This window comes from Penicillium macrosclerotiorum (genome assembly GCF_028827735.1).
Source record: "Penicillium macrosclerotiorum strain IBT 26536 chromosome Unknown utg000003l_segment0_segment0, whole genome shotgun sequence".
Lineage (NCBI taxonomy): Eukaryota > Fungi > Ascomycota > Eurotiomycetes > Eurotiales > Aspergillaceae > Penicillium > Penicillium macrosclerotiorum.
In genome coordinates this window covers 476770-884554 of record NW_026643083.1, presented here as the reverse complement: position 1 = coordinate 884554, position 407785 = coordinate 476770, and the positions used below count along the sequence as shown (strand labels likewise).

The following is a 407785-nucleotide window of genomic DNA, read 5'->3' as shown; positions in this document are numbered from 1 at the left end:
ACGGCACAGTCGCTGCCCGGCAAAAATGCTGGGATCGGCAGGGTTCAAACAACGACAACGGAGTCAATTTTTAGAAACAGCAGTTGGCTTTTGGCGCTGAAGATAACCTATAAAGATCTCTTCGTGCACCCAAGAAATCAATAGTTCTCCATCACAGATCTCACGATCATTCAATTCAAACGTTCTCTTTCTCTTCTTCTGGCGTAAGACTTCCAGTATCAGATCTCCTTCTGCCAAATATATCCGTCAACCATGCGTTCTCAAGTCCTTCTCGCTTTGGGTGGTCTGCTCCTGACCGGAAACCTTGCAATTGCAGCTAAGCTGGAGCATGAAGACGTGTCCAACCGATGCTGGGATGCCTGTGGCCCGGTAGTTGGAATCTCGGAGCGCTGCGACCATCAACATGACAGCGACTCTGCAGAGTTGAACTGTATCTGTACTTGGGATTCCGCCAAAACACAAATTCCCCTCTGTGCCGCCTGCATTTCCGTGTATGGAGACTCCGATCAGGACGAGGACCATGATGAGGATTGGGATGAAGATGACAACGGTATAGTTCCCAAGGCACGGATGGATCATGACTTAGTATTCACACTCATATCTTTCTGTAGAGGCTCTTGACCTGGTCAGATCATGCAACTTCAGCACCACCACGTACAACGCGGCAGCGGCCACTACGCTGTCTGCTTCTGCTACCACCACCGATTCCGCTGCGACGACGGCTACTGCCACCAGCGGCGCTGATTCGACTGGAGGTTCAAGTGGAACATCAGCTGGATCTTCCTCTGCGACCGGATCTTCATCTTCGTCTGGAACGGCATCGCCGACTGAGACTGGCGCTGCAGCCGATCTGTCGGCTCCTGCAATTTCGGTGCTCGCGCTAGCGGGACTGGTTCCTTTGGCGTGGCTGTAAAGATGGCCGAGGGCCTGTCAGGGCATTCCGAACACCGGCCTGCCGGAACTGAGGACTGGGATGGAGGATATCATGTGCTCATGCTTTGATTGAATGACTTTCTTTTTTGTCAGACTATAATGGACTTTAGGTACAAGCCTCCAGAATGTGATATCGACTTTGAAATACCTCTTTTTCTTTGAAGTTCATAGCTTCGTTTCTTATTTCTGGAATCAGTACAATGAGTCGAGTGCTCTTTTTCTCCTCTGGCACCTCTCAAATTGCAGACTAGTCAAATCTAGGACTCATAGGGTGAGCTTAGATACTACCAAAAGGCCACGGGATGAACAAAAGGAAAAGGAATTGCGAACCGAGTTCATTATGATTATTATTATTGTTATTATTATTATTATTATTATTAATTGGATATCAAATCAAACGCAAATGGCATGAGGGTATCTATTCGTCAAAGTGCGTCAACGCTATCGAAGGCACAGTATACGTACACATAAATATCGACATAAAATAAAAGAAAACCGTCACATAGCTCCCTCAAAAGTCATTATCGAGCCATCCAAAGGTCTCATCGAAATCGGGATCCCAATCCATTCCATACACGTCCTGGTAGCACTGTTGCTGGGAGGGACAGCTGGAAGCAACACTAGTTAGCTCGGCACTTAGGTGGCCCTTCAACAAGACCAAACAGAAGCGGAGAACACTTACAAGACGGGTTCCTGTCCAAAAATGATATGCCACAGATACTCAAACACCCGACCGCTGGTATCGTCATCAAGCTCCGTCTGCATGAGCCATTTATGATATGCTTGATAGTCACTCAACGGCCGCGCATGCACTTGGGCTTTGGTCACGGCGAATTGGGCGCAACATGGAGCGGCCACCACCTCGGGGATGTTGGTGTTGTTGAAGATGCCCATCCAGGCGCCCGCAAAGGCAATTTCGGTGGTGCGTCCCTCAAGTTGGCGGAAGGGGTGGACTTCATCCGGACAACCCGGGCTCCAGTTGCAGCGCAGGTTCACGTATCCCGCCTCTTCCAGGAAGGGCAGCTGAAGCCGTTGGATAGTCAACGCATTGTCTTGCTCCCAGAACTCGACGTGTCCGCTACTTCGGTGCGCGTGCATGAAGACCATGTACTCGGGGAGCTTGTCGTAGTGATCGATGATATATTGAAGATAGACATTGCTTTCTCTGCCCTTGTTTTGCTGCACGTGGAACTCTGCATCGGGATCGTCCACGTCGTAGACTGCATGCTGCCATCTAAGAGATCATCATGATTAACATGTCTGATTTCCCAAGTGGGCATTGGAATGGCCCCCGATATTGAGGGTCTTCATTCGAAGAAGGAAGATCAAGCATCTGGAGAACTTACTCTGGCAGCTCCTCCTCCAACCAATCGGTGTCCTCCCATAGTGTCCGTCCCATGACTATGATACGATCGGGGTACGGCGAAACTTTTGGTCTGTGAGGCTTTGGTTTAGTGGGAGGATTCGGTTTCGTCTTGGAATTCGACTTCAGCCGGCCGTTTTTTGGATCGGGTCTGATGACTTCCATATCATCGTCGAACCAGAAGGGATACTGATCAAAGAAGTCATCTTCCGCGCCGGGTACGTCGACGGGGATGGACTTGGGCTGGAATTTCGATTTGGCGGCGGGCGGATTCGTCGGTGTGGGGTATGACTTTTCCGTCGGTCCGCTGGAATGCGACGCCGCGATTGACGACAAAGGCAGAGGTGACTCGGAGGACGAGACCGCCTGGGCTTCGTACCCACGAGGGATCGAGACCAGCTCGATATGTGCCCCGTCGCTTTCGAGAATGAATTCGGGGGTCAGATCAAGGGCCTGACCGGCGGGCCATTGCGACTCGAGAGAACCCAAATGGTTCCTCACAAGTAAGACGGCGCCGACAAGAGCGAAAGCGATGAACAGGCGGAAAGCGAGGCGCATCGTTTGGAGCCACGAGGTCGACAGCGACAAGATCACGTTTCCACGCAAACTGTCGTTCTTCGACCACAATTTGAACTTCCCCGGTTTCACCGTCTCACGATCTCACGATCTCACGATCTCACAGATACTCCGTACTCTGTACTTGATGTTGACGGAACCGGTCCAGCGCAAACGAGCCAGCAAGAGAGAACTAAGTGAGATGCTCCGAAGCTGGGTCTTTCCGACTTTTTATCCGGGTTCATCCTTCTCACCCAGCGGTTTTCGAGGGTCCCATTTTTCCCTGTCTCCCAATCCGTCGTCCATGTTCAGCAAACCGGCCCCACTTGTGTACCGTACCAAGCCCAGAGCCACGACGCCTCAGCCGATCGGCACTTTCGCACTGGCGCACTCCGACGGTGGCTGCATCGTATGCGCGTCCCCCGGGTACGGACCGGAGAGCCTATTTTGGGCGTCAGTGCCCCAGCTTCACGACCGTACGAGCCCCCGCTGACGTAGACTCGCCTATTCAAGGTATCTGGCTGGGAATTCATGCCCACGAGAATGGCCTCGCAGCCTCTCTAGACCCTGAGAAGGGCCCAAAAGGGGCCCCATTGCTTTCGAGACTATTGAAACCGGAGCTTCCTATCGGTGGCCGCTTAGCATTCAGATTGAGTCGGGTGGGGAACGCCAAGCTGATCAGTTATTCGTAAACCCCCGGCCGCCCCAAAACCGTGGATTGTTTCACGTTGCATGCCTGTTCCAGACTTACTCTACAGGCCGCTTCACCATTTACCACGCCCCGACGGTTCTCCTCTGAACCTCATTGGTACCTGAGCCATCAAGGTTGTTTTTCCAGGGACTAGTTCAAACAGTCCGACAGTTGCTCCTCATCTGCGATTGGGGAGAGAGCGTATTGCCTGCCCCTTGACCCTGGATCGACCATCACAAATGCATTGCAACACCGTCAATCTTTTGACCAGACAGGCAAGAGCAGTCATCAACAGCAATTGAACTCCGGTCCACCGACGGGGGGTTGCGATACGAGGATAATGACGTTGAAAGAAGTTTGTCGTGTTGACACCTTGGCCTGATGAGCTCGGGGCCTCTTCGTCTGAGCCCTGCTGTAGATTGCTGTAGATGCGGAGTCAGTCTCTCCAAAAGCCTCCCTCCCCGCCTCCCTCCCTCTCTTAGGTCTATGCTTTCTGGTTTGCGATATCTCTGCTTTTTGCTCTCTCATGCACTATGAAACCCGACCAAGAAACCCCAGACCCGTCAACCTTGTCATGAAAAACAACTCTAATAATAAACCCTCTTCCTCCTCGGCCCTAGCTAGGGTCGACAACATGGAAGCGGAGAAATTACCAAATCAATTGTCGGTTCAGGGCTCAGATATTCCATTGGATGTGCTTAGAGGAAGCGAAGACAAGAAAGAGGAGTGTAAAGAAGCTCCACGTCTTCTCGAGATGCAGGTGACGTATGCACGTGTGCCGCTTGTACCCGACAGGTCTAGAAGCACCCCTCGTGCTCCGTCCACTGGTCTGGGCTTCAGTATCATTCCTCTGCATACTCCGCATGGGTCACTGGCTGCGTGTTAGGAATAACAGTGGCCTATCTTCTGCCTTCTATCGCATAGGCAATCATTGTTTCCGAATTGGTCTGGTTCCCGGCTATTTTGTACCATCCCTCCCCTTCCCTCCCCCGGAGCTTGTATCTACTTGAGATCCACAGCTACAGCCCGTCTTCTACTCCCGTGCTAGGTAGCGAAGAATCGAGATATACACTTCCATAAGACATCCCAAGTTCATGGGACTATGGAGACTAGGAACTTCCACCCCATGTTCGACAGGCCCGAGAAGGGGACGGCCCGCGACAAGCAGCTGACCACCCGGGTAATGGCCATCAGGTGGTCCCGAAGTAAATTGCCCATATTCTTCCGTCGTTGCGACATGACATGGGGTCAGGAGGGGGGTATCAGGAGCAGGATAGCTGCTGGACAACCGAGTCTAGAGCCCGGAGATGATCAACAGCCATGGCTTAGGTAGAGAATAGCATGAGCAGGATCTGGTCTCTCCGCGCTCGTTAGATCTTCATTGCCCAGCAACGCCGGGACTGGGTACCCGCTATGACAGTTTGGAATAAGCACATCGGAACACGCGTTATCTAGAAAGAGGCGAGGGTAGCTCATGAACAAATCTTTCGGACTTGAAAACAATATCAAAAAGAGAGCATGCAGGTTCTCCAGACTTTTCGAGACTCCATACCTATTGATAGAGTCGCGTACCCCCGTCTTCCCCGAACGGCACATAGAACCTAGCCTACTAGTAGGTGCTAAGCACTAGACGACTTCCATCGACAAAGGGGGGTTTCACTTCACGTGAAACATCGGCCCAGTGCCATGTGGCCCCCGTTGAGACTCAACAGGGAATGCGATAGTAGTCGTCTGTGCGGTGTCCAGCACACTGGAATGAAAAGGAATTATAGCTAATAATGATGGGATCGTCTCCCGTAAATCATCCTCCTTGCTCCATTTTTTTCTGTCCACCGTCGGGCCCCGGTGATATTAAGCTATTGAGAGCATGGGATCACCAAGTCAACTGTGCTTCCCGTCATCCATGAAGGATCGCCGCCTCTAACGGACGGACAAACGGCTAGTATTCTTAGCACCTCCTCTAAGACTAGTTCTTACTACGAGAGGGCTTCCTCCTTCTATTTTCCTGTCTCTCCCTCTTTCTCTGTGTATGTCTTTCTATTATTGTTTAGTTCCACTTCTCGTTCTTGCCTGTTCGGGCGTGCCGGGCTCGTCGGGATTTGCTCTCGACTCCTCCGTGCTGGGAATCCAGCTTGGATCCTAGATTCAGGAAGACACCGGCGGTGCAGGGAACAGCTTTCATTTCCCTCGGTATCATCACGTTCACACTCTTTATTGATGCCATATTTTCATCGATCCCCCCTGACTCTGATGCCAATGGGGGCGGTGATTCATCCTCTCCCCGAATTATCGTATCCCTCTTCATACCACAGAGTATCTGAAGATATGGCCAATTCCTTTTTCTTGGCTTATGACTACAAAGACCGGGCACTGCGAAACGAGATGTCTCTGTTTCGGGTACGGGGAGGACAATACAGTCCAATGATTACATCTTCCCCTCCCAGCTAGTCGGATATTATAGCTGACTTCATCTTTTCACAGCTCAGGCAGGGAGATCTTGAGATAGGTGTTCTCCGACTTGGAAAGTCTAAAAAACATCTGTCTCAAGAAGCAAGGAGCCCGCCAAACGATCTGCTCATGAAAGTCTTTCCCTGTCGCCAGTCTCGACCGAAGGCTTTCGTTGCTTAGGAGGGGAACATCCCGAGGGAATTGAGATATGCGGTGGTTAACACGCAAAGGCTAGGTATTTGATCGCCAGATAAAATGAAATTGAAAATGAACGACGATCGTCAACTAGTTCACGTATATTTCAAAAGGGGGTGCAGAGAGGGGACTGGTCCACCGAACACTATCCTCCTAAGATGAGAGGAACCCCCCCCCCTCTACCCCCGGGGGAAGACATGATCGTCTCAGTGGTGTGTTCACCTGTCAATCCTTCCGGGTCAGGATCATCGGCGTCAGTATCGCGACTAAGCCCGTTCGTTTCAATCGCGGGAGATGATTCAAGAAGGGGAGAGAGGGAGTTAGGAGGGAAAAGGCTTAGTTGTCCAATATGACCGGACCGGAATTCTAAAGCCTCCGAGGAGCTTCTCCGGGCCACGAGGTCGCCACGCGTGGCGTCGAATGAGAATCTCTTGGCTTTCTCCGGCTGGTTAGGCCGTGGAATGGCTGTCGGTGGACAAGAACCAGGAGGATAGGAGGATAGGAGGAGGAGAGAAGGATAGGGGGCGTAGAGGGGGACCCAGGGACTCCACTAGCAGGCGACCATCGGAATCCGACGTTCCCACTGGCAGCTTTCCAACCCGCCTCTAGCGGCTTCTAGCTGGTGTTTGGGCTTCGCGGCGCACGTTATGCGGGTCCGGGAGCTTTTTCTTGGGCGAAATGAACTTGTTTTGTTTTTTTTTGCGTTCTTTTTTTTGGGTAGGAGGGGGAGGGGGTTTTCTTGGTTTTGTTTTATTTTATTGCTTTTTTGTCAATACTATCCCTCGTTGGTTCAAAATTGACAATTTGGAATTTCGGAGAATCAAACGGGGAGAAAGGGATGGTCAATTCTCGGCCAAGTGGGCCTGGCGTGGTATACCAACTTAGCACCATGCACCGTCAATCAGGGGAACTTTGCGAACAGCAGAACCAAGGAAAAAGTACTGCGTTCCTCCGTCCTCCGCGGCTGCCGGGAGAGGGGAATCGCTGGGCCGTCCCGTCGAACCAAACTATTGACGAAGCAGGGCAGGAGGTGGGGTCCAGCCTTCAGCTCAGCTCTTCCTCAGCACCAGAAAGAGGATATGTGAAGAGAAACGAGGCATCCATTGGGTGTGCAGTGTCGCGAAGACGAGTTTGCTTCCTGCGCAATGTATGGAGTCCGGTGTGCCGATATATTGTGACCCGACGGAAATTGAGTGGCGAACGATTGTCCAGATTGAGGGAAACCGAGTCAGAGTGTACGCAGCATTCCGGAGCAAGGGAAGTAAGGAAGACCCTAAATGAGGCGAAAAATCGAAAAAGAAACAAAAAGCAAAAAAAAAAAGGAAAAAGCAGAAAGCAAAAGAAAGGGGAAAGGAGGCAACAACGCTTTTGAAGAGTGGATCAATCGGTTCCTTTGGAGGAAAGAGAGTAGGAACTAATTACGCCAGCCTCCGTCCTGTCATGACAGATGTCTATTATAGTCTATGTTACCATCGACGGAGCAATCACATTTATAGTCAATGGTCGATGGGCGAGAGAGGGAAAAGAAGGGGAAGGGGGGTGGCTGAAAGGACAGAACAGAGCAAATCTAGATGTTGCTACTGTACTGCAGGGATCGAGGAGACGCACTGGCGCCTGCGTATCAAGTAGAGTATATCTCAGGGCCGAGCACGAGGCAACAGGCGAACTGAGAGCGACTGGTCAGATGTCAATTTTGAAACAGCTCGTGCGATCCGCGGGCCGTGGTTTAGTGGTACATATCCTCCGTACGATGGGGGAAGGAGGAATTAGATGGAGTCGGTGCACCCCTCCCTCCCTCCCCTACCTTGGAGTACGATCATTTCTGGATATAGAACAGGGTACAGAGTACTCTGCGGATAATACTGTTTCTCGAGTCCATCTTTCTTTTCCTTTTCGCTACCCTCGCGAACAAACGTTTCGAATGGACAAGTATGAGGAAAACGTGGTAGACCCACGTTCCCATCCCCGAGAAATAACAGCATTAACATGAAATCCCCATGGCACTGTATATACAGCACACTCCATCCTCTCTAATGATAGGCGTCCAATAATAGGCACTGGTTGGGGGGGCGCCCTGACGGATGTATCGCCTGTGTTTCCCGGAGCCCACACCTGGGGCGGAGACCCAAATCCCCACCGAGGCGCTCGGGAGCAGTCCAGGAGAGTGGGTGCACGGGCGTCAGGAACTGGGACGCGGCCAGGAATGACGGACAGGGGAGCCGAGCGGCCATTGGGGCTCGGGAAGCAATGGAGCACGGGAGCACCGCTGATTCGGCGAGGACGCAGAGGCCGGAAGGAAGCCGGTCCGTTGATGTCCACGCAAGACATCGTCAGGATCAGGGGGTTTAGGTGGAGGAGACGAGATGAGGGGGCCGATCTCTGTGGGAATGAGGATCAGGGATGGGCGAATGATAGGCGAATGATGGGCAAATGGAAGGCAAATGGAAAAGGGGGAGGGACCGCTTCGAATAGAGTCCAGATACATAGTAGCAGTTATACTCCGGATAGAGAATGGAGTCCATAGATAGTCGCAGTGGCCGCAGCGCAGCAGATCGACCATGGGGGACCAACGGGTCAATGCAGACAAGACATACCTTGGAGAGGGGAGAGACAAATCTCAACTGCCTCTCTTCCCAAGACGGGGAGGCCAAACGCGTTGTTATGGTTATTGTTGTTCTTATTGGAATCGACATTGAGGATTCTCATACTTCGTACTTTGACCCCCCCCCCCTCCCCGTGTCAAATGTCGGGAACTAAACCCAGGGGCAGTCTAGTCCGGCGGAGTCAAGCGACTAGAAGGTCAACCGAAGACAGACAGAAGATACGAAGACCCGATGCGGGACCTGCCCACGAACCAACGCTCTTCAACCGCTGTCCGAGAGAGACGGGAGGACACTTAGAATGTTCCGGGAAGTCACTAAGGTTCTTTAGTCGCGATGGCACTGGACAGGTGGGTTCGACCAATCTCATTTTGCTCCGAGCCTAGTCACTCGCCCTCGTCCCCCCCGGTCGTTGACCCGAATAATACGATGATATGCTTATAGAAGAATATGATAGAAATGGTGATATGATTGGACTGTGAAATTGTTAGAGTATCCAACTCTGTCCGGATATCTCATAGGTGACCCCGGGACCTCTGACAACGGGTCAAGGTCGTGTACGTTCCTCGTTCATTTTCCGACTGGGGAGTGGCCGTCTTATTTTTGGCTCCTCCTGAGCCACGAGTCTTTGCCACGAGACACTAGAGTTCCGAAAGGGAGGTCCCTGGGTCCACGGCCGACGAGACGATGTCCTCATCACGTCCGCCCTTGCCTGGTTTGGGGTTAGTTTGGAGGGGAAAGGTGGAGGATGCGTTCCCCCCATCCGGGCCCCTTGGTCGAGGATTCCTCCTTCTAGGTGGCTCTAGTGTAGCTAAGTAGGGGATTAGTGTCCCGATGGGGAGGGTCGACGATTCTCGGGTGTTTGAATTTTTCGAAATTCAATTATTCTCATTTCGGAGGCGGAGGGCGGATCACGACTCTGTCGCGGTTGGCGGGTGTCCACGGGGGGAGCGACTATATAATATCGGGTTGGCCGCCGATGGTTTCACCACGTCTTGGAACCTTTGACCCCTCGACATCTTGTGATTCACTGTCGTTTGACGACCCGTTTCTCTCCTTACTCTTCCTTCTCGAGTCCCCTCTTAGTCTCATCTGGTATGGTTTTTTCTTTTTCCTCTGCGAACGGTGGTCTCTGATCCTCGCGGATCATTGGTTTAGTTCTGTCCCCGTCCCCCGTCCCCTCCGCCAGGGTTTCTAGATATCTATGGATCTATGGGAACTTCTCGATTTCTCGATTTTTCGATCTCTCGAGCTCTCCTACCTCGTCTTCCCCTTCCCTCCTCTTGTCCTCATGTGATTGTCTTCTCGAACAGAGGAACAGAGTCGACCGTGATCTATATAGAGCGCGCAGACGGGCTAATCGGGTGCTCCTTACAGTCCGCCAACCAATCGCCGTCGAGTGGAACCCGCACTTTTTTTCACCTTCTTTTTCCCACCAAAAGTCCCGTTCCAAAGCCCCCGCCTGAACGACTGAGAGATTGCCAGACTTGGGGCCTTGACCTTTTCACCTCGACTGATTTTCCTGGACGCCCCCATTCCCGTCTCCCCTTCGCCCCTTCTCCCCCTTCCCCCTGGACGGCGTGATTTGTCTTTCTCTCTAACAAGAGTAAAAAAAACCCCCCTCCAAATCCCCCGGTCATTGCCACCACTACCGTCTTCCCCCCCTCCCCCCTTTCATGACCCGAACGAGCACGACTTTGCATCCGTGAGCGATTTTGCTGTTTGGTCTCTGTCCCGGTGCCGACGTTCTTCCGCAACTTCCCACCTTTCTCATCTTCTCTTTCCTCCCTTTCTCTCCTCCCCCCCCCTCCTCCCCTCCCCAGGCCAACAAACGTGGGCCAACGCCAACGTTCATTTTCTCTTCTCTCCGTCCGGATCGGATTAAATCAACCTCTCGGATTCTCCGCCTCTCCCATGTCCGAGTAGCTCCGTGCAACTTGGACCGTGCTCGACTCCCTCCCCCCCTCTCCTTCCCTTTCCACACATCCCGTCCCTCCTTTTCTTTGACGACCGGGACCTGACACTCAGGACCTGCATTTGGACCCGGCCGTGGACGTGGCTGGAAATTTGGACTTGACTCTCGGCCTGGACTCGGATCTGGCCTGTGTTGTGGTGGATTTTGTGTGCCCACATTCTTCGGGTCCTCGGGAATCCCTTCTTCCACCATGAGTTATCAACAGTCGGACATGTATCACGACCCCTCCGCGCGTTCCCCTGGCTCTCAACGGCACCAACAACCTCTCCACCGCCAGCACTCCCGCCAGTTTGACGCGTACGGCCCCATGCCTGTTAATCTTTATGAGGACCAGATGGCTCGCTACGAGTCCGCCCGGCTCGAGCGCTTGAATCCCGCCCTGCAGCAGCAGCAGCAACAACAACAGCAGCAACAGCCGCCACCACCGCAGAATAACGCCTACGCCTATGATCTGTCCGGCTCCCAGACCTGGAACCCAAATGGCTTCGCCAACGCCCAGACCCTGGGAGGTATTCGGTCGGCCTCGGCCAGCCTGAAGCCGTCCGCTCGCGGACGCACTGGCTTACCGACGGTATGTTGCGTGGTCATGTGTTCTTTTTTTGGTTTCTTGCCCTCTCTCTTTCTGGTCTGATCCGAAAGAGTTGAAGAAGAGACTTTTTTTTTTCCTGCTTAAATTTGTTTATTTCTGCTCCCCGCTCGCACACTCGATTCCGCTTTGATCGCAATATTGTCAATCAAAACCAAACTAACGTGTTCACTCTTTTTTTCACTTGAAACAGACCTGGCTCGATCAGCAACCCGGAATGCCTAACGCTTTTTCGAATCTGGGCCCTGGTCCGATCCAGAGCAGTGCCATGCGACCGGAAGCCTCGGCATCCTCGGAGGGCGATGATGAACTTATCCCAACCGCGATCGTCATCAAAAATATCCCGTTCGCCGTCAAGAAGGAGCAGCTGGTCCAACTGATGACGGAGCTGAACCTGCCTCTGCCCTACGCGTTCAACTATCACTTCGATAACGGTGTCTTCCGAGGACTGGCCTTTGCCAACTTCACCTCAGCCGAGGAGACCGCGACGGTGATCGAGGTTCTGAACCACTTTGAACTGCAAGGTCGCAAGCTGCGGGTGGAGTACAAGAAGATGCTCCCCTTACAAGAGCGGGAACGCATCGAGCGGGAGAAGCGGGAGCGTCGTGGCCAGTTGGAGGAACAACATCGACCCATGGCGTCTTCACAGCTCCAGACCCAGAGCTCCATGTCTTCCCTCACCTCGCACATCCCGGCGACATCGCCCTCACCGGTTTCACAGCGCGGCCAGAAACTGGGTAAGTCGATCAGGCCCTTCCCAACGCCCGAAGGGGACCTGGTTGCTCATCATCCCCACGAACCTGTAGAAGTCGACTTGAACGACAGCCAGACTCTTTCTTACTACTCGCAACTTCTCCTGTTCAAGGAAGACACCGCTCGTGATTCCGTCATCTTCCCGCCCAACCTTACCCCGTCCCAGCGACGCACGGTTCACACCCTGGCCCACAACATGGGGCTCGCCCATGCCTCCCGCGGGAATGGCGATCAGCGTCAGGTTCAGGTCTTCAAGGTCGCGGCAGGCACCAACGTGAGTCCGCCACTGTCGTCCATCCCCCCGGCAGTCCAATCGGCGGACAGTGCTCGCCGTGGCTTGAACCGCGCGGCGACCATTGATTTCAGCGAGGCCCGCAACGAAGGGGGTCCCGGCGCGTTCAACACTTTGCGGGGCCAGACCTCGAGCTTCCTTGGGGTTCTGGACTCCCCCGGCAATTATGCCAACACCCAGAACCTGCGGGCCGCCAAGTCTTTCGCCGATCTGCGCTCGTACACTCCGTCCCCGGTTCCGTCCTCTGCCAGCTTTCCAGCCGCCCTGCAGTCTAATGGCACCCGTCTTCAGTACGAGGGTGCTCCGACCGGTACCTCGAACACCCCGACCCTGACGTCGGCGCCTTCCGGCTCATCCCTTGGTATGCAACGTGATGATAATCTGCTGGTCAACAGCCTTGGTGGTCTGTCTCTTGGTACGGGCATTGGCGGCCCGAACGCGAGCCCTCGGCGATTGCGCGGTATGTTCTCTTGGGAGCAGGACACCCAGCCCTCGTCGGCCGGTGCCATTGGAAGTAACCGCGGTATGGGAGTGGGACTTGACAGTACCCAGCCCGAGCGCATGCCGATCAGACAGCCCCGTGGGCCAACCCCCGAGAAGGGTCCCGGCTTTCGCCGTCAAAACGGACACCAGCCCCGTGGCAGTGATGAACTTCGTACCAGCTCAGGCGTTGAGATCATCGTGGAGTAGACCGACCCGGTTCGATCTTCCTCCTTGTTCACCCCTTTTTTAAAAACCTCCATTTTGTGTGATTGTTGGGAAATTCACCCTTGAAGAAAAAGAAAAGGATGAGAAAAGAGGATGTCTTCTCTTTGAATTTGAAATGATGCCAGACTTCTCCTTCGACGTTCTACTTCTTTTTCTTTTCTTACTTTTTTGCCAGCATCCGACTGATTTGCCGCGAGACGAATACGAACCTGTATCACGAGGCCCTGTTCTGCGAATTACCGGCTTACGATTTCGATGAGGGATGACGAGATGACAACAAAAAAAAGACCAGAAAACCCATTGTTTCGCTGATCTATCCACTATCCACCTTTACTAGCCAGAGTTTAGACGTTATTTTCTTGTTGGGGCAGCCCAACGTGACTTTTTTTTCTACTGTTTGACCGCAGAATTTATTTTTGGGGTCTGCGATTTCGAGTCTTTTGATGTGCAACACCATGGGAATCTCTTTTCACTTCGTTGTGTCTGTGCTTATCCTGCCTGGCGATCACCACTCACGATTATGGTCTTCTCTTCAAATTGTGGAATATCATTTGTTTCTTCCAGGAGGAAAGTGTGTTTTGTGACTCGCTGGGTGTGTTTTCTTTACTTTCATTTCTATCTTTTGATCCTTTCCCGCGGGCGCCCGTTTTTTTGCATGCAAATCTTGCCATAGCTTTGTTACTTGGTGTCCCCCATACACTGGTCTTCCGGCAGATGAATCATGATCTATGATTTGGATTGGACTGGACCTGATGATGACCTGCTCTTAAGAGCTGGTTGGTCCTGTTCATGTTTCTCTACTGCTGGAGGCCCGTGCCGCTTGGTGACGCGGGATGCTTACGAAGAATGACCAAAAGAACCCTGCTCCACGGAACAGGAGACACGACAAACCGCATTTGCATATTCTCTGCCTGTTTTAGTTTGTACATGGAGGGGCGACTTTCGCATCTGTTTAATGTTTCTTTTTATCTTTCTGTGGCTTGCCCTTTTTCTAAAATCTTTTTTGCTTTCCTCTTTTCTCTTGATCCTTTCTGTTTTGTCTTCTCTGGCGGGCTGAGCAAGTCCTCTAATGTGGGCGCATCTCAAGGGATTCAACCTTGTGTTTCGTTACCGGGGACTTTGGCTGTTGCCTCTTCTTTCTGTGATTCTGATATGCCTGCTGTGATGAGCATGTCTGGCATGCTTCTATTTGTCAATTTCTTCTTCTCATCTGACCTCTTGCCTCCTTTTTTTGACCTTCTTTCCTTGGTCGGAAGACACTCTCTCCCTTGTACTGGGTGTCAACGTCGTCATCTCGTAGAACTAGATCCTGGACACCAAGTCACCAACACTCCTCACAGGCGACTCTATGCCATCGGTGCTTGTGTGCCTATCAACATTCTTGGTTATTGATGTCTTTGATTCCTTTGTGGAAGGGCGACCCGGGTGTTGTTTGGATCAGACAGTGATTGTTCTTTCTTTTCTTACAAAGGGCTATCTCCTGAATATCGCCCTGTTGCAGTTTCTATGGGTTTCTGTTATGGTTTCCTTGATATGCTTGCATGAACTGGACGTTCCATGTACTTGTTTCTTCTTTTAATTTTCGTTCGTAACCTATCTTTGTTCGTTTATTTATATTAATATATTGATATTTTGGATTATTTTTTCCCTTTTGTGATTTCTCAGTAGCTTTATGATTGAAGAAATGATCTTGTATAGACGCAACAGAAGTATCCATCTCAAATCTGCTTTCCCTTATGTTCTCGTATATCTGATCGATAATCTTGAGAGCTCCAGACTCATACCGCTCGATCACATGCTTGAGTATGCCTGGTCCGTCTTGGATCCTCGTCGCCAGAGCCGCTCCATCTTCCTCAGGGTCTCACGTTTCGTCTCCCCGCTGCTCAAGGTAAATGTGACGTCTGCCCCCGTGAAATAGGCCTTGGTGGGCTTTGACACGTCATGATGGGATACAACAGCTCGCTTAACCACGCTGGAGGTCTTCGTAAAGGGATCTCCCCCGCCGAAACTGTACTGCGCCTCTATGCTCACTAGATTCCCCCTCTTACCTTTCGTTCCATTTGCATCTATCCGCCAATAAATTGTCTTGCTGCGTAATTCCTGACACATCACCTGGTCATAATAAGGCTGTCTTCGATTCTCCAGCGTGACCGATATATCACAATACGGCCGCCCCCCAAAGAAAGACAATGTCTTGTAGACGACCTGCGTGCTTTTAATCCACTGCCAATAATCAGACCCATCCTTTAAGGCATATTCCCTCCGGAGCCACAAATGGTCCCTATCCCGCTTCAATATCTCACCCATAAAGAGGGGGGTAGGTTATTCTGGTCCAGCGCTCGCCGTTAACGAGTCGAAACCGTTCCACCTCCAACACCTCCCCTTCGGAACTTAAGATAGCGAACGGTTTCCCGATTCGGCCTATAATACGGATATACCGGATATTGTGGCTCAAACCATCCCCGGAAAGACTCCAGGTCTCCTCTAGCCAAGGAATCGGACGAGCACCTTCTGGCTTTGACCAGTGCAATCGTTGGCGCGAGACATATAATCGAGAAGCTTGCTTCTGAACTCCTCTGAGGGCTGTTTTGGAGGCTGTCTTAGAAGCTATGGTTGATTCCTGAGCGGACTGCTTCGCTCGAGAGGCCCTCGGGTCCGCCTTGCCAGTGTCAGTGCCAGTGCCATCTTTATACCATCCTGCCTGGGATCGGGTCTCCCAGGAATCCTTCTTATCATCCTTTTCCTTCTGTCTCTCACGCAATATCCCTTCAAATGACATGTAATTTTGCGGGCCTTGAGGGGCTGATGTGGTCCCGCCATGCTCCCGGCTAGCGCTAGCATACTTGTCTTGGGCTTCCTCGGTTGTTGGGATGCTGGTATTATTGAAGTCGCTTGGATTTGCCGCAGTCACCCTATACGCCGCTGGCTGGATAGGATTCTCCGGTGCCTTAAAGTATAACACGTTTGCGGGCTTGTGCTGCTTTTTATCGACATCAAATCCGAGGAAAAAACCCCGGAGTTTTGAAGGGATTATAGGTAACGTAGGTTTTTTCTTGGGTTCTACTTGCTAACCGCCCCAGGATTATGCATTCCAGGCTTTCACCTGCCAGAGTGTATCGTACAGATACCTATAAATCGGGTTCTGGCCGATGGGCTCGTCAGAAAGCATCTCCCACGCGCTTTGTATATACTTGAACCTTTCCTCAACAACTTTCGATATGTTCTTCTTCTCGTCCTTCTCGAAATACTTATCGGGATGCCAAGCCAGAATTCTTCTGTGATACATTTCTTGGATCTCCTTAGTGGTGGCGTTCTTTGGTACCCCAATGATCGCATATGCGTCGAGGGCGTAGAATGTTATTCCCATCACTCAACTGCCTCAAACCAACGGAAAAACAGAGGCACGGCGCTTGCATGACACCGCACGTTCCACCAACCACCAGCACCACCACTACATAGCAAAACACAGGCAGAGAACCCCAAACTGGATGTAGAGGTTACTCCATGAAAGGAAGGCAGAAATCGTGCTATTTTTGCTATCTCGCAGAAGTGGACCATGACTGAAGTGACTACTCGCAGGACCCCACAACTAATTAAATTTAGTACTCTCAGAAGCAGTTTCTTCCAATTCCCTACCGATATAAGTAGCGGCTCCGTTGATCAGTCATGTACAAAATAACTTGGTAGTTTAGTGTATTTGTTGCGTTTATGTCAATGCACTTCATTTTCCTGTCTTTGTTGTTACAACCGGGTGGGCTGCCGTAGAATCACAATGTCATGGTCTCCAATCGAAATGATGCTTTTAATAGCTGCTAGAATCTTCATATGACTAGGGCTTCAGAGGGGAGGCGACTCTGACTCAATAAAATGTGCAGCCGCGCATCGGGGCCGTTCGAACCCACACGTAGATACGGCTCTCATAGGCGCTTTCTCAGCTTTCCTGGCCCTTTCTTTTCCATTGGCTGATCAGCTCAGCGGCAGTGTTGCCCTTTCTGGAAGAGGCTTCTCGATATACGAAAAACAGGAGTTGACAAGATTTTCCCGTGTCGGACAAACAATTTCGATCGGTTTTGTAAGAGGGATATGTTAGATCTTATGGTATCTCGGGTAAAAACAGGGTACCTAGTCTTCTAGGTGGGCAATAAATCTCCGCATTCAACCTCCCATACCCAAATCCGGTTTTTTACTATGTACATACAAAATAAAAATCAAAAGAACGAGGAGAAAGAGGGTATTTTGCTGCTCGATATGCCATTCACTTCAATTCCCTGTTAATGTCAAGTTCTATGGTAAACATTTTCCTCTCCAAGACCAGCAATCATTTCTAGAAATTCAAGTACCAGGGAAACACGTTACACCCAACCAACCTTCTTCACTTCCAATTTTGTTTTTCTATTTTTGCCTCAGGGAAGAAGAATATGCCCCCCATTGATTACTCACAACTTACCGGATGTTCACTGACGAGCGATAAAAAGCAGCGAGGGATGAGCACTAGAACGGAAGGAGAGCGCCAAGAGTTGCCAGGCAATACAATCGGGTACGTTGATATGCATCTCCTCGGGGCCGGCGATCCGGCCTCCGTTGGCGGGGCGTTTCCGCGCTTTGTTTATTATGGTTCTTGGTATGTCCCTGTCGATCCCCCGGTCCCATGCACGTCGACCTTGTTTCGCGTTTCCCCCTCGTGCTCCGGAGCTAGTACTCCCCTAGGCCCGCACTAGCCTGGGATAAATACAAGTTCTGTGCCTTCATGTTCAAAGGGTCTTTTGTGATTGCTGCGGGTGGCTTGGGGTCAGTGAGTCATCGTCAATGCTGTGTTTTGGTGTCTAGCTGTCTCTGCACAAAAGGTCTCTCATGCCAGGTACTGGGCACAGCTCGCATTTGTGGGCGCAGCTGGTAGGAATGTCAAATACCCGGGAAGAGGGCTTTTGTTTATCGATTGGTGTATCACTGGGGAGACAGCCCTCGGAGATGCTACGCAAATCTGGAGGTTTATCAATGGAAAGGAGAGATTGAATCAGAAAGTAGTAATTTCCCACACTACCAGGATATTCCCCCCATTTTCCCATTACAGCGCCCTGTGAAGTCGAAATAGACATTGAAAAAAAAGAATCAAGCAGTCAAAAGCGAATAGCGATAAGAGAGAGAGAGCAAAAAGAAAAGAAGCCGGGGAATAGACACAATACACAAAGTCGTGCGCCGTGAAGAACGAAGATGATAAAAAGGAAGACAGGAGGGAGAAGGAGACAAAGCTCAGCGGTCGTGGGCATGGTGACAAGTTGGCCCGCCGACGCCGTCAGTCATCGACTTGCGTATCATTTCCTGAGAGTCGTTTCGGAATTTTCAGGGGGGTTTGATCATCTCCCATATACATCCGCTTACAGCTCGATCTTGCCCTTCTTCTTCTGCTCAACCTTCAGCAGGAGGGCGCGGTTGATGCGGGGCAGGACACCACCAAAGGCGATAGTCGCCCGGATCAAAGTGTCCAGCTCTTCGTCACCACGGATGGCCAGTTGCAGGTGACGGGGAGTGATACGCTTGACCTTCAGGTCCTTGGCGGCGTTGCCAGCCAGCTCCAGAACTTCCGCAGTCAAGTACTCGAGGACAGCAGTCACGTAGACAGCAGCTAGAAATTTGTCAGCATCAAGGCCAGGCCAGGAAGGCTCCAAGGGGGGCAAGGGGAGAGAGCATACCCTTAGCACCGACACGCATCTTGTTCTGAGTGTTGTTCTTCAAGAAACGCTTGACACGACCACAGGGGAACTAGAGTAGAGCGAGAGAGATTAGCGAAGATGATCCCTGGCAATTGCGAACGGGCGCGCGACGAGGGTGGCGATGGACACAAGAGGAGATCGATGCGATTCAACGGAAGCAGGATGCGCAGGAAAAGATTTGGAAAAGACCACTAGGGGCGTCGGTATGGTGAGGGGGAAGCGTTGACTTGACGCGTCTTGATCATGAGCGTGACTCTGTCGCACACATCCTCCATCATGGCCACGCACCCCGTGAGGTCGATCGCCATCCACCTGCGCAATCCCACTGCACTCACCTGTAGACCAGCCTTTGCGCTGTGAGACTTCTGGGCCTTCCCCGCAGAGTCCTTGGAACCACCCTTTCCACCGATCGACTTTCCCTTTCCGCCAGGCATCTTGATTTATGGAAAGCTTGAAAGTTGGAGTCGCACAGAGATGAGGAGCGCAATAATCAGTGATCGCAGGTGATTAGAACGCGGGAGGGGGTGGGATAAGATGAGCGATCGGGGAAAGCGGGAGGCGCGTTGTTGATGGATGGTGAAGGCAGAAATGTCCAACCGGCCCCGGTGACCGGGAGAACAGTTGTTCCGAGGCCACGAACGCCAGGTGGCCCCGGGGAAGTTTCGTCGGTTTTGTGTTTCCGCTCATCCCAAACCTCCGTGCATCATCTTCCTTAAGGGTATAAGGTTCAAGGTTCAACGTCGGCAACATGGTCTCTCCTCAGATGTATGTTCTCCGTGGATTCTCAGGATGATCCAATAACTATATCCCATGTGACCCGACTGATGATCGATTGCGCAGTACAAACCTGGCCATCATCTTGGTGATGATGCAGCTGGCCAAGAAGGTGCCTTTCGAGGACCCCGACGTCCTGATGCTGGTGCGCGGCCTTTACGTTCTGTCCAACGTCCTGATCCTGGGTCTCTATCTCTACACCCAGTCCAAGATCAGCAGCAAAAAGGGTAAGTGGCACGCGATCGCCCCCTCTCCCCTTATATCTATCAATATCAATACTTGGGAGAATCTCCCTATCCCCCTTCTTCATTCTCGGGTGATCCGGTGATGTATTCAAGCTAATTTGCATTTCTACGATCCAGACATGACGACCCTGAAGTACGTCGAGCCCGCCCCCATGGGTACCGGCGAGGAGGCCAAGCCTGTCACCACCACCAACATGGACTATGACAAGTCGCAGCTGCGCCAGTTAATGCGCAGCCAGCTGATGGGTGTTGGCATGATGGGTGTGATGCACCTGTACATGAAGTACACCAACCCGCTGCTCATCCAGTCCATCATTCCGCTGAAGGGTGCCTTTGAGTCCAACCTGGTCAAGATTCATGTCTTCGGCAAACCCGCCACCGGAGACCTCGCCCGTCCCTTCAAGAACGCCGGCGGCTTCATGTCCCAGGGTCAGCCCAAGAGCGACAAGGCTTCCATCGAGAACGCCGAGAAGAACTACCGTGGCGGCGTTAAGGAGGAGTAAGTGGAGTCCGCTCCTGTAGCCTCTGGTCTGGAGGGGGAGATTGCATTCTAGAAGGCGGCGGGTCAGGTGGAAATTCGAAAGGCTTTCTTTTATTAATCGCGATCAATCCGCCATGGGGAGCATCTTCTCTCTCCCCCTGTGGCTTCTTGTCACGGGCGCTTGCTTCTTCTGACTGTATTATATCTTCCTCGTATCCTACTGAGCCTCCCCCCGCCTCCCATAGATGGCATTGACGGCATTGACGGCATGAGCAACTAGAATCTGGACCCTCACCCTATCATAATTCATACTTCTGCGCCCTCCCTTCCTCATCTGTTGTACTCCCCAATAATGCGATCTGGCTGCGAGATCTGGGCTACGGTGCGATTGCCATCTCGGTGGCGGTGCATCTATCTGTAGGCTTCCATGTCATTCCATGAGGATTTTTTGCCTGCGCCGATGTCCGGCATGTCCAGTCACCGTCCATTATGGTCATCATCGTAGATAGGAGAGTTCCAAGGTGCAGAGTTGAGCGCGTGGGACTCACAAATCCAACAATTGGAGCGGTCAGGGTCCTACCAGATACATCACACGTCGTGGTGGCGAAGTACAGAGTGGCCGGGGGAATGCCGATTTATAAGCCAGGCCTCCCCAACGCCAACCATGGGGCAATTGTTGTGCATTTCCAATCTGTACCATCGAGCATTTCTTTCAAACCAGAGAAACCAAACAAAACAGAGCAAAAAAAAACCTGTCAGACCCCGTGCAAGCTCTGGGGCCACGAGAGGACTCTCCCGGTGACTGCATTGAGGGCGGAGAGCCTCTCTTATACACCGGCCCATCCACGGGCGGTCCACCGCAGGCTCTTTTGAGTAGTTCCCCGCCGCATGCGGGCATGGGCTAGAGCTAGACGATGCTGTGATTGATCGGTTGGGCTGAGCTGTGCCAGAGTAGTTGGATCCCGTAATAAAAAAAATAAAAAAAAAAACGAAAGAAAAAAAAAAGAACATGTTATTTAGTTTCTTCTGTGACAGAGCTGTCAATCCATTGAAAGCGAGTGGATCGAAACAATACCCCGTATGGAGAATGCAGGATTATAGAGGTACCCCCGATTGATCACCTTGTATAGATCAGGGAGTTCTCCATGGATGGTATAATCAGCTTGTGGCAATTATGGAGTCCAATGCAAGTTACCATTTGACGACCTATCACCTATCCCATCATACAATGCGATCGAGAGTGTGCGAATCGAGCGAGATCCAGTGCACGGAGACCTGTGCCCTGTGCTGTCTCTAGTCGTGGCATCATCCATTCCTGCCCTCGGCCCACGTTTCGTCGAGATGCGTTCGCCTCTGATGCAAGGGGACGATGAGGTACTGAGATGCATGCTAGATCTATGCTCTAGTCGATTTTATGGACATTCCTATCGTTATTCCGGTAGTCTCATTCCTGTAGGCCCTCCTATAGTCATCGTCTCCGATTTCAACGGGCGCATCGCCGAACACGGGCCACCGGGCCAACATCGGCGGGAACCCCTCCATGACGAAACTGCCCCGATGTCCTCTGCTTTCCCCAGGCTATCATCGGGATCGTGCCCTGGCTACATTATCGTGAAGGCCCCTCCACACACCCGAGCCCGTGCCTGGCAAAACATTCTCGAGAGCTGCTCCGAGGTTGGACGAGAATGAACGAGGATCAATGGATGCTCATTGGCAGAGCGGAAGCTACCGAGGGGCAGCTTGCCTGGTAAATATCGTGACTCCTCCTGCTTTGCCCGGTGTATGAAACCGGAAATGGGGTGCTTAGGGGGGGGGGGGAAGCTCTGCCGGCGGCAACGATCGGGAAACCGGCGAACCCCAACAAGCACTGTTTGGGGGGGGAGAGAGCACAAGAAAAAGGAGAGGGCCTAGTACATGTCATGTCGGTACATTTCATAGTGTGATATTAGTTTGACCCATGTTGGTTGCAAATGATCGTTCATCGCGCTTCTCGGTGTCCATTTAGAGATGCGGTATAGCGATGGTATGGTAATTCGTGACTGTAAGCAGGCGTACAGCGTACCAAGCATCCACTCCTCCGAACACCTGAAGTCAGGCCCGAGAGCCTCGGAACGGACGGTACCGTACGGTATGGTTTTGTCATTCCCGTCCTGTAATGCCCTGGAATCACCGAAGGAGGGGCAAAAGGGTGATCCCGTCGTTGCGTCAGCCCATTCGATCCCAAGCCGCTGTGGGAGCCCTCTCGATCATACTTTACCGTTGCTTCCCCCCATCTTTCTTCCTCTTCTCTTCTTTCTCTTCTCCATCCCCATCCAACTTCTTTCACTCTTCCCAATTCCCAAAAGGTATGCATCAACGATCCCCGTGCTACTATTCCCCTGCTCCCTCCCTGCCCCTCCCTGCCCCTCCCTGCCCCGCCTTCAGGAAGCCAGAAGCTACCCCTCCTCGCGGTCGGTGGTTGCTACCATTCTTCCTTTCTCCTCTCCATCAAAGCCTCAATACCATTCTGTTTCTCTGTCCCTCTCTCTGTGTGTGTGTGTGTATGTGTTTTTTTTTGATCCAGTCACTGACATAATTCCCAGAATTAACAAAACCGCCAACATGGTCCCCAAGGTACGCGCTCCCGTCGCACGGCATGGTGGGGTTCCGAGTATATACTTATCTCCCTCCCCAACAGGTCGGTATCAACGGTTTCGGTCGTATTGGCCGCATTGTGAGTATTCTCCCCCCAATTCCTCAGCTATTTCGTCATTTCTTGATTAGGGGCTAATACGTCTTTTAGGTCTTCCGCAATGCGTAAGTTCACTTCTATCCTGCTTGCAACCTCGCATCTCGTGGCACGAACATATCACCCTAACACGTTTTACAGCATTGCCGCCGGCAATGTCGATGTCGTCGCTGTCAACGACCCCTTCATTGAGGTCCACTACGCTGTATGTCTCCACCTGATCTCCCTTTTTGCCCTCATCATGGTGGCGCAGCCGAAGCTGCAAAAGCATTACCCCCTCCTCCTTTCTTAGTGATACTCCTGCATGAACGATTACTGATCCAAGTTCGCGCCTCTCGCGCGGCTTCAACTCTAGGCCTACATGCTCAAGTATGACAGCACTCACGGCCAGTTCAAGGGTACCATCGAGATCGATGGCACCACCGGCCTGATTGTCAACGGCAAGAAGATCCGCTTCTACGCTGAGCGTGACCCTGCCGCCATCCCCTGGTCCGAGACCGGCGCTGCCTACGTCGTCGAGTCCACCGGTGTCTTCACCACCCAGGAGAAGGCCGGCCTGCACTTGAAGGGTGGTGCCAAGAAGGTCATCATCTCCGCCCCCTCTGCCGATGCCCCCATGTTCGTCATGGGTGTCAACAACGACTCCTACACCTCCGACATCAACGTCCTCTCCAACGCCTCTTGCACCACCAACTGCCTGGCTCCCCTCGCCAAGGTCATCAACGACAACTTCGGTCTCGTTGAGGGTCTGATGACCACCGTCCACTCCTACACTGCCACCCAGAAGACCGTCGATGGTCCCTCCGCTAAGGACTGGCGTGGTGGCCGCACTGCGGCCCAGAACATCATCCCCTCCTCCACTGGTGCCGCCAAGGCTGTCGGCAAGGTCATCCCTGCCCTGAACGGCAAGCTGACTGGCATGTCCATGCGTGTCCCCACCTCCAACGTTTCCGTCGTTGACCTGACCTGCCGCATCGAGAAGGCTGCCACCTACGATGAGATCAAGGCCACCATCAAGAAGGCCTCCGAGAACGAGCTCAAGGGCATCCTCGGCTACACCGAGGACGACATCGTCTCCACTGACCTGAACGGTGATGACCACTCCTCCATCTTCGATGCCAAGGCCGGTATCGCCCTGAACTCCAACTTCATCAAGCTGGTCTCCTGGTACGACAACGAGTGGGGCTACTCCCACCGTGTTGTTGACCTGATCTGTACGTTTTCTCTTACTTCCTATTTCCTTCTATACTCATCCATGATACTAATTTGTCGTTCTCAATTAGCCTACATCGCCAAGATCGATGGCCAGTAGGAATCAGGACAGCGTCCTGGGGTCAGAAGTCTTCTTTGAGGTTGCTGAGTCTGCTATGAAAGATACTGGCACACAAGCCGATGTCTAAGTGGAAGACTTGTGCCTTGTAGAAAAAAAACCAACCGATAACGTCATATTAATGAAACAAATACACTTCTTCATGTTTATGGATAGTTTCTGGCCCATCACGTAGGATTGATTCCTCGCAACACCGATTTAATTTTGTGTAAAAATAGAATGGGTCTAGCTAGAGGATATTTGCAAGGTGGTGAGCTTACTATGTTGGAGCTCATAAATATAGTGCAGGTCTAACTAACAGATTTATATTCTTTCCGAGGCTGTGGTCTCGAAATAGCGTTGTTGTTTACTTTTTGTTGCACTCTTTGGCGTCCGCTACATTAAAAGAATGAAAGTCGATGCAGCGAATCCAAGCCACTCAAGTAAACGTATTAACACGTTTGGAATCATGCCACCTTATTGCCAACATACATAATGGCTGGATGTAAGGAAATATAATAATGATCCCGATATAAACTCAACGGTACTGTCTATATGAATATAGAATTCAATACATGTACCTGCCTCTGAACATATCCTCCACTCCACTTGGTTGGTCCCCGAGATGCATCAATGACTGCAGGTGTCATCCATTTTCATGGGGCGGAGATATTCAAGTAGCCTGTCTATACTGTGAAATTGGATTAGTCATGGATAAAATATAGGCAGCTCATCTCTATTCTGAACCTAAGTGAATTGACACGGGAAGGCGGTCAAAAAGGCGGTAGACATATGATTGTCTGGCAGTAAGAACGGCCAGCCCAAAAGGGATCCAACATGCACATCCATTGCCTCCCCCATCAACCCTGCACAATTCACCCTTTGTCTACAGGGGTATCTCTTTCACCAGCAGAGACCCATTGATCTCCAGTGTGCAACTACTGAATCTGTCTCATACAGTTGAAAATCTTTATTTCAAGGGAGTAGGCACGGTCTCTGCAGGCTATCTTGTTCGACGCGGGATTACCAAAAGGACGTGGTTCTATACGTCCACGGTCCTATCCCAACGTCCTGATACATCGCGCAAAATACACGGCTTTTTGTGTGAAAAAGAAGGGGGTTTAGAAGAGTTTTTGCTCTTCTGACTGCCTTATCCCGTTACCGTCCTGAAGAGGAATAGCGGGTGCATGCGTTGAACAAGATCGCATCAGTTGATTGGGGTATCTTGTCATGAAATACTAAGCACTGATCTACATTGCCTCACGGAAAGGGGGCCAATATCTGCTGCTGAAATAGTATTCTAAGCTATGGAAGAGGACAAGGATACGATAATGGGGGAGACTCGCAAGATTCCTTCCTTGTCTTCCCACACCTCTCTCACCCATCCTCCTCCCTCTGCACATCTGCAGCAGAGAGCGAATCCCACTCTGACCCCATCTTTCATTCCTGGAGTCAATAGCTCTCCTTCTCCCGGGTCAGAACCATTTCCACCACGCGATTCAACCCTCTTGACGGGTATGGCGCCGCCTGAACGTGTCAAGCTGAGCGACTCGGACAGCAATTCCGCCTCCATCTCCTTCAAGCGGGACAGTCTGGTTGAGCCTAACTCAGACTGGTCCGACGAGGAGGTCATGCCTAGAGCTGGCCTACCCGTTGGTTCTCTTGCGACAGGGCTCTGTTATGATGTACGGATGCGCTACCACTGTGAAGTCCGACCCACATCGGACGTTCACCCGGAAGACCCAAGACGCATCTACTACATCTACAAAGAGCTGTGTCGCGCCGGATTGGTCGATGATCCAGAATCGACTCGGCCTTTAGCTCCGCAAACTCTTCAACGGATTCACGCTCGGAACGCCACTGAAAAAGAAATAACCCATATCCATTCCCAAGCCCACTTCGCCTTTGTTGAAAGCACCCGAGGTATGACCGACTTCCTTCAACTTCCGTATTAAAATGAACTGCACTCTGACATGAGACTTTTAAAGAGATGACCGATGACGAGCTGGTTTATCTAGAGCAAACTAGGGATTCCATCTATTTCAACCGCTTGACATTCGCCTCATCCCTCTTGTCCACCGGAGGTGCGATTGAAACCTGCTTGGCTGTTGCGCGCCGCGAGGTCAAGAACGCGATTGCGGTGATTCGCCCTCCAGGTCACCATGCGGAGCATGATGTGGCCATGGGCTTCTGTCTGTTCAACAATGTACCAGTTGCCGCGCGCGTCTGTCAGAATGAGCTTGGTGACCAGTGCCGTAAGATTTTAATTCTCGATTGGTCAGTTTTTCGCCCGGTCCCTTTCAACCGCGCATGACGTTACTAACACGAGCTGCAGGGATGTCCATCATGGTATGCAGATTGAATGGCGTCCAATCATTTGGCCAATTAGACCCCACTTACACAGCAGCAGGAAACGGAATTCAGAAAGCATTCTACAACGACCCTAATATCCTCTACATTTCTCTTCATGTGCACCAGAATGGTCGATTTTACCCCGGGGGCCAAGAAGGCGATTGGGACCATTGTGGTGAGGGCCCAGGCCTCGGAAAGTAAGTTAAACAAACTACGATATGATACCATCTGATTTGGTATCGGAAGAGGTTTAAACTGACCTTGACAAAAAGGAATGTTAATATACCATGGCCAGATCAAGGCATGGGCGATGGTGATTACATGTTTGCATTTCAACAAGTCGTCATGCCCATTGCCCTGGAATTCAATCCAGATCTTGTCATTAGTAGGATTGCTTCTATGTTGCTCATACTGTTTCGTATTCTGACATGGACATAGTTTCGGCTGGATTCGATGCTGCGGCCGGTGATGTTCTGGGTGGTTGTTTTGTCTCCCCTGCTTGCTACGCTCAAATGACGCATATGCTTATGACTCTTGCCAATGGCAAGGTTGCTGTTTGCTTGGAAGTTTGTCCACCATGCACCCTATTTGGATATGAAGACGATAGCTTATGATGATGTGGTATTTAGGGAGGATACAACTTTCGATCGATCTCGAAGTCTGCGTTGGCGGTGACTAAGACCCTGATGGGCGAGCCTCCGGACCGATTGCTCATGACTTCCCCCACCGAAGACGCGGTATCAACTGTTCGACGTGTCATGGGAATTCAGGCACAATATTGGCATTGCATGTTCCCGAAACCACCGACACATCCGGTTTGGGCAGATCGGCTTCATGGTAGGAATTCACATATCCTTGTGATAGCACTTGCTAAGCCAGTGTTAATTAATTTGGATGGTACAGATGTTCTTCGCGACTATCAATCCAAGCAACTGTATGCTAGTTTCAAACTCACGCCACTGTACATCTATCGCACTGCCATTTCGAAATCCTTTGACAATCAGGTACTAGCAAGGTTTGTCATGATGAGTCCGTTAAAAAAATTGGGTTCAACGCAATCTAATTATATTTGACAGCCCCAATTACAACCAGCCTGTGCCGCTCGTTGTCATTTTCCACGACCCGTAGGTTATCCTTCTTCCCATGCCAAGGAATAAGCCTTCCAAACTGATTCTATTCTAGTCCTGAGATGGTGGGACATCCACACCCGGTCACTAACAAGCTAGATGCTCATAATTGTTGGGTGGTAGGTTTACCCAGCAATTCTGAGGCTGCCATTCCTAATTATGCACCCTCATGCTAACATTAATAAGGCTGATGTCCAAAAGGAATACATTGCATGGATTATTAATAAAGGATACGCTGTGATTGACATCAACATCCCAAAGCATGTCAGCCGCGAGCCGGTAAGTGTCATGACACCGTTCCTCCTGGGTCTTGGATCATCCACTGATTACTCGGGATTTTCAGGCGACTGGCCGATACGAAGAAGAGGATGAGAACCGGCCGACTGCGACAGAAGAGCTCGCAAGCTATCTGTGGGACAATTACATCGAGTAAGACTTTCCGCTGAGCCCATATTCAGCCAGGAATCATTCAAATTTACGGGTATTGACTTTTCTCCCGCCAGGCCCAATGATCACCGAGAGATCTTTTTCATGGGAATCGGCAATGCCTTTTACGGCGCAGCTAATCTCCTGATCAATCGAGGTACGCCTAAATGCTATTTGTCGCGCCTGCCAAGTGATATGCGCCACCGAAGAAAATGAATGTTCGGCTAATCTGAGCAGAGAACTTGTACAAGCATGTTAACGGCATTGTGTCATTCGTGGCGGAGAACCCTGTCCGCGCCATCGCGTCCCCCACGCAGACCTGGCTGTCGAAGTGGTACCGAGATGTAAGTACTATGCATTTCCCCCACCCTTCTTGGCGATGAGATTCCCACCTTCATTCAATCGGCGGACTGACCCATATCGTGGCCTTATAGAACTCGTTGGTATTTGTCTCCAAGACCCACAGCGTCTGGGGGAACCCGGATCGCAAACCGTCTAAGCGATACGGCCGGCTGCACAAGTCGGAGAAGACATCTCTGAGCGAGATGTTGTCCGAGCACAAAGCGGAGGTTTTCGAGTGGCTTGCCGAGCGAGCCGACGAGGAGCCTTCGGAGGAGGAACAGGGAGACGCGGACCAGGATTTACCGATGAAGGAATGACCGGGATTCAGGCCGCCAGCGTATCGACGCGGTGCGCTTGGCGCGATCATGGCGTACTTTTTTGACCTGTTTCTCATCCTTTTCTTTTTCTTCTATTTACTGTTTGGATCTGTCGTCCTGCGAAGGCAAGGAGTGGCAGTTGCCGTAGAATAATGCCCAATCTAGCCCTTTCTCCAGTAAATCTTGTGCTGGTGTTCCAATTTCCTCTCTGCCCGCGGGTCTGCGTGTTGGAGTGGATATATTGATTCAGGTGCTTCTATTAAGAGGCTCTTGGAGCTCCATAGTGTAGGACCAGTTTTTTATTGTTCGATATATACATGGCTTGTCCTTTCTGGGATATCTGGATAGAAGCATTTCAAGAGGGGTTAAAGAGCAGAGCCTCCGCATGTTGAATACGAGTGCAGAATCAGGCAGCACTGGATGGCCTGAATAAGGTGACTCACCATAACTGCTCCTATGATCAACGATATAGGCCTCAGAAAAGTTCAATAGTACCAAGTATGAGCGGTACGACATCCAGTGAGCCCTCCTATACTCCCCCAACCAGTGATATCTGAATATGAAACAAGAATTCCTCTTTCCATTGCACCCGTCACGTCCCGCTATCGGGCCACGAGTTCATCCAAACTGGAGAGGGTTCTCCCAAAATAAAAATAGCGTGGCGTTGGACTACGAGAAGCCACAGGAACCTAGTGGTTCAACTAGTGTGGTTTTGCTTGAACGTGACCCTCCTAGAAACAAACTGTCAGAACTATGACCCTTGGCTGTAGTTAGTCTTGGCACCAACTCCCCATGGACTGTTTCCCTTCGCCATCTCTCACCGTCTCCCGGATGCAGAAGTCGAGTGTACCAGAAAGCATGGTCTCAAGGCTCGCCTTGGAATGAATTCGAATCTTGGGCCCGAAGAATGCATCCTTCCCCTCTTTCTTTGTACGGATCCAGGAGCCGAGGATGCTGACTTTAGGCCAAAACTCGCGGACTGAGACTTCACCAACCACATCCCCTTCAACTCCGGCGGTGACTGAGGCCGAGTGTCAAGCTTGAGCTCTATCGGGAATTTAGCCTCTCACGTCGTGTGATGAGGAGTCCGAATACGCAGGGCTGTGTGCCTGAGATGTAACTGTGTCTCAGCCGGTTTACCCCGGAAACTGAGCAAGGCCGAGCGTGGCTCACCCGGCTGTTAGGGTTCCAGGGCCAAGCGGGGATCGCGATGAGCCACCCGCTGTCTCTCCGCCGCTTGGCATGCATCACCAACTCTCCATCGCCCGCCTTATCCGAGGCCTTCCACTATGGTTGCTGCGCTGGTGTCCCGACATCTATCCCATTCCTGGTATCGGGTGGAAGCGCCCTGAGACATGATCGCCGCATCCATGACCTTGTTCTGCGATCTGTCCGTGCACCTTTGGACACCTCTTGGCCCCACCGCCTCTCAACTACCTCGACGAGGTTCAGAGGGCCTGTACTGTGGTCGTCTAGCGCAGCGTCGTTGGTCCGGTGATGGAAGCGACGGCTGGCCTGACCATACATCTCGTTTCTCGCATCTTTATCCAGTGCATGAGGGTTGCTGTCTCGGAAGTTAGCCAGAAACGAGGAACGAACAGATTCGTGATGGGGCTGATCCACTCAGAAGGACGTGGGAAGCCCTAATTTTGGCAATGCCTTCGAGGTCTCAATGAACGCGAGGATGCGGAAAGAGCGACTGGATCTGTTGCCAGGACCGACCCGCGACGTTCTTCACCAAGCGACCCGACCAAACTATATAAGGCACACTGATTCTCGGTTGCAGAATGATTCCCATCCTATCTCAACCAGAAACCAGAGCACCCGAGAGAATAATTATCACTCCATTATTCGGATTTCTATCCCAGAGAAACAATCACACACATACATACACACACATCATGTATTTCTCAGCCACTGTCATTGCCTCCGTTGCCGTTCTGGCCCCCCCTCGCGAGTGCTGTCGGCAACGCTGTTGTCGAGAATCACTGCGACTCCCCTGTTTACCTGTGGTCCGTTGGCAGCTCTGTCGGTGAACGCCAGACCATCGACCCGGGCGCGAACTACTCCGAGGAGCTGCGCCACGACGACGTCTCCGGCGGCATTGCCCTGAAGATCACGACCACCGAGAACGGTCTGTACGACGGCAGCCCCCAGACTGACTTTGCCTACGCCCTGTCCGGCACGGAGGTCTTCTATGATTTGTCTGATGTCTTCGGTGACCCCTTCAGTGGCAAGACCCTGGTGGTCAACCCGTCCGTGGACACCTGCAACAACATCTGCTGGAGCGGGGGCATTGCTGCGACGGCTGCGAGCCAGACCGAGTCGTGCACCTCGGACTCGGACGTCACGCTGACCCTATGCGCCGACTCATGCTAGATATGTGCCAAATCTGTGGCTGCAATGGGAACGGAGGGAGTTGGGAAAAGGGAGACCCGGGCACGAACCATGAGATTGTTGTTTAAGTGAACCTTTTCGAATGGAAGTTGGACCAACGCCTATGTAATGTACGGAATTGAGGACCAGTGGAGAAGGAGGTATTCCCCGAGTACATAAAGGGGCGGTGCAGAGAACACAGCAAACTGGATAAAGTCTCAACGAGGCGAAGTGTGGGGAATTGCAGAGAGCCTCATCCGGTCCAGGGATCTGCGATTGGCGGAGAGAGTTAAATCATAATCATCCTGCTCAAATTTGTTCTTGGATTTTTCTCCCTTGATGATTTCATCAATATTATTTGATTGATAATACGTAATATTCCGTAAGTTTGACACACTCATGGCTGGGAACGAATCAGGTTTTGCTAGTATTACGCGGACAGGTTCGTGGGGACACCCCGACCCTACCGGGAGCCCTAAATATACATCATTAAATTGTAAAAAATTTGAGATGCTGGTCTGGCTCGGGCGGTCTTTTCTGTGCTTTTCCTATTTGTTTATATCTAATGAAAAGCTCTAAAGGGTCTTTTGTACAGTCGTTAGATCCTAACTATATGATGAAATGGATCTTGACCTATTCGCGTATCGCAAGGACGATGTTCAGTTTGGCTTGAAGAATCAGCAGCTCTGTAATAAAACATCAAAGTTATCATCTGATAATCTATTATTATAGGATTGAATAGCAAATATTCCGATTACCATACGTTTGGGATTTGGTTGGACCTGAGTCGTGCAAGATATGCTCCATGATGATAGGCTGGAAGTATATATACGCGCACAAAGAAAATAAGCCCAAAAAGAACCTCGAAGAATGCAAGTGAGGAGTGAGTGTAGTGATTTCTTTGCATTGTGGAAAAGTCGTCACGCTCGCGCGTCTTCCGATCGCTTTGATTGCATTCCAGTCAAGCCCAAGACACCCTTACGATGAGGCCACAACCTGAAGAACGCCATGAACTACCCGAAGAAGTGCCCTCCACAAAGCCAGGATTCACACTGCCGCGCAGCGCTTAGCGGACGCAGCATGTATGTATTTCGTTTGGCGCCACCGAGGCCGAGCCGCGGGGGAACTCACCGCCTGGGACCTTCCGTGGGGACCGCAATCCCCCTCCAGTCGGCTTTGCAATCAAAGACCCTTCTCTCGTCATCACACCTTTTTCTTCTTCTTTGCTAAGTATCTGAAATCATCTGTCTTTCTTTGGTTCTTTGGATATAAGTGCATTGGTTTCGATCGAGCCACCCTGCACAGCCCCTTTCCTCTGGGCCCCCGTTCATTCCCTTGATGCGCCCAAGGTCCTCTACTGCACGCCCGTGGTTGTGGTACAGACGCCTGAGTTGCAATCCAACTGCACGCCCATATTTGTTGACACGCATCTCGACCGTGACTCGTCCCGCTCGCTCCCAGTCCCCGGTCCCAGTTTCACCATTCGAGCACCGCTGGACCCGCTCATTCTTCCATACATCCTCCCACCTGTCCCTCAGCCCCTCCCCTTCAACCATGACGCAGATCGAACGCATTACAGAATGTCTGGAGAAGCCGGACTTGGATGACCGTTCCTACCGGGTCATTCGACTACCGAATCAGCTCGAGGCACTACTGGTGCACGATCCTGATACCGACAAGGCCAGTGCTGCCGTCAACGTTAATGTCGGAAACTTTTCTGATGAAGATGACATGCCAGGGATGGCACATGCTGTAGAGCATTTGCTGTTCATGGGCACAAAAAAGGTACGTCTGTTCCCCTGCTAGCGCTTGGCTTTTCGCCAGGCTTCTGCTGGGTGGCAATGCTGACGTGTGTCTGCCTACCCTGTGAACAATAGTACCCCAAGGAGAACGCCTACAACCAGTACCTAGCCGCCCATTCGGGCTCCTCCAATGCATACACTGCCGCGACCGAAACGAACTATTTCTTTGAGGTATCGGCCACTGGCGACTCAAGCGCGCCGAAATCTACCGGTCAGAACACCCCCACCGAGTCTATAAATGGGACAAACGGCATTGCCAGCGATGCCTCATCTACCAACACTTCGGAAACAGACGGTCGGTCGCCGTTGTATGGTGCGCTTGATCGTTTTGCCCAATTCTTTGTTTCTCCGCTCTTCTTGGAGTCCACATTGGATCGGGAGCTGCGTGCTGTGGATTCGGAGAACAAGAAGAACCTTCAGAGTGATTTGTGGCGATTGATGCAGTTGAACAAGTCACTCTCCAATCCCAAACATCCGTATCACCACTTTTCCACGGGTAACCTGCAGACTCTCAAGGAAGACCCGCAGAAACGCGGTCTTGAGGTCCGCAGTGAATTCATCCGATTCTATGAGAAGCATTACTCAGCCAACCGAGCCAAACTGGTAGTCTTAGGACGAGAGAGTCTAGACGTACTGGAACAATGGGTCTACGAGCTGTTTGCGGATGTGGAAAACAAGAATTTGCCCCAGAACCGTTGGGACGATGTCCAGCCTTTCTCGGAGGAGGACATGTGCACACAGGTTTTTGCCAAGCCGGTCATGGACTCCCGCTCTATGGACATGTATTTCCCCTTCCTGGATGAGGAGAACCTGAACGAGTCTCAGCCAAGCCGCTATATTAGCCACTTGATTGGCCACGAAGGCCCCGGTAGTGTTCTTTCTTACTTGAAGGCTCAAGGTTGGGCCAATGGCCTCTCAGCAGGCGCTATGCCCATTTGTCCCGGCTCCGCCTTCTTCACTATTTCGGTTCGTCTGACCCCCGAGGGCTTGAAGCAGTACCAGGAGGTTGCCAAGGTGATCTTTGAGTATATCGCTATGATCAAGGAGCGTGAGCCGGAACAGTGGATCTTCGACGAAATGAAGAACTTGGCCGAGGTTGATTTCCGGTACAAGCAGAAGACCCCCGCGAGCCGTTTCACCAGTCGCCTGAGCAGTGTGATGCAGAAACAACTCCCTCGTGAGCACCTGCTCAGTGGTTCCTTGCTGCGACGATTCGATCCGGAGATCATCAAGAAGGCATTGACTTATCTGCGTGCTGATAACTTCCGCCTCATTATTGTGTCCCAGGATTATCCGGGTCAATGGGACAAGAAGGAAAAGTGGTACGGTACTGAGCACAAGGTCGAGAAGATTCCTCAGGACTTCTTGGGAAGTATTCAGGAGGCCCTGCAATCGACAGCGGCGACTCGTACTTCTAACGTCCATATGCCTCACAAGAACGAGTTTGTGCCGACTAGACTGTCTGTGGAGAAGAAAGAGGTCCCGGAGCCCGCGAAGACACCAAAGTTGATTCGTCACGATGAGCGTGTTCGATTATGGTTCAAAAAGGATGACCGATTCTGGGTTCCTAAGGGAACAGTTCATGTGACGTTGCGCAACCCGCTGGTGTGGGCTACACCGGCCAATCTTATCAAGACCAAGCTCTACTGTGAGCTCGTGCGAGACTCTTTGGACGAATATTCCTATGATGCCGAGCTCGCAGGATTGGACTACCACCTTGCAGCGAACATCTTGGGCCTAGATGTCTCGGTCGGTGGATATAACGACAAGATGTCTGTTCTTCTGGAGAAGGTTTTGACCACCATGCGGGGCCTAGTTATCAGCCAGGACCGGTTCAATATCATCAAAGAGCGCCTCACGCGGGCATTCCGCAATGCCGAGTACCAGCAGCCTTTCTACCAAGTTGGCGACTACACACGATACCTTTTGGCAGAGCGCAGCTGGGTCAATGAGCAGTACATTGAGGAGCTAGAGCATATTCAAGCGGATGATATTGTCAACTTCTTCCCTCAGCTACTGGAGCAGACTCACATCGAGGTGTTGGCTCACGGTAACCTTTACAAGGAGGACGCCCTGCGTATGACAGATCTTGTGGAAAAGACTCTTGAGGGCCGGCCTCTTCCTCCATCACAGTGGTATTTGCGACGCAATATGGTTCTGCCTCCGGGCAGTAACTTCGTCTACCCCCGGACGCTCAAGGATCCCGCAAATGTCAACCACTGTATCGAGTACTACCTCTATATTGGAATCTTCTCCGACGATACACTACGCGCCAAGCTGCAACTGTTTTCTCAGCTGACTGACGAGCCTGCCTTTGACCAGCTCCGTAGCAAGGAGCAGCTCGGGTACGTCGTATGGAGTGGATCGCGCTATAATGCGACCACCATGGGCTATCGTGTAATCATCCAGAGTGAACGCACAACGCAGTACTTGGAGTCTCGAATTGAATCGTTCTTGACCGAATTTGGCGTGGCACTTGACAAAATGCCGGAGGAGGAGTTCGAGGGTCACAAGCGAAGTGTTATCAACAAGCGCCTGGAGAAGCTCAAGAACCTGGGCTCGGAAACTAGCCGCTACTGGTCCCATGTCGGATCGGAGTACTTTGACTTCTTGCAACACGAGACCGATGCAGCGAACGTGCGTTTGCTCACCAAGCAGGATTTGACTGCTTTCTACAAACAGTATATCCAGCCCGGTTCAACCACCCGCGCTAAGCTGTCCATCCACCTGAACGCGCAGTCGGGAACCAAGGCTGATGAGAACAACCCGTCTGACAAGCGCGCCCGTTTGGTCGATATTGTCTACAAGCAGCTTGAAGCTTCTGGGTTTGCTGTGGACCTTTCCCGTCTATCAAGGGCTTTTGAGCAAGTGGATATGGCTCTGATCGACCAATCTCAGATTTTGTTTATCGCCAAGACTTTCCTGGCTGCTGACCTGAGTCTGTCCCCCGAGCAGATCACCCCGGTCACTGAGAAGCTAGAGCATGCCCTCGGCCCCCAACTGAAGCAACTTGGCCCGGAGCCAAACGAAACCGACCAGGCCTCTTCAACCAACGGGACCTCGGTCATTAATGCCCAAGAAGCCATAACCATCACAGACGTGCCTACCTTCAAGGCTCGTCTTCCTGTCAGCACTGGCCCCGTGCCGGTGTCTGATCTCACCGAGTTCGAAGACTTCGATGCGAAGCTTTAAGGATTTAGGTGATGTTTGCTTTTTCTCCCGTCTGGTGTGAGGTGTTGGTGTCGAGGCAGGTTGGATAGCATGGACTGAGAGTTGGGAGTCAAGTGTAGAGAAGCGTGGAATGAATTTGCGTGGATATAACGCCGTACTTAATCGCATTCTCATCTATATTATATACAATTCTGTCTAAAGCTCGGATAGAACCACTGAGTTTGTACGAAAAAATTGTATTAGTATATTTCCGTCATTGCTATGGTAATTCCTTTCACCCTTTCTGGCTATCTAGTGGTCAACTCAGTAGGTCTTTCAGGCTGTGAGAGGATTTTGGCCACCCTCCCATCTCTATTCTGTATCAATGGCACTTCATTTTCCAAACCAGCAATATTTCTTCTATTCTCAAAATCTGGGAATAGCTTCGTACCCACACATCATCAGGCCCTGCTAGAAGCCTTGCCTAAACCAAAAAACTGGGCTATGCAACAGCGGACATAACCTCAGCCCGAATACTAAAAGAAAGAGATTGGTAGCGCTCAATTCTTCGCTCTCCGCCAAGGAGTCGTCCGAAGATACGTTATATTAGGGGACTAGCTTACCTTAGCGTTTCTTCTTCAACTAGGCGCGTATTTATCTCTGTTCAGTCTCAATCTCTTGCTCTTGAGCGTAGTTGTTCGGTGGTCTTGTGGTGCATCTTGCTAATCGTGGAGATGAATCTTCGTCTCCGTCGCGGTCAGGTGGCCCCTGCCATTTTTCTTTCTTGTCTCGCTCACGATACGACTGCTTGAAATCCAATAAAGCCTCCTCTTTTTAGTACAGTGCGTTTCTCACGTTGTACCGCTGATGCTACCGATCATGATACCTCTCAGTCTAATACAGTCTCTCAAGCAGGGTACAGTCGCGCTCCTCCTGGGCATACAGTCGTTCTCGTTCATTATTAATTGAGCTTACCCCATTAAGTTGGGGTCTGGTGTAATCTCCCTGAGCTTTAACGGTGACATTTAAACCGTGGGGCCCCTCAGCTATATGAATCCAGCCCAATAGATGTTCTGCGCTAAATTCTGGGCCGTGGGGCCGAGAAAGAAGGATAGTCGGCGGTGGCACCGAAGAATTTGTTGTTGAAGTGGGATGAACGCATGTTTAAGATTTCATTTCATACACCCGTTATTGGGCACTAGAGAACAAGTATAGGAGATGCTGCGCTGCATATTTTATGTAATTACTTGCTGTAGGCAAACCGTGGGTCATACAAGTATAACTATAATACAAACGCTATCTGTTTCCTCCACTAAGAACCAAGGAAACAAAAACAAAAGTTAAACAAGGTGAGTTTGGCGCGGGGCAATTCACTATAGCTCCGAGACCGAGAAATATCAAAGAGAATCATACTGAATTAGATACTAATTAAATTCGGCTCCGATGACTACGATTATCGAGAATTCCTTGTAAGATCTTGTGCACATAGGTACAGCTACTTTAAAGCGAAGCAATTTTTGCTTGAATTTAGTTTGATTGATACAAGCTGATACAGCAGGGACCTAAGGGGTCTTCTAGCAACCGCAAAGTCCCACGACTTATGATTAGAGCCACAAAAGCTGCTCTGATAAAAATCATCGATTGTTGTACATATGGTAAGAGACGCAGTCTTCATACGGCTCGTCTATAAACTATCTTCGTTCTAGACCTTCCAAAGATCCCTCATATACTTTTTCGTCTTCAGACACGGCCACCCCAGGTGGGACTCTGCATCCGGAGCAAATGAATCAGTATTTTTGTCTCGCTCGGATCATCGAATAACTCGCCACATATCGCAATAGCTAGTTCAGCGGTAACCAGTGCCTGTGAAAACTCTGTGTTAGACATTGAAGCTCCACAAATTACTCTAACACTGTCGCGTATTCGATCATCATTATTCTTGCCCAGCCTCTTCTGCTGATTCCGTGCTAGACAACTTTCTGGGCTGGAGGCTAACAAGAGAATCCGAGCGAGCTCAATATGTTATCTGGCAGCAATGTGATAATCGTTCGCGTAGTAAATTTGCGGAAATGGATTCGTCGGAGAGATCTGATCCTGCGAATAGATCGGTAGGAATGATTTCGGGCATAGACGCTCCCAGCCATCGATGTATTGCATCAGGGTCTCCCAATGATAATGCGATGACTCCGTACTCTTGCCGTAAGCAAAATCAGTGGCTTTCGCGGCATTAGCAATTGCTCGAAGTGCCCATATTCTTTCAGACGTCGGTTCCAACGATGTGTCAATATTGCAGTGATCTGCTAAGTTGCCTACTGGCCGTTGTGTGAGGTTGGCGACAAAGATTTCTGATCGCAGTACCACCAGGAAAGCAGCATCGGTGAAGCTTGAGGGGTGCATATGGCCTTCTGTGATACGAAGGAGAAGCTGCGCGGATAGCATATGCGTGCGGACTGAATCTTCGGGCGGCTCTTCAATCGAAGACGTAGGGGTTTTTAATGAAAAGAGAAGAGTCATAGAGCAGTATCGTTATTGTCAACACAAAAAGCATGAAAGCTGCAACATCATCCCATTCTGCCATATGCTAGACATTGTGTATACCAGAGGGCTTGTTGACAAGAGAATCAAGCGCTTCCAACATGCTGTTTTCTTTGGCGGGACGGAGGAATGCCGACGATCAGATTGCAGAGCGTTATATTTCAATTCGCTTCAATAGCTGCTGTCGATGAGAATATATGAATATATGCAAGATAAGATTGCTCCTGGCTGGACAATGTGCTCATAGCTCGGGATTGAATGCCAAACCAGGCAGGGTCGTCCAGTGGTCTACGAAGATCGCGGCTCGCGATCATCTGCATTTTGTTGTGGACCGTGAAACCTAGCACTAGTACAGTAGTCCACTACTGCACGAGTCAATACTCGTGCGATTGAAGAACCACATATCTGAGCTCCTCTGTGCTATAACTTGCGCGATAGTCCTCAGACATAGCGAGCACTGGTGGCGCCAAGAAGCACCGCCATTCCTGTCGCGATGATGCTCATATGCAGAAAGCGCCCTAATTTCCCCGAGAGGCATTTGGTCCGAAATGGGGTTGGTGATAGCAGCAAACAACGTGGGTTCTTGACCGTCGCAGTGAAAAGGGGCTCTGAGGGGGGAAGGGAGTATACACAGAGAATCCATGCTTCTACGTATGTATCCCTACAAAGATACGATTCGATAGGAGCACAGGTGGGATCGATTAATTACAAGGGACCTGGCTTGTTTACTAGCGTGGCCTAATGACGGGTGAGCCCCCATGGCGGCAAGCGGCATTTGTACTTGTACAATTGGAGGCACAACGCCACACAGGAAATGTGTGCGAGGCGCTAGTTGAAACAAAGGGTGTATCTCATTCCTGATTCTGCCAGGATAAACAAATACATGAGCGGAAACAGAGCCTTAGGAGGGGATCCCCGCCTATCTTGCCTGCTCCTGCGTACTGTGTCGAGCCTCCTGAGTCACGCGTACTTCCAACTTATGTATTCGGAGATATAAGATACAATGGGGAATTATATCATGTGAAACGTCGTCTTGGATCAGAATGCACGCGACAAAGAAGGAAGCAGAAATTCAAAGACTCCAATCCCCCAAGGGCCGTGCTTACGCGAATCTACATAGCAGGTGTATTTTGTATTTTTACATACCCACATGATAACCGCGCTACCAATGCGTCTAATCCACCTATCTTTGGTACTGGGCAATTCAATTAAGGGTTGGGCTCCACAAAATTTCGGGTAGCATCTGGAGCGCTAAGAACGGGCTAATGAGTGGCCAGCTCCTCAGGGATCTTGCGCCGAGATCAACGAAGCGAACCAATATCCATGCCACGCCGGCTCAACAAATGGATGCGCTGCCAGTGCGTCGGATGGATTTGTCATTTGTAATTTGATCCCTGCACTTTTCCAGGATTAGCCCATCTCTCTGCCTCCAACGCCTACAAGAAAACAACACTTGATGGAAGTAATCGAAGGACATTTGGTTCTTAAAGGTAGTATGTTGTTGATCCGCGGCTATAGACCGTCCATTTTAGTACGAGCCCGATAATGAAACTCAAGGAGGGTTCGGATATCTGCGCCCCTTGACTCCGACAAACTCGATCGACACGACTGAGTTTCAGGCAGTTCAGCTTGGGCTTTGTTATCCCGGCCAATTATGATCCTAATGAAAAGCCACCATGCACAACCCCGGACCTGTGGGCGTCCTATCACTGACAAAAGTCGAGCCACATCATGTGGGCCGACTCCATGAGGGCCGGTTAGCCTCCTGTGCCTCCGCTCGCGTTACTCGGGTCCTCTAACAAGATTTAGCGCCCGGTAAGGCAAACTTCCCGTTACACCCTCGAGGGCGGCATTAATATTGTTGACTCCGTACCTAAAACCCACTGTCATCCGACTACCAAAGGCTCATCACATATGAGACTCCGAAAGGCAGCTACACCAACAGAACCATTTTTTATATCTCACTTCTCTGCTATGTCTTTCCAACAAGTCGTAAAAGAGAGGCCAGTCACTGATTTCGAGCGATGGATCAAGGAACACGACGAGAATACTCGCTTTGCACCTCACCCACAATACCATGAAAGCAAGAGCAAGGAAGGTTCTAAAGACCAGACGAGTCCACGGTCAGAATCTCACTATGGTATATTCTTAGGTTCATCTGGAGAGGGCCCGTCATCCCGCTCTTCAATTCCAAGTCACGATAGCCTTACAAGAACGGCTTACTCCATGTGTGGCGCCCTACTTTTCATCGCAATCGTGATTTCTCTTACCTTCAAATTACGATGGAAAGATTCTAGACAAAGAGAATCGTTGTACAAAGGAAGTTTGCGCTCCAACAAGGTACCACTCCCAAGCTGCTAAAGGTAAGTTCCTTTGATGTCGCACGAATCCATAAAATAGGCTGATATTGAGAAAAAAAACTAAGCCAAGTGAAAAATTTGGCATTTGAGGGCTCTTTCAAGACTTCGATATTTCTTCATGATCGCTTCAATTCGTTTATTTTGCAGCTGGGAAGGTTCTTGAGGTGTCGATTAAGGAAGAAGAGTAACAGAGAGAGTAAACAAGCGCCAAATGATGAAGCCTTTGAAAATTGACATGAAGGGTTACAATCCCAATGTACATTATCATGATGACTCGTTCGTTCTATTTAGATAAATTTCCATTTCTTGAACCGCATCAGCAATGCATTCACCCACATATGTATCCGATATTGGTCGCCACCATTTATGGTGAATTGATTTCAACCCGTTCTGTAAATTCTGCTCAGTCGGCCACTTCGAATTCCACTCAGAGCCGACAGACTGCCATGGCATCGGTCCGTTCGACCGGTGAGCATAATTTAATAGGTTCTGTTCGGGATAGTTGGGCTCGAATTGCTGGGGGATATCAAGGATGGCGTCGTAGTAATCAAACATCGCCTTCGAAGGGGAAAGGACAAAGAACCCTGCATTCACATACGACCCCGCTTCGTAGAAGACCATGTTTTCCGGAGGGGGCATGTATTGTTCAATCCACAGATCATGAGTCCCGGCTATCATATACTCGGGGGGCAACTTGTCAATAAGATCAGGATGAACAGTTCCATTTGTGTTGGAGAGTCGTGTTGGGCGAATATCAGTCGCCTGAACTTCGAATATTTCATGAATTGGGTGGAAGATAATTGAGTCCGCATCCAAAAATGCGATCTTCTCATACTCTTCAAGCGTCCACAGGTTTAGCTTGGCGAGTACATCCCCCCAGCGGTCCCATTTTGGATGAATCCAGTCACGGTGGAGAGTTTCCACAGGCATCACGGTGGCTCCGTCGTTTCTCAAAATTTCCAAGTGGCCTTTGGGTACACCTGGGGTCGCAAGAACCAGGAGTGGAATGCCATAAGACTCATTTCGGGTTTTGGGGTTGTGAAGAAGTTGGTAGGTAAGAAGTCGAGCAGCTCGAAGGTAGGGTTCCTTGATATCTGGAAACTCGAGATCGCCTTCGGCGGTCAGGATGGTGGCAAAGGCATATTTCGTAGGGGCAGGCTCGGCGCCTCTCCCTAAGGCTTCCACAGGGAAGGTCGAATTCGCTGAGAGCGTACTGTGACGACAACCCAGAGAGAGATAATGAGTAGGGCGAATATAGCCTCAACCTTTTGCAACATGGGCAGTGAAAGAGCTTGAGATCAAAGCCCTTATATACAGGGGAGTAGCAACATGGTAATCAGCAAGGCGGCGGTTGTAGGCTTTAAAGTGAGACCATTTAGGGGTCTTTGCCCAAACGAAGTACAAAGTACATACCGGCGTTTTGGTGGGTACGCCCTCGTGGTCAGATACTACTAATGTACTAGGACTGGCCCTAATGTTGTGCTGGTCCGAATGATCCGGCGGAGCGTTCCCGTCGGTGGGTCGATAATATACTCTGGTACGGAAAGCGCCGATCAGGGACTAAGCGAGAATCGCTGGCTCATTTACCCGATCTGAGGTTTCATCTGCGAACAATTTGGTATGTAAAATACTAGTGTCCTCACAAAGCGTTCCAGTTGGGAACCTTCATAGGTGGGGGCGGTCTGTGTTTCTTAATTCACGCCCAGTGTCTTCCTTTTAATTCTTCTTCGGATCCAACTAACCCGTACACGACGAAGACACTTTAGCGGCCAGGAAGGCCAATGGAATTCTTGTTTGCGTTTCCTCATGATTTCTGTTCTCTACTGCCGCTTCTATTCATTCATACCGTCTGACAATAATTGCTGCCCCTCACTCCAGCTAACGCTGACCTTCGCGGCTTCGATCGAGTGTACATATTAGTAAAAGCCCCTATCACGTTGACAACATTTCTTACCCTCAACCACAAGAACATTCAGAAATTGCTTCGCTTTCCAAGTTCCAAGAAGTTCCCGGGCGACACGAAAGTTCGATACGCCTCTGCTGATGCTTCGACCAATCTCTGCTTATTCCATGATCTAACATGTGACCCTGAAAGAACCGGGACTGCTGACGAGCAAACCATACCCTGGCTGAAAACGCTTCTTCCGTCTGAACCCCCTCGGCTTCGTAATCCTGTCTTGAGGAAGTATGAGGATGATGTTCGTGATGCTAATCTTCATCATTTGATATCAAACGCACATGGCACCCTTTCTGGGTAGATTTGGTCTGAAACTGTCTATCCTTATCCTCGAGTCTTGTAACATTATGAACAATTTTGTATATATATTCGAGCCTTGGGAAGTCGGGGAAATTGCTTATAATGAAGCTTTTGCGAACTATACTTATAACCGAATATTTGAATAATATCCAGTAGGATGTCAATCCGGAGAATCTCAGATTTGCCGATCCGCGGCGGCCGCCTATCCCAACCGGAGCATTTGACTTGGATACTAGCTGTTAGTTCTCATCTTTCGCTGTTTTCATTACATAGTGTCTACAAGATATTACACAGAGTCTAGACAGATCCAAGATCGGCTCTTTTACAGAGTATAATTTCGCGTGGGCTCGAGCGATTTCATCTAGTCCTCTTCAAGATATCACGCGCAGCTTGTTTCAAAAAATGCAAGAGTATGTAACATACCCAGTGGGTGAATTCCTTGAAGATAATGCTCTAGGTGAAACACCGCAGTCAGCGCGACGCAGGAAGCAGCTCTCAATTCAGGATTTGAAGGAAAAGCAATGAGTCCCGCCACCTTTCAAAGGTGATGTTACAGATACTAATAAGACTTACCCACCGCTTGCTTGAACCCTGTTATAGCAAGGAGCCTACAGTAACCTGTATGGGTACTATTTTTCAGATACCATGCGGTGCGGGGGATACATATTGTGGAATAAATGGCGGCTTGAGAAGACAGGCACCTTGAAAGTCTTGGCTCATCAGTGGACAGAGGAGTGGGGGAGCGAGGATCCGCGAGATCTCACTTTCTACTAGACACAGTTGAAATTTCATACAACGGAAGACTCAATAAGAAAGAAGAAAATCTATCAATGTATAGTTGATCCACGGATGTGCACGAGAGTAACGCATACACTTCTGATCTGATGAGTAAATCCTCAAGATTTACGCATCGACGTGACGTAGATTCGTTTATTTTGCAACTATTGTCTCTTTAAATTTGTGCTCAATTGCACTCGTTTGGAGGCAGATCTTCTTCCAGAGCATCTCTGGATAACCTTTGATAAGGGATTTGATCTGCGGGTAAATCTGGGAGAAGAGGAGTCTCTTCTATGGAATAGGGCAGTCCCTTTATTTGAAGGCAACTCTGACTTTTCCTGGGGCTCTCATCATAAAGGATGACTAACCTCGAACAAGTCCGGACAAACGAGAAATGATATGTTCAAAGCAAGGTATCTAATGCACACTAGGTCTGCAAACACCCTCCTCAGAAGTATGGTTGGCAGGCTGGCAACAATCATACTGATCATACTCAAATAATATTGAATAAATTCATATAATTCAAGGTCACAAAAGTGCTAAAATAATTGGATACACGGTAAATCTAGCATGAATAGGAACCAAGGGCGGGAAGTGGTGGGAAGTTCAATTCATATATCAATTTTCGAGTGAGAGCAGAGCTAAGGCATATTGTGGGACCATCATGATGCTGACAATACCAATCTTTTTCAAACAACATATATATATTCTAAACGAACCCTATTTTCTTCCCATCAAATGTTTAAATTCCAACCCAGTATCGTATATTAACACGCATCGTTGAGACATTGTTGGTGTATGGAGGATGACCTCTTTCGGAAGGCGGTCGCGCTGATAGCGATAACGACCACAGCATGCTTGCGAGTTGCGCGCCCTGCTTGACCGCTGTGATCCTCCACACGAGACAACATGGCGACCACGACAGCAACAGCGATTCAAAGTAGTCGCCCGTGAGTGAAAACTGGATAATTGACCTGAAATTTTGAGTGGGTGTGCCAGAAGCTGACATGGACTGATCCTACAGTCCAATCCAACCGAAGGATTTCTCCGCGCAACAGCCGGAGACGATTCGTCTGTTTCCACTTTCCAACTACACATTTGGCACCAAGGAGACGCAACCCGAGGAAGATCCTTCAGTACTGGCCCGCTTAAAGCGTCTAGAGGAACATTATGATCAATATGGCATGCGGCGCACCTGCGAGGGCATCCTGGTCTGCCACGAGCACAACCACCCTCATGTCCTGATGCTGCAGATCGCCAATGCTTTTTTCAAGCTGTATGATGCTCCCCGATGATGATATTTATGGCCCGCCAAAAAATTTCCAAGCTAATTGTTCTAGACCCGGTGATTACCTGCTCCATGACGATGACGAGGTTGAAGGGTTCAAAAAACGACTGAACGAGCGTCTGGCGCCAGTGGGATCGCAATTCTCAGGCGAGGGGGTCAATGAGGACTGGGAGATTGGAGATACGTTGGCTCAGTGGTGGCGGCCGAACTTTGAAACATTTATGTACCCCTTCCTCCCTGGACATGTCACACGGCCGAAGGAGTGCAAGAAGCTCTATTTTATTCAGCTGCCCAAGAAAAGTGAGTGGAAACTAAAGCCTGCGTTTTTGAATTTTTATTTTTATTTTTATTTTACCTTTTCACTCCCTACTTCCCTCTTGAGCTCTTGGGTTTCACATGATATCTAGATTTACTGACTGTGGGGGTGCCATCTGTAGAGGTCCTCTCCGTGCCCAAGAACATGAAGCTGCTGGCGGTGCCCTTGTTCGAACTGTACGACAACACTGCGCGCTATGGCCCCCAACTTTCTGCCATCCCGCATCTGCTCTCCCGATACAACTTCGAGTTTGTGGATGAAAACGACAATGTCGTGGCTGTCACTCCCGGAACACCGCTGCCCGAGGGCCAGATTCCCCGCACGAAAGTTCTCGCGGGTGGGGACGACGGGCAAGACACGGGCATGACAGATATTGGCGAGGGGGATAAGGAGGTTGAGGTGCAGTAGGGCATGAGAGGCCAACCATATGCAAGAAAGACAGTGCGTGGGAGAGGGGTCAAAGAGAAACAGATAGCTCTAGTGTGTCGGGAGAGGGGAAGGGAGGAGAAAACATCATAGAGCCAATCTAATATTTCTATGTTCCATTCAGGATTCAGGATTTTCTTCATGCTTCTGCACGAGATAGATTTCTTTCTCGTTTTGTCGAAGCGACGGCCGTTCCATGTGCCTGTTGTTACATATCGCGAGACTTTCACTAGCCCCGAGAACGGGCATACCAAGCCTGGCCGGACAACGCCAGCTCGGACTACGGACGAGCCCCGACGGCGTTGCGCTGGCCATGGGGATGTTTGGATGTACGGGGAGCGCCTGCGATTCGTGGTTTTCCATTTGCTGCCGGACGATGTTGTCGTCATGCGTGGCCCCCGCGCTGATCACATCGAACTAGTGATGTGCACCAATGGTGCACTAACGTGAAGTATACCGCGATGGGCACCTGTATCCCGATGGATTCGGGAATAGAATAGGGGAGACTATCCTCCAGTTGGACACTAGAACGGTCGAAAACTTGCTGTAGGCGGTAGCATCTCATAGTCCGTCTCGTTCTCACTGGTTGATCCTTCTCCCCCAATGCCGCATCTCCACGCAGGAACAGCGGTCCTTCACGGAACATGCCTAAATCCATCGATTTCGCCGAGCGTCCCGCCGAACTAGTCCTAGCTAAGAAGCCCCAAAGAAGACAAGATCAATGTCGAGTTCCCCAGACGGACTATAAGCCACTGAAAAATCCTCGTCCAGTCAACTCAGGCCCGTGGCTCGTCGTCCTCGTGGCCGAGAAAAGTGCCCCTCCCCCCTTTCTCCCCACCTGCTGTGCGCGGCACGAAGCTGAGTGGCTACATTCCTGTGAAGACTGCAAGAATGCCGATCTCGTGGGAATCCCCACCAGTCAGGCGAGCACTTGGCTTGCACCAGGAACGGACGATGAGCCTGTTTGGATCGAAGATGTCCTTTTGCCTGTCTTTGCTCCTAGCCCGAGTTGCCCGGAGAAAAACAACGTGGGATTCACATCCGTATACCCCGCTTCCGTGGACGGAGCCTTCGTCTGCCGCATGAGCTGTTGGAAGTGTAAGAACGAGGACAGGATTGAAGTATAAAAGGTGCCCCATATAGGGCCTGGACGGGGCTGGAGTGAAATCAGGCCGCCCCAACATCGGGAAAGGAGAAAATAGGTCATCGGTATTTTTAGCACCGTCGCGAGGTTCAGGCTCACTCTGGTAGAGGGCTCGTGTCCGTTTATCTTCGCAAAAGCCCTTGCCTCTTCGACATACGATGGTGCATCTTGGACGATTGGGAGCGGTCGTGGCGGCTGTGTCTTTGGCGACAGCGGCCCCGGCGCGACCAGTGCCTCGAGGTAGGGCTTATCATTCTATTGATTCATCCTCTTCTCGGATGCCGAGAACTGCCGAACTAAACGATTGCAACGAGCTAGACATCTCGTCCTCTGTGCTCGACGAGCTCACCCTGTTCGCTGAATATGCAGCCGCATCGTACTGCAGCAACAATATCGACTCAACCGGCGATGATGTTACCTGCTCGGGAGATTATTGTCCCTTGGTGCAGTCCGCAGGCGCCAAGACCTTGTATGAGTTCAACGAGTATGTGTTGGTCCCACTCAAGGCGTGTCTTTGAGCACCCCCTGTGGCCGATTCGAGATTACTGAATGTTTACAGCTCAACGGAATGGGGAGACGTTGCAGGCTTCCTCGCTGTAGATACGACCAACGAGCTGATCGTATTGTCGTTCCGAGGCAGTCGTAGTATCAGCACTTGGATTGCTAACTTGGACTTCGGTCTGACGGATGCCAGCAGTCTCTGCGACGACTGTGAGGCGCACTCGGGATTCTGGAAATCCTGGGAGACCGTAGCGGACGACATGACGGCACAGATTGAATCTGCGCAAAGTAGCTATCCCAGCTATACCCTGGTGCTGACCGGCCATAGCTTCGGGGCCGCTGTGGCCGCGTTGGGCGGGACTGCGTTGCGGAATGCCGGATATACACTCGATCTGGTAAGTCTTCGGTTTCATTTTCCATCTGAGTTTCTTTATTATGTTCCTTTTTTTCTTCCTCTGTTTGGGAATGGAGTTGGAACCATAGCTCATACCTGATGGGAAACTAGTACACATATGGCCAGCCGCGCGTGGGCAACGAAGCACTGGCGACGTACATGACCGGCCAAGGCAGTCTATGGAGAGTGACACATGAAGATGACATTGTTCCCAAACTGCCGCCGATGTCGTGGGGGTTCAGTCATGCAAGCCCGGAGTATTGGGTCACCAGCGACAACGATGTGACGGTGACGACGAGTGATGTCGAGGAGGTTGTGGGGGTTGATTCCACTGATGGAAATGCAGGCACGTCTGGGGAGAGCATCTCGGCACACAATTGGTACTTTGTGGAAATTGATGGATGCGACTAGATTCTGAGGGTAAAATTTAGGTATTCATTTAGGGCATGTTGTTCGAAGAGAATAGGATCCTTTTCATGAAGATTATGGTCAATACGTTGGATTCCGCGACAACAGTCAAGGCAATTAGTCCTGATAATATATATCTATATATACGTGCGCGAAGACTCTGTAGGCAAACGAATTAGTAAACTATGACTTTCACTGCTATTATCTGCATCATAGCATCTTGTCTCAATGTCGGGTTCGACCAGAGGTAGAGGACCTCGACGTTGAAATTCGGGACCAGGTACGAATTCCAATTATGATACGATGAGAGACAGAGAGCCGGGATATGAATGGTTGACTGTTAAGTCATAGCAGTGTGGTGTCATGGAAAGACGATCAAGTATACGAAGTAGACAAAATGTGCAGGCGGACAGCCTTGACAGTACGCGATAGTATCGCAGAGTAGCACATACAATTTGGCTGGCCTGAGAGACTATACATGAAGAGCTCAAGCCCCAAAAATATCTATCATGGCGAAGTACTCCGTATACAAAACACCATCGCGGGTTGAGGTTTCACTGGATCTGGACCCACCGATCGGCCGGTGGCTGGTTTGGCTGGTTTGGCTGGGGAGAGCTTCCGCGGGGACTTTTGGCGCAGACACGTTTCCCACTCCAACAACCTCGACAGCTTCGCAAGTTTGTTGCTTTCCTCCCTTTCCCTCTCGAGCCCTGTTGGCTGGCAATAGCCTTGCGAGCTATTTCTCAGCTTAAACATTCAGCTTACGCGCATCGGAATCTTCACGATGCGACGTTGAATTGATCTCCGCGGTCTCGATGTCTGAACTCTTGAGCAGCCGCAACAGCAACAGCACAGCATCAAGACATCACAGCCATGTTATTCGCCCCTGGCGGACCACAGAGTCCTCGTCGCCGGAACCGACTCAAAGCCATCTTTCTCACCATCGCCCTTGTACTGACCCTGTACTTTCTCTTCTTCGCCGGCGGCAAGTCCCCTCGCAGTTCCACCTACCAGGATGAAACGAAATATGTGCTGCGCCCATCCGCGGCCAGCACACCCGAGATAATCAATGGGCAGGATCGCACTGCTGTCCGGCGACAAAAGGAGATGGTGGTCGCGAGCATGACCAAAGACGACACCTCGTGGGTGGCGGAATACTTCCCAGATTGGTCAAGGAGCATCTACGTGGTGGATGACAAGAGTGCTCCTCTGACGGTCGCACGTAATAAAGGCCGCGAATCGATGGTCTATCTGACGTGAGTGCTGCGACTCATTCCACGAGCAATCTTGCGCTGCATTATTTTGTCGCATGAAGGGCTGGTGGCCGGCTAACTGGCGTTCCCTTTTCATGTCTTTTAGATACATCATTGATCACTATGATAACCTCCCCGATGTCATGCTCTTTATTCACTCCCTGCGCTATCAATGGCATAACGACGATCCCTATTACGACGGTGTTCCCATGCTACGCAATTTCCAGGTCCCTTACCTTCGACAGGAGGGATACGTCAATCTACGCTGTGTGTGGACCCTGGGTTGCCCAGTCGAGATCCACCCGCAAAGCGACACGCATCGCCAGGATGTTCACGCGGGTGAATACTTTAGAAATGGATTCATGGAGTTGTTCCCAGACACTCCGATTCCCGAAGAAGTCGGTGTCTCATGCTGCGCCCAATTCGGCGTGACTCGCGAGAAAGTGCATGAGCGCCCGAAAAGCGAATATGAACGCTACCGCAAGTGGCTCGTGGAGACCTCTTTGACAGATGATTTGAGTGGGCGGATCATGGAGTATTCCTGGCACAGTATGTTTTCTCAGTCTTCCGTGGTAACCCCCGGTGTTAGATGGACTGAATACTGATTTGTCTCTCTGTCCAGTGATATTCGGAAAAGAGCCGGTGCACTGTCCCACGGCAGCAGACTGCTACTGCAATGTATTTGGTCTCTGCGATCTCGATTGCCAGGAGGGGAGCTGCGAGGGCCGATATGTCCTCCCTCCCTTCTCGTCCCTACCCAAGGGATGGCCGTATGTTGGATGGAAGGGCCAATCGCAGAACCCGGCCTCTGGGCTGCCTGAATCATGAGGTTGAACGGAAGGGTTTATACAGAAACTCGATGAATATATGGTCGATTACAGAGACCCTACATGGGCACCAGGCTACTCCCTGATTTCAGAGCCAGGCGACCGAAGGAGGTCTTGGTGCTTTTTCTACGGCAGAGATGGCTTATTGTATCTTGTGCGCCATTTGACTAGCAAATGAATTGATCCCAATCAATGCGCTGTGCAGACTGGAGGGCGTTGGTTGAGCTTGGACAACCCTCCCCACTACAGTCGACCTGGTGTCGAGCTCGAGGATTGGGCCATAAAAATCTAGCTTATTTGAGGGCGATGGGCTTAGTGATAATAATGGAGTGTGAATTTCAAGGCTACAACTATGGACTTATAAGATAATTCCACTGCACCATTACCCGATGTCGATCCGATACCTTTGCGAATATGTATGGAGTATAGCTAGAACCGCCCAATGCGGAGCCGAGGTAGTGGATCTCCCCGCATCGACTACATCGCCAAACTCGTTGGCAACTTGCTCTTCACTCCTTCTCTGACCGATTCTCGAACTACCCACAGTATAGCCAGCATGCTCATAATTGGGCTCACTGGCTCTATAGCCACGGGTAAATCCACCGTGTCCTCCCTCCTCTCCTCCCCGCCCTACGCCCTCCCTATCATCGACGCCGACATCCTCGCCCGCAAGGTCGTCGAGCCCGGCACGCCTGGCTACAAAGCTATCGTGAACTACTTCGGTCCAACGACCCCAGACCTCCTTCTCGAAGACTCTGTCAATGCCTCGCTCCAAGGCAAGCCCCTCAACAGACCCGCTCTCGGCCGGCGCGTCTTCGGCGACTCCGACGAGCGCAAACGCGATCGCCAGGTCCTCAACCGCATCATTCACCCTGCCGTACGCTGGGAAGTCTACAAGGCCCTGATTTATCACTACCTTCGTGGCCAGTGGGCCGTCGTCCTCGACGTGCCACTCCTCTTCGAGAGCGGCATGGACCTCATCTGCGGGACGGTCATCGTGGTTGGTGTGCACGACCCCGCTGTCCAAATGGCCCGACTGCGCGCCCGCGACGCCCACCTTACCGCCGAAGATGCCGAGAACAGAGTACGCAGCCAAGGCGACGTGCGCATGAAGGCTGTGCAAGCGGAGTTCCGCGGGACGACAACGGCGCGGGGCGTCGTGGTCTGGAACGATTCTGACAAGGCGGAGCTGGAGCGTGCGGTCAAGGGAGCTATGGCCAGTATCGCGGCATCGAGTCCACGGTGGTGGGCGTGGGGACTACTCATCATACCCCCGGTTGGGTTTGGGGTTGCGGCGTGGAACTTGGTCCTCAACTTTGCGACGCAGAAGGGGTGGGAGAAGAAGAAGCGCGATGAGAAGGCGCGATTATGAGAGCCCGTCTAGAGTGGATTGGAATCCGATGATACCTTTTTTGTCTTTTTTCCCGCTTTCGCCATCTTTCATAGAAAAAAATTTGTATACTTCTATTTGAGCAAGATACACGCTAGCTTACAGCTATAGTCACAATAGATACCAGACACTGTCTTCCTTTTTATGCTATATTCAAGGTTTCATACCGAGATTGGATGTCATTCCACCAGAAAGATGCAATTATAGTAACTCCGTTAAACGCCGATAGACCATGCTCCAGATAAAACGCCACCCAAGTGATCTCCGGGATATCTGCAATTCTGAATGATGAGTCAAGCCAATGCGCCCTAATTCTTGCGCTTCTTCTTCTTCTTGGAGCCACCGCCGTTCTTGGGTGCCGGGCCCGAGCCTTTGCGCGAGCCAGAAATACTCTTTAGCTCGGATAGCTTGACTTTTTCGGACTTCGCCATGGCCCTCAGCTTTTCCTGTTTCCGCAATTCCTTCGCTCTAGCCTTCTCGCCAGCTCTTTTGATCATGGCTTCAACTTGCTCGGGATTGGCTGGGTTGATGTCATCGAAATCTTCATCATCGGAGTCGTCTGAGTCCTCATCCTGCTCGGGCGCAGATTGAACCTTTGGAAATGTAAGCCCGTGCTCAAAATGTTAGGCGAGAAGATACAAACCGTTTTCTTCTTGCGTGTGAAGTTGCCGTACGCGCGTCGGCCACCTTGAAGAACGCTATCCTCAGCGTCAAGCGAGTCCGCTGCGACTACGAGAGGTTGCGGAGCGTAGTTTGTAGTGACAGGGATGTTCAGCACCCATTCACTCTCACCAGCCTCGGCCGCAGCTCGTGCCGTCGCCTCCCGTCGTTTCTCCTCCTCCGCAGCCAGCGCCTTCGAGATAGCCTCAAGATCCGACTGAGTGGAAGAACTGGCAGCCTCGGTCGAGAGTCTTGGGCGCTTTGTTGTACGTTGCCCATCTTCGCTTACTGGTGTCTGCGCTTCTTTCGCGGCCGCAGTTGCTGCAGCTCGCTGCATGAACTTGAGAGAAGTTAGCTTTATTTTGCCTTTGCTCTGTATTTAGATTTCGGGAGTAGATCATACCTTCATCGTAAGCAGGCGTGACGACATGGTCTTTTCTGGCTTCGCAGCCGATCCCGGAGAGGCCGACATGATGGGCAATTGAATGTATCTGCACCGACAGAGAAGTCGCTTTGAGTAAAAAGCGCAGACACAGATAATACTTTGGCAGAAAAACCAAGAGCTGCACCACATCAGCTGTAAGTGGTAGGCGGTGAGATTTCACCAAACCACACCTCGCGGATTATTCAGTTCCTTGACCTCGACTCCTCCCGAACCACGTCTTGTCCTCCTATTCTCACCGTCCCCTCAGGACTCAATTCGCTCAGTATGATGTCCTGCAGCCGCCGCATCGCGGCCCTGGCGTCGCTCCGTCCGCGCTTTGCCGTCCGCGCCTACTCCGCGACCGTCCCTCGTTTGTCAGAGAACCGCATGGCCGCCAACGACCCCAACGTGCCCGCGGTCAAGCCCAGCGTCTCTGCTTCCAATGCAGTTCTGTCCGACACCATGAGCTCTTGGGATGGTCTTATGGAGGAGGACCCGATCAAAGCGGAGCGTATCCGTAGCCTCCAGGCTCCGAATCGTGCCAATACCTGGGCCGCCAGCCAGCAGCCCCGCGAGGAGGCCATGACCGGCCCCCGTTTCGAGCAGACCATTATGGAGACTCAGGTGTGTTGACCATGTTATGTCTATGAGGATGGACTCACTTGGCATATTTTAACTGTGAGGTGCTTGAATTGTGTAACTAACCAGTGGATTCCGATAGCCGCAACCCATGGCCGCCATTGAGCTCATTCACAAGCAGCCCGTGCGGTGGGTAAAGTCCAAGGTTGTCAGCTGCGACGGTGGCGGTGGCCCCCTCGGCCACCCCAAGGTCTTCATCAACACCGACAAGCCCGAGATCGCGACCTGCGGCTACTGCGGGCTACCATTTGTACGTAGCCTCTCACATCCCATTCTGCATCGGAATGAAATTCCACTAACAGATACTTATTTACAGGCTCATGAGCACCACCGCTCCTACCTCGAGTCCCTGCCGGCTACCAGCTATCCCCTCAAGCCCACCGGCAGCGCCGCCGAGGTGAATGAGACCCAGCGTGTGACCGAGGGTGGCTTGGAGCAGCGGTAGACGACTAGCATCAGGTTCCTTTTGTTGGCGTTGATCATTCCTTGCGTTTCGTTACTTTGTCTTTTTTGGGCCCGAGGCCGTGTACAGAAATATTGATCAATGGATCTGCCGTTCACCAGATAACGACGATGTGATTTGACGTGTTGAAGCCGGAGGGTGACGCGGTGCTGGTCTCGTCGAGCTTTGTATATTTGTTCGAGTTATAACCCGCAACTATCTACTTGAACCGATGGTCGGTGTGGGTTTGGATCATGGTGTCGGAGCTGTGTTTCTATTAAACAACCCGATTCGGTGCCCTCTGGCCGTCCGCCCATGTTTTGAAGAGAAAAAAAAAGCCAATGTCACCCCTGAATTTAAAACCATCCCATTCAAAGATGCTGTTTTGTTTCACCAGCCAGTCATGCCTTCTCACCCTGGATAGTTGCGACAACCTTGCGTGTATGGCGGCTGGTGCGGAACTCGAGATACCAAATACCTTGCCAGGTGCCGGTCGCCAGGCGGCCATTGGAGATGGGAATGTTCACTGATGCACCGATAAGAGCGGACTTGATATGGGCCTGAACCAAGGGTGACAATTGGTTAGCTTTGAATTCCAAATTTTGATTCGTAAACAGGCAAAGGGCACCGGATGGACTTCGTAGAGCTTGCATGAGATAAAAGCAGAACTGGCAAGGACAAGCATACCGGCATATCATCCTCCCCCTCGGCCGAATGACGATACAGATCGCCCTTGCGATCCGCAGGTGCAATGCGATCCAGCGCATCGCTCATGTCCGCCCGCACATCATCATCCCAATTCTCGTTCAGTGACAGCGCACAGCTCGTGTGCTGCACAAACAGGTTCAGCATGCCAACCTTGTAGTCACGAATCTCAGGCAGCTCCGACAGAACCTGGTCAGTGATCAGGTAGGAGCCGCGACTGCGCGAGGGCAGTGTGAAGTTTTTCTGGAACCAGGACATGGTGGTTTGGGATGGCGGGGAATGATGGGTGAAGTTGAGAAGAAGGCGGGGGAATAATTTAGGTAGAATTCAGTGACTGGTGATTGGGCGGAACTGATGTCATTCCCTGCCGCCTTTTTCTTTATACTTCAAAATGTCAACATCTCAGCATCAATTTATTATATATACTACACAAGAGGAGAGACATCCTGGATCAGCTTTAATAAGATCAAAATAGAGCAGATACTGGTTAGACTTATCCTTCATACCCGACTCAGCCCTCTCAAGATTGAGGGGCATGCCACCCTTCTACGCTTCCCAACCTACTGTAAGAAGGACTCAAGTTATCTCGTCAAACTACCATAGTGTGTACATCGAGTTTCCAGCAGTGCTTTCATTCTCTCATGCTGCCCAGAATTCTCAAAATGGATGGAGATTTATGATTGAAAAATGAGTGCGTGGTCCCAACGTGTCGCTGTAGATGTCTTATGATCTCCTCGACCATTTCGATAAACAATAAGGATTTGTGTCCCAGACTAATTCGATGGCGCCTTTCAAAGATGTATCTTTCAACTCAACTCTATATCTAGCTTTAATCGTTTCACAGTGCTTGTCTAGACTGTTATATCCTGAGTAAACATGTTGTAAATTTTATGGAATAATGTACCGAGGATCAGATTGACAGAAAGTATGACAGTTACTCAATTAAAATACTACCACTTATGCGAAAATCAATAATAGAACCACTGATACTGCTGTTTCTAATCAACTGAATGAATTGCATACGTGTACCTATACTTTAGACTAGTATACTGGATGAGAATCGCGAAGCACCTGACATTTTGAATCGGAGGATTATATAATAACGGATCTACTCGTACCTAACCCAGGTACTTAATTCAGAGTATCATCGTAGGCTGGGTTCAAACGCGCAGCAGAGGTCTGGAATAACTTTGGTAGCCCAGATTCCTCAAAAGGGACTGAGTCCTGTGCCATCTTTGCAACTGCCTTGCCAGACAAATAAACTACCGGCATGCCGTGACCGTTGAAACCAGCGGCAATAAACTGCCCGGGCTTTCCTGGGATATTCCCGACATGGGGTAACGAGTCTGCGCTGTAGCCCATCACTATAGGAATAAATCGCGTTTCGTCAGCATTTCAAACTATTGTAATTACCAAAAGAAAAGCAGGTAAGACACAGAAATCGGACCTACCACCAGTCCAGATATGCTTCACATGTGCTTCACTATTCTCCCACCCGTGAAAGGTACGTTGCATATATCCATCGAAATAATGCTCAGCATTTTGAATCAATGTCCCATCATCGGCGTTGTTGTACCACTGCTCAGGCGCCTCTTTGTATGTATATTGAGCCCCGCCAACAATGATTGACCCATCGTTTCGTGAGATTTGATAAATGACTGCCCCCGGACCAAGCCGAATGCAGTATGTCTCAGGAAGTCTTTCATACGGTGCATTGGGAGCTGCTTCAACATGCGTACAGAGACCTTTGCATGGTATAATTGCCTTGGAGTATTCGGGTGCTAGGGCACTAGTGAATGCGTTGGTTGCAAGAATGATCTTTTGCGCATAGATCGTACCACGGTTGGTAATGACTGGCCACAGGCCTTCTGGTGTACGATCATGTGCGATCTCTGAGACCAGCGTGTTTGTCTGGAGGTTAAGTCCACGAGAAACGGCAATCCGAATAAGGTGTGCAATAAATTTATAAGGCCAAAGATGTCCAGCAGAAAAGCTGAAGCCTCCTTGTGCACCCCGCACTTTAGCGGACTTGTCAGGCAAATGTCAGCTCATTCTTAGGGTAAAGTCTAGAGATCTCTTTATGTGAAGTTTTACCGTCTGAGCCTCAGATTCAGAGAGGTATTTAACGTCGTCCATAAAGTCCAGTCCTTCTTGCGTAAGAAAATCAACGAAGCGCTTCGTTTCTTTGAGCTCATCCGCATTTAAATAAATATCGTATGAGCGAGTAAATGTCAGCTCGCAGTCAATTTTTTCTTTCTGTACAAGATCTTTGATCTCCTCCATGTGTGCAATTTCGAAGCGGACTACCTCTGCTGCGGCTTCGACCCCGTAGCGCTCGGTGTATCTGGCAGCCATCGCATAGAGATCCGGCCTGAGATGACCACCTAAATACAGAATAATATTTCATCAGCCCAATCCTTGTGAATGAAAATGCGAGTTGTCTACCATTTCTTCCAGTGGCACCCGAACATAGTTCACGCGCTTCCACAAGAACAACCTTTGGCACGGAGCTATTCTGATTTTCAGCGAGTAGGTTGTATGCAGCAGATGCGCCGGCATAACCTCCACCAATAATCAAAATATCAGTCTCGTTCGGCAGCTCTGGGGTACTCTGATGGCTATCCAAGGGGTCAAGCTGGGTCCGCCAGAATGGTTGAGTGTAGCCTACTGCAGGCTGAGGAAAGGGCTTTCCAGATTCGAAGATATCTGCCATGACAATGGATGTTGACGCCAATACCTAAAGTCTCGGTGCAGTGAAGAACTTTATTTTCCAGCAAAAAAATAACATGAAGGGGAACAACTAGGTTTAGCTACAAATAGCTCCCGCAGAATGGCGAGGCCTTCGGATGCGGGGCGACTCCGGGATCGGCGGGTGCTTTATCAGCCTTTACTGGATCGAATGAGGCCAAGTCACCAAAAAATAAACGGGTGTTGAAATGTTGAAATATTAAACTACAACATTGGCTACCAGATGAATATACCAGTGCAATAAATCACTGCGATAAGGAATCAACTTGAGAGGTCCATGATCCCGAAAACCGAATATATCAACAATACAAGGCTTTTTTGATGTTTAAAGACTGGGCTTGAATATGTCAAAACTCAGATCGCCGAGCCAAAGCCATGGTCGATGACGAATCATGATTCCAGGGCATGTCGTGTCCTGTCCTTCGGCCATCGCGGATTTTCCTGGGCAGCTACGCGTTTATATCAATCAGCCAATGACTATTCCGGCACCGGGAAACAGGAGTGTCGTCATGTGCCCTAGGATAGGCCTGGTTCATGGGGAACTTTTTGATTTAGAGACTTAATAGCAAGAATTTAATCACTGTATTTTCGATAATATTGAGCGGGGATTATCACCCTCGGTACCTAATCATATTTACTCCGCTCCCCAACTGCTATTTGTTGAAGATACACTTGTGCATGAATGTGTTTTCACGACTTGTGATGACTGACTTACCTGCCCTCTCACTCATTTCGCTTTCGTACTGCTTCAGTATATCCGCTGTGTCATGGAATGTAGTAGTTTGAGCCAGTGTTTCGGCCAGGACAATGGCGTCCTTTATTGCCATGTTCCCGCCCTCACCACGGACTATATATCATCAGATCTGCTGCTATTCGAGGAAGACAATCAGGATTTTCACACTTACAAGGCACCATTGGGTGGACAGCATCGCCCAATAATGTAACTCTGCCTCTAGGGAGCGTGGGAGGAAGCATATCGCGCATTTGCAAAGGAGGCTGTAATATTCCTTCAACGGGTGTGGCACGAAAGGGCTCAGTGTACTCTGCGTCGAGCCCATGAAGATTTTCCATAACAAAATTGTGCAGCTTGCTTTGAGAAGCACTATTGGTCCAGTACGGGGTTTTCTTGGCATTCTTATCGGCCCTGAGAGGAGGAGGAGGAGGAGTTTAATGATCCCGGCAACAAATTCTGGGACGGAGATTTTACATTGGGTGCAATGCTTACCAGCCGAACATCCAGTAAAATTGAGCTTTGCGTAGATCTTTAGATACGCTCTTCAGTCCAACAAATAGCCTTCGTGTATCTGTAAATCCAATGGAAAGACTTGTACCAAGTTTGAGCCATCGCTGATACTGTTCATGGGTGGCCTCGACTTGTCCCACTACAATACCGATTGGCAAACGTTGTGGCTCGTCATGACTGTTCAATAGCTGACGCCTCACTATGAATTTATTATGATGTTCGCATGTCACCGAGGTAGAATAACAGATTATCTCGCAAGAAATTTTTGGGACTTCCGTACCTTGGCTGGAAATGCCGTCTGCACCAACTAAAACGCTTCCTTGGACCTCAGTGCCATCTTCAAATCGTGCAGTAATTCCATTTGGATGCTGTTCGTATCCCTGAAATCTTTTGTTCCATTCTACAGATACTTCCTGCAATAGCCAATCGCGAAGCTTCGTCCTCTCAACTCGCACAAAAGGCTGGTCCGTACCTTCCCCAAATCGGAACAGTTCTTTTCGCGTTTCTTTTTCTAGGGAGTAGATCACACCCTCAGAGTGCATACCGAGCGGTGCTGATGGAGTCATACGGCGAAGTCCCGCTTCGTCGTCGCGCACACCTGAGCAGAGGTCCGCTATTAGCCATGGATGTAGAGAAATCGCCCAGCCTTGCTCGCGAACCCCATATTGTGCGTCCCGTTCAAAGATGCGGAATGGAATGTTCTTTCGGCGTAAAGCTTGTGCTAGTGCAAGGCCACCGAGACCTGCACCAACTATAAGAATCGGCTCTGAAGACATTAGCAAAGTAGCAGACACGGCTGTAGACGGGAGATATTATAATTTTGCCAATACAAAACACTATTGCAATTTTGATTTCAGGCTGGGGTAGAGGCCAGGTTTTATAGTGTCCACGTGGGTTGTTAAACTTTGCAAATTTACCTTGTTCAGGCCCATGTTGGAGAATTCGGCCATTCGGATTGCTAAATCTACTGTTTCTTACCCGGGATAAATTGAAAGAAAGGGGAATCTCAAGAATACGCTCTGTGGATTCGGGGCTTCAAAAAGCGGCCCGAGGCCGAGTGCTCCACTGTCGCTGGCGGGCAACTCTTATCCGGGCCGACACTTAGCCAACACCACTTCGACACTTGCCCCGCCTGGCCTCTCCAAAAAAACATGTTGGCTCGAAGTGCAGACCTCGGGAAAATTTTGTCTCAAGTTTGGGTTGCTTTATCTAATGATTGATTCCGTCATTTGCACATGTTAATCAGTCACTCTGTTCTATGTCAGGCGTGTAGACACGGGCAGAGAGCCAATTCCACCCTCATCACAATCCGGAGCTTCCTACTTGATACATAAATTACTTTCCTAAGCAATATAGAGTATTCTGAAATTCAAATGGTCAAGGCGAGTGGGTCTTGCTCACAGGACTTAGAGTGACAAATTGATTTATTTGGTACAAAGATCGCTTAATATGGCGTCCTGGGTATTGATTTTCGACATCCAATTTACCGTTATCTCTAGTAAAGAGATAGTAGAAAAATTCTACTTGAATGGAGTTTCTTTCGCTTTGAGAATAGAAGATGCCAAGATGTACATGTATGTCAGTCTACCCTAAAATCTTGAAGGGTTCACCTTCACTATAAGCACCGCTCCTCTCTGATACTCTATTCCTGACACTTCATCCGAATATTCAATGAAAATAATATACAAGTGTACTCTCTACTTAGGCTCTTTGCTATATCAGATTAATTGGTATAGGTGACTACTGATTAAATCGAAACCATTAAATATAGGGACACTGTCATTTCTCCCTGGCTCCATATTGACCATGCAACAAGCATAAATTAACTCCAAGCATAGCATATCAACAACAATACTTTATTGATATTATATCCATTTTAGATAAATCTGGCTTCAAACTTTCCTACCTGGTTTACCATGATGGCATTATGCCGCACTGCAAACACTAGACTGCACGGAGGGTGGGTTGCTCGTCGCATCGCCCCAGTTGGTCGCCCCAATCGCCTTTCCAGCATCCGTGCTATCGTCAGCACGAATCTACCATCCGTTAGTCTCAGCGCTTACCAATACAAAGGGGAGCATCCTACATAATATTGGGGGTCAACGAAGTACCACCAATCTTGACTGCGGAAGGCATTGTCCAGAGATTGGCTGGCAGGATCATTCCAACCCGTGTTGCGAGTGTCAAAGTTGGCGTGCTTAGACCACGAAACGTAGACTTTAGGATGATCGTTGTTTCGCACACCGTTGGGATCCTTGGCGTCTCCGACATTAACTTCGTCTGTTGTGAGTGTATTCTGGATGTCCGCCCAGGCCAGGTTATGGTAGCCGCTGTGAGCGGATAGTAAAGCACGGGATGGCGCCCATGTGTTGGTGTCGCCCCGCGAGTGAATGATGATCACTCGCTCCCAGTCACTTGAGAAGATCTCCCCGTTAGACGTCAGAAGGCGGAGGAGAATAGTAAACTTTATGGCTTACTAGTCATGGCCAGTCTCGATGGCTCCGAATGTAGCACCATCCTTCTCGTAGAAGAGGTTATACACCATGCGCACCTCGGTGTCATTGCAGCGCTCGTAGGTGTAGTAGACGGGAAAAGCAGGTCCTGGGTTGCCAATACTCACACCCGGGTTGCGACAGTTGCAGCCAACATCTGGATACTGGCACTGTGCCGCAGCCGGTGTCTTATGAGAGTCATCGTAAACATCTGCTGATGTTGGTGATCCTCCAAAAGCCCAAGTTGGATAACAAGGCGGTTGGTCCTCGGCTTGGCCAAAAAACCACATGGGCGCATAGCGGTCAGCCAGCTCTATGCCACCAGCAGCTAGAAACGAAGTCATCTCATCATCGGTGATTTCGGTGACAGCGGCAACAGGGCCAGCCAGGACAGCCAGACGGACCAACGACTTCAGCCACATCGCGCTAGGTATTGAGCTTCGGAAAAAAGGATTATTTGTAGCACACTTGACGGATATGTTGGCCTGGATGGATTCTTACAGATGGGACAGCCCCCTAAAATATTCAGTTGACCCATAGTCAGTCAGGAAAAAAAAATGGGAGGGGAGGGGTCGTTGCGAGAAAGAGGTAATTCCTATTCGGGTGAAGAGTTGCAAAAGGGTCACATCGTGGAGATGCGGGCCCGCCCTTAAGCATCCGCCAAGCCGAGAAGGCCAGTTTACCCGACTCGGTGACTGTCGGGTTCTCAATCGATTTGGCACGTTGTTCATGTTGGTCCTGACTGACCTGCCTAGTGATTGGATGAGAGATGCTGACATAGGGCGTTGGGAAGAGCAGGGAACCTGGTTCCAGGGACCACATCTTATCTTTGATGGCTCTATTTGATTCCGGTAGAATGAAATACTACTGAGATCCTTGATTCCGGTCATATTGCATAGTTGTTCCATTGGGGAAGTATAAGTTTACTACAAGTTCGATATCATACACAAGGTCGCTGGCACAAAGTGAAGCTTTAAGGGCACATAAGCATAATTCATAATGGTGAGTGGATACTGTTCAAATGATAAACCACAAAAAAAAAGGGGAAAAGAAAAGAAAAGAAAATACACATAGAGTAATTCAACGGGGGATATTGATCATCCTCTCGAGAGGCATTATTCGGTGCCAGTCCTCATCACCAACGCCTCTGTCACCCGTTTATGCTGTACACTGTTCATTCTGGCGTGGTAGGCTTACCATGATCATCCAAGAGCTGGCTGACTTTATCCATGCCAGACCATTTCGGAGCCCCATCTGGAATATCTATCATACGCTGCTCGTAAAAAATGTGACATCTAGTCATCATTGAAGGTTAGCGGCGGGGACGGCATTGTTGATCTTCGGGGGAGAATGGAACCTGTTTCCACTTACGTCGGCTTGAATGCTTCCATTTGCTTTCGCTGCTCCTCCGCAGAGCCCTCAAACTGGATCAATTGAGGGAAGATCAAGCAGACATTGCGGCCCTCATCCATGATCAAAGTATGGCAGAATGAACATGATACTTTGGTTGGCATGTCATACTTCTGGGAATTGTGAGAGGCCGAATAGAAGGACAGCCCGCTTGACCCCTGGGCGAAGTTCAAGTCATCTTTATGAAATATGGCCGCCCATTGGAAGGGTGCCCCGTGCATGACCTGGCATCCCCGACAGTGACAAAACTTGGCGTTCAATGGTTTGTCCCGTTTCAGGGTATACGACACCCGGCCGCATTGACAGCGGGCGCGCCATTGGACGGGACCGAATTCGGCTGCGCTTTGAATCTGGTACGGAGGACGATGTTTCCAGGTTTCGTGTTCCAGCGTGTGTTCAGGGGGATTGTTGGTGAAGGCCGGTGAGGGCAGTGGGTTATCGGTCTGCGTAATGCCAATTGCAGACATGGTGCCGGATGGGATGAGAGTTGCGATAGCTGAATGTTGAAGCAGGGGCAGTCGATCGAGGAGGATCAGAGGCCTGCAAAATACCTGTCAAATATGACTTCGCAATTATATAGGGTATTTGGTGGATGATGTCAGTCGAGCATGTGTAGGAACTTGGATCAATTCCTCAGATCCTTGGTCGGACCGTCATACTTGGCATATCGCACAGGGAGACGAAGATAGCAGCCGGTGTCTTTGAAGTCAATACCGAGATCTCAATGATTTGACCCTACGATCAATCCCGCTATGGCGTTGTGATGGTCTCATTGCGATTGCATTTCGTGGAGATTCTCATCGGGCTTTCTTTTTGCACGATCTGGATCATCCCGGATGATGTCACGTTGTGATGTCTTCGGACCAGATCAAATTGCCAGGAACCCACATCGGGAACCTTGGAACCTTGCAACTTTGGAAGTTTTCTGGAACACTTTCGTCTTTAAAATCAATACAGGGTTGGGCAGAGAATCAAAAGACCGGGCTGGTCGCCGAGCTCTCCACTCGGGGTGGACTACTCCATACACTGTGCATCCATCTCGACCCATCTGTATACATCCTAGTCCGGGGTACACGAAGAGCCACCGAACGGGCGAGGTTCATTATGATCTCTTTCCGAGCGATAAGATCTGATATCTCCCAGCGTGGCTGGCCCTTCCTCTGCTGTCACCCATTCGGCTGGGAGCTCGGACTCCATCGTCTTTCCGAGAAGGACGCGAAATGAACGATGGGCTTGATTGGGCGTTTCATCCCTGTTGTTGGGGCGGGCCCTGCATCAAATCGTCGCCCCGGATCTCGCTTCGTCTCCTTTCTTACTCCCCGACTTGCTTTCTGACCCTCTGCCTTTTCTTCTTCCATGCCCGCGCCTTCTCCTTTCACCCTGTAACCCAATCTATCCTTCAGGATGGGCCTTCTGGACCGGCTCCGGGCCCGTCCCCGGCGCAGCGGGGGCGCTGCGTTCTCCCCTCCGAGCACGAGACGCCGCCCCGCTCCGCCAGGCTTGCCGGTCGCGATTATACCAGAAAGCTGCCCCGTCCGGTGCTGGCGTATATCTTCGCCCTGGTCTGCCCCCACACGGTCGACAACTCCTATGAGACCTCCGAGGAGTCCATGACCGATGGCTGTATGCTATGTGACATGCGCGATCTGGCGCACTGCGCGCAGGTCTGCAAGCGCTGGTTCGTGGAGGCACGCGCGCTCCTGTACTGTTTCCAAGATCCTCCCCTCACTCAACCCCCTTCTTCGGTCTTTTGTGTGACCTCCCGCTGATGTACAGTTCTCCTCCAGATACACACATGTCCGCATCGACCCTGTTCATTACTGCGAGCTCGAAGTCGAGCTCGCCGCCAAGCGGAAACGCCGTTCCTTCTTTGACCGCAACGGTGACCCGATCGATGCGCCGCAAGTCCGGATTGAGCTCTTGATGCGAACAGTCCGAGAGTCGCAAGGGTTGGCAAATATGGTCGTCTCCCTCCGCATGCCGTACATGACTCGCGAAGCCAACAAATCGACCATCGCTCGCACCATCTCCGTCCTTCCCAACCTCCAGTTTGTGGATCTGCCCTCCGGCCTATTTAGCGATGAGCCTTCCTGCTTGGCTCTGAAACAGGAGCTGGTGGCTCGTTGCCCCGATCTTCGTCGCATGAGCTATCGCCACGGAGCCGAGGGAAGCTTCGCCCGCATCCCGGGCTCGCAGATGTGGGTCAATCTGGAGAAATTGGAGCTTTCAGGGCTGCAAATAGAAGTCAGTGTTCTTCGGAATGGCCTGGCATCCTTTCCGCGACTGCGGGACTTGAGCCTCGAGAATCTTCCCTGGCTGGACGATTCGGCATTCGCGTTGAACGGACCTCTGCCGCCTTTCCCTGCCTTGAAGCAGCTTACGATTCGAGATACCCCCAGCGTTACGGCAAGCGGGCTTGTCGCGCTCCTTTCCTCCCCCACAACCCGAAAGGCGCTGCAGTCGTTAACGATCGACTCGACAGGGGTCCTGCCTTCGACTCTCCACCGGATTCTCTCCACTGCCCCGCAGCTCCAAAGCCTCTCCATTGTGCAGGAGGTGTCTCGGTCCTTCCCAGTCGAGCAAGTTCCTCCCCTGCTGTCCAAGTCGCTTCGCATGCTTCATTATGAAATCACCTCGGAGACTGAAACCAATGGTCTGCCACCCGCTGCGGGCTCCTACTATACTTACCTCATTTCCTCCTTGATGTCTCGCGCGCTGCCTGCGCTGCGGGACCTATATGTCCGTGATGCACAGTTCCCAGATACTCTGTTACTGGCACCACCGCCGAGGCTCTTCGGCGGGGGTGAGAATGGGCCTCAATTTGGCGGGGGTGGTCTTTCGCAACCGCTGAACGTGTACAGCAAGGGTCTGGACGAGCTTGAATGGAACTTCACTCCATACGATCCCGACCCTGCCCTGGGACGAGGCAGTGCCAAGACCCGCCCACTCAGCTTCCAAGAGGCCCAGTTGAGTCGATCGTGGGGCGGAGATGCGCGCAAGAGTGTGCTCGTTGGGAACGGTTTTGGCGGGTTCCTGGCCGTTCCGGCTGACGAGGGCCCACGACCCAGAAGCAGCAGCGGACCCAAGCGAGCGAGCAAGCAGGACCTGTGGCGCTGAGAATATATCATGGGCAAGCTGATTGGGAGGGATGGCGGGAATATGTAACTACGGGATAGGATGGAATGGGGTGGTTTCGGACGGTTTACCCATATGATGCTCTAGATGAGATGCTGGGAGCTATGCTTCCAACTGTATGAGCGACGTGCATCATGAAAAATAATGAATTAGTATCCGATTGTGTATATGCAAAGTGCCCTATATTATTCTCATATGTATATCTTATACTACATGTATATGAAATCATAAATCATGATACCAAAAATCACCGCCACGCCGCCGTATTGGAGGCCAGGAGACCGGAGATGTACCATCAACCTAGCAATGGCTGCCCAGTAGAAGCCCGATTTCCACTCGTTCCTTGTAACCGCTGCCCATGGTGTCCATCGTGAGGTAGCAAATAGTAGAAATGCGTCGTTCAAAAATAGCTGCCGGTTGGATGGAATCTAAACATTGATTTATGATTGGGTTGATTTTGATAGTGGTAGTGAATGTAGGTCTATTGAATAGTCAGTCCTGTCCGGCTCAATTCAATCAACAGAACAGCTGTCGTCGTCTTATTGCCATGCATAGAGCTCTCAAAGTTGGTTAAATATTTTTTGTCCTCTACAATCGTAGTCATCCCCTGAGCGGAAGACACAGTGCATCACTCACTGCCAAAAGCTCTGTTCAAAGGGGTTGCATCGTTGCTCCGGCCTGATGGTTTATTATGTGACACGCAGAGTAGACGTTGCTGGCTAGGAACTTTATGTCCATGCTTATTATTTACTTAATTTATACCTTCGTCTAGACTTTCCCGCTAATGTTTTTATACCTAGCTATTCAACTTTATCTAGAAAGTATGGTTCTTGGCGCAAGGAGGGGACAGAAGGCAAGGGCAGAGGCAGTGCTAACATTATAGAATTTAGCGATAAGAGTGATTTATTTACTATTTCTTCGGAAACTAGCTAGTTCCTTTACTTCCAACACGTATAATAGAACCAGCCTTCAGGAAAATTAGGTAGGGCCGCGCAACACGCGGTCCCTGGCTACTTGTGGATATATATAGAGAACAGATAGACCGGCAGGCTCGAGCCAGCGACCTCGGCCTAGTGCAAGACGTTAATTAATGTACATGAGCAATTTCGATAGGAGGACTCCGCTTGACAGGCCCCGTCTCAGCCCCGGCGTCGGGCCACCCTTCGGGGAGGACCAGGCCCCGCCAGGTCCAATAAGTCTGCACGGCTTCGTCGCTCATGTCACAATAGCCATATGTGCGACAGTAGCACTCCCGCATGTCGGGACAGTGCTGCGCTGATTGTCCGAATAGAACTGTGACAACCAATTAGCATGGAGTCGCTTCGTCCGGGAAGGGATTAGATTTAAGGTTAAAATGCAAGGGATGGAAGAGGGGGTTGTGCGACGGCATGGGTCGATGTGGAGAGACGATGGGGGATGCCTTACTATGCCACACATATTCGAACACCCGCCCGCTTACATCGGACGTTAACGGGGTGTTCAAAAGCCACTGCTGCATATGGATATACGTGTCTCGGTCGTGGGCGTGCACGGCCTCGCGCGACACGGCGAACTGGCTGCAGCACGGGATGCCGATCGTCTCCGGCAATTCGGTGCCCGGGAGCAGTTCCATGAAGCTATCCGGGAAGGCGACTGCAGTCGGATGCTGAACATCGTCGGGTCGTTCGCGAAAATACCGGGCGGGCTCGAGTTCAACGGGGCAACCAATGACCCAAGTACAACGCAGATTGACGTAACCGGCTTCGCGGACCCAGTCGACCTTAAGGTCCTTCAGGGAGATAACGGCGTCTATAGGGAGAACGAAAGGAATGAAACATGATCAGCAGGCCATAAAGTGCCATGAGAGATGAGATATGGGACAAAAGGACAAGAAAGGGGGGTGGACGAAGTGCATACCATACGAAGGGTTATCGTTATGCCACTGGTAGCGTGCACCATGCACAAAAACGACCACATCGGGAAGAGTCCAGTATCGGTCGATGAGATACCTAGACCGAATGGTTGTATTAGTACGATCATTCTTTGATCGACGGACCTGCACGTCGATGGAATTCCTACTTCCATGAACTGGGAACATACGTGAGATAAACCATGGCCTCATTACCCTTATTGAGAGGTACTGTCAGATCGGTCTCGCTAGGAGACATGTCCACTCGATAGATATTCGAGTACCATTCGGGCAGGTTTTCTTCAACCCAGGACATATTGCTGTTGCGCATCGCGGCGAACACGACCTCTTTCTTGCGAGTCTGAACTGGGTGGGTGGCATTCGACTCTTGATGCTCGTCCAGGATATCACCTGGATTCTCGTCGGGCGGCTTGTTCGGTGTTGATTGATTCTCCGGGTCTTGTAGCGATGCATAGATGTCGTCCTCCACCGGTTTGTCTTCGATTTGCTCGACGGAGTCGCTCTCTAGTCCCTCCAGTCCCGCTAGGTGTGGTTCAGAGATGTTCGTGACATTACTCGTTGACGCAGGGCCTTTGCCGAGCGCCCAATGCGACACGGCAGTGAAAGTTTCGTGGTTCAAGACTAGCTGATAGGAGAGTAAGAGAAAGCTTACGGCCAGGGCCAAGTACACAAAGACCCGACTGCGACCAGGTGCACCGGCGTCGCGGGGGGTGCAGGTCGGGAGGAAAGTCATGATAGAACGCTCATGCTTCTTTGCAGGCGTGGAATGGGGGGGAAGGGACCCAGGCTCCTAGGAAAGAGAAGGCAAGAAGTAAGACAAGAGAACAGCAATGGCCTTCAATTATCAGAGAGCGGAAGCGGTCGAAGAACCCGATTGACGTAAATGGGTCCCGCGTGGGAGCTCTTCCATGGGCCGAGCATTGGGGGGTTTCAGGCGCCATGCATTGGGACCGACCCAGACTGGGGCTTTGAATTAGTGTGGCAGTTAGTGCGGCGGGCCTCTGCGATCATCTCAATTCTGATTGCGACGAGGCTGCACGGGATGAAGCGGTGGGTCAGGATTGGCCTGGTGGGAGTGGATGGGGACCAGAGTTTGCCCAAGTCACTGCAATCGAACGGGAGCCGCTTTCAGGAGAGACCGAAGAGATAAAGAGAAAACGGAAAAGCCTCACGCGGTGATCGACTGTAACCATAGATGCATAGATGCGGGTCTAGATTCGTCCGCTTCACATCTCTTTCTAAGCCGAGAAGAGACCCTTTTCATCGTGCCGAGCCCAAGTCTATCTGGCTGCCTATACTTCCGGAGGTTTGTACTGGGCCGATTCGGGCAATTAAGTTGCGTGGCCCCCGACGCCCCGCCAAGACGCGGTCGGCGGATCTCCCACTTCCAAGCTTTGTCGAGCCGGGTCGTGCTGGGTTCTGTTTCCGGAACTATGCACGGATGGGAAAGAAAATGGATTATAATTACACACAAGAGCTCATCGGAGATCGCACGTTCAGTGGCTTTTTTGCTCGTACTACTTCTACTGTACGCGCCGGGCCAAGTTGATATGAGACTACTCCCTGCCTTATTCACAGTCACGGCGCTAATGTTGAATGTTGATCGACTTCCTCGTCGCCCCATGGAGTATATACTGCGAGAGTTGACCCATTTACCATGACGTTCTATAAAACATGTTGCAATGAAACATATTGAGTTGGCACCGAACATCACGGTTCAGCCCTAAAGGACCGGGGTAGATCGAATTCGCCTTTTCTCCGTAACCCAACTATACCAGTTGGCATGGGGATAGTAACACACGGACGGGAGCACAAATCTTCGGTGACTCTGCTAGTTTTTTCCCTTGCAAAATCAGTCACTCTCTCAGAAGAAACTACTTGAAATTCATCTAAGTGGCCAATTGAAGCAATGGTCCATCTCCTGCTTCAGAATGACTCCCGAGACACAACATGTGATTTCTCTTGAGGGCTCCATCCCTAAAGGTCCAAAGGTCTCGCACAAAACATGGGTGAAGGCCAGAAAAAAAAAACAATCACGAGCCCTCATTAGCACTGATGAAAGAGTTTACCTAGCCTAGATCATCACCTACTGAGAAGCCTGAATTACAATCGCGTCCGAAAGTGTCCACATGTACACCGCATGCCTCGCTGACTTCCAGGCTCAGCAAACTATACAAACCCGACCGAGGGTCATTCCTCGTTCAGGACAGCACAATCCTGTCCACCCATGCTGTGCCCACCGAAACAGGGAGCTAGACTGAAGCTACCCTGTCGACAGTGGGGTGGTCGTCGATCATACTATTAATAGTCGTGCACGGGTGAGCAACGGATGTCTATACAAATAGCCAAAGATGCCTTCTTCGCGTACTTCATTGACCGTAGGCCAGTCAACGTCTTGCCCCTCCTCTAATGCGTAAATCATTCATATTCAATTATCACTTTTATAGTACCTCAACTGAATTGCCCAGTCATTGAAGACTTTATAGGAGAGTGAGGTGTGAACACGGCTGTTCTTGAAGGGGTGTTCTGTAGGTTTCCAGTGCAAATCAAACCACAAGATTCCAGGTTGTGAACGAGCGGATATAGCAGATGGAGGAGACTGACACGCGCAGCTAGCTTCCTCTTCGGGTAGGTACAAAATAATACACCCTACTCGTTAAGTGCATTTGAGAGCGAAAGATGGAGAAAGCGCCAATATCGTCGATACGATGAGCGGTCGGCAGGACATGCCCGAAACGGCGATCCGAGCACTGAGCACCAACCATATCGGCGAATTAAGCGGTGCGGGGTCTGATAGAGTGAGTATCTGTCCAATATCAGAACCATATTGGCTCGGAAATCAAGCATGATCAGCGTTCAGGCAGGTCTATAAATACCTGGTGCTAATCCACCTACCAGCCCTCTGGCAAAAATGAAAGGGCCTTCTCATCTTTCGCCAGGAATTTCTAGCTGCCAGGAAAGAGCCTGTTCTTTCCATCTTTATATCCCGACTGTTAGAAACCATGAGTTCTAAAACCAAGAACGGCACGGTTCAGGAGAGAATTGTCGAGTTGGTGAGCCAAGACCCAGGGCTTCCACGCAAAGGCCCTTCCACCGCATTCTGGCAGGAGCCCGCCCATAAGATCACCAATGTGAAATCTCAGCAACTGCCGTCGGAGGTGGACTTTGCCATCATAGGGTCCGGAATTACTGGTTGCAGCGTGGCGCATACGCTGTTGAACAATCCCAAACTTCGTAACAAACGGATAGCCGTCTTCGAAGCCCGTGCTCTAACCAGCGGTGCCACCGGCCGCAATGGAGGGCATCTGGTTTCGCCTGCAGCGGTGGACTTTGCGGCCGTCGCGAAGCTTTTTGGTCCCGACAAAGCGGCTGAGGTGTCGCGATTCTCATTTCGCAATCTCGAACGGTTCTATGAATTCGTGGCAACCCTAGACGACAATCTCAAGGGCGTATCAGAAGTTCGGAAGGTTCAAAAAGTGATGAATTTCTTAGAATCAACCACGTTTGACAACTTCAAGGATTCTCTTCGGCAGTTTTCGGCGGCCTGTCCTGAACTAGCAGACCAATTCAAGATTCTTACAGCTGAAGAGGCAAAGGCTGTAGGTGTTCCCGAGTTGTCATGATCCGGTTATGCATACTGATTCTCCAGAAATACAAATTCAATGAGTCTGCCGGCGCTTGTGAACAGCCAGCTGGCGCGATCTGGCCCTATCGATTGATCACCGGCCTCTTTGCAAAGATGCTGCATGAAAACCCGTCAAGATTCTCGATCGACACCAATACCCCGGTAACATCAGTAACATATAATTCAGAGAGCCCCTTATATCCGTATAAACTCACTACTCCGCGAGGAATTGTACATGCGGGACAAGTGGTCTATTGTACCAACGGATTTACTTCCCATCTGCTACCACGGCTTCGTGGAAAGGTCTTTCCCTTCCGAGGAACAATGTCGGCCCAAGCGATCTCCCCGGCTTTGCCTAATCACGGCGCGCGTCACTCGTGGAGCATCTACCATGAACCAAAATTTGACAAAGCCACTGGCAACTTTACCTTTGGTCTCTACTATATGACTCAAAATGCGAGAACAGGCGACTTCTTCTTCGGGGGCGAGAAACAGCGGTATGAGGACATTCTTGTCAGTGATGATACAGTCGTGCCAACCATCCCATCGAGGAATCTTCAATCGGTGATGACGGGAACTTTCAAGTCCTCCACTGGCGAAGCGCTCAAAACCACACCCCGACGGATCTGGTCTGGTATCATGGGTTTCACCCCTGATGGAATGCCTCTGGTTGGCCGCTTGGGTAGAAGCTGGACCGGAAGACCCAATGATGGCGAATGGGCGGCCGTTGGATTCAATGGCTATGGTATGGATAAATGCTGGTTAGTTGGTGAGACTCTGGGGGCAATGATTGCCGGTGCAGACGTGACTGGACATCTTCCTCGGCTATATCAGATTACAGACGAGAGGTTGAACACATTATTGAGGCCACGGGATGTACCTGCGCGGCTTTTCCATCTCTAAAGTATGAGTCATCATAAACCATGCTCTACATTAAGGATATTAAAAATAAGTAAACCAGTTTTCCTTTTTTTGAGCTGTTTTTCATAATTTATAGCTTGTGAGTTGATATTGACAAGGTAATAACTAGGTTCATATGGAAGGATATAGTTCAAACGTAGTTCAAGTCTCAACAATCAAAGATATGTGAGCAGTTCATTCTTCTACTTACCTAAACTGTTCATAAGCTCTGACCAAGGCCTCTGCCAGTTGTGCACTAAAATCTGGGATGGCTTCCCGGAGACTTTCGTAATGATACGCTGGATCAAAAGGAATGGGCGATTGATCCCAATATTCACTTCGCTCACTCAATCTTGTCTGTAAAACAGAGTGCACAACGGCATCCATGATCAGAACAGGCCGGAAATCGTCCCATATGCCTGCCAAGTTGAATGGGAATGGATCCTCCGGGAACGCCTGGCCGTACCCCTTTCCTTGATAATATACATCTTGCACAATACAACGTAGTACCGGTGGACTTGCTCCCATCGCTGCCTGTCGAAATCTTGACTGGGATAACAATTGGAGACTTCCCATGCCCAGGTACCGGGCAGCTAAAAAAACACCTAAATGAAGAGAAAGTAACCTAAGGTGATTGTCGCACGTTTTGCAACGACACTCGCGTTGTTTGACAAATGGAGGAAAGTTTTGAACTTCTTTCGTATTGACTGTATAGTCTCCTGTATAGAGAAAGTCAGAGATATACCTGAGGTGTTCATGAATGATCGGACCTTGGAGATATAAATCTCTTGTAGATTCTTCCTAGATTCTCATTTAGTCGGTCACTGACAGATGCAGGATATGCAAAAGAAAGGAATGGTATCTCACCCATATCCAGTCAGCCATACTGGGGATATTTGTGAAAGCCACAGACTCGCGCAGCAAATGCAATTTTGGCACCACAACACCATTTGATCCATAGCATCTTAGGATGATTGTGGGGCCACACGTATAGTAGTTAGTTCTATTGACGATTAGTCTGAGATTCGGCTTTTTGGAGGTTCGGTTCGGTCGAGAGGCGACCTACGCTGCAGTGTACTTAACCAGGCCATAATGACTCTGGTTCTCTCCTGGTCCTAAAAATACAAATTCTGGGTGGTTTGCATGAAGTGGACATCGGAAATTAGCTCGAGGCATTTCCTTGGTCTAGCTGTACTAGCTCTGAGAGCTGGTAATTGTAGCAGTTTTGGGTTTTGTCTAAATGGAAAAGGCAAGTTGAGAACATAGCTAGCGGGCACTGGACAGGCATTTATTTTTTATCAATGAGCTGGAAGTCAAACAAAGCCACTGAAAGTGTCGGGAGTCAAAGCAAAATGTTTCTTTCGAGTGGAAATCCTGAAAGCCATTGCTTTCAACCGTGATTTGCTCCAGGCTTTATGCGAACAAAGAGTAGTTCCACAATAAAATGAATTGATACAAATTCTTTGACGGAAAAGTGAATACTGAAAGTCATGTGCAATGAACAAAGACTTGACCTGTGGGAGGCTCTTCATAAAGGTATTCAAGACGGGAAAATTGGCACTGGAATTATGTGCAGCTTTGCTTTTTTTGATTGCTCAGAAGGCCCTGTGGCTTGACAGCGATAATCAAAACAGTCATTCTCACCAATCTTTCATGAAGGTTGTCTGCTTTATTGAATCATTTGTGGTTCCAGTCCATTTGTCAATTCATGATTATATCTATGGAAGATTTGAAAGGCGCAGTATACTCATTTAATTTATCTGGCCAGCTCAGTGGAATTAACAGCACGGTTCAGCACGCTCCCTTGACCACCAGCACAGCCACATCATGGCTCGACAGGGAAGCCCTATACTGGTTCTTAACACAGCCCAGATCTTTACCACTCCAGGCATCGATCACTTTATATGCATTGTGACCCTTCAACTCTGGGATTTCTTTCCACATCGCCGTACGAGTGGAAGTAACATCTTCTGAGTTCAACATCAATACTAAAGTGCCCTTTAGAGTAGAAGATGGGCCTGACCAGTACTCGGCAGGATGGACTGGGTCGAATGTCCAGTCAGGATTGTATCCCCATTTATAAGGATGGGCAGAGCGCCCGACAACGGGGTCCTGGTGGAAATCAAGCAAGTATTTGTTCTTCAAGATAGCCAAATTGGTGTCACTGATACTGTCGAGCTAGATCGAGAATAAGCATTTAGTCAATGAATAGACAATGGAGATGGCTTACCGCAGTGCCAATAATCAAAGGCGACTTCATGATCGCCCACAAAGCAAAGTGTGCCCGATTTTCTTCGGCTGTCAAATTCCCATTGTTGACCTCTAGCATATCAGGATCTGGATGGCCCCAAAAGTCAACATAGTTCATCTTGAAGGAATTCTCATTGGCGATTTCGGCAACACGAGGCCAGTTCGCTATATCCTTGATATCAGCTTTTCTCCGGATCAAAGTACCAGTGGGAAGCACCCGCGAACTGACCCTGGATATCCCCAGACATGCGCCACGAATTGCCCGTTTCATTGCCCCAGGTATTGACATCGGCCTGACCCCAGTCACAGAGGGAATAAAGAATTGTCCGGTCAACACTCTGGAGAGCATCTCGCATATTTGAATAGCGGGTGAATGTTTTCGATGTCGTCCAGTCGTAGCCTGCCGGAGCTGGGTTTGAATTATCAGGACAGGTGCCATTTGGGAAGTTGCCTGATCCATCAGGCACACAGGCTGTATACTGGTCAGTCCAGTTACTCGGAACGCCGCAATTGTCATATTTCAGGTCTAGAATTCCTTAGTATCTGTTTTCAGAAAGGGCCTAAGTCCTCAAACTGACAGTCGATTCCCCACTCTGCAAATGCTTGGGCATCGACATCCTCATATCCCAGGCTAGCAGGATAGCCAGCACAAGTGGTCTCACCAGCACCTAGGAAGAAAAGAATCCCAAGTTAGGAAAGTATTCTTGGGAGAAGAGACTACATGACTCACTGCTATAAATACCGATCTTCAGGCCTAGATCATGAACCTGATCCGCAACACCTGAGATGCCATTGGGGAACTTAGAAGGATCAGGCTCAATGCGGTTATTACTTGCATTTCGTGTATCCTTAATTGACCAGCAGTCATCAACTGAGTGAATAAGTTAGCAAAAATTAAAAAGAAACATTGACCCAATAATAATAGAAAGCATACTGTTCACGTATTCGTAGCCCAAATCCTTCAGTCCCAGATTGACCATCTCAGTCGCAGCAGTCATGATCTTTGTTGAGTTGATATCGCAGCCAAAGGCATTCCATGAGTTCCAGCCTAGGGCGGGCAATCTCCCCCTAATCAGCTGCGTTAGGCTAGTTTCATTTGGCTGACCTTTCGCAACAGATATCACCTACCACGCCATCCTTTCTCACTAGAGCATTGACCGAGGGCAACAAGGCCAGCACGGCCAAAGATACGGATGTCAACATTGCGGCTTTTCGTCTCCTAGTGGTCGGGTAGGAACAAAACCGAAGTCTTCGGATCAGGGAATATAGTCCAATAGAAGTTTATATAGGGCTTACCGTGTGCGGGGAATTCCCCGGAGAATCTCCCGAGGAGACCTGGAATCTTGGATGGAATATTTGCGACGGACCTGACCATCTCCAGAATAAAGCAATGTCGATCCCTGCGGTGGCGCGGAGGGTGGCATCCCGCATTGGCCGAGAAAGAGGGGGTAGTCCGTATCCGGGCCGGGTTTAAAGCAAGCAATGCATACGAGAGGGGCAGAAGTCTGGAAAGTGAGTCCCAATGTAGCCCGGGACGATTCTCAGAGGCCGAGGATCAGGCGGAACAAGGCTTTCTTGTCAAGAACCCGGAAAGTGGAATCGAGGGGAGATGCTTTAGAATTCGGACATGTTCCCTGAGTAGTCAATCAAGCACTCCACCGGGAAACAACCAAACAAAGATGATCGGCGCGCATGGATATCCATATGTCTGGGATCGGCAGGGAGCGAATGCTACTATACGCGCGTTGCAAATCAATACTACAGTAACAGTTCATAGTCTAGCTCCGTCATGATACATGTCTATCGTGAAATCGTTACTCGTACACCTTGCGCCATTCCCATATAAGAAGAGAAGACAAGAAAAGAGTTCCGTCCTACCGCAATGTCCGTGCTCAACTAAATTTTTTAGATGAAAATGCAAGATCATGGCCGTCTATTGACTTTTTCCCAAGATCAGCGCACGGGCTTGGCGGGGATCAGTGCCGAGGACAGTGATAAGATACTCGATGCTAGTAAAGAAAAATCATGTTAATCACAATGTGAAGTCTTTCCAGGAGGTCTCTGGGGTTGTCAATTGTCAATTCGGGGCTTACCTAGCGTCAGACGCCAATCGCCGCTTCTCGTTTTGGAAATCCTGCTGGCACGTCTCCCATACTGCCGCACGCTCCTTCGGCAACACAGTCTTGACACGGACCTTGAATGTAGCACTGACGGGCCGATGGTCAGAAGCACGGACTTCATGTCGGCGATACTCGAGCTGCTTGACGCGGCCGATGCCACGGTACAAAATGCGGTCGCACCAGGCGGGAGAGCGCTTCTTTTCACTGGAATCGTACTGATCGGTGCCGACGTCATATTTATATGTCGGCGCAAAGGTAATAGGTGCTTCAATGAAGCTACGGAGTCGGAATCCGGGGTTCTTCCGTCGGGAAGCAAGGAGTTGGTCGCGGTCGAGAAGTTTGGTGAGGTTGTTCTGGCGGACAGCATCAATGATGACGTTGCGCGGGATGGAATCGATACGATAGTTCAGGTCACCATTGAGAATGCAAATCTCGTGATCCATGATCATCGAGCCATCACCGCCGCTGGCATAGTGATCGGAACGCTGTGTTAGACTGGCTTCGGGGGGTAAGGTCTCAGCCTCGAGAATCGCTGCAATATCATTGTTACGGTGAGCTGTCTGAGTCTGGCCGGCCGCAAGATGACAGTTGACAAAGCACATCGAGCTATCATCAAGAACGAAGCGGAAGATGAGGGCACCCTGCGAAACAAAAAAAATTAGACAAGATTTCTCGACCTAAAGTACGAACGAGCTCCACCAACCTTATTTCCGTGCAATCCTCCCATTCCCCGCTTAACTTCCGACGCGCTGATGTTCCTGATGTTGTGGCGTTCCTTATGCTTGACGAATACACAGGTGAATAGACCGACCATGTTGGCTGTGTGGAGAAGAACGTAGGACTCTTCAAGAGGCATGAACTGGTGAAGAGCCCGAGTGAGATGATCAATCCATACTCGGTACTGTCGGCTCATGTGCTCTTTCTCCCCATTCTCTTTCTTCTTGCTGCCAAGAAGCAAGCTCTCTGTAGATAGAGGTTAGCATATAGAGTGAGGACCGCAAGTAGAGTTCACACATACTGGCTGTGATCTTTTTATTTTCCAGATCGACCAACTCCTGGAATCCGAAGACGATAATATCCGGGGGATCTTCTGGTTGAATGGCGTCTTGAATGAAATCCGATGTGCACACACTGCCAGGAGTCGATGCACCTGCATTCCAAGTAACAATAACCGTCTTCATCTCTCGGAAAGTGCAGAACTCTACATCCTTGCTTTGCATGCGAGTATCTGATAAACTGTTAGAGACATCTACTGAAGAACGCGCACCACAGTGACAGATGATATAGAAAAAGCAAACTTACCCAGCCAGTCATCCTCCAGCATACCATCCCAGAGGCGAATGCAATTGTCCGTACCGAGAGAGGTCACTTGAAGGCGGTTCATCGTCCACACGCTGCTTGTGTCCAGCACGAAGCCACAGACGGGACTGTCATGCGCGCGCCAGTCCTTCTTTACAGTCCAAGGATTTGTCTTGACATCATAGACATAGATCATTCCCGTCTTGTATGCTGCCCACAGATAGTCCCCAACAATGCCGAGGCAGTTGATCTTGTAGACGCTGACATTGACAACCGCCAAGCAGGTATAATCAGTGGATGAGTAAACTGTCACTTTACCGTCGGCATGGCCCAGATATACGCGCCCACCATCCTTGGTGGTAAAAGTGCCCGAGGTAACGTCGCCCGAATGTTGAGAGCCTAATGGACGCTTCAATACCTTGAACGGCTCGTCTTCGCGGGCATTTGGTCGGTATACATGGACCTCTTTGCCAGCAGCCAGCCAAAGCTTATCATCCACAATCATCGAGAAAGTATGACCGCGGGCTACCCGCTCATGCGGGCTGTGGTAGCTATACTGTAGATTGGGCGTACCAGACTCATCTGGCAACCACACCAGCAGTCGGCCCTCGTCGTCCAAAGTCCACATCTCTTTCTTGTGTCGAAGGATCTGGATAACTTCTCGACGCGACGGGTAAGCTCGAGTGGCAACAATCGAACCAGACATGATATCAACCTCATGGAGGTCTCCAGCACTTGTGCCAAGCCACACACGCTGGCCTTCATCCTCGAGTGCTGCACCTGGCTTGAAGGCAAGGGACAAACTCTTCACTGTCTCACCATGGCTGAGGCTCAAGACTTGTTCACCAGTGGTAAGATCCCACACACGAGTTAAGTAGCCTGTCGTGCACGCATACTTGCCGCACACGTCCAGGAGCCGGGTGTCGTACCTGGTGGGAATCTCTTTGGGGCCTGATTTCAGGTATGGTGGGCGCCGATTTGCTTGTGAGGCATCAGGGTAATCTGTCCGCGAGACAGGGGTTTCCTCGGTAGCTTGTTCATCCTCCTCAGTGTCTGTCCGAACAATTCGACGGTCCGGATACGAGGGCATCTGAGATTCACGAGGCAGGGACTGTTGCCTTTGTACGGAACGGGAACGTGCTAATTCGGTTGCATGCGAGAAATATGGAGCAGATTGACCACTCGGCGTCATTTGGGCGGGACTTGCTGCAGTTCGCAGAGACTCGCGAGCTGGTGAGACTCCAGTTCGACGAGGAACCACCGACGTTGGTCTTGGAGGAAGTCCCGGGCGTTCATAAGGAATGTCCCTTGCTCGGAGCCTTTGAGCAGAGAGAGGCGGAGCAGTAGACACAGAGTCAGGAAGAGCAGGAGAGGATGGTGGAATTTGTACCATCAAGGGTTTAGTGGCACGTGTAGGCTCAGGAATAGGACGACTGCGAAAATACCCAAGATCTCTAGCATCATGTTGTGTGTAGGCCGATGGTTCCGGGGACCGACTATCAACTGACCCCCGGCTTAGGAATTCAGGTGTAGGTCGTGCAGGCGGGAGTCGTGAGTGTATCTTCCCTGTTGACACTGATTTCGCTGGTGCCTTTTCAGGGCTGCTCGGAGGAGTACTGAAGGGAGACACACGGTCCTCGGTTGAGGCCTTCTCCGGCTGCGGCGCAAGGGAGCTACTATCCGGGTGGGAAAACATTGCCGGCTTTGCGGGGATTTTCGGTTTGTCGGCCCGATTAACTGGGGGAGGCAGCGATGCGCTCTTCGACTTCCGATCTGCCGGGCTGCCACGGCCATTCACAGAAGGGGCACTGGGAGAAAGTCGCTGGACCGTCTCTCCTATAGGAACAGATGATCCAAGCTGCGGAGTCACCGGGCGAGCAGGTGACGCGCGCGAGACACCACTGGATACAGACGCACGAGGGAGATGGACCGGACTTCTGGGGGAGCGATTTCCATTCCGAGGAGGGAAAGGGGATTCCCGTTCAACACCACGGGGCGGCGATTGGGGCGAGTGCACTGTCAAAGTGGGCGGAAGCTGCGGCGAGGAGTGGTGGATGCTCATCGAAATGGGCCGGCCATATCGACTTCCCGGAGATCTGCCAGCCCTCAGCTGCTCGCCGTTCGTCGGTTCATGTCCAGGGCCCTGTCTCTCGTCGGCGGACGTGTTCCACGGGGAGCGAGATCGAGGCAAATCCAAGGAGGTGCGACTGGTAGAGCGGGTTTCGTCACCATGTTCGGGGGCTCGTAAGAATCGGCCGGAGGGGGTATCGCATGGACTAGTGCTCAGCGAAGACTGGGGCTTCTGGTGAGAAAGGTTTTCAAAATGGGATAGCAAGGAGGACACAGGTCTCTGTTGATGCAAGCGAGTTAGCCTATGCCCAGTCTAACAGTTCAAGAAGTCGCACGAAGCATACAATAGGAGCATCATCAGTGTTGTCCTTTTCCTTGCCGTTTCCCTCCATGGCCATAACCGTGATTCCGTCGCCGAAACCAGCCGGGAGGATAGATCATAAGCTTGATATCTGGGTGCCTGGGGATCTAGTAGTTTGTGTATCGGGTTATGTGAAGGGTCGTCGAGCTTGTGATTATAGGGGATCTGAAAGCAACAGAGAGAGCAGGACAGTCCATGGAAAGAACTAGAATACTGAAGATCGTGAGCGGCACGGCGGCCGAGATGGTGAACAAAAGGAGGCCCGTCAGAGAGGCATGAAAGTGGTAAAAGGTGAAATGGAGTGGCGGGGAGGAAAGTGGAGGACGATCACGGGAGTGGCAGATCACCAACTGGTTCCTGCGCAACGTTCTTCTTTGACACCTCGGGGAGCCTCAATTATCTGTCTGTACCGTGCATCCTATTCAAGCTATGTGGTAAGTGTTTTTCTGCATCTGCTTCACGATTAGCCCTGCGATCGGCCCATCCAGAGACCCCCGGATTTCCTCGTTAGGCGCCGGGGAAATTCGCAAGCTAACGGTCTGCGCGTCCACAGTAAACACATTCTCAACGCCCAAGTGGCCATTCGCTCTCCGTGCTGTACGCTCGATACAAATCTTTTTCCGTGACAGATACACAACTGAACTCTAACCAGGTCGCAAATGGTTTGACTGTGCCGAGTGTCATCAAGAGCAGGAGTCACACATGCTGCAGAAGGCTCAGGAGATGGTATGGTGACCTCGGTCTCGTTCCAGGCCGCAGCTGTCGAGAAACTCGAGACAACGAGGACTTACAATGCTTCAAAATAGATATTTGCATGCAAAAAGTGTAAGAAGTGCTTCCGTAAGGACGCTGCCGAGTTCGAGGAAAGGTAGAGCTACCCCGCGTGCCCTTTGAAGAACGAAGAAAAAACGGCGACCATAGGGCTAATGCTTGCTTTTACAAAATAGTGATGAGTATTGCCCACACTGCGATAACCACTTTGTTCTTGAGGCTGTGACTCCCACCCCTACTCTCCAAGTGGAGGGTGAAGACGCTCGCATGGACAACCGGTATGTCGAGAACCCGATAGAAGCGACCCCCGCGACTGCAATATAGACTCACAGAAATATCAGAATGCTCAAGGACGATCGTGTTCGCGGTGACCAAGAACGGTCCCTCTTCAAGCTGCGTGATGTATCTGATCGCATGGGTTAAGAGGTTTCTTTACCCGTTAGAGACTCTTATTTTCATGATATTGACGATTTGATGCGTGGTTCTGCTTTTATTCCCTACGGTTCCATCCGAGGACATTCCAGTTCTGTGATAGACACTGATATTCCCTGGCACCAATACCCATCCTTGTTATGTTGTATATTACCCAAATACAAAAATTGAGGAGACCGATGTGTCAAATCTGTATAAGTTCGTGGTTTTGAGTCTTCGTCGAAAGTTAAAAGACCAGCGCTACGGTTAAATTGACACAAATCAAAGGCCCAGGCTCCTCCACTGGAACCAAATGCTTCTTTCTCTCAATCTTCCTTCTTAATCGGCCGACTCGCCGTCACCACCACTGGGCCGAGTCAGAATGGCCGTTGTGGCAGTACCTCCCCGGCTGGTCTTCTTCTTGGCAGCCTCCTCTTGCTTTTCGGTCTCAATGCTCTTAACATAAGACTCGATCTGGTCGTCGGGCAACATCTCCACCCGCTTTCCGGGAGCCATGATGGCCACCTCGATGTTCTTGGCGCCGGTCTGCACCACCTCAAGCAATGACTTGATGGTCAGCTGGATAGTCTGCTCGCGATCCATCTCATCCTGGTGGTTCCGCTCGAGGAACTCGCGCACGGTCTTGCTTGATCGGCCGATCGCGTTGGCTTTCCTGTAGATGACACGGAGCGGTCAGTGGTCTTTCTCATGAGAACAATAAATGGGCTGCAACGGGGCAAAGGCTTACCAAGCTGAGTAGATGCCCGAGGGTTCAGTCTGGTAGAGGCGCGGTGTGGAGTCATTCTTGTCGAAGCCGACCACCAGCGTACTAATACCAAATGGACGAACACCGCCACTCTGTGTATAACGCTGTTGCACACTGGCAATGTATTTCGTGATATATTCAATGGTGACAGGGTCCTCAACGGTCAGACGGTGTGACTGAGCCTCTAACCGGGCTTTGTCAATGAGAATTCGGGCGTCGGCGTTTAATCCAGCGAAGGCAAGGCACACGTGATCATCGACCAGAGCGATCTTGGATGGAGTAATGCGGGTATCTTGGAGCTTGAGGGCGGAGCGCTTCTCGCAGCCGAGGACGACAATGTCTTTGCCTTTGACACCGACGGCGCAGGTTCCTGCAGTTCAGCCAGGATCAGCAAGCGGAGTCAAACATCAAGAATGCCAAGCTTTCAACAGGAAGCTTTATAGAAGCTATTGGTAGCGCCCAGAGGGGGAGGGAGGGGGCGAGAAACGCTGTGATCTTACCGCGCTTGACAGCCTCCATGGCATATTCAACCTGGAAGACGTGTCCATCAGGGCTGAGGGGCTGGTTAGACTATCTGTGAAGCTGGAGCCTAGTAGATAGATATCATACCTGAATACTAGAAGGTTGTCAGCATCTCATGGTCATGTTGATAGGAGGGCAGTAAAGGGAACTGGTCGATGAAGAGCTAGCTGGCTTACCTGAAAGAGCTCGGTCGTAGCCGGACATTGTGACGAAGGGGCAACTAAATGAAACTAGGGAGAAAGAGGGTCTGATAGCTAAGATCCTTCGGCAGTCAATGAAGGAGTAGAACCGAAGGTAGGAGATTGCTGGGGGGTTAGAGGAGAATGGTGATGGGGGTGCGGCCAGGAATGACGGGGATGTCGGCGGGCGGTGGACGCGACAGCGAACTGTTGCCTTGCCGCAGCCGCGCGGTTAAACCTCAACCTTCTTCGGGTAGGCTGTGAGAGATTTGATATGCTCCTATTCTTGCTTTCTCCACGAATTACATGAACCAATACATACGAGGTGCTTCTGAATCTACAGTAAAGAGCTATTTCATATCAGTTTTTCCGAAAAATCCTCAGTTTCCAAGATTTATATGTATATCCAAGTGTTACCTATGCCATGGTCGACTCCCTTAAAACGATCTCAGAACCTTGTCAAGGCCTCCCGTGACCGAGAAGTGTCCTTCGCTATTCGATTCACAGTGCCTGAAAATGACAAGAGGGCACAATCACGAAGCCATCCACCGGGCAATCCGGGATAACAAAGCCGCAGAGATGTGTCCTAGAGACGATGTCGCGCGCCGCCTCATCCTTCTCACAGCGCCGGCCTGCATCCTCCGCACTACTCGGTGTCTGTCAGAATATTGAGAACTAGTGCAACCGCCGAGCTAAGTGCTATGACTGGGTCAATGTTTAGAAACGGATACAAGTACCTACTTCTAAGATGCCCCGTTGGACGACAACTCTTAAAAGATTGCCCTCAATTCATCTCGCTTTTGTATTAGCCCGACCTATGCGAGGACAATCAGGGGTATGGCTCCGGGTTTTGGAGCTATATAGGTGTCTCAGTCCATATTCCGGCCTATGTAAGTTATCTCTTAGGTACTAAAGTAATATAGGTCTCTTTTGGCCTTATCTCACTTTCTTAACGCTAATAAGCTATTCTAGGGACGGATCTTATGAAAAAACGTATTTCTGAGGAACTACCGAACTAATCCTCAAGCACAGTCTCCAAGATGCAAACATCCCTTGCCAATGTAACATTCTTGATGTCCTCCAGGATATCCCCCATAGGGGTAAACAGGCATCTCGCCTGGCGGGTGTGCTTTCCCCGTGCTTTCCTCAAAACAGGCCCACAACCCCACCGATACGTTCAAAAACGAATGGACCAGAGTCACCTGCCTCGGCAAACCCTCTATCAGAATGCTCCATATCAAGTATGGACCCGAAACCATATATAGTTCCGAAATAGGCTTGGTGTGAGAGGATTCAGTTGAGGCGGACCAAAAATGCACGGACCGCAAATGAGCAACACAGGTCCCATGGGAGCGCGTGTGTGCCCACAGAGTCGGAGGAATAATAATTCCGTCTTTCTGGAAACGCTTCATATTGAATACGAAACATACCCAGCAATTTATATAATGCAGATTTTTTATTATAGGAGTTTTTCATATATATTATAACTGAAGGACGTTATTATATTATTAAAAGATATTTGGATATATATATATATATATCTCTCTCTCTCTCTCTGTATTCTTTTACCTTAAACATTCTCTCACCTATATTCTTCTCCTCCCTCTTTCAGCTTCGCCCCTTCCGCCGTCACCACGATGGCTGCGGCAGCAAAGCACGCCCTGGCTTCTCCTGGAGATGTGCAGTCATTTACCGAATGCTTGAAAAATAGCCGCCGTATTCTCGCCCTGCTTGGGGCTGGCATTTCGGCCGCGTCCGGCCTCCCCACCTTTCGCGGCGCGGGAGGGCTATGGCGCCAGTACGATGCGACCTCTCTCGCGACTCCCGAGGCTTTTGATACCAACCCGGGGCTCGTCTGGCAGTTCTATAGCTACCGACGACATATGGCACTGCAGGCGCAGCCCAACAGGGCACACCACGCGTTAGTGGAGCTGGCACGACAGAACAAAGACTTTATCACGCTGTCCCAAAATGTCGATGGTAAGTATATCTCGCTTCACTTTAAACCTTTCGAGGCTTGTCGTTACCTAGTTGTCTCTTGAGCTGTGTTTCTATTGCGATGTGTCAGTAAGGCTCTAATTCATGGCCCGCTGGGGCGTCTATAGGCCTCTCACAAAGGGCAGGGCATCCAGCAGGGCAGTTACATCTGCTCCATGGGTCCCTCTTTGACCTCAAGTGCACGTCTTTCTATTGCAACTACACCCTTGCCAATGACTTCACCGACCCGATCGTTCCAGCTTTGGACATTCCCAAGTTGAAACCAAACCTGACTGCCTCCCCTACAGACCAAATTAACGGGGAGAGTACCCAATCTCAGCAACATATACTCGCAGCAAGAGCAGGCACCGGCGAAGTAGATATCTCAGACGCGACCGTCCCGATTTCTCAACTGACTCCAGAAGATCTGCCCCAGTGCCCTAAATGTAATGGACTTTTGCGGCCGGGGGTTGTCTGGTTTGGAGAACCCCTTCCCGGAGATACCCTCTCCGCCGTGGACAATTGGATCGAGTCAGCCCCGGTGGATTTGATCTTAGTGATCGGTACCAGCTCAAGCGTGTACCCAGCTGCCGGGTATGTCCAAGTGGCTCAGGATCATGGGGCTCGTGTGGCGGTGATCAACATGGATCGCAATGATATGCCGTCCCGGGGTCAGGGGACGTGTGACTGGTTCTTCCAAGGCGATGCTGCGGTGATCGTTCCGGAGATTCTGAGGAGCGTAATTGGCGACATTGGCATTAAACCAGTATTTAAATGAATTTGTGGTAAATAAATGTCCCATGAAAGGAATTTTGGGTTCGGCAATACATTTCGTTCATAAGCAGTCCCAAAATCATTGTCAACGCTCGATGAATATATATCGAATCACAACCTCGAAGCCTAGACGCCTTTGGGAGTGAGGGGTCGGGTTCCATCATAGTTGGGCAAATGAATAAGCTTCAATGATCACTTAGTCACCTAAAACCAGACTGTCAAGCATCCATTCTTTCCATCGTTCTCAGTCCATAACCGGGACGCCATTGTTCCCCAATCGGGCAGGTCCAACGGGCGACGAACAGAAGTGCTGCCTGAGGCTCCGCGTTGCTGGGGAATCCGCCAAAACAAAAACGATATCGATAACGTTGTCGACAGACGATTATTCTTCCACCTCCCCCACTCTCCGACTCGCCCCCTCGCCAACTAGCCCATTCTCGTGCTTCTGAGGATCTCGACATGTCCTGATTAGAGGTAAGTCCATTGTATACTCTTTTTGGATCTCGCAGCATCCCCAAGCGTCGTTCGCAAGTGCTGAGTGGAGGGGAATCATCCACCCCGCCATGGTGACGAAATCAAGGACCGTCGATAGGAGCAAAAAGAATGTTCAAAAGCTAATCAGCCCACGCTCTCAAAGACTCAACGTTTCATTCCTCGCGATCTCGATCTACCCAAATCGTCTTTTTACATACGTTCGCTTACCTTGATCAATTCAACGTCCCCTCTTTTTTCTAACGACCACTCAACCATCTCCAAAGAAAAGGCTTCAAACGAAGCCTCGATACGCAGCCATGGCCAGAGAAAGCAGTGCACCCAACGAACCTCTCACTCCGAGTCGTCCGAATCAACAGCACCGGCCTGCAGTTTCTCAGCAGCCTGAATTTGGCAAGCCTTCTCCAATGGGCCCCGCTCAGCAACACCGACCTACCCAGCCACATCAATCAAACCATTTGTTCAATATTCCAAAGCCCAATCATGCTCGCCCCGAGCACCATCGTCCCGCCCCCCGAACGCAGCCACAATACCCCGCTATGCGACACAATGGAGCACCCCATAGCCAGCGCCCGGCAGGGGCACCGAGCGCAGCTACGGCCACGCCCGCGAAGCGTGAACCCTTCGATCCTTTCAAACCTGTGCACCCATCGGCATACAATGACCGTCGGCCAGCTTACCCTGTAGGCGCAACCCCCATCAAACGACCGGAGAACGTGAATTTTACGACCCCACGTGCCGCGAGACCGCTCTTCATGTCAAAGGGAACGGCACCAAAGCCATCGAATGCGTCTAAGAACCTCCAGGCATTCATCGACTTGACACGGGACGCTGAGACCGAGACTCGTACCAATGCCCCAGGCAGCTCTGCTTCGGGCTTTGGTGCCATGGATGTGCACGGTTATGTTGATACAGCCAAAGCGAATGAGAACATTAAGGCCTTGCTCGAGGGTGCTTTTGAAGACGAGGAGGACCAAGCAAGTTCGAAACCGAAGAGCAAAAAGAAGAAGGGCAAGAAGAAGCAGCAGCCAAAGGAACCAAAGCAAATTGAGCCCCCAAGGCGGAGAAAAAAGTCCAAAGCGATGATCTTGACGACTTGGCTGCTCAGCTCGAGGGTGTTACTGTCAATGACATGAGACCGTCCCAGTCCGAGGTTGCCCCTGGGCTCAAGACAGCGGGTGTCTCTGAAGATAATTCCGAGGAAGAGACAGACAAGCACGAAGCTGTAAACGAAGATGACGGACAGGCTGAAGGTGATGAGGAGGACGAGGAAGACGAGGAAGACGAGGAAGATGGGGTCGTCGAAGGCCTCAAAGTTACCCTTCTTCCCCATCAGATCGATGGCGTGAAATGGATGTGTGACAAGGAGACTGGAAGACGCACCACTAAAGGCATTTATCCTAAAGGTGGAATTCTTGCGGATGATATGGGCCTTGGAAAGACAGTCCAGGCTATTGCCCTACTTCTCCGAAACCGCAAGCCTGAGCATGAACACAGCGAAAATGATGACAACCCCGACAACCAGGAAAAGGGAAAGAAGGACGAGAACACACCCCCGGCCTCTAGTCTCATAAAAAGTACTCTTGTCGTTGCACCGTTAGCTCTCATCAAGCAATGGGAATCCGAGATTGCGGACAAAGTCGAGAAGGGCCACAGGCTTCGTGTTTGCCTGTATCATGGAACGAATCGTGCAAAAACATCCGGCTCTCTGAGCCAATACGACGTCGTGATCACGACGTATGGAACTCTGACCTCGGAGTCTGGTACAGCTGCTGCCGACAAAGCCAAGAAAATGGGAATCTTTTCCAACTACTGGTATCGCATCATTCTCGATGAGGCCCATACCATCAAGAACCGGAACGCCAAGGCCACTCAAGCAGCTTGCGCATTGGACGCAAAGTACCGCTGGTGTTTGACCGGCACACCTTTACAAAACAACCTTGATGAACTGCAAAGTTTGATCAAATTCCTTCGCATCAAACCTTACGATGACTTGGCTGCTTGGCGTGATCAGATTAGCAGACCTCTGGCTAACGGCCGTGGTGGCCTGGCCATTCAACGTCTACAGGTCTACTTGAAAGCATTTATGAAGCGCCGGACTAAGGATGTCTTGAAGGGCAATGACGAACCCGAAGATGGTGAAACCGAGATCGATGGCCAAGAAAAGAAGTCCTCGAACGGTTTCAAAATTGTCAAGCGTGAAGTCATCAAGATCGATGCGGAGTTCCTGGATGGAGAAATGAATTTCTACAAGCGCTTGGAAAAACGCACAGAAAACAGCCTTGATCAGATGATGGGTGGCTCTAAGGTTGATTATGCTGGAGCTTTGGTTCTGCTGTTACGTCTTCGCCAGTCTTGTAACCACCCCGATCTGGTCAAGAGTGACCTTGCGGCTGACAAGGACGTTCTCTTGCAAAACAGTAACACGGGGAGCCAGTCCTCACAACCAAAACAGGATGACCTGGACAATGTTGCCGATCTCTTTGGGGCCCTCAGCGTCGTTAATAAGAAATGTGATGTCTGTCAGGCAGAGCTGAATCATGCCGATGCAAAGAATGGCGCTACCCGTTGCAACGAGTGTGAGGCTGATTTGAAAACGGATTTCATGAGAAAAGACAAAAAGACAAAGCACAAGTCCAAGAAGCCTCACAAGAAAGAAAAAGCTTTGTTTGATGAAATACCTTCTCGTTCTCGGAAAAACCGCAGGGTCATCATGGATAGTGACGATGAAGATGACGCCGAATGGATCGTCCCCGAGAACCAGCGTCACACGCCAAATCTCGGCAAGGCTGGAGGGTCAGACGACGAGAATGCTGAAGGCGGCGGGGAGTGGATCGGCTCAGACGACTCAGAAACGGAAGATGAGCTGGAATCTCCTTCTGGAAGGAAGACCAGACCTATCGTCATGAATAATAGCTCTGACCATGAATCTGATACCGAGCAAGATATATATGGTAACCCGGAAGAAGGCGACAACGGAGAGCTTCCTTCTACCAAGGTTCGCCATTTGATGAAGATTCTCCACAAAGAGTCCGGCGACTACAAGTTCATTGTCTTCTCCGTGTTTACCTCAATGCTCGACAAGATCGAGCCCTTCCTACGCAATGCCAACATCGGATATGCACGATACGACGGTGGAATGCGAAACGATCTGAGAGAGGCTAGTCTCAACAAGCTCAGGAACAACAGCGGGACTAGGGTTCTACTCTGTAGTCTGCGTGCTGGTGCTCTGGGCCTGAACCTGACTGCCGCCAGCCGCGTTGTGATCCTTGAGCCATTCTGGAATCCTGTGAGTTGACCATATATAACAGGGAAGGCGCTATTCAAATTAACTAATAATTGTTTCCGTTAGTTTGTGGAAGAACAAGCCATCGATCGTGTCCACCGCCTCAACCAAACCATTGACGTGAAAATTTACAAATTGATCATCAAGGGAACCGTTGAAGAGCGTATTGTCGACCTTCAGGACCGAAAGCGCGAACTGGCCAACATGACTATTGAAGGCAAATCTGCCGCTGGCAAATTGACTATGCGTGACATGATGGCTCTCTTCGGCCGTGATGCTGAGTCCAGCTATACCGACAAGCAGAGTACCCTCGACTTCAAGCAGCCCACTCGCCTCCTCAGCTCTGCGGAAGACACTGGCTCTGGGCCCTCCTCCCAGTCCTCGGTGCGATCTGACTCTCGTGATCGGAACCGCCGGCATCCGCCAAACCGATCTACGCCTGAGGATTCGGTGTATGGACGGCGATGGTAGATAGACCCATGGCGTCGTGTGATTATGAAATCTTTTTGAAATGCATCTGGGGGACTTAGAGGCGTTTTGTTGAATAATCAGGAAGGTTGGATTGGGTAGTTTTGAGGCCAATAAGGGTCGTTTCTTGTTCATGGTCGTCTTCCGTTTGGTACTCACGACAAATTATTTTATTTTCATCTATCTGAACATATCAAGGCTCTTCTTGAAGTTTGCTCCGCCGTCTGGGCCAAGCTAGGTCCGCGAACAGAAAAGGTAGTACCAAGGGACCAAAATTGGCCGTGTCACGGTTGTCAATATGCCGTTTGTGAATCCGGAAAGTTTGCCCACGAGTGATAGTTTAGGAGGCGATTTCAGCTACGAAAAAAGACTGGTCGGAACACAAGGCCGAGGCGATACTTGGAGTCTTTTCTCTGCCCAGTTAGGAGGCACGAGTGCGAAATGCATCTAGCACCTTGCTCAGATCAATGTGAATGTCACCGACTCTGCTTTCTCGGAAAATTGGTTCTTTGACGGTTTTTCAAAGATGATTATCCATGTAGGCAGGAAGTGTGAAATGCGTAAACAAAAAGGTTCTTGGCTTGACTGCGAAGGTTATCAAGCTTCTCCAAGACGAACGCGACACCCGGTCATTCCGTTTGAAGACCATGGGCTGGGGCAACTGGACCGCTGTCTAGACCATCCATCGACCCTAACCTTTGCATCTTAGTAACATACTAATCCGCGTTCACGTTTTCTCCAAGCGGGGGATACCCCACCGGCCAAACTATGATATATCGGACGGCTGATCATTTTGGTGACATAATTCGTCTTGGTGCCGAGCCAATAAAGAACTAGTTTATCAGCGGATAATTGGATTGAATAGGCACATACCGCTCCTTGAGACTTACTTGGGCCGATGAGAGGGGAGCATTTCATATCCAAGGGAGGATTCTTCACTGCTTATTTTCATGATCTGTGTTGGGCTATCTTGCATTCCCTACTACTTAAAACCAAAAAGCTTGATCTCGCAGCTTTCTGCTGCAGTGGGCCTTGAAATCATCCATGGCTTGGCCATTTTGGTTCATGGATTGCGAGTTCATTTCCGGTGGGAGTCCCTGACAAACCGGACGAGGGAACCGGTAACACATGTCTCATGGAAAGCTTTTTTGATAGTGCAACCCATCTTGATAGGCCCACGCCCACGGATACTTCAGGAGAAAGAAGAGTTGTTTGGTCCCCAGAGGCAAGGCACAAATTCCAAAACCCTCAAACTCCGGGGAAAGGGGGATTGTCAGTAGCTTTCCTTGCATGAACCTTTGTCGAGACTTCCTCCATTCTACCTTCCATGTGGCCTTGATTATCACTGCTTCTGAGATCCAATCTCACTTCGCCCGGTTATGATACTAAAAGAAGAGCCATTTCGGTGCTCCTAATTAAGATCTCGAGACTTCTCATCGTGAGCTTTATGAACTTTCCTCGTTGGTCACGTATATTCAATTCTAATATACATAATGCTTACCATTATTTGTAGTATAGAATGCATTTTGCTTGAAGCTTTCCTTATACGCAATATTACATACCTGTCGAAATGAGCCCTCCACTCGAGGTCACCGATTTGGGTGACTGGAAGGTCCTCTACGATGGCAGACATCATGAGCCGACCCAAGGGAGACGAGCCCTCGCGCGCACCCTTTCAATCCCAAAGTCCATGTATATCTCATCAGATCCAAAGCCAGACATATCGACCGTCACTGAGATTGACCCGAAGTTGAAGCTGCCTCGGTTGAGCGAAGACGCTACAGAAAGGGTGTTTCCTGTCCGCTCGGTTGTCTCTTTTGACTCGACACCATCGTCGGCACTGCAAACGCCTTCCCTGGATAAATTAGAGAGCCCTATTCCTTCTTTCACAGACGCGTTCAGGAAGAGCTCACTCTTCAGTGACAAGCTTACCTCTGGGGATATGCATAAACTTTCGAGGCCCAATTACCTGGCTCGGATGCATGAGCAGAGACACAACATCACTCCTTTATCTACTGTGCCAACCCTCAGCCACCCTTTCTTTACCAATGACAAGGGGGTATTGGTTTCATCAAGAGCAACAGCATCAAGCAGCTCCAGTTCTCGAGGCAAAGATAGCCCCTCAACTCAGATACAGAAGACCATCCACGAGGCTGGTGAAATCCTGGCTCCCATTCGACTCACGAAGGGGTTGCAATTTTCTCATGAAGACGATGCCGAGTTGATCATCCAGCAATTTGGTGTATTGATGGTCATCACTCAATCTGAAGACGGATTATTCCCGGTCCAGGTGGCTAGTAGCAACTCTAATGACATCCTGGGTATATCCGCCGATGAGTTATTCGAGCTTAAATCTTTCTGCGATATCTTGTCTGGATCCCAGAAGGTGGCATTTTTATCACATGTCTCGTTAGTTCTGGAAGACGAGTATGATGTTGAGAAGTACGGCCCTGAGATATTCTGTCTTCATCTATCAACTCTAGAAGGTGGCATCAGGCCACTCTGGTGTACGATGCACACCAGCAGAGCATATAAAAACTTCATAATTTGCGAGATGGAGTCTGAAATCATTAGCAAACCAGGCTTAACAAATAGTGAAGGCTCTGAAAAACGACACTCGCAGAGGAACGGTTCCATCACGCAGGCCCTACCTGAGCAGACATACGCCGAAACCCGCACTCTCGACACGATCAACAGTTGCAATGGTTCTACTCCCAAAGCGGACACCATGGACTCGGAACTTCTCAATTCCTTGCCGCGTATCTTGCGTGACATTGCAAGATCTCAAGCGCTGGAGACACTACTCCAACATGTCGCCTCAACACTCCAGAAACTGACACAATTCGATCGAATCACCATTTACCATTTCGACGGGGACCAGAACGGTGAAGTTCTTACCGATATCATCAACTCGAACCTGGATCTAGATCGCTATGAAGGGATCCACTTCCAGGAGTCGACTTTCCCGGATGATCTGAAGAAATGCTACCTGCGAAACACCGTTTCCTTCTCCTATCGCGAAGGCCCCTATTCGGCTGGATTGATATACAGAGCGTCGACCAGCAAACTGGCCTTAGACCTGTCACATTGTTACCTACCAGTAACACCAGTATCTCCAGAAGACTCAAGCAGTCATCCATTACAGGCGTGTATATCCATTGGCGTTTACGTGTTTGGAAAGCTATGGGGCATTGTGTCATGCCAATCCTACGACGAAGACCGGAGACTTCATCCGCTGCTCCAGAAAGCGTGTTGGATCATGAGCGATGCTGTCTCCAGTAACGTCGAACGACTATCATATACCCTTTCGTTCCCGCTGCAGAACCAAAGCATGATCTCTGAGGGCTACAATGGCAAAGAGAGCACACGGTCCGCGTCCGGTGATCTCTTAAGCCTCTTTGGAGCCGACTATGCAGCTGCTTCTATCCTGCAAGAAACCAAAATCCTAGGCAAACCCAATGATTCGCAAGAGGTCCTTGCTTTGCTTGAATACCTTCGGGCAAAGGATATCGATACCGTTCTATGGTCGACGGATATTGCCTCGGACTTTGAAGACCTTGATTACTCCCCTGGTTTCCGCCATTTATCAGGCCTGCTGTATACTCCATTATCGGCCGATGGTAAAGATTTCATTATTTTTTTCCGAAGCGCACCCGGTTCCATCCTAGATTCACCGCATCCTGTAGGCATCACCAAGCCGGTCGAGTGGTCTGCCACTGATTTTGGAAAGGCATCGATTTTGTCTTTGCTATATCGAACATTCACGGATACCTGGCAAGAGAAGGAAGCGGCAATGCAAAACAACCAACTGATGAGGCTCCTGCTCGCGAACTCGGCGCACGAGTTCCGAACACCGTTGAATGCCATCATCAACTATCTTGAGATTGTTCTGGATGGCAACCTGGACCAAGAGACGCGGGAGAATCTATCTCGGTCCCACTCTGCCTCAAAATCGCTCGTGTACATCATCAACGACCTGTTGGATCTCATCAATGCAGAAAATGGGCAACGACTCATCAAGGATGAGGTATTCAGCCTATCAGAGACCCTCTGTGAGTCTACCGATATCTTCTGGGAAGAGGCCCGACAAAAGCATGTGGATCTGCAAGTAATTCAACACTCGTCGTTGCCCCCCGTGCTTGGGGACCAACGGCGTGTCCGGCAAGTCATTACCAATCTCATCAGCAATGCTGTCCAAAATACCTCGACCGGAGCTGTCACCATCGAGTCGTGTACACTTTGCGAGCCCTGCGAGCCTGGCTATACTGCGGTGGAAGTGGCCATACATGACACCGGATCCGGGATGTCACAAGAAGTCGTCGAGACATTGTTCTGTGAGCTGGAACAGGTTTCCAACAAAGATTATATGCAGGCTCCAAAGTCATATGCGAAGACAGCAAGTTCGCCGAATCCTGAAACAGACAACGTGCTTGGTCTTGGACTGGCATTGGTTGCTCGCATCGTGCGCAATATGGATGGGCAGTTGAGTCTGAAATCTGAAGAAGGGAAGGGCAGTTGTTTCAAGATCCGGCTGAAGTTCGAGTTGCCCGCCACGAGTGATGGAGCTCTTGCATCTGCACAGACGACCCTTGATAAGGATTTAGGATCGAAAGTTGGGGGGCCCGGGATGCCGAGACCAGGTGGTCCTCAGGCGTCGTACGACCACATTGGAACGAAAGAGGAGCTGTGCAAGGAGGCGGACAATGAAAGCCAGGGAATCTCCTGCCAATGTGGAGATAGAAGTTTCCCTGGGCCCGGACTAGGACAAGAAGAGCGGAAGTTTCTGGACGTTGATGTGGCGTTGAAGACGGGCGAGTCACGAAACATCACCATCCCTGCCCCGCATCCAACACCAGACAAGAAAACCAAGTCCGACGACGTCAGTGTACCACACTCAAGCTCCTATCTAATGGTCCTTTCAATGCTAACTAAAGGGCTTGGTACAGAATCTCTTCAACGCCCCGGCACAAGAAGTGCTCTTTGCATCCGACGAGCCCACGGCGTCGCCTAAGGACTCGAAGCAGGTCCCGCCGGAGATGGGCTCCAATACCCGGCTGCGCGTTCTTGTCGCCGAGGATGATCCAGTCAACAGCACGATTCTCAGCAAACGTCTCGAGAAGTTCGGCTACTCGGTCTCTATGACGGGCAACGGGAAGGAATGTGCCGCGGTGTATCGCGCGAACCCTGGCTCCTTCGATGCCGTCCTTATGGATCTCCAAGTATGAAGTCATCCCGCTATCGGCCGCGTGTGGCACGCTAACAGCAATCCTTTCTAGATGCCCATCGTGGACGGCTTGGCTGCCACGAAAATGATCCGAGAGCATGAGAACCAGGCAGGCTCGACTCAAACGCGTGTCCCTGTGTTCGCTGTCTCGGCCTCGTTGATGGAGAAGGACCGCCAGACGTATGTGGACAGCGGCTTTGACGGCTGGATTATGAAGCCGATTGACTTCCAGCGGGTGCATGTGCTCCTGGATGGGGTGAAGTCCCCTAGCTCACGGAATTCTTCTCTCTATCGACCCGGTGTATGGGAGGAAGGGGGTTGGTTCACGGTGTAAGCAGTACTAAGGATGTGCTTTGATAATTCCCCATGTGTAACAATCCAAATTCATTTCTTATTCAATTCAATTCAAATGGGGTATGGTGATCTAAGTGTTTGCAAATCCATTCATGAAATCAAAAAGGCCTGGTGGTATGCAGATGATGCGATGCAAAATAATGCAAAAAATTACCGTGAAAAAGCGCATTCAAAAAAGAAAGGAAAAATGAGCGGGGATAAAGGGACCGGGAACATTTCCATCAATAGTACTCAGCCAGCCCCAAACTAGAGAAATCAGGGACAGTGTCGCCGCACTTGAAAGAAGGAGAGTATGCCTTCTTTGGCATGTACCCGTTCTTCCATGCCGTACGGTAGCTCCACTGTGCCGCGGACTCAGTGCGCCAGGTCCAGTAGAACCAGCCCTGGGCGGTCTCAAAGGCGGACATCTGGGCTTCGGCGTAGGTCTGCAGCCACTTCTTGTACGCATCTGAGTACTCGGATACATCAGCATTGGCATTAGTGCAGCTGCAGGTTCCCGAGTCCGCCGTCGGACAGTACATTGTTGACGAACTGGTGTCGTAGGTACCCTCCCAGCGGGTGCCACGACCGACGTTGTTGAGGTATTCAGCGCAGTCAGTGTCGGCTTGAGACCATTCACCGCAGATTGTGGGGCCCCATCTAATGTAATTGGTCAGCAGAGCCGTGGGATTGACGATTGGAAGTGAGCAGGAACATACCCGGAACTGGTGCTGTTGATTGCCTCAATCATCGAGTACCAGCTGTTGCAAATAATATCCACCTTGGCGGTGTGATTCAGAACAATCTCGCCCGTGTTGAAAGTGGTGTACTGATGTGTGTCCAGGTACATGTTGTCCGGGTGGTCCTTGAACATATTGTCCCACTTGTCGAGGTTGAGGAAGCCGTCATGGAAGACGATAGTCGCTTCGACCCCATTGCTCCGAACGAGTTCCGCTGCATCTCGCGTCCAATTGAGGACTTTCTCCGTCGGCAGGGTAAGCATAAGGGGCTCATTGACTAGTCCATAGATAGTCACGATATTCTTGTACCGATCTTGTGCGAAAAACGTGGATAACTGGTTGTGAATCTCGAGTGACCGATTACGATTTAATTCTCCGTTTGACCCATTAAGCCAGCCGATCTTGCCCTGGTGTCCGCTGTGGTTCCAGCCATTTTGACTACCTGGCAGTCCGTGGAGATCCAGATTGACACGTAGTCCATACTTCCGACAGTACTCGATTGCCCGAAGGAGATACCGCCAGGCGATTTTTGGGACGTAGGGATCCCCATCATAGGTTGTCACTGCCCAGTACGAGTATTGGATTCGGACATGGTCCAGTCCGGCTTCTTGGATTTCCGCAAAGTCCGATTCTGAGAGAAAGGTCGCGTAATGCTTCTCAATGGTCGTGTTTGCGGAGGATCCGAGGGCCTCCGTGAGGGTCCATTCATCAATGACAGAGGACGAGTAGCCCTCAAAGAGCGATGGGGCAATGAAAGGCTCGATTGACAGCCAGCCTCCGAGGTTTACACCGCGAATGGGCTGCGACCCATACGGGAACTTCTCGTTCAATGGGGGCACGTTGTCATTTGCGCGGGCCGTGTCACTCCAAGAGGAATTAAGACCCATGATATACAAGCCTCCGACGGTCTCGTTCGTGAACGTGACATTGAAGCCCTCTGTTTCATACCAAGTAAACGGGTCTAAGTATGTGCCCTGTGCATAATCCTGGGACAAGTTAGTATCTAAGCCTCTAGGACACTTCGTCTCTCCTCCACTTTCTCTTTTCGTCTCTTCGCCCCTATTAGGTCTCATTAACTTACCGGAATACTATCTCGACTAATCCCATCGAGATTCCCCGTGAGAGAATTGGAACCCGAGCTGCTGCTGCTGGAGTCGTCCGAACCACCGCTGTTCTTCTTCGATTCGATCACGGCCACTGGGATGATAACGGCCAGCAGCACCAGAGCCACTACCACGCCGCCCACCACGATCTTCTGCTTTTTGGACCAGGAAGCCCAGAACTTCCAGGAACGTCCACCGCCTTCGTGACTGGCATCCCAGCTATCCTCGTCCTTCCAGTCGTCTTCCATAGCCGGACCACCACCTCCACGGCGGCGCACCTTCATCTCGGGACTGCGGCCTTCTTCCAAGTAGGCCCCGGACGCAACGCGGGCCCCGGACCTGTGTCGTGACCGGCCTTCAGCTACCTCGTCGCCCAGCGCAGCACCAGCACCAACGCCGGCCCCAACCAACGCGGCTTTCTTCTTGCGCTGTCGACGCTCTCGCCGCGCTTCGTCCTCCTCTCTTGACCGCTCTCTTCGATCCTGTCGCTCGTTTTCCACTGCTAATCGCGCCAGTGCATCCGCGCTGAGCAGATGGGACGCACTGTTCGTCGAATCCGAGCTTTGATGCTTCTTCTTCTTCCCTGAAACCGCCGCGACAGCCGCTGCCTCTCGTTCTCTCTCCCTTTCTCTCTCCTTTTCGCGCTCGCGTTCCCTCCGTCGCGACCTCCGTATCTCAGCCTCTGCATCGTGAGACCTCTCCCTCTCCCTCTCCCTCTCCCCATCCTCCACCCTCCCCCGATACCGTCTCTCCCTAATATCCCTCAGGGGGCTCTCATCCTTATCCTCCCCCTGGACCGCCGATACCCCTCCCGGTCTCGCTCACGGTCCCGCTTCTTCGGTGATGTCGCCGGCGACTCCTTCGCCTTAGAGCGCTCCCGTCTCCGCTCAGCCCCGGATTCCCCATATGCCCGCTCATCTTCCCGTTGCCGACGACGCTCTCGCCGCGCACGTCGTCGTTCCTCGGCATCGCTGTCCCGTTCGTAAGACTCGTACCCCGCCTCCCGAAACCGGTATTTGCCCCGCGGCGTGCCGGGGCTCGATGGCTCGTCGTCGTACTGGCCGCGCGTGTACTCGCGGTCTCGAGGGCGGCGGGAGCGCTCGCGCTCGCGTGAGCCGTACCGGTCTCGGCTGTGGGATTGGCCCGCCATGTGCCACGGTCCGAGACGTGGACGTCAATCGCTGGTATGTGGCTATGGATGCCCTGCGAGTGGGGGGACTGGTATGTAGGCTGTAGGAGTATCGTTTCGGTAGGAATGGCGGGACGTGGAATGTGAGAAGGGGGGTTATTGTTACAAGTCTTGGTGTCTCGGCGAATTCTTGGTACTCGTCTCTCCCACGAAACGTGCCGGAAACCCAGTGGGTTAGGTATGCTGCCTGGAGCGTGGCCAGTCGGGATGGCAATCAGGGCAATTGGATGGTCATTGCTTCGTTGTGTACGCTGGAAAGCTCGAGGGTTTTGGTTCGAATTAAGTGTTGCGGGCGCTTGTGGTGGATCCTCGGAGTTTTGGGGCTGTTTTGCTTTTGCCGTATGCGCATTAGTGCCGAGGGGCGACGTAAACAGCTACGTAGGTCACACTATCAGCGCGCACTTGAGGACGAGCAACTTGTGCTTGGGGTCGATCATGATACTAGCAGGTGTCGAGGACAGGATCGTGGTCAGTCTCATCGACATGCCTTATCGATCTTATGTGGAGTCGTTGAACCCTTTATGTTGCGGAGCAACGATATATAGAGTGGATCGGTGGCTACAAGAGCCCAGCGAGGGAGCGACCTGGGGCAATCCATGCACCCAACATCTCCCTCAACTGTAGGAGCTGCACACCACGATATATTCTACCAGTCCTGATCGGAGGTACATTTACTATGCAACAAAGCTCGATCTCTATATCGCATCTCCTGGAGATATGGCATTGGAGAAAAAACACACATTAGATACACCACTCCGACCCTAAAGATGGTATGCATCGAGCCCCAGGTCCTTTCTAATTCGACAAAAAGGAGAAATCACAAAATGGGGGGAAATATCTGTCGTGTTCATAATGAGTCGGGGTATGGAAAACTTCACAGACGAGAAAAAGAGAACCAAAAAATATATGATTGGTGGAACATAAAAGGTCGCAAACAAAAAGCTCATTCAGAATGCCTACCGTAATTGGTCAATGAAGAAAACATGAGTCCATCTGTACAGAGTATATGGTTGGGAAACACGAGTAGACGAAAAAAAAAGATGGTAAAAAGAGGAGGTACAAAAAGAGCATAGATAAACATGAATTGTCGCTTGAGTCCGGGGAATCTAGATGAATGTAATCGAGGTGGTGCCACTGATATTCTCATCTCCTTTACTTTAAAGGGTTGAATGCAGCAATAAAATGGGTAGGGCGTAAGATCCATAGACATGGCCCGGGAATAGCCTGCATCGCCTCTAGATCAGAGGCGATAACTGCGACGAGGAACAATGATTCGAGCTGGCAGAGGCATCCTGGCCATCTGGGTGGAGTGAAGCTTTGAGGCGGGCAAGAGGCGCCTGCTCAAAGCCGCAACTCATCACGCTGGATCTCTTTTTTGAGGGTGGCACAGACCACAAGGATGGAATAAGACCGACTTGAAAAGAGAATGATTCCCCGAAGCATCCCAAGTTGGTGTAACATGGTGTTTGCTGTCCAGCAAAATGGATGCAGGACTGAGGCGCCGACGATCGACGTATCGCCGGCGTAGGTTGAAAGTGAGAAGAAATCTTTCAGCTGATGATCTGTCTGGCTCCTTCTTTGCCCAAAACACCTGGTTCGGTGGGCTTAGGGCTGCGATCCCGTCCCTTCTTCCGACTGAGGAATGAAAGCATGCCACTATTTCCCTGCTTGCCCTTGACGCCAGTACTGTCAAATCCTTCCGCCGGGAGGGTTGAACTATGGTCTGCGAGTTCACTCCAGCTTCCGGCTTCCTCTAACACCATTTGGACACCGCCTCCCTTGCTCATTTTTCTTGTGGCACCACGAGGACGCGGTGCAGGGGGAGGGGCCGGTGGAAAGGCGGTGCAGAAGGTGGGGGTGAAGGAGATGCGCGGGTCGAGGGCGAAGGGGGCTGCGGTCCAGCAACAAAATCGTTCGGATCAAGGTTCTCGCTGACTACAGTCATATTCTCATGCTGGGACTGGGGCTGAGGCACCGGATAGAAGGTTCCCTCATGCTGTGGAGGTGATGAGTTACGGGCTGCTGATTCAGGCTGAGAGAGTTGTCGGGAATGGGCGGTAGTTGTAGCGGTGGCAATGGGAAGGCAGTCTTCAGGATTGCTGCAAGAAGGCGAAAAAAAAAATTTAGGAATGACCCAAAAAATATCTACGGCATCGCACGGAATGTAGCACTTACACTTGGGCCGCAATGGCATCAGCCGCATTGCCTTGGTAGCTGACCAGGGTATAGTCGAAGGGCTCGAACATGGTCTCGATTAGACGATGAAGTTCATCTTCACGGATCTCCTTTGCAGTTGCATCCTCGCGGAGCTCCGCTCGGGGCTTCTGCCGGCGGGCTCGAGCCTCTAGGGGCGCCTCCTCAAGGAGCAACTCCTCCAGATCATAAGTCGCATCGAAGTTGGTTTTGTCACTCGACGGTCGAAAAACTGGAGGAATCTCTTTGCGCTCGAGAGCATCGAAGTCGATATCGGCGAAGAACATATGCGAGGTGAAGGTTTCGAACCCGATGGCACCGATTCGGCGGCTGCGGTCTCGTTCCATCAATGCTGACAGAGCCCGAAGACACGGAACCGATACAGCGGGATTTGTGACATAGTATTTCGGTTGGGCTTTTTTGATGTTCTCACTCAGAGTGTCCTGGCTTCGGCCTTCAAACGGTCGCTACAAAGAGGTCAGAACAAATCCACCTCGGAATCATCCATTGATATACAATGGTGAGACGTACCTTGTTATAGATGCACTCGTAGAACGTAACACCCAACGACCACCAGTCGACCTCGAAGTAATATCCACCTCCCTCGTATACTTCTGGGGCCAAGTAAGCCAGAGTGCCCGACTTGCTAGTCAGCGGTTTACCCGGTCGGAAATCAGACGCCACGTTCTACATCAAAAATTGTCAGTCTGACTACAGAAAGTTAACCGCAGAGAAGATTTGGAACGTACGAAGTCAGCCAAGTGAACATGTCCCTCGGAATCCAGTAACACGTTGTCGGGCTTGAGATCGCGATGGATAATGCCTTGAGAGTGAATGTACCGCAACGCACAACCAAGCTCTGCCATCCAGAACCGCACGGCCTCCTCGGTGAAACACTTGCGTGAGATATGAAACCGAAGATCGCCGCCATTCATCAAATCCACCACAATGTAGCTGGGATGGAGTCAGCACGCGGAGCCTAGCTGCAAACGGGCCACAGCGCCGAAGACTCACATGTATTCCATATCCTGAAAGCTGTATCGCAAATTGCAAAGGAAGGGATGGTTCAGATGTTCTAGCATCCGTCGTTCACGAATGATATTCCTGACACTTTCCGATCGAACAACTGGAAGAGAAATTAAGGTTAACTGTAATTCTTTTGTGAGGAGTCGAATCCAAGATTCATGCTTCATACCCTCTTCCTTGCGGATATACTTAAGGGCAAACGTCAGCCCAGTATCCTTCCTCTCGACGATGCGAACTTTGCCAAAGGCACCTTTACCGACAACCCGAAGGAGGCGGAAGTGGTTGAGGTTGACTAAGACATCATCAGTATATTGCTTTTCTTAAGCAAGCTCGTCCGAGCCCAGTATTGGGTTCTTCGACGCATCTAGAAAGCAAGGGTTGAGCTGAATTGACATACCCGCATCGTTGTAAGACACCGGTTTTCCTTGAGAGTTTCCCATCCTGACCGGCACGAATGAGGAGTGTAGTAGTCTATTTGCACCAGGGGCTTCCTAGCCACATCACACTTGTTTCGCAGAAACCTCGTTGGATGGATCGATTGCGTGGAATGCGTCGATGGATAGCCCTCCAACAGGAGACGTAAATGTGGTTATGGAGAAGTGGCAAGTGGTGTTCTTAAAACCTAGCGTCCATGAGAGATGCTGAGTACAGGATCCCGGAGGTAGGATCGCGGGAGCGGGGGTTCAGATGGATCGGGAACAGGCGAATACGGGAAACACGGAGGCGCAAGTTGGAAAGAAACCAGAGTTGAATTGAAGAGCGTAGATTGTCAGCCCGACGTAATGAAAAGTATGGATCGGACAGCAGCGCAGGCGGATTATGTATAATTCGCGAACAAGGTGAGGGCCCGAGAGCGAATGAAGTCCCAAGCGCGCCGTTGGGACGGGGGGGTAACTGCAGGTGAGGTGAACGCGGTAAAGTGGTCGCAGAGTGAGGCGTGGCGGTGGAACGGATCGAATGCACACGATGGAGCAACGTCAATTGTCTCGAATGGCTGGTCTGTCTCGACTGTCTCAGGTCTTTGGGTCTTTGGAAGCCAAAGAATGAACGTGAACTTGATCGGGCTTTCTTCTGCAAAGAAAGGGGAGGCCGAGCGGTCAGGAAGCGGCAGTATCGCCAGAACCAATCACGCCCCCCACGACGGGGAAAGGGGGAGCGCCATCGAGCACTGTCTTTGCGCTGTCCTCTCGGCGATCTACAGGCCTTCTCTACGGATCGAGCCTAGGATTAAGGGGAAGCTGGGCTTGGGGATGTTCTAACGGTGCCGCCATTCTAGGTTAGGAGGAAGCCCCAGGACTATCCCGACTCCGTCTGCCGCCGCCATCCTGGTGGATCATGGATGTGCGGCAGATATACATCCCGAGACTATCGACCTTTGCCGAGAATTAAAACAAACCAAAAAAAACACACGCGCATTAAGGGGGATTCGCGAGAGGCAAAATTCACTAAGAAACAGTTGTGATAGTCAGAAAGCATGGCTGGCTTATAGACAGGACTAGTTTACGATGGCGGACAGGTTCATGGGCTGAAGGTGGAGGCCACGATAACCCGAGCCCAATGGGGCCGCCTTCGAAATGCCTAAAATGCTTCCACATCGCCAGTCGGAATGGTATCCAGAGTAGGAATGACAGAGCGGACTCGTTCCGACGGAAAACTGTAAATTTTTGCTCTTTGTTGGCTCCATTTCGCTCGGATATTTTATCCCACAATTTCGCGGGAAACGCCTCCCTCCTATCATTGCGACGCGGATGATTGTGGTGATTAAGTCCCAAACAATCAATTGTAGTGGGAGCAGCCGCTGCTGACAAGATCATTTGAACTTGAAGGTTTATTAGGCGAAAGAAGAGCTCGATTTCTAGCAATATATTGGTTCTTTTCGATTTTGGAGGAACAAGTACACCCATCCTATAAGGATCTAATTTGGGCTGTGCATACATTTATCATCGCATGCAGGTAGTCTGTAACACACATGTACATGCATGCTTCTAGTGTTGCACTCCGTTTGCTTGGATTGCGTTTCTCGACCGAGCTAATCAACACTGATTCCAGGTCTTGGATGGAGAGTCATGGATCGCTCCGTGGTCTGGGCCGGAGGCAACAACACCGTGATCGAACCAGTAGCATCACCGGCGAATTAAAATCATATTGATCAAAGTCACCTCGATCAGGTTCCAAGTTTCCGGCTTGCTCGCCACGCGACTTAGGGTGACACGTCTCGTATCTCGTGGCCGCCACGTTCTTGACCGCCCTTGCCGATGTACATACAAGCGAATGCGAGTCGGCCAGCGAATGACAGCGAATGACAGCCGGTCAGATCCCGGTTTGGAGCAAACTAAACCCCCTTCGTTGCACTTGGTGGCACAGGAACAGCCGTGGAACACCTGCAGAACATTTGACAGTTGGTCTCACGAAAGGCGACCAGTCATCTTGCTGTGCAGCCCCAGTCTCACTAGCGCCAGCGACCAGGCTCTCCTCCCAAATTAGCTTGGTGATCTTAATGTCAGGGGGGCCAACCCACCTATCCGTCTTCAACCTTTTTGATCTCAGACTCTCGATAAAGGAGAGTCAGCGCCTGGCTCGTATCTCCATCCCGTCTGATAAACTCACTTTCAAGCTGTGTTGTGAGCAGGCCCACTCTAGGCCTTCTTCTGGAATATGCGCATGATGGACGCTTGGCAGACGCACATTAAAGTTACAAGGCCGGCCACCAATGGCCCACTGTAGGCAATAATCGACATAATCCCGGTCCAGTAGGTGTTTCATCTCGTCGTTTCAGCTTTGGTGCTGAGGACCGATAGGAGAGAGAACCTGTGGGCCTCCTGAATCATGATTCCGGATCAGACCTGTCATCGTCGCCTCGCTGGTTGATAATCATGAGAAACCAGTGACACTTATCAATAGCACCACAAAGAGACAATTCTCCGGTGTCAATCTCTGACACCGATGGTGATGCCTGTAGTAAGCAGAGCACACTGCATCTCATGTACTCCATATGAAGCTGCGACAGAGGAAGCTTCCTAGTGCTTGGTTCTCGTGGTTTTGGTGCACTGATCTTCAGCCGCATTATTGAAAGGGGAACCATTCGCTGTTTATCATTTGACGACTATGCAGCCATGGCTGATATGTATTTTCGCCCCAGAAACGGTCTGTGGACCAAAGTGGAGACTGACTAGGAGGGGGGCATGATACTCCACTTCGATGAATTGGTGAATGCAATCAATCAAATACGAGATGTCATCCGTGGTCCTCCTCTCCCGAATTACCTGCTGGGGGTGTGGCTGTAAAATGAAAGCGTTTAGGCTTCAGATCAAATTGCCTGGTTTAGACTTTTGTTGCTTTCTTGCTGAGCCTCCAATTCCCACGACGCCAAATCTTCCTCCACTTTTAAGAAACTGCGTTTTTTTGTCGGAAGTCGTCTTCTTCGGGAAGGGTAGCAGCAAAACAGAGTCTAGAACGATGACTAAAATCTGGAGTCTAGGATCCTGATACATCTCAGAATGTATACTGGAACAATCCTTGACTGACAAATGTCGTATTGAGCGAGGGAAACGAAATAGCTGTGATTTGGCCGATAATGATGGTGGTGGCTTCAGAAACAAGCGGTACATTTCCAAGCAGGAATCTGGATCTGTTCAGCAATACCTACATATGAATTGAGAATTGGATAGTTTTCGGTTTAAAATGGTGAACGGAATAGCATACATGAATGTCCTCCATGTCTGGTGGTTAGATGTTCGAACTAAATGAGCTAAATTTGAGCACTTGAAGCTTTCACGGTCACGAGATGGTGCGTACCTGCCGTCGGTGCAATTTCACTCTCACTTCAACTCTTCTTTCTTATTCTGTTCTTCCCTCTTTCATTTCACTAGAATTATGTCTCATTCCCCTCTCTTCAATTGGTCCCGGATCCAGTGAGCTCTATTCAGCAATGGAAGCAGATAATTCAAATTCGGAACCCACAGAAGCTGCCTCACCTCTTTTTGCCTCTCCTACATTGACTGATCCTCTATTTGGCCATCAAACAAATCCAAAGCCACCGCTTTTCATGCAACGGCTCGAGAGCTCAGGCATCGATGTCTCTGGTTTTTCCTTCAGCAAACCTGTCAATCAACCAAAAGAATTCTCCTTACGGGCTCCGCATCGAGTGATTCCCACCAGTTTCGAATCTCACAGTATTACCACAGACGTACACGCACACAGTCAGCCTACAGCTTGTAATAATCAGGGATTGACCAAGTATGATGAGTAAGTACTTCTTATCTACTGGCACTTGCTTTGACAGTATACTAATCTTGATCCCCACATTCACAAAGTTCATCCACCTTGCTTGAACAAGCTGGAAAGCAGTGCCCTGGGCAACCCGAAGATGATGTGTATGTCGGCTTACCTGATGCATCGATGAAAGACTTCTCGGGGAGCCGGAAGAATGACCACCCCAAGGAGTCACGAACTACTCTTGAGCTCGGTAAAAAAATATCCAGCTCCGAGGCAGATTTAAGCAAAATGCCCGTTGTCATAAACCTGGAGCTAGAAAGTGAGACTTCATTGATGACCAAGTCTCTAGATGGAGGCAAGTCAATGGCATGTATAAACGATTGTATCATTCAAATCGCATACACTAATGTTACAAAGGCTACCTTGGCTCGCCCATCCTCATCATCTTCGGCAAATAATCAAAAACCGAGAAACAAGCTGGGACCTCAGAAGACTGTTCCATTAGAAGCGCCCGTTAGGCCAAAAGATGACCTTCGGGTATCCAAGCGTCGCCGAGAGACCCGCAAAACCACACCGAGCCGACTACACCGCTCAATATCAAATAACAAATCCGGTGCTTCCCAGCTGACTGAGGATACCTTGTTCGAGCTCCTGATTGGGAGAATCAGGCAACGGGAAGAAGATGAAGCGCTGGCTGCCAGCATCCAGCACCAGGTTGAGAAACAGAATATCAAATTGAAAGAGGAAAATTCAAATCTCCACAAACAAGTACAGATATCACTCGCAAATCTGCAGAAGGTTGAGCAAGATGCCAGAAAACGACAATCTCAAATGGAAAACTGGAAGGAAAAAGTTCAAAAGTTTAGGCATGTTGTTGACGATTTGGGGCGAGACTATGATGTCCTTCGAGATGAATCAGTTCAATTCAGAGAAACCACAAGAAGCCTCAAGAGGGACAGGAATGAGCTATTCCAAGCCATCGATGACATCAAGCTCAGAATTTCGAGGGCAGAGGGCACAATTGAAGAGCAACGAGGTTTGATTTCTGAGAAGGAGAGTCGTATTTCCCTCTTGCAGCAGACACTGGAAACATGGCAACAGAAATATAAAAGCACCAAGAATGAAGTTGTCAGCGAAAAAACCCGCACTGCTACACTGGAATCGTATATTCAGAACTATGCACTTAGCAACGCGAAGAAACTTACTTCCATCAAAGAAGATCAAGAAAAATTAATTCGGGACCTTTCGGCAGGCCTAGAGTCTACGGCTGAGAACTCAAACAACTCGCGTGACTTGATTATCATTGAAATTCAAAAGGTCTTTGACAATGCTCTCGCTTCAATCCAGGCATTGGGTGAAACACTTTCAAGCGAGAAACTCGAGGTTCAAAATTTCACAGCAATAGCACAAGATATGATTTCTCAGTATGTTCTCTATTCTACAAAGTTTGCATCAGATTGAGTGACTGGAATTAATATGAATATAGAATGAGAGAGGTTTCGACAAATTTCACTCATAATGTTGACACAAGCACTAATATCAATGTTAGCGTATCAAAAAGTGTCCAGGAACTCCTAGAACTGACGCAGTCTCATATGGGCCCTGAATCCATGATTTTCAAACAGCTCTCAGGCTGTGACACTTCTTCCAAAAGTCTCAGCGAAAAGCTACATGCTGTTGAGACAGTCTTGAGTCATTCAAGTGAATTGGTTCAATCTTTGATATCTACGGAAGATAACCTTGCGCAAGATCTCAAGGATTTCAATGAAAAGCTAGTGCAAGCTCAAATTCCGAAGGAAGAAATTCAACTACAAAAAGAGCTGAACGCGAAATTTGACGAAAATACTCAGTTGCAGCTCCTGCTCCAGAAAATGAATTTCGAATCAGAGTCTCTCCAGAAACAATTGGATGAGAAGGATAGCCGTATCTTGGGTCTACAGCGATCCTTGATGGAAACAACAGAGAAGACGAAGATAGCCGAAGACCACAACCAGAGACTACGAATTGAAACAACGGCTATACGAGGTGAAATGGAGGTGACCGAGCAGAGGATTCGACAAGAAATGAATAAAGAACACGCTATTTTGAAGGCGCAAATCGAGTCCCAGTACGAAGAACGTCTGAAAATACTCCAGAAAGATAAGGATGAATTCAAAATGGGCTCAGAGGAGCTGGCGTCCAAGCTGAGTGAAGTCCAAGGGTCTCTGGTAAGGTACTAGAACACACAGAGTTGGAGAGATCATTTTTACTAAATCAATTTTACAGATCAAGGCTAAAGACTTCATCGCCGATGGACAAAGAGAACGAGCAATTTTGGTAGGCTACCACGATTTTTATTTCTACTCGGCTAAGTTTTACAGGCCCAGCAAACAAATGATGAGATGCAACAACTCCGGAAATCTTGTACCGAATCCATGGCTCGACTAGATGCACAAACCGCCGAGGTCCAACGGTACAGAGAATCAGAAGCGACTTCCTGTATGGAGAGGAACGACCTTCAAGAACAACTCCGGCAATCGCAAGAAAATATTCATGCCCTTGAACAGAGGCTGTCAATTGCACCAACAGCACGAGAGAAATTTCCAGTACCCTCGGCAACCCCAATTGTGTCCTTTTCTGCACTTGAAACCCAGCTCTCATCGGAGCAAATGACGCCTCTGTACGAAGACCAAACAGACTTTGCCATGCTCTTCATGTCTGATGACCTCATGCTGTCAACTCCGCATCGTATCGCGAATAAGCCCGAGGAGCCCCCGGGCCTACTGAAGATGGCATTCAGGCTGACAATCCGGTAAAAAAGGCAGCAGATGAAACTGGAAATATCTTCGAAATTCCTCCGGACACAAGTGCTCCATGCGTCCGGATAAACAGAAAGCGCAAGGCCGTCAACTTTGCAGCACAGCGTTCTGAGGGTTCTAACATTCAGACGAAGGAAATTCCTAACGTCCCATCGGCCCCAGCCGATGTTCAGACCCCCACGGAGGATGCTTCAGCTATGGAAGACCATGCCAACAAGATGACGAAGCATATACACAAGTGGACTTACGGTCGTGTCCAGAATTCGGGAACTCAAGTCCAGCAGGAACAGTCTGCGGCTGCTGCTCCATGTCTGATTAAAGCAGAACGACGGACCAGTCCTAAAACTCTTGTATCAGCGAGCAGCACAAGCAGAGCTGTTGGTCGTTCGAATCTCCGAAGCAGAGGTAGACGTCGCTCTCGAGGTACGCTTCATTCGTGCTTGGTTCTGGAGGGATCTCGTGTTCTAATTATCGCGAACAGGCGACCATTACAGCGCTCGCTTCAGTCAAGAATGCTGAATAGTACAGTGCCCAGAACCAGATAAAACAAGTAACCCTATTCGAAACTATTTTTGCAAACGGGACAAGGCATTCAGTTCATGCAGCGTGTGACGTTATGGGATTGCGTGAGGCAGATTTTAATTTCATGTATGCTTATACTGGGATGTATCCCTATATTGCCAGTGCAATTTTGCTATGTCTTACATCATCCCAGCGAGTATCACTCCCGAGATGATTGCACCCACTTGCAAGGTAAGGCTGCGATAGGTAGCAGAAATATCTCTTATTTTCAATTGAAAATCCCAAAAAGCTATAATGCTCTTAAAACGCCGAACACAAATGCTCCACCAAAAGGAAGTACACGGTGGAGCAACCGAGAGATAAACGTCTCTCTCCGTCAGCACTTCCCAGGATATAATGTACACGAAGGACGGTTAAGCTCCCTCCAAAAACAACCCCCTGTCACAGCCAACACAACACCGTGACTAATTATCATATCATCGATTCGGGTCCGCAATGGAACGTAAAGGACAAAGACCAATCTCCAATCGAGAGGAGTGGTCTGAGAATGCAAGACGGGAGAGCGGCGAAGCCTATGCCAGTCGGCTGCCGCGGCATCGACTTCGAAAGATCAGAGCTGCCACGGCGTCCATTTGAAATCCCCCAGGCCGGAGGGTGAAAGGTAATGCAGGGCCGGAAGTCGAAGATCAATCATCGGCTATGATTTTATTTGGCCTTTCCGCCCTTGGTCGCCTCCAGGAAGAGCACCTTCTTCTTCACGACGGGATCGTATTTCAACATAGAGAGCGGACGGTGCGCACGCGGCCGGATCATCGTGCGGTAGTACCCGGTCATGGCCATGGAGATTAGCCGGACGGCGATCGTGCGTGACTTCGCTGTGAAAGAAAAGAGATTGGTTAGCACGCTGGTCATGCGGACGTCGGGGAAAGCTTTGCGGGATGGTCATCGCAGGAGGCATGATTCGGGGGCAACTGGGGATATCGCAGAATTCATGAAGTCTGACGGTATTGAATCAATCTGCTGCTCACCTTTCTTGGCCATTTTGCTCGATGTCCCAAGGAGATTGGATCGGTGGTTCGATAAAGTGGAAATTCAAGCGCCGCTGGGCAAACCTGGCCGCGGAGTAATATCACGTGGTGTGCTGAGTCATCAAGTCACGAATTTGACTCGGGATACGGTGGCTGGACTCATATCGATGCTCAGTCTAGGGTGTCTATTACAAAGAATTACATATATTATTTCCTGCTAGATTCTCTGTAACTGATCATGAAAGATTATTGACAGGTACTCACACGCACCGGCAAACCTACCGGTAAACCCGGGTCAAGAAGTCCTGAACGAGCTCAATAATCACCCCATGTCACATCGATACTTTCCAGTTGGACTGGACTGCTTGGATTAGCTTAGCTCTCACCTGTGTTATGCAGGGCTATAACTCGCTTAATGAACCGGGACTAGGGGTTGAGATGCCCGAGGTGATCATGGGTCTTCAGGTTACTTCGGCCGTTCCCCAGACTCCGAATAAGCTTGTGAAGGACCAATGAGATGCACCTGTTTGGCCACCAGGGGAAAGGGGCACTCGGGGGCTGAAACAGGGTCCTCGTCGCAGATACGATGTATGAAAGATACGATAATGACATCCATTCTGGTTTGGAAATATCGGTCCGATTGATGTCCATGCTCACGAGATGGAACTTCTCACACCTGCTATGCCCTCTCAAGAACATAACTTCACGTTTGCTATCTCATTCCAACGACTCTGACTGTGTTGCCAGCTGCGCGCTGGAGAGGTGGCGCCCTGTAGCCGCGTTATTCCCTGGCCCCACTACTAATCACATCTTGATGACCTGCGTCGGTGGAACTGCCATATTGCTCCGGTTGCCCAAAAGTACATACTCTCGCTGATAACTTGCAGAGGAACTGCCAAATTCAGCTAGTAGGTCTCAGCTTATGGTACAGGATCTTTGAGTTCATTGTGTCCAACAGGAGCAAAAAGAGCGTCATGTGTGGTTTGTATGTTTTACGGCAACTTGGTGCGGTAAAAGTGACGTCCTGAGTGGTCCTCGAGTGATATGAGACCCTCCGTGTTGGCAGTATAAGTATTTCCATCGAAACCTGTCAGCAGTGTTCAAGAAAAAAAAAACTGCTGGCTAAGACCCTTGTTTTCAAATTATATTTATATCTATTCTCCAAAATGGCCTTCAGGCTTCTTACCCTCGCGACTTCTCTAGTTTTGCTCGGTCCGGCTTTGGGACAGAGTGTTGATGGCTCTCAATATAACAACCCAACGGCCGGTCCGCCCTCAAGCTATTTCGCGGCTGCCACGACTGTTCCTGTCGCGGCCCTCCAAAGTGCCGCTGCAAAGGCCAGTACCGCTGCGAAAGATGCGACGTATCCTGTCAATAACGACAGTGGTGCCTCCAAGGTGACTATCCATAGTGATTGGTCCAGCTTCAGTGAGGTACATGTTTAAATTACTGTTTCCTTGACCAAATATACTAAGGGTCGGGATAAACAGGGTGCTGCTTTCGTTTGGGTAGCCGATATGGATGTAGACTGCGATGGTATTGACTATAAATGCAAGGTGGGCAGGATGATATTTGACGTTGGCCCTGTATTTAGTATTCAATGACTAACTTCATCATACAGGGCAATCAAGATGGTCAGGCCCAAACCAACTTTGGCGCTCTTGCAGCATATGAGGTCCCCTTCTTTGTTATTCCAGACAAGTTTGGAACAACATACCAGAGCGTCCTTCCAGGCAACAATGTTGGCGCTGTTATTTGGTAGGGCTCCAGAAACTTTCCGTAGTCTTCTGACTGATCTTCATCTAGTGGTGGTAAGATGTTCTATGGCATCTACGGAGACTCTGACGGGGATGATCCTCAGGTCATTGGTGAAGCATCGTGGCTCATGGCTCGGACATGCTTCCCCAATGACGACCTGAACGGCAACAGTGGCCATACTGGTGTTGATGTGACCTGTATGTTGGCAAAATATTTCAAGTTGAAGCAATGCTGACACTTCCCCAAGATATCTTGTTCACTGGCGACGACGCCGTCCTCCCAAGCAGCGCCCTCAATAATAACTATGTTACCAACTTCAGCACTTTACGATCCATGGGCGATAAGTTGATTACTGCTCTTGCGAAAAACCTGAATCTATCCTCTGGCGGCTCCGGTAACCCATCCACCACTACTACCTCCAGCCCAACATCAACGAGCGGTTCTGGTTCGTGCTCTTGGTCTGGGCACTGTGCTGGTGAGTTATATGATTTTTCTTGACCTTTGCATGCATACATGCCGTAATTTTGTGTCTAATGGGACCCTTAGGCAGCTCTTGCTCTTCTGATGATGACTGCTCCGATGATCTAGTCTGCAAGAGCGGGCTTTGCAGCTCGAGCACTACCTCTTGCTCATGGTCCGGACACTGTGCTGGTCTGTTGCATCTTTTCCCCCGGAATTTGAATTTAATTACTAATAGTTTCTTCTTTTTAGGTGCTTCCTGTTCGTCAGATGATGATTGCTCGGATGATTTGGTCTGTAGTAGTGGGAAGTGCGCTAGCTCGTAGATGTGCGGTACTATTCGCAGTACTTTGTCTCAAAAATGAGTGGTGTCCTTTGAAAAGATTTAACCAATGGCCTCATCTAGATATAGTTTACGCGACGCAAATTGAACAAATTGAACAGATTTTAGATCCTCAAACACGCTACCACTATTACTGAGATTAAAATTCTGGCTGACTCCTCTTTGGGAGGGTGAAACACAATGATAGACTTTTTGCTATTTTCTTCAATAACAGAGATTGGCTTCATATAAACCGGGTCAATAATTGCATGTAAAATTTATGACTGCTTTCTCTATGTAATTGTGCATAGTTAATAGTCATCTTATGGAAATATTCTTACAACAAGAGCATGGACAATATGGTGCAATTTAAGATTCTTTGTTTATATTATAACAATGAAAATAAGCATCTTTGTCTTAATCAACGCTCCTCTGAGCCTCTTTGTCTTAATCAACGCTCCTCTGAGCCTCTTTGTCTGTTAAGTATTCATCGAGCTCCTTCATGCGCTAATAATCGAGGTATAAAACACCATTGGGGAATATATAAAAGACCTTCTCATCTCAAGTGTAGAATCCAAGTCCAATCCCATATTCTAGCACGATAAGCCCGAGTATTTAGAGCGAATTCTCAAACGAATAACTTCCGACTTCATTGAGCCAAGGACTTTTTTTAGCTCACTGTAATTCTTGAACTTAGCCTCTTCATCATGGAATTCGGAACCCTCCGAGCTGCGGTACTGCTTCGTGGACAGGATTATCGCCAATGGATTGATGATACTGACTATGCTTCACCTAGCCCTAGCGGGAGGTTCTGCCCTAGACTAAGCCTCCTCAGAATTAATGACCTGGCAAATTTGGGATATGGCATATTTCATCTTGAAGGCGAAGAATTCGACAAAGCTCGCATTACTGCAGATATCGCAGAGACTTTCACTTCCTCCCAATTCAAGAGAATCCGCGCAGGAAATATTCCAAGTACTCCAGGTCTTCCAGGAGTTTACAACACAGTCACCACATACTCTTGTGCTGGCGTCCTCATACTTGACGTGGTCTCAAGGGCTAATGGTCCGCATGCATCGGAGATTGCACTTGCTATGTACAACTTTCATTTCCAAAAGACAGCTTTGAAATTGGTTTATGTCACAAATGTGGTTCAGGAGGAAACTATCAAAGTTGTTAGAAACGCGATCTATGCCGCACAAGATATTCTTTTTGGGTATGACAAGGAAAAGCGTGGCTGGGGTCATGGAACAGAGCAATATGATCTTTTACTCGGAACACCGATCGGTGCTGTGGTGGGAGCGATAGTCCTTGGTCAATTTGGACGTGGAACTCACTATATCAGTAAAATCTGGACGTGGACCACTGATCTCGACACGGAGCATTTAGATATGCGATTTGATATCGAAAAAATTGATGCCCCTGAAAATACCCATCTGTCCAAGTCTTCTGTTGGCTCTCCTCTGTCAACTCCTGCTGATTCTGAACCTCCTAGCGAGTATGAGGAGAGCAGTTCTGCTCAGAATAACAGTACTTCCATCTCTTCGATTGGTCCCCAGCATTCCACTCAGCGTGTCACTCGATCGCAAAGTCGTCGCTTGAGAGAACTAGAGAGGCAGAAGAAGCAGAACAAGCAAGCATGAAGAGATGGCAAGACCCACAAGCGATCTAACCATTCACGTAACACCCGGCATTGTGCTTTTCTAGACCGTTATTCAATCACGATTTTTGCAGATACTCATTTTTTTACATTTTTGATTGTGAAAGGTACGTCCGCTTTAAATATATTTCAGATATTCTCCTCCATATTCTAGGCTTCAAGGGTAGTCATATGGTGTACACAGTTAGTCTTTCTCGGACTTTATTCCAAAATATAACTTTGTTCTCCCCACATCTCAAACAAGTGACGGTCCCGAAACACCATATGTTTAAAGCACAAAGCTTTCCAAGATTATCACTGGCACACAAAAACTCGGAGAATCCCGTCTTTGTTTTGTTTTGTTTTGTTTTGTTTTGTCTTCTTCAATCTACCAAAATATTTTTCTACTTCTCACAGCTCCTAAAAATTCCAGGCGAAAAAAACTAAACGCCGGTGTGACAATATTCTTAGCCAAATTATAAAATAAAACACAAATATACATGGTTGTCTCAGACTATCCAGCGCAACTAGTTTGTGTGTGTTGGCGTTGGCGGGCATGATCTAGTTGACAACATGGGTGGAGATATCCCGTTCGCTTGTGATAATCATCACACCGCAAGTTTGGAGAGTTTAGATTCCAGAGCCTGATGATGACTGGCTTGTCCTAGACTTGAAGTTTGCCAGGTGGTGCACTTTAGATTCATTGTCTAGGTATTTTGTTTGCTCTCAGACTTTTAGAGTTCTCTTAGGCATCTTTGCGCCTGTCTTGAATCCCCTTCTTCCAATCATCTTTCTTCTTGTCAAGACCTAAACCTCATTTTTTTCTTTCCTAATGCCCAAATAATGACTGTCTGTATGTTCCCACCTCACAGAAAGAAATAACCAGAATCTCATAGATTTTCTTTAATTTGAAAAGAGACGGTGTCAGTCGTTTCTATATTGGAACTTCCTTTTTTGGTTGGTCAGATTGCGTTTTGCATGATCCTTAATCAAAATTTACATGACAAAAGGTGCTTCTTTACGGCTAGCAGACCCTATGTTCCATTCTCTTTTGCCCTTTGCCGTTACAAACGAACTAAATGAGCCTCTTACTTGTATAAAAAGTGCCTTATCCTCTTCGCTCCCTTCGCTCCTCCCATCAGTAGTTCTATCTCTGCAATCTTTACTTCAAGCCTTCAATCCACGTACATTCAATATGTCGCGGTAAGTCTATTCCTCCTCGCCACACACAACAGCAGCTGATGACATCGCTAGCAACCACAACCGTACCCGTACCCGCAAATGCAACAGCAACCGCGAACAGAGAGCACAGAGTCATCCCTCTCCAAAATCTCAGCCTCGCCAGGAGAGATGCAGCCGCCGGGCCCAGGACACTCCACAGGGTCAACCGCGTGTTACGGTGCGCATGGACCGACGCAGAAGCCAAGTCAGGTCCTCCCAACCTACTTGTGAGGAAGCCCACACTGGGCTCTCTGGCCAGCAAGAGGTGGAAAAAATCCTTGCAGATATTTCTGGTAAGCTATTGCCTATGTTTGGGCTGTTATGTGACATTCTGGAGAGGATCTTGGATGAGAGCGATGACGAGGGGTCCGATGACGATGGGGGACGACAATGCCGGTGACAAGGAAGAGAATCTAGACTGGGTTTGGGAAGTAGTTAAAAGGGTGAAAGAAGAGCATGAGCAAAGGGCAGGCGTTCGAGACGGCCGTTAGTGTTATCATTTAGTGTGTCCTTGTACTTGGCCAGTTTCTCATACTGGCGTTTCTGGGAGCATTCACTTTCAATTACACTAAAGATTTCTTTGAGATTGGTCATCCCACTCTGCTGTTTTCAATTTATTTTCATTCAGCTAGATCAGTCAATGGAAATACTTAATATTCCTGGTTTCTTAGGCCAATATGTTCCTGCTGCAGGAGCGGGGATGCTGGACCATGCCCCGCTTTGAAAGTTGAATGCAGAATATTTTGTATTCAATCAGATAAAAAACAAGTATTCCATTCAGGTTCGGGGACATATTTACAACCCATCTAGCCACATGAACTTGTAAGGAAGCTCATTGGGCCCATCTCCGAATTACAAGCATGCTGACTTGTTCATGCAGAAATGCTAAGAAATCCTCATATGCATAGTCGGAGACCAATTCCGCACTAGCCACACGACGGGATCCTGTTCGGGTCTCGCTCGGTTCACAAATCATCAGCAGATACTGTAACAGACTTATCCCGATTTGGAACCCGACGAGGATAGTAGGTGGAGATCCACTTAGGGAGTCGATCAGATGAGGCTCTCGGACGGAGTGGAGCTTCTAGGAAAGGACAACCACGGAAGCCTGGGCTCCACCGACAATAAAGCGGAGAAGATGATAGAGAAGAACCCGGTTTGAGGGAATATTATACACTGGGTAGTACAGTTGACCACTGCAGTCGACCCAGATCACTTTCGAGCATATTCGACTGACGTCTGTTCAGCTCTGGTCGGTCGGGATTAGCCGGTCGTGATGACGCCCTGTGCCGGATACAGACAGCCTTGTGCGCCTTGCCCCGCAGATCAGCCACACCCACCGCCATCTCCCCTCAGTGACTCATGATTCCAACCAAGATAGGAGGTCAGAGGAGACCGATTCCACAAATGTCTTGGTGGGTCTGTTCGGGCAGATTGAAAGAGGGAAGATTGTCGCGGGAAAGGTGTCAAGTTGGTAGACTACAGGTGGAATGGAGTATAATGGATATACCTTATACATCCATCGGAACCTGGTGATCCACCTGATCATGCGGAAATTGGGAAGTGGAGATTCTATGGATCCTTCTGGACAGTGTTGCCATGGTTTTTACTATGGTTCAGGCTTCTGGACTACATGCAAGAAATGGATAGAATGATAGCAAGACAAATTCATTTGTTTGGTATTTATTTCCGTCAACTCGAGGTTAAACACAAGGCATCAAATCAAATCTGATCATAAAAAGGCCACATTTCACATAAAACTCATACTGTATGAACTAAACAAAGGAAAACTTCATATCCAAACGGCGGAGAAAAACCAACAGTAGCTGGAGACGTTCTCCACAAAAAGATGAGTGAGTCATGAGGCAGTAGCCAATGACAACATGCAGCGGGTGCGAAGCATGCATACATGATGGCCGAAAGGGCGGTCGCTTCCCATGTCCATTATTGGCCTATATCCTTTACCCCTCCTGCAACTGCATCTCGGAGGGGAGCCTACAGGCCAATAATGGTCACCGCCAACCAAGGAGAATAACTGAAGTAAAGTCCCAGGCGGGTCTTTTCTAAAGTCTGCTCCACAGATACCGGATCTTTACCAATCCGGGTGTCCGACTCCGTAGAATGACGGAACATCTGTCTAATAAGGCATATTCAGATACGCCTTGGGTCCGGCTCCAGGTGGGATGGCTGGAGAGGAGGAGGGTGGCGCCAGGTGAGGGAGACGCATCCCACATTGGCAGGGACTGGCTTGCAGTCAGTCGAGGACGGTCGATATCCCCGTCCAGCGAAAAGGGTTTCGTGAAGTGATGGTTGGGGGGCGAGGGGTTGATTGTGAACATCATAAGAGTCGTATCAAGCAGAATTCACAGGGAGAAGACTACATGTGTCAATCAACGGTTGTAGTCGGACTGCCGGCGAATATGGGTTGTGTTGTAGCGCAACTCGACTCTGTCCTGGTGGTCCATGCTATACAGCGAGCCACGGCTGGTGGAGCTGCGACTGGGGGAGCCACGAGGCGAGTGATAGATGACGACGCGGCGTTTGCTGGTGGAGGGAGATTGGTGAGCGCTCGAGGGTGATCGCTCGATGATGCGGGTGGGAGTCTCTGGCTCGGGGGATGGGGTATAGTTGCGAGGCTCGCGGTACTCAACCACGGGGGCCGGTCGACGCGGAGGGATGGGATATCTCTGGTCATAAGAGCTGTGAATGGAGGTGGAGCGGCGTAGAGGAGAGGGGGCGCGGACAGGAGGGGCCCGGCCACGAGGGGAGTGAATGCGAGCGCCGTTTTCGATGTGTTCGATCAACTTGCGAGTGGAAACATTCTCGCGAGGAAGTTTGACTCGCTTCGGACTACCGCTCTCCTTGTCGACGACTGATAGGTGTTTTCCGTCCAGGCTGTAGAAATACTTGGTGACATCGACGGCTCGGGGTTGACCACGCTCACAGAGAGCATCTCGGCCGGTCTCGAGCGACAGGGCACATTGTGAGCAGTGAGAAACGTGACGCTCGAAACGGTCCGCGACATCCTTCTCATCGTCCTGCATATTGCGCACGACGAGCAGCGGCTCGGTGAGAATGGGAGCCGGCATGGTGTTGGAGCGGCCGAATCGAAAGATTCGGCGTGTCAAGCTAGGTCGGGATGAGGTCTCCTGCTTGGAGGAGCGAGGATTGAGGGAGAAAGTGGTGGCTCTGTAGGGCGACAGGGTGCCGGTTGCTGGAGTCACGCGCAAGACGGTGGATGATCACCGTGCGGGATGGAGTTCACAGGACACCAAGTGAACAGGAGTACACAGGAGGAACAGTAGGAATAGCAGTAGCAGTGATAACAGTGATAACAGTTGCAACAGTGATAACCGGAGGAGTCCAAATAATCAGGTCAGTTGAGTGTATGAGTTAATCTGGAGGGGGGAGAAGGGTGAAGCTGGTGGGGGAGAAGTATAATATTATATACTTCACGGCCTCGCGCATGTGGCAGCCTGGCATCTTTTTTTGGTGTCGAGGCGTCGAGGCGTCGAGGCTTCAAGGGCTCCACAGGGACTCCGCAGAGGCTTGACAGTGACTTGACAGCGACTTGACCAGGACCGGCAGATCCACGCGGGTCCACATGCAGAAGGCCAATGGGGTCAGGTACTCGCTGTGTAGACCTGCAGACCCCCAGGACTGGCTTAAGGCATGACTGCCCCGTCATGAACCAGTATCAAAACAGTATCAAGCCCAGTAGCCGCTAGCGTGTGGCTCAGTTGACACCGCCGTGTGGACGGTGCCCGATCGCCTGATTGGCCCGCAGCCACAGGCTCGTCGGTCTGCTCTCGATATCCTGGACCCTCTTGCGTTGGGAGGACGTTGGACCAGGTTGGTTTGTGGTTGCTCGTTGCCCGTGATCGCCAACCTCTAGACCCCATCTTCTGGCCCCTTCAACTTTCTTTGCTGCCTACACACATACACACACTCTCTCTTTCTCTCTCTTTCGCATTTTCGGTCCTCCGATGTCATCATGGACCAAACCCACCCCTGCTGTGGCTTGAGCCTCTCGTGTTCCTGCGCCGCATCTTCGATGGGTCTCGTGTTCCCCCTGTTCCCCCCCCTGCGACGGATGTCTGGTCTCGTACGACCTGCATACGGTTCCCCGATCCCTCGTGCACGTCATGGACTGCCCTCCGATGCCCCTGCTCCATTGATCCCAGACGAACAAAAAAAACAAATCGGGTCATTGTGAATATTCAATCCACAGTCGCTCCGTCCCGCGATCGTTCCATCTGAGGCTCTTCCCCCTACCGTTGTCCCCGCTGATTTGCTCCGCTTGCCGCTTTCCTCCCGAATCCACCCAGACCCCAGCGTCTACTGTGACAGGCATGGAACCTCTCTTCGCCCATCATTCAGCATTCAGAATCTCAGGGATGGATTTTTGGCAGGCAGTGCTCACGATGCCTTCATAGGATGCCAAATTTGGTGATATGACGAGGTGTTTTGGCGAGGGACGGGCTTTCCTAAGAATAGGCTTGCCGATCGGAGGGGGAAACAGGGATCAATGCGCATTCGGACCCCACGTCTATGACTGCGAGCCATGCAGACGTAGTTCAACCAGCGAACCCCCCGGTCTCGCTCTGGACTTCCTGTGCCCACCAGCCGCAAAGCCACAGACGTCCAGGGCACACCCCAGGGTGAAAGTCGAGAGAGGTTTCTGGCGTTGCTTACTCTCTTTACCAGGCTTTGGCTCAGCCCCAGCCACAAAACCCGCTTATTCCGCGTTATGATTCGATCTACCAGCCACGGGGTGTCTCTTAGGGAATTGCTGACACCTGGAATAGCCACCTTTCCTTTCCTTTCCTTTCCTTTCCTCTCCGTTCCTCTTCCCCGCTCGAACCCCTTCCCAGGGGTCCTGGCCAGATGCTCCCCTTGAACGATAGGGCGTAGTGCTTGCAAATCTCGAACATGAATTTGTTGCACATTGACGCGCGCCATTCTGTGACCATATTCTTGCCAATGCGGTTATTTTGTCTGCCTCCATAGGCACCGACGAATAATTGGACCCCAAGTTCAAGTTCAACCCGGGCTCAATTGCCTGGGCCGTGCGCTCGAACTCTCGTCCCCGTCACTCTCGATATGGACACCGTATCCGTTTGTTCTTCCCAACAATCGATCGACTGGGGCATTGGAATTGTCTCGTGCCTCTCAATGAACCGTGATCCTCTCCGTCAGCTTACACGGCTTCCTGGATCTCCCGATCCCTGAGGTCACCCTTATCATGTCAGGGCTTCAAGTGATAGGAACCCTACGCCCTTTCCGGTTTCGAGTCTAGTGTACTTGGGCTATTCGTTCGTTCTGCTACCAAACATCCAGATTCCGTCGATGCTTCCTCCCTCCTTACTTTTGTCCATCTGGTCCGCTCTTGCTCATTGACCTTCAACCAGCCCTGCCGGGCTAGCTCAATCGGTAGAGCGTGAGACTCTTAATCTCAAGGTTGCGGGTTCGACCCCCGCGTTCGGCTATTCCTACAAATAACCTGAGATCCTTTCTTTTTTTTTGCGTAGAATTTTTTATCCCAGATATGTGCGCCATGAGTGGCTGTGACGCATGTGGGAAGCCCCACTGAGTGGGGATCGGCCCGGTCGCGGTTTGGGACAAACGAACTCGCCAGTGACCATTCCAAAAGCCGCCATTACTACGACGTCAGAGGCTCTGTCACCAAGACGAAATATCAATTGGGGTGGTACATGGAACCGAGACATAACGCCCGGGCAAAAAAGCAAAGATGCGTTTCCTCTCCAGACGGGGACGGGGATTGTGGCGAGAACCCGGCCCAAGCACAAGGCAGAATGAGTGATCCCTAATGAGGCCTGGCTCTTACCTTTCAGCTGAGCAGGGATTGATCTGGGATCCAGGCATCAATAGAAGATGATCGAAGATCTTGGGATACTGTTGAAACATAGATTTATGCCATGGGGACTATAGGTGGGTGACAAGATTCTGCCACAGGGTGCGAGCGTATGTCCGGTTCCCTAGGGCTGCATGCTCTCTACCGTTGCTGCGGCCGTCTGCACCAATATATATCTCTGCGTCTCAATTCCGCGCAGACCCACTCACGTTGTTCAGAACCACTTGACAAATAATTCTGGAGAAAACCAGCTCCTTTGAAAAAGAAATGTGGAAGAGTACAAGATATTGAATGTAGAGAGATCAATGAAACAAAAAAAAAAAAAAACATTCAAGTAATCTAGTTTTCTACTGTGCCTACTACCTCCTGCTGTAAGTTGATAGTATACATAACATTATGTTTCCGCAATTCCGCACGTAGAACATTAATCATACTTGCCGAGACTGTGGGGAACTCAACCAACATCAAAGAGTCTAGTACATTCACCAATCTCCCCCCGTTGGTCCCACACAGAATGAATCCTCTGGACCCCGCTTCTGAAGGACGCCAGGAGCATGGAAGACCCGATGCTGGGTCCTCGGGCTTGGGCTTTCCAGAGAAACCCCCATTCTCCCTCCTCATTCGGCCTCTAATTTTACATCTTCCCTTTTAACCCGCCATCTACGCGCCAGGATCTAAAGAAACTTCATACTTTATCGAAACAAGCATCGACTGGTCGTCGTTTCAGTTTGTCCGCAATGACCCTCCACCAAGGTACATATACACCCAAAACTAGAATGTTGATATTTATAATCTCCCCCTGCCCAAAGGGGCCCCTGTTTCATTACCACGATTGTTAACCAACCACCCACAGACGAGCCTCCAGTCCGCCTCAATGCCTCTTGGCAAGCTCTCCTTGAGCGCTTCCGGCCAGACCTAGCGCCCTTCGAGGTCATCTACCGCAATCTGCACTGCTCGCCGGAGCTCTCCGGCGAAGAAGCGCAGACCGCCCGCACCGCTGCAGCCCACCTCTCCACCATCCCCGGTGTCGAGGTGCACACCCAGATCGGTGGCCATGGAGTTGCCGCTGTGCTCGCCAACGGCCCAGGCCCAACGCTCCTCCTGCGCGCCGATATGGACGCCCTCCCCGTCACTGAGAAGACCAACCTGCCCTATGCCAGCGCCGTCCCGGACGTCATGCACGCCTGCGGCCACGACTTCCACGTTGCCGCCCTGCTCGCTGCGATCTCGACCCTGCATGCCGCCCGCGGCCACTGGGCCGGCACGCTCGTCGCCGTCTTCCAGCCTGCCGAGGAGCACCTCGACGGCGCGCAAGCCATGCTGGACGATGGATTGTACGAGCGCGTCCCGCGGCCGGACCTGGTCCTCGCGCAGCACGTCACACGCATGCGCACCGGGACCGTAGGTCTGCGTGCTGGCGCGTTGCTCACGGCGGCGGACTCGTTCGATGTGCGTGTGTTCGGCCGTGGCGGGCACGGCTCCGCGCCGCAAACGACCGTGGACCCCGTTGTGATTGGCGCTGCCATCGTGACGCGCCTGCAGAGTGTGGTCGCGCGCGAGGTCGCGCCGGGAGAGGTGGCGGTCGTAACCTGTGGGAGTATCCACGCAGGCACAGCGGCGAATATCATCCCGGACTTTCTGGACTTACAGTTGAGCCTGCGCACGGATAAGCCTGCTGTGCGAACGCGGGTTGTGGCTGCAGTACGGCGCATTATCGAGGCCGAGTGTCGAGCCGGAGGTGCAACGGAGGTGCCGACGATTACACGGACGTCCTCAAGTCCACCGACGGTGAATGATGGGGCGACGGTGGGGAGGCTGTGGGGAACGTTTGAGGAGTATTTCGGGGATCGATTGGTGGAGATGGAGCGGCCGAGTGCGAGTGAGGATTTCTCGCTGCTGGCGACGGCGGTGGGGGCGCCATATGCAATGTGGATGTTTGGCGGCGTCGACGAGAAGAGCTGGGATGAGGCGGTCGAGAATGGCACGGTGGATGAATTGCCTAACAATCACTCCCCGTTCTTTGCGCCAGTCATTGAACCTACGCTCCGGACGGGGGTGGATGCTATGGTGTTGGGTGCCCTGACTTTCCTCGGAAAACAAAACTGATAAGTTTATGAAAGTTGATTATACACTTGGCGAGGTACATAGATATATATATTGTTCGTGAACGTCGTTTCCATTTCCCATTTCCCTCCACAGCACACAGACTCAACCCAATTCCATTCTCATAGCCCAATCCCAAACGGCTCCAGGTTTTGCTCTTCAGCCTTGGTGACATGCACGATGATTTTGCCACGAGCCCGGCCGGAACGAAGCTTCTTAAATGCCTGAACCGCATCCTCGAACTCATGCACGCTGTCCAGCGGCACCTGGAGGGCGCCCTCCGCCATCCACTCGCCCAGCTGGCGCAGCTGCTGCTCGTCGTTGTGAAACAGCAGAATCACATACTTGCGGCGCCCGCCGCCCAGCAGCGCCGGCCAGCCCATTCGCCCTACCTGTGTGGTCATTGACGATGCGCCGACTTGGACAAACACCCCGCCTTCCTTCAAGAACTCATGGCACCGATAGTACATGTCACCAGGCGTGCCGATATGATCCACGATGTGATCAAAGATCAGCCCGCGACTTGCCAGCGTCCCTACCAGATCTTTCTCCGCCGTATAATCCAGGATCTCGTCCGCCCCGAGCCGCAAACACAGCTCGCGGTTGCGCGTCGAGCACGTCGCCGTCACTATACACCCCATTTGTTTCGCGATCTGGATTGCAAACACTCCGCACCCACCCGATCCTCCATTCACCAGCACTCGGCTGCCCGCCGTCACATACCCCGCCAGACTCTGCATCGCCGTCACCCCTGCGATCCCCACGCCCGCAGCCTCATCCACGGCCACGCCGTCCGGCAGCGGCACTACCTGGCCCGCCCCGGCGTCCATCACCATATATTCCGCCAGCGACCCGAAGCGCACCGGCCGCGCGACGCTGCCGAACACCAGCGTACCGGGCGTAAATTGCCGCGCAGCAGGGCCTGTCGCCACGACACGCCCACAGAAGTCCATGCCTGGCGACGACGGCATCCCGATGACCAGCCGTGCGGGAAGCCCCAGCTCGGGCACTTTGTAGTCAGCCGGATTGATAGCAGCGGAGATCACGCGCACGAGGACCTCCGCGTTGCGGGGAACGGGCGGGACCCGGGCCTTAGCGGAGAGGTGCAGGTTAGTTTCGAGGCCGCCGGTGGTGCGTGAATAGAGCCAGGCTTTCATGGTTTCGGGGTGTGGCGGGGGTGGGAGGCCTGGGTTGGGTATGGAATCCATGGCGCGATATTTTTTTTTAGGGTGTTGTGGTAGAGATAAGGAGCTCCGGGCAGCTGGTGATTGGTTTTCCTTGCTTTCCTTTCTTGTCTCGTTTGGGTTGTAGAACTGGTGGGGCAAGGGGATCGCTGATTATCCCGTGAAGATTGAGTTAGTCAGTCGCTGAACATAGATGTTTTGGCCGGAGAGGAATAATGGAAAGGCATGACAGGAGGTGGGAGAGTTGTGGTGGGGAAGTTGTGTCAAGGTGATTCTTCAGGGCCGTCCAGGTGGTCATAGCTTCGCGCAAGTGGAGCAGTCGAGATGAGCATTAGCGAAAGAGCTCACTCCGTACACGGAGCTCATCTAGCGAGTTGAACCCATTTCCCAGAGGGTCTCGAACGCAACAAAAATTATCCAAGAGATGACAGATAGGTTTAGCACCTCAGAAAGCTTGAACATTCTAAAGAGAAAATCTATAAGACAAAAACGAATGAAACAGTCAACGAAGAGGGCAAAGCGCATAGAAACAAAGCATTCAATCATTATCATCAGCACAGAACCTCCCCTCGGAAATCAATTTTTAGAAAGTCTCTAGCTGATTGTCCTGTAGGAACACATCTACCTTGGCCATTCCCGTTGCGTCGCGCAGGAACACAAGCATCTGCCGGAACCAGTCCGCGCGTTGGATCGTGTCGCGATGCCACCTGAACCGGTGCTGTAGACACGCCAGGCTAGACTGGGTAGACCACAGCATCATGTACGCCCATAGCCCAGGGATCATATTCGAAGAGGCCAAGTCTGACCCACCATTTGGCGAGATATCCAGCGCAAACGGGATCGTGGCCGCAATCTCGTCTGTGAAGAGGATCAGTTTATCGAGACTGTCCTTCTCCAGAACGGCCGCGGCAGACACTGGATAAGAACACGTGGAAAGAAACTCGAGGATCTGAATGTGGAGTCTGATGCGCGTGGCGCGGCACATATTCCAGTCGCTTGCGGCGAGACGGGTCGTATAACGGTACGTATACTGTGGTGCACCGGGGGAGGCGAAGAGGTCGCGAATCCAGTCCGGGCGACCAGTAAGTGAGATTGGGGTCATACCCGTTTGCTTCCATTTAGGAGGTAAATTGGACGTCCAAAATTCGAAGTCGGAGTCAAGAGCGAGGGCTTGGTCGAGAAGTGCCAGATCCTCCTCGAGGCTGTCGGAGTATCCGGTGCGATGTAGTCCGCAGCGCTGGTTTAATTTGAAGCAGATGGAAGCCGTCTTCAACATAATATAGACCAGGTCCCCTTTGCGGTCAAACGGAAAGGAGGTGCTTTGGACCCATTGATAGAGATGTGGTGGCGGCAATCTCCGTTCTGATACGTAGTATACGGCCTGAGATATAGTATTAGTCATACCGGGGCTGTCTAATTTTTTGGTTCTTTTCAAAAAGCACAGATTAACACGAGGGTTCGAATAGTTTGTACCAAATGAATGCAGAGGGATGCGAGGTAGTGCCCTTGGTCTTGCAAACTACTAATGTCGCGTTGAGCAATCACCGACTGAGTCCCGCGCATATGTGCAATCCAGGACCCGTCGCGGGAATCAGAAGTAAACATCTGGTAGAACAGTTATATATATAGGTTCGATTATATGATCTCTGACAAATTGGTTGGTGTACTGACCTCGTACAGACTCAGCAGGAAGATTACCATGAGGATTTCACTTTGCTGTATGGCATTGGGGTCGGTCATCACACGGGTCAGTTTTTGTAGGGCCTGACCATAATGGATGGCACTGGCCTCCTTGGCGTCCAATGAATAACATCGGCCGTGAAAATTAGCATAAAAAATGGCGGTGGATATTGAGCGCAGGCACGAATCGGAAGTCGTCTCGGATAGCAACCGGGGGAGCCGGCTCAGGGACCCGGGCCAGGGTTTGACGAAGTCAAAACAGAACCGCTCATATGCGAGGTCATAGAGTGAGGAACTTGGCTCCTGAACGAGGCCCACGTTGATCGCGGGCGGTGCTGCATCCGCGCGCTGGCGCCATTTCTTGATCGCCGTGAGTTGCGCGACGGTGTTCTGGTTCCTATGGAGGCGATCAAATTCGGGTTGGTAACTACACTCGTAGCCCCCTTTGTGACACCGATGGCAGGCAGGTTTGTCTTCATCGCACTTTGCGGTCTATCAGCATCAAATGTCGACTTCCACGGCCCAGATACTTAGTGGAGGCTACCTTGACTTTGAGTCCCCTGCACCGCTCGCAGCCTTTACTAGGTCCTCGATTGTTCGGCATTTCAACTAGCCCAGAACTGTCTTTGAAACATTTGACAAATTGGTCGGGATATTAGCCTCAAGAAAAACAGATGGCAATAAGGGGCTGCGCGCTCAGGTCCAGATTGAATTCCATGACGATACTCCTTCACAGCCACCGCCAAGCCCCGCCAAGCCTTCAGCTATAGTAGATAAACTCCAGAACCATGTGCATTTACTTCAGCACCGCGATAATTGCCCCAAACTGGTTAGCGGCTGCCCCACGGCTGCTGACTCGGCAGCGGCCAATGAGAGCGACGAGAGCCGCCCAATCGGCCGCATCGCCTGCTCCATTTGGCTAAGTGCGGAGACAGCTGTAAATGGCAGGGCTGAGGCCCTGTTGCTCTGAGGAAATGTTAAACCCCAGCTGCTAAACAAGCAGAAGATCTACCAACGCCCACTAGTGAGGAAGCCCAATATGGAAAGCCCTGCGAGCACGCCTAATGAAGCAGAGATTCGATATAAAATCTTTCATTTGCCCCGCGTGGATATCGCAATTGCTGGTCTACTTCTCATCTGAAGCGCCTTTGAGTTTCTTGATACAATTTGTTTTATTGATCTCAATTTTTCCCATCGCACATCATCGCGGGTAACATTTTTATATTCAGCGCTTTTCTTCTCGTTTTTGATCACTTGGAAAAAAGATATCATCAAGGGTTTTCCCCAAAAGCTCGCAACCATGGGCATCTTTACTCATCACGACAACGACAATGACGACATAACTTGTCCGATGCCAAGGCCCCTCGTGGCTGGTATGTGTAGCTGGAATCATTATAATTCTAATAATCATGGTCAAAATTTTCTAACAACCGATTGGAATCAGATGCACCCGAAAATTTTGTGGGCGACTATACCTTCCACCAATTCAACATGATCTTCTCAGGTGCCTGTACTGCGATTACTTGTCTGGTCATCTTTGCTTTGATGTTCATGCATGCAATAAGATACAGTAATCCCAATGAACAAGTAAAGTTCGTTATGACTCGTACCAAAGAGACAAAAATCCTCGGATTCCCTAACATACAAACTCCACAGAATCATGCGAATTGCCATGTTATTCCCCCTATATTCGATTCTTTCTTTCTTCGCAATTTGCTTTCCCAATTCATACGTCTACCTCGTAGGGTGGATTGAAGTCTTTCAGGGACTTGCATTGTATAACTTCCTCATGCTCCTTTGTGACTTCCTTGCGCCAAACGATCGACACCGCGTCTACTTCTTTGCAAACCTCAGGATTCCTTCCAAGACTGGAGAAACCACGGATGGATTGTCTTGGCTCAATGTGAGTTATCTATAATGTGAACTCGTTAATTGCAGGAAAATCCGACTAACCTACTCTGTGCTGTAGAAAACATGGTTCCTTGTCATTCAGTACACGCCTGTCGCTTTTGTTATTGCCATTGCCCAGTGTATCACTGAGGCGGCAAACGTTTATTGCCTCGATAGCAATGACAGACACTTCGCTCATCTTTGGGTAGGCTCAAACCGCTCAATCATTTCTCCAATACATAAAAACTAACAAACTTTCCAGCTGAACATCCTTCAAGTCTTCTCCGAGATCATGGCTGTCATGGCAATTCTTCGCTTCTATATGAACCTCAAGTCCTACATGAAAGAACACAAGCCGTTATACAAATTATTGGCCTTTAAATTAGTTGTTGGCTTGGCGTTTCTAGAAAAGGTTCGATACTTATACCTCACCGCCCAATGCTTGAATAGTGAACAACTTCTAACACCGGATAGATTATCTTCTTGATTCTCCATTCCACAGACACTCTGAACCCTACTTCAACATTGAGCTATGCTGACGCCTATATTGGAATTCCAACAATGATCATCTGCCTCCAAATGGTCCCATTCTCCTTCTTTTTTCACTGGGCATACAGTACCCGCCCTTATGAACTAACAAACAACTCGGGCTCCCGAGAATATCTTGCCGTGGAAGAGACTCAGAGTGGCAGAATTTACAAAACAAATCGTTACCAAGGTGGATTTCTGGGTCTGTACGCGTGGTTCGCACTGTTCAATCCCGTTGAGCTCTTCCGGGAGATCAAGGCAACGTACTCTATGTTTCAAGCTAGCAGGATGGCGATGGACTCCCAGGGAAATGATCGCATGCAGTACGAGATGTAACTGCTGGCCAGTACTCTTTTCTCTTCATTTGGACTTTTTGAGCTACTATTGTGTATGAGTCAAAAAATGTAGACTTTGCTGCAATAATTTATCATTTATAGGATTCAAAGTTGGCGTCAATCGCGGGTTGATTTCAATATCATCATATGGACTTCCCTTTGCTGTTCTATTCTTCTCTCACAGTATCATGGCTGTCGTTCTAAAGGGCCTGTCGCTCTAAAGGGCGGAGTGCTTTCCAGGTTGGTCAGGTAAAGGAGCAGAGTAATCGTCATCGTCCAAATCCAGCATTTGAATTCGGTGATGTGTCATATGTTCCTCAGTCTGTGTCTCCACCTGCTTCTGCATTTTTTCTTCTTCCCCGAAGCCCTCCTGGCTGTTGAGCCTCTCGCGAGCAGCAGAGGAATTGTCATTCTCAATGCCAGCCTTGCGCTCATTTCGACGCCGCTCTTCTTCTTGCTTTTTATCTTCGACTGCCAAAGCGGCTTCTTCACTCTCAACTTCTTGCTTGTCGACATCTTGAAGCCCAATGGACGTCAGGATCTTGCCGAGCAAGAACTGATATTGGAGATGGCCGCTGACGATTTCGCTGACATTGAGACTTTCCACTCCAGGCACGCCTTCAATTGCTTGGAGGCCTGCAACACCAAGCTGGAGACTGCTTGTTCGATAGAGAAAGGCAAGCACTGAGTCGTTCTCCGAGTAGACATTAATCACTCGTCCACTCACAACGCTCCGGATCCGTAACCAGTGGTCTAGATTCGACGGAGCTGGCGACCCCATCAAAATGACAGACTCGACCAAGCCATAGGCGCCTCTTCTAGACAAACTTTGCAGGCATGAAAAAATCAAGCGAGAGCCCAGAGAATACCCAATGAGAGTCACTGGCCGCTCACCTTGCGCCTTATTGATCAATGCATCTGCCAAAACCTCGCCCGCTTTGTCGGCTCGGGCTTTAGCAACACTAAACGGATTGTCGACCACGCCGGCCACTTTCAAGAGACCCAGTGGCAGCATCACTGCGCTCATGATTGTTGAAAATACAGTACGGGCCAGAACTTCTCGTCCTGCAACCGACCAAGCCGCGCTCGTCACCAGTGCAGAAATGGCGTTTCCAAGCTTCATCAGAGCCTCGGTCTCCCATCTCAGAGTGAATACCTCCGAGTCGGCACCAACAACGCGCCACGGAACCACGAAATTCGACTCTTCTTTAACCCACCCAGTAACACCAATTGTGACTCGAAGTCGATGATCTTGTCGAGCTGCCTCGCTCTCTTTTTCGCTACGCTGGCCTCTCGATCCTCGAATCGGAATGAACGCAAAGTCTTCAACCTCGCGAGCGTACTTGTCCATCATCCGACCAGTCATGCGTCCGCCGTAGGCACCAAACAGACCACCGACGACTACGCTACTCCCGGCCAGAACACCCAAGTAGCCAGCTGCTGCAGTGGCGCCGAGTCCTAGCCCACCCATGATGGTTCCAATCCCCGCCGCCACCAGCGGAGCGGCAAGGCCGCCGGTGATACCGATCAAGGCGGCACCAGCGACGGATGCAATCCCGACCTTCCATTTCCGGGAAGAATCGTCCTTCTTTTTAATGGGCTGTTGTGTCTCTGCGTCGGAGAGGGCCAGGGCAGTATCCAGAAGGCCCCGTGCCACCTTTACCTCGTCTTCATTAAGCACGTTAATGTCAATCTCCAAGCTCGATGCAACATGGAGCATCAGTGCCCGTGAGTAAGCATTGTAGTGCTTCAAGCTGAGCAGCAGCAAAAGGAGCGAGTGTAGGATGAGCAGTCTTGTAGCCTTGGGGAGCAGGGCCAGCGGCGATTCCACTGGGTGGAAGACCTGCTGTAGCTTCTCCATTCTCTTCTTATCCTCCTCGGATAGAGGAACATCAGTGTCGGTGGTATTCTCGCTACTATCCTTAGCTCGCTGCTCATGGTCCTCATTGTCCTTGTTAACAACCTCGCCAATACGCAACAGCACAGCATCCCTCCAGTCCTCTAAATGTGAGAGTGCTCTCTGCTTCGCGCGTGCTTTAGCTGCGGCTGCAGTTGCATTCTTTCTGGGACCAGACCTTGGTTTGGGGGTTCCGCCTTGTGCTGAGTTCGACTTAGAATCATCCTGGGGCCGAGCAGGCAAGGGCGGACTGGTTTCTTTGTCCTCCGAACCATCCGGAGTCTGATTTGGCGATGATATAGGCGATATAGATTCATTGGTAGTTTCGAAGACCTCCAGAACCACGATTCGCATGGATTCAATGATCTCCGCCACCAGCACTGTAAGGTCGGCGCGTTGCGATCGGTCCAGGATTGACGTCAGATCTTGACCGCTGTCACTGCCTGCGGCGGGTGCCTTATGTTGCTTGGAATCAAACAGCGCCGCATGTTTTCTCTTTGATATTCTTAAACATTGAGGTCAATCTAATTAGAAATTAGTCGGACATTGGGGATTCCAATCCAACAGAATGATAATAGTGAAGCTTGGAAGTTGAGAGTTGAGGAGGGGCTAGTTTGCTCGTGCTTGGCTTTGGGCCGAGTGATTAATACTACCTGGTGGCCTCAGGCACCAATGGTCTTCTACATCGAAATCTCGAAAAGCACCTAGAACATTATCATTGTTGATAAAATGAACATAACGGCAATAAATAGCCTTAAAACAAGATATTTCACATATCTCAACGAGATTTAACGACATCGTGCTCAAGAGATTTGCGAACAAGGGTTTCTGCCAAGAGTGCTTGGCTGCTCAAAGGAAAAGCGCCCCCAGTCACAGATCGACTTGCGGTAAACTAACTCGTATGCACTCGAATCCTTGACAAGGCCCAAAGTGTCGTCTTTGTTTTTCACTACAGCTATTAAATATTTAAAGCAAGAACTCGCCATCTTTTCAATTGGGAAATTGCCGGGTGCTCATGTGCAATGGCTGCTGTGAGCAAACAGTTTTTCCTCATGTCCGTCTATGTAGCAACCAATTCGCAATAATTCCATGGCAAGGTATCCGGTTCACTTATTTCAGAGAAAGGAAAGTTTGTAATTCCTTCACATAGCTGTCATATCGCTGCTATCTTTCATATCTTCCTGCCATGACGATTTATTTACTCTTTGGATTTTACCTCCGATGGACGAATAATCTAGACAGCTATGGAAAGGAGTTTTGCAATTCACTCCCTTCCTACCTATTAGTAGAACGAAGCAGCTATAGTATATTTAATATCATTGGAGAGATTTCCTAGCTGCGAATCCCAAATTCGCAAAAATTCGATCTGATATAGATGGCGGAGGGTGAAGCTGTCTAGATGTGCGGACCAACCTTGGCCCCCAAATTTAAGTCTGTGCAAAAGGGCGCCAAGGTGGATATACTGGGGTGTTATACCCTCTAATAGGGCGCAAGGCTGGACGTCAACTAGGGGGTGTGCACTGCCCCTCGCACTAACCTGCGCCCATCTGCAGGGCCTCAAAGCCCCTTTCAGGGTCTATTTACAGTCGCGGTTCCTGGGGAGGTGACTTGCCAAAGATTCAATCTCTTCAATCGGTCCTCCAATGCCTTGACATGGATAGACTGAACCCATTCTTGAGAAGCAGAGAGGAGGGGTCTCCAAATGAGCAAAAGCAGCCATTCGTTGAGCAATCCGAACACCAGGATGAGGAGCAAGAGCCAAAATTTGACAGAGCTATCACGACAAGATCTGGATGCATTGGCGCTGTATCAATAGGCGTGGTTCTCTCCCTTTTTTTGTTTGGTATATGGGGTTTATCTCCTCCGGACTAAGCAGGTAGAACTCGGTACTTCGATTTCTGTCTCTAATGCGGGACGAGAACTCATCTCCCTGGCAGTCAATATCATACTGGTATTCTGTACAGATGGTATGATGTTTGTGCATTCTGTCTCTTTACGCTGGGCCTTGTATCGTGAAGAACGCCTGGAGTTCAACACCAATATCCGCCTTTTCACCAGCTCCAGAATACGGGGCCCGAACAGATGGTATATCAACTTGGTGGCTCTCAGTTGCCTGATTCTATCATACGCCTCTTCGTCTGTTCTTTTACTGTCTCGTGAAGCCCCCCTAGCGGCTATGGATGAGGACCAGCAAAATTCTAAAGTTCCGATTATGATTAATGCCACTGCTCTAGTTGCCTTGGGCATAGGCCTCGCTGGTCAAGCCACCATCGCCATATGGTGCCTAGTATCCAGCTGGAGCTTGATACCGACATGGAGTTCTAACCCTCTGAATACTGCGTTGGCTGTGGTCCAGACAGGTGACCTCGCTCATCGTCCTGGAAGATGTATGCTATCAGTTCATCAGCGACAATTGTCAAGCGGGGAGACATATCCTCCGAAGCGGCAAGGAAGCATGTTCCAAGGAACGAAAATGGTACGATATATTATCGCTTTGTTGTGGTCACTAGCTATCCTGGCAGTTGCGTGGCCAATTACCATCGTCGCTGTCTCCAAGTCTATCGGCGACGCCAGTGCTACTGGTCAGGGTTATGAATCTCCATGCTGGAAATTTGGATTCAAATGGGATCAAAACAGCTTGGCATGCTCTCGGAACTATGTGACTTTGTCTTTCTCTCCCCACGAGAATGACCACAACCCCAACTCTCCGATCTTCTCTACCGGTGCCCAAGCTGTCCTCTGCCTCCTCTTTGTCAGTCTCATCCAGGGTATTCAAACTATTGCATTGCACTGCCTGGAGCTGCTAGTCAACTTATCAAGAGATGAAGGCATCTGGCGACTGGCTTACAGTGAAACAAAAAAGGCGCCAGGGGCACAGTTGGCTACGAATCCGTTTCGTGCGGCAGTATCGAGCTGGGAAAATATCCTCCTATTCATAGCCAAGGCCTTGGTGCATTGGATTATTGGCCAGAGCTTGATCCCTTCTGTTGGCGTCGAACAATTCCAAAACTTTGAATTTATAGCTTCGACTTCTATTGAAGATCTGAAAAGTTTGTCTTTCAAACACGGTTTTCAATGCGATATGGTATACTCGCGTTTGATTCTATATGCCGTCCTAGCCATCCTCGTGGCCATTTTGGCAACCATTCTGGCTCTCAGGCGACCGAGGGGTCATCAACCAACGGCGCTGGGTCACCTGCAGACTCTTGTTGACCTCATTGATGATTGGAAGTCAGATAAAAATGGTCGGATATGGTGGGGGGATAAGTCTCAACAAGAGACTGATAAAGTGCGGCATGCTGGAACATCCTGGGACAAGACACTGCTTGGTCCGATATGTACCGCCAAATACGCAGGCTGATGATCCAAAATGGTAATATCGGCAGGAACTTATTTAGTTGGTTGGCATACTTGTATGTCGCCGTTTTCACTGTGGCATGGTCGGTTGCCATCATACTAAAGTACTAAACTGACACCGTAGAGCCACCCATTGACTAGTGTGTGTAAAAATCCTCGGCCTCCCTCTATTGAAACAATGCCTTTAATTTTCAAAATCAAATTCAGTTTTGTGAATAGTTAGTCGCAATTTTGCTACCACAAACTAATAACGGACAAGGGTAATCGGCCCAGCAGGGTCAATGAACCCAATTGGCATCGACACTGATTTTGTGGGCAAAAATATCGTACAAGGGGCCTCAGGCTCTCTGTAAGAGTCATAAGAGAAAGTGTCATGGTTTCAATAACTCCAGCAGCTCTTGTCCTATGGACAAGGAGGTTGGAGGACGGATCACAGTTTGCCGAATTAAATAAGTCACATGGCAGCGTATTTTCACATCAACAGTGCCATCCGTCTTCGACCAGTAAGAGTTTTCAAATTCCAAGCAGCGGTGACTTTTGCATCGATTTTCCGGAGTCGACGTGAAATTCATGCAACTTTATGACGAGTTGGATAAAGCAAGGGAATAGGAGGCCATGGGGGTATTATATAGTATAGTACACGAGTGTTTCAAGGGTTCAGCGTCATGCTCCATCGCAGATTGGCGACAGTGCGAGCAAAATGCTTCGAAAGATCAGGATGGTTGGTTGCTGCCAGTCTCGACAACGAAATACTTGCCTTTTGTCCTTGACGCAGAGCCTAGCGCATTGCTGTCCCAAATTAAGCCATCTGGGAAACGAGCCTTCTCACATTCAATGCGCTGAACCCTTCGTCTGCGACCACTTATTTGTTCTTTCGCCAATGCATCCTCAAGGCGTTTAAGCCCGATGGTTGTTTCCTTCACTGCCGCGGAGCTCTCGTCTCGTATACTGCGCAACGGTTCCACTCCTGCTGTATCAACCTGCTGGATTTCTTTGACGAAATGGATTTGGGATTCAAGGGTCTGGAGCATAGACTGTTCTTCTTGCGCGGTGGTGGGCTGCGGGAGAGCCGAGAGGCGGAGTAGGTGTCGGAGTTGTTTCGGCGTGACTGATGGTGTAGATGACTCTGTTGCAACACTTTTCGGAAGAAGAGACCGAACGGACCAGCTTGGTTCGGCCAAGATCGATGCGATATCTGAAGCTTGAGAATTGGAGGAGTACTGGCGCAGGAAGCCAGTGTTGCGACCAAGTAACTGCAACAGTCGGGTGCCTGGTCGCGGCCAGGACATGGTTATGGTTTTGTTGATATGTATAGGTATTCTAGTAGTGTAATGCTGAAAGATTGAGAGCCAGTAATCTCCCTTGGCCTTTCTTGGTTGCTGTTGGTTGTTGGTGGTTGTCGCAGTTGTCGGGGAAGCAAAGCTGCGGGCGGTTGTAAAAGCGACACCGCCTCCGACCCGCCGGTTGATGTCCTCATCAACGATAAACCCAATCTGGCCTGGAACCCCTCCTTCACCTTTCACTGTAGGATTGTTCTCTACAGAAACCATACTCTCTTCGCCCAACATGTCCCAAGATCCTCGCGTCCTTCTGCAAAAAGTCAGTCTGCCCCCTCCTCTCGTCCTGCGCATTGTTTTGCCTGGAGCCAGGCAATGACGAAAGTCCGGATAGCTGACCGTGCCTCGCGCCTTGCGAGCAACTAGGCCGACAAAGCGCTCTCTGGAGCCTCGGGTGGTTTTAGCTGGTTCGGAGGACGCACCGAGAAATATGAAAATGCCTCCGACCTCTATACACAGGCTGCAAACGCCTTTCGAGTACAGAAGATGAGTGAGGCTCCCCAGGTCGCCACATTTTCTCTCATGCGCTGTTCTAGCAGCTGACACTGTCAACCTTTCTGCGCCTGTAGATAAGGAAGCTGGCCAAGCCTTCGAAAAGGCTGCTGCTATTCAAACCCAGAATCTTAATGAGCCCGACGATGCCGCCAACACTCTCCAGGAAGCGTTCAAGGTCTACCGCAAATCAGACCCGGAGGATGCTGTCCGCGCGCTTTCCAGCGCGATCAACCACTATGTGCTACGTGGCAACTTGCGTCGTGCCGCGACACAGCAACAGTACCTGGCGGAGCTGTATGAGGTTGAGCTTGGAGATATGAAGAAGGCGCTGGATGCGTACGAGAAAGCTGCGGAGTGGTTTGAGGGTGACAATGCCGAAGCGTAAGCATATGCTGTTATCCGACCTGGGACGAACGAGAGGGCTCATAACTGTTTTCCATCTAGTCTCGCGAACAAGCATTTCCTCAAGGTGGCCGACTTGGCTGCTCTGGAGGGCGACTATTACAAGTCCATCAATATTTACGAACGGATTTCTCGCCAGTCCATCACTAATAACCTGATGAGATGGTCTGTTAAGGATTACTTCTTGAAGGGTGGCATTTGCCACCTTGCCACAAAGGTATAGTCCTGCTGCCTTTTACCTGTTTCCATTGAAAAGCGTGATCTCTAACTAGGCTCATCCAGGACTTCGTCGAGACGGGCCGTGCCTTTGAATCGTATCGTGAAATCGACCCCACCTTCACCTCCACTCGAGAGCATCAGCTTCTCGTCGATTTGCTCCAAGCTGTGGAGGCTGGTGATCAGGAAGGGTTCGCGGACAAGTTGTTCCAATTCGACCAGCTCAGCAAGCTGGACAAGTGGAAGACCACTCTTCTGCTGCGTATCAAGAATAGTATCGAAGAGGCGGAAGAAGACTTCTCGTAGACATTGCTTGGATTTGTTTTGTTCCTTGATTCCCCGCATATCCTGTGTAAGAAACATTGTTTTAACCATCCTTGGAGGATTTCGTATGTTTGATTTCTTGCCTACGCTGTCTGCTCCAACCTTTGTCGTGTCTCTTTGTTAGGCTTGCAATCGAATGCAGGCCCGCGATGATTTTTCAAATTGAAGTATTTACGGCGCTGAGAATTTGCGTAACGGCAAATGGTGCTTCTTGAAGTTCGGATCTAGACGAGATAAATGGCATGACCACACCTCATGATCTCTTTATTAAAATGGAAACAGAAGAGAAATCGTAATTCATTATGAAATGTTTCAAGTCTATATACTTTTTGAGTGTATCGTGACGCTTACTCCGAGTTGAAGACTATTCCGGAGGGAATCTGCTCACATAGTCTCATGTCTTCAAATATCATCCTATCCATATTCATCCATCTCATATAACCAATTCAAAAGGTGGTAACCTGAGCTTGCTTACGCAAGAACCTCCTCCAAAGCCCGAGCACGGCGAGGGAAGACACGCTTGTACAAACTGATACCAATAGAGTCTTGAGGGTTGATTTTGGCATCGAAAGTAGCCTTGAAGTAACCGTGAGTACCCAGGCCCTCCTTGATGTATCCGCTGCGGCCACGGCGGGTCCAAAGCTGCAGCGCCTTGAACCAGCTAACATCCTCGGAGTTGAAGAACATGTACCGAACAGTAACAACCTTCTTATGGATCTTGAACGGGTGACCGGTGAGAATGGCGCGCTTTGCAATAACACGGCGAGGATCGGGTGCAACCACAGTACCAGTGCCAATGAGCTGGAGGCGGTCCATGGCAAGGGGCTCCTGCTTGTCCTCATCTGCTGAGTCAAGGATCTCAGGATCTTGTTCTGCTTGTCTCTGCTTGAAAACGAGCACAGGGACCGCGCCCCAAGTCATAGGTCCGATCCAAGAGGCAATGGCGCTGCGGCCTGGATGAAGAAAGCGGTCAAACTTGTGAACATTATTTGGCGTCTTGTCGCCAGCAGAAAAGATGGGGTTGACCACCATGCGGCGAGCACCACACTGAATGACAAGCTCCTCCTTGGACTTCAGAGGATGCTCAACGCTAGAGTTCAGGGTGATGTTGACATTGACCACAGTGTGCTTGTGCTCGTGGCGCAGTAGCGAGAAGAGGGAAACTGGCTGGGCCTTGTGGCGGAGCGAGGTGGGCACAGCACGAAGGTGGACATTGACACGAATACCAGGGTTGACTCCGCCGACCAGTGCTTCACGGGTAATTCGGTTCTTGGTTCCCTTGTAGTCACCAAATTGCAACAATCGTCGCCAGTCTTCCGGCTCAAATGGGCGGTCCTCAGAGGTTTCCCATGTACTCAGCTTCATATTCTTCAAGCCGCGGAAACGGGCCAGGCGCTCTCGTGCCAATACGTTTGGATGCAGTTCAATCTCGTCCGGGAATTCAAGGTCTTCTTCGGCCTCGTTTCGGCGGCTCTGGCGGTAAGCCTCCAACTCTTGTGCTTCATCCTCCGGAGATGGATCCAAGAACATCTCTGACTGGGGGTATTCAGAGGGGCCGCCCTCTGTCATGGCATCCTGGTTATCTGGGAAAATTCCATCTTCGGGGGCACCAGCCGTATCCATTTCCATATCCTCATCTTCTTCATCATCGACCAAGTCAGATCCGGAATCCGAGACATCCTCCAGATACCAAGCTGACTGGTACTCTGAAGTACCCTTAGGTAGTCGCTTGGGCTTGGGGGGAATGTGAGAGTCATCGTCCGAAAAGTAGTGGTGGTCATCGAGCAGGACGCCCTTGCGTTCGGTATCTGCCACAGAGACCATATCATCATCCTCCATCTCAATCTCTTCGGGGGCAACGGTGGCCAAATCGTCCTGGTCGGCAGAAGGACCATCCAAAATCTGGGTAGACTCATTGCTGTCGACATTCATCGCATCATCCCGCTTGTTCTTGGCTGAAAGAGGAGCCGATGTAATTGAGTCGATCTGGAAATCACCCCAGCCAGGAATATGCGCAATACGGTCTGATTTAAGACCCTTTCCACGAACGACACCCGTAATGACAACACCGTCAACCAACTCTGAGCTGGCATTAGGCCATTCGACATCCTCGATGAGCATCCAACTGCGCTCATCACGCCAACGGATACCTTTGGGCGTGGCGGTGCAGAGCGATCGGATGGCGTTGGAGCATTCCTGTCGCGAGTCGAGCGACATGACCTTCTCAACAGCAGGGAAGAAGTGGTTGATGAACGACTTCAGAGAACTCGCTACTTGCGGCCGCTTCTTGGCGGGGTTCACGGTGTCGAGACCCTGGACCAGGGTCAGAACGTTGGAGATACCCTGGCTTTCGATCGAACGCAAGAGCAACTCGCCCTCCTCCTCAACCTCCTCCTCGGCAGACAGCACAAGCACAACAAAATCGGCCATACGGCAGACGTCCAGCGCATTGATCAGGTCATATTTACAGGGAATGTAGTTCAGGCTCTGTCGGAAGCGGTCGACTCGCACACGGGTAGTTTCGTCGGGTGAAACCTCGCTCGAGACATCGACGCTCTCATTCAGGGCACGGATAGCAGCGGTGACATCGATGTCGACCGACAACGGGACGATCGCGACGTGGCGGGGGGCACCATTTTGACCAGAGAAGATGCTAGTAGCCTGAGCCTTCTCCTGGTGCTTTAATTGCTGTCTCTGACGAGCCTGGTTGCGACGATCAAGTTTCGATTTGAGCTGTTGGTGGGGGGTTTTGCGACTGCCCCGCTCCGTCTCAACTTTTCCTGTGAAAGAGTCAGTTCCAAAAGATCGACAACAACAGATGGAGAGTATGATTCATGATCCTTACCCTTGGCCTTTTCCTTCAGAGCGCTCTTGGACGCATGCTTGGTTTTGAAAGGCTTGTGGGACTGCTTGGTAGTGGAGCGGTGGTGGTGCACCTGGGTGGGCGCCATGTTGGCACTGGACCCTTTGAAACGAAATGGCAGGGAGTCCAGTTTGTAAACAAGATTGAGCTCTTCAAGGAAGCCCGATCTCAATTAGCAACGAACAAAAATGAAAAGGCTCGACCAACAAGTCAAAAAGAGAGAAAAAATAGCGATAAGAAAACAAAATTCGGCAGTGGAGGATAAGCGAGCGGTGAGCGCAAATCTTGGCGCAATTTTTCAGATTTCGCTTTTTCTCCGCGGCCGCAAACTTCTTCTATTTGCAGGTGGACGAACGCCAAAATCATAAGTGAAGATGGCGGATAACGCCTCGAAAAAGGCTGTTGTCACAGCCGAAGATCGTGCGGTGAAGAAAAGACTCGCTGAAGCTCAAAAGGCCTACGGGCGTGGCAAAGCAGTCTCGACTAAGAACATCCGCGACAAGAAGATTCGCGGCACCCTGAGGGCGCAGGAGGCAAAGCAGAAGGAGGCAGTCCTACAAGCGAAGGATGCAGAGATTCTTCTTGAACATGAAGCTGGATTTCTTGAGCCAGAAGGCGAGCTCGAAAAGACATACAAAGTTCGACAAGATGAGATTAAGGACAGTGTTGGCCTGGAGACGGCAAAGAAGGGCTTTGAGCTTCGATTGAACGATCTCGGACCCTACCGCGCAGATTATACCCGGAACGGTAGACACCTGTTGTTAGCGGGACGGAAGGGTCATGTTGCGACAATGGACTGGCGTGATGGCAAGCTGGGCTGCGAGCTGCAACTCGGCGAGACCGTCCGTGATGCGCGCTGGCTGCACAATAACCAATACTTCGCGGTGGCGCAGAAGAAATATGTTTACATTTACGATCACAATGGAGTTGAGCTGCACTGTCTGAGCAAGCATCTGGAGCCTCTCTTCCTTGAATTCCTTCCCTATCACTTCCTTCTTGCCAGTGCTGTGAGTTTCCATTTGCCTCTTATACCCTTTGCCACTGTACCCTGACTTCTAATATCTGCTTCTTTTTCTTAGACTATGGCTGGCTTCCTCAAATATACCGATACTTCTACTGGTCAAACTGTCGCCGAGTTGCCCACACGCTTGGGCCGTCCGACCTCTCTCTGTCAAAACCCGCATAACGCGATCCTTCACGTTGGACACCAGAATGGAACTGTGACACTATGGTCGCCAAATTCCCAAACTTCTCTGGTGAAAGCACTTGTCCACCGCGGTCCCGTCCGATCTATGGCCATCGATCGGTTGGGTCGGTATATGGTTTCTACCGGTCAGGACCAGAGGATGAATGTGTGGGATCTCCGGATGCTTCGTGAAGTACACTCTTACTCGTGCTACCAGCCCGGTGCATCTGTCTCTATCAGTGACCGTAATCTCACAGCTGTCGGCTGGGGTACCCAAGTCAGCGTGTGGCGGGGTCTGTTCGACGCCGCTCTCGCAGACCAAGGGAAGGTAAACAGTCCATACATGGCATGGGGTGGCGACGGCCAGCGCATTGAGAACATGCGCTGGTGTCCATACGAAGATGTGTTGGGTGTCGCGCACGACCAGGGCTTTGCTAGTTTGATCGTCCCCGGTGCCGGTGAGCCCAACTTTGACTCTCTGGAGGCCAACCCGTACGAGAATGTCCGCCAGCGCCAGGAAGGCGAGGTGCAGTCACTGCTCAACAAGCTGCAGCCCGATATGATCTCTCTTGACCCCGAGGTCATCGGCAAACTTGACACCATCAACAACCAAAAAGTCCAAGAAGAGCGCGACCTGGATCGCAAGCCCGAGGATCACCTGGAGAAGCTCAAGAACCGGGGTCGTGGCCGCAACAGTGCCCTTCGCAAGTATCTGCGGAAGAAGGGACGCTCCAATGTCATCGACGAGAAGCGGCTCAAGGCCGAAACCATGCACAAGGAACGTATGGCGCGCGGCAAGGAGAGGATTCGCCAAGAGCGGCAGGAGTTGGGGCCTGCTTTGGCTCGATTTGCCAAGAAGGATTAAGATCTTTTTTTGCATGCTTTCGCTTGATCTTGTCGAATAGACCGGACATGCTGACCCATCATCCCGGACAGCATCCAGATACCCAGCTGCGGCTTGTTTTGTGAAATAATTGGCAGACTTGCGGTCACTGCTGCATTTCAGGCGTTGGAGGAGATCTTCATTATGTATGTATAGAAATTATGGACCGGAAAAAGCAACTGTCTTTTATATGATCAACGATCAGCCCATTTGACCCTACCGCCCGCTGCCATTCCTAGTATACCTGAGCACCTATCTATCTAGTCTTGGGTACCCTTTGAATAATGTCAAAGGACATTAACAAGAGATTTAGAAAGAATGCAACAAGCTAGCGATAAGATGATTCAAAAGAATTTAAGATATTATTCAAACTTAACCGATTCTCCGGAGAAAGCACTCATCCACGCCTTCTGGACGGTATATATAGGGCAACGCAGCTTTACATGGAGAATGCAATTGTTTACCTGTATCATTATTTACCACCTGCTTCTATTCTCTCCATCTACTCTTCCAAGCTTCCAGAGTTCTTCGGCGCACCCTCCTTCCACCGTTGCAAGCTCAGCTCGTACGCGCCGCTTCCCTTCCACGCGCTGATAATCAAGTTGACAATGTGATCCAGGCCCTTCCCCTCCTTGACGACCGCAAACACTGTCGGTCCACCCTCGCGCATCTTTGCTGCATCCCGCTCCATCACCTTCAGGTCTGCACCCACGGCTTCCGCCAGATCGATCTTGTTCACGATCAGCAGGTCCGATCCCGTGATGCCGGGCCCGCCCTTGCGCGGCACTTTGTCGCCGCCCGCCACGTCGATCACGTAGATAATGAAGTCAGCGAGCTCGCGCGAATAGTTTGCCGCTAGGTTGTCGCCGCCGGACTCGATCAGCAACAGGTCGGTTTGGAACTGACGCTGTAGGTTTTGCAGGGCGAGCAGGTTGGCGGAAATGTCTTCGCGGACGGCAGCGTGCGGGCATCCGCCGGTTTCGATGGCTCGGATGCGCGAGGGGGCGAGGGCTTTGTGGCGGGTGAGGAACTCGGCGTCTTCTCTGTTGGCGGGAAAATTGGTTAGAAGTCTAGTTTCGTGCTGTGGGGTTGAGAGAAGTCGCGGGGGTAGGAGGTCTGGAGTGCTACCGCAGCGGGTGCGATTCAACTATAACCATACCTGGTGAAGATGTCATTGGTGACAGCTGCGATGTTGTACTGGTCACGCAGGGCGCGGGACAGGGCCAGCATCAGAGCTGTTTTTCCGGAGCCCACGGGTCTGGAAACTGCCGTCAGTGCCTGGTTTATGGCGTATACATAGTTCGGACGGGGGCGGGGAAAGCAATGGGGTAACGGTGATCGAAAGATCCTGTTACTATGCCTGGATGATAACGTACCCTCCAATTCCAATGGTGAATGCACGGTCTTTCCAGTCACGGCCCTCGATCAAAGGCATCTCGCGGTTGACGTACGAGCCGGGGCCATCCAGGATCTCGTGAGAATGGCCATGGCCGTTGAAGGGATCGTCATGGGAATGGCTAACGCCGGTATCGTGGGAGTGGGAGTGAGCCATTATTTCCGTGGTGCTGAGGCAGTCTCTGGTTCACTTGGAGGGGTATCTCGAGAGATTGAAGATTGTGGCCGGGGAAATGCAAGGAGGGGCAGTTGGACGCAAGGGCGCGGTGGGGAAGGCGATAACAAAAAAATGCCGAGATTCTCATTATCAAATCGCTTCGCCGATGCCGAACGGAGGTCGCCGGTTCGGCCAACTTAATGTGACCCCTTTCTATAGGTCATCGTGGTATAGAGATAACGAGGCTATTGAATAGCCCAGCTCAACTCTGCAGTGAAAGCACTCATCACTATGGTTCATTTACGCAAGGGACAGAATTGCTGGTATTGTATGGATTCGTCAAAATAGCGGCAAAACGATGAGCCCGAGGGAAAAAAGAGTCGTTAAGAATCTCCCCACGACCAGAACAGCCCAGCAGAACACCCAATGCACGCAGACGTAGTACCAAGAAGCACAAAGCCCGACGCCAGTGCAATCGCCAAGACGGATATCAAGGATTCGGCCAATTCATCCCAAAAAAACTAGGCCATCAACAGGAAAACGGCAGCAAAAAGGACAACAAGAGCAATCGCCCAGTCAAACCAATCCAGAAAAAATCATCAAACCCCGAGTATGGCAAATCAAAAGCCCTGCAAAACTCGAAGCGTCAAAAATAAACAAGAGAGAGGAAGGCAAAAAGAAGCATGCAGTCAGGCGGTGATCCCGAACCATCCAAAGAAACGCTGAAAAAGGGAGATAGAGTACATTAGGATCGGAGATGATCAAGATCTGATGAGGATAAGCACCCATAAAGACGGCCACTTGGACACACTATATACCGGGTATAGTGTCGAGAAGGGGTCAACATGAGCCATCGATTAAGCTCCATCATCAGACCGGTTTATCGTCAAAATACCGAAAGCCGTCAGAGACTAGGAAATGATCTTCTGATGAAAATTCAAAAGATTCAAGATAATAAACAAAAAATTTCAAGGAGAATGAGGAGTCCCTCATCCACGCATCCAAACGGTGCGCCGTTGCTCCGCCTCTTGAAACGATATGGATATGGAGAAAATTTTGGCATAGAAAATGGATAAGATGGTGAGAATGTGGAGTGAATCAAGCGGCAGCTCCTTTCTGTCGTTTCGGTACTCGAGGGCTGGCTTTGACTTTGCCAGAGCCTTGAGGGGCAGTGCCATTCACTTCAGCGCCGGCACCTCCATCTTCAGACTCCATCTTGACCGTGCTCGCGCGGCGGCGTTTGTTGCCACCCACATTGGGACTATTGTTCACACCAACCGGAGACGGCTGGACCCCACCTTGCATGCCTGGAGGCCCAGCAAGCTGACTTTGAGCAGGGCTAGCGTGTGCAGAACCAGTGAGATGAGGCGAGCCCTGTTGCCCCGGAAGGCCCAGGTGAGCCATGGCAGGAGAGGCGAATTGGGAGGGTCCATTCACACTAGGGTTCCGCACATTGGGAACTGGCTGCATGCCAGGGTTCATGGGGGTGATAAATCCGGCATTAGGATGCTGGGTCTGAAGGGTACCAACGAGGTTTCGGAGGGCTTCTGGGGGAGAGAAATGGGGGTTCTGCTGCGAAAACTGGAACAGCATTTGCATCTGCGAGATCGTCTCTGCAACTTCTAGGAATCCCATAACCGGGGTAGGAACGCCATTGGCAGTGACCATAGACTCCGGCAAAGGAATTGAAGTGGCCTGCTTTTGTGCCCGCTTCGCGTTCTTGGTAAGCTTAGGGCTCTGCTTCTGCTCGGCAATCTCCATCGACTGGAGCAGACTCCGAGGAATAAATTCATTATGGCTGGTGACAGTGATGTCAAGCATCTCAATCTTGTTGCTCATATCAAAGTGAGCACGCAGTTGACATTGGGTGAAGAGCTGTGAATAGAGACAGTTAGTATTGTGTCCATGTCAGGAGCAAAGCGCGGATAAAAAAGGGCCCTACCTGGCAATCGTTCGTAAACCAGTAGATAAATGAAGTCCGCTGGCTCTCTACAATGTGGCCCACATTGGGCATGTCTCGTTCCCGGGCACCTTCCACAACCATCTGAATCTGGCGAATGCCACTTGTATACTGGGTGAGATAGTATCTCGCCAAAGCGGGAGTAGAGATCTCAAACTGCTTGGACCCGGCTTGAGCGTTCCAAACACCTTGGCGCAATACACCACCAGGGGCAAAGAATTTGTCGACAAAGTTTTGCCAATACAAGAGATCTTGTGCTTCGCCACGGCTCTGCTCTACTGTTAGCCTTACATTGCTCTGAATCAATCTGGATTCTTTTTTCAAGTTGTACGTACCTGGAAACCACTCAAGTATTCCGCATATGAGTGGAGAAACAAGATACTGTTGCCCTGTCGGTTCATCCTTTGCTGCATCATCAAGGTAGCATTCTGGTGCTGCTGGGCCTTGAGTTGGGCCTCTTGGGCAGTCATTGCCTGCTGGTTTGGCTGTCCCACCTGTTGGACTTGCTGGCCCTGAGGGCCCTGCTGAGGTTGTCCTTGAGGGCCGGGTTGTCCCGGCTGCTGTCCCGGTTGCGACGTTTGAGGGAGCTGCTGTGGCTGAGGGTTTGGAGTAGCCTGGGCTTGCTGTGGTCCAACTTGTTGTTGCGGAGGTTGGGTGGAAGGAGGTTGCGAAGTTTGATTCGGCTGAGGCGTGCCGCTCTGCGGCGGAGGACCATGCTGGGATTGGGGGGTAGCGCTCTGGGTTTCGTGCATATTTGGAGGCTGCGCCGAGGAGCGCTGTGGGGTGTGCTGGCCATTATTCGCCTGCTGTTGCTGCTGCACCTGGTGTGCCTGTGCCTGTTGAATAGCAAACAGTTGCTGTTGTTGCTGCTGCTGGAGGTTTTGAGGCTGGCCATGGGGCACCTGCTGCTGGAGGTGCATTTGCAAGTTGACGGGTCGCATTCCGGGGTTCGCCTGCATTGCAGCCAGCTGGGCAGCATTGAGACCCTGAGTACCATTTGGCAATGATACAGGGAGGCCATGCTGTTGCTGTTGCTGTTGCTGCTGCTGTTGCTGCTGTTGCTGCTGCTGCTGGATCATCATTCGCTGTCGGAGATACTGCTGTTGATGATGTTGTTGCATTAACTGGGGATTGTTCGCGACTGATGTTTGAATTTACTAGTCAGCGTGCGCTCGTAAGAAGGAAAGACAACTGTCTTTGGTTCCAAGATAATTATATGTGGATCGACCGCGACCGATCGATCACGCATATTGGCGTCAGGGAACGGATGGTGTCATTTTCGACACCTCCAGGAAAGGGGGACGGAGAGGCTGAAAAACTCACAGTTTTGTGGAAAGGCCTGTTGCTGAAACATATGCGCCTGCGCGGGATTCAGATGTGAGAGAGCATGGGCGTTCGGCACGGGGCCCCCAGGGCCAGTGGTCCCAGCTCCTGGGGGCATTCCACCCATCATTGGGCCCGCTTGACTCACCTGAGGCCCTCCTGGAGCCGAAACTCCAGGGTGCATCTGTTGCACCATTCCAGGCCCAGGGTGTCCAGCGTTCGGATGTTGAGCGGCCATCGGATGGTGGCCGGGGGGAGGCCGTGCGGCGGCATGCCTTGATGGGCAGGAAACGATTGCGCCATCATCATTGCTAGCAGGTGGAAGTCACCGCAGACGGGGGACTTCGCAGGCAGTCGACCGCGACAGCGACGAGGAGGCGACGGGAGGAGTGGGAGTCAATGAAACTCACGCGCCTGAGATGGTGAGCCAGTCGACCGCTCTTAGCGTTCGGGGAGCGGAGGCCCAAGATGAGGCGACGATGGGAGTGTAGTAGACGCGAAAGACCCAAGCATCGAACGGACGTCAGCCCAGTCGGTTCTCCCGCTTCGCCTCAATGTAGGCCTCAATCTCCTAGGGACCCGTGTTAGTGGTGGTGGGGAGGGAGGTGATAAGAAGATGTGTGGTTTGCGTTGGGGGCAAAGACGGGAGAAGAGACGGGGCAGGTAATAGGGAGGCGTGGAGGGGCTGGGCCTCACGTAGTTCGACCACCACGGCAGACGGGGAAAGCAGACGATACAACTCACAACTCTCAAGGCCAAGTCCAAAGTCGAATCGTCAAAGCAGACGACTGTCGCGATCGCCCATACAATCAATAGGGAATGAGGATGATCGCCCGGTGGGAGCGAAGAGGGAACTGGGGACGGAGGATCCGGCTCCGAGAGTGGAGGATGTAACCGAGCGAACAACGCGCAGCAAAGAACAGATGCCAGGGACCAGGTAGACGGGCGTCACAATGATCGATCCAGCAGAACTTTCTGATGGCCGAGTGAATGTAATATTGGGTATATTGAGTGAGATCCGACTCCGGTGAGGCTTTTTTCCCATTGCTTTCGCGCGCTGTTCGCCTGGCGATTGCAATACTGCCGCGCTAACCTGAACAGGAAGTCACGTGTGTGCTGTGTATTTCAGCTTTTTTTTCCGTCTCCCGAAATCTTTTCTTCTTGGATTCTTGTGCCTCTTCGCCACCAAGGATCTCCTGGTCTAGTTTTCCAAATGTTTCTCTTCAATGACGGGCGAAATTTAGGAGCCAGGAGTGTGTATCATGATCATTGTATCATATGATGCAGCAATCTCGCCACTAACCCTAGTCAATGGGTGGCCAACCAAGCCAACAATGGTAAGTCCGTGATTATTTTTTTTCTTCACTTCCCTCCCCAGTTCAAGGATGACAACCCTTTTTTACTTCTTTACCTTCCAAATCGACCATGACGAGGTATTCCGGACCTTCCTTTCCCGGTTGGTCTGCTACTTGCCAGTATATTTTGTCTGAGAACCATTTGTTGCGAACTTGATATTCATACCGCATACTCATATGACATGGGCTAATCCACCTGTCGCATTAGATGAATCCCGAGAAGTATCTCGTCTGGAGATGGACAACGTCAGGGGAGTCTTCGAATTTTTTGTTACTTTTTTCTTATCTAGTCTCGCAATATCTATGCCCTTTAGCCATGATTACATGGTCGTTTCTGAATAGTCTCTGTTTTCTTTGTTGAACTGTTGGGTGTAGCTTTTCAGGCGCCATAGGATTCACAAAGTCTATCGCTGGCTGAAGATCACTTTTAGTGTAGTGAATGATGCCTACGATTCCCCATCGAACATCATGAACTGGGATCCAGTGTTCTTGGCCTGAGCGTTTACCAATAGAAGACTGTCTGCATGGCATGGATCCTGACCGTCGATTCATCCCAACGGAGATTCATAAACACACCCAATTTACCAGGATTTCCCAACTCAAAAGATCTCATATCTGTAATGAAAATTGAAAACAGAACATTCAGGCAAATTTCAATGATTTGGAGTGTATTCATCCAACTATCATAAATTACAGTGTTCATATAGACATGGCTGGGAGATATTAGTTCGTTCTGGTAATTCCGACCCACATCACGTGATCTTCTCTCTCCCGCAAAAGACGCCTGGCATCAATTTCCAGACACCTCGCCGAAGCCTCATGTCGCATTGCTCTTTGTGACATCGTTCATTTACCTTCAGTGGCATTTCTCTGGATGCATACATCCGTGCCACAGGTCTGGCGTCACGCCGCGCGCCCCTGTCGATTCATCGCCCGCCGCCGTTACCCCGTCGCATCACGCGGGTTTCACCTTTCGCAACAATACCTGTCCACTCCCTCCAAGGATCCCCAGACCGGTCCCACCTCATCGGATAATACTATTGATAATTTCCAATCGTCTCATCTCGACGACACTCTCGCCAGAAATGATGTCTCTCCTCCATCCTGCGCCGCGCAAACCAATAAGCCAGTGTCACGGCCGTATGGTTCTGCCATGCGCAGGGCTATGAGAAACAGGCAACCCGAGCAAAAACAAAAAGCTTCGGTGGACACAAAGATCCCGCGTTGGTTTCATGAACGCAACACTGTAACCCGCGGCACTGAGACGGATACTCTCGTGCAATTTCAACCCCAAGTCGAAATCACGAAATCGAAGTCAATCCCCAGCCCAGACGATACAGAACAAGAAGCCCTGGCATTTGGTGGAGATGGAGGAGATCCTGCAGCTTCTGATGAACCATCAGGGTCATCAGAGAGTAGGTATGCCGTAGTAGAGGCTGTGTGGGATGAATTGCGTGCCTCCGTCAAAGCGGGTCTTCGACTGCCGCCAGCACAGTATGCCATGGAATCAGCTGCCAAACAGTCCCATTTGGTTCTTCAATACCCCGGGAGCGATGGGATTGTGTTTCTGGACGCGGTGGTGAAGCAACTTGCGCGCGAACTCGACGCCGATCTCATTACCCTCAATGCGCAAGATATCTCTCAGTTACTCAGTGAGCAGGATCTTGCAGAAACAGGCGCCACATCCGCCATTCGCACTCTCGGATATGAGGTACACAAAAATATCAAGTTTAATGAAGGCGAAGCCGATGGAGAGGATGAAGTTGCGGAGATCGCGGGCGCTGGTCCAGGCATAGAGGCTGAAGTCAGTACCCCTCGTTTCATCACCATTGAAGCTGGTCGAGAGGCCGGTGATATTCCGTTGCCAAATTGGTTTGGATTGAAATCTCTTGTTGCATCTATCAATGGACCTCAGGGCCAAGACGCGGGTTTGATGCGGGGTTCTGGTCAAGGCACGGAGGCGCGCTGGACTCGCCTTCTCAATGCCGCCCTTTCTTCAGTTGGTCATCAAAAACAAACTGCTTATGAAGAAACTGGAGGGTCTTCTGAGATAGATGTTGACAAATCAGTCCTCCCTCGAGAAACCATCGTTCATGTACAAGATTATCTTGAGATTCAGGGCTCGAAAGAGGGCTCAAGAGCTCTTGCCCTCCTGCAGAAAGTCATCCAAGACCGAAGAGCAGCAGGTTCCAATGTCGTTCTGCTTGGGAGTACTTCTCAGGAGCTGCGTCATGCCACTTTTCAAGGGGGGTCGAAGATCTTACAAGACGTATTCGGCGATGACGATTTTTCCAAGACTTTGGTCATCACACCCGCTATGGAATTGAAGACTATAGATAAGAAGTTTGCCGTGGATCAAAGGAATCGAATAATGGACGTCAATATCCGCCATCTCCAAAGTATGCTGCGCTACCGGCTTGGCGAAGCTTCTTGCGCCGTGAAAGACGATATCTTTGGTGACCGGTCTTGGTCACTGGATACTGTGACCATCAAGCAATCTGGCATCCGGGACCATTTTTGGTCTTATAACCAGGTCTATTGGATTGCAACCCTTGCCTTAGGTAGTGCGGAACCTAATGAACCATTTGGATTTGAGCACATCCGTCGCGGAATTGAGGTGATGGATCGAGGGGGCCGGGTCACGACCGACTGGCTTAAGGAAAGGTCGCCTAAGGCTGCAGAATCTGCCCTCGGACAAAACCGCGAACAATTAATAGCTTCCCTGGTCAAAAAGTGCAACTCACATGAGAAAAAGCTGCTGAATGGAGTTGTGGATACTAAAAGCCTTCGCACGACTTTTGCAGATGTGCATGTTCCTCCTGGAACTATCGACGCTCTGAAGACCTTAACCACTCTTTCCTTGGTTCGTCCAGAGGCTTTCACCTATGGTGTCCTAGCCACCGACAAGATCCCTGGTCTCCTACTTTATGGGCCGCCTGGCACCGGTAAGACCCTGCTTGCGAAAGCTGTCGCCCGCGAGAGCGGAGCAACCGTGCTGGAGGTCAGTGGCTCTGACATCTACGATATGTATGTTGGCGAGGGTGAGAAAAACGTCAAGGCCATCTTCACGTTGGCAAAAAAGCTAAGCCCGTGTATTGTCTTTATTGATGAAGCGGATGCTATCTTCTGCTCGCGGACGGGGGCCAGTAACCGCACCTCTCATCGAGAACTCATCAACCAGTTCCTGCGCGAATGGGACGGTTTGAATGAAATGTCGGCTTTCATCATGGTAGCAACCAACCGACCCTTCGATCTAGACGATGCCGTCCTCCGTCGTCTTCCCCGAAGACTCCTTGTGGACCTCCCCACCGAAGAAGACCGACTAGCAATTCTCAAGATTCACTTGAAGGACGAGCAACTCGATCCATCTGTCGACCTCGCCGAGGTAGCGCGTCGCACTCCTTTATATTCCGGCTCTGACCTAAAGAACTTGTCGGTGGCGGCTGCATTGGCCTGCGTGCGGGAAGAGAACCAGGCTGCGGCACATCACGAAGGTAATCAGCCATACCAGTATCCATCCCGCCGCACATTGACCAGGGCTCACTTCGACCTCGGCATGGAAGAAATCAGCGCCTCGATCAACGAAGATATGTCTTCGTTGACCGCTATCCGGAAGTTTGACGAACAGTATGGCGATCGCAAAGGACGGCGTCCCAAGAATCCCAGTTGGGGTTTCATTTCCCCGTCTCCTGAGGAGTCTACAACCGAGTCGGCGCGCGTGAGGAGTTGATTTCTTCGATTGTGGGTCTCGATCTGAATGCTTCATTGTCTCCGGGATTCAAATTACCCCCTTTTGTAATATTAGTGATACGATAGACATGTACCAATTTTTAGCAGTATATATGAACATTTCGGGCGATTTTCACACGCCTCAGGGAGCTGGACCTTTTTCCTTTGTACCATTCATTCTTGCTGGCCTTCTATGAATACACTGGCTATGTACCTCCTACTGGGCGTCCTCGAAGTGAATCCTGAAATTGAGTAGCTGGCTATGTGTATGAGCAAAAGCCGAATCGCCCAGAAACCAAGAGAAAATAAGAAGAAGAAGCAGAAGAAAGGGATAGAAATGCTCCTATTGCGATCGAATTTGTCTTTGCTGTGTAAAAGGAGCCAAAGACTGATGCGCTGGCAAGCATTTATAATTGTCTTAGCCGGAACGAATTGCTATGGCAAACATGATTTGACATTGAGCCAATATAATGCTATTATGATACTTTGGATATCTAGACATTTCTCTCTTAATTATTACTAACCAAGGATCAATAGTACAATCTAACCCTTGAAACACTCTATTCGGTCACATACTCCATTTACATATTTTGAACAATGGCTCTATCCACATAATAGTGGTGTCATATTATGCGAAGCTAACATGCCAATTTTCGATAAGAAATTACTGGAGTGTATTTCGTCTTGAAGAATTCAGAAAAGTAAATCAAGTATACAGGCTGAAATCGATTGTTTCCGAAGTTTCGTTGATCTGCATATTCCTTAGTGCAGACATATTATGGACAGCTGACGCACGTAGCGTACGACTACATCTGCCTCGGTCGTCTTCAGCATTTCAATCCGAGTCTTAAAATGGTACCATGGTTGAGTTCAGGCATCCAAGAAGAATATTACGAATGCAAAGCCCAATAAAGAAATATGGTCATTTTCCCTTCCTCTTTAGGCAGGATTACGAAAAGTGGTGATATTATTGTCGAGAGGAAAGAAGCTGCCACTACGGCGAGGACCCACATTTTCGGATGTGCATCCTCCCATTACAAGAATATCCAGATTCCCTGCTTGTTTTTGTATTGTATGCCGGGTATACTCGGAACACTGCCGTAACACGCTAGTCAACGAGACGGGATATTCAACACTCCCTGCCAGCCATTTTAGTTCGTAAAACATCATCACATTGAGCTTCGTATTCCATTGGATCCCACATTCAAAATCCTATCCAGGTACTCGCTATCCTGACAATAGGCTTAATATATCGACCTAATATGGACATGTACTGATCCCTTTATAGAGCTGTTTGTGTGAGTCGACCAACTTACGAAATTTCTAACCTCTCGACAAGCTCATCTTGAACTTGTTTATAAATCGGATGATGACAGAGCGGAATGGCTTCGAGGGTCTCGATAAGTCTTGACCCGCGATACTTCACCAAGTGTAAAAAGGCTGCGCTGTCCACACCTAACTCCATCGTAATCCAGGAAACGGCACTCAGTATTGAATGATGTCTATTTATCCTCCGTCGCGAGTCTTAGCTTCAGATAATATACCTCAAAACCAACGAAGGATTGTGATGGAAAGTTACCCCGCTCGATATATCACATTTCCCAGGAAGTGGACCTGACGTATTGACGAGAGAAATCGGAACAATGTTGAATCTCTTCAAGGCTTAGTCTATCCCCAATAACATCCCTAATCTGTCCTCGCCGTCCATGTCATCCTTGATTCTTTACATGTACAATAAACAACAATCATATTTCAGTGCTTTTCATAAGTCTGAATCCCATGCTGAAACTTTTGGTACGGCAGAAAGACTCTTGCCAGAGATATGAATAAAAATTCTCCCCACATCAACTGAAGCAATACTAAGAATGTTCAATACCGAGCGCTTCCTCCTGTTAAGTCGTGTACTGTCATTGCACATCGACAACGTGTAGTAGATAGAGAAGATGTAGATTAGTTTGTTTATGTTGGAAATAGCTAGAGTAGGTGGTGTGGCACTATCTAAGGCTGTCAAATTCGCGTTGGTTTCGGATTTATCAAGCGCCACTGGAACAGACAAGTAGAATTTTGCAACACGGTGCGCGTACACGAGACATGTATGATACACGTCTTCTTCAGTTATCGGATCCTATGCTGTGGCTATGGAATTGGCCATTTTTGTGTTCCGTTATCTAATGACCCCTACGAGTCCAAGGATATCGAAATGTATTTATAGAAACTTTTGGGCTCATTTCATACTAATCGCCTTCTTGTTTGATAAGGTCTCACCACCCAAGGATGCGGCGCACTTTGAGTGGTTCAAAATTGAGCTTGCAGGGCAGGGCTGATCTCCCGTCCCGCTGATAGGCTTGAAGCTCTCGGAGGCCACGCGGTTCTTCGGGCTACGGGAACACGGCAATGCGAATGCCAAGAAATTTTACACTTGCCGAGCGGCAGAAAAATCCACCCAAAGTATATTTCCATTTTTCACTATTTTCAGGCTTGTTTTTGTGGCTTATCAAGAGCGTTTCTCTCCATTCCTCAACATCAAATATAGTTAGTTGATGTGAACAAATCCCCATAGACCATCCAAGCTAAATAAAAATTCAATAGTTAAGAGGTACTCACCATGAAAACACATTTTCAGGGTTGTGAAAATGGTAAAAGTTATAGCCGGAAGATGCGCTGTACTGGCAAGTGGTTCAGTGACATAGGCCTGTGGGAAAAATACCCACAGCATTCAACTCACGAATTGAATGAAGGCAGGTTCCATGGAAAATTAATTGTTAACCTATGCTGAAACTTGAATTGTCGCTTTCCAGGAGATATCATCTTCAGTTGCAAGATCATAGTGTGGTGTAAGATCGGGACTTGTTGAATTGCTCGAGGCTTGGTCGATATATGCTCGTTTGAAATAAGAGCCCTTTTTGAACAGGGGTTCTTCATCGAGTGCTTTGCGATGAGCATCAATGCCAGCTAATGTGCCAATTGTGACCGCCAATGGCAGCACCAAAAGGCAAATATTGACAAAGATGCCAAAGAAGTACATTGTGAGAGTTGCAGGTGTTCTGATTACACTGCAAAGAAGCGTTGCTCGAAGAAAAGAAAGGAGTCTTGAACCAAGACAATGAGCCCGCTATTCATATAATGTTGATAGGCCGAGCTCCTTATCTAGTTCTTGAGTTGGCGACGATCAGTTCGCAAAGAATTTTGGCAAGGGGAATTATAAATAAGGAGAAAAAAAGCCAAGACCAGCTCAGCCAAGGGGAAAATCACAGTGGCTGAAGACGAGACAGCGGTATCACCGTCTAGCCCCTACCGGTACCTACGTCAGGCTCAGAAACTTCACCGTGGTGCTCAATCTTGCATCGGGGGGTTGAAAATAGGCCCAGATGTGGGTCGATGCCGCGCAAGTAGTCAAGACTCCACCTCATGGGTACAAGGAAAACCCCCAATCAACCAGCCCTGCTGGTTTCGGGTCTTTTGGCCTGATTGTTGAGATAGTATCTTTGCCTTGAGATAACATACTTGCCAAAGACAGCCAAGAATAGACCATAGATGCTGACGTCGGGGGATTTCCGCTTGTCAGAAAATTAATATGTGAAGCTGCACGCGTCGTCGTCACCACGAGAAGCGGCTGGAGATTGTGGATTGTTGAGTCGATGTCGATCAATTGCCCACTATATCGAGTAATTTGGGTCCGCGTATTTCGCGGGACCCATTTGTGCGATCCATTTGGTTCGATCCGTTCGGTTCGATCCGTTCGGTTCCTTTTCCCTTGTCTTCGATGTTCCAAGCTCTGTCTGCTTGAAAAGAAATCATCCATCTTGTTTGGCCTCGTCTTTTGTGCAAGTCAATAGGCGTGGTTTCTTTGGTATATGCGCTGAAACGCCCTTCTCCTCTCTCGTTCTTCAATTATCTTGTTTGAAGCTGTCGCTTTCATGATGGCTGCAATTTCCAGCAGTAGGGATACTTCAATTGAAAATGATGGCAATACCGACCATCCTCCCCATACTGCTCCAAATGGCCATGAATCAATTGCCTCAAGACACAATACAATCTATTCGGATATGAGTGGTTTAACGCCAACCCAGCTTCCCATGGGTATCATCGCAGCCGTCAGACCATTCGGATCTACTCGAACTCTCTCTTGCTTTTCCGAAACCTCAAGCCGTGTGCCATCGACAACGCCAATGACACCGTTCGATTCCCGATCTCCATCGCCATCAACATATAACGTACGTGACCTTGTAATTGGCCCTACTTATCAGTATTGATGCATGCAAGCTAAGACTAATATTTCATCGTGTTGCAATGCAGTCATACAGTCACCAGAGTTTGGTACCTCTTGTGAATCAGCCAGCTACACCTGGATTTACGAAGGAATGGGTCAAATCTGGGTCTATTGCTCGTCTACACGATCGAGATGATGCAGAGATTTGGAAGGGCTGGCGGCGAAGGGTCTACCAATTCGCCCCAATTTTCGTGGTCGCCAGCTCATCTCTATACCTATTTTATCTTGCACTGCGTATTTACTGCATCATCATGGCACAGAGAGCCGATGGCATGGTTTTCATCGCAGCATGGGTCTTTGTTGCAATCGAACTCTGCGTCGCTATCCCTTCTCTCTTGCAAAACGGCTGGTCCGTATTAGCTTTGAAGAAAAGAGGAAGGGCTAAGCTCCGCTTGGTCGGGAATGAAGTACCGACAGTAGATGTCTTCGTGACATGCTGTGGAGAAGAAGATGAACTGGTTCTCGATACTGTTCGTGCAGCTTGCGATCAAGACTATCCGGCTGAGCAATTCCGTGTTATTGTCCTCGATGATGGAAAGTCCGCCGGGCTGCAAACGAGCGTTGAACAATTGGCATTTTCGACTTACCCGAACCTTCTCTATGTCGCCCGAGAGAAAATTCCCGGAAAGCCCCACTACTTCAAAGCTGGAAATCTGAATAATGGCCTTGAATATACAAATACCTTGCCAGGGGGGCTGGAGAGTTCATGGCCGCATTAGATGCAGATATGGTAGGTTTTTCTTATTATCTTCTCTTTCGAAGAAATCTTGAAAAGAAACTTTAAACCCATTGAAGGAGACAAAGAACGTTGAAACTTACTTTATATAGATCCCTGAGCCAGAATGGCTTCGTGCTATTCTGCCCCATCTGCTTACCGACCCTAAGATGGCACTGGCATGCCCTCCCCAATTATTCTATAATGTTCCTGCCAGTGACCCCCTTGCACAGAGTTTAGACTTTTTTGTGCATGTTGTTGAGCCTATTAAAGATGCCTTGGGTGTCGCCTGGTGTACAGGATCTGGTTATGTCGTCCGTCGCGAAGCCCTAGAAGATATCGGCAAATTTCCTCTTGGTTCATTGGCCGAAGATGTGGCAACATCGACTCTGATGCTTGGCAAAGGATGGAAAACAGCTTATATACATGAGCAGCTACAATTTGGAACTATTCCAGAAGATTTTGGTGGCCATCTCAAGCAACGCACTCGATGGGCTATTGGTACTGTTGATACTGCTTTTAAGCTCAAGTTCTGCGTGTGGGGTGACGCTGTGCGCCAAATGACCTTTGCGCAGCGCTTTTCTGGCTTCCTTTATGCTATTTTGAGTCTCTACACCCTTGTATTGACTCTTTCCTTATTTGCAGTTCCCGTGATCCTATTATGGGGCAAACAGCTTGTTGCTTATGCTACCGAGGAGGAGCTCCGCTGGCTTATTTGGGCTTGCTTCGCCTCAACAGTAGCGAACCGATTTTGCGAATTTACACTTTACACTCCATCTGGATACCATACAGGTCAAAGAGGATCACGATTCCAGCTGTGGATGTCGCCCTATATTGCACTATGCATCATTCGTTCATTTATGCTTCCTACCTGGCTAGGCGGCCAAGCCCAAGCGTTCAAGCCTACAGGCTCTCTTGGGTCTGCTCTGAATGAGCGAGATCCGGCGAACAGAAAAAATATGTTCGTTCGCCTGAAGGTTATTCTGTTCAACTATATGGCTCTATTTCATTTTGTGTTTGTTTATGCAACCCTTTGTGCGGTGGCTCTTTCTACTTACCGTTGCTTTGCCTCCGAGACTGGATTCAAAGCTGTAGTATCTTGCCTTATTACACACGCATTTTGGCCACCGTCCGTTTTCCTATTCATTTGCACCTCCTTGTGGACGCCAATCTCTTATGCTATTGACCCCCCATCCGTGCCGGACAGAGAAGAATTGCTGAACCGTGATTCGAAGACTGCGATTGCCCACCCAACTCAGAAGAGCAAGGAGATTGCATTCGGCGGCCAGGCAGCATGGTTTGAGCTTGAGCATAGCGTCTCGACAATCGCAACAATATTGGTGTTTTGTTTTTCGTTTTTTATATAATTGTGGATTGAACAAAGACGCGTGGTGATTAGAATCATACTCATGAAATCTGTTTGTTTTACCGTTAATAATACATTATAATGAAGACTATTGTTTTTCTTTCCAAGTGGGCACTCCTAGAGGATCTCAATATTGATTGTTGCCCAATAAGTAGCGTAATCATTGAATCTTACCTGGTTTAATGGGAGATCTGCTGCAAACGATGGGCTGGCGAATCGCATGTACTTAGCTCTAGAACCGGAACTACTGTGTCGTTCCAAGTTTAGTTCATCTTCAATTCCTTACCCAATTGACAAGTCCGCTATACTGACAAGTGATATCTTCACGCCAAGGGTCTCTATGTTGTAGTTGAGGAAGGCCTACGGAATAAGCAGAACTAGCGGTGTGAAGATGACCAAGGACCTGTGATAGTTAAAACTACCCCACTCGTAGAAGTGGACAATTAGATATTTTCTTCTCTTTCATACTACCCATAGGTCTCCTCTTTATCGCAATCCCACTACAACTGTTGTCATTCCCTCCTCCCTGGTTCAATATTTAGACTGAAAAATGTAGGTCTCCTATATTTTATGTTTTATACATTTACCTGGGCTCTTTTTTAGATTCCAATGCTAGATTCCTAATCTAGAGGGTCATACTCTAAGTACTTTAAATATCCTTTATTATTGTCTTATATCTTTAAAATAGTCAAGAATCCATGTCTACATGCAGCGCTAAGCTTTCCTCCTTAGGTCCAGTAAGAGATATCCATTCGTCCTTGTAGCACGAGCAGCCACAGGTTATTGATGAGATGTCGGTCTGTGGCACTAATTATAGTGGCGCAGGACTAAGGAATTTGAGGTAAAGGCTGATTTCACAACAAAGGTCGCTCATCCAATCATCTAGCGCCTTAGTTGTTTTCGATCCATAGTCTCAAGTATCTTCTGACTCGCAGGTATCAATAGCCGACCTCAACCTCCCAATTTAATCATGAGGATTGTTGGCGCACCTCCTGAAGAGTTATACTTAAACCGTAGAATATTATAACCTGAGATAAAATACTCAGAAAATGGCAGTGATTGCGCAAATTATTTGCCCAATCATACCAGGAGCATACATCTTTTATCATTGTAATAGGGCTATTGCCTTACGGCTGCTTTGCGAACCCACTCGATCGCATCCACTTGCCCCCTGGTGGGGCGCTAGACTTTTCGCGGAAGTTGGCATTCAAGATTGACTCTTATCGCATAAAATCTCCAGCTTTTGTAAACCAGCTCGATATCGCTCCGCCCATTGCAATCAGAGATAATTGGCTGTGTACCTCGCGTGTTGTATCCTTTTTAGGTTGCTCTGAACAGCAAATCTTTGAAGGCTTTTCATAAAAGGCCCGACCCAGCCCAAGACATGATTTACCACTATTTCTGTCCATAATTATTTTTTTCTATTCTGCAGTCCCTTTATCGACCAATTTAGATCATTTAAAAATTTCTTGAATGAGATTATTGATACCCCATACCGAGATGAAGTTTTTATGTTGCCATGGTTTCGGTACAAGCCCGGAGATTATGAAGCACCAGTTGGCGAAAATCAAAAAGCATTGCCATCCCAGCTGGGAGTTCCATTTTGTTGCGGGGACATTTGAAGGGCCACCTGATCCAAGTAAGTCAACCGAACTTATACTTTCTATGGCCCATTGTATTAATGTGGTCACTCTCTGCGACAGGCATCGCAGCTGCGTTCCCTGGTCCCTATCTGTGCTATAGTCTTGATTTTGATACCGCAAGCATGGTGACTGCACATAAGCTGATTGACGACGCATTCGAAAAATACGGGCCCTTCGATGGGGTTCTTGGATTCAGTACTGGGGCAGCTCTATTGGCAGCGTACTTACTTGAAAAAGCAGCCCTGTCTCCCGAAACGCCGCTTCCAGTTCAATTCGCCATTTTCTGTTCTCCCATACCTCCTCTTTCTGCGGACCCAATATACACCGAGGCAATTTTTGGATCATTATCACCAGACGACCAGGAGCGAATTAGGTCCAGTGACGACACCCAGATACTTCAGCTTTCGGAGCCCATTCGATCCTTGGTCACCTTAGCAGCTCAATGCTTTGATATCCTGAAGCCCGTTCACGGACGACCCCGTTCCGACTTTTTTGATCGTGACATTATCAATGTTCCATGTATAATTCGACCTGATCTTTACAACAAGTGCCTAGCCATCCCAACGCTTCACTGCTGGAGCAAAAACGACCCATTGGTATTCAAAGAGTCAGCGAGACTGGTTGAATCCTTTTGTCATCCAAGGCTGCGAACTTCTTACCATCATAGCGCGGTTCATAATTTGCCTCGATCCACTGCTGAGGTAAGGGCGATGGTGTCTGCGATGGAGATAATGATATCGCAGAGTCAGCAACCGAGGCTATGATATGTACTGTCCGTATCTATAGGTACAAGAAGCAGCATTTTTCGAATTCAAAATCATCATTTTCCTATTGCCGAGGTCTTCTTTTGCCCCTGGTTACTGAGGTCATGTGGATGACACCAGAAGGAGATAGATTATGGACTTATAGGCGTTTGAATTTATCTGATTGGAGACTTTTAGCTTCAGTTTATCTAGTATTTGCTCATGACTATCGATAAATGACCGCCACTTCTCATCTACCCAGCTTGATTGTCATTTTTTTGCCAATCTACCATAGGCGATAAACATGCTGGCCTCCGGGTATCGCCTTTTTTCACTTCAAAAATTACAACCCTCGATGACTTCCAAGCGGCCTCCCTTTCTGTCATTACCATAATAATATAATCTAGGCTATCATCTAACTTGATCTCTTCTAGCTTGTTCTTAACTCTCTTCTCCTTTCAGTTTTTCTCAGTCTTCCTTGCGACGCCCATTCTCGTTCTTGAAATGCGAACCTTTTTTGGATCGACACAAAATGATATTGGGCCCGTATCGGTCTTTCTAGTTTTGTCGTACATTTTCGCGCCTTTCGGGTTTACCATCTGCCACGAAGATCCCATGCCTGGCCACTCGCAATTTTGCTAATTTTTAAAGTATTGATACAATATCCATGCGATAGCTGCTGAGTCTTCTTGGAATACTGAATTAGAAAGTTTGTGCTGCCAAAGTTTCCTCATAAATCGAGTAGAAATGCACGCTGTTCATACAAATTCTTCAGAGAAGTAGGATGTTGATTGTTTTTTCGCTGAAGTGCCATATTATTTACCCAGGCAAACAGACTCATTGTTTACTTAGTTCAATCATTGAAACACTTAGGTGCACTTTACTTCGCTCTAATATGGGGCTCGACATTTTTGACTTCGAAATGAAAGATGATTGATAATGATGGACTCTTCGTGGTGGGTCTAGGTAATGAGTATGCCCTTTCTTGAAGCGGTAGGTAGGCACTCACAATGCCACACGCGTTATAAGAAGCAGAAGCAATCAATTTATTTCAAGTTGACACCGGGGGTCAACCATCAATGAACTCCTCATACGAAATGCACGGTCAGATTATTCTATTCAAGACCGCGTATAAAATCAACCACGTAAAAAAAGGTTGCGGCATTGGTGGGTCTCCCGACGGATATCGCATTGCCAAGTCTTGAAGAATGCATAGCCTTGGTTTTCAGCTTCAAAAAAGTATTTTTAAATGTATAAATGTATCCTTTGACTTTACTATCTGATCTTTTAGTATGCTGAATAAAGTGGCTTGGGCATCACTATAAGTGAAATGATAGTCTTTGTGGTAACATGTTTGTAAAGGTGTTAGCTGAGATATTTGCATTAATTTGTGCTTTGCATAATAGGCTAGGTACAGATTTATGTTGTATACAGCCCGGAACTATGAGTCAGTGGCCCACATTTCCAATAATTTATGATCTTTGATTAGTCTACATTGACCAAAAGTGGAGCACTGAATCATTCCTTTGGCCCCCTCATAACCGCTTACATTGTGTATGGAGCAGTTGCATAGTGTTAGCCAGATGATCTTATGCTCACAAAAATATCAGTCTAGCTCTGGACCCGATATATAATCCTAATAGCCGCTTTGAGAATGATAATCCTTTTTGGTCTGATCTTCTCCCACTCTTTTTCTGACCTGTCGCATCACCTTTCTTTGGTCTTTTTTATTTTCCTCCCATCCGCTCTTTCATCCCGGCCGCTATCAATATAAAACTAGTTTCACTCCCTATTCTTTACATCAAGAATCTCTTTTTCGATTATTATGGACAATTCGGACCCCCAAAAATCAGCATCAAATCTATCAACACTCAACGGGCAGGAGACAGAATCTCACATCAAACATGAATTTGAAAAGCAATCTACAAACGAGGCAACAGAAACCCGTGGGGGGAATACAGGATCTTTCAACCAACCTGATCTCGAAAAACAGCCCACGAACCGTGCTGCAGAGCAATGTGGGGAGAACATGGCTCCGAAATACCCAGAAACTGATTTGAGTCGAGGCATAGTCGGATGGGACAGCCAGAGTGACCCCCAGAATCCCCAGAACTTTGCGCCAGGCAAAAAATGGGCGTTGCTAGCCTTAATTAGCGCTTTCACATTGATCTCTCCACTTGCCTCCAGCATGTTCTCCCCAGCGGTTACGTACATGGCTTCGGATTTTGGTGAGACGGACGAAACGATTCTTTCACTCAGCGTCAGCATCTTCTTAGTCGGATATGTGGTATGTTGATCTCAAATCACCAGTTGCCTACTACATTGCCTGAAAGTTTGCTAATCGATTCACTCTTTGAAAACCAGGTCGGGCCTCTTCTACTGGCTCCTTTGAGCGAAATCTACGGCCGTCGTGTAGTGCTCAGCGCTGCCAACTGGTTCTTCGTGGTTTGGCAGATTGGGTGCGCTCTTGCAAAGAATATCGAAACACTTATTGTTTGTCGCCTACTCGCAGGAATGGGAGGATCCGCTTGCATTACTCTTGGCGCCGGCGTTGTTGCAGATCTCTTTCCAACCGAACTGCGTGGTCGAGCTACTTCGATCTGGAGTATGGGTCCTTTAATCGGCCCCGTGGTTGGGCCAATTGCTGGTGGCTTTCTCGGCGAGGAAGTCAGCTGGCGATGGATTTTCTGGCTTCTGCTGATTGCAGGCGGAGCTTTTCAGGTTGGCATTGAGCTGCTTAATAAGGAGACATACGCCCCGGTCTTGATCAAATGGAAGACAGCCAAGATGAACAAAGAGCTTGGCCGCACAGACTTGATTAGCGCCTACACGGCTGGTAGCGAGTCCCTTTCAAATGCTCAAGTCTTGAAACGTAGCCTTATCCGACCTGCATTATTACTATGCAAATCTCCGATCGTTGCTCTTCTGTCGCTCTATATGGTAAGGCCTTACTTCCTATTCCTAATACAAAGTTTAGACTCTCTTACTCTTATTATACAGTCTCTCGTTTACGGCTTGTTATACCTCTTTTTCACCACCATTTCCGATGTCTTCACGAGTACCTACAACTTTACGGTTGGTCTCTCTGGTCTCGCGTATTTAGGCATCGGCGTCGGCTTCTTCGTTGGTCTCGTGATCATCGCCTTGACGAATGATCGTATCGTTCATAAGCTCACAGCTCAGAACGGAGGCAAATTCCAGCCAGAAATGCGTTTGCCAACAATGATCATGTTTTCTTGCATTCTGCCAATTAGCTTTTTCTGGTACGGGTGGACGGCCGATAAGCATGTTCACTGGATTGTGCCTATTATTGGCATGTTTCCCTTCGGTGTGGGAATGATGGGTGTTTTTATGCCTATCCAGACCTATATTATCGACTGTTACCCGGCCTATGCGGCGTCAGCTAATGCAACCCTGACATCGACCCGTTCGCTAGTGGGTGCCTTCCTTCCTCTTGCTGGTCCAGCTATGTTCCAATCTCTGGGTCTGGGCTGGGGAAATTCGTTGCTAGGGTTCGTAGCACTTGCCTTTGTTCCCATCCCGATCATTTTCACCAAATATGGCCAGCAGATTCGCGAAAAATGGCCGGTGGATCTCGATGGTACGAAAAAAATGGAAGGCTGAATTTTTAAGGTCGAGGCTTGTATCGACCCCCCCCCCCCTCCCAACAAGGCGTCCGGGCGCTGGATAGCCATGTCATTCTCCTTTGAAATGACTGCAATTTTCACCAAAATAGATGAATTCCTTATAGATATTCCATAGATTTTAATGCATATATAGACAGACATTCCTGTCTTATTTCACGGCGCGTTTTGATTATATAACTTTCGGCATCAAATTTCAAATTTGCCTTTTTCCCTTATAGTTGTCTGCATATGATCGCTGCTTTATGGTTCTCAAAGTCATAATAATTAATTAGTCGAATGTTATATTATAAACGAGTGAGTCAACGTCCATGCCAGCCACAAGATTCGGATACTTATTTATGAACTCTTGTGTAATACCCCATCCCTCTTCTTTCATGAAAATCTCGTAAAATGATTCTTTGAGACAGAGCTCATTCTTTTCATTTCGCTCAAGGATTTTCACGCCCCATGGCCAGCGAATCTTCACACAACATGCGAAGAGCCCGAATATTTCATCGCGACAGTTTTCATAACGCGACCATTGACAAATCAGATTTGACCTCATTTTCGGCCAGGGACAACAGCTCAATGCAAGAGGATGTTTGCACTGGAACTGTTCTTGAGTGGGCCGTAAGAACAAGGGTAATCTTTCATAAGCATCCGGACTCGGCGTGATGATCCATTTCGTAAAGTGATATGCTATCCATCCCATTGCCAATCTTTCAGGATCACGAATTGGCCGTCGTTCAATTGCCTCATGGATCATGGCTGCTAGTGGATTTGTCTTGCTGCCATAAAGAATGTCGAGAGGAGATTCGGGAGAGTCGGGAGAACGGGCTATTTGTGACGGATAGGCGAACCAGGGACAGGATACACTCTGAGGACGGGCAAAGTTGTCATAGTACAGAGGAAGCTTGTCCCATAATGTTTTGGGATCTAAGGACTGGGCCAAGTGTATTGCTTGCGGTGACGGTGAAGTTGAGGCCTGGAAGCTCGGGATCGTTGATGCAATCGAAAATCCTGTCACTTCGGCTTCCTCCCACGACCGAATCAGAGAACTTAGCGATGTCTGGCGAGCAACAAGGGTGTCATTTTGTCTGCGAAGAGCTTCGATAGAATCTAAGAGGCCTTTAACTCCCTCCTCGTTATGGTATTTCTCGCAATGAGCCACCTGTGCCTCGAGTTCGGCCGTATAGCGTAATTTCTTATCTCGGAGCGTCTGCTGCGCCCGGCGATCGCGCGCCCGTTTTTTTGCAATTGAAGAGCAATCGGACATGGCTAATCTGCCCGCCCCACGTTGAGTTCACCTCGGTCACCGAATTCCATGCCCCGGTTCGTGAGGATATACAGCTCAAGCAAGTCGATCATAGCGTGATGGTAAGTTCAAGCATGGCGCGGAATAATGAATTTATCCGACGTCTTGGAAGGCTCAGATTCATAGACTGAATCAACGATATGATGGGTACCAACTCTTTCCGGCCATGTCAAGTTGGAAATTGGATTATTATATTCAATATTAGATGGAATCACTCAATTAATTGAAAGTCTATTGACCTAGTGGGTATACAGATTGTGTGGGCACTGCCGCACGCTGAATTAAGAGCTATGCAGACGTCGGCCCTACATAACGCATGTCGAATACATGGTAAATTGGTGTGAATCCACAAAGAGTCAGTCCAATATAGCACATATCAAGCATATACAAGAATCACCAGTCCATAGTTTCTCGCCCACTCTTTGAAGCCTGAATACCCGAATCGCCCGCTCTATGCCGCGTAACCGATTTAGCAATCTGCCGGAAGACAGAGCGGCCGAAACGGTTATATAGTGGAAGTACGCCACCAGCTTCAAGAAGGGTTTTCTCCATTTCTGATTGATGGTAATGATAGACTTGGTTTGTCCCCTCAATTTGAACCGTCTGAGTCTCGAGATGGATGACAACAATTGAGTCTTCCTTTGCAAGAGCGTAAAACTCGGGGTCAGGTAAAGTGATATTAAACAGGCCCATATTTAACTGGTTTCGATCATCTGGATCTCATATTAGCGTTTTACTTATACTTCAATATTGATTATGGGAAATTACAAATGAATGCAAATGTAGGCGCAATGACTGCTTCGATTCCGGCTCCTTGCAAGGCCCGAACAGCATCTTCACGGGATGAGCCGCTGCCGAATCCACGATCTGCAACACTAGTGACGGTCAGCGCATCAGACAATAAAAAAAGCATTAACATTCGCAATATTTACATAATTTTTGAACCATTCGCTGTTTTCTGGCGGAACTCAGGGCGATAGTATTCGAAACAGTGACTGCCCAGCTCAGCATTGTCAACTCCCGGTACGAATTCGGCAGGGATGATTGCATCACTATATATGTTGTTTTAGTAACTGCTAATACAAGAGATTTATTCATCAACTTACGTATCGATATTCTCACCAAACCGCTGAATTCTCGAGCGAATGATTCCTTTCGTAGAAGTCTTGGATGTGTATTCCGTAGAAGCTTTGGTCTCTTCAGAGGTGCTGATGCTTTCTGCAAGAACTGGAGTATCATTCGATGCAATGACTGGGTTAGGCTCGGTGATTTCAGGTGCAATGACAAGCGAGACCCTTTCTTTCCCAAGGATTTTGTCAAGTCTAGCCCTATCAATCTGATCCAATAGCGGTCGGGGATCGGTGACAATCATGCCAAAACTGGAAGCGGCAACCACTGCAGCACACGTAATACTCCCTATGGCTCCCTTGCCCATTCGGTTCCGGAAATTGCGATTCTGCGAGGAAAGCCAGACCTCTCCTTCACCGGCGACATCAACGTCGTTGATCCCAACACAGTATGAGCAGCCAGGTGCTCCAACATCAAATCCTGCCTTGCGGTAGATATCAAGGATGCCGTGACGCTCAAGGTGTTTTATGATGGTAAGACTTCCAGGCGTGACCCTTCTCCGTCCTTCACAAGGGACCAGTCCTGCACGTAGACCAGCGTCTAGCACAAGTGCTCCCATGATCAGATCTTCTTCGGTTGTTGTACAAGCTCCGATAAAGCAGCCATCTAATTTCATACCCGCTTTTGCTGTGATGGGAACGACATGATCTGGGTCGGGATATAAAGCAATAGTCAATTCAACCTCTGAGAGATTGACGGTGCGTACCTCAGCATACTGTGCATCTGGATCAGCTCTGAAGTAAAGACCACCTTGATACTCTGGATATGGTCTCTTAGAGATCCACTCCGCAGTCTTCTCATCAGCCTCAAAGCATGAACCCATCCCACCAAATTCTGTTGTCATATTTGCAATGGCAAACCTAGCGTCCATAGATAGCTCCTTCAGTCCCGGGCCACCATATTCGACTGCACGCTGGAAAGCAATCGTATTCCGTTTGAATAGCCCGAGTATATGAAGGATAACATCCTTTCCACCAACTCCGAATGGTAACTTGCCGACGAAGTTAATTCGACAGATTTCTGGTACTCGAAACCAAGTCTCTCCAGTCACCATTGGGATAACGACATCTGCAGCTCCAAGTCCGATAGCTAGAGCTCCCGTACAGCCGGCAGAACAAGAGTGGGAATCGCATCCCACAATAATCTGACCAGGCAGTGCTCTGTCGCGGGTAAAATCGGTATGAAGGATGCTGGTGTTAGCCGGCAAGAAGTTCACAAGTTTTGCTTCGCGCTGGAAACTTTCAGCTTTCTCAATCAGGCCTTTCTGTCTGGGGCGATGATTAATGCGCGGGTCAACAGTGTGGTCGATGGCTAGCCACATGCGATCATTGCGATGCAGACGAGGCCTACCCATTTGATGATAAGTCTTCTCCATTCCTGCCCAGAGAATCTCGGATGTCAAGGTCCAGTCTACTTGCACACAGATGATCTCCCCAGTTTGTACTTCTGGCTTGTTCAAGCCCACTGCGGCATGTGTCATTATTTTTTCGATTACGCCCATCGGACGCCGCGGGCCTGTAGGACGGCTGAACAGTTTCCTAGGGAGATTGAGCTTTTGGGCCTCGGCTTCTGCACTCGCCGCCTCGAGATAATAATCAAGATTTTCCATGAACTTGCTGATGAATTCGTCTGATGTGGCTACCCCACCTGCACTTGTAGTTCTAATATTGGATCCGACAAGCTCAATCGGGTCCAATGTTCGCCGAATAGCTCTGGTCACGGCCACAGCCTCAGAACTCAAACTGGCTGAGAGGTCAAGCATCAGGCTTATAGCCGGCAAAACAGAGATCGGATCCACTATCCCTGATTGCGCAGTTATGTTTCCTGGTTTGAAAATGCCGGGGGTTTTTATTGTGTCCCTGCCTGATGGGATTGATATAACTGCTGATGCCAGCAAATCTCTTAACCCCCGGTTGATATCTCGCGCTTTCTCGGCTAGGATTTCCCCACCCGTTGCACCAGCCAGAACAATACCATTCAGCTGAGTTGGTTGAGTATCAAGGAGCGCAGTCACTGTATCCATACATGTATCTCGGATCACGATGTGAGGGAACCGCTCCTTGAGCGCTTCGGTGATGGCTGGTTGCCAAAGCTTCGCAGATGATGACTGCACAACACAGTGGACGGTCTTCGGCGGGTGAGACCGCATAGCATAGGTGCCCACCCAATTAGCTAGCTTTTCAATAGCTTCATGAGTTGGCATTTCTTCTCCAGATCTGTCATTCGTAGAGGCATCGCTAATGAAGGTAATGTCGAGACCCTGAACACTTTGACCCTCCAACAAGCTTTCGGGAACAAGCGCAGTGCTTGGAAAGAAGACCGGTTGAATATTGACAAGAGAGCCAAACTCCTTCGGAAGACCCAATATGTCTTCGACTGAGAATTGCCCTAGAGGGGATTGAGAATCGCTGTTGCACAGAATGACAACATCGGATCTGGAGGGAGGATCTGCCTTTCCAGGTGGATGCCGTGAAATATCGAACTTAATTTCAGGTCTCGTTTGTTGAATGAAAGCTAGAACCTCTGTGACAAGAGATGCCATTCGATTGGCTGTTTCATTTCCAGTCAAAACAGAGACCTTGACTGTGCGAGGTGGGAGTTGCAGAGAAGGCATTGTGTCACGGCTAGGAGGAGATTGATCTAGCTCAAGTGTCGCAAAACTTTCCAAAGATTCGACTCCCGGGGCAGACGCCTACTATATACTATTGAAATCCGAGATCGGATCTTTGATTACATTCCTTATCATCTCATTTGCTAATCATGTTTTCTCTGTCTGCGGGGCTTCGCCGCATTACGTGGGAAAGATCTACTCCTCGTTGTAACGTTGGCGGAAGTCCGGTATGGATACCCCTGCACCTGCACTACTGAGCGTATACAAATATGGAAATACAGGCTATGGCTCTTTTTTCGCCTGATCAAGACACTAAAGATTTGCTGAAGGCAAATTCAAATTTTAAAGCAATTTAATATCCCCCTCAGTTGACGTGAATGATCGGCAATAGTCTCAAAGCTTGTTTATGTGAGGGCAGCTCCTCTTGCAGGTCCTGTTATAAAGGTCAGTTTTCAATCTTAGCAAAAAGGGCAAAATCAACCATAACTAGAGGCAAGAACTGACCAAGGCAGAAGAGAGACATGCCAATGCAACGGCAAGATCTGCCTGTCGAGCAGCTCTCGCGCGCCAAGTTCCTCTACACTTGACCAGAGTCATAACAAGTGCCTCGCCGTCACTTCCCTTGATATCGCGCTGCACAACCTCGAACTCCAAATTCAGTCCAGCCAAAGAAGAGAATGCGAAAGAGACGGCATCAGCTACATTGTCACCCGTAGCAACGACCTCACGCGGGCGACCTCTAACCAAGATAATTGATCGCACCATCACGCGCCCCGACCCATCTGGCTTTGGTGACACGCTGCAATCCAGAATGCGAGCATCATTTTCTAGGATGGAGTAATGACGCAGGAACACCTGGGTGATTTCCGCCTCCGTAAGCCACCGACCCTTCGTTTCAGACTCGGTCTTGACAATTTTTGAAAACGCCTGCTGGAATTCCTTCGGTAGTTCCAAATTCAGGGTTCGCTGCAGCACCCAAGCAACTCCTCCTTTCCCGCTCTGCGAGTTGATACGAATAACGGCCTCATACGTCGCTCCGATATCCTCAGGGTCAATGGGGAGGTAAGGCACTTTCCAGAGACTACGCTGTGGTTCTCCTGGTGTCGCAGCGTGTCCTTCGCGCCATTTCTTGAAGCCCTTATTGATCGCGTCCTGATGAGATCCGCTATAGGCCATGAAAACAGAGTCTCCTGCATAGGGAGCACGGAGATGCACAGGAATTTGGGTGATTTTCTCCACGATCTTGCGAATCGCGGGGAGATCGGAGAAGTCAAGTCCCGGGTCGACACCTTGGCTGTACAGGTTCAGCGCGAGGGTGACGAGGTCGACGTTTCCTGTCCGCTCGCCGTTGCCAAAGAGACAGCCCTCAACACGGGTGGCGCCCGCAAGCTGACCGAGCTCAGCAGCTGCCACGGCACAACCTCGGTCGTTATGCGGGTGCAAAGAGACCACAACATTGTCCATGTTTGCAAATGCGCGTGCGAAGATTTCTACCTGATCTGCGTATGTGTTTGGAGTGCACCGTTCGACAGTTGCAGGAAGGTTGAGGATGATAGGTAATTCGTCCGATGGACCCCATGCTTCTTTTACCGCGTTGCAGATCGCTATCGCATAGGTAGGGTCTGTGTCTGAGAACGCCTCGGGGCTGAACATTAGGTTCCAGGTTGTGTCTTGCTGGGCCGGGTCATCTTTGGTGATGGCTCGGGTGTACTCCACGCATTCAACTGCAGTGCGTAGGACTGCGTCTCGCGTGGACTCAAACATAGTTTCAATGAAGGTGTCGCTGGTCGCAATGTAGAGGCTGATGATAGCCTTCTTTGCGCCTGTGACGCTATCGACTGTGCGCCGAATATGTTCCTTACGGCATGGCGATAGGACTTGGAGCCACACATCCGAGGGGGCAGAGGCGACGACACTACGAGTGAAGTTGTATTCGGTGTCTGATGCGCTTGGGAATGAGACATCTATCTCTTTGAATCCGACTCGAAGAAGCATTTGGAAGTACTCCCACTTCTGCTGCACGTTCTGGATCAAGTCTTAGGCTATATTTTGGGACTTGTACGAGGTAAAATGAGTGAACTTACCATTGGACAGGCGAGAGCCTGATTTCCGTCTCGTAGATCTGTTGCCAGCCAACGCGGGCTCTTTGTGAGCCTTTTGCTTGGCCATGTCCTATCCGGGAGGTCTGGCGGGCTGAAAGCATCATATTTATCTGCGGGGTTTCGAAGCCTACAAGATTGAGGTTCGGTTAGAGTTATCAGTACGCTTAAAGTACATGCAATGCGAGGGAAGAGAGCAGGGGGTTGCAAAATCAACATGGATATAACTTAATTGGACGTACATAGGCATGGTGATAAGGAATGGAGGAGGTTTTCCGCTTCTCTCGACAGATGGTCTTTTCCTGAGCACGCATTCTGATATTTAAATAGTTAATTCTACTGTTTTCCAGTTACCATTCTACGTAAGAAACGTGAGGGACCTTGAGGCCAGCGAACATCAACAGCCCCAAATCTCGCCATTTGATTGTACTTTTGTCGCCACTAGCGGGCTCCGCATGAGGGGTTTCAGCGAAGAATCCCTGCCGGCTCCGATGTTCGCTCTCCCAAGAGGGGCAATGCACTTCGCCACGCAGTCTAACTACAGGAGTGTATAGGTGCATCTGTAGTGTTTCTTTTAGGGAATCTTTAGGCCGCTACCCCCCCCCTCCCCGTGTTTGAAAATACTTATGGTGGTCAGGCATTGGGTTAATCTTAGCTTCTGCGGGGCATCGTTAGATGATCTGGAGCCGCGACCTGCTAATCAAATTAGGCTATTGGTCAGATTGCATGCATGCTACGGATTCTGATCACAGCCCGAGGACCTGTATCTCATCTTCACCACATTCCTGTCGTATCGCCTTCCCGATAAGATTTGGTAGGTCTGACATGCAGTCCAATGTGACAGGGTATCTCCCCAATTATTATGGCGTGACCAAAATTATAAGCCCAACTATTTGAGAGTTGTTGCTCTGATCATCCTGTTTGGGACTTTTTTTGATAGAATATTACATCAGTTGGAAGTTTTTGCAGGGTTAGTATTGTTCTCGAGCTGGCTTATCTAGGATTGTGGATTGCTTCCACATACATAAATACGTATTTAACTTAAGCCACGAAGGAGCGATGCGACGCTATTCAAGCCCGGTGCAACGTATTTTCTTCCTAGGCACCAACAAAGAGTAAGCACAATAAAATATTCTCTTATAGCCAAGATTCTCTGAGTAAGTCAAGCCGGCATTGTGGCCCCCGGCACAGTCCGTACAGGGGTAGATGCAGCTAGGTGGAGTCTTGGGTTCAGCCTCGGTATAGCATGGATATCAATGCACCAATAATTCGTAATATTGTCGGAAGTCTCGTTGTCTGTAACGTTCTGTCATCGCCACCTGGTCCATCAGCCCCGAATCTATGGATTCTTTGGGTCTCGGGCATTCTCCGATTACTGTAGATCTTCCCTAAAAAACGACGACAAACTAGATCTAGTAAGAGAAATGACTACTAAAAATGGTATTATCGGCCTTTGCCCCTCATAAGTCGTTGGAGGGGTAAGCCAAGGAATGGCCTGATTTCCTATGGTGGCCTTTTAAAACCTATATATGGTCGAAGGTCTGGTAAGAGACTTCCACTCGTAAGTCAGGTTCAATCGTGCTCCCAGTGCCATTATGACTATTCCCGTCCTTGATGCATCTGCCCTCTCTGGAGGAACTGTTGAGGAGCGAGCTGAATTCGCCGCTAAGCTGCTCGACAGCTTGAACACATATGGCTTTGCGAAACTCGTGAACCACACGGTTCCAGTCCCGCTGGTGAAGGAGACATTTGATCAGGTAATGCCTGGGCTCTCTGATTAAGAATCCATGGAAATCAATCTAATGATTGGACTCAACAGATCAAACGTTTCTTCAAACTTCCTTACTCCGTCAAAATCCCTCTGCGGAACAATCCCAAAAACGGACAGCAACGAGGATGGAGCGTCCCCGGGGAGGAAAAGACTTGGTGGCTTGAAAGCAACACTGGCGACGTAAAGGAGCCGAATTTTGGTGACAACAAGGTTCGTATGGTCGTACACCAATTGCAATCCCATCTACAGTCCTAACTGCTCGATCTCGTGCAATACAGGAGAGCTTCGACTGCGGGCACCCCAATGACAACCAATTCCCCAACGTGTGGCCCCCTGAGTCCGATCTTCCCGGCTATCAAGACACCATGGACCGCTTCTTCTTCTCCTGCGGAGACCTCACCCTCGTTCTCCTTGAAGCCATGGCCACAGCTCTAAACCTAGACCCCAAGGTGTTCACATCGAGGTGCACCAATGAAGCCAGCACAATTCGCATCAATCACTTCCCTCCCATCGAGCGTGCAACTCTCGATGAGGGTAAAATCAGCCGCATCTGGCCGCACAAGGACTTCGGTATCATCTCCTTGGTCTTTCCGGACGTTACACCGGGTCTGGAGTATGAAGATCGGAGTAACCCTGGTACTTTCATTCCTATGCCTTACGGATCGGATGACGAGGTTGTTGTCATCGTGTCAGAGACTATGCAGCGATGGACTAATGGTGAGATTGGAGGCGGTCTCCACCGTGTCACCCGTCCTCGCGACTGTGAGGGGGAGACCGTTCCGGAGCGTTGGAGTTTGGTTTACTTCAACAAGGCGGACCGCGGGGTGAACGTGGGTCCTCTTCCGGAATTCTTGAAAGATAAGAAGCCCATTTACGAAGATTTGACGGCGCTCGAGTACCAGACTTTGCGGAATGCCGCGCATTACCCTGGTTAGGTTAAAGCTCTTGTTAGTTTCACCCAAAGTAGAATATGAGATTTCCGAAGCAATGTGAGAATACAAACACAATAGCAATATAGTAAAAGTAACTCCTCATACCAATTGTTGTAACTACTGTACTCTGTACAAAATAAAGCCAAAGTGCTTGGTACGAACTTTGCACTCCATTTAGTGGGTCCTTCATAGAATTCGTCCCGGTCTGAATGGGGCTAACTACTCGCTAAACTGCACGTCAGAAATTAGTGAATTTTAGACAACGTTTTTCGTCCGCCAATGGCTGGCAATGCAATTTATACGAGCCCATCCAGCTCTGACTATGTTTCAGCAGGGCCTAATCTCTTAAAGCTTCACAGCACAACTGATCCCTGAGGAAAGTTCATCCACCAGAACACTCCACTCATGCTCATCTTCACCATACTGAATCGCTTCGATCCACATCTTCATCTTGGCGGCCACCTCGCCCATTTTCGTAGAAACCCCGCAGCTGATCGCCCGTCCTTCCCAACGAATTTCCCGAACGGGACTGACGATCGCCGCAGTGCCCGTCCCAAAAACCTCCTGCAAATTATCAGCCGCACTCGCTGCCTCCAACTCGGCCATCGAAATACTTCGCTCTTGTACAATCCAACCATATCCCTCCATTCTCTCCCGTGCCAACGTGAGCACACTGTCCCGGTTGACACCCGGAAGGATCGTGCCATCCAATGGTGGCGTCACGAGCTCGCGAATGCCCGAACCGAGATCTGGCCGCCGAAGCACGATGAATAGATTCATCGTTCCGGCTTCCGTAAGCAAGTCGTCTTCTCCAAATAACCAAAGCACCTGGTCCGATCCCCGTTGTCGGACCGCCGCTTCCGCCACCATGCAGGGGGCGTAGTTGGCCCCTATTTTGTGGTTCCCACTTCCTCCAGGCCACGCACGTACCCATTGCGCACTGTTTACCGCTTCTAGCGTAATTGCATTGGGCCCATTTTTGAAATACGATCCGACGGGTGTTGCAACAACATAGAGAAGCGCGGCCGTGGGATGGGAAACGCTCAGGCCGGGGTTTGTTCCAATTAGGACTGGGCGTAGGTATAGTGAGTAGCCTCGGATGCTACATAAGACAAAGGACAGATCAGAAATTGTAAAATGTGGATTTCCTTTCGCCACCCCAAGGTACCATTGGCAGCCCGAAAGTATGCATGTATCTTCTGGGTGGGTGAGATTTACTCACGCAGGTATATGCCGAGATTCGGTTGCCACGAACTCAGCCAAGAGGGCTAGAAACGCGGCGGGGTCGAAGGTCGGGAGGGCAACTCGTGCAGCGGATTGATTGAGTCGCGCGATATTAACTTCTGGTCGGAAAAGTCGTGGACGGCCTTGGGCATCCTTGTATGCTTTCAACCCTTCAAAACACTCGAATGCATAGTTGAAGACTCCGGCGGTAGGGTCAATGCTGAGATTTCCATAAGGCACAATGCGTGGTTCATGCCACCCGTAAGATTCTGACCATTGGATCTGAAGCATGTGGTCTGCATATTTGATCCTTTTAGCTTTCATTATTTTTGCTTGTGTCTTGGGGCTATAATTCATCTTACCGGTCGCATTTTTGCCAAACTGGAGCTTACTTGGGTCTGGGAGCTCTACCAGATTCGGGTTTCGTGTGATGCGCAACTTGGTTGCATCTAAAGGGATGGACATTTTGGGTCGATTTCGGATGGTGGTACCAATACCTTCAGCTTTTTGTTTATTTTACGTCTATTGCAGGCTTTTCCTGTGAAGATATATATACACGTTAGTGCATCCTTTCATTGTAGTCCGGAGCCGCCCGTAAGCACCGAAGTCATCCATACAGGGGCCTGAGCGCCACATCAGGAAATCGGGCTGATCATCAATTTTGTCAATTTAAATTTTAGCCCTGCTATGAGAGAATTATCGAAAGTCACCCATTCTGTATACTTTGACTCCACTTAGATTCTCTTCCCTGTTATGAGATTATTTAGTTTCAATTAGAGAAATAGTTGAATTGTATCTAATTGGTTTCAGCGTAGCCTAGCTAGCCGTGCACTTGCATCCATTTTCGTCCTTCCTTCATTCTTATCTATCTAAAATACCCAGATGTCTATCCATATTTTGTAGGCGCGTGTCGATATGCCTATCCCTGTATCTCCTACTACTATGCTGTTTATGATCTGCTAGGCCTACAGTCATTATATTGATGACCTACCTGAAAGAAAATCCGAGTCCGATTCAAGAAATTGGTCTGACACCTACCTCGTGTTTGACCACCCCCCACGACACCTAATATTCGATTTCAAACCGAGCAATATTAGTAAGACAATCCAAAATAACTTTTTCCAGTGTGATGGATGGTTACTGTTTAGGAAGGCAGGCACTGCTAACCAGGCCACGGATTTATTGGAATGTTGGACAAGGGGGGAACCACTGTAAATTCGATATAGGTACTGAATTTTAATCTTCGCCTGCTTTCTCATGCCTTTCTTATAAACTCATTGGATCTTCTTTCCCGCTGCGAGTTTCATGATAGAGGATTCCGATGAGCCATTTCAAAGGGCACGTGACTGGTTTGTAGTCCTGTAAGAATCGTGACCACATCTGATAAGTTCTCAAACTTCGGTGCTTCGACATGGAAATTGCATGTGCCGTAATCTCCAAGCCGAGTAATCACAGTAAAGGCCAAGGACCGGTTCGCAAAGTCATCACATAGGGCGCTAGCCCATATACAGATATATCTTCCCTAAAAAGGGTTAAGGCGACTAACCTGACGCTCAGGCCCCTATCCAGGCAATTTATGCACTCGCGGCCCGTCCGACGGGAGGGTGGCCTACTAGCAAATAGTGGATCTGCTGGAGACCTATGTACTTTTGTATATTTCCCCACTAATATTTCTTGTGTAATATTACTGCAGCATATTCAGCTCTGGGGGCCCTGGTACCTAGATGAAGTACACACTTCGAAACTACCAAACTGCCAAACTGCAAAACTCCAATAAAATATTCTCGCCGGCATATAGAAAGTTTAGTGGAGTGATTATTATGGTGATTGCATTCGGATGTGACTCCCGAGACATCCGATACACGTGACAATCCACATGTTGAGCGCAGATAAGAGATAAAGCCGGTTGCGTTTGTTATCCACAAGCACATGATGATAAGGGAAGGACAAAGGAAACTATCGATACCAAGGCATGTTACGTGTCCAATCCTATGGGGAAAGAAAATCGGTGTGCTTCCATTTCTACAGTTGCGCACAGATTTTCAAGGGGATGGGCCTTGGCAACAGAGTCGGGGAATCCCTGTCCTTTAGTCTCAAATGGTTGGTCCAATCAATGACGCGGTGAACGGCCACCCTATGAGGTGATGAGGTGACATCTGAATGGGGCCAAAAGTGCGCCCTATCGTGGATTCCCTGTATCAAATCCGATCAAAAATAAAAAAATTTTCCCTTTGTCTTTAATTTCTTTCATCATTCCCTCCTCCCCAACCAAACCTCAATTGACATCGCCGACTGGACGGGAACAATGGAGGAAATACAGATGGCAGGCTCGCCCTCTGCCTCAATCGAGACGGAAAAGGGGCTGGAATCCCCGAATGAGGGGTCAATCGATGCTCGTCTGTCGACCGTGGATGGAAACAATGGCAACGAGGGTACATCCCTCCCGCCTATGGATGGCGGCATGAACGCCTGGCTTTTCCTCGCCGCTTGCTTCACGATGGAAGCCCTCGTCTGGGGCTTTGCGTTTACCTACGGAGTCTTCCAAGAATATTACAGCAATGTTCCTGAATTTAAGGACTCCGGTAATATCGCTGTCATCGGGACTTGTGCTATGGTACGAAATATTTCATTCCATTTCAATATCTACACTTCCATTCACCGCAAATCTGTCGAACATCCTCAACGAACATCACCGCTGACATTACCTAGGGGATCATGTATCTGGACCTCCCTCTCGTCTTCGCCGCTTACAGACAATGGCCTCATTACCAGCGTGTTGGCTGCGCCGCCGGGGTTACATTAATGTGTCTTGCCCTCGGTCTCAGCTCTCTCTCCACAAATGTCAACCACCTCATCATCACCCAAGGCATTTTCTACGCACTCGGGGGTAGTGTCGCATATTCCCCCTGCATTCTCCTCATGGAGGACTGGTTCGACAAGCGTAAGGGTCTCGCTTTCGGCGTGATGTGGGCGGGCACCGGCCTCGGCGGCGTCATTCTCCCCATCGTCATGGAACGGCTGCTAGATGAGTACGGATTCCGAACTGCGTTGCGGGCTTTCGCCATCGCTTTATTTATTCTCACCGCGCCACTTGTCTACTTTGTTAAACCGCGGGTGCCGGTTGCGAAGAATCGGGCTAGTCCGCCGCCCCCGAACTTGCGCTTCATTCTTACGTCTACGTTCGCACTCTTCGAGATCTGCAATATTGTTGAGGCGCTCGGGTTCTTCTTGCCTTCTCTTTATCTTCCGACCTATGCCGGTATGATCGGGGCATCAAGCAATCTTCAAGCTCTCACAGTCATTCTTTTCAACGTTGCTTCGGTCGTTGGCTGCGTGCTTATGGGCGCTATTATCGATAAGCTGGATGTAACGCTCTGCATCCTCGTCTCAACGATTGGATCTTCGCTTGGCGTTTTTCTGATTTGGGGCTTCTCTATGTCTCTTGCTCCGCTTTTTATTTTTGCTATCGTTTACGGGCTCTTTGCCGGCTCATACACGAGTACTTGGCCCGGTATTATGCGCGACGTTGTGCGCAGGAAGGCCTCTGCTGAATCAAGTATGGTTTTCGCGTGTCTTGCCGCTGGCAGGGGAATCGGAAACGTGGTTTCTGGACCCCTTAGTGAAGCGTTGATTAAGGGGAGGCCGTGGGAGGGACAGACGGGCTTTGGATATGGTAGTGGGTATGGAACTTTGATCGTGTTCACAGGTGTGACGGGCATTGTAGGCGGTGGTAGTTATGTTGCGAGGTGCTTCAAATGGTTGTAAATTTTTCCATTTATAGAAGCCTACCATTCGAGTGCCTAAACACTGTGACGGTTCTATTTGATAAAAGTGAGTCCGCATTGGGTGGCGCAGCGATTCATGAATGACATTTTGTATTTCTGAGTCCTATTCATAGGAAAAGATCATGTACTCGGGCAACCGACTTACACTTCGTCTCCTGGATGCCTGTTTGCGCATATCAGTATTCTGACTTACATGAAAGAGAGTATGAGGGGGAAAAAGAATCAAGATAGCTTCGACTTCTACTATCACGAAGAACACATTCAGCTTCATGTAAATTGGTCAAGACTTGTAATAGTTGTCTAGCGGCAGACATAGACATAGGAGTAACCACTGGCAGCTCAACGGACAACGAGTATAAGTAGATATATTCATGATGACGAATAGCTTTTTCAATGACAATGCCTATAAGATCCAAGTGAGCAATTTCTGGATGGAAATCCGGATTCACCCCCCGCACCTGACAAGTTTAGCAGGACGTCCGCATCTCCTCGCCCGGCCTCAAGTTGTACCATAGACCCGCTTCAGTCCGGTCAATTCGAGGCTCTCCCTACACAATAACGTGTGCTCAGGCCATTATTCAGAATGCTGGCCGGAGGCTTCGTACCTCACGAATCTACGCTTCCCAATGAGGAGCTTAGCTCTCGACTCCTCGAGACCAAGATTCTGTTGGACAGACATTAACGCCCAGGACAAATAGGGACTGAAATCTCTTTGTTACGTTTCTGAGGCGCAAGCAGCCTGTTCTGGGACCAGGCATCACAATCTAAGCATAAGGCTTTTGCTGGATCCTGGAGCTGATGCGATTATCTACGACGAAACTGGCAAATCTGTGCTACATCTCCTTGCTTGCGGCTCCTTAGCAGACAGGCCCCTCCACACTTCTCTGCTTGAGTCACTAGTAGTGCGCTGTGCCGAGATCAAACATGCCAATAAGGACTGGAATAGACCACTTCACATCATGGCTCGCAATCTCTGGAAGGCTTCGGCGGCAAAGTTTCTCCTCAAGTAGAGAGCCGATATTTATGCGATGAATTTCAAGTTATACACTGCCGTTCAGGAAATGGGATGATGGCCAAGCGGACTATAGGATGGAGGACGTGTGGAATGCTACGGTCATATATAAAGAGCCAGTGGCAGAAGCTGGGATTGAGTTCGCAACAAGGAAGGAAAGGTGTTCAGAGGGGGTAAGGGGCTGAGCAACAACTCCATGACTTGCCGCGAATAGCTCCGACAAATAGCGGGCAGGATTAATAACTAGATGCCAAGTGGAAGTCCGCATTTCGTAGGCAGCAAGTACTTAAAAGCTATCATATTTTGGTTGAAATATGAATATTCTAACACTGCCACACTCGGGAGCAGCCTGTATCTGCCCCTTCGAGATTGATGAACAGATATTCCTCTGAGCTCCCTAGACGTAAAAACCAATGATTTCCTCTTGGGTGTTCTCTATTCAAAATTTGCTTCGTAATTAGCAATATGAAGAATACTTTATATATCGACAACATTATTATGTACTGGTGCTTCCTAAGTTGATCTGATCCTCCTGGATTCCGGCTTTCTTATGCAGGATGCATATCGGCTTTTCTATGGTATAATGGCCCCTTGGGAATACGAAGAAATGGGCAGTGCTTTTGGTTATCTCACGGCCAAGATTAATACTGTTTCCGAAGAAATTGCACATGATTTGAGACAACTCTGCAAAAGCACACCATGCACGTACTTTTGGGAGATTCTTCCTGAAGAGCAACGGCCACCTGCAGTATGTCAAATTGAATGTGAAATTAATCTTGTTCACATCAACAGAGAGTCCAAGGGTTTAGCAGGACTAGGACCAGAGTTTTTGTATCGAATTCTACATACAGATCGATTATCACGGCGTAATATCGTCTGTGTTAATTACAGGAGCGACTGGCCGGGGCCATTCATTGGAATCGGCACCGAGTGTTCGTGGACTGACCGGTTCCCATTGATTGACCCGGTGGATCAGCTTGAGACCCCATATTTTGAACAGCTATGGTCTACTTTACCGCCTCTTGAACAGTCTACTGCGGGCTGGAAGAAGGCTTGGTTGGTGGACCACAACCCCGAAGACACTCTTGAGGACTCTCGATTACAATTGAAAAGCCGAGACGGACTGGGAATGGAGCTATGCTATTTGGGACGAAAGAATATTGGAAGGGTGGAAAGCACCATTTCTATCACAAGACAGCCAGGCTGAAGAACCTGAGCTGAATATTTCACACAACAGGCTATGATCAGGCTGCTGAAGGAATCAATGGAACAATTTTTTTTCAATGAAAAATGACATATTTTCTGCTACGGCTTTTGGTCAATATCTGTTTCTATTCATAGTAAGGAGTGCCCACCTAGTTTCATATCATTTGATCTCTAGTTCTGTTTCATGAAGATATCTCCTATTGTTTTTGAAAAGGAATATCCGAAGATAAAATCATACCAGTAAGAAAATGAGAAATGCACATCAAGGTCGCTCTTCTTCCTGTTCTAGGACATTCGTCTTTTTAATGTGGTGGGAGTCGTGGGGCTGAACCAAATATTCCTATGTAGCTGTATTCCATTATATCTCAGTGCACGGGGCGCCATTTCTACAACAATTTACTCAAAGGGAAAGGAGGGTAGGCTGAAGTTTGATAGGAAGTGAATCCTCTTGGCAATTACTCCGGATTTGACGGTCGCCTGGTTAGGGTTGTACTCGGCATTTTTGATATCTTTTCACTCCTTCTCTCTCAAATAACAAGTAATTTCTGGCCAGATGGGTATTTCTCCATATTCTCTCTGCCTTATCTCCGTTCAACCTAACAATGAACTAATTTTCTACGAGGTAAAGTCGATCCGATCCTGACAGCATTGATAGAATAAATGTTGACAACAATTTTAGCCGATGGTCTCTTGCAATGCTTCATTTGTGATGCTTCTCTCCTTGGCGACCACCAACATTGTGGGGCATACAAAGAAAATGACCAACAGCGCTTATCTCTTTGTCGGATATTGTGTCGCAAATATCGCTGATCATGAATTTTACAAGTCGGACCAGGTCCCAGACTACTCGCTGGAGCATGATGGACTCACATTTTCTTGAAGCAGTGGCCGTTGCATTGCTGTGGAGCTTGTTGAAGCGGGACAATCGTAGGCGTGATGATTCCCAAAGAAGCACTGGCGGTTGTCTTGAAGTAGTTTCGATGCTGAATTCGCGGCTTTCGACGACATGACTAGTTACAAGAACCCAAACTCTAGATATTTTCATTGATTGACTTCAACGTCGATGCTACTTGATAGGCAAGGTAATACTTCCGCGACCCCTAGACTCCTGATAAAGATCCTTTCCGAACCTGAAGTTCCATATATTCTTCGCCGAGTCATTAACACGAGGGCTTGTGAACAAAAAGATTCATTTCTTCAGCTCATGGATACCTAGAGATAGGGTCATATTACGAATTGGTGTCAGACTATACGTGGCTTAGGTATGGCTGAGTGGACGGGAAGCCCTACTTTCTACACCTTGTGGCCCTGTGGGTGTATGTAAAAGCTATCTCGAGGGAGGGCTTTGTAAGACGGAAGCTATTCCCACTCCAATGTTCAAAGCCACATATACTCTAGTGCATTTTGTTCCACTTTGTTGATTAAAAGATGATCAGACTTCCTTCTTACTTGATCAACTATTAAGTTTGTGATATCCCTGACCCCGTTAGCCTTTTTTACAATGCAAGTAGGGGGCCCGCCGCTCTGCCAACGCAGGGACAGGGAGTTGGTGTCACTTTATCGACGCATGTCATAGCATGGGCCAATAAACCCTCGCATCAAAGAATTCCACGACCCCTCTCTTTAGGCACATCGGATGAAACTCAAAAACTTCTCCGAAGATGCTGCAATCCTGTAATCGCACCTGGCCACCCAGGACTCTTCTAACCGAAAGGCCTGAGGCTGGTCTTGTCGTATCGAGCAACTGTGAATATTGGGTCATCGGTAGCTATTATCAAATCAATTTGTGAGGAGGCGAGCATAAGCTTTCGGGGAGTGTAATCCAAGGTAAGGATTGGATCTTGCTACAAGGGGTCTCAGATGGTCTTGACCGAGTCGAAAGAAGACTTTGAACGATATATTTGGAGCCAAAAGATCTATACACTACCCATGTCTAGTGTGACAGGGCAAAATATTGAGAATCATTCGGATGTACATGTACTTGTGTCTCGGGATCTCCACATGCGACAAATTCTTAAGCGGGTGGGTTGCTCTATATCCGGGCGAAGGATTCTGTCTTCCCTCGCAAACAAAATAAGCAGACGATCGGGTATTAAAACCCTAAGCTCTGTCAAAGACGGTCTGCAACTCCATTGCTCTTTGCTTCCTCGCCTCTTGCATCTCGAGGGCTCGAACCCGAGAGGGGAAGGCACGTGCCTCGATGACATCGCATCCGTCCCCACCCGCCACTTCCAGAGCTTCTTCTCTTTCCCAAGTTTGTGGGACAACCGAGGAGGCAGATTCCGGTGTCTCGCGATTGACTAGGGCTCAGGTAGCGGACTCTATTTCCGGTGATCTTCTCGTTTCATCTGACCTGGAGCTTGCTGAGAAGAAAAGAAGCATCCAAACCCCCACTTCTCCTTCAGATCATGTCTCTCGAAAATCGCGACGCCGCCATCCGCGAGGCCAAGATCTTCGTTCGCGAAGTCGTGCGCAATGACTGGCAGTTTAATTCCGCGGCAGCCATTCATGACGAACGTCCCACCTCGTCATCCTCCTCCAGCTCCTCGATCGGTACACTCTACAAGAACCGCGAAGTCAGCGAATGGCGGTGCCGAGAGTTCGATAGTTCAGGCTCGGAGCTTGAGCCCCAATCATCAGACGATGAACGTGATATGGAATCGCCCCCTGCTTTGAGAACACTGGGAGATCCCGCGATTGAGAGACGGCGTAAGCGCCGTCGTCAAATGGAAGAGGAGATGGCATGGAATGAGGGGTTACGCATGTGGATGGCACGGCGGGATGCCTGGTCAGGAGCTAGAACACGGCGGCAAATTCGTGCCAAGGCAAAAAATAAAAGCTCTGGCGCCTCTGCGCTCCCTCAGTCCAAGGATCGATCTGGTATGGATGGGGTGAGTTCAGCAGCCGATTCTGGTGCGGGGATTTCTCCCACCATGAATCCCCGCGCTCGCGAGGCAGACGATGAATCTGGCCTTGCCACCAAGACAGAGGCTGCGCTCTCAATTGCGGAGAAGGAAAAGTGTCACGATCAGCAGCGCCGGCAGGACCAGGATGAAGAACAATCCACTGCTCCCGACGAAGAGACTAAGCGGAAGGAGTCAACGGAAACCAGCATCACAGAGCCCGATCAGAATATAAACTACACCACAAATGGCACTACAGCTACTAGCGAAGACAGCAATCTCCTGGATGAGCAAGAGTCCGACGAAGAAGAGGAACTGGACGAACCCCTCATTCCCGTTGCACCTCCGTTCATCGCACCCACAAATCCCATCCGCGCAACCATCAACCCCTCAATCTACCCATCCATTTACACCAAGGTTGTCGTGCAAGGCATGACTCCCACTGTCCCCGTAAATCTTGCTGATTTGACCAAAGCGATGGTCCAGGGATGGAAGGCAGATGGCCAGTGGCCCCCCAAGCCGGCCGTGTCCTCAATTGTCCTCCAGGATGATGCTACTGTTCCCAAGGCTGCCGATTCTGCCACCGATGGCCAAACCCACCGGAGGAAGAACAGCATTACAAATGCCATGCGCAAGGTGTTCCATATGGGCACACACCCTTTCCACCGGCGTGGTTCTGGTAGCCAAGATGCTGGCGCAGGAAATGGTAATGCAACGGGGTCTCTGGTTTAGAAGATGCTCCCTTGGCCAATTTTTCTCTAATACATTGATGCCGTCAAGATTTTACGAAAAGGGTGGATTCATGCTGCATATTGATCTGTTTTTCATTTGTCTAAAGTGCTCCCATGCACTGCATCTGGAATGAAATTCGGGAGAGTACTGATCTATTTTTCATAATTTTTTTCTTCTTACGGTATGGAGAGGCAGCTTTTGATTTTTTTTTGTTTAAAGTCTTTCGCATTATCATACTGGATTGTCATAATTCATGCATGGTCTCATCATCTCCAAGTGGGAAGACCTCCTTTCTCACTGCCTAAACAAGCAGGTCTTGCTCTTAAAAACTTTTTTTATCTCTTTATTTCCCTTTTTCTAGGAAGTAGCATACACGTTGTATTATATCCCAAGCTCCGAGCGCATTCCCCCCAAAATCACACACCAATTTCCCAGACGCCAGGGCTAAACATGCAGGAAATTTGAATTCTTCGCTTCCGAGTCAAAAAATCATATGTATATAAACGTCCAAACAATGACATTCATCGTTCCTGCTTCACACCAGGAGTAGATTCAATCGCTCGATTCGGTCGACGAAATCCGCAGTGGTCTCCTCGAAGATCTTCTGGGCGCTGTTCATGTTCTCGATCACTGCTGCAAGTTCAGACTCGACACAGACTTCCTTAGAGCCATGGCCGGGCCGAGTGTAATAATATTTGCCTTCGTGACAAGACCAATGCTTAAGACAGGATTTATGTTCTTCGAAGGCAAGGCGACGAGCAGTGGTGAGGTATTGAGGCATCTCGAATGATAAATCAGTCGCGGGCAGATCTGGCGGCAAGACTGCAGTGATACTTGCAATCGAGGACGGGTGCATGTTGGAGTCAGTCAGGAACGATGTCACAGAAACAGCAAAGTCTCTGAACCATTCGATATAAAAGATAAGGCCGTCCGCAGTGTCAGTGGCACGATCGACATAGTCGATCACCATAAGAGAAGATGATATTATCTCGATAAAGGCAGCAAGCATAAGCAAAACAATGGGGCTTTTGAGGCAGCTTGGGCGAGCAGAAAAGGCGCTGAGAGCACGGTGAGATGACTGAAAGACACCATTGAAGACTCTTAACAAAGAGGTTACACATGCTGGGTCTGTGGTATCCAGGTTGAACAACAAGTCCTTGAACACAAGCGAGATACTTTTGAGGACTGGGCGGCTTAGAAGCCACGCGGCTGGATTGCTGAAGACTAATTCAAGGTATGCTGGGAAGACGCATTGCAGAAGACCGGCCCGAAGAGTAAGTTTGTTGGGATGACCGGCCTCATAGCTGTCCTTCATGGCCGTGTGCAGTTGGTCGGCAAGATGATCTTGTTGGCCGTCTATAGTGGCTCGCTCTGTGATGTTTTGTATAAACACTGTGAGAGTCTGTAATTCTTTATGTGAGGAGAGCTTGGATTCGTAGCGTTTCAGTTTTGCAACGATGTATCGCGGGTCCGACGATGGCAAGGGGAATAAGGCGTGGTCTGTGAAGAACGAGTCGACTGGACGAATGTCGGTTGTGAGTTCTTGCAAAAATCTGATAATACGGTGCACAAAATCGACATAGGCACCCTGAGCAGACTCAACATCCCCATTACCAAGTTCCTGGTAATTTCTTCGCATAGCGGACATCAGCTTCTGCAGCAACTCTGAGTATTCTTGCTTCGTAGCGTTGAGCTCTCGGCTGTCTGAGAGCTCTAGACGGGAGACATGATCACGCATATTTGACAAGACGCTCGATATGACAGAAGACTGTCGTTGGTTGAATTCAAGCGGTGTGATTGAGTATAGCCCACTCTTCTTATCCTTTATAAAAGGAAGATTGTGCAGTAGTGGGTCATCAGGGTTTCCATTAAGAAGTGCCTCTGTGAGCTGGTGCTGAAACTTTAGCATTGAAGACCGCTCGGCTAGGGATGAAATCCACATGCTCATAACGAGAATCCGGCAATTCAGAATGATGCGTGCATCTTTCTCGATGCACGCGGCCACGAATTGGGGCGCGAACTTTCTTGTCTGTATCGTCTCTCGCAAACTTGCCCATGATTCTACACTGTGATAGTCCAGATAATTGTCCCATTGCTTGAGCCTATAGCGAACAAGAAGCTGAGCAATCGACGTCCAGCAGTCTATCACATTCGTAAGAATCGCGTCATCTGGACAGTGATCTTCGCCGAAGCAGTTGGAAACAAGACGAGACACAGCTGGGTGGAGAACCTTCTGGACATGCTCAATTGCTTCACTTCTAGGCGATTCCTGCAGCAATGCATCGTCAAGCTCTTCAGTCCAATCAATGTCCCCAAACTCCTGGCTATCTTCCTCCGTAGATTCTGCTGCTGCTGGGGCTGTGGTCATCACTCCTGGAGAAGCTGCGTCATCTTTCTGAACATAAGCTATCATTACATTTAAAGCTTCTGAGACAACACTATTCACTCGTGCGAGCTTTGGGTTGAACAGGCCGAGTAGGGACTCAAAGGGAGTCTTGGAAATTAAGCGATGCGCATGTTGAAGTGTTTGTGCTTTCTCAATGGCAGTCTGCATTCCGGCGAGTGCCGTACTAAGCAGGCTCTCAATTGATCGCTGATTTTGAGAAATGGCGTTCTCAACGTGCTGTTGCGAGAACCGTTCGCCCGTCTGGCTTTGTGCTTCAATATCTTTACGAGCATTTGTATGCTGTTGCCGTAGCTCACTCACAAAATAGCTGTGCCAATCTGCGAATGGTTCCAACCCAGATATGTCCTCGTCAGTTGACAACTTGAACCTAACGAGTCTTGCCCACGATCGAAGGTTGATGCTACACGTCTCGCGGTGTGACTTTGCTGGATGAACCAAGTCTCTGATGGCTTTCAACGGAGGACGGGCCGGGTCAGGAACAGCCCAGTATAAGGTGCACAGGAGATCATGATGATTCCTCAACGCGTCCAGGTCTTCATGGCGCAAATTCATCTCCTTTGGATAGACACGACCATGGTTTGGAAGTAGACGCCAGATAAAATTGAGAAGCTTCTTGTTGTTATAGCGCTTCGACAGAAAGCGGAGACCACTTCCTAGAATTTTGAGCAGCGTGTGAAAGCACGGTTCCCCAGGTCGAGTGTCCAAGGAGGGGTTTAGATCAAGCTCATCGAGAAACAAAGGTGAGCCCCGACTTTCTTCAAGCTTCAAATTGTGCAAGGTATTGTGTGCGAAGAAGTCATACAGAGTGTCGAGGATGGGTTTGGATTCTCTCCAACCCCAAACATTGATCAAGTAGTGGCACCTTTGGAAAAGAGCTCGGCAGTAGGAATTGTATTGTATCGGCTGTGATGCAGAGTTGGTACCATAATTGTCCAACGCTGGGGACAGAAGTTTTTGAACAGGAGCCCAGTTATCATGCACGTTTTTAAACCGAGTCATGCGGCGCGAGATACCATGGTTATCAATGTCGGAGAACGGGAGGAGCGCAAATAGTCCACGCCACATCTTCTCTATGCCGGCGACATCTTTCGCATTGCGGAGCAGGCGCTTGGTACAAGCCTCTGCTTGAAGATCATTGAAGACCCCGTTGTATACTTCAGAGCTGCGCAATAACTGCTCAACGACAACATAGGCTTCAACATACGGGAAATCTTCACGGATTCCAGCCTCGCGCAGTTCAGCTTTGTCGAGCTGCTCGAACAAGCGCTGTAGATCAGCAATTCCTTCTTCTGACAGAACCAATGCAATGACATCTGCAGCGAAAGCTTTAACGAGATTGAAAGCTTCATCGGCAAGAGTAGGGCTGACAAAACTATGAGATGATATTTGACGAATCTGGTTTGAAAATACCAGGCTTAAACCAGCAACTCTGGCAAGACCTCTCTTGTTATGCTCACTACCCGTGACGAAAGAAGCCATAGAATCTCTGAGCAAACCGAGCTGCCCTATTGCTCTAGTGACAAAGCTTGTTCGATCAACAGGATCTGTGAAAGATAGATGACTTGTGACATAAACAATCATAGACCGATATGTGAGGGAAGTCGAAGTCAGAGTTTTGGAGGCTGAATTCGTTCTTGGGAGCGATGCAACACTCCTCTCGGTATCTTCGACCATCGATTGAAAAGCTAGGCCAAATTCCGAAGAAGTCATCTCATTCCAAGCAGCCCACTGGTATTGTCGGTCCTTCACAGGTACTAATGCGAACCCGGCATGCTTATCCAGATCTCGCTTTAGAACATGCAATGCTTGATAGAATTCGCCGCTGCCTATAAAAGTAGATTCATGGAAAAAGGTTCCATCTGGGAGCGAGGATGTCCCCAAATCAATAGAATAGGAGCGTTGCCAATTGAACAATCCCCCGACACTGAAGGATGAAGCCTGTGTTGATCGGACTTGAGTTACAGCTAGGGAGCCATAGCCATCCCTGGCTCTACTGCGAGGCTCCTGGTCCTGTATGAATCCATCCGGTTCGAGATTTATGTGGCGAGGAGTGTTTTTCTTCAGTCGGCGGCGGTTTTGTTGCGGTTGATTTGGTTGGGAGGTCGAGATCCTGTTCACAGCTTGTGCGGATGCTGCAGCGGAGTGGTTCGAAGCACCTCGGGATGAAGGCACGGATCCTGCACTGGAAAGGTATCGATTCAAGGTCAAGCTAGGCTTAAATGATTGCGATGAATATTTGTTCCGATAATCCCGATTTAGCAAAGTCAACGATTTGCGAAACAAGTCTTGAGATCTCGGCTGATTTTCGGTAAAACCTACAAGGCTGCTTGCGGCAGGACGAGCCTCGCTTCGTTGTAGGGACGTTACACCCATGTTTCTGCGTACTATCCACTGTTGCCCTTGACGCTCTGACTGTATGGATTGTCTTGGGCCTCCAGTAGTAGCTGGCGGTACTGGGGACGAGGGAGACGCTTCACTTCCTTCGGCCGGAGTAGCTGAGACCTCAATTTGCACGTCATCATCGGGAATGAAGCTAGCTTTAACAGAGGGGAAATGAGTTGAAATTGAAGAAGTGCGAGCAGCCGGTATAGCTCGACGATTAGCCATGTAAACATTCGCTAATGATCGGCGCTGCCAGGGTTTCGGTTGAGGACGACTGGTTTTAGCTTTCGGTATAGCTCCACTTGTCCAATTTCGCAGAGACTCATTAGCATCTGCTGTGTCAAGTTTCGAGCTGAGCTTTAGGAACTTTCGGGTTGGACTTCGTCTTCCCTGGTCTTGACGGGACCGAGCTCCTCTTGCAGCGATTCGGAGAAATTGAGGCTGTTCTTGGAGGGGCATGTCGGTAACATCAGGCGCATCTAGAATTCCTAGTCGTGGCGTCGATCTCCTGGAGGACTGCTTTGTTCGCTGGCCACCATATGAGGCATCAGTCAGTCTGGTCTGCCTGTGTAGCCGAGCCTTCTTTATTCGTCTTTCAGTTTGACCCTTGTTTTCTTTCAATTTACCACGTTTCAAGCCTTTCCGCTTTCCTCCAGATCCTGCATTGCGAGAAATTGGAGCAAGCATGTAATCAATTCGATTGTCCTCGAGAATATCGCCATCCGGGTCAAAAGAGTCTTCAAACTCCACTCTTTCCAAGAGCTTCTCATCTTCACCAACATTTTCAGGGTTCGCATTACCGGGCCCTGGGTTCTCGTCATCGCTCTCATCGGAATCTCCTAGATCGAACAAGGCGCGATTTGCTTGAGGGGTTATATTTCCCGAATGCCTAGCCCTTCTAACGATTTTTTTGGCAACTCCTTTGCCATCTGTTCTTACAGGAACTCCGTGGCGATTATGTCGGATAGAGTTTTGTTTTTCTGATTTTTGCGCATTCAGCCGAACCCATGACGCTGGTAAAACACCGCGGGTTCGCCGCTGAATGGCCCTAATCTCACGCTCTTCGGGAGTTTCATTGATATTCACTAAAGAATCTTGAGATGCGTCTGAATGTAAGTCTTCATTGGAGCCACCCGCTGATCTGAGGGTTTCATCATCATCATCATCATCATCATCAGGCTCATCAATAACACCCGGTGTTGCGGGTTTTGACTGCACACCTGTAGTTGTGGTTGGCGGTGGCGTGAATCCAATGGGGAAGCGAAACCCTTCTGAGACTCGCGGTGTCCTGGAGAAGGATGGTAAACTACCAGAGTGAGGCGGACTTGACGGAATATCAAATACTGAAAGGGCTTGGTGTTCAGTAGAAGGCTTGTCTGTGCGAATGACAACCTGTGGTCGCTCTCGATTCTCCGAAGACTGGGCTGTGGGTTGCCATGAACCAGAATATGACTTCTTTCTTCGTTTGTAAGATAGATTTCGACGCATGAGCATGTCATGATTTTCAAGCGTTTGGCGATCCTCCTTGGCTGACTCTCGTTCTTGGCGCCGCTCTGGCCTAACTGGAGGAAGGTATTCTTCCTGTGGAGGACTGGACCGAGCTGCATCAGGATTGAAAGTATCTTTTTCTTGACTTTCGTCTGTATTCTCATTCTGTTTCTGACGTTGAGCTTCCAGGAGCATACGAACAGGTCGTACGCCTCCATCTTTCATCTGCTTCTGGTATTTTGCCATTTCGAGTGCATATGGGTGTAGCTGGATTGCATTCCGCTGTCGAAATGTCCTCCGCATTGGTTGAACCATTTGTTCCAAGAGATTTTGAGGTATTTGAAGATCGAGCATAGTTTGAGTCATCAAACCCGCTGCGGGCACGGTTGGGGTGGCATCCCCCTCATCATCCGAGGTTTGGTGAGGCGAGTGGAGCGACGAGGGAGGAGATGACAAAGGCGAATCATCAAGGCTTTCTTGATGAAGCGCATCATCAATCGGAAGGTTGTGATCGCCATTTTTTGGTGTCGAAACATGTCTTGATATCACCACAAGCTCGTCGGGTGACGAGCTTCGGGACCTTCCTGCCTCGCCTGTTAATTGCAACGCCGCTGACTCATGTCTTTCTAGGTCCTCTGATCCCAATATAAGCGGCGTTGCAGGAGTATGTGGTGTGGACTCGTGGCTTCGCGCTTTCCGGCCACGCCTAAGTTGGGTCACTGGTGAGCTCGGGAGATCCCATATACTATCGTCTGGGGGATTCGGGGCCAGGGAAACTGTATTGGAATCTTGAGGTGTGGTTTTCGTGGATGATGATCGTTTCCCGTATGTTTTTGTTGCTCGTCGTGGCTTCATGGCTTGTCTTGCGGGGGATATAAGTGTTGCATGGCTGCTGGCGCCTTTGGGAGACTCTTCATGCGGTTGACGCTGCTTCTTGAAGCGCCCATTTGCAACAACAGGGCTAGATACAAGGTTCACAACTTCCTGCGAGTTATCACCATGGCTCTGAACCTCTTTATAACTGGAACTCCGGGTCAATTTTCTCCCATTCTCGGTGGCTGCATGTTGCTCCTTGACGTCGTCTGTTGCCCCGATTTTCTCTGCGGAGGGAGGGAGAGGGATGTATTCGAGATCAACGTCGTCATCAGCATCATAGTGAAGGCCTTTTGTGGTGTTTAAAGAGTCCAAGTCGTCCTCTTCATCCGAATCTGGGACAAACCCCCGTTGTCGCCATGGCTCCATTTGCATCCTGGGCGGGGATCTCCCATGTCTCTAGAAGGTCATCGAGTCGTTTCAAAAGGGGGGAATCGCGTGCAAGAAGGTTTTCACGGGGATGATCCACAAGGAATCAGAGGAATCAAACAGCTAGGTGCCTCCAGATTTTGAGAGGAACAAGTTGACAATCGACGCGTCGGTAATTGAACAATTTGGGGACGCGCCGCTAATCGCTAATCGCTAATCAATGGGCGATAACAGGCGGACTCCCGCAGCGTCTCCGAGCGTCGACTCTCCTCCCAACGACATCGCTATTTCCACTGCCTCTTGCGTTCCCTTTTCCAATCCGCCAATATGAGCAGGAACTTTCTTCCTGTTGTCCTCGCGATTGGTGTCGGTGTATTCACAGGTACATCTCGTTCTTTTGCAGTATATAATCGATCAAAATGTTGGCTCTGACGTCAAAATTTCTCCGCTAGGCTATTACACCTTCCAACCGACCTTCCAGCAGCTGGCAGCGGAAAGGACGCAAGGCCCCTCTGGCGCGCTTAATCAATTGAATAAACCTGCTGAGGCGTCTTCAGTGGGCACTGCACCTACCTCCAAGCCCGATGCTAGCCCCCAAGCCGAGCAAAAGAAATAACGTCCGCGAGTCGCATCTCCCAAGAGCATGAAGATGGAATGGCGGCAGACCGTTGGCTTGCCGATGGCACTCGCTCGACGTAATTCAGCTGAAATCGTGAATCACTGGCAAGAGATCAACACGCCATTGCGGAGCTATTAATTTTATCGAATCATTGTCGTTGTTTGAAGCATGGCCATTATCCATGCCAAAGATTATTGATATACGATGCACTATTGCGGCCGAAAACTGGATCCGAAATAAAGGCGGAATCCCGTCTTTGAGGAGGTATTCCTGGATGCCATTGATATGTCATCCGAATCTGTATACTACAAAGAGTATTTCTCGATGCATAGAATGTATTATTGACCTGAGCAAACAATCTCAACGCCATGCCTTGTACAAGAGTCAATCCGAGGCCAGTCCGTTCCGCAGTAAACCGCCAGTATGGTTCGCCAATACGCCCTTTTCCAGTGCGGCTTTAAATCCAGCACTATCATAATTCCTCCACCATTTTCCCGCTTCCAGCGGCAACGGGTGTGCCAAATACCCGACCCGCGGGTGTACCGAGCCATTCTTCAGGCACACCAACCTTGCAGCCGCTTTGGCTACTCGTCCATCGGATCATGGTGGGATCTGCCTTCTCAGGCTCCGTGGGCTCTTGCTCAGCCGGGGTGGTGTCCGCTCCATCGGCGGCAGCAGCTCTGCCACGACGTTTCGGTGGTTGTTTTCGTAAGAGCCGATTGATTGTGTCCATCTGTCTGGCATCAGTGGGGGAGATCCAATGATTCGTTGCGAGTATGTGTCGCGGCTTCATAGATGAGTAAAGATAATCTCATGCACGTACCTTTTCCTCTTCGTTTCGCTTTTCGCTCAGGTTCTTCCGTCGACGAGCCATTTCGGCTCTGCGCATAGCACGCTCTTCGGCTGTCAAGTGTTTCTTGACTTGGGGTTCTACGAATTTGTTAGATGCTGATTTGGACCGTCTCCAATTCATGGCTTACCCATCGGAAGTTGCAAGAAGTCATTGCCCAAATTTCCTCGTTGGCGTTTGGTTGTCTGCTTCATGCCCACCCCCTCACTGTCCAAGTCATCTTCCAAGTCGTCTTCTTCATCCTCTTCATCGAGGTCGTCGACATTGACTTCCGGAACAGCACTCTCGTCCTGGTCATCGGGCTCACCATCAGCATCAGCATCTGAATCCGCCTCTTCCTCCTCTTCCTCTTCCTCTTCGTCTTCTTCGTCCTCCTCTTCCTCTTCTTCCTCTTCCTCCTCTAACTCCATCTCTTTGGCTTCGACACTTTTGGCGGTCTTTCCACGGGTCGATGTTGCTGCTTTGGCGGCTCGCCTGGCTGGAGGTTGAGGGGGAGCGTCATCCATGTCGATGTCCCCATCTGCGTCGGCGTCCTCGTCATCTTCGCCGGGGGCATCTTCGTCTTCATCGTCGACCTCATCTTCTTCTTGGTCTTCAATATCCTCATCGTCAGACGTAGGGACTTCCACGATCTTCCTTTTATTGCGACTTGCTCGAGGCCCCGACACAATGGGGTTCTCCTGGAAGACATTGACAGAGCGCCGCCCTGGTCGGCCTCCGGTAGCCTCGCGCAGCTTCCCGGCGGGCATTTTTACAGTCAGACGAAGAGTTCTGTTCGGCTCTCCTGGCGGATCCTCGGAGGATCGGGAGACAGTCACCGATCCTGACGCTGCAGCAGCAGAGGCTCGAGTAAATCTTTTGGATCTGGTCCTCATGTTAGTGCCTGGGTCCAGGTAGTCTTCCACTGGACCATGCGATCGACGAGAGCGACGTAGTGCCATGAAGAAAATGAGGCCGTAGATGAATGAATTGGGGAGTCGTGCAAAGGTACCAGGAGGAAGCGGGGGAGGTTAAGCCCACGTCAAGTGTGTGGCAGTACAGGGGGAAGAGCATCTGGTGAGACTTGTTTCGAAGAGGGGGGGGAGCGTGGAAATGGAGTCATGGAGCCCGCCCAATCATCTCCAGATGAGGGCTCAGCTGTGCAAACCGGGAAGGCACAGGGCCAGCTTGTCTCAAGCGCCACGGGGATTTCACGAGCAAAGCGCCCCAAGCTTGACCAGGATCTCCGGGTATGGGCTCCTGGCTGCTGTATTCCCTAAGGCGGGGATGATGTGGGAGGATAACACCGAGTGCATGACAAAAGCAGGGGTTCAAAGGTAACAAGGTCCATTTGGAGACTCACCGGTACTTTTTCTTCCAGGCCAAACGCTTCCAATGCGCGAGCTCGTCGCAGACGATCAATGAGTGAAGTAACCACCACTCGCGTTCTGCCGGGCGGTCAGCAGGCCCGGCCTGGAACCCGGTCGAGAACGCATTTTGGGAGTCTCGAGTCCCTTCATGGCCATCATTTACTACGATTCACGGAATCCGTTGGACTTTGATTGGAAATTTCAAATAATTTCAATAAATCTTACGTCTCAAGGCCCTTTGGGTGAAAGTATACTTAAATTCTGAAGGGCCTTTGGCCGGGTTTCATGTAATCACAGCTCCGTATTGTTTCATTCGGACTAATGAAGAGACAATTCCTATGGAAACATTCAAATGTGATCTATTGATTATAATGATCAATGAAGTCATCTAATAGCACCTTTGACCAAGAGGAGGGAATGGACAGGACGTGAATTTGTCTTAATCACCGATGTACCCTTCCAGGCGGAGCCAGCCGAGTCGGGGCCACAGCCGAGGTCGGCTCACATGGTCTCCAAGTTCCCAAGTCCGGGGAAGGTTCTCCTTCGCCCTCTTCACCCTGTTCACCCCATTCTCCTTCCTCCTCCCTCTTTCTGGCTCGGTTATACACACGATGTCAGATCCATCCTCAAAGCCACCATCAATTCCCTCCTGGCAGCGACAATCCGAATCTGGACCAGCTGACCCGTCGCCGTCATCCCCATCTGCGTCGCCGAACTCCGACGACCTGCCCGCATCCACGTTACGGCACGATCTCCTCGAGCAAGCATCGCGGTTCCTAGAGGACGAATCGATCCGAGATGCTCCTACAGATCGCAAAGTCTCTTTCTTAGAATCGAAAGGGCTGAACTCAGACGAGATTGAAACCCTTCTCGGCGTTGCCCGAAATCCAGAGGCGACCAGCTCAACCGAGACCCCAGCCGAGGACAAGACGCAAGAGACGACCTCCTCCCCTGCTTCTTTGCAGTCTCAGCCTACATCTTCCTCTCCTGTCACTGCTTCATCCACATCCACCAGCATGGCGCAACCGCGCTCGACTCCTGCTACCTCCCCCTCCACCTCCCCCTCCTCCGCACGCGACGTTCCCCCAATCATCACCTACCCCGAATTCCTCTTTCAGCCAGCTAAGCCACCCCCTCTGGTGACAATGAGCCGAATCCTTTACACAATATACGGTGCCGCAGGCCTCGGCGCCAGCATCTACGGCGCAAGCGAGTACCTTGTCAAGCCGATGCTCGCCAATCTCACCAGCGCACGCCACGACCTCGCCACCACTGCACAGGAGAACCTTGAGAAGCTTAATGAGAAGCTTGAGCAGACTGTGACGGTCATTCCCGCACACCTCACTGCGCGCAAAACGGCTGATGAGGAAGAATCCAACGATAGCGACTCGTTCACCTCGGACCCGACAGAGCTCTTCCATCGAGACATCGGGACCCAGACCACCCCAGACGTCTCCCAAACCTCACTGGTATCAAGTACAAAGGACTCTGAGGAGGATGCTGAGGATGCACCGACAGTGGCGGTCAACAACCACCTAAGTCGCTTGGAGTCCATCCAATCCCAGCTAAAGGAAGTGAATGAACTAGAAAAAGATTCAAGTGACTTGGATGACTCGATGCGGGCCAGCCTCACAGATCTGCATCACTATCTGGATGGCTTAATCTATTCTGCACCCGCATACTCTGCCTCAACGCCCTCGTATGGTCTGTACAGCAACACCACCAGTAGCGGGGGCGATAGTAAGGCGGCTGGTGTGCGCAAGTCCGAGGACGACGCCATTGCAAGCTTCAAGGCCGAGATCCGGGGTGTCAAGGGCGCGCTGTTGAGCGCGAGGAATTTCCCTGCGAGCCGGGGTGGCAGACTTGGAGGTGTGACTGCGTCACCTGGGCGCTGAATTGATTTTCCTTTTTTCCGTCTGCAGGCAGCGATGTTTGTTTTTTGCGCGAGCAAAGTGTGTATATAAAGCATTGAATGGAAACGGACGTGTATACCCTCCTTTATCCAAGTTGTATGGATTAATAGACCAGCATCCATGAAAATGGAGAGAGTGTGGAGGGCGCAGTGAAAATCGATCTACTTCGTTTCATTTCATGGTACGTCTATCTGACATTCTAAGCCAACCAAACCGCCATACACAGCTATCCGATACCATTCGATGAGTGAATCGGGGAGGAAGGGGATTTTCTTTTCTCATGACAGAAATACGTGATCAAACTAGAACCCCCGAGGGACAAAACGCAAGAAAAAAAGTAAAATACGCGGGCATTAATAGTAAAATGGACAGGGAAGAAAAGCTGGAAGCCCAAAATCGAGGCGCGCTATATCAATATCCGACCACTTTCTTCCATTCGGCCAGGGATAGATGTTGACTCCATCATGGCGTAGCCTTGCTCATGCCAATAAGGCGCTTGACACCAACCTTAAAAAAAGAAAGTAATCAGCCAAATGTTCTAGTTTCTAGATCAAGGATCAAGGAGAATTGCTTACCATCCAGTTGCCACACTCATCGGTCCGGTTAGTCATGATGTCGACGTGAACGGTGCGGGCAGTCTCATAGTCCCGAGCCTGGATAGCCTGGGCCAAAGTGGCCATGTCCGCGACCGTGTTCGGTTTAAGCAGGTCCTCATTGTTCAGGTGATCGAAGAGGATGGACAAGCGGCGCTCAGCATCGTCGACCTGAGCCTTGAAAGATGATGGGGCGCGAGCTTTGACGCGTGCCATATCAGCCGAGAGAATCTCATAGATAGGCAAAGCGTTGGGAGGAATGTGAGATCGGTCCCCGGGGGCTGCAATGGGTCAGTTAATTTATTCGTACTGTTGGAGAGAGAGCCCGAACTTACGGTACTTGGGGGTTGAAGGGGGAGGAGTAGCCTTTTGAGACGGAGCCGTTGGGGGCCGAGATCCCATAGGCGGTGCAGAGCCCATAGGCGGAGGGGGAACTCCAGCCATTGGGGGAGGCGGGACGACCGCAGAAGCACCAGGTGCATATGGGCTTGCCGCAGGGGGCTGTACGCCAGGTTGGGGAGCATATGGCGACGGCGCACCTTGGGGTGGAGGGGGCACCGGCGCACGAGTCTGCAATTGCGGGCTCGGGGCCTGAGCCGGGCTTGGTGCATATCGGCTCGTTGGCGGCGGCATGCTCGGCGGGGGGTTATACGGTGATGGCCCCCGGGGAATTGATGCTGGAGGGGCCATGGTTGATGTCGGCGGAGACTGGGGCAGGGAAGCATATGGATTGACAGGGGCAGGCGGAGGTGGGCCAGGAGCAATACCTGATGTCGGAGGCGACATCACCCGGGGAGGGGGAGCTCCTCCCTTTGGTGGAGGAGGAACAGATGGCGTCCGCTGGGGACCAGTAGGCGCTGGTCCCTGGGGCGGCGCGCCCTGAGCAAGAGGAGGGGATTGGTTGGGGAACGGAGAGCTGATAGCTGCCGGCGCGGCTGGAGTACCACGGCGCGAGGTAGGAGCCTTGGTGAAGCCTTCGGGCAGGTCGTTCCAAGCGGGGAGACCAGTGGCAGTGGTGTAAGTGGTAATGGTATTACCTGGCGACTGGTTAGATGCCCGAGGTGGGGGAGGAACAACACCAGTGGGTGCGGTTTGCGCTCCAAACGCAGACGGAGGAGCGTATGCCGGGGCCCTCATGCCCTGGGTAGGCTGGTATCCCGCTGGCGTGTAGCTGGCGCCACCGCCTCCAATGGACGCATAGGGGTTCGGGGGCTGAGCCGCAGGAGTAGACACGGGACTATACGGGTTCACTGGCGGCTGAGGAGCGGTAACTGCAGGAGCTGGAGGCGCATATGGGTTCTGGGCGCCAACATTCGGAGCCGGTGGAGAGAAACTCTGTTGTGGCTGGTAGATGCTGGGCTGCTGGGGAAGAGGCTTGAAGCTAGCCTTCGCAGTTGGGGCAGCTTGAGCCTTCTGCGGAGCCTGTCTCATGGCAAGCTTAATGCGGTTGCGAGCCACCTCGGCCTCCGGATGTTTCTCGGGAACAAGGTCAAGGTACTTCTGGGCAACCTGGAGGCGGCCATGAGTAGCAACAACGTCAGCATACTCGATATACTTCTCGTACAAGGTTTCGAGGCGCCAGTCTGAGTCTTTGTTCTTTTCCGTGTCTTGGAACTTGGTGACTTGGCGGAAGATAGTCACCTTCTCAATCAGACCTTGCAAAGCACGGACGTGGATTGAAAAGGTAGAATTATCAGCATCGGTCTCAACACCACGCTGTTCGTTCTCACGGAGCTCTTCAACCCAAATCGCCACCACCTTCTCGAGCTTGGAACCAGCCAGGAAGCAGAAGGAGGCATCCTTGCGAGCAGTCTTGTCATCGGTGGTCTTCACCTGCTCCTCGAGGCGATCGCCAAGAGCATCGCAGAGATCAGGGAATTCCTTCTCGTCAGCGAACGTACACAGTGCAGCCATCACCTCTTTCCAGTTGGAAAGGTCCGCATTGTGTACCACATCCCAAAGGTTCTTGCCAACGATGGAAGCAAGCAGGCGCATATAGTTGGGACCACCGGCCTGCTTCGAGAAGTAGTACTCTTGAGCCTTCTCGATGCACTTTTGGCCTCCACAGATGGCAATCATGAAAGCATCAGACATGCGGTCCTCCTGCAGAGCAACGTCAAGAGCCTTCTCGAACTCTCCAAGAAGTAAAGCCCGAGTGATTATTTGGTCTCCCTCGGTCTCCGATCCATTGAAGATCTGGAAGGGGTTGTTGGTTTGAGCACCCTTAGATGCAGCTAGTTCCGACAGGAAGTTATCACTATCGGGAGTAGCATCAAACATAGATTGCAAACGTTTGTGCTTCTTTGCACTAGCTGTCGGCTTCTCGGGCACTCCGTTGGTCGCTTCATCGTTCTTCTTATCCAACTCAAGCTTACCCAAGGTATCGGCGGCTTCATCGGCCTGGTCCTGGAAGCCCAAATACTCCACCAGCCCTTTGCGGGGGTTTTCAGAGAGCAAGGCTTGGATAACCTTCCAATCAGCCTTTTCCTCTTCAGTAGAAGCACCAGCGGCGCGAGACTCGCAAAGACTCCGCAGATCTCCGCCCTTCAGGGCAGTTTCGAAGCTCTCGGTGGCATTGCCAACACTCTCATCAACCTCAAATGGTGTGATTTTGATCTTGGAAGAGCGAGACCCCTTCTCAGTAAGGCCAATGGAAACAACCCGGCCACCGAAACCAAATGAGGCTCCACTAGGCCGCTCCATCCATCGAGGGGGCTTAGGAAGAGAGAACTTGGAAACCTGGGGCTGGGTCTGAGCTTTAGCGAAGAAGTCTTCGCCATCAAGAGCTTGGTTGTGGTCGGCAATGGCTTGGGCATTGTCGGTCTTCGTGTTCTGGAGAGTCTGGATTGAGATCTTGCCATCGAAAGAAGCGGTTGCGAAGAAATTGGGGTTATGCGGGTTCCAACGAGTTTGGAAGGTCCAATTAGTGACGACGGGGAACTCTCCATAGGCCTGGCCGGTTTGCGGGTTCCAGCAAATGTTGCGGTTATCTTTGCCTGACGATATCAGGAGGTCCGGATCCTGGTCACACCATGAGAGTGAAAGAACACCGGATTCGTGGCCCTTCAGAGTCTATATCCAATGGGTTAGGATCAATTTTTGCATTATAAATAGACAGCTGGTGTGTAACTTACCCGTTCAGGAGCATGGGAATTTCGCAGGTCCCAAACATAGATCATGGGATCTGATTCGAGCGGAGTAGCGGTGACCAGCTTGGTGGGCTATAGAGAAAAATGATTAGTGACAAACGACTGTGAAAAGACCAGAAGACCATCTCTAACCTTCTCGGGATCCCATGCCACAGCGCTAACAGCTTTCCTACCCATGTTGTTGAGGGTTAGGCTCTCCTTCTTGGTCTTGACATCCCACACGGTAACGAAGCCGGCACTGCTACCGGTTACCAGAATGTGCGCGACTTTCTTGTTCCAGTCCAAGCATTCAATATCATCGGTACGAGCCGCGGCTGTACCCAATCGGAACGGGCTATCGATATTGTTTAGGTCGGAGATGAAGAGCTCGCCCTTTGCGCCACCGGTGGCCAGGAGGTTCGAGTGTTTGGGGTTGAATTGAAGGGCCTTGATGGCGCCAGAGTGTTTTGATGCTCTCGCAATCAACGGATCACTGTAATCAATTAGCCACTCTACTCCCGTATATCTTGGCCCAAAATACGATGTACCTGGCTCCAGCAAGCAGCTTATCGGCACTCCACAGATCCAAGGAGCCATTCTCCAAACCACCTGCGATCACGCCCCGTTTTGTATCATCGTAATCCGCCCAGGCCAAATCATTGAAACTGCACACATCTCTCAGTCAGTATAGGCGACGATCATGGAGCTTCGGACTTGGGGCTTACCCAGAATCGGTATCGATCTTAGCTACCGGCTGGAGCTCTTCGCTAGCATCTTGACGATCCAGGCTCAAATCCCAAAGCTCAAGACATGTCTTGTTTGAAAAGTCAACGTCGACGGCACCAGCCCGGGTTCCTGTAGCAATCAATGGTGATGCAGCCCCAGGAGACCAGGCGAAGGTGGCCGTCCTTGGGATTTCCCGCAGACGGACCATAGTGAAGGGAATGGGTGATGTGTTGGTGAAATCGAAGCCAAGTCAGATCAAATATCCAATATAAGCAACAAGATCAGATCCCACCCCTGTACAAAATTGACAACGGGGGGTGCGATGCTCGACAGGCCGCAGTAAACCAAGTGGCCTCCTGGTCTTGGAGGGACCGGGGAACCCGCGCTAAACCATTTTCAGATCTCGCCAAAACACCCCCGAGGCTTGTCGCACGTGATATCAAGTTCTCTTTCGCGGCATTTGAGCAGGAGATCGAAGAGACAAGCACAACGCACGCTGTGAGGGATTTTGTTCATTATCTTGCGCAAATTTCAATTTTATTACCGGCATCTATTGCGTCTTCAAGTTTATCTACGCAAGTCCCCGGAGAAAGTCCAGCTCAATCCCGCGCCACCGAAGACACCATGAGCGACAGCACAAGGCTCAAGAGCACCATCTATGTGGGCGGCCTCGACCAGGCTGTAACCGCTCATACACTGGCAGAAGCATTTGTGCCTTTTGGAGAGGTTGTGGATATTTCTCTTCCCAAGCCAGATGCACCCAACTCGGGCGATGCCCACCGCGGTTTTGGATATGTGGAGTTTGATCTTCCTCAGGATGCCAAGGAGGCCATCGACAATATGGACGGCAGTGAGCTGTACGGTCGCACTATCAAAGTGGCTGCAGCTAAACCACAAAAGGACGCCAATGAGGGGCTGGGCAGCAAAACCGCAATCTGGGAACAGGTACGTGAAAACTTTACGATCTTGAAGACGAAAGATAGACTATATAACTGACTGCACACTCATTACGCTACAGGAGGGCTATTTGGCCAAGTATGCGGTCAGCGAGGAAGACCGGCAAGCTGCCGAAGAAGCTCAGGCAGCCAGCAGCAGACCGCAAGATCCGATGCAAGGCTTGGAACAGCTCGATGTTGCTGGGCCCAAGCCCGAATGAACTACACTATAACGATGGCCACGATAATAATGAAAGACCACGAACGACAGTACTATTGTCGAAAATACATCCCCAGAATCCACCCCCGCAAAAAGCCGGACTATGTACACACGCTCCGGTTCCGAGCACGTCTTCAATTTTTGGTCCTAATTTTTCTTTCCGGGCTTCCAATCGTCTCAAACAATACAAGCGGCAAGAATTTCAAGAAACTTTCGATCGCATTCTCGGGAGCTCAAAGAAATATGATGGTACATTTAGTGCTCGCGGCTCTCGGGGCTGTTGCGGTAGAGACGCAGAGTCTTGTCGGTCATGAGCTTCTTGGTGCAAGAGTAGATAGCGGCACCGACGGCAACGCTGCAATAGTGAGGTTAGCACATTGGTTCATGGGTCAGAGTCGGCATCGAAATGTGGGTGGAAGGAAGGAAGAAAAACTCGTGCAGAGCTGTCGCGGAATGAGGCGGGCAGATGAAAGTGATGAGAAACATACCCCAGAACAATACCTAGAAAGCAATAAAGTGTTAGAGATTTATTTTGCTCCGTAGAAGCCAACATAGAGAACATACCGAGAGGGATCAGCTCGGGAGGGCACTTCTTGATCATGCGCAGACGCTGCGAGATGGTGTGGGCTAGATGGGTTCAGTCAGGTCAATGCTCTTCTCCCAAGTCCATCATTGAGACCAGAATTCTCAATTGATCTAGGAAAGTGGAAGTGTCGAGGGGCTGGACGTACCGCTGTGAGCCTCCTTCTGCAGACAGGAGTTAGCATTAACCGAACCCGATCATATGATCCTCTCGACCGAGGGAGTTGACTTACAGGGGCGGGGTTGTAGAAAGCCCGCGAAGGGGTCATGCGCAGGATGCGAGAGGGGTACATGGTGGCAGATGGGAGAGAGAAGCGCGAACGAGAGCGAAGTCGAGTAGGAGTGGGATGAAGATGAGGTGACGGGCAGCTTTCCAAGAACGTCTTCTAAGTGGCTCGGGTGTTTTGGGAAAAGCGAGACGCTCAGTGGCTCTCGCTTGACCGCCCGCGGTCATACCCGGCACTCACAGCTTCGATCACCCAACGTCGGGTCTTTGCTCTTTTCCTACCTCCTCCTCCACTCTCCCCCCGCAACACGATCCATTGTCCTTTCTCTGTGTTCTTCCCGAGAAGCTACACATCGCCAAAATGGGTGCCATTCCGGAGTACGACGCCGACGAGCCCGTCGAGACCAAGCCCTTCAAGTTCGTCACTGGTAAGTCCACCACCAACCCCCTCCTGTGAAAACGAGGGCCAATTGCCCTGTGGCCGAGTCAATGGCTAATGTTTTGTTATCTTATAGCTGGTGCGTTTTCTTCCGATTCTCATGCGACATGACTCGGGGTGGGAGGGTTGACTTCAAATGGGTGTCATACGATTGGCTGGGGCCTATAAAACTGACAATTTTTCGACACGATCGCAGGCTATGACGCTCGATTCCCCCAGCAAAACCAGTACGCTCTCCTTAATCTAGACCTTTTATTCTCTTTTTCTAACGCAGATTAATCTTGTCAGGACCAAGCACTGCTGGCAGAACTATGTCGACCACTACAAGTGTGTCAACGCCAAGGGTGAAGACTTCGTCCCCTGCCGTCAGGTATAGTGACCACTCGACAGCAAATAGTCCTGGTGTCGCCTTCTTCTAACCCCTTCTAAAAGTTCTACCACGCTTTCCGCTCTCTCTGCCCCAAGGCCTGGACCGACCGCTGGGACGCCCAGCGTGGTACGTAACCCACCGGATCCCCATCAAGATCCTGTCAAAATCCATACTAATGTCTGCATTATCACAGAGGCCGGCAACTTCCCCGCTCAGCTCGACAAATAGATAGCCAATGACCGTTTTGTATTGGTTTAAATGGGCTTCATCAAACCTTTGTGTATTGACAAATTTCCAATGTACTCTACCAGATTATACGGGGATACATTCCCTTTCGTCCTGGATTTAATCATCCGATCTATTGAAGGAGGTGTGTTGTGTTCATAAAGCTTCCAATTTGCGGAAACGTCTGGAAATAGCTGCCGCTCCTCTTTGACTATTGTAAAGCCCTGAGGTAGATACGCCGCCTACGCCACCATGCTTTGATTTGTATATCGCACCCATGTAGTAAATAAGCGATATTGTGGAAGCTATCTCGTTGCGCCGCGCTAGGTTCATAGATGTCTATGACTTCCAAAAAATTGGTCTTTTTTCTCACGGAAAGTATCTGGATGGAATTCAGAGTGTATCTATGTCTATGATTTCAGTATCCCCCACGTGTACAAAATGTGCCACCCCCACACCCTCTATGCTTTGGATCTGGGTAGATCAAAAGGCTGGCCAAAGGCAGTAGACACCGAGGTTAGCCAGCCATGTCCAAACCCCAAAGGAAAACATCCAAAGAGAATGCAAGATATATACAAGCCAAAATTTGCCTGTGCTCCACCCAAAGTCATAAGAAATAAGAAAGAAAAAAAAAAAAGGGAAAACCGAGTCATATATACGGGGAATAAATCGGATAAAGAGGGATCCGGTGAAAAGAACGATGAAAAAAAAAATCGTGCAAACCTCTGTGCTTCGGATTAAATGCCCTTCAGTTTCCGGTAAAGCTTCTTATGCTCCTCCAGGAAAATGAATGTGGCAATAGTATGAGGACCCAGTCGGATGAAGCTGGGGACCCAACCACGGAAGGTCCACGCAAGACCTTCCTTGCGGCAAATATCACGCAGCAGGCCGATCATGCTGTGGCCGCGGCTCTCGGCCGGCGAGGCGGTCATGATCCGGGTCTTGATCACGTCAACCGGGCTACAAACGGTGGTCGCGACAAAGCCAGCCATGAAGGAGGCTGTGAAATGTGTGGCAAGGTTATCGCTCATGCCAGCGGACTCAATGCACAGCCGCTTGAAGGTATCGTATGAGGCCAATTGAGATGCGGTCATAAGGATCGCACGCGTCGAGTTTGGCCAGACGCCACGGAAGAGCGAGCTCACGCCTTCAGAGCGAGTCATTTGAACCAAGCCGTGGAGGGCATGGCGGTAGTTACGGCGCTGTTCCGGGGGTAGCGAGGCGTCATGCTGCATGCGCACATTGAGCACATCGGCCGGATTGCCCGCAATGCCGCCGATGAAGCCTGAGGCAGTAGCCACGCCAAGTAGAGTGAGGAGGCCGGGCGAGGAAGAAGACGAGTTGGGAGAGGTTTTGGCAAAATAAGATTTGAGTTCTTCGTATATACCGAATCTTGTGGTAGAATAGGTCATTTGGCGCAGCATGGCGGCAGAGAGCTATAAACAGCAATCCAATTGCAGGGTTAGCAACTCGCCCCGATGTTCAAATTCAAGCTTGACTGCATGATTCACCCCACAGCTGTCCCCGGTTCAGGGACTGCGGGGCGTTCACGATGGGGGTGGCAACATACACCACTGTATAATCCAAAAACTCCATTATTTCTCACGATATGTCCAAAGGTGCCAATCATTGTTCTCGGGGCATCCGGTGCGCGCGTTTGTAACCGCACCTAGTTTGCAGGAGTCCGCAGTCAGCAACGGGGAAACTCGGGGGGCGAATAACACGGGCTCGTGTTCAGGAGCTGGCAATACCTTCACTGTTAGGGCGAATGGTTAGTATCATATGTGACGGCAATATGAGGAGATCAGCTCAACAGCAAGCACATACCTAGATCTAACGGATGCGTCACAGCGGCCGCGAAACATGACGCCGAACCTCCAAACCAAAAAGGGTAATGGACCTTCTTCGGCTTGGACGGCGTTGAGACGGGCGCAACCCGCGCGTGGGCCGCCGTGGGGGCCTCCAGCAACTTGCCGCTGTCTGCCATCTCGCTGTACAACAAGGCGAAGAATGGAGGGGAGAGGGTTGCAAGTTAAAGAAAGGTCGTCATTTTTTTTACCAGGTCGGCTTTTTCACGTTTGACGTAATTTTGGATCGCCAATACCAACGGAGACAAATCAGGCCGCCGAAGCGCCGCTCGGCCGCCCCAGCCGACGGCGTATCATGGCCAATCACGCCGGGTGCCTTGATGGGGGCAGGCGGCGCAACCCAATCAAACTCTCGGTTTTGATCTTGGCCGGTGAACACCCCAGCCTGTAAGGGGCATACCGGGCCTCTCACCAGGACAGACATCGTGAACTATTCAAATGCTCGGGGATTAAATTGGATGCCGACGAGAGGAGAGGCCTTGTTGACGCACTTGAAGAGCATCACTATCGCCGTGGACCTTTCCACCACGTCGAAGACTGGTGTGGCGAACGGGCGGGTATCTTCGGTGGAATTGCGGATATTCGGAGGGATGCAGGGTTCGGAGAACCGAGGAACTGAGGGGGTTCCAGACCTGTCCCCGCGAACAAGCACCAGGCACAGCCAGGCGGAAAAGAATGAAATAAATGTAGGAGGACGGACAAGAAAACATACCAATCAATTCATTGTTTCAATGCATGCAGAGAGGTCCCCTGCTTGATGGTATCGTAATCAGTGTTAGGTAGCGTCTCTGTATATATATACCACCTGGGATCTACGGTCGCAAAACACTTAGTTGACGAACTTGGCATTTTTATGACATTACAGAGACATATTCTTTAGGATTCGAGCATAGAATACCCCTAAAATATACTGAGAATATTGATTGCACCATTTTCTATCCTGTCAGAGTCTGTACATGGTGGCAGAGGCACTGGAAATCAAGGGTGTACTTCGGGCACTCATTTTCCCGGTCCCGGAGTGGATGTTTGGAGGATTCCGTTTCAATGGATGCCGGCCTCGTTCATTCGATCCAGTTTCAATCCATTCGCCATGCGATTATTCGCGACCGGTAGGGCCCTGCGTGCCAGCAGTGGCCGTTGGTCGATTGCCTCGACTCGACCTAGAATCCCCCTCGCCCGAACATACCCGCTCCGCCAGTCCATTCCCGCCGTCACTCGAGACTGGAGCTCGACAGTCGCTTGCCGGGTAGCTGATCAGAGCGGCAATGCCAGCTCAGGCAGGCAAGCAGCAAGTGGCCCGCCCAAACTTGCGATCGAGGGTGACAATTATCCCACCGACCAGTGGACCAACACCCCGGAAACGATTCTGTCCCATGTGGGACGACGTCTCTATCTCGATGAGAACCACCCGCTCGCAATCACACGCAAGCTCATTGAGAGCCAATTCCCCGCTCCAGTCTTCGGCAATTATTTTGAGAAGAACCCTGTTGTTACTACCACCCAAAATTTTGACGTCCTGGGCTTCCCGCCGGACCATCCAGGTCGCAGCCGAACAGACACATACTACATCAACGACAAAACCGTCTTGCGCACCCATACCAGCGCACATCAGCAAGCCTACTTCCAGCAGATCAACCAAAATGAAAAGACACGGCCCAAAGAAGTTGGATATACGGTGATTGCCGATGTCTATCGCCGCGATGCAATCGATCGCAGTCACTACCCGGTCTTTCACCAAATGGAAGGTGCTATGCTTTGGAAGCGGCCTGATGAAAACCCGCTCGCGCATTCCGCGGAGACCGCTGCGAATATTAGAAAAGATCTGGATCTGCTACCGCGCCACGATGTCCCGGTCGAGGACCCCAATCCAACCCTCCACGCTCAGCGGAACCCGCTGCAGGCCGAGCATCACAGCGAGGAAGAGGTCGAGGCGATTGCAGCACATCTCAAGCGCTCCCTTGAACTCATGGTTATTCGGGTCTTCACCGAGGCTAGCAAGGCCGCTGCAGCGAGCTCTAATAGCGATGCTCAGCCCGAACCGCTGAAGGTGCGTTGGGTGGAGGCGTACTTCCCTTTCACCAGCCCCTCGTGGGAGCTTGAAGTGTTCTGGCAGGGTGACTGGCTGGAGATCTTGGGGTGCGGCGTCATCAAGCAAGATCTGCTGAACCAATCCGATGTCTCCAACCGCGTCGGCTGGGCTTTCGGCCTGGGCATCGAGCGCATTGCCATGCTCCTGTTCAATATTCCCGACATCCGCCTTTTCTGGTCTCGCGACGAGCGATTCCTATCTCAGTTCCGCGCCGGCCAAATCACCCGCTTCGAACCCTTCTCCAAGCACCCTGCCTGCTACAAAGACGTTGCCTTCTGGCTCCCACCGTCTGCTGTCACTGGTGGGAGCAGTGCTGCCGGCGGTGCGGTACCATTTCACGAAAACGATGTGATGGAGATCGTCCGTGGAATCGGCGGTGATCTTGTTGAGGACGTTAGCCTGATCGATGAATTCACGCACCCCAAGACCGGCCGCAAAAGCATGTGCTACCGCATCAACTATCGTAGTTTGGAGCGAACCTTGACCAACGAAGAGGCTAATGAGATGCATGACCAAGTCCGGGCGAAACTGGTTGGCGATTTTGGGGTGGAGTTGAGGTGATTGGACAAGACCTCTGTACCATATAATATCTGCTACTTGTATGTAAAAGTTGTACAATATACCAAGGGGATCCGTCACTCCTTTTCTCAAATCTCAGCTGGAGTCTACGCCTCTCCATAGTGTGTGTAGATGCTTACTTATGTTTGAATTTCTACGCTACATGTAGACTACGTTTGGAAACAAGAAGTAGAACACAGGGAGACAACTGAAGACCAAGGGGAAGCCCTCGCATGGGTGTATATTGTACAAGAGAGGAGGAGAGAGTTGATCAGTAGACACAAATTGCGCAAAAAAAGGGAAAAATTAACACCCCACCACGAGACAATCCAGACGCCTCCGGTCACATGCAACAAGGGTGTATCATACAGATCCAAGACATAAATAGAGATATCAAGGAAGAGCAGTTTTTCAGGGTCTAAGAGCCAGCCGTAACCGAGTGCAAATCCCCATCGTGATCATGACGTATGATATATGGTACAGAGAGAAGGAAAGTAGAGGAAGAGGGGAAAAAGATGGAGCATTATAGTCGAGGATGGATTGAATTTAAGCGTTCTTGACGACGCCGACCTTGGCAGCCTGAAGGGAAACAAAAATGTTAGAAGAGCACTTATTCGATCGCAATTTAGCAGAAAAACTTACGCGAACAACCCGGCCGTTCAGGAGGAAACCCTTGCTCTGGGTGTACATCACGTCGCCGTTTTCCAAGGTCTGGGACGGGGCCATGAAGGTGGCCTCGTGCAGGTTGGGATCAAACTTCTGGGGCTTGCCCTCAACGCTCTCGCTGGGGTCGAAGCGCTCCAGACCGTGCTTCTGGAGTGTGTTCATGAGGGTCTTCTCGGTCATCTTGAGGCCCTCGACCAGGTCGAGCAGGTCCTTGTTGGCTTCGGTCTTCTCGGCACTGAGCTTCTCCGCAGGCACAGCCAGCAGCGCGCGGTCGAAGTTGTCAATGCTCTCCAGAAGGTCCTTGGCGAAACGCTGAATAGCGAAGTTGCGGGCGTTGTCCATGTCGCGCTTCGTGCGGTCCTGCAGGTTGCGGAAGTCGGCGACAGAGCGAAGGAGTTTATCCTGGTTCAAAGTGAGCATGATGAAGCAGGAATAATGTATTGCGAATCGTCAGAAAACAAGAAGACATACCTTCAAATCAGCAGATTCCTTCTTCTTCTCCTCAAGCTCCTTAAGGATGGGGTCCTCGGCAGCCTCACCCTTCTCACTCGCTTCAGCATCCTGGGAAGCTTCCTTCTTCTCAGCGTTGTTCTCGGTAGAATAGAAACGGCGAGCAGGCTGAGGGGCAAACGGCCGAAGGGCTGAAGGGAGCTGTGATTGCAACCGTGTTGTCCGGCGGAGCGCGAGCGGCGCAGCGGATGTGGAGGTTGAGGCAGTCAGAACCGACCGGGCGGCCTGTGCTTGTCTGAAGAAAGTGCGCTGGAACATTGTGTAAAAGAAGAGAAATACAATTGAGGTATGTCGAAGTGGAAGAAGGAGAAGACTTGGGTCTGCAAATCTGATTGTGATAGCTGATCGTCGGGAGAATTTCGTCGAACATCACCTGACCGCTTTAGCTCCGGGAAAACCGAGGGCCCGAAGTAGATTCGTGCTTGCCTTCCTCAACAGGCAAGACGCCAGTCAAGTTGTCTTTTGAAACATATTCGGTGATGTATGCGATTTCAACTCAAGGCGTGTATTTTTAGAATGAGATTTTCACTTTAATATCGGCATCTTTCTTTCTCAAGAACCCGCTGCTAGCCCTTAAACAGAATCCCCCTGCCTTCCATAACATAAGACAGGCGTAGCGACCCTAAATAACCACTCCTTAGCAGTCGACAACAGGATTCATCATTGACGAGTGTTCAAGTTGAGCGACATTAAGACGGATTAAGGTTCTGGAAAAGCTTCAGCTCCAGACACCATGATATGGTTGTCTATTCCCTGAAGAACTGTTCCAGAAATCCAACGTGAACCGATATTTCTCGCGAGCTCCGCTTGAGATCTTGCTGCTTCTGTAAAGAGTGCACTTGGAGCCCACGGAGAGCTGGAAGTCCTGGTTGAATTAAGCTGTGAAAGACAGGATACTGAGTGGCCTCGCATATAAGGTAAATGCGAGCGCAGAATATGATCCATGATCTCGTTTGTTTATGCTGCTCAAGAAGAATTCAATAAATTCGGAAATGCGGACAAAGGCAACGGTGTCTGGAAGGATTATTGGATTGCACCGAATTACTAACATGTCGGTAAGTCCTTTGGTATACGAAGGCATTATCGGCCCTGGAACCAACGTTTTATAGTGGGCCACCTTTCCGATTAGGTCGGGGTATTATTTTGTAGCTCATATGCTTTCAAGACCTAAATACCCAGAAGACAACGGGGCAAAAAATAGAAATTCTTTATCTTTGCACATATTAAACTCAACATATGATCAAATCATTTCTTTTTGCCTCTAAAACATGTCACTCAAGGGAAAGGTTGCAATTGTCAGTGGCTCCTCGTCCGGTATTGGCGCCGCGATCGCCCAAGAACTTTCGAGTCGTGGGGCTCACATTGTTGTCAACTATCCCACATATGAACAGCGTGCTCAAGCAGAGTCTGTGCTTCAAAGCCTCAGTGGGCCAACATCTACCATGGTCGAGGCCGATCTGTCCAGTCTCCAAGGCCCAATGAACCTGGTAATGGCGACCGTGGCTGAATTTGGAAGAATCGATATTCTAGTGAACAATGCCGCAGTCATGGGCCCAAGTGCTCTAGATGCAAGCAGCACAACAGATCTGCTACAGTTATGGGATGCCATGATAAATGTGAATTGTCGAGGCACGATGCTATTGACACGCGAAGTTCTCAAGCACCTCTCGCCGAGCCACTCCCGCATCATCAATATTTGCAGTTCAACTTCAAGAGACCCAGATCCAAACATGACATTTTATGCGGGGACGAAGGGAATGATCGAGTCTTTTACACGATGCTGGGCGAAGGACCTCCCCCGCAAATATGGCTGCACTGTGAATGCTATCGCTCCGGGTCCAACTGCAACACAGGCCATGCTTTCTACGCCTCCAGTTTTCCAAGCAATTATTAAAGACCGAACTGACAGGACTCCTGTTGCACCGAGGCTGGGGAAGCCTGAAGAGATTGCCTGGACGGTGGCGATGCTGTGCGAAGAGAAAGCGGGGTGGCTTAATGGACTATATATCCCTGTCGCGGGGGGCGGACTATTTGTTTAAAATTCGAATGTAAACGTAACAAAGATGATGATCTCAAGATTTTGTATATATTCCAGAAATGATATTGTAGACATAAACTTAGACTGATTCAAAATATCTTTAATCGATGTGGTACTAGTGACCATCGAACTAGAACTCCGTAGTACTGACCACGTCGATAACCGCTCAAAAAAGTCGAAGATCGAAACACACAAAATTGGAATGAAGCTAGTGATTTTCTGTTTACGCCACTGAAATTTTGAGTCTATTCCGGTAATGTCCGTTATTTGCCAAAGAAAGGCCATCTCAAATGTGGGGAACCTCGTACCGTTCTTCGGGATGTGGAGATGGCCCATAGGGGAATACTCCCCAACCTACAAGACATACCGACAAGATAAATTGAAAGATATCCGCAAACCAATAGTCTTTTATCTGAGCCAAAAAGGACCGATCTATTTCCATCAAATACATATTCGATCTAGTTTTGGGTTAAAGACTCTTGAGGACACGCATACCTCATCGCTTCAATACCAACATTGGTTCCCTTATTACCAAAGCCAAGCTGAATTCAACAATCAAAAACCGCCTGAATCATCTTCTGAATAGCCTCAGGATGGTTGAACAAACACTTGCGGGCAAAGTCGCCATCGTGACCGGCTCATCGTCCGGTATCGGCGCCGCCATCGTGCGAGAGCTGTCCTCGCGCGGGGCCAACACAGTTGTCAACTACCCGTTTCCCGGGCTGAAAGACGAGGCTGACACGGTCATTTCTTCACTGCCCGTTCTCGGGATTGCGGTGGAGGGCGATATGTCGAAGATTGAGACGCCGCAGAAGCTCGTGGACGCGGCAGTAGCGAAGTGGAACCGGATTGATATCCTCGTCAACTGCGTCGCCCTAGCTGTAAACAAGCCACTTGAAGAACAGACATTGGAGGATTGGGATCTGCTTGTCAACATTAATGGCCGCGGCACGTTCCTCTTGACAAAAGCGGTGCTGCCTCATCTCACGAAGGGGAGCGGACGGATTGTCAACATTGCTAGTATCTCAGCTCGAGGACCCCCGCCAAACCAGACGATCTATGCTGGCACGAAGGGAATGGTGGATTCGTTTACAAAATGCTGGTCAGTTACAAAGGAGCCGTCGTTGATTCATACCAGATTTGCTGACTAGATGATCAGGGCCAAGGAACTTCCTCCGAAATATGGGTGCACTGTCAATGCAGTGAGCCCGGGCCCGACTCGAACGGAGGGCTTTGCTGCTGCTGGTGAAGAGCAAATGAAGATTCTCCAGCCCACCATTGATCAAACACCCGTGGGGCCTCGGATGGGGCAGCCCGATGAAATCGCGTATGCAGTTGCTTTCTTATGCGAAGAGAGAGCGAGATGGGTCAACGGAACACATCTTATCGCATCGGGCGGATTGTTTATTGATTAGAAGTTGATTAGAGATAATGTAAAACAACAACCGGATGATCAAAATGCAAATTGATACTTCGAGTGATTGGTGGTAAATATATTTGAAGGATTATAAAGAATGTCTCCGACGCTACATATGTTTTAAACACCTTGAATATATGGTTACGACGTGATATGGAAACCAAATAAGTTTAGGAATCCCTAGAACGCGCAAATAGAATCATCACAACGCGGGCGCGCTGTTTGGCTCGGGCATTGCTACTTCTACGTGTCGTGATAGAGCCCATGAACGGAAGCCGAGAAAGGACGTCTGCTGCCTCCCGATGCCCCGTATTTTTCATTGTTGTAGAGTCGTGAAATGGCCTGAGATGTCCCCAAAGTCAGAATGATTCAGTGTGTTGTCAAAAACGATGCCAAAAATCGATACCGAGGACGTCTTAGCGTTGTTTAGCGCGAGATTACAAATGTGGCCGAGTCGGCCTGCGTTTATGTAGAAGAGATGCCGATCGGTGAATCCTGCCACGACACTGGGCGTATTGGTCAGTTCCCACGGCTGGCGGGGAGTTGGTTCTTGTTGTCCCGAATCTAAGTGTCTTTCGGAGACTTCCATCCAGCTGCGGATTCATAAGAACGAGGGCAATTCGCGTCCATATAACAGATAAAAAGGTCGGAAAAGAAAGCTTAAGATACTCCCTTCTTCACTGAGAACACATTTGATCATATGACTATCCTCCGTCCAAACCCACAATCGAAATGCCTCTTAAAATGGATCCAGAATGGCGAAAAGCCATGGAGCCGTTCTTCGCCAACTCGGCAGCGAATCCCCGACCCCCAATAACGGATCCTTTGGAGATGCGACCGGTTGTGGAAGCGAGCCTCCGAAACTGCCTGTCCGTGCTTCCTGAATACCCGGATGTTGAGCAGGAAGTACACCATATCACCTCGTATGACGGGGCATCCATTCCGGTGTACCGATTCTGGAAGAAGGGCGATGCATCAAAGCTCGGGCCAGCCATTGTCCACGCCCACGGCGGCGGGAACATCCTGGGGGATGTGCAAATGCATGGGACCTACCTGGCGCAGCAGATCCACCAACACGGGGTCCAACTTTTCTCGGTCGAGTTTCGGCTCGCGCCGGAGCACCCTTTCCCCACGCCAGTGGAGGATTGCTATGCCGCCTTGGCTTGGGTCAATAAGCACGCGGACCAGTTCGCCATTGACCCTCACCGCATCGGAGTGATGGGCGAAAGCGGCGGGGGCAACCTGGCCGCCGGTATGACCCTGATGGCTCGCGACCGAGGCCTGTCGCCCCCTGTGGCGAAGCAATTTCTCATTTATCCTATGTTGGACGACCGCAATACGGGCCCGTGTCCAGCCTTGAAGGATTTGTTGATGTGGACTCCAGAGTCGAGCATCGTGGTCTGGGGGACTTACCTGGGTGCGAACTTTGGCACTGATCACGTCTCGCAGTATGCTGCGCCTGCCAGGGCCGCCAGCGTGGAGGGCCTGCCCCCGACATATATGGAACTTAGTAACTTGGATATCTTCCGCGACGAAGGGCTCAAGTACGCCTCACGCATCGCCGCGGCCAACATCGAAGTCGAAATCCATGTGTATCCTGGCCTGCCGCATGGGTATGACATCTTTGCACCTCTTTGTGCGCCTTCGCAGCGGGCGATCTCAGATCGTGTGCGGGCGGTCTCAACCTTGTAGAGGTTGGAGTCACTGAGTCCAGTGACCAATCGTTTGGAGTGGAATGTAAATGATGTCAGATTAATAGAAGTAATAGTCAAGACCGCATGATATCGCAGCCTCAGTGTCTGTCTTGGCGTATCCAATATGATCATCCCTTTCATCTCTTTCATTTATGCCCCTGGCTTTCATTTCATGCTTGCGCTTCCCCGTTGTTCCGACCCCAAGATGCCGGGTTTCGCCGGAGGCAGTTCGGTTGAGAGTTCAATCTCGCGGGTGTCATTGCTAGGCGGAGCAAGGACCAAGCCCCCGAAGACCACGACAAAGTTGGTAGGCAGAACAATAAACGCGGCGTTGGCGCTGTTGGCACCGAGAGGGAGCGAGGCTGAGCGGAGCGGAGGAACCGACCTGGGAGCCAAGTATACGCCAGCGGAGGCCGAGCTCTGGAGCTCTTGTGGAGGCCGATGACAAGCGCAAGGGAGGCACAGGCAGGCCAAAACAATGAAGGTGTGGCGCATGCATGTGGCGCATTCAGGGGTGTTGCGCACAAACAGATGAAGAGAGAGCCGTTTTGAGTCAAGCTCAGGGGCATTAGCCACAACAGCTGGCCAATCTGGCCTATTGCCCACAACAAGGGAGGCTCAGCGAGCCAGCCTGGAGACGCTTTGATTTGGTTTGCCTGTTCAATGCATCCAGTCGCTGGCCGGCTTGGCGGTTGGTGGACCAGTCGTCGTAGATCAAGTGGATCGCTAGGGACAAAGTGCGCGTGGGTGGAGGCTGCACTGCCCGCCCCAAAACATCCCAAGCACCGCAAACGATGACACGGCCTCTGAGACGCTGCGCCTCCCAAAATTTCATCTTGCCCCCGGGTGAATCATAAATAATCTGGAGACCCTGTTAGAGAATTTTCAAACCAGCAGAATCGAATATTCCAGACCTGATCCCGAAAACCGAGGCAAAAGAAGAAGGCAAGGTGTTCGCCTCCCAAGAGACTTTTCTTATCCGGTGGCAACCCCCTTTATCATCCTTATTCTCTTATCCTCCACCGCCTTTCCTCCCTCTCAACACCCTGTTGCAACTACTCTCTGAGACTTCACGCTACGTCTCAAATACATTTCCAAATGGCTGAATCACCTTTCCCGATGACGACCTCTCCTTCATTCCAGGCGAGCCGCTCCTCGCGGTCCTCAGGCCGACCCTCGCTCTCAATCGATCTGTCTAGCATCCCCCCGCTTTCCCAGCCGACCCCTCCGTCAAATACTCTCTTGATCACCGATCTGAATGACTTGGTTCTTTTCCAACCGTCTTCACTGGATATGATTCGCCAGCAGATAACTGCTCTGGTGCCGCTGAACTCATTCTCACCACTTCCCTCCCTCCGCCGCATCATCTGCTCGTTCCACTCTGAGGATGATGCCGTTGCTGTTCGAAAACTGTTAGAAGGAAACCGGCTGCTTGACCGCAATGTGCGACCCCGCATCTATTTTGGCGAGCCTACTCCCATCCTCAGCGGAAACACCCAGAAGCAGCTGCTGGAGGCCCCTCAACTGGACAAGCTCTTCTTCATCTCCCCGCCTCCCAGCCCACCCCACGGATGGGTGATGCGCAACGAAGACCCGCCAAACCGGGAGGTGCATGCGAGCGATCTGGCCAACGCGCTGGCCCAGCTGAAGACCGACCACTCCGAGCCCATGAGCATCGACCCCGCTACCCCAGTCTCCATATCCTCCGAGAAGCGCACAGGTAGCTGGCCGCTTGCCGGGTCGCAACAGCGCAGCCGCAGCAGCACCATTATCTATAACCCCGAAGACCATGGCCATAGCCCAAATCTGCCAGCCGTTATGGTTGAGGACATGACTGTGCAGGTGGATGATGAGGATGTCGACATGGATGCGGAGTTGAGCCCTATCGAGATGTCGGTCAAAAAGATGCCTCCTAAGACGTCTCGCCCACCAGTTGAGCTGATGGAGTGAGCTGTGATGGGCATTGGCTTTTCGCATTCTTGTGCAATTCTAGCGACTGGTTATTTGTGTGCATAGGTCATCTATGACGGTGGCTTGCAAGCATGGCGTTTATGGGAAAAGGACAGACTACATATTGCATCATTTCGGAGCTTTTTTATGATATATACTAGGTTATCTGTTTCAATTGTCGATAGGAGATTTTGCAACATAATAGTCCCGCATTTCTTTTGATACTCTTGGCTTTTTACTCTTCACTTGATCTCTAATAGATATAAGCAAGTCACTTAGAAAGGAACCTCAGCAGCTCAATTAAAAGGATGATCAAGTCTACAACCAGCGCATCCATTATGATTAGATCCAGGTTCGCCCCGGAAGCTTGTCATTACAACGAGGACAATTACAATCCTTCACCTTCGCAAAGGCCAATTGTTTCCAAATGATTCTCTGTAGTGCTCTCTTCGCCAATAGCTCTCGACTCTCCAAAAAAACGCCCGTCCGTTCCCAATCGCGCTCCTTCAGCACCGCATACCTTTCATTCTGTGACGCCTCCTCGTCTCCTTCAAAGTCCCCCGTCAGCGTCATCCGCCCCATGCGCAACGCCGCCAGCTCTAACGCAATGACCGCCTTCCAGGCCCGACTCGGGTCATGCTTATCCCGCAGCAGCTTCGCTTGCTTCTCGCATATGTCCAGGAGAAGAGCGAGATTACGGGGAAAACAGAAGCTGCGTGGGCTTTTTGGATTTTTGATAAACATATCCTCCAGGCAATGCACGTTGGCGTCGATATAACGCGCTACGTGGTACTCTTGCCCTGTTTGTGTTTTGAGCGTTTCGATTAGGTCGTTCATCTCTCGTTGGAAGGACGCTCGCTCGCCGGCGAAGTATTTTACCCAGGAGAAAGACATTCTATCGGAGGGACTGTCAGGAGCTTGCCTGGATGACCCGGATAAGGTGGTGATTAAGCTAAGAATCATATCTACAAGGTGGCCAGTGGCTAAGATCTGCATTTATAGGAAGCCAGAGAAGACAATGGGCATTGGGAAAATTCTTTGTTATGGTGCAGAAATACAAGGGGGATAATAGGACATAAAGAAAGAAGGAACACAGATTGACGTTGGCAAATGATGACGAGAGTGAGAAGCCACTGAATACGGTGAAGAACCACACGTTCTGCTGTGCATCTTTTGTATGGGGTCCTGGGCAGCCTCGGAGCTCAGCGCCGTAACGCGCTAGTCAGCGAGGCAGGAGATGTTCAAAATTCCCTGCCAGATAGTTCCTATATTTGACATCGTCTGATTGAGCATCGCGTTCCATTGTATCCCACATTTTCTAGCCTATACAGTATCCTACTATATCGACATGTTACCAATGTAGATTATACTTGTTTCAGTGGTTCCAGCCACCTCTCTGATACTCTTACGAGAAGATCAAGGCTTCAATATGAATATCGAGGCTCATGTGCTGCATCCAGGGTGGATCAAAACGGACCCATTGTAAAATGATGGCGGCCAGTGTCAGACTCAATACGTCGCCATCTCATAATGTCAGTACAATACCATCATTAGTCTATAAGCTTCATATTGCACCGTTTGTATTCATCCTCTCTCTTAAATATGGATTCCAAACCATTTCTGTAGACCTTGTACCCGTTCCTCCTCGGTTTTAAATGAATCTATTATTCTCGACTTGCCCCCCATATTGAGCTTGACAACATCGGGACTTCCACCGATAAAAATGAGTTTGCCCACAACAGAGACCTCGACATCATTAGAAAATCTATCAATACAGTCACCCTGATTTAGCGGAAGTCCGTAAGTTTCGCCGTTTCGAATAAACTTCACAATCCAAAGGTTCTTCTTGGTCAGCGCTTCCCAACTTGTATAGTGATTTATAACTTCGAAATCATTGTGGAAAAACTCGAATTCCGCGAAGGCATAGAATGAGTTCCATTCCTTTTCTGGGCCATTTCGATATTGGTAAACCCAGAATTTTTGGGCTGGGCACGTCTGATTCGGTATGTTATCGTAAGATAGTCTTATCTCCTGTGAACCTAAGTTTCGAAATGTTTGTCCCAGAATCAAGGGTATCGGCCAAGTTGGTCCATCGCCGCCGAAAGCAACATCGACATGATATTTCTGTCCACTCGCAAGCTTGACAATATTGACGATATGTGTCCTGCACATAAGATGAGTCATTTGAACTTCATGACAAGGAGAATTCACTTACCATCCTCTATATTCACCTTGAGGTATGCCATCAACTCGGCGTCGATTACGCACCCCGGTCATATATACCGAGAATCCTAGACCCCGTAGGATGTGGTGGAAAAATATGCTGCACTCCAGACAGTATCCTCCTCGTCCACTTGGCTTGCAGTTCTCCGATTCAATTCCCATGAACTTAGTATAAATACTCTGTGGCTTAATGTCCGCCAAATTTGTCTCAGAATAATGTACCGAAAGGTTGTCATATGGAAATCGCGTGATTTGACATCTGAAAAGGACGGTCAATGCCGCTTCAGTTTTCGGGAACAGTTTTGGTTCTTGTATGTAGGGCTCATATTGAGCTGGCAGTGCTATATAATTGAGGTATTTGCTCAATTGACTGGCAGAATAGGCGGAATCCATCCTAAGGACCTAATGATTGTATGGTTTTAACAATGAAGAACAGTTTTGGACTAGATGCGTGACAATTGGAATTTATGTGCCGAGAAACTATGCCTTGACCCTTCGTGACTCATCTTTACTAGGGCTCATCCCCTGGTGGCTATTGGCCCGATTAGGGATAGCGTGCAAGTCATGGGCCACGGCGTAAAATACATCCTTCTCTCCTTTTTCTTTTGGGCAGATTGAAGCTATCTGCTAAGAACTCCAGAGGCGTTTCAGCCTCAGAAATTCTCAATGTATCTCCACGCATCCAATCACCTGATTGCAGCATAATGGCCTAACTTGTACCATACCCTATGGTGGGCCGTTGGCTGCCAGACACTACGTGACTCTCAATGCTTGTCTGGAGGAGAATAAACTGGGTGTCTCTAACTATTACTAGTTCTATGTACAAATAAGAGACTTGGGCGCGTTCACATAGCAGCCTCAGTCACAGAAAAGGTCTGCCATAACAGGTTAGATGGCAATGCCAGCTGCATGGATTCCTCTCCGCACTATGATGCCCCAATCCTCCGTCTCTCCGCTTCTTTTCTTTCTTTTCGCTTTTATTTCCATGTTTGGGGGGTTTGTTGTCTTCGATGTGCTCACTCAGGTAGGGGCCGTCTTGGATAGATATGGTCAAAGAGCCGAGTCTTTGGTAGCCAGGCAGCCAGCTTTGCTGCACCTCTTGGAGTTTCCAGAAGGAGAAATCCTCTCTGAGGGTCGGAGTAGACTTCTCTCAGCTCTTTAGCAGAAGATGGAGTGTACTGGAGACTTCCTGGCCCCAGACTGGCAGCGTAGATGGGCATTTTCATGATTGAACGGCTCGTGATAGTCTGCAAAATCACCATGCCCTGTACGAGCTTCTAGGACCCGCGTGAAAAGGAAGCGTGGGAGATGTAGCTCATCAGAGGAGGCGATCCAAAGATCTTTGTAGAACTGTGGCGCCACGGCTTGCCAGTGCTTTGTAGGCCTATAAAGCATCATCATTGAGATGTCGGTTCTTTCTCAATGGAAGGATCTCAATCTAACCGGGGCTAGAGTTTTAAAATTGTTGAAGCAATGCAAGAGAGTTGGAGATTGGTCCCTGACAAAGCGCTAAATTCAGTATATCTTGAAAATCCTGCTTTTGCGCTCTTGAAACGACTGCTACGCAAGAGCTGCTTCCTAGGAATCACTTCTACCAAGGACGGCCTTGGCGGATTCCACAACCAAGTTTCTCCACCGTGTAGCTCCGTTTAAACTATTTCGTACCTTATTCAATTTAAAGGTCATTCAACAGGCTTTCAGCTGTAGATAAATTTGAACTTAAATTGTATACGAGGGTCAGTAAGCACGCTGCCTAGACAGGGCTCCAATTGCGCCGCTAGACTGCCGCCCCTGCAAGTTCCCTCTTTTGACTGGTTCCTGATGCCCCGAATACGAGGATCTGCACGCCCAGACCCCAGATTTGGAGAAACGAGGGATCGAGAGTGCAACAACACCACAGAAAAAGATTGTGGGGATGGACCGCAATTAAAAGGACTGCTTTGCCCAGCTGAAACTAGTACAGTTCCCTCTTCATTTTGCAGTCATTTCCTTCTGTGACCCTACCGCATCCTGTTCCAGCGTCATTTTATAATCTAAAAAAATGAAGCTGTCGACCTTTATTTCTCTCACAGCTTCCACACTGTCTCTACTACCTTGGACAAGTGCATGGGAGATTACATGGAACGACTCAAACAATAAAGAGCACACCAGATCTGGACATGGGCCCAGTGACTGCATTGCAATTCATAACCCCGCAGGCCATGTGTTCAAGATCGATTCCCAGGGTGAAAACGGCATCAACATGCTCCTGTTCACGAACAGCAAGTGCTCTGGAGATCCAGCCGGCATGGCAACCGAGGTTTTTTCTAAGGAAGCTTCTCGAGATCTCCTCGGCTTTAAGGTCGTGAGTCTTTCGTCGTCCACGGCCTCAACCGACTCCACTACCAAGACATCCGGTAGCCACACTGAATCGACATCCCCGACAACTTCGTCGAGCGAGACTGCCTCTGCCAACAGCAGCCAAAGCAATGGCGAATCAATGGCCACTAAGACGACAACACACACAACTTCCACCGCTAGCTCAGCTATGACAACGTCTGCAACTCCAAGCGGCACGTCTTCTACAACTTCGAGTGCGTCAAGCGTTTCCACGTCTAATGCGGCTGTTCAGCTGGCCGGTTCAGGTGAGAGCGCCGCCAAGGGACTCATGGGCGGAATGTTTGGATGGGCGCTTTTGCAATTGATAATTTAATTGAAAGTGGATGCAGGTGTCTGACGATCTGACCTGGATCAAATTCCTTTATGTTGCTTTTCCTCCATTAAAGCCCGTTTTTTGGCTTCTTCTTATACCTAATAGCTATTCAGAGTCTTAGTGTGATAAATCTACTTGCACTCAGTTTGACATGTCCGTTTTGCGAGATTTATAGCCCCTTACAGGTCTATGGTCAGTGCCTTCCGCCTATATAGTATTTTGCCCAATGCGGAAGAATTGAGTACTTGATCACATCATCCAGTCTCTTTGGACCGTCATATTTTGTTAGCACAAGCCGCGTCAAGCTTGGGAGGAGGAGATGGGAAAGGGAAGAAGAAGAACGAGGGACGGGGGTATCTCATGGGCTATTGATGAACCCAAATTTAAAATGGCTACATGTGTTGTCAAGGAATGCAACCATTGTAGATATTCTGTCTAAAGCTACTTAGAGCGATTCAAAGTCTAGGGTTGGGTGATAGTGATCACACGTGCTTTTATCTTTAACCTAATATTTCTCAAAACCTACGCTCACACATAATATGGCCCATTCTGTATTAATCCCACTGGCGCTCGAGTCTCGATTTATAAGCCTTTTTAGACTTTAGACTAGCGGATAGTTGCTCGTGTCAATATTATCCTGATAAACCAAAAAAAATGTGGATCATCATGCGATCAGTATTCGAAAACATGAAAACATAGAGGCCTTTTTAAAAGATCTTCACACCTTGACAGCTTTCAGGCAGGGTATCAAAAAGCCAGTTGTGAGGTATACACAAACAACAGAATACTCCATCACCAATCCCATGAGCAAAAATGGGGCAACTGGGCCGAGTAGAGCACTCCATCTTAGATCAGATACATGGAAAACTGAAAGGAAGAGGTATGTTATGCGGGTGGCAATAAACGGGATCGCAATTGTTGTAGAAGTGAGAATCTGTATTATGCTGTTAGTTACATCGAAAAAGGAGACCGCACTGATCTTCAACGTACCATTCGACTTGTACGGGCTAACCGCGATTTTTGCGTCCAAAAATACGCTTGAATTACCAACAAACAAGCAACAAATACAACAACCAAGATATATCCAGTTTTAACAAGCTTATTGCCAGTAATAACATCATCAATGCTGTCGCTACCCTCCAGAACTCCCCCCGCAATTGTGAGCCCAATGCCGGCGAAGAAAAGGATACGCGACAGGAGTAAGCATTGGCGAATTCTTGGATTCATGCTCTTCTCAAGAGATATACTGGAAGTTGTTAGATTTTCGAACCCGTAGAACGTAAACCCATATCTTTTACGCACATGATTCGGATAAACCCTAGAGTCGCCGCAATCAAAGGGAAAACACCGGCATTAAGAAGAATGAGTGACGAAACCATCAGACCCGTACGAGGGACTTGCTCATAAACAATAACCACGATGCCTGCGGCGATGCGAACTGGAAGATATTAAAGTATATCAGCAAGACCAAGTGTAGTAGAATGAGTCTCTTGAAGGAATACTCACTACTGGAGAAAATCATCAAGATGATCCATGCCATACGAGGCCGACCATGTCGATAGCAGGCAAGGTATGCTGACGTGATTACTACTGGTAGGTAGAACACGATTTGTGCAATGCTCAGTTTTGTGTGGTCGCAAACCATAGCTGGCAAAGACTAGGGGAAAAGCTATAGCACAGGAAATTCCGCTGAGGGTTCGTTGAGAGTTTAATCTGTGATTCAATAGAAAAAAAGGGGAAGAATCAAGATAATGGCTACTTATTGCGAGAATAACTGCTTTTTATAATCCTTCTCTATGATGACCAGCTTTCCCTGTATGATGGCTAAGCCTTAGACTGCTTCCGATTGTGGATCTCACCCAGAATATAGTTCGCAAGATCAGCCCTGTTTTAGGCTTAGCGTGGGATCACTTTTCTTAGTCATCTCAGCCGCCGCACTGCCCAAAGGCGTAGTTAGAGAGCCAAAATACTGACGGTAATATTGCATTAATTGATACCAGCAAAGGGAAAATTGCTCCCAGTCACATATCTAGGTGATGATACATGGTAAGCCACAAATAGATGCGCCACATTTGGACGGAGTAATTTGAAACCCAACCTTAATAATAGCCTGGGGCTACTTCTAGGTATCCTCTGAGTCAAACACATGGTCGGTGTTCCCGGAAAGTCCAAGGGTTGCAAAACCTGTCGACAGAGGAAAATCGCAGTAAGAAATAAACCTACAGCATCATATTTGTTCCAACTGATCTGAAACTGAAACCCAATATTAGTGTGATCAAAAAAGACCCGCCTGCACACAATGTACACGGTCGAACCGGGAATGCGGGGGCTATCAGAAAGAGAGAATATTTGTGTTGGTTCAGCCAGACGCCGAGAAAACTCATACCTTTATTAGACCATCTTTATTGAAATCAACGTCATGTTCGCGATCTCGGCATCATCCCAGAAATACCTGGGTACTGAAACACGATTTTGCCAGTCCAGCGGTCAGTAACGATGCTCAACATGAGCAGATGCTTCTACAATTCTCTGAAACCGGCTCCGCCTATAGAATCATACAGAGAAATATTGAACGCCACAACTTAGTTCAACTGTTTCTTTCGCAATGTCTTCCTCAATGGTCGTCTCTTGACCCTAGATCATGGGTCGCATTGCTAGGCGATCTTCCCTCAACAATCGACGCATTGGAGCTTTCCTCCATAGCAGTATCAGCTGCGGTGGTTGGACGTATGATCCAGAATACAAATCTTGTCAGGGAAAGTCTTACTTACTACACCCTCGGGCTTCGCCAGCTACAGCGGGCTTTGAATAAGGCCAATCTTGCACAAGAAGATGGTACCTTGGCAGCGTGCATGGCATTATCTCTCTACGAAGCTCTTGAATGTCCCAATTCAGCATCCAAGGGCTACTACGAGCACTGTAACGGCCTCATGGCTTTAATCCAAATTCGAGGAGCTCATGCGCACTCTTTGGGCGCGGGCCATAAATTATTCCTCGGGGTTCGAATCCCTGGTGTATGTCTACCCCGACTCCATGATTTCACTTGCACATTTCTCAATGACTTTGACTACAGATATTGCATGCATTAAATCACAACAGTTCCACCATTCTCTCTGAGCCGATCTGGATGGAGCAACCGTGGTCCATACTACCTAAGCTTCCGTTCGATCGAGTTGCAGATTGTCTAGCCAAGGCCCCGGGCATTCTGAACCGTGTACCTCTATTATTCAGCCTGGATCCCAACCAACAACTTGATCTGATCCGCGAACTAGTATACCAATGTTTGGAAATTGACATGGCACTGAAGCAAATTGATGATGACCTCCGACTTGCCACCTCAGGCGATCTATATTGGCCAGTGTCGTCCAAAATGAAGCTCAACCCGTTGGACGACAATCATTCTGGATCGAATTATTTCCCTATCACGTTCAATTTTATCGACCTAGAAATTGCTAAAACACTAATCCTACTTTGGGCAACATGGACAATGCTTTGGTCTGGTCTCTGCAACTTGTACCAGCACTTCGACATAATCGCTGCCGCCGGGGGTTTGTAATGCAGACCGCTGATATTAGGACCGTACGCACTTCCTGGTCGGGAGGCACGGCCTATCTTCCTTCGCTTGAACATCGAGTAGATTATCTCTCGATGGCCCACCATGTTTGCCAATGTGTTGAATACTTCTTACAAGATAGCATGCTGCTGACTGGGCCACTGACCATCAGCCCGGCACTTGGGATTGTGATCGATGCCTTGAAAAATAGACCAGGTCATGAAGAAGAAATTTGCTGGCTGCAAGTTGCTCTGAAGCTAGTTCAACAGAAGGGCCTTCGTGCCTTGGAATATGTCAAGACTTAATTAAATTGCACCCATAAATCTCTAGACTCATCCACGTAAGGGCTATTTGTTATGTAACAGGCACTTTATGTGCACCTAGTATTTCAACAACTTCCTTGGAACTCATGTACGTGAGTATCATTCTATCTTTTCAGGAAAGGAAAATTGTCATAGACGAAAAGAAGATGCAACAATTCCATTGTTTCAGGTTATTGACATATCTCTTTGTATTCCTTTGTCGAGGAGTGCTTTATCAAGCACCATTCCTTGTGCCCAGACAAATAATCACTGCAGTACAATGATTGCACTCTATCAATTTAATATATATCCCTTGTAGCGAGCCCTGAAAGCATCCGCAAATTCTAGAGAATAATAACAGCTCTCCTCCTACAGTCTGGTCTCTAAACACCAATACTGCACACCGTTTGAACACCTGACTCCCCTAACTCCCACATCAATATACCGCTTGCTGTGCTGTATATGTCATATATTCCTTTATCATGTCTCGAACCACCTCCCCTTCAGACAAAATCTTACTGGAGACCCTCCACACCCGCATTCTAGAAACCACCCTCTACCTCACTGACTCCCCCGGTCTCTACGAAGGCACGGCCCTCTTCCCCATCACAAACCCAAACCCCTCCACACGTCTCTCTCCCCCCTCTGCCGTATCCCCAACATGTCAGGCTCACTCAATACCCACCTCCTCGTCCCCCGCAGGATACATCCGGCCCTTGACAGATCCTACGCACCAAGCAAGTCCTTCCTGGTCACCGAGCAACTGCCGAAAACTCACTGGGTCGTCCTGGACCTGCCACTTGCTCCAAGTCCACTTGACACAGAAGCCTTCCTCGACGCCGCAGCAGCCGCAGCAGACAAAGACACCAGTCCCATTATTCTCCAACCCGCCGCCGCGAAGACCGCGAATGCGCTGGTCATCGAGGTGCGCGGGCATTTCCGCGACGAGAAGGACATACGCGCCGCAGCTCAGCGCCAGGTGTGTATCCTGGACCAGCTCGTGCGCGGCCACTACGTGGAGTTCGGGCGCGAGTTGTTGGCATGGATGAAGGAGGTCGCGGCTGCGTGGGCGGTGCGCGAAGAGCGAGTCAGATATGAGGAGGCGCTTGCCAAGGCGTGGCCCAATAATGGGATTTATATCCCGGCCACGCCTTCGAATAAGTCGCGCACGTCGAGCCGATCCAGTAAGCGCAGCAAGGCGTCGCAATTGTCAGACTCCGGCTTTGTGAGTGCCGGGCCAAGCAAGTCTCGCAAGTCTCGACTGTCGGGGTCCAGGTCTGGAGGTCCTGGTCCGAGTCAGCCATTGCAGTCGCCGACTAGGGCGTCTGGAGAGGCCGGGCCGAGTAATCCATCTCAAAAGTGGAGTTCAGTTGCAGGCCCAAGCAACGTTTCTCAATCGTCGATTGGGGCGGCCCAGCCATTAAGCCCAGCGTTTAGACCGTCAAGTTCTGGATTTGGAGGTGTAAGTCCTAGTCGGACAAGTCACATTTGTTGGAAACCTCAATCGATATCTCGATTGTCAGTCCTGGAGCCTGTTGGTGCGAGCCAGTCGCGGTTATAGGGTGAGCTGTGTGAATGAAAAGGTAAGCAAACGTCTGACCACGTTGTAAATGAGACTGGGTGTTTTGAGATAGAGGATGTGGACAAATTCAGGTGAGTGCATCCAAAAACCAGAAGCTCTATTACACCCTTGGGAAACTATATTGTTTGTATCAGGTCAACGAATCAACATTGTGGTTCATTTTTTTTCCTCTCTAAAAAGTATAAACAGAAACAGGTTTCAACCTATTTTAATAGGCCACTAGTAGCAGCGGCAAAGATTGCACTGAACATGGAAACTCCAAATTGCGCCGCCGAATCCGCCAGTAAAGTACATCGAATGAAAACTCCCTTCATGCTCGAGCCTGGTGTTGCTTTTTCGCATCGTATATCAGCCGCTCTTTCAAAAGCCATAGGCGCTTTGGCCATACGGCGTTGCGCCATACGGAGTCTGGGCGCTGGCACCCCACGCACTATTGGCGCCGTTGCCGTACGAGGTCAGGTTCCCATCGATGCCCTCCGGGGGTTCGTATGCATCGGGGTCGCCGGCGCCCATCATCTCGGCGTCGTCGGGGCCACCGGCGTGGCCATCCTCACCCTCGCCGGACAGAACGGAGACGGTAGTGGCCAGCTTGCGTTGTAGAACGATAATACCCTGTTGAATGATCGTGTCGGGATCCATGTTTCCGATACTCTCCACGTCTACGTAGAAAGTGCCAGGTTCGGCATCATAGTCAAAAGGCTGGTCTGGGTTGTTGACGGGTTCCCAGGCTGCATTTTCCGAGACAGGCCTGCATGATATAGCCGTTAGCACTCCGTGGCAGTGGGTCAAAAAAACTGGGGAATGCAAAAAAAAGAACCAAAACCTACCATTCCTTGATGGGATCCTGCTCATACCAGTAATCCACATGCCGCAGATTATTATTTGGGTCATACTCAAAGCCCACAGCGGAAGTGGGCGCCCACTTGGCGTGCTCCTTCGCCGTGCCCTTCTTTGCCAGACAGGTTAACTTAATCTCCTGGCCTTTTCGCAGCTTGCAGATCAAGGGGCCCTTGTGTTCCGGGTCAGTGATGACTGGATCGCCAATTGTGTCATTCATGCGCTCGCCCTGGACAATCAAGTCGCGCGCGTAGACGGGCATGATGCCGTTACCACAGCGCGCGTGGAGAGAGAGTGTAATGCTGCAGCGCACACAAGCGGAGTCGCAGTCACAGTCACGTGTATATTCGAGATCCTGGTCGCAGTTCTTCGCGTTCAGAGGGATCATGCCGAGACGGTGAGCCAGCATCTCGTCAGGGATGACTGAGGTGTTGTTCTCGATTTCGATCAGATCGAGGGCGACATTGGGCACTTCGGCGAGGATCGCGCGGCGGAGAGAGTTGGCAAGCGACAGATCCACGGAAGTCAGCCGGAAATCAACACGGTATGGCTCAACCTGGAACAAACAGGGTTAATCATGATACTGGGAGCACGCGCAGACGGATTCTAGCCTACCTCACGCACGGTGACTTGAGGCCCAGTGGGCTCCAGGTCCATCTCGTAATCCATCCTGTTATGAATGCGGGCGCACTGGTCGCCGCCACCCGGGTCTGAAGGTTGGTGTCTATCTGCAGCTCATGTAACAAAGAGGCTGAGCGCAGCAAATTTGACCCTGATGGGGGACAGACCGTGGGGATGAGGAGGGGGAGTGAAGGGCAGGGAGTGGGTTTGGAGATGTTTCGCTGCCCCAAAGAACCGCGCGGATTTGGTCTTCGGAGGCGCTTGGCGCTTTTCCTAATTGGGCCACCACCCTGCAGGCTGTGAATCATCCAGCGAACTATGAACAACAGCCCTGGCAACCTCAAGGCATCGCCTTGGAGAAAAAAAAAATTCGAGGAGATACAAGTATGAAATGTAGCACTATGTTTTACACAGAGAAATAGATGGAAAACGGAGAGAGATAGAGAGTGGAGGGCATGGTTCAGATTCAATTCAGTTGCTCGCAAGAACAGGCTTCGGAGCCCTAAAAAGGCCACTGGAGAGACCGTTTAGTCACCTCATTCGAGATAAGAGCATCTTTTCTTCGAGCTCCAAGTCACAAATTATGCACAGCAAATTTCATATCCCAGGAACCTGACCATGCGAGGACATTTTACCCTCCGACTGTGTTGGGCGCCCGAGATTGGGGCCCTGGACAGAGCAGTCCGTCTATGGTCTGTGGCAGTAGCAAGCACAGCAAACAAAACCAAAGTAAGCGCCAGCAGACGGAGGTGGTCGGGTAGAACAGCAGCCCGAGCCACAATAGGCGTATGCGATGCAAAGTTGTAGAAAACAAGAGGGGTGAAAAAAGAATTAAGAAAGCACGAAGCCGCCCTTCTTTTTTTTCTGGGTCGTGTCGAGTCATCATCGGGAGGCTGCAAAAAGCAATTCCCAAGCGGTTCAAAATGAAAAAAATGAAAATGAAAAAAAAAATAAGGCGAAAGGAGGTAGGGGAGAGGAGAAAAAAAAAAAAAGAACATGCTCCAAGTCATGTATCACAGAAACAATATGTACGAGCAACGTGCAAGCGCTACCGCTTTAAGGAGCTGCGATTCAAGGCTTCCAGCAGCTCGGGTCGGCTGGCCAGGGCTTGGGCCGCCTGGGCATAATCCACCCATTGTCGTTGGCGTTTGTAACTCTCCGGCCATACGGGTTCCTCACGGTCGACGGAGGCTTCGAAGAATTGATAGGAGGCCTTCGGCGCTTGTGCCGTCAAGAGATCCGCGGATCCCCGCATTTCCGGGATTAGGCCCAGATCCTTGTAGATGGTGCAGTGAATACCCGCTTCCTCCCAGGCTTCACGACAGGCGGCATCTTCGGCGGATTCGTCAAATTCCCATCCACCTTTCGGCAAGACCCAACCGCCGGGGCCGGTCGATTGAATCATGAGAACTTGGGTCCGGTCTGCAGAAACGGCGACGATACCGGCGACCAGGCGCTCGCCTTGCGGGCCATAGCCTAGAGAATTATCAAGTCTCCGGTCAGCGCAAATCCAGCATAAGAAGGAGAGGGGGAGGGGGAGGGAGTTCTGAATGTAGGATATAGTGATTGATGGGGGGAGAGGCCAGGCCGATCGCCCCACGTGCCAGGAATGCCACTCACGTTGATTCTCCCGCCCGACGCGAGATTCCATTGACCGGATTTGGGCCATTGCGAACAGTAGAGTCCCAATGCGTCTTGTTTCCAACTCGGTCCCGTCACACCCGAGAAAAATCGACAAGAGGAGGCGGTGAAAAAAGAGTGTCGAGCAGCAGAGGAATCGTAGATCGTTCAGAGAGAAAGTTGAGAAAGAGAAGGAGAAAGAGAACCGTTGATTCCCCAGAGGGACAAGGAGATGAGAAGAAGAAGATTGACAGCCCTCAAGAGCCTGAAGAGAAGGGTACACTCGACACAAGCTCCCGCGGAGCCTGGCAGGACTTCGGGGGAGGTTGAAGGGGGGAAGGAAGAGGGAGAGAGCTTCCCTGGTTTGGCGGGTCGGCGTTCAACGGGTGTCGAGGGCGGTCGGGGAAGGGAATTTTTTTTCCCTGGACGGTCGAGATTGCGGGGACCGGACAGAAGAGGCAAGGCAGCGGGTTTAGGTCTTTCCATTCATTCCCGTCAGGGCCGGGGACCGGGAGAGAGGGAGAGGAGTACAAAGAGGCATGGTCGGCAGAAGAGGAAGAATACTGGGGAAATGGAGGAAAGGAAGATGGTGAGAGTCGAAGGGGAAGTGGGAATGGAGGGGCAACCAGCAGCCAGCAGAACTGGCGGCGCAGTCCGGCGAAAAAAAAAAAAAAAAGGTACAACTGACTAAGTTACCATACCGGCATTTTACATGTACAGATGCATCGTCAGATGCGTTCACTCGCTCGCTCTCTACGCCGTCAACTCGTCCTGGAGGCCATTCTTCGTCCTGGTCAGATAATCCCAGCGGGTTCGTGCGAGGCCTGGACAGGCTCATACGGAGGTCATTGATCCAGAATGACCGCCATACCAATAAGATGCCCCCGAGAGGGTCTGTTCCCACCACTAACTGGGTCGGAGATATACGACAAGGTTCCGTAGGGGAGTCACCACGACAACCTCACGACAAGCTCCCGACAAGCTCCCGACAAGCTCCCTGACCTCCAATGTGTCCTTGTCCAGGCCAGAGAATGGCTGCAGAGGGTGCGGGTGGACCATTTACGACGTATGCATTCCCCTTTCATGTTGTTGCTTGAGGAATTTGGTGTTTCTGGGGGCGTTCTAGATCAAGATGTCACGTGACTGGGTCTCCATCCTCTTCTCTCAATCACTTCGAGCCGACTGCCATCGGGGAGATCTGAGAGACGGAAATTAAAATATGACGTTCTTTTGCCAATGGCGGACGGAGATGCGATTCGTGACATGCATATCTGACCATCTCTCCGGGGGGTCTGCTTCCCTGACCAGGACTCGGTCTTCTCCCTCGTCCCTCGTTTCCAGGTTCTTTTCCGAGCCCTAAGCCCCCCTTTCGCCCTTCGCCCGTTTAACCAAGTTCGCTAGCCCCCTCAGGGTCGACTCGGGTAGGCTGGACCCTAAACTCCGGTACCGAGCCGTCACGAGCACCTAGGAAGACCGACACTTGGGAAACTCGGAGCGATTCGATCCAGCTCGCCGATCTGGTGAATTTGACACTGGACCTACGGGGCCTATGAGGTCATGCGCAATGGGAACACCCGGCCTGGTCGGTTGTTTGGGGGGGGGGGCTTCCTCAAAGCTGATTCCTAGGTTGCTGATTGTTATAACTAACAGGCTCGAGAAGTTCTCGGGCTTGCAGGCCGGGGGCTCAATGATGTCGCGCGGATACTTATATAGGGCGGATTCTTGGGGTCGGCCATGCTTACTTGTAGAGCCGCACACCTTTCTTTTGCTCGGTCATCTAGACCGAGATACGACTGCTAGTATATCATCCATTCTCCATTCTCCAGACGCCTTCCTACCTCCTATACCACGACGGAAGATGACTCTAGAGATGCCCGCAATACGATCGACCTCGATACTCCGTACTCCGTCTCCACGCATGCGAGACACCGGAGACCCTGCTGTAAACCCCTTTACACGTATACCCGGTCTATACCACGGCCGTAATACCGCCCCCGCCAAACACCTCATCAACTCCCCAACTTCCAACCTCCTCCCACCCCCATCGTGACTTTTGACTCCTCTTTCCTCCTCGCACCCTCCTCCCTTACCCACTCAATCCACTCTATTCCCTCGTCCACTCATATCTTCCTCATTTCCCCCTCCCCTGCCCATCACTGGCCCCCCGTCCCCTCCTGCAATAGGACCGGCCTGCACTTGGCTCGCCACCATTGTTTGCTCTGCACCTCGTGCCCTGGACATTTTTGACTTCCGCCGGGGCCGCCGTCGAACCTGACGCACGCGCTTTGATTGCACGATGGAGCCCGTTGACGCCGAACGCGCGCGACAGCTGTCGCTCTTCCGGCCACTAGGTACGTCCCACTTTGCCCCCGGCAACGAACCACTGAGACCGGCCTCTCCGTCCCCGTGGCGCGTCCACTGGTTCTTGGTGGCTGCCGACCCTCGTCAACCCGGGGAGGTATGTCGCTCCTCCTGCAGCGAGTTCCAGCCAGTTCCCGACAATCTACCCCTCTTCGAGAAGGATCTTGTACATCAAATCAAGACATCCACGCTAACGATCTCTTTTTCCCCTTTCGCTGCCCCTCAGGCTACCAACGCAATTCTTGCGGGTACTGTAAATCGGACGACGGATGTATGTGCTGGCGTTTTGTTATTATTTTCCATTTTCGATGACTGTCCTATCTGCTTTGGGAAAGATGGTCTGACACGTCACTTTTCTCAGGTGCATCCTACTATACCAGTTCCGTTGCCGTGCGGCCCGAGCACTATGAGGAACTCATCAATCGGGGCTGGAGACGGTATGGCTCACTCCGCTGTCGTCAATTCTATCACTATCTTTGGGCCACCCAGTATGACTCACAACGCCGCAGATCAGGTACTCTCTACTACAAGCAGAATCTGGAACGATCATGCTGCCCGTACTACACAATGAGGCTGGAGGCCTCGGCGTTCACGCCTCGCCGGGATCAGCGCAAGGCCATCAATCGCTGGAACAAGTTCATTCTTGGTCCGGAGTATATCCGTAAGGCAGCTCGACTGTGTCCCCAGACCCGAGAGTGAGTGCTCATTGTATAAATCTCGACCGTACCTCCCACTCCTTATGTCTCACAGCATTATGCAGGGAAAAGCGACACCGGAAGTGCAACTTTGACGTCGTGTCATCTGTTCACGAGACCGAGTACAGCAATGTCAAGCGTCCCATTGATCCAGATACCAAAAGACCGCTGGAGCCGGCCCACAAATTTGAGGTCAATATCGAAGGCGACTCGGTCTCGCAAGCCAAATTTGACCTCTTTGCGAAGTATCAAACGACTGTTCATCGGGAAGATGTGTCCCGCTGGAAGACCAAGGATTTCGAGCGATTTTTGTGCTCAGGTCTTAAACGGTCCCCGAATCCCGTCACCAAGTCGAATGATTCTGAAAAAAAACTGGGCTCGTGGCACCAGTGCTATAGACTAGATGGAAAGCTCATCGCGGTAGCGGTTCTAGATATGGTACCTAATGGTGTGAGCTCAGTCTATATCTTGTGAGTGCTCTCCCTCTCATCCAACTTGAGTCACGAACATGATCTCATCTTTGACTGGGATAGCTATGACCCCGCATACGAGCAATGGGAGTTTGGTAAACTAAGTGCGCTTCGGGAGATCGCATTTGCCCTCGAAAACAGCTACCCCTACTACTATATGGGTATGATCTTGTCTATGACATACGCTTGCAAGGAATGACACTGAAACCAAATGTAGGATTTTATATCCATAGCTGCCAGAAGATGCGCTACAAGGCCAATTTCCGACCACAGTATCTTCTTGGTAAGACATCACCTGATTCAACGCCATGAACATCTAAAAATCTCCGTCGTTTGAAAGAGGTTTCACCGAGATAGATTACTAACTCCACCAAACTAGATCCTGAATCTTACGCGTGGCACCCACTCAATGGCGAGCTCTCCAAGAAACTCGATACGCGCCCTTATGTTTCCCTCTCACGAGATCAATCTACACCCGCCGAAGATCCAAACACTGTCTCGGCATTGGACCCGGATGTTGATGAGCAGGAGCTTTCCCTCTTTGACATCCACATGCCTGGCGCCTTGACCCTGGATCAAGTCAAAGCCTTGAACCTAGACAATTGGCATCTCCTCTACCATGGCAATTTTGTGCAGATGGAGGTAAGCAGGGAGTCCTATTCTAAAGAAAGATAAATTTTTTTGCTAACCATTGGTGATTTAGGACCTTGTTGGATGGGAAAAATTGCCCATGAATGACCCTCAGTCCGTCAAAGGAATCATTGCCGAGTTAGCTGCGGTTTTGGGCCCAAAGATCGTCAAGAACAGTGCAGTCGTCCTCTTTGATTGACGAGATGCGAGAGTATTAAGGCCGATACCTCTCTTGCATTTTCATTGACTTGGTGTATGGCGATGATTTCAGAGGTGCATCTAGAATATATAGCTACCTATGCACACCTTGTGAAGACAGACATTTCAAAAAGGAGTCATGGTTTAAACATGTTTCTCTGAACAAACATCGGTGATTGTGCTTGGAAAATAATGTAGAAATCGCCACATGAGCTCCCATCTCGATAGGTAGTACCCAAACAACCCTCATTTGAAGCTGCCTGACTTTGACTGAGAAAACGGACATGTGGCCCCCCCCTCGCCCTGATTATGTCGATGTCAGGACTCATCTCTTTCAATCCCTTCCCCTTCTGTGGCTCTGGTCCGATTGTCATCAAGTCATATCCTTGTGGCAGATACCGGTCTCCGTGCGTACCAGGCACCTTGCCTCCGAACAATCGAACCAGTAGCGCCCCAGGGCCCCATTTTGACAAAAGAGTAGGTTGTATGTACCATGGCTGCAGAACTTTTCTGTCAAAATTATACAATTTTGTTTCGGGGTTTGGCATATCGTGCACGAGCCGGACAGCAAGGAATGGGGGACGTGGGAGTGTGAGGTATCGAAGGACGAACTTTCGTGAACTTCGAACGAGGCGTATTACAAGCGAGAGAAGCAGGCCAGGAGATTCAAGACTAGAGCTGTGAGCGGAATACAGATGATTGCAGAATGGGTACAAAACTTACCCAAGGCTTGTCCTCATACAGTCGTCCAAATCAGCGCCCAGCATCTGTCGCATCACGGCTTTCAGAAAGCCAGGCAGCGCGGAATCAACGTAAACTCGGACATATTGATCGTTCGTCACGGTTGGCTGCGCAACTTCTTCTTCATAGCAAACCGTCCAATTCTTCAGTTCTATCGCAAAGTGCAAGCCATCTTTCCATCCTGTTGCTTTAGAGGGAAGCACATCGAATGGGATTGCCATGTCTTCCCCGAGGTTCTTATGAAAGATACCGAGAGCACACAATTCCACGTCCGTCAGCTTCCGCCACTCTTCTCTTTCAACCACGTTCAAGATCTCGGTAAGACCATCGCCCAAGGTATGGAGGAGATCATCATCGGTAATTTTGTTGGCGCGGCGGTAACGGGCATGGCTGGATAAGGAATTGGGGGAAACTAAGTTAATAAAACCAAGGCTGCAATTCGCTCCTGGGAGAGACTAGCGAACATGAGAGTCTGTCATACATACAGATAGTTCATTCTCGCCACAGCCGATGCATAACGATCCGAATCTCGAGGCTGGGACTGCGATTCTCTGAGAAGTATTTCCGTGTCAACAGCACGCCGACCTGCATTACGTTTATTGTTTTGGCCGGTAACAGCAAAAAGCTTCGACATGGACGGGATACCTCCAGCCTATTTTGGTACGAAATCGCATGTTTAGTTAGCGCAGTTCAGCGTAAAGCTAAAGCCAGCTATACATGGTTTGTTATACCTTCAGTAGTGCCATTCGACGCGCCTTGGCAAACGCGGATGGAAATTCCATCTCCTGCAACTGCTTCATGATAATGTGAGCCTCTTGGACAGTCATGCTTGACAATGGCCTCTCATGGTTGGCGTATGGAGCCTTGATATTTTCCATGCGGCGGTATCGAAGGAACTGAACTAATGCCATATAGCTGGCCGTCGTGATGATAATCGTCAAGGAATAAGTGCTCCATAGTTCCTGGAGAAGGACTAGGACACCAAACATTCTCTCAGCAGGCTCTGAGCTATCTTGCTATGGTTGAGACAGAGCTAGTATTATCAAATGATAATTTTGTGAACGGTAATCGATGTTTTCAGGCAAAGAGTAACTGACTACGTTTGAAAAAGTCGTGATTTGGATTTGTTTTCGATATATTCCGACGGAAATGCATGCAATGATAATCGAAAATATTTATAACTCAGAACTTCGAAATAGAAAGAGAGGGCTCTGGATAATACCCCAACAAAATCATATGACGAAAAGAAATTCTTGGGTTTTGGAATGGTTGGGCTCAAAGTTCCCCAACCAAGGCTCCATAAAAGTCGGCGGCTGTAGACGAGATATTGTAATCCAACATGTGCGCCGAGGCTCCTCACCAAAATCCAATTGATTAGAGAACGGATGTTTTTGAAATAGGTTACCACGACAGATAACACTACAGTACTGATATTATGAACTCGCTGAAACAAGTTTCGGAATATTTTGTATATGTGTACAGCGAGGCTAGTATATACGTATATCCAAAGTCATATTTAGCTTTCGGATTAGTGGGCTTGAGTTTGGGTGTTGATACAACATAATGTACACTTCCTATATATTCCGGCGAGTCTACCTTATTCATATGTATCACTTTCTCGCTGAATTTTTTTGCAATCTACAAGAGATCAATTGAGTGTTCTGACCGGGCCCTTACACAAAGGAATAGGGCAAGATCCGGCTGCGCTGCTGGCGGCTCTTAGTAGACGGACGCACCGACTCTCTGGAAATACCAACTGTACCAAGCTCGGCTGTATACACGTGAGGCGTACTTAGGCTTCGGTGATTAACTTTGATACTATATATTCGGTGGATAAACCTGAAAGTCATACTCGCATATACACTGCTGAGCCTTTCGCTGATGATAAATTTACAAGGGTGAACACCTATCACAACATGATCGGTATCGACCGACTTGGTCAAAAGTCCTATGTCGGTGAATTCATCTCTCTATATTGTGATACTGAAACAAAGTTAGCAGGTCTTCTCTATATGATCAAATTGTCGTTGAAACCATCGACAACTACCACTCCGTCATTTCTCTTGCGTGTAGAAACCAAAAAAGGAAAGAAATAAACGCTCCATGATTATTTGAAAGTCTTCCTTTGTTCACACCTCAAGCAACCCGAGCATAAAGACATTACCATGGAATGAAACTTTCCTTAAACTCTCTTCTATATTATTCAATGACCTTTGTCCGAAGCCAGACAAAAAAAATCCTAGCTGCCATGGACCAAAAAAATGGTGGCTATAAGGGAAGCAAAACCAGGGAGCCATTTTATATTTTGCTAGATGATCAAGTCTATGGACCTGCTTAGGACTTTCAAGAATCTCTCGTGCTGACACTTACGAGAGCCTGCATATTCTGATAAATATCTATTCTTCCGCTACTCGGAGTGTTACTGTATCTGTGTATTCAGAACTTGATTTTGCTCTAACAATATGAAAGCTTGTAACGTACAGATTACGGCCGAACTCTTTAACAAAAGACGACGTGACCTTTCCTGGTCTCTGGCTAAATGGGGAAGTCCGAATATGGGAGGAGCTTCCTTCGATAAGGTTCAGTCAAGACTGGAACGCTATGCCGAAGAGTTCAAGGCGTACAAAGTACTTGCCACTCCTGCTTCGGGTCAGTGTTTTACCGAGAGGTGTGAGAGAATCAGTGCCGGGCTACTTGAGTTGAATAAGAAGCTAGAAAAAGAAGGATCACTCGATCCTGATGCTTCCGAAATGCTTGCCATGCTTTCGCTATGTGTTGGGTCTCTTTCACTGAACGGCTTTGAGGACTTCGAGAGGTCCTGTTTTCTGAAAGCTCGAGAAGCACAGAAACAGCATGACTGGTTCTTTCATGACAATCATATCCTAAGGGCATTCTGGGAGTATACGCTATGCATGACACCCGGCTGTGGATGTTTCCAATGTTGTCCAAGGCGGTTTATTCCATCGAGAAAAGTCCGCACTGACCAGCTTCTAGACGAGATGGATTTCCATATGTTGACGAAGTTTGCCAGATAGATCAAAATCTTGGCAATTTGACCATTTGAATCTCAGGAGGTAGTATGTCTTGCAGGTATCTTTTCCCCTTCTAAATTTATCCGTCACTTTCTAAATCAGTTCAAAATCTTCATCCTTACTCCCCTAGCTCTCTGGCTCGGCAGCTCCTTAATTAAATTACTTAAATTTTTATTACTATAGTAACGTTAAATTATCCAAAGTTTAAGTAATCGACCACGAGATTCCCTAGAGAAGGCTCCGATAATGGTCATGAAAATCGCTCTTCTAGAGAATCGGGGCTATCCCTTACTCTCGTAAAAAGATGCGAAGAAATAGCTACGTACTATGGAAATGCGGACGGGAATAAAACGGAAGAGTTTAGTAAGCATAAGGATAAAGCATTTGATTTATATGTATTAGATTAAGCGCTATGAAAATATATACTGTAATGACAGTCAATCTCGATACGTGTACCTCCTATGGTAGCTGTAAGTTGAGGCCCCGCGATAGGGTAAACGCAGGCCGAAACATAAAGGCGTATAAGAGAGGCCAAAATCTCTGTTGAACTGCTGTTACTGTTACTATAGCTCATATATTCCATATGCCTATGGGGCTGGGGGCCAAAAATCGAACTCCTTGTTGCCATTTCATCTGACGCACCGCTACGACATGGAGCTCCACTGGGAATGGCCACTTTCGTTCTTTGTTTTCCTGTCTGCTTCATTGTTTCCCCCTTGAACACATTGTGCTGTTTCGGATTCATTATTATCAGTAAGCTTATTCGTTGATCAATTTAACTTTTCCTTTCTTTCTTTCAAATAATCACTTTCCACTCTTAAATTGACTTCAAAAGAGTACTTCGACAACTATTGTATACTAGTCACTAACTTATAGCAGCTCCGTAAGGTGGAAAGCATTACTCTAATAGCCAGTGCAAATGTAGAAACAACATAACATTTCCAAGACATGATATGCCACCGTATATCTATCCCAATTTTGTCTCACGCACGCCTCGCCTCCCTGTTCGCCGGTCATGATTGCGCCAACAGATCAAAGACGAGGTTCAAGACCTGGGACAACGCCATAGAGCGACCCGTACACCTCTCCACATGGGGAGGAACCCACTCCCAAAATCACCCGCATCACACACCCAGACAACGCCGTAAAGCCACAAGCGACACCGGATCCAATGCTAGAAGAGATAACAGAGATTCCCCAAAAATGATCCGAGCAAGGAAGGTGAAATGAGAATAGGAAAGAGAAAAAAAAGGGACATGTTGTCTCCATATCACCCCTCAATACCCTCCTCCTGTCCATCAATCCCACTCAGCATCGACTGCGACGGCTTGCGCCCAGCACCGTACACCATCTCCATTAACTTCGCCTTCTGCCGCTCCCGTACCGACCGCAGATAATCGTACGTGCCCTCCAACCCGCGGATCTGCCCCTCAATCACCGCCTCTACAGGTCCCAGCGTCCGGCCCGCGCCGCCAGCGTTCCCCGCGCCGGTCCCGTCCACGCCAACAAAGCTGACTGAGTCGTTGCGCCGCACTAGCGGGCTGACCAGTTTCCGCCGTAGTGTCTCCAAGTTGACCTTCAGCGTGAGCAGGCGGCCGCGGTGATCAACCAGGAGGTGCTTGTTGGCCACAGTCCGGCTGCGCACGTTCGCTAACAGTTTCTTGTTCTTCTCGTACTTGCGCACGGCGGCGGCGTCAGGACCGAGCACCCGCGTCCACAGCGAACTGAGCATCTCGCCCTCGGCGCGCTCCTGGGCATCGGACTCGCGCACGACTGTGCGCTGGAGGTTGAGGAATTGCCGGTCGATCGATTCGAAGAGCGCAAAGAGTGCGGTCGAGTGCGTCAGTTCGCTGTTGATTGACTCTTCTAGAACGGAGAGGAACTCGGTGAAGGTGCGCGTGAGGGTCGCCCGGGTGCGTTGGGCGGAGGTTGGGCCGAAGACGGCCATGACGAGGTGACCGAGCGTGGTGGTAGTAGTTGTGCTGGCGGGGATGCCGCCATCGGAGATCTCGGCAGCGTGCTCGAGGGCACCGAGGCGGGAGAGCATGTTGTGCATGTTGTCGAAGACGATGGTTGGGAGGGAACTGGGTGGTTGTGCGGAAAGAGTCTCTAGCTCACGCTTGGCCCAGTCCATCACGATGAGGATGGAGTCGATGTCGGAGTCGACATTGGCGAAGAATCGCGTGAGTTCTAGGGAGAGTGACTTGAGCGAGTCGGACAGCTCGTCTAGTTGGCGCACGATGATGGGCGCGCTGGTCATGTTAGTACCGCGGACTGACTCGCTCAGATCCCAGACGGCGACACCGGTCTCTTGGAGGGTCCCGATCTGCTGGACACCGTTTTCAGAATAGTAGATCAACGGCTCGAATGAACGCGCAAAACCAGATAGCTTAACTAGATCTGGGATAGCCTGGGGAAGACCAGGGAGGAACAATGCGCGCATAAATGCGACGGAAAGGAAGAGAACTAGCACCGACAACGTGGTGTTGGATTTGGAGCTCGTGATATGATCAAGCTTGCTGCGCAAGTAGCCACCAATCGCGGCAATGGGCTCGCGATGCTGGACTTCTGCACGTACCGCGAATCGTATGTCTTTTCAGCCATGCGCAAGAGAAAAATGTTAGTGTATTCCATGTCTGGCAGGGAAACAAACAGGAGGCCAACGGCTCCCCTCCAAGATCAGACGAAATGCCTACAGTTACTCAGATTCTCTGCGCCAAAGCCTAACCCGTCATCCTCGGGGCCATTGCGGGCTGCGCTGAACGTCTGCGGGAGAACTGGAGTGGGAGATCGACCTGTCCGTGGAGTACCTGCACCGCCAGGTAACGGTATGTTGGCTGCAATTGTGACGTCGCCGCTATCTACATCTTCATTTGCGCTGGCCGTCTTCCTGGCCGGGCCCTCGAGCGCATCTTCATACTGCGGACTGGGTTCGCGCGACAATGAGGGCGACAAGCTGCCCCTAATGGTGGGTTTCAGTTCTAACCGCTCATTCAAGGGTAGCTTGCGCACATAGGGCTGATGGCGGTACCAGCCGCTGCCCTGAACGAAATCATGCTGGCGCAGACCCGGCGGTGACCAGCGCTGGCCGGCAGTGGGGTCTTCGATCTCCCCGTCGGATTCTTCAGACCGAAAGCCCGAGTGCTGGGAAGGAAGACCGAAGAGCGGAGAGCGGTGCGCATTGCTGTTGTTCTCAAAGTCCTCGAGCGACGCATCCAACGATGGATGGTCGTCGAAGACGTTGTCTAGCTCGTCCAGCATGTCGGACGGCGTTTTCCGGTGTTGGCGCTTCAGCGCGAGGATTGCGACCGCGGTCACTGCTGGGGCTAGTTTGATAGGAGGCAGCGAACCTCAAGTCAGAGTGGTTAGTGTCAAAACGCCCTGAGACCACAGGTTCTCTCGAGGCGCATGCGCTGGGTGAACAAGAGGGAGGGGAAATGCTAGAACGTCAGAAGAAAATGGCTGGGAGATAACCCCGCCCAAATGCGATGCGATCGGAATGCGATGCGACAGCGGTTCAAGCCGGAGAGGAGGGGGGAAAGTCGTGGGTAAGTGTAAAGGTTCCGCGAACAATGCAGGATGGTTGGCTAAAGTGATAGATATAGATCTGGTTCAGTCACGATCGAACATCCACGATATGGAGCATAACCAGGAGGCAAATTCGGTCTGCAAACAGCGACGAAGATGTGTCTCCTCCTTCAGCAATGCGGGAGTCGAGGAACTCCTCACCTGCAGGTCGAGGAGGCTGGGCCAATCAGCCGGGGGTGATGCTGGGAAGGCATCACAAGTCACGGCCAGGTATTTGGTGACGGCGCAAATGCGGGGACAGTACCCGGGCGGGTACCTGGGGAGTACCGGGCCAGTACCGGGGCAGTACCTTGGGGACATCTGGGGGGGGGGGGGGGACCACTTCGGGGCCACTTGGGGGCCACTTGGGGGCCACTTGGGGGGAAGGAGGACTCGAATGGGCGGTCACTCGGCGGTCGCGAGGACTCGTCAAACCCCCTTTCGCCCTTCGCCCTTCGCCCCCGGTGCCTGACCGTCGCCCAATCGATGGCACCAACCAGGCACGGCCCACATGAAACACTGGTATCTCACGAGTACCGGAACGAGACGATCGATTCGCCAATACTTCCTCACTGCGCAGCCACTCGCATTCTTGGGTGGTGCCACCCCTGCACACTGTCCCAAACTGTCCCAAACTCTCCCTGACGAACGCTGCACTGAAGCTAGATTGGCTGCATAAATCCCAGGCGATCATCACGCATCATCGGAAAAATCGGGACGGAAAATCCCGACTAGGACCTGCAGCTGCAGCCCAGCCACTACGGCAGAGTTGAAAAAAACCCCCGAGAGTATAGTCCGAGAGTATAGTAAAAGGGAAATCAGAACACAATGACAGAGAAGAGAAGCATTTTAGAATCTATTGCGGGTCAACCCATGAAGTAGTCTCAGATAATATTACATGCCCGGTCCCTCGGATGCCCAGAAATCAGCCCACGGCGCCAACCAATCCCCAGACTTCTATGGATTCCACGAGATGGGGTGAGAGAAGAACAAAAACGAAATTGCCGTGAGGGGAATAGTATCACATCAGGTCGTTTAAGCGGTGCTCTCCTTGAGGTAGCTGGAGGTGCAAAATTAGGTCAGTCAATGAGGTTTACATGCAGAAGGAGGGGACAAAAACGAACGTGATCAGGTCGTTGCGCTCCTTGGCCTTCTTCAGGCCACCGAAGGCCATCTTGGTGCCAGGAATGAACTTCTTGGGGTTCTCGAGGTAGGTGTACTGTAAGACGAACGCGGTTAGCCTCTCTCATCCTCAAATTGCCCTCGTGGTCTTGTTGCTCCCGTAGGCAGCTCCACCAAGGCTCAATCAGGGCTGAACCAGGGCATGACTTACCAGGGAGTCCTCGTTCCAGGTAACACCAGCCTGCTTGTTGGCATCGGTGTAGGCGTAGCCATCGGCCTGACCGGTCTTGCGGCCAAAGAGACCGTGGAGGTTGGGGCCGACCTTGTGGGGCTCACCAGCACCGAGAGTGTGGCACTGAGCGCAGCGGGTCTGGAAGAGCTTGGCGCCCTTAGCAGAGTCACCTAAATCGGCAGTCGTATTAGTTGACAGGTGGCTCTGGATGAATTGAGCGGTTTGAGCGGTTTGGGTGACTGGAGTGGCTTGCGCGCTAAGGTGCGCCTGCTTGGCGGCTTCCGCAGCCTCCAGTTCGGCCTCGCGCATGTCAATCACCGTCAGGAGGCAGAACACGTCGAAGGTCGTCATGTCGGCAGAACGGCGCACACCGCAGAGGAAACAGGGTGTTGGAAGGGTGTACGAAGCGATTGAAGAGGATGGCGAGAGTCGATATTCGATAGCAATTGCGAGGTGCAAGTTGCTGTAGCAGGGACGAGAGAGAGAAAAAGAGGGAGAGCGCAGGTGTGAGGATTGGCAGATTCGAGGAAGGTGAGAGTTGGGACGGGCGATCAGGACAGGATCCTACGCCCGCACACATCGTCACTCCAGTGGAAGCCAGCATCCAATATGCCGCGAGGCAGTCATTGAAAGTGCCTGGCTCCTGCTCTATTCACCTCCTCCGCCTGGTTCACCTCGGCCTCTTACATCTCGCGCGCAATAACCACCTCGCCTTCTTCGAAACCGACTCTAAGAGGGAAGAGGAGAAAGCTTACCGGGAGCGAACTTAGCTTCAGCCTTGGCACCCATTGTGAATGTGAATGTGAATGAGAGGAATTGAAAAAAAAAGACTGTACAGGGGGTCTGGAAGTGCTGGAGGATCTGGAGAGAGGTCGCGGGAAGAAAAGCAAGATTTTCCAACGTATTTGTACCTTCGCCCCGTCCGGCTCCCGTGATTCCCGCCCTCCGCCAATCAGCAGCCCGCTAATTCAACGCGACGGGCGCAACCGGGATGCCCTCGGTGAGTCGAGTCGTGCTCCAACACCAACAATTGCAGTCCACGGCGCTTAAATCGTGCCGCGGGCTCTACGAGAAGCTCTTAGGGAACCACATGCGACATATGCAACAATATACACACCTCGTGTTTCGACAGATCGCCTTCCCCTCCCCCGGGACGCCGGGTGCGGGAGCCGCCCGGAATCACCTCGGAGGCCCCTTCTGCCCCCGTATGATCTCATCCCTCATCATACTCCCCGGCCCAGCGCGCCTATTAAACTACATATCGTACCCAAAGGAGAGGAAAAGAGGCTTCATTACCCCCCTCTCAGCTCAATTGCGTATTGAAAGCACTTGATGTCTCCCTGGTGTCAATGAGACACCGCGCTGGTTTTGTTGGTGGACAGGGGCGCACCCCTTTCCCCCTTGAGAACTGGAACACTTGGCCGCTCCCCGAGGCCGGTCCACCGGGGCTTCGAAATGGCCTGGCTGTTATTCGCTCTCGACGGCCCGCCACAGTCCACCGGTCCCAGAACCTGGTTGTGGATCCTGAGGCATCGACTGTATTCCAATCTGTTGTGAGACGGCTTATTCTCGGCCGTTGAATGATAAGCGCAGAGCCGGGTGCCCCGGAGCCTGTGCGGTGTGCGGTGTACTCCATTCTAACTACGACAATACCATTATCCAGTCTTATAGACTCCGTACTTATCTGGGCATACATATGGAATTGATCTGATTCTCTGCATATAGTTTGCTCGGCAGAGTGCATCATTGAAACTGTAGAGATACCCGGATACTGACCTCTTCCAGCACCCTGTTGACAGCGCCGAAGAAAAATCTTTGTTGCTCCGAAGAATGTGACGATCGGCCCGAGTCGCGTCGGCGTGTCACGTGATATGGAAAATCCCGTCCCCCAAGACACCATCCAAGCCGGGGAAAAGGATCGCAATACCACCACCGCCGCCATATCTCCCCTCAAATAGAAAGACCGACCGGTCTTGCATCCACCAAAATGGTGCCGGCTCCAATCCCCGCTTACCTGCTCCCCCGCGGCCTCCCCACGGCCCAAACCCTCCGCACCCTCCAGCAAACACGTCAACATGCCCGCCGCTGCTTCTCCGCAACCAGCGCCGTGGCCGCGAAGGCCAAAACGACCGACAAGTCCCGCATTCTCGCTCAGCCAGACAAATTCCGCCCGCCGTCACACCCCCAGCGCATTGTCAACCCCCGCACCACGCCCACCGGCCAACCAGTCAACTACGGCCCGCGCCTGACAGCCGAGCAGCGCGAGGCCCAGAATCGCAAACAGTACCCGAACATGTTCCCGCCCGAGGGCACCGTGATGTTTAAGTTCCTGACCAGCCGCTGGATCCACGTCTGGATCGCCATGGTATGTCGCCCTCTCCTTCCTTGCTCCGCAAAGAGAGACAGCACAAAAAGAAACCACTTCCCGGGGGCACCCCGCTAACCGATAACCCCCGCGCAGAGCATCCTCACCACCCTAGCCACGTTCACCTTCACCACCAACTTCAAGGCGTCCTCGCCCTTCGCGCACCTCCTCCCCGCTTGGTCTGACCTGCTAGTGCACCCAATCGACACGGTCTCCCAGGCCCTCCATGTCTACCGCATGCACGTGCAGCACGAGTCTGTGCGCGTGCGCGAGCAGCGTCACCGCCGCATCGAGGACGCTGAGAAACGCCGCCAGTACCGTGTTGCGCATGGCTTGGAGGAGCCGAGTAAGGAGGACGTGGAGGCGGCGGCGGCGGCGGCGGACGAGCAGGCGCCTAGTGCCGCCGATGTGGGAGTGGAAGCGGTAGCGGGAGCGGGCAAGGAGGAATTTGTGGACTTGGAGGGAAAGAAGAGGCCTGTGAAGAAGTGGCTTGGGATTTGGTGAGAGGGCCAAGGAGGAAGATGAGAAGAGGGTTGGTATTTCCTACGTATCAGGTGGGAGATCTGGAGGGGACAACTACGTTATATTGGTGTTGGAGCCCGCGCGCAAAGGTGCCACCTGTGCTCTAAGGCGGAGGGGCTTTTGCGTCGATAGGCCAGGGTTGTCCATTGTATAATACATTATTATCATCGTTATTAGTTTCTGCATGCGGGGAAAAGGCGCCGTGGGAGAAGAGATTGCCCCACATCCAACTCCCGCCGAAATATAGGGTCATGATCATGAATTGAATTGCGAATCGCCTCTCAGATAGTTTCAGACATGGTATGAACCGTCATACAAGCACAGGGCAGAAGATTGAAAAAAAAAAAAAAAAATCTAGAAGCTGCTCCGCCGCCGCCAAACAGCCCACGAAACAAGAGACCAAGTATACATACTCCGGATATACATGCAACATTATGAAATCTCCACGCCCTCCAATCCCTCCAGGACTTCCTCACCTACGCCGCCCTTCTTCAGCACCATCTTGACCATATTCGCGACCACGCTGCGCTTGACGCCACCCCGCCGCGGGCGCCATACGCCGGCGACCTCCTCCTCGCCCGTTACCGGGTTAACCACTGCCGCATCGTCCGTCGGCGCCGCGGCGCCCAGCATATTGACATTCTCGGAGTTCGGTACGCCGGGCTGTGTCAGGCGCGAGGGCGGGTCGATTGTGCGGATGGATAGCAGTTTCAGGGTACCGGCGTCGGTGTCGCGCGTGACGGAGATGGCGAGCACAGCATCCGCGACGGCGATTTCCTCACGGTTCGGGTCGAAGATGACGTTCTCACCGACTGAGATCACCAGCAGGGTAACTGGTGGACGGACATACTGTGCCGGGCCTGCGGGCTTGGAGCCGGGCTGGGCGCGTGGGTAAAGATACTCGGCGGCGGCCCAGTCGTCGTCGAAGAAGGGGTCCTCCTCGCCCTGGGATTTCAACTTGGGGAGCTTGGTGGACAGGAGGGCGAGGTGGGTGGTGAGCGAGAGAAGAGGGAGGGGGTATGAGAGCGGTTGGGAGAGGAGGAGGACCTAAAGGCAGGAGAGATGTTAGTTATGGGACTCCAGATGAGGTTTTCTTTGGAGCTTCTTTTCGAGGATCTTACATCGATATACAGACGCCAGTGCCACCGTTTATTGATGACTAGCCGCCCCTTAAGCCCGCCGGTCATATCAGATCCTTCCGTGCCACCAACTGAGCCCACCAGTGACTCGCGCATCATCTCAGACAGAAAGACCGGCAGCGCATCGTCGTCGCGGAACCCGGGGATCTCGATCGACATCTGCACCCATGAATCGTGTCCGGAGACGGCGGCGGAGCTCTCGCTTGCGCCATCCCCGTCCCCGCTAGTGCCGAGCTCGCGGCGCGCATCGAGAGTCTCACTTGATAGCACGGTCTTCTCGACCTCGGCCTTGACTCCGACGATGGCCTGGGTGCCGTCTGCAAATCCGATGCGCGCGCTGCCATTGGTGCCGGGCAGGATGTTGGACTCGGCGGTGAGGGGCCGGAACTGGGTTGGTGAACGGCCGTCAGGGCGAATGGGTGTTTGAGGGAGAGCGAGAGAGGTGTAGAGGTAGGAGAGTTCGGCGGGGGAGAGGTGCGGGACTTGAGAGGCCGATGCGGCCTGTCTTTGGTTGGACATGGTGGATTGATTGTGCAAGGCCAGTGCCTATATGAGGGTGGAGATTGAAGAGCTCGAGACTTGTGGTGCAGCTCAGCTGCAGGAGCTGTGCGAATTCTCTTTGCCGATCAAGGTGGAAGTGGGTTGCGGAAGGTTCTGTAATTGGAATTTCACAGCCGAGCCTCTAAATTTATGGTGAGAAGCTCTAGGACGGGTCAATGCCAAGATTTCAGAAGGCTAAATCAGACGCTTCTGGTACCAATAGTGAGAGTGTTTGGGAAACAATTAAGAGAGAGAAGAAAAAGTCGAGAAGCTCTCGACATGCTCGATTGGGAAATCTTGATGTCCGTCGGAATATCCTTGTTCCGATACTACCGTCCAAACCGCAATAATAACCAACAGAAAGTCAAAATAAGCTAATATAAACACCAAAACAAGACAAAAGCGAATGGATCTCAAGGCCGAATCAAGAACATGGGAGATAAAGTTGAAAGGCCCTACTTCTTATAGCTACACAACACTACTAATTCAAAGGATGAAAGGTGGCAAGATTCAGAATAGCCTTCCCCTGAGGGAAATTCAATCAAAAGAGTATTATATGCAAGTCAAGTAGGTATGTATAATTGGCCGAGTCGCCATGGGTGCTATATTACAATCAAATAATCAGGTCAGACTGGGTCCCAGCCAGTTCAAGCCAATAGGGGTGCTGAGTGATAATACACAAAAACGAGCGAACAGATAGGTAGGTGTGACCATTGAAGATCATTGATAACAAAAAGCGAAGGAGAGAGGGAGCGATAGACAATGTTAACGGTAGCCAGGACAATGTACAGAGGGAGGATTGCAGAGCAAGTATATGGACAAAGGAAAGGAGGAAGATGCTGCCATGTTCATCAGAGAATGGAGGTGTGCAGGAAGGTGAAATTGTGTATGTGAGGGAGATGCAAGGATGTAGGGAGTGGTATATAATGCGGCTTGCGCATGTGGTATCAAATGAAGAAAAGGAAAAGGAGAGGAAAATCACACTGTGCAACGCCGGGAACATCTGAGGGCAAAGGACTCCAAGGAAAACCCGAGAGAGTATAAGAAGAAAAAAGAGAAAGACCAACAAAAAACCAACACTGAGTGCGAGGCCGGATCCATCTATCAAAAAAAAGGCCTATAGGGGTATGAGGATAAGAAGAAATGGGCAAGGGAAAAACGGGGACGAAAATGAGGCAAAATCAAAACAACATATGCCCCACCACGTATAATCGAATCAAATCCAGAGTGACCCAAAGCCTGAAAGAAAATGAAAATGAGAGAAAAATCCCCCAAAATGAAAACCAAATACGCCTAAACTCGGTTTGTATCCGCTTTTTTTTGGAGCGCATTCTTGCCAAAATTTTTGTGCTTCTCAAGTCATCGAAGGGAAATAAATGCAAATAAAAAGGATGTCGCTTAGATGTAGTTGGATGATGAAGGGAAGTGCAAAGCGGAAGCTTTGTTACTCCATTCAGCTTCCTCGTATGGTGGTGTCGGCCACTGACGATTGGAACTCGTGTGGTCGTCTTTGAGAATGCCCTGCTTCACAGGTGTTGAGTGCACATTCTCAAAGTAGCCATCTGCCTTGGCAGTGGGCGAGGGGGTTGGATAGGGACTCGGGAGAGCACGCGAATTGTCTGGGTGGCGGTGAGTCACATTCGGAGATGGGCCTGCAAGAGACTGGGTCTGCGCAAGCCGTCTGGCCGCCTTGCTTGCAGAGTGCAGGACCTCATCCAGCAGTTCATCTTCTTCCTCCGGGGTCTCGTATCGGTGGACAGGGTGGCTTGTCATTTGCAATGCCCGCCGGCTTCGACTGGAGATTGGGCCTGGGTTGGCGCCTGTTGTCTGAGGCATCGACTGCCGCTTGATGCTGTTGTCAGAGTACAACTGCACGGGCACATTGCTCATAGTAGAAGAGTCCAGAGAGTACTTCACGCTCTGCAGAGCCTTGTCGAGCTCGCTCAAGTCCGAGTGTGGCTTGGGCTCAGTCACGTTAGCCCCGTCAAGCGCCATTGAGGAGCGGTTAGACCATGGGATGCAGCCAGCATTAGCCTCGATATCCTCAGGGGTAGCGTTGGCCTGGTTCCGTCCAGAGAGTCGGCGAGCACGCTTGCGCAGGTGAGAGAAGAAGCTCTCTTTCGTAGTGGGAGTGGTGTTACCAGAGCCATTCAGCATCCGCTCAGCCTCTTGTCTGTGAATGTCGGCATAATGATTGCCATTAGAGTTGACCGACAGTTGGCGGCCGATCTTCTTGCTGGCTTTGCTCTCTTCAGGCTCAGTCAGCTTCGAAGCATCGCGGTGTGCCACAGTTGCGTTGGCCTGCGCCGTGACGGAATTTGACAGGGGAGAGACCGGACGAATAGAAGGAAGAATGGGCATCGGAGCACCATTGGCCCAGGTTGCCCGCTTGTTGTTCGCCGGTCGTGTCTTGGCCGGCTGAACATCAGGAACGGTGTTATACGAGACAGCAGGAGGCCGGGCGGGGCTGTCCCCGTCAACCGTCGGAACAGGGCTGTCAGAGCGGCCAATCAATGACCGACGGAACCACGAAGGCTTGGAGGACAGCGTGGGCGAGTCGCTGGGGGAAAGAGTCGGGGACTTGAAGCTCTTTTCCGATAACTTCCGGCCCAGCAGCCGGGAGGATGTCGACGACTTGGGTCGCAGGGGGTCGACTGCATCAGCAAAGTACTCGTGGTTCAACGCCTGGGTCGATGTTGGGCGATTCTTAGGGTCCCACATAAGACACCAGGTTACGAACTCGCTGAGAGCGGCCGGCCACCGCGGCTCCCGGAGCACGGTGTCCATCGAGTGCGGTGCCATCTTGGGGAACGTGAAGCCCAACTTGTGGGCCAGTCGCGATCCCTCGCGCCATTCACCACCGCCGATCTTGGCACCAGACTTGCTGTACCAGTTTCCGGGGCTGCCCATGATCTCACAGACACGCCAGACTTGATCCACTTCATTCGCTCCTGGGAACAGCGGCTTCAGCGTCGCAATCTCCACAGCCATCGCACCGATTGCCCACATATCCACGGGGGCGGAGTACTCTCCTGCGCGCAGCAAGACCTCAGGGGCCCGATACCAGCGGGTAGAAACATAGGTGGTGTAGGGTTGCTTGGAGTGAGTTTCACGCGCCAGGCCAAAATCGGCGATCTTGACAGTGTAGGTGGGAGGCGTCGGGGGAGGTGTGACCAGATTCGAGTAGCGGCTGAAGGTCGAGTCGTTCGGGGCGGAGGTTGACACCAGGATGTTCTCAGGTTTGATGTCGCGATGGAAGAACTGGTGTGCGTGGATATGGTCCAAGCCGGACAGGATCTGGTAGAGGATGCTCTTAACGTGCTTGCCTTCGAAGTACTTGTTGTCGCGAGCCTTCATCAATTGATACAGGTTGCCGTCCATGTACTCCATGCAGATATGGAGTTTATGGGTCATGGGGTCGAGGAAGATATCGAGGGCGGGGACCAGATGCGGGTGGATAGGAAGGGTCCGCAGGAAGATGACCTCCCGCAGTTCAAGACATGGCGTCAGGGAGTCGAAAGTCTTCTTCATGGTTTTGATAGCGACCTGGAGGTACCAAGGTTAAGATAGGTGCTCTTTTGGAACTCTCTCTATGCAACGAGATCGCGGTCCCCGAGGGGACTGGGGAAAGGGGACTTGTTGTTCATACCATCGTGCCCCGTCGTGCAATATGCGATCCAGCCGTGCGTACCCGTGCCACAGCGACGCTACCGAAACTTCCATCGCCGACTTCCTTCATCACCTGGAAGCGATCTTCGAGGGAGGCCATTGAGGTGTGCGACCCTCGGGCGGGAGAATCGTATGTGACGGTCATGGTGGTCTCTTGGGGTCTGCCAGCAGACGAAGAGTATCTGCATCATAGGATATCTGGTCAGTGGTTTCGCCCCAACATATACAACGCATCACTTCGCCACGTCAGGAATGGGGGGTGTGGAGGGGGGTGTTCGTACATTAGAGTATTTGAGAGAGAGGGGAGAGACTTCCCACGCGAGGTAGTGGATGAAGTCAATTGAGGCCGATGTGCATCACCCGAGGAATGTCGAATGTCTGGAGTAGTTCAGGGCTGGACTCAGGAGGAAGCTTTGCTCTCCCATTAGAGGGGGGTGTGAGAGGAATGGACCAAGTGGTTCACAGGATTGGGAGTCAAGGTCGGGCTCGAGTGAAGCGGTTGAAGTAAGGAGTGACGGAGTAGTTGGGGCGCAGATGCAGGTATATGATCGAGGTACCGGAGAACCAGAGGAGAGGGGGGAGGGGAGAATGGGAACGGGCACGATGCAATAAAAAGGAAATCCGGCCAGAATAGGAGAAGACCCGTTTGGGGGGTGGGCAGCGATCGGAGACCCGAGGGAGCAGCAGAAGCCCCTGACGCGGTGACAGCTCGAGCTTGAGGGACGGGGCCGTGGAGACGGTAAATTAACCACGTTAAGACGGTGCAGATCAGCCCACTCGGGGGGGGAAGAGGATGAACTCGGCTAACCAGACGATATCGACCGGGGGAGAGAGAAGACAAGGATATTCCGTTCGGACAATACTGATCTCGAGTAAACGGGAGCGCAGTCCGAGGAAAGAGAAAAGAGAAAAGAAATCGAGCGATGAAGCAAGACCAAGAAGAGGTTGACGAACAACGCGAGACGCTTGATCGGGTGTTTTGGGGGGGGGCGTGTACAGCTGTACCGCCAGTACAGCGTGTATGCGTACGGGCCCGCCCGTACGCCAGGTACCCAAATGCCGCCTCCCTTTCGCAAAGTACGGAGTGAATTACAGGGTACCTAGTGGAGGACGGGGGGGTTGTGGGGAGCGAGGCGAGTAATGCGACGGTAATCTATGCAGCAATTACGGTACGAAAGCGGGGGGGGGGAAGGACCCAGACCATGAGAGTAATCAGAGTCATCAGAGTAATCATAATAATCCCAATAAATCAGTAGAATAAAATATGATCCAAACAATAAATACGCATGAACGGGTTGCTCCCGCGTCATCCAATGGCACGGGCGGGAGGCGGGTCCGGGTGCCTGGCTCGGTACTGGCGTAATCTATCGTGCATTATAATAGGCGGCCCGGACCCAGCGGGTTTGGGCGGGCTTTGCACTTTTAGCTCTAACGTTGAGTTCGCGCAGAAACGAGTCTAATGGCCTCGCAGGAAGCAAATTTCAAAGTGAAGACAATTTGGAAAAATCAAAAATCGAAAATTCAAAATTCCACAAGTCCCAAGTCACCCAAATTAAAAAAAAAATAAAAATAAAAATAATAAAAATAATTTGACAATCCAAATCAAGCAAGAAAAGAAAAAAAGTACCCCGAGGCATTTTGGATCCTGAGTTATCCCCTTTTGGGACCTCGTGAAGCAGTTGAAGGGGCACCAATCCTCAACTAGTGACTTCCTCCACGCTACAGGGGGGGGGGGGGGGGATCAGTACCTGTTGGTTCGTCTTCGGGGCCAACAGAGAGAGAGAAGAGCGGATCCCGCCAGTAGAAAAAGAAAAACCAGAGACACCAAAGTACGAAAATACTCCGTGCTCAAAAATAAAACAAAAATGAAAAGAAAGAAAAGAGAAAAAGAAAAAAGAAAAAGAAAAAAGAAAAAGAAAAAACAACACATCACGAATGCCTCCACGAACTATAGTCGATCCATTCACCCAGAGGGACTGGTGGAAATATGGTCAAGGCGACAAAGTGTGGGGGGAGGAGGGGGTGGTGTGACTAGAGAAGGCCTGCAGTGGACAATCGCATGTCCCAGCGCCTAATAATTGGGGGGGTTGGGCATACAATTATTTGGGTCGCCTCAAGTCCGAGCCTGGACCTGCCGGAGGAGGAGAAATTGCCTAGGCGTGACGGGGGGCAAAAGCAGGCACGGGGGAGTTGGGCCGCGCCCATCGACTCCGGCCTCGGGCGTCGTCGAGATCCCTCGCGATCCCTCGCGAGCCCTCATCCTCTCGAGTCCGGTGTTCCTGGAACCTATCCACTTCACCGCGAGAAACACGTCAGAATCCTCCTTGTCCTTCCTCTCCGTCTCCCGTCTCCAGCCTTTCCCTAGTCTATGGTCACATCTGACAAACATCGTGGATACACCGGGCGAAGGACATCCTGCCCGACCTATCACTTTTGCCCGGTGGCCTCGACCGCAGGGCCAGACCGCAAGGAGAATCCTACCTGCAACCACCGTCGATTATGTCATGTGCCACATCGGATTCAGCATCCGCAAGGGAAAGTGAGGTCTCTCGCTCCCTCCCTTCGCGGGTGACGATTGAGAGATATGATTCCCCCATCCCATCCTCATAGGTCCCCTCCAGCATCGATGATGCAGGATGTGTAATTACGGGGTTCCTTGTTTTGTTCCATGTTGGCCGGCCCCTGTTTCAGACTATTCGTCGTTCGCGGTGATTGTTGACGCTCGTTGACCGGGCATCCTCCGCGTCTCGCCACCCGATCTACTTGCAGCAGCATCCGAGCTTTCCTGGGGGGGCAAATACCAGCCCTCGAGTTGGTTTTGGGGAGGGAGTTCCCAGACGGGACTCCGACTGGTCCGAGGGAATTCAAATGAGAAGGCTTTTTTTGGTTTTTGTTTTTTGTTTTGTTGTTTTTTACTTCCTCTCTGGCTGGACTGCTGGACTGCTGGACTGTTATTGGGCTTCCTTTCCCGGTCATTGGGGTCCGAAATTAGGTTCGGACGGAGGCGTTCGCATAGGACTGGAATTAAAGGAAAAAAAAAAAAGAGACGAGTAAGCTTAAGCCGGGAACATGGGGAAGACGCATCTGCCCATCGTGCATTTGGTGGGCTGGCCATCACTTGACTTTGGTTCTGGAGGTTATTCTCAGATTGTTGCAGACGATGTACTCGGCACAGTTCAGATGTCCAGAGTGTCTACAGAGTGCTTCGAGGCCTGACTCCCCAAAATTGAGCCGAGGGACAACGGTGAAGGCCATTGGGTATGGACATACTCCATCCTCCGTACTATAATACTACGCATGACTGCTGGCACTGGCCGATTGGGAACAGATGGCGCGTCATGATTCATGCTTCATGCTTCAATGCGCTCGCGCGATACGCGACGGACCTCCGTTCTGATTTCCTGGGTCTCATTGGAGAAAGTTGGTTTCATTTGGTTCAATTGGTTCAATTGGTTCAATTCCATCTCTCTGTTTTCTTTGTTGCGACGATTTTTGTCGGTCTGTCCGGGGCTGGAATTGGGGGACTGGGGGAAGGGCTCTCACAAGTCACAAGTCGCAAGCCTAGTCCGGGTCTCCGCTAGTAAACCACTCGGCACCACTCGGCGAGCAATAAAGGATCCATCCTCCTGGCCATCCGTGTCGTCCACGCTGCTCTGTCAACGGTGAGACCACTGAGCCCTGTCTCCGGACGTCTCCCGATGGATCCCAATGCCAAATAGATCGAAAATTGCCGCCTCCCTCCTCCCCAAAATGGCGAAGCGATCTTTCCACTAGTTGTCGGCAATGCTCCTCTTCCTCGCCAGGAAACAGGCGGGATGAGCCTGCGTCACCCGTTGACTTCGAGCACAAGGCACAAGCACTCCACTCCGCCAAGCCGCGGCCAGGAACCCGAGAACAGAGCCGTGGGAATGATGACGGATGATCCTGTCTATCACTCGGATTATCACTCGGGCTATCACCCCATCTTCCCTCGGAGAGCAGAGTGTCTGTCAACTGTCAGGAAATACGGGCACAGGGTCGAGCCGGAACGACCTCATGATGAGTATTACCTGCAGAAGGCCAGGATGAAAACGCACCTGTCAGACCGGACGAACCCTGGGGCCGCCGTTTGGCCCGCATGGATCATTCCCAGATGGTGTTCCGATTCGGGCCAGGTTGTTGCGGGCCTCGTCCGCGTCGTTGCCGTTGCTTCTCCCTCTCTGAGGTCGCCTCACATATTGCTGATGCCGGACTCGTCCCAGTTGCTGCATCGCCATGCCGCCACGAGACGAGACCTGTGTTTTCACAATACGGCCACAGTCGGTGATCTCTGTGCCCTTCTCCGGTTTCTGCAGAACAAAGGGCGATCCCCCTGGTGCCGTGTAGTTGTGGTGGGCTCATCCCCCCCCCCCCCCCCCCCCCTTCTCCTCCCTAAGGGCCGTACCGACGGGATACGGAGTCATACCCTCCACCCATTCAAGGCCATTTGCCCCCGACAATAGATTACCGGTGGGCCTTCCTGGTTGTTGATCGAAAAAAGCAAGAGTCGAACCAGCCCCGAGTCCACTCCCGCACGAGCAGCATTCTGAGGGACTCGTGAGACCATTCATCATCAAGGATTGCCCCCCCCCCTCCCATCCATTACCCACCCCACAGCGTAGAGCGCTTAGTGGGAAAAAAATATTGAAAGACCATCGTCATGAAGCTCGGGCAGCAGCACAGTAACGAAATGGGGCGTGTGAGAAAAACCCACCACTCGCAGCACGATCTCCCGCGGGGCGCCAGAAGAACGTGACTCCATCTAACTGACTCGGTACACACCGTGTATGTTCCTAAATTCAATCCATTGACTCCTCTCAGCATTATTGAAGGCGCCCGTCTTGACCGCTGGAGAAGCTCTTCGCCGCGAGTGGACGCAGTGGAGGCGTGGCCTTCGCGGATGCTGGGTTCTGGGGCCTAGGTATCCTCCCCATCATCCTGAATACCAATGGGCAGGGTCAGAAGGTCCTAGTGCGATGGAGCCCTCCTACGCGCCAGCACGCCCATTGGCCCACATTGTCAGTTAGAATCCGTCGTGGTGGAAAAGGCTCAGAAAGTGGATATGCTGATTCACAACGCAATCCTTTCCCAAACCTCGTCAACGCATTCAATTGGGACTTTCGCGGGTGTGGGTCTAGCGCGCCGCGGTCTCGTCGAGGGACGACGGATGCTCCACTTCGTGGGCCTCATCCAGGCCCGTCCCTCCTACCCGAGAGGGTCGTCCAGCGTTGCGCAGGGCAAAGGTGATCCCCCTCGCCCCCTCTGCTCTTGCCACTCTGGGGCCCAACACCAGGAATCGCACTATTGACACCGTTGCCAAAGTGTCGGGATACGCCGTCGTCTTCCTTTGACCTTCGAGAAGGTCAACTGCGGCCAAGGCTTTCCTCTCAAAAGACGAGAAGACAGATTCTCGCCAGATCAACTGGCTACACTATGAAGTATGGACGCGGTATAGACAGATATAACGTCAGTATGATCCTCTGGGAGTCACGGCTGTGAACCGTAGGCGGCCTGGTCGTACTTCACGTTTGTTGCTTTTGCTTGCCAGACCCTAGCTTCGATTCCCAAGATCCGCAATGCAGAAGAACAGAGACGGACGATTCAATAGCAGTCGATTGCCTCGTGCCTGGTTTACGTCGTCCAGTGGTTCTATTTTGGATGCTGGATATCCATTCCCCAGGGGCTCCGCACCAAAATCCGCTTCGCCACGAGCCCTTTTGCCCCGTCCGCGGTCCGCGATCCACCACATCAAAACAAGGAAAAGTACTCCGTATAGAGTATGAACTCCATACCAGAGGTAGCCAACGGATTCTACATTTGTTCCGGACTCAGTCTCCGAAGCTACTAAACCCAACTAGCCAGAAGCGCACTCCTCTGGCCAGGGACTCAAAAGCATGCCAGTCTAGTAAAGTTGAACTAAACCTCCTTGACCCACAGCAGACGCCGAACATAGTGCATACAGAAGAACAGACTTCGTCGCATCCTCCCCCCCCCCCCCCCCTTAACCTACTGCACGTCCGGGACACCGAGTTGCCTCACCAGGGGACCCCTATCCCCTTCCAATCCAACAATCGGAAAAGCAAAACAACCCCCTCCCGCCTTCCCTCCCTTCCTAATTTAACCTGGTCCCCGATGCTCCGTTCCCACTAGCTGCAGGGATTCTTGAATAGCACGATAATCATCCTCTGCCCTCATGCCCAGAAAACGGGAACGCACCCAAACCATGGCCCGGGGCCGCCCCCCCCCCCTCCCCACTGTCGCTGCGCCAACGACTCCTCTCATTCGCCGCTTCAGCGTTTCTGGAAGGTCCTTTGCCGTGACTTCGATGTCTGAAGATGGGGATGCGCGGCCGTGGGTGCCGGCTGCCCGGGACCAGGGGCTTGACCGTCGATGCTTCCGTCTTGGCTAGTTTATTTCTAACCTTCCGGAGCGTGGGAGCCAGGTAATGCCCCCCCCTCTCACCCCTGGTGAACTTTCTGGAAGCCTGTCTCCTTGGTAGGCCGGCCAATCGGGGATTTTGGTGAGATGGGGCTGGGGGGCGAGTTCGGGACGTTCCCGTGTTTCCGGTGTTTCCCGTCTAGCTGGGAGTAAGAGTGGATGAAGGGTGGTTGGGTTCTTCTTGGAGGGACAGGTAGTGTGGCTTGTGGAAATGAGGGATGAAAGGGGGGAGGCTTGTTGGCTTTGGCTGGTTGTTATGGTGGTGAGGTGGCTTAGTTTGAAAGGGATATGTAGGTGCCTGGCTTTGTAGAAGAGTGGTAGGTACACGGCATGGAGATCTCTGCAAAAGATGAGAAAGGAGGGAGAGGGAGCATCTATGCTCTGTGAAGATGGAAAGAGGGGGTGAGATTGATTCTACGTATTTGGCTTGTTTATTGGACAATTCCAATAATTTATCGAAGAGTATATGCAGAGCATCACGATGCGAATAGATTATTGGGTATCATGAACACAAACCACAACTCTCTTCCTGAAAAACACGTGGATTGTGTGAATGGAATAGACATATATTTGTTGAAATGTTAATATTGCATGCAATTCATATATAAAATTCCTATCGATGGATATTTCGACGTTTGGTGTGTAGGTTCCTACTGATATTTTAACCTATCGATGTGCCCAATTGCAACAAAATATATCTTACCTTACGAAGGACTATGGCTTTCTTGCACTGCATTATTCCACCCCAACGCTAAGTGATGACGATGTAGCACAGTTAGTAGACGAGGAAGGGCTTCGAATAGATTTCTTGGACGCCAATGACGAGGAAACAAATATCGAATACTAGGACACCAGGGTTATGGGTCCAAATTGCGGATCTTACCCCAGCGGTTGGTCGAGCAAAAAATTCGAGATTACTATTCGCTTGTACCCTCAGCAGCGATATAACGTGCGAGTGTATCACAAACGATGCAGAAACTGCAAAGCAGTCGGCTGGCTATTCCTAGATACTGGAAGCTACGTGGAAAGAATGATTTGATCGCTCAAAAAATGGAATGGAATTGGGGTACAGCCGCCTAACTTCTCTGGCCAGAGCAGAGGGCCGCACGATAGTGAACTATGTGAAGGGTGTAAAGTTGGTCATTATTCCAACTCGAATCAAGATTTAGCTTTGGCGCTGGCAAGGTAAGCTGAGTACCAACAGTTCTTACACAGTAAGTAATTATTCTAGCTTATCTATCTGAGCGCTACCCTATAACACACATATTCTTAGCTCGCAGGCTATCCTAATTGGGTGAGCGAAGCTTAGAGAGGAACACATAAGATCGAAAATGCAATAATAATGATTAGTAACTTTGTGTTCGTCCTTTATTCTTGGTCTTGTGGTGTGTGATGTTCAGCAAGAAAACAGGGCTAATATACTCAAGACAACTAGTACTGTATCCTCTCTTCTCTCTAATTGAGTTATCTGTGCGCCACCTTCGCCATTTGCTTTGTAGGGAGTCTGTTCTTACTATATATCATATGAAGAATCATATTACGCTGCCGGAAATCGAAATTCCTAGCCACTTTGTACAGTAAGTGGTTTTGGTGACCGCAGTTGTGAGATTGAAAAGAGTGAGAACGGACGACCCAAGGGTAAATCTGGGGGCTGGGGCAGGAGGGGTGATTATTCTACAAACGCTTGCTATAATTCTCGCACTTCCAGTCTATGGACCATTCGGGTGAGCCATATTCGACTGCAAACAGTACAAGTGGGTTGTAGTATTTTCTTTCCGGTAAGATTAAGCTCGGCGAAGACCATCCTAATACGCCGGCCTATATATCTAATTTGGTATTAATATACTGCAACTAGGGCCGGTGGAAGGAGGCTGACCAACTCCAGGTGCAGGTGATGGAGGTGAGTAAAACGAAGCTCGGTGGCGACCATCCCAACACATTGAAAACTATGGCCAATTTGGCATCGACGTTTTGGTACAAATGCCGGTGGGAGCAGGCTGAGAAGCTTCAATTATAGGTGATGGAGACTCGCAAGAAGAAGCTAGGCGAAGACTATCCTGATACGCTGAGCAGGATGGCAAATCTCGCTCTTACCTGGAAATCCTCAGGTCGGGATACGGAGACTATCAATTTACTGAGATACTACCTAACCAAGCAAAAGGAAACATTCGGGGTAAAGCACTGGCAAACTTTAGCCAATTCTTTTGACTTGGCGGTATAGGAAAGAGGGCTCAATATAAGTACTCGAGGAACAGAGGGATAGAAATGAATCCCGCTAGACTGCATATTGCTCCTTAATCTTTAACCCTTTCGAGAAGGAACGAAAAGGACATAGACTTGTCAATTCCATGTACTCAAGGCATCTGAAAGGTATTTCCCTAGCTTTTCTCACACCTGAAAGGCTTTTCTATGCTCTCCGCCGTGGTGGCCGATATCGAATCTGCGCTTGAGTAGTAGGCGTACAACCGTGTCGTGTCTTTCATAAAAAGCGACCTAGAAGGCATTTCCAGGGACCATGGGAGTGGATACTATATCGGCTGCACCCTTGGCAAGTTGTTCAACTGGGCCCGGGAGCTGCATGAGAGTCTGCAATGTTACCGCTTCTTTGCCCATGTCGATGACATTGGGCACCTTGGCAACGATCTGTTTCAGTCGCCGGTGGTCATCATCTGTATCGAACATAGCTCGTCTGGTTGCTTAGGTATAGCAACCCGACTGCTGCAAATGCTGATGATGGACCTCAAGAGCAACTAGACATATATCCTCCGAAGCGGACCAGGATTGTTCCCAATACTGATTCTTATCCGAGATAATAATGAGAACTCGTAAAGGCGGTTGTTCCGACATATGGATATCTATTACTAGTAAGTTTTAGCGTGTATGGTTTGCGTATCAGTTAACATACAGTCAAGAGCTCAAAGTCAATTTTGTTTCAAGACAACAATATTCTGCTGCAACGAACACTATAAAAGAGGAGGTCACTTGCAATAGGGATGGCTAGAATTCGGATTCAGATTAATGAATATTCCATTTCGTGCAGCTTCGGAGAACGATTATTCCGGAGCCATCTGTTCAGCATCACTCCGGATACGGAATAACTACTGTAGAAAATGGACTAGGAAGAAGCTACGTCATCTCTCTAGGTTGTTCCTAGAAGCAGTGTGGAGTAACTATGCGCTTACCATCGGATGATGAGAAATTAGAGAAGTAATTCAATGTACGTAGTGAGCAGAGCAACTGGTTGTTCAGGACGCAGCTCCGGATTGCTCAGCATCGCTCCGCATCGCTCCGGGCCAGCTCAGGGCGGCGGGATAACTAACCCATCCTGTGCTCCGGGAGCCCATCGCTGCCCGAGGCAGTAGCTTTACCGTCATCAATATTACAATCTCAATAATTGTCTGGTTTGAATATTCTATTCACGGCGAGAAAAAAGATATTTCTTTAGGAAGACAGTGTGATGCTATCAAGTATCTGTCCAGGACATCCGCGCTACTCTTGAACGCCATACTTGTGAATTAGGTATAGACACGGTGCGCTTAGTATATGCAGACCAGCAAATACGAAATGATTGAAAAGCAAAATGCATGAGGTTCTTTTGATCAAGTATTTTAAGATGGCGTGGAATATTCAAAAGTCACTGACATTTTGTGTCTTCTCAGCCATTAAACAGGTAAATGAGGGCTTATCCGTCAGTTCTTGAGCAGTGATGCGCTACAAAGTTGAGAACTATTCACTCTTTTTCAATTTACAGTCGTTCGGAAAATCGAAAGCGCATCCTGCCTTCTTTTTCCCTTTCCAGAGATCTTTCCTTGATCACCTGCTTCACTCCTTCCTCTCTGAACGCTGCACATACTTCCTTGCCTTCGCACACCACCGAATTAGCGAGCTACTTGTTTACCCTCTCACCTACTCTCCAGGCAATATTCTTGTCGCGAAGTGACCATCATGGGAAAGCGCCGACATCGAAAGGGTCAATGGGGGTCGAATGACGGGTGGAATTTAGCAGTTCAAGAGCAGTGAGTCCATCTTGCTTCACATCAGTCGCACAAGACCACGATGAATCTGACTGAGACTCGAAAAGAATCTCGAACATTCAACTCCCAGACGCGTATGAATATACATGAAGAGCATCCAGGCAGCCCACATAACTGATTGATATAGGATCGAGTGCGCCCTCTGCAGCCAGACCCGTGAGATCCACGCCTACTCAGTCAACCAGCTGAACAAACTGCGTCTCTCTATCTACAAGGATGGTCCGGAAATGATTCTTGATCAGCATGTAGCCCGGTGCATGACCTGCACTCTGCATGCGGTTACTGAGCTCACCTGCAAGACCTGTGGCGAGATCAAGGCCCTGGATGAGTTTGCTACTACCCAGCGCCAGTTTGCGGAGCCGGTACGTTTTCAGAAGCTTCAGTTTTGGATGCGATGGCAACGTCTTTGTTTCTGAAAGGCTGTTTGTTCGGTCAGAGCCACTGACTTGACTGGAAATCTATGGTGTAGGTGTGCATGCTCTGCCAGGACTGGCTGCAACAGGATGAGCGAGACAAGCGTGCCAATGACCACCTGATTAGCCAGATGGAGGCTGCCAAACCATTCCTGATTGAGGGCGAAGTACAATCATTGCTGTTTTGAAATCTAGACAGGAACCTGTGACTTACATGTGACCTATAGGATCCCTATACGGCCCTTACCCTGGGAGGCGGCTTCATCCAGACCGGGTACGAGACTTCCGAGGATGAGCAAGAAGAGGAGAATACAAGCGTCGATGATCAGCCTCGAGGGTTTCGAAGTGGCAAGAAACCATCTACAGTATGTCATGACAACCTTGGGACTCGAGGATTGGGGATTGGGGATCTCGAATGCTGTGGCTCACTGATGAATTCTTGTAGTGGTTCAAGACTCCTCGCGACGAGCGCAATCTCAATCTCATGCCGATCGACTTCACCGAGCACAACGTGGGCAAACTTTACGGTCAAAAGAGCTGCAAGAGCTCCTCGGATCAGCAGTAGAGGTGTCACTGGAAATTACGTTTGAGGATTGGATCTGGTTGATTGGGGGGGGGGGGGGGGGTGGTCTTTTGCGCTTCGTCCTTCGCGGGCTTTCTTACGGAGTAACATCATCGCTGCGATTGGATTTTCTTTTTCGGTGGCGGTAGATGGATGGCCGGAGACTTGATTGTCTTTGCCACGACAAGGATTTTGTTTTCCCTTTCTTTCTTATTTTTTCTTCAAGTCAGTAGCCGGATGCTGGATGCTTCTTTTCATTATTTCTTTTTCTATGAACTTGGTTGTTTTTCTTTTTTTTTAAAGAAAAAAAAGATAATGCGGTGCCACAGAAACGGCGTGCTTCATACGCGGAAGATATCGCAGATTTGATTGTTCGATGAACCGGTTGCGTGGAATGATATTTCCGGGGTAAAGAATGGCGCTTTGCTTCCATGGATTGCAGCTGCTTCGGGCCTGCGGGAGTCGCGGTCTGCCCTTGTTGATCGTTGGTTCGGCCCCACACGAACCCATGGGCTTCAGAGGGGTTTGTTTATTTGGGGAAGGATTACGGTCCAGCTAGAATTCCACTCCGGAGAACCATGATTTACACTTGTGCGCAATTTGCCTGCAATTTTCACGTAGATTCGCCTCCGGTGATCCCAAAAATATCCCATATCCACCGCGCAAAGTATATCACTACATTAGCCCCGCGCTAGTTTGACCGTTGAGCTATTCTTATCCTCTGGTTTTCGACCCAGGAGCAGCTGGGATCATTGGCGCAGGGAATCCGCTCCCTGTTGATTGATTCATGCTGGAGACTTTGATTGACGGTCTCGGAGAGCATCCGGCGGCTATACGCTGGCTCTTGGAGGGCAACAGAACAGGCCGCCCCGCGATGCCAGGTGATGGGATGCTGCTGCCACGCACTGCAAAGGACTCCCGCCGATAGGGATCGGATCGTCCTGCGATGCGGCCAGTTCTCCTTTGAATGGCGCTGATTGGGCTCCTGGTCCATCTGGCTTGACTGGCGTAAACTGTCGGATGATGCAGCCGACTGCACGGCGACACCACTGCCGGATTTCAAACCTTCCTGACACGTCCAGTCACGCCTGTCGTGCGAGATGAAACGTCCCCGGCATCCCAGCTGATAGGGGCCAGAGAGAGTTGAGAGGCCATGGGGGATCGGTACAGGCGATATCGACAGACCTGGTCGGGTCGATGGTTGGGCGCCGATCTGGACCCAACGAGAGGCAAGAGATGCAGTTTGGCAGGGTTGGTGGCACCTGAATAGATTAAATGCGCCACACCTCGACAGCCTTTGAGCGGGAGTGACGTCGCAGTCCCCCGCGAACAGAGAGCAGCGAACAGAGAGCAGAGAGCACAGGCGACGTGGTGTACAGAGCAGCCCTGGACGTGAACCCCAGCGAGCGAGCAGTTGAGGTCAGGGCAAGGCCACCAGGATCGGAAGTGTGACGCCACCGTTTCTCTTCCCCCCACCGCCCCCTCCATCCTTCTTCTTTTCATCTCTGCCTGCAGACCCCCCGTTCAGGTCGTCTAAAATCAGCGAGAGTGCCTGAGGAAAGAAAAATAAAGCGACATACCCCAAGTTCTTGCCATCGCCTTCCCCCCTCGACTTTCTCATCGCGCGCATCGACAGCCTCGTTCTCGGTGCGCAGCGAGTCACCCTCCCCCCGGCTGACTCCCCGATGGCTTACGATGGGTACCATTCAACCCCCAATCCCTATCAGTCGGGCAACATGAATATGAACACCAACATGAACATGGCTCCCGACTCAGACGACCCTCAAGGCTATGCCCCTATGCCACCCTATCCTTCTGCCTACGAGCCTGATCGGCTCAACATGCCCCAACCGCAGATGCCTCCGTCCGCATCGCCAATCCAGAATATGGAGTCCTACTCGGAGCCGCCTCCCCCTCCCCGTCCACCGCCACCGCCCGGGAATGGCAACCTCAATGAGGCTGTCAGCTCGGCTGTGCACAGTGCGAACTCGTCCGCATATCTCTCCCCTGATGTGCTGTCGCAGATTACCGCGACCGTCATCCAGCAGCTCAAGGCATCCGGGCTGGACAATATCCAGGGCTCTGGACCCCATCCGCCCTCCCGGCCACCCTCTCAGCAGCCCTCACAGCAGCCCTCGTGGCCAGGGGTCAGTGATCCAACCCCTCGTCCGCACTCCGAATCTCCCCCGGGAGCCTCAACGAGGAGTGGATCGCTCCCGCCGATGAACCCGATGTCCAACAGTTTTGAATCGACCCAGCCCTATGTCAATCCCACAGGCTACTCGAGCGACACACGACCGAGCCACAAACCGTCGCCAGAACCAATGCACCGTCGCACACCGTCCATCTCGAGTCAAAGCAGTCACAAAACAGACGTCACCAGACCCAAACCTCCGTCGCGAGACGCAACGGTGATGGAGATGACCACCCTGGAGAAGATCTGGGGCAAGTTATTTGAGGACGGGAAGCCGACGAAACGGCTGGGCCAGTTTTTGCGCGGGATCGCCTCTCACTTGGTATGTACCGTGTTTCAACTCCCTTGATTCTACCTCGAAGCCGGACCCGAGGCTAATCTTTGGCCTAGATTGAGGATTATCCGCCCGGGAACACGCTTGTTGTGACGCCGGAGAAGATGCAGAAGTTTTATGCGGAGACCAATGTCCCATCGGACCCATATCCATGGCAAGGTGGGTGTTTTCAAGACAATATTCTATGCATGATGAAACAGCTACTGATCTGACTGCCGCCCGCTTAGATATATTTGATGATCGAACATCCTCGATTTCACGGCTATTCCGTGAAATCAAAGCTGAGCATCACCTGGTTCAGCTCGATGATTTGAAAGAACGGCCCGATATCCCAGGCCTGACCCCCAAGGGATTCGAAAAATGGGCCACTTTGATGATCCAAGCCAACCCGGACCGGGAGTACGAACGGCTACAAAAAGCCGTACTCAACATGCCTATCAGCAACCCGGACGACAGGAAAGAACGGTTCCCCAAGGAGATCCCGCGCCGGCTGTTCCCTGATTTTGCCGATCTGCAATTGAGGGAGGAGACGGATGAGTATATCATGAAGCAATGTGGTGTGGACTTGCCTTCCATTACGGACGAGGAGCGCTCACGGGCTTCACGATCGAAGAAGCCATCGCCCACAAACCCGGGCCTTTCTCCAACCGAGCCGCAGTTCGCTGCCTCAGAGAGACCACGGCAGCGGTCCTATGAACGAGGCCGAGCTCCGACCCCTTCGGCGGCCTCCTCGTCCGCCGTGATTGACGACGAGGACGAACCCATCGCGCCCGCCCCGATTGAGCGTGAGCGGAAACCCTACTCCGCCCAACCGGGCGGCGGAAAAGTATATGATGAAGCAGGCCACATCCGTAGCCATACCAATTCTTTCTCCACAAGCCGACCAACCGACCTCCCTGGCGTGACTAGCAGCTATCGCCCCTATGACAAGTTCGACCGTGACTCACTTTATGGTCGCTCCGGTTCTGGCCCTGCCCCCCGCTCCCGCCGATACTCCCGGGGATCGCGCAGCTCGTCCCGAGGTATGAATGAATATAGACACTCGGAGAGCGACTTGCTCGGCCGCGACCCCATCCCCCGATACGGTGGTACCTCGACCGGTGATCTTTACGTGGACTCACCGACCTCCATCCTTCCCTCAGATGACGATGTCCGACGCTATCGAGATCAGAAATCACACCGCGGCAGCCGGGCCGGTGAAGAGGAGTACTACCGCGGCATGCTGGGTGGGCAGGGCGGCGGTCCTGTCAAGTACCACTACTGATTGGGCTCTTGTTTTATATTGTTACTGGTCACTGTTAAAGGGGGCCTCTTTTGTTGATTTCCCAAATTTTCTTCTGGTCTCATACTTTCTTCAGGTCGCCTACTGTATTTATGTTCTTTCCCCCTCTGTCTCTTTCGCCGCCATTTCCTCACTATGTCTCTTTGTTCCCTTGGTCCCTCTAGCTCGGCGTTTTTACCTGTGGCATGAAGATACCCCCCGGCCGCTGGGGTTTTGTGATGACTTGACGAATGTCTTATGTCTATGACCACTGCTTTGGATACATTAGTTTTTTCAGGCTTGTACTCCTTCTGGAATCTCTGCACAAAAAGCGCGCTGCATCCCACTTCCCCATGTAATACCATGCTGCATCAAATTAGGTAGTCTTCTAGCCTTGGGATTTGCCAAATAACACCCTGTTCCAAGTTGTCTTTTCTTTCGACCAACTCTACACGGTAAAAAGAAAAGGCCAAAAAAAAAAACTTCTGCTCAGCTCATTTTACCTCCCCTTCTCCCCCACCGAATATCTCGCATCACCCGTGCCCCATCCTCCCCACAAACAACCGCCTCTTCTGCGCGCACCTTCTCCTCCCTCTCATACCTCCTCCGAATCCGCGCCGCATCCCGCGCCTCCCGCTCCGCCCGCCTCTTCTCTCTGGCGACTGCCCGTTCCCGCTCCGCGCCCCCGCGCTCCGCCTCCCCACGCAGCCGCGCCACCTCCTCCTCCCCCAGCTCCCACGGCGTTCGCAGCACCTCCAGCAGAAACCGCAGCCGCGCGTCCACGAACACCATCTCTGCGTTCGTGTCGGGGACGAATTTGACCCGCTCCGCGTGCAGTTGCATCGTGGCCCGGAAGAGCGACAGCGTGCCTTTGACTTGTACCATGGTGCCCGGGTGCAGGCGTGATATGTCGAGGGCAGTGCCGTCAGTCGCGGAGACGTGTCGTGTGCTTGGATGGGTGTCTGGGTCTGGAACTTGCGTGTGTGCGATGGGTAGTGGGTTGGGGGCAGGGTTCGTCGGGGTGGCGTGTAAGAAGGCGATGTCGAGGGTTGCACCGGTGCTGTCGTCTAGGGTGAGGATCGTGCGCCGGGGCACTTCGGACCGGGCCACAATCAGGCCGACCACTGTGACGAAGCGGATGGGGTGGTTTTTGTAGAAGAAGATCTTTTGGCCTGCGCACGGGGAAGCGTTAGTCGGTGGCCAGCTAAAGTGTTTTATGAAGAGATTGGGGTGGGCAGAGGTGGAAGCGGTAGGAGTCGAGGGAAGTTGGATTCATCCATGATATGAGCCAGAGAGGTAGATATTGTATACATGTCCACAGTCTAGATCCTGACCTAGGCGGGGGGGGGGAGGGGCGTTTCATGCAACCCTAGGTAGAGGCACAGCATGACCGGAATCCAATTTACCGGAGGCAAGGCTTTATAACAAGGCAGAAATCAAATCGCGCACCTTCAAAGTCTTGTGGCCTGTGGAGTCGATGTACATCTGCTGCGGCCATTTTCACCCAGGCGAAGTGCGTTGGCGACGCCTTGAAGCAGAATGCTGGATAGAATACGAGGTCCGCATTATCGACTGTCGCCATCGGCTCATCTTCTCGTTGGATGTGAGGGATTGGAGGCTCCCTAAGTCGGCGAAAGGTGTAATTGATCTCGAGGAATGCGTCGCGATGGCGTGGGGGACCGCCGCGCCGCGTCACGTGAGATGATGTATACTGCGAGGGCACAGCGCCGTGAGATTCCTTCTTACTTCGTTGATCGAGACTCGAGGATCGTGAATAGCATGGAAAGTGATTTTTCTCCCTCCTTTGAGTCTGCACTCCCTGCAACGCGGGGAGTGCAGGTGGGTTTCTAACGACAGATCACCGAGGATGATGATGATACCAATCTATAAAGTTGCTTTCTTTCACCAAATTGGGCCTCTTCTTGATCCCAAGTCTACCCCCAATGGCGAGGTAGATTTGAAAAGGTCCCTTGAGCGTGTGAAGAAGCCAGCCGCCAGCTTCGATACGGCCACAGTGATGCTTCTCAGCTCTGGAAGTGGGTTGGCAACAACGTGCCCGACAGCCGCAACCACGGACGTCTAGTATGATTCCAGTATCCTGCTAATACAGCATTGTTTCCCCCTCCATCATCCGCTTTTTTGGGTTCCGGGGGCCTGTTCCTGTCGCTGCCTCTCCTCCGGACTGATCTCATCAATGGTAGTTTTCCGCTCCCCCAATGCCGCCCGCACCTCCTCCGCCGAGTTCTCATGGCCGGCCGTCGCAACCGTCAGAATCTCCCTCTCCAGCCCACTCACATGCTCCCACTCAATCCCCGCCGCCGTCAACATCTGACACCCCTCTGACGCCCCCACGAATGTCCCGGGCTCTTTCACCCCGAAAAAGACCTTCTGCACTCCCGCCCGCCCGCCGGCTCGTGTCGCCGTGAGCCGCTGCACGCATGGCGCATTCCCGGACAACCGCTTCCCACACGGCTCCATGGTCACGTACATGACGAGCGAGCGGCCCGGCTCGACCGGCAGCACCTCGTTGACTTGTTGTTCAGGTACGCGGTGTACGGCGGCGAAGTTGGCGAGGCAACATTGCTCAGCGTGCGTATTGCCCGCTAGCTCCATGGTGTAGCCAGTGGAGAGAATGCGATCGTCGGCGTGCGTGGGGTCGTCGTTTTTGCGGGAGAGGAGGATGGCGCCGACGCGGAAGTTTGTCGGGCGTGGCGGGGACTGTTCGGCTAGGTTGATGCATTTCTGCATGTAGGCTGTATGGGAGGATATGGTCGTCATGGTGGGAGTTTTTATTTTTTTTTTTTAATTATATTCAGGCTGTCGGCCGTAGTTTTAGATTGGCGGGGAGTGTTTGGTGGGTACGAGTGATGCTCGTAGAATGTGTAGAGGAGCAACCGAAGCTTCTGTGTCTGGGAGAATTGTAAGGTGAAAGGTGGGAGATCAGAGGAATTAGAAGAGAGTTTGAAATGGTGAAGATGTTGAAGGTGTTGAGGATGGTGGAATATTGGATCTCTGAAGCGCGCGGAGCTGCAGCCGAAAGCGATGACGGAATAGTGAAATCGGGGAAAATGGGGCGCGCGTTCGGTCGTCGCGTCGACCCGCGCCGGGCACGCCTTTCTTCAAGTTTTGTCCCCACGTCTTATCTGTCGATCCCATCGAAGGACAGAACTCAATCATTCTCCGATCGAATTGGTTCTTTGGCCCACTAAGAATTAATCATGGCAAAAGGTGCAAAGTCCGAAGAGCAACCGCCCGCGGCCGAAGAAGATCTTTACAAGATCTTGGGCGTCGAACCGAATGCAACCCCCGAGGCGATCAAAACTGCATACAAGAAGAATGCACTGAAGCACCACCCTGGTGCGTCATCCGATCCATTTATGAAACTTAACTCGTCACTCAGGAGACATGCTAATATCAAAGAAAAGACAAGGTGGCCGAGGATGCCCGTGACGAAGCCCACGCCAAGTTCCAACAAATCGCGCTTGCATATGGTGTCCTTTCAGAACCTCGTCGTCGCGAGATTTACGATCGCACGGGCCGGACCGACGATGCGTTTGGCGAAGATGGCGACTTTGACTGGATGGAGTTCTACCGCGAGCAGCTGTCCGCCATGCTGGACACCCGCGCAATTTCCGACTTCCAGAAGAAATATCAAGGCTCAGATGAGGAGAAAAAAGATTTGCTAGAGGCATATGACACCCATGAGGGAGATATGGATGGCATCTATGAGTCTGTGATGCTTTCCAATGTCCTGGACGACGACGAGCGCTTCCGGGCCGTTATTGACCAGGCCATTGCTGACGGCGAGGCGGAGAGCTACAAGGCGTATACCGAGGAGTCTGAAGCTAAGCGCCGGGCGCGAGTGAAGAAGGCCCAAAAGGAGGCCAAGGAGGCGGAGAAGTTGGCGAAGAAGGTGGAGAATGACAAGAAGAAGAAGGCGGCAGCTGCGTCAAAGGCAACCAAGGGTTCTGCTGGGAATGAGGATGATCTGCTCGCGTTGATCAGCAAGAGGCAGCAGCAGCGTGGACAGGGCTTCCTGGCGCATTTGGAAGAGAAGTATGGACAGCCCAATGGCAAGAAGCGCGCTGTCGAGGAGCCACCGGAGGAGGCATTTGCGGCAGTCGGGGCGCGTAAGAAGTCAAAGGAATCCAAGCCGAAGTCCAAGAAGTCTTCTAAGTCATGAGCTGCAGACATGACATGCGGCCATGCTGTGTTTACAGATTATTTGCATATTTTTTTTTATATTGAGCGCTTTCTTCCTACGTTTCTATTGCTCACCGGAGTGTGGGGGCTTGTTTGAAATAGCATCGGGGCCGTTTGGCAATACGGGTTTTCTTTTATGGTCTACAATGAATGCCGGTTTCTGGCATAAGCTTCAGATGTTCTCATTTTACCTTCCGCCTTCTTCTCTCAGCATTCTCTGTGAAATCAGGTCGTGGCTGATAGCTACAGACTTGCCATTGACCCAATCATTACCTATTTGGTTGATGAACCCGTAACCAGTAACCCACTATTAGCGAAAGGAAAAGCTCCTGTGAGCCATTGAACGTATTTGTGAATGGATCAACCTATAGCGATTGGGTACATAGACATGTAGGACATCTTCGTTAGGGACTCTTGCCATGAGAGCAAGAGGAGATATTCAAGTTCCAGAGTGCCGAGGTAAGCGGCCGTCATAGGGAAGGCTTCACCTCACGACTGCTCCTTCTCAGGCTGGCTCCGTCTCAAACACACTCTTGGCCTTCGCTCTGTTGCTCCATTCCTCTTTGGCATTCTTTAACACACCTTGCGACAATACTGCTGTGCCAATCTGCTTCCCCACGACCCCGGCATTCCGTATGTACACATACCAGGTGGCGGCGGCCAGTGTTCTGGAATTCTTCCCCATGCTGATCAGACGCAGGGTTCATTCCTTAGAGGCGACAGCCTGACCGTCATAAAGTGGGTGATCAACTCCACATTCCTCTGTCATCTGGTATCCTCGTTGGCTGGCCGGCCGGGTTCCCCACCATAGGTCGAGCCGGAGGCGGAACCGCACGCGATGTCGTACCACCCTGACGGCCGAACCTCCCCCATATCTCAAGAGACAGAGCCCAGCGGACAGAACCGAGTCTCGCATAAGTGCTCTTCATCACAATTATCCAGTCCGACTCCACGAGACCCGCGACTGTCTGGTCTGAGCCGCGCGGTCCAGAATCTGCTGAACACCCCACAATCTGCAAGGAGGTCGGGTACTGGCGCGGGAGGGGCTGCCCGATTATCGCGACGCGGAAGTCGCAGTCCAGTTGAACCGTTCAAATCATCGCCGTTACGCATTAGCTCTTCGGCCATGGCGTCCGCGCCCAGCTCGCCGGAGAGGCACAAGGATGAGACCGGGGATGTCGCTCGTAGATCTTCCGATCAGTTCAGCCGAGAGGGAGATCGACCAGCACCCACGAGCCGTTCACTGGGTCTTGACGAGGATGCAAGATCAGATATATCCACAGTTTCTTTGGACCAGATAGGGCTGAAGAAAAAGTCTCATGGACGGAAGAGCGTGGCGGCAATGATGTCGGGGTTGGAGTCGAGGCTGTTTCCGAAAAGCTTCACTCGGGGTCGCGATGTCAGTCGTGGGTCTTCTCGGCGTGGCTCGTCGTTGGATTCACGCTCTCCTTCGTCCACATCTCGGCTAAGTCGCTCTGTTTCACCCGCCACCCGGCACAGCCAATCTGGATCCAGCACCACCGAGGCAACATCAGAGAGAGGAAAAGCGATCAAAATAGACGATGCCCACAACAAGTCGGATGAGGCTCTGGCGAAACTCCGTGGTCGTCTCCCTGACTATGTGAAACCAGCTGATCAGGAGGAATCCGGCGAGCGCCTGGCCAAAGATGTGTTTGACCGCGACAAGAACATCATCGAAAGCAGTGACGACGATGGAGACGATGATTCGAGTGAGGATGAGCAGATATCTGGCATTCAGGTTGTCCAAACTCGCGGTCGCCAGGAGAAAAGCTCGGATATCAGCTCTATCACTTCCAGCGATTTCAACAAGCCGAAGACTCCCAAGTTTCATATCGCTGAAGAACGTATGCGCTTTTCCTCTTCCTGCAACCCCAATGCTCCAGAGACTGATAGAATGACTCACAGAACAAACAGCCAACAAATCAAGCATTCCTAATCTGGAAAAGAAGCCCAAGAAATCCGCTCTGAAGACAGTCATTCATCCTCGAACCAGCTTTGATATCCCAACACCATATGCGCAATCCGCAGCTGGAACACCCTATGGATCAGAGGACGAAGCCGAAAAAGCGGACGTCCATCGTGCCCAACAACTCAGCATTTCCATGTCCACAATTGACAATCGCGTGCCAAACCGTTCCATCCGCACAATCATTCGTGGTGACTTTGCAGGTCTTCAGGAAGAGGCTGATGGCGGACGTCGTCGCCAGCGCAAGTATTTGGTCGCAACTGACCTAAGTGAAGAATCAGTGTACGCTTTGGAATGGACCATCGGGGCTGTTTTACGTGAGGGAGATACGATGTACGCCATATACGCCATGCATGAAGATCTCAACACCTCGGTACAGGTTGGAGAAGGAGCAAAAGCTATGCAAGATGCGGCGGCGGTCGTTGGGTCTCAGACGAAAGAAGCTACCCAAGGCTATGGTACCGGTCCGCGTAATATTCTCGGTCTATTGGGTCCACTGGGTCCTGGTACTGTCAGCAAGTCCAGCTCTGTTGATTCTCGGGCATCTCCTATGGCGGAAGCTGAACGGGTCAGGGCAGTGGAGACTGTTTCGAATACCTGCGTTCAGCTTCTACGGAAGACCTTGCTGCAGGTTCGGATTGCCGTCGAGGTGATCCATTGTAAGAGTCCAAAACTCATGATCACCGAGGCTGTGAGTTTCAAGTTCCAATTGTAGTGATATCTTCATGCTAATTTTCCCACGCAGATCGATGAGCTCGAGCCTACTCTTGTTATTGTGGGTGCTCGAGGGCAAAGTGCGTTGAAGGGGTAAGTTTCATAATCCCTCCAACAAGCCTGTGGCCTGAGTTCTAACTTGTAGCAGAGTCCTCCTCGGCTCATTCTCCAATTATCTCTTGTCCAACTCTTCAGTGCCTGTGATGGTCGCACGTCGCAAGCTCAAGCGACACCCCTCCAAGGGCAAGATTGACAGCTCGAACGTGCGGCTATCCAATAACCTTAGAACTCCGAAAAGTCTCACGCAAGCAAAGATAGACTGAGGTCCCACACACGACCTCTTGTTCTCAGAGAGGCTCATTGTTACTCCTGCATTTTTATGACGCATGGCTGGCGTGGTTACACTGGATTTCTGCATATGCGATGATGATATGACATGGGCATGCGCGTATTGATTACTTACGATACTTATTCTTAAGGCCTATTAAGGCCTTTAATCTTTTTACCTCATCTCTGCCGTAACTCTAGCGGTTCTATTTTGAACACCACTATCTCAAACCATCAAATTTTCATTCCACCCATCAGTGCTGTTCGTGTGGAAACGCTGTCTCATCGTATCTATTTAGACCATCCCATTAATCTTTTCAATCCGGCCCTAACAAGATCATCTATTCGAAGTGGTGATGAGTGATTGTCATTTCTCTATGGATTTACTCTACTCTGACATCGGCATGTGAACCAAGAGACCAACCTCGCTACTCATGGGAATGAACATATGTATCGAGAATTGAAAAAGGCCTCGGTATATCATCATATTCCTAACAGTGATGAATTGAAAGCCCACATGCAGAAAAGAAGCGAGTCTAATTGTTGGTTGTCGTCTATTCGGTTTATATTTGCTTTAAATTACATTCTTGAGCGGCTGCTCAGCCAAAAATCGTCGCAGATTGTACGCAATTAGCTCAGTGCAGCCTTGGGGCCGCCCACCCGCCGCGTGAGGCGAAATGATCAGGTTCGGTGCCTTCCACAGAGGACTCGACTCGGGGAGCGGCTCCTGTTTGAACACGTCCAGCGCGGCACCCGCAATCTCGCCCTTCTCCAAGGCGTCTACCAAGGCGTCCTCATCCACAGAGACGCCGCGGCCAACATTCACTACCCACGCGTGCTTCGGGAGTAGCTTTAGACGTTCCGCATTGAGCACATTATATGTCGAGTCAGACCCGGGCAAGATCATCACGAGCGCATCCGTCTCCGGAAGCAGCTCGGGGAGCTTGTCCTCGGAAAACACCTCAATGCCATTGCGCACGCCGTGGCTCCGAGCCACGCCACGAACCTGCGCACCCAGCGCAGTTAACAACGGCGTCAGCGTCTTCGCGATACTGCCAAAGCCCCAGATGAGCACGCGCGCATCGCGCAGCGTAGTGAAGTCGGACCGCGGGAACGATCCGCCCAAATGGCCCGGCCACTTGGACTGCAGCTGGTAGTCGCGCATCTCGTAGAAGTGGCGGGCGCCGTTGAGCAGCAAGCCGAGTGTATGCTCAGCAACGGGGTGGTCGTGCAGGCCGACGCCGGTGGTGATGAGGGTACGCGAGCTGTCGAAGCCGGCGCCGAGCACGTCATTCGGGCCGGCGGCGAGGGATTGGATCCAGCGCACATTCTTCATGCGTTGCGCGGCATCTTTGAGGTTGTCCGCGCTGTTTGCCCAAGTGACGAGGATCTCGGCATCGATGAGGTCCTCCGGGATCGGGGCCTTGACATCATAGGGGTGGAGGGAGACGGAAAAGCCTTGCAGGTCCTGCACGTCGAGTTTCACGGAGGTCGGGTATAGGAGTTTCATGATGGAATAGATATTCGTGTAATAAGTCTTTGTATATCAATAGGAATAGAAATATATGCAATGGTGAAAATGACCCCGGACAAAAAAAGACAGTTTTCCGTGGAGGGGAATTGCAAGTTGGGGGCGGGGGAAGGACGTGGGGGTGCCATTTGAGTGCCAGAAGCAGTTGACCTCGGGGGAACTAACCCCGCTGGCCGGTTCAGTCTGAAGCCTCCGTCTAGTTAGGCTTGGATGAGCCACCGTCAAGAAAGGAAATATCTTCACACTGGTTCCGATATGAGAATAGATCGCCCGGATAAGGGTGCTTTGGTATACATTATAAATGTTGGCTGTCAAATAGATGGTTGAAGCATTAGCATGGATAATCTCCTGCTGTCCATTGCCTTCTGTGCCTCTATAGATAACCTCACGTGACTGAGAGCCCCTCCTGACAAAATTTGATTTGATTTGTGCCTTATTCAACTTGGAGAGCTCTTTTTCACCTTTATACGCCAGATCCGTCTTCTTCATTAGAAATCGACGGCATGTCTCGAAAAAGCTAAGGGATGATAGTCTTCCCTAGAGGCGGTAGTGTTATAATGCCCTAGTAAATTCAAAGCTCCTGAAATTCCAGAAGAATATTTTACTTACATAGACGGGTTCCTTAGCTTGTAATCCCTTATGAAGTGATACATTAAGGGCTTTTACGGAGCATGAAAATAATCCCAGGAGAAATCAAATTGTATTTATACATTGTAGCAATATTCTTCATGAAGAGCGCGCAACGAGTATGACGTCGAACCCTCTAAACATCTTTTTGACTTGAAATACTGTCGTTTATCAAACAATTATATTCTAATATATTTTTCCCTGGCGCCTGGAGGACTCTCAATACTGACTGACAAACGTATTACAGAGAGTCAATAACATCTAGAATAAGATAAATATATAAGTTAAAATATACGAAGTCCACTCTGGGAACAAAAGCGGGGAGAGAGGAGCACTCAAACGGAAGAGGCCGCCAGAAGTTGCCAGGCATAATACTGTGTACGAGATTGTATCTATTCAATATTTTCTGGTAGATATTGCAGTCGACACCGCCATTAATATCAATTCTCGGAGGTATAGTGATCACGGACTGGATTATCCAACATGGTTCCAGTAGGAAAGCTCCGAAGGGATTTCTCCACAGAGACCCGCGACCAATAGACGATCGTCCTAACATGGCAATATGGGGGCTGTATTTTAGAGCCAAAGACGGCGATGACACTGAAGCAAATTGGAAGCAAAATAGAGAAATATTTGGATATCATGCATCGGACTTTCCCAATGAGGCTGCCCAATATTCAGGAATAGAGCAAGATGAGCTCTTTGAACCTCCTTATCGACATCAACAACATCATGATTCCAGTATTTGTACCCCATTCCGCCGATAGCATAGCCTGAGATGAAGTGTTTGATCTACCGTGTCATCAATTGAGATGCCACAAGGATGAGCTAGTTCGGCACGAGAGGCTATAGACTGCGCTGATACGGAACATGTAAATTTTCCCATTATGCTTCTAAGTCTGATCGCATCTGGAGAGAGATACAGTCATAAAATCAGTACAGCTATATTCGAAATTGCCTTCGATGTTTTGCACAGAAAAATTGTTTCCAGAACCCTAAGTCGAGATACACTAGGCCCAATACGGATAGCCACCATGCAGGGGCCATTACACCAAATTTACAAGTACGGTTCCTACAAAACATTAATACATTAGCCATGGACTCAACATATGAAGGCAAGGCTTGTTAATTGCTTGACGACGTGTTGTCAATAGATTATATTAAACCGTACTTCTAATTATTCTGTCAAAGAAAGCGAGACCAACACCAGACATAATAAATTGACTGAAGCTAAACCGATCCAGCCTCGATAGTCAGGCACCTAGTTTCCCATTCTAGCAGGATTTCGGAATAGGACAAGGTGTGGGGGTGATTCGGACCTAAAATTAGTTCCTGTTTGATTACGCAGCTTCTAAGCATATTGATTGCGTCGGTACTTCGACCTGCGGACTCCTAGGCAAAGGCAAGTTTGGCCATGCTCGTCAGCGTACTAGGATGGTCCACGCTGAGCTTCGTCTTGCGAGTCTCTATGACCTGCATAAAGAGCTGCTCGGCCTCCTCCAACCGACCCTGGTTCTGGTAGGTCGACGCGAGATTGGTTATGCTCGTCAGCGTGTCGGGATGGTCCACGCCGAGCTTGGTTTTGCGAGTCTCTATAACCTGCACAAAGAGCTGCTCGGCCTCCTCCCACCGACCCTGGTTCTGGTAGGTCAACGCGAGATTGATTATGCTCGTCAGCGTGTCGGGATGGTCCACGCCGAGCTTGGTTTTGCGAGTCTCTATAACCTGCACAAAGAGCTGCTCGGCCTCCTCCCACCGACCCTGGTTCTGGTAGGTCAACGCGAGATTGATTATGCTCGTCAGCGTGTCGGGATGGTCCACGCCGAGCTTGGTTTTGCGAGTCTCTATAACCTGCACAAAGAGCTGCTCGGCCTCCTCCCACCGACCCTGGTTCTGGTAGGTCAACGCGAGATTGATTATGCTCGTCAGCGTGTCGGGATGGTCCACGCCGAGCTTGGTTTTGCGAGTCTCTATAACCTGTACAAAGAGCTGCTCGGCCTCCTCCCACCGACCCTGGTTCTGGTAGGTCAACGCGAGATTGATTATGCTCGTCAGCGTGTCGGGATGGTCCACGCCGAGCTTGGTTTTGCGAGTCTCTATAACCTGCACAAAGAGCTGCTCGGCCTCCTCCCACCGACCCTGGTTCTGGTAGGTCAACGCGAGATTGGTTATGCTCGTCAGCGTGTCGGGATGGTCCACGCCGAGCTTGGTTTTGCGAGTCTCTATAACCTGTACAAAGAGCTGCTCGGCCTCCTCCCACCGACCCTGGTTCTGGTAGGTCAACGCGAGGTTGTTTATGCTAGTTAGCGTGTTGGGATGGTCCACGCCGAGTTTGGTCTTGCGAGTCTCTATAACCTGCACAAAGAGCTGCTCGGCCTCCTCCCACCGACCCTGGTTCTGGTAGGTCAACGCGAGGTTGTTTATGCTAGTTAGCGTGTTGGGATGGTCCACGCCGAGTTTGGTCTTGCGAGTCTCTATAACCTGCACAAAGAGCTGCTCGGCCTCCTCCCACCGACCCTGGTTCTGGTAGGTCGACGCGAGGTTATTTATGCTAGTTAGCGTGTCGGGATGGTCTGCACCGAGTTTTATCTTGCTTATCTCTAGGACCTGCACCTGGAGCTGCTTGGCCTCCTCCCACCGGCCCTGGCTCTGGTAGGTCGACGCTAGGTTGGCAATACTCATTAGCGTGTCGGGATGGTCCGCGCCGAGCTTCGTCTTGCGAGTCTCCAGGACCTGCACCTCGAGCTTCTCGGCCTCCTCCCACCGACCCTGGTTCCGATAGGTTGACGCGAGGTTGGCCATGCTAGTCAGCGTGTCGACGTGTGATTCGTCCAGCAATTTGATTTTCAATTCGAGTGTCTTCTGATGCATCTGCTCTGCCTCTCTGTACTCACCCTGATGCCGAAGTACTTCAGCAAGGTTGTCCATGCTGCTAAGTGTGTGTGGTCCGCATGAATCTATTGCTTGGAAACTTCTGAAGGACTCAGTAGCTAACTCCCATGCCTCACGGTATCTGCCAAGCGCCAACAGAACTTTCGCGACCTGAACTTGGCAGCTTGCAACATCTCTAGCAGTGCTTCCAGGCAGTCTCGATGTTATCTGGAGTGCCTCTAGAGCAAATTTCTCTGCATTCTGTAGTCTTCCAAGCTTTAATTCGTAATGTGACACCTTCTCCAGGAGCTCGGCGCGGACTAGTGAATCCTCTTCAGAGACTCCCTCGAGTGTCAGGACTTTTGTGGCATGTTGTAACAACATAGTAGAAGTATTGTAACCTTTGTTCTGATCTGTTGGAAACAGCCGAGCTAGCAGGCGCAAAGACATCGATAGAAAGCGCTGCCTGTCGCCTTGAGACTCAAGCCAGTTCTGCATGAATAGCTGGATAAGGCGGTGAATGGCGTAAGTTCTTCCTTCATTGTTGGGAGAAATGAGTGCCATGGCCCTGAGCGTCGAGATTGCATCGCTCAATAATAATTTGTCCGTGAATTCCTCGGCAAGGAGAGAAATGGGAATCGTGTCCGGGTCGAAAAAACTCATAAGCGCCAGCACATCAGCTGCCAGAGTGTTTCTCTCTCGAATGCGGTCGAAGGATATCTTCCAGGTTGAGTAAAGGGACTCCCATCCTTTGTCCCTTGTGAAGTCGGGTGCTTCAAAATTCAGAACACGCCTGGCTGTTTCCTGATCCTCAAAATAGCGCAAATACTCCGAAACCGGGAGACGGAATGTGTCCATATATATGGCAGCTTGAGCAATAGCCAAAGGGAGATATCCAAGTTCCTTTGACAACAAGGCTAGATCGTCTGAACTTGATTGATCGTCTGGACTCCTGGAATTGGTGGGCGACGTTGCAATCTTCTTGAGAAGTGCAATTGATTCTGACTCACTCAACGGTGAGACTTTAATGACGTTGTTCGAGAATGAAACTTGCTCGGCGAACCCGAGATCTCTTGTCGTGTATAGAATAGAGCCATGTGAGCACTTTGGCATATGCGCTAAGGGTGCTTTGCCTGCAGCTTCTTCACCATTGAGAAACTCGTATGCGTTATCCACGTTGTCGACTATCATGAGCCACCTGCCAGCGCTTTCACTCTCGAGCCAGCGCTTGACTCTAGACATGAAGAAAGAATTTATCTGGTCAGTGCTAAGTATGCCGCACTGAACAGCAATGCGATAGTAGGATTCCTGGACAGCGCTTATACTAGCACCATTAACCCAGAATACAGAAATCCCAGTATCTCGCTCAATGACTTGATGCGCAAATTGGATTGCAATCTGTGTTTTACTTTGGATTCCCCGGAATTAGTCCAGAACCTGAGGGACAACGCAATGAAACAACTGACCCAATGCCGCCTAGCCCACAAAGTGATAAAACAACTTGGCCATCACCACTTGAGTCCATTCGGGAATGCAATGTACGAAGTTCGTATTGACGACCAACAAAGTGCAAAGTACGCGGCAGAGGGACCAAGAAATGCGTCTTGGAGATGACATTTCTCGTGAAGTAGGCACCTGTGCACATCTTAATAATTGAAAAACAAAGGCGTTGAATCATCCTAACCGGCAATAAATATTGAAAGCCTGCCATAATTGTCTTGTTGATCCAGCTTCATGAAATGAAGGCTATTGTCGACAATTGCTTGGGTCTGATTCACCGGTGCACTGTTCTGCGTCGAGAGGAGGTCGAGCTGGCTCAGACAGTCATGCCAAGATTGATGAAGGGCAGTCTGAAAGTCAAATGAAACAATATTGCCATACGGGCTCACCAATGTTTCATTCCAGGAACTGCGCTGTATGCATTTGTTAAGTATGTCTATAGCTGTGGGCCTAGCAGACTGATCAACAACGCAGCACTCAAGAACAAGTTGTCTGAGTTCTCGTGAATAGTTAGATGGGAGCGCTGGTAAAGAGTTGTATCCATCTAAGTTGCTTGGGGGAGTTTGTAGGCTCATCAAATTCCAGATAGTGGCACCAAGTGAGAAGATGTCGCAGCTCATTGTCCACTCAAAAGGAAGGCTATCAGGTCGGTGGGGACCGAGCGGAACTTCCTGTGGTAAGTTAGTATGGTGGTATCAAATAATCGCTCATGTATGGGTCTGGCCTACTGGAGCCGTGAATCCATAAGAACCAACTATAGTCTCAGCCACTTGGAGCGGAACGCTGAGTCCAAAGTCACCCAGTAATACGACCGGATAAACACAAAATATGTCGTCATCACTGATACAGACGTTCCTCCTCCAATTCTCGTCGTCATCGTTCCAAGGAGGGTCACATAGTAGAACTGTGCGGCGCCAAATAGTCAACACAAGCCTTTTTCTGGGTTTGGAAAGAAAATATACCATTTCTGGGTTTGATATCTCGATGAATAATCGGTGCATGCGAGGTGTCAACTGAGAATGTTATCCTCTCCGTAGTCCAGGAGACCCTTGGGTCCTGAATGGCACGATCTCGAAGGTCAGGAGGAGGTTTCCTGGTCAAACGGTCCAGAACCACCTGAGTATCTGCTTTTTCGACAATTTTCTTTCTTTGAATTTTAATGCCATGATGACAGAGGGATAAAGCCGCGCTCAAATGAAACAATGCATGCCAAATGAATGCTTCAGGAAGAAATGACTTTCTCCGCGGTGAATGAAATCCATCATGATGGCATATGATGTCTCCCAAATCGACTGCTTGAGAGTCGCTTTCGGACAACTCTGTAGATGCCCATTGCATTCGAAGATATGCAGCATTCTTAGCGGGAATATGATCGAAGGCAATGAATCGAATGATGCTCGGGTGGGAAAGAGCCTTCAAACTTTGATATTCTCGCTGGACTTCTTTGATAGCTCTCGCAACGTCTGGTCGGCCAGTATAGTCGAAAACTTTCATCGCAATTAACTACCATCGAGTTAGTATATGCGCTTGAAGTATCTTCATCTCGATCAGCACCTGTCCATTTTCCTTGAGAGGTCCTATGACAGAGCCTTGCGTTCCTTTCCTTATCTTCTCTGACAATCGTGGACCTGAGTCCAGATACTCGAGGGTTTGCCGCATAAGGTCTGGTACAGTGTCAGATATCACCGAGGACTAATTCGCATATTCCGGGCTGTTGTTTCCATCCCAGGGTTACTGACCTGCGAGACCCATCTTTGGCCCGAAGCTGCGGGGCCTTTGTTTCGCTGCAATAAGTTCTGAGAATAGGTAGCCCAGAAGTGACGCAATGTCCCGCTATTTCTTGAAATATGTACATCCGAGAGCGGAAGCTTTCAATACTGGGGGTCAATACATAACAAACGTAGCGAGTCCTTCAAAATGGAACCCCGCTTTGGTTCACGTGTGATGAGGGATGTCTCAGAGAGCACGTAAACCAACCATGGCAAGCCACGTGTAATCACCCCAGCCCGGCTGCCCAACTCTGTCGTCGACAATCAACGCCTGTGGTATGTTACATGGAGAATATCACAAGCAACACGAAATCTTTTGAATATGTTTGGAATTGATACCATAATTGGTCTGGCATCGCTTGCTATCACGATACCTGGCTTGGTGCAGACCTTCGTCCATGCGGGCCGCTGGCTTTCCGAAAAGCTTCCAAGAGCTCCAGAGTCAACGGAAATCGCTTACATACAAGACTTCTTCCTATTCTTGGATCGCGGCACTATGCGAATAACTCTGGAGACAGTTGAGGACCTGTATATTGATACGCCTGACACAGTCTTGAGGTCTAGCCTCGAAAAGAGCGCTAAGCAAATATGGGCCAATATGACTGAACTGGAAAGGCAAATCCGCTTGCTGAATTCCCTTAATAATAATGAAAGACAAGTAAAAAAGGCAACTGAGGCTGCTCTAGCTACCATTAGGCAAATTTACGATTTGGAGACCCAGCTCCGAGCATATGTGCAAGTGCAGATAGCCTCTCGGGCTGTACGGTCACGATTTGAGTTTCGCAGGACCCAGTTTTGCCTCATTGTGCCGCCCACAAAATTGCCCTACTCAACTTCAAATGTCGCCCTGTGCGACTTCAAACTTCAGAATCGAAGAGGTTCAGAAACTTGTCTCGTTCAAGAGAAGGTTTTTCCTGGGTTATCCTCCAAGCATGCGTACGAGAGTGCCGTGGATTTAGCCAGGACTATCCAGTTTTCCGACTCTCCCAATGGTCTGCTTGAACTGGCAGGCTTTCAGGTCCAGACTTCATCTCCCCTAACAGACGATCGTTTTCAGTTTGTCTTTTACTTTCCAAAAGATCGCATGAATCCACGGTCGTTTCGCGATATCCTCCTGGATCCTGTCAACAAACCGATACCTCCAATACCTCGGAACTACCGCTTCATTCTCCCACGGAAACTTGCAGAGGCGGTCTATCGAGTACACCAGCGAAATCTAGTCCACAAGTGCATTCGCCCAGAGAGCCTTCTGCTCTTCGAGCCTACCCCTGGAGACTTCCCCGCGATAAAATATCCGAACGTGATTGGGACGCTTTTCCTCGCCGACTGGGAACATGTTCGAAAGACTGTTGAGGCTTCTAAACGACAAGCTTATGACGACTGGACCATGGCAATATATCAGCATCCGGCGCGCCAAGCGCGACCTGGCAGTGTGGCCGAGTCCAGTTACAATATTGGCCATGATATCTACAGCCTCGGAGTTTGTCTCCTGGAGATTGGCCTTTGGGATTCCTTCATTGTATATTGCGAACGAATTCCGAGACTCTCACCACTGTTATCTGATGCAAAATCGAAATGGAAAAGGGAGAATAATTTTGCCTGCCAATCCATGACAGAAGCACAGATCGAGCAAAAAGTGTTTATCACGCTTGCGGGAGAACGTCTTAAATATGAAATGGGCGAAGCTTACTCAAAACTAGTGATCAAGTGCCTGGCATGCATTGAGAAGGGCTTTGGGAATGTTCTCAAGTTTGTGGACAGTGACAGTCGTGACTGGGATGAACAGGGCGACCTGTTCATTCAAGAAATACGTAGGGGACTGGCAGAAGCCAGCACAATGGGAAGCGGAATCTATAATCGGATTGCCTGAATGGCCCCAGAACAGCATATGTGTAGACAGTGGAGAAAGCATTGTTTTCTCCCTCTGGCTGAGGTAATGATTCAAAAACTTATCTCTTAAGATTCTTGACTTGCAGCCTGAGCCTTCTCCTAGGTACTAAACGAGAGACTTTATCGTCAGGTACAGCTAAATTCGAAATTGGCTTCCACACTTTTTAACCTGGATCGGTGCAATAGCGGATGTGGTGACCAACCTGTTCCCCGGAACCCAACCCCTTTTATCACAGCCTGACTCGTCAATGTATGCAAGATGGTATGACCGGAATTTGGAGACGTTGTGAGCTAATAATCCTGTAAATCATTGTTCTGCTCCTTCACCCCCTGGCGAGTAGCCTTCTTTGACCACTTCTGAGAGATCAGCGCTCGCCTGATGCTAGATGTCGTTGCCTACCTGCCAAACTCATCCCATAGAAAGATTGCCATCTCATCGAGATAAAGGTCAGGCTTCTCTTGTAAATAGTCACACAGGGGCCCCCGGCATCGATGGTGTAATAATGCCTGCTCGAACGGGAGGCGCTCGGGTGTCACCAAATTGCCGCAGGTTAGTGCGGATGGTGGTAACGGAACGCGGGCTACATCCAGCCGCTTGAGCAATCTGGGTCGTAGTTAGTGATTTGCTCAAGATCATATCTCGGATAAACTCTCGAGTAGAAGCTGGCAGGTTCGGGGCCATTGTCGCGTGTCTTTTGGTGGGGAGGGTAGAGGACAACGTGGGCAGAGATTCTAGTTACCATCTAGGCGGAGGGACAAATTGGCAGAAAAAATATATTGATCAAATGTATTGTTATGTACAGATTTCACATGGTATTAGCCTTGTGAGATACTTTACAGTTCTTTTCTGACGTACAGGGATGATCTTCCAGCTAACTAAAACCGGACTAGGCAGTTTCACCATCGCCTTGGCATTAGGGTTTGAGATTCTTTCTCTATGTAAGACATGGAAGGCAATTTCGAATATAGCTGTAGAAGATGAAATTCATTTGTACGGAAAAGAATGCTATCGCTGTAATGGCCTGGGATACCCTGTCTTGCCTGATGATCAAGGGAGTCTGTGATCATCTTGACAGCCATAAGAATAAATTAGGCAACCGTAAGCTGCAGCGACAGGGGCTGCCTTTATGAAGGTGTTGTTAAATGAGTGGAAGTTCCGACAAAGTCTAGACACATTAGCCCCATACGGGAAAGTCATGCCTAATATAACCCACGAATTAAAATTACGGGCGGGCCTTAGTTGACGGCGCCAGATCTAACGAAAGGTATAGCTGTAGGGAATCATGAAGTGTCGATCGGGGCGGAGGGAAGGGGCTGTGTCTGGGCTGATTTACAAGGCTTTTTTAACGGCCCTGCCCTCGGGCCGCACCGTCCTAAATGGCTGTCAGTCGCGGCACTTGAACCATGGCACCCCGACTCGTCAGTTGCTATTCTTAAATCGTTTAAGGTTTTCAGCAATTTATGTCATTATCCGATTGCTCTGGATTTCAATAAACCAAAATGGTCAATGGGGGCTCGAGTAGGGTAATAAACTCAAGGAGCCCCGTGCAACGCAACAAGCTCCATTGGCTGTGTTAAGAGGCCCGCCCAATGGGAAGATGCTTGGCAACATCTTAATTACCTAAATTGCTAAAGGAGCGACAGTGGTGGACACTCTGGCTGGCATGATCAACCAAGCCCAACGTAATTGGGCCTGAAATAGCGTCATGAACTTTCTTGGCGTGAAGGGCCACTAAACTATAATGGGTAACTAGATCGGAGTCGAAGAGCTTGACCAAATAGAAAATAAACAGAGAACAACCGGCGTACATTGCCAAGATGACACGTCCTACGATCGGCATGGGGGCCGAAGGGGCTGAAAATCACCCTTATTTGCTATACTTAATGGATGCCGTCTGCTATGAAAGGGATTTCTTAACGTGAAAACGAAAGCGAAAACAGTCTTTGACTAGCTTGGCCTCAGAGCCGTCTGGGCCCGGAGACCATACAGAGGCTTCAAAGCTCCATAAACATTGCTACGAGTTCCAATACTCCATCCTTGTTACAATCTACGTATCATACCTTATATGATGGGATTTTGGAGGAGGGAAGCGGCTGAAGCCATGGCGGAGGCAGGCGTCGAATGCGAGCTGGTCGGAAAGGCGATGGGTCCTTTGGTGGGCGATGGGGTATGTACAACTGTGAACGCCGATGAATTGTTCATGCCACTAAACGCTACTAGATTATTGTAGGCTTCGGCGGTCAGGCACTCTTATCATTAGCCCTGTCTGCATGGGTGTTCTTCCTGACCACCCACGGCAACATGGATATCGTCCACCCAGAAGACTCCATCGAACGTGAGATTGAGCGCAAGCGCCTGGACTTTGTCTCTAAGATTTTAATGATCGGATCTGATTTCCAAACGACGCTTGGAATAGCATATTTGGTCACCACTTTTGCGCTGGTACGAATCAGATCCCCCGGCAGCCTCCATTCTCGATATCTTCTTTTGCTAAAGTTTCTGATTTTTCTTACAGTCATCAGAAATGGATACATACCACTTTCATCTAGTATTCGACATTGCTAGCTTTGTCGGCGTGTCGAACACGGCCGCCCTCGTCTGTTGGAGATTCTGCCTTGCTAAGTTGGGCGAATTCCCAGGTATGAAGAATCGAAATGGACGGAAGCGCATTTCTTTACGCACGTGCTTGACTGAGGATCGCTACCGTGGCACACTTATCTTCCTCATACTATACCTAGCCCTTTTGATTGTCCTTGAAATTCGCCTCAGTCAATGGTCACCTGACACAGAACCGGGTCGTTGCTACTATTCGCACTTGGTAACAAGTCCGTCAGCTTCACATCCCACCTCCGATATGACTTATGTTGGCGTTACTGGCTTCTGGCTCATTCTTATCGTTCTTGCTGGCATGTTCGCTGGCGTTCAAAGGAGACGGGCAATTTTGATTCTGTCCATGCTTCACTTTCCACTGCATCTCTATATGACGATTGTGCTTCGACAGGCGAACCAAGGAAAATTTGAAGGCGAGACAAAGCACGAGCACGAATGGGATTTTGGCCAGACAACGGCTGTGATTCTTCTAGGAATTGCCGTTGTAGAGCTGATCAAAAAAGGCCGAGAATACTATAATTTTGAGCGTCAGGTGGCTAAGAATGGCATCCCTCTCCCTACAAGGGACCAATCACTGGAGGAAGTTGAGAGTGCCACTAAGAATGGCTATGTTCTTGATGATACGCGCCTGAAAAACGAACAAATTTCCCAAAAACAGCTTGCTGCTACCAACGAACACTCCGCCAACTGAGAAAAAGGAGTAGGAGGACTATATTTAATCATGTCTCTTTCGATAGATATGACGGTGATGCACAAGGGAGTTCGATAACAAGGCGAAGAAGAATCACCGAGCCTGAGTCTTGGCTGTGGAAACAAGAGCCCTTTCATAAATCCGCTTAATGGAGGATACTTGCTGGTGAGGACTTGACAAAATACCTATCGATAAAAGATCAACCAGAACCATTGATGCTTAGCGGAGCAGAAGAAGTGATATCAATTAATCATAATTTGGAAGCATGTACCGGAGTTCATGTGTTTTTATCATTCTCAAAAAACATCGCATCCATCTTCAGAGCCTTTAATAGGAAAACTACAACAACCCAACAAAAGGATATCTATTTTCATGAGCATCATTTTACCAGAGGGGTAATTAAAGTGTCTAGACTCGCATAGCTAAGCTTTGGGGGCCAATCAAAGGCCAAATGAATACTAGTCGAATGACTTAGTTACCTTCACCTTCTAAATTCACGTTAGACCATCTATAACTTGAAAACGAAGACGGAAGCACTAAATTTATACACCCTACTTTCCTGAAGCTCTTCTGGCTCCTAGACTAAGTTAGATTAATGTTTCAAGTAGAGCTAATCACCTCATTATTTGCCACATTTTTACCTTATGTATTATGTATAATGAGGAAGGCATAAATCATTAACTTTGTCTAGCGGTTCAGTACGTTCAAACTGAAAAGAATATATGATATAAGGGCTCAACGAGTCGGGCCAGAGAGAATGAAGCCTGATTGCAACGTACTTTCAGGTCTGTGTGATCACAGGCATGGTATAGGATCCTTTCAGAGGAGTTGTTGCCGAAACTGCGCTCCATTCAACGCATTTAAGTACTTTGTTGGGTATGATGCAATGGGTCAGTGAGACAATATGAGATTGAGAAGTTTATGACAGCAGTCCCGAAGACAGGATATTTAAGTACAAGGTAAAGGTAACAAAGGCAAAGAAGCCGTCAAGCCAAACCCTCCTGCTTCCCACGAAGCAGCACCATCTGCTTCTCAAAATCTTGATTCTGATTACCCATAATCGCCTTCTCTTGCAATTCCTCCAGTAAATCAATTACATAGTCTTGGCAGTTCCAGCCCGGAATATCGTTGTAAATGGTAGCTTGGTCTGCCGCAGCTTTAATTTCTTCGACTTTGATGACACCCACATGGCATAGGTAGAATAGTTCAATCAGACCCTCTGATTGCCGGGCATCTCTTGTCTCTGGCTCGTACTTGAATTGGCCATCGGAACCCTTGACTTGGAGAAGGGCCTTGTCCTGATCGGTGGTGCCGTCTATGAAGAGACCCCAATGGTTGAAGGCGCCTTCGCCGGGTAGAATGGCAACATAGATTGGTATGGTGGACATGTTTTAATTCGGGCCGAATGGAAATTGCTATGCATACTTAGAACCTATAAAGAGCAGGCATATGGAAGTTGATACTCAAACTCACCGCGACCGGCACAATAAAATTTACCCAAGTAGATTTTAATTAATAGAACGGATCGGCTTTATGGCGAATTCAAAGAATGGAGACTACACATCAGTACATATGTACTCATCTGATTTGGAGTTGACTGCACACCAGAAGAGACATGCCTAAATTAAACCCGCATCATGAACTATGGAACCATGGAAATACGAGCCCTTCTGCAGGTGTTGAAACTTGCCGGGCGCGAGGGAGGCGCCGTCGCCCAATGGACAAGAAGGGTAGCGGGAAATGGCGCTAAGCTGTATGGTTGTCACTCACTCCGGACGCTGACCTTATGAATAAAAATAGCAGATCAGGACAAGGGACCTGTTTGTCAAGTTCACTGCAAGCGAGAGGGCGCTTCTTGAGTTTCAGCTTCTGCATGCTGAATTACCCCAGTGACGGCGATACGCCTGGTGCGAAAGAGTACATGTCGGCACCGGGCACTTCAGGTTCTTGGCAATGCGGTAGCTGATTTGATTGGGTCGGGACCCCGGAAAAAGGATTTGCTTATCTACTACTGCATCTGGTGACCCACGCACGCATGTATGAAGATCTCGGCGGCAATAAAGACCTTACCCCTGAACAGCCAAGTCATATCTCTGACACTCTACCTAAGTTCGCTTTAAACTAAGACTTTAGTTTCTGTCAATATAGTAGGATACTGTGACAGCTTGTAAAGGTGGGATCTAATAAAGGTGTATATATTGTGTGGTTGGTTTTTCTATCCAATTACCCCAGTGCATTTTGGGAATAATAACGGAAATGCATCCCCTAGGAATTTGCCGCGATGGACTCTATTCATTCGTCTCCTGATCCTTGGAGTCTTCTGGGTAGAGGCGGTCTATATCCATCACCTCTAGTACACCTGCAGCTTGTCACTCTTAATCTAGTCTCCCCGCCTGCGCAGTTGACCCTTCTGCTCCATCTCCCCCAAAATGGCTGGATAAAGGAAGGTGTAGCAGAGGCTCAGATGCACCTAATGGCGGGTCCTCACCTATGAACAAGGGCGAATGGTGTAGGTTGGAGGCAGAGTGTGTGCTGTGTACTTTCAGTGGGCTCCAAGCCCCAGTTTCAATTGTTTTCGCCTCAAAGCCAAGGACGGCACCATCACAGTTGGAATAATTTCGGGGTCAAAACCTTGGGGCAACCAGACTGATGGGAAACTCACGTGACAGGGCTCGAGTAGGCGGTCTTTACATCTTAAGTAATGTAATATACCTTGTAGTCGGCCGATCAATCCCTGTCCACTGCATCCTTTAAATTCTACGAAAAACTCTTTCACCTTTGACCATCAAAGGATCACCGTGGCGCTCTTGGCTGCCCTCTTCTTCGGCGTACTAAAATATTTTCAAATGACTTACTGGGCTTTGATACATATGTGAGATGCTTTGGTTGCTGTTACTGTATAATGGTATTAAAAAATTGAAAAGTCCAATACGGTGAATTTTTGTCTTGGTTCGTTTTCGGCTAATCTATAGGCATGGCCTGAGAAAGCAAGCAAAGCGATTTACACTATCTGAACTCTGAAAGCAGATCTGAATTTACGCATTGCAGCTGCCTTGTCTGAATCCCATGTATATACAGTCGGGTCTCCTGTCACTCCCGGTTTGGTTCGAGGGACACCTCCTAATAATTCGCGTAGTCCATTGAAAATGACTTCCATGATATACGATGCCCCAATCCCATATGTGAAGCCATCACAAGCCATTCAACCTTTAGTTGGTTTTTTAAAATAGTTCTTTTGATACCATCCAAGAGCGTTCGTTAGAATAGTTTTGGCCTCGTCTTCATCATACCACTTCTTCGCTTCCACACTGAATATAGCTAAGACTGGCATAGTGATTCCTAAGTTATTTGCTTTCAAGTTAATATATTAATCGGAGGGAGGGCACTTGGAGTAATGATACCTACAAAAGTATTTTTTCGATGTAGTATCGAGATAGCCTGTTGATAATAGCAAATTTTCCTTAGAAAAATAATTTAGCAACAACAAGAAAGCGAAAGCGAAGGAAGTTGGAATTTAATTAAATAAAACCGCTCTTAATAAGCCATCGCTTCACGTCTCGATTGGGCATTACTAAATTAACAGCTGAGATTATTCTCTGTCTTTCTTTGGATGAAACTGCGCCATTCCACACCAAAAGCACAACATGCTTGATTTAATGAATATGTAAAAGTTTTTGCGGTGATGGATACAAAGGTGAACCTTTCACTGTCGCCCTCGACTGATCCCAGGGGCCGGGCGCTACAATGGCATATATTTAGTATTCCTAATACTATAGCACCGTTGTTTTATTCGCTACCCATATCTATCACTATTACCTTGCGCTGTTGGGAAGAAAAGGATATCATTCTCAATATGATTTCTTTCTTTGACAGAGATATTCCACCGGAATTATGAATGAATAGGTATGATGGAAAAGGTAGTAGATGCATGTGCAGGTACAAACGGAATGTTGGTATGTGGCGCGTATATATTTTATTGGAGCTAAACCAGACTAAGGAATATGGATACAGGCTCAATATATCGTGTAGTATCTGTGAGTGTGTCTCTTGTTCAAGGACTAGTAGCATACGAATTGATTTAGGCCAAAGAAAATCCTATTAATCCTGTTGAATCAACATTCTGGGGTTGAACATGGACAGAGAACCAGGCGCTTCGTTTAATGTTGGGTTTGGGGGAGGCCAAAGAGTATCCTATCAATTCTGTTGAATCAACATTGTTGGATTCAACATGGATAGAGAACCAGGCGCTTCGCTTAATTTTGGGTTTGGGGGTCTTTACTCCACTACAAGGCACTGCTCAATATAGTAATTTCTACGAGTGTAAGAATGTCCAAAGAAGACTGATGGCACTTTTCAAGTTGTTTCTATTTTCGAATCTCAAATATTAGTAACACAGATTATCATTGATACTACTAGTAGTGCCCACTAATCCGTGCGGAATCTTATGTAGCCGGTAGCATCATGCCCACGACATGATTTGAAGAACTGTTCCAGACTGCGGCAGCCCTAGTGTCCGAAGACCCACTCCCTGCTGGTATATACCACATATAACATGATCAAGGACGAGAGAAGCCGGCAAGAGAAATTCTCCTCAAATTTGGCGAAGACCTAGGAAGATTTAGACGAGAAAGAGAGGCGGTTTCGGGGGCGAGTAGCCGGGTGCACAGAAGAATGTACGGATCCCCGCAGTATTCAATAACTTCTCCTCGACAGTTTCAAAAAATCGAAAGCACATCCATCTCCATAACCACAACTGCCCTTCTACGCTATCATATATCAAAATTTGTTGAAACCCCGCCCCAACAGTACGGGAGAAGCCAAATGATGTCAATCCGCAGTGTATTTCATCGAGCCCTGGTATAAACATAGAGAGGGATCTAAAGAACACTGTAAGAAAGAGAAGGAGAAATGACCCAAAAAGAATACACGCTTTTGTGTGAAAGGCCCGTGCATCATCGAAACAAGAAAACGTCTAGGCATGATTGCAATTGTCATCAATATGAAAAATGGAACAAGGAAAGTTTTGAGAAAAAGAGGGATTCACACTATACGTAATCCTTCAAAAGAAAAATTGAAGGAAAGTAAGAAATACTATACGCCGAAAAGGGGGTGGCCGAAAAATCAAAAGAAAAGATATTTAGAATCGCAGATCCCAATCAATCTTCGGTCCCAATCGGGGGAGCTCGTCGGCGACACTCTGGACATCCTTGTCACCACGTCCACTCAGGTTGAGGACAATGTTCTCACCCTTCTTCATGGACTTGGCCAGCTGCATAGCGCCGTAGACAGCGTGAGAGGACTCAAGGGCGGGAATGATACCTTCATGCTGAGCAAGGGCACGGAAGCCAGCCAGAGCCTGGGCATCATCGGCAGCGATAAAGGTGGCGCGGTCCGCGTCCTTCCAGGCGCTCAGCTCGGGACCGACACCGGGATAGTCGAGGCCAGCAGAAATGGAGTGGGTCTCAGAAATCTGGCCGTGCTCATTTTGGAGAACATAGGTGCGGACACCGTGCAGCACGCCCTTTGAACCACCGGACAGGGTGGCAGAGTGACGCGCAGTGTCAACACCGTCACCGCCAGCCTCAACGCCGACAAGCTTGACGCTGAGGTCCTTGGAGAAGGGGTAGAACATGCCAACGGCGTTGCTGCCACCACCGACGCAGGCGACGACAGCATCGGGGAGCTTGCCAATAGCTTCCTTCATCTGCTGCTTGGTCTCGTCACCAATGACGGACTGGAAGGTACGGACGATAGTCGGGAAGGGGTGGGGGCCAATGGCAGAGCCGATGATGTAGTGAGTGGTGTCAAGCTCAACAACCCAGGCACGGAGAGCCTCGTTAACGGCATCACGCAGGGTGCGACTACCAGCGTCGACTGCCACAACGGAAGCACCAAGGAGCTTCATGCGGAAAACGTTGAGAGCCTGACGACGGACATCCTCAGCGCCCATGTAGACTGTGCACTTCATGCCGAACTTGGCACAAACGGTAGCGGTCGCGACACCGTGCTGGCCAGCACCGGTCTCGGCAATAATCTGGGTCTTGCCCAAACGACGGGCAATAAGAATCTGGCCCAAAGCGTTGTTGATCTTATGGCTACCGGTGTGGTTCAGGTCCTCACGCTTCAACCAAATGTTGGCACCGCCAACGTGGTCGGTCAATCGCTGGGCAAGGTGAAGGCTACTGGGGCGACCCATGTAAGGATAGTAGGAGCGGAACTCCTCCCAGAACTTGGGGTCATTGCGGGCCACGTCGAAACCCTTCTCCAGTTCGGCCAGGCAGTCCATGAGAGACTCGGGAACGTACTGACCACCGAACTCACCAAAGCGCGAAGGCTGGGAAGAGGGGTCCTTGGTGACATTCAGGGCCTCGAGCTGGTCACCCAGGCCAGGACCAGCGGGGGTGTCGGCCTCGGTGATGACCTTGGTGGGTTGAGTCTCGGCAGTGGGCAGAGCCTTCTGAACAGCCTCGAGGACATTGATCTCATGGGTGAGGGATCCCTCTTCATTACGCTCAAGCTTGCGGCCAGTAACACTAGAGAGGTATTCCTCAGCAGCCTTGGCAGCCTGACCAGCGGGAGCCTGGCCGACCACGGTGATGATCTGACTGCCAATAACGACACCCTCGGCGGTATCTTGAATGGACAGGAAGTGATCGCGGGTGCTGACACCAAACCCGAGAGCCGCGGGAACATTTCCAGAGTATTCGTGGACACGGCCCAGAAGTTCAGGGATGTTGGCACTCAGTTTTCCGGTGGCACCAGTCACACCCATACGGGACACGACGTAGATAAAGGAGTCGGCAATCTTGCACAGAAGCTTCATGCGGGAATCGGAGGTGGCGGGGGCAATGAGGGGAACGTATGAAAGACTATAGATTATTTTCAAAAGAAAATTAGCGTGCTCTCCTGAGAAGCGTACCAATATCAACGAAATATCACCAACTTGTCACTTACCCGGTGCTCGCACAGAGGTCACGGAAGCGGACAGCCTCCTCTGGGGGCAAATCGACCATGATGAAACCATTGACACCAGCCTCCTTGCAGTCCTTGAGCATGCGCTCCTCGCCGTATCGAAGAACAGGGTTATAGTAGCCCATCAGAAGAAGCGGGGCCTTCAATCCCCGGCTTCGCGCTTCACGCACAAATCCAAGGACGGTTGTGAGGGTGACGCCGTTGTCGAGGGCCTTGGTGTTGGCCTTTTGAATGGTAGGGCCATCGGCAATCGGGTCAGTGAAAGGAATTCCGAGCTCAATGATATCTGCATGGTGAGGAGGAATCGTCAGTTCGAAGACCCGTCATATACTAATTACCCCGCCAACTTCCGGGGCCACGTACCAGCACCGCCGTTCTCCAATCCCAACAGAATATCGACGGCCTCCTCGACAGTGGGATATCCGGCAGTAATGTATGCCACGAGGGCGGCCCGCCGCTGCTCCTTGCACTTGGCAAAGGTCTGCTTAATGGCCTCCATGTTCAATGAAGGTGGGTATGTGAGGCAGCGCGGAGCAAAAGGAATGTGAGAATGGGAAAAATGGGAGGATGTGAGGGTCAATGGCGACAAAGAGGAGGTATAAATGAAAGAATCGTAAGAGCCCTGTGCGACTCAATGATTCGGAGTAAACCAATGCAGGAGTTGAAGGTGAAGCCGCTGTGTGACTCAATGGAGACTTCCTTTTTCGCAGGTTTCGCCCCGCAGATCACGTGTGGCGATAAGATAGCGCTGAGTCAGCGCATTAGATGAGTGGGTCGTCTGCAAGTTGGAGCTATATTGGTGACACAAGGTAGGTAGTTGATGCAGCTGAATGGTTTTTATGTTTGTAGATAGATAGTTTGTCCCTGATCTGCGTGCGACAAGTCAAGCAATTGAATCGGAGATTCGATAATATGTAGCGATTAATCACCCTACGATCTGACCGGGATCGGAGCTGGGGTAATTGCGAAATTTCGCGGCCGCGGCAGAGAAGTGATTGGTAGAAGCTAATTGACACTTGGCGATTAGGTCTATGGCATGACAGATGTGTCATGTTAAGGCAAATCAGTTCGGTAGAAAAAAAACTGACATAATTGAGATCTGAGTTACGGATACTTGATACAAAGATGGTATGTGAAGGTCAAAAAAGATCACTTGAAACTATGGATTAAGCCAGAATACAGAACATGGCTCCACAAGTGGCCAGATTTCCCCAAAACGCCAGAACAATGCAGCAAAAATAAAAACAACCCTCAGCTCAAAACAAGTAGCGAATAAAACTCCCCAAAAATTATCAAAAGAGCCCGGAGAACACCGAATCAAGGACATGACAAGGCTAGAAAGGAGAATCGGGTGACACTCTTCTGGACCTTGAAATGACTTTGATCGCGATGAGCTACCGCTCCTCATGCGCCAGGAGAGCAAAAAAAAGAGGAAATCGACAACAGCGTGACTCCCCAGCTCTCCAGGTATCCCAAAATCCCAAAATCTATCCCAATCCGTCCTGCGAATGCAAAAGGAATGACTGCAGCGCCCATGCTATGCCAAGTACTCGTACAATAGCCCAGATATGTGTGTGTAAAGGAGAGGAAGCCCAAAATGCCCGGCAAAAGGGGATGCAACCCGAAAACAAGAAAAAAAAAAGGAATGAACAAGACACCGTCTAGAACAAAAATGCAACGAACAGGTCTCAAACCGTGGTGATCAGAACAATATGCAAAAATAGGGTGGCTTCGGGGGCATTCAGGCATTATAAGTGTGTGTAAGGAGAGACGTCAAATCGTAAAAACAAGCAACACCATCGCGTTCTGATGAAAATCAGCATGCGTGGCGGACGCGGTCTGGGCGCGGTAACAAAGGAGTGACAGGAAAGAAAATCGTGTATCTTCAACGGAGCAAGAGGGGGAAGAAATATAAAATGAGAAAGAAAAAAAAACAATTAAAAGAGACAAACGCGATAAAATGTCCCAAGAGAGTCGATCGAGCGAGATCAAGCGCCGGAAGCTGGATCGTGAATAGAGTATGCCGGGTCCATGTAGGCGTAGCATGTACTACTTTGAACACCCGTGGAGGGAGCTGGAAGTCCCATGTGCATTTCCCAAGAAGCCCGGGGAGTTGGGGCTACCAAGCCGTGAGCGCCCTGAGGCTGGCACATGGCTGGATAAGAGTAATGACCCATGGAGTTATACGGCTGAGTAGCGGCAGGCATCATGGACCGGAGATCGGGAGCTGCGGTCAATGAGGCACAAGATTGATCTGGTTGTGATGTGTATACTGGAGCGTGAATGGCTGTGGTATAGTTGCTCACTGGGCCAGCATCGGAGACCGACTGAGGAGAGCCGGCACCATGGGGCTCGGTGCCAGAGTCTGACCCAGTGCCGTGGCTGGCATAATTGGTGATTGGCGTCGGGAGCGCACCCGCAGTAGACGAATAACTGGCAGACTAGAGACATTGTCAGTGAATGGGGTTCGTTGATGGATGAAATTCAATGGGAGCTTACATATTTCCCGATGATCTTTCGTAGAGCATGGCTCAAAATCCTCCAGGGAAAGACCTTGACATCCTTCTCGATATTGCGCGGCTTGGGAGCAGGGAAGCCCATGATGACCTTGAAGAACTCCTCGCTATCTGGCTTGGCCTTCGAAACTGTGAGCGGGCGGAATCCCTCCAGATTTCGTCGGATGCGGTTCTTCTCCTCAACGGTGAAGCGCACGGCGACCAATGACTCAAGCAGGTAGATTGTATCCACACTGGTAACATAGTACTCGCCTTTACCCTCCCACAGGATGCAGCTGATGCAGATGCTGTTGGGAGTCCGCTCTTCAGGGCTCACGGCCTTGAAGTCGGTGTGGATAGTACTTCCAGTCTGAGAGCGAGTAAACTGTACCAGACGACGCTGCGATTCCCGCTCTTCCTTGCTCCAGTCATCACTCATAGCATCCAGGTTGCCGTTCAGCTTCAGGATAGCCTTGGTCGGATAAATGGCGTAGGGGTTGAAGACGGGACTATGACCAAGTCCGGAGGCCTGTTGGAGAGTGGAGGTACGGATCAAGGTTGGGTTTGAGGAGCGCATGGAGGACGGACCCTTGTGCTGGGAGACTCCGTGAGCCATAGCCAAACTGGGGGCCCGGACATCGCTGGTGACGGACCCGAACGAGGGGCTCCAGGCGGGCGTCAAAGGAGATGGTGCGCGCATAGTCGACTGAGGAGTTGCGGAAATCGCTGGATAGTGGCCAGACCCGGTACGTGGAGACGAAGCAGCGTGAAAAGGAGCAACGAAACCGGTCATCGCAGCCGGAGGCTGCAGAGCGATCGGGAATGATCCCGAACGATGATCCCGATACGCATAGCTTTCTTGGGGCTCTATCTTGGGCATCACTGGTCCAGTCGCTCGTTTCGAAGGAGCAGCAGAGACAGGGTGATCGGAATAGGACGAGAGCTTCCGCTTTCGGGTTTCTCCAGAGGGCGATGGGTGAGGAACATGCTCGTACGTGTAGACACCGACTTGCAGAGATGCCGGTTGTTCGCCCTGAGTCTCCATGAAGACCTGGAGAGGGACAGCAAAGGACGGGGAACCAGTGGTGATAAACGGCGGCGCATCAACAGAAAGGCCGTACTGGAAAGTTGAACCCTGAAAGCCCAGAAAGTGAGGAATGCACTCGCACTTCTTAGATCCAAACACCAGATACAATGTTCCGTAGGAGGAGCTATGCAGGTCGAAGGGAGACTGAATCTGCACCAGTACCCGGGTGCCCTCGCAACCGCGCTGGGGACTATATGTAACGATCTCAGGCAGCTGGCGAGACCGGGCGCCAAGCATAGGAGAGTGAGACTCTTCATACGAGCTGGCGTAGTCGTTGTTGGGCATATATGGCACACAGTCTGAGATCTGGCTAGCCTGGTCTGCCATGGGGGAGGGGACAAGCGACGTGGTCACGTAAGGGGATTGGCCATAGGCTGAATATGAGCCAGCATCATGCAAAGACCGCGTGGAGGCGTAATCTGTGGATGGTCTCGGTCAGAACACATGGTGCCACACGGGCCAAAGAGCTACATACCGAGGACTGAGCCGGCACCGGGCTTCTGGAAACTAGACATAGACAGAAGAGGCTCAGACTTGGCCCACAGGCCGTCTGAGAACGCACCGACGAACTGTGACTCTTCTGAATCCGAGAAATCCAACGACTCGCCTAGAATGAGAGGCGTTTGGAAATCCGGGTCGAACTAGGGCGAAGCCGGAGAAATCGAGTCAGTACACTTGTTTCTTCACAAACCCAAAGCAGTTCCGGCAAGACCAAACGAAGTAGGGGGGAAACGACACCAAAGACCACGGGGATCAGTTCAAACGAGAGAGCGAGAGAGAGACAGACGGGTCGGTTTCTGGTTAACCCTGCGGATATCCACGAGCCGAAGCAGGCACCAGAAACCAGACACGACTCAAAAAAAAGAGACAAAAAACAAGAAAGCAGACGAGATGTGATGCAGAACCAGAGACAAGCGGAAAAAGGGATCTCACCAAAACACCGTGTGTCTTCGAGTAAGCCAGCTTGAAGGTGTTGCAGCAACTGCAACAAGACCGAATACTCTGGGAAAGCGAATGACTGGGAATTTATTCCAAAAAAAAGGTCGAGCACGAAAAGGGGCTCTCCAAGACAGAACGAGCGACGTGAAGCTTTGCGGTCAAGTTAGTCTCACGGTAAGGTCGGTAAGCAAAGGCCTCGAATGACCATCCAGCGGCGCGATGAACCACTTAGACGGAGCTTAGGACAAGGATAGCTGCAGCAGATAATTCAAATCACGTAGTGCCCAAAGGTTCATAAAGTCGGAGAGAGACGTGAGAAGGACCTATCGCATCCAACGAGGGCCGAAACAACAGAACCGCCACCGAGAGTTGGGACGGGCACGAGGTGTTGGGCGTAAGGATCGGACCTTCACCGCGCTTTTGTTGGGGATATCCTGCTTGGACTGGTGAGGTTTGACTTGCTTCCTTTTCGTTTCCTATTCCCGGATGAGGTTTCGGGAATGCTTTAAGTGGATAGGTCGACGAGATGACAGCAGAGACACGATGCGGAACCTAATTCACGGCAATGAGCCTGACAATTCTTTTCCTCGGGAGTTTGATTTTTTAATTCTTTTCTTTTTCTTCCTTCTTTTTCGGTGATGGGTTTGGCTTGCTTTGACCCCCTGGAACTTTGTGGATGGCACCGACAAGAGGGCGAGGGAGAAGCCCGGATCGATGCATAGACTGCTGAGACAAGAGACCAAGCAACCCCAGACAGCTCGCGGGACCAGAGAAGCTCGCCAGCCAGACACTTCAGAAGGCGGAAGAAGGGTGGGGTGGGAGATAGACACGAAGCCCGGATAACCAGTAAGAGAGGAAAACACTCACCAGGTGAATCACAACGAAAGACAAAATAAAACCCCTTCGAAGTGTCGTCGAATAGTGGTCTAATATGCCAGATCCGTGGCGCGTGAGACGACTCCTAAACCGGGATTGATGTCAACAACAAACACAGGACGAAGGAAGGTGGTGATGGCCAGAAATGAACTATAGGAACTATGGAAACGGGGAAGCTGGTCCGGCAGTGATGCCCTGACGCTCGTCATCTCCCGACCCGTTCGTAGATCCGAGAGGCACGATTTCCGGCTGCAAGGAGATCCAGTCGGGCCCTCAAAGAGGAAATAATGCAAGGCACGAGGGGAGAAGTGAGACCGTGGGCGAAGGGAGGGGGGAGGTGGAGAGGGCCGCAAATGAACAAATGCAGTTGGGGCGAATTGGCTGCTCACCTATTTTCCTCTGATAGTCGGGTTTGAGCGAGGGGAAGCTTTCGTCTCTGAGACCTTTCCAATAGATTGGTTGATCTGATGTGCTCTCAGCCGAGACAATAGCCAATCTCAAATCCAGAGAATCGACGCTCTAGAATCTAGATCGGCGGGATGAGGTGAACGTTGAATTGGAGCGCGATCACGCAGAATCACGACCTAAATGCTCCCGATACTAGATGATAGATCTGTTCGCGGGCCCGGAGCGTAGATCGGGTTTGAAACGGAGGGTTCGTCGGCAAGCCCAGGCAAACGGCGCACTCTACTGAAGTTGATAAAGCGAACGCAAACGAGCCCGGCGATGGAGGGCACAATTTCCGAAGCCGACCAGCTCGAGCACTGAATCAAAGTCCCCACTTGACTTTCCTCCGGGCGAATATCGAGCACGATCGAGAATCAAGGGTGTCCAGCTGCAAATCACTGGGGGCGCAAGGATGCGAAATAATTAAATATTAAAGAATATTCGGAGTATAACCGGGTCCTATTTGGTGAAGGGATGTTTTTTAAAAGAAAAAAAAGTCCTTGCCGGACTTCTTTTTGGTTTTTGGGGGATGGGGGGAGGGGGGCGGTTGTTGGTTTTTGATAGTTGATTTCGTTCAGTCCAAACTAATGGATTAAAATCGATTTTAACGTAGCGAACGTGGTTCTCGTAGCAGCAAAAAGCGAGCGTAAGAGCGAACGTGGTGAGCGAATGTGTGGACCTTCAAGGTGTCATAATAGTATCGAGCCTTGGAAACAGGATCAAAGAGGAAGGGGGGGAGGAGGGGAAAAGAGAAGCAAGGATGGCGAAGGGTTAAAAGCAACGAGGGCCATATACGAGCGATGATTATTATTAGCAGCCCGAGCAGGTCAGAGTGCAATCCCTCCGGGCTAAACTGTATAGGGCCCGGCGACCTGTGGAGTAAACAGTCTTACGCTTGCACCGATTCGGGAAAATAGATTTTTGGGTTCCAAAAAAAAAGTCTGCCAAAAAAAATCAGGATTATTACATCAGGAAAGTCGGATTTCGATTTTTCTCACAATATTTTGGGGGGTTGGTCCACCTTTCGCCCCCAGCGAGACAGACTAGGGGACTAGTGGGAAATCGTGGCGGGGGATGCACAGAGCAACCGACGTCGAACTGGGGGTACGCCCAACCTCTAGGTTTGGTACGGGCGGTATTATGAAATCATCACCTCTCAACTCATGGGCCATCACATCCCACGATCATGATGACCGAGCAGCCGAAGGGCTATTATTATCGAGTAACACAGTCCAGCCCGGGAACCCAACCGTTCTTCCAATCAGCCCTCACGAGAGCCTCGCGAGAGGTTCTGGATATCGACCCTTGTCCCTTAACGGCCCTCGAGGACCACACAGGCCGACACCAACCAATTGGGGGGAGGGCTTGGGGCTGGTACTTCGGGGGCCCAGCGTGCCGGAAGCCGCTCGACTTGCACTTCCGAGGCGTCCGACCAGGAGATCCTCTGGATCTCCTGGTCGGACGTGATACTCGATCGGAATGTCAGTTTTTCCCGTCTTTTCTCTCATTGCATAATATCCTCATATGCTAATTCACTACGACTGATGGGCTATGGGTTCCATCTTCTTCACCAAGACTTGTCAACCCTGGATACATCGATCGAATTTTGCGTCTGCCGGTGAAGATGCTAGGCAGGAGGGGGGGGAACGTGGGCGACCGTAGGTACAATGTAGGTAATACGAACAGGACACGAGGGAAGCTCGCAAGAACCAAAAAGGTATCAAAAAAAAGTTCCAAAATAGAAAGGGAGCAACAGGGAAAGCGCCTCGGAATAAACACCAATCCGGCGGCCTGCGCCGCAAGGAAAAGTGGAGCGGGTCGAGCAGCCAAAAAAAAAGGGCAGAGCTTGCAGAAGAACCACGGACACGGCAGATTCAGCCCAACCAGCAGGAATCCCTATCCCACTATCCCCCTATCCCATTATCCAAAAAGAGACAGTATCGGGAGTCATGAGAGGACCCTTCAATCGTGTCGTGACTTCATGCCAATTCTATCTTTACGTGAGGGTATCCAATTGAACCCGTTAATCTCCCTCTCCCGGCCTCCGTGACTGACGGCTGCACAGCCTCTTCTCAGGCCGTCCAGGACAGGACGACAGGACTACTAGACGGCACAGCGGCTAGGAGTTGCTCATGGCCCCAACCTCCTCCTGTTCCTCCTACCATTATTATTCATTATTATTCTCCCGAGCAGGGAACAGTAAGGAAAGCAACGGAAGGCTAGGGGGGGGAGGTCAACGCTATCCATGTCAACAAGCCCAATCACTGATCTGGATAGACTTCCGAGGCCTTCCCCAGTGCGGTGATGCCTCCAATCAGCGTTGTCGGATGCTGGTATATTTAGCACCTTAGCTTCAGTGGGAGTATCGTCCAGGCGTATCATATTTTGAGTATCTCAGGACTAGCGTTGGCCCTAACCTCAGACCGATCTAGTCTCCGTCTTCTCTGTCGTTACGCTCTATAGTTCGGATACCGTATGCCGGTTTAGCCTACGCCTCTAGCAATCGAGCGGACAACGGATAGAAGCGGGTAGCAGAATTATCATGTATGGGGTTGTAGACCAGGGCTTAACCACCTCCCCTTGCCCCTGCGGTCCTTTAACCAACCCGACCCAAGGGATCCGCCAAACTGGCGCCCCTCTCTGGTTCTCCAAAACCCTAACGGGGCCAGAGAGACCCTGCTCTTGCTCTGGTTTGCATCGACTCCTCCCATCGTTCTCCCTTCCTTTTCTCCAGATACTCGTAGACCCCACCCGTGAACCGTCTTGGGCCCAGTAATTGGCTTTCATGCGCTCCTAGCTTTCCCCCCTCCCCTTTCCTACAATCGCCGGCTCGGCCGACCGAACTCTATAGTTCTGCGCTCCCCGTTTCTTCCCTTCCCCCCCTCGTGTGTCATCATGGCATCATGCGGGTCATCCCATCAAGTTGATACCTCACGCGCATAATCGCCCTCGAGGCCACTCGCTCTAAATCACCGATTAGATTACAATGTACGAAGTACTGACATACGATGCACACGAGCTGCGGAGTCACGTCCTGGTGATCAAGCTTCCACAGAGGCGGCAACAGACCCCTCTCGCTACACATCGCCCCTATTGTTCACCTTGTTCCCCTAGGCAAATCCCGAGGCCCGTTTGAGGCAAAAAAGAAAAACCTTACCGTTGAACAGACCAAGTCAGGCCCGGTTCAGCTGACTCCAGCACCAGCAGGACAGCACCGAGCCAGCCTGAATCACTGTCACTTTGCCAAGGTCCTGAACAGCAATTAGGGCATCCCATGCACAATGCCCTTGGATGGTACCCTGGATCCATATGGAGTACCTTTCCGCCCTAGAACAGGGTCACAGTGATGTGCGTTCAAATACGGAGCACCCTACCTTCAATACACTCGATACCATCAATACCCTGGATACGCTCATTTGTACGCCAACTTCCTGGCCCTGACAGACCACCTGAAGCTAAAGATAGCTCACCTTGCATCTCACCTGACTTGGCGGCCTGACAATGCAAGGGTACCACGATGCTCATTGGAAGGCTGGGGTGCACTAAGTCACTTGCGCCCCACCAACTCCTAAACAACGAATGAACTCACGCCCTCTCAAACTCTTCAAACTCTCTCCGTGCACCCTGCGATCCCTGCCCTGCAACGAGACGGTATCATTCACACTCTGCACTGTGACCTTGCTCTGTTGTTACAACCCTCTTGTTGCGGATGCTATTTCCAGCTCACTCGTTGCCGCCGATGGAGCCTGATGTCGTGGTCCCATACTAGCTTCGTACTCTCGTGTCCCCGGGGGAAAACAAAACAAACACTCCGCATGGACAAATCAGAAAGAAAACAGATTGGCATCCTCAAGTTGCCCACATAACCCTGGTCCGGTCCATCGTGGCGGTCCCTCCTCCCCCAGACTGTAGATGCACGCTTGAGGGCGATCCCTCGGCGGTCGAATGAAATGAGCCCTGCAGGATCGACAGCAGGAACACTCAGTGCGACCGATGAAGGAAGCTTGCTGACCAATTGCATCTCGCAGGGGTTGTGGCTGGTGTTAATATCTCATTTCATGATGTGAGGCAAAAAAAAGTCTAAGCTGTGTTCGTCGCGACCGTGTGGCGGGGGAAGGAGATCGGGTACGTGCAAGGGCTCTCGAGCATAAAATCTCCCCGAAATTGAGTTCCTGCGCGTAAGGATCGCGGATCTCTTCCTGAAGTGGCGGGCTGAGATTCTGCTTTGCTTCCCTCGCGCCGTAGAAACTAAATTCACGAACCAGGTCTAACGGTTTGGGTGCATAATCGATTCAAACTATGACCTAGCCTGCATCTCTATCTCCAGCCACCACGATGTCCAACTGTACGAAAGGTTTCTATAGTGCTTAAAAGGGTAATTATAGTTAACTAACTACTGACTAACTAGAGTGAACAGAACTTTACTATCAACTTAGATGACCTCACTTGAGGAAACCCCAAAACTTGACCCTCTCACCCATCGCGTCCATGGCACTAAACTCCGCGATTTTGCCACGTTAAAGACATCCGTTGTGGACACCGTACTATACTCAAAGAAGAAAATGTAGATTTGGGTCGGAATGATTTTTTTTCGGGACGCTGAAGGTTCGCTGAACCGCGCTCCGGGACGGTCTCGTTAAAGGCGTCGGGGTCGGGGGTCGGGGGTCGGGTTAAAGCGCCAGTGGATGGGGACGATGAACAACGATGATCCATAGAGAGGTCAATGATCAGCACGATCTGGCCTACGAAGCTTCGAAATTCATTCTGATCGCCGAATCACTGTCCACACGGATAGTCTCCAGCTTTTTCCCACTTTCCTCCCTGCTTCTCTCACAACGGTCACGTCTAGGCGCTGGTAACCAATATTGGATCCCCTTAGCATTAGCCCACAACAATCTTACTATCAAACACAGAGTAGTCCCCTGCAATCAAAGAAAAATCATTGACTCGCCATATTCATCCTCCACCCGGCAAGGAGGAAATGAGATGGCGGCCATCCCGATCAGATCTCAATTATCCCTTGGGGCTGGTTCTGGTTTGCATCCCGCCGGTACACACCCAAACCACCCGCGTTTGTCATCGACTATCCTCGAATCGGTCAATTCTCGGGGGCTCCTCACTCACAGCCACTCCCGAACTACCCAAAAAATCCTTAACCACCGACTTGATTCTCTATGCTATTGTCGAGATCGGTTCGAACTACCCGTGGCTAGAAATATCCCGATTCGCCCAAAATTTAGAATCCACCGGTCTCTTACCCCGAATTGAAGAATCCAAAGGAGAAAAAAAGTTCAGCTAGGAGGAAGAAAAGCCCGGACCCGCTATGCATTGTTCTCAGGGTTTCGGAGCACCAACCTTCTTGGAGGTTTCTCCGGGCTAATAGTCCGTAGCACAGGCTGTTCCTGGAATTGGAACATTTCTGTACTGCTCCGTTTATTATCGGGACTTGCTTATTTGACATCATTGATTTGCATTTGTGGCAAACGGATTCTCCACTATGCGTGTTAACCATGGGCACTATTTGCTCAAGTCCTTTAACCAAGTTGCACCATCGAGCCTCTTGAACGGCAAATTGTTGGATATGCAGTTGAAAGCTAGGGCACGGGGAACAAAGTTTTTTTCGACAACCAGGGCTCCCTGCCTTTTATTGAAACTAAAAGCTAAATAAAAAACCCCCCCCCCCCCGAATAAAATTGCTACCGAAAGTGGAAGGGGATTTAGAATGGCTGGGTGATGGACAGCACTTAGACATTCAAGGTTCTTACCTCAAAGTTCAAAGGGACGGCGATCGATCTCAATACAGAGATATCCTTCCCCTCGGAAAGCCTTACATGGAATTCCAATTGGTATATCGCATGGGCGGTGCCTGCCGTGTTGTGATCAAAGTGAAACCGTGATCACCCTTGGGTCAAGAACCCTTACAGGGATGCGAAGTATACCCGAATCAAACATCAGGATTCATTTTTGTGGCTCCCTGCATCCCTCTCGGTATTTTGTGTCCTTTGGTCGGAGGGGGTACACTATCTCCAGCAACTTCACGCCCACCCACATGGCCGTCTCCAAATGCACCCAAGGTCCGCTGCGCGGTGGACGGTGGATCCCCCGGTGCTTCCTCTTTGGGGCTAGTCGTCCTCTTCTGCTCAGCCACACCCTGTGGCCCTCAACCAGGCATCCTTTCCGCTGTGCCAGATCGAAGGGTGGTATTGGTATACCCAGCTGAGCCCTATGGGTGGCCTGGTCTGTGAGTGAACGCCGGATCTTGTTATCTGCCGTTGCAGTGAGGTAGGTCGTTGCGGTGTGCTAGGCGTGCCTTTGAATGGGCAACGATCATAGAAAAATCCTTCGAAGACCTCATATGTCTCGGATGCTACGTTGTTGGGGACCACCATCTGACCACCCACACGTTGAGATTTGCCGTCTGGTTTTCGAGCGGCCCTCAATGCTGCCAGTCTTGATTATTGATTCTATTCTTGTCCTTCGTTCCAGGGACACTCACACTGGTGCCGTTTAAGCTGATGGGCCTCCCCCGGGCCAAGCTCCCTGCCCTGCTTAGTGCCCGTCTCTCTCGAGCCACTCTCCTGAGAAGAAAGTGCAATGGCGTCAAGCCACGGATGATAGTTTCATCTACCGGACGAATTCCGTGCAGTCCTGGGTGCGCCACTGATGGTTCTTGGAACTCGCTTTTCCCTTTTGTAGGTCTATTGATGTTGTTTACAATCCTTAAATTAGCACTTGGGAGAACTCGCGTGGCGCAATAGTCCCCTGGCTCTATCCACGCTGGATTCAGGGGAACAACAATATCAAGGTTTTTTGGTAAGAGCTTGTGGCCTCAGCCTAATCCCAACAGGTCGATAGACTGCCAATCTGCCGAACCAACATCGCACCATTGGGGAAGGAGACATCACTGCGAAGACTCTCCTTGGTTTAGACTTCCTCCAAGTGAGCCCCCAATCCACAGCACCGCCATTTACCGTGTGCCCAGTATCGTCTATCTATCCTTTTCCATACTATGAAACTTCCACGCCTTCCCGTCCTGCTCGTCGGTGTTTGGGTGGTCTCACTAAGCCGAAAATCTCATAGGAAAGGTTTCACCATCACGGCTCTCTAGATCTCCAGATATAGAATACATAGAACGTTAAAAGGATTTTTCAAGCATGAAGCAGGACGCCCCCCTCCATCCGCACGGTGATCACATCCACACAAGACAGAAAGTTGGTGAGATGCGAATTTAGGAGTTGGTCGGGCGAATCATGCTTTCGCGGGAGGACTAGCTAGTGGGAACCGTAGTGCCTGGCTAGCACACCATTCCACTATCATACCACATAAGGGAAGGATGGGGGGCCAGTATGCTCTTTTCTGCTCGTCGTGTAGATCTTAGTCTCTGTCATTGGTTTTTTAGCTTAGTCCCAGTCACGGTTCAGATCTCTAGGACACGTTCCCGAGATGCTCAAACGATTATAGTAGTCTGTACATATCGACCTTCCTTCTAGGGCGTGCATGTCCCGTTATCTGTTGACGTATCGCATGGAATCAGGGGCACTGAGACAGATCATCCATGTGAGTTTTTGTGTTTTCTGCATCTTCTCCAGCGACCGGCCACGTTAGGGTTGTCGATCTGATTCGGAAGCGGAATTTTCGACTGCATGTCTCCTTCCGATGACAAATTTATCTACTTTGATTTTACACTACATGAATTGAGAACAGATAGTCTATCGTTTTTTTTAAAAAAAAAAAAAAAATTGAATTGAAGAATGTTCAATGCCAATCCAAGTTGATCAGTAATTGATGTTGAGATTGAGCTAGTGTGGTATCTAGTGCACAAGGGTTGCCCACGAATGACGCACGATATATATATATGCACGTTCAATGTGGAGAGACTAGACACTAGTTTTTTCTCTCTTTCCTACATCCCCAAGAACTAGTTGAAATGCCTTTAGTCTAAAGCCAAAAAATATTATCCGAAAGCCATGATTTTACCGACTTCTAGAAAACCCACCTAGTGCTAGTGCTAGTCCTTGTCCTAAGTTGATAGAGGGAAAGAAAACTACATGAATCAGTTCGCAGCGATCGGCTCTGATCGTCCACGCTTGAAACCGCCGCCGAAGTACGACCGTTTCAAATTAATCCCATGCCCGGTTTTTTGATGCCTTTCCCCGAACTATCTTGCAAACCCTAAACCGTAATCGTAAGGCATGCTCCCCAAACTCCCCAGCTCTGTGCTTCTGCCCCTCTCCCACCGAAACGTATCTGAAGCGATCTACTGTTTTGCGTTCGATCCCAAGACGGCATCTCCTCTTGGCGGGATTTCATACAATCTTTCGGCCCCAAGATCGATAAAGGGGGAAAGGGACCCGCCAGGCAAGAGACGGTGATTGTCCCGCACCAACGTGGGACGTGGTGGAGCCTCCTCCTACACTAACCGAATCGCGCAGTGGAGCTGTAAGGTCCATCTAGCAGCAAATCGCAAATCGCAACGCCCGCTCGTTGACATTTGGGTTCCTCCGCTACGGACTTCGGGGATCCATTCGACTCCGACATCTCTGCACGGAAATCCTGCTCGATACCGCATCGAGCGCGCTGGCATTCTTAGCTACGCGCTATTCCGAGTGCTCCAATTAATGCGCCAGCTGGTCAATTCTCCGGGTCCCCCCACGTCTTGGGTTCTTTTCCGGTTTATTCTGGCAACAGTTTGCAGTTGGCTCGTTCTTGCATCCTGCTCGGACCCGACATCAAATGCTCCACTTTTCCCCTTCCTCTCTCTTCTTTCTCTTCCTGTGTCTCTATCTTCCGTCCGGAGTCCTGAGTACTCCGTATCTACGGAACCCAAACCCCCTCCCTATCTCTCTGCCTCTCAAACCCGTCGATAGTGGAACAGGGACCCATTGACCCTCTTTTCCGCTCCCGTTGGTTGCAGGTATTTACTGTTGCTGCCAGGTTTTAACGGCCTCCGCCGCCAAGGTAGGCAGCAGTTTTACCCTAATTCCCGCTACAGCGCCGGGACCTCGGTTCTTTCCTTTTGACAGCTTTGCCAATTGTCATGGCAGAGCGCAATGACTCTCAAATCAGTGGGCAGGGGTCTCCATCCAAGAATGTAGTCCGCACTGGGCCTCGTTAATCGGGCCTCCTCATAGGCCAGCTGGCATCGCTCTCATCCGAGCCCCAAAGGCGCCGCCCCGCGCGCACAAGCGATTCCCCCAAAACAGAAAGAGCAGAACATCGCGCAAGGCAAAAAAAAAATCAAAATCAAAATCAAAACAAAAAGGACCAGGATCACGCCGGGTTTCAGTAGCTTGCCCATTTTTTTTAGGGTTTGATTTTAATTTTTTTGGGTTCTAGTTCGTGCGGTTGGATTTCGTCTAAACGCTCTGTTCAGCACCCGGCCCGGTGGTTAGAGGTCAATTATAGTGTGCGCTGCATCACCGCCAGGTTGTGGACGAACCATCCTCCCTCGATAGTGAGAACTTCACTCCCGACATCATCGTGGTCCTACACTCAATCGTCGGCTTCGGAATCTACCCGAGCCGGGTCGAATCGGGGGGACCCTGAATCGGACCCACGCGTGAAAGAGCTCTGTTATTGGTCGGGGGCTTGATCTCATCATTCGATGCTGGACGGGTTCGTCAGATAGCTGCAGGGCACTCCCTCCCGTGCTCCTGGTCGTGAGACAGGCCGTCTGTCTCACTTCAGGTGCTCGACTCGAGGACCGCTCAGATCAATGCTATTTTGAGCGGGCGGAGACGTGGGACTCCCCAGTCAGGGACCATTTGGACTGGGGTGAGTGTGGATGAGAAAAAAAAAAAAAAGGAGTGAAGACGGTTGGCAGGGTATGGCATGAAGCTAGTTCCGAAAATCAACGCCAGGCAATGCCTTCGTTCTTCTTAAAAAAAAATCAGGAATGAAGAGCTTCTTGCTTATGGGGTTACAGGGCCGCTCAAAATCAGCTTCACCTTTTACTCCTTCAATCCTTTCCCAAAGTCTACATTGATATCCTTGTCATGTATCTGAAATAAAATACACTTCGTTAATGCTTTGAGGTCTTTGATCGTTGATAATAAGAGACATTCTTTCCACAATAAACCGGAGAAGGCAAAATATCCTGAAGTTGTGTGGCCACTGCTCATGAGAACAAACCCAGGTGTAGCGTAATATCTACTCCTTTGTAAATATATCAAGAGTACGAGATCGAGAAGACTGGCTCAGCTCGATCGGTCTCCTGGTTGTGGGACATACTGACTATCGCTGCAACAACCATCCGCGATATTTAATCCATATCATGACATCTGTGATATCTTTTGGCGAGTCAAACTCTGAATTACAAGTAGGGTTCATCAATGGCAACGACCCTACACAGTCTCTAAAATTGATATCGATCTGCAAGGGCAAGACAATACTTCTGCGCAGTACCATCGAGGAATTGACCTAATTGATCGGGGGCAATGCGAATATCTCGTTCTTTTTCTTCAGAGGTCATACCCAAGCCGACCAAGGAAGTCTTCGCGATTCACAATCGGCTTCACTGACCGGCGAGGTCGGTATTGATTCAATTATAGCCGGGACAAATTGCTCTACGAGCCCAATCTCTCTGCAATCCAATCGTGGCGGGACGATCAGATAGACTGAAACTCCTTGCACTCACCACAGACATGTACTCACTTAGACCTCGGCAAGCAGAACGTCAAGCAGGACCTCAACCACTGCCCGTCTCTCGCTGACCTTCTGCAACAAGCCTTCGGCCCATTTCCATCCCTCTCGCTCACCAGGTCACCTATGCAACCTGAGTCAGTAACACCTGGTGCTCAGAAGCCGGCTCCTTGGTCAATTTGGAGCCCTACCGACCACATTCCGCGTGATCCTCACGGAAGAACTTCATCCACATACACTCGCCGAACTTGTGCAACTTTGTGAGGTGTTCAAAACGCGAACCAGCAGCGCAGCTGGGGGAGACCTAGAGACTCTTCGCCGCAATATGCACACCGATCGTATTCGGGGTTTGGTGTTGCTCTGGACGAGCGAGGATCGCGAAGCATGAAATGCGGCCTGGAAGCCGGGGATGACACCACATGACCAGGCATAAGACCGAAGGTGAGCATTGCTCGTATAGCGCGCACCTTGATTCTGTCTCTGAAGCGGCGATCGCGGTATTGACACGAGTATTGTGTGCTCTTCATGTGAGTACACCACTGTTTCTCGTTGTCGAACTTCTTGGGTTCATGGAGACAACAATCGCCTATATTATGCGACTTGGTTTCGATCAAGCGATCCCTGGCCCTGCAGCCCGGGCACGCTCCTAGAAACATTTCTAGGCTTAGATGGCTCCTCGTCCTTCATACACGCATTCTCCATACTGTTAGTCCATTTTCCGCTACTCCCGGCATGGCTATGCTTCAGGTGCTGGCGGAAATGGTCCGCGCGGAAGAACTTCTTCGCGTTGCTGCACTCGCCAAACCTGTGCACGGTGGTCAGATGCTCGAACCGGCGGTCCCAGTCGGGGTGCGGGAAATTCGGGAATTTTTCACCGCAATATCCGCATGAGTCGTGCGAGGGGCCAGCTTTTGTTTGGCAGCATAGTGAGGCGGAGCTATGGAAAGCGGCTTGGAAGCTTGGGAGAGCTGCGCATGACCAGGAATAGTGGCGGAGGTGCATGGAGTTTTCGTGTCGCTCTGCTTCGTTTTTGTTTTTGAAGCGATTTTTGCAGTATCGACAGGAGTATTGCTTTTCCATTTCGTGAGAGCTGTATCCGAGTTAGAGTTAGAAATTATCAAATAAGAGCAAATTCGGCATGAAACCCACCGGAGATCGTCTGGATTGTCGAACTTCTTCGGTTTCTTTGGACAACAATCACAGATATACAGTCGACCCACCTTTGATACGGAAGGAGCTAGGCACGGTCAGGACAGTTAGCGTGGATATCTTGCCCGCGGCATGCGATGGGGGCTCGGGGAGTTTCAGATACTGGGTATTGACAGCTCGCTCGGGACGTCACCTGGGGAGCGGCCTCGCGCATGGTGACTTGTCCTGCGATCCGAATTGGACGGCAAGGGTGAAAGCCACGAGGGATCCGAAGAGAAGAAATCGAAGTGACTATGACCGTCATCCCATTTGTCGATAGAACTCAAAAGGTCGCCACTCGAGACGTCCGTTACGATGGTCGACCGTCGTCGCTTGCGCGATCCAGGCGGGTGAGAGACTCCAGACACATGGCTACCGGCCGAGGAGGCTGGAGAAACTGCACGTTCAGAAGGGCGCTGGACAACAATGTGAGATTTAAGCAATGAAGGGTGAGGTTCAGAAGCAGCATGATTCTGCAGAAGGTGCTCACTTTACTGGAGAAAGAGAGGGGGGTGAATGGGCGAGAGGAAGACGGGGAGGTCGCAGAAAAGAGGGGGAGGGAGTTGGACCTGGACGGTTGACTGAGCATTTGGAAGTACCGAGACGATCCACAGCCAAGAGACCCAAAGATTGCAAGACAATGCGACAAATCCCAAGGGAGGAGTCTGAGCATGAAGGCCGAGACAATATTGATCGTGAGATCACCCGAGTTGTGCTATCAGCCGACTTGGCCAGCTTGGCTCTCTCCAGCCACCCCCGACATCGACTAGCAGGAAGAATAAGCAATGTACCCTCAAAACTACACGTTTTTTCAGTCAAGATCTGGACGAAAAACGAAGAAATGATACCCGGCCCAACAAGGCGATTTCGTCTATATTTAAAAAGGTCCTTCAAAACAACGCAAGGTAAGGATATCTGGTTATCAAGTTTCAATTGCATACGCCTCTCGGTGGCGGGGCACTACGGTAATATGATACGCCGCTTGTCCAATCATTTTCAATGTGGTTTGAACGCAACGGATCGCGGGGATTGGATATCGCCCGCGGATGCACTTCGAGTGACTTGTGTGTGGGACGCAATACAACAGAGCCAACAACATATGTACTGAGCCGTGTGGCAACCGAGCCGCGGCTGAGAGTGTTATCATTCAGTTGACGAGTCGAAATGGAACAAGCCATACAGCTGCAAGAATGCACCATCGTGTGGCTATGTCCACTTGAGGTTGAGCTTCGAGCGGCCATTGCCATGCTCGATCGAGTCTCCGATGATATCCGCTGCGCGCCCGAGGTCAACACGTCGTGTATACAGTGGGAGAAATCGGCCCCCACAAGATCGCCGTGGTCGGATATTACCAGGAGCAGGGACTTGCAGCATCCGGTAGTATGGCTGCAGAGGTCGTGAGAGATCTGCCCCGTCTTCAATTTGGACTTTTGGTCGGAATCGCTGGCGGAATACCTTCAGCTACCAATGACATGCAATTGGGAGATGTGGCCGTCGCCGTTCCAGAGGGCGATCGCCCGGGCATTGTGGGATATGATCTTGGAAAGGCCAGAGAGGATGGTCAATTTGAACTGAAGCACTGGCAGAACTCAACACATCCAATGCTTCGTTCGGTGATTAACGTGATTCGGGCTCGAGAGGATTCACGATTCAGGCGACATCTTCGTGTCGTGGACGAGCGTCCGGAGTTTCGGAGACCAGATGTTACTTCCGAGGCGGACCGTGTATCTCCCAAGGTGCACTATGGGACTATCCTATCCGGCAACACTGTGGTCAAATCCCAGTCGAAAAGGGACCAGCTGAGGGAACTTTACGGAGGGATTGCAGTCGAGATGGAAGCCGCGGGGATAATGACTAGGCTACCGGTGGCAGTGATTCGAGGTATTAGTGATTTTGCAGATTCCTCCAAGAATAGCATATGGCAACCATATGCCGCCATTACAGCGGCCGCCTTTGCCAAAGAAGTTCTCCTATGCTTACCCGGTGAAGATCAGAAGATTGAGGGAGGCTATCTAGGTGCGTAGATACCTCGGAGCAACATAATCTAGGCTAACGAGTTATTTTGGACAGAGAGAGGCGAGGAGGCCCTTCAAAATTCTGATTCGACACCTTTCGCGGACAAAAGCCTCCGTTTAGCAAAGGCTCTACCCGAAAAATGGGCATTCATTGGGAGAGAAGAGGAGTTAGCTTTTCTCCACACCGAATTAGGCTTCCCAGCTCGGTCGTCTATTCGGAAAACCGTTGTTTGCCTGTGGGGTTTGACTGGCGTTGGAAAGTCTCAACTGGCCGCGAGATTTGTACATCAACAACTATCAAGCCACCCTGAACGGGATATCTTCTGGATCAGTGGCGAGGACCAGGACAGCTTTGAACAAAGTGTTATTGATATGCTCAAATCGAAACAGGAAAGCAGCAGCAAACCCACGTCTCATTCTACGTTATTGCCTATTATTGCCGAAGGGGAACGTCGTGCTCTAGTGGATTTATTCTTTACTGAGCTCAACCGCCTGAGTGAGGGGAGATGGCTGCTGGTAATTGATAGGGCCAATCAAACTACTTCTCCAATTCCGCAGGACGCCGGCTCTTTTGATATTCACAGCTATATTCGTGGCCTGACCCGGGGATCGGTCCTGCTCACTTCTCAAAGACGTGATGTAGTGGAGAGGTATCATCCAATATGGGAAATGAAAGGACTCAAGAATGAGGATGCAATGAGTCTACTTACCTCAAAAATTCATCCCCATTCAATGCAAGGTAGTATACCTTTACTCGAAGCATGCTCCTGATACAAACTAACCTTGTTCAGTTACAGGAGCCCTGGATTTGATATCTTTGCTGAAAGGGCTTCCGTTAGCATTACGCCTTGCGATTTCTGTCATATCTCGTTATCGCCTAGAGATCCGAGAATATTTGGAGATGTGGAAGAGTCGTGGCGATACCACGGAAGTGCTGGGGACAGACGAAACCTTATATCGCTCCATGAACCTAAGCTTGGAAGATCTCGAAAGATCCAATCCAGTCGCAGCCAAAATTCTAGCCCTTTTTAGTTTCCTCGATCATCATGATCTCTGGTACGAGCTTTGCCTCAACGCAGTTGATGATACATTCCCCCGGTGGCTACAGGACCTAGCCAGGAACAAGACACCTTTCAGATACCACTATCCTCTCCTAGCCGATCTCTCATTCATTGAGCCGAAAATTTCCCTAAGCGGCAGCCGCGCATGGGAAACACACCCAGCCATCCAGGCAGTGGTCAGACAGAGAGTACAGGCCAAGGAATCGGAATACATCAGGTCTGCGATATCACTTGTGGCAGCTCAAGTTCCGCTGTCATCAACGGTTTATTCTTGGGTGACAATACGGCGGCTTTTACCGCATGCTCAGATATGTTGGAGTTACATCAAAGCAGGGAAATGGGGTCCCAGCACGGATCTTACTGAACTGGAAAGTCTAGCCCGTGTATTTCGACAGACGGGGCATTATGAGGAAGCCTCGATTATCTACCGGATGATTGCGCGTGGGCTTGATAACCGCTCTCACTCCCCAGAGAACCGTGAATTCCTCGCCGATGTACTGGCAAATCTCGGCCTAGTTTATACGCATCAACGCAAGTTTGAATATGCCCTCAGGTCCTTTGCGAGGTCAACCGGTATCATGAGTGAGCTTGGGACTCTGACAGCCCATGCATCGACATCGATTAAGTACAACAAAGCAGTGGTTTTCATGATGACCGATCGCCTGGACGAGGCGGAGACATTATTACGAGAGGCAGCAGAACATTCCTCACAAGATACAACAAACGGACACACAGTAATTGAAAACGAGCAGAAATCCTTATACCTTCGAATATTGAACGATATGGGAGAAGTCATGCTACGAAAAGGCTCTGTGTCAGAGGCATACCAAGTCTTTCAGTATGTAAACTATGGTCTCGGAGACTCCAGTAGGCAGGGTGACCCTCAACCCGCCCAGGTTTCCCTCAAACTGAACATGGGCAGAGCTCTGACCAAGCTTGGAGATTTCTCCAAGGCTAGAGATTTGCTTATGGAAGCAATTTCAATTTACACACAGTGGTGGGGCAGACGACACCCAGAAACCATGCGAGTGGTTGACGAGTTGGCCTGGACTCTGATGGAAGAGTGCAAAGACACTCACGCAAAAGGAGGTGATATTGATTCAGAGGTGCGAAGTGCAGGGGAGCTTTGGAAGGAAGCTTTGGATTTTTATCAGCGCATTGGTGGAGTTGCGTCAGACACGGTAGCCAGGATTGAAGCGAATCTGACCCAACTGTCATCCTACGTGACGGTTGATGCTTTCAACCCTATGGCTCGGGTGGAAAGCATCGACCCTGCTTCGGCACAAAGGTTTCCCGAGGGGATCAACGACAGAAAGGAAGACAGCTACCGGAGAGATCCCTAGCTAGATTAGGTTAGAGCTGGGGGCTTGCTCTGGTAAATGAACCCCGGTGGGTTGTCTTGAAAGTAAAGATATATATACATAACGTACAATATCGCCGTGAATGAAACATTGGCGTGTATGAGCTTGGACGTAATCCTAACATGTTATAGCAAGCATTGAAATACAATATATCATGAACCCTTCTACTAGGTTCGATGTCTTCATTCCCAACCCCTGTCAGCGTTTGAGAAAGTATTATACTTGTATCGTGTCTATAGATAGTAGGCAACATAGGGCGGCTATTCGATATATCCATAATTCAGTAAGAATATTTGAAATATTCTGAAAGATCTACATCCACGAGACCTAAGAGAATCTCCTAATGTACAAATGAGCTTGAAAAATGCTGACGGCCCCGAAGTTCCAACTGATCCAAGCGACCTAGGGGTGCGCTGAGGAGCCGAACCCTTCAACATGATGATAACACAAACGAAACAAGCCTGGTTATAGTGCAGCAAGAGCAATCGAAAGATTGAACAAAAAAGCGAGATAGAGACAAAAAGGAAGACAGCGAACAAACAGAAAAGCGATGCAAATGCGAAATGAAAGCCCCAGGAGAAACGCCTTATTCACCGGATCCTTCTAGATATGTCATGGGTATCAAATTAACAAACTCCGACGGGCGGCAATGTGAGGCCGATATTCGCGACGGAGTAGGAGTAAAACATAAGAAACAAGCGAGCGTGTCGGTCACCAAGGCTGCTCAGGGCCTGGCGCCGAGAGAAAACGGCTGATAAGCATCCTCTGCTCGATCTAGAGACTGGTTACTCGTTTGGAGGTGCTGTTCCGCGGCCGTTGCTTGATGACCATTTCCAGCTCTTTGAGCATGTTTGTGCTAGCATCAGCTTTTTCCCGGGCGGTTGCTTGCCTGGCACGGTCTTCTCGCACACGGGCCAGGCGCTCGTCTCTAGTCAACGAGGCTCGCTTGTTCCTCGACGCGGGGAGCACGACGGCTTCGAAGATCTCCTCGTCCTCGAAGCTATGTGTGAGATCGGGTCGATTCTCGCCGTTCAAGGCTTTCAAGGCGTCCGTGGGGCTGCCTCCAACCGCTGTTGTCCCACCAAGGCTGGGTGTGGGCGACAGTGGTACAGCAAGGCTTGACGGTCGTGACCGATCCGAAAGACTGAGGCGGTCTTGATTATTGACAATAGCTGCTTTGCCGACCTCCCATTCCTGGAGGAGGGCCCGAATGTCGCTGCCGATAGAGTCGTATTGTGTAAGCAGAGCTGCTTCAAAGTCATTCGCCTCTGACCGGTCGAGGTTGGCATTAGACTCCTCGCTGATGATGTGCATTTTGGCGTGCAAGGCACGAACACCTTGAGACAAAGAGTTAAGCCGCCGGAATTGTGCACGCATGTGCTCCTTGCTTGGGGAAGCGGTGGGCAATGGCGACGGAGGAATGGCCTCTCCTGCGAAAAAAAGATGAATTAGCCCCCAATTCGTGGAAGTGCGCAGAAAGCAAGGGAGATAAACTAACGGTCCTCCTCGTTCAAGATGCTGGTCATTTTACTCATACTGGCCCCTGTGACAGCAGCCAGCTCGCGCATCTCTTCTACTGCGGAGCTCCACCGCGTGATATCCGAGCCGCCCCCATCGGCACTGAGGGCGAGCAGGCAGCATAACACGCTCTTCCGCATGGTATAGAGTTTACCGAATAAATCCCGTAGGGAGCGAAGTGAATATTGGTCATCTAACGACCGTTGAGAAAAACCCGACTCGATTGCTTCAAGGTCTGGAAGTCCAATATCATAGATGTCGTAGTATTTGGCCAGATTGGCCGCGTCCGTGAGCGGGCGAAGCGTGTTCTGCGACCGAATATATCGCTCTAGCATTGACCAGAAGCATTCTGAAACGGCGCGACGTAGTCTTAAGCACCGTCTGATTTGAACCTGATCCTCCAATCGACTTATAGGGGGCAAGGGGGTGCTTCTAGAAAGGGAAGTCAGCATGCTTTTGCGAGTCTCAAAACGAACATGGCGAGGTCTCACATCCGATAGCCCCGAGAAACCAGCTCAACTTCTTGTATGAAGACCACGGAAGCCGATGCAGCCGAGTCAAATCCCTGAGCATTTCCAATAAATATGCCGGCGGCTTCCACAGCCTGATGTCGCAAGTATTTCAACCATTGTCTTTTGGCAAACGCGTAAAAGAAGACACCGAGGACAGGGACAAGGACCAGAAGCACGCCGACTTTCCTGGGGTTGATTCCCAAGCCTGTCCGCGACCGACCCCAATGTAGCAACCAAACAATTGAAAAGGAAGTGGTGGCAGTCACAATGGCGCCCTGTAGTCCAAATGTCGTCGAGAGAGGGAAGCTCTGCGGGCTGCGCCGCGGACACGACATCGGCGGCGGAGGTGTAGGAGGGAGCACTGTGCTCGTTTAACAGCTGCGAGGCGACAATGACATATCCGAACTGCTCCAGGAATCTTTCATTATCGCCCCTTGCGATGCGTGCGTTTAGGACAGACTAGGGTCGACAATCTTGTCAGTCCGTGTAGGGGAAGAGGGATTCCAGCCATCCACCGGAGTATCATACCGAACAAGTGCTGTACAGCTTCTCGACCACCGCTCCATGTTGCGTGCTCTTGAGGTCTAGCGGTTTGGGGAGCTTGTTGCGCACACGAGTTTGAAATCGAGAAGCTCCTCTCGGGGCGAAATCAGAAGACGGAATATCCGGGTTGGTGTCGTCTTGCGTTCCATCCAAGGGCCAATTATCCTCACTTCCACCTTCTCCTACAGACGAGCACGTGTGAGTATGACAAGCGCTTTTCTACCAGGCTCTCATGCGGCCGGGAGATAAACCCACCTTGCAGGTACTCGGCCAGCGGCGAATTCTCAAACACGAGGGACTCCATGGCCGCAAATCATTCCGGAGTAGGAGTTGAGGAATGGAAGTGGAGAGATGGCGGCCTGCCGAATCGTTGATCGGAGAGGAGGGGGGCGTTATGGGATGAGAAGGTTATCGGGCGACGCGCGCGCCTAGGGGCATGTCGGAAGTGCACGAGCACCAGTCACGATCGTATCCAAGTTCAATCGGTTCCAGTCACGAAACTAGAGGAGAAGACACGAAGGCCTGAAGCGCAAGTTGTCCGGGGAAAGGAGAAGTCACGAGAGTCTAAATTAGGGCAGGCGACCCACCCGCCTCCTTTTCTCGCGATGTCATGGTGGCCACTCCGCCGACACTCCCGACCATCTGATTGGTACGTCCGGCGGTGATTGTATTGGGATCAACCGGTAGCTGATTCCATCCCGCAGGTTCTTTGGAGGGGGAGGGGAAGCTACTTGTGCTACGGGGAATACCAGGTGCCAGGTCCGTCTGGGGGACATTTTAATGCCGGCTGCTTCGGTGGGACGGCGGGCTCGGGGAGCTGTTGGGGGTGGCCACAGGTGAGCCGGATGGAGTACTCCAGTAGTACAATAGCACAGTGGTACAAGGGTACACTACTATGAATACATCCTGAAGCCTAGAGTTTGCAAATGCAAAGTCCTGATCATGCAGGACAACGCCGGAGCTTCGAGTCCGAGCAGCGCAAGTGAACAGAAGAGGCCAGAGTAGCGCACGTATTGTTTATGCAGAACAGGCACATGATGATCCTGGCACAAGAACTGCCGGTCGCCACCGCCTTGAACCGTTCTCCCTGTTTAGGAAACCGCGAAAGCGATCGATCACGTGTGATCGACCCCGCGAGAGCAGAACGGATGACATAAGCACAGTTGCCCGGGACGACGCGCGTGTCAACAGTCTCGAGGATGCTGCAGTGCGCAGATGCGTGAGAACGCGTACTTCGATGCGTGAATTCAGTCAAGTCCATGATTGAGGGCTTTCTTCACACCTCATCCCTCTCAGCAATAACACTTGATCCGTATTAGAAACAAACTTCCCACCCACTGTCACTACACCGCTTCTGTGGAATCAACAATCTGCAAGGGTCCATGCTCCGCAACCTTGTCGTCTCAACCTCAACACTGTGTTGACCTGGCTTGATGTTCCAAGAAATTTGCTGCCTGTGATTTTCGGGAGGGGTTGACACCATGTCCGGAATCTTGAATGAAGCTTTCACCCCATGCCCCTTGAAGACACGATCGCCTGGGTTTAGTGAACACAGCGGCAGCGAGATCTTCGACAGCGTGTTTGATGGCGACTCGCCCTTTGAGACCACGGAGCAGGTGGACTTCACCACCGAAGTACGAGCGCCGATATTGACCGGAGTCCGACCACGACGAGCCAATCGAGCCGGTAATACCTTCCAGATTCACGACGACTTCGAAAAACCGACGAATCCAGCAGAGAAACGCAGACGGCCAAACGCAACGACCAGGGCGCCTTCGGAGCGTAAATTGTCCGTGCTTGCCCAACCAGCTCAGCGCTTCCGCCCGAAAGTGCACCTTACTCTGAGTGTCTCATCCCGACCGGTGAAACGAGAGATCGATCCCCCACCAAAAGAGCCCAAGATATGCCCGAACCTGAGCGATGAACCATCACCCGCCACGCAGACCCGGAATACTGCATCAAGCCGTCCACAGAATATCCCAGAAGCAGAACTCAGGAAACATGTACGACGCAATACAGTTTACATCCCTCCGGATGATACGACCGTGGCGAGTGTGTTCATGGGCTTATTTAGCCCGTTGAAAAAGTCGAAGGGAAACACATCGGATCAACTCGTAGAGGACACACAAGTGGATGTGTTTGAAGCAAAGATAATCAAGCAACAAGCGAGAAAGTCCTTGGCAGTTTCAGCTCGCCGACCCCCGTTGCAGCCAAGTGCGAAAATAGCCCAAGAAGCTGCCCAGAGGGTGGACGTTGCTGGAAAGAACGGCGGCAAAGAGAATGTTCCCCCTGGTACTTTTGCTGATATTGAGAAGCAAAGCTTCGTCATATCGAAGCCCCTATCGAAGCCCAAACGAATCAGTTCCGTCTCTGCCTTCAAGCCTGCTCCTACAACGGTTGCCCAGCAGGTGAAGAAATCCGACTATATCGATTCAAACCCCACAATCGTGGAGAAACAACCAACAAGACGAGATGTATTGGGTGAAAAGCAAAACAATGTGAAGCTTTTCCCAGCCCCTACCCGTTTGGAGGGAAGTGCTCGTCCGCAACAGAGACCCCTAGCGAACCACTCGGCGTCACTAAATGCTCGAGCATCAGCTTTATCAGAGCGCCTTTCCCGTTCGGAGTCTCTTCATGCCTCACGTATTGAGAGTGTCTCTGCAAAATTGAAACAGCTAAACAATCAATTCCCAATACTCACAGAGAATATTTCTAAGCCGGCTCTGTACGAAGAAAATTGGCTTTCCCACCAGGAGACTGTGATTTCACAACTGGTCAATGCGTTGTTTGAATGCTCAGATAGAGATTCGGATACCTTCAACTCAAATGAACTACGCCTAGAACTTCTTCAAATTTACCATACGGACTACTTCGCTCAACTACACCAGCGCCTACAGGCGTCTTTGTCATGTGGAATATTGAGTATCCCCAGAGACACACTGGTCCACGCCAACCGCCTCAAGCAAGATGTTGGTCTGAAGCGGAAATTTCTCGACATCTGGATTCAATCATATGATTTATATGCCCTGGCAGCAGCGGCAGAGACCGTTGTGGGCCGGAAGGTTTTCAGCAGCTCTGCCATGACCGAGCATGGCAGGGGGCCTTCAATTGAGGACGCCGTTAAATTTGAAAGAACCATGACTCGCAAGTTGGAACGATTTTTGGATACATTCTTGCTCCGCAATGACGATCTCGGTCCATCGGGACCCAGCGCGAAGGAGACTTCTCCTGAAATACAAGCCAAGATTTATCGTCGGACGGTACTTCGAAGCATTTTGATCGTTGTGCTTTTGGACCACGGAAAACAGTCTTCGGGCGTGAGTCTCCCGCGAAAACTTTTTCCAACCTATTCTTCTCTGAAGTCATCGGCGGAGGTCATCCAGGCTCTGGCACGCCTACTCTTGCCTTCATGTGGGGATATCATAAAGCCACTTCTGCATCTTGGTTGTCAACTGTCTTACAAGCAGCATCTTCTTCAAGAATATGATTACCAAATGCACAACCTTGCTGTGGATCTCAGAGATGGTGTTCGCCTAACCAGAATAGTTGAAGTTCTCTTCTTCACATCGGCGCATGTGCAGACCCTCGAAGACCAAACTGAAGTTACTCTCTCGACCGGAGAATCCGTCTCGCTTCTTGGGAACGAAAAAGACTTACCTCTCTCCAAGCATCTAAAGTATCCCTGTGCCAGTCGAGTAGCGAAACTCCACAATGTACGGGTTGCACTATCTGCCCTGAATACAGTCCAAGGCTCTGGTACCATTGTTGGTAGTATAAGACCTGAAGATATTGTGGATGGGTACCGTGAAAAGACCATTGCCCTCCTTTGGGCTCTTGTGAGCAAATGGGGTCTTGTTGGTCTAGTCGATTGGCATGATGTCGATAAGGAGATCATGAGGCTAAAACGCAAGGCAGCTTTGGAGCTTGGATATGACCGTATCAAGGATGATCCCTCATTTACGTGTGAACACCTCCACGATAAAGACAAGCACATTAAATCGCTCCAGCAATGGGCTGGAATCCTCGCTACTCTGAATGGCCTTCATATCGACAATATGACAACCAGCTTTGCTGATGGACAACTATATGGGAGCATCGTCGACGAGTATGAACCATATATCACAGGAGGCATTCGACCACAGAATCTGCAGGGAGGCAAACAGTCTGTCTCAATGACATTAGAGTCTCGACTTCGATTGTTGGGGTGCAGCTCGCAATATGGTAAGCTGTTCCTCGACCGGAAGAGCATGAGCTTGAAAAATTACTAATGTCTGATAACAGCTTGCCTCGTCTCTCCGGGAATAGATTCGCCGCATTTCCTTGACGATGATTTCACACTAGGAGCTCTCGCATTCCTTTGTTCAAGGTTATTATCTGCTTCGAAACGCCCCCGCGCAGCCACAGTGCTGCAGCGAGCCTGGCGAGCTCACCTTGCCAAAAGAGACGAGAACCGCCGTGCGATCGCACGCAATCTTGCTGCACATTGTGCAATCGTTGTTCAAACAAGAAACGAGATATTGTGGGCAAAAGAGGTTATCACGCGTTACTGGAGGATGTATCAGGCTCGCAAGCGACGACCAAAAGCCATTCGAGCTCAGTCTTCACATATTGGTTATCACCAGAGCCGGAAAAATCCCAAACGCCGTCTTTGACCCCGCCCATCCATTACTAACTGGGATTCGTTTGACGATCTCTTCACGATGACGAAAGCGTTCTTTACATCATACATTCACTTCAAGGTGTTGATTTTGTTTCCTGAGATTTGTTTATGGAGTTGAAGGGCAGGCTTTACCCATCATCAGAACTGTTTGAGGACCTGGTGTCCTGTTTCCAATCCTTTTTACGCAACATACCCCCTATTGTACCTTCGCACTCATTCACTTGACATCACATACTTTCTACGCAATTTCATATCTGAACTTGATTGATTGCCGGCCATGGCGAACCGAGTGGTGCCCTGCACCACACTTCTCATATGAAAGACGTAGGGTTAAAATACAGTTCATCATGCCAGTTCCAACAATCGGTTTGTATAATCCTCGGAGCCCGTTTACCAGCCGCCGTGCTGTGAGTTTCAATGTCAGCGTCTACTTTCTTTAGATAGTGATAAGACTGGACAGTCATGCTTACCGGACCGCCAGGGCCACCGCCATGGGGACCACCAGGACCACCGCCATGGGGACCACCAGGACCACCAGGACCACCAGGACCACCAGGACCACCGCCGTGAGGGCCACCAAAACCTCCAGGACCTCCTGGACCTCCAGGACCTCCAGGACCACCAGGGCCGCCGTGAGGGCCGCCAAAACCGCCAGGACCACCAGGACCACCAGGGCCACCAGGGCCACCGTGAGGGCCCTCATGGGGGCCAGGACCGCCATGAGGACCGCCAGGGCCACCAGGGCCGCCAAAACCGCCAGGGCCTCCTGGACCTCCAGGGCCACCAGGACCGTCGTGGGGACCGCCCTCAGGATGATGATGGTGGAAAAGACCCATTTTCGTGTGTTTGCGTGCGTGGAATAGATAGGATGGCTTGAAGATAAATGACTGCCGATTCGTGTGAAGGAGATGAAGTTAAGACAGATATCTGGGCCATACCCCGAGTCTTTTAAGTACGCCAATCCTGATCCAAGATTAAGTCATGCTGGGGCTTGCTGAGGCTTGGGGTTCAGCGTGTGGATGATCGTCATCCTGGCTAGTCCTTTCGAAGCCCCTCTGGGTGGCGTGGTCAATTACATTGGGGAATTGCCAAGAAAGCCATTTGAAGCCAAGAAAGATCCGGAAAATTCAGAACTAGGCGGCTGCCTAGCGATTTGGCACTAATAATTTATGTCGTGTTTGCACTGTCCACGTTTCCGGGCAATATCTTTTACCTGAGTTTTGTCCCGTTAAGCTATCGCAGATCTCCACAATAAGGTTTGCCACAACAAAACGGCCCTCCAGAATCGATCTGATCGCAATATGAGATGCAATATCTATGAGTATGACATCATATAAGGATGTAATAGGGTGCTATCTGAGGAAAGGAGAGTCGAGATTTCCTCATACGTGATGTCGTCCACGCAAGCAATTTTCAAGCAGCGAATCCGGCCCAGCCCTACCCGAATCAGCCACTTGATGATACGGCGTGCTAAGCCGCGCCCCACAATGAATCGAACGTGGAGCCGAATGACGCGTCAAGGGGCACTACTTGCGCATAATACTGAGTAGCACAACTGCCGGATCAGACTATCGAAGTTTGGGCAAGAGAAAGGGCACAATTGAGGAAAAATTATTATTGCATAGTGCTAATTGAGATCTCGGACTCGTGTTGTTGCCTGCGTGTATCCCTGAATTGACTTAAATACTCGCAAATGTCGTTCAGTCTTTGATGAACTTCTTCTCCAGTTCGTATCACTATTAATCCACTCCTATACACCATGTTCGGAAGCATTCTTAGCTGGTTCCAGCCGGCCCAACAGCCCGCCACCGAGAGCAAGTGGGACGCCAACACCGTGACCATGCAGCAGCCGAACAGCCCTTCAGCCCCAACTATGAACCAGAATGACTCAGAACAAGCTGTGAGAATCCATTGACTATTAATATGCCAAGAATGCCAAGTTCTGACCCTAGTAGGCTTCGCCCGAGAGCATGAATGTCAACATGCGTGGTGGTTTCATGCCCGGTGAACCAGATGATGACTGGTGGGTCTACTCTGCTAGCACATTTAGCTTGCTCCGTGATCTCTAACATTTGCCCTTCTTTTCTTCTAGCTGTTGCTGTTTCTGCTGCTGCGACTGTTGCGGCCCTGACGGTCCCCCAATGGGTGGCATGGGTCCCCCAGGGCCTCCCGGCCCTTGAGCAGATATGCCACATCAAGAAAGTTAGACGGGAATTTTGTACATACAGCAATTAGCATGGCATGCTTTGAGAAGATCGCAGAGGCGTTAAAGTCGTTCTCGTTTGAGCCTAGAAATAAATACCAATAGTTATTATTCGTTAATTTTATAATATTAGTAACCGCGACTTTCTTTATTAACTAGCTGCTGGGGTGGCCACTTCCATCGCAAGCTAAGCCACTGGCTCTGCCAAAAATGGAATCTATCTATCTGAAAAATTTGGCAAAAAATAAAAAAAATAACGATTTCTGATTTCACCGTGAATTTGAGATTAGATGGAGTGTCAATGTATTCATCAAGTTTTTGATGGACAGCATATATAACAGGGCCATCTACTCCCTAATTACTAATTTAACAAAACCTTACACTACATAGCGAAAAGGCTTGCTTTTTCAAAAATAAACTTTAGAAATCACCTAAAATAGTGCTCTTTGTAACTATCTATTCCGTCATACTTAGTCTCTGGCATTTATTCGTGTTACCTTTCTTTTTTGAAGGGTCTAAACGATTAGGGATTAGCTTATTTATTATATCATAAAAAGTCTTTTTTGGGTGAATGTAGCGAATTCTAAGTAATGAGACTTTGAGGTCGGACTATGCAGATCATATCTGCTACTCGTGAGTGGTTTTCTAATTCATGACTTTCTCTCTCACACACAAACTCTCCCACCGCCATTCCTAACATTGGCGCTGGTTTTATTGTCTCCACTATTGCTCAGAATGGGCTCCCCTCCAGAAGAGCCTGGAGTTCTTCCATACGCTCGTGAGATCCTCATTCCCACGGACTCACCACTCCAGTAGGCTCCTGTTAGAGTGCCAAGCGCAACAAATGGCGCAGTGTGATCACCAGCAAACCAAATTCCTCTCTCCGGCATTCCTTTTCTCAGAACCCTAATGTCTTCATCTAATCCGATGTCCGGTGTCCCTTCCTTAGGCTTCTCACTTGTTTTGAAATTCATGTATGAACCATATCCCGCTAGTTCATCGTTCTGCCAGTTTGTTGCAAGCACAGCTCTGGGGCGGCAGTCAGGATTATCAGGACTATAGTTTGGCAACAAGGCATAGTAAGGACGGAAAAAGTCGTCGATAACCTGAAAGTATTCCAATGAATCTGAAGAGAGCGGTGTAATAAGAGATGTTATGTGATTAGCACAACCTCCATATATACCGAAAAGAAGGGTTGGTTGGGCGTAGCTGCCAAAAATTTGCGGAGAAGAGAGCGAGTTCAATTCAAGAGTCCATGACTCAGGGTTATTCTCGGGCGAATAAGTCGGATGCAAAAAGTGGGCGAATGATTTGAATCCTGTGGTGGATTTAGTTGATGAATGCGATTTTCCTGTCGCTGATGAAGAGGACGTTTCCCAAAAAGCTTTTGGGAACATAATATAGACCTTTTCTAATCGACTATATGATGTATTTTGGATGGCACGAGTAATTTCTGGAGAGAGAGCGGGAGAAAATTTTGTATTTCCATGCTTTAGCGCTCCAAGAGGGATTGTGACGACGACCTCGTCGAATTCCAATGCATGACCAAGGTCTGTTTTTACGCAGACTTTCTGATGTCCTTCTATACTATCGGCATTTTCAATACTTACTACTTTGTTGCGCAGCAGCATTTCCGCACGTTTTAGCACCTTGTCAGCTACAGCATGCAAGATCTGTGCGTGGCTACTCGCAACAAAAAGATTATCTATTCATCGCATTAGTAATAGATCATAGACGAAAGTTTCCCTTAAGATTGACTTTGCCTAACAAAAGAGCTGCCAGGGGCCATATAACAATGTACTCACCGCCATCAAGGCATTCTTCCAGCCAGAAGTATTTCAGACTTTGCAGTTCTAACGGATCACCTATGAACGCTCCCCACATCTCTGCCATTTGTAAGACCAAAGTCTGATCCTCTTCAGCCAACCCTTTTCTCACAACTTGTTTCATGAAAAAGTCTTTCAGACTGCTTTCCGGTGAAATATTCAAACTGTTTTCATTACTGTGTTGGAAAGCTTCTTTAATTATGTCCCAAACTAGATCTGAAATTTCGTTGGCTTTATCGTGACTCATGACTTCTCCATACTGATCGAAGACGCATGGATTGTCTTCCACCGTGGCAAGTACTGTTCCAGTTCGCTTCGCGAGATTCAGAATAGGGTTGTCTAGTGTTCCATGAATCCAATTAGGACCCCTTGACTATCAGTCAGCGCAGGTTTCAAAAAACAGTCTGCTTCTGGAGTGCACGACTGATATTGGGTCATTTTAATATAGAGAAAATAACTAGACGTACATATCAACAGGATGGCCGCATAAATCCATTTGGTGAACCTGTGCATATGTAAGCAATTCCCTTCTCTGCACATTTCATAGTGAAGGGTTTGACTTACACGTCCACCGAGTCTATCTCGGGCTTCTATTACCGTAACATTGATGCCATGTTCGATCAAAATCTCTGCACATCGCAAACCTGCTAAACCCGCCCCAATAACTCCTACATGGATGATTTTATCTTTTGCTTGGTTTAGTTCACTGAAACCCGTTATCAAAGCCCGCTTTTGAATTGATGACCTGAAGTCGCAAGAGCAATAGGAAAGATCCTGTTCAATCCAGGAGGCCTGACCAGGCTTGGTATAGCCGTCTTTTGAATGAGCTTTGGCTTCCATTGTGCCTACTTCAGCGGTCCACAGATACTTTGTACACTTTTTAATGGATAATTGATGTGTGCTCGGGGGCGAATATTTCTGTCAGCGCAGCATCCTGATGTTGAATACCTATAGACAGAGTATTTTCATAAATGCCCATTTTCCAAGTGTGGTAATATTATTCAATAGTTTTCTGAGCTATAATATAACTAACATCTATCAGCCAACGTAAGCCATAAGTAATGTTAGACCCCTCTATTTCAAGCAATCGAGATGATTCTCCATGTGGCGATACTCATAATTAGGCAAAGAACGCCCCAGCAATCCAACGCGCCAGCGGTCCAAAGCGCCAGAAATCCAACGAGCCAGTCATCCAAAGCGCCGGTGGTCCAACGCGCCAGTGGTCCAACGCGCCAGAAATCTAACGCTTCAAATGTCCAGCACTCTTTACGAATCCTTGTCGCTCAAAACCCGAAGGACCAATCCATAAAGGAGTCACGTGGTAAAAAAAAAAATCCTACGAGTGACAACGCATTAAGGCCCTAAGATAAGGTATAGGTGCGAACGACTGGGATGATGATAGATTCCCTTCAATACAAACCCTTTCGTGTTTCATCGTAGCTTTCTGCCCAACTGTGAGATGGGTGTTGGCGCAAACATGGACGCTATTCTAGAATCGGATGTAGCGGGCGGGTATCAAGAAGATACCATTGGCGGAGGAGGCCCAAGTATTTATAGAATCGAGCGTCTGCCAATTCACGACATTAACCATTTCGCAGAGCGTGACAAATATCTGCCCCCCGTAGGTGATCCAACTTATTGGCACCTCGTTCATTTTGGAGAAGGTTAACAATCTCCCATGCCTGTGAGGGCTACTCGGTAGAAAGGCTTTCTGGACAGCACTCAACGCAGTCTAGAGAACATGAATTCAAACACAAAGAACACAATTTCTTTAGTTTTTATCAAAGCTTTAACGCAAATGTGGCAGTGGTGGCCAGAGATCATTTATAGACACAGAATAACTGTCATCTAGATTTCATATCAAAAAGGTACTGCTCAGTATTTTCGTCCTTGAAGATATCTATCGATTGAGTTGGAATTCTCTTTCTCGAGCCAACTTTTAGTGTAAACTGTACCAAGATCAACCAAGTATGTATCTTCGTTGACATCAGGGAGCACATTTGCTGCCTTTGCATCTCCCCAGATACTATAATAGGAATAAAATTTGCTAAGCGTTTGCGAAATCTGATCTACCGATTTTTCTCGAAGATCGGAAATTTTGGGATCATGCCCATCAACTCAGTTGAGTGTAGCTCGATCACAAGCAATTTATGACAGAATAATCCCATGACAGACCCATTTGCACCCTGGACCAGACCTTCTAGTTGTGATATGAGGATTAGAAAATCGAATTGAGCCATGAGGACCTTTGAATAAGTGAGAATCTCTCCGATTGTAATACTCATTTGACTCCTATAGACAATATTAAAGAGGCTAGGACACCACTGCCCATGAATGAAAATTTTGCGAGGTATTTCTGGAAGCGCAGTTAAACTTCCACTGATTGGTACCTGAACGTCTCTGGGATGATAAATAGGGAATATTGAGTAGTCAATAGAAGGGAGTAAACAGGCCCCAATCAGATGATTCGTAACCTAATTATCACTATGAGACTATGGAGTGTTGAAGGAGTTTCGAAACTATTCAAAGCTAATCCATGCGAAATGGCAATAAATCCCTTGCTATCATTTTGAATACCTGTGGTCTTTATTATCTACTTTTCAACTCTCAATACTTAATGGTCATATTGGAACATGATATTTCTGATTTTATTGAGACTAGATAGCTCACTCTACCTAGTGTTTTTTCCTCTGTCAGGCGGGGCTTTCCTTTCTGAGATGCCGCCGCTTTTACGAGGAGGCTCAGAGTTAGACTCACAGCCTATTACAAAGCCGGTTCTATGAAAGTTGTATATCTCGATAGTAAGGATACCGTTTTTGTTGATCATTGTTTTAATATGTCAAAAATACGCGCGTTGGCTTACTAGGTCTTCGTTCAGGTACGTTGATAGTCGTAGCACTTAGAAAATCGTGTACAAAGCTTAGATTGTTGTTAAATATAGTGTGTTACTTAGTTAACACCCTCAGTAGGAGGTAGAAGAGGAGGAAAGATATTAGCACAACGCGGTGGAAGTAGAAGATTTGCTATATCTTTAATATGAGAAGGCCCAGGGGAAGCACTATAACGATGTTATTCACAAGTAAAGCGGATCTCATCCTTCTTTTGTTAGCTTTAGGCGTGGTGATCGTGTTTCCTGGAAATTTAGGACACCTTTAAGACACGTACGAAGCGTGCTTTCTAGCACACCATAAATAGCTGCTGTTTTACGTATAGAAGCCGCCGAGCTATTTTCAATAGCTTTGATGGCGATTTGTATACTACCATCTCTATCTGGCGATTCTGAACGTTTTTAAGAACGTTTTGGTGGCATGGTAGGTAGTTGAAGATAGTAGGTGACGCGTGGGAAGTGCGTCTTTGGTGCGCAGCTCACTATTAGTGCCTTACACCGCCCCCCCAACCCTTCCGGGTTGTGGGTGCGCCACGTATGAACCGTCACCCACACATAAACCGTCACTTTTTAATATTTCCACTAATTATCAACGCATCCTAGTAGTATCCATATAGAAACCCTGCCCGTTCTGACGTGCTTCCTCTGCTCTATCTAACGATGCCTGGCTCTCCTGTGTAGGTTCTGGTGGTGGTGATATTCTATATGTTTTCTTCCACTGCTTCCTCACCCGCTTCCGCTCTGTATCCGCTTCCTTCTCCTTTCTTTTAGCAATAGAACGATTTGCATCTCTAATAGAGAGAACCCCTGTTTTGCTAAGCGGAGTCTTAACCTGGCGCTTGGTGATTGGGCGCTGTAGTGGTTGTTGAGCTTCCCTAATCTTACGAATAGTATCGTTCGCTAGATTTAGGTTCTCTATAGCAATCTTGTTATAATGAAACACACGATCAAGATTACGTTACTGCCTTGGTGTAAGATCCTCTTGATATCTAGCAATCTTCCTTTGATTCTTTTCTAGATCCTGTATAGATCTAGGCGGCGATTGGTCGATACTAGAAGAAGATATAGGTGGTGGTGAAGGTGTTGAACGAAGCGTTAAATAATACGGTAGTAGATCTAGCGCTAGAAGATCTAGGATTTCTTGGATAGGAAGGCTATTAATAACCTTGCTACTATCGACTGGATATATCCTACGATCTTTAAACGATTCCCGAATAATTCGCTGGTTAAATGCGCGGTTTCGAATATCACCGATTATTCGAAGGAACTCTGATCTTCCGATAGGGCTACCACCCTAAAACGCGTGATCGTTATTCGCTAAGCGGAAGTGTTGCTTATAGCTTAGAAACGGCTTACCGTCAAGCGGCTAGCAAAGATGTGTAGTATATAGTAGGAATCCTATTAGTAGGATATCGTTCTCTTCGCAAAGGTGTAGGAATTCGAATGTAAGATACGAACCGTGGCTGTTAAATATTAGGATACGTTTTTCACCTAATTTCGTACGGTCGTATGTTGATTCTATAAAGAATCGAAGCTATTGAACTGCTATATTGTCGGTTATCTAACCGTTTAGCGATATAGTGATAGTAGTTCTTAGTGGTAGGTCTTCTGTTTGATTAAACCAAGATTCTATAAAGATCCCGTTGCCTTTAAAGATAAACCAGGGTTCTATCTACTACCCGTCGGCAGCGATACACTCGATAGACGTAATATTTTCGCCTTGGTCCGGCTGAGGAAGATCTACTATCTTCCTACTAGTAGTAGAAGATATAACGTTTCTAGATCTTCCTTCGCCTAGTTGAAAGCCGCATTTATCAAAGTTGTAGACTAAGCGTGCTAGTGTAGTCTTCTTGATTGTTTAGGCTAAAAGATCGTACCAATGTTGTAATACTCCTGGATCTTCTGCTAGGATTCGCTTTGATTCCTTCGTATACTGCTTAGTAGGCCCTAATTGAAGATATTTAGGAAGCCTATTAATAAAGCGATACGCCTACATCTTGCTAATCGGCGGCTTCCCGACGCGTTGGCATACACGATTCGCCCACGCTTCTAGTATCCTAGGAGTGATAGGCATATAGTAATCGTTCATAGATTGAATCCAGCGTACTAGAGCTTCTTCCTGATAGGATTCGAGAGCGTATTTAGCATTGCGTTTAGCTATAATAGGCTTTGTTTTCTTCTTGATCCGATCAGAGAGCGTTGTTCTAGGCACGCCAAAATCGCGTGCTAAACGCGCTATATTCGGCTTCTCTTCGCGTGATGCTGCTAAGCAGGCCTCGGCCATACGAGCTTCGTCGAATTTAGGCATATTTAGATAGTGGTTTTGGGTAGGGAAGCAAAAAATAGGGTAGTAGGAAAAGTGACGGTTTATGTGTGGGTGACGGTTCATACGTGGCGCACCCACAACCCGGAAGGGTTGGGGGGGGCGGTGTAAGGCACTAATAGTAGTCCCCGCCCACCCCAGGCAGGCACCCGATAAGAACGAGATGTCCACCAATCGTGCCAAAAACATAAGCATTGTCGTCGTTTAAATCAGTCTCATCGCCCTCCAGATCTTCAATCTCGTCATCTAGCATCCGACACGCGGAAGCGGTGTGGATGGGCGGAGACACTGCTAGTGAAATACTACTAGGATAGGAACGATTTGCAATACGGCTATTTGCGCCCGGACCCTGGACCCTGGACCCCGTATTTTAGGTACCTTATATAGCATACCCCTCTTTAACGACCCGTCCAGTGGAAAATCCCTCCAAGTTCACGCTAAGGGTCAGGTTAGCATTGCAACTCAACCTGGCAGCGCTTCGCCCCAAGACAAACTCGAGATATCAATCAACCGATTACCCACTTCACACAAAGTTCGCATCAAAATTGATATATGGACACGTCCCAGAATGCCTGACGAATCTTTAGCTGGAGAGGCTATATCCGCTAGGAGCTTCACAATAGGCTGGGTCTGCGCATTGCAGGAGGAATACGATGCGGCTTGTCGGATGCTAGATGACGAGATTGAAGATCTGGAGGACGATGAGACTGATTTAAATGACGACAATGCTTATGTTTTCGGCACGATCGGTGGACATCACGTCGTTATCGGGTGCCTGCCAGAGGGAAGGTATGGCGTTTCATCTGCTGCCAAAGTGGCAAAAGATATGACTCGGTCTTTTCCAAACCTGAAGTTTGGACTGATGGTGGGCATTGGAGGGGTGCTCCAACGTCACAAAAAGACATTCGTCTTGGAGATGTAGTCGTCGCGGTCCCATATAAAACTAATGGGGGAGTGGTGCAATATGATTTCGGAAAACGCCTACCTGATGGGTGTTTTGTACGGACAGGCTACCTCAACGCCACACCAGATGCACTTCTAAGCGTATTGCCGCAGATTCGACGGTTGTATAATGATCCTACAAAGCCCGATCGTATTGCAGGACACATGAAGCGCATGGATCCTTTCCCGCATTATCAACGTCCCCCTGTCGACAACCTCTTTCGTTCAGACTACCCACACACAGGAAATTCATGCAACGGGTGTTTATCACGAATGACAATTCAGCGACCAGTTCGTCAGACTTCTCGCCAGCTCATGGTCCATTTTGGAACTGTGGCCTCGGGAAATTCTGTGATCAAGGACGCTGAGATCAGGGATCGCTATGCCAATGACCCGGAGCTCAATGTCTTATGCTTTGAAATGGAAGCGGCTGGACTAATGAATGACTTCCCTTGTCTGGTCATCAGGGGAATCTGCGACTATGCAGATACTCATAAGAACGACGAATGGCATAATTATGCTGCGCTGGCTGCTGCTTCCTACGCAAGAGAAGTTTTACTTTCGTTGAAGCCTCGCAAGGTAGATTCAATGCCCTACCTATCAGAGCGAATGAAGAAGAGTGAGTTCCCCGTGGTGGATTTCTGCGCCTAGACGGGAGAGAAAATGATCGCTTAACGGGTCCTTCTAGTCTCGCATAGTCTGACAGAGGTTCAAAACGCTACCGGAATTACCCAGACTGTGGTCGAAAATCTCCACCGTGAGTTCCTATCTAGCAAGCTGCACACATGGCTGAGGGCTCCCGACATCTCGGTCAACTTCGTAAGAGGACAGGGTCTGCGCTATAAAGATACAGGATTGTGGTTCCTTACAGGCCGTAAATTCCAGGCGTGGAAGTCGGGCCAGCGTCAGAATTTATGGCTATATGGAGTCCCTGGGTGCGGAAAAAGTGTCCTCTGTTCCACAGCTATAGAGCATCTCAACGATAAAGAAGGGAATGGTTCCAGTGGAATAGTTTTGGCATTCTTTTTTGACTTCACAGACTCATCCAAAAGCTCTCTTGATCAATTGCTCCGTTCACTGCTTGAACAATTATACATCAGATCTCCAACCTCGCGACCAGTGCTGGAGCTCTTGCATCGTGAATCAGTGGAAACCATGCGTCACCCGACGACTAAATCGTTATCTTCGACATTGTTTGCCATGAGCCGAAAGTCAACTGAATCGATCCAAATTGTCATAGATGCATTGGACGAGTGCAAAACAAGGACTGAACTGCTTGTCTGGATTCAAGAGCTGATTAAAGCTCAAGAAACCGACAACATTCAGCTCTTGGTCAGCAGTCGGAAAGAAGAAGACATTGAGAGAGCGCTTTCTTCCTGTCTAACGCAAGACGACGGCATCTCAATTCAAGGGCAGGCTGTGGACGCAGATATCAAGACATACGTACATGGCATGATTCGTTCAGAAAATGGCTTTCGAAGGTGGTCTGCAAGACCGGATGTACTCAATGAAATTGAAACAGAGCTTATGAAAAAGGCCGACGGAATGTAAGAGAGAATTTCTGTCCTTGCATATCATTTACGTGGCGCTAACGGGACTAGGTTTCGATGGGTGGCATGTCAACTTGATGTGCTCGAAAAATGTTATCATATCAGGGCATTGCGAAAAGCACTTGTGTCGCTTCCAGAATCTTTAGATGAAACGTATGCCCGAATATTGAGAAACATCAGACATGAGAATAGAGATGACGCTATCAGATTACTCCAGTTCATGTGTTTTTCTGAAGGACCCTTAACCGTCAAAGAAGCTGTCGATGCACTTGCCGTCAATCTGGCTGATGGAGCTTATTTCGACACCAGTGAAAGGATGCCTGTTCCACGAGAGATCACTGGGATAGCCTCCTCGCTGATCTCAACAACTCCAGATCATAAAATTCAACTGGCCCACTTCTCTGTCAAAGAGTATCTGATCTCCGAGCGCGTGGAGTCGAGTTTCAGTGCGCATTTGATCGAAATCGAGGCCCGCGCCTCTATTACAAGAGTCTGTCTCGTGTACATGAATCATCTTGAGAAATCACGCACCGCCGAAGAGATTATTGCCCTCTTCCCCCTAGCCGCCTATGCCGCCCAAAATTGGATGAAACATGCAAGATACGCTGAAGGCCGACCAGAGACCCTAAAAGCCATCAAATATTTTCTTCTAGAACAGATAGACGCATACACTTGCTGGCTGAAACTGTTTGAGCCAGACGAACCTTGGCGGGGTGTCCCACCAGAGCCACACCAAAGACGTGAAAGAACACAGCTGTATTATGCAGCCAAAGCTGGTCTTCCGCACGTCGTCAGACTATTGCTAGATAACGGAGCAGCTATTGATGATGAGGGCGGAATATACGGGACTGCGCTGCAGGTCGCTTGTATCAGAGGCCATGAGGATGTAGTGCAAGCTCTTTTGGAGAGAGGCGCGAATGTGAACGCAAAATGTGGTCTTCATGGTGACGCATTGACCGCTTCATGCTTCAGGGGACATGTTAGTATTACGAAGATGTTACTTGAAGCAGGAGCTTCTTTCGACCCCACTCACCCCTTGAGTCCACTCAGTGTTGCACGCAATGAAAAGCACGACGCCGTGGTGCAGTTGCTGCTGATCTCTGCACATCAGAAAACTTCTGAAACTCAAGCCTCCCTTTCTCATACCCAGTCCTTGAACTCTGCCAGGCCACTTGCAAATGAGTGTAAGTCTAACAATTATACAATTATGTGTTCAATAAGCAGTGTGATTCAAACCTTCAGCTTCTCGCTCTTTCATTCATGAGCTAACCGTTGCTGCTGACTCCAGATATGAGGTTTTGGTCTGAGCTGTTTCCTGCTGGGCCCGAGACGACCCAAAAGACATATCACACCTGGCAAGTGAATTGGTCGGATCCGAAAGGCAGCCCGACATTTCGAGTCGATGCAGACAGCCAAATATCGTGGTAAGTCGCCAACCAATGAATGCTGTCTATCTTGATAGTATATCTCAACATTTAATACAGGCGAGTCCTACTTTCCATTTCTGCGTCGGAGGGAGTGATCGCTCTTTACCTACACCACACTTCTGTCAAAGACGGGGGTCATTTTTGGCATGGACTAGTTCAATTTGCCTTCGTCGTGTGGAACCCCAATGACCCCTCAAAATATGTGGCTCGCAGTGAGTCGCTTTCGCGCCAGCACCACCGCGACAGAAGCTAAATAAGAACAGATTCGATGCACTACTTCCGCCCGGGTCAAACAAACTGGGGGTTTAGAAAGTTTTCTCGTGCGACAAATCTGGCAAAAGAGCTTGCCAATAACAGTAATCCTTCCGTAAGAGACATCGGTACAGTTAACATAACAGTTTACATACGGACCCCAGAGCCACCCCGTTGGTATTGGACACATCCATGAAATTATATGAACTAGCTACTGAACGATTTGTTAGGTATAACGGAAGGCCTGAAAGAATACCAATTGGTCTAAAAAACCATGCTAAGACAGGCTGGTTGAATGTCTTGCTACAGACCTACTATCATGTCCCTGCCCTTAGGAGGGTAAGTTGATGAACATTCCGGTCTATCCCTCGAAGTTCACTAAAATGAGCGCTCTCCTAGATGGTTTACAAGATTCCAACAGGCTATCGTGCAACCACAGATATGGCGTGGGCTCTTCAACGCTGTTTTTACGCCTTACAAGTTTCTAAGATTCCTGTATCTACAGATGAGCTCACTCATGCTCTAGGCTGGAGGACAGGAGAGCCCCAAGATGCTGAGCAGAAAGCCAGAGAATTTCTTGAGCTTCTTGAAGATCGCATGGGTCCGACCGCGGCCGGTTGTGATTTGAGAAGCTTATTTGTGGGCCAGACAGAAACCTCTCTTGTATCCCTGGACTCGGATCTGGGAAGATCTAGACCTGAATCATTCTGGGATCTTCACCTGAATATTACTGACCACCGGAGCATTCGTCATTATTGCTCATTTTTTGAGAGTCTCCAATCTTATAATTCCTCCCAGGGCGCTGAAGAAAACCTCTCTGGCTTTAAAGGGGAACTGGGAAGCTTTGGACTCACGATTCAATCTCTTCCGACGATCCTTGAAATTCACCCTAGGCGCTATGACTATGACATAAAATCGGCTCGATTCAAAAAGGTCGACGCCTTTTGGGAGTTCCCCGAAGAAGTTGACTTGAGCCCTTTTCTTTCATTTTCGGCCAACAGGTCAGAATCATGCGTCTATCGACTATTCAGCGTCATTACACACGAAGGAACTCTCAGCGATGGGGTATACTATGTGTATGTGCGACCAACCGGAGATGGGCCATTCTTCAGGTTTCATGATGAGCAAGTGACTCCTGCAATGTTGGAGGAGGTCTTGGATAGTAACTTCGGGGGTGACTGTGGTGACATGAACCATTCATGCAAGGTGGCGTTCATGCTATTCTATTTCAGAGTCTCCAGGATGCGTGAAGTCTTTGAAGAAATCAGAGAAGCCGATATTCCTCTGTCTCTTCGGTTTACACGTCTTGCGGCTAGAGTTTGACGGTGTGTCGCAGAATGCTATAACTAATTGATGCAGTGACTGAGTGAGACCGTGAAAAATTGCCACTTGATCCGCTACGATCTTGGTAAAAAAAAGCAATTCTGAGACTCTTCGTATTCTGGCCTAGTTGGGTAAACCAATTTTTTATGAACCCGAATTAGTGGTCCTTTGTGCACGTTGGTTTTGGCTTAGCTGAGTAGATCAACTCTGCGAGGGGTCAGCGTGAATAAAATCATACATCCATCTATACTGTAAGATGGTTTGTTTAAACCACCGTTACGTACAGTCTGTATGTTAACTTTCTTGGTCAATTGTGGTGAAATAAAATCTTCAATTAACTGAATTCGTGCAACGTTATATATTTGATTTGTGCCCGAAGTTGACCCGAATAACATCAAGTATCATGGATTCGGTTGTTCCATAACATTTGGTCGGTAGGCGCATACCACTTCCCATGGGAACCTCGGAACAAGAAAAAATAGCGAATAAGAGCCTAAATTTAGTCTGGGGTTAATCCCAATTGACAATATAGCATAGCGATTAAGTACTTTTATGGCGATTACAGGCGTCAACATTAGCACTTAGTGCAGAGAAACGCTATATCACAATACAATTACCATTCACACATTGAGAACCCGATAAGCACTAAAAGTATATCAATTGGACATTCAAATACTGCAATTAGGGAACAACTTACTTTTCTAAAACAGGTTCCACAGTTTTCATTATCAGTTTTGATGGAACGGCAAACACCACTGCATACCTCGCCATTATTGGGACAAATACAGCTACCTTCAACACAAGTTGCTTCAGGAGGACACTGGATGCCTATTAGCAAATCAAAACGAAAATAAACTAATGAATTCAATGGGGAACATACGGTCCAACCGCAATCTCCGCAGTTCTGAGGATCATTGCCAAAAGTATTCACGCAGCCTGAAGGACAGGCTCGTTCATTACTATTGGGACACTTGCACAAACCCTGGTCACATATTGCTCGAGGAACACACTAAATATTGATTAGTGAATGACTAGAATTGTGAATAAAGCGGAGATTGAGACGATACCATCTTGCCACAAGATCCGCAGTTTTGAGGATCTTTCAAAATTTCCTTGCAAGCTCCAGAGCATATAGCGCCAGAATTGGGGCATCTGCAAGCGCCCACGGAACAAAACGAGCCAGCCGGGCACTTACTAGCTTTTAGTCCAAAGGTCTAAAGCTTTTAGAAAACAGGTACGTACCTCATTACCGCATGTCCCACAGTTCTTGGGATCTATATTATTATCCACGCAGACATCATTACAAATTATATGAGGACAGTTGCAAGCCCCATCGACACAGGATGCGCCAGGTGAACACTACATATTCATCAGTCAAGATCTAGAAGATAAAGTAGATCAAAGGAAATTTCACTCAGCATACCTCATGACCGCATTCTCCGCAATTTTTATCATCACTGAGAGGGTCGGTGCAGCCCCCATTGCAAAGATTCCCATTATTAGGACACTTGCAAGAACCAGATATACAATTTGTCCCAGAAGTACACTTGATGAACGTTAGCTTAAGAAAATTCTCATCAGAGGCTCCGAGAAGCAGAATTTGCCAAGAGAAAAACATACCTCATTACCACAGATACCGCAGTTACTCACGTCGGTATTGAGATCCACGCAAGCATCATTGCATGTCTGGCTGTTGTCCGGGCAAGTGCAAACTCCAGAAACGCAATTTGCTCCGGAAGGACACTAGATTCACTATTCATCAGTCCACAGACTACGGATAATATGCTTAGCGAAATGATATCGCGTACAGCTTTACCACATGCTCCGCAATTGTTGTTATCAGTAGTGATGTCTTTGCATGTACCACTGCAGATCTGGCCGTTATTCGGGCATTGACAAGCGCCAGAAATACAACTTGCTCCAGTAGAACACTAATTACCTGTTAGTAACAAGAGACACCAAGAGGCTGTAATAGATTGCATACTACTTGACCACATGCTCCGCAATTTTTATTGTCAGTAGTGAGGTCTTTGCACGCACCACTGCAGAGCTGGCCGTTATTTGGGCATTTACAAGCGCCAGAAATGCAACTTGTTCCAGTAGAACACTTATTACCTATTAGTAACAAGAGACACCAAGAGGCTATAATAGATTGCATACCACTTTACCACAGGCCCCACAATTGTTATTGTCAGTAGTGATGTCTTTGCACGCACCACTGCAGAGCTGGCCGTTATTTGGGCATTTACAAGCGCCAGAAATGCAACTTGTTCCAGTAGAACACTAACCTATTAGCAAAGATAGCCACAAGTAAGATATTAGATAAGGTTAAATACCACTTTACCACATGCCCCGCAATTGTTATTGTCAGTAGCGATGTCTTTGCACGCACCACTGCAGAGCTGGCCGTTATTTGGGCATTTACAAGCGCCAGAAATACAATTTGTTCCAGTAGAACACTGTATCGTTAGCAAAGATAGCCATGGAAGAGGTGAGATGAGGTTAAATACCACTTTACCACATGATCCACAGTTCTTGGAATCAGTCGAAGTATCCTTGCAGGCACCACTGCACAGCTGCTGAGTCGGAGATGTCTTCAAAGGTCCACAAACATAGCAAGGACCTTGGCCACGGACTGCAGGAAGGATGCAGTTGGTGGCTGCGTTTGGGTAGTTTTTGCTGCACCAGCTTGTACATTTTGCCAAGTCAACGACACTAGCCTGGGGCAGACTAAGAGCATACGGCCCTGTAATTGTCAGTCATGTTCGGACTTGTAGAAAACAAAAGATGGATGAGAATATGGGTATAGGGAAATTACCTAAAGCGAGGATAAGGAATATAACTTTTCTCACCGCCATAGGCATGTTTTCTGTTCACTTGTTACTTAAGTAGCTTTTGTCGGGATAATTCTTTTCTTTGGGTTGATTGAGAGTATGCTTTATGTGGACAACCAGGCTCATTTTATTTCTAAACTCTTGCCAGATAACTTGAAGGAAAATTACCGTCTAATGCGTCCTTGGCATCCGTCAGACAAAGCTAAACATATTGAGACCACAAGACATGGATATAGGGGTTTACTGAGACGATTGAGCTAGAACATAGGACTACTTCACTAAGGTTTTAGTGTTTGATGATCCGCTTAAAACAATATTTTTTGCGACATAATTCAAACTTTTTAAAATCCTTTTCATTTTGGACACCGGGGAAGGACCACTGTTCATCAGGCGGAACTCAACTTCATTTATTATGGTAGATGCTTTAAAGAGAATAAAGTGCAGAAGCAGTATCAAAAAGGCTGTAAAATCACTTACATCATGTACTAGTAACTAATAATCTGGTTTGGGGCAGTATGTGCATACAATAGTTCAATGATGCATTCGGATTTCGATTGATCTCGACCGTAAATCATCCGGGGTTGACCCGTGGCGTTGCTTGGCACTTTCCTCGTTCTCTGAACCTTAATTCGCCATGGTGCTTGATCCAAACTGGATTTTTTTCTATTCCTGCCAATAAGCGTGAAGAGACAAAAAGAAGAAATAACTCTAAAGTTCACAGATCCATGAACATTTCGATCTTTTGATTTGATTGGGCGTTAGGAATCCTACGAGATCATTTGACTCTTCGATTATCCCAAGAGCTTCACATACCATTCTTAACTAGAGCCCGCGAATCGGTCTACTGTACGTTGCTGTACGTCGCGCAACATATTTGTCTTGCTTAAAAATAATTTTACCTTTCTGGCATTAGGATATTTGGACTCCATGAAAAATTCAAAGCCCCCTCTCAACGGACCAATGACCTACCGCTGTTCGCTCCCGCTTCTATGAGCGGAACATGCATCAAATCTTAAATTTAATTGAGAAGATTCTCAACTGTTGGACAATCTATGTGGGCCAATGAAAATGATGAATCCCGGCCGCTTCTCTTTCTTTTCTCCAAGGCTAAATCGTTGCGTGCAGAGCGAGGGAGTTTTTCAATAATTCTCACTAGGCCCGCAGCACCTTCTTAGCTAGTCTTAGACAGAACCAATAAAATCACCTTTACATCTCCTGACACTGTCACAGTTTTCCTCCTGATTTCTATTTTGGATCGCTCAGGGTGGACTCTGGTGTGAAGAATCATGTTATCTATGCTTGGAAATTTGCTGGGGCTTAAAGGTCAGTTTATCAGAGGAGCTTCCTTTCAAGTTTGCAAAATTGGCTGTTTTCTTGTATGAGTCCTTAAGTCATCTCGAGATGCTCAAATTCAAGGAGACTTGAGAAACCCCTGCACCTACGTATCGCAAAATAGTCCTTTTTGCCCACTAATAAATCAAAAATTCGGAGTTTACAGTGATTATGAATCCTCTTTTTCTGTGTTGGAAGAATGAGACAGTCTGCTTTGATAATGTTTCATTTCTTATCGGTCGGCTTATTAGTCCACTAATGTAAACTTAACTTCCCTAAGAGTCCCCAAATGAGAGATATGTAAATTTCAGACCTCCTTGATATATTTGGCAACATTCGGCCGTCCCTCAAAAGCCTCCTTGAATTTAACAAGAGCTTCGGGAAGGTTGGACTGAAGTAAGAAAATGTTAGAAACAGATTTCAACTCTTTAGGAAATATGATCTTACTGGAAGCGTTCCTGTTCTTTTATCATTATCAATAGATTGGTAAATCGCAAAATCAGCGTAAGTTATCTTGTTTCCAAGAAGATAGGGGCCCTCATGGTCACTATAGTACTGCCCAATAAGTTGGTAGTACTTGGGAACGAAGTCGTCTTTGTACTCGTCTTTTTTCTCTGTAAGATTGGCAACCCATCGACTCTGTATATTGGTTAGCTAAGTTTGACCGATGGACATTTCTTGTCTATGGAGGTAAACTCACCCTCCAGTCGATATAAATATCTGCGACGGCATCAACGTTATATTTTTCAGAATTGGTTTCCCCATTGTATTTCCCAAGCTTCCGAGACAGATAGCGGAGAATTGGGATGTGCTGTAGGTTCGTGTTAGACAATTTTAAATCATGAGAACACTGGAACTTCGTGGCAAACCTGTGTGAGAATCAAGCCTTCGTACTCGAGTGAAGGCAATTTTCCTGATCTTGTTATGCCTTGCTGAATGAGGCTCTTGCTGGTCTGAGGCCAAGTATCATCATAGGCATAGCGAACTTCTTTGAAGCCGATACCGGAATCCACAAGGAAAAGCCTGGTAGTTGAATTAGGTCTCAAAGTCAGTAGATGCTTAAATTGAAAGAAGATTATGTAGGCGCGGAGTGAGGAAAACTCACTTGACAACTTCTCCTCTTCCAAGTCTACCGATATCAAGGTAGTGGTAGACAGCAACTGAGTCTTGCGCGGACATATTGATAAATCCTGGAGTCTTCAATTTTCAAGCTGAAGTGTATGGTCGGGGATATGGTGGTGCTAGACACGTAATGAGGGAGGTGAGATAGAATAATAAGTAATTTGCTCAAGTTTGAAGAGGAGGTGGAGAAGACGCCCTTGTGCTTTTATATCTTTCCTTCGCCCTTCAAAAGGGTTCTTAGGTGCAAGAATGACGTTGAGAAATGTGCCTCGGCGAAATAGACGAGCCAAGCTAGTTAGACGAGATAAGCGAAGGACAAACCATTGTTGCCCAATCGAAATAGTGATCAGCTAACTATAGTGCGACTTATCAAGGCAAATGGGTTATCTTTCTATTAATAATTTGACTCTAAATATTAAACTATCGAGACCTACAACTGGGTATAGTGAATGTATAACAAAGCTTCTTCTAGAGTATTTGGAGTCTTGTGTATATGGATAACATTCAAGTCGATACACTAGAAGACTCGATGAGCATGTATCGATTGACATGCTCAACAGTTGGAAGAATGAAAAGTAAATTTAAATATGGAGATTCTCGTACGCCCCGAGTTATCAGTATCGTAGCTCCATAGAGCACCTAAATATGAGGCAGGGATCAAGGCTGGACCCATCCTGACTAACTCCGCGGAATGAGGGAGGAAACTGGAGCTTCAAAACACAAGAACTAAATTTCAATTTTCTAAATCTATAGGGAAATTGGGGAATATTGCGATAGAGATATTAACGATATTCGTAAAGAACATCTTGTTTTTCGGCTGGGATTCTTCAATATAAGCACCCAATTGTACAGCCAAGGTAACCAAGTATTCAAAAGGCCCTCATAAAATATTAATAGATTTGGACTTGAAGCGAACACAGAAACTTTCTAAGATAATTCTTGTGGATTTACCATACTGGAGCGAGTGAGTGAAGAGAGTAAAGACTGAAGGAATTGAGTATGTCTTGGAAGTCAAATTTGCGATCGGAAATTCTTGGACTTCCATTGTCCCCTTCGTACCAGTATTGCAAGACTGAACCAAGAGTTGAGAATTCATCGAGGGTTTGGATGCAGAATATGATTGAGATTTTTCGAAGAGGTCACCAAACCTACCGAGGGATTCATTTAAGGGCAGTTCGCCAGTAGGAACGGCATTTACCCCTCCAGGCTTCCTCTAAGATCCCACTTGGTATACGGCAATGCCTTGATTGCGCTATTTAGACCCAAAATAGAAGAATGCAGATTGTTGTAATAAAAGCCCTTGCTGCATTTGTCGGCGAAAGATTCCCGTGTCGTTGCGCCACGCTGATTTCTAATGATTAACTCTGGGCCGCAATTATGCCGAAGCGAGAGCTTAGCGAGTTACGCGACGTCCCGATCTCAGCATGAGTCTACGATGACCTACAAGAGTGGTTTTCTTAAGAATCAGACCTATTTATACTGTGATCGCTTCCTTAATTTGCCCTCTTTTCCCCCAAGCTTTCATTCCAACATTTACTGGTTACACAGGAGATCCAACTGTGGCGATGACCATGGCAACAACCGCATTGCACGGATGGCATCCGGGCGAGCTTGAAATACAACGCAAGCTTGGGTATGCCGACGCTGTCAACGATAGCTGGCCGATAGTCAACAGCTACATGCCTGAACAGCACCGTATATTCCACACTTCGAATCTTCCATTCATTCCTTTCACTACTACCGACCAAAACGGACGCCCTTGGGCATCTATTGTTGCTGGATCGACGGGGGACATTGGCTTCATCAGAAGTTCAACTCCTCAAAGCCTCTCTATCAGTACACGACTATGGAAAGGAGATCCGCTTTTGGAAACACTCAGAACCTGGAACAGCGCGAAGAATCATTTTACATGGAGAAAAGAGCGGCGCATGATCGCCGGCTTGGGCATTGAATTTTCGACCCGTCGACGGAACAAATTTGCAGGATTCATGCGGAGTGTGACCGCTATAACGGAAACGGATTATCAAATTGACTGCCAAGTTACGGAGGCCTTGGGGTAAGTAAGCAAATATATTATAGGTATTCTAAGAGCCCGAGGCTAATTGATATTTTAAGGAATTGCCCGAAGTATATTAACGTGCGAACACTCGTCCCACATCCGCAGACGCGGCCTGTAGTTGTCTATAATCGCCAACATGTCGAACCTCACGAAAGACTGCCCAAGGAAGTGATCCAATTCATACAAGATGCTGATACTGCTTTTGTGGCAACCGTTTACAATTCGGAAAAATCAACAGCGACCAAGTTTCCTTCGCATGCCGGTATGAATTCTCGGGGCGGCCTACCAGGATTTCTACGAGTTAGCCCATCCGATGGCCATACAGTGGTGATTCCCGATTATTCCGGGAACAGGTTTGTCTCCAGCTTGGGAAATATTGAGGCGAGTGGACTGGCTGGCTTGACAATAGTCTCTTTCACAACTGGGGACATTCTTTACATGACGGGTAAGGCTCAAAATATTGTGGGTCCACCGGCCTCTGAGATTATGGTTAGACATGGCAGTATCACAACAATGCAAGTGACAGGTTTCACCTTTGTACGAGATGCTCTGCCTGTGCGGCAGAAGCTGGGAACGTCTGTTGAGAGAAGCCCCTATAGCCCCAAAGTGAAATACTTGGTCGAAGAGACCGCATCTCAACCGAGAGACAACATGCAATCCAGAGCGCAGCTTATAGAAGCTTTACAGCTGACATCTGATATCGCTGCGCTGAAGTTTAGGGTGATTCCAAAACCCGGTGCCTCTGATTTAAAAATTCGCCCAGGGCAAGCGATTATTTTGGACTTCATGGAATGGATAGGGCCACCTCAATACCGGCATATGGCCAATGCTGCTCCACAATCAATCAATGATGATCGTGTGCGTACCTGGACAGTTTCCAGTGCTCACGAAGATCAGAACGCATTGTGCTTTGAATTGACTATGCGGGAAATGAAGGGAGGCGCAGTAACAGGAGCCTTGTTCGATGAGATCCGGACAAGATCGCCAAAGAAATGGGGACAGAAAGTGAAATTCGACGTGCCAATTTATGCAGATATTGTTGGTACTACAGGAGACTTTTACATGGGCGACAAAATGCTCAATATGGTATGGGCAGCAGGAGGAATTGGGATTACACCATTTCTCGCAATGCTGAAGGCACTGGTTGACCGAAAACCAATTGAAGAAGCTGAAATTCTCTTCGTTATAGCAACAAGAGAGCCGGACACTATGTTGGAACTGATTTTGCCTTCGCTTGAACGCTTGCCTTCGATGGTCAAAGTCAAGGTCAACATTTTCACCTCTAATACTTCTCTAATTGGCGTTGAAGATCTTAATAACGAAAGCTTCAAACTAAGCATCCACAAAGGTCGTGTTACACAAGACTTTTGGAACAATATACCAAAGGATAAAGAAGCTTTCATATGTGGTCCAAATGATTTTGGCGACTCTGTCAACGAGGGACTACGAGTTGCGGGACTGCGTCCTTCTCGAATCCATAGGGAGGGATTCTACTGAAATTTTGGATTAAGCCATTTCTGACGGATGTATACTGAGAACGGAGTCAAGGGAGATAAAAAAGGAAATTATTTCTGAAATTGCTCGAGGATTTCTATGACACCTTATTTGGAATTTGAAAACTGATTCAAGTCGCGTACTTCCATTTCATAATATCGGCTTGTTCTAGCAATCAACACTTTAGAGGATGCAAATTTCCATCATGGGGTTTCGAAGACGTTGGGGGGGGGGGGGGTACTATCTGCCGTTCTAATATTACGAGGTAGATGTGCATTTGAGCTTTATGGAGGCATTAATGAAGGATAATGACTATGTGGGCTGGAGGAGAGGCCAAGTGCCACTGGCCAATGTTCTATTCAGGTGCGACGTTGGGTTTAATCGAGATTTACCTCCTGCTGCCCGTCATTCCCGGAGAAGGAAAAAATAGACATAGAACAGAAGGGAAGCATCGTGAAACCTGGGGGAAATTTGAGTCCCTGGGCCTTTCGTGACCCTTAAGGCAAGTTAGAAGCTTCCTCCCTGCCATTCGAGACTATCTAAAAAGCCCAGGTTTCATACGTCGGTAACGGGCAAAACGAGCGCTTCCAGAAACGTCGTATTAGCAATGATTCCCTCGTCATCCTGGTCGGCGGGTATATTAAATGACAGCATTATAATCTGGTGCTGCATTAGCGCCGGGAGGGGTTTTATCAGATGGTAATATAGTATCCAGAACTTGATGTCATTACGCGTGTGCAGCGTCGTCAACGCGACCCATCAAAATCCACAAGTGAAACGCCCTTCTTACGCGAAGGGAAGATTTGAAAACACTACATGCAAGGTGAGGTATGTTTGATTTCATCGGCTCGAACAAGTATGCCGATGGTACCCGAGAAATATATCATATTAGTACACTATATGAAGTGAAAGGGATACTAGTATATATTACACAGACGGGGCAACAGCATAGTCGTAAGAAAAGCAGCGTAACAGAATATCGTGAGGCCGGCACGGAAAGTCAAAAAGCTGAAAGTAGTAATATGTATCCAGGCTAATAAAGCAAAAAGAACAAGAAAGGGAAAAGATAATAAACGCCTTGACATGCGAGTGTACGATCTGTAAGCAAATGCGGGGGCGCAACCAACGGAAGGGGGGTAAGAGGACATGGATGAAGGCGGCACAAGCGGACCCCAACCCCAAATCCGAGAGTACCCGCAAACCAGATAAAGAAAGATGAAAAAATAGAAGAGATCAGCAGGAGCCGCCTGTCATATCGAATATCGCGTCGGGACGGGAGGTATCATGACGGAAGATGGAGGGGGTTCTGCAGGTGGCCCGAACTAGCAAGTCCCTGCTCGACGTCATGGGCCTGTGTGAGATGCACTCGCGAAGGCGCTTAAGCCGCCACATACATGCCCCGGTGATCAGAGGTTTCCTACTCGCCCCCGTAGAGGTCTGGATCATCAAAGAAAACGGCGGACTGGCGTCGCATTTCCTCTATCAGGCTGCCCCGCCGGGAATCCGGGGTCTGAGGGCGCGAGGACGCGGTTGATTGGGATATGCCATCAGAGAATTCCACGTAACGAGAGTCGCCTTTGTCGCTTCTTTCGGGGAAGTTTTCATCCAATCGCTGCTCGACCGCATCAAAGGGCTCATGCTTCGGGGTTTCCAGCCGACGAGACAGGGCCGGGGAAAGAGAACGCCCGCTCGTCACAGAGTGTTGCTGGAGGCCTCTCACAATAGCACGTTCAATGTTCAGCCGGTTCTTGATAAACTGTATTTTGGGGAAGGCGCTTTGTTGGCCGACATGGATCATGCGCGCAAGCCGCTCGGGAGTCGGGTCAGAAAGGATGTGGTAGAAATCCGATGGGATGCTCTTAGGCCAGATCGTAATCGTGCCGCTGAATTTCTGTAGCCAGATCTCACTCCAATCCTGACCCATGGGCCTGGGTAGGAGTTCCAGATGTCGTAAAACCCGAAGCCATTTGTTCAGATCGAGTTTGATGTACTGCTCAATGGCAGTACCAAGGAAGCCACCACGCCAGCCACGGCCTTTGCGGTGCGTGACCGGTCGCCCCACCGTTCCTCGAGAACTAAAGAAGAACAGATTAACGTGGGGGTTGACCTAGTGGGAGGGGAAAGAGATCAGTGGCCAAATCGAGAAGAGGGGGTGGGGCAATCGACATTACCTGAGACACAATCGTGAAATTAACATTGAAATGCAAGTTCAGCGCTTTGATGGGAATATCCGTTCGGAGACTGCCATCTTTCCATTTATGCCCAAACGAGTAAGGCGCCAGTGTGCCGTCGCGCTTTTTGGTCATCAGAACGACTGGATTCAGGATACCGGGGACGGCCGCCGAAGCTAAAACCGCACTCCATATTACGCAATCGGGGCAGGTCAGATAATTTGCCAGGATGGAGGGTGAGTGAGGATCTGAGGGTACGCAAGACACATTCAAGATACGGCCAGTTCGCTCATAGGCTTCTCGAAAGGTTGTCGAGCCCCTGCAGAACCAGCTACACTGCCGGGCCCAGTCTAGCGTATCGAACCGAGCGCCAGTCTTCCACCAACGGCGTACCCATGTGGTGAAGCCTTCATGACAGGCTCGGATGCGATGTGCCAAAGCTGGGACGAGCAGCTGCTTAAGCTCCTCGTCGGTCCGGGTCGCAACGAGGCCCGCAACCAGTGCTCCACCAGACGTTCCAGTAATGATCTCCGGTAGGACTCCATTATCCAATAAGGCCTTAACGACGCCGAAGTGGTAATAGGCAAAAGTTGCGCCACCAGAGAGGCAAAGTGCCGTCCGGCCGAAGTTGGTATCGAGATGCTTGAAGTGCCGATATTTGATTTCATCGTCGATCAAGCGGCTGTTTAGCACGAGTTGGATGCACGTATGCACCTCGTCAATATACTCCTGGACCAAGTCCTTTGTCCCCGAGTAGGCCTCGCTGTAGACCCGAGGATTTTCGACTCCGGCAAAATTGTTCTTGACACACGCCTCCAGTAGGGCACTGAGCTCTTCTACCGCCGTGACCTCCGTCTCCTCCGTGCACTCGTGGACGGCCTCACGCTCAGCCGCATATCTCACTTTCTTCAGCTGATCCACCACTTTGGTAATGGTAAGGTGATCATAATAGGCGTACTCGTCCTCCTGCTTCCACTTCTCATTGCCGAGGTGGGCGTCCAGCGCCTGCGCGGCCCTCAGCCAGTTCGGGTAATTTGTCTGCGTCCAGAGGTCTCGTCTTAGTCGCTGCCGCTTGCCTCGCCAGGTGACCCACTGCTCATATAAGACGATGTAGACTCGGATCAGGACATATCCACAGCTAAGCACCGCGATCCAAGCGAACACGGTGAGCAAAAACGGCCATTTCAGCACCGTGTAAAGCACGCCTTCGCGGGTCTCGTCTGTGCTTCGCTTTGGGGCCTTTCGGCGACCCCGGGTCTTGCGCACGCGCTGGTTGATCGGGCGCCAGTCGTTGATGGCTACGAGAGGAGAGGCTTCGGGGGCATTTAACGCTTTCTCGAACCGGCGTAGCTCGTCCGGCTGGAGGAATTCACGGTCGTAGTCCGGCAGACCGACCGGGTCATATTGGTCGTGTAGCTTCACCTTCTCCTCCCCGGGCATGATCAGTGCATGTTGGATTCAGCGTAATTGGTATATTTACTGGAAGAAGACTACCAGGTACCAACCCGATGCTGTGAATCCGGTTGGGGGGGCAGGAGCTCGACCGACGTCAGTGTCACGTGATGTGATGTGGCAGAACGGTAGTGGCTGTTGAGTATCCACTATTACATAAGACCATCCTTTCTGTGGCTGGAGCAAACCGTTTGCCCGTTGCCCCGCCCTCGCGATAACGGATAACAAGATAACGAGATAAAGCCCCGATAAAGCCAGCTGAAGAGAACCGAATCAACGAACGGAAGATGATGATCCATAGTTGCCTCGCTGGGTCACCTCTCAATTCCGATATCTACCGTCCGACAACGCCATCCAACACGCCATTGAAGTCGTGCGGCCTATGGCCGCTGAGAAAAAAGTTGGTTTTGTTGGACAATCCAATTGTCGATCCCGCGAGACTGCGCGGGGCAGCACATTCCCCTGGCCGAGTCAGTTCGCGAGGAATTTCCATCCCACCCCGCCATGCTACACAGCCCGAATGTCAGCATACTTGGTAGAACAAACATGGCAGCTGCATGCTCGCCAGGAAGTCTATCTCGTGCCACGGCCGACATTCGTGGCTCTACTTGTGTTTGCAGGGAATGCATCAACGACTGTGTGAGTGTACACGACATCTTTTTCCCTCCCCCTCCCCCTTCGCCCCTCCCTTTTGTCCCGCAATTCCCAGAGGGGAAATTCTTGCAAAAGTATAAGTCGATCGGACGGGCGATCCCCCTCCATGATCCTTGGCGGCAGCGTGCACAAAAACTCCGGTGCAGCACGGCATAGCTCACCGCCAGATGCTCGCGGTGGCTATCGATCTGCCCATGATGTTGGTTGTGGATAGTGATTGGTGGGCGCAGAGTTGCTTTTCTTTTTTTTTTCACTTCATTTGGCTTTTCGATTTTTGCCCTGGCGGTGTCATTGGAGGCCGCAGAAAGCACCCTATGGGTCGGAGAGAGTCCGGTGAAAGTTTTTTTTGGGCACGAGAGGCATTCTATTTGTTGTTTTTTCTTTCCCTTACTCTTGATTTCTTCGACGATGTGGAGTATGCGACGTATACTATTATTATACTGTGTACGGCTATCCTGCATCATCCTCTTATCATCTAAGCCCACATGCACCCTCGCACGCGGTATCGGATGCGAATGCGAGCGACTGCAGTCCGATCCAACTTCCAACGGGTCGCTACCAAGCTACCAAAAGATGGCGTCTCGATGGAGGCGGGTCGTAACTTATCTCGATGGATCAATTGATCTACTTGGATCTACTTGATCTAGACCGGAAACAATCTTGTCTCATCTTGACTTAAATTGACTAAAGGACTATAGGACTAGATATGACTCTATAGATATTCGGATTGACGTACTGCGCACACGGCCAAGGCGCTCCCAGATCACCTGACCGCCCGGGGGAGATGAGCTGCAGTTCGGCGCGTATCCGTTGCTAATTCGCCGCTCATTCGTGGGCGCCGGATGTCCACTCGTTGCCCACTTTTGCCTTGTTCTTCCCAGTCATCTGCGCCTCCCCTGATGCTGATCATGCTGATCAACCTGAACCCAGAATCCTTTTTGCGCGGATCGCAAGCTGAGCCAGAAACGAAAAAGCAAACATCACCACATGCATCGCATCCAGCCTCTCGCCCGGATCTCAATTCTTCGTACGTCAGTATAGATGTACGCAACGATATTTGAAGGGAGGATGGCTCCGGTCCGGTCTTCTTGTCTGGCGCGTTCGAAGCCAGTCCAGGAGATTGAAATACCGTGGTATGGGATTTATTGTGCCTGGGGCGCGGTAGCCGCCCGGGGCTTTTTTAGGTTGCTTTGAGACGGAATCCCAGCCCACGATCGGTCGGGGACGATGTACCGGGTGTACCGGGTGTACCTGGTGTACAGAAGTCTCCTGTGCGTCTGACGTACGGCATATACTTCTCTAGCTTCCGTAGACATAGACTCTCTCTAGGCGATATATAAGTCCCATGTACCTTGTTCCTTGTACCGAGTACCAAGTCGGGTACCCGTCTCTAAACGTCCAATATACTTCGGCGGCACGGCAGACGGAGATGCAGTCGAGGTACCTCGACAGACAGGATTCGTCGTGCATTTTTAGTTTGCACTATCGTCCTGGAGGGTGCAGTTGAACGAGGGGGAAGCAGGGGCGAATTCCCCTCCCCCTCCCCCCGTGGGTTCATTGGTGAAAGCCTCGAGAGTCAAAGCATTCGAAGTTGACTTATAATCCTCAACTGATGCGCTCGTCTCCGCTCATCGACCGTATATCCCACGAGGTGGGCGCAACAGCCCTTCCCCATTGGGCCCTATGCAGATCGCTAACTCGCTTCCCTCTTTACGAGCGGTAATGCCCCCCCCCCCCCCCCCCTTCTCTTCTCCTCCACGTACTCCCCGACGGCGGACCAAAAAAGAAAACATGCAGCGAGCCACACTGGAAAGGCTTGGCGCTGGGAACATTCTGCAAATGACCGTGCCGTGTCTCACCCAATAAGCAGCCCCCCGCGGTATCGTCGTATGTCCCGGGCTGTGAGGATCAGCCCAGGGTGGAGAGAGGAGCCCCGGCCAACCCCCGAGAGCGTCTATTGTTCTCCGGGACGGGGCCGAGAGAGAATGATCGCATATCAGAATATCAGTCATATCCCCCTCCCTTTCCAACCCTTCAATTTCGCAAGAGGCGTTTGGTGTATTTTGTAAACGCGAAAACAAAGTAAAATAAAGAAAAGAGAGAGAGAGAGAGGAGGAAGAGGACAAGGGAGTACTACAGTTCGCAACACCGCACCGCATCGCATCACGGGCGAAGCTGATTCTATGTAGTATGTCGTATGTAGTATGTTGTGGTCAAATGGATGTATCTCTCCCTGTCTTCGATACTTTCGGCCCTTCCAAGCCCGTCGGGACGAGCGACCCTTTGCTGCACTGCGACACCATTTGACACTGCAAGGATAGCTGCATGCGAACTCCTGGCCGGCAGCTGCGTCTGCAGCCAAAGTGGCTGGGATCAAAGGTTGACCCGAGCGTCCTGGATTTCTGTTGCGGCGCTTCTGTCAACCCCGGACTCCAGGCGTGTGTGGACGTTGTGCTATCGATCGCAATCTTCTACATTTCCTTTTTCTGCTCTCTGGAGGTCGGTGTTCGCTGTTCTATGGGATTGGCAGGCTCCTGGTATGAGAGATTCCCCCGCGCTGTCTGAGGCTGAGATCTGCGATTCAAGTCTACTGCCAGGGATGGCTGTTGGGGTCCGCAGAGACAACTCGAAGAACAAACAATTCGCATCCCGTCATCGGTCAAAGTATCATGTTCTGTGTCTCCATCCCCCATCCCGTCTGCATGCGCTCTGAAACACCCTCGAACGCCCACGATGGCGAGTACCCTCCTTCCCGAGACCGTGCGATCTATCACCTCGCCGTTTGACCTGACCTCCCCCAGCCATGTCCTTTTGCTTCTGCAGTTTTGTGTTTTTATTTCCCTCACATTAATGAAAGGCGCATTGGCAGGAGGACAGGGAACCATGGGTCAGAGACGGGCCTAGCTCACTTTTCTTTTTTGTCGTCCCTTTTCTTCTTTCGGGAACCCGGAATGTAGGTAGCGGTGTGGCTGATGGCGGGGACGGAGAATGTCAAGAGTTGTCGAGTCCCCGCGAGCCACGGCAGTCCGTGATGTTCCGTTTTGATGTCATGTCGGGATCAAATGGGAACCAGCGAACGGAGGAGATGAAGTCACGAAGTCAACCGTCCCATACGAATATAGTCTGATAGCCTGGACATTGATTTACCTTCAATCTTCATCCACCGGCCAAAAAAAAAAAAACAATGCCCCCCTTCGCGCTCCACCCGGATCCACAATAAATGATCGTAATCCGTAATCCACGGGAAGATGACTCCACTCGCTTGGGACCCAGTGGAATGTCAGATGTCAGTGCGAGCTGACTCGCCCAGATAGCGCCCATGTCCATGCTCGCCCGGCCCGGTGATTGGCGGGCGCGTGGTTCATTTGGAGTCTCCGTAATGCACCTGATGGCTTGCGCTCGCGAGTTCGTTCGATGGCTTGATTTGGTCCAGTTTTTCGGGATGGCCCTTTCGGAGTTGAAATTGGATGTTGGTCAGCCGTGATGCCTTCGAATTCCTTCGCGGTTGGTTTTTTCGCCTCTGCGATTCGGTCGTCGTGTGTTCTCGTGTTCATCGGTTTCTCGTCTTCGTTTCTCTTTTACACCTGGCCCCGACAGGAAATTTCCCGTCGGCGCGAGCGATGCAGATTGGCCTGGTGGAATCCTGCGACGCAGATATCCTTTGCATGTGCAGCGGAGCCAATCGTGGCCCCCGAGACACTTTGGTTGTCCACTGCAGATGACCCCAACAGTATCCGGTAAGGACTGACCGGGAACACGGAGCTTCTGTACGGGCTCTGATTCTCTGATTGCCCTCGACTGCTGGACCGAGTATAGTGCCCCCCCCCCCCCTCCTCGCCCAAAAAAAGCGGGCCACCGAGCACAGGGCAACTGTGTCCTCGGCATTCCCACCCGGGCTGGGCGGCTGGGGTGGCCTGCGTGGTGGCTGCGATCATCACCAGGCCGCCACTGAACATCATGAGGGACATTGGACGGACGTGATCTCAGGTGGAGAGCAACGTGCAGTCGTCGTCGATCGGGGGAGGAGGAGGGGGATCAGGACGAACAGAATGACCCAAGAAAACCCCCCAAAAACCACAGAGCAGAAAGCTAGAGACCCACCGGCCGAGCGTGATAGACGGATCCTTACTCTCTCTGTTACTAGGAGCTCTCTCGCAGGGGATCGACTCAGTGAACGAGGATGCGAGGCATGTACTCCGTCCCTTCGTCCTCCGTACTGAGTACCCATTGGGAGGTCGCAGCGTCTTTCGGTCGATCCAACCGAAGGGTCTGATAGACGCCGACCTCGCAGCGCAAGAGGAGTCCCTCGTCGCCCCCGCCGCTGATAGGCTCGCCACTTGCCCGGGCGTCCGTTAGCTGCAGGATAATTAGCATCCGTCCATCTGTCCCGAATGCGGATGGAAATTAGGATATGATTCCGTTCGGATCGGTATTGCTGAGTATTTACGGAGTATCGTAGTATGATCCTCGGGATTTCATGGACAGGTCCCCCATCTTGGGTATTTTCAATTTCGAGGATGATTGTAATTGTAAATTGTATCCATTGCGCTGGGCAAAACGGCAGAGGAGGTACGCGGCTCCATACTCTCCATGTCCCTATACTTCTCCCAGACCAACCAACCACACACATGAAACCGAGCCCGGTTTGATGATCAAGACGCGAGGGGGAGGGCCGATGCGGAGAATCCTCAAACCCTATGAGCCAGATGGGAAGCGCAATTAATAGGCGGGCATATAGGTATCCAGGAGATCGAGAGGAGGATCATAACAGGAGGCTGTTATGACACGCTGATACAGGTCAACCCCTAAAAAAAGGCGTTGGAACAATAAGATCGAGCAAGTAAGACGATGGAGACGAATGATGGCCTTAATCCACGCAAATACCGCATCAGATAGACTCCATCCAGTCGGGCCAGTTGGGATACTGGGACCATCTGGGACCATTTGAGGGGGAAGCCCCTGATGAAACCCGTGAGTATTTCTGACGGTAACGAAAACACGACCTGCCTCATTAACCGTGCACTTATCGCGATCGCCATTCTTATTGAGCGGTTACCCCGTGCCACCAAAACCCATTTCCCTTCAACTTTCTTCCTCTCTCAAGACTTTCCCCCTCCCCCTTCCCACAACGACCTCGATTCCTTGGGGTTATTTCTCCTTCCACGCTCCTTTTGACTCGAAGTATCTAGGTATCGATTACTCCCCTCATCTTCTTCTCCTTCTTCTTCTTCTCCTCTTGCCCGCCCTCCGAGCCTCCCTCCTAACAGGCCCGCTCCTCTCACCCCCCCCCAAAAAAAAAACACAGAGCCTCCCCACCCACATCCACCCTCTTATGCACCTTGCACCGCCATGCGAGCTGGAGGCAATAGAAACTGACTCCTCACATCACCTAGACGATACGTTCTTTCAAACCATAGGTCGCGCCAGCAAAATGTCGACCCTCTCTGACAGCATCTACTGAGCGATCCATCTTCAGAGTTCTCCGGGTTCATCTCCTGCCTCGCGGAACCCCCCGTTTCTACTACCATGGAGAAACTAAACACTGAAGATGGACAACTCTTCATCAAGGTGCGTCGCTCTCCTCTTGAGACGGGAAACTCGGGAGCCCCTCATCGCCCATCCGATTCCCTAGCCGCCCGGTTTGCTGATGTGCTTTGTTTGTTTGTTTCCAGAACCTGGCCAGTTTTGTCCGGACTCATGAAAAGGCCCTCGCGAACGCGCTGCAGCTCCGTCGCCAGTCCAAAAATGTCGTAACCCCCCAATCCCCGACCAGCGCCTCGACCTCCGGCTCCTTCTCCTCTACCTCCCTGACCCTGGCCGCGGCCTTATCCTTCGGAGCCCTGAAGTTCACCTCCCAAAACATCAAGCCCGCCAAACTCACCCTGACGCCGCACCACCTCTTCTACCTCCTGTCGCGCTTCGAGGATCTGTCGATTGCGGTGGGGCCGATGAACGTCCGTCTGGAGAATATTCATACCGAGGTGTCTCAGTCCTACGTGTCGTTCCTGAACAAACCCCAACGGTCCAAGAGCGATGGGGCGTCCATCCATTCCGTATCCAGCGTGCGTAGTGTCATGTCGGGCATGAGCGGCCTCTGGTCCTCATTTGGTCTCGGTCTCAAGGACTCGACCTCCAAGTCTGAAAAGGCCAAGGTCGCCCTGGAAGCGGACCTGAAGTACCTTTACTCGGCATTTACGAAGATCCCCTGTCTCCGCTTGGCTCCGGACCACCGGGCTCGCCTCATCAGTGGTTACGAAGAATTTCCTTTCGATACGGCTGTGCCGCTTCATTCTTTCAAAAACCTGAGCGCTTTAGAGATCATCGACATAGACTACCGCTCCTTCTACGGGTGGGACCGCCTATCCGAGCAGCTGCGCACCCTCTCCATTAAACGGGCTCATCTGGATGATCCCGCCGATCTGCTGACAAGAATTGTGCTGGACGACATCGACAAGCGACGACGCCGCTCAGCTAAGTCTCAACAGTCCCCGCCGCTCGGCTGGGCGACCAGTGCTGGCACTCAACCCGTCCACACCCCCGAGCATACTTCCATCTCCGCACCAGGGTCTCCGGTGGCTGAGAATGCCCTCGCGAGCAGTACCAGCCCCAAGTCCGTCCCCATGATGCGCGCCGGATCGGAGGGGACGAAGGTGCGTGCCCGGGCTGAGAGCCTCTCCCCCAGCCGCCCGGCCACCAAGCATGGTCACCGTCACACCCGCAGCCAACGTATTCGGCGAACGGGCTCAGGTAGCTCGAACTCCAGTGACACCTCGGGAGGTTACCGGACCGGCAGTTCATCGATTCTTCTCCCCGGCGTTCTCCCTCCCTCCAAATGGCGATTCCTTCGACACCTTGGGCTCCCGGAGAATTCGTTAACATCAATCTCCGCGGCCAGCCTGGCTCCCGTGGCCAATACCCTCAACTCCCTTGATCTGTCCTCAAACCTCTTGACTGAGATCCCGGACAGCTTGGCTTCGCTGATGGCTCTCCGTGCCCTGAACCTGTCCCACTGCATGATCGATTCTCTGCACTCCCTTTCGCGGAATCCCCTTCCCGCAATCACCGCCCTCAACCTTCGAGGTAACCGACTCCGCTCGCTGGCGGGCATCGAGCGATTACTCTCCCTGGAGAGGTTGGACTTGCGGGACAACAACCTCATGGATCCGACAGAGATGGCACGCCTGACAAGTCTCCCTGAAATACGCGAGATCTGGGTGTCCGGCAATCCGTTTGTGAAGACTCACTCCAATTATCGTGTGACGATCATGAATCTGTTCCGGCGGACCCCTGGCTATGCCGAGGATATCATCATTGATGGACGTGGACCTGGTTATACAGAACGAAAGCAATTGGTCGACCGTGTTGCAGAGCCGGAAGGGGCCCCTGTCGTCCGTTCTAGCGCCGCAGACCAGTCGACCGTGGTGCAAAAGTCCACTAGCCCTGCTGCTGTCGCCCAGGGCCCGCCCCCACCAGTACCCCCCAAGGATAATATTGATCTCTCTCCCACAGCTGTTGCTCCGCAGGAGGGGGACAGCGGAACCAATCGCCGCAAGAAGATCCAACGGCGCCGAATTGTCGACCTATCGATTGACAACCCCTTTACCACGGACGGCCTCGGCGCCGCTGGTCCCGCCACAGCAGGCCTCTTGCCAATCCAGCAATTACATGGCCCTGCCAGCCCTTCTGTTGTGCTCCCACATGAGCTCCAGCTGAGATTGGAGAGTGGTACACCTTCGGGGTCCTCCAGCATTCAAAGCCCGGCTAAGCCCATGCGCTCCTCGAGTCCCCCCTCCCTGCAGACCACCATGCTTTCATCCACATCAAGTAAGGATTGGGCTCTGGACGAAGAGCTCTACCGTCAACAGTTGGAGGCTCTCCGTCAGGACGTTGGCCAGAGCTGGATCACCGTTCTTGGGGAGCATCCCTGGGACAACTCTCAGAAGGGCCTTGCAGCGAATCATCTACCTGGCACTGGCCTTGATCATGCTGCCCTTCCGACTGCGCCACTTGCCCGGGCCAGCAGCCATGCGATCCTGAGTGGTGGCCATGCCTTGGGTGGTTAAAAAGCATTTTCTTATTATTTTAGGGTTGGGCTTTCATGCTTCTTGCATTTGGCATCACTTTTAGCCATTCATCCCATCTATCGCCGAGGTCTATCTCCCCATCTCTCAGGCGGTCTTTCTCCCTTCTACTTTCAATACGGATGTTGGAAAGAATTTCCCAATACATCATTCCCATCGTGATAAAACCCTACTCTCCCCCCACTTTTTTTTTCCTGTCTCATTTTTGTCTCCTCAAGGTATGCTAATCCAGCTGCCTGACTACTTGCATTGTTTTCGGCGTTGGATGACTTATGAGATAATGGCGGGTTGGATGTATGAACATTTACGGCCGTTTTTATTTGTTTTCGTCCTTTTTTTTCAACTTTATTTGTTTTTTGCCGTTTGATTTTATCTGCTGTTTTCTTTTCTTTTCTTGCGCCATCTCTCCCCCCCGCATCAAAAACGCATATCTATGCGGCCTTCATCTCTTCCGGAGAGGTCCACCGTGAAAGATCGACTTGATTCCTAGAGCGCTTGTACTGTACTTGGATTTGTCTTTTTCCGTGCCTTGTGGCGTTGGTGGCATGATTTCTCTCTATTCCCCACTTTGTTCGTTTTTTCCTTGTTTTGTGCATGTTTCTTCCCAGTTTATTTTTTGGTGGTTTTTAGTGATTTTTCTCCTGCTTTTGATGCTCCTTGTTCTTGTTCCGGTGTGCTTCAGGAGCGAAGTTCGGAAAATAATATCAATTCTGTTTCGATTCCGATTCTCCTCGAATCGTAGTGGTTCTGAGACACTAATGTAAGTCGTAAATTATGGATGGGTTGTGCATGCATGCTTGTGGATATTAGGAGCTTGTGTGGACAGGGACCTTGCTCTAGTCAAAGATAGTCACGATAGTCTCGATAGTTACACCTATACTTTTAGGTACCAGTTAACGCCTAGCCGGGCACCGTCGCTCCAGGGTTCAGCGATCCAGTCATCGGGTATCCAATGGGAGCCCGGGGCCTGGTCGGCGCCATCGTCACATCTGGCCGGGACAGTGCGATTTAACCCCGTACCACATAGTATCGAGTGTTATAGACGTTATCGGGACTTGAGTTGTCGCCAGGTTCCTGTGGAGATCGTGGAACTTATATAGGCGCTTGGCTAGTGCTAGGGCCTCGCTGACTGCCTGAAGAGCGAAGGGTCGAGACCGGCGGCAACTGCAGGAGCCCCTCCTTCGATGTCGTGTGGCAGGGGAGAAAAAGAGGGGATTTAAAGAAAGAGGGAGGGTCGAGACAGCCGATTCAGTCCAAGCGTCAAGCACAAAGCGCAAAGCGACCGTCTGAAGAGATTTGGAGGGCATTCGGACGGACTGCTATCGGTTGGGGTGAAACGGCGATCTATAACGGGCAAACACCCCAAACACCACCCGGTCTGCACCTCGCAACTCACGAACTCTCAACTTCCCTCCCTTCTTCAACTCTGCACCACCTGCAACTTCTGCCAACCCCCCTCGTCGTTTCGCACGTCTGCCTTCCTCGAGGCTTCAACTGCTCTGCGGCTTCGACCGACCGTAAAATTTCTGGCCTCCCTTGACTCCTTGTCTCTGCCTCGCCTGTCTTCCACCACCCCCGGAAAACTTCGATCGCTCCATCTCGGAATCCCCCTCCCTTCATCCCGCTTGACCTCGACGCTGCGGTTGTCTTATCACCCTTTCCCTCGAGGCGCTTCGGAGCTGTTGCTGTGATTTTTGGATCTCGTCCCTCATCCAAGTCACGGTTTTTTTTTTTTTTTCATCACCTCGGGCAGCCGCTGCACTCACGGTCACAGCGTCTGGACCATCCCTACCAGATCCCACCTTCCCCCCAAACACCGCGGCCGGAAGGCCTCATCCAAGAGCCTTAGATCTCATTGAATTTTTCTTCGGTACGTGTTTTATCGCGTTTATTTGCTTATCCTATATCATCGACTCAAGGGGGGCGAGAAGAGAAGGACGAGACAAAACACGTCCACCTCTGTCGGTGGCGGCCCAAGCAAAAAAAAAAAAAATTCCATCGAGGCGCCTAGACACCCTGCCCTCCCACCGTCCGCTTCTCAGATTTGAGAATCGGACTAACATCCTGGTCGCTGTTGAACACATTGCTAACTTGTGCCGCCGTGACAGAACATAGCCGCCGCGTCATCAATTCTTCACTCGCTTCGGAAGTTATCCCTTCCCCCTCGCGTTTTTTTCGTTCCTTCCCCCCCTCTTTCCTTCGCTCTTCTCTCCGTCATTCGCTAGAGATCACCCGCCATGGCTGATCAGGAAGTGGATTTGGATTCCATCATCGACCGCCTGTTGGAGGTGAGGGGTAGCCGTCCGGGCAAGCAGGTCCAACTGCTGGAGTCCGAGATCCGTTATCTCTGCACCAAGGCCCGAGAAATCTTCATCTCGCAGCCTATTCTTTTGGAGCTGGAGGCCCCCATCAAGGTGCGTGGTCGACGTCTCCCGAGTCCCTCAAGGCGGAGGGGCTCGGATGTTGTTTTTTTTGCTTCGCCCCATCTGGTCTGCCTGAAGTCGCGTGTTGCTAATGTGTTTCGTGTTTTTAATAGATCTGCGGTGACATTCACGGCCAATACTACGATCTTCTGCGCCTTTTCGAATACGGCGGTTTCCCTCCCGAGGCTAACTACCTCTTCCTCGGTGACTACGTCGACCGCGGCAAGCAGTCCCTCGAAACTATCTGCCTCCTTCTCGCGTACAAGATCAAATACCCCGAGAATTTCTTCATTCTGCGTGGCAACCACGAGTGCGCCTCCATCAACCGTATCTATGGCTTCTACGACGAGTGCAAGCGACGATACAACATCAAGCTGTGGAAGACTTTCACTGATTGCTTCAACTGTCTGCCCATTGCTGCCATCATTGATGAGAAGATCTTCACCATGCACGGTGGTCTGAGCCCAGACCTCAACTCCATGGAGCAGATCCGCCGTGTCATGCGTCCCACTGATGTAAGTCTCTTTCCCTGGACTGGGATTCCCCTTCCCCCTCCTCCTTCCATTGCTGTGGTCATGTCGGTGGGTATTTGAGGACTTGTGAGATGGTACCAGCAATACTTGCCGGAGGACTCCACCTGTGGCTCAGGGCCAATTTTGCTGACTGGAGTAGATTCCTGACTGTGGCCTCCTTTGCGATCTTCTGTGGTCGGATCCCGACAAGGATATCACGGGTTGGAGCGAAAACGACCGTGGTGTCTCATTCACATTTGGCCCTGACGTGGTGTCCCGCTTCCTTCAAAAACACGATATGGATCTGATCTGCCGTGCGCACCAAGTTGTGGAGGATGGATATGAGTTTTTCTCAAAGCGGCAGTTGGTCACGCTATTCAGTGCGCCCAACTACTGCGGTGAATTCGACAATGCTGGTGCGATGATGAGCGTTGACGAGAGTTTGCTCTGCTCCTTCCAGGTGAGTGGTTTATCAATTTCTACTCTCAATCAATCCCTCATCGTTGTCATCTTTCTAACCATTTTTCTCGTCTATCCAGATCCTGAAACCAGCAGAAAAGAAACAAAAGTACGTCTACGGGGGCATGAGCTCCGGCGGGCCCGTCACTCCTCCGCGCAAGCAAAAGAAGAAATAAACAAAAGGAATCAATACGAGCTTTCCCATGTGCAGCAGGTTCGGGCGGAGATAAGCCATTTTTTTGAAAAAAATCCACACGCCAAAACCTCGCCAACTGTCACCCTGGTCCTTCCGAATATTCTTCGACAACTGCCTAGCCATTTATCGCCAATCCCAACCATGTTACCCGTTTCTGCGCCATCCTACTACACAACAAATGCGTCCCATGTCTCCACACGCCTTCTCAACCTCCGTCGCAGGTCCCGTCCCCCTCCATCCTCTCTCAGCAATCCCCCTATCCCCAACGATGCGATCAACGACCGACGTCCACTCCTCATCGAGTATAGAGGGCTAGCCCAACACCCTACTTACGCTCTCGCCAGTCTATCCTCCCTCCCCCTCTCCCTCCACGCTCCGCAATTAAACCCACCGCTCTTCACCATCACACTTAGGGCCAAGGCTAACCTTCTATGCGACATGTGCAAACCTCTTCTGACTCCGTCTCGTCTCGTTCTCCTAATTTCTCTCTCGTGGCCGGACCTGCGCGGCACATTTGATGTGTCTGTACTTTTCGGAGCGGTCCTGAATTCCCAATTCCCCTCTTTCCCCCTTCCTTTTTATTAACAACTTCTTTTTTATCTTTCCGATTTTTTGTTTCCGTCTTTTGTTGTGTGTTCCCTTGCCTTTTTCCTTTCTCTTCTCTTTCTCGTTTTTCTTACCATCTGGTCGGAATTTTTTACTCTCGGCATCCTGGATTGGGGGTAAGGGGGAAACGGGGATCCTGGTTTATCTTCTCTTATTCCTTTCTTTGCTCTTTTCTTTTTTTTTCCTTTCCTTTTATCCGCTGCTCCTGTTATCGGTCCGCTGTTTGAATTGAAATGCATCTGTTCATGTTTATATGCATGCGTGTGGAAAATACACGCCGTCCCTCCCCGTGCACAGAGCTGATGCTCCTAGTAGGTAGATGGATGTAGATTCGAGACTCTGTAGACACACAACCCGATCGATTTCTGGACGTTGATTGACCTTTCTCTCTTTCTGGCTCTGCTCTATGTCGCTGTAGCTGCAGGGTTCGATAGCTTTGACCCATGCCTCTGTTAGGCACGACCTTGCGAAGATGGCGTCCTCCCCCTATGACGTTTGAACTTTCCGGGTTCGATTGAATTGTAGACCAAAGATGGGAGGCAGTGTATGGCTACGGAAACATAGAAGGTAGATCGGGACTGAGAATATTGTAAAAAAAAACCCGTGTTTTAGACTGAACTATTGTATAGTAGGAAGCGAATTGGCCAAAATAAAAAGAAATTCACCGGCTAATTGGCTGCAGCGGGAGGGAACAAGCGAAGCGGGGGGAGTGGGCAGGGGAAATGAAGGAGTTTGCGAGAGCAGACAAAACATTCTTTGGTTGGGGGAGGGGACGGGAGCGGCTGGAGGGAGTAGAGGGAGAAGACGTCAAAACGTCGGTCATGTTGAAAGTTGTTGTGGTGTTATTTGGGGAGGGGCTGGGGAGGGTGGTCTTTGTAGCATGAGTAGCATATTGCGGGACTGCTATACCGAGGTTTGGAGAGAGGTGAGAGGGTGGTGGCGGTGGTGTTTGCCGAGGGGGCGTTGGAGGGTGTGAGTGTCTGGCGGCTGATGGACAAGCTCAGACATATTGGGACAGCCATCTGATACCCTCACCGTATCCTGGATCAGAAGTCAGTTTGCTGTCTGTATGCGTATGGCACTACGACTGCGTGGCCAGATTGGAGGTGGCGCTGCAACTTACCCTGGCGCATGACGACACTGCACATGAACAGCTCGATCGGCCGGATGCCCTCGAGAGGAACCTTGCCCTTGCCAGTAGTCTGGTAAAGACCCAGCTGGTGGCGGAGCTCGTCCTCGCTGACAGCGTCGGGGTGGTCGATCTTGTTGCCGAGGACAAGGAAGGGGACCTTGGCGAGGTCCTCCATGGCAAGCAGGGCGTCAAGCTCGGCCTTGGACTCGGGGAAACGCTCGTAGTCCTTAGCATCGACCAGGAAGACGATGCCACTGACTTCAGGGAAGTAGTCCTTCCACAGACGACGGGCTATGTGAGCAAAGGGGGAGATTGATCAGTTGGGTGGTTCGGTTGATAGAGCTGGGTAGGGACTGAAACTATTCACTCACCCTGCTGGTGACCACCCAGGTCGAAAGTGGTGAATCGGTTGTTGCCGATGGCCAGCTCCTCAGAGGTCGGGTGAGCAGTAGGGGATAGGACGGCGACACGGTCATTCTGCCCGGTGTGGTGTTATCAGTCAGCTCATCATCCTCGCAAGTCCCCGGGTTTCCCACCACGCGACACATCCCAAACAGCTGCGCAGAAAGCGAAATCCCTGCCTTGGCGGTTGAAATCCTGCACACTTAGCTTCAAACCAAGTGAGGCTCGGCTCTCGGCCCCCAGCCGTAGCTCACATCCCGCTATCCGCGCAGCATATCCTCGCATTCCGCGGACTCACCTTCAACATGTGCAGCAGCGTGGTCTTGCCGGCATTGTCGAGACCGAGGAACAGAAGCTTGGCGTGCTTGTTCAGGAGACCAAGCGAGGCAAGGACATCGTAAACTAGATAGAGAATCAAGACGTTTATCAGCAACCCAGTTTTTCGCCCACAGGACCCCCGAGTCACAGGCGCAGAAGCCGCGGCACAATTGTCGGGGAAGGTAGAGGTGAGGAAGGTAGAGGTGAACCAGCCCGTCCCAGTTTGTCCAAAATATCCATCCGACTCGAAATGTCCATTGGCGCTGGATTTCTAGGGCCGGGCGGCCTTCTCTCATTGCTTTGCTCGTGATGACGGGCGACTGCGTTGGGGCTGGGGGTTGGGTGTCGAATCTGGCCACTTACACCAGTTGATGATCCACATGGCGAAACTGAGAACTCAGGAGGAGGCGGTGGAGGATTCAAACAAGGGAGAGCGGATGCTCGAGATCGCAGACAAGAGGGAGACGTCTAGGTGGATGGAGAGGGGGAAGAAAGAGAAGACAGGTTGATGTTGTTTTCGGGATCGGCCAGAGGCGTTGAGGCCTCAGGCATCAATCGCGGCCGCGGGTGGCGCATTGGGCGGAATCTCAGAACGGCGTGAGAGAGTGTGTGCGGAACTATAACAATCCCGACGTGGTGCCCGAATTTGATTGCTCTACGCAAGAGAAAAAGATGTTGAGAGAAAAAGATGCTTCGAGAAAGATATATACATCTAGCTTGCATTCGAGATGATTACCGCTAGCTATACCAATTGGAAATCCGCCCACTTTATCCACACCCAGCAAATTCAGATAAGGGTATATGCACCGTAGCCATGCAAAAGCTCAAGAGCGAAAGTGACCTCCTTGGAGCAACAGATATGCACCAGTAAGTAGAACGAAGTATAAAATGCAAAGGACAGAGTTCCCCCTTTTTGGGAATGATTATAAGAAAATAGAGAAAGGATTGAGAGTCACAAGAAAGTGTGATATAAAGGAAAACCGGTCAAGTGGATGACACACAGTTGGTTAAAGTATGTAAAAGCGAAGGATGCCCGGATCACAGACCCAAGGGACAAGGTGAAAAGAAAAAGGTAGAACCGGATATGTACAGGTATCAAAAATATGTAGTGTTCAAAGAAGGGGGGGGGGAAGAGAAGGTAGGACACGAAATTGGTCCTTATAGGAAAACCTAAACAGATAGGACGAGCTGGGCATCTTGACCGACGCCGTAAGCCCTGCACCTCTCAGCAACTTCGAGGCCAAGCTCCTTCATCCGTTCGGCTCCCTTGCCGGGAATCGGCCGCCGCACAGCCTGCTCTTTGGCAGCTTTGCGGCAGTGTTGGCGCCAGAACTTTTCTTTGCGTTTCTGGCGCTTCTTTTCAAGGCCCTCAACAATATCGATGGGGCCACGCGTATGCAGTTCACGAGTACGCGAATGCTCACGTTCGGGGGACTCGGTCAGAGGGGGAATGCCTTGCCACCGTTGAGACTTCTCCAGACTGGTGAAAAATGGGTTAGGAGTCCGCGGCAGCGACTTGGTGCGAACCAATGGTCGTCGTTGAACCAGGTGGCTGATATTCACACCACGAGGCGCCTCGATGGTTGGCATTTCCTCTGACACAGCCCACGTTTCAGGAGAAGGCGACTTGGCTCGCACCCGAGGGGGAGGAGACTTGAGACGCTTGGGCGAGGTCCGACCAGTCCGGCGAGGAGGCGGCGACATCATACGTTTGGGGGAATGACGCGGAGATGGCTTGCGAGGTTGACCATCTGTCCGACCACGAGCTGGTTCGAATACGAAGTCGTCAAGGTCACCTTGGGAGATGTCCTCCAGATCCTCATTGTCCTCTGGGTCGCTGGTGGGAAAACTGGGGTCGATGTCTTGGGGAATCAGAACGTGTTTGGAAAGACGGCGTTGCTCAAGACAGGACTTGTACGCGGCCTCCAGCGGACGGTCCTCGTCCAGGGTGCCACAGACAAAATCGGTACTGTCGGGTAAGTTCGGGGTGCCGGGGCGCATTTTGAGCCCCTTGGAAGGACGGCGACCGGGAATTCGTCGAACAGGTGCCGGCAACCACTTTGTGTGGTGATCATCGGTCATCGAGTCGAAGGAGGTATTTGAGGCGCGGCGTTCCATGGTCGTGGGAGGAGGGAAAACTTCAAGGGTCGGAGCGTTTGAATCAGAGGAAACGGCCGACGGCGCCCAGAACTCATAATCCGAGCCATCATCATCCTCTTCGTCCGATTCCGCGAAGCCAGCCTCATTGTCGGACTCGTTGCCATCGTCATCGGAGAAGTGGACGGTGGAATCATCATCAGCGAGATCTTCGATATCGTCGTCCTCGTCTTCGTCGTCCTCCTCGTCTTGGGCTTCCTGTTCGGCTTCTTCGCCTAATTGTCGGATGGCGTTCTCTTTCTTCATGCAATCGTTCAGAGTAATCTTCTCAGGATATTCAGTCGACTTGGTCACCCACTCGTCGTCTTCATCGACTGAGCTGGCAAACTCATGGAACCGAGTAGCCTCGGATTCCTCAAACTTGCCCAGGCCGCTGGTTGGCACGCCCTTAGGGGGTGTGGTCATTGCCGGGAGCTTCTCTTCCTTGACGCCAACGACGCGTTCAACAGAAGGCTTGCGCGCCACTGGAGCTGGGGAGCCGCGGCAACGGTTTCGGAAAACAGACTTACGACCCGGGGAGCGTTCTCTAGAGATATTCAATTGGCGTCCAGGGCAAACAAAGGTAAGCGTCGTTCGGCGCAGAGGGGCTTCCGGGGCCTTGGTCGTAGTGGAGGTAGGTTGAGGTTCAGGGCGAGGGGGTGCGGCGGGTTTCACTTGGATCGAGTCTTCGGTCCTCCGACCACAGGCAAAGCTGATACAACGTTTACGCCCCAAATTGGCTTCCACGGTCGTCTCGTTGGTGTCCACAACCTTGACCTTGGGTGTGGTATCCTTCTTTCCGTGCATGTGCGTGTGCTTTCCCATCATCTGCGGGGGCAAGGGTGGGCTCGGAGTGTTGGAGAGGGAAGGGCTGGTCAGGCCGCCATCGCTGGTCAGCTCGGCGGTTGAGATGCCACTGATGTTGCTGTGAGGATAGGATCGGTAGGTGTATGCGGAGTCATGGAGGGCGGGATGAGGTTCGGTGGGGGACATCTCCGGGCTGCTCTTCAAGGCACGCGTGAGCAAAGATTCCTTGCCGACCATTGCGGGCCGAGCAAAGACAATTCCTTCCTCCTTGTGCATCGGAGTGGCATGGAGGACATGTTGATCGGGAGGCTCGTCCAGGTCCTCAGCCAGGTCGGCGTCGTCGTGGGCCGGCCGGGACGAAGAGTTGGGCGTGAGCAGCATCTTGAGTAGGTTCTGGAATGAAAACGGTCTTTCTCCACGGGGTTGGGCCATGTTTCGAGCAAAGCAAAGCGAAAAGGTTCGCGAAGGAAAGGTTCGAAGTGGTGGCGATGTTCACGACGTAGATCCAATAGTCGTGAGGGTTCGCCGGCGTATGCGCTCTTCCAAGATCGATCACGAATCACAATCGACCCGAGGTTAGAGGCAAAGCAAATGTCCCGGGGAGGACACTGGTCATGATATAAAACGCATGGCTAGGGGGAAAAGAGGTTCCTCAGGTCCAAAAAAAGCAGATGACGATGAGAGGGTCGCCAAGAGGAATAATTGTCTTTCAAGAATGGCCGGTCAATGAAGCGCCGGGGCAGGAATACCTCTAGGCTTAGCGCCAAGCGTCCGTGCTTTAAGAAGGGGGTGGGGGAAAAGAAGGCTGTGAAGTAGGCAAAAGGAAGAATGTTCAGAGAGAAGAAGACGAAGAAACCGAGTGGGAGTGGAGAGGTTAAAGGGCAGGAAGTAGGCGAGTTCAGAGTATGGTAGTCACCGTACTGGGCGGTTGGTGGTAGTACTGGTCGTCCGTAATCTGGTGGAGGGGGAACTGCAGAAGGGGGGGGGGGGACCTGACAATACCGGACAATACCGCCTTCCCCTGCAGGCCATGATGCGCATTCAAGTCGAATCGGTCGATACAACCCTGACCATACCACCATACACGGCTGGGCGGCAAGGTCGGCTTAGGCTTAGTCTGGTTTTTTTGGTGCAAGTTTTTCGTTTGCCACAAAACCAATTTTTCACCCATTTTTGCTTTCCCACTTTCCCTGTCGCGTACCTCCTGTACTGCCCGTATTGTCTGCACTGACTACACTCTGTACTTCGTGTACTGCATATACCTCCATGACATGAGAGCCCTTCCATGCTTGTTCCAGACCCACTCTCCACCTCTCCATCGATGCACCTTACAGTACATTGTTCCTGCGCCTCAGACCCTAGTCCACCGGAAATAGTAGCATCGATGGACTCTGGTTCACAGCACATATGAAACGGACGACCACTATTCTGAATACGTTGGGACTATACTATCATTAAATGATGGTCCCGCGCGGTCTGATCCTAATACCAAAGAGGGTTTCATCTTATTGTGGTGGGGATGACTGTCCAGTCGCGCGACTCCGAGTCCTCGAACTGACGGGCTGCTATGAGGCATTTTGTGTGCCGGCTAAACCTGATCGAGGCGGTCCCCGCTAACCCCAACGGGTCAATCAAACAGAGCGTCGCCGGAATCTACATAGAATACGTGGAATACATAGAATACATGGAATACATGGAATACATGGAATACACCACTAAAGAATCGTAGTCATCGATTTTATCGTCCTAATCGTCCGAATTGCCATAGATCATGAGGAGGATAATCATACGGCCTGTCATTCGTGCCATTCCCGCTCGACTTGGATGTATCGGGATCTCTGAACAATGAGAAAATGCCCACCCCCAAATGCCCCGGATCGCCGGGAATCGATTCGCATTCCTCCTCGCACGCGAGAAACCAGTCAAGCAGACACCCCAAACCGGCCATTTCCTGGAATGTTGGTCTTTTCTTCCATCAGCGAACACAGAGGGAAATGGGCCGGCTGAATCCAGCGCCACGAGGCCGGGTACTCGTACCGTCATCCCACGTCACTGCTGACCGTCCACGGCAGAGGATCTGCGGGCTGGGGGGGATGGTTCATGGTATTATCTGGTATTGTGCGGTTACGGCCGTACCTGTGCCTGAACGAAAATTCAAATCAGCCAAAAAAAAAAAAAAAAACCCCTCGAATCCGTGTCCCCCTTGCCCGCTGTTTAGTCTCTGCTTAGTCCTCTGAGAAGTCCCCTAGTGCTCTTAGTTCCCTTGTCCACCCGGTCAACGGGCCTCCGGGCTGCGATAGTCTCCCCCGAGTCCACCACTCACACCCTCTCTCTTTGGCGTTTCCCCCCCCCCGTCACTCGATCACCTTGCCCCCCTCTCCCATTTCTAACCCAAAACCAAAAACCCAGTCAATCTCCGCCCATCAAACTATAAACGCGCTCTGCGCGCTTCCTCTCACTCCCTTAGTTTCACTCGCTCCCCTCGTTCCCGTGCTCGGCGGGCTTGACTAGTATTATTGGGTCTTTCTGTGCCGACGAGAAATCGAGCTTCGTTTCGTTCGTGTCCATCCGTCACTCCCTCTGACGTAGGTGCCCAGGTGGTCACCTCTTGATACACGGAGGGGCCGAGTCTCAGTGGTGGGGGAAATTTTTAGAGAGTGACGCTGGGTATACTTAGGATCCTCCTCTTCGACTACTCAACAGAGACCATTGTGCCCAAAATAACATACTCCATACAGGACAGCACACCTCGATCATCATTCTTCTTCTACCTAGAAAAACAAAACCGTATAATGTCGAATCATAAGTGGACCTCTCCTGCACCGAACACATCAGTCCCTTCCCCACAGCAACACTCGACAAGTAACAGAAGGGGGGGGGGAATCAACCCTTGTCTTGGCCCTGGCCCCATAAATGTAGTGACGGCCGATCGGGCTTGGGTGAACAATTCGAGTTTAGATAGGCATAGACAGGCAGCACCGACCATCAGGATCCTCCGTGCATGTCATTCCGAGGCATGCCAAGGCCAAGTGCCTAAAGACAGCACAACTCGATAAAACAGGGCGCCAAGACGAAGTTAGTGAGAGCGGTAGCCTGTGCTGTGCTCCAATTTTGGTGACTTGTTGGTCTCAAAGCGGGACCAGGTCCATCCCTCCTATAGTTAGCACCACCCAAGGACTCCGCAATGCGACGAAGAGCGGTCTCAATAACCCCCCCCCCCCCCTTCTCTTGAACAACTCAGTAGTTCCCTTGAGGAGTCGCGTGGACACCAGGAAATTCGTGTGCCTACCACGCTGTCCCTCCGATCTGCAGTGGAACCAACCGCCGGTATGTTCTCCCGAGGGGTACGAGTACATCCACTTGTACTCCCGATGTAGTGGTGGTGGTGGTGGTGGTATAGTCGAGGGATCTAAATATGCCGCCAAATGATCTCCCTTGTCCAGCTCCACCCTCACGCACAGGCTGTTGGGTTCATACCCAATCAACCCCTCCGCTCCCAGGGCTGTCGTGTTCTTCCTGTTTTCCAGGATCGGCCATTTCTCCGACACTTGATCTCACCGGTGGTTGCAAATTTTTCAAACGAGGATAATGACCTTGTTCCGCGGAGGCTGGCAGGGACCTGCCCATGTTGAGCAAAACGAGCGGTCAGCCGCGATCGCAATTCAGCCCTAGATTGAATCGGGCCCGTTTGGTAATGAGTATTGGCCCCCGAATGAACTGTGTCAATCGAGGGTGAGAATCTCATCCAAGGGTCCACTGCCTGAGCTCATTCCTTTTCGAGATGAGATGTACAATGTATATCGGGATGTGCATAACTCCTACTACATCCGTATTCAACAAAGCACTACATACAACTTCTGTACTCCTTCGTATCGTATACAGCATGTTTGATAAGAAAATGTACAATATTCCTGGTATCGGGTACCGAAATCTACATTTGAAGAGAAGTACCTTCAATATTCACTCCCAACCTCTCGGAGCCACACGGGGAGTATATCCTGAGCACTGCTCCCCTCTTCAAAGCCGAACGCCCATGAGAAGGCATGTACTTCACGTCCTTGCCTTCCCACGTGCAGATACGCAGGGAAGACGAAACTCTCTCGGCGTTTAGATCTCGACAAGCTTCGCGAATCCGAGGAGATCACCCCACACTGCATCTGTACGAACAGGCATGGCCCCTGTCGCCTACGAGCCCGCTCAGTGGGTCGTTCGATTCGCCCATGAACCGGTCAGCAGTCCCCCCGTTGCGTCGACAATCGCGAAGCTTGTTGCGAGTGGAACGGCGGCGCAGCGGTGCTTCGGGGAGACTTGTTTGTTGCGCCCTGTGGGCGCATGTCGCATGCTCGGTTTTCTTTTCTTTTCTTTTTTTATATTTCCCTCCGAAGTCGACCTTGTAACTTCCATGCGGGGTGTGATATGGTAATGGGATTGGACGAGGGCGGTTGAATTGGTGGTGAGAGAAGAGCTAACTATACGAAGACACAATAAGTAGGAAATTGTTGCGAAGAGTGCACGACATCCTGCTGCTCAGCTAAGTCTCGGTCGGCATTTGGTCTACGGCAAGGTACCTCATTGGGGTGATGAGAAGACAGAATGATCTGGCCCCTCTTTCGGGGACGGAGCAGCAATAATGTGTCTGGTTATAGTAATTCCGCGTTATAGTGGTGGTGGTGGTGGTGGTTTACGACGCCCTATTGATCCCCAAGATCGCTGGTTCGCCCGCACTGGAGAGTATGCCCCCGTACACTGTCAGTTCCCTTACTTCGTGTTTTGTTTTCTTTTGCATTTGCTTTTTCTTTTGCCAAATCAATTCGTATCCTTTTCTCGCCGACAGGATGACAAGGACCCATGTTCGTTGGGAACAGAGCAGGCCAAGAAATACCCCCCTCCTCCTTGGCCGACGGCGGCCGGCATCAAAAAGGGAAATAAGATAGAATACGACCCAGAATACAATTCCGTCAAACACCACGGTGAGATCCTTGAATATACAATGGATACAAACCCCATCGTAGCCACCGCGGAGAGCTCGGCTTGCCATCACCGCAGGGCCAAGAACGCCCTGCCCCCAATCCCCGATATGCAGCATCGAAGAGGGTGTCGTGGTCGTGGCACTAGACGGGAAGCAGAATCGACTGGGGCGGGGGAACAGACATCCTTAGGCCCTGTTGGAATTACCCCGACTCATCTCTTCATCTCCGCATCTCGCCATCATAGAGAAAGAGAGGGAGAGGGAGAGATAGAGCCATCGGGGCAACTCGCCGGTCGTGTCCGTTTTCTCCACAGAGAGGTCTCCATCAACGGAGGACATAGATTGATTGGGGACAATCAATTAGTCTCACTAACTTGGGTATGTCCTTCCCATTTGCAATAAGGTGTGAACTGTGTGCAGGTGGAGTCCGGACAAAAGGCCAGCGGCTGGCATGAGCGTGTCCAGTGGGACGTGCCACAGGAACAACCACTGGGTAAAGAGGTGAAGCACGGCTTGACCGGCGCACAACCGGGGAAAGTGGAGTTGATGTTAGATTGAATGCAGGCGACAAAAAGACGAGGAAGACGAGCAGAGAGCAGCTTCAGGCCCTCAAGCCGTCCAATCCTCACACCCTCGGGACGGCAGAACTAATGTATGCGGTATGTTACGCCTAAAATAACCCATGTTTCATCACGGTAAGAATGATCCTGCTGGGCGGTTGGTTGGCCTGTAGAAATGGAGGAAAGCTGGCAAGCAGGCAAGCCCGTTATGTACGGCGAGTTAGGCTCAAGGGTGATACCAGCGTATTCCCCATACACACCGTACTCCATACCGCTATACCTCCATACCGGGGCAGGTATTGCAGTACTCAGTATGAGGCATTTTAACCCCGTGCTCTCCACCTGTGACGGCCACCAGAAGTGGTAAAGCCAGGACACTTCAGCGGTTGGGGTTCTTTTTTTGAAGGCTATCCCGCTTGGCTTCGTGTTGGTGTTGCTTTTCAGCCCACCCCCTCTCGCTGGAACAATTGGTGTCGCGAGAGGGAATGAAATGAAGCGCGGGGATATTTTCCCTCAGAGCCTCGGGATAATTATAGAGCAGGGCACTGCTTGTCGCCAATGCCTCAATTCCAATTATACTATAATTCTATCTTTTGCCGGTCTCATTGTTGCATGGCTAAACTATACACCATACACCTCGAAACTATATCCCTATCTCGGGAAAAAAAAAAACTCATGGTTTTTGCCTAGATGTTGGCATGCCTGGGCAATACCTGATCCAAAAATGAAAAGAAAGAAAAGAAGCACATCCGCAGTGAAATTGGCTCTGTTATTCGATGTATACTGACTTTGTCCTGTCAGACCATCTTTGAGATACTCGAATTAAGTACCCCTCTGGAGCCCACATCAGGTAATCAATCACCTGGACCATAGGTACCTCTGTCAAAGAGATCCCAAGAGTATCTTCCGGGTATCTGGGTATTTGCCCTGCTGCAATGTAACACATCATCCATACGAGGAACCGCCCGCCTCCCTGAACCTTGTTCTCAATACCCAAATCTCCTCGTACGAGCACCTTCAATGCTACATGCTGTCAGCCATCAGAATTATGCATCGGAAAGCCCGCTAAAGGATCACGCCGAGAACTAATAATTCCTCTGAATGTATGGATGTCTGGTAATCTCCAAGCCGAATTGCCAGTGTTTGCAAGCACTCAATACAGCCAAGCATACAAAGAACTATATCCGGAGGCGAACACTGCCACCCAGTCTTGCGTGTTCAAAGAAGACAGAAAACAGAAAAAGGAAATAATAAAAGAAAAGAATCAAAAACATTCATGCTGTGATAGCTGGCCCAATCAATCGCATTGGGTCGATCTATACAGCGACATAGCGAGACTCAATTATACATCCAGGCCGCTGCCAAGAAACTCAACGCAATCCAAACACATCCTCATCCTCTCTGTCCCGCCCAAAATCGTGGATCAATCATGGGTTACCAGGCTGATCCATCTCGTCGATCCCCCGGCCGTCAATCATAGCAGTGCACCCGCACAGCAGAGACAGTCCCGTTCACTACCGATACCAAGCCCTCGACATTCCACAACCTTCTTGGCGACCATTTTTGATATTGCAGGCGCGCCAAGACACTGAGCATGAATCTCCCACGCCCGCTTCAGAATGCGCCCGGTGCGACTCCGGGGCCCGCGAAGAAAGACAGAGCCCAGACTCTGGGCCGGAGCAGCCATTGACCCACGGCGCGCGGGGGGGAGGGAAGGGGGTTGCAGAGAGCCCAAGTCAGGGGGCGAACTATGGAGTCTGTTCAGAGTACGGGGGAATAGAGTCATGCTTTCTGGAGTCCCCACAAATTTGGGGCAGCGGACTTCTAATCTTGAGTGAACCTCGCCGGGCCCCCTTTTTTTCACTGGGTCCCTCCTGGGGATACCTCAATCTTGGCACGAACTCTGCGGGCGAAGGTTCGGATCGAACGGAATACGCCCATGGTCGTGGAGTGGGAGGCGCGGTCGTCCGCTGGGCGCCAAGCCAACTCCTATTTCATTGCCCAGTCTCTCAAAAAAGAATCGATAATGCAGACGCCTAGGAGTCCCAGCAGTGCAATTGGCAATGGACAGTGCCAAGGGCGATCATGGCGATCAATCTTACCCAGCGCAGTGCAGGAAGGGAGGGCTTGGCGGCGCGCTCCGGGATGAAGGGCGCTATTGTTTGGCCCGCCAAGCCGTCGCGCCGTGTGACGATGCACTCTACTCGGCCCGATACGGCGAGGGAGGGTACATACTGCTCTTGTAAGAAAGGGGGGATTGCGTATCTCGCAGTGGCAGTGCAGTTCATCGGTCGGGATCGACGAACTGCAAGTTTTTCTGGTAATCTTGATGGTCTCGGACCGGACCGACTAGGCAGAGAAGTATTGTTCGGCACGCGGGAAGCTACAGTCATCAAGGTGGCTTCGGTGACGAGAATAGTAGACGGCCATTTCTTCCGTACCGAAAACACCCTGGTCTGCAGCTCGCCGAGAACGAGGTGATGCTGCGCCGTGTCCCTCGCACCCGAAAGCCAAACCCAACATCCCTGCGTATCTACATTCACTGCTTTTTTTTCCCAGGTTTCATCTGATTGTAGACCAGTTTCCTTCTTTAGCGGAGCTGGGTAACCACGCCTGCACGCTGTGCAGGCCACGATAAGAGGGATAATGGGGTAAGATTTCCACCACACAATTATAGCAATATGGAACCTGACAACGCCTCAAGATCTTGGCGCAAGGCACCCTGGTGTCCAGTGAGGCTCTCAGCTGCGTTCTAAGCCACCTGTTTCTGAACCTTGATGCTTGGTCTCCCTGCGCCGGCCGTACCATGCTAGTTTACAGACAATATACAGTACACAATTCTCCATAAGCATGCTTACCAAATAAAGCATATGCATTCAATACAGAATACCAAAAAAATCTCATCCTGTTCTGAATAACATCTGAAAACATCTCAATTACACCAGATGCAACCTCTACCCTGTATTGTACCATGCTAGGCGCATCACCCACCCTCCCACCATCCCTACCATAGCCCTCTCACTGCCAACCTTCTCGAAATCCGATCGTGCACTGATCGACAAGCAAATAGCTTTAACCAGAACATGGTTGGTCAACCACGTCGGTCACCGGGCCACCCCCGTGCAAAGTTCTCGTGCCAATGAAAGCCTAGCATCCCCGCAGCAGCATCGCAACGAGCACATAGTTCGGCGCGCATCGTCGGACAGACCCGGAGGTTTCATCCTAGCTTTTTGTCTATCAGGTCATTGTATCCAGTGTACGTTCACGGGTTCGGAATCAAATTGACTATCTGGGTAGGAACCTGGTGGGTGATCTCCGCGTCACCCTCCAGCTCCAGGTCAGCCGTCAGCCTTGGCGATTAGAATAGGGGTGGCCTTGGCTGTATAGTTACGACGAGATAATAACGCTCCACTTGGCCGGAACTGGAATTGTATGGGCATCTGTATTTGCGTGGTTATTTTCCTCAAACTTTCGTAACAATGTCCCGTGAACCAATTCGGACACGATGATGACAGCCGGCAGACATATGCTGGGGCTGTGATATCATGTTGTCGATAAGATGGGATTGAAACACGTAGTGCTCGCAGGGCCACTGTCCTATATCAGCTCCACTGAGATCGAAAATCCTCTGCCTACCGGTGTAAATCGCCGTCGATCCCTATGCGATTTATGGGATTGATCCATGGCCATCGTCCACGAAGACCGCGCTGCCCAAGCTGCGTTGTTTTTTCTTATTCGCCTGTTTAAGCATTTCATCCCTGTGCCAACGCGCGGATTTTCCCTGAGCTAAGGCCTCCATATAAGCCAGATGATGAGCTGAGTGAGGGGGCCTCGGTACTGAGTCGAGCGGTCTGCGGAGAGCGCCGTTTGTTGGCGGGAGAGTTATTCATGGGGGGTCGCAGGGATGGACTGTGCGGAAGCCTCTCTCATCACCGGTGATGTCACTTCGAAAGATCTCCAGTGCTAAGAATAAGATCTGCTGAAGAATCAGACTAAACAGCGCTCGGTGTCAATTATTTTTGTATTAGATGCTATTGGCACTGGGGGGAGTTCCCGAAATAGAACTACGTCACGGTTTAATTTGTTTCATGGGTTTGTATAGTAGAGAACGACCTCGAGATTGTTTGGTTTTCGTATCGTTTATTGACTACAGAATGAGAGAAATACTACTTCGTAGGAATCTAGGCGATGTCGGTAATAGAATTTCAACATTCTCACATATATTGGTTCTCGGATGGTCTTCCCTAGCCTCAGATATCCAATATTCATCTGCATCGGCTAGCAGAGCATGGTGAAAAGAGTAAAACATACAGCCTTCTTCCTTACATGTGGTATGCTCTGACTCTCATGGAAATAATGTAAAGGAATCGAGAATACATTATCCTGAAGGTTACAGATAAACGCCCAGGAAATGCTTCTTCATATGCGTTGATTCGCGAATTCTACCGTGAAATTGGCGTATACCATCAATCGTAGAGATCTGCTCCATTCTTCCGAGACATGAGGCCATTAAGCGAAGAAGAGCACACTAGAATGAAGATACCCCTCCGTGGGCCGCGAATACGAGGACGCTAAATTCGATCTCAGACGACCTTCAAAACCATCTCAAAAACAGATCTCGGCGGTCCAAAGACTCAGCCTATCGTCAGGAATCGCCGGTAGGAATTGAGATACTATTTCGCATCGTATAGAAGCACCATGGATCCCCTTTCGATCTCCGCCTCGGTCGCCGGGCTCATTACGATATCAACGCAAATTCTTGGCATCATCGGGGCCGTCAAATCGAAGAACAAGAAGGGACTCGAGTCAATCTCACGAGAGGTCACAACTGTTCGAGGCATCCTTTGCCAGATTCAAGAGATCATTCAGTTCCAGTCGACAAAGCCGACCAAAAGTGCGGAGTGGTTGGACACACTGAACACAACCCTAGATGATTGCGGAGAGACGTATCTTTCTCTTCAAAAGGACTTGCAAGCGCTCGTTTCAAGCTCCAAACTGACATCTCTGAAAATGAAAGTCAAATGGACACTCAAGGAAAGTGATATCCAAGATGCTTTGAGAAAGCTGGAGAGCTACAAGCTCTCGTTGGACTTATTGCTTTCAATCCAGACCAAGTATGTGCTCATGGCCAGGCAGCAGTTCAAAGGCTCACTAAATCTAGTACTGCAACGACAAACATCGAGGAAATTCTCAGACAGGTTCAGACCAAGCTATCGTTGAAACCTACAGAGTCTCCTACTGTCCGAACGCCTCTTGCTTGGAGGCAAAAGTTGGCAGGCTTGGACACAGGATCAGTGACGGTACCGACAAATGACACTGATTCAACATCCTCAACTTTAGGGAATAGCAGCATTTCTCTCGTTAAAGATAATGATACCTCTTTCATTATTCCTGGGTCAGAAAGAGCAGGATGGGATAAACCAGGTTTCTACGGCATTACTAAAGATGAAGGCTTTGACGCCCCTGATCTAAATGATCCTGATCTGAGCTGCGTCTGCGAAATGTAGGTGTTCAAGACAGCCTTATGCATAAATCAGGTCCTGACAAGATTTCGGGCCTAGGCAAATTGGCAGACAGAAAATTAGCCTCGTCTGCAGCTGGGATGGGGAAGAGCCGAGCGGGACAAGCGGAACGATGAGGCCTATTGTGGCGCATCTTCTCTTCAAGGGTCCGTCTCGGGGGGATCTTTTTTCATGCAGATTAGGGATGGTAAGTCTTCAAATTGCTCACACTCGCCAGAATTGACATTTTCAAGTTTTGTCCGCTACGCTGTGTGAGCGAGTATTCGCTCCAGTAGGAGAAACGAGCCTGGTAATCGCCCGCTGCGATTCTAAAAGCACTGTGTGCGCTACCGGTGAACTTGATGTACATGAAAACCAAAATGACTTTTGTCTCATGCTGGGTGCTTTTGCTTTGAGATCAAAGCCTGGTTCTGAGCAAATTCTGGTGAATTTTGAAAATGAACAAGGTGAAAACATGGATTAGTAGCATTTGATTCACAGAGAAATAACTGACTTTCGAATTTTTTCCAGATCGAGATCAGTTTCTCGTGCATCTGTACGCAGTTCGATATCTACAACGGATGGATCATGCATTTGCCAGTCCTCTAAAGCTATATCATTATTCCCCTGCTCATCTAAGGTCGGTTTTTCCAAAATACATGGAGTAAAAGATGGAGCTGATTCTGAGGTGTAGAGCTCAGCATGTCCAATTGGGATATGAGAATGGCACTGAGAAATCATATATCTACCCATATTTCTATGTTGAATACAGCCTGGAGAGCCGTTCCCCGAGAATCGCGTGCGCAACGAAGCTAGATAGCCAGGAATCAGTATTCAGCGAAGATCGTGAGTGTAAAATGCTTGGTTCTTTCTGAAAGTATCCACTGGAGGTGGCTAAGTCGATGCAGTTTCGGCACTTGATTTTCAAATAGTGGGAGAAGAAACCATTGTGTTCAATACACCAGATGGAAGCGCCCTACGAACCATCTCAATAACCTTTAGTGGTCTAAACGGTGATTTTCAAATATGTATCACTGAGGCAATTGAAACTAATTTCGCGCAGAGCTTTTCCGGGTTTATTATCGTTTAGAAGATATCCTTCAGGAGTGGAGACTTCTCAAGACGAAGAAGATCGATGAATTCGAGGTCAAGAAACAATGGTACGGGAAATGAAACGCCCCCAATTATGGTGAGTTTTCAGATACTAAAATCAAGGCAGGTCTTTCAAAAGGCTAGAGTTCTGGGAAGAATCAAAAACGCCTGAGAGCCCATTCTACAATGTGGTCGTCGTTGCCCAAGCCGACCTCTTCCTGAAAAGAATGAAGATGGATGTATTTGACCAAGAGCAAACTCGGAAGCTAGCCTCTTATTATGGTATGTGGATCCCATTCTTGCCATTGATCTCTCTCCCTTATCATTTGCTTTACTGAGTATTCCAAAACGCTTAGTGTCGATATCCTCTGTCCTATTTTATAAACACGAAATGCGGGCTTCCGATCCCGACTTCTTCATTGCACCAGTATTCCAAGCCGGTTTTTGGGATCTCAGAGATGGCGGCTCTATTGAAGCAAATAATTTTAAATCAGGACAAGTGAGATGGCACGATAGAAAAGAACGGCAGCTATGCGATGAATTGGAAGACTTGGTTGAAGATCTGCTGCGGAAGAGTAAAGATGCACAAAAAAGATTCATGACGGAAGCGAATCGCATATAGGAGATGAATCTTATAGCAAGAGTGCCTAACACCTGTTATGTGGGGTTGACTTCATACATTGCGTGCCTCTATCTAGAATTAAGTCGTGATGATCATCCCGCAGGGCACTATTCGAATGTACGCATGTATATATCTAGTGGTCATTTCTACATAGACAAACCCAGCAATTTTCCATTGGTCATGAAAGGATCCTCGATAATTTTACTTTCTTGTTCAGGCTGCTTTGGTTAATTTTGCTGATTCATTCTCCAAGTCAAGAGGCTGAATTGTTTCGTAGAGACTGGATTTGAGCATGAAAAAGGGTCCTGAACGGCGTGTTGAAGCCTGATTATTTAGGCCTGAAAGAGTGGCGAGACACGTGCTTACCCGATTGAGCAACGACCAGATCAAGTGTCATTCGTAAGATTTGGATCTCGTCGCACTCGGGCATTGGATACATTCTCATAATGGGTCCAGCTCCTCTGCGATCAGATAGCTGTAACACATGCCGCAAGAGGAAAGTCAAGGTGAGCATGCTCTCGACAGTTATTAGCGCTACAAGACCCCCTGACTGGAGTAGTGCGATCTACAGCACCCACATTGCGCGAGATGCCTCCGAGGAGGCCATCATTGCGAAGGCTATGATCGTTTAACCAAATTCGTACATACATTTGCCAAGCCCATTCAGTACACAAAGCGCCCTGTGTCACAAAAGAGTTCGAAGGATAATATGCAGGGCCCGCGAGCAACTCTGGATCAACAAATTGCTGTGATCAATGTGAACGCCCAGATACGCTCACAACTATTTTCGCTCTTCATTGACTCTTATATTCCATTGTCACCAATCGGACAAGTCAGTTTCAGATGTCGAAATACATCTAATTTAATCGAGGCTTTCCCATCGCTAATGAACGTGGGGAATAGCCAACTACTAGACAGAGCGATGTCAGCGCTCGCCACTGTCTTTGTGGGCAAAAAATTTCATAACTTTCAATTGATCCATTATGGTATAATGCTATATAATGATTCAATACGCCTATTTTCTCGACTTATACCAAGAGCGGGGCCACTGGCTCAAGAGGTGCTGTGTGCAAATGTTGTTTTCCAGCTGTATGAAGTAAGTTTGCCTCCACATTATTAAATCTTTTTTCTTTTTCTAATATATCAAGGTTATAAATTGTACTTCTGGGTTTTCCGGATGGATGGCGCATATGCAGGGTGCCAATGCTGTTGTGGCCCTTCATGAGAAATCGTTGGTTCGAGATCCAATATCAACCATGCTGCTCCGGCAGCTGAAATTGTCCAATGTAGGTTAAGATGACCCCACTGAGAAGTCTGATACTTGAGTAAATACTGAATTGATAGGTGTTCCATGCAATTGGGAAATCTAAATCAGCTCTTCATTTTTGCCCCATGTGGCAGACTGTAACTTCAAGTACTGACGGAGCGGCCCCAGTTGAACCTATCGATGAAGTAATTGATATTCTTTTGAAATGCACAATCTTTATCGAATATATTGACAGTGGAAGGACAGACCTTGAACCCCAGAAATTGATGGATCTATGCTGCAGCTTGAAAAAGCAAACTGAGTCTTGGCACAGGAAACTCCAGTCAAAATGTCCCGGTCAACTCTACACCATCATCCCGAATAGAGCCAATGTGTCTCGATCTGCTGTAACAGAGAACATGTTCTCCAGTACATTCCATTTTGAAACCGTTGAAATCGCCGAGGCATACATGCTATATTGGGTGGTTCTTCTCATTCTTCATTCCTTATTCCATGGGATTGAACTTCGAGACCAGTCATCTCCAGAAATACCCCCTCAATTGCCAGATGCAGAATATGCTAAACCAGAAGATAAAAAACAAGAGGCTACTTTATTTTTGAAGACCCTGGGCTCTATGCCGATAAAATATGCTGCGGTGTAGGTTATTTCCTTCAACCGCAGATGCACATTCTGGGTGGGCACAATTTGCTCTTTCCTACATCTATGGCAGCTCAATTTTTCTACCGCAACGGACTCGACGATCGTTACCTGTGGTGCCAGGAGACCTTTGCGGCTCTGGAGTCTATTGGGCTAGGCCTTGCCCACGTTTTGCAGGGAACACCATGGTCCAAGTATAAATCCGACGACAGTTAGGGGCTCATTATATCAATATGTTTCAATATGGAACTGGAATTGTAAATCATGCATGTTGAATACTTCAAAAACTGTATAGTCATGAAATTCCGAACCACTTTCTACCTCCAGGCTTCATCATTCAAGGAAATGCAAGTGCTGAGGGTGAAGCCCGATCTAGAACATTGATTCTTGAGATTTTTTCTAGATTGTTCTTGGGCAAATATTTCAAAAATTTTGGAAATAAAATGCGTGAGCCTCAGCCACGGAATGGTATCATTCTTATATTCGTTCGACTGCATAGTCTCCATGAAGAAGCATCCAGAGTCCTTCTAGAGAATAAAGATCATTGTCCCTTATTATAAAACCAGCAGAAGTATTTTCTCCCTCATGCAAGTCTATACATTCAGACAGCACCACTTACACCCTTCGCTTGTCTTGCGCTTCGCTTTTTCTCAGACCATGGGAAATGGACAACAGGGACAACAAAGAAACTATTACTATTATCAGCAATACCAGCAAAGGCGTTATACCAAGCTAGAAAAGCTCCCAAAAAGGCAAAGAGGCCCCCTGCCTTCATCAGGCCTTCATTAGGCAGTTCTTCCGCATTGGGGTAGAAGTATGATAGAGCGATGAGAAGAATAGCGAGATCAACAACGAAGAAAAGAGAAAAGAACGCTACAGTTGACTTGACTGTGCACAGCATTATCATAAAAGTGAATATAAACCAGGCCTATCTTGGTTAGTCTCCACATTCTACTGAATATGATTGAGCTTGACGTACCATGAGGTAGAGGGCAAAAGCATTGTAGAACATTATGTGGGATCCTTCATCGGCTTCGATCATGGCATCCATGATGTTGAATCCGCCGGGGATAAAAATAATGGCAGTAGAGATCCAGAATCCTCCATAAGAAGACAAAACGGTAGCACCGAATGTATTCCCAATTGCCATCTCCCTACGCCCATAATGAGATTCACTTTTCAATAGGGTCAAAAACGGTCACAGAAATGACATACCACATTCCTGCAAGAAGCTGTACTAGGCCACCGTATGCCAAAGCTGGCCCAACGATCATGTTAGGCTTCGTGATCCCCTTTACATTCATTTGAATACACCCAAGCATGAAAGTCGTCAAGGCAAATCCACATAGACCGAGAGGCGCTGGGTTGGCGAATCGGCGATCCCTGGGTGATCGGTAGAGGCCCGGTTGGAACTCACCACCAAAGGCAGGGAGGCGGCTCTCGGCAGTGTTAACATGGGCCAGGGGACCATATCGGCCTGCTTCAAAATCTTCGATGTTGGAATCGGATGAAGACATGTTATTAATTGGCTTGGAGTTATGTTTTTCTGTCATTTTGAAGGATTATGGCTTGGAAATGAAGAGCAGACAGAAATTTGATCTCGACCGAATGGTTTTATAAAAAAAGGATCCGAGGTGGTTGGATCTATTCTACCTTTATATGGACTTTTGAATGTCTCTACCGCTTCCTGTCTATGACGAAGAGTTGCGGCCGGCATAAATTTTCGGGAATCCACCCTCGCCAGTGGGAGTCAAGGATTGAAAGTCATCTCCACTCCAATTATTGGAAGCCCTCATTTCGGTTTCCATACACTAGGTCCGGTTGCTCGTGAATTATATAGATCTATTATTATTGGCCATCGGGTTGAGCCACGATCAACGTTGATGTGGGGATTTCTCTGCACGGTGGAGCACCAGCGAGTCAAAAATCATTGCCTGCGGATTGAAAACATGGAAAAGAAATTGAGCAATTACGCCAGGGGACAAGAGCAACCTGTGTGAAGAGAAATTTGGAGAATCGGTTTATACGTATACAGGACGAAATCCTCTCCAGTGGCTCGAGTCCTACTTTCAGGGTGCCCATTGAGTCAAAGGATTGTGTCCGAACACCAGGGCAGGTCAGAGTCCTCAAACGAGTCCTAGTTAATCAGACTACGAGAAGAAACCAAAGAAATGAGACCTCAGGTGGAGAAAACCAAGCACAAGCATAGAAGATCTGCTAGGTAGATCTCGTTGGGCCCCTTAACACGATGCGGGGAAACCCCAGACTGCCCGGATTGGGTTTCAAAGAATTTGGATAGACTCAAAATAGAGTTAAATTGTGGGGATCGGAGAACAGCTCGGCATATCACCCCTAGCAGGCCATATTAAACCCTCTTATTCCGATTTACGGAACTTTTTGGGTACCGAGGCCGAAGCCGATTCTGTTAGACTTTCAAGTGTCGCCGGTAGTCAAGTCGCTTACGACAAGCAAAGGCACTCAAGACCTCAACGGGAGCCTATGCAGTAACCGCGGGTGGCAAAAAGAGATCCAAGAACGCGGAATGACATTCCGCGACTAGAACCACGGTCTCATTACTGCTTCGATGGCAAAGTCGTTTGCCAAGTATTTTCGGCGACAGCTGTTCTTGAGGCGAAGGCGGTCGATTTGAATATAGAAAGACAAGCAGCACACAAGGAAAACAAGCGAGGAGACGTTATGAATGTTGAAAGAATTGATTATTATTCATCTCTTTTGAATCCACAAATAATATCAAGCAAGGCTTCGCCACTCTCCTGGATATGAATCCTTGGAAAACGCCCCATTTTTATGCATTCAAATTCAAACGTTTGATGTCCGAAACACGCAAAATATTAGATCACGAGCCAATTTCCGGTAACCTCCTTGGCCATCTTCGTGTCTCCACCGAGAACATGAAGGCATTGCAAGGCATATGCAGCTTCACGCGAAAAGTCCTCCAGAAAAGGCTGAGGCTTAGAGATCAAGGTTTTTGAATCGTCATCTGCATCAGTCATAGTCACATCGGCATTTTTGGGGGCGCCATTCGCCGTTTCAGACACTTGCAAACTAGCCTCTTGCTTAATCTGGTCTCCTATCTTGAGCACTTTCTCGTACCCTTCAATAGCTAGGTGGCTCAAGTTAAGCCCGTGCCAAACACGAGCAAAGTTGAATTCCACCTCCTGGTGTTCTTGCAATGTAGCACCACGTTTCGCACGGGCTCGACGGTATTCGTACATGAAAGACAATCCCTGCATGATAAGATAGTGTCGGTTTTCGGATTGTCGCTTCTGAGATTGGTGGATGTAAGAGAGCGCAATCGAAAGCAAAACGGCTGGGTTCTTATCGTCTAGGGCGTACGCGCGGAAGAAATAGTTAAGAGCTGGATAGAAACTGTTTCCAGAGTATAAAATATTGCCATAAAGCACAAGTAAGGCGATATCGAGCTCATGGGCAGGAATAGGTTCGCCGGCTTCATCTCGAGTTGAGAGGGAGGCCCGCTCTTTCCAGATAGATTGCCGGGAAGGCGGAGGCTTATCTGCACTGTCTGGTAAAGTGAAATCCATCGCTTTGATTTGACGGAGCATAAACTTCATACTTGGCGAGGAATGAAACAACGATTTGTGAGGATCACCGGACAGATGACTTAGCATCGAAAAGAGTCGATAGGTGTCGGTCACAAATTGGTATTCCTTTACGAACCAACGAGCCTCCATGGTGAGAGTTTCCTCGTCTTGGGCTCGAAGTGCACAAGCTACAGAAAGGTTAGCTCATATTGCAAGACATACACGTTTTGTAGAGACTTACTAAACCAACAAACGTGAATCATGCGCGATTTCCGTTTGTCGTGGTACCAGACACTTGCAACCGCAGCTGCATCAAGTGTCTCATAAGCCTCCTCCGGCTCACCTTGCTCGGTGACAAGGAGTGAGTACTGGAGGAAAATGTCCAGCCATTCATCGAATGAAATGCCATGGTAATCAGATGGTACAGCGCCTTGCAATGGCTCGTCATGGCTTTCGCCACCTGAGATATTTGTTAGCTCAAATTCCGTCCATTTTCACTGAAATAACCAACTCATGGATTGCTGAAGCCGCCCCGCCATCTCTTGCATCTCATTCAAGAATGCACTATTTTTGGTCTTCCCAGCCTTTCGCTGTGCATCACTTGAATACCCTTGAAACTCCATAGTACGTGCCATGGGGTAGAAAACTCGATTTGACCGAAAGTCACGCAAAAGAGCATCAGCGATGTCAAGCCAATCCTCAACGGCGCCATTGTCACCCTCCTTGACTTTAAGTTCCAGCTCTCGCATCTTCCTATACAGAAACTGGATATCCTCTAGCCGGCTGCTTTCACCTGCAAAGCCACGCCCCTTATCAAGAGTGGCTACTGAGCCCAGGGTCAGTGCTCCAGCAGGTTTAGGAGCAATAGGTCTTAAGGGTTGGGTATCAGCGCCCTGAAACTCGATGGCAAGTTGTTCAAGTCGGTTATCCTTTCGTCTTCGACGCGTTCGGGTATCTTGACGACCTATCAGAACAGCCTCATTGACATATTTGAAGGCTTGATCGCTCATTCCTAGGCTCTCGTAAAGTTTCGCCAATTGCACCCGTGATTCCAGGTGTCCCGGCTCATGCTCAGCCACTGTAAGATAACAGCCCTCTGCGTCTTCAAGCCTCCCCAATTGGCTACAGCAATCGGCCATGGCCATGAAAAAGCTAATATCTGCATATTCTGCAGTCTGCTGGATCGGCGAATAGAAGCGCAAGGCCTCCTCTAATAATCCAACATCCTTCAGGGCGTCTGCGACTTCTCGGAAAAGATCTCCGTAATGAAAGATCCGGCCATTTTCAGAAGTATCTTCGGGGTTCAACCATTCAAAATGATGCTATTAAAACTCTTGGTTAGATAACAATGAAGTCCCAATGGAAAAGCCAGCTTACCATTGCTTCGTTATGATGCTTTTCACCCATATTCAAACGGAACAGTCCCATCTTCACTCGAAGTTCCAGAGGCAGACCAAGCCCATAGCTCTCTGCGGGCCACTGACCAGGAATGAATCCATCGGTCTTGATACGGCGGGGAGAATCCTCAGAATCCCATTCTCGGTCGTCATCCTCAAACTCCTCCCACATAATGTCATTACGGCGGCCTAGAAGCCACCGAGAAAGTGATTTGAGAGCCTCAATACCAGCGTGTGGTTGGTTTACATAACCAAAAAGCTCAGCGTAGATGTTGGCATCGGACCAAGAAAAATCCTGAGCTAGTTCTGGGTCAAGAGATTTATAGTACTCAACACTCTCCGTCCAATGGTTGATGGCTCTTTGGACATCATCGAGATCAATGAATATTTCAGCCAAATGACGTAGGGCTCTGGCGCTGTGCGGTCGGTCTTTTAGAATACGTTCGTACTCAGTGACAGCTCTACCGTTGTGATTAAGCTCACGATAAAGTGCCGCTCGCTGAAATCGAGCATTATAGTTCTTCGGCTGGATATCGATCACACGACTGTAGCAATAAACGACATCATTCAAGACACTAGACCGGTTGTCGCCGGCCAGGTCGAAAAGTTGCCGGGCAACCTTCATCCAGACAGTGGGGTCCTTTGGCCGAGTGTGAGCACCATTCCAGAGAGCCGCGAGAGCCTTGGGTTTGTCACCCTTGGCCAGCCAAATCTCTGACAACAGTGAATGAGCTGGGAACATTTCGGGGTTGACTTGAATCGCCTGCTTGACCTTCTCAAGAGCATGCTCATAGTCGCCGTCAATAAAAGCTGATGTAGCTTCGGAATGATACATCTTAAACTCTGGGCCAGGATCCAACGGTTTACGAGGGCCCCGTTTGATACCCTTGCCGCCGCGGGCGCCATAGCGACCTGAGAAACGTCCTCCACCTCGGCGACGGCGTCGCCTGGCAGCAGAATCGTCTGATTCATCATCTTCTTCGATGAACTCGTCATCAGTCTCCTCTTCCTCGTCACTGTTATTTGGCGTTAGCTCAGAGAAGCATCGAGCTTGGGTTGGGGGTCCACATACCTCCCACTCTGACCTTCGGACCATACAAACTCTGAGTCATCTTCCCCTAGGTCTTCATGAAGTAACGCTGGAGGGTAAACTTGAGCATCATCAGATCCTTCTTCGAACTCTGCAGTCGAAGGCTCTGCAAACCCCTGTGGTGGGTTCTCAGGAAATAGACTTTGGTACAAACGAGGATCAATCGCGAAGGCCGGAACGTCGGCGGCGGCCGACGGCTCGCCTCCCTGCCATTGATAATGCGTTGATTCATGTTCATCGATATCTGGGTACATGTATACCTCCTCCGGGTGAGGGGAAGAAGTAGCCATAGGCAGATCTGAGGCTGCCATGGTCACCACGCGATGATGTGAGAGTTGCTGGGATCATCCAACTACAATGCTCAAAAAAAGAGGGGAAACAAATCTCCTCAGTCCAGTGACTGAGGCTAAGCGACTGGTTGAAAGCGGCGATTGATATCGTGACTGAGTTGAATGGATGATAAGCAACCAGTGTGCCGCGAACCACAGCGCTGGACCCAAGGCCCAGACCGTATAGTCACTACCGAGTCTGTCCAGGCGTTTCAGATGCAGCAGCCCCGATTATTCATAGTATGAGCTCCACCAGGAGCGATGAATGGATGGATCAGAAAACCAGCGAGCAGAATCGAGCCACTACCGAGTGAAAGACGGTCGTCGAGAGGAATGCAAGCGAGTTTCTTCATTCCCGCTGAGGTTGAGTTGCGGAACCCGTGACCCTGAAACAGAAAAAAGCCTCTTCGCGGCCGCACTGCCAGTTCCTCCGTCCTTTTCCACCCCCATCCAACTTCTCCTCTTTCTTCTTCCCTCTCCTCCCCCATCCCCTCCCCTTTCTTCTTTTCTTTGGGTTCTGGGCCTTGGCTTGTTGTGTTTGACACACTATTGCCTCCTGGTCCCTGACTTTCCTTCGTTCGGATCCCCCTCCTAATATTAGCGATCTTCCGCCAAACCCATCCCGGAGCCTTTGCAGTCGGTCTCCCCAATCTCCTAAAAGTCGAGGTGCAGCCACTGGCCTGGTCTGTGCCCTCCCAACTGTTGTCGCCTGGAGTCGAGATTTGGGCCTCAGTCCTTTCTGGCATCCGTGAATCTCCCTGCCTGCATCCTTCAGTCAGGTTTTTTTGCTTCTATCTTGTTACGCAAACTCAGCAGGTGCTGCAGGTGTTTTGCAGTAATTTTCCATCCCCCACTGTATTTACTATTCACCTTTCATCCATCCCCCGGTGAGCCATGGCCAGCCACATCATCGGAAACCGCAACAGCACTCCGGAGGCAGCTCCGAATTCCACCTTGCGCCCTCCTTCGTCTGCCCGCAACCTCGGATCACACCAGCTGCGAGCCTCAGCCGACATGTCGGGGTTTCCCTCGCCACTATCCTCCCGCAGCATGCGTCCGTCCTCGGAGGTTTTTTTCAACCATCAAGCCCAGGGACAGAACACAACGGAGGATGCTCTGGATCGCGCCGCTCAGCAATGGCTGGCAGACATTGATCAGTACGAGACAACTCTGGAAGAGATGGCAGCCGCCACTCTTGATCAGGACTTCAAGGATGAACTCAGTGCCATCGAGCAGTGGTTTCGAGTTCTGAGTGAAGCGGAGCGGACGGCTGCATTGTATGCACTGTTGCAGCAGACCACTCAGGTACAGATCCGATTCTTCATCCAAGTGCTGCAGCAGATGTCTCAGAGCCATCCAATGTCCGGGCTTCTTTCGCCAGCAAATTTTGGGGAAAAAGGTAAGACTTCCTACTAGTCACCCGTTGCTTTTTGGATTGCTTTCATTTGTTTCCTGCTACAGCAAACAACTAATCTTATACTTTCAATTAGATGCCATGTCTAGCCGCTTGAGCGATGCAATGTCGAAAGTCAACTTGGACACCTCCCGGAGCTCGTTGGGCCGGCCCCCACCATCACCCGGTGCGAAGCGCAACTCGGGACTCGATTCCTCTACAATTAATGCGATGTTCCCCGATGCTGCGGCTGCGATTGCAAAGAAGAAGGCAGAGTTCACTCAGCAGACTGGCAACGCCCCTCCATCAAACCGGAACAGCGCGGTCTTTGGAGATCGTACCTCATTTGTTGCACCAACCATCTCCGGCCCCGACAACTCCGACAACCTGGGCAATCCCCCGGCATCACCATGGGCTCGCGGCGGTCTTTCAGATGCCCAGCCTCCAATTGCCCGTCCAAAGTCTTCGTCGGGTCATCAACCCATGGGTCAATTTAGCCAAACTTCGGGCATGCGTTCGCCTCTTCCCCAGACGGCCACAATTCCTGCCCCGGACGTCGAACCTCCACTGCTCTCTCCGTACAACTTGGGTAACCACAGCTGGGCCTCGATGACCAACACCCCAATGACTGCCACCTTCGGTCAGCAGCAAAACAATGGACAGAATTCGCAGGCCGACATGGTTGCCAATGCGACCGCGATGAAGCTGGCAGCTCTGTCCACTGTTAACAACCGTATTGCTCTAGATGACGCGCGCAAATATCGTCGTGCTCGTTCCAACGATGGCCAAGGGAAGAACTCGAGTGCCAACCCTACCCTTTCTCAAGGACTGGCAAGCCCAGGCCTGCACGGGTCTATGGCCAGTCAACTCCTCAATGCCCAGCAGCTGGCCGCGTTGCAGGCCCAGCAGCAGGCTGCCATGGCGGGCCGGCGCTCCCGTCCGACCTCTCCCGGCATTGCCATGCAGGGTGGTGGACTCGGTGCGATGGGCTTTACCTCGCCGCAAAACAATGGTTTCTTAGCCGCCTATGATCCGAACAACCCGCTAATGGGCAACGGACTAGGCTCACTGGGCATTGGGCAGTTTGGACTGGGTAGCGAAGGCTACCTGTCCGACCACTCAGAGGTTACCCGTGGTCGCTCCCCACGTGGTCGCCGCGGCAGCTCAAAGCCTCCGGAAGACCCCACTGACCCGGCCCTTCTGAAGGATATCCCCAGCTGGCTGCGATCCCTTCGGCTGCACAAGTACACCGACAATCTAAAAGATCTCCAGTGGACAGAGTTGGTTGAACTGGATGACAAGGCCCTGGAGGATCGTGGTGTCAACGCACTGGGTGCGCGCAACAAGATGCTCAAGGTGAGTTTGGTCAAATATCTATGCTTCTCCTCTTTGTTTGGTAGTAAAATGCTAATATTTACCTCGCTAGGTCTTTGAACAAGTCCGGGAAGCCCGTGCAGACGGCAAACTTGAGAATGTTGCATGATATCTGCAACAAAGCATAGCATAATAATCGGTCCAACTTTGCATACGACCGATTTGGTTGCCTAGCGATCTCATGAAACTGGCATCCGCATTCCATCTTGTGTGGTTGTTTTTTGTTTCTGCTTTTTTTTTCTTACTCTTCCTCTTTTTCTCTTTTTCTCTTTTTCTTTTCTTTCTGTTCTCTTCTCTCATTCGTTCTGTGATCTTCGGTTCACCCTAATACGATGGATGTGGGATTCGGCATGTATCAAACGCAGTGATGTCAAGAAACGGCTTCATGAGGAGGGAAAACTTCGGGCTACTGAACATTGAAAATGGCTGGGTCAATCGTAGATATGGACATGATCTGTGTTCGAGTCTTTTGATTTTTCCGAATGACCTACGGTAGTGTATATGAATGTTTTATGACCTTTGCTACTACAATTTCTGTTGAACGTACGCTTTACCTTCCTCTGTCCTATCCGTAGTTCTTGAGAAGCCCGCCTGGTCCGTGCACAGCTACGAACCCGCGCCTCTCAACCTCCGCCCCGACGCTGCCTCTTCTCTCCACGTCACGCATACACCTCAACTGCGGCGAGTTGGCTGCTTAAACCCGTCCTTATTAATCAGATAAGGCTAGAGACGGCATATCCTACGTTCGTTGCTCATCTTTTCCCAGCCCGCACCTCTTGAACACGCGACCCGCCACAACACCCTCAAGAGACAGCCAAGCCAGTAAACCCCAAAATCCGCCAATTCCATATCGCGCCTTCGATATGGCTCCAACAAAGCAGGAACTCTCGCTGCTGGTGAACCCCCTCGTTCCCGAGGCCGTGCAGCACAACTACCGGGTATGTATCATTCGCATTCGTCCTCAATAGCGACCTTCTCTCGCAAGCATGACCCTTCCCCCCGGCCTATGTGGCCAGAATGCGAGCAGCACTTCCAATTCCCTCATCATATCGCATACCTCCCTTGAAGGTTTTCTGCGCTCCTCGCCTAATCCCATCTATCTCTATAGGTCCTCTCCTCCCTCCACTCCCTAACGGCCTTCCTCCTCGGCCTCTCAGCTGGCGTGCTTGCTTTGCAATCCACTGCCGGCTTCGCCTTCTACTTCCTCGGCACCGTCCTTGTCTCGGGTCTTTTTCACTTGGTGCTACTCTACCGGTCCGGCGGTGCCGGCGCCGGAGCCTTCTTCCCTGGCAGCAATGGCGGCGAAATCGAGGGCCGCATTTCGATGGACCCGCGTAGCGGGGCCGTATCCATGCAGAAGGAGAATAAGGGCCTATTTGTTTTACGGAAGGGTGCGTGGAGAGATGTGTGGTTTGGCGGCGGTGTGATGAGCGAGGCGCTGAGTGGATTTGTGCTGGGGTGGGCTGGTGTTGGAGGTGTGTTGAGGTGATGGGTGGCTCGTCGTTTTGGTGGATGTCATTCGAGAAATTATCATATGCCAAGTCAATTGGATACAATGAGTCGAAGAGGGGTTGGCTGTGTATCATGTAATATTTTCAACAATTTCACGCTCCTAAAATAGATTCAGGTTCAAATTCACTCATGAATGATATCCGGAACATATAGAATTCTGGACCAGGTGGCCTCCGAACCCTATATATAGACTGGGAGCCATATTTCTACAATTTCCAGAAAGTAGATTATTTACAAATCAAAAGACCTGCCTGCAGAAAGAAGGAGACTCCAATATGCTTCACTGCATACGCCTACCTGCATCAAATCAGCTTCTTAATTCCGCTTGAGGGCTCCTCGTGTTGGCGGTCAGAATGAAAATATCCAAGTCTCGCTTCAAATATGAGATCGGTACATCACAGGTCTTCAGAAGTCCGGCATTGATGATATAGATTTTCTTGTGAAGATACCCTACGCTTATCGAGAATCATGTTTCGAGATTCTACAGGCAACTTACCCTGCTAACCCACCAGAAATAGAAGATTACGACTTTGAAATCCTATCCTTCACTCCAATCCCAGTGCAAGTTCTTCAAAGTACGGATAGGTCAGTGGGCATCCAAGACGTGAGCCAGGGAATTGATGAGTGACTGGTGGTTCAGGCCACCTGACCCTGGTATTGGGCCTTCTTCCTAAACGACGAGACTAATTCACCGGGATTTGGACTCGATTATCTCAACCTTTGGAGTGGTATACCAATTATAAGAGAGTGAACCATAATATTTAGATCGGCTGGGAATATATCCATTTAGAAAGGTTGAATCTTGGTCGTTCTTGATTTGTGCCGAGGACCATAAGTAGGAAAGGAAATACGTACCTGGCGTATATCATTGTAATTGGATGCCTCATTTGAGGCTGAAAAAAGCAAGTACTCATCTTATCGAACACCCCGCACACCTTGTTTCTCCTGGTCCACCATAACCAGCTTTTTCATCCAAAACACATTTTATTTTTGCTTCATTTCAAACCCCAAGGCTGCTAGTTATTGCCATGGCTGATCCGCTGTCGATCGCATCCGGTGTTGCTGGATTTCTCTCCCTGGGAATTCAAGTCACACAAACTTTAATTGATTTCTATTCTACCTACAAAGGCCAAAATGCCGATCTTGCAAAGATAACGCGAAACATCGAAAGTCTCCGGGCTATTTTTCAGTCTCTAGAAGCTGCAATTGAATTACGTCAATCCCAGGGTGTCGCGGATGATCTCTTGCAGGAGGTCGAGAAAGCCGCACAAAACTGTCAGAGAATTGTCAAAGAACTCCAGGACGAGTGCCAAAAGCTCCACGCCGATTTTACCTCAAAAGCTGGTCTGAAAGGTCGTGTCCAAATTGCTGGGCGCCGCGCCCTCTATCCCTTCCGAAGAAGCACAATACAGAAAATCGAAGAGGACATCGTCGAGATACGCGAGAATCTTTCGTTCGCACTAAGTGTCTTGCAATTTAAGACTCATAATCGAGCTGAACAAGAAATAGCAACTTTTAAATCTCTCCTTGAGCGAACCAAAGACCACCAAATATCTGCCACCATATGTTCATGGCTTATGGCTCCTGATCCATCCGTCAACCATAATGCTTTATATCAAAGACACCACCAAGATACTGGCCTATGGTTAATCAACAGTACTCGGTTCGATAATTGGATAAATGAAGAAAATTCTTTCCTCTGGATCAGCGGGTTTGCAGGATGTGGCAAATCTGTCATCTGTTCGACTGTCATCGAACATACTTCGAGGCTGATAAAGTACAGAGAAAAGGCTGCAATTGCATATTTTTACTTCTCTTTCAACGAAGTCTCAAAGCAAGACTCCCACGGCATGTTATGCTCGTTAATATTACAGCTTTCTATGCAGACTCAGGATGGTCCAAAAGAGCTCGAGCAACTCTACGAAACATCGAAGCTATTGACTCCCTCAATGGAATCGCTACTCCAAACCTTTGACAAGCTTCTTGCACATTTCCAAGATACATATATCGTGCTTGACGCACTGGATGAATCCCCTCAAGTTTGTAATAGAGAGGGTGTTCTGGGAGTGATCCAGGACATACGGAATTTGCCTAGTATTCATCTTTTAGTCACAAGCCGCGACCATCTTGACATTCGAAAATCGTTGAACCCTTCTCAAGCATCCTGCATTTTGATGAGGAACTCAGATAATGATAAAGATATCTCCAGTTTTCTGTCTTATCAGCTCAATAACGATGCAAAGCTCCAGAGGTGGAAGGAACGTCACAATGAGATCCAAGAAAAGCTCATAAGCAGTGCGCAAGGAGTGTAAGTTTCATCATTTTCTAGCAAGTTGACTCTCTTCTCATGACCTGTTTTAATTTTATGTAGTTTCCGTTATGTGGAGTGTCAGCTTAGATATCTCCGCAAAGCAGGTAACCGGATTCAGTTAGACAAATATTTAAACTCTATGCCTCGGGATCTTGAGGAAACCTATGAGCGAATACTTTGTGATATTGATGAAATGCACATGGATGATGTACGTCGTATATTGACTATTCTCTGTCTCACTACGCGGCCCCTTTCGATTGATGAGTTGAGCGAGGCACATGCGGTTGAACTCAATCACGAACAACCCTATCTTGATCGCGAAGGTCGATCCTATGAGCATGATGATCTTGTGGGTATCTGTCTGGGACTCGTGGAGACCGTGGAGACTGTGGAGACCACGATACCCAGTACTAGAAATAAATGTGTCTCGATCGTTCGTATCGCGCACTTTTCTATCCAGGAGTACCTTCAGTCAGAGCGCATCCAACAGCAGAAAGCGAGAACATTTGCGATTCGAAAAGAAACTTCAAGCGCGGACATGGCCAGCATCTGTCTTGTCCACCTCTTGGAGCCTGCATTATCAAATGCGTTGTCGGATAGGGAAATGAGAGAAAGTTTTCCACTCGCACACTTTGCCGCAGAAAATTGGCATCATTATTGGAAAAATTCTCAAGCAGGCCCAAAAACTGAGAAATTGTTGTTGAGGCTGTTCATCGAAGAGACCGATTCTTTCCAGACCGTAATCTGGTTATACAACTTCGATGAAAAGTTTGGATTTCTCAATTACTTGCCCTGGCGCCAGACAAAGGCCATACACTTGGAAATATACTATGCAGCGCTTTTGGGGCTCGGAACAATCTTCGAGAAAGTTCTTGAAGCTCACACCGCCACGAGAAGTCCATCAGATTTATTGAATACTGAAAGTAACTTTGTCTTTGGAAACGCTCTACAAGCCGCATCATTCCAAGGCAATATAGATATAGTACATTTACTACTCTCTTGGGGTGCTGATGTGAATGTCTGTGGTGGTCGATTTGGCACTGCCCTTCAAGCCGCATCAGACCAAGGCCACTTAGAGATAGTACAGTTACTACTCTCTCAAGGTGCTAATGTGAATATCTGTAGTGGTCGACTTGGCACTGCCCTTCAAGCTGCATCACTCCGAGACAATATAGAGATAGTACAGTTACTACTCTCTCGGGGAGCTGATGTGAATGTCTGTGGTCGATTTGGCACTGCCCTTCAAGCCGCATCACCCATGGCCATATGGAGATAGTGCAAGTACTCCTCGAATGGGGTGCCGATATTAATTCTGACGGCAGTGGGCACCACCCCACTCAATGCCCTTCAATCGGCATTATCCAAAGGCCGGACAGAAATTGTCCAAATGCTGCTCAACTGAGGTGCTCAAACTTCAGGTTCCCTCCCAAAAGATCAGGTCACATCAAAAACAGCCATCGAAGACACGAACTAGAATAGCATAACGTATGGACCGTGGAAATGCTAAATTCGTGTCAATATTTTGGAGCGGGTCGGAGGTCTGAATCTGAGTTTCGACTAGATGGAGGTGAGTCTGTTGGCATTCTCTTATTTTCTGGGCGTCTACAAGAAATGGAATAGAGGACTGAACATTGTGGATTAGGGCGAGATAGACCGCGAGACTGAATTAGTCTGAAGACCGTTTGGTTTGAATCCGCCCTATCAGACCAGACCCTTTCCCGATCTCAACGATATTGTGATTATAGATATTGGCCGCTGTGGTACATAAACTGCTAGCAAGACTTCTGGTGCAAATGTACTTCACCTCTGGTGTTCCAATTTAGTAGACATCAATATCAAGATCCCTATTTGGATGTGATTCCGGTGCTCTGTGTCCAGCAACCCCCTTTCCTAAACCCCCAGTTTACCTTCCTTCCACCATATTCAATGAATCTGGATGACCACGAAAAAGATATAATCTATGAAGACATGATAAAACTACCAAATGGGAACTTAATAAGATCGAGGTTTACGGGATAGTCGTAGGAAGTAGCTCCTGGGACTAAATCCTCAAACTAAGTTATTTCTAATAGTTTAAAAACACATAGAAGCTGCGAAGCTCGATGAGGTCAAGAGGGTGAAACAGAAAACCACGCGGTCTATAAATTCAAATTCAAGGGTATCCCTAGCAAGAATTCAAAGCGAAGCAACAAATATCCTATCAAATCCATATACAAGGATAGGTATATATGGCAATAGGTAAAGAATAGACAACAAAAACTATTCCATGTGGACTCCAAAGTCCACTCAAGTCCAAGATTTCAAAAAAATCCAAAAAAGTAACCCCCGCGCTTAAGTCCTTCCCAACAGGGAAATGAAAATAAAGACAGCACGTTGCGCCGGGGACAGATAAAGCGATTTGCCAGATATCAACGGTAAAGAAAAAAAAGATTAACAGGTCATATCCAGGCATATCGGTTGGACTCCAAACCAGGGACGGTCCATGATTGATGCAATAATATGCAATGCAGAAGAGGTATATGATAGAAAGAGTATGGGGGAGAGATAGGTATGTGAAAACGAGATTGTTTTGGAAGGATTAAAGTGGCGGTATCTCGTTGGACGAGTTCGCCACGGCACTCTGCAGCGCGCTGGTCAGATCGATGTGGAAGAATGGCCGGTTCATGCCCTGGACGAGCGCGACCTTGCGGCGCGATCGGTACGCCTTGCTGTCGGTCAGGTCGCGCTGCAGCTTGTCCTCGCGAATGACGTCGCCCTCTTCCGACGAGGTCTCGACGCCGCTGGTCTCGCGAGTCTCGGTAGCGCCGGTACTCTTGACCTCGGACTTCAGGCCGCTCTCGATGTCATGCTGGTGCAGCTGGTGCTCGCGCTCGTTGGTAACCATCTCGGCGTGGGCGGCGGCAGAGGCGCTGCCTTCAATCTCGGCCACGCTAAAGATAGGCTTCCAGCGGTGGAACCCTTCGTTGGAGTCGGGGGTGGGATAGCCGAAGCCAGCGGCGGCAAGTGCACGCTTGGCCCATCGGTTGTTGATGTGGGCAAAGTGCCACTGGACGGAACGGGGGGAGGCATAGAGGTCAAGCTGGTTGCGCACATCGATCAAAATTTGGATCGAGGTGGTATCCACGTTGTTGACGGAAGAGAAGTCCAGGATGACGGCTTGCAGGAGCGGGCGGGTATCTTCGGCTTCCTCCTGGCCCTTCTTGGGACCAGGGTCGTTCCAGGGGCGGTCGCCGGGGTTGCGAAAGGCGTGTGGGTTGGTGCGACGGGTGTTCTGGAAGATCGTCTGCACCAGGTAGTCCGTGTAATGGTTGGCGTTAGGGTAGTTAAAGCCCTCCGAGAAGCGGTAGATGAAGATACCGGGGTGAGGCTGCTCAATCTCGACGTCCGGGTTAGAGCCATCGGTGCGGTTGATAGGCAGGAAGATCGACCGATGCGCGTGGTCCTCGTCGTCGGAAGGAGTCTTGGTGGTGCCAAATGATCCATACTTGCCATCGCCGTCCAGCAGGTGGTCTCCCACAACGGAGTGAACGGTAACCCGGCCAAGGAAGTGGCCACGGGCCTTGGCCACACGGAACAGCAAAACAGCGAGGGAAACACAAATGGTGCAGTAAATGCCGTCTTCGATGGAGGTGAAGACAGTCACGAATACACCGATGAAGAAAATGACCGCATCAAGAGGGGCAACACGCCAAAACTGGTACACAGTGTTGGGCGGGGTGATCAGATCACCGACGGCGTGAATGATGACACCGGCAAGAGAGGCCTGGGGAATGTAGAAGAAGAGGGCGGGCAAGGCATAGATGGCCAGCAACACGACGACGGCGGTGATACAACCAGCCAGGGGGTGCGCACACCGGCCTTGGACTTGATCGCAGTGCGAGAGAAAGAGCCGGTAGCCGGATAAGCACCCAGGAAGGGACCCAGCAGGTTCGAGACACCGATCGCAACGAATTCTTGGGAGGGGTCGATAGTGTAGTTGTTGACACGACCGAAGGACTTGGAGATGGCGATGTGCTCGATCAGCAGCACGATCACAGCCGCGGGAATCTGACCGGCGAAGGCGCTGATAATCTTAGGATCCATCTTGGGCACCGCAGCGTTTTGGAAACCACGAGGCACATTGCCCAACAGAGAGAAGGCGGGATCGTCCTTACGATGCAGGTTGACCGCGGCACTGATCATAGTGTAGAACAGGATGACGAAGACGGTGCGCAGGGTGGACGCAAAGAACCAAATCTTAGCCTTGTGCGGGTATTTCTTAGCGCCATAGGTGCATGCGGAGCGGATGATATACAACATGGCTAATGCGGTGACACCCATAGCCGCATCTAGGCCGGCCGTTGGGAGATATTTGAGAGTATTGATGATGGTGAGGTAGGTCGCACCACGAGTGGAAAAGTCAGCCGTTTCGCCGAGCAGGGTCTTGACTTGACCCGAAGCAATGTTGAGCGCTGAGCCTGTCATGAAGGCCGAGATAGCCGGGAGTGGGATGAAATCGACAATGAAACCCAACCGGAGCAAGCCTAGGAAGCAGACGATGCCGCCCAGGATCACAGCGAGACAGGAGGCAACAACATGGCTTGGCACATCAGGATACTGGTCCTTGACCTGAAGCACGATATCGCCAGTCAAAGTGGACATGACAGCCACAGGCTGCAAGGAGAACTTCATTAGCCGGATATACTTTTTTTTTTTCGCCCAGAATGATTTATACTTTGGGGGACTTACTCCGATAGTGATATCCTTGGAAGTGGCAAAGAACCAATAGAGCAAGACACCCATGAACGAGGAGTACAGACCAAACTGCACCTCGAGCTTGGCCAGCTTGGCGTAAGCCATACCTTGGGGCACAACAACCGCACCCACAGTGATACCTGATTTCGACTGTCAGTAAAAAAAGGCTCTTTTTGTTTCTTCTTTCCCTCTCCCTCTCCCTCTCTTTATGTTTCCGGGTATCAGTTATACATACCGGCCACCAGGTCACCCATCAACCATTGCATATTATAACGCGTAATCCAGTTCAGGAAAGGGAAGAGACTGAGCAGATAGTTCAAGCACTGCTTGCCGGAGGGGGTGATCTCCCGCAAATATTCGATCGAGGTCGGTTCGGGCTCATTGTAGGAGTAGGTGTCGACGGTCCCAACCGAGAAGGTCGACTCGCCGCGAGTCACCGGATCGCTGGTGGCTCCCAGAGGATCTCTGTAGGCGACCTTGATTCCCAGGCCCCGAGCCAGAGAACTCCCCAGCTTGCGAGAACGTTCACCGCTCATGATGACGAAGAGACTCGAGACGAATCGAGCGTCTACTCAGGATGAGGAGGTAAGATCCCCGTGAGTTAGGTGGGGGAGTAGGTAGACGGAGGAGGAGATACCCGGGAAGGGAGGGCAAGGAGGGTGGGATGGGATCGGCTGTGGTTGAAAGCAGAAACAAGCCTTCCACGAGGTGGCGAGTGGTGCAGAATATAAAGATGAGGCAGGCCGAGACGATCACGCACTACCCATGGCGCGCAGGGACCCAAAAGCAGCAAACGGGGAGGTGTCAAAAAAAAAACGAAAGGGCCGGTCAAGACGAATCACAGACGCAGCGCGGCGAGCCCGAAGGATGCAGCAGAAGCAATAAGTCAAAGTCAATGATTTTAGGGGCTGAGTAGACGAAGCCGGGTGGAGAGCGAGGCGTCGTGCGTGATTCGGGAGACGATGGCGTAATATCGTAATATCGCAAAGCTCCCCGGGGTTCAGGTCAAGAGAATCAACCGATCGAGCCGCGAGGTTTGGTCTGGGGCCAGGGCGCCGAGGGGACTTTGGGGGACTTTTTGAAGAGGCCCAGGTTTGGCCGCGAGCATGAAACGACGCCACGACGGATCCTGGGTCAATGCTGGTCCAGGACCAGTTGGTCCCGTTGGTCCACCGATGGACCGATGATCGCACTGTGAAAGTGCCGGGTGGAGTGCGGATGGACGGTCTGGAAGGACGATGACGACGGGCCGTGGAGCAAGACCATTGTTCCGCTGAAGAAGGACTGTCCCCTGTAACCCAGGACAGCCGTCACGGGGAAGGAGTTCTTGACTGTGCTGGTCCTGGCGATGCCTCGCTTTCTCCGTGATCCTGGGGGCTCTCACTCTGTTTCTGGACCGACAGCCGCCAATATCCAATTTCCTGACGCCTTCTTTTTTGCCAACATCCAATTTCCGCCATGGAACAATGGAAATTTCGAGGGCTGACATAATGCGCGCCAAGCCCACGCGCATGACGAATCACCGCCTCCACGCGGGCCCCGACGATCGGCCATGGGGCGCCGCGGCCAATCGCAGGCGCCCCCGATGGTGAAATCACCCGCGTCGATGGTGACAGTTCGCCAAAAAGTCACGGTTCCAGTCGTCGTCGACGGGACCTGCGCTGCTTTGCTCCGAGGAAAAAGGCGGATGATTCGTGTTCGACGTCAAGAGAGCCGGGGTAGAGACTGGAGCAGAGACTCTGCATGATAGATCATGTCCATCGCAGACAGCCGGCGTCTGCATTCTTCTTTTTTTTTTGTTGTTGTCGGTTCGCCCTGATATGCGTGGAGCCGCCTCGTATCCCATTACCTCTGCAGGGAACCTGTACGCGCCCCCCGGGGAGGGCCCCAGGACCCGCTCCCCGGGCCCTTGGCCCTGCTTCTTTTCACCCTGGACGCAAGACACCGCCCCGAGGCCTGCCGCGTGGTCCCTGTCGTGGATGAAGCCAGATGGCAAAAAGCCCGAACCCCACCTAATCCACCCACACACACACAGGAAAAGAAAAAAAAAAAGCTCACAACCCCGGTCCGCGCTTGGCAGGGGTGCCCTGGACTCGCTGGACCCGGCACTCCTTACTTGATCGGGCGTCTGGTATGGTGTGCTCATTTCAATGCTCCATAGTAGAGTGATACCATATGGGCATAGTGGAAGCAAATGAGCTATCTCTCGACAGAGAATAGGAGCATCTAGACTATACCGAGTAGAGAGAGGGCCGCCGAAGAGTCAGCTTATCGCCAGAACCATAATGTATACCGCCCCCTCCTGAACCCCCGAGATCATCGCGTGGTCGTTTGGAGATCGACTCGCGGAGCTCCCGTGATTCGCGTGCTCAGTCTGCTTCATTCGGAAACCCTGATCGGCCCCGCCAAGACCTGCACTGGCCAGCAGGAGGGGTCTTCCAGGAGTATCAGCTTCAAACTCTGATGCCGGAAAGGACTGCGAGGGCGGAGCGCCCTGGTGTTGGCGGACGTTCGCATATCTGATGCTTCGCCTTGGATGGCTGGTGTCTGTGGTGGATCGTCGCTCACGCAACGTGCGTCGTAACGGGCATCGGGAAAACCAACCATCTCATCCCGCCACAATCCAACGTCCCAAGTGTCCAGTCAAACCAGTCACCTGGAGTTGTGGGCTGTAAAAGTCGCCATCCAGATCCAAATCACGTCATCAAGCTTATCGCGGCTGCGGCCCATAACCTTAAACCCGCCAAAAGCAAAACGTGGCTAAAGGAACACAAAGCTAAACTCTTCTGATGGTTGCTTCTTCCCCATGCCCGACACAGTTAGCCTCCCCTCCCCTCTTCAACATGCCCCGTCTATTTGGGGCTTAGTGTACGATGCCCGACGAGACCATCATCCGTGAGATCAGTGAATGAAGGCACCCCGTTAAGAAATGTAACACCCTGATTGGATCACGGAGACACAGGAATGCGGAGGGGCCCATTCTACTGGGTCGCGGAACGGTTCTCCTTCCTCTGCGATTACTCCATTCGATTGTTGATTCCTATATTGCCCACGATCGGTCTCGGGAGGGTCCATTGTCATACTATGTTGTGATCATTCTCCGTGTTCCTCGCATCATCCGGTGGCGTGGCCCTAACCTCTGAACCCGTTCGCTGCTGGTCTAGCCGAGCTGACTATGAGATACTACCCGATACTACCCAAGTCAGATACCAAGCTACTCCGTACACGACCTCTTCACCCTGAATGAGGCGAAGCTATACAACAGAAGCTTATAGTGCATGAAGAGCGTGCAAAAAGAAAATAGTGCGGGGGAGGGGGACCCGTCTAGATTTTTCGAATCTTGATCAACACGTGGAAGCAAAATACAGCAAGGTAAACGAATCTGAATATACAGCATTTTCAATAAACAAGTTGACATTCAAGAAATAATCACGAGCTCTTACTGAAATCGCCTATGCCTCCCCCATTAGGCAATCTTCTGCGACCAATTCCTCATCAAGAATCACGTCGGCTTCTCTTGAGGTTCGGGGACCGGGGATCTCGTAGGATACAGAGCTGAAAGGTCATGATGAGTGACATCTCGGTTCATTTTTGCTTTTGGCTTCTCGTATCCAGAGTCATCAAGCTCAAGACCACGTCGCCAGCCGCCTCCACAAACTTACCTCAAAAACTCTCTCTCTTGCGCAACCTCCATCTTTAATTTCCCCCTTACCCGCCCTCGCCTCCTTTTCCTCTCTTTTTCAAACGCTCCATTCTTTCTTTTGCCATATGCTCAATACCAAATTCCCGCTCTTGCAGAACTTGTCTCTCTTCTCTTGTGGCCCTCGTCCCGATGGCGTTCCCAAACACATGTCACACGCGCAGCCCAAGTCGATCCCAACCCTCGCTAGCTCCAACACTACCCGCCAACAAACGCACGGTCTCCCGGGCCCTCTGATGGCCCGATCGTACATGTAAGCTCCAGTGCACACCATCTATGCCAACGGTTGCGTATCCTCAGTGGCAACACCAGCCCAAACCCCCTTTCCCTCAAAAGCCCCGAGAGGCCATCTCAGCCCCCTGTCCACACCATGCCTTCTAGCCCACGCCACATCCAAGCGAGGGCAACATTCCCCGACGCCCTCTTTCGGATCGTCTCGTGTGTTCTCTCTCCCTCTCGCCGGGGCGGCCAGACTATGCGTCGCGGCTCGTGCTGTGCGCGTGCACATTGTGCGGGCACCCCTACAAGGTTTCAAGGCAGGATGATGTCAAGCCCGGCCCGAGGGTCTCGTCGGGTGAGCCGGCGCTTGCATATGCAGGGCTCTGGGATCGATTTGGTGCGCGCCTCCGATTTTGTGCGGAGAGGTCGTCCTGCGTGTTGGCGTCATTTCATCGCTCTTGGGTAGAGCGAGTGAGTGTTGGGTTGGCGGCGCTTCGAGGTGCTACCATCAAGAAGGGCGGGATCAGGTCAGGTGATGGTGGTGGCGGTAGTGGTCGCATGACAGTGGACGTCTATGTTGGGGTTGGGAAGTGGGAAGTGCTTGGAATAGTAATTTCTTTTTCTCTTAGGATTGGGCAGCAGAGCAAGTGATCACAAGGAGTCGTGGACGTATAGATATGCCCTGGTTAGATTGCGGGGGATAAGGTGGAGCTACGGTATCAGACGTCGTACGGAGGCTCTGTTTATCCTCCGATACTCCAGAGCCACGCACGATGCGATTATGCTATCTCGGAGAAAAACGCTCTTTGTAGACCATCCCGATATGACAGAGTTCCCAGAATATGAGGATCTCAGATTCTTTGTCTGTTTCCACAGGTGCAGAAGAGGGCCTATATGGTGGAAGTTCTCCAGGAGAGACGCCTTCCGGACTATATACACGCCCACGTGACCCTATTCATCCCTTAACTAATCTCAGCCTAAAATATCAAGCAACTATCAATTGCCTGGTCACCTCTTATATACTAGCTGCTTTCTCATGATGTTGGGCGGGACTTATGCCAGTCCTCTCTTTGCTCTGCGGCAACGCAATCCCTCCAGACGATAACCCCCGATGACGACGATTACACCCCCGCTTTACCTAGACTTGCTTTCCTCATCGCCTGTTCCTGCCATTCATTGCGAACTCGCCGCTGAAGCTCAAACTGTTCCATAGCTCCAACGATATATATCTGGATAAAGGAGAATTGTGCTCCTATTTGTATCACCAGTCTCTATAAGAGTGCATTTCATGGTTCCCCATCGGTCTATTGAGCTCCCATATCATATTCTCGCTTTTAGCGAGAGCCAGGGCCTAAGAGAGCGTGGTTTGACCTTGGTGTGTGGCGCGACTACAACGCGGAAGCGGTGTGGGTGGGTGAAGGCACTAATATTAACCGGTATATCTGCTGGAGGTCAGCGGGATGAGGACCCCGCTAGACAACACCAAAACTAAATCGTTAACGCCCTATAAATACGTACAGTTGTTTTAACCCCTGTCTTTCTTTCTTCAATTACCCTTGAAATGCCAGCCGCTGCACTATTCACCAC

General features: G+C 50.1%; 148 protein-coding genes across 148 annotated transcripts; 77 read left to right on the top strand and 71 right to left on the bottom strand.

Moving 5' to 3' along the window:
- Positions 1 to 252: 252 nt before the first annotated feature.
- On the top strand, positions 253 to 913 carry N7462_003211 (putative GPI anchored protein; the record flags this gene model as incomplete). Its single annotated transcript, XM_057074937.1, has 2 exons — positions 253 to 550; positions 612 to 913. The coding sequence occupies 2 exons, from the start codon at positions 253 to 255 to the stop codon at positions 911 to 913; spliced, it is 600 nt and encodes a 199-aa protein (XP_056934442.1).
- A 531-nt stretch (positions 914 to 1444) lies between these two features.
- On the bottom strand, positions 1445 to 2854 carry N7462_003210 (DUF3431 domain-containing protein; the record flags this gene model as incomplete). The annotated part of the gene is made up of 3 exons (XM_057074936.1): positions 1445 to 1541; positions 1616 to 2167; positions 2280 to 2854. The coding sequence occupies 3 exons, from the start codon at positions 2852 to 2854 to the stop codon at positions 1445 to 1447; spliced, it is 1224 nt and encodes a 407-aa protein (XP_056934441.1).
- Positions 2855 to 4176: 1322 nt separating this feature from the next.
- Positions 4177 to 4428, top strand: N7462_003209 (uncharacterized protein; the record flags this gene model as incomplete). Its single annotated transcript, XM_057074935.1, has 1 exon — positions 4177 to 4428. The coding sequence occupies one exon, from the start codon at positions 4177 to 4179 to the stop codon at positions 4426 to 4428; it is 252 nt and encodes an 83-aa protein (XP_056934440.1).
- A 6522-nt stretch (positions 4429 to 10950) lies between these two features.
- N7462_003208 (uncharacterized protein) lies at positions 10951 to 13081 on the top strand (the record flags this gene model as incomplete). Its single annotated transcript, XM_057074934.1, has 2 exons — positions 10951 to 11331; positions 11540 to 13081. The coding sequence occupies 2 exons, from the start codon at positions 10951 to 10953 to the stop codon at positions 13079 to 13081; spliced, it is 1923 nt and encodes a 640-aa protein (XP_056934439.1).
- Positions 13082 to 14890: 1809 nt separating this feature from the next.
- Positions 14891 to 15208, bottom strand: N7462_003207 (uncharacterized protein; the record flags this gene model as incomplete). The annotated part of the gene is made up of 2 exons (XM_057074933.1): positions 14891 to 15120; positions 15148 to 15208. 2 exons carry the CDS (start codon positions 15206 to 15208, stop codon positions 14891 to 14893), a joined length of 291 nt encoding a protein of 96 aa, XP_056934438.1.
- A 190-nt stretch (positions 15209 to 15398) lies between these two features.
- Positions 15399 to 16466, bottom strand: N7462_003206 (J domain-containing protein; the record flags this gene model as incomplete). The annotated part of the gene is made up of 2 exons (XM_057074932.1): positions 15399 to 15990; positions 16228 to 16466. 2 exons carry the CDS (start codon positions 16464 to 16466, stop codon positions 15399 to 15401), a joined length of 831 nt encoding a protein of 276 aa, XP_056934437.1.
- Positions 16467 to 18474: 2008 nt separating this feature from the next.
- htz1 (histone H2AZ) lies at positions 18475 to 19244 on the bottom strand (the record flags this gene model as incomplete). The annotated part of the gene is made up of 3 exons (XM_057074931.1): positions 18475 to 18722; positions 18790 to 18859; positions 19146 to 19244. 3 exons carry the CDS (start codon positions 19242 to 19244, stop codon positions 18475 to 18477), a joined length of 417 nt encoding a protein of 138 aa, XP_056934436.1.
- Positions 19245 to 19558: 314 nt separating this feature from the next.
- N7462_003204 (PHO88 family protein) lies at positions 19559 to 20332 on the top strand (the record flags this gene model as incomplete). Its single annotated transcript, XM_057074930.1, has 3 exons — positions 19559 to 19575; positions 19651 to 19811; positions 19947 to 20332. 3 exons carry the CDS (start codon positions 19559 to 19561, stop codon positions 20330 to 20332), a joined length of 564 nt encoding a protein of 187 aa, XP_056934435.1.
- Positions 20333 to 22911: 2579 nt separating this feature from the next.
- On the top strand, positions 22912 to 24350 carry gpdA (glyceraldehyde 3-phosphate dehydrogenase GpdA; the record flags this gene model as incomplete). The annotated part of the gene is made up of 6 exons (XM_057074929.1): positions 22912 to 22923; positions 22988 to 23023; positions 23093 to 23106; positions 23180 to 23243; positions 23394 to 24252; positions 24322 to 24350. 6 exons carry the CDS (start codon positions 22912 to 22914, stop codon positions 24348 to 24350), a joined length of 1014 nt encoding a protein of 337 aa, XP_056934434.1.
- Positions 24351 to 25654: 1304 nt separating this feature from the next.
- hdaA (histone deacetylase hdaA) lies at positions 25655 to 28911 on the top strand (the record flags this gene model as incomplete). Its single annotated transcript, XM_057074928.1, has 15 exons — positions 25655 to 26270; positions 26336 to 26624; positions 26683 to 26696; positions 26752 to 26896; positions 26972 to 27084; positions 27138 to 27265; positions 27329 to 27536; positions 27603 to 27714; positions 27776 to 27823; positions 27882 to 27945; positions 28013 to 28105; positions 28170 to 28255; positions 28330 to 28409; positions 28490 to 28596; positions 28687 to 28911. 15 exons carry the CDS (start codon positions 25655 to 25657, stop codon positions 28909 to 28911), a joined length of 2328 nt encoding a protein of 775 aa, XP_056934433.1.
- A 1554-nt stretch (positions 28912 to 30465) lies between these two features.
- On the top strand, positions 30466 to 31290 carry N7462_003201 (putative BYS1 domain protein; the record flags this gene model as incomplete). The annotated part of the gene is made up of 2 exons (XM_057074927.1): positions 30466 to 30486; positions 30826 to 31290. 2 exons carry the CDS (start codon positions 30466 to 30468, stop codon positions 31288 to 31290), a joined length of 486 nt encoding a protein of 161 aa, XP_056934432.1.
- A 1335-nt stretch (positions 31291 to 32625) lies between these two features.
- N7462_003200 (uncharacterized protein) lies at positions 32626 to 36281 on the top strand (the record flags this gene model as incomplete). Its single annotated transcript, XM_057074926.1, has 2 exons — positions 32626 to 33072; positions 33165 to 36281. The coding sequence occupies 2 exons, from the start codon at positions 32626 to 32628 to the stop codon at positions 36279 to 36281; spliced, it is 3564 nt and encodes a 1187-aa protein (XP_056934431.1).
- Positions 36282 to 38261: 1980 nt separating this feature from the next.
- Positions 38262 to 38678, bottom strand: N7462_003199 (uncharacterized protein; the record flags this gene model as incomplete). Its single annotated transcript, XM_057074925.1, has 1 exon — positions 38262 to 38678. The coding sequence occupies one exon, from the start codon at positions 38676 to 38678 to the stop codon at positions 38262 to 38264; it is 417 nt and encodes a 138-aa protein (XP_056934430.1).
- A 2720-nt stretch (positions 38679 to 41398) lies between these two features.
- N7462_003198 (putative glycosyl transferase family 8 family) lies at positions 41399 to 42738 on the bottom strand (the record flags this gene model as incomplete). The annotated part of the gene is made up of 2 exons (XM_057074924.1): positions 41399 to 42347; positions 42722 to 42738. 2 exons carry the CDS (start codon positions 42736 to 42738, stop codon positions 41399 to 41401), a joined length of 966 nt encoding a protein of 321 aa, XP_056934429.1.
- Positions 42739 to 45077: 2339 nt separating this feature from the next.
- N7462_003197 (cleavage and polyadenylation specificity factor subunit 5) lies at positions 45078 to 46180 on the top strand (the record flags this gene model as incomplete). Its single annotated transcript, XM_057074923.1, has 4 exons — positions 45078 to 45118; positions 45193 to 45444; positions 45509 to 45756; positions 45894 to 46180. The coding sequence occupies 4 exons, from the start codon at positions 45078 to 45080 to the stop codon at positions 46178 to 46180; spliced, it is 828 nt and encodes a 275-aa protein (XP_056934428.1).
- Positions 46181 to 46339: 159 nt separating this feature from the next.
- On the top strand, positions 46340 to 46648 carry N7462_003196 (uncharacterized protein; the record flags this gene model as incomplete). The annotated part of the gene is made up of 1 exon (XM_057074922.1): positions 46340 to 46648. One exon carries the CDS (start codon positions 46340 to 46342, stop codon positions 46646 to 46648), a length of 309 nt encoding a protein of 102 aa, XP_056934427.1.
- Positions 46649 to 46842: 194 nt separating this feature from the next.
- N7462_003195 (lipase family protein) lies at positions 46843 to 48648 on the top strand (the record flags this gene model as incomplete). Its single annotated transcript, XM_057074921.1, has 4 exons — positions 46843 to 46921; positions 47661 to 47826; positions 47902 to 48238; positions 48349 to 48648. The coding sequence occupies 4 exons, from the start codon at positions 46843 to 46845 to the stop codon at positions 48646 to 48648; spliced, it is 882 nt and encodes a 293-aa protein (XP_056934426.1).
- Positions 48649 to 49518: 870 nt separating this feature from the next.
- Positions 49519 to 50726, top strand: N7462_003194 (DUF3431 domain-containing protein; the record flags this gene model as incomplete). Its single annotated transcript, XM_057074920.1, has 3 exons — positions 49519 to 49901; positions 50005 to 50447; positions 50521 to 50726. The coding sequence occupies 3 exons, from the start codon at positions 49519 to 49521 to the stop codon at positions 50724 to 50726; spliced, it is 1032 nt and encodes a 343-aa protein (XP_056934425.1).
- A 441-nt stretch (positions 50727 to 51167) lies between these two features.
- N7462_003193 (putative dephospho-CoA kinase) lies at positions 51168 to 52097 on the top strand (the record flags this gene model as incomplete). The annotated part of the gene is made up of 1 exon (XM_057074919.1): positions 51168 to 52097. The coding sequence occupies one exon, from the start codon at positions 51168 to 51170 to the stop codon at positions 52095 to 52097; it is 930 nt and encodes a 309-aa protein (XP_056934424.1).
- Positions 52098 to 52423: 326 nt separating this feature from the next.
- Positions 52424 to 53247, bottom strand: N7462_003192 (uncharacterized protein; the record flags this gene model as incomplete). Its single annotated transcript, XM_057074918.1, has 3 exons — positions 52424 to 52690; positions 52759 to 53115; positions 53179 to 53247. 3 exons carry the CDS (start codon positions 53245 to 53247, stop codon positions 52424 to 52426), a joined length of 693 nt encoding a protein of 230 aa, XP_056934423.1.
- Positions 53248 to 53484: 237 nt separating this feature from the next.
- On the top strand, positions 53485 to 54283 carry N7462_003191 (zinc-finger domain-containing protein; the record flags this gene model as incomplete). The annotated part of the gene is made up of 3 exons (XM_057074917.1): positions 53485 to 53823; positions 53921 to 54088; positions 54155 to 54283. The coding sequence occupies 3 exons, from the start codon at positions 53485 to 53487 to the stop codon at positions 54281 to 54283; spliced, it is 636 nt and encodes a 211-aa protein (XP_056934422.1).
- A 398-nt stretch (positions 54284 to 54681) lies between these two features.
- Positions 54682 to 55243, bottom strand: N7462_003190 (YjbQ family protein; the record flags this gene model as incomplete). Its single annotated transcript, XM_057074916.1, has 2 exons — positions 54682 to 54840; positions 54968 to 55243. 2 exons carry the CDS (start codon positions 55241 to 55243, stop codon positions 54682 to 54684), a joined length of 435 nt encoding a protein of 144 aa, XP_056934421.1.
- Positions 55244 to 56116: 873 nt separating this feature from the next.
- On the bottom strand, positions 56117 to 57698 carry N7462_003189 (NAD(P)/FAD-dependent oxidoreductase; the record flags this gene model as incomplete). The annotated part of the gene is made up of 4 exons (XM_057074915.1): positions 56117 to 56349; positions 56437 to 57013; positions 57080 to 57369; positions 57431 to 57698. 4 exons carry the CDS (start codon positions 57696 to 57698, stop codon positions 56117 to 56119), a joined length of 1368 nt encoding a protein of 455 aa, XP_056934420.1.
- A 688-nt stretch (positions 57699 to 58386) lies between these two features.
- On the bottom strand, positions 58387 to 59752 carry N7462_003188 (FAD-dependent oxidoreductase; the record flags this gene model as incomplete). Its single annotated transcript, XM_057074914.1, has 4 exons — positions 58387 to 58569; positions 58646 to 58877; positions 58959 to 59175; positions 59257 to 59752. 4 exons carry the CDS (start codon positions 59750 to 59752, stop codon positions 58387 to 58389), a joined length of 1128 nt encoding a protein of 375 aa, XP_056934419.1.
- Positions 59753 to 60901: 1149 nt separating this feature from the next.
- N7462_003187 (uncharacterized protein) lies at positions 60902 to 61890 on the bottom strand (the record flags this gene model as incomplete). The annotated part of the gene is made up of 3 exons (XM_057074913.1): positions 60902 to 61012; positions 61063 to 61390; positions 61454 to 61890. The coding sequence occupies 3 exons, from the start codon at positions 61888 to 61890 to the stop codon at positions 60902 to 60904; spliced, it is 876 nt and encodes a 291-aa protein (XP_056934418.1).
- Positions 61891 to 62642: 752 nt separating this feature from the next.
- Positions 62643 to 63345, bottom strand: N7462_003186 (GFA family protein; the record flags this gene model as incomplete). The annotated part of the gene is made up of 2 exons (XM_057074912.1): positions 62643 to 62763; positions 62840 to 63345. The coding sequence occupies 2 exons, from the start codon at positions 63343 to 63345 to the stop codon at positions 62643 to 62645; spliced, it is 627 nt and encodes a 208-aa protein (XP_056934417.1).
- Positions 63346 to 64098: 753 nt separating this feature from the next.
- On the top strand, positions 64099 to 65995 carry N7462_003185 (F-box domain protein; the record flags this gene model as incomplete). Its single annotated transcript, XM_057074911.1, has 2 exons — positions 64099 to 64542; positions 64655 to 65995. 2 exons carry the CDS (start codon positions 64099 to 64101, stop codon positions 65993 to 65995), a joined length of 1785 nt encoding a protein of 594 aa, XP_056934416.1.
- Positions 65996 to 67100: 1105 nt separating this feature from the next.
- Positions 67101 to 68655, bottom strand: N7462_003184 (DUF3431 domain-containing protein; the record flags this gene model as incomplete). Its single annotated transcript, XM_057074910.1, has 4 exons — positions 67101 to 67306; positions 67439 to 67801; positions 67910 to 68001; positions 68093 to 68655. The coding sequence occupies 4 exons, from the start codon at positions 68653 to 68655 to the stop codon at positions 67101 to 67103; spliced, it is 1224 nt and encodes a 407-aa protein (XP_056934415.1).
- A 2269-nt stretch (positions 68656 to 70924) lies between these two features.
- On the top strand, positions 70925 to 72450 carry N7462_003183 (NAD(P)/FAD-dependent oxidoreductase; the record flags this gene model as incomplete). Its single annotated transcript, XM_057074909.1, has 2 exons — positions 70925 to 71521; positions 71572 to 72450. The coding sequence occupies 2 exons, from the start codon at positions 70925 to 70927 to the stop codon at positions 72448 to 72450; spliced, it is 1476 nt and encodes a 491-aa protein (XP_056934414.1).
- A 1788-nt stretch (positions 72451 to 74238) lies between these two features.
- Positions 74239 to 75833, bottom strand: N7462_003182 (glycoside hydrolase family 27 protein; the record flags this gene model as incomplete). Its single annotated transcript, XM_057074908.1, has 7 exons — positions 74239 to 74625; positions 74678 to 74862; positions 74927 to 75223; positions 75276 to 75365; positions 75428 to 75568; positions 75632 to 75765; positions 75826 to 75833. 7 exons carry the CDS (start codon positions 75831 to 75833, stop codon positions 74239 to 74241), a joined length of 1242 nt encoding a protein of 413 aa, XP_056934413.1.
- A 797-nt stretch (positions 75834 to 76630) lies between these two features.
- N7462_003181 (putative inositol polyphosphate phosphatase) lies at positions 76631 to 80578 on the bottom strand (the record flags this gene model as incomplete). Its single annotated transcript, XM_057074907.1, has 6 exons — positions 76631 to 76706; positions 76791 to 77458; positions 77521 to 77780; positions 77836 to 78045; positions 78120 to 80466; positions 80531 to 80578. The coding sequence occupies 6 exons, from the start codon at positions 80576 to 80578 to the stop codon at positions 76631 to 76633; spliced, it is 3609 nt and encodes a 1202-aa protein (XP_056934412.1).
- A 398-nt stretch (positions 80579 to 80976) lies between these two features.
- N7462_003180 (CHY zinc finger protein) lies at positions 80977 to 81741 on the top strand (the record flags this gene model as incomplete). The annotated part of the gene is made up of 6 exons (XM_057074906.1): positions 80977 to 80981; positions 81101 to 81144; positions 81200 to 81273; positions 81354 to 81415; positions 81495 to 81596; positions 81660 to 81741. 6 exons carry the CDS (start codon positions 80977 to 80979, stop codon positions 81739 to 81741), a joined length of 369 nt encoding a protein of 122 aa, XP_056934411.1.
- Positions 81742 to 82068: 327 nt separating this feature from the next.
- Positions 82069 to 83221, bottom strand: pre6 (proteasome core particle subunit alpha 4; the record flags this gene model as incomplete). The annotated part of the gene is made up of 5 exons (XM_057074905.1): positions 82069 to 82402; positions 82478 to 82865; positions 82996 to 83048; positions 83105 to 83111; positions 83194 to 83221. 5 exons carry the CDS (start codon positions 83219 to 83221, stop codon positions 82069 to 82071), a joined length of 810 nt encoding a protein of 269 aa, XP_056934410.1.
- A 1612-nt stretch (positions 83222 to 84833) lies between these two features.
- N7462_003178 (SIR2 family NAD-dependent protein deacylase) lies at positions 84834 to 85951 on the top strand (the record flags this gene model as incomplete). The annotated part of the gene is made up of 2 exons (XM_057074904.1): positions 84834 to 85176; positions 85302 to 85951. 2 exons carry the CDS (start codon positions 84834 to 84836, stop codon positions 85949 to 85951), a joined length of 993 nt encoding a protein of 330 aa, XP_056934409.1.
- Positions 85952 to 86738: 787 nt separating this feature from the next.
- On the top strand, positions 86739 to 90196 carry N7462_003177 (putative SNF2 family helicase/ATPase; the record flags this gene model as incomplete). Its single annotated transcript, XM_057074903.1, has 3 exons — positions 86739 to 87420; positions 87492 to 89728; positions 89792 to 90196. 3 exons carry the CDS (start codon positions 86739 to 86741, stop codon positions 90194 to 90196), a joined length of 3324 nt encoding a protein of 1107 aa, XP_056934408.1.
- Positions 90197 to 91763: 1567 nt separating this feature from the next.
- Positions 91764 to 95751, top strand: N7462_003176 (hybrid sensor histidine kinase/response regulator; the record flags this gene model as incomplete). Its single annotated transcript, XM_057074902.1, has 3 exons — positions 91764 to 95072; positions 95128 to 95412; positions 95470 to 95751. The coding sequence occupies 3 exons, from the start codon at positions 91764 to 91766 to the stop codon at positions 95749 to 95751; spliced, it is 3876 nt and encodes a 1291-aa protein (XP_056934407.1).
- Positions 95752 to 95992: 241 nt separating this feature from the next.
- On the bottom strand, positions 95993 to 98743 carry exg2 (putative exo-beta-1,3-glucanase; the record flags this gene model as incomplete). The annotated part of the gene is made up of 4 exons (XM_057074901.1): positions 95993 to 96410; positions 96470 to 97476; positions 97572 to 98346; positions 98400 to 98743. 4 exons carry the CDS (start codon positions 98741 to 98743, stop codon positions 95993 to 95995), a joined length of 2544 nt encoding a protein of 847 aa, XP_056934406.1.
- Positions 98744 to 100332: 1589 nt separating this feature from the next.
- Positions 100333 to 100545, bottom strand: N7462_003174 (kinase-like protein; the record flags this gene model as incomplete). Its single annotated transcript, XM_057074900.1, has 1 exon — positions 100333 to 100545. One exon carries the CDS (start codon positions 100543 to 100545, stop codon positions 100333 to 100335), a length of 213 nt encoding a protein of 70 aa, XP_056934405.1.
- A 20-nt stretch (positions 100546 to 100565) lies between these two features.
- On the bottom strand, positions 100566 to 102441 carry N7462_003173 (uncharacterized protein; the record flags this gene model as incomplete). The annotated part of the gene is made up of 7 exons (XM_057074899.1): positions 100566 to 100881; positions 100958 to 101442; positions 101507 to 101662; positions 101725 to 101929; positions 101990 to 102101; positions 102171 to 102293; positions 102399 to 102441. 7 exons carry the CDS (start codon positions 102439 to 102441, stop codon positions 100566 to 100568), a joined length of 1440 nt encoding a protein of 479 aa, XP_056934404.1.
- A 3488-nt stretch (positions 102442 to 105929) lies between these two features.
- Positions 105930 to 109011, top strand: N7462_003172 (uncharacterized protein; the record flags this gene model as incomplete). The annotated part of the gene is made up of 5 exons (XM_057074898.1): positions 105930 to 106246; positions 106315 to 107640; positions 107766 to 108423; positions 108482 to 108532; positions 108577 to 109011. 5 exons carry the CDS (start codon positions 105930 to 105932, stop codon positions 109009 to 109011), a joined length of 2787 nt encoding a protein of 928 aa, XP_056934403.1.
- Positions 109012 to 110241: 1230 nt separating this feature from the next.
- N7462_003171 (mitochondrial 54S ribosomal protein bL33m) lies at positions 110242 to 110577 on the bottom strand (the record flags this gene model as incomplete). The annotated part of the gene is made up of 2 exons (XM_057074897.1): positions 110242 to 110411; positions 110565 to 110577. 2 exons carry the CDS (start codon positions 110575 to 110577, stop codon positions 110242 to 110244), a joined length of 183 nt encoding a protein of 60 aa, XP_056934402.1.
- Positions 110578 to 111730: 1153 nt separating this feature from the next.
- N7462_003170 (glycoside hydrolase family 75 protein) lies at positions 111731 to 113107 on the top strand (the record flags this gene model as incomplete). The annotated part of the gene is made up of 7 exons (XM_057074896.1): positions 111731 to 111997; positions 112055 to 112120; positions 112186 to 112322; positions 112371 to 112519; positions 112570 to 112797; positions 112869 to 112973; positions 113034 to 113107. 7 exons carry the CDS (start codon positions 111731 to 111733, stop codon positions 113105 to 113107), a joined length of 1026 nt encoding a protein of 341 aa, XP_056934401.1.
- Positions 113108 to 113810: 703 nt separating this feature from the next.
- Positions 113811 to 114746, top strand: N7462_003169 (uncharacterized protein; the record flags this gene model as incomplete). Its single annotated transcript, XM_057074895.1, has 1 exon — positions 113811 to 114746. The coding sequence occupies one exon, from the start codon at positions 113811 to 113813 to the stop codon at positions 114744 to 114746; it is 936 nt and encodes a 311-aa protein (XP_056934400.1).
- A 1191-nt stretch (positions 114747 to 115937) lies between these two features.
- On the top strand, positions 115938 to 116363 carry N7462_003168 (uncharacterized protein; the record flags this gene model as incomplete). The annotated part of the gene is made up of 2 exons (XM_057074894.1): positions 115938 to 115945; positions 115997 to 116363. The coding sequence occupies 2 exons, from the start codon at positions 115938 to 115940 to the stop codon at positions 116361 to 116363; spliced, it is 375 nt and encodes a 124-aa protein (XP_056934399.1).
- Positions 116364 to 118353: 1990 nt separating this feature from the next.
- On the bottom strand, positions 118354 to 119052 carry N7462_003167 (uncharacterized protein; the record flags this gene model as incomplete). Its single annotated transcript, XM_057074893.1, has 1 exon — positions 118354 to 119052. One exon carries the CDS (start codon positions 119050 to 119052, stop codon positions 118354 to 118356), a length of 699 nt encoding a protein of 232 aa, XP_056934398.1.
- Positions 119053 to 122575: 3523 nt separating this feature from the next.
- On the top strand, positions 122576 to 123944 carry N7462_003166 (Zinc metallopeptidase; the record flags this gene model as incomplete). The annotated part of the gene is made up of 2 exons (XM_057074892.1): positions 122576 to 122591; positions 122692 to 123944. 2 exons carry the CDS (start codon positions 122576 to 122578, stop codon positions 123942 to 123944), a joined length of 1269 nt encoding a protein of 422 aa, XP_056934397.1.
- A 119-nt stretch (positions 123945 to 124063) lies between these two features.
- N7462_003165 (NAD(P)-dependent alcohol dehydrogenase) lies at positions 124064 to 125098 on the bottom strand (the record flags this gene model as incomplete). Its single annotated transcript, XM_057074891.1, has 1 exon — positions 124064 to 125098. One exon carries the CDS (start codon positions 125096 to 125098, stop codon positions 124064 to 124066), a length of 1035 nt encoding a protein of 344 aa, XP_056934396.1.
- A 610-nt stretch (positions 125099 to 125708) lies between these two features.
- On the bottom strand, positions 125709 to 127720 carry N7462_003164 (uncharacterized protein; the record flags this gene model as incomplete). Its single annotated transcript, XM_057074890.1, has 4 exons — positions 125709 to 126506; positions 126599 to 126730; positions 126797 to 127202; positions 127662 to 127720. 4 exons carry the CDS (start codon positions 127718 to 127720, stop codon positions 125709 to 125711), a joined length of 1395 nt encoding a protein of 464 aa, XP_056934395.1.
- A 385-nt stretch (positions 127721 to 128105) lies between these two features.
- N7462_003163 (OSTA/TMEM184 family protein) lies at positions 128106 to 129559 on the top strand (the record flags this gene model as incomplete). Its single annotated transcript, XM_057074889.1, has 6 exons — positions 128106 to 128178; positions 128250 to 128397; positions 128462 to 128708; positions 128775 to 128900; positions 128958 to 129107; positions 129170 to 129559. 6 exons carry the CDS (start codon positions 128106 to 128108, stop codon positions 129557 to 129559), a joined length of 1134 nt encoding a protein of 377 aa, XP_056934394.1.
- Positions 129560 to 129775: 216 nt separating this feature from the next.
- N7462_003162 (DUF726 domain protein) lies at positions 129776 to 131969 on the bottom strand (the record flags this gene model as incomplete). The annotated part of the gene is given in 2 exon segments (XM_057074888.1): positions 129776 to 131920; positions 131934 to 131969. 2 exon segments carry the CDS (start codon positions 131967 to 131969, stop codon positions 129776 to 129778), a joined length of 2181 nt encoding a protein of 726 aa, XP_056934393.1.
- Positions 131970 to 133840: 1871 nt separating this feature from the next.
- On the top strand, positions 133841 to 134816 carry N7462_003161 (uncharacterized protein; the record flags this gene model as incomplete). The annotated part of the gene is made up of 2 exons (XM_057074887.1): positions 133841 to 133931; positions 133978 to 134816. The coding sequence occupies 2 exons, from the start codon at positions 133841 to 133843 to the stop codon at positions 134814 to 134816; spliced, it is 930 nt and encodes a 309-aa protein (XP_056934392.1).
- Positions 134817 to 135525: 709 nt separating this feature from the next.
- On the bottom strand, positions 135526 to 136101 carry N7462_003160 (uncharacterized protein; the record flags this gene model as incomplete). Its single annotated transcript, XM_057074886.1, has 1 exon — positions 135526 to 136101. The coding sequence occupies one exon, from the start codon at positions 136099 to 136101 to the stop codon at positions 135526 to 135528; it is 576 nt and encodes a 191-aa protein (XP_056934391.1).
- A 178-nt stretch (positions 136102 to 136279) lies between these two features.
- sec17 (alpha-soluble NSF attachment protein SEC17) lies at positions 136280 to 137568 on the top strand (the record flags this gene model as incomplete). The annotated part of the gene is made up of 5 exons (XM_057074885.1): positions 136280 to 136411; positions 136516 to 136639; positions 136689 to 137025; positions 137089 to 137263; positions 137329 to 137568. 5 exons carry the CDS (start codon positions 136280 to 136282, stop codon positions 137566 to 137568), a joined length of 1008 nt encoding a protein of 335 aa, XP_056934390.1.
- Positions 137569 to 138057: 489 nt separating this feature from the next.
- On the bottom strand, positions 138058 to 140537 carry N7462_003158 (small subunit rRNA maturation protein TSR1; the record flags this gene model as incomplete). The annotated part of the gene is made up of 2 exons (XM_057074884.1): positions 138058 to 140366; positions 140432 to 140537. The coding sequence occupies 2 exons, from the start codon at positions 140535 to 140537 to the stop codon at positions 138058 to 138060; spliced, it is 2415 nt and encodes an 804-aa protein (XP_056934389.1).
- Positions 140538 to 140823: 286 nt separating this feature from the next.
- On the top strand, positions 140824 to 142500 carry N7462_003157 (WDR46/Utp7 family protein; the record flags this gene model as incomplete). The annotated part of the gene is made up of 2 exons (XM_057074883.1): positions 140824 to 141456; positions 141529 to 142500. 2 exons carry the CDS (start codon positions 140824 to 140826, stop codon positions 142498 to 142500), a joined length of 1605 nt encoding a protein of 534 aa, XP_056934388.1.
- Positions 142501 to 143020: 520 nt separating this feature from the next.
- N7462_003156 (urease accessory protein UreG) lies at positions 143021 to 144070 on the bottom strand (the record flags this gene model as incomplete). Its single annotated transcript, XM_057074882.1, has 3 exons — positions 143021 to 143561; positions 143678 to 143776; positions 143895 to 144070. 3 exons carry the CDS (start codon positions 144068 to 144070, stop codon positions 143021 to 143023), a joined length of 816 nt encoding a protein of 271 aa, XP_056934387.1.
- Positions 144071 to 145168: 1098 nt separating this feature from the next.
- Positions 145169 to 147480, bottom strand: N7462_003155 (LIM domain-binding protein; the record flags this gene model as incomplete). Its single annotated transcript, XM_057074881.1, has 4 exons — positions 145169 to 145945; positions 146013 to 146300; positions 146366 to 147171; positions 147354 to 147480. 4 exons carry the CDS (start codon positions 147478 to 147480, stop codon positions 145169 to 145171), a joined length of 1998 nt encoding a protein of 665 aa, XP_056934386.1.
- A 2102-nt stretch (positions 147481 to 149582) lies between these two features.
- Positions 149583 to 152438, top strand: N7462_003154 (ATP-binding protein; the record flags this gene model as incomplete). Its single annotated transcript, XM_057074880.1, has 1 exon — positions 149583 to 152438. One exon carries the CDS (start codon positions 149583 to 149585, stop codon positions 152436 to 152438), a length of 2856 nt encoding a protein of 951 aa, XP_056934385.1.
- Positions 152439 to 155204: 2766 nt separating this feature from the next.
- On the bottom strand, positions 155205 to 155462 carry N7462_003153 (uncharacterized protein; the record flags this gene model as incomplete). The annotated part of the gene is made up of 1 exon (XM_057074879.1): positions 155205 to 155462. One exon carries the CDS (start codon positions 155460 to 155462, stop codon positions 155205 to 155207), a length of 258 nt encoding a protein of 85 aa, XP_056934384.1.
- A 1265-nt stretch (positions 155463 to 156727) lies between these two features.
- Positions 156728 to 157426, top strand: N7462_003152 (glycosyl transferase; the record flags this gene model as incomplete). Its single annotated transcript, XM_057074878.1, has 1 exon — positions 156728 to 157426. The coding sequence occupies one exon, from the start codon at positions 156728 to 156730 to the stop codon at positions 157424 to 157426; it is 699 nt and encodes a 232-aa protein (XP_056934383.1).
- Positions 157427 to 157592: 166 nt separating this feature from the next.
- Positions 157593 to 158789, top strand: N7462_003151 (glycosyl transferase; the record flags this gene model as incomplete). Its single annotated transcript, XM_057074877.1, has 1 exon — positions 157593 to 158789. The coding sequence occupies one exon, from the start codon at positions 157593 to 157595 to the stop codon at positions 158787 to 158789; it is 1197 nt and encodes a 398-aa protein (XP_056934382.1).
- Positions 158790 to 160288: 1499 nt separating this feature from the next.
- N7462_003150 (uncharacterized protein) lies at positions 160289 to 161195 on the top strand (the record flags this gene model as incomplete). Its single annotated transcript, XM_057074876.1, has 2 exons — positions 160289 to 160427; positions 160492 to 161195. The coding sequence occupies 2 exons, from the start codon at positions 160289 to 160291 to the stop codon at positions 161193 to 161195; spliced, it is 843 nt and encodes a 280-aa protein (XP_056934381.1).
- Positions 161196 to 162999: 1804 nt separating this feature from the next.
- On the top strand, positions 163000 to 164798 carry N7462_003149 (MFS transporter; the record flags this gene model as incomplete). Its single annotated transcript, XM_057074875.1, has 3 exons — positions 163000 to 163461; positions 163539 to 164114; positions 164175 to 164798. The coding sequence occupies 3 exons, from the start codon at positions 163000 to 163002 to the stop codon at positions 164796 to 164798; spliced, it is 1662 nt and encodes a 553-aa protein (XP_056934380.1).
- A 291-nt stretch (positions 164799 to 165089) lies between these two features.
- Positions 165090 to 166076, bottom strand: N7462_003148 (bZIP transcription factor; the record flags this gene model as incomplete). Its single annotated transcript, XM_057074874.1, has 1 exon — positions 165090 to 166076. The coding sequence occupies one exon, from the start codon at positions 166074 to 166076 to the stop codon at positions 165090 to 165092; it is 987 nt and encodes a 328-aa protein (XP_056934379.1).
- Positions 166077 to 166508: 432 nt separating this feature from the next.
- Positions 166509 to 169857, bottom strand: acoC (uncharacterized protein; the record flags this gene model as incomplete). The annotated part of the gene is made up of 4 exons (XM_057074873.1): positions 166509 to 166828; positions 166884 to 166990; positions 167048 to 167167; positions 167222 to 169857. The coding sequence occupies 4 exons, from the start codon at positions 169855 to 169857 to the stop codon at positions 166509 to 166511; spliced, it is 3183 nt and encodes a 1060-aa protein (XP_056934378.1).
- A 483-nt stretch (positions 169858 to 170340) lies between these two features.
- On the bottom strand, positions 170341 to 172203 carry N7462_003146 (uncharacterized protein; the record flags this gene model as incomplete). The annotated part of the gene is made up of 3 exons (XM_057074872.1): positions 170341 to 171879; positions 171939 to 172083; positions 172196 to 172203. 3 exons carry the CDS (start codon positions 172201 to 172203, stop codon positions 170341 to 170343), a joined length of 1692 nt encoding a protein of 563 aa, XP_056934377.1.
- A 1345-nt stretch (positions 172204 to 173548) lies between these two features.
- Positions 173549 to 174659, top strand: N7462_003145 (Oxoglutarate/iron-dependent dioxygenase; the record flags this gene model as incomplete). Its single annotated transcript, XM_057074871.1, has 3 exons — positions 173549 to 173710; positions 173773 to 173934; positions 174003 to 174659. 3 exons carry the CDS (start codon positions 173549 to 173551, stop codon positions 174657 to 174659), a joined length of 981 nt encoding a protein of 326 aa, XP_056934376.1.
- A 342-nt stretch (positions 174660 to 175001) lies between these two features.
- Positions 175002 to 176345, bottom strand: N7462_003144 (uncharacterized protein; the record flags this gene model as incomplete). Its single annotated transcript, XM_057074870.1, has 2 exons — positions 175002 to 175758; positions 175879 to 176345. 2 exons carry the CDS (start codon positions 176343 to 176345, stop codon positions 175002 to 175004), a joined length of 1224 nt encoding a protein of 407 aa, XP_056934375.1.
- Positions 176346 to 178185: 1840 nt separating this feature from the next.
- N7462_003143 (uncharacterized protein) lies at positions 178186 to 179645 on the top strand (the record flags this gene model as incomplete). The annotated part of the gene is made up of 2 exons (XM_057074869.1): positions 178186 to 178494; positions 178590 to 179645. The coding sequence occupies 2 exons, from the start codon at positions 178186 to 178188 to the stop codon at positions 179643 to 179645; spliced, it is 1365 nt and encodes a 454-aa protein (XP_056934374.1).
- Positions 179646 to 184291: 4646 nt separating this feature from the next.
- Positions 184292 to 185518, top strand: N7462_003142 (DUF4050 domain-containing protein; the record flags this gene model as incomplete). Its single annotated transcript, XM_057074868.1, has 1 exon — positions 184292 to 185518. The coding sequence occupies one exon, from the start codon at positions 184292 to 184294 to the stop codon at positions 185516 to 185518; it is 1227 nt and encodes a 408-aa protein (XP_056934373.1).
- A 535-nt stretch (positions 185519 to 186053) lies between these two features.
- N7462_003141 (uncharacterized protein) lies at positions 186054 to 193043 on the bottom strand (the record flags this gene model as incomplete). Its single annotated transcript, XM_057074867.1, has 1 exon — positions 186054 to 193043. The coding sequence occupies one exon, from the start codon at positions 193041 to 193043 to the stop codon at positions 186054 to 186056; it is 6990 nt and encodes a 2329-aa protein (XP_056934372.1).
- Positions 193044 to 193364: 321 nt separating this feature from the next.
- On the top strand, positions 193365 to 193653 carry N7462_003140 (uncharacterized protein; the record flags this gene model as incomplete). The annotated part of the gene is made up of 2 exons (XM_057074866.1): positions 193365 to 193419; positions 193490 to 193653. The coding sequence occupies 2 exons, from the start codon at positions 193365 to 193367 to the stop codon at positions 193651 to 193653; spliced, it is 219 nt and encodes a 72-aa protein (XP_056934371.1).
- A 475-nt stretch (positions 193654 to 194128) lies between these two features.
- On the bottom strand, positions 194129 to 195447 carry N7462_003139 (PAPA-1-like domain-containing protein; the record flags this gene model as incomplete). The annotated part of the gene is made up of 3 exons (XM_057074865.1): positions 194129 to 194389; positions 194480 to 194586; positions 194637 to 195447. The coding sequence occupies 3 exons, from the start codon at positions 195445 to 195447 to the stop codon at positions 194129 to 194131; spliced, it is 1179 nt and encodes a 392-aa protein (XP_056934370.1).
- A 1019-nt stretch (positions 195448 to 196466) lies between these two features.
- N7462_003138 (peroxisomal membrane protein PEX14) lies at positions 196467 to 197750 on the top strand (the record flags this gene model as incomplete). Its single annotated transcript, XM_057074864.1, has 1 exon — positions 196467 to 197750. One exon carries the CDS (start codon positions 196467 to 196469, stop codon positions 197748 to 197750), a length of 1284 nt encoding a protein of 427 aa, XP_056934369.1.
- A 480-nt stretch (positions 197751 to 198230) lies between these two features.
- Positions 198231 to 202423, bottom strand: sec31 (putative protein transport protein (SEC31); the record flags this gene model as incomplete). Its single annotated transcript, XM_057074863.1, has 7 exons — positions 198231 to 198275; positions 198344 to 198642; positions 198697 to 201433; positions 201496 to 201582; positions 201643 to 201982; positions 202038 to 202154; positions 202215 to 202423. 7 exons carry the CDS (start codon positions 202421 to 202423, stop codon positions 198231 to 198233), a joined length of 3834 nt encoding a protein of 1277 aa, XP_056934368.1.
- A 416-nt stretch (positions 202424 to 202839) lies between these two features.
- N7462_003136 (RNA-binding protein) lies at positions 202840 to 203371 on the top strand (the record flags this gene model as incomplete). The annotated part of the gene is made up of 2 exons (XM_057074862.1): positions 202840 to 203160; positions 203234 to 203371. 2 exons carry the CDS (start codon positions 202840 to 202842, stop codon positions 203369 to 203371), a joined length of 459 nt encoding a protein of 152 aa, XP_056934367.1.
- Positions 203372 to 203625: 254 nt separating this feature from the next.
- On the bottom strand, positions 203626 to 204245 carry N7462_003135 (uncharacterized protein; the record flags this gene model as incomplete). The annotated part of the gene is made up of 5 exons (XM_057074861.1): positions 203626 to 203725; positions 203859 to 203871; positions 203935 to 203997; positions 204102 to 204117; positions 204186 to 204245. The coding sequence occupies 5 exons, from the start codon at positions 204243 to 204245 to the stop codon at positions 203626 to 203628; spliced, it is 252 nt and encodes an 83-aa protein (XP_056934366.1).
- Positions 204246 to 204539: 294 nt separating this feature from the next.
- Positions 204540 to 205215, top strand: N7462_003134 (cytochrome c oxidase subunit VIb; the record flags this gene model as incomplete). The annotated part of the gene is made up of 5 exons (XM_057074860.1): positions 204540 to 204606; positions 204814 to 204844; positions 204906 to 204987; positions 205050 to 205113; positions 205181 to 205215. The coding sequence occupies 5 exons, from the start codon at positions 204540 to 204542 to the stop codon at positions 205213 to 205215; spliced, it is 279 nt and encodes a 92-aa protein (XP_056934365.1).
- Positions 205216 to 205949: 734 nt separating this feature from the next.
- Positions 205950 to 207504, bottom strand: N7462_003133 (uncharacterized protein; the record flags this gene model as incomplete). Its single annotated transcript, XM_057074859.1, has 5 exons — positions 205950 to 206648; positions 206783 to 206881; positions 206964 to 206968; positions 207040 to 207203; positions 207272 to 207504. The coding sequence occupies 5 exons, from the start codon at positions 207502 to 207504 to the stop codon at positions 205950 to 205952; spliced, it is 1200 nt and encodes a 399-aa protein (XP_056934364.1).
- Positions 207505 to 208170: 666 nt separating this feature from the next.
- N7462_003132 (phenylalanine--tRNA ligase) lies at positions 208171 to 209730 on the top strand (the record flags this gene model as incomplete). The annotated part of the gene is made up of 1 exon (XM_057074858.1): positions 208171 to 209730. The coding sequence occupies one exon, from the start codon at positions 208171 to 208173 to the stop codon at positions 209728 to 209730; it is 1560 nt and encodes a 519-aa protein (XP_056934363.1).
- A 543-nt stretch (positions 209731 to 210273) lies between these two features.
- On the bottom strand, positions 210274 to 211161 carry grpE (mitochondrial nucleotide exchange factor MGE1; the record flags this gene model as incomplete). The annotated part of the gene is made up of 3 exons (XM_057074857.1): positions 210274 to 210306; positions 210370 to 210795; positions 210865 to 211161. The coding sequence occupies 3 exons, from the start codon at positions 211159 to 211161 to the stop codon at positions 210274 to 210276; spliced, it is 756 nt and encodes a 251-aa protein (XP_056934362.1).
- Positions 211162 to 212171: 1010 nt separating this feature from the next.
- On the top strand, positions 212172 to 212942 carry N7462_003130 (SDR family NAD(P)-dependent oxidoreductase; the record flags this gene model as incomplete). The annotated part of the gene is made up of 1 exon (XM_057074856.1): positions 212172 to 212942. One exon carries the CDS (start codon positions 212172 to 212174, stop codon positions 212940 to 212942), a length of 771 nt encoding a protein of 256 aa, XP_056934361.1.
- A 592-nt stretch (positions 212943 to 213534) lies between these two features.
- N7462_003129 (SDR family NAD(P)-dependent oxidoreductase) lies at positions 213535 to 214356 on the top strand (the record flags this gene model as incomplete). Its single annotated transcript, XM_057074855.1, has 2 exons — positions 213535 to 214043; positions 214101 to 214356. 2 exons carry the CDS (start codon positions 213535 to 213537, stop codon positions 214354 to 214356), a joined length of 765 nt encoding a protein of 254 aa, XP_056934360.1.
- Positions 214357 to 215090: 734 nt separating this feature from the next.
- On the top strand, positions 215091 to 216050 carry N7462_003128 (alpha/beta hydrolase; the record flags this gene model as incomplete). The annotated part of the gene is made up of 1 exon (XM_057074854.1): positions 215091 to 216050. The coding sequence occupies one exon, from the start codon at positions 215091 to 215093 to the stop codon at positions 216048 to 216050; it is 960 nt and encodes a 319-aa protein (XP_056934359.1).
- Positions 216051 to 216217: 167 nt separating this feature from the next.
- Positions 216218 to 216887, bottom strand: N7462_003127 (uncharacterized protein; the record flags this gene model as incomplete). The annotated part of the gene is given in 2 exon segments (XM_057074853.1): positions 216218 to 216642; positions 216659 to 216887. The coding sequence occupies 2 exon segments, from the start codon at positions 216885 to 216887 to the stop codon at positions 216218 to 216220; spliced, it is 654 nt and encodes a 217-aa protein (XP_056934358.1).
- Positions 216888 to 217150: 263 nt separating this feature from the next.
- Positions 217151 to 218002, top strand: cbpA (putative calcineurin binding protein; the record flags this gene model as incomplete). The annotated part of the gene is made up of 1 exon (XM_057074852.1): positions 217151 to 218002. One exon carries the CDS (start codon positions 217151 to 217153, stop codon positions 218000 to 218002), a length of 852 nt encoding a protein of 283 aa, XP_056934357.1.
- A 342-nt stretch (positions 218003 to 218344) lies between these two features.
- N7462_003125 (uncharacterized protein) lies at positions 218345 to 218896 on the bottom strand (the record flags this gene model as incomplete). The annotated part of the gene is made up of 1 exon (XM_057074851.1): positions 218345 to 218896. One exon carries the CDS (start codon positions 218894 to 218896, stop codon positions 218345 to 218347), a length of 552 nt encoding a protein of 183 aa, XP_056934356.1.
- Positions 218897 to 219598: 702 nt separating this feature from the next.
- N7462_003124 (uncharacterized protein) lies at positions 219599 to 220279 on the bottom strand (the record flags this gene model as incomplete). The annotated part of the gene is made up of 2 exons (XM_057074850.1): positions 219599 to 220166; positions 220218 to 220279. 2 exons carry the CDS (start codon positions 220277 to 220279, stop codon positions 219599 to 219601), a joined length of 630 nt encoding a protein of 209 aa, XP_056934355.1.
- Positions 220280 to 222266: 1987 nt separating this feature from the next.
- Positions 222267 to 222917, top strand: N7462_003123 (uncharacterized protein; the record flags this gene model as incomplete). Its single annotated transcript, XM_057074849.1, has 1 exon — positions 222267 to 222917. The coding sequence occupies one exon, from the start codon at positions 222267 to 222269 to the stop codon at positions 222915 to 222917; it is 651 nt and encodes a 216-aa protein (XP_056934354.1).
- Positions 222918 to 223635: 718 nt separating this feature from the next.
- Positions 223636 to 224562, bottom strand: N7462_003122 (uncharacterized protein; the record flags this gene model as incomplete). The annotated part of the gene is given in 4 exon segments (XM_057074848.1): positions 223636 to 223851; positions 223908 to 224208; positions 224220 to 224355; positions 224424 to 224562. 4 exon segments carry the CDS (start codon positions 224560 to 224562, stop codon positions 223636 to 223638), a joined length of 792 nt encoding a protein of 263 aa, XP_056934353.1.
- A 774-nt stretch (positions 224563 to 225336) lies between these two features.
- Positions 225337 to 226473, top strand: N7462_003121 (uncharacterized protein; the record flags this gene model as incomplete). The annotated part of the gene is made up of 3 exons (XM_057074847.1): positions 225337 to 225403; positions 225504 to 225931; positions 225991 to 226473. The coding sequence occupies 3 exons, from the start codon at positions 225337 to 225339 to the stop codon at positions 226471 to 226473; spliced, it is 978 nt and encodes a 325-aa protein (XP_056934352.1).
- A 92-nt stretch (positions 226474 to 226565) lies between these two features.
- N7462_003120 (uncharacterized protein) lies at positions 226566 to 226775 on the top strand (the record flags this gene model as incomplete). Its single annotated transcript, XM_057074846.1, has 1 exon — positions 226566 to 226775. The coding sequence occupies one exon, from the start codon at positions 226566 to 226568 to the stop codon at positions 226773 to 226775; it is 210 nt and encodes a 69-aa protein (XP_056934351.1).
- Positions 226776 to 227433: 658 nt separating this feature from the next.
- N7462_003119 (uncharacterized protein) lies at positions 227434 to 228333 on the top strand (the record flags this gene model as incomplete). Its single annotated transcript, XM_057074845.1, has 1 exon — positions 227434 to 228333. The coding sequence occupies one exon, from the start codon at positions 227434 to 227436 to the stop codon at positions 228331 to 228333; it is 900 nt and encodes a 299-aa protein (XP_056934350.1).
- A 381-nt stretch (positions 228334 to 228714) lies between these two features.
- Positions 228715 to 229860, bottom strand: N7462_003118 (DNA-directed RNA polymerase II core subunit RPB3; the record flags this gene model as incomplete). Its single annotated transcript, XM_057074844.1, has 3 exons — positions 228715 to 229102; positions 229182 to 229747; positions 229807 to 229860. 3 exons carry the CDS (start codon positions 229858 to 229860, stop codon positions 228715 to 228717), a joined length of 1008 nt encoding a protein of 335 aa, XP_056934349.1.
- Positions 229861 to 230860: 1000 nt separating this feature from the next.
- On the bottom strand, positions 230861 to 231481 carry N7462_003117 (NUDIX hydrolase; the record flags this gene model as incomplete). Its single annotated transcript, XM_057074843.1, has 2 exons — positions 230861 to 231288; positions 231433 to 231481. The coding sequence occupies 2 exons, from the start codon at positions 231479 to 231481 to the stop codon at positions 230861 to 230863; spliced, it is 477 nt and encodes a 158-aa protein (XP_056934348.1).
- Positions 231482 to 233728: 2247 nt separating this feature from the next.
- Positions 233729 to 235787, top strand: N7462_003116 (arginyltransferase; the record flags this gene model as incomplete). The annotated part of the gene is made up of 7 exons (XM_057074842.1): positions 233729 to 234041; positions 234155 to 234488; positions 234554 to 234958; positions 235022 to 235119; positions 235176 to 235241; positions 235338 to 235600; positions 235662 to 235787. 7 exons carry the CDS (start codon positions 233729 to 233731, stop codon positions 235785 to 235787), a joined length of 1605 nt encoding a protein of 534 aa, XP_056934347.1.
- A 136-nt stretch (positions 235788 to 235923) lies between these two features.
- On the bottom strand, positions 235924 to 237516 carry N7462_003115 (uncharacterized protein; the record flags this gene model as incomplete). The annotated part of the gene is made up of 4 exons (XM_057074841.1): positions 235924 to 236458; positions 236510 to 236917; positions 237013 to 237172; positions 237279 to 237516. The coding sequence occupies 4 exons, from the start codon at positions 237514 to 237516 to the stop codon at positions 235924 to 235926; spliced, it is 1341 nt and encodes a 446-aa protein (XP_056934346.1).
- Positions 237517 to 240829: 3313 nt separating this feature from the next.
- On the bottom strand, positions 240830 to 242820 carry N7462_003114 (uncharacterized protein; the record flags this gene model as incomplete). The annotated part of the gene is made up of 2 exons (XM_057074840.1): positions 240830 to 242151; positions 242256 to 242820. The coding sequence occupies 2 exons, from the start codon at positions 242818 to 242820 to the stop codon at positions 240830 to 240832; spliced, it is 1887 nt and encodes a 628-aa protein (XP_056934345.1).
- Positions 242821 to 244219: 1399 nt separating this feature from the next.
- N7462_003113 (iso-1-cytochrome c) lies at positions 244220 to 244831 on the bottom strand (the record flags this gene model as incomplete). The annotated part of the gene is made up of 2 exons (XM_057074839.1): positions 244220 to 244345; positions 244460 to 244831. 2 exons carry the CDS (start codon positions 244829 to 244831, stop codon positions 244220 to 244222), a joined length of 498 nt encoding a protein of 165 aa, XP_056934344.1.
- On the top strand, positions 244788 to 245250 carry N7462_003112 (uncharacterized protein; the record flags this gene model as incomplete). Its single annotated transcript, XM_057074838.1, has 2 exons — positions 244788 to 244879; positions 244953 to 245250. The coding sequence occupies 2 exons, from the start codon at positions 244788 to 244790 to the stop codon at positions 245248 to 245250; spliced, it is 390 nt and encodes a 129-aa protein (XP_056934343.1).
- Positions 245251 to 246467: 1217 nt separating this feature from the next.
- Positions 246468 to 247349, top strand: N7462_003111 (uncharacterized protein; the record flags this gene model as incomplete). Its single annotated transcript, XM_057074837.1, has 2 exons — positions 246468 to 246845; positions 246942 to 247349. The coding sequence occupies 2 exons, from the start codon at positions 246468 to 246470 to the stop codon at positions 247347 to 247349; spliced, it is 786 nt and encodes a 261-aa protein (XP_056934342.1).
- Positions 247350 to 247799: 450 nt separating this feature from the next.
- N7462_003110 (exosome non-catalytic core subunit RRP42) lies at positions 247800 to 249025 on the bottom strand (the record flags this gene model as incomplete). Its single annotated transcript, XM_057074836.1, has 2 exons — positions 247800 to 248414; positions 248489 to 249025. The coding sequence occupies 2 exons, from the start codon at positions 249023 to 249025 to the stop codon at positions 247800 to 247802; spliced, it is 1152 nt and encodes a 383-aa protein (XP_056934341.1).
- Positions 249026 to 250444: 1419 nt separating this feature from the next.
- N7462_003109 (serine/threonine-protein kinase) lies at positions 250445 to 252860 on the bottom strand (the record flags this gene model as incomplete). The annotated part of the gene is made up of 2 exons (XM_057074835.1): positions 250445 to 252592; positions 252696 to 252860. The coding sequence occupies 2 exons, from the start codon at positions 252858 to 252860 to the stop codon at positions 250445 to 250447; spliced, it is 2313 nt and encodes a 770-aa protein (XP_056934340.1).
- A 4533-nt stretch (positions 252861 to 257393) lies between these two features.
- N7462_003108 (uncharacterized protein) lies at positions 257394 to 257760 on the top strand (the record flags this gene model as incomplete). The annotated part of the gene is made up of 2 exons (XM_057074834.1): positions 257394 to 257430; positions 257555 to 257760. 2 exons carry the CDS (start codon positions 257394 to 257396, stop codon positions 257758 to 257760), a joined length of 243 nt encoding a protein of 80 aa, XP_056934339.1.
- Positions 257761 to 261191: 3431 nt separating this feature from the next.
- Positions 261192 to 261392, top strand: N7462_003107 (uncharacterized protein; the record flags this gene model as incomplete). The annotated part of the gene is made up of 1 exon (XM_057074833.1): positions 261192 to 261392. The coding sequence occupies one exon, from the start codon at positions 261192 to 261194 to the stop codon at positions 261390 to 261392; it is 201 nt and encodes a 66-aa protein (XP_056934338.1).
- A 272-nt stretch (positions 261393 to 261664) lies between these two features.
- Positions 261665 to 261853, bottom strand: N7462_003106 (uncharacterized protein; the record flags this gene model as incomplete). Its single annotated transcript, XM_057074832.1, has 1 exon — positions 261665 to 261853. The coding sequence occupies one exon, from the start codon at positions 261851 to 261853 to the stop codon at positions 261665 to 261667; it is 189 nt and encodes a 62-aa protein (XP_056934337.1).
- Positions 261854 to 263116: 1263 nt separating this feature from the next.
- Positions 263117 to 264183, top strand: N7462_003105 (uncharacterized protein; the record flags this gene model as incomplete). The annotated part of the gene is made up of 6 exons (XM_057074831.1): positions 263117 to 263187; positions 263253 to 263279; positions 263333 to 263567; positions 263675 to 263785; positions 263846 to 263983; positions 264064 to 264183. The coding sequence occupies 6 exons, from the start codon at positions 263117 to 263119 to the stop codon at positions 264181 to 264183; spliced, it is 702 nt and encodes a 233-aa protein (XP_056934336.1).
- A 1682-nt stretch (positions 264184 to 265865) lies between these two features.
- N7462_003104 (uncharacterized protein) lies at positions 265866 to 267972 on the top strand (the record flags this gene model as incomplete). Its single annotated transcript, XM_057074830.1, has 3 exons — positions 265866 to 266696; positions 266765 to 266867; positions 266936 to 267972. The coding sequence occupies 3 exons, from the start codon at positions 265866 to 265868 to the stop codon at positions 267970 to 267972; spliced, it is 1971 nt and encodes a 656-aa protein (XP_056934335.1).
- A 486-nt stretch (positions 267973 to 268458) lies between these two features.
- On the bottom strand, positions 268459 to 269467 carry N7462_003103 (OB-fold domain-containing protein; the record flags this gene model as incomplete). Its single annotated transcript, XM_057074829.1, has 2 exons — positions 268459 to 269141; positions 269419 to 269467. The coding sequence occupies 2 exons, from the start codon at positions 269465 to 269467 to the stop codon at positions 268459 to 268461; spliced, it is 732 nt and encodes a 243-aa protein (XP_056934334.1).
- A 629-nt stretch (positions 269468 to 270096) lies between these two features.
- Positions 270097 to 270747, bottom strand: N7462_003102 (putative DRAP deaminase; the record flags this gene model as incomplete). Its single annotated transcript, XM_057074828.1, has 1 exon — positions 270097 to 270747. One exon carries the CDS (start codon positions 270745 to 270747, stop codon positions 270097 to 270099), a length of 651 nt encoding a protein of 216 aa, XP_056934333.1.
- Positions 270748 to 271187: 440 nt separating this feature from the next.
- On the top strand, positions 271188 to 272152 carry N7462_003101 (DnaJ domain protein; the record flags this gene model as incomplete). The annotated part of the gene is made up of 2 exons (XM_057074827.1): positions 271188 to 271326; positions 271395 to 272152. The coding sequence occupies 2 exons, from the start codon at positions 271188 to 271190 to the stop codon at positions 272150 to 272152; spliced, it is 897 nt and encodes a 298-aa protein (XP_056934332.1).
- Positions 272153 to 273010: 858 nt separating this feature from the next.
- Positions 273011 to 275196, top strand: N7462_003100 (universal stress protein family domain protein; the record flags this gene model as incomplete). The annotated part of the gene is made up of 4 exons (XM_057074826.1): positions 273011 to 274037; positions 274099 to 274850; positions 274905 to 274966; positions 275022 to 275196. The coding sequence occupies 4 exons, from the start codon at positions 273011 to 273013 to the stop codon at positions 275194 to 275196; spliced, it is 2016 nt and encodes a 671-aa protein (XP_056934331.1).
- A 578-nt stretch (positions 275197 to 275774) lies between these two features.
- On the bottom strand, positions 275775 to 276710 carry N7462_003099 (phosphoglycerate dehydrogenase; the record flags this gene model as incomplete). Its single annotated transcript, XM_057074825.1, has 1 exon — positions 275775 to 276710. The coding sequence occupies one exon, from the start codon at positions 276708 to 276710 to the stop codon at positions 275775 to 275777; it is 936 nt and encodes a 311-aa protein (XP_056934330.1).
- A 2040-nt stretch (positions 276711 to 278750) lies between these two features.
- Positions 278751 to 281907, bottom strand: N7462_003098 (uncharacterized protein; the record flags this gene model as incomplete). The annotated part of the gene is made up of 2 exons (XM_057074824.1): positions 278751 to 281637; positions 281696 to 281907. 2 exons carry the CDS (start codon positions 281905 to 281907, stop codon positions 278751 to 278753), a joined length of 3099 nt encoding a protein of 1032 aa, XP_056934329.1.
- Positions 281908 to 283820: 1913 nt separating this feature from the next.
- N7462_003097 (uncharacterized protein) lies at positions 283821 to 285368 on the top strand (the record flags this gene model as incomplete). Its single annotated transcript, XM_057074823.1, has 1 exon — positions 283821 to 285368. One exon carries the CDS (start codon positions 283821 to 283823, stop codon positions 285366 to 285368), a length of 1548 nt encoding a protein of 515 aa, XP_056934328.1.
- A 489-nt stretch (positions 285369 to 285857) lies between these two features.
- On the bottom strand, positions 285858 to 286070 carry N7462_003096 (uncharacterized protein; the record flags this gene model as incomplete). The annotated part of the gene is made up of 1 exon (XM_057074822.1): positions 285858 to 286070. The coding sequence occupies one exon, from the start codon at positions 286068 to 286070 to the stop codon at positions 285858 to 285860; it is 213 nt and encodes a 70-aa protein (XP_056934327.1).
- A 1843-nt stretch (positions 286071 to 287913) lies between these two features.
- Positions 287914 to 288690, top strand: N7462_003095 (uncharacterized protein; the record flags this gene model as incomplete). Its single annotated transcript, XM_057074821.1, has 1 exon — positions 287914 to 288690. The coding sequence occupies one exon, from the start codon at positions 287914 to 287916 to the stop codon at positions 288688 to 288690; it is 777 nt and encodes a 258-aa protein (XP_056934326.1).
- Positions 288691 to 289676: 986 nt separating this feature from the next.
- Positions 289677 to 290078, bottom strand: N7462_003094 (uncharacterized protein; the record flags this gene model as incomplete). The annotated part of the gene is made up of 1 exon (XM_057074820.1): positions 289677 to 290078. The coding sequence occupies one exon, from the start codon at positions 290076 to 290078 to the stop codon at positions 289677 to 289679; it is 402 nt and encodes a 133-aa protein (XP_056934325.1).
- A 3749-nt stretch (positions 290079 to 293827) lies between these two features.
- trpB (tryptophan synthase TRP5) lies at positions 293828 to 296161 on the bottom strand (the record flags this gene model as incomplete). Its single annotated transcript, XM_057074819.1, has 3 exons — positions 293828 to 295559; positions 295645 to 295948; positions 296026 to 296161. The coding sequence occupies 3 exons, from the start codon at positions 296159 to 296161 to the stop codon at positions 293828 to 293830; spliced, it is 2172 nt and encodes a 723-aa protein (XP_056934324.1).
- A 1489-nt stretch (positions 296162 to 297650) lies between these two features.
- On the bottom strand, positions 297651 to 299759 carry medA (transcriptional regulator medA; the record flags this gene model as incomplete). The annotated part of the gene is made up of 3 exons (XM_057074818.1): positions 297651 to 298103; positions 298162 to 299663; positions 299720 to 299759. 3 exons carry the CDS (start codon positions 299757 to 299759, stop codon positions 297651 to 297653), a joined length of 1995 nt encoding a protein of 664 aa, XP_056934323.1.
- Positions 299760 to 312738: 12979 nt separating this feature from the next.
- On the bottom strand, positions 312739 to 313924 carry N7462_003091 (uncharacterized protein; the record flags this gene model as incomplete). The annotated part of the gene is made up of 4 exons (XM_057074817.1): positions 312739 to 313237; positions 313297 to 313384; positions 313460 to 313751; positions 313826 to 313924. The coding sequence occupies 4 exons, from the start codon at positions 313922 to 313924 to the stop codon at positions 312739 to 312741; spliced, it is 978 nt and encodes a 325-aa protein (XP_056934322.1).
- Positions 313925 to 314717: 793 nt separating this feature from the next.
- N7462_003090 (uncharacterized protein) lies at positions 314718 to 315359 on the top strand (the record flags this gene model as incomplete). Its single annotated transcript, XM_057074816.1, has 1 exon — positions 314718 to 315359. One exon carries the CDS (start codon positions 314718 to 314720, stop codon positions 315357 to 315359), a length of 642 nt encoding a protein of 213 aa, XP_056934321.1.
- An 892-nt stretch (positions 315360 to 316251) lies between these two features.
- Positions 316252 to 317754, top strand: N7462_003089 (tetratricopeptide repeat protein; the record flags this gene model as incomplete). Its single annotated transcript, XM_057074815.1, has 1 exon — positions 316252 to 317754. One exon carries the CDS (start codon positions 316252 to 316254, stop codon positions 317752 to 317754), a length of 1503 nt encoding a protein of 500 aa, XP_056934320.1.
- A 792-nt stretch (positions 317755 to 318546) lies between these two features.
- On the bottom strand, positions 318547 to 320649 carry N7462_003088 (vezatin family protein; the record flags this gene model as incomplete). Its single annotated transcript, XM_057074814.1, has 6 exons — positions 318547 to 319202; positions 319271 to 319722; positions 319782 to 320007; positions 320069 to 320261; positions 320331 to 320527; positions 320601 to 320649. The coding sequence occupies 6 exons, from the start codon at positions 320647 to 320649 to the stop codon at positions 318547 to 318549; spliced, it is 1773 nt and encodes a 590-aa protein (XP_056934319.1).
- Positions 320650 to 321826: 1177 nt separating this feature from the next.
- Positions 321827 to 324997, top strand: sha1 (putative calmodulin-binding protein Sha1; the record flags this gene model as incomplete). Its single annotated transcript, XM_057074813.1, has 2 exons — positions 321827 to 324566; positions 324627 to 324997. 2 exons carry the CDS (start codon positions 321827 to 321829, stop codon positions 324995 to 324997), a joined length of 3111 nt encoding a protein of 1036 aa, XP_056934318.1.
- A 398-nt stretch (positions 324998 to 325395) lies between these two features.
- N7462_003086 (uncharacterized protein) lies at positions 325396 to 325841 on the bottom strand (the record flags this gene model as incomplete). The annotated part of the gene is made up of 2 exons (XM_057074812.1): positions 325396 to 325410; positions 325476 to 325841. 2 exons carry the CDS (start codon positions 325839 to 325841, stop codon positions 325396 to 325398), a joined length of 381 nt encoding a protein of 126 aa, XP_056934317.1.
- Positions 325842 to 326764: 923 nt separating this feature from the next.
- N7462_003085 (uncharacterized protein) lies at positions 326765 to 327074 on the top strand (the record flags this gene model as incomplete). Its single annotated transcript, XM_057074811.1, has 2 exons — positions 326765 to 326905; positions 326961 to 327074. The coding sequence occupies 2 exons, from the start codon at positions 326765 to 326767 to the stop codon at positions 327072 to 327074; spliced, it is 255 nt and encodes an 84-aa protein (XP_056934316.1).
- Positions 327075 to 327873: 799 nt separating this feature from the next.
- Positions 327874 to 329874, bottom strand: N7462_003084 (flavin monoamine oxidase family protein; the record flags this gene model as incomplete). The annotated part of the gene is made up of 3 exons (XM_057074810.1): positions 327874 to 328881; positions 328967 to 329407; positions 329599 to 329874. The coding sequence occupies 3 exons, from the start codon at positions 329872 to 329874 to the stop codon at positions 327874 to 327876; spliced, it is 1725 nt and encodes a 574-aa protein (XP_056934315.1).
- A 4938-nt stretch (positions 329875 to 334812) lies between these two features.
- N7462_003083 (Ankyrin repeat protein) lies at positions 334813 to 339738 on the top strand (the record flags this gene model as incomplete). The annotated part of the gene is made up of 9 exons (XM_057074809.1): positions 334813 to 335033; positions 335123 to 335805; positions 335875 to 336733; positions 336788 to 337920; positions 338025 to 338160; positions 338221 to 338375; positions 338427 to 338530; positions 338698 to 338754; positions 338815 to 339738. 9 exons carry the CDS (start codon positions 334813 to 334815, stop codon positions 339736 to 339738), a joined length of 4272 nt encoding a protein of 1423 aa, XP_056934314.1.
- A 1983-nt stretch (positions 339739 to 341721) lies between these two features.
- N7462_003082 (uncharacterized protein) lies at positions 341722 to 342602 on the bottom strand (the record flags this gene model as incomplete). Its single annotated transcript, XM_057074808.1, has 4 exons — positions 341722 to 341853; positions 341955 to 342026; positions 342249 to 342458; positions 342591 to 342602. 4 exons carry the CDS (start codon positions 342600 to 342602, stop codon positions 341722 to 341724), a joined length of 426 nt encoding a protein of 141 aa, XP_056934313.1.
- Positions 342603 to 344211: 1609 nt separating this feature from the next.
- N7462_003081 (glutathione S-transferase) lies at positions 344212 to 345083 on the bottom strand (the record flags this gene model as incomplete). Its single annotated transcript, XM_057074807.1, has 5 exons — positions 344212 to 344295; positions 344352 to 344543; positions 344605 to 344715; positions 344774 to 344927; positions 345010 to 345083. 5 exons carry the CDS (start codon positions 345081 to 345083, stop codon positions 344212 to 344214), a joined length of 615 nt encoding a protein of 204 aa, XP_056934312.1.
- Positions 345084 to 346591: 1508 nt separating this feature from the next.
- On the top strand, positions 346592 to 348582 carry N7462_003080 (putative oxidoreductase, FAD-binding; the record flags this gene model as incomplete). Its single annotated transcript, XM_057074806.1, has 2 exons — positions 346592 to 347082; positions 347142 to 348582. 2 exons carry the CDS (start codon positions 346592 to 346594, stop codon positions 348580 to 348582), a joined length of 1932 nt encoding a protein of 643 aa, XP_056934311.1.
- A 1414-nt stretch (positions 348583 to 349996) lies between these two features.
- On the bottom strand, positions 349997 to 352190 carry N7462_003079 (patatin-like phospholipase domain-containing protein; the record flags this gene model as incomplete). The annotated part of the gene is made up of 2 exons (XM_057074805.1): positions 349997 to 350686; positions 350751 to 352190. 2 exons carry the CDS (start codon positions 352188 to 352190, stop codon positions 349997 to 349999), a joined length of 2130 nt encoding a protein of 709 aa, XP_056934310.1.
- Positions 352191 to 358382: 6192 nt separating this feature from the next.
- N7462_003078 (leucine-rich repeat domain-containing protein) lies at positions 358383 to 360919 on the top strand (the record flags this gene model as incomplete). The annotated part of the gene is made up of 2 exons (XM_057074804.1): positions 358383 to 358424; positions 358529 to 360919. The coding sequence occupies 2 exons, from the start codon at positions 358383 to 358385 to the stop codon at positions 360917 to 360919; spliced, it is 2433 nt and encodes an 810-aa protein (XP_056934309.1).
- A 2255-nt stretch (positions 360920 to 363174) lies between these two features.
- glcA (type 1 serine/threonine-protein phosphatase catalytic subunit GLC7) lies at positions 363175 to 364507 on the top strand (the record flags this gene model as incomplete). The annotated part of the gene is made up of 4 exons (XM_057074803.1): positions 363175 to 363351; positions 363474 to 363875; positions 364033 to 364332; positions 364412 to 364507. The coding sequence occupies 4 exons, from the start codon at positions 363175 to 363177 to the stop codon at positions 364505 to 364507; spliced, it is 975 nt and encodes a 324-aa protein (XP_056934308.1).
- A 161-nt stretch (positions 364508 to 364668) lies between these two features.
- N7462_003076 (uncharacterized protein) lies at positions 364669 to 365112 on the top strand (the record flags this gene model as incomplete). The annotated part of the gene is made up of 1 exon (XM_057074802.1): positions 364669 to 365112. The coding sequence occupies one exon, from the start codon at positions 364669 to 364671 to the stop codon at positions 365110 to 365112; it is 444 nt and encodes a 147-aa protein (XP_056934307.1).
- A 1067-nt stretch (positions 365113 to 366179) lies between these two features.
- On the bottom strand, positions 366180 to 367367 carry sar1 (Arf family GTPase SAR1; the record flags this gene model as incomplete). The annotated part of the gene is made up of 4 exons (XM_057074801.1): positions 366180 to 366556; positions 366637 to 366742; positions 366966 to 367069; positions 367349 to 367367. The coding sequence occupies 4 exons, from the start codon at positions 367365 to 367367 to the stop codon at positions 366180 to 366182; spliced, it is 606 nt and encodes a 201-aa protein (XP_056934306.1).
- Positions 367368 to 368155: 788 nt separating this feature from the next.
- On the bottom strand, positions 368156 to 370360 carry N7462_003074 (DUF2457 domain-containing protein; the record flags this gene model as incomplete). The annotated part of the gene is made up of 1 exon (XM_057074800.1): positions 368156 to 370360. The coding sequence occupies one exon, from the start codon at positions 370358 to 370360 to the stop codon at positions 368156 to 368158; it is 2205 nt and encodes a 734-aa protein (XP_056934305.1).
- Positions 370361 to 374099: 3739 nt separating this feature from the next.
- Positions 374100 to 375455, top strand: N7462_003073 (uncharacterized protein; the record flags this gene model as incomplete). Its single annotated transcript, XM_057074799.1, has 4 exons — positions 374100 to 374221; positions 374591 to 374676; positions 374794 to 375275; positions 375318 to 375455. The coding sequence occupies exons 3-4, from the start codon at positions 374919 to 374921 to the stop codon at positions 375453 to 375455; spliced, it is 495 nt and encodes a 164-aa protein (XP_056934304.1). The 5' UTR covers positions 374100 to 374221; positions 374591 to 374676; positions 374794 to 374918.
- A 2087-nt stretch (positions 375456 to 377542) lies between these two features.
- N7462_003072 (uncharacterized protein) lies at positions 377543 to 377938 on the top strand (the record flags this gene model as incomplete). Its single annotated transcript, XM_057074798.1, has 1 exon — positions 377543 to 377938. One exon carries the CDS (start codon positions 377543 to 377545, stop codon positions 377936 to 377938), a length of 396 nt encoding a protein of 131 aa, XP_056934303.1.
- Positions 377939 to 380155: 2217 nt separating this feature from the next.
- N7462_003071 (uncharacterized protein) lies at positions 380156 to 382388 on the top strand (the record flags this gene model as incomplete). Its single annotated transcript, XM_057074797.1, has 9 exons — positions 380156 to 380571; positions 380619 to 380960; positions 381019 to 381125; positions 381213 to 381425; positions 381490 to 381598; positions 381653 to 381804; positions 381867 to 381971; positions 382022 to 382118; positions 382178 to 382388. 9 exons carry the CDS (start codon positions 380156 to 380158, stop codon positions 382386 to 382388), a joined length of 1752 nt encoding a protein of 583 aa, XP_056934302.1.
- A 730-nt stretch (positions 382389 to 383118) lies between these two features.
- Positions 383119 to 383304, top strand: N7462_003070 (uncharacterized protein; the record flags this gene model as incomplete). Its single annotated transcript, XM_057074796.1, has 1 exon — positions 383119 to 383304. One exon carries the CDS (start codon positions 383119 to 383121, stop codon positions 383302 to 383304), a length of 186 nt encoding a protein of 61 aa, XP_056934301.1.
- A 1873-nt stretch (positions 383305 to 385177) lies between these two features.
- Positions 385178 to 386129, bottom strand: N7462_003069 (acetate uptake transporter family protein; the record flags this gene model as incomplete). The annotated part of the gene is made up of 3 exons (XM_057074795.1): positions 385178 to 385504; positions 385556 to 385730; positions 385792 to 386129. The coding sequence occupies 3 exons, from the start codon at positions 386127 to 386129 to the stop codon at positions 385178 to 385180; spliced, it is 840 nt and encodes a 279-aa protein (XP_056934300.1).
- Positions 386130 to 387428: 1299 nt separating this feature from the next.
- N7462_003068 (tetratricopeptide repeat protein) lies at positions 387429 to 390937 on the bottom strand (the record flags this gene model as incomplete). Its single annotated transcript, XM_057074794.1, has 5 exons — positions 387429 to 388327; positions 388381 to 388599; positions 388651 to 389461; positions 389517 to 390552; positions 390609 to 390937. The coding sequence occupies 5 exons, from the start codon at positions 390935 to 390937 to the stop codon at positions 387429 to 387431; spliced, it is 3294 nt and encodes a 1097-aa protein (XP_056934299.1).
- Positions 390938 to 391849: 912 nt separating this feature from the next.
- Positions 391850 to 393831, top strand: N7462_003067 (RNA-binding protein VTS1; the record flags this gene model as incomplete). Its single annotated transcript, XM_057074793.1, has 3 exons — positions 391850 to 392354; positions 392446 to 393704; positions 393775 to 393831. 3 exons carry the CDS (start codon positions 391850 to 391852, stop codon positions 393829 to 393831), a joined length of 1821 nt encoding a protein of 606 aa, XP_056934298.1.
- A 754-nt stretch (positions 393832 to 394585) lies between these two features.
- N7462_003066 (EMC6 family protein) lies at positions 394586 to 395211 on the top strand (the record flags this gene model as incomplete). Its single annotated transcript, XM_057074792.1, has 2 exons — positions 394586 to 394660; positions 394831 to 395211. 2 exons carry the CDS (start codon positions 394586 to 394588, stop codon positions 395209 to 395211), a joined length of 456 nt encoding a protein of 151 aa, XP_056934297.1.
- A 1051-nt stretch (positions 395212 to 396262) lies between these two features.
- Positions 396263 to 398821, top strand: N7462_003065 (NACHT nucleoside triphosphatase; the record flags this gene model as incomplete). Its single annotated transcript, XM_057074791.1, has 2 exons — positions 396263 to 397542; positions 397606 to 398821. The coding sequence occupies 2 exons, from the start codon at positions 396263 to 396265 to the stop codon at positions 398819 to 398821; spliced, it is 2496 nt and encodes an 831-aa protein (XP_056934296.1).
- Positions 398822 to 400123: 1302 nt separating this feature from the next.
- Positions 400124 to 402815, bottom strand: N7462_003064 (SLC26/SulP family anion transporter; the record flags this gene model as incomplete). Its single annotated transcript, XM_057074790.1, has 4 exons — positions 400124 to 401308; positions 401380 to 402198; positions 402274 to 402419; positions 402515 to 402815. 4 exons carry the CDS (start codon positions 402813 to 402815, stop codon positions 400124 to 400126), a joined length of 2451 nt encoding a protein of 816 aa, XP_056934295.1.
- Between the last annotated feature and the right edge of the window lie 4970 nt (positions 402816 to 407785).